The sequence below is a fragment of the Pezoporus wallicus genome, unplaced genomic scaffold, assembly GCF_028554395.1.
Source record: "Pezoporus wallicus isolate ANWC-B61680 ecotype Strahan unplaced genomic scaffold, APGP_CSIRO_Pwel_v1 contig_11395, whole genome shotgun sequence".
Classification (NCBI taxonomy): Eukaryota; Metazoa; Chordata; class Aves; order Psittaciformes; family Psittacidae; genus Pezoporus; species Pezoporus wallicus.
This window is the reverse complement of record NW_026636241.1, coordinates 340,899-902,922: the sequence shown is the minus strand read 5'-3', so window position 1 is coordinate 902,922 and position 562,024 is coordinate 340,899. Positions and strand designations below refer to the sequence as shown.

The following is a 562,024-nucleotide window of genomic DNA, read 5'->3' as shown; positions in this document are numbered from 1 at the left end:
GTGCTCCTAGCCAAGGAGCTTGGTTGTCATCAATTCAATCAGGTTTGCTTCACCAGGGTTAAACAAGAGGCTCTTATTCCAAGTGCTGGCAGCTGTGGAGGCCTTCAGCATCCTGGGATGGAGATGCTGGTGTCAGTGCTCCCTGGAGAGGTAGGCACTGGGAGAGGTGCTTCTCCTAAGAGTATAAGGAATGGGTACTTGCCAGAGGAAAATTGCTATGGGGTGGGTGCAGGATGAGAGGGCTGGCATCAAATTGTTGTGATGCTCTTGCTTTCCTAGTGGAAGAGTGCTGTAGGCCCTAGGGTCAGAACTGCTGCCTGTGGAGCACATTCCTCCCTGCTCAGTGGGGTTAAGGGCTGTGAGTGGGGCTGTAACCTTGTGGCTCGGTGTGGTGGCTGGGGAAGGGCTAGGAGTTTGGTTTGGTCTGTGTTTTAGCAGGATGTGGGGCTTCTGGGGTGAATGTGGCACTGAGGTAGACACAGCTGTCAGTCCTCCACCCAGCTAGGTTTTAGGGCAGGAAAGATGTCTGCACTACACCAAGTTTTTGGTGATGAGCTAGATGAAGTGTCAGAATACCTTGCTACCTAGGATGTGTGGCAATGGCTGTGCTGTAGGTCTGGGTACTAAACAAGCACAAAAAGGTGCTGGTTGTTATCCTTTCAGGCCATCAAAAGCTGATCAAAGTGCTTCAGTTTATGCAGGTGTTAAAGCCCCCTGCTGCTGGCAGCCTGGCTCCTAGCACAGCTCCCAGCCCTGGGAACGGGGTAGCATGTGATGGGGTGGCTCACTAAAGGGATCTCTAGGGTGTAACTGTGGCTGAATGCCAGGGATGCTCCCTCTGAAGTGTTGAGGAAAGGCAGAAGAGTTAAAGAGCTTGTGCTGTGCTGCCTGGTTTTGGGAAAGCCCATTCTACAGAGTGCTTGTTATAGGAACGTTGAGGGCAGCCTGAATTCAGGAGTCTGAATTAAAGGTGCTTTGAGGAGGGAAAAGGCAAAACTGTTAATTCTCTGGGGTATGTTTTGATGGCCCAGTGACCAGCGAGGAGAGAGGTTCATGTGAGCAAGGGCAGACAGGAATGAGGAAAGAAATTACTGCAGAGAGAAGGGACTGCCCTGGGCTGCAATATGAAAGTGGAAACGTGAAATACACTCGAGGAATGTGAAAGCTGCTTGAGCAAGTCTGACTTTTCTTAATGCATGCGTTTTTGTCCAGGCAGTGATAGAAGTTCGTGTTATACAGCATAGCTGGTAATTCCTGCATGCCTACCTCTGTGCACACACCTGGGTCTGGGCTTCTTGCAGAAACCCTTTGTGCAGGGAGAGCTCATTGCTCACAGCGATGTAACTCTGGGAGAAGTCTTCAGTGTGTTGAGTTTTAAAGGTATTGCTCCAGGTGGTAAATGAATGCTCAAGCTATAGCTGTCATTTGCACAACACTCCACGGTTTGAATGTGTTCTTGAAGTAATAGGGGTGGAACATTTCACCTTAGCTCTTGCTCTAGTCGGAGGAGAGGTGGAAAGATGAAATTGCACCTCAGCATGGTTGGTGCTTGATTACAGCTATGAAAAGAGGCTTTCCCCAGGAGAGGCTGCAACCCAGACAGAGACAAAGAGAGGCTGGCAAATCAGTTGCCTCTTCCAAGGTCAGTAATGGGGAGAGTCTGCATCTCTTGAGCCTTGAGCAACATACAATCCTCCTTAGCATGTCATTAACATCTCCCACAGCCTTAATGGCACCTGCCAGCCTTAGTGTTCAAACGGAATACATCATCGCTCCGCAGTATCATTAGCCACCGCTCGATAAATCTGCAAGGATGTTAATGAATTTTTCCAGCTCTTCCTTCTTCTCTTTCCTTTCTGAAAGTCATGTGCCCTTAACATGTTACTTGTTTGGTTGGATTTGTATATAGCTTTCTTTATACTGGAATTGTCTAAAAGAGAGAAACTGTGTGGCCCTTCATTAGCCCAACTGAAAGGGAGAACTGGGCGAGAAGGGAATATTACTCTGTATGTTCTCTTCAGCTAAAGTTCCCACAGGGCTGAAAAATGCATGGGTAAGTGCAGCTTCAACTGAATCCCACACAATGGGCTTCCCTAATCCCATCTCTTTGTTTTTGTAGCCATGGTAATTACAAGCAAGGATGGGGTTTTGAAGTCTCTTTCCTCCTCCCTCCTCTGCCCCCATATTCTCTGCAAAGGCTGCTCTGTCCCTACTCGGTGCCTGTGCTGATGCTTTGCAGAGCCTCCTTCTTCAGGGTAGAGCTTCAGGCTATGGTGGTGGATCTCCTTGGAGGCAAAGCAAGCCCTGATCCCGCAGAACTCTGGGACAGATGTGGAAAGAAATTAATTAATGATGGATTCAACAAGGAGAAGCAATTTCTTTTCCAACTAGGACTGTGCTTTGCCTCTGCAGACATGGCAGCAGCATTAACACTGGGTAGGAAATGTGGAGCCAAAGGCATGCTGTGAGGCTCCCGTGGGCAGTGACAAGGAGATTGGAGCTGGGGAAGTAGGACATGGGAATTGGAGAAGGGCAGCTGTAACTCCTGCTGGAATGAACCTCTCCTCTTGCTTGTGCCCTTCTTCCATGAGAGCATCTTCAGCAGGGCTTTGCCCTTGCTGCCTAATGCAGACAGGTCCTTGGTGCTTACCAGTGAGAGAGATGAGTTTGGAGTTAGGAGATGAACGTTTGCCTAAGCTGAGCTTCTTGAGTGGATGGGTAAAGGTGACAGAGCAGGCTAGATATCACAGGTGGTGGTTTAAGGCAAGGAACAGGGTGTGTAGGGTGTTGTGTAGGGTGTTTTGTTGTGCCAGATTCCACAGCTCATTCCCTGTAACAGGCTGCAGCTGTGTCCAGTGTAGGCAAACCTGAGTACCCATTGAAAAGTTACATAGCCTTGGTGTGCCTCCTTCACTTGACAGCCTCTTGTTTTGTGTGTTTGAGCTGTTCTGGGCAAGCGAAAATCATCTTGAACCCCCAGATTTCCCATTTTTTATCCTAGAGCACAGGAACTGTATGTAAGGTTGACTGGGAGAGATTACAGATGTGATCCCTAGTAAATGTACCTGTGATTTTATTCTTTCTTTATTAGTTGCTGCATACGGGTGCCAAGGGGAAAGGGGACCTATTCCTAATGGTGAGCATTGCAGTCCATGCACTGCTCCATACTGAGCAATGTATTAAGATCCCAGTAATGACGGGGTAGAAAATACCTCATTCTAACCTTGAGTTCAAGCTGTTACTGCTGCTGACTCTGAACCGGTTACCAACCAGGTTGGTTCCTTTCTGTCTGCTGTTTGTAAATCTGCTTGAGTTTTTGTGAGAGAACTTTGGGTCACAGCTGTACCTTAGTCACACTGTAATGTCAAATTGCAGGAGCTAGGGAAACATAACTAGGTATGGCTGTACCAGATGCTGACTGCCCTGGGGTGTTGAGCATGAAAGGTTAAACCAAGTGTCAATAATAATCTTAGAATGGTTTGGGGTGGAAGGAACCTTAAAGCTCATTTAGTCCCAGTCTCCTGCCATGAGCAGGGACACCTTCCACTAGACCAGGTTGCTCCAAGTCCTGTCCAACATGGCATTTCAAGTTATAGTTAGTGCTTATTGATGTTAATAATACTTTAGAAGCAAACACACACTGTTTTTCTAAGGACCTTCTGTCCTTTCTGTAAGAGGTTGAAGGTGTACTCGTGTCTGGATGCTGCGGTTTCTTTTTGCATTCCTTTCTCCTTAAATTAAAATTAAACCCATTTAGGAGAGTTTAATAGTGGTCATTTCCCTTGGAGCATCCCTCAGCTCCCCTGTTCCATGTACAATGAAATTATGATTTACTGTGGCTGCAGAATGTGTTGAGCGAGGCATGGCTCATCAGTTGCTCAAGGACAAGGACACACTTTGTGTGGGTCTAAAGTCTGTCTACATGTGAACAGCTAAAAATATATTGCCAAGACCTGACAACAGAAACAGCTCAGGAGTCAGGGGTAGCACTTCTTCAGCTGGGTGCCACCAGTTTGAAGCCAGTAGCGGCACAGGCCGGGGCTTGGGATGCTGCCGCATCCCTTGTGGTGCGCTGTATGAATCAGCGCTGTGGTTCTGGACACCCACCAGTTACTTGCCCGCAGACAGATGCAGTGTTACGCTGAGCCAGGGATGCCCTTTAGGTTTTTGGAGGCTCAGCGCAGAGCTGCCGTGCCACCCCTCCTCCTCCAGGCTGCAGAATTGGCTGTGTCAGCCGGTAACTCGGTGACCTTGGCTCGTTCCCAGGGAACGCACCTTTCACTGCTGTGATAGATCGTAACGTCGATCGCTATTCGGAGAACACACCTGCAGTACAGTACAGCCCAGCCCTCCGAGCTGAAGGACCTCTTTGGGGCAAGGCTGCTAGAACACACGGCAGCCCAGGGAGGGAAACGGGGTAGATCTTGCTAAGTAATCTCTCTGGCCGCTATCTCCCTGGGGCTGCTGCAGCGCTTCCAGCGCCCCATCACTCATTAACTTAACGCCACTTCCACCGGCGGCCTGAAGCCCGGGCAGCTCGGACGCTCGGGCGGCGGCCTCGCCGATTGCTTCCGGGCCCCGGAGGGGCGGGACGGGGCGGCACCGGCGCCGGGGCGGGGAGGGAAAGGAAGGGAAGGCGGGGGGGCGGCCTCCCGGTGCCGTCCCGCCCTTCTCCTCCCCTCGGGGCGGCCGGAGCACTCGCCTTCCCCTCCTGGCCGCGGCGTCAGCGGAGCTCCTCCGCCCGGTGCGCCCATGAGCCTGCTCGGGAGCTACCGGAAAAAGCCGGGCAGTGACGGCTATGAATCGTTACAGCTGGTGGACAGCAGCGCTGACGGCGGCGGAGGGGGCAAGGCCGGGGCCGGTGCGACGGGGACGGGCGGCCGGAGCCCTGCGCGGCACCATCAGCATCACCAGTACCAGCAGCACCAGCAGCAGGCGCAGCCCCGCGCCGAGGGCGGCAGCACCATGGACAGCTCAGGTAGGAGCGGGCCCGCCCGCCGCCTCCATGGGGGTCCCCGCCGCACGCGTGGGGATGGGGAAAGGGGGAGAACGTTGGGGTGGGAGGTGCGGGGCTGGGTCTGCTGCTTCATGGTGGGGTTGTGTTAATGGGGGTGCCTGGGGAAGGGAGGCTGTGGAGCCGGGGACAATAGCGGCCCTTTGTCCAAGGGAGGGCGGCGGGAGGAAGGTGATCCCACCAAGGGTTGCGTGTGGAAATCACCGGCTCGTGGTCGACTCCTCTGTTCACCCCCAAAGAGAACAAGGTTGTTCAGGAGCTAAAATGGATGGAGCGTTTTGGGCTCTTTCCCCAACTGACTTATTTCCCAGAATAGTCATTACTTTTCTTTCCCCCCTCGCCAAACTGAATTGGATTAATTGTGATAGATGATGCACTCTGCATGAACCATTTTTAATCAGGGAGTAGGGGACCAGATGGCCTTTACGACTGGTAATGGGATAGAGAGCTCTCCACCTCTAAATCACAGGTTCAAATTTGCCTGGATAACCAGTAATCGAGAGTGCTCATCTGATGGCTTTTAAGTCTTCTCTCCAAACCAACTGGTTCTGGTTGGTTACATGCGCCCATCACAATGAACATCTGCAGCCTTTGTGGAGAACTTCCAAAGCACAAACCTGTGCAAAGAAATACCCTGACTGGTTGTGGGGGACTGAATTGGATGTCTGCCTGTTTATAGTGGGGTGATGTGCAGCAATATCTGTACTGTTCCATGAAAGAAAGGGGTGGGCCCAGGGCACTCAGCAAGTACTTAAAACACAGCACCTTTGGTTTAAGGTTAAACCAACCTTTTTCGTAAGGGAAAATCCCCCACCCACCCCAATGAGCTATGTCTTGGCTCGGATGGGTTGATTCTTACCTTGATTTTGTTTTCACATTTGCTCTGCTGTGTTGTTGAGTTGTGTTCTCCTCTTCCCCCTCCTTGCCATTTGAATTTGCTTTCAAGAGTTCTTTTGAGGCTTGGCTTTGGTTTTTAACTTGTTTTACTCCCGCGCTTTGGAAATGCATTTGAATTTGCTGCTGTGATATCTCTGCTACAATTGTTTGTAATCACAGGATGTGTCAGTAGATTCCTACTCACAGTAGGCTGCTGTGTTACAGTTATTTGGATTCTCACACTGGCACCTCCTGCGATGGTTAGATATTGCGGTCAGCTTAATGTATATCATTAAAGCTATTCCCTGAATGAGTTTCCTGGAACTTTAGGAACCAAAGGTGTCCATGTGGTGGAAGGTGGTGTTGGCATCAGACAGCATGGGAGCGTGCTGCAGCTCGTGTCAAGTTGCAGTTTTTGCCTAGCACCAGCTCAGTGCCTCATTGAGTGTTGCTGTTGTAATTGTTCTGTTTGGTTTCCTCAAGCCAGTCCGCTCCCTGACGAGCTCATGGGTAGCTAGAATATACCCTCATTTAAAGGCTTTGTGCAATATTCACCTCTAACTCTCAAGACATCCCAGAGCATTAATTGTATTAATGCCCTCTATCAGTTTCTAGAGTGTTCTCCCCGTAACCACATGGGCTTGATCAAGGGCTGTGCCTGGGATTTGGAAGTTAATGGTGGAGAGATCTGTGTCAGCCGGAGTTTGCTTCCTTTAGCTCACTTTGGTACTCTCACTACCTAATTTTTACTGGTGCTACACAACACACCTGATGCCTAAGCAGCATCAAACCTCAGGCCTTAATATGGCCCTTGAATCAAATTTATAGGTTCGTTAATGCTTAATCTATTTTATAAGGACTTTTTGGTGGGTGATTCTAAATCTTCACATGAAATTAAAACCAGGTGTATTGAGTGTAATGCTCTGTTCTAAACCTGAGCTCCGTACTTGTTCCTGCCTTCTTCATTTGAGCACTTTATGGTGATAAATGCCTAATTTTAATCAGTTCATTGCAAAAACATTTTTCTTTGTCAAGTATGAAATTATGAAAGCTTGAAGAAGCCAATCCACCCCTCAGGTGTGCTTCTGGTTTCTGGTGCTTTGATAATTGGAGCCACTCATGAGTTGTGGGACATGATATATCTTTAATGCAGGGGGAGGATGGATTGTTATGGGGGGAATGGGGAAGCAGTGTGAGAGACAGGAAAATCAAATGGCTGGGGATTTGGCTTAATAGGAGCAAAGAAAAAACACCACCCACCTTCTGGCCTTTGTTTTATCAAATAGAGAATGTGTTTGTGTTATAAATACCTCAGGCTTTTCCCAGGAATGATCCCCAAAGTCTAAATCACTAAGATAGGCAAGTGGTGAAGCCCATCAGGTGGGAAAAGAGACCCGAATTCCTTGGGAAGGAGAGGGGCGAGATAAAACGGTGATGGTGCAAGGGAGGTGTGGGGCAGGGGAGCGTTTCATCTGTGACATTAGGTGTCAGACACCTTGAGGTGCCCTGGCCACATCAGAGCTTGTTACGTGCATCCCACACACTTGACCTCCCTTATGTTCCAGGTTTCCCTTTATTTTCTGGTTTTAAACAATGGTTTCACATGTGGTGGGATCAGCTGCTGCCTGAGTTAATGAAATGGCTGTTTGTAGCTAAGGGGTGAAGCTGTCCTGGGGTACAGCTCGGTGTCAGCAGGCAATGTGGGCCCCTGGGTGCAGCAGGCTGAGTGCAGTGCTGTGGTTTGCCTGCCTCGGTGCCGTTAAATAGCATCTTCAATTACGTTAAATAGTTGGAGACTCAAACCTTCCTTTTCTCTCCCCGTGCATTAAGTTTCATCTGCACCAGGGCAAGGCTCTTTGGGCATAGACAAACGGCCTTTGCTCTCTGCAAGATGTGCCTGTGGATGAAGCAATTACAGAAGTTAGGCAGGTGAGGGTTTGTGCTGCAGGCAAAGTGCTGGCAATTCGGGGGCAAATTGCTGCCGGTTTAGCTAGCGTGGCTGTATGTGCCATTGCTGCAATGACACTAACTCACACGAGCTGAGGAAGTGGGCCCCTGCTGGGTTTGTCTATTCATTTTCTTTAATGCAAAGTATTAGATGTTAAAGCATCATCTCGTAGCGCGGGTTCGCAATCTCATAAATGGTTTCTTGCAATGAAAATAATCAGTGGTTGCAGCTTTGCTGTAACTTCTGAGTACTTGTGATTATTGGCTTAATATTTTTTGGACCGGTGTGGCTTGGTGTTGAAAGAAAAAGGGAGCAAAAGCTGGGAACTAAGATCACCCTGTATGGGGGAAGGGGGTGCTGTTGGATACCAGGATCTGATCAGGACTGGAAGGGAGATGGTACAGAGGGGCCTCTGTGCTGGTGTCCTGGGGGTGCTGGCGCTGGGACGGAGAGGCCAGCCAGGCTGTATCCAGTGGCTGAGCATGGAAAACTCCAATTTTCAACGTCTCTGGGATTGGTAAATGCTTCTTGGTTCAGTTTGCTTAACAATTCTTCTGCCAACCTCACCCATGCCATGCAGAGGAGCACTAACACGGGCTATTAGAGTGAAGTAGTGATGATTTAAGTTGCTTGAAGTATAGCCTGGAGTACCTGTGTGCTCACAGGCAGCATAAATGGAATCTCCAGCCCACAGTGATTTAAGCACCTTGCTGTTAGGCTTGGGTTTAGCTCAAAGCAGCCAAGAGCAGAGGCTTTATTTCAGGTAGGGTGGCTGCAGGAGTTTGCTGCTGGCATCTGATGCTGCTGATGTGATGACCTTGCCTTTTGCTGCTTTAAACTTTGTCAGACTTGAACCAGTCAGGGTGAAATATTGGTCAGTGTGTGGTTTCAGTCTCAGATTTATGTCTCACAGTGTGGTCTGTTCATACAGCTTCCTGCTTATCTGTAGGTTTAGCCTAGACATTAGGCAGAAGCTCTTCCCTGTGAGGGTGCTGAGGCGCTGGCACAGGGTGCCCAGAGAAGCTGTGGCTGCCCCATCCCTGGCAGTGTTCAAGGCCAGGTTGGACACAGGGGCTTGGAGCAAGCTGCTCTAGTGGAAGGGGTCCCTGCCCGTGGCAGGGGGTTGGAATTGGATGAGCTTTGAGGTCCCTTCCGACCCAATCCAGGCTGGGATTCTGTGATGCCTTAAGTGGGCATAAAATCTCTGTGCATCTTTAGCACATGCCCTTAACTGATGAATGTTCAGCTCCTAGTGAAGTGTTTAAAGCAGCTCCTATGGAATATGCTAGATGCAATACAGTAACGTAATCACAGCACTTAAACCTAATGGGACCTATACATTACTGCTACCTGCCTGCTCCTTCAGAAACCATGCTGGACTTGGGGCTGGAGATTTGAGGATGGCGAGAAGGAGAGATAATGGGAGACTTGAGCTTAAGCTGTCAGGACACAAACCATTGTGAGCTCAAAACCAAATTGGTCTCTTTGGTGTTAAGTGCTCACAAGATGAGGAGCAGGCAGTGAAGCAGCAATTTATTTAGGTTTTTGCTGCGGCGTTCAATGATGTTTTCTTAGCAGCTGGCTGAGCATTAAAAGAAGAGGTCCTAGGAAATAAGATATAAGAGTAACAGCAAGGATACGTGTTAGAAAAGGGAAAAACCCCTCTTTCTGTGCTCCTGTGTGGTGTTTATAAGCGGGCCAATCTACAGAGTAGCTTTTAAGCATTCAGGGGATAGGCTTGCCTGTGCTACGTGCTTCCTTGGGCAGAGCAACCACAAAAGAAAAGGGCTTTAAATAAACAGCAAGTGTTGAAGCTGGGATTTCTTGAACTGTTGTACACTTGCAAGCATAATCTCTTGTACTCTGGCGATTCCTTTTCACTGAGTCAGAAGAGAGACGTCTCCATGTCACTGGCACGGGGACAAAGCCCGCCGCTGACAATGTTGTCTTGTATTCTCTTCTAGATGCGTTTTCCAGCGGGGAGGTTGGGTTTAATAACTCTTTTGTTTGCTTGGGTGTTTTGGACACTTGAATGATTCGGGGCTGGCAGTAGGGTTTTTCTTTCCTTGTTGTTTTGACAGGGAGGAGAAGCAGAGAGAATGGCAATCAACTTCAAAGAGCAGTTGCGTGGCTTGTGCTGGGAGCTCAGTATTCCAGCCTCACACGCGTTCTGTTCACTGCAGGATGAGCTTCATATGGCAAAATATAGAACAAATGGAACAAATTTAGCACAGTGCTGGGGGGTGATTTCCCCCCCCCCCCGCATCACTATTCTAAGCATGGAAACAAACCCCCTTCTTCATGGAAATCCTCCATATTGGTTCATTGGTGGTGCGAGCAGCATTCTTTAGTTGCTATTTCTCAAGGAAAGGCAGAAATAGCTTCATTCTTCACAGGTCCATGAAGTTTCAGGCAGTCTCAAACGAACCTTCAAACAGAAAGCCTTGGGCTCATACTGTATTCGTTGCAGCATTTTATCATAGGAAAGCACACAAAGAAGTCCTCAGGCTTCTCTACCCTACAGGGCGCTCTGTGGTGCAGTGGCTCCAGTGCTTCCCATGGGAGGGGAGCAATCCTGTCCCAGCCCGGGCAGAGAAAGGGACGTTTGGATGTGCATTGCCAACAGAAACACACAGAAATCTGCCCGTGCCAGCAGTTCCTTAATGTGTGAACCAAAATCTGTTCCTTTTCAAAGCATCTCCATCAGGAGCTTCTCGGTTCATCCTATTGCCTCTCCTTCTCCCAGGGTCTGTACTATCCAAGCACCTTGTCAGCTCATAAGGGCTTTATTTTCCCAGCCTGACTTCATCTGAGAAGGGTGCTCGTAGCTTTTAGCAGTGAGAAGGGCACTTTACCTGTTGTAGGTAAAGCTGCCAGGAAGCTCTTGGGCAGGTAGTACTGCACCTTGAAGTCTTGAGGCAGTTTCTATCTGTTCTGGGCCAAAGCTCTGGATAGGTGCAGTGCCAGGCTGGAAAGCTGCAGGTAAACCCAAGCAACAACAAAAAAGCCTCAACTGCTTGCTCACTTGAATGAATTATTGAAGATCTCTTAATGCTCGGGTTGTCTGCACCACAAGATGGGTCTGTGCTGAACACTGAAAGATTCTGGCTCTGCCCCTGTGTTGAAGCTGGCTGTGTTCTGGGGGAGACTCATGGTCTGGTGAGCCCTTAGCTTGCATTAGGCTCCCTGGCTCGTAGTGCATCTCCTACCTCCCTGTGCCCTTAGAGAGCCCAAACATCTTCATAGCCTGCTCCAAAACTTCCCTTTGGCCACCCCTAAGTCATTCCCAGAGGTTTTTTGACCTCTTTTCTCGGGCATTACACTTGCTACGGCAGACTTCTGCTTGCCTGCCTCCATTATGTGTTCTAAAGCATCAGGATCACTGAATCCTGGGGTTGGGGGGTCTCAGTGATGGTGTTACCAAGTGTTGGAGCCTGTTCCGCTGTCGTTGTCCTGCAGCTCTTCTCTGCGTGTGTTTTGCTGTTTATTTTTACAGAATAACACCTGAAGATACCTGTGCTCAGCCTGGTAAGGAATTTACCAGAAACCTGGGGCAGTGATGGAAGAGGGGACAGATGAGGCTGCTAGCAAAAACGATTAGGGGAATAATCAGTTTTCAGGGTCTGTTTGAGCCTGAGCAGCTCCCCAAGTCATTTCTGCAGGTAGAAGCACTCTCTTTTCCTGTGAATGCCCCTTTATCACTGTTTTAGCTGCTTTCTCTCCAGCCCCATTGTAAAACACTGCTCAGTGCCTATTGAAAAGTTGATGTAATTATGACACATAGGCTACATCTGATATAAGGGAGGATGTAAGTGCATATAATAGCATAGATGTTTTAGAGAGTTGCTTAAATGTGATAAGGCTCAGCTGTCCAGAAAAGAGATACATGCTGGAAGGAATGCTTAGGGAGGACTGGGCTTTAGGGCACTGAGATTGTGCTCTTAAAGTGTAGCTGACAAAGCACTTGGATATAAAGGCTATTGATTATCACTGGATGTAAAGGAGCCACCTGCCCAGAGATACTCATTTAGAATCACCAACCACCCTCCCCTTTGGAAAGGGAGCTTAAACCCTTCCAGTAATGTCTGCAAGTTGCTTTGTGATCCCCTGAAAGATGAAGTGCTGAGCATGGAAGATAGACTCAATGTGGGGAACAGTAGGGCCTGGGATGCTGAGGGTACCCGAGGATGCTGAGGATACCCAGGGATGCGAGAACTCTGCTCTACCTGGGTCTGTTTGGTTGGCTGTCCTTTTTTTACACACATACACCCTCCATACATGGCATACCTATATGAGGATGCTCTAATCATGTTGTGGCAGGAATGCCTGCACCAGGGCTGCTCCTCTGCTCCTCCTCCCATTCACACGCAGCATGGGCTCTGCAATGCTGAGGTAAAGCCCTTAAATACAATGAACACCCTGCTCTAGTGGAAGGTGTCCCTGCCCGTGGCAGGGGTTGGAACTGGATAAGCTTTAAGCTCCCTTCCAACCCATTCTATGATGGTTCTATGAGGGCAGGGCCACAGCAGCCTGGCTGTGTATCCCTCAGTGCTGGTGTGGAATCATGTCCCGTGTTACAGAGGCTTTGCTGGGATCGCTGCCTGCCGGAGGAACGTGAGCTGCGGCTGCTCCTGTGCCAGCTGCGGGGCGCTGGGGGAGGCAGCAGTACAAATAGGATCAGTTTTTGCTGAGTGTTCCTTAAAAACAATGCAGGCTTTGTTGCCGGAGCCACAACAACAACGGCTCAGCTTCTGTCAGATCGGGGACCTTTAAAAGGCCATTTCTACAAAGGCTCCCTTGCTCCCTTTTCCTGACGTGTCCTGGTAATAGTCTAGGGGGGAAAAGGCAAGCAAACAACCCTTCCCCCCTCAAAATACTTTGTGGGGAGGGAGGAAGCAGCCGCAAGTGGCAAAAGCCTTCCAGAAATGTGGAATTTGGGACACGTACGCAGCAGCGAACAAGTTTTTCCTCATCGTCGTGTCAGGCTCTCGTGGTACCATAGAAAGAGAATACAGAGGAGCATTTAGTAGTCTTGAGCTAACCTCTTTTTGGGGAGGGCAGAACATGAAGGCTTTAATGCTATTCTAGAGAAGAGCCATGGTGAGGAGCAGGGAAGGTCTTTCCATCTCTACAGGAAACACAGGCAGTAGCTCTAAGGACAGTAAAATGCAAGTTGACATTGAAGGTACTGTTACATGTAGTCTGGGCAGACTGAGGTAAACCTGCTTCCTTTCCTATGGTTTCACGTCTGCTTTTTGTCTGCCCTTTACAGGCAAAAAGGGGTCCCTTTACTCTTGCTAAGTAACCTCTGAAGCGCAGCGCTTCAGTTTCCAGGCGCCGTGCTTTCACCTCCCTGCTCTCAAGCTAAACCTTGCTTCATCAGCACAAATCTGCGGACTGACATGGTCTGAAATGCCTTTTAAATGAGGGCTCGTTTCCCCCTTAATTCCCCGGGGAGCTGGAATTCATGGCCTGTGGTTCGGAGGGTTTGTGGCTTGCCTGAGGGAGGCTGCTGCTCAGGGACCTCCCAGGCAGATGAGGGAGGACCACAGTGTGCAGATCTGGCACGGAAAGCTTCCCAAGTGGGCATTTCCTGCTTGTTCTGAGCAGTGAGCATCTCCCTCAGCTGGTCCTTCTGTCTGCTGTGAAAGCTCTGGCTGCAGGAGATGGTGGCTGGTGCTGAAATATCCCCATCATTCAGGGTCACTCTGGTTTTATTCACCCACTTCTGGCCCCAAAAGTCAATCTTTAAACGTGTTCAATGGTTTAAGTGTCTTTGCTTTTGGGACTGAGCACAATCACTGCTGGTGGGACTGCAGCAAGGGGCGAGTGGCCTTTCATGAGGGTACAGGATGAGGGAGGTATTTCCCTTTAGGGTACAGTGCAGTTTCTTCCCATGTCCATGTGCAGAAGATGAGTTTCCTACTTCAGCTGCTATATACGCTTTGATGGTTTTGCCCCACTGAGTGCAGACAGAGGACAGCAGGTCTCTTGCCGTAGCAGTGAGTGTCAGCCTCTCTGCAGCCTCCCAACACCCCAAAGCTGTCCTGCTAAAGCCCTTCACGTCACTCTGGAGTGATGCCTGTGCCTTTGGTGAGCAGGTCACGGCAGGACATCGGGCAGAGGAGCCGTGCTCACCCCTTCATGTACAGGGCTGATGGTGAGAAAGGACTGTCATAGGGATGCTACCACATGACATATTGTAGTGTTTGCAAGGACATGTAGCAGGTTGCTGCTACACTTGGTGACTGCTGGAGGTTTATTCTGAGTACCCTCTTCTTGGAGCAGGCCTTAGCTCAGAGCAGGCACCTTTACCCAGACCAAACACAAACTTCACTCTGTCAACTGAATGAAGTTGTCTCTTTTCCACGCTGCCCCATTGACTTGAAGTGCTTCAGTGACATTGCCATTGCCATCACTTACAGAGCTATTGAGGAAGAGCTGTCCCGTGCATCTCAGGCAGCAGTAAAACCAGTACATGAGAAGCTCCCTTATTAGGAAATGAAAAGGCTGCTGTTAGCAAGCGATCCCTCTGAAACCTGTGCTACAAATACAGGTCAGAAGCTTGTCTCTGAAGTGTACTGAGCCTTCTGGGGAATATCCAGTAACTGGGTTGACAAAGAGTACTTGCCCTGTAAGGAACAGATGCATCTCATACACATAGAGGGTAATTCTCCGTAACAAGGCTTCAAGGCAGCAACTCCAACCCATGTCAGCTGTGTGTCAACATGCCAAGAACTGGGACCCAAGCCATATGGCAGGCTCCTGCATTGCTAACTTGCAGCAATCTACTTCTGTGCAGACAAGCTTGTGAGCCCATTTCTACTGTACCAGAAGATGCTTCTGGGGCTGATGCTGGGTCTGTGAGGGTTAGTTTTGGCTTTGCTGCAGGATAAGTGAACGGGTGTATGGGATGCAGTTCCTGGTGGGATAGAGGGAAGGGAAGGGGTGTCCTGTGCCTTTTGCCTTTGTGCTAAGGGGAAGGACTGTTTCTCCCCTCTGGGTTTACCACCCACCTCTGGCAGGAAGATCTTTCTGAGCAAAGAAGTGCTATTCCACCACTAACTCAATATCCTGACCAAGGTAGTGGTGATCACCTTATCTGCATGGTGAAACCTGAACCTCCTTCCTGCTGGGCTCTGACAGGGAACAGCGACTGGCTCATCCTTTTGGACTCGGCGAGCATCCTTGGTCCTTCTTCTACAACAGAATGGGCCATAGTCGTCCTTTAGAAGGGTCTCCAGGAGCTCTGGAGGTCTCCATTTACAAGAGGGACTTAGCACAGAAATGTTTTATTCGTCAAAAAATGCAGGCTACCCTTTCCTTTTAATCAAACCTTTTCTGGTTGTTCCTGTGGGTTTTGGTACATATTGTAAGGTTCATGTGTTAATGCATTAACCCTTTCTGCCCCTTCAGACACCTTTATGCTTTGTAGGAGATGCAGCCTAGCAAAGGAGCCTTTGAGTGTATTTATTCCGCTATGAACAGTCTCTGAAGACTGTATCATTCCTAGTAACTGAGACAGACTTTGTCAGCACTGAGGATGCTGCTTTCACCCTTTAACTAAAAGCTAACTGCAAATCACTGCACCCGGTATAGTCCCAAGTGCTGCTGCATTGGAAGCTTCCACAATAGCTAACTAATACCTATGTCATATTAAATCCTAAATGCGATGTTTGTGCTCTTGGTTAAGTAGCACCAGCTTGTGTTTCTCCGTTAGCCATCCTTTCTGCTTTAGTGTACGTAGTAAATTTGGAATTAACTGCTGCTGCTTTTAGACATACAGTGAAATTCTCGTTCTCTGTTTCTCATCCTATTTCCCATTCCCCTCAGGGTTGATTTCTGAAGATTCCAGGTTTTCCATACTCTTGAAGCCTTTCTGATGCTCTCCTATAGCATTTCCAGCTGTAAAAATCTGCCCAGTGCCATTGGTTCCCTAATCCCTCTGTCCCCCCTTTCCCTCTTCCAAGTTACCACCTTTGTGCCTTCCTTTCTTTTAAAGTTGACCTGCAGAACTGGAAGCACCTTCTGAACAAAACCTCCTCATTCCAACCCTGGCTTTTCTAGCACGGAGTAATATGAAAGCAGAGTTATTGAAGAGAGGTCAAACACTGATTCCGTTCTTGGAAGCCAGTGAGACGCTTTGATTTTCTTTCTTTCTCATTGTTCTTAATCATACTTGAAGCAGATACTTACAAGTGGTTTGGCAAAAGAAATATTCCTGTGCCTTGAGAAGGCATCGTTTGTTCTGAGGCTGGCGGAGCGCAGGGGAGAAGAGATGGCCTCTAATTGTAGTGCTCTAGCACACGGATCACGTGCGTGACCACATCAGAGTGCATTAAGGCACTCCCTGTGCATAGGGGAATAAATAGCATCACTTTGCTAATAGTCTCCAGTTTAAAGATGTATATTACATTTATTGATAGCTCATTCTGGGTTTGAAAGAGTGAATGTCATTTAAATGGGTTTGGTAATCTACAGAGTAAATCAGTGAGAACTTCTTTAGCTGTAGCTTTTTTTCAGAGCATCCCAGAATCCCAGCCTGGTTTGTGGTGGAGGGGACCTTAAAGCTCATTCAGTTCCAATCCCAGGGACACCTTCCACTAGAGCAGGTTGCTCCAAGCCCTGTCCAACCTGTTTCTTAAGAGTCTGAATGCCTCTAGGATATTTCTTCTGATAGTGATGATTATGTGAGTGATATTTCAATAGCGTGTATCTAACACCACTTAGGGACATGCTGTAGACCAGAGAAGTGATACCTGTAAGGTCTCTTTATATAGCAAGCACTAGCAATGCCCCAGCCTGCATTAACCGTGCTAAATCTTCCCTATTTCTGGGCACCAGAGTGAGTAATAATGACCGACGTGTTCCCTTTCCAAAGCAGCTGTCCCATGGCTCTACAGCAGGACAAATGTTCTTGGAATTGCTGGGTGCTCTGGGGAAAGGCAGCTCTTAGTAGATGCCACCTCAGTTATGGGACTACCTGAGAGTGTTACATGCATTTACATAGGCTGCTTGTTGCCTTGTTTGCTGTGCTATAGGATGTGGGTCTGCTGACTGATGAGGTAACAACTATATAATTAACTACTAAATGTATAATTACTTTAAAGCTTGCTAAGATCAAAACAGTCGAGGCCCAGTGAACAGAAAACCATTTTTAAGTAGTCAGGAGCTTAAATTGTAGCTAATCAGCAGTTAAAATAGGGTTTTACTAGATAAAATGGCTCTCTGCTTTAAAAACCTCCCATTTGCTGAAGTCTGCATCCAATTTATTGTACTGCTCTAAGAATGATGCTATTAACACAGCACTGCTGCAACATGGAAGGCTGCAAAAGTCAGTTCTCGCTTAAGACAGTGGAATAGTTACTCTAATTGCAAACACCTGAGGCGCAAGGTCATCTCGCAGCCCACCAAAAGAACACTTTCAAATGGCTCTTGGTCTGTGGCAGTCTCCTATTGACTTTGCAGCTTTGTGTCACTGCAAGCTGTGATAGAAAAGCTTGCGAAGGAGGTCAGCCCTGCTCTGCTTTAGCCTTAGCAGTTCCCTGAGTCCTGTACTAAGGCTGCAGACATATGGATATCAGAAAAGGTTCTGGTTCTCTGCTGGAATGTTTAATTCCTGAACTTCCTTTTCACGGCAAACCCCAAACTGTTGTCTTCTTTCATTCAAGCAAATCTGAGCTCTCAAGTGACCCTAAAATCCCTCTGTTGGCTTGTCTTATAGCCACAGAAATGGATATTCATAAGACAACCTTCAGTCACCTACCCGCGGTCAAATGGCAGCTGTGATGGTGACACTCAAGAGCTGCCATATATTCTATGACTGGTTTTTACCCCTATGGAGGTGGTTGTTGGTGTGGTCTTGGTTGTGATCAGCAGATCAGCTGTGTGTCAAAGAGCTGGTCGTGCCTTTGGTTGGGTTGAGGGGTGAGGTATGGTGGTTGTCCATGCTATACTGATACTAAATAGTCAACATACGTGCAATGCTGTGAGTTGGTGGTGGTTTCTGAGCCCCTCTGGCAAGGATGGGCCTTCTCTCATCTCTGGAAAATTATGACTTTAATAAGTAGAACTTATTTGCCCTATGTGAATACGTTTGGTCTGGACAGAGCAGTGGGTTTGTTGGCTCAGTGGGTTTGTTGCAAGTAAGTGATGTTGGCTTTGGTTTTGTTGTCCTTGAAGGTGCCTCATCACCAGACATGGAGTCCAGCTATGGGGGAGGCTTGCTAGATATGGTCAAAGGAGGAGCAGGGAGACTCTTCAGCAACTTGAAGGATAACCTGAAGGATACCCTGAAAGATACATCTTCAAAGGTCATGCAGTCTGTTGCCAGGTACAGTACAGCTTGAGCTGCCTAATGCAGGTAAAATCTCTAGCTGCATAGTGCCAGTCTGAGCTGGCACAGCACAGCTTCCAGCTAACCTTATGAAGGAAGGAGGGGACGATCACAAGTGACTTGATTCTGTCTCACTGTTGCTATTTGGCCTCAAGGAAGCAGGGAAACCAAAGTAAAGTATCTAAGCTTCTTAGTAAGTGAGCATCAACACCCTGAAACCTGGAAAAGGCCCCCCCAGTGAACGTGGAGCACTTGGTCTCCTATTCCTTCACTGACCTCTATGGAGCGTATCTATTCAATCACCACTTGAATCTTTTGTTACTGAGAATTGGCTTGTGTTCTGTGCCCTCCCTTTGCTGTGCAAGGAGGCTCTGCTTGCTGATGCACCCATCGCTTTCACTAAAGCCACCTTTTGAATTGCAGAAAGAGCTGAGGTGCTTTGTTTTACCTCTGCTGGCATCATTCCCTGTTCTTGGCACTCTACCCGCCTCTGAGGGATAGCGGCTACAGTAAATTAAAGGAACTTAATGCATACAAGACCTGCGAGGCTTTGAGGCATCTGCAAAGTGGCAGACTGCTAGAGATTCCTCCTGAAAACTGGCGCTGGAAATTAATGACAGAGGGGAAAAGGGACCTTGTGTGCAGCTTCTGCATCCAGTTAATTGCGTACGTTGCAGGGAAGGCTGGGTCACTGTCTGCACGAAGCTGTTTGCTGCTTAAGGAATAATGACAAAGAAGAAAGAATCGGGTTTAAGATCATTCTTTCCTTGTGTTATAAGTAGATCTTTGTGGGGAAACACTCTCATGGTTCCTGTAATGTGCTGTCTTGTGTAACTACGAGCATAACGACTTTCTCCTACTTTGTCTTGTTTTAGTTACACCAAGGGGGAGCTAGATATTTCATACATTACCTCCAGAATCATAGGTAAGTACTGCTTAGTGGATAAATACAACCTGTAGTATTCCAGGGTTCAGAAGTCCATAAGCACCTTTCGGTGCATGCTCAGCCTGGCTTCTCCCTGCCTTTCCAGTGATGTCTTTTCCTGCTGAAGGCGTTGAGCTGGGATTCAGGAACCACATCGAAGATGTCCGGACGTTCTTGGATTCCAGACATCCTGACCATTACACCGTCTTCAACTTGTCACCCAAGTATTATCGCAGTGCCAAGTTCCACAACCGGGTGAGTGTCTTCTGTCGGGTTAACATGAGCAGGGGCGAAAGCCCTTAGGAAAAGGGGCACCAGGTCTGTCCTAGCATGGCAAAGTGTAAAGAGATGAAAAGGGAATTGTATGATGTGGTCCTTTCTGTGGGGGGTTGGAACTGGATGATCTTAAGGTCCTTTCCAACCCTAACTATTCTATGATTCTATGATGTCTGGGACCTCAGGGATTAAAGAGCCTGAAAGTTCAGGACATGTTGCTTGTGTTAGGAGCCTCTTAGAGTAAGTGGCATTGCACTAAGTTGAACCTGTGCTGCCTCTTGGCTCCTACATAGATGTCAGGAGTCAAATGCAAGAGCTTTGGAAGAAAGTACCAATAAAAGCAAGTAGATTATTTTCACGTTGAGCAGTCCTTCAGTTGTTTCGATCAAGAAGGAGCCCTGAGCAGGCAAAACACAGGGCTGGAAACTGGATCTAAGGGCGTTTTGGCTCTTCCACTAATGTATGATTTCAAAACCCACCTCCATGCTCTGCCCCAGTTTCCTTCTCTAAAACCAGAAGAGCATATGGGATCACTGCGAGGCTCTGGTTCATTAATGGCTTTTAGAGGAGATCCCTATGAAATACTGCTGGTGAAATGCAAGATTAGATCTAATCTTTCAGACAACTTCCTGTTCTTCCCCTCTCCCACAAGGGAATGATGATTCCTCCCTTTAGTTTCTTATTTCTTACTGCCTTCAACAAAAAAAGGGCAACTGCAGTTGCCAGGCTTAACCCTCAGTCAGGGTAAGCCACCCTCATGCAGCATAAGCCTAATGCAATTGTAATTTGAGGTATATCTGTATCTATCTTCAGCGACTGCTCTGATCACCAGAAATCACTTACTCACACTTGAAGCTAATTTCTCAGTGGCAGTCAGGAACCAGCCATGACTTCAAATATGAATAAATGAACAGGAAAGAGTTATCAAAAGGTATCAAGGGCTTTGAGTCTCGCTTGGGTCTGGTGCATTGCTGTTGTTGGGAGGAGGAGGACAGATCTAGTTTTGAAAGCCCAGCATTAAACATCTGTTGGTGTATTGCTTGACCTGGCCATAAGTCTTCCATCCCCTGTGCTTTGTCTCCTGCCCTACCCAACAGCTTAACAGATGGCTTTGTGTGTCGCTCTCAAAGCATGATGAGGTGCTCTGTAAGTTATTGCCTTGACACACACAGAAGGAAAATGATGCATCTCTTAATAAAACATTGTACTTTCAGGTTATGGGCTAGGAAATACTGGCTCCAAGTATTTCTCAGGAAAATGAAATGTGCCCAATGCAGTGCATGAGGTGAAGCATGAAACAATTATACATAGGAGTTTGAACTTCATCTATATTGCAAAAAATACTAATGGGCTGTGAAGGAGGTGAGAGCCTGTGCAGAGCGTTTTCTGCTTTGGATGAGGATGCCAGCTGAGCTGAAGTTTTAAGATACACGCTTGTTCTTTGAAGTGAAAGGCTTTTTAATTTGATGGGGCATTGAGCAAGCTGCTCTAGTGGAAGGTGTCCCTGCCCATGGCAGGCGGTTGGAGCTGGGTGAGCTGTAAGGTCCCTTCCAACCCAACCCAATCTGTGATGCAGGTAGGTCACTTTGCTGCATAGTGACACAGGAGGGAGGTGAATTAATGTTCTGGTAGGCTGTTTTCCTGCTCAGATGTGGCTGAGCACGTCGTAAAGCCTCAGGTGCCCAGTCTATTGAGGAGAAGAGTGGACTATGAACACTAAATCTGCTACTGCAATCTGGTTGTTCTCTGTTCTCCTCCCTGCCTTGCCTCCCCGGCAGGAGAGGAGAGCTCTTGTCTGCTTGATGAAGTGTGAGCAGTTTGAAACCACAGAACTCAAATATAATGTTAAACAAAACCAAACTTCAAAATCCCCCATGGGTCACATCCTTGCTGGGCTGTTGCTGCCCTACTGCTGAAGTGATAAAACAGGCATTGGTTGCTTATTTCCAAAGCTCTAGAAGAATTTCTGTTACTTTCCTGTAAGGTTTCTTTCAACCTGCTGGAGTGAGTCCAGAGGAGGCCATGGAGATGCTGCGAGGGCTGGAGCAGCTCTGCTCTGGAGCCAGGCTGAGAGAGCTGGGCTGGGGCAGCCTGGAGAAGAGAAGGCTCCTGAAGGGGAGACCTGAGAGCAGCTCCAGTGCCTGAAGGGGCTGCAGGAAAGCTGGAGAGGGGCTTGGGACAAGGGATGTAGGGACAGGCCAAGGGGAATGGCTTTAAGCTGCCCGAGGGGAGACTGAGATGAGCTCTTAGGCAGAAGCTCTTCCCTGTGAGGGTGCTGAGGCACTGGCACAGGGTGCCCAGAGAAGCTGTGGCTGCCCCATCCCTGGCAGTGTTCAAGGCCAGGTTGGACACAGGGGCTTGGAGCAAGCTGCTCTAGTGGAAGGTGTCCCTGCCCGTGGCAGGGGTTGGAGCTGGAGGAGCTTTGAGGTCCCTTCCAACCCAAACCAGGCTGGGGTTCTGCATTTCATGAGTGGTGGTGAGGTTTTGTTTGAAATACATGCTGTGCTCCATAATGTGTATTTAATTTCCTAATTGTGAACCAGCAATCAGATGGGTAATTATAGGCAAAGTAAATACATAATTATGGGCTGTTGGTAAATGTATATTATTTACTTGGTAAGAGATAATGGCTTTTCCAGATGCTTGACAGTGTGCTGTCATGATATCTGTTCAGAAGATCATCAGTGAAAGGGTCACTGGTCACGTTAATTCTAGCAGCCGCTTGGAATCTGAGTTGTGGTTTAGTGATCTAATTGCAAGTGAATCTTGTGCCTGATGTAAAATGACTGGTGTGCTAATATAAATTAGTCTGGTTCTGTTAAAGAATTGAATAACTGTTTATGGTCAGTCTGTACCTCAGGTTTTACAGCGGTCCCATAACGCAGCAGTGCATACCCTGTCAGGTCTGTGGAACAGAAAGCTGTTCCTGTGCCGGGGGTTACCCCATAGTGAACCTTAGGGTGTTTTGTGCCCCTTTAGCCCTCCCTGAAAATGCAAAAATGCACAGACAAGGTAAAGGCAAGGGGAAATCAAGTGTGTTCAACAGAAAGAATGAAATGAAACACAGCTCTTTGGACAGGAGAAGATGAGGGACGAGTACAATAATGTAGAGACGGTAACTAGGGAATGCCTTCCAGAGCTTGCGCATGGTTTGACTTGTGTGCTTGTTGAGCACTGTAGAAGCTCCCCAACAACTACATTTCAGTGTATTGTGGAGACCAGAAGCTTTCCTGAGTGTAAAAAGCAAGTAGGCAAATACCTATTTAGATATTAGATTAGACAAGAATCTCCCAAATTCTAAGCAGAGCTTCTCCAGCTCAAATGGGCTGCTAGGGGGGATGGATGTGCTGGGTTAGGCAGTGCTGCCTGCTTGCTTTGTCCCTCTGTTCTCTGCTTGTCATTGGAAATGTTGTTTGGGACAACACAGCTTAGTTGATCCCTGAGTCAGGATTCCTGTTTCTGCTGTGAGATGTTTTAGGAAACCCGGAGCACTTGCTTCCTCTGCGAGATGAAGCGGTCAGGTATGGAGATCCATATGGCTGTTTAGGAACATCTGGGCAAACCACTTTCCTCCTGCCCCCGGGTCTTATTAAACAGGATCCACACATTGGCTGAGAGAGACCCAATTCTTTGCCTGAGAACAAGCTCCATGATGTTTCTCCTGTGAATGTCTTCTAGCCAGAAATGCCTTTAAGAAAAAAAACATACTTCAATTAAAATCAGATGAAACAGAGATGGCTGTGGAAGGCCATTTGATGTTGATGTGCTGCGTGAGACTGCAAGGGCTGTTCTTGACATAAGTGCTATGACTCAAAACTAGCACACTGATGAATAGTAACTAGACCGTTAGGGTTTTATTAGTAACGAGACACTTTATTGGTAGCTAGACACTTTAGGATTTGTGGGTTTCAGCTCAAAGTAATCCATTTCTTCACACATTAACTCTACCTACTCAGATACGGTATTTTATGGAACAGAAGTTTCCCTTTCATCAGTCTAATATCTGTCAAATTGGGCTTGAAAATCCTCTGACACCAAATGACTGAGAACAACAGATGCTCAGTATCCTCTGAAAAACAGCCCTAGTTTTTAGGGACAAGCTGTACAAAGGCTTCGGAGCAGAAATCGATGCGCCGCTGCAAGGCTGGAGTGTTATGAAAAGCCCCTCAAGACAATCTGACTTGGAATGTGGATTTGACAAGTGTGTTCTCAGTGACAATACATCAATATCATGTTATTAAGTGAGGCTTCTTCTGGAAGTCACAGAGCAGAATTATGCAGGGGAAAAGATGGAGTAGGTTTCCAGCACATAGATTGTAAAAGAGGAGTATGTTTCTCGGCAGCAAGCACTGTAAAAGCAAAGCATGCCTTGCTTCACGCTCTGAGGAAGAGCATCTTTTGTTCATGCTGTGATTCCTGTAGGTATCTGAATGTAGCTGGCCAGTGCGGCAAGCGCCCAGTCTGCACAACCTCTATGCTGTCTGTAAGAACATGCACAACTGGCTACAGCAGAACCCCAAAAACGTGTGTGTCATCCACTGCATGGTAAGTACACCTGAAAATAACCACATTTTTAGACCTAGGAGTCGTACTGCATGTTGCACGTCTGCAGTCTGTGTAGAAGGATGGTGACTTTCTAAAAGAAGAAGAAATGTAGTAAAAGGCACTACTACAGGAAGGGACACAATCTTCCTTGTGTAGCTGCATAGCTAAGCTGGAAGACCCAACACTAAAGAAAAGCAGGAATGCAAAGCAAGAGAGGTCACAGTCATTCCAGCAGCGAGCTACTAGAAGTGATGAGTAGCAAAAAGGTTTGAACTTCGTGGAACAACTGACCATAAGAGCTGTCAGCCTGCTGTGGCTTTGCACTTTACTGTGAGTAGTCACAAAGTGCAGCCTCTGGACTGAAGGTTACTGGTGGAATTTAGGGAGAAAAAGCATAGCTGGGAATTCTGTCAAACTGGGAAGCTGGGATTGCTGAAGCCTCTTGTGATCTTGTGAGACCTCACCTGGAGCATTGTGTGCAGTTCTGGTGTCCTCAACATAAAGAGGACATGGAACTGTTGGAACAAGTCCAGAGGAGGCCACGAGGATGCTCAGGGACTGGAGCACCTCCTGTATGAAGACAGGCTGAGGAAGTTGGGGCTGTTCAGCCTGGAGAAGAGAAGCTGCATGGAGACCTCAGAGCAGCTTCCAGTATCTGAAGGGGGAGTATAGGGATGCTGGAGAGGGACTCTTCATTAGGGACTGTAGTGACAGGACAAGGGGTAACGGGTTCAAACTGAAACAGGGGAAGTTTAGATTGGATATAAGGAGAAAATTCTTTCCTGTGAGGGTGGTGAGGCACTGGAATGGGTTGCCCAGGGAGGTTGTGAATGCTCCATCCCTGGCAGTGTTCAAGTCCAGGCTGGACAGAGCCTTGGGTGACGTGGTTTAGTGTGAGGTGTCCCTGCCCATGGCAGGGGGGTTGGAACTGGATGATCTTAAGGTCCTTTCCAACCCAAACTATTCTATGATTCTATCTGTATTTGTCAGGCGTGGCTGAAGAAGTCCAATCAGTAGCCTTCTGCTCCTCCTTCTGCCCCACAGCTGGAATAGTTTCTATATGCCCCCCATAAGGATCACTCAGTACTGGGCAATGTGCAGATGGGATGCATTAGTGGTGCTATTCTGTGTGACTAACATGTAATGTACTCCACGCTACCTTCAGTATTGACAGTAATACCCAAAAGGGAAGCTCTGCTTTGTTCCTGGAGCCTAAATTAATTCCAGGAGGCTGTCATTGCCGACCAGTGTAAATTGGAAGGAACAGAGGAAATGACTGATCCCAAACTAGAGTCTGGCATTTCTGCCTTGAATAGCACAGCCAGTGGCTATGGGATGTGAATTCCATTCCAACAGAGCTGAAGATGCATTTGATGCTTCAGTCCTGCAAATGCAGCTCAAGAATCAATTCTCCTAGTGCCCTTTGAGCAATGAAGATCAGGATAATGCTGTAAAGGACAGGGAGTCCTCTTTGACACTTCCTCAGAAGCCTGCAGAAGCCATGTTCAAGGCCAGGTTGGACAAGACCTTGGGTAACATGGTTTAGTGTGAGGTGTCCCTGCCCGTGGCAGGGGGGTTGGAACTGGGTGATCTTAAGGTCGTTTCCAACCCAAGCTATTCTATGATTCTGTATGAACCTGAGAGAGCTTTTCAGAAGCAATTGATTCATGCTAAACCCTGTTAACCTTGAGCATGTGCTCAGGCTCAGCAGGTTACTGGAGTCTGGGTCAGCTCTGGTGTGGTAAATCCCACGTTATGTCTGGAGTGCCTCAAAGATGGCTGAAATAAGCCATTGCCATGAATGTGTATCTGAAACTAAGCAGTCATCAGACCAGGGTTTTGGTGGAAGCTGGTGGAAGGGCTTTTTCTCTTTGTTTGGCTTGCCAGAGCTGGTCCATATGGCTGATCACTGCCTATGTCCCTAGGTATCGCAGGACTCGGGGCACTGGGGGTGCTTTGATCCTCCCCTGCTCTTGCTGTATCTTTGGTCTATCAATCTATCTCAGCAAACATACTTTTCCCCATCATCACACTAAAGAAATCACAGGCTTGCTCAGGAGCAACCTGTAGGCTGAGGGCTGAGGAGGTGTTTTGGGTGAGGGAGCCTTGGGCTGGGTTTTTCTGTTAGTGATCTCTTCCCTGTTAAATTCCTATTAGACAGCAGCCTGCAGCCATGGGATGGTGTGCTCTGACCCCTGTGGTCATTCCAGGCCTATGTCTGAATAATTACAGTATCACAGCTTGGGAGCACCCATGAAACACCAACGTTTGTGGATAAAAATGTACTTGTGGCCTTTCAAAACAAGTCTTTGGCTCTTTACTGGGTATTCCCTTACCTTTGACCCAGGCATCGTGCCACTCACTGTAATGCTGTGCACTAAATAACAGCACTGAAAATTCCTCATCTTGTGGTCCCAGTCTTAGTCTCTCTGGAGAAATGATTTAATGTGCTTTAAGGAAGAGTAGAGAGTGTTCTGTTGGAATTTGAAGGATGTCTTTGACGTTTTCCTCCCCCTGCCCTTTCCTTAACAGGACGGCCGAGCAGCATCAGCAGTCCTGGTCAGTGCGATGTTCTGTTTCTGTCACCTCTTCTCTAATCCAGGCCCTGCTATGCAGTTGCTGAACACAAAGAGACCTGGAATTGTACTGTGGCCATCTCACAGGAGGTAGTGTATGCTGCTTAAATGCTGTGCAAAAGAGCTATATTCCTCACACTGAAAACTGCCCAAGCACATGTCTGTGTTCTGGCAATGTGTTCCCAGCCCCTAGGCTGAGATAGGCATTCAGATTTCACTTTGTTCCCCAGAAATCAGTGGTAAGGTGGCAATCAGGCACTGGAACAGCTTGTCCAGAATGACTGTGGGGTCTCTGTCCTTGGAGGTCCTTGGCTGGGTATCACCCCCAGCAGCATAGTCCAGTTCTGAGATACAGCTTTGAAGTTGATCCTGCTCTGAGCAGAGTTGGACCAGATGATCTTCAGAGGTCTCTTCCAACCTCTATTATTCTATTCTAGATATATATAATAACTCTATAATAGAGTTATTCTATTATTATATAGAATAATGCATATGACCTGCAGGGTGTATATGCTGCGTGCCCCAGCCTGTCCACCCAGACCAACCTGGAGGCACTGGCAGGAGGTGACTGAAAACCCCAGAATTCCTATTGCAGCACGAGCAGACCTCATGCATTAGCCATGGTACTTAGCTCTGACAGGTCCTAACTAATGTTTGTGGCCACTTCCATTGATATAACAATAATGGAACAAACAAAATCAAGCACTGCAATAGCTTTGCTCAGCGGTTCAGGAAAGCTGACAAACCTATAGTGAATCCCTCTCCCAGCATCAGCTTCATCCTCATAGCAGTTTACACTGTAAAACTGTCTTCTTTACAATATCCATTAAGTAGGGGGAAAGCTGCCTGTCAGAGCAAACCAAAGATATAGTGTTATGTATGTAATGATGATCCTTCAGTGCATGGCTAACAAAGTAATTTATTGGCTGTGGGCATGTACAATAGCAGGCAAACTTCTACTGGTAAACCAGAAAAACCCATTGCTCAGCACCTTCTCTCCTAAAAGGCGAGGAGAAACGGTCTTCAGCTCAGAGCTAAAGGCCAGCTTCCTTCCTCCTGTGCTCCAGTTCTTGGAATTAAACAGAAATAGAAGCACAGGTTTTGTTGAGTCCATGGAAACTCCAGTTATGGAACTGTGAGGGTCACACTTCCACTGGATTTCAAGGTAGATTTCAAGTACAGAATGAACACTGGTCACCTGGGATGGAGGTTTCAGTAATGGCTTTCTCTGTCTGCAGATACATAGGGTACATTTGTGATCTCATAGCAGACAAGCCCGTCATTCCTCACTGCAAACCACTTACTATCAAGTCGGTCACCCTCAGCCCGGTCCCCTGTTTCAACAAGCAACGGAACGGCTGCCGGCCCTTCTGTGACATTCTCAGTGGAGAAACCAGGATCCTTACCACTTCCCAGGAGTATGAAAGAATGAAGTGAGTTGCTGTGATCTCCTGACATCCTTAGGAGCTTCATTCCAGGAGGCTTTGGGGCTTTGGTTTTGCTGTCATGTCTTACGGCTTTGCTGTAGTCATTGCCAGCCTGCCTGATAAATGAAGGAGGGCAAATATTGTTTCATTCATTTCAGTGAATTGAATGAAATAAACTAGCAGATTGAACCTGAAGTTGTCCTGTGGTGGGATATCTTCATAGGATAGTTCAGTGCTGTGTTGATTTCCCCTGTTACAAGATTCTGTTTCAACTAAGCCTAACGCTAAGCGGGGCGCTGCATGCACCGTGGTCTGAAGGAGATGATGGCTTTTATGTTCACTCTGTTGCCAGGTGTTAATTCCAGGCACTGTGGAAGGGAGCTTAACTGTGGATTTCCTTCTCTTCCCCTCAAAGGGAATACCGTGTGCAAGAAGGGAAAGTCCTCATTCCACTGGGAGCCACTGTCCATGGAGATGTTGTTGTTTCTGTCTATCATATGAGATCAACCATTGGGGGCCGCCTTCAAGCAAAAGTAGGAGTTTATCTTCTCTTGCATGGTAGAGGCAATGTAGCTAAATATGGGGCCTAAAGATGCATGGGGCACTTGTGATGAAAGGTGCCTTACTTGACAGTAGGCATAACACAAATTTGAGCAGTGCCAAGGGAAAACATAGAACTGCATATGGAGAATTCTCTTTGTGGAAACGGTGTCTACTGATAGGGTATATGATCATTACAGCTCCTGCAGAAGACATGGGGATAGGAAAGACCACTGAAGCTGCAGGCTGGTCAGACAGCCACCCTCTTTGTAGCCAGAAAGCCTCTTCATTCTGGCAGATCAAAGAAATGGAAGAAAGAAACTGAGAAGTGAGAGCAGTGGAGTGCTGGAGTGAGCACACCTGGATTTCTCCTTCACGTAATATAGTAACACCACTGAAAGTGAAAATGGGTATTGGTCTGTGCTGTTCTAGGCTTTGAGATGGACCTGAACATGCTGTTCTCTGGCTCTTGTAATTGTGTAATTGTGGAAAAGGAATGGGGAAATGCAGACTAGAAGACCTGGACCTGCAAAGCCTGCCTCCATAGTTGTCACACACTGCGTTGCTCCATTAACCTGTGCAGTGAGGAGGGGTGACTCACTTGCTGAAATAATCTGTTTAATTTGTAGTGACTTCCAGCACAAAATGTGAGGGCAGAACCGAGTTTTGTCAGTGGAAACAGAAACTGGTCTTATTTAACTGCTTAAGTGTCAAGTAGATCCCAGAAACACAGACAAGCAGGGAAAGAAGGCGTATTCCTGAAGGCTGTGAAGGCATTCTGGTGTTGTGGAAGCAGCAGAAGCAAGGTTTAAGGCAGATGAAACATTTGGGTTTGAGAAGGAAAAGCTCTGCTTTCTGTTGAGCAAGCAGAATGAGTTAGCTTGTGGAAGTTATGATTAGTCTGTGTAGTAACTGGTAGTCAGGTAGACTTAACTGTCTGTATCTTCTATGAACTATCTGAATTTCATGAATTGAAGCCTTTGTTCAGTCTGGTGCTCTATGTTGTTTTGCAGATGACCAACACACAGATATTCCAAATTCAGTTTCATACTGGCTTCATAGCCCTGGGAACAACCACACTAAAATTCACCAAGTGAGTATTTTAAGCAGAACATTAGTCAAACCCTGAAGCATGAAAGCCCAAGCAAGTCTGAAGGAGAATATTCACCGATGAAATGTGAAAAGTCTGTGTTCATGCATCTATGGAAAGACTTTATATAGCTGTACAGAAATATCCTTTCCTGTTTAACTGTACAACTCTTGTCCCCACGTAGGCCTGAACTGGATGCCTGTGACTCCCCAGACAAATATCCTCAGCTCTTTCATGTTATACTGGACATAGAAATACAGTCTACAGATAGACAAACCGAATTAACTCCCCCCTGGGAGAACTTCACCACGAAAGACATCAATCCAACCATTCTCTTCTCCTCTCATCAGGAGCATCAGGACACTCTTGCTTTGGCAGGTAAGAGCTGCATAGGTTCATTCCATTTCAGTGCTTCCCTGCATGCTGAACTTTGCTTTGCTTGATTTGATTTATTTGGTACTCTGTGCTGCAGGTAGAGGCCCCACTGATTCACCCCAGGATAACATAAGAAACGTTGGACAGAGTGCATTCTTCTCATCTCTCAGCTGGCAAGGTATGCACACTTGGGCTTCAAAGCAAGATCTGCTTCAAACGAGACAAACAACTTATTCCCCCCCCTCCCTGGAGCACAGAGTGGGGCTGAAGGGTCTGATTGTAGCATTTCTTTCCCATTAGATCATGGTGAAGTGCTGGTCACACCCTTGTGTTGCAATGGAGTGGGAATGAATTTCTTCCAGTGTCCTCTTCAGCCACTGCCTGCTTGTGCTGTATATGACAATTATTGATACAGTTCTAGTGTAAAGCTTTGCCTGAAGCCTCTTTTGATGCTAAACCCATCTTTTTCCTAATGTTGCACTTTATATGTAATGCTAGGAGAATGTAGCACCAAGAACATTTGTCCGAGGCCATTTAATCATAGAATCATAGAATAGAATAGCTAGGGTTGGAAAGGACCTTAAGATCATCCAGTTCCAACCCCCTGCCATGGGCAGGGACACCTCACACTAAACTATCTCACCCAAGGCCTCGTCCAACCTGGCCTTGAACACTGCCAGGGATGGAGCATTCACAACCTCCCAAATAGTGCTGAGCACCTTGAAAATAGCACTGCCAAATGCAGCATTCCTCCTCCAGTATCGGGGCTACACAGGAACGTTGTGTAGATTACATTAGGTCGGAACCTGGTGTGAGAGATCCTTGTGGGCACAGCTAGGAGGGTGATTTATGTCACTGCTCCCTTACAGTGAGCCTTGCTTTGCCTGGATTTTAAGGCATGGCTGGAGATCTGTGCTGGATGCTTGGTCCTGTCCCAGAAACTCCTTCAGTTTGTATCTCTGGGCATCACACTTGCTGGCTCTTCAGGAGGAGAGTCAATTAATCTGCCTCTGTTTCCTGAGCACTAAAGCTGGCTCCTTACAGTACAAACCAGGAAAGACCTCAATCTTTGCGCAGGACTCTCATTTTAAGACCTAGCAAAAGGCTGCTACGATGTTGTCAGTAGCTCTGTGCTCTGCTTGCAAGCTGATTTTCACGGGACCTTTGTGATGACACCACTAACGGCTACCTCGTTTCATTTTCCCCCATCCTTTAGATCAGAAATCTGACAAAAGCAGCTCTCACCCCACCTCAGAGGATCGCGCAGCGCTGGTGCACGAGGAAAGCGAGCAGTCCGATGACGAACTCTTGTCCCTTTCCAGTCAGCACAGTAATGCCAGCGGTGACAAGCCTCACGGCACCCCAAAACACAGCAAAAAACAGCAGGAGCCTCCAGCACCGCCTCCACCTGAAGACGTGGACCTGCTGGGCCTGGATGGCAGCCCTATGAGCAAGAGCTTTCCCTCACAGCCCACGGCTGCCCCCTCTAACTCAGACTTACTGAATGATTTGTTTGGGGTCGGTGGGGCAAGTTCCCAGAGCCAAAGTGGACAACCCGCTGCTGAGGAGGTCTTCCATGTGGGGGGACCGGGATCTGTGCAGTCAACTCCTCGGCGTTCCGCAGCTTCAGCATCCCCATCCCCGTCCCCAAGGGTAGGAGAAGGTAATGGTGGCTCTTCCTTATGTGTGACATGGGGCACGTGCTTTGGGAATCCCACCTGGGTGATGTGCTCCGGGCTGTTGGATTCCTCTTGGTACGCTCATGACATGAAAACAAGAGCTGTGAGGGATCCCAGGAGCCCAGCCAGCTCCTCTGCTCTGTGACAGGAGAGTTGGTGCATCTTCACAGTTGAGAATACAAAGCACATTCTCTAGTTTGTTCCGTAAGTGTCTGCTGGAGCTCGCCCAAGCGTTTGGCTGCTCCTTATGCTAGCATCAGTTATCAGAGATCATCAGTTTTGCTTTGGCTGTGTGTCCAATAATGCATTTGGGGAGCCTCTTAGGTTTTGGGTAGACCCGTAGCAGTTTGAATTTGATTTTCCCTTTAACTTTAGGGGGTTTGGAGCTGTGATACTGACCCTGGGCTCTGAAATAAGGCTACACAGTTTTGCTGTTTCTGGTCATTCTGCAGACCACGGCAATGTGAGAAGGCCTTTCGTTTCCTCCAAGACAGATGGAGATCAGGCTGGCAGGAGTGGTTGAACAGATATTGGAAAGAGGGATTTGGGAGGGGAGTTAAGTGAATATAGGAGAGCAAGTGAAAATCACTGGTAAGTGAGCAGGTGAAGAGCCCTATCCAAGTTGCTCAGATTCCCTTGGGGCTGACACCAGTAGCACCTACCACATGATGGCCCTCAGCCAGCTTCTGAAGACTCTTCCTGAGTCATAGAATCATAAAATAGTTGGGGTTGGAAAGGAAATGAAGTTCATAGTTAGACTAAAGAACCCCCGCAAGCCTGGGGAGGTTTGTCTGTGGTCTTTATCAGAGCAAAAGGGACAGGAGCAATTATAACCTACTTGTAGTGAGACTTGTGAAGGGAGAGAAGAGATGAACACTGAGGACTGGAGGAGGGAGAGGGGAGAAGAATATAGATTTCAGTGGGAGAAATCAAGCCACTTGTATATAGAGAAGGTTCATGCTGTGGCAGTTGTATGCTCGGTCTCAGAGTTATACAAGACAGAGATGCAGCAACAATATCAGGAAGAGACTTCTGGATATTGCTGTTGAGCTTTGCAGAGCCAGACTGGTGCTTGAAAGGAAAGGGAAGGTTTCATACAGCTTTGTCCTGGCTTTGTCCCAACCCAGGAAAGCAAGAATAAAACCTTGAGAGATAAGTGAAGACTAGTAATTAAGTATCCTAAACAATGGATAATATAAGTAATGAGTAATAGACAGCATTAACACAACGCAGAGCTTTGCAGGATTGCGTCTCTCTTGCAGTAGCATATATTGCATCTCTGTTCAGGATGTTCTTTAAACTTGTTGGCAAGTAAGAATTTGAGTGGCTTCATAGTGGATTCTTCTGTTGTTGGGGTTTTTTATGTGAAAGACACTAAACAAATTGATGGAAAGACTTTGAGAAAGAGCTGGATTTTTGTAACAAGTGTTTTCTAAAGCTATTTCTAAAACATGACCCTTTTACCCTTGACATGTGTAAGCTCTGACAGCCTCAGATCGTCTTGGGCTGCGTTCAGCTCTTGGGAGGAAGCAGGAATTACAACAGGGCACAGACTCCAAGCTCTGGGCTGTCCCTCACCATCCATTTACATACTGGCAGTACGTGCAAGTTGAAACTTAGATGCAGTGTCTAAGCATCTAAATATTTGCTCTGACCCCTCTGAAATTCAGCTCCTCTCCTTGGAAAAGACAGATGGGCTCAACAGATGTGTTGCTGTGACCATGTCGTGCAGCTCTCTAGGTCCCCATGAATTTGGCTGGGCTCCCGATACTTTCCAGTTGCTCTCCCACAGTCACATGCTGTCTCCTACTTGGTGTCTGCGGGTATTAGGTTTTCTTCTCCACACACCAGTGTCTTTTCCCTGAAGCCCATTCATTATAGGAGTTAATGATTTAGTTTTCTCAAACATGCTTTCACAGCCACTGCCTTTGATCCGTTTGGAAGTAGCCCTAAGCAAACTGGTCCAGACCTCCTGGGTTCCTTCCTTGGTTCATCAGCTGTCCCTGGTGATCCTTTCCTTCAAGCAACAAGAAGTCCTTCACCAACTGTGCACAGCGATCCCTTTCACATGGGTAAGAAAGTGAGGCTTTTCTAGTGTGTTTAAGTAAATGGGAAATGCTGCTTTTAAATAGTGATGGAGCCATTAAGCACAGACTGATGCTTACCATAAAATGACTCTAAACCACAGAAACCCCACTAAACAGGAAAGAGCTTTTCTTGTCTCCAGACTTAAAGCATATTCATAACTCGAAGTGTGGTAGGACGGGACTAGTTTCACTCAAGTCTTATACTTAATTAATAAGCTATTTGTATTCATGAAAAAAGAGATGATGACGAATGTCTGCCTGCATATTCCTGTGGTTATAAGGTCTCATTTGAACCAAACTACCATTAATTGCGCTAAACAGAGCATGGCGTATTAAGCCTGCTAGAGAAAACACGCATCCTTTGGTGACTTAGATACAGGCATCTGTTTTCTTTAGATGTGCTAGCAACCTCAGCCAAATTCACAGTTGAATTTGACACTTATTTGAAGAGGAGGATTATTTATTTCTTTATTGGACTTTTCCCTTCTCTTGGTTTGAAATGTTCTTCAGTTGTGCTCTTCTCCTCCTGTGCCAAAACTTAATGTTATAACCTTCTCTGAAACACAATTCGTTTATGAATTTGCTGTCTGATCATTTAACACGTGTCCCTTGAACGCAACAGTCTTGTTGGAAAGCCAAAATGACACAGGAGGGAACTGGCGTGCTGCTGGCACTGCTCACATCCTTGCTTTGCCAAACTCGGGTACTGGATATTAACTCTGTGAATAAGGTTGGGTCACACTTGGAGCTGGCTGTGCTAATGAAAGGAATTTCAAGTGGTATCCCAGTGTGATGAGGTCAATTACAGTGTTCAATTACAGTGCTAGTGTATGTGGATAATGAAAAGCCAGCAGGGTGAACTGCATGGATGTACAGGCTTTATTTGATATGGGGTTAAAGGAAGGACTGTGTGTGTTCTTTCTGCTTTACATCTGTGTGGGCTGCTCTGCTTTTTCTCCATCCTTGCCCTTTATGTGTAGCTTATTTCCTTGGGTCGAGATGTATTCTCAAACACAAAAGCCCGTGTGTTATTCTGGTGATAAGGTTTTTATAAATGAATATATGAAGCCTTTGATCAAAGCTATCATAAAATGAATGCTGTAAGTCTGTGTCCTTCCCCACTTACCTCTGTACAATATGAGATCAATAAAACCCCAGTAAATTTGTAATGCCCTTATGGGGGAGAAGTTAACTTCTAATGACCAAATGGTAGATGGCCATAATACTGTCTCTCCTGCTCCTTGCCCCATGCTTTTCATGGACACTGGATTGTGTTGGTTTTCCTGTACTGCTTCGAGATGTTTATGTGTATTCACTCTGCTTAGCTTCTAGCACACCAACGGTTTCCATACAACCAGATGTTTCCGGTGGTTGGGATTGGCCCAGCAAACCAGGTATGTATCCTAAAAATTCAGGGTGTTTAACAAAAAACCCTTAAAGAGCCCTGAGAGAAGACAGGCAGAAACCAGTGACTGCAGAGAATCTTTCCACTGCTTACCACTTTGACTAATACACTACAACTTCAGTCAAGGTTTGTCTTATCTCAGCCTGTTGTCCTGCTCTCCCAGTCATCCAGGTGAGGATTTGGCTAAAAACGACTAAATTCTTCCTGTTCCAAAGAAAATCTGGGTTTCTTTCCTCAAGAAACCAGGGCCTGAAGCAGGACAAGTGCTTGGGGAGGGTGTATGTAGGTGTGTTTCATTCCAGTGTAGAGCAACAAGGAGCACCTGGGAAGCGCTATGCGTTCCTGGGATGCCACTAAATAATAGCATGATTCTAGTCTTGGGAGAATATATATATGTCCTACTAAAGTTGCTTCCCCAAGGCTCTTGAATCTTAAAACACACTAATTTGTCATAATTACCCTGTCACTGCAGACAGTCGAGGGAACATTCTTGTTGCTGAGCCTAATTGTAAGTGGGTGTGCAACTAGTCTGGAACAACACTGAGTTGAGACTGCTTAGAAACATGACAGTAGTACACAATTTTAACAGCAATCTTCCAACATCATGTGACTGAGCTGCAGTCATGTAAAATAGGGGTAAAAAATGAGTTATATTTTTCTTTTATATATGCATTTTTTTCTCTTTAAGGTGGTCTAGGAATGGGAAGCAAGTCAGCTGCCACCAGTCCTACGGGATCCCTCCACAGCACTCCCACCCATCAGCCTAAACCCCAAACACTGGATCCCTTTGCTGATCTGGGGACCCTTGGAGCAAGTTTAGCAGGTTTGCATCCCTATTTAAAACTAAAGAAGGAATGCTCAGCTCTGTTTCTAAGAAATAGGATGAGCGGCTTGGGGTGTGTGGCAAAGAGCTCTGTGGGTCCTCTCAACTGACCTGTACACTAGTGCTGCTTTGAAGATTTCCCTTCTGCTTGATTCTCTGTAAGCTCTCACAAATCTATGCTTTGACTGATCCACCACTAAAAAGCCTCTCAGTAATCTGCTAGGACCTCAGTAGACAATAGGAACTGCAAAGCTTAACCTCTGTCTGCTAAGTCTAAACAGTCTCTGGCTAAGGATGCTCTGCGTTTAACTGGAGAACTGTTGCTACACACCTTGGAGCAGTGCCTGGGAGGGAACTTTGGCTCTTCAAAGCCACTGGGGTCCTTGAGGAATTGTTTCCTTCTAGACTTGATTCATTTTTGCCCTTTGTGAGGAAATCAGAGAACCTCACTAATCTGCCTCTTATTCTTAGTGGAGTCTGACCCCATTTCCTTTGTACCTGGCTACAAAAGACCGTGTGCTTGGCTGCTTAGGCAAGCATCTTCTCAGTCTTTTCTGTCACAAAACGATCAGCAAATCCTCATCCCCCGTGTTAAAAAGGCAGATCTGAGAAATAATTGCAGTTTTCCTTAAAACCCAACACCTCCGCTTCTCTGATAAATAGATTTTTCTTCCCCTTGTCCCTTCCCTCAGCTCTTTGTGAGCCGCTGTGGTTTTATCCGATGTTTGTTTTCCCCTTTGCGTCAGTACCAGCATGGGTCTGGAATTAGGTTTCCCAGTTCCCTCTGCTGGAACACGAGCTGCTCTGCAGGAGCAAAATAAAAAGTCAGCCAAGACCTGTGTCGGAGCCATTGAGGTGCTTTTAAAACATGTGTTCTCTAGCAAAGTTAGGGAGTTTAAAAACAAAAAATTGGCATCCACAGGATATTTAACCGCAGTTTCTGTTGTTCATGCCCGAGTCAAAAGCACTTCATCCAGTTTCCATGACATGTTTTAGAGCTCAAAGTTGAATGTGAATGTTAGTCTCAAATAATAAAACGTTAAGACTGCATAATTCCCACCACAGACTAAGGCAGAGGAACATCCCCTAAAGTGCTGAAATGCCACCTCTGTGGGATAGCTTTACATCAGCACAGGATAGAGACCATTTCAGTGACCTGGCTTCAGTGTGAGCTTGAGCCCAGACACCACCCCCCCACCCCCCCCCCCCCGTGTGCGGGGCTGCACCCTCAGAGCGTGAGCAGCAGCTCAGGGAGGGGATCCTGCCCCTCTGCTGTGCTCTGGGGAGACCCCCCTGCAGCCCTGATCCAGCTCTGGGGCAGCAGCACAGGAGGGACGTGGAGCTGTTGGAGCGAGGCCAGAGGAGGCCATGGAGATGCTGCGAGGGCTGGAGCAGCTCTGCTCTGGAGCCAGGCTGAGAGAGCTGGGCTGGGGCAGCCTGGAGAAGAGAAGGCTCCTGAAGGGGAGACCTGAGAGCAGCTCCAGTGCCTGAAGGGGCTGCAGGAAACCTGGAGAGGGGCTTGGGACAAGGGATGTAGGGACAGGCCAAGGGGAATGGCTTTAAGCTGCCAGAGGGGAGACTGGGATGAGCTCTTAGGCAGAAGCTCTTCCCTGTGAGGGTGCTGAGGCGCTGGCACAGGGTGCCCAGAGAAGCTGTGGCTGCCCCATCCCTGGCAGTGTTCAAGGCCAGGTTGGACACAGGGGCTTGGAGCAAGCTGCTCTAGTGGAAGGGGTCCCTGCCCGTGGCAGGGGTTGGAGCTGGAGGAGCTTTAAGGTCCCTTCCAACACAAACCAGGCTGGGGTTCTATAATTTTATGAATAATAGTTCAAAAGTAACATTACCCTGCACCAGGGTACAGCCACAACAGCTTGGGTTCCCAGCTGGCTGCGCGTAGCAGAAGCCAGTTGCATGGAGGATTTTGTTCAGGTTCCCCTTTCAGAAGGCCAGTCAGTATCCTGTGTGCTGATGCCCACTGTCACTCCTTTCCCTGTACCCTGCAGGTGGCCCTTCATTCGCCAGCAAACCAACCACGCCGACGGGCATGGGTGGAGGATTCCCCCCGTCGCCGCAGAAACCCTCTCCCCAGCCCATGGGTGGCAGCGGCTGGCAGCAAGGAGCTGGCTATGGCTGGCAGCAGGCACAGCCCAAAGCGCAGCCGAGCATGCCTCATGCCTCCCCCCAGAACAAACCCAATTATAACGTGAGCTTCTCAGCAATGCCGGGGGCACAAAACGAACGGGGGAAAGGACCTGCTAACGTTGGTAAGCCTGGAGAAGAGAAGCTGCCTGGAGACCTCAGAGCAGCTTCCAGTATCTGAAGGGGGCCTATAGGGATGCGGGGAGGGACTCTTCATTAGGGACTGTAGTGACAGGACAAGGGGTAACGGGTTAAAACTCAACAGGGGAAGTTTAGATTGGATATAAGGAGGAAATTCTTTCCTGTGAGGGTTGTGAGGCACTGGAATGGGTTGCCCAGGGAAGCTGTGAACGCTCCATCCCTGGCAGTGTTCAAGACCAGGTTGGACGAGGCCTTGGGTGACCTGGTTTAGTGTGAGGTGTCCCTGCCCATGGCAGGGGGCTTGGAACTGGATGATCTTGAGGTCCTTTCCCACCTTAACTATTCTATGATTCTATGATTCAGAGATCAGCATCCAAAAGGTTGCCTCCTTCTAATACTGCTTTAATGCTAAACTCTTTAACAGGTCAGGGTCTAAGCACCTAAGTCATGCTGATCATTTGATTTGATATATAAAGTTCAACCCCAGTTCTACTGTCCTATACTCTAAAGTATGCTAATATTTCCAACATCCTCTATTCCAAATGGGATTCACATCCCTGGCAGTGTTCAAGGGCCAGCTGGAGGGGTCTTGGAGCAACCTGGTCTAGTGGAAGGTGCCCCTGCCCGTGGCAGGGGGTTGGAACTGGATGAGCTTTAAGGTCCTTCCAAGACAAACCAGTCTGGGATTCTATAATTCTATGAATAATAGTTCAAAAGTAACCTTAACCTGTAGGTCTCTTGCAAACTTATTAGCACTGGGAGATGATTATAGTGTTAAGTCTTGGGGGGTGGCTTTAGGTAGAAAAGCAGTGTTAAATAAACTGTATTGTGATAACGTCTCCAAATCTTTCTGGTTTTCAAGATGCGAAACCAAAAGTGTCTGCAGATTTTGAAGATCTATTATCTGGTCAAGGATTTAATGCTCACAAGGACAAGAAGGGCCCCAAAACAATAGCTGAGATGAGGAAAGAAGAAATGGCGAAGGAGATGGACCCTGAAAAACTAAAAGTAAGGAATAGTCTTGTTTGTGCTCTTACAGTCATTTAACATGTCTTTTGTTCTCATCATGCTGGACCTTGCTTGGAAGGTGGAGGGGACAGTAAGCACCAGCCATCCTGCACATGGTGCAGCTAATCTCTCAGATCACTTAGTGACAATGGTCCTTAACTCAAAGGATACACATCCACAGCAGAGTTCTTGTTGAGCTTACTGTAGGTGTGCAATTAAGTAACTACTGTTTGAGTACTTCAGTGTGCAGGCTCCACAGCATTGCTGGATCCCAAAGACCACGTGCTATCTCTCATGCTTGCTTTCCATAAAGGAGCTATCTAATATACTCAATAGCACCACACACTGCTGTGCTGTCCATTTGTGTGCCAGACAGCAATGAACTAGTGTGATCGGAAAGACAAAGGCAGGAACTGCAGGTTTTGGGAGATATCTGGAAGAATCTCCTCTATCTCATCAGAACGAGAGATGCTACTTAGGAAAAGAGGTATGTTTTTAGGAACTCTCTTGTGAAATAGCTTCTCACAAATAAACCAGATAAAAGAGGAGGGACCATCTCTGCCAGTCCTGGTTTTGGTGAAATGAAGGATATTCTCCCCATTACGAGATTACTTTGGGGCAGAAAGCAGGAACTTGCTGCTGTTTGTTCATATATTTCTGATGCTTTCCCTGGAGATGTGAGCATCCTTTGGAATGGATTTAAAACTGCAAGCTCACGTTTCTGTTCTAAAGCAGACTGCGGCAAACCATGGCTTGCCCAGTGTTGCTGTCAGTGCTGCTGGTCTTCCGCAGCACTCCAGCCCTGATTAGCAGGCACAGCTAATTGAACTAATCCTCCATCTCATTAATCTTGCCTGCTTTGGAATTCTCTCATCTCTCCTCAACAAATTGCCAAGCTACAGATCTGTTATGAAGGGAAGGAAATTCATTCTGTCCTGCTCGATGTTTGAAGTCTGAAACCAGGAATTATAATTACAGAAGGATACAGACCGGAGAGGAAAAGCCCAAGCGAACTTCTATAGAACAGAATGAATGAATGTTTTAGTTTTTAACCTTGTGGAAAGGTTTTAACCTTTAGAAAGGGTGGGCCAGCATCCATGCTGAACACGGACGTCAGCCTCTTGTAACCAAGTGGGCAGCTGTCAGGCCATCGAGTGGGCAGTACAACTTCAGCAATTCATGTGGTGCTGCTTAATGTGTGCAGCATTTCCCCCCCAGCAAGCTGCTGAATCACTGAAGCACCCAGCTGATTCTCCCTTCCCTATATAATTCCCTTTGCTCTGATGCCTTTTATTTCATAGAATCGCTTCAGTTCAGCCTGGAGCTGTTAAATCTATTCACTCTTTGGTTTTCACATTAACTTCCCTCTCCTCCTCTCCTTCTCCAGCCATTAGCTAAGAGGGACTACATCATGTAGGAAAGTGATTACCTATTGCTTTATTGGACTGCTGGATTGCAGGTAGCTGACAGGCATGTGAAGAGACTTGAAGCTTCTGACTTAGAGCTTGAAAGGTTTTGTATTGAAGCCAGTCTTAATGTGAATCTTTAGAAGAACTTAACTGAAGAGATCCACATCCAGAGTTCGAGTTGAGCTTACTGTAGGTGTGCAATCAAGCTTGCTGAAGATCCACACAGTTAAACATTTCATTTATCTTTTGACTATTCCACCTTATGACTGTTCCTGAGGGTTGCGAACTTGGTATTTTTAGCAGGGATGTTGCTTAAGGTATGTCTTAACTTTCAAGCAGTGATATAAAAAATAATGGCAAAGTAGAGACTGACAGGTATCTTCCAAAGCTTTTCTAAAGCTTGGAAAGAAACCGAAGATGCCCCTTGGAGTCATTGCTATTCAAATGAAGAAACTTTTGTCCAACTCAAAAGTCTAAGGCGTAAATTAAGAATCACATTCTTCTCTCCAGATCTTGGAATGGATTGAAGGGAAGGAGAGAAATATAAGAGCTCTGCTGTCCACAATGCATACAGTCTTATGGGCAGGAGAAACCAAGTGGAAACCTGTTAGTATGGCAGACCTGGTCACGCCGGAGCAAGTGAAGAAGGTCTACCGGCGGGCAGTGCTTGTCGTTCATCCTGACAAGGTAAGGTTTTCCTGCTCCTGCATTGATCAGATATTGTCATTGTTGTCTTAATTACAGAGAGTTTAATGTGACTGCTTAATTTATCTGTGCAAACAGCTTTATAGAAAGTAGTAGTTCAAGTTTTTTGCCAGTTTCTAACGGGTGAGGACCATAACCACTTCCAGCCCCAAGACTGTGCTTGGCACATGCTGCTCCAAGCAACAGAGATTCAGATCGTCAGCTTTTGTCGCCCTCACTTTGACTACAAGCCATACCGCTGATGAGCAATAGTCCATAATATGGCACTTGATAAAGGAAATGAGGGTGTGATAAAGTCGTATGAAAGGACAGAGGTCTTAAAATCAAATGTCTAAAATGGAAGAATTGGGTTATCTGATTCCCCAGCCCATGGCTGGTGGCCTTGCTGCTTACACTTGCCAACCAGATGGCAATGATGCCACCTGGGAAACCCTGTGGTGATGATGAGGCTTCCACCTTTGAGGAACTGGAGGTTCTGAGGGTTTGAGGACTGTGGGCAAGGCTTAAAAAGATGTGGGCTGCCCAGAGGCTTGCAGGAACGCTGCTTTTATCAAGGAACGGTGTCAGGTTGCAGCTTTTTGCCTTCCGTGCAGGTAAAATGCCTCCTGCAGAGCCCAGGTTGAACTGTTTTGCCTCAGGAGTGCAGTGTTTTATCATGCTTGAGGGTTGTCAACTCCGAGGAGCTGAAAAGCCAAGAAATTCTTAAGGGGAACAAGCAGCCCTCAATGGTAGCTTATTGTTGTCAAAGTGAAAACCATTTGTGGGAAGTAAATGATGACTGCTTGAGAATCTCGCTGCTCAAATGTCAACCTTCTGTAGTCTGATTTGATAGATGTGATATCCCTCTTTCTGCTTTCATTCCAGGCTACTGGGCAGCCATATGAACAATATGCAAAGATGATATTTATGGAACTAAATGATGCCTGGTCAGAATTTGAAAACCAAGGACAAAAACCCTTGTATTAGGTACTTTCTCAGTCTCCACACAGACCTGTGCTAGTGCTTATATAGTCTCTTGTCACAAATGTCGCAGATCAACCAAACTCTGGCTGGAAATTTGGAAGTTTCAGAGCACTAAGAGCCTAATACTTACCATGAAGAACAAGAGGAAGGTTTCCTTATACTTGTACCAAGAATCCTGAGCTCAGAGGAACTCTAGCCACCTGGCTTGCCCTAGGAGAGCCACGGGGTTACAGTTTCTTGTAACTTTTTCTATTTTTCTTTGGATTCAAGTGATGGGAGACAGAACACGTTCTGGGGTAAGGCAGAATTGTTCTGTCTCCAGCACAGTGTAGCTGCTGAATTTCCTACTTTTTTTCTTTGTGATAAGGCAACACTTCAGTTAAGTTCAACAACTGGTGGTGAAGCCTAAACTTCAGTGTACTTCCATCCTAGGTTTGGATCCGACTTTATCAAATGTAAGTGTACAGATGTGGTTTAGGCACACTTCTGACTGTCACCATTTGCTGCTTAATTATCCATATAGTGTTGTATGCCTGAGTAGAGACAAAGCTGAATCCTGGGTTAGATCAGTGCCCCCTGAATGCTGCTTTACGTTACTATTGTACTTCACCTCACAAACCAGCAGTGAAATGTGCGGAAGAGATTCCTCAGCATTATGGAGCAAGTGGCTGTTAAACAGCAAGTAGCTGATGTTAAACAGTACCTTGTTCATTTGTCAGACAGCAGGTTTAGGGGGCGAATCCTCTGACAGGGGAAGGTTGAATCACAATCCTCACTGTAAAAGTGAGGAATAAGTATGTACTGCATTTCCCAGGAAGTTCTCATCAGTAGCTTGAAACCATCAAACAAAAGAAATACCAAACTAAAACTCTGCTGCACAGTTCTAGGAACTTCCCAGCCTATAGGGCACACTTCCTTCCCCTCCTGAGGATTCGGAAGGCTTTTTCCAGCCCACTTGTATCACCTCTATGCCTTTATCAGCTTCAGAGCACTTGGCCAAGGCTCTTGGCAAGGATGCAGTCTGTTGTTAACTTCACTTTTCAGATCATGGTGTACAAGCTGTCCTGTAGATACCTGTGGACCAGGTCTGATTTTTGAGGTAAATACAGTGCAAATTGATTCTCTTAAAAGTTTATATTGGACCAAAGCAATAATATCACAAGAAAATATCTCTGATGCTAAAGCTGAAGCATCTTTCCTAGCTAAACAGAAAGTTACACTCTTCACCCCAAATTTTGGCGTTCCCCTTTTGTAGAATAGCTAAAGCTAGCAGTTTATTTACCAACACGTTGTATCTGTATTTGAGCTTTGAGAGGGCAGGTATATTCAGAAGATGGGCAGGAAATAATCTGTATTTACTGCTTAAGGAACAGGTTGCCATCTGATGCGAGTCATTAAAGCTGGTGGTTTTTAAAGACAATCCACTTGTTGTTGCACTTCTGTTTTCAAGTGGCAAAACTTACTGCAAAGAGTGTGTCCAAGTACATTGCTTTCTGTATAAAACTCCATCCTTTTGTTGTACTGGTCCATTATTTACTACCATTAACTGAAAATGTGAAACCAACACATAGGTCTCCTTTTATATAAAAGACCTTAAGATAATAGTAACAAACTGGATGTTATTTATTAATGTTTTGATCCAGTATGTGCTTGTCTTATTTAAAGAGATAACTGGAATGTGAATCATGTTCCTGTGATTTGTTGGTTTATTGCTTCTCATTCACATTTGTAGATATTGTGACCTATGCCTATATAATAAAAAGGATCTCATTACTATAACGTCCTTTTTTAATGATGAAAACTACAGTAGCTTTGTATCGAGTTGGTCATGGCACAGGACTCTGGATATTCACACGTTCACAAAACACAAGTCCATCATTAAACTTTATCTACCAAAAGAAACCCTACCCCACTTCAGCTTTGATTACTTCCATCCCTAATGTTTTTATGGATGCATGAAAGTATTAGGATGTACGTATATCAAAATAGTTAACTAACGATAAAAATTCTTGTCATATCTGGTAGTGACAGAGGTTATCAATGTTCAGGTTTACTGTTTGACTAAATTATTGTAATTTTTGTAAATACAGTATATACTCAATGCAATTGTGACTGGTCTAAAACATTTGTATATACATTAAAGAGCTCAAATTAACATATTCAGGTATGTTTTGTGCTTGCGGGGGGGGGGGAACCCTCTACCTTCTTGCTTTAAATGCAGTTCAGAGCAATGCTTCTGTACATGTTGGTTAAATAGCAGGAAATGAATGAATGGTAAATGGCAACCTCTTTACAGCATCTCATAACAACTCTACCTGTTGCTGTAGTGCAGAGTTGGGTGCGACCTGTGTGGAACACATAAGCTAGCCAGAAATTACTTGCTTTAGAGCCAAATATGGGTTTTCCTGAAGATTTTATTCCCTCGGGAGAAAACAAAGTAAGTGAAGAAGCCATTCCCATTACTGCAATAGTTTGTAAAAGCAGTAAGGGCTTCACTCAGAGGGAAAAAGGTGCAGCGTTTCGTGCTTAAGTGACAACCCCTTCAATTCAGCTGAAACAGAACATGGTACCTTCCATGTTCTGATGTTTAAAGACTAGTTAATTCAGGTGTGATTTATATAGTGATTGCAGGTACAGGCAGCTGTACTGAGATGTAAAGTCGTGTCGATCATAGCCAGAGGATCTGTTCTGCTCCTTACACTATGGGGGAAGATACAGTAAAAGGGGCTCTACATCATATTCCCTCTCAAAAGAAGCTCACAAACAACATAAAATCCTACATTTCCCATACCACAGCTGCGGTGTGTCGGCTGGTGTCAGTATTGCATCTTTAAAGTGCCATAGGTTGGCATTCCAGTTAATACAACGTTCGGTTGATGCATTTAGCCACTTAAGTTGCTCTTTTAATTAGGCAGCCTTGTCGGCTCTGAATTACCATATAATCCCAGGCAGGTTTGGGTTGAAGGGACCCTAAAGCTCATCCAGCTCCATGGGCAGGGACACCTTCCATAGAGCAGCTTGCTCCAAGCCCCCTCCAACCTTGAATTGGGGATTAATAACAAAACTAAGGAAAACCCCATCTGTATCAGAGCAGATGCACAATGAGACAGAAGGCTGAGAGGCAGAGGTGGGAGGTACCTAAAGAAAACCTCCCTGTGAAGGTGTATGGAAAGGGCTGCACCAAACCTACCTCGAAAGGGCTGGGTTTGGGTCAAAACCGGGATCTCAAGCAGTTAGGGCTTAATAAATACGATAAAAATGATGTGCCCTTCTTGGTGCGGGCTCGCGGGAGGGGGATGAGAAGGCACTACACGAGGGGAGCCTCTGGCCGGTTTGGGGGCTCTTCATCAGTAGCCTGTAAAATGGCAGTGACTGACGTACTGGGAGTCATTAAAACTGTATTTATGTACTTAAATCCTGCCTGTGCACACATTTATACGTGTGTTTATGCACTATATATGCGCGTTTGGGCCTATGCGCGCTGCGGCCCGTCTGGAGTTACCATGGCAACGAGTGCCTCGACGCGGCCGCTTCCCCTCAGCGCCTGCGCCTTAAAGTGGGCAAAGGTACCGAGCGCCGCCGCCCCACGGGCTGGGCCTTCTCTGAGGGAGCGGAGCCGCTTCCGTCCCCCGGGCACCGCCTCAGCGGGGATGGAGGGAGGGGGTCACCGGTAAGCGGTGGGGCAGCTCCCGCCTCACCGCCTGCCTTGTGCCGTTGCAGCTCTCGTGGCGCTGTCCCTTGTTGTGGTTGAGTACCTCCTCCTTAGCCAGTACTTGCGCTTCCTTTAAACAGTGTGAACAGCCCTGTGTTTTCTCAGGAAAAGCGGTGCCATCTTGCTAAGCAGTGACATTTAACCTCGCACAGTGCTTTCCCTTACTTCCCTGTTTCTGTGAAGAGCCCTCCTCCCACAAGACTCCAGTTGGGATGTCTCGCACACTTGAAGCACAGAAGGGGGAGTGCGAGGCTGCGCCTTCACAGCCGGCTTGTTTATCCTCCGGGATCCCTCTAATTTGGGAAAGCTGTTGGTTCCCATCCCGCTTGGGTGCGTTTCCTGTTCCTGTGCGGTGACTGTTGGTTTTGTGTGGCTGTGGTGCTAGTTGAATCAGCAGCGGGATGCAGATATAAAATAAACTAACGCTTGGCCTTGTGAGAGTGGTTCCTGCTCTATGTGAAGTCATACGAGTGTGTGTACAAGGAAAATGATCCAAGTACAAATGTACAAGGAATATGACTGCCTGTTTGGGTGAAAGCATGTGATTAAATCCACTTTGCAAACCAGGAAGTACAATCACAGTTATTGCAGTTACTTTGTTCTATGCAGGAGATACTTTTTATTGAAGCATCCATCTAAACTGATTATATGTTTCCTTTCTCCCCCTCCCCAGTGTATACTGGCCTCTGTTTGTCTTAATATTTTACTTCATCTGCCCCATTCCCCACTTCATTGCAAAAAGAGTCAGTGATGACAGTGATGCAGCCAGCAGTGCCTGCAGGGAACTGGCGTATTTCTTCACAACTGGAATTGTTGTTTCTGCCTTTGGATTCCCTATAATCCTGGCACGGGTTGAAGCGGTAAGTCCTGCTTGCTGATTCCTATTGAAAGACACCAGTTACTGAGTATCATCTTTAAGTGCAGTCTTGCTGCTGTAAATCCTGTCTTTAATTTCATTATTGTCATGCATGACTAGAAAGTGTAGCTGGGTGTTTTCCAGTTTTGTTTTGGCCTAACACAAGATACTGTCTCCTCCTACATCTTGTGCCTCTTTGTCTCATCAACTTTCGCACCGCTTCCTGCACCACCTTCCTTATTTTGATCTCAGAATGTATCTTACTTTCTCCATTTAGGATGCTGAAAACTTGGTGACTGGAGTGCATTAGCAGTTAAAAGGCCAAACTTCTAGAGCTGCCCTTCTGGTTTTCAGAGCGTTCCCCAAGCTCATGCTTTGCCCCCTCAAAGTCTGAGGACATTCTGCTAACTTCATTTCTCTTTGCTTTTTGAGCTGCCCTTCAGCGGTGAGGTTTATGTCACGTTTGTTTGCAACGCGAAGGACTCTCTTTGCCTTGTCCTGTCGCCCAGACTACCCAGACACGTCTGTGTGTTTCATTGTTTTTCTCCCTTCAGTCTTTCAGTTTTGCTTAAAACCTGTGTGCTTAGTTTTAATTTATTGGTAATGCGCGATTTCCCTGCCGCTTTTGGGTTTGAGGACCTGACAGTAAGCAGAACCAGAAGTGACCACGAGAGGGAACTCTCATTCATAGCTCTGTCTTTTAAGCACAAACGTCGCTTACTTGAGTACGTTTAGTTGAGCAGCTTGATAAAACAAGCTACTTTGAAGCCCCCATTCTGTTTTCCGTGGTTGTTACTGGCATTTCAAAGGCGAGCTTTTATTTCGTTGCATAGCAGTTAAAGGAGAGCAGTGATTTCACCAAAATTATCTATCATTAAGGGATGTTTTAGTGATTTGTATGGCAAAGTAATTATTTTGTTGTAAACCAGCATTAGCAGTCTCTTGAAATGTTATATGAGTACATGTATGTAGGAATATGAGTGGTTGCTAATTGAATAATTCATCACATAAATTGGATTATTTCTTGTCTCTTTTTTTTTCTTTATGCTTTTAGCACCTTTCTGTAGTATTTCATTTAGTTTATCTAATGCATCTAAAGAACTGGCCTGAGCCTGGAAGAACTGCTTTGATTGTTTCATTTCCTTGCATTTCAGATCAAATGGGGAGCCTGTGGTCTGGTGCTGGCTGGCAATGCAGTCATTTTCCTTACTATTTTAGGCTTTTTCCTTGTGTTTGGTAGAGGAGATGACTTTAGCTGGGAGCAGTGGTAGGACATCGCTCTGGTGCTGGTAATATTTCACAGCATGTATCACCATATGTATCCTCTGTGTGTGTATATGTGTATATGTTATAACAGCCGTGTGTGTGCACACTGAGGCAGATGTATGTGCATATACATGTAGCTTTACATTACCACATCATAACATGCTTTTTTAAAGTGCTTTTCAGCCAAAGGGAAAAAGCCCTTGTGACATCTGTCCTGATGTAGTCAGTAAAAGCTGGAACCACTGTTGCAGACCTGTTCCTAATCTTAAAGTTTACATAACATAAAGCCTTTTTACTCATTTTTTCACTATATGTGCATTAACTTTTGTTTTAATCATAGTAGTACCGTTGACACGTGATACTGGTCAAGCATGCCTGTTGGGTTTTAACCGTGTAATCAAAGTAGGCCAAGATAAAGATGATCCTACTTGGTATTCTTCAAGTTGATCACCTTTCTGCTTTGATTAGGGGTGAACAAAGACTTGCTTTTCATTTCCATACTCATAATTTTTGTGTTTTTCGTGATAACATCAAACCAAATGTAGGTTTTTCAACTCTTTTACTACCTAATGAAAGAAAAAGAAACTAACCCTGCTTAAACATCCTTCCTTCCACATACGGTGTTCATTTGAAATTCTCCCTCCCAAGGATATTCAGACTTAACACCTGTGGTTATACTTTGGGAATAATATAATCTGATGCTTTGAGCTGACATTATTTTCTCTTAGAAAGGTTCACAAAAGAAGAAGCTATGCACAGGACACTTACAAACAGTGTAATACTGAACTCTGTATTCTTATGTGTGAAATGCCCGAATTGCAAAGTGAGTGTTCCTTGGGGTAGGACTTCTTATCTCTTCTGTTCTCATTGCTTTCAAAACATACTTATTCAACTGCTATTTTTTTGGCTGTAACAGAAGATTGTTCCATTAAAATACTATATTTTTAAAATAGCATTATCCTTCACATAATCACACTTCTAAAAGTAAACTTTCCTACTGGTTTGACTTGCTGAATCCTGCAAAGTGTGGAGGCATGTCCTTGGGTAAAAATGCATTCTGATACAACCCTCACTCGAGAAGACCTTTCAGTAATCTGCAGAGGGGTAAAGGAAGAGATGCCTTAGTTTATCCTTTCATATTAAAATAGACATAAAGAGGTTTCTGCTGTGTGAAGTAAGAAGCTGAGCTCCTGCCTAGGGTATGTTTTACATTTGCAAGTTCTTTAGGCTAGAAGTTTGCAACTGAGTGTTTTATAGTTGTGTGAGTCAGTTCACAGCTGACTGCTGTCACCCTGTGTAGCTGTGAGAGACACCGTGTGAGGAGGTCATAGAATCCCCACCGCAGGATGTGGCAGCTTCATCAATGCAATGCTTTTTGCCTCCTAAGTCGTGTGCAACTATTGCTGCTGCTCTCCAAACTCTCCCAATACTCATGTACTGCAAAATGGGGCTCTGTGGGTTGCTGTGCAGAGCAAACATCCAAGACTTAATGTTACATGAGCACTCTGCTGCTGGGTACAGAAATTGTGCTGTGGGCCAAGTAATGTAACATCACTGAAGTAGGAATGGAGTATTGGGTTTCAGGAAGGGTAATTACATGTTTTATGTTTAAACTTCAGATGTGTGTATGGTGAACAGTGCTGAGGAATGCTGAGTAGCTCTGTTTTATACTGAAGTGTGCCTAAGCTGTCATTCTTGTAAAGAAGACTTAACATGAAAGGAAATGTTCTTTTCTGGATGTTAATGCTTCATCAAATACATAACAGGAATATACTTGTAAAGATGCTGTGCATAAGCAAGTGTCTTCTTCCTGACTTTAGATGAAATATCTTGGACACTACTAATTTGTAAAGTACTGTTGTGGAAATTGTTCTGACTATGAGCCGAGTTGTTTGGAGTAAACATGGCTTCTCCTGCTTTGACTTTTGAAGAAGGTGCTTTTATTTCCCTTATAAATGGCATTTTTTCATTCAAATTACTGAAGTAAACCAGCAACAATAACACACAATATCAGTGCCTGATCCTGTAAATGCCTAATGTCATTGCTAACAGTCCTCTTTATCTCCTGTTAAAATACTCATGTGCTTGCAGGGTTCTTGAGTATTTTTACTCCTTAGAATTTATGTACCAAAGGCTGCAGTAGAAGTCTCCAAAACTACTCGATTACTGATGAAATTATGGAATCATTCTTTGTAGAATCTCTTGTGGATCTGTTAGTGTGCTTGTGCAGATGGAGGTGCAGGCTGTAAGCATGTGACAATCTAAAATGAGAAGGAGGACTAGGAAGTGCAGCGTTGAGGTTGTTTCTTGGACAAATGATTCCATTGTGCTGTATTTCCTCTGGTATTCCTGCGGTTGGTGTTGAGTGGAGGAAGTCAATGCTTCGTTTTATGTGGTCTTTTGAAGCAGCTCGTGCACTAATCCCTAATGTGAACTTCCTGCAGTTTTCACCATGGACTCTCATTTCAAGATGCGCTAACTTTGAGAGTTGAGTTTCACAGTGTTTAAACCATGGAAACCTTCCTTGACCTCTTGAAAAGTAAATCTGCTTCAGTGAGTCTTCAGTACCAAATAGGGTGAAAGAACTTGTCAGTACTTTTTTTTTTATCAAGAGCTTCACTCATTCACATGAACCTGGTGCTTTGATGGCCAATACTGGGCATGGACTGTCACTATCCACCAGTAGCTATTTACTGTGGTTTCTCTGAAATTATTTTCCTCTATGGAAGTGAATACTATGTATCCAAAGTGCCTTAATTTCCCTCCTATGCTGATTTTGTGAGTGCATATACATGGCAATATCGCTGTGTTTCATAGTCAGCTGAAGTTCTGTGACCTCATTTTATAAAGCTTCCTTGTGGACTAACCATGTTTCCTGTAATTCAGAATGAGTGCAGCTTTTGTAACTTTTGTAAACAGGGGTTTTATTTCCTGTGATCGCCAGGTCCTCCAGATGAAGCATTAAAACATGGAAATTAAAACATATGTACTTTTCTTTTTGGGTTGTCTAATAAAACTGACTTTTTGAGTTGTCTAATAAACATCTGATGCTTATGTGTGTGTCTGTCTTTACTTTCAAGGGGTAACAACAGAATCTTGCGTAGGAGGAAAGAGAAAACCTCCAGTGGTGCTTTCATAATGGCGTGATGAACAGATTTCTGGGAGCCGTGGTGTAATTGCAAGAGATGGAATTACTATTATGGCATGCATTAGAATGTATTGCAGAGGCTGTATCCAACTATGCTGATAAAGTATAACACTTACCTCTTATGGACGTGGTAAATCTGTGAGCTTTAAGGTGTTCAAAAGAAAATGGTATGTGAAATAGTACTTGACCTCTTCCACTCTCCTTGCTTCAAGTGACTGGGCAGGGATGCAACAGGTATCACAGCTCTATTTCTTTTCTAGGTAAGTACTCCTGTAGCTAGGTTGGTGAATATATTGAACGGGGTGATGCTGATCTAACCAGTGCTTGGGAAAAGGAAGCCTGCTCAGTTAGTTTAATAACTGTGAAAGCACAAGGTGGCTGTAGTGTTTGTGTTCTGAATAACCAATCCTCTCTGTTGACGGCAATGATTTGAGCAACTAGGCTTTGGAGAAGGTGAGTATATTTGTGTTTTGGATCAGTTAGCTGTGGGCTTTGCAAAATGAACGCTTGGGGTTGCTGTTCTGTACTGCCAGCCCAACTCATGCTTTGCACATAGAGTAACATCAGGCTCTAGGCTTGGTTCCTGAGCCTCCCTTACTTAACCTGGTTCTGGATTTGCTAGCAGTGTCTGTATAGTAAAACTTCTTGTGCTTCTCACCCTTGTTCTTGTAGCTGCTTATTTTTGTAGTTAGCAGAGCTGTTCCCTGTCAACATATACTTAACCGGAGGGAAGAAATAAAATACACATAAGGGGTCAGGATCAGTGGATATGAGACAGAATCTTGCACTGGTTTTGGAGTCTCTTCAGTCCTTTTAGAAAGCTGGTGACCTTCCTAAAGAGTTAGGACCTTGGGTAACATTCTAAAGCCTTGAAACAGACTTTAATCCCTTAAAATGAGTGTAAGCTCATTAATACCCGGGAGTTAAGCAAAGTCATCCCAGTCACCCATATGCAGATTTTCTTATTGTTAAACCTAAAACGATGTAAAGCTTTAAAATGATCTCTCTAACCCTGATCTCAATTGTTAACGCAGCAGGACTTTAAAGATACCACATCACTTGCTCTGCAGGGATTGTTTCTGATCTGGGATAATGGATGAAAAGACTGTTTCATTAAGCTGGATGCACCCCAGGTACTAATGGCAAATTGATTTGTTTAAGTGGCCCCTGCAAATACATGACCAGTATGCAGACAAGGGCTGATCACTGACTGAGGGATTGGGATTAAATTTTAAAGATCAGATGAACACTTTTAAAGAAATATGTTCTCCAAAAGCCTGTTCCCATATTTGTCTTGTTTTGCTTCTTTATATTGAGTTTTATTTGAGCTGCATGTCTGGGTTATCATCAAAAATTGGTTATAGTAGTTTATGAGTAGCACTTCAGCTGGAGATACTTGTCATAGAATCATAGAATGGTTTGGGTTGGAAGGGACCTTAAGATCATCCAGTTCCAACCCCCTGCCATGGGCAGGGACACCTCACACTAAACCAGGTCACCCAAGGCTCTGTCCAACCTGGCCTTGAACACTGCCAGGGATGGAGCATTCACAACCTCCCTGGGCAACCCATTCCAGTGCCTCACCACCCTCACAGGAAAGAACTTCTTCCTTAGATCCAATCTAAACTTGGATCAGCCAGCTCATGTTCAGTTTCTCGTTGAATTTTTCACTTCTTTCTTTTTTTAATTGAATTTTTCACTTCTTTCTTTTTTTAATTGAATATTTCACTTCTTTCTTCTGGAATTACTACTTCCTTAGACTACTTCTGAATTTTAACAAATATTCTGGGTTCTCTTGCTTTCTAGTGGCTCATTTTAAAAGGACTGGTTTATTGTTCCCGGCTTCCTCATCCATGAGGGTGATCAGCCCTTGTCTGCATGGGCAGATGGTTGTCTTTCTGCTGACCCTCAATACTTGGAGATCCTTATGGCTATCTATGAAGCAGCTGCTGCTGGGGAGGGGATGGGGACTATAAAACCATGCCCTTTTTTCCCCAGAAAGTTCTCTAGGAGATAGGAGGAGGGTTGTTTTCAAACCGAGACCAAACCTATGGCTTCATTTAATGGAGTAATTTGGGTAATGAACATAATTATGCAAAATAACACATAATAGAGTCTCGCGTTAGAGTCTTTGCATATAGGAAAGACTTCTTCCTGTGGAACATGCTTACAGCATTGCTGTCTATTAAAGTAAAGAATATGATACATGTAGTTACAGTGGCCCTCCCAGGTGCTGTGCTCTGGAACCCTGATATATTCATTGTTAGTGGTTTGCTAGCTGAGGGCTGGGCTGGTGGGAGCTGCCTGTGTTATGCTGTGTTTTGCACTGCATGTTTTCCTGGGGAGCCTGATAAAATTAACTGCTTGTTTTGTGAGGTTTAAAAACCCAAACCACACACACAAACCCCCCCAAAATCGTATTGAGGCTCAAGCTGTATATAATGTATTTGAAACCCTTAAGTGGACAATACAGTGCTGAGGCTCAAACAGAGCTCAAGGCAAAAAGGGATGTTGATGTCTCCTAATAGGTCAGCTGAGGCTGTGAATTCTGGGTTTATCACCTGCTTTGAGCTTCATTTGGCAGTGTCCTGGTGAAGGTGCTTTCATTTTCTTGGTCAATATTAATGAGAGAAGCTGCTTGGATGTTTTTGTTTGCTTGAGGATTTGGGGGGAAGTTAAACCGTATTTCTTGTGCTTTACAAGGCATATGCTTGGAATAAGAGGATTGATTGTGACATTTGTATGTTTTGCTTACCCTTTGTTGTGACCGATCTGGGCTTGTGGTTTTGTTACTCATGTAATTCCTGCCTAAGACTAGTATCTCACAATATAATAGGAGCTTTGTTACCAGTCTTCCGTCCTTAAAAAAAGCCTTCATGTGAGACAGCAACAAAGGCTGCAATAGCTGTAACTTGCTGGCTACTGATCAAGTGCTCCTTTGGAAGCTGGTGGGAATTTGCTGTTGGGGTGATGGGGTGGGGAGAAGAGATGAGAGAGGCCCGACGTGGTGAGGTGCTGACACCGTGATGTCTGAGGGCAACCTGTGAGCGGGCTCCTGAGCCACTCCTGTGCCACAGACTGTCCTTCCTGTCCCGGTGTGTTTCTTCTGGCTGCGCTAAATACAATACAGGGGAGGTGCTGGCTACAGAAATCCATATGCCATTATTCCCACAGAGGGAATTTCACTCCAGGATAAGATTTAACAGCTCGTCCTTGCTTCTAGTAACACGGTTCAGTGTCACCCACTGTGGCCAATCTTTCTTTGATAGTCTATCTTCTTAACTAAATACTAATGAATGCTATGAGACATTAGGGTGTTTTTATACAACTCTGTGATCGTCAAACAATTTCCCACAGAATAAATCTCAAACAGAACTCTGCTCTTAGGTTAATTTTAAAATATTAAGAGATGCAGGATGTTTCTCAGATGCATACATAAAGTAAATCTTAACCTTTTGCATCGGGTAATACACAATAATAGACTTTAAAGAGCAGTCCAGAGCATGCTATCTCTTCTATTCATTCCTTCAAAACACATTGCATTCTTAACAAATATTTTGCTGTTTAATTAAAATCTACAGCAGAAAATATATTACTTTATAAGAATCTTGTAATAGCTAAAGAGATGCTCTTATGTATCCATCTTCAGATAACAACTTCAAAGTGCATGGTCTTTATCTGGTAGTCTCTGAAGTGAGTGATGTGTAAAGTTAATCACGATTCAGCAGATATCCTCAGTTTGGATTCAGATTATTCAGGTCCCTTCACACACCTAAGGATTGATGCAGGTGTCTCTTTTTCCCCTCTCCTCTTTTACAGCAGTTGTACCCCAGTTGCTGGAAGTTCCAGGCTCTCTGGAATAAGAGAGTGAATTTTAAACCCCCAGAGTGAGCAATTGCAAGCAATCCTGGTTCCCCAGCCCTGATGGGACTGAGCTATTGTCAGCTCCAGGTGTCACAAGAAGCCGAGCCAAAAGCAAGTCACACGTTCAAAACAACTTGACAAACACTGACTTACTGATGGTATTAAGGAGATGGGAAGAGGAGCAGGCAAGTGGTGATTTAGAACTATGTCATAAAATACTAATTGTTTCTGGATGTAAATTGATGGCTCTGACTTCCTAATTACTTAAGACGTGTGTGTAACAGAGGGAGGCTAAAAGTACTTGGTGTTCTTCTGTAGGAACTGACTCTCTCAGATACAGCAAGAAACCACTCTGAGATAAGAGTTTCTTTATCCAGAGAGAAGCAGCTTGGGCAATTATAGTTCCTCCTTTTGAGTGCTATTATCTTGATTGTCCTTGCCCTATTTTCCCTCATTTGCCTTTTGGTGTCTTTGCTATTAAAGCCAGGAGTTGTGTATAACTTGCTATAGCAACACACGTCTAAAAAAAGCAAATATATATAAGCACTGCCTTATTTAAGGAAAACAGCGTAAGTGGAATAACCATCCTGGCAGGGTTCACAAACCATGTAGATGAGGCCCTCAGTGCCATGGGTTTCTGGGGGCCTTGGCAGTGGTGGGGAATGGTTGGACTGGATGAGCTCAAAGAACTTTTCCAAACCAGGTGATTCGATGACTTTTAACTCTTTCACTAGCTCTGATTTGGCATATTTGGATGGTTTTTAATCTTCTCTTTGAAATGTGAACTCTTCACTCATGTCCTAAGCTGTGTGCTGAGTGGAAGCATTCCTAATGTCTGTTTTATCATTCTTGAAAGTATCTGCTCTGGCATATGATTTATGATTCACTGGGTGAAGTCTGGTCAATAATAGTTTCTCAGGCTGTAAGGTATTTTTAAATGCATATCTTTGACTTGGTATGAAAATGGCCCAATTTTGGTTTCATCTTATGTTTATACAGTGAATGCTCCTGACAATTGGTGGAAGTCAATGGCAGCACTGATACCTCTGCATGCTTGATATCTATGATGTCTATGCCAAGCTGGACAGAATCTTGGGCAACCTACTCTAGTGTGAGGTATTCCTGCCCATGGCAGAGGGTTGGAACTGGATGAGCTTAAGGTCTTTTCCAACTGAGAAAGTTGGGGCTGTTCAGCCTGGAGAAGAGAAGCTGCGCAGAGACCTCATAGCAGCCTTCCAGTATCTGAAGGGGGCCTATAGGGATGCTGGGGAGGGACTCTTCATTAGGGACTGTAGTGACAGGACAAGGGGTAACGGGTTCAAACTGAAACAGGGGAAGTTTAGATTGGATCTAAGGAAGAAGTTCTTTCCTGTGAGGGTGGTGAGGCACTGGAATGGGTTGCCCAGGGAGGCTGTGAATGCTCCATCCCTGGCAGTGTTCAAGACCAGGCTGGACGAGGCCTTGGGTGACCTGGTTTAGTGTGAGGTGTCCCTGCCCATGGCAGGGGGGTTGGAACTTGATGATCTTAAGGTCCTTTCCAACCGTAACTATTCTATGATTCTGTGTTTCTTTTTTCTTTAGTGACAAGAATAACTACACCTATAGACAGTAATAAAGTCAATTTTGGCGGATCATTTACACATAGATCCCGAACTTTCTGCTTCTGTGTAAAAGGCTTTATAAGTAAATCAAGAGTAAAACCATCATTCTTCCATTTGTTTGCCTGACATTTAAGCTCCCGTTTTGATTGTACACAACCCCTCTCAGTTATGGTGTGAGGTATTACAAGTTACTGAAGCTAATTGTATTCTCCTCACTAAATCTCTTGAGTAATGTGCAGGTAATGAGGAAGTCTGTAGGTAAACTCATTATGAGGATCAGTCAATATGTGTTTTCCTGTAGCGCTTTTAGTAATTGGGTTAACTTGATAGCATTGCCCTGGCCTTCGGAAAACTTTCAATTGCAGTAATAGGCCATTTGTTATTACAGTACTTTTAGCTGGAGACTGAGCATATCCCCATTTAAACATCAAACCTTCCTCCCCAAAATGAAACCTTTCAAAGGCCAGGTTGGACACAGGGGCTTGGAGCAAGCTGCTCTAGTGGAAGGTGTCCCTGCCCACGGCAGGGGCTTGGAACTGGATGAGCTGTATGGTCCCTTAAGCCCAAAGCGTTCTAGGATTAGTTTTATTAATCCTGTTCAATAGTCAATTGTATCTAACCTCAACCCAGGCACAAAGAAACTGGAATAGTGGAAATAAGAAGGTGGGGAGGGAAAGGCACCTGATGCGTCACTGGGGTTTCTGTGGGTGCCGCAGTGTTAGCAGCCATTCAGATGTGCTGCAGTCAGATGTGTGATGGAAGAGTGCTGCATTAAATGTGACCTTTCTGAAGGGAAAACCTGTCTGAACTGAATCATCAAATCAGGTTTGTGTCTGACACCCTTCAAGTGGAGACCTTTGGGCTAAAATACCTAATCAATACGGGAGAATCTTGATGTTTGGAGATGCAGAGGACCTCTAAATGTGCAAAACAGAGGACTATTCTGCTTTAACAGAGTGCGAGGCATAAGCTGAGTGAAAGACTACGGTGTGTTCTGTACCTGAATCTTCTCTTCCACTATAATCTAGTTCTAGCACAGTGTTTTGTCTCTGTGTGGAAGGACTGGAATTCATGTCTGCTCTTCTCCTGATCCAGATCTGAAGGTTCACTGGTGTTTATGTGGGTCCCTGCCAACAAACACCAACATGAGAGGGCTGACTCCTTCCCTGCCCATTCTTCTCATCATCTCCAGCATGAGCAGTGCCTTAGCCTTTCCCTCCTTGTGCAGAGCAAGAGCACTTGGCAACGGGAGGTAATACTGTCTGAGGGAGTGTTTCCCATGGGGAGTTCATGTGGGAATGAATCATGCCATATAGATCTTCTTCCCCACAAGCCTCACTCAATGAGTCCACATACTCAGAGCCTACTCCGCATGGCAGTGAAAACTGGGGTTGCTACAACAGGAAGCAGCTGTCCAAGCCAGTGGTTGTTGGCTTGGTGTCTGTGCCTTGCTACTCCCTTGGTACTGCCAAATACAGAGGGTATATTCAAAATCCAGTGTGTCCCAGCCCCTAAGTACGAGGGTGCAGCACCCTTACTGCTGGCAGTGGGTAGGTGGTTCCTGCTGGTGGCATGAGCCCCCCTGCACAGGGACTTCACCCCCCTTTTATTGGGGCTTTGTCTCCTTGCTGACCCTTTCCCCTCAGATCAGCATCCCATGATCTTCCCTTCAGTCACACCTCCTCTGTGCCAGGGCTATCTGTACACATCATTTCCGCCCCAGCAGGGTCCATCTGCTTCTTGTTCTTGCTTCTTCCCTCATCTGTCCCTTTCTAGCCCATTTTCCCCTGTTTTCCTACCACACACTCTTTCTATACCCTTGTATTGCTTTTCTCAGGCTGTTTTCCCATGCTGCGCCTTCCTTCCCATGCATTACTATTTGTCTAGAAAACAAGTCATGCACAATGTCAACATCTCAGTGTGGAAAGGAGTTCACCCATTCCCCACTTCTTTTTCCACTCTGTTTCTCTCATTTCCTTCCCAAACTATTGGCTACTTAATGTTGGAATGTTCCCCGACCTTCTGAAATTCAGCTCTGGCTCTGAAAAGTTACTGAGACAGAAATGTTTGCACTGCTTCACGTAATGTCTCGGCAACCCAATACATCTGGGTTTGAGACACATTTAAGATGTGCTTTTGAATAGGTCTTAATCACAGCACATCTTAATATGGATGAAATACTGCTGGATTTTGGAGTCTCCAGTCAAAGAACATTGTTGGGTTTGCTTCCTTTCCGGACCACCTTTTTTGTCCTACTGTAGGAAGGCCTCTGAAGCTATCATGGATGGATACATCATCCATTCCTTTTTCAGAGAGGAATAATACATCTGAAAAGAGCCGTGAAAGGCCTGTGTGATGTTCTCTCTACTTTAGGAATGTTTCTCCCTTTTGATCCACTCCGCTCACTCCAGACACTTTTTCCTAGGAAGTGTTTAAGCACATCTTTGCAGAGGGGAGAAATTGTGGAGGATCTCATTCTGCTACTCTAAGTTAGATATGTATTAAACGCTCTAAGATCACAGAATCCCAGACTGGTTTGTGCTGGAAGGGACCTTAAAGCTCATCCAGCTCCAAACTCTGCCATGGGCAGGGGCACCTTCCACTGGAGCAGCTTGCTCCAAGCCCCTGTGTCCAACGTGCCCTTGAACACTGCCAGGGATGGGGCAGCCACAGCTTCTTTGGGCAGGGAGGGAAATCAGCATGTAAGAACATGTGGAGGGCTTGTTTCTGTTTTCCCCACCACTGGGACACAGGAGAAGAAGCTTTCAATAGTTGTTTTTATTGTAATTTGATCATGCCTTTGTACTCTCAGTCTTTACATATCAGTAACAGGCACCTGTTCTCTAGGATCGTATGTCCTTGTTTCATTTCCTCATCTGCCAAAGAGGGTAATGTTTTGCTGTCTAAATATCTTGCTTTTGTAGCGTTTGAACAGAGTTTAACCGTGCCACCTTGCAGCAATACGACCTCTTGGAGAGCACAATAAGGCTTCCAGCACTAAATCAGGACACCGCAAGCTTGGGAGTGTTCTGCCAGGGACAGGGATCCCCAGGAACAAAGCTGAATCGAGCAAGGTTAGAATCACAGAATCACAGGTTGGGAAAGACCTTGAAGATCAAGTCCAACCATTCCCCAGCACTGCCAAGGCCACCACTAACCCACGGCACTGAGGGCCTTGTCTACACGGTGTGTGAGCACTTGCAGGGTTGTCTGCGTTCTGTGTCTCACTGTAACTTCCATGAAGTAAACTGATAGGTATGGAGGAGTGCAAGGAGATACAGAGAAACACCTGAAAATGATAAATCAAAGAGTAAGAGACTGGAAGGGTTGTGGGAAGGGCAGCAGAGGCAGAGCTCAGAGTGGACCATGCTGCTTTGCTATTCTAATGGGCTAAAATAAAAGCTACGCAGGAGAAGACCTTGTTCAAAGAAATAAGTTATCATGTTACCATGATCCCTAAAAGAGGAAACGAAGTTACAGAAGGACTTGAAAAGCAAGATTTGTCTTATTTCCGCATATTGCAGTTTTCTCTCTACATCCATTCTCCTTGTTCCCCCTGGAACCGGGTTTCATGATCCCACACACGGGGCTTAGTCATGTAAAAGAAAATCAGATCAAACATATTTTACTTTCTAATGAAAGGAGAAGTAAACTGATTAGAGAAGAAGACAATTCATTAGAAAGCAGGTTTGTTGTTGAAAACACTGCAGAAGTACAAAGGTTAACACAGCAGACTGGTTTGCTGGAGCTCAGAGGCAGCGCGAGTACAACCTATGATGTAAATGTTACTATAGTAACTAGTGGTTTTATTTAAAAGCCCAGTAAATAGCCATATCAAACCCCATAACTTGTCAAAATGTAAGTTAAACTGCAGAGCCTGCTAGTTGGAGGAACGCTTTTTTTGGCTAAACTTAGGGTTTTGCTGCAATCTCCCCTCTGAATGCACTCTATGTTCTTCTTGCCAAATTGCATTTTGGCACTCGGGAAATAGGCTTTGCTAATGGAGACAGCACTAATTACTTGGGACCTCTCATGCAGCCTTGTGAAGGGTTAAAAAGGGTTGAAAATGCCTTCTAGTGAATTTCCTGTAGCCCTTTCCCTTCTGCCTCTCTCAAAAGCCTATTCCTAACAGCTAGAGCTACCTAACTATAAAAGGAATTAAGAATATGTTATGAAATATTATATATTCCTCCCTCATATTCCACTGATTCAGCTAAGCAGGAGAGAGGTGTCCCGTGAGAAACCACGTGTGTTTAGTGCTGCTCGTCCTCCCGCTCCCTCTCCGCTCTCTCCAATCTGCATCGTATGCTTTCATTATAAAGTAATTACAGATTTGCATACATGAAGACTCAGGCTGTGAATATCAAGAATATGTGGGTTTGGGGCTCATCTTTTGCATTTTGAAAACTTCCATGTGCTTTCTAGTGTAAACTCATAGAATCATAAGATGTTTTGGGAAGGGACATTAAAACTCATCCAGCTCCAACCCCTGCCACAGGCAGGGACACCTTCCACTAGAGCAGCTTGCTCCAAGCCCCTGTGTCCAACCTGGCCTTGAACACTGCCAGTGCCAGGGATGGGGCAGCCACAGCTTCTCTGGGCACCCTGTGCCAGCGCCTCAGCACCCTCACAGGGAAGAGCTTCTGCCTAAGAGCTCATCTCAGTCTCCCCTCTGGCAGCTTAAAGCCATTCCCCTTGGCCTGTCCCTACAGGCCCTTGTCCCAAGCCCCTCTCCAGCTTTCCTGCAGCCCCTTCAGGCACTGGAGCTGCTCTCAGGTCTCCCCTTCAGGAGCCTTCTCTTCTCCAGGCTGCCCCAGCCCAGCTCTCTCAGCCTGGCTCCAGAGCAGAGCTGCTCCAGCCCTCGCAGCATCTCCATGGCCTCCTCTGGCCTCGCTCCAACAGCTCCACGTCCCTCTTGTGCTGCTGCCCCCGATCTGGATCAGGGCTGCAGGGGGGGTCTCCCCAGAGCGCAGCAGAGGGGCAGGATCCCCTCCCTGAGCTGCTGCTCACGCTCTGGGGGTGCAGCCCAGCACATGGCTGGCAACAAACTCATGTTAGTTCTTTGTCTAAAAGATGATGAGGAGTGGGTCCTTGCTGTTTAAGCTGTTGGCATCACCTATTCTGTGCTGTACAGTGGGGCTTTTGTACAAGCTCAGCAGGTCCTTGCAAAGAGGCTGAGATACAACCTTTGCATCTGCCAGCTCTACCTTCTTGGAGGGGTTTTGGGACCCTTCAGGCTATGTCCTGCCGGGTTCTGGGGAAGGAGATGTGAAGGGAGCAAGCCTCCTACATGTAGATGCTTCAGACTGAGTTATTCGGTAAACTCTGCGATGGCTCACGTAGTAACACAGATGCTTCAAAGCACAAGAAAACATAAAAATTGAGAAGCCTGACGTGTCTATTGACTTGAATTATTAATGTGGGGGGAAAAAAGCATGAGGGAAAAGCGGGCAATTTGTCACATATGAATCAAAGCTTTTACACTTCTCTCATGAATAATCTTCAGTGTCTCTGTTATCCTTGAGCCTTACCAGCTTTGTGTAATTTCTGCCTGACTCACTGGATTACTTCATCCTCTGCAATTACTTTCTTGTCTCAAACTTCCACTTAAGATGGCAATAGTAGCTTATATCACAATCCGTACGTATTTAGATCTCTCCTATTACTATGTAGGAAATTCTTCCACTATATATATAGGGAACTCCTATTATTCCTATATAGGAATATATATACATATAGGAAATTCCAATGTTCAGCTATATTTAGGGAATTCCATTATATAGGAAACCTATTATTTAATAAGTTTGTAATCTGTCCCTTGATATCCTTCTGTTTTTTCCTGCGTGTTTTTTGAGATGCAGGAGGGAGCATCCTCTCACAGTGTGTTGTGAAAGCGTCTAAACTATGAAGTTCCTTGGAGAAAGGGTTTAAGGTTAATACAATTCTGCAGACTGAGGTGGGTTTTCCATCAATGTGAAATTTAACCCCCATATCAGAACTTGCTAACTCTTTGTCAACCATTTCCTCTGGATTTTTCTCACAGGAGAAGGATCTACTTGCTTTTGGGTGCTTGTCCAGTGTCTTGGAAGCAGAGATAAATTTTATTCTTTCATACAAAGATACGGATTTGGAATCCCACTTCTCTTTTTCCCAGTGGGCATCTCAATAGCATGTTACCAGAGCACCCTGTGATAACTGTGCTGCAGACAGGATGCTTCAGCTGCTCCACTATTCACAGGCAAACTGGCCTTGTCCTGCCATCATATAAGACAAAGGCACAAGTTTTACAAATCTTTAAAGAAGAGAAGATCAATTCTTACTACACCTTGTTCAAAAGTTACTCTTGATGCTGGCATAACACGTCTGAGAGTGAGTCAGTGTTTCAAGATCCCTGTTTCGCTGCCAGCATCTCTGCTGTTACAGATGTGACTCATTTCTATGTGCCTCTAGGGGGAATCACTGTCAATGAGGTTTAGATACCTAGCGGTGAAATGATTCTGTCCTGGAAAGTAAACGTGTGTGTGCTCCAAGAACTGCAATTGTTTTTCCAGTGCAAAGCAACACTTTGTGTCCTATAATGAAATGAATCAACAGGGGATTTTGGAATAATAGGATTATCATAGAATCCCAGCCTGCTTTGGCTCGGAAAGCACCTTGTACCTCCAGGTTTCTTGTAGCCACTTCAGGCACTGGAGCTGCTCTCAGGTCTCCCCTTCAGGAGCCTTCTCTTCTCCAGGCTGACCCAGCCCAGCTCTCTCAGCCTGGCTCCAGAGCAGAGCTGCTCCAGGATTGGAATTATCCTGCTCCAAAGATGTTTCCCTGGGGTTATCTTTGTTAAATGAATATAGTTACACTTGCACCTATCTTGAGAGGAAATCTAAGTAGGCAGCTGCATAGGGATTCCAGCAAAGGAGGAACATACATGGAATTACCTGGTTGTATTCGATAACAGTATGTGCAATAAGTTTTAATGTCTATTCAATTGTTCCTCCTGGTTATAAACCAACTCTATTTACTTTAAAGCTTGGATGCTGGGAAAGACCTGCAGAGAGGTTAAGTGCCAAAGATTCTTGCAGCAGCAAAAATGAATTATTGAGAGCATCCCCTCATGAAGGTAGAGCCCAGCTTTGCATTTCCTTCGTTATGAAAACTGACTTTTCACTGCTGGTGGTCATTAAATGGTTTAGAAAAACTTATGATATACACGTACAAGTGTGATTTGGTTTTATATAGAACAATGATATTTGATTTTTCTGTAGCAGTCCTGTAGTTAGGCTCTTTTACCTGTTTAAATATCAATTTAAATATCAAGGTTGACCTGGAATGAATCAAACTGGGTGGATTAGAAGTGAAAAAACCCAAGGCAAATGTTGAAACCCACATTAAAACCCAGCAGGAGCCCAGCTGTGCTCAGAAATGACAACTTGAGTCTGGTAGAGCCACAGCTGAACTTCTAACACCTTTTCTAGCTCTTTCAGATGCATAATCACTCAATTTGCACCGCGTAGCTAATGTTGATATGCTTCAGATCCCTGCATCTTTATTCAGAACTGGAAACCTCAGGAAAGTACCCCTGTCTAGATCATGTTGTCGCTGACCTGTCACTGTCGGGGCAGATGGCTGTAGTTTTTGCTCACTACAGGAGGAAAATAACTTGTGGTTTGGGGTTTTTTGCTCTTGAGCAGGAAGTCTGCAGGTTTTTCTACAAGCCCAGATGAGATTTGGTTGCAGTACTACCTGCCAGCAAGATTAGCATCATCCACATAGATATGGATGTAAAGCTGTGCAGGAAACTATAGATGGCTTTGTCAGAGGTCAGAGTACTCTCGTATGTGAACACAGTGGCTGTATGATTGTATGTGACTGGTGGAAGGGAAGGGATTGCTTTAATGGTGAGGCTTTAAAATGAATAAACCTTCAAGCTTAAATAGCATTAAGTGGTTTTAGTTCTGTCAGCGAAACTCCCCCCACAGTTACATGTTTCTTGCCCACAGTCCATTCCAAAGCATGCACACAGGTCACTGAAGTCTTCTCACGTGCTCTGCATAAACACTTGGGGCTCGGCATTTGATGGCAGTTTGTTGTTCCTCCATGTGTAACTCTTTGAAAGGCTCCTGGACCTTTGTTATCCTTATAATGCTTCAAGGGAGAAAGTCTGAGGGGAAGTGTGGAGGCTGAGGGAAAATCAGCTCCTTGCTGTGGTCATAAAAAGACACTCTCCAAAAAATGTTCCACAAAGGGTGAGGCCCTAAGAAGTGGGGATGCTGTGCTGGGGCTGGGAACAGTGTATTCGATCACAGGTCTGCTAAGCTGGAGTGGATTCCTGTGAAGAGACTGGCAGGGGCCAATGTTGTAGGCCCAATGATTAGGTATGAATTTGATAACATGGAAAGATGAAAAGCCCAGGAGCTCACTCAAGGTACAGATACAGGAGCAAAGGAAGGAAAATCATGGGTCAGTTTGTGTAACATTCTGGATGTCTGTATAGCAATGGGTAAAGTATGGAGAAACTGGAAATCTTTGTATTGAGTCGAAACAATAACTGCACTAGCATATGGAAACTTTATGAGATAATTCAGATGTGAAAGGAAAGACTTGTTCAGAGAGGACTAAAATCATGGGTGGAATGAAACCTTTATCACAAGGAGGGGTATGATTTTTGATGAGATCCAGCCTTTCTAGGAGGTGAAGTTACTGAAGGTCTTTGGGCAAAGATATGAAGAAAAGATAAAAGTGTTTATTGGATATTGCCAAGGAAGTCATAGAATCCTAAGCTGGCTTGGGTTGGAAAGGACTTTAAAACTCATCCAGTTCCAACCCCTGCCACGGGCAGGGACCCCTTCCACTAGAGCAGCTTGCTCCAAGCCCCTGTGTCCAACCTGGCCTTGAACACTGCCAGGGATGGGGCAGCCGCAGCTCCTCTGGGCACCCTGTGCCAGCACCTCAGCACCCTCATGGGGACCAACTTCCTTATCTCCAACCTGAACTTCCCCTGTTTCAGTCTGAACCCATCACCCCTTGTCCTATCACTCCAGTTCCTGATGAAGAGTCCCTCTGCAGCATTCTTGTAGCCCCCTTCAGAAACTGGAATCTGCTCTGAGGTCTCCATGCAGCTTCTCGTCTGAAGACCTTTTTAACCAGAGCTGGTTAACATCTTGAGAGAAGACTCTTTAGATTTTAGTTTTTTTTTTCCCCTGGATTGAGCACATGAAGGTTTAAGGAAACAGCCAAACAGAGACAAAAGTATTTGAGAAAGAAAGCCTCAATAAACTCAGTTATGGTGAATATCAAATGGGAAGTCAGTCTAAAGAGAAGAGTTGTCCAGAAGAGCTGGCATTTTCTTAGCAAGAATATATATGAAGAGCTGGAAAGCACCTGCTCCAATGTGAACTAAAGGGAGGACAGGCAGTAGAGGAGCAAATAGTATTTTCCACAATAAAGTACAACTTTATTTGGAATTGAAAGCTGGGTTAAGTTATTGAAGAGGACTTGTAGAAGAATAACAAAAGCATGTAGGGGTAAATCTGAAGGGCAAAAGACAGAGCAGATGGAACTGAAAGGGTCTGTCAGCGTGACCAAGAAAACGTTCTTGGTAGTGAGGGGAATTCCTACAGATATGGAAAACCCCTGACTTCGTAGTACATTATCTCTAGCAATGTTGTTGATGCTGTCTGGTGACTCTCTTGAGCGAGCTAGGGAAGTCTTGTCTACATTAAATGACTGTAAAGTGTTCCATGGGTGGAAAGGAACTTTCGAAAGGGAGGAAGAGCAGTCAAGTCACAGCTTGGCAGACTGTATGTGAGGTGGTTGTTCAGGGGTACACCTGAAGTTTGAAACCACTGGGTATGTTCAGTAACTCCTGAATAGTTAAAAAGCGCACGTTATATTGCACCCTTGGATAACAAAATGTTGCGACACTTTAGAGAACAAGATCAGAATTTAAAGAGATCTTGACAAACTGCAGAAGGGGACTGAAATAAACAGGCTGTAATTCAATACAGTGCAAGGCACTTCACTGGGGCATGATCAACTGCACAGGCAGGAGTTCTGCAGGAAGGATCTGAGGGTTAGGGAGATGTGCAAACCAAGCCTGAGTCAACACAGGCGCACTGTTGGGAGGGAAAAAAGCAAACATCCTTCTGGGATGTGTAAACAGGGTGCTGTCATGTAAAGGGTGAGATAGTTCCTCTCCCTAAAGAGTTTGGTTGCAGCACTTTGGACATTGCTCTTCAGAACAGAGGGCGAGCAGCAGGAATAAGCCTGAAGGAGATGAGTTCACCTTAGCAGGTCTCCAGATAAGATGATCTATAAAGAAAGACTGAAAGAACTGGACCTTCAGCTGAGGCAAAGGATGATCCGTATGAGACAATGACATAACATACACAGGACTTCTGAAAGGAGGAATTTCCTGTCTTCTGCCTTCCTCGGGTGTATGAAAAAAGAAGGGGATTAAACCTTTTAAAGAGAAAGAAATAAATACACATTAGTGTAGGTTATGTAAGGGTTTTATTTCTCTGGTTCACTGAACATGGGGAAATAGAAGAAAACTTAAATCTGTCAAATGTTTGTCTCAAGATGTTCTAACCCACATGGAAAGTTATTTTCTAGTGGTCCCTCCTGCCTAGCAGAGGCATGGCAGGGGAGACAGCTCATGACAGCTTTTACTCACACTGTGAAAGTCTGGGATATGCAAACTTCGATGGCTTCCTCACCTCAGACACAGATCAGATGCAGTCAGGTTTTCCAAACTGATGTATCAGATAACTTCAAATCGAATTTACCATCAGTTAGAGATGGTGGTTATGTTAATACGGGGTGAAACTGGCTGATGCTGCTTGGAGGAAATGGCTGATGAATCACAGAAAGTCACTCAATAAATTAAAGCCCTTTGGTAGGTTTGTTTATGCAGCCCTGGTAGAGCTATTTACACAATACAAGATAGTTTGACACCACCTTCAAGTCTGTTTACTGAGAGGAGCTCATAGTAGGTAAATACAAATGTTTTTCTTTATAGCTTATGAAGCAGAGATTCTGGGTTTGCATTTATGTTAAACTAATATTAATGAAAAGACACTATAAAGAAACCCCTCCGTTGCAAATATCTGGGACTTATGTCTCTGGTACAATGGTTCTAAACTCTTTTCTAACAGGGTTCACTCCTCACTTGAAGTTCCTTGACATAATTTCTGGCGTTTATGTTTTTAATTAGAAGTGCCTTTTGAATATGTGGCATTGCTTTACATATGTATCGTCTCTCTTCTCAAAGAGCTCCTTATCCGTGAAGGCAAACACTGAAGTGCAAAAGGGTCACTCACTGCTTGTGGAGTAAAATGTGACTTTTATCCATTACTCTTAAAAACGAGAGCCAGCAGGTAATGGATATGTGCATTTAGTGACAGGCCAAGGGGAATGGCTTTAAGCTGCCAGAGGGGAGACTGAGATGAGCTCTTAGGCAGAAGCTCTTCCCTGTGAGGGTGCTGAGGCGCTGGCACAGGGTGCCCAGAGAAGCTGTGGCTGCCCCATCCCTGGCAGTGTTCAAGGCCAGGTTGGACACAGGGGCTTGGAGCAAGCTGCTCTAGTGGAAGGGGTCCCTGTCCATGGCAGGGGTTGGAGCTGGAGGAGCTTTAAGGTCCCTTCCTGTTCAAACCATTCTGTTTTCCATTCAAACCAGTCTGGGATTCTGTGATATTTCTGAGATCTTTGAGATTTGAATGAATTAACCTCATTAAGAGAAAATAACCCATACAGGGGGATACCAGGCAAGCGTGGAAAGCACTGCAGAAGTGAGGAAGCAGGAGATAAAGTAGCTTCATTTCAAGCAGCAGCTGTGAAAGGTGCATTCAGACAGAGAGGGAGAGCTAATTGACTGACAGTGTAAGAATTGAAATTGGTGAGTGTGGGAAGGGCAGTTGTACTGAGTGGTCTGAAATGTGCGGTCACTCAATGTACTCTCTTTGGTAGCAAAGAAGCATGAGGCCTGAACTAGTGTATTGCATTGAGTTTTGTTTTTATTAGAGGCACAGACCTATTTAATCACTCTGTTCATAAACTTATTAAACCCCCATTTAAACAATTTAATTTTTGTCCTGTTGTTCCCATTAGAAATTGTTCCAGAAATGAGTCTTCTATTGGCCGAGATTTTAATAACAGGCCTAAATGTTTCCATGGCAGGTTTATAACCATCTGACTTAGTGCCAGTATTGTTCTTTGCTTTAACTAGTTCATAATTCCCTCTCTTTGGGGTTAACTTCCCAAATGTTCACCTCTCCCACCCCCAACTTGTTCTTTGTATGCTCTAGAAATCAGGTATTATCACACCCTGGGTTGGGGGTTTTTGTTGGTTAGGTTGGTTTTTTTTTCCCCTAACTCTTATTGTGTTACTCCTTAACAGATTTGGTTAAAATACCAGTGCCTGGGTCTTGCAATTTCACATGCTAATTTGCTCGTAACTCTGTTTTGATGTATTAAACTCTTCCAGTGTTCTCCCTACTGTGCCTATAGCAATTTTAGTTTCCTTGCTCCTCTGTTATCCTTCGTGCTCCTAATGCCATGTTCAACATTGTTATCTTCATGGCAAATGGAATAGATTCTTTATCTACGTTGGGGTTGTAGCCAACCTGTAATCTCTGCTTCTGCTGTTTGGTTTTGTATTTGTTCCAAGCTTCCTTTGGTAGGGTTTCTTGCCATATCTATGGTGACACCTGGCATGTGCTGGTTTGGGCTGGGGTGGAGTCAGCTTTCTTTATAGTAGCTACTATGGGGCCGTGTTTTGGATTTGTACTGAAAACAGAGTTGATAACAGGGATGTTTTCCTTCCTGCTGAGCAGCGCTTACGGACAGTCAAGGCCCTTTCTGCTCCTCCCTCCACCTCACCAACGTGCTGCTGGGGGTGCACAAGACGCTGCGAGAGGACACAGCCGGGACAGCCGATTCCAACTGCCTAAAGGGATGTTCCAGCCCATAGGACATCATGCTTAACAATAAACTGGGGGGAAGGCTGGTGGGGAGGCTGCTGCTTGGGGATGGGATGGACATTGGTTGGTTAGTGGTGAGCAATTGCTCTCATTCACATCCCTTGTCTGTCTTGGGTTTGATTTCTCTCCCACTGATGTCCTCCTTTTTAGTACAAATATTATTATTAGCATTTTATTTCAGGTATTAAAATGCTTTTCTCTCAACCCATGACTTTTCTCACTTTTACCTTCCAGTACTCTTCCCCCCCCCATCCCACTGTAGGCAGTGAGCAAATGGCTGCATGGGGCCTGCTGCTGGCTGGGGTTAAACCACAACTAGAGAGAAGGTACTCTTGGTGTGTGTTCTACTGTGGGCCTGATCCAAGCTGGGAATTCACATGTGTGTGAGAAGAAAGCACAAACGTACAAGGAAGTGGAGTTTTTATCTTAGTGACTGGAATTCTGACGTCCATGTGAGGGCAGCTCCTAAGCTACACATGGTGTAGCCTTTTGGAGAAGTACAGATTGCCGTGGTGTGGCGGTTCCTCATTCTAGAACCACTTTGTTTTGCCTGGGGATGTTTGCTTTTCATAGGATCATAGAATGGTTTGGGTTGGAAAGGACCTAAAGATCATCCAGTTCCAACCCCCCTGCCATGGGCAGGGACACCTCACACTAAACCATCTCACCCAAGGCTCTGTCCAACCTGGCCTTGAACACTGCCAGGGATGGAGCATTCACAACCTCCCTGGGCAACCCATTCCAGTGCCTCACCACCCTCACAGGAAAGAATTTCCTCCTTATATCCAATCTATACTTCCCCTGTTTCAGTTTGAACCCGTTACCCCTTGTCCTGTCACTACAGTCCCTAATGAAGAGTCCCTCCCCAACATCCCTATAGCTCCCTTCAGACACTGGAAGCTGCTCTGAGGTCTCCACGCAGCTTCTCTTCTCCAGGCTGAACAGCCCCAACTTCCTCAGCCTGTCTTCATACAGGAGGTGCTCCAGCCCCTGATCATCCTCATGGCCTCCTCTGGGCTTGTTCCAACAGTTCCATGTCCTTTTTATGTTGAGGACCCCAGAACTGCACACAATGCTCCAGGTGAAGTCTCACAAGAGCAGAGCAGAGGGGCAGGATCACCTCCTTCGCCCTGCTGGTCACGCTCCTTTGGATGCAGCCCAGGATATGGTTGGTTTCTGGGCTGCAAGCGCACACTGAAGCCGGCTCATGTTCATTTTCTCATTGACCAACACCCCCAAGTCCTCCTTGGGCTACTCTGAATCTCTGCTCTGCCCAACCTGCAGCTGTGCCTTTTCCCCCTGCAGGCCTGGTCTTCACAAACTGAATACCCAAAGACCTCATTTTAACAATTCAAGCCAGAAGTGACATTTAGTTCTAGCTATTAATGGTCACTGTCCCATTTCTTTGGTATGGCTCTGGGGGTTTAAGTTAAAGTCTTTGCGCTGACAATCCACGTATAGCTGCTATTAAAACAACATTAGCTATGGAGGAGTAGTGAAGAGATGAAAACGGTCTCCCTGCATCCTCGTTGTTCACAGAAATGTGTAGTTTATGAGATAGCAGGAAATAATGATCTGTCAACATATCGTCACAACTCCATTGTGAAGCACTGCTCGATGTGCTGTTGAAGTGACCTGTACCTGACTGAAGCAGACTTTTACAGTCTTTGTCCTTCTGCTGACAAATAGGCAAAATTGGGTTCTGAACAATAATTCACAACATTTATGTGTATAATTTTGTGAAAATTCAGAGATCCGTGGGACACAATGAATAGGTTTAATACAACAAAGCATTCCCTGTGCTTTTCTGTCTCCTTTGATGTTAATAACCGGCTATTTTGTACAGCCTCCACTGTTAAAACCAACAACCGGAATATTTAAGGTGAACATTAATTCAGTTCTGAAGAAATGTTTGTGTGGGTCCAGGCGGCACCGACTGTTTCCTGGAGGCTGGAAAAGAAACCTGGAGAGGGGCTTGGGACAAGGGCCTTCAGGGACAGGCCAAGGGGAATGGCTTTAACCTGCCCGAGGGGAGACTGAGATGAGCTCTTAGGCAGAAGCTCTTCCCTGTGAGGGTGCTGAGGCGCTGGCACAGGGTGCCCAGAGGAGCTGTGGCTGCCCCATCCCTGGCAGTGTTCAAGGCCAGGTTGGACACAGGGGCTTGGAGCAAGCTGCTCTAGTGGAAGGTGTCCCTGTCCATGGCAGGGGTTGGAGCTGGAGGAGCTTTAAGGTCCCTTCCAACCCAACCAGCAAGGATGGGCTCCCCGTGCTGGGATGTGTGCAGACTTTCCACCTCTTCAGTATGAACGCACTTACTTGTTCGTAGGCTTTACTAAGAACGAACTGGCTGCCTGTGCTGTAACTTTTCAGCTCGATGCACCACAGCTCAACCCCGCTCTGGTGAGGGAAGCGATGGCGGTGACTGGACACGGTTTGGGCTACAGGGCGACCAGGGCTCTAACGTACCCGTGTGACCCCCGTCTTGTGTGTGAGGAAAGCCGAGCCCTGCCCCATCCCCATCCCCATCCCGGGGGGTTACGGCTGTTCTGAGGGGGCACCGGCCTCCCCGCCGCCGCCGAGCCGTGAGGTAACGCGGGCGGGGCGCCAGGACGAGGCGGGGCCGCGGGTGGCGGCGGGGGCTGAGCGGGGCCGCTGAGGGGAGCGGGCGGCAGCGGCGGGGCCCTGCTGCTCCCGGCGGGACGCGGCGAAGCTCCTCGGTTGTGACCCCGGGAGATCCGTGAGTTCACTTTCGGCTTTTATGTCCTCGCGTTTCTGCACTTGAGGTTTCCGGCGGCCTTCCCGTGCCCAGAGCGGGGGGCGCCGCACGGTAAAGGCCTTCGGTTGTCGCCAGGACTCGCTGAGGGGTGTGTGGGACTGGTGGCGAGCGTGTTCCTTCCCTCAGGTCAGCTCTGCAGGGCCAGCCAAGTTCGGAGGTAGCACGGTGCGCCCAGGTCAGACCTGTGCCCTCTCCTTTTGTTCTCTTGAGGCTTAGTGCCTGAGGCAAAAGTAAAAAGGAAATCTTTCGTGTGGTTTGGGAGTCAGTGATGCTGTTCTGCTCGGGTGGAAGAGTGCTTTGGAAATGTAGTGTTAGTTATGGCGTTCATAAACAAGAGTTTGTAACACCGAGAGCCCTGTAACTACCAAGCGTGGCTATAGCATGAAGGAGGTTTGAGTAGCAGATGACTACAGGAGCCCTGCGAGGAAAACCAAATACATGTTCAGTGCAAAGCAACGAGGCAAAGTGCATGTTAAAACCACTTTTCTCTATTGCTGACTTAGAACCGGGACTATTCATGGAGCGTCAGTCTCAAACGGTGTGTCAGGAGCGTGCACAAAGTTCAGTACTGCAATCCAGGCCAGACCGCGCTGTGACTGAATGCTGGCTAGTGGGGATGCTGTGCTCCCTGCCGTCCGTCCGGTGCCGAGGGGAACCTACCCGTGAGCAGTGTGGATGTGTGAAGTGAAGGGGAAGCTCCACCAAAATCAGGAGGATTTGTACAACCTGCAGAAGGTCTCCACAGTTTGGGATGTTTTGCTGCTGGGCCACGAGGAGAGGCTCCATCAGCACACTTGGAGCTCGTTTTGCGGCTCTGGGGTCATGCGTGAGTGAGACGAGGGTAACTGCTGCTAGTTCCACTGTACTGAGCATGTAGGAAAACACGGAACTTGCGTTGCTTGGTTAAGGATTTCATATTAAAAAGCACACGTATTTAATGCTAGTCATGCTCATTGCTATTTAGCATGTTCCATTTACTCTCAACTCCTCATTAGTAATGTTTTCTAATACACTAAATGACAAACAAATGGGATGAAATTCCAAGCCCAGGAGGGCTGACCAGCAACCATTGGGCATGCCAAAACCAACAGGACTGGGAAGCCCTCAGCACCATTAAAGAGCAGGCCAGGAGATGTGCGGAGGCATGATTACTAAAATATGGCTATGCTTTATAGAGATCTTTTAAATATTTAAAGCCAGCTGTAGTGGAGTGCTTGCAAAAGTCAGGGACAGTTTGTGTGCCTGTGGGATTATGTGCCTGCTTCCCATTAACTAGCAGCTGTTGTTGTTTTCTGGGGAGGGTGGGAATAAGGATGGAGAACTCCAGACTCTATGTGTGTGGGGTGCATCATTTGAGGGAAGAGAGATCCTGGCAACTTTCTATACATATCTATAGGCTTTCAAATTGCTCATTGAAAAACACTAATGTATTATGCTCTGATTTTACAACATCTGCTGATCTGTTCTCTTTGTTGCTGTAAAAGCTGGGGAGAATTTTACAGCTTGAGTTTAGTGGTGTCACGGTTGTGTGTACCAGGGTTGTGCTGCTAGCTGCATCCAGGATGGGTTGTGGAGGCTTGGCACTCGTGGTCACCAGTGCCACCCTCTGTTCACTGTTCACACTGGACAGGTAGACCTGCCTCATACTGCGGTCCTTGTTTCACATCAGACCTCTTTCTGGAGTTCACAAAGGAGACCTGCACAAATGGAAGTTATCAAGGCAAGAAAGTGAAATAAAAAAGCAGCTCCAGAAAGGAAAGGAAAACTTCCAGTGCATTTTCCATGCCCAGTGAGCAGGTGTCTGTGGATCACAAACTATGTTTGTTTCAGGCTGTGCTGAAAATGTTTCCCTTGCTAATATGCCAGTGGGTTTTATAACTTCTCAGCTGGCCTGTAAAGGCAAACGATTTGACTTTCAGTGTTGTCTTCCTTGTCATATCTGCTGTGTTTTGGTTTTAATCAGATGGTTTTGTCAAAGCAGGGCTTGCTGAAGTTCATTGCACAGTGTTTAGCATGGAGAGGAGCACAATATTTACATATGAAATTGGAAACTTCTTGTGCACAGCAGCAAAGTGGGTGGTTTCAGAGTGCAGTATCTTAACATAGACCTATTAAAAAGGGCCTTGATACCTCCTGTTTTATAGATACTTCTCCAGCCACTCATAAAACCATTTGTCCTTGCTGTGTGAACTTACTCTGACTGGAACACAGCTATAGTTACAAGCTTTTCTATTTCTCCTTTAACTTCCTGTTCCCTGTAACTCTTCTTGTAAAACTTATATTCTGCCTACAGTGCAGTTAGGAATTGTGATAAGTTCCGTATTCTCACTAGAAAAGGTATTTGTCCAGTCAAGTCTTACATTCAGCTTGTCCTGTCTGTAGGCATCTCCTTTGACCCAACTCCTGTGTAAAGTTTATGCAAGCACTACTGAACTTTGAAGAGAAAAGGAGCAAGTGCTGGTGACATGCAGCTTACTTTGCTTTGAGGTCATGTACAGTACTATTTATTGTTCATGGATGTTGTTGGAACCAGGATTAAAAAATAACACCTTTTTAAAAAGCAACCTCAGGCAGTTGCAATAGGAGTAGGAAGAGAAGATGTCTCAGGCTGGTCTGAGCTGTATTTTTGCCTTCTAGTCCATGTATTGTTAATTATAGTTAAACCAGTGCTGATATCGGAATCTCTTTGATTGCTCTATCTGGCCATTTTTATGGTAGCAAGAAGTGAAAATGCCGTCATCTCCAGTAGACTACAGAATTATAGCTTTCCTTCTTTGAGGGGCAGGTGGTTCTGGGGACCTGTGGTTGCTTTCTTTCCCATCTACAGTAGGTATTGCAGGGTGAAACTAACACAGCAGCTGCTGTTAACACCATTAACTATTTGTCGTCTTAATTCCAGTAGCAAGTGATGTGATGGTTCACATTCTGCTGTGAAATAGTACAATGGAATATGTGTAGTTACCAAAATAGTGGTTCTTTCCTTCAAGGAGCAATAGGGCTGAGATATTAGGGTGACAGCTCTTGCTTCTTGTGCCTGTGATGGGAGAGCAAGTGATGGACCACAACTTTATGGATTATTTAAAGCCCTTGATGGTGGAATTTTTCTACTTGTTTTGAAAGTGAGAGCTTTCAAGCATTTTCACCAATATCTGTGATGTATTGGTAACTTTGATAGGCTTTTGAAATGTATGTCTGATTTTTTTATTCTCCATATGGAAGTGATTTCTGCCAGTTTCCTACTGGGAAGTGGTTGAGCTGTGAACAAATTTTTGCTACACCTGTAGAAGAGGGAAATGACCTGTTTTTCATTAAACCATACATCTAATAGTATGAGCACTAGTGTACACTTATGTCAAGTAAAGTATTTTAAAAGGTTGGGGGTTTTATTCAGTCAGAAACTTTGGAAAAATCTAGATAACTTCAATGATCTGCTTTTGGAAATGATCCTGGCCTGTACCTTTGTGAAATGGCAGATTTAATAGAGGTTGTAGCTACATAATTCCTCTGGCCTTCATGGCTCACCTATTAAGAAATAGGCTAATGGAAGAGGTGTGGGTAAGGCCTCCTAACAGCTGTGCTGAGAGGCACATTTTCCTCTGAAGCAGGGGTTTGTGAAGCACTGCCTTTGAAATGTTGAGCTTTCCTCTTTAATTGCTCAAAATGTAGCTTAAAATGCACTCTGATTATAACCTGGGTGAATGGGGAGGAAAGTGGCTGGGACTGACTCATCTTGTAGACCAAAAGGAGGATGGTCTGTGCTGAAGGAACGGCTTGGCTCTGGCTGGATTTGCAAGGGCTCTCCTTGAGGGAAACAAGCTTACAGGGAGACAAGAATACTAAAATATTGTAGCTTAGGTTGTCTGCTGCTGCAGGTGGGTGCTATTTCTGTTAAATCACCTCTGCTTTAGGCTGTGCACAAGGCTTAAATCAGTGTCAGGGTCACTGGATGATCATATCAAGGTCTCTGGTGAGGGCAGAGGGAGAGATAGCTCTGAGTGAGGGTGGCTTTCCGTATAGTATTCTTTGGTTTTATTAGCAGCCACTGGTTCCTCTGTGGGGCTGACCCTCCACTCCATGGGGCTTGTTGAAGTGCCTGGGTGCGACAAGGGGGGTGTATTCAGACTGTGCCCTAACAGGAGTGGTGAAAACCAGGAAGGAATCACCCTTTTTCTCTCCTAATCTTCTGTGCCCACATACACTTTCCTTCCAGGCTGCAGAACGAGCTGCTCTGTAGCCAGTAAAGCGACTCGCCCATTGTGGCAGTCTGTGTGTAACATACATGTACATATAGTCCAGTATGTGAACCCTAAACTGGAGGGCCAGTGGATTACACAGTGTTGGCACCAGTTCTTTTGGCAACATAGATGTGCTCAAGGAAATTGTTCTCAGAAATATTTAAGGAATGAGAATAATTTGGAGGGACTCGTTGAATCTTATTTCTTGCCCCAACATCCCAACATTCTCTGTCTTACTTGAGCTGTAAATTTTACTGATCATTTAGTTTTGGTTAACTGCAGCAGCAACCAAAATCTGTATGTTTTACTCTGATACCATCTACTGAGCTGCTTTTTCTTTTTTTTTTTTTTAAGTTTAAAAGTGCTTATATCTGGGGTTTACAGAATTTATATAACTATGGGATGAAAATAAGAAAGACCGAAGTACCTGAAGTGAAAGAACAATATTGAAATACTGCTGTCAAGTTCAGTGAAGTTGTTGCTCATATACAAGGGGGAATGGCTTCAACCTGCCAGAAAGCAGACTGAGATGAGCTCTTAGGCAGAAACTCTTCCCTGTGAGGGTGCTGAGGCGCTGGCACAGGTGCCCAGAGAAGCTGTGGCTGCCCCATCCGTGGCGGTGCTCAAGGCCAGGTTGGACACAGGGGCTTGGAGCGACCTGCTCTTGTGGAAGGTGTCTCTGCCCATGGCAGGGGTTGGAGCTGGAGGAGCTTTAAGGTCCCTTCCAACCCAAACCAGTTCTGGGATTCTATCATTCTATGAAATGGGTGCCTGAGTGCTTCAGTGTATGCTACAGTTTGAAAACTGATAATCTGTTGGGCAGTTTGATTGTTTGGATTTGTAGTGCCCTTCAGGTGATCAGCCCAGAAGGTGAATAATGATCAGCAGAAGCCTGAGAAATTAAGTACTAAATAGCTCCAATGATGAAAGAAAGATCTGTATTGATATTCAATTGATATTCTAAGCAGCCTAAGAAATGTGGTTTTTTGCCTTAAATGGCATTCTGATTTTGTTCTTCCTTTCTGCTTATAAGCTGTATCAAATGAATCTTATTAAAATAATAGACTGATAATTACCAGCTCTCAGTTAATTTTCTCTATATTTTTCAGATCAGCTCTCCAAAACAAGATGTATTGGCAAATCAGTCTGACCCTGCTTGTGCTATTGGGTAAGTTACTAAAACACGTAATTCTGTTGGAAGTTATGTACAGTGAAGAGTGATCACCATTTCTGTTTTACAGTGTTGTTACAAGTCATGCTACTGGATTAGTATCTCATCACAACATGCAACTGGAATATGCAAAGGATTTCATGTTATCATTGTGTGGAATTGAAATGTTGACACCCTCAGCTTGTGCCTATGTGTCTTATCCCCAACAGCAGTGCAACTTTCTTTTAAGATCAGGAAGCATCAGTAGAAAGTGTGTGTTGAGTCAAGATGCATTCAAATAAGTGCCCCAGTGAGAATTTCATAAGACAGAAGTTCATGGGGAATTTGTTTTTGTTTGGTAAGTCCAAAACCAGAAAGGAAAATCCCAGTTCCATCAGAACTGCGGAGTTTCTGTTCAGTGTAGCCAGGCTGTCAATGAGTTGGAGCTCTGCTTTTTCAGGTAGCTGATATTCTAGCTTTCAAGTGCACAGTGTTGCTGAAGGGTGCTCAGCTAACTGCAAATGTTGGATGTAGTAACATCTGTAACAATACTGGTGAATGCTGCTCAGAGACAGCTGGTTTTTGCCTTTTTTAACTAAAATAGGAACTATTTAAAGGCTTTTGGTGATGATGCTTAGGGAGAGAGTAGATGCTGTAATCCAGTGAAGTCAGGTTCAAAATGTGTGTCTCAGGGAGTCTTCATCAGGCTTCAGAGCAGTTGGTTGCTCACTGATGGCCTGTAATGACTGCAAGTCAGTGTATCTACTAACTAGCCATCTTCACCTAATTCTGAATAAGCAAATAGCTATGGCTGGCATCTTTGTAGCCCTGTTAACCCAGACATGCAAATACACAGCTGCTCTGGGGACAGGACTGTTAAATGATGGTTTCTGTGTGCCTGTGTCATGGACAAACTGTTACATCTGTAGCTGGAAAACATCCTTAATTCATGCTGTGTTTTTTTAATGGGCATTGAAGAGCTATAGCAGAGCTGTATTAAGCCCTCTTGCAATGCATTTTAGTTCTCTTTTTTACATTTCTGCGCACACTTTGATTTTATAGGGTTTAATTAATGCCTTGGGGTTGTTTGGTGTGATCTGTGAGGGGGAAGTGGTTTTGTAGGAAAAGAGGTGATGGGCAGGAATTCCTTCCCACCCTCAATGAATGCTGTGGACTGGGTACTACATTACTTATCTGTCCTGCTTCACAGGCAGTCATGTCACTTACTCGTTTGTCCTTTTTTTAAATCATGTATTATGGACTAATAGTGTGTTTGGTCAGCTGAATCCTCCACGTCCATCCAGGAGGCTCAGTGAAACTGGGATTTACAAAGGCACAAACCCTGTTAGATGAGAGAGGAGGAAGGAGCAGAACTTCAGGAGTCTAGAATACAAGATCTGTGTAAAGAGGAAACAACACTTTAGCACTCTGCATAAACGTAGTAATGTAACACAACGTCTGCTTTTAAAGTAGCGTGAATCTACTCTTTTAAAGTTTTCATTCTGTGAAATTCATTCGTTTTTTATCTTTTAGCTTATGCTTATATGCTATTAAACAGTGCTAGAGAAATTCTGGTTTTCTTTTTTGCCTATTCAAGGCATAGAGCATCAATTAATTTCTATCTGATGGACTGCTTAAAATATTTCTGCCCTTACTGAGTGAAAAACTGCATGCAAAATGCACAAATACGCACATACCTTTCTGTAACTAGAGCTTTACTCTTTGAAATTCACACAGTGTTTTAGAGAAGCCATTTCCAAAACTAACATGCTCATCATTCTGAAAATCAGTGTTAGTGTAATTCAAGCTATGACTGACCAATGGGAGCTACAAATGTGGTCAGAGCAGTTTTATTTTGAAGAATGCAAGTCTGATGGAGATCAGTCTTTTCCTACGTCTCATTTCCCACATAATGCCCTGGGGTTGTGTCATTACATCTACTGGATATTCTTGTAACACTGTCCTTTGGTATCTAACAGTTGTAATGTGATTATGTGTTATATTTACAATGGAATGATTTTTTCTACAGTAACAGAGCTGTGTTATAAGAGCTGGATTGCAAATGTCCCAGCACTGCAGGGGGAAATGAGACCTCTGTGAACCTGGGCTTATGGTTCACTGTATTTTGAATTACTATAAGCCAATTTATCCCAAAGAGATGCTTCCCCTACAGTCTTGGTTTGTCTTTCAAGAGGCTGAGAAAACAAGAAGCTAGGTGTAGTGACTCTGGGGAAAAGGCTGACATCTGTTAGTTGTGACACCAGTTCAGAGGGGATGATTTTAGTCATTTTGTCTGCAGCTCAGAGAATAGCCCTGGAAACAGTCTGATTTTTATGTAATGTATGTATTTCTCTATAACACCAGCCCCTCGGTTTTCATTGTCAAGTAATGTGAACTTTTAATTTCTCATATCTTTGCCTTTGTATCTGCAGACTTTCTTCAGATGGCAGTTGCCCACTGTATGCTCCATCAAATTCCTTCCAGGAACTTTACATTACCCTGTATGCTGCTAAATGAAACAGTTTTGAGTCCTTTCTCTGTTGGAGTTGTAGAGAGCTGGTCTGGTTTGAGGAGAGGGCATGGAGCATCCAAAACCGAACCTCCCTTGCTAATGGATGAAGAAAGTTTTCTGTGCTGCCTTTGGAATGATAGCAACATTGATTGTTCTTTGTACAGAGCAAGCATGCAAGCAAGGAAGTTTATTCCTTCAGAAATAAGTAGCTCTGCTGCTCAGGAAAAAGGTTGGTTTTCCAGTCAAGGGAGTAAGAAGTTACTTCTTCAAAAAGAGGTTGGGGTTTTGTGTTGGTTGGGAGGGGGGGTATGTGGGTTGTATTGATGGGTATTCAGAGCAGACAACACAGTCTGGTCAAACCCTTCCTCGCAGTATTCTGTACTGGAAGATGAAGGAAATTGCATAGCACAGTTTCAAAGGGTAAAAAAAGTTGGCTGCCTTTCTAAGGAAATGCTGAATAAAATATGTGGCACTGCACAAGCCCAGATCTTCAAAGGTGTTAGATGCTATGAGAAATATTTTAAGTATTTTTGTGAATTTGGGCTTTAAACTCCCTCAGAAGGTGGGGGAGATGAAGAGCAAGTGCCATCATTTCTGCCTGGACCGTGATTGTGCCTCAGTAAATATCAGTACATGGCTTAGGTTGAATTAGTTTTCCCTAGGCTGGTCTCCTGTAAACCACAGTCTCTGAGGAGCATGGAGCCTCTTGGCATACTGCTATCAGTGGCAGGAGTCTCACTGACCTCAACAGAGTTAGCATTTCATTCTACGAGAACTATCCCATGGAGCAAATAAATCCCTGTTACAGGCTGCCACACTAAATGTGTTGATGTTTTGTGTTCAGTACAGATGCGTCTACGCATAAAGTATAGCCACATAGAGGCTGTACCAGTTAACAGTAGCAAAACCCTCAACCAGCAGCAGCAACTTCATTTCTTTCTTCCCCTTGTGGCCTGGTCTGTAAAGCCAGGTAAGATATATTCCTTCTCTAACAATTAGAATGCAGCAGTATCAGCCCTTAAAGCGTTTAAGGGCACACACTGGTGCCCAGTTCAGCAAAGATTACTCATAAACATTTGCACACTTGTGGTCCACCCTCACCTTCATGAGTATCTGTTACTTGTCCTCTCTTTGTGAGTGGATTTTACCCTGGCTCTTCAGCTGGGTTTGGGGTTTGTTTTGTTTTAATATAGTTCATAAATGTTTAATTTCTTTCTTTTGCTCAGATTCAAATTGGACCATTGAATGTTGGACTAAAGGCAAGCTGGACCTGCTGGTTTGTACTCTGAAGTTTTTGAAGCTGAACTTGAGAGATGACCTGAAGGTTAATCTTTTCTATACTGTGTAAGTACAGACTCTGTTAAATTTGTCACTCTTAGCATTAGAAATCCAAATTGCAGTGTGGTGTTGCGTTAGCTTTGCAAGCAGATGATACATTATGAACCTTTGTCTTATCTAAAAGTAATTTTGGACAATATGGAAATGGTTTCTGTCTTTAAATGACAAATGGTTGCAGTGGAGAGTCCCTCTCCTCTGTCCTTTCTTAAAATACTTTAATGAAATCAGTATTGACTTGAGAATATCTTTGCTGTTACAATAGCTTAATTTAAAGCTGTGCTTTTGGTTTTGCCTTTTTTCCGCTTTTGGCCATAATGTTCTCTCTCTTGAAGTAATTACACTATTTAATATTAATACAATGCCAAATGCTACTCTGATCATGTTGATACCTCTGAGGGACGCTCACCTGCGCAGTTGTCACTGTGTGAAATACCTTCTGGGATGGCAATAGATGGTCGTCATTCTGACTGGTGGGTGGGCAGATCTTGTACATGACCTGCCTGAACTGATCACAAAAAGATCCATTTGATTCTACTTATGAGGCCACACAGATTGTTCTGAATTACTGATAGACTGGAAGGAATGGGGTGAACACGCAGACGTAGGAAACAGGTTAAACATCAATAGATGAATAAGCTGAATTTACAGTTGATTACTTCTACTTTAAAAGCCAGATATCACACAACTTGCCCCTGGAGTCAGGGTAGAAGCAGGTGTATTAACTAGTAATAACTGTACGTGTTTGGTTGACATAATACTTCAAAGCTGAAATCAGATTTTGAGTGGGTTCCTGTTTCCAGTGTTCCCCATTACTTTGATTTCTGATTCTGGGTGTTTGTGGGGGAAATAGATCTGACTTTGCCTCTGTTCCATCCAGTCTCAACTGCAGTAGGAAGATCTTTGCCACTAATCCTAGTGTGGTAATCTCTCTATTGAATTTTTCTGGTATGCCTAACACCCATGGAACAAGGGATTTGAGTCCAAGATGGGATGAACAGGCTCTTTGTATGAGGAAGGGCATTCAGTAAGCGTCATGCAATTTGTGAGAGCAGCCCCTATAGACTCACCAGAGACTTTGTGGCATTTCTGTCTTTGATTACTTTGTGCTGCAGAGCTGAGGTGCAGCGCAGGCCCTCACATGGGAGAACTTACTTCACTCCCCACATTTCATGTTCATATTTCTCTTTTCAGGTCCTTGTCTTCTGGGGGATCAGCTAGCAAAGCAGTTGAGGTTTTGGTGAGGTGACAGCTTTCCCTGTTGGTCTTGCTGATACCTTGACATTTTAGTCACATCAGCCAAAATACCTTGAAAACATTCCCAGTTTTAAAAATATGCATTCCTGGCATGTGTTTCTCCCTGGGAGTCTGGAGATCAAGCCAGAATTCTCACATACAGGACAGGCAATGCACTAAAATAATGACCTAGAAGAATCTACAACAAAAAAGCTCAAGTCCTCAGCAGCTTTTAATTTTTTCAGCATTGAAGTAGCATCCTTTTATTTTACACATCCTGCTTCTAAATGGTACCAAGTTACTTTGAATAAGAAATGTTTTCTTCTGTCCGAAGCAGAGCTATCACAGTATATTCTATAAGAGGTAATGACAGGGCTTTTACCTTTCCTAGCAGCATGTCTTTGGGAGGAGGATTTTTCTGAAGCTTAAGTAGACAAATGAGGCTGATTTTTCCACCAAAAGTGAATGTGCTTTCCAGTTGTATGTATTCTAGGAATGCTGTAAACCTTGATGGTTAATTACATCAACTAAAATCACTTTGCCTTAGGGATCCTTTTGTAGTGACACAGATGAATGCTTCCAGTTTAATTTTGAGACTGATTATAATTTGCCCTTTCAGCAGATGGTGATGTATATGATGAACTGATATCTCAGACCTATTTGAAGTACCTTTGAGGCTTTCCTTTAGTTCTCTGCCTAAGCTCCCATGTTTTTAAGGAGAAATCATGCAATTTGCCTGGAGGCTGATGGCTTACTTGAGTGCATCAGTTACACATTGACCCTTCTTCAGCTGAAGAACATTAACCTTGCATTAGAGACTTACCTCTCAGCAGCCAGGCAGCCATCAGGTGTCCTGCAGTTTAATGGGACAGCTTGTTCAAATCAGTCTTGTCCTAGAGCTACTGTCTATCAAATACATTGAGATACCTTATTGAATATCCTTAGAGCCCCAGACAGCTTTGTCCCATCAATTCGTAATAAAGAAATTGCACAATAAAGGGCTTGCAATTCCTTTATTTCTGATATGTCTCAGTATAGCTGCCTAAAGGTGATGTTCTGCCTTTCCTGAAATCAGAGGAATTACACAAGTTCATGTGTTTCTTCCGAAAACAATTCTGACCTTTCGTTTCTGGTGTTCTAATTGCAAGAAACTGATTAAAATTCAGCAAAGACATTCTGCAGGGTCGTATTTAAAGTCTCCAAGTTTGCCACAGGTTAATTCAGCAGCAGTACCACCACCTTCTGAAGCGTGGTTGAACTGTGCACCAAAATATAAACCACCTAGGAGGTGTTAAGGTGTTGACTGTGAGAATTCCCTGTGCAGTGTTTGGAGTTGAGAAGAAAAGCAAGCCTTGGACACATGCCCTTGTTGCAATGTTAATGACTTCTGGGGTTCAGGGCATGCAGTAGTTACTTATTTTTGTCCTCTTCTGCAGTGTCTTATGCTTTAGTCCCATGTTCCCAGCTTAAAGTCGCATTGTCTTTGCTCATTGTCTCTCCCTTCTCTGCCAGCCATTAAAACTTAAGTCCAGTTCACTAGTTTGCTGTTGGATCTCAGAGGTGGGCTCTGATAATCCCTTCTCAAAAGTCCATATGCTTAGTTCCTATCTCGTTCATGCTTACCTCTCTGTGCCAGGACAGATCCCTCCAATTCCAGCAGCCAGCACTATAAAACTGAGTGAGGACATAGTATACACTTACGTATTTTATATGCCCTCTGTCTTTCCTTCCCCCCACCACAGTTTGGGTCTGGCTTAGATGTGATCAGTGCTGCATGATGTAAAGTGCTTGTTGAACAGGGATTTATAGCTCCTCTAAGTCGGTGCGCTGCAAGTGTGATGGAAAACTCCAGTTTTTAATAGTCTATTGCTTTATTTTAGGTTTACCCCAGATATCTCCTCTCATTCTACGGAATGAAGGCACTGACCTCTTCTGAACTTGCGAGGGCTTTATAAGCATAAACTCCTCCAAAGTCAGTATGTACAGATTAGGAAGGATGGTTATTCTGTGACAGGATCCCTCTGCAGCCAAACTGAAGATGATGGGCTGCTCATGCAGTCCCAGGCTACTGTTGATCTCCAAAGCACTTTGGCTTTCTGTTGTTTTGCTTGTGATCAGCTCTCATGGATTTAGGCCAGGCTTAGCAAGTTGGAGTAAGTTGATGTGGGGTCCTCAAGGTTATATCCTGCATTGATCTGTTGAGATGGTCCCTGTGTCTTGCCAGCCCATGGGAATGCAAAGCTCATTACCCTGCTTTTGTATCTGGATATCCTCCTCCAGCAGCAGACCTGGCATCTGGTAACATAGCTTGGTCTTTCCCCCGTCTGTGCCCTGGCTGCCTGCAAAGGTAGTGAGCTGGAAGAGAAGTCTAGAGCAGAGAAATGAGATACTGGTAATTCTCTGTCACACAGGAGTGGAAGACCTGCCTGGCCTGGAGCCGTGGCTGTTCCTCCAGTTACACTTGAATCCCTACACACAGCATTTTATACAGTAAAGCAATCAAATGGGCTTCCCCATCCGTGGCAGTGTTCAAGGCCGGGTTGGATGGGGCTTGGAGCAACCTGCTCTAGTGAAAGGTGTCCCTGCCTGTGGAACTACATGGTCTAGGATTCTGTGCAAAAGTTTGTGTGGTGGAAACAGCGAGAAATAACATCTCATGCCTGTTTACTCACAAATAAGTGGCCTTTGAAACATAATGGCACAACATAATATGGGGAGGAGCTTTCTAGCACTTCCCACCCCCCCCCCCCCCCCATGCACTGGGACTCATCTGGGTACAGATAAGCTCAGTTTGATGGTTAAAAGTTGAAGTAATGATTAGGAGAAAGCTGGGGGCAGTGATGGGGTGGTAACTGCTTTCCAGATAGATCGGATTAAAGACATGGTTTGATGAGAAGCCTACGGATTGATTGTGGGTTTTTTGAGACTAATAACGTCTGCGATCAGCAATACAAGGCAGGGAAACTTAAAAGACAATTCTGCGAAGTCTTTGAAAGGAAATTCAGAGAAAGAAGTGGAGCCACAACTAGAAAACCAAAAATATTCCAAGTAATTTAAAAGCTCTGTGTTTGCCAGATACCATCAGTATCAGGTTCCATAATTCTCCTGTCCTAAATTCTGTGGGTCCTGGTAAAAAGAAACAGCTTCAAAGAGCATCCTAAATACAAGGTGGATGCATAACATGTGTGTGTGGGCATCAGTGAATGATGAAGGGAGTTGGCCCTGGTGCCAGGGGATCTGTGTGTGCTCATTGCAGGTTCCCTTTCAGTGCCAGTCAGCATGATTCACGCAGGCTCTTCCCTGTAATTCATCAGCCCTTCGCTCACTTCCAAGCCTTCCTCAGGTTCTGACCTTTTCTTTTTTAAGTAGGGCAGTTGATGGCATTGGGATCAGTGAATCATTCCCATTTCCGGTGTGCTCTACAGCCCATTAAATGTACTATACACCAAATCCACTAAAACAAAGCAGAAAATCTTGTCCTTTCTTCTTTTCCAGTGTAGAGTTCTGTGCCCTCCCTGAATTCAAGTGTTAACAGTGAGTCACACCAACTCTAAAACTATAACACTTTCACAGAAAGGTTTTTATACCATTAACTTCAGTTGCTTTCTCTGAATAAGTAACACAAACCCTTTACTATACAGAAACAATTCCAGAATCACTTCAGGACAATTTAAAACACAAGATTTTTGTTACAAGGATGAAATGTCAAAATCAGGAAAGAATCTAGGATGGTTTAACTCTCAGGATTTGTCTTGGCTTTGCTGCTGTGAGAAGTTTGGCCAAAGTATTTGTGCTATTAAATTCCCTACCTTAAGGAGGTCTGTGCCACTGAATACCTGCAGTGCACCATAAACATGCGTCTGAGTTTGAAAAAGCCTAAAGGATATCTGTGAAAGAGAAATGAGAATAAAGAACATAATAATTAAAGCCTTATCTTGGAATTAACTGCACAATGTTAAGACTTTTGGAAGACTCTGATGTCTTTCTGTTTCAAGTACTATAAGTTGTTGAAAATGAGAACTAAAACTTTTTCTGAATGGTGGAATTCTTTAGCCTTTCGCTTCAAAACTTGTTTTTCACTTGAAAAATGGTTGCTTATTCTATTATTTGTAATGCTTTGTTGTATCAGAAGCTGGAAGTGATGTTAAATTGTTTAGATTTCATTTCAGTGCCTCATGAATAGGAACGGGAACATAATCTCTGTGAGGGTGGTGGTGGGCTGTTAGTCTACTGTAAGGTAAACTAACTTTGGGTGCCTGAGATGTATGTAGTAATAGTTACCAACAGGAATCAGAAACTAGTCTGACTGAACTACAGTTATCATCTAGGATTGTAACACATTTGTTTTAAAGTCAAATCTTAGGAATACTTTTCATGAAGGCATCTTAACAACTTGGAAACCATTTCAAAAAGGAGAAGCAGCAAAGTAAAAGCAATTGGTTGCAATTATTCACTTTTTTACCTTTATCAATAAGCCTTATCCAGATGGACAAACTCTGTTGAGGTGCTGGTTTGGTTTATGGTTTGCTCCTTCCCTTGCAGGTCAGAGCTGTCTCTGGGGGATGTATCTACGAGCTTTCTGAAGGGGACTGTCATGGCTGCTCAGTGTGACTGCAGTGAGTATGATGGGTGTGAGTGCTGTGTGCCTGCCCTGAGACTCAACTACACTTACGTCATGTGGCTGAAGATGATGGTTGGTGTTACACCTCTGTGGTCACCTTTGATGTCAGTCAAGCCCATAGACGTAGGTAAGTACAACTGTACTTGAAATGGTTTTGAATGGAGGACAGAGGCAGAATGTCTCTTTTGGAGAAGGAGGGCACAGACAGAACAGGAACAGGCCTCCTGGTGCTGTCTCACTTGCTCAGGGTGGTGCTGTACACATTTCCTAGCCTCCTAATGCCTCTCTGGGCTCTGGTACAAAACCAAACTGAGCACAGGCCATGCTGTCAACATGCTCCAGCTTTCAGTTCTAATTCAGACCTCTCTGTGCCTGAGTCTGGGGCAGTGGTGGAGCTTATCTATGTTGTGAGGACTTAAATTAAAAAGGGGGGGGGGGAACTGTTCCTAAAGTGACTTAGCAAATAAAACTCACTCTTCTCTCAAGCAGCTCTCTTGTCCTGTTGCTTTTTCCTTACACATTACCAATACCAGTGTTTTCCAACTGTTTCCAAATACATTCCTCTGTATTTAATCAAGTTAAAACTCTACTGATATTATGACTTTGATATGTGTTGCTATCCAATATGCACAGTTATTGCAGATCTTCACAGATTTCAAAAAGGTGGGGAATTGGTCAGCTGTGTGTGGGGGGGAAATAATAGGAGTTATATAAAATTCTTCCTAAAGGATGTGCTTTGCAAACAGGATAAGTTAAGATAACATAATTATTTTGTGCCACTTAGTAAAGTGTATTTAGAACTTGCATAATATTATATGTTATATAATCAAACGTGGAGCTGTGAATGAGGACAAGGTGAGCCAAAGGACACTGTACTTAAACAGTGATTTGAAAAGGTCTCAGCAACAGGTAAAAGCAGGATCAAGGCTCCCTGCCTTTGTCTGATGAGGAGTGAATGTAATCCTGATGATCATTCTAAATTGCCCATCCATTTCCCTCTCCAGAGTGTTCTGTTCATCCTCCTGGGAAATTTCTGAAACCCTCCTTTTTACTTTGCCCTAATGTAGCTCTCCTGGAGACCTTCTTTCATAGCCATAATCACTGTGGAAGGCATGGGAATATCTAGCAATTCTTTGTGTACAATATGAGGACATTATCTCCTGTCTCTTCAGGAGCTGAGCAAATTGCTTTGCTCAGCACTCCCATCCTTCTCAGTCCTCTTTGCAGCAAAACAGGTACATTAATGTTTGGTTACTGGGGAGAATCATGTCCCAAGGCAAGAAATGAATGTAGTTTTAAGGCAAACATCGGGTCAAACAGCATGTCCTGCTAACTGTAACAGTGCCAGGGTGCGCTTTTCCAGTGATACTACACATCAGTGTGTCATACACCAGCTGCAGAGAAGCTCTTGGAAACTGAGTTCAAAGAAGTGGCATGGAAAAGACCCATTGCCGTCAGCAGTCACATGCAATCAGGTTAGTGGTAAACTTGTCAATTAATTTGTCTGCAGTCAAGCCTGAACCTCCTTTGAACCTGCATCTGGAAATGACAGAGGAAGGTCAAATGAAGATCTGCTGGTCCGACCCTTTGTTGATGCCATACCCACTTCAGTATGAAGTGAAGATCTCTGCAAACTCAGGTCAAAACAGCTGGCAGGTGAGTCAGCTCTGCTCCTGTATTTTACAGTGCAGGTTGGTGGGTTTCTGTGGAGCCCACGATTTCTTAGCACGTTCCTTGTCCTTGGGCAGTGGATCCGGTGGGTTGAGAACTCTCCTTAGGCAGTGGTGGGTCTGGTGGAGCTGGGCAGGGCACACTGAGCTGGTGTGTCCAGCAGACCCTGGTAAACATCAGCAGTGTGCTGGTGAGCTGGACTTGACATCTGTTACACTACACTGATACAAGACCCGTCTCCTTTTGGGTCTTACGCACAAACTCCCATCTTTCTTTTTGGATGAAATACTAGACTCTGTGAAGTCTAAAGGCAAAGGTCTCTCTTTTCAGCAGCCCCCAAATTCCATGATATGTTTAATATTTATAGCTTTTATTAGTGAATTGCTTTTTCCTGTTGCTACCACACAACTGTCTCTGCAATAAAAAGGAGCTGTTATTTAGGAGTTCATAATGAAATAACACGTTTTCCACAGAGTCATGCAATCTCTACCATATTTGGATTTACATAGATTTAAAGAAGGAACCTTTTTTTACTGAACTTGATACCTGAAACCTACTCTCTAGACTCTTTGTTTTGGTTCTGTCTGTCTTTCTTCGTCCTGTTTCATTATACAACCATAATGGCTTCTGATAATCCCACAGATGATTCAAGTTGCTCTGGAAACCTCACTAGCCATAGACAATACACTGCTTGGGTCTTCATACTTAGTTCAAGTGCGGTGCAGGAATCATCATGGTCCAGGGTTCTGGAGTGACTGGAGCACACCATACAACCTCAGCTTGGGAGGTAGGCCTCATGCGGTCACTTATGTGCAGTGTTTTGGAACAGAATACGCCTCCCAGTTTGGTTTGGTTTGTGGAATGAGTATTTGAGAGCATGTGTTATACCAGGAAGGTACAGCAGGCATGAACTGAGCTGAAAAATCCCATGGAAGTTCTTCCCTTTCTGCTTCTGTCTCCCCACGGGCAGGGATACCTTCCCCTAGAGCAGCTTGCTCCAAGCCCCTGTGTCCAGCCTGGCCTTGAGCACTGCCAGGGATGGGGCAGCCACAGCTTCTCTGGGCACCCTGTGCCAGCGCCTCAGCACCCTCACAGGGAAGAGCTTCTGCCTAAGAGCTCATCTGAGTCTCCCCTCTGGCAGGTTAAAGCCATTCCCCTTGGCCTGTCCCTACAGACCCTTATCCAAAGCCCCAGGCTTCTTGTAGCCCCTTTCAACACTGGGAGCTGCTCTTAGGTCTCTCCAAACCTTCTGCAAGCTGCAAGCTTCAGCTTCAGTTAATGCTTCAGCTAACATGATTTCAACACCCTGCAGGGTTCAAAGAGTCAGATGATTATTCCCCACCCCTCCAAACCCAAACATTGCTCTTCTCTTATTCGGATCCTCTCTCAATTTTACGATTCTATGTGTTGTATGTCTTTTTGAGATGAGTTACAGAAGCAAACCCTTTCTAGCTTGCAAGTACTACTTGCAGCATTTAAATAAGATGACCTGGTGCCTTAGGTTGGCTGAGTGGAAAGCAGCAGTGTTAGTCTGGTTTCCTGAGATTTAATTTACAGCAGCCCCTGTGATTCCCTGTTTCCCTTGTGCTGCTGTGTATTGCTTCCACTGGAGCCTCCAGTGATTTCTGCTCATTTAATTCAGGTTTGCCTGGGGATATTAAAGATATTTAGCAGAATTTACCAATGTCAGTTATGGAGTGAGACAGTCAAAGGCTCCTTCCTCCCCCTTTCCTAGTAATTAAGAAGTAGGAAAGGTAGAAATACACCTGGATAATGTTAATATTTTTGTATTGTGTTTTCCTTTATGGATATTTTTGCACGGATTCTAACCTCAATTGATATTTTTTTCCCCTTTTTTCCCCTTCTGTGTAGCTCAAGTCCTGTACTTCCCTCCTAAGCTACTGACCGGTGTTGGTTCTAATGTTTCCTTTCATTGCATCTACAAAAATACAACCAAGCTTGTAGCATCCAAGAAGATTGTCTGGTGGCTGAACTTAGTACAAGAAATCCCACAAAGTCAGTATACGCTTGTGAATGACCGTGTAAGCAAAGTTACTCTTTTCAACTTGAAAGCAACAAAACCTAGAGGAAGTTTCTTCTATAACGCATTGTACTGTTGTCATCAAAATAGGGAATGTCATCATAGATACGCTGAATTATATGTAGTAGGTAAGATTCCAGACGATTTTAAATTATCATTTCACTGCCTTTGAATCATAAGATCAAAATACCTCCATTGTAAGCTCCAGTTAGATTTTATTGAGCAGTTGCAATAAATGTTTTTATACAAACACTTATATCTTCATTAATCTGAACTTTCCATGTGTTTTAATTAGATATGAATATTAATATCACCTGTGAAACGGATGGGTACTTAACTAAAATGACTTGCAGATGGTCTGCAAACCCAAACACTGTGCTCCTGGGGAGTTCCTTGCAGTTAAGATACCACAGGTGTGTATATAGCTGTTAATGCACTCGTTATGTTTGGAAAGTGTTGCTCTGGAAATAGCTATCACAGCAAAGAATTCTGAATAGTTGTAATTATAAAACGTCCTTAGTTCCTGTAAGCTGGAATTTTTCCCTCCTGGAACTCCACAGGTATTAACTATTTGTATTGCCAACCATCTGCTGGGCTGCACCCCCAGAGTGTGAGCAACAGGTCACTGAGGGGATCCTGCCCCTCTGCCGGGGAGACCCCCCCCCCCCCCCCCCCCCCGCAGTCCTGATCCAGCTCTGGGGCAGCAGCACAAGAGGGACGTGGAGCTGTTGGAGCGAGGCCGGAGGAGGCCATGGAGATGCTGCGAGGGCTGGAGCAGCTCTGCTCTGGAGCCAGGCTGAGAGAGCTGGGCTGGGGCAGCCTGGAGAAGAGAAGGCTCCTGAAGGGGAGACCTGAGAGCAGCTCCAGTGCCTGAAGGGGCTGCAGGAAACCTGGAGAGGGGCTTGGGACAAGGGCCTGTAGGGACAGGCCAAGGGGAATGGCTTTAAGCTGCCAGAACAGGGGAGACTGAGATGAGCTCTTAGGCAGAAGCTCTTCCCTGTGAGGGTGCTGAGGCGCTGGCACAGGGTGCCCAGAGAAGCTGTGGCTGCCCCATCCCTGGCAGTGTTCAAGGCCAGGTTGGACACAGGGGCTTGGAGCAAGCTGCTCTAGGGGAAGGGGTCCCTGCCCGTGGCAGGGGTTGGGACTGAAAAATCTTTTCATTCCCTTCCAACCCAAACTATTACAGGATTCTGTGATATGTGTTTAGAAGAGGGACCATAGATACCTGAGTGTGTAACATGCATTCTGTGAAAAAACTTCTTCCATTCAGGATGGAAAAAGTCTTACTTATATAGAGAGAATCAAATCTTCGTTCATAAAGGGAATACTGCTTTATGAAGGTAGGTAGTATTTTTGGTGGCCAGAGCAATTCTTAGTTTTCAGGTGTTTTTTCAGGTATTTTCATGTAGGTGTTTAATTTTGTCTGTCTGGGGAAGAGTAGGAGAACTGGGATGTGGAACAAACATTCCTGCTTGCAAAATACAAACCTGATTATTAAACCAGTGCTGTGATCATCCTTATCTTCATTCATGTGCACAAATACTGCCTCTGATAGTGTTGTTTCACCATGAAACTAAAAAATCCCTCTGATACACTAATACATTGGAGTAATCCGTTGGAGTTTTCTAGAACTGTGTTAGTCTTTATAGAAACAAGACAGACATCCCTTCCTGAGAAAATGTCTTTAGTTTTACTGTTCTGCTAGACCTGATATGCAAAGTTTTGGCACACGAGCTTAAAGCAGCCCTGAGGGTCCAATCCTTTGGGAAGCTGAACTGTCTTCTCTGTTGGAGGCATACTATTGTAGTACCAAGGTGAATATTTCTCAGCATTTTCTGGATTAAAGTAAGAACTGGGATGCCTGAGATTGCATGTAGAGGTTTTTAGGGCAGGATTAGTGACTAACTGGCTGCTAAGGTAGGTTTTGTTTAAAGTGTCTTCAAAAATATGAATGTAATGAGTGTGCAGCTGGGCAGGGAGCTTGAAATAAAACCTGTGCTGCTCTTGCCAAGGTTTTTATTCCCACTTTTTACTTGTTCAGGTATATTTAAAGATGTTCTTTTCTAGTAGGAGGTGATACCTCGTGCATTTGTTACAGTTTGGTAGATCAAACAGTGAACATTAATACAGAGTGAAAATGCTGCCCAGAAGCTGGTATTTGTTGTGATCTTTCTTTGGGCTTTTGTTTGTTTGTTAATGGTAGGATCTGACAGAGGAAAAATAAAAACAAATAAATAATGGGGGACCCCATTCATGTAGTGATTTCCATACAGTTGAAGTATAAGACGTTTGAAAATGTACACTTATGAGAATACCAGTATCATAGAATTGTGGAATGATTTTGGCTGCAAGGGATCTTAAAGCTCCTCCAGTTCCAACCTCTTGCCATGGGCAGGGACACCTTTCCCCTAGAGCAGCTTGCTCCAAGCCCCTGTGTCCAACCTGGCCTTGAACACTGCCAGGGATGGGGCAGCCACAGCTTCTCTGGGCACCCTGTGCCAGCGCCTCAGCACCCTCACAGGGAAGAGCTTCTGCCTAAGAGCTCATCTCAGTCTCCCCTCTGGCAGGTTAAAGCCATTCCCCTTGGCCCGTCCCTACAGGCCCTTGTCCCAAGCCCCTCTCCAGGTTTCCTGCAGCCCCTTCAGGCACTGGAGCTGCTCTCAGGTCTCCCCTTCAGGAGCCTTCTCTTCTCCAGGCTGCCCCAGCCCAGCTCTCTCAGCCTGCCTCCAGAGCAGAGCTGCTCCAGCCCTCGCAGCATCTCCATGGCCTCCTCTGGCCTCGCTCCAACAGCTCCACGTCCCTCTTGTGCTGTTGCCCCAGAGCTGGATCAGGACTGCAGGGGGAGGTGTCCCCAGAGCACAGCAGAGGGGCAGAATCACCACTGTTATTTGTATAATATTCTGTTACATGTTGGGAGCAAAAATACAGAAAAAGCATATGAATTTTGAAACCAAATGAAATAGGGGTTTTAATTACCTAACTTATTTGTAGGAGACACCACAAATATGCAGGAATTGCTGGTGTTTGCTTAGACGTAGCAAGTCCTCATGGTAGAAGTTGAAAGTCAGATGTGTCACATCAGCATCAGGCACATCTGGTTTTCCAGGAGCCCACAGCTATTCTTCTTACTGACTGATGCAATTATGTCCTGCAGACGAAAGCCAATGTTCTGCAGTACATTGGTGTGATAGCTTTGCTCTTGGTGTCTTGTTTTGGTTGGTTGTAACTACATCTTCCTCTACAGCCAGTGCTGCCAACAGAAACAGTGCAGAGATGATCATCCTGTAAATCCAGGGAATGCTGAGCTGAATCTTCAAAGCACAAGGCACCAGTTTAATCACTGTTAGCTATGTGGACAGGAAGAGATTCAGCTCAGTGTAACTTCTGTGGTTCAGCTGGAGAACTAATCCTTATCTGGCCACTCTCACCACAAGTCTAAGCTGGCCATGAAGCTTAGGAAAAATTAGGAGGAATTGGAACACTTTCCATCACTGATAAGGTGTCCGGTGCTATTTTACCCAGAGTCCAGCTCTCCTCTCTTCTGTTGCCAGATGAGATACTGTCTGTATGTGGGATTTCAATAGCACCCTCCAGAACTGATATTTTTTTTATGGGATTTCCATCTCCTGCAGACTTCACTGCCTGACTGATCCATGTGGCAGCTTTCCCCTGGATGCCCTTTGGTGTTTTGAAAGCCATATTCTCAGCTGGAGCAAATTCTTGGCTGGACATCTGCCGTGCTATGTGTATTGCTAATAAACACCATTCAAAGAACGTGATTTAGATTGAGGGGAGGTTGAGGCGGGCTCTTAGGCAGAAGCTCTTCCCTGTGAGGGTGCTGAGGTGCTGGCACAGGGTGCCCAGAGAAGCTGTGGCTGCCCCATCCCTGGCAGTGTTCAAGGCCAGGTTGGACACAGGGGCTTGGAGCAAGCTGCTCTAGTGGAAGGGGTCCCTGCCCGTGACAGGGGTTGGAGCTGGATGAACTTTTCATTGTCTTCCAACCCAAACCAGTCTGGGATTCTATAATTTATGAGTATTTGCAGGTGCCTGCTCTTCTTGTACCTCTTTCTCCCTGTAGTTAGTTTCTTATCAGAGATTTCCACAGGGGAGAGCCTTCATGTTTTGCTTTATTCCAGCTAAGAGCCAAAGCTTTGAGGAGTAACACTGCAATGTTGTTTATCCATTTTATGCAGATTCAAGCTCAAGATCTTTCCAAATAATCATCAGAAAACCCCAGAAGGTTCCAGTGACACCATTTATTTTAATTGCCTTCAGAGTTCTATTTTACTGATGCCACGGGCAGCTTATAGTTGCAGTGTGTTGACTGAATGTGGTTTTTCTCTCTTTTAAGGAGCAGAATTTATTGTTCCGACTTTCCAAGTACATCTCCAAAATCAGAGGTGAAAGAATGTCATTTGCAGAAGAACCATTCTTACGAGTGCACATTTCAGCCTATTTTTCTTTTATCTGGATATACCATGTGGATAGAATTTAAGCACTTACTAGGAACACTTGAATCCTCACCAACTTGTGTCGTTCCAGCTGATGTGGGTAGGTCCAGATTTGTGCACGTCTTTCTTCACTTGTGACCTTGGATTTCATTCCCTATATGGTGTAGGTAAAGTACTTCTTCATAGCATTTTAACTCAATTAGATTGTGGAAAGAACATAAGAACATAAAAGCTTTGATAATGTCTTCTAAAAGACATTGGATTAAATGATATTTCCATACCTTTGCTTGGCACAGGAGCAGATTGTAGCTGCAGCTAATACCTATAACATTAAACATCCAGTTTTGTGGGTTTATCCTATAAGGAGTTTTGCAAAGAAATCTCTAGAAAATGCAAGAATTAGATTTAGGAACAAAGTCTCATTTTGAAGGTTCTTGGTTATGTTATGTTTCTGAAGTCTTTAAGTAGTTAAATTTATACTTTGATGCAGCACTATATGTGTTACTTACACAGTTACCTGTTCACTTACAGTCATAGGGACTGCTCATGCTCTTGCATGTATTTGCAAAGCTTCTTTTGTGACACAGAGCACTTAAATTTGTATAAAAGCAGGAGGCAGGGACAGTGTTTGAGTGTTTTGAAACACTGCAAAATGTGAAAACACTTATTATCTGCTCTGTAACTCAGAGCATTCATTGGACTCTATTTTTTGGACATAAAATTGGACAATATGTATAGAGAAAACATGGCAGCTGGAGCACAGAAGTGCTACATGAAATAAAGCAGAATAATAAACCACATCTATTATGTATGTGGAGAGCAGCTGTAGTATTAGTCTGGGGTGGGCAGGCTGTGCTCTCAGTTGCCTGTGCCCTTTTGGATGGAGGTGCTGGCTTTGGACAGCGCTGCACAGTGAGGAGTTGTAGCAGAACTTCAGGAGCCTGGTTTATTCAAGTCATCACTCGAAAGCAATAGAGTTGACCTACACTGGATGAAAGGTGCTCTGTGTTATGGTAAACCAAACCAGATTCATTCTAGCACTACCCAGAATTGAAAGCTTATCTTACTTATTATTTTCTCCTCACTCACCCTCTGATGAGCCAAAACAAGTTTTATATATATTTTTATATGTATAAAATCATTTGCTGTTTGTACCAGGGGAGGTACAAGGTGCTGGCATCAATATAAGCCATTGGGGTTTGGATTAAAATGAAATGTATTGAAACTTGCCCATGGATGATTATTTTGTTATTAAATGAAATGCTTATTCTGTCAGAAACTTTGATTTTGAGATTTCAACTTCACCTTTTCTTTGGTGATTTGACTTTGGGTCAAAATCAGAATGAATTTCCCATTAGACAGGCATTGTCTTTCTCAGTCAGCAATGCTCTGTCTGCAGAGAATGGCCCAGCCAGCCTGGGTTGGTGAATGCTTACATTTGCATTCTAGTCCAGCTTTACTTGGGATGGCAGAAGCCACAATGTGATACCTGCCAGCCTCAGGGCAGAAGAAAATAGCCCATGATGAGTGGATTTAATGAGGAATGTCCTTGCAGACCTCATAGCCTTTCTTTTTCTTTCCATTTTCTAGTGAAGCTGCTTCCTCCCTCCAGTGTTAAAGCAGAACTCACCAGGAATGTTGGGCTGCTGAATGTGAGCTGGACAAACCCTCTGTTTGCAAACAGTGATCTGAAATTTCAGATTCGGTATGCTGTGAACAGGGAGGAAATGATGTGGGAGGTACTGTCTCTTTTAATCTAGATCATGGGTTGATGCAGTGTTGTCACCGAGTGTGTTAACTGGGTTTAGGTGGAATTTGTGGCATGCAGTGAATCATGGTTATAATGGTTACGTTACAGATTAATTCACTTTCTCATTGGATTCATTTTCAGGAATTCTGACTCTGACAGATGCTAAAACAGCCTTTTGTTCTTACTCAGCCTGTTTTGACTTCTGTTACAGCTTTATGAAGTTTCAAATGCACCCACAAGATCAGCTGTCATAGAAGTTCAAAACCTTTGTGTTGAGTATGTCGTTCAGGTCCGGTGCAAGGAGCTGGATGGATCAGGCTACTGGAGCAACTGGAGCAGATCAGCCTATACCCTTGTAAAAGATATCAAAGGTACTTGTGCTTTCAGAGTGCATTCTTTGGGGCTGTGCAGCTTCAGACTGAAGAGTGACACTGTTCTTTCAAAACTGCAGCTCCCTTACAGGGCCCTGAATTTTGGAGGATTATTACTGAAGATCCAGCAAGGAGGCAGAAGAATGTTACACTCCTATGGAAGGTGAGAACAATTCCCTTTTGGTCGTTCACTTTGATCCAAAACCCATGGGTAGAATTGCCAGAAAGTTAGTATGATGAGCACGTTTCCCTGGGAGGCAAAGCTGGGCAGTCACTGCTTATGGGGTTTCACTTGGGATGTGACCTCTTTTGAGCTATTACCTCTTGCTTGGCTAATACTGGAGGCAATTGGAGGTTGCTGGTGAATATTGACTGTAAGGCTGTGATACAGTGAGAGGCGGGTTTGTCTTCTTTGCTCAATCAGCGTGTCTTGGACTTTACTCCCTTCTGGTTTTATTCTCTTTATTCTCCCCTGCCCCTTGCTGGCACATGTTGAGCTAATCTTGTACCCTAATCATTACCAAGTTCATAGTAATGCAGTAGGACAAGAACTTTTCTAGTGCTGTGTGGTTGGTTGTAAGTTGGATGAGACATACACTGGCTGCAGGCCTGTTCCACACTTGGGAAGCTCACAGGCCAGCCTCCTGAACTGAGGTTTGTAGAGTGGACCCATCCGAGGTCCAGTTACCTGCACCACAGCCATGTTGAACTGCACGTGGGGGCTGCATCACAGCCATGGGGAGCATCCCATTGTTTCTGTCTTACAGTCCTCACTACAGGAAAGCCCTCCGATCTCCAGGCAAGCTACAGGTTTCCTTGCCTTTGTGTGGAGACCTGTACTTTCAGTGTTAGTTACACAAATGCTATGAAACAGAGACTTAAAATGCAATTGGCTCTTAACACTCAGAAGAAAGAGTAATGTGGAATCACAGACTGCAGTTTAGAATGAGGTGCAGTCTTTAGCTGCCAAGTTCTGCTGACTGAGATGCCTGAGCAGAATGTGCCACTGGCTCCTAGGGAGCTGCCTGTACAAACACCACTGCAACTGCACATAAACTGGGCACAGTGAACAGGTTAACACAGGACAGAGAAAAAAGCATATCCGTGACTACTCACTCCTGTTTGCCCATGTGTAGTGTGCAAACAGTCATCTGTTCTGTTTTCTCAGTCCTGAAAAAGACTTAACATGAAACAGTGAGTTCCTAGAGGAGCCTGAAAGTTTGTATTTCCTTGTGCCCTCTTTTTCCCCCTGGAACAGCAAGGAATTGTGTCAGCTTTTAGGGAGGGAGATAGAAGGAATTAAGTCTTTAGATAGACTACAGAGCCTTTGCTAAAAGGGCAGTAGACAGCCTATAGAATATCTTTACTGGATCATGTTTTCTTAACATTGGAATGGTGCCTTCTGCCCAAATAACATTTGCTTTTGAAATCAAAGGCTGGGAGATTAATTCATGCCAATATTTGCTGCAGCCACTGATGAAGAGTCACTCCCTGTGCAGCGTGAGCCGCTACGTTATACAGCATCAGACATCAGGAAACACCACATGGTCAGAGTATGTTGACAATGGCACTACCTGTTCATTTCCATGGACTGAGCACACGCACACCATTACTGTTCTGGCCATGAATTCAGTTGGAGTTTCTTCAGTTAATTTTAATTTAACTCTATCCCAGCAAATGAGCACAGGTAAGAAACACCTATTAGTGACCATTTTGAGATGTGGAAAATGCTGGGAATTGTTGTGATGCTTTTGGACAAAGCTATCTTTATAATCAAATTCCCTTTCTTAGGATAAAAAATGTTCTGTGATGGTACATTCAGCTGTATATGGGAAACAGCTTCTGCATCTCACCAACAGAGCTAGTTGAAAAATGAGATTTCCATTGCATGAAAACCTTAACGACCTTTGGGTTGGGAAAAGAGTTGTCTGTTACTTTCCACTAGCAGAATCTAAAGTAATTAATCAAAGAATAAGAAATTCTTACTGTAGAACTCATCTTTCATCTACTTTGTCTTAGGAACACCCAACATTCCTGCTAGGGAATGTTTGGTTGTTTCCAAAATGATATATGGTCTTGTTTCTCCAGCTGCTCACCTGAGGGGCTGCCAGAGTACATTGTTTGAGAGGTTTGGCTTTACTTCCTAAGCAGCCTCTCATTGATTCATCTGCTTTATTGATTCACTCTGCTTTACTAATGAAATAAAGCCTGTTGCATTGAAATACTTCCATTGTGTAACATTCACGTGCAAATATATGCTGTGGGAAACATCACTGCAGCCTATTTGGAAAACTTTTCTGCTGTAATGCTATTTTAAAAGCATTATTGTGGATAAATTCTTTCTGATATTGTGTGTAAATGTGCTCTGGAAACCCTGTGGCTGGTAGCATGTCATGGGAAGCCTTTGTCCAACTGGATTGTTACCTTGGTGTATTGCTTAGCCTCAGTAGGATTTACCTTACAGGGCTCCCAGTGTGTTCTTTACTATTTAAATGTTGACAGTTCAGTACATGTTGATAGGTTTTTTTGTGAAGGACTTATAGTTACGGAAGTGCACGTGAGAATCAGGATGTTTGTTTGATGTCTGGTAAGAAACTTGATCTGTTTAATGTTCAGGACTAGTTGGTGTGAACCAAGCTGTGCTGGCTCAAAGAGAAATATGCTTGCTTATGTGAACTAGAGACCTGGCTTTATTTTATAGAAGACAATTAAACAAGTAAATGATAAATGAACAGGGTGCCCAGAGAAGCTGTGGCTGCCCCATCCCTGGCAGTGTTCAAGGCCAGGTTGGACACAGGGCTTGGAGCAAACTGCTCTAGTGGAAGGGGTCCCTGCCCATGGCAGGGGTTGGAGCTGGGTGAGCTCTAAGGTCCCTTCAGCCCAAACCGGTCTGGGATTCTATGATACTATGTTCATTTGCTCAAACCATAGCAGTCACCCATATGCATGTAGTTTGCAGTAAACACCTCTCCTGCTTAACCCATCGTCATCTCGCTTCTGCTCACATTACTCATGGCTGGTTTCTCTTTGCCCTGTCAGTGAGTGTTGTGCGGTCCCTCAGCGCTTACCCAGTGAACAGCACTTGTGTGATTCTGATCTGGACGCTCTCCCCTCAAATATACGTGGTAACGTCTTTTATTATTGAGTGGAAGAACCTTAACAAAGAAGAGGAGATGAAATGGGTGCGAGTTCCTCCAAATATCAGTAAATATTACATTTATGGTGAGTGTGCGCTGGGAAGTAGAATATATTGTGTTAATATGGAGCAGCAAGATGGGACATTACTGAGCTCTGGGATTCCTTTTCCCCCTCTCTGTTCCTGATTTATGATAAGGACTAGTGGAGCGATTCCTAATCATCATTAGAGCACCGACTGTAAAGGATTGACTGCTGCATTTGTTATCAGATTAACAAAGACTGAAGCTCAGGAGCATGTTCATTTTTTGGCAATACAAAAAAAATCAGCTCTGGAATATTGAATACAGCAGCTAATATCTAAGTTAATGTGTTCATTCCATTTGCATTTTGGCTTTAATCTTAACATTTATTACAATAGCTCCGTACAGGTGTTAATTCCATGACAGCATAATGCCAGATTGTCCTGTATAGATTAATGGGTTTAATCTTCTGATATTAAAATATGTATCTATAAAAGACAGCTTTCATTATTCCCCTCTCTGTGCTTATCTGAGCTCTGATATGTGACCAGAGCACCTGTGGTGGTGATTGTTTAAAAGTAGGATAATAGTTGTGATTCAGAAGGTTGATTTCCTCTTTCCAGACCACTTTATCCTGATCGAGAAGTACCAGTTCAGCCTGTATCCTGTGTTTGCTGGAGGAGTTGGCAAACCCAGAGCAACAGATCAGTTTACCAAAGGTGACTGACAGGATCTTTCTCCCTGTTGTTTATGAAATAGGAGCTTGTAAAAGTAACATTTAAATGCAGGAGAAGTCTGTATCTTACCAGAAAAACATGTCAGATTTATTTATATTTGTGTATATATATATATATAGTCAGTTTAATTATATTTGTAATTATAATTGTAATATAGCTGTGTGTAATTATAGTTGTAACTATGGACAGTGATTTAGATGCAAACTACTTGTACACAAACTATTTGACTGCATTATTAACTGAATCCCTTTAATTTCCAGCTGGATATGAAAATGAGAACAATGCCAACCTCTATGTGGTTCTGCCAATAGTCATTTCAACCTCAGGTTTGTTGCTTGGAGCACTGCTGGTTTCACACCAAAGGTGGGTTGTTCATTGTCATCTCAGAAGAAGGTGATGCAGCTTAGGGGATGCCTCAGTGCTGAACTGGTGGGCAGGATATTTCTGGGGAAAGCTAGGGATTATTTATGCATATTTTTGATGTACTGTACCGAAAGGCAGGGGACTGTGGAATACAGCACCCAGAATTGAGTGCGGTCCTGTTACCTTGTGAAAATGTCATTGCCACAGTGCTCTGGATAAATAAAACTGCATGGATTCCTTTTCTGACACAGCAGAGGGGAATGAGAGCAGTACAGAGAGTATGAGACCAGTACCAACTCCAGGACTTACCTCATGTTTCAGAATGAAGAAGCTGTTTTGGGAAGATGTTCCAAACCCCAAGAACTGCTCCTGGGCACAAGGAGTTAATTTTCAGAAGGTGTGTATTCCCTTAGTGATGTCTCTTCCCCCACCCCACTGCTCTGACTGCTCTTGGGTAGACCAGACCCTGCCTGAGCTACTGAATGAAGCCACTTGAGCCTCTGAAGTTACCAGTGCAGCACTTCTCTTGGTGTAGAGAGCTGACATGTAGGACCAGGCCAGGACCAAAGACTGACATCTCTTCTGAGTGTAGCTGGTGTTTAAATTTCAGGGCAATCAGTAAATCAGTTGCAGAATCCCATGGATGTAGTGCTTGTGCACCTTAGCAAGTGCCACAAGTGTATCAAAGGCCAGATGCTTTGCTGGGATAAACAGCCTGTGATTTGGGTGCTGTGGTGGGTTGTAGAGTCTTCATGTAGGCTTAGCAGTAGACTAAGCTTCTCATGGACCCAGCATCCAACATCGGGCAATCACTGAGATAATAATCCAAATTCAGACCTGTTATTTCTAAAAGAGCATCTAATGGCAGAAGATTTTTCAGGTATTTAATTTGCATTCCCCAATGAAGGTCTCTTTTTCTCATCTTTTATTTCATAGCACGATTTGGGTTGGAAGGGACTTTAAAGCTCACCCAGCTCCAACCCCTGCCACAGGCAGGGACCCCTTCCACTGGAGCAGCTTGCTCCAAGCCCCTGTGTCCAACCTGGCCTTGAACACTGCCAGGGTTGGGGCAGCCACAGCTTCTCTGGGCACCCTGTGCCAGCGCCTCAGCACCCTCCCAGGGAAGAGCTTCTGCCTAAGAGCTCATCTCAGTCTCCCCTCGGGCAGCTTAAAGCCATTCCCCTTGGCCTGTCCCTACATCCCTTGTCCCAAGCCCCTCTCCAGCTTTCCTGCAGCCCCTTCAGGCACTGGAGCTGCTCTCAGGTCTCCCCTTCAGGAGCCTTCTCTTCTCCAGGCTGACCCAGCCCAGCTCTCTCAGCCTTTCATTTCACTTAAACAGAGAATGGGCATTCTTTAAGTCTGATCATGATCAGTGCCTGCTGAACCACTGGGCCAGCTTCCAGGCTTTCTATACAAAACTGTTAGAAGACTGTTATATTTCTGTTCAGCAGACAGGAAGCACAGATGCAACACTGAGTTGTTTAAATACAATGAGTCCTGGAAGTAACTTGGTCAAAAATCTAAAATGCCCTTGAAATAATCAGGAGCAAAACCAAGCCCCAGTTTGTCACTTGCACAGGCAGAAGCAGTGACTTTGGATTTGGTGGTTTTAACTTTTCTTTGCTGCTCTGCAGACTGGCAAAGGGCTGAATCCTCTCAAGCCCTGGTTCTCAGAAGGAGTTGGGAGAGCCCAGCCCTTCCTAGGATGCAGCCCAGGAAGCAGAGACATCAGATTGGTTTGGAATTCATCCAGCTTGAGTGCAAGATCTGCCCAGTTACAGCTCCCAACTCCACTCAAAAGTAGTTTCTTGTTCTAACTGAGTGTTTGTTCTAATCGAGAGCCAGCTTGGGAGTTTCCACTGACTCCAGGCACATCAAAGTGATCAAATCTCTATTCACACAAGTACTTCATTGTCCCATTATGGTCTTTTGAGCTTTTTGTATGCATTTGGGTGCAGCAGCAACTCAGAGAATGCGGAAACTGGGTGTGTTTTGTGCCTTACTGAGCTTTTTATTTGCTTGCATTTTCCTGGAAATACCAATGTGCATGTTATTTATACAGCTTGTTCATTTGCTGTCATTTAAACATGAAGCCACCCCAGTGCAGGTGCATGAGTAATCTCTAACATTCTGTCTGTACTTGGAAAAGAGGCCAGAAATCCTCAAGGAAGATGTGATTTTGGTGGAGGTGGAAGGGGTCTATGAATAGATCTTAATTGCAGGGGTATGAGTAGCACCAGCACAACTGTATTTGTCTGATCTTCATCTATAGCAAAAGGAGTTCATGACAATCCTCATTGTCCCCACCTGCAGAGGGGCATGAAGTTTGCATGTTGGATTTAGCACCTTGGAAATGATTCTCCTCACTGGTTGAGCTGAAGTAAGGGTATTAAAGTTGATGACGTTCTAACTGGAATGGGAGGGTGAAGCTGACACCCTGGGGATCCCGCTCTGTATCCATATGCCTGGCCCCATAATTCATGGGGAAAAAATGATGGAAGATGAAAGGAAGTGAAGTTTGACATGCTTTTAAACAGCTTGTGCAGTAGGATGCATGCCTCTTCCATGCCTTGTACTAACTCCACTGGGAAATGTTAACTGCACTCAAAGCACAGGGCCTGTCCTCAGGTTGGCATCTCCAAGGCTGGCACATGTTCTTTGAAACCATGTTTTTGGAGCCAAATCCTGCCTTTTTGTATGTGTGGATGGAATTTCCTGGACAAAAAGCAGTGTACAGCTCACATGTGATATTTTTCTTTAGTTGTGATAAGCACTGATAACATAAATAGCCTCTATACCAATGCTGGGAACTTCTGATGTCATTCTGAAGGCATTTGATGTGAAACTCCTGTCTTATCCTGATACACAGCCATATTAAATCATCTGATCATTACTTTGTATATTCAGTATCTCACATTTGGTACTCCAGAACTGCATTTATAGACTATTTTATCCTGATTGTATTGCTCACAGCAGCAAGATGGTGTTTAAGGTCCCTTCCAACCCAAACCATTCCACGAATCTATGAATCCTTACCTAAACCAGGCAGGTCTTGCATCTAGACTCCGTCATGCAAGCCTTTACATGTATGCATAATGTCAAAAATCATGAAAATTCCTCTTCTCTGCTCAATAAAATAGTAATGTTTTAGTCTCCTGTAATGGTGGAGAAATGATTTAAACACAACTACAGGTATTATTTTACAGGGAAATTAATACTAAACTTGCAAAGACTTATGTGTATCTAAATTATCCTCCTGTGTCCATCAGCTAATCTGCAATGTGTGGAGTTAAATGTATGGGAAAGTCCAGATCTGGCCATGGCAGAATTAGGCCAGTAGCATATTTTGATTTATCTGTGTTTAGCAGCTGGAGTGCAAAGTAATTCTGACCTGAACCCAGCTCAGGCTTCCAGCTCAGAGGTAGCCTGGGGCTTCTGAGACAAATACAGCTTAAACCCTAGAGTGAGCAGGAGAGCAAAATACAGCCTTCTTTGACATTCCTGGTTTGGTTGGATCTCGTTTCATCTGCTGGGCAAAGTTTGGGAGCTGGTGACCCAAGACTGACTTTTCCAAAGTATGGAGCTATTTTGCCTGTTGTTTAACACAGTTGGTGTCCAGATTATATTGCACGTGCTTCTGCTGTGGAAATCCAGCACTGTTCTCCCAGTTCACTAAGTAATTGTGAGATGAGAGAGTTCTGCATCTTCTCAGGACATTGGAATATGTGTTATACTGGATTAAATACCTGACATGTTTTAATAAGGGATGTGACATTTTTTAAGAAGAGATGGTGGCCTTTGCCAAGCAGCACATCTGCCTCTGAATGGAATGTATTTAATCCCTGCAGGCAATATTATCTATCTTTGTGTTTTCTGTGCATTTGTAAGAGCAGATACTAGTGCTGGTGTGAGGGAGCACACAGGTTTTGGAAGGAATATAAACCATCTCTGTTGAAGATAAACTGGATGCTGCTTGTAGAAGGGCAGGTCTGTTGGAAGGAAATGTGGGGGTTTGGTTGGTAAAAAAGCTTCCTTTTAACCTGCCCGAGGGGAGACTGAGATGAGCTCTTAGGCAGAAGCTCTTCCCTGTGAGGGTGCTGAGGTGCTGGCACAGGGTGCCCAGAGAAGCTGTGGCTGCCCCATCCCTGGCAGTGTTCAAGGCCAGGTTGGACACAGGGGCTTGGAGCAAGCTGCTCTAGTGGAAGGGGTCCCTGCCCGTGGCAGGGGCTGGAACTGGAGGAGCTTTAAGGTCCCTTCAGCCCAAGCCAGTCTGGGATTCTGTGATTCCTGTTTATGTGTGTCTCCCATTTGAATGTGTCATTGGGGGCAGTCAGTATACACTGGTTGGCTGTGGTTGTGTTAGTGTCAATGCAAAGCAACCCTGAGAGAGAAGATCACTTTCACCAGACCAGACCAGTTACGATCATTACAGCCTGGTGTATACAGATAGTAGCAGCCTACACCTTATTTCAGTAGCCTGATAACGTTATATGCAGTTACTGACATTGTTTTGAAGAGGAGGAGAGATTCCAGTGCACAGATTGGTTTCAGTGTAGGAAGATGATGGACTTGTGAGCAGCAAGTACCAGAGCAGTTAGATACCAGCTCACCAGCTTTGCCAAATGAGGGCATAGGTGCTACCAATAGCTAGTCTAGACTAAAGCTAGGAGAGGCAGTATAGACTCTTCTGTAATTGCAGACTAGTTAACGTATTTTGACATGTTTCTAGTTGTTTTGGCAGCTTTCCTGCTGTAGAACATGGTTTGCTGATACACACAGAAACTGTTTCTATCTATTTGGTTTGCCTTGAATTCATTAGCAAATACAGGGTTTTCAAGTGAATTCTCCTCTGTAGCTAGGAGACCCACTTCATGCTGTTGTATATTTTATGTGCATATATACTAGGTAGTAGTAAAGCCTATGTTTCTCCAAAATAATGGTGTGTTTCTCTTTGTGCAGTTCAAACCTACCACTCCTGTTCTGATGAGAATGCTCTAAAAATGCTATAGAAAGGCTGAATTTGACCCCAAATATATAATCCTAGCAGGGAAAGTTCCTTTAGTTGACATGTAAATGATGAAGTCTATGGGTTATACAACCTAAATAGGAAACCAGGGATGTTTAAGGGTACACTTAATACAGGGTAAGCAGAACACTTGCTTTGCAGCACTTGACACACCAACAGCTTCTCATGTCTTTGTCTTGTCCTTGGTCTTTACTTACACACAGACACAGAGGATTTTCAGCAATGTACTCATACTAAAGCTATGGGGGGGGTTGTCTGTGATTCTTAACATCAGTAGCTTAATCCTGAACTAAGACTGAGCATTAAAATCTTCTCTTCTCTTCTAGCCTGAAACTTTTGAGCATCTCTTCATCAAGCACCCCGAAGCAATGTCATTCGAGCCTCTTCTTCTGGAACCAGCAATAGTGCTGGAAGACATCAGTGTCACTGAAGTCTTGAAGAAGGAAGATTCTCAAGACTTTTTAGTCATTGATTCCATGTTTGCAACACCACAAGACTCTGCACATGACTCTGCTTGCTCCAGCAGCCACTTCCATAGTAGCAGCTTCTCTGAGAGCTCCCACGATGGCCAAAGCAGTGCAGAACTGACAGGGGAGTCTGATATTAAATACGCTACTGTCCTCAGTAGCTCCAGATTAAGTGGGCTTTATGAACACAAAGTGAGGCCAAGAAGTTGCTTTGATAGATGCCTCTTAGCTGAAGACTCCTCAGCTACAGGCTCCTTCTCAAGCAGCCCCTGGGTGGTGAGAAACGGGGCATTTCTGGTACTCCCCGATGCTCCCATCAGGCAGCCCAAGACTCTCTCCCTGTCCCTCGTCTCTTCAGAGGGATTTTCAGAGCCTTCAGATCATGATGATGCTTTCCCAGATGGAGACAGCCCTGAGCAGAGCTTGTGTTACCTGGGAATAACGTCACTGGGAAAAAGGGAGAATGATGTTTTCTTAACGGACAGCTCCGGAGTGCTGTGTCAGTTGCATGCAGTGGATCTGCTCCAGGATGGGGGGGTTCTGCAGCACACACCACCTCATTTAAATGCCTTTATCCAAAGCAGCCTTCAGTACAAAGTCATCATGCCATACATGCCACAGTTCCAGATGACTGCAGCCAAGGTGCAGGAGAGCACGGAGAAGACCTCTGAAGTCACCACACCATAACTTGATGCACTTAATGGTGTTTTAGGTGTTGGTATGTTCTCCTGTTTTCCCTTTGCTGACTGGTTGCAGGAGTTCTCCTGATTTGAAGCTGGGTAACTGGTTCTGGATTTGAGTGCCAGGGTTTTAGCAGGAAGAAGTTCCATTTCTTCACCTATTTTTCAAGTGGGGGGCCTTGCTTTTGGGATTTGTTTGTGTTCGGACGAGCCTCTGGTGCCATAATCTCTGTGTCAATGCCTGTCAGGTGTATGTGCGAGCACTCCAGTGAAGAGCTGCACTTGGAACTGGACTCAGTGCCATGGACATTCAGGTGAAAGGACTGGATGTGATCCCAACGGACTGTGTTTTCCATAGCAGAGTGTGTCTGTTGGCAGCACAGATCCACACACACACACACACACACATTTCTTCTCTCCTCAAACATCGCAGCAAACTGTCCTGAAAGAGCTTGTTCTTGGTTTAGGGTTTGCTTTGGGACCTCAAGGGCAAGACAGGAAGGAGTGAGCTAACATGGAGGTTGAAATATGTACATGTGAGGTGTTTTTTTTGGGGGGGGAAAGCTGGAATGAGTCATTTCCCTGGGAATGATTTGTGACACTGAGTGCAACAGGGTGAGTTGACCTGGATGCGGTGCAGACTCCAGGCTACGATACACTTAAGCTGGTGGGAAATGGATGCACTGTACAAATACCAAACATAATTGTTAGGCTTTTTTTCCTCCCAGATCCTGATGTATTTATTGCTGAGCTGACATCTGGGTTAAACAGAGCTTGTGAATACACAAATGGTCCCCATGAAAAAGCAGTGGGAACACTGTGTTTCAGGTGCTGGAAGGGAGGCCCTGATCCAGGACAGCTAACCCTGTTACAAGGGTCTCTTTTAAAGTGAATTGAAAATACTCATCATCAGCAGCAAAGAGCATCTTAAGGTCAGAGGAAAGAATCAAAACTCTTGTGGCTGCCTTAATTGTGGGGTGTTATCCAGGTACAACCATGTACTTGGAAGTAAAATGTCCATGTTCTTGTTGTTGAGCATGGGATTCTAGTACAAATGGTACTGCTGCCAAACTAACATCATTTCCAACCCCCTTTCCTAAGAGCCTGCGGTGGCACAGGCAGTGGTTTGATCCTGTTTTGATCTGTGTTGAGCTGTTCTGCCTGCGTGGACTTGGAGACATCACTTTGCCTTCACAAACCCTGTGCTGCTCAGCTGGAAAGCTTCAGGTGGGAGGAAAACCGCATCTTGCATCTGAGCTGTATTTTCTGGGATGAGCAGGTAAAGAAACTACACTTGTTGGAAAGCCAAGCGTATCTTTTTCTATTTGATAGTAAATATTTTTGTAGACATTCCAAAGAGCTATTTTGAGGAGCTAAGAGAGATGAATATATTCTGTATTCCAAAGCTAAATTCATGGAAAACTCACATAGGTACTTAAACCCAAAAGGGCAAACCCCAGCAATGATAGTACATGGTAGGAGAGGTGTGGAAACACTGAGTATTAGCAGTAAGAGATCCTAAGGAGCAGAAGGGACCACAGCACGTGTGTGTCTGCACTTTGGAGTTAAGCTGAGCTTTACCAAAGCCCCCACAGCTTTTTCTTACTGAATGTGACACAGATCCAATGTACTTGTTCCGGAGCTGTTGTGTGGGATTAAAACCTGTTTTGTGTGAGTGACCAGACACCGTTGTCACTTGAAAATGGGCTTGGAGGCTGCAGGGACAAACCAGAAGGTTCCTGCAGAGTCCCAGCAGCAAAGCCGTGATCAGCACCCAGGTGAATGCTGAACTTGGAACTCACGTCAGAACAGAACTCCCTCCTGCTGGCATGTGAACGTGACATGATGCAACCTCTGCGGTCCCATGATTCCCCTGGGAATGGGCTCGGGTGCTGGATTCTGCCTCTCCTGATGGTTTGTCCACCAGATCCAGCATTCCCTGAAGGAGGGGGGGGCTGGTGAAGCTTGGCTGCCCCCACACTGTCCCAGCTAATGCCACATGGGATCGCTTGTGGTGTGACCAAATTTGGGGTGGAAGACCTGGATCTCTGCACATCAGCCTTCTCCTCTTGCTAGCCTGGGGTGCAGAGTAATGGGAACCACTGAAACATGGTTGTGTGAGAGCTGGAGACTGGAAGAATAAATGTGGGGTTCACCATCAGGTTTGAGCTTTCTTTAATTGCAGTGTCCAGAAAAGATACTTGGTTGTGTTTGAAGAACATCAATCTCCAGGAAATTAAAAGCTCACATTGATTTTACCATATCAAATCCTCATCCAGTGCCTCTGTGAGGACAGGAGGACCATGAACCACAGGAATGATCAGAACCAGGGAAGGCTTTCCTGGAGAAGAGGCAGGAGTTCATTGCTCCCCCATCATGAAGGACTCTGACATGCCTCTGATCTAATGGGAGAAGAGTGTTCCCAGCCTTGGCGTTCCTCAGCTGTGCTGGAGGGTTCTGTATTAACAAAGCAGTGCAGAATGTCTCCCTTAGGGAAGCGGGTGGATATCCAGCTATTCCCACCTCTGGAAGCCTGGCCTGTCCTCCTGGGTGCTTCTGCCATCTCACTGTGAGGCTTTCATGGCCAGTGCCAGTGGTGCTCCTTAGAAACACTGATTGACCTGGTATTTACAAAACCCCTGCTGTCCATGTAAGAAATACTGCAAATGTTACCTGATCCCTTGTGCTTCAGCAAACCCAGAAGGTTTTAAGTGTAATTACTGTGGAATCAAGCAATCTAATCCCTTGTGTAGTTGTGCCTTTCCTGAAGCAGACTCCAGGCTGTATCCGCAGTCCCAGTGTCTGACAGTGCAGGTGAACCCGGTCCTGACCGCAGGGAGGGCAGGATGCAGCTGTGTGCGTTTGTTCAATAAGCACTTCCTGGAGCAGGCTTCCAGTGTGGCGTTTGCATTCCTGTGGGATGGACACTCAGTCTGCTCCTTCCCTCTCTCTGCTCTTGTAGAAAGCCAAAACCTGCATATCCTGAATCCGCCATCCGCTGCTGCCTGCCCTTTCCCAGGCTCCAATTACAGCTGCAGCTCCTGTGGGCAGTGTCTGCCTTTGGGAAAGGGAATGAAGAGCTGCGGTGAGTTACCACATGCCTTCCTCACGTATTCTAACCCTCAGCTTCGGGTCATTCCCTTGTTTAACAAAGCCAAGTAGTTCCCACGTCATGTTGGATAACTGTGGTTCATTCCATGTTCACAGCAGCCTCCTTTTGCTGGGCAGCTGATACATGTGATTTACACAGGAGCAGAACCACATTTGCTTATTCCTGGGTGCAGGGATGGTGCCTGGGCAGAGGCATTCTGTAAAGTGGTGTTGGAGGGTGGCTTTCCCTGTCTGGTGCTCCACTGCATGCAAGGGGCTGGAGCAGTGTGTGCCTGGCCAGTGCTGAGCTGCTGGCCTGTGTTCAGGATTGGATTGGAGCTGATGGATACTCAAAACCCAGTTCCCCCTCTATGTACTGGAGACACACTCCATCCATGGCAGCGGAGTTCTGCTTGTGGAAGTAGTTTGAGTGTTGTTTTTTAAGGGTAGATATGTCATTCTGAAGAGCACAGGAGCTCTAAATGCTGCACAGCAATCACACCTGCAGCACAACCCCTTCTCAGGCACAGCTACAGGAACACAGACTGGTTTGGGTTGGAAGGGACCTTAAAGCTCATCCAGTTTCAACCCCAGAGCAGAGCTGCTCCAGCCCTCACAGCATCTCCATGGCCTCCTCTGGACGGCTGCGTTCCCAAAGCCTCAGTGGCAGGGTTGTGGCTCTCCCAGCAGAGCACTGCACTGCTGGCACACAGCTCTAGGAGCACCAACAGCACCCACAAGAACAACTCCCCTTCCGTAAGAGCCAAACTGGAAAGGGCAGCACCTTCAGGGCTGGAATCCCGCTTGGGTTTGGCAGGTGTCCTTCTGTTCACTAATTATGCTAAACAAAGGCAAAGTGAATTGTCTGTGTGAGGCTCTAATTAGAACCCATCAGGAGCTGCTTATGCAAGAGCTGTCATCAGCAATGCAGGGAGAGGCACTGAGAAGCTCTCTTCAGGAGAGCTGAAAGTCACTCTTGATGGCTTAGGAAATAACGCGGTGTCCTGCTGCTGGGGAATGAATGGGAAAACAGATGATGAAGAGAGATGAAGGGAAGGAGACCCTGGGGGGGGCTTTTCATGTCGATGGAAAGCCGTGGACAGGGAGGTCTCTGGGCTGTGTGGAGCCTGCGTGTGATAAAGGTCACACCTCTCTTTGTAGCCTGGCTGTAATTAAGCGTCTTGTCCTGCCTTTCCTGTCACCAGCAAGGTGCAGCACCTCTTTACATGGCCCTGGATGGGTCCATCCTGATGGCAAATGAAGCCCTTCTCCTATCGCCCAAAATGACTTTAAAACCATCTATTTATGCCTTCAAACGTGAGCACAGCACTGAGGACTGGCACCAACCAACCAGCCTTCTGCTCCTACTTGTAGAGAGAAGCTCAGCATTGAAACCAGCAGCTTGTCACAAGCCTCTGGTGTGATGGGAAGCAGAATGGGTGTAATGGGAAAGCCACGAACAGCCTCGCTGCTAATTCTCCCAAATCAAAGCTGGCAGTGCTGGGAGCCGCAGGCTCTGGCTTGCAACCTGTGCTGGAAGGAAACACTTGGAGCCTTATTTCAAGCTTCAGATGATGATTAAAGATCTGGGCCAGAAGAGCCTGGCACCGACATAATTATTTAGTCTTCTGCCTGCCTAATGTCAGAAGGGAGCTGCAGAACCTGATGCTGTTTTGCTGGAACAGCTTGCCATCCCTCTGCTTTGGTGGTGGGCCATGAAAACACCAGCTGAGGAGCTGCTCCTCCCCATGCGGGGGCCTGGGGGTTTCTTTTTGGTTTCAATCTGTGGGGTTTGAGAATAGGCTCTGAAAAGACATCATTTTATTAGCTCCTTATAACTGTGGGTCCCCTTTGCTCTTTCTCTGATCAGTGGGAATGACCCATCAGTGTGTGCTTGAGCCCAGAACCCCTCTGTGTGCTGGGCTGCACCCCCAGCAGCCCCTCTGCTGTGCTCTGGGGAGACCCCCCCTGCAGCCCTGATCCAGCTCGGGGGCAGCAGCACAAGAGGGACGTGGAGCTGTTGGAGCGAGGCCAGAGGAGGCCATGGAGATGCTGCGAGGGCTGGAGCAGCTCTGCTCTGGAGCCAGGCTGAGAGAGCTGGGCTGGGGCAGCCTGGAGAAGAGAAGGCTCCTGAAGGGGAGACCTGAGAGCAGCTCCAGTGCCTGAAGGGGCTGCAGGAAAGCTGGAGAGGGCAAACCCCCATGGCAGGGGGCTGGAACTGGATGAGCTGTAAGGTCCCTTTCAACACAAACCAATCTGGGATTCTATGACATTATAACCCTACAGATCACGTAGCTGCCTCCTTCAGCCAGTGACAGACCAGGAGCTGCTGCTCAGGGTTGCTCATGGGGCTCACACAGAGCAATGTCCTCAGGGAAGGTGTTTGGGCTTCAACAGCCACCACCACTGTGCAAACGCTGTGTGTCCACAGCCCTGCTGTCAGTGGCTGTGGCCTGCTGAGGATGTTTGCACATGAGATGCAGCTTCCTTGGTCTGCACTCTGCTGTCGTGGGTTTCTCTGTGTGTGTGCAAGCAGAGGCAATGACAATAAAGGAGATGAGAAGGAGTGAAGAAAACTGCCTTGTAAAGCACATTGTAAGAGATAGGACTGGGTGCTGCACGCAGCTCTGAGCCAGCCGGAGGACACGGCTCACAGCAGACAGCTACAACTGCTCTGTGCCCTATTTACCAAGTATAGTGACCTGGAAAAGGAAAAGCAGAAGGTTGACTCAAATCAGAGAAAGACTGTGATTCCTAAGGGGAATGATGTCATGAGCCAAGATGAGCAACTGGGAAGGGGAATGAGAAGCATGGGAGTGCTACAGGCCAGCATGGAGGGAACGTTCCTCATGTGCTGAATTTGTCTCAGGGAAAGCACTACATTGTACAGATCTGTTGTAGCCCTTAGGCAGTTTGGAGCATCCATTCTGCTCAGAACACATGCAGAGCCAAAGGGAAGAAGTGTGAAGTAGCAGGGACCTGTCATCCAGATGCCTGATGGACTTCCAAGAGGGATTTCACAGGCCAGTTCACAGGCATTCATCTAGACTCAGACTTGAAGACTGAGACTGGGAAAGGGAGGCTGAAGTGTGGAAGAAGCTCCCATTCCCTCCCGTGCAGCAGTGCAAAAGGTAGGTGGGTGAGTGCTGTACCTGCCTCCTGCTCCTGACACAGTAACCCTGCTGTAGTTCTCCTTGTTTTTCCTGGTGGGAAAAGAGAGTAAATCCCTTTGCAATGTGAGAAGTGGAGAGCCCTGACCAGCCTCACCTGGGCCATGCCCCCACAGGCCCTGCCCAGGGGCTCTATTTAAGTTCAGCCTTCCTGTGGGTTGTGCTGGTCTGTGTTTGTGCTTCTATCACAGCTTTACATGGTCCCTTTTGATCCCAGTCTCTGGGCTGGCTTCAGCTCAGGTCTCTCTCATTGATTGCCAGGCAGGTCCATAGCACTGGGATGTGTCTCCTCCAGTTACTGCCATTGGAGCTGATCCAGGGAAAGCATTACTGTCCCCAGCACCCTGGGATGGAGGCTTGGAAGTCTGCCTGGAGGAACGGTGAGGTCTGTGTTAGGACAAAACAGGCATAAATCTCATACAGGGCAATAGCTGGTGGGGTTTTTTAGCTCTCTTGGTGATCTTCCCTAAGCAGCTATAAGGAAATGGTGTGCAGACTAAATCATTTGGGTGAGCATATATCCAGCTTGGGTGGGTGATTTGGAAGTATCCTGACAGGAATAGTATTGTGTGAACAGAATCATGGAACAGCAGAGGTGGGGAGGGACTTCTGGACACTGTTTAGTCCAACCCCATGCTCAAAGCAGGGTCAGCAAGGGCAGGCTGCCCAGGGCTGTGTCCAGTTGGGATCTGATACCTGAATAAGGTATCATAATGGAGAATGGGTGGTGCAGGAATCATCACTTGGGATTTCCACAATGGATGTGGGAAGCAAAAGGCGATTTGAGAGAATGGGTTGAATCTTCACAGAAATCTGTGGTTGTAGCTATTTGTTGAGGGTAAATGATGTTAAACCTGTGTTTCATCGCAGTGCTGAGCCTTCAGTATTTGTTTCAAAGTAAACCTGTTTTTCTATTCCATGTAAAATGTTGATGTTTAATTAAACGAAGTGGCTTGATTCCTGGCACTTTGAAACTCTTATTCTTCATCTGTTAGGAAATGCTGGGTTTTGTGATGTCAGGACTTCATTTCTTGTATCTGTTTCGTGTATGACTTGTGATCAGATCAGTTTATCCGATGGGACTTTGGCTGGTTCCCCCATCAGATAACTACAGGGCCCTTCCAGCCTCAGCTCTTATGCAAGCAAAGAGCTGAAAAACATTGTTAGTGGCTGTATTTTCACAGGATTCATCCACATGGAGCCGCCAGGCCAGGCCTCCCTCCCACAGCTCTGTAAACTGGGCTGGATGCATCAGCACTGGGTTTCAGGCTGCGCGCCAGCGAGTGCTCGCTGTGAGGATGGGAGCTATTCAGAGACTGTTTCCCTGCGTGCCAGCTCTGCCCTTGAGCTCCGTTTCCCTCTCTGACCCTCGCAGGGGTTGGGATGCTCATGAGGGGTTCTGTGCAGTGAATCAGTTCCGTGTCTGGCAGCCCTGTCAGCCGGTACTGGGTGGTTGAGGGGGAGGAAGAGGAGGGAAGCGCCTGCACGGAGCAGCGTGCGAGAGCTGCAGCGCTCCAAGTGACAGACGCGTCCTCCCTTCTCTGTGCTCTGCCTGGAAAAAACCCTGCTTTGTCCTGCTCTCCCTGCTAAAACCAATTCCAAACAGGGCGCAAAATCCACCTTCCTGCTGGGATTTTTCCATTTATTTTACAGCTGTCCCAGGGCTCAGAATTACCCGGTTCCCTAAAGCCGATAGAGGAAAGCAGGAGTCTGCGTCATCTCAACCTCACCTCCCTGCAAGTGCTGCAATGTTACTTCTGCACTGAAATACTCTTGTCTTTAAGAAGAAATGTTCTGGTTTTCAAACTTATTCCAGAAGGAGAACTCATCCACAGAGTAATCCCCATTGGCTTTATGCTGTGACAAAGCCTTTCATGCCACCACTGCTTCCCACCTCCTGGAGTCCGGACCACTGCAGGCTATACCTGCATGCTGGGTTAGAAATGAGAAATTCCCGTGTTAAGAAGCCCATTGTATTTTAGAGGGATTTAAAATGAACAAGCTTCAGGGGTTTGGTTTTCCTGCTCTTTTCATATGGAAAACCAGCTGATCTTTTCTCTGCGTGGTGGGGCTGTCTGGATTGCTGGATTTCTCTATGTGCCTGACTTGGGAATCGATAGCAGTCTTGTCATCCACTTGTGAGGAAAAGGACTTACTAACAGCCTCCCAATGAACTTCTGAAGGGATGGGAAGTGTCTCCTTCACAGCACAGCTCACTGTTCCATGCATTTATCCCAACCAGGTTTCTAATACTACCAGGATGCTAAGGAGGGATGAAATGCCTGCCCTGCACCTTGTCCCTCCTGCTCAGTCTGCCTTCCCTCAGCTCTTGAAAGCAACAATTCTTCTCCTGCTGGTGTTAAATGTGGTGGGTGAATTGCATTGCCTGATGCCAGGAGCACAGAAGCATCTGTTATACCCCACTTAATTCCCCTCTATTTGATATATATGAGCTGCTTCAGCTGCAGTGGAAGGACAGAGGGAGCACAAGCACTCATTAATCCTGGACAATGAATTAATTCATTGATCTCAGAGTATTCAGGGCATTTATTTCCTCCCTGGTTTCCATATTGTTCTGTTCATCTCCCGGCAGCCTGCAGCCTCCCATCAGTTTTCCCCTGAATTCCTTTCTCTGGTACCAAGGCCTTTATGGAAGGGGAAGAAGATGACAAAGCTGTTTGGGATTCATGAACCAAAGGCACGGAGGAAGGAAGACAATGATGCGGGAGGCACTGGCCACCTTCTCCGCTTGAATGCCAAGAAAACTCCTCTGAAAGAGAAATTCTGGAGGGGGGACAAAGGGGGAACAAAGCCAGAGGATTGTGTGAAATACCACAAAACAGGAAACAGCTTCCCAGTGGAAGCTCTGGGGCTGTGCTGCCTGCTGGGGAGTGCTGGAGGGCACAGGAACCCCAGGATCTGGGAAACCTTCCTGCCTGTGATGTCCTTCATGGTGGATCCTCAACTGGTCAACCAGCAAAGAAGAGATGGGAGAGAAGTCATTTCCCCTTAGAGACAGAACCATTTTCCTCTTTCTTGGCAGTGGAGTAAGGACTGCGTTCCCCTTCACTTCCCCTTATTTTTAGCATCCCTAATGCCAGCCATCCTCATTCAAAACACATTTGCTTTTACTCCCTCTTTAGTTTAATGGGAAACACATCTTCTTCTTACTGTTTTGACAGTACCTCACTAAAGCCATTTATTCTATTCTGTACAAGCTCTCCTACCACATTTATCACCAAAATATGAGTGCATTAAGCAGAATGAGTAACATCTGCCAGGTTAGTGTTTTTCTGTCTCCTTAGGGAAAAAATATGGATGCAATAGTGTCCTATTTTGGTAAGAGGGACTTTCCCCCACCTTTTTACATGCACATTGCTCTGTTTCTTTACAGTAGAGAAAGCAAAGCCCAAGAAATGTACAGTTCACATGGAGCAATAATTGGTGACACATTATTAATGGTATCTACTTCTTGGTTCATTCCATATCCTTGGATTTGATCCTCAGACAGTTTTACTTTCTGGCCTCAAAGCTCCACCATCCAGCAGTAATGGAGGTGTTGGCAATACTCAGCATCTTACTGAGCAGCTTTTTGGCTATGGTGGGTTTGTAGCACAGAGGATTAGGTAGGTGAGGACCCTGCACTTGGTTTTGTTTTATGGGGAACTTGAGTCCAGGATGGTTCCTGGAGCTGCTGGGGTGATGCTCTACAATGTCCTGGGTACCAGCTGGAGTTTCTGATGTGCCCTGAGCTTCCTTCCCAGCATGTTCTCATGTGCCCTTCCTTCCTTCCTTCTCAGCTGAGAGGGGATGAAGGCCTGAAGAACCGCAGTCACACACCAGCATGGGACAGAAATGGTAAGAAGGCAATTTTCCATGCTGGAAATTTCTATCCTTTTCCATCCTTTTCCAAGGATGGAAAGCATTACTCAGACTGGTAAATGAGAGCTCAGTGTCAACAGTGCATCCAGAAATGCCCCTGAGTTACTGCATTAGTGCATTACTGACCATCCGTGCATCATCTCTGCATTGTTGGCACCTAAGTGTTCACCAGCTTTCTGTCCACTGATGAGGATGTGACCTTGTAAGGGGAAGGTCCAGCAGTGGAGGAAGACAGCCCCATTTCAGTGAAATGGATGTTCCCTTTCAGAAAGCACCCAAAGCCACATAGTGTATTATCCTGCCACTTCCTGTATGGAAGGCTGTGGGATCCCAGGATTAAAAGTTTAAGTGTGGAGTGACTCTGGAGAATGAGAACAGATGCCTCTCCTACCTTCTGAGAGGAGGAGCCCAATTCATCACTACCAGTAAAACAACTTCATCTCCGTGCCTTGGCCTAAATATGTGCTAAGCTGTGATGGATATCAGCTTTGGAGAGATGTGCTTGGAGATGGCCTTTGGGCAGCTTCTCTGTGGCCTCACAGGAATGAGGAGGTTTGGCCATGAACTGGCTAAGCTGATGTGGCACAAGTGGGAGTACAAGGTTTGCCTGGGTATTGCATGTTTGAGAGTTAGAGATGACAACAGCACTAATTAAACAGCATTGGTGAGTGTAAGTCACAACCTCGTCACAGGGCTGGCAGATATCAGTCACATTCAGGGGAATTCAGTCCTTTTGGATGGTTAGAGCTTGCTGATAGTGAAAAGTTTGTGCTCATGGTTGGTATTTGGTAAATATTGGTCCAGCAGTGTAAGAGCAGGAAGCTTTGCAGCTTACAGTGTTCAGTTCTAGTGCAGATTGCGAGTGCTTTGGGTCGGTGGAACATCTTAATGCCATGGATGACTTCTTGAAGTTGACTTGGCAGATTCAGTGGAGGAAGATAAGAATAACACAGCCTGGGATACGATCACAGGATGAGCTTGAAGGAGTTTCTTCATCTCATCCTCCCTCTATCAGCCTTTGCTACCAGTATTTGAGTTTCCAATAGGATGTCAGAGGGCTGTGAGGAGAGGAGGATCATTTGAGGCTACTGCTGCAGCAAGCTACCACACAGCAGTAACAACCAGGTCCTCCTGTCAGGGTGAAGCACTTCTGTCTGTTGTTAGCCTTTGGAACCTCCTCAGTGTTTGTGAATAGTTGGCTGTATCAGGATTACTGCCATTCCTTATGGCCAGGGAGTTAAAAGATAGTATGTGCTCCCTGAGGGCTGGGGGGGACTAAGAGCAAGATGTTAATGTTCCTGGCCTTGTAGCCTAGAAGATAAGGGTTTCCTGCCATAACTGTGTGGTGCTTATAGTTAAGAAACAGCTCTGCAAAAGGCTTCACACGCAACAACTGAGGATTTGTCAGCCTAAGCCACAGAGATTTAATCTAGAATCCAGAGAAGAGCTGCTGAACCTAACAAGCTGAGCATCCTTGTACATCAGATTTCTTACACGACTCTCTGACCAAGGCAGCATTCGTGGCGGAAGGGGATCACCTTGCTTCTACGCACTGCTCCTTCATGCTTCTGAAACGCTACAAATGGTTTTGCAGCCCGAATTTTGGGAAAGGGATTGGCATGTTTAGAGAGGCCTAGAAAAATTGTAAAAATGTGTAAAGAGAGAAGAAAATGCCATGTATAATCAATGTGGAGAGCTTGATCTACTTGGCTTATCAAACAGTGGATTAAGCAGTGACTTTATTAGCATGTCAAATACTCCAAGTGTTTGGTTTAGCAGGGGAAGGTGTAAGAACCGCTGCTTGAAAGCTGAGGTCAGACAAGTTCAAATTGGAGTGTTAAGTATATGTTTTACTGCTGGCAGCGAGCAACCAGAGGAGGAACATTCTGCTAAGTGGTGCTTCCTCTGTCCTACCTCCTCACCCAGGCTGGGAGACTTTGGGAGAGAGGCTTTAGTCAGACACACAGGGCTGAGCAGCAGGAAACTGGTGAAATTAAAGGCCTATGAAGTTCAGGTCAGACTAGGACTGGTGCTGGTCCAGCTTGCCTCTTCTTGAGGCAATTGGGACCCATGTGCCTTATTGCTTCCCAAAAGCACATCCTTCACATGACAAAACTGAAGGTGTCCTCTACCCAAGGGTGAGGCTTGGGGCAGGACTGGTCTGTGTCCATCCTTGTCAGTGTATGGGGCTGTGAGCCACCCCAGTGCATTCAGACCTACAGTGTCACCCTGAGCAGGGTTGCAGAGGCTCACAGCCCCATCGCAAGGAGGGCGCCTGCAGACACTGCCACACAGGCTGCTTTGGCTGCTGCTGCTTTGCACCAGGTTGAACCATCCCCGGAGAGCTGCTCAGTAAAGATAAGGCACTAAGTTACCTTCTTCTGCAGGACTGGATGCGCTCCCAGGCGCAAAAGCCTTGCTGGTTGCTCTGCAAGGTGAGAGCTCCTCTTCCTGCCCAATCTCAGCCTCCGGTGCCTTGCTTTAGTGTGAGACGACAAAGTTCAGCCCTGTAACCAAACATAAGCATAGTTCCACATCCAACCATGACATTGGTAAAAGGTATTCAAGCTAGTGGTGCAAATCTTTCTATTTTTGGGACTTTGGGATAGGCTAGTATGTGTCTGGAGAGGTCTTTTGCTGGCAAAGGAAAGGATGAGGCGGTAAGTTATAACAATGCAAAACATTGGAGAGACTCTTTTCAGCTGCTTTAACAACTCTGGCACTACAGCACCATGTATCCATGGAGGCTGCTTTTCTTCTTTGCAGTATGAAGTAATGAAGGCAATACAGTATATACCCACATCGCCATTTGAATTACAACTCTTAGCAGCCTGACACTTGCTTTACACTACATGCACAGAGATAAATTTGCCCTTATTTGAGAGAAGGGAAAATTATAATTTATTCATAATTAGTTTTCTATTTTGTGTATGCAAAAGGAAACTTCTCTATATTACAGAACTCCATCAAGCAGTTATCAGCTCTTAGCTTTACCACAACGTAACTGAACAGCTCTACAGCCTTTTCTCCCCTCTCTTTATGATTATATGGTACAAAACTTTCATTCAATATTGTTCCCTTACACTGCACTGCATAAAGAGTGGTTTATCCGGATCTGGGATGGTCCGTACTGGGGGCCGGTGGGATACTAGGCTATGGGGTGGTACTTGGGCGAAGTTACAACACAGCAGCCTTGTGTTCGGTTTTCAGAGGCTGTAGTCATTCATCAAGGGTCTCTGTGTCATCCACAAATAGAGAGTTTAACTCTTAATTTAAACAGTTCCATAATGAATACATTTTATTTTGCATTCAGGATCCTGAGGTTTTGGCACTTGGAGAGGGTTCATTAAGCTTTTAAAAGGCTTTATAAAGCTTTCAAAGGCTGCTCTGCTGCCGCAGAGACTAGAAACGTCCTCTTCTAAACTGTGAATTAAGTCCTTCACATCGTTACTCCAGAAACTTGGCTTTTGATGGAGACATCAAACACCCTCATGGCCATTGGGATCAAACAGAAGTTCCTACTGTAACAAAACCATGTAAAATGAGTTATATCTTCCACATCATGGGTGTTTCTGGATGCTGTGACCATACAGCGGCTTTAGCGTGCCGAGGTGAGGGTTTTGCTGTTGCACATGTAAGAGAAGCAGCCGAGTGTTGGCCAGCATGGCCAGGTTACGCCAGTGGCTTTCCACTCAGGTGGGTGATGGTGCCTAAATACCTTCCAGTGGCTCCTCTGCCAGGCTGCGGTACCCTCCATGCCTGCCTTTGGGCTCAGAGGGCGGCAGTGTTTTCTAAGGCAGGTCCTCAAAGTGCCATGAACCACAGAATCGACCGGGCTGGAAAAGACCTTTGAGATCACAAAGTCCAACCATTCCCCAGCCCTGCCAAGGCCACCGCTGCCCCATGGCACTGAGGCCTCCCCTCCACGCTGTGTGAACACTCGCAGGGACGGTGCCTGCAGCCCTGCCCTGGGCAGCCTGTTCCAATGCCTGAGCACCCTCTGGGGCAGGAATTGTTCCTCAGCTCCATCTAAACCTGCCCTGGGGCAGCTTGAGGCCGGTTCCTCTTGTCCCATCCCTTGTTCCTTGGGAGCAGAGCCCAGCCCCTCCTGGCTCCATCCTCCTGTCAGGCACTTGTAGGGAGCCATCAGGTCCCCCCTGAGCCTTCTCCAGACTGAAAAGCCCCCGCTCTGCCCCTGTTGGTGCAGCGATAATGAACCGGCTTCTTGCCTTGCTCCTGGGCACCCTGCGGCAGCACGGCTGCTGCCCAAACCCGGGCAGCGAGGCCCCGAGGGCTCCTGCCCGTCCCGGAGGGCTGAGGTGAGGGGGGATGTCCCCTCCCGGCTCCCGCACCGAGCAGTGCTGGGCCCAAGCTCCCCCCCCCGGGGCAGGCCCGCCGCTTCCAGAGGGCTCCCCCGGCCCCCGCCGCTCCCCTCCCGGCGGCCGCTGCGGGTCTGTGAGGCCGCGGGTCCGGCCCGGCCCGCCCCATGGCCGCCCCTCAGGCCGCCCCGCCCGGCGGGCGGGAAGCGGGCGCTGAGGCGAGCCCGCCCCGCGCCCACAGGGGCCGGCAGCGGAGCAGAGCGGGGAGCAGCCGAGCCGCCGGCGCAGCCCCGGCAGGTGGTGGCCGCGCTCGGAGCCGCTGCCGCTTCGTGCTGCTGCCATTGCGGGGAGCGGCGGAGCCATGGAGCGCTGAGGAGCGGGGCTGACGGGGAACCTGCGCCGTGCGGGGAAAGCGGCGGAGCCCACGGAGACGGCGCCGGGCTGCCTGAGGTAAGCGGTGAGCGCTGCCCCGGCTCCCTGCCCGCCGGCAGCGCCTCAGCGCCCCTCGCCTGCCCCGGCTGCGGCCCGGGGCCGAGTCCTTGTCGGTCTCCGGAGCGGGAGGGACGGGACGGGGACGGGGCCGAGAGCCGCCGTGCCCGCGGTCCCGGAGGACGGTGGGGTCCCGGCGGGCCGGGACATGGCGGTGCCGCCACCTCAGCGCCCCAGGCTTGGGGAGGCAGGGAGAAGCCGTAGTCACTTGTGGGTTGTTCCGGGGGTTCCAGCAAGTTTTGTTGTGTTGAATCACATGGGGTTAAGAACTGAGAGCTTAGGAGGAGAAGGGTTGTGGTTTTCCAGAGGGGAAGATGCACTTTAATTATTGTTTGGGTTATTTTTCACATTATTTTCTTTATTTTTCCCTAATTTCCGTTGCAGTCCCCTGTGCTTTTTTGAGCCCGTTGAGGCTGTTTTGCTGTGGCATCGTTTACTCGCGGTGCTGTGTGGCCGGGGGATGCCATGCCAGGTGTGTCCCCCCCATCAGAAACAGGTCAGGCTCCATTCCGTGCCTCCGAGGGGATGCGCAGCCTTGGGCCCTCGTCCCTCTGCCGGGTCAGCCCTCCCGGCCTCAATTTCCCTGTGGCATTTTCTCGTCTCGATGCATCATGCCCGCTAACATGTGGTTTGAGTCAGTTTGTTTTATTTCTGATGCTCCCTTTCCCGGTTCGGTGCCTGGTGGGTGGTGCTGAGTTCAGGGAGGACCTGGAAGTTGAGTGTTTCCTCTGCGGAGCTCCATGCCAGCCCCGAGGCAGCAGCTCCCAGTGCGCCCATGGGGTGCCATGCGGGAGGGCAGAGAAGGGTTCTCCTTTCACCTCTGGGTGATGGTTGAGGAGCGATAAATCAGCTCTGATACGCAGCGAGATGTGTAGATCTCTCGGGGTGAAACGCAGCCACGCAGGTAAGGAGTTGGTTTTTGTGGTGCTCAGCATCTGCCACAATAGGAAATGCATTTCCTATCCAAGTACCACCTATGCTGAAGAGACAATTCCTGGTAAGACTTGTAAATTCTCTTAACAGCAGATTTCATGTTTTTTCCCTCAGAAATGCTGGTGTGCAGAGGGAGCAGCAAGGAATAAGCTGAATAACTGCATTTGCATGTTTGAAATCCAATGGAACAGGGAACTTTTTATACCACTTTGAGATGCTTGTTTGCTGCCTCCCTCCCCGCCGCTCCAGAGGTGGTGGCCAGATTGTAAACAAATCTCTGATTTAGAAATCATCTAGAAACTAAAGCTCTTTACCTAATAGTGTCCTAGGAAAGCACTCTTTGTACTGTGCTGGCTGCATGTAGCAGATCATTCATTGTAATTACCTGTTTCTCTTGTCTAATCTATTTTCATATCTTTCCATGTGCCTGCTCAGGTACTCCAGGTACAGCTAAATCTTACTTCATTCTCATCTTTGGAGGTTTCAGATGCCAGTAGACCGTTTTTAATGCAGTGCTTAAACGTGAACCTGAAGTAAAAGACAAGATTCAGCCTTACTGGCTGCTTCTTCCCAAACCATATTCAGGTTGAATTTGCATCAAGGTTCCAAATTGCAAGTGAAGTTTACTCTGTGTTACGGAGATAAGTGGTATAACAAATCCTGATCCCACGCTATTTTGGTGTTTGTTGGTAGGAGCCTTTTCTCATTTATTGGTAGTAAATAGAGTGCTGCCTTCTGCAAATACAGCCTCTCCTTTTCCTGCCTAGGTCACAAAAGCTCTTTGTGCTTTCTGGTTCCTGCAGTTTCCTCCTTTGCCCCAGTATGTGCCATTTTATATCTGATGAAAACCTCACTGTCCAAACCATTTTCCATGCCTGTTGGTCTGACCATGCTGAACAGAATCATTAGATCCTTCTGCTGCTTCCTCTGTCGCTGCTCTGAAGTACTGTAGAGGGCTGGGCAGCTTTGTTCATCCTCTTTCCTCTTGGTTTCCCAGGTGCTCACCAGCCCCTCCATTTATCCAGCTCGGAATGTTTGTGTCCTAGACCTTCCCATTCATCCCAACCACCCCTGAGCTTACATCCCATCTCTTTCCACCTCACACAGGGGCTTCTCCTTATTCAGCATTCACATCCTTACTCAAGAATCCGACTTATCTATCAGGAAGCTTATAACAGATTAGTGGAGTGATTGTCTCGGTGAACATTGATCTTGTTTAAAAAGTCATTACAATCACCTTGAATTTCCACATTTGAAATGCATAGCCATGGATAGAAGCATTGAAACCTGCCTAAAATGGCAATTTGAAGCACTGATAACTTGGGAAGACTTGTTTTACCCAAACAACCCTCCCCTGGAGTCATCCACGTGGTCCAAGTATCCCGTTATAGGTGTGGGTAGTTCTTACACACTGAGAAACACTGACAAGACGTTGCGTAGAGACACCTTGGTTTGTTTAAGTCAATGCCTGTCATGCAGCAAAAACAGCATGCGAGTCTCTACACTAGTTCCATCACTAAATGGAGTTGTATAATTATGGTAGGAAGATAAATATAGCCTTAGCAGATGGAAGAAAACTAACAGAAGAGCATAGAAAAAATGATGATGTGAAAGAACTCCCCTAAACTTGAGGGCTATTGCAAATGAGTGTGTGTCTACGTACATTGAATATTGCTTTTGAAGCAAAAGGATATTAATCTGATGTTATTACTCATGCTTGTGGGTTTTTCTCCCCTCTTTATTTCTAGTTTAGAGAATTAAAATAATTTGTCAGCTTCGGTTTCTGATTCTTGCTGCTGCAGTGTTTTGGTTTCAGGCAATGCGGAGGAATGGTTATTTAGCTGCTTTAGGTAAAACATTTTAGCTGAATGCCTTTAATTATGAATCTAGTTTTGAGCTTTAAAACTTGTTTTTTGAAGAATCATAGAACCCCAGCCTGGTTTGTGTTGGAAGGGACCTTAAAGCTCCTCCAGCCCCGACCCCTGCCATAGGCAGGGACACCTTCCACTAGAGCAGCTTGCTCCAAGCCCCTGTGTCCAACCTGGCCTTGAACACTGCCAGGGATGGGGCAGCCACAGCTTCTCTGGGCACCCTGTGCCAGCACCTCAGCACCCTCCCAGGGAAGAGCTTCTGCCTAAGAGCTCATCTCAGTCTCCCCTCTGGCAGCTTAAAGCCATTCCCCTTGGCCTGGCCCTACAGGCTCTTGTCCAAAGCCCCTCTCCAGGTTTCCTGTAGCCCTTTTAGGCACTGGAGCTGCTCTTTCCTTAAGGAGCCTTCTCCGGGCTGACCCAGCCCAGCTCTCTTTTTACAGAAGAACAAATTGATAGTATCACATTGCTTGAAATGTGCCTGAAAGGTCTGTTTCTCTCTTCTGTGAGGGTAAAATGCCGTTGGTTCCATTTGCCTCTCAGCCCTACATGTTACATCTCAAATAGTTTAAGAGTTAGCATATTAGAAAAAGGATGATGAATAGTACAGAAAGGTAAATTAAGAACCTTTTTCTTGGTCATACAATGTAAGAACAAGTAAGCATGGAGTGAAACTGGAAAAAATCAAGCCTGTTAATTTTATTTCCATTAGATACAGAATCAGACCAAGGGACTATTTGCCAGAGCTTTTTTGAAGCACAGAACATGGCTAGATCCAAAATAATTCTCGTGAATCACGGAAGTATCCAGAAGTAGGGAAAACTCTGCAAACAACTAAAATGGCAATTCTGGAGAGCTGCAGAAAGATGTAAATGTTTACCCTTCAGAGCTGAAGGCAGCCTCTGAGAAATAAGGCTTGGAGGAAGCCTTCAGGAGAGCAGATTATCCTGTGTCTGCCTACAGTGGAATTTCTTGCACTTTCTGTCGAAGCATCTGGCGTTGCTGTCAGTGATGAGAAAATAGATTAGTGGATGAGGATGGATTAGATCTGGGGCTATTCTGAGGCTTATAAAGTGTAATTCTGTGAGTGCACATGTGCACTCCATGTCTGGCACTTTCTTGTGTTTGTGCACTTCACAATGCACTTTATTAATAAGTCTGGGGAAGAAGATCCAGAAAATTCCCCTGTAGTCATTACTGCTTCTCTGTTTCTTTCTGTCTGTGTGGGTTTTCAGTGTGGTCTGTGGGATTTTCTCCTCCCCTCCATCCATCTCTCTTTCCTGAATATTCTCTCCTCTTCAGAAGCCAAGCAAAGAGTGTTACATCTGTATGTATATGGGGAATGAGGAGGCAAGTGGAACCAAAAGCTGCATCATGGGCTGGATAGTGCTTTGTGCTCATGGTGGCATTTGATTTGCTCTTTCAACCTCTGCCTTCTTTCACCTGCTGAGGGGTGGAAGGTGTCCCGTTATGGGGGAAAGCATTGTCAGGTGTGGGTAGGACACTGATAATCCATTTCCATTAGAGCAAGCAGAGTTGCTTTGTATTTGTAGGGGAGGATGAAGCCAGGCTAGGACAAACCAGCATCTGGAGGGGTATGTACAGGTTCAAGGTCTGGAAGAAGTAAGGATAACCTTGATGATACTGAAAATGCAGGGTGGAAATTGGGACACTGTAGACCGAAGGTATTGTATAGATTGAGCTATTTAATATGGCTAATTTGGGGTAGAATTATAAAGCTTGGTACCTTATGGGCTGAACATCTTTACTGTTAAATCGTTGGGGAGTTGAGAGACAGGTTAGAGTTGGTGCTAGCACAAACAAATGGTTCCTGAGGAGCTGTAGGAGAGCGAAATGAGGCTGGAATGGATTTGGTGTTTGGGCAGAGGATGAGGTGGGTGCATGCTATGGAGTTGCACTTGGCTTATCTGAAGTTGCAGTAGATTCTGGTGAGCTTGGGAGGTCAGGGCAACACAACATAAAAAAGGGATGAGAGTTTAGGTGTATTTCTCTATGGGTACAATGCTACTTGTCATAATATGATTAAAACTAGGGTTAGGGGTTGGCATACTGTGAGTTGATAACTATAACAGCAGTAAGGGCTGATATTAACAGCCTTGTAGAACAAGTCTTGACTAGATGGTGGTTAAAGCCACAGATAGGGCTAGGGCTGGGTTTCTGATCTTGGATTGGAAATGGGAGCAGCTAACCCACTAAGAAATGTGCTGAATTATGGTCCTTACATTGTGATGGCTGGAGCCAAGTAGGCAAATGTCTTTTGATGGGCTGTGAAGATGAGCAGCCTTGCTGAGCTGGAGTTAAAGGCATAGCAAGTTGTAATGGAAACCTTGATCTTATGTTTCCTGTTAGGCTGTCACCCTTGTGAACAGTAAGAGACTGTTTTCCTTAGAGCTGCAAGTGGAGTCAGCTCTAATGTTTGCAGAGCTTTCACTCCATGAGAGAGGCCATCGAACCCTTGACCATACTGATCCTTCTGTGCCAGTAAATCGAGACATTTGTCCCTTGCCCCGCTGGCTTTAGCCTTAGGAATAAATGTAGAGGTTCCATTCATAGACCCGAATCACAGGTTTAACTAGAGCAGTCCTACCCCTGTGGAGCGTTCACCATCCACCATTAAACACAGTGTGTCAGCCCCTTTGGTGCCCTGCACCAGAGGGGCCTCCAAACCAGGCCATGGACACCATCCTGGGGAAGCTGGAGCCTGAGGAATGTCCTGTCTGGGCAGGAAAGATGATCAGAAAGAGCTGCAAGCCTCATGGATTTTTGTATCATTGAAGACTTCAAATCCTTATTGCTGCTCTTCAGAGGTATTTTTCCCCTCTCTTTACATTCCATTCTTCAAAAATGAAAACACTAAGCTGGCTGAGGCTTTCTAAGTCTCTTTTTATAACTGAAGCACTAGTTAATGCAGAGGTTCTGAATCAACCGTCTTCTCAGGTGGTCGAAAGCCTTTTGATTTTGCTGTTGATTGCCCAAGGAACCTTGCAGCAGTTCTGTTTTCCTGTGGGCTGCAGGGAGTTGATGAAATGCCGGAATTCCAATGTATGATGTACTTTATCATATGTTAAATTAGTTTCTGGTAACAGAAAAGCAGAGAAGCCACCAGGATCCTTTGCAATGCAGCAGAGAAGTTGAGGTGACTGATGTTTCTTTGGAGTGTCATGAGTGATACCTAGGAAAAGGATGGAAAATCTCCTCAGTGGTTTTGATTTACATGGAAGGTCTGGGCTGCATTTCAGTGGGATCATGAGGATGCAAACTCTTTGATGGCGTTTTTGGGAAATACTTTGGATAATATTTGCTGATATACACTTTATTTGCAAACAGCTGCCTGTGGAGAACGTTAAACTGACTCGACTTAGTGGCTGAACAGTTAATATGTGCTCACTTGCTCTCTAATTATTTGCAGCACAGCTGATAATACCCTGCTTTTGACCTGATTCTAAGCAGCAGATTTTGCAGGGAATAGCAGCTATTTGTGGTAAAATGTGTGCCTTCCAAATGGTAAAATATAAGCCTGAGAGAGCTGGGCTGGTTCAGCCTGGAGAAGAGGAGGCTTCTTAAGGGGAGACCTTAGAGCAGCTCCAGTGCCTAAAGGGGCTGCAGGAAACCTGGAGAGGGGCTTGGGACAAGGGTCTGTAGGGACAGGCCAAGGGGAATGGCTTTAACCTGCTAGCGGGGAGACTGAGATGAGCTCTTAGGCAGAAGCTCTTCCCTGTGAGGGTGCTCAGGCACTGGACCAGGCTGCCCAGAGAAGCTGTGAATGCTCCATCCTTCACAGTGTTCAAGGGCAGGTTGGACACAGGGGCTTGGAGCAAGCTGCTCTAGTGGAAGGTGTCTGTGCCCGTGGCAGGGGATGGAACTGGAGGAGCTTTAAGGTCCCTTCCAACCCAAACCAGTCTGGGATTCTGTGATTCCAGGCATGAAGTGCTGCTGAGTAGCGCAGCACCAGAATAGAATGACTGTAGTTAAAACCTACCAACTGATACAAGGTTGAGTAACAGGTAACCAGCAGCAGTTACTAAAAGCTTTTCTATCAAATACTTTTCAATTTGTGCATGCAGGCCAGGGATTGTTTGTGTGATGTTTGCGATGAAAGAATGATTTTTCAGAAGCTGCTGAGGGCACAGCTTGTAGAACAACACACAGAAGCTCTGCTCTACAAGTGCAGAAGTAGGAAGAGAGAAAAGGGGAAAGAGAGGTCGCCTAAAATAAATTCAGTGAAACAATATGTCTTGAAGGCTGGGGAGCTGTGAATAAGCTGCTGCTGTAGGATGGCTTTGTTAGTTGTGTCTGGAAGGGAAGTTTCAGCTCTCCCAAACCCAGAAGGAAACTCGACCTGTTGAAATATTTTATACACAGTACTCTTGCTGAGTTCTTACAAAGCTCCCTCAGGGAAGCTGCAAAGAGAACTGGAGTGAGAGCTTAATGCAAAGGCTTTTCTCTATCATGCTCTTTTAGATGTTTTTCTATCACAACAGTGTTTCTAAACCTGTAAACAAGACCTTGACCCTTTCCTTTGCTAGAATAAAGAACCATCATATTTTCCTTCTGCTTTTGCCTGGGGTCCTGCGTGAACACAGGCAAGGAACAGTGTTTGTTCTGGAAACTAATCCACATGAAGTGCCTGTCTGCAGCATAGAAAAAGCCCGGGAGTTGTTGGAGCTGCAGCATTTCCTCACCAATGTATAAGAATCAGTTTTGGGAGGTAAACTATGAAATGTCAAGCAAAAAGGGGAGAAATTTCCCTTATGGGCGAGAACCTTCTCTAACCTTCTTGTTGCTAAACAAAGCTTAATATTGAGTCATGCAGACTGGTGTGGAGTGAATGCTTCCTGCCTGCAAGGTGGTCACCAAGTGAAGAATTGCTTTGCAGCGTTGGTGGAAGGAACAGAACTATGCTGAGATTCAGAAGGAATTCTTGCAGTTGTTTTTTGTTTCATTCATGCTTTTGTAATTCAGTAATTGATGGAGGAAGCAATAGACTGCACAGCACTTGAATAAACAGGACCGAAAACCCCTTCAGAAATTACCAGAGCACTTGTTAATTGTGAGAGAGAAATCTGGAATGGAGCTCCCTGCAACAGGGATACTTTGATGAGTGCTTGTAAATAGCAAACCCAGGAACTTCAGGAAGTGAGGGATCCAAAGTGATTAATCCTCTGTAGTAACCATTTCCGAAGCTACAAACCCAAATAAGAAACAGAAAATGATCCAGCCTCACAAGAGCTCTTGAGAAGAAAATAAGTATAAAACATATGGAAACCTTCAGGGTGAAGCTGCTCCTCTTCTTCTGTGTGATGGGATTCTGTTCAAAGAAAATCATGTTCTCGGGATGCACAGCATGCTCAGGAATACTAATCGTACAGCTCACAAGTGGTGCAAGAGCTAAACCCACCACTGCCTATTTTGGTCATTCCACTAGAAGAAAAGGCACCCCTGTATAACATTTGCAATTGCTGTAGGCATTGGCTTGGGAAATTGTCACTGAAATAGCACAAGATTCTCCATTTTTCATCTGAGAATGGCTGCTGGTGTTTTGGGTCCACAAAAGAACCATAGAATATTAGAATGGTTTGTGTTGGAAGGGACCTTAAAGCTCATCCAGCTCCAACCTCTGCCACAGGCAGGGACACCTTCCACTAGAGCAGCTTGCTCCAAGCCCCTGTGTCCAACCTGGCCTTGAACACTGCCAGGGATGGGGCAGCCACAGCTTCTCTGGGCACCCTGTGCCAGTGCCTCAGCACCCTCACAGGGAGGAGCTTCTTCCTTATATCTAACCAGAACTTCCCTTGTTTCAGTTTAAACCCATCACCCCTTGTCCTATCGCTACAATCCCTAATGAAGAGTCCCTCTCTAGCATCCTTGTGGCCCCCTTCAGATACTTGAAACTGCTCTGAGGTCTCCACGCAGCTTCTTTTCTCCAGGCTGAACAGCCCCAGCTTTCTTAGCCTGTAGGCAAAGAGCATTCAGAAGCATGATGTTAAGTGTTATTTTGAGAGCTTGGAATAAGAAGTGCTCCTTTTCACACTGGAGAAAGCTCTAAGGATATCCAGGGTATATCTTTTGGGACCCTTCAAGGAGAGCAGGAAACTTGTCGCATCATTATCATCCTTGAAAGCTATAGAGGCTTCTCCAGGGAGCCTTGGTGGTGAGGTACAGAGCCAGAACAGAGCTGGAGGGGCAGATGGGGTGTAACAGCATCTTGTTGACCTGAGGATTTTATGACAGATTCTTGTTTGAGACAACTCCAAGAGAGGTGCATCATGGAGAAGCTTTAGACCAATGGTATACTGCTATATAACACTATTGTGCTGTTAACAGTTCTTGGGGTACTTCCCCACTGTTTTTTTTCCCAGGTATACAGGGCTGGGAGATGTGAATATACCCTACTTGGTTTCATGGTTTCTCCTTTCTTTTCTCTGTCTCAATTTTTTCACTTCCTTTCTGGAATGCATTCTGAAATCTCTATTATAACCCCTCTTTGTTGCACTTCCCTGATGAATTATGTATATATGTAACTTACAGATGGATGAAAACCATTAACAAAAGGGAAATACTTGGCTAAGCAGGATCATCGGGCCTGGCAGTGTTATGAAGCTGGTGATCTTCTTTTCCCATTCTAAGCTTTTCATTTCCTTTCGGCATATGCCTAATGGTCTGGTATCCTGAAATCCCTTCCCCACGCTGTTAAAGGTTTGATGTGTTACATGCCACGTGTCCAATGCTCCTTGTTCTGTAGGTAAGTTGGACCTTATGTTGCTTTTTCATTCATTTTTATTCATTTCTGGAGGAGCAGTGGGGCCTTTTGTCTTCCCCAAGCTGCTTGGAAGTCACTGATGAATCAGTTCAAATCTCAGTTGAAGATTTGAAATGCTTTTTCTCAGAAAGGCAAGAACAAGCAGTGTTCAAATGAAGCCAGGCATAAGAACTGGGAAAATAAATACATGTTCACCTCATGCTTTGCTTTCTTCAGGGGTCTGCTGGCATATACACAAAACTACATATATATTTAAAAGAGGGAAAATAATGTGATCACACACAAGTAGCTAACTAGGAGGAAGGAGAAAGATACGTTCTTTAACATCCTTCCTTATTTCTTAATCATCCACTATCAGTGTAGAAAATGCTTTGTACATGTACTAGTCTACAAGACTGTTCTGGTGAAGGGCTCCTGTCGTGTAACATAGCTGTAATGAAATGAATATCTCAATTCAGTTATGTATAATAAAAGGAAGTACTTGATAAGCAAAACAGAAGGTAGTAAAATCAGAGAAGCTTTAAGATAAGAAATAGTGATTTAGCTCTAAGCAAACTCCTGTTGATGTTGTGCACATCAGTAAAAAGCTTTCGTGAATTGTGGTGGATAAAATATTGCTTCTCTTCCTTAACCCCAGGTATTGCTGTTGTGGTTTGCTCCTTGTTGTTGCTATCAGGAGGAATTGCTTCTGGCTGCTTGTTGTGAGTGGCATTGTTTTATTTGTACAAGGAACAAGCAGGAGACATCTTGCTCCCAACATGAGAGGGACATGGACCTGCTCAAGTAGTTCACGGAGATGCTGCGAGGGCTGGAGCAGCTCTGCTCTGGAGCCAGGCTGAGAGAGATGGGCTGGGGCAGGCTGGAGAAGAGAAGGCTCCTGAAGGGGAGACCTGAGAGCAGCTCCAGTGCCTGAAGGGGCTGCAGGAAAGCTGGAGAGGGGCTTGGGACAAGGGCCTGTAGGGACAGGCCAAGGGGAATGGCTTTAACCTGCCAGAGGTTGAGGAGACTGAGATGAGCTCTTAGGCAGAAGCTCTTCCCTGTGAGGGTGCTGAGGAGCTGGCACAGGGTGCCCAGAGGAGCTGTGGCTGCCCCATCCCTGGCAGTGTTCAAGGCCAGGTTGGACACAGGGGCTTGGAGCAAGCTGCTCTAGTGGAAGAGGTCCCTGCCCGTGGCAAGGGTTTGGAGCATAGTGAGTGTTAGGTTCCCTTCCAGCCCAAACTATTCTATGGTTCTATCTCCCAAACTCCTTTCCAAGGAATGGCTTGTGCTTCTATAGGCCTCTTCACAAGCAGAAATGCACTTGCTCCTCTTCTGCTTCACCTTAGGGTCGTGGTAGTCACGTTCCTCCTGTACAACTCGTCTATTGTGAAAGCCCTTTTCTGTCTGTGCTGTGGTTGAATGCATCAGAGAATGCATTTGCAACCAGCCCCCAGAAAAAAAAGCCCTTCTCCCTTCCCATTCTTCACTATATGATTAGACTGCAATATGCTGCAATCCCTGGAGTAGTCATGGCTATTGCTTTTCCCATCTTACTCTGCAGAGATCTCTAATTGTTTCTTTATTTGGTAGGTCCTGTGGCTGTGTAATGGGTCAAAGACCTGCACGTTCCTGAGCACCAGCACTTGTCTTACTGTATAGCAATGTAAAACCAGTGAGGAAATGGTGAACTGAAATGGATGCTTTTGCATCGGAGTTGGTGGGGCCAGGCTCATCTTTGCAAAGTTTGCTTGCATGGAGAAGGCTGGGCAATGGTAGAGCTTTGAATTTGTTTTTTTCAGCTCTCTTTAAGAGGTGGATCCCAGCCAGGTAACAAGAGTGGATTGATACAGCAGTGCGAGTGGAGTCTGCGTATCATCTGGTTCTGAAGGCAGGGGTTTGCTGCACTTATTGACCTTATGTTCAGTACCTTACAGTGCAGGGGGTCTTTCCAGTCTGCAGATAAGCTGTGGATTGGGGAAAACACAAGCGATGGTTATAAAACCATCTTAAGGTCTACCTGCTTCTTCCATGGCAGTCCCATCCCCAGGAGTTCGGGATGCACTTGGTAGTTATTCCATCGCTGCGCCAGAGCACTTTTAAGCCTTTAATTCTCTTTTCATTTCTACCAGTTACTTTGTGGTTGTATAAAGCAGATTTGCTTGAAGAAAGCTTTTGCTTTTCAGGAAACGAAACCAATTTTGGGTTTCAGTATTGATATTGTGTCTTTGGGAGCAAGCAAAGCTGCACCTGGATCAATGCTCTGAAGTGCCAGCACATGGCTCACAGCTGCTTCACGCAGGGTTTTATTCACACGTGTGCTTTCAGTATTGTTTTCTTAAAGCATGGTTACAGTGGGTTTAAAAGGGCATTTGTAGGTGTTTAAAGCTGTACTTTAGAATCAGAGTAATTAAATTCATAGAAAGTACTGACACGAAGAATTGCAAGCAGCATCAAATTGTTCCCCTTGTGTTCTTGTATCTGTCACTGCATAATTGGGGATTAAACGTGGTGCATGATTTTTACCCTGTAAATATAAACAACCATTATCATCATTTCCATGAAGTTTTCTGGTTTCAAATATCTGGAGAAGTTTTTTTCCCCTGTTGGAAGTCTGTAGGCTCAGATCATCTTTCCTTTTCCTGCAGAGGAGGGTGAAAGGAGTGTTCTCCATATGTCTGTGGGGTTAAAATTATCCTGAGTACTGCGTGGCGATGCTTCTGCAGATGAGTTCAGTTCTGTACAGCTAAAGTGGATAAATCTAAATGGAGAAGGTAGCTGGAATGCTTCATTCCTGAGTCATCCATGCTGTGGGAAGTTCAGGTTCTTCCTTGCACCCAGGTTCTTCTGTGGGAAGTTCAGGTTCTTCTCTCCATGCTTATGGTTTGGCATTGAAATAAGACTTAGTTTTCAAGTTGCGAGTAGACACATTTCCAAAAATAAGTGTATAAAGTGATACTGGAATTTTCATTTAATAACTCTCTGGGAATCAGCCAAATCTTCTATTGCAGAGGCCCACAGTCATTTGTGAGGATACACGGGCTGTCTCCCAAGCCAAGCTAACTCACTGTCTGCTGAGAAGCCTCTGCCTGAGGGAGGGATGCACTGAGGTGATTCCACTTGCTCCAGGCTCCGGAGGAAGGAAAACAGAATCATAGAATCCTGGAATGGTTTGTGTTGGAAGGGACCTTAAAGCTCCTTCAGCTCTTCTTGGTGAGGGTGCTGAGGCGCTGGTTTACTACAGGAATACAGGGGAAACTCAGGTTAAGATATAAGGAAGAAATTCTTCCCTGTGAGGGTGCTGAGGCGCTGGCACAGGGTGCCCAGAGAAGCTGTGGCTGCCCCATCCCTGGCAGTGTTCAAGGCCAGGTTGGACACAGGGGCTTGGAGCAAGCTGCTCTAGTGGAAGGTGTCCCTGCCCGTGGCAGGGGTTGGAGCTGGAGGAGCTTTAAGGTCCCTTCAACCCAAACCAGTCTGGGATTCTCAGATTTTGCGTATTCTGTACATTGCAAAGCTGCTGGACCTTAGGATTTGCCTCATGTTTCTTACATTTTCCTCCCATTTCCAGCAGTAGGTGTCTGCTTCAGGGTTCAGACCCTAAGGCTGTGAAATGTAGACCTACTAAATTAGATCCCGACTTCCTCTTTGCTTTGGCTCTCAGTGGTTTTGCTTGCAAACTGCTCAGTCTTCTGGGATGTGTTATAAATGCCACTTCCAACCAGGTTGCAGCTGTGGTTTGCACCATGCTTTCTGTAGCAAGGCAGCTAGGTGCATCTTTCACAGCTTTGTTTGTGGGCAGCTGGCTTGGTTTGGGGAAGAAAACATTTCCGTCTGTTCTGAGTTCTCAAACTGAGAAGGAATCTGAGCATTTCCTTATCTCAGTGGAAGCAGATTTATGGAGGAGCACCTGAGTGTTGGAACGAGTTTGGAATGTAAAAGCCTTTTGAAAGGAGAAGCTATCACATAGTGCCTCCCCCCAACTCCTGTATGAACAGATTCAAGTGAATGTAATTAATAACATCAAGAAGAAATCCATTAAGTTGTTATAGTAACTGGGAAGGTTTAAAATGTATGATCCGAGTGACTCAGCTCTGGGGGAAGGGATCTGGAAGCCCACATAGGGAGAGCTGGCAGCATCCTTATCCCTGATCTCTGCTCTATCCATGCCCCAGGAGGCTCTGCTGTAGGCACGTTGCATTGTGTAAAACTCTTGCCAACCCTGAGCGTATTTGTTAGCAGGAAGAAGGAGTTTATTCTGTCTGCTGCAAAAAAAAGGATGTGGTTTTCCTGGTGTGTATCTCTGTATTAATGCAGCATGTCCGGTGATCCTTGAGGAAAGTTGGCAAAACTCACCCAAAATAAGTGGTGCTGGTAACAACGCTTGGCCTTTCTGAGCTGCTCTTTCATGATACAGGGATCTGGGGTTCTTGTGTCCACCACCTCATTTCTGGAGGTTCCCTGGAAGAAGGGTATCTACTGAGGTTGCAAAAAAGGGAATTTTTCTGATAACTTCCTTGGGATCTTCTTATAGCTCCAGAAGGATGTACCTTGCTTTCATTGACCTTGTTAGAAAACGCTTGTGTAGAGTGGATGTGGGAAAGGATTGATTATTTGCATCTCTCATTTCATTATCTGCACTCTATGCAGCTGCTGCCACAATGGGTACAAACACATTTACTTCTTCTTTGCAAGCTTTAATGTGGGGGGCATCTGGATAACGGAGTGCAGAGACCTGGGATGCTTCTTCCAGCCTGGCAGGAGGATGGGTTTTGCTGTTGTAATCTGGTTGGTTCTTAGCATGGAATTCTGCATCCAGAACTCATAACAAACCTTTGAAGCTTGCTGTCTCAGTGTAATTACCATGACTGTGTGTAGCTTCTGCCTTAGGAACAACGTAGACCTTGTTGAGCAATTAATTGCATCATGGCAAACTCTGAACCTAGAAGGAGTTTGGTAGTGTGAAGGTCTACAGTCATGTTAAAATATTTAGTCAATATATAGTGATATATTGCATCTCTTCAGTTAAAAATGGGCATTAAAAAGGCTTGTCACATGTATAAGAATTCGGATTTACTAAAACCCCATACACAGCTGGGAGGCTGACTCCGTTGGACAATCTGTGCTGACTTCTTAGGGTGGTTTGATTTATCAGCTGGCCTAGTGATGCTGTTATTTCAAGTTTACGTGGAGTTCATGTGCTGTGGATACACATTCATTCCTGATGAAGTTTAAGGGTATCCAGGCACTTAATTTCTGATCCAAAGTGAACATTGTCTATCAGCAGTTGAGATTGAAAGTAATCAGGCTCCATGTAGTCAGTGGAAATGTTCAGTATATTCATACAAGGTAAATTTAAGTGTACAGAAATTGGAGGTGAGTGTATGGTTGTACTAAAACCCCCAAGGAAATACTGTGTTACTTGAGTAACATGAGATTCTTTGATCTGCTCTCTCCTAGGATGATGAGGCCAAGCTGAAAAGCTGATTGCTTTTTTTTTTATCACTATATAAACTGTAAGGAAGATGTTGCTGATATATTGCTTTAAATTTCGCAGGGAGAACAATCACTGCTGTAAAAACCATCCAGCAATTCAACACTGCTGGTTTACTACAGGAATACAGGGGAAACTCAGGTTAAGATATAAGGAAGAAATTCTTCCCTGTGAGGGTGCTGAGGCGCTGGCACAGGGTGCCCACAGAAGCTGTGGCTGCCCCATCCCTGGCAGTGTTCAAGGCCAGGTTGGACACAGGGGCTTGGAGCAAGCTGCTCTAGTGGAAGGGGTCCCTGCCTGTGGCAGAGGTTTGGAACTGGATGAGCTTTAAGGTCCCTTCCAGCACAAACCAGGCTGGCATTCTATAATCATGTTCACATGCGGACTCTGGACAATCCAAGCAGCTTCCACAAGCTTCTCAGATGCTCAGATGCTGCCTTACAGCAGAGGAGCAGAGGCAGCAAGGCCAGGTCCCAGTGCATGATCTTGTTTATGGGGAAAGAATATAGGACACAGGACATGTTTTGTCTCTAAAGCTGTCATTTCCTCTGCCCAGAAGGAAATTCTACTTCGCCATCCAGACAAAGGAGTGCATTTTCTGTCTGGGGAAAGCAAATCATAAGTTCAGAATGGGAAATGCAGAAATGTTAGACCACTCTTGTGACAAACACCATGGCGTAGGCTGATGTTTTGTGGCATAAAAAGGTCATTTTGGGTCTACCTTATGCCTTTGACTTTTTTGCACTGGAACAAGCAAAAGCATCATATTCTTTTGCCCTAACATAAAGTTAGTTTGAAAGAAAAATGAAATTTCTGGAAAAAAAGATACATGAGGTTGTACATAATCATCTGTGGCCTGTTCTGAATTACCTGTTTTAAAAAGAACTCAGATATTTCAGATACATCCTTTTGCTTCGTTGCTGCAAAGGAGGAGCTGCCTTTGACCACCATTGTTATTAGAAGAGCAATTGTAATAACAGACACCAGCCTCCTCTTCAGCAGCGGTTGGGTATCTCTTATTTTATAGGTCAGAGACTGTAGAAATGGTAGCAGCTGTTGCATCTATGGATATAAATACTGACTTTTGACATCAAGACTCTGTTTTCTGTTGCTTTAATTACTCAAACTCACCAGATCTGTGCAGAGCAGCAGGCATTTTCTTGCTTAGGTTGGGGTTCCTCTAACCATGCCTTGAACAACCTGGGACTCTCATACATCTGTAGGTTTGGGAATTTCCAGTTTTGCAATTCCCTTTGCTACTTCAGCATCGAATAACTTGGACAGAAGAGCCAGAATTTTCATGGTGATGCACACAAAAGAAGCTGGTCCCTGTGAAATGATAATCATAGAATCCCAGCCTGGTTTGTGCTGGAAGGGACCTTAAAGCTCCTCCAGCTCCAACCCCTGCCACGGGCAGGGACCCCTTCCACTAGAGCAGTTTGCTCCAAGCCCCTGTGTCCAACCTGGCCTTGAGCACTGCCAGGGATGGGGCAGCCACAGCTTCTCTGGGCACCCTGTGCCAGTGCCTCAGCACCCTCCCAGGGAAGAGCTTCTGCCTAAGAGCTCAGCTCAGTCTCCCGTTTGGCAGGTTAAAGCCATTCCCCTTGGCCTGTCCCTACAGGCCCTTGTCCCAAGCCCCTCTCCAGCTTTCCTGCAGCCCCTTTAGGCACTGGAGCTGCTCTAAGGTCTCCCTTTAAGAAGCCTCCTCTTCTCCAGACTGACCCAGCCCAGCTCTCTCAGCCTGGCTGTGATTGCTCTGCAGCATGGGGATGCCGCACGTAGGGGTGACCAACAGTGAGGTCCTCATTAATTGCACTCCTTGAAGTGATTCAAAGGACGCAGCACTGGGCAGACACCAGGTTTTGAAGCATCACCCCACTTGGTTAAAGTTTTTAAGCGTTTTAAATAACTAGGAAGGAATTACAATGAGAAGTTTGAGGAAAATTTGGTGTTGCCATTTTCACCTGACATAGCAGCCCTTGATTTCTGAGGTAACTACAGAGTGATATAAACCACGCTTCCTTCTTCAACAACAAATTGCTGATCATTTCATCCTGGAATCCAGAAAAATCCATGTATTTTCCCAACAAGCAAACCTTCAGATACTGAAGGTAAGAAAATAGCTGTGGTGGAAAGAAACAGTATCATCTGCTTCGGCTAGAGGATGAATCTTGGACTAAGAAAGCTTCAGTGTTCTTCTAAATCAGGCTTTTTAGTCTAAATCTCTTGTTATAACTTAGTTTTTCAGAATACAGCAATGTTGCCTTAGATGCCTCTTAGGATATATGAAGTGAAATATTTCAGTGGAAGTGGTCATAGGCAGTGGTTGGTAGAAAACATCTGTGTATTTGAAGAACGGCAAAGGCTTTTCTTTTAGTCTTATCTCTTTCTTTATTGGATAGACACACAGAAAAGTAGCTCTGGAAATTGCTGGTATGGAAGAAAACCTGGGATAAATCAAGTTTGTAGTTGACCAGGCTGGGCTAATGCAGTTGTATCCTCTTTTAACCCTCCAAAGCCATGCTTTGCCTTTGCAGGTGAGATGGGAAATTGAGTTCTCATTACTGTTTCTGTATGAAAAGGGACGTGGAGTCATTTGAAGAACCACTTGCTCTCCAAAGTGAGTGTTCTAGCAGATGCTTTCAGGCATGAAATTTCCTGACAAGCCTCAAATCTTACATTTAGAGACTTTCCTTAAGGTCTAAATGTACAATTAAGTTATTTTTGAAACCCCAGGATGTAACTGGGGTTTGATAAATAGTAAAGAGGGGAGTTAGGCAAAGAACATGGCTTAAAAATCGTTTCTATACATAGCTTCCATACTCCTTCCTGAGTGTTCTTGTGCAGTGGTGAGCATAGCTGGTTCTCTGCCTTATTTCTGGCTCTGCTTTGACTCATAACTGATTTTGAGTCAGTCAGTTTAGGTTTTTTCCTGTGCATTAATGTTTGCTATATTAAGGCTGAGCACCCTCACCAAGTGCTTTGAGGTCTGTGGGTGCGAAGTGTTGGAACGATGTTCAGTGTATCCAAACCCAGGTAGGAGATGCTCAGACAACAGTCGTCTTTACTGTTGATATATGGATGTTTTTCTCCTGAGAGATGATGTGCATGTGCCAGGGTATTTAATGCAGTTGCTGAGACAAAGCACTGTAACATGGGGTGATTATTCCTGTTCTTAATAACAGAGTAATAGCAGCTACTGCTGCATAAACCCAGTGATCTAAGAAATAAATCCTTTGTATTTCTCCAAGAAAAATGATGCTGCAGACGGGCATCAGCAGTGCCCATCTGCAGCAATACATCCTGTGTGGCTAGATGCTGTTACCCTCCAAGTAACCTCCTTTTGTACTCATTTCACAGCATGGCGAGGTCTCTCCCAGCCTCTCCTTTCCTGCCTCGGATTCCTTACAGGATTGTGAGCCTGGGATGCCCATCTGAAAAGGCAGTTTTTCAGCTGCAGAATCCTCCTTCCTGGTGAAGAGAGGCCACAGGGGGCAGGAGGAGAAAGGCAGCAGCTGTTTACCTTGGCACAGAGCATCCTTTTTCCTTAGTTTCTGTGTGTCTGTGGTCAGAAAAGCTGAGCTCCCTGTTAGCATGCCGGAAGCGTTTACTCTAATTGGCCATAGAATAGGTTTTGCCTCAGGCAATTAAATTGTTCTCTTAGGTGCTGTTTCATGGCCCACGTGGTTGTGTTTGTGATGCTGGGCTGCGAGATGAGCAGGAGCTGCCCGAGCCTGACTGCCTGGTACAGAAAACCACCATGAAGAGATGTTGACTGGTGTCTTCTCCTGGTGGAAGATGCTTCTGGGTATCCAATAGTCCTTTCTCAGCCCCTCATCTCCCATTTTAAAAGCAAGTAGAATAGCAAGAAGGGTTATGGGAGACTCAAGGGAGATTCTTGTTGATTTTTATGGGTTTTTTACCTGTGTAAACAGTAGCAGGCAAGCCCAAAAGGGCTGTGTGCCTGGCTGGGTGGGATTGAGGTGGTGCTGGCTCCTTGCGGGGGGGTGGGGGGGGTGAGGATATCTTCTAGAGCAGTGTGGAAACGGTGTTTATAGCAAGTCTTTCATTTTCATGGGGCAAATAAAGCTGTTAGCATTTCTCATAGGTGCTTTGAACTTTCTCCTGCAGCCTCTTGTTGTGCAGCTGGTCTGATTTTGTCTTGAGGAGAATTTCACGTGACTTTGGTGGGTTTCCTCCTTTGCAGGTCTCAGCTTTAGTCTGGTTATCTCGGGAGCTCTTGCTGGTCTGATTTTGCATTTCGTCTTTCCTCTCTATTCCTGAGTCTTTTTTCCAAAGGGAAATATTGGCATACAATCCCAGGCTGGTTTGGGTTGGAAAGGACCTTAAAGCTCATCCAGTTCCAACCCCTTGCCATGGGCAGGGACACCTCCCACTAGAGCAGGTTGCTCCTGGTGAGGAGTATTCCTCTTACAAGAGATCTGGGGGATGTGTTCTTCTGAGGATGATCTTTATTTGTAGGCTTGGTGGTGCACTTCTGTGCTTGGGATCATTGTTTGGCTTTGCATGACTCCGAGAGGGAAAAAGGCCTTCTTGCAGGCTGTTTGAACTTGGCTTTTCCCATAAAAACTGCAGGGAAAGAGACATCTGAGGATTTTAGAACATTTCCTCTTGGACTAGAGCAAATCTGGGTGAGTTTAGGGGAAGGTAAGGAAGAAATTGGTGGCATGAAGCAAGTGCCATGTAGCTAGTGGTGACACAGTGAGCTCCCCGCACTGCTCATCCAGCACAGGCTAATCCTGCCTCATCTGCAGCATCTCCCTTATCTATGGAGACCAGTGAGACTCAATGCATTCTGTTCCTTTGCTCTAAAAACACAGGGATACAAGAGGTCTATTTATGAAGAAGCCACTACCAATCTAAAAGGGGAAAATCTGCCTTGTGTGTGTTCTCTATCATGTTTTTAGTTGTATTTTTAAACTGATCTTTTATTTTAAAGCATTATTAGGATTTGTTCTTTGCTCTCTGAATGCTGCTCAGTTCCACTGCGAGGAGTGGGAGGCTCTGCTGTCATTTGCATAGGGAACAGAAAGGTATAAATTGCATCTTTTAATAGTGTGCTTCACTTGGCTGAGGAATTACCCTGAAAAGCCTCTATGTGCTGCAGGTAACATCATTAAACTGTATTCTTTGATACTGTCAGAACTGAGTTTCAAATTGCATTTAACCACACTAGGACACAAACTGCTTTAGAAATGTAAGATTTAAAAGTCATTAACAGAGTAATGAAAAGAGGACAGTGATTTCTGCAGTTCTGCCCAGGACATGAACATCTGCCTCAGAGTTCCCTCAAAAAGATGCTATTTCCTCATCAGTAATAGTGAAGAACGTTGCTTGTGTTTCATTTGAGCTCTGCAGAGCACATTGGGCATAATGCCAATGAGCAAAGTAAGGATGGATTCAAATTACTATTGATTTTTCCTATCATAACTAAAACAAATGAAGAGCAATGACAACCTCATTGTACCCTCTCCTGGAAGTCAAAGAGTTACTGGAATTTCTGGAATAGACTGACTTGGTTATTCTCAGCTTTAATGATGAGGTTGGCAGAGAAAAGATGAGGCTTTGCAATCCTCTTAACCTTGGTGATAGCTCAGTAAGAAGGCTCCTAATGAAACTGAAGACGCTGTTTTAATAAGGATAATTTACCCACAGTGGTAATGTGGGAAGGGAGGGGAGTATTAAAGGGTTTTTTGTGGCTCTGCAGATATTCCACATATTGCATTCTCTTTTTATAATAAAATACGTACATTTGGTTTGTATGCTAGAGAAATTTGCAGCTTTATCACATTGCTTAAAACCAGTAAATTAATTTAGACTTGGCTTGGCCATGACCTCCGTTCCCTGTAAGCAGACTGACCTTCAGAGCAATCCAAGGAATTCGCTCACGTTTTGGTGGTGTTAAGGCAAGACACAAACCATCACTGTTCAGGTACTAACTGCGATTTATACCAGTGTGGAATCCATGCAGGGTTTGTTTTTCTTACAAGGAACCGTGTGCCATTTCCAAGCCAGAAGCAGAGCCCATGAGTTTCATCTGGGAGAGACAGACCTGAGATCATCAGAGGGAAGTTTTGCTGATCTTTAAGGAGAACCCCAGCTCACACGTGATGCTATTATCTGAGTGATCAGATAATCTCCTTAAGCCAGCCCTTTCCTTAGTAAAGCTTCTCTATTAATGTGGGTTTCTGGTTTTAGCATCTTCAGCTTCTGCTGAACCTGTATGGACCAGCATTTTCTTGCTAGGAAGAACAGTGCCCCAGCAATGTGTACGGTGGCCTTTCCAGCACTGCTGGCAGTTGGGAAGAAACAGGTATGGCAATGCAGGATGGGCTGTATTACCTGAGTTTCACTGGGGTTTGGGTTGGTTTTTTTCTGTCTCTCAATCATTGGTCTTGCTGCCTTGAGAAAGTGGGAGGAAAAGAATTTAGAGCATGCAGAGAGCCAGGTAACCAGCTCTGCTTGCCAAAACCTTCTGTTAATCCAAAGAACAAGCACCACATAAGCAGCAAAGCCCTCACCCTGTTGGCCCAGCAGTATCTTTAGGAGTGAGAGGGTTAATCTGCTTCTCTTGGCTCCCTGTGGCTCTAAACCTGCCCATGCAGAAGCCAAACTGGTGGGCAAGCAGTGACGTGGTGAGATGTGTGTCTTGTTTTCCAAATCATTCCGGAACCTGCACATGGAGATGCATTTTAGGAATTTCTTTAAATAGTGGCTTTCACAGGGGATGAGTTGAATAGCTATTTTTAAAGAAGTGTGTAGGACAAGCAGGCTCCATCACACGTGTCCATGGAGTTTTCTCCTCACCACTGCCAGCTGCCAGGTTTGAACGCTGCCAATTCATACCTTTGCTATGAGGCTTTAACATTCTGAGGCTGCTGGAGCCTTTACTGTCACTTGTGAAAATCATGGTCATTGAACACAAAACAGCTTCAGGTGGGAGAAGTAGGTCAGCTTGGTGCAGAAAAGAACCTCACACCCTGCCTGCGATGCGGCCCAGCAAAATGGGATATATCTGGGATACAACTGCAGCACTCGGAGCAAGCTGCTCTGGTGGAAGGTGTCCCTGCCCGTGGCAGGGGTTTGGAACTGGAGGAGCTTTGAGGTCCCTTCCAACCAAACCAGACTGGGGCTCTAGGATTCCCTGTTATCCACACCTAACCAGGCTGCTGGGATATAGTTTCTTCTTGGAGAATCCAATACCTAAAGGGGCTCCAGGAAACCTGGAGAGGGGCTTTGGGCAAGGGCTTGTAGGGACAGGCCAAGGGGAATGGCTTTAACCTGCCAGAGGGGAGACTGAGATGAGCTCTTAGGCAGAAGCTCTTCCCTGTGAGGGTGCTGAGGCGCTGGCACAGGGTGCCCAGAGAAGCTGTGGCTGCCCCATCCCTGGCAGTGCTCAAGGCCAGGTTGGACACAGGGGCTTGGAGCAAGCTGCTCTAGTGGAAGGGGTCCCTGCCCATGGCAGGGGTTGGAGCTGGAGGAGCTTTAAGGTCCTTTCCAACCCAAAGCAGGCTGGGATTGTGTGAATTTAGGTAGTGGAGAAAAGCTCTTTGCTTGTAACAAAAGATTGCATAAATCAGGAAACATGCACAGGAACAATTTCTCAGCAAGCCTCTTTGGGGTGGTTTTGTTTGGTCCCCCCTTCCCCAGATGCTTGTCCCAGGTGTCAGCTCTTTTACGTAAAGACAGAAGTAAAGAATGAGTCAGATTTTAGCAGTAATTTCCTCGTGACTAACGGAAGTGTTAGACTTTCTTGGGAGGCTCTTCAGAAATGCCAGAAATCCACACTGAGCAAAACGTGGGGTTATAATTATTCATGTTCTGCTTAAACTTTGAGAAATTGATAAATATTTATAAGGGAAGGGAAGCTGATGTATAGGAGGACTCAGGCATTCACAGTCTGATCCATCTCTCCACGTCTGGTGTCAGTTCTGATCCTGAGGTTCAGTGTGATTTGGGAGATGCTCTTTGACTCTCAGTCTTCCAGATTTCTTTCCCAAAGATGTTTCCCTGGATGCATATTTGTATTCATATTTCTTTTATGATGTATTTTCTCATTTATTTACTTGTGAAGTGACACATATTCAGGAGGGGGATGCAGTTGTTAGTCCCACTGCGGGACATGCCACAGCATGAGCTCACATGTGGTCGGCATCACAGAGTGCACAGCAGGGCAGCAGTGAACAACTCAGGCTTTGACTTCACTAAGCACAAATCTGCACTTTAGTAAGCATAGATCTACGGGCTCCTTAGTTCTCCTGCTTATGCAACTGCTTCTGGTTGATTTCTATGAGTTCTGTCTACATATTACAGCAGAATATGTATTTCTGGCAGCAAATAGTCATGCTGTACCATTGAGAGCAGCCTGCGGAGAAGGACTTGGGGGTGTTGAGTGAGGAGAAGCTCCCCATGACCCAGCTTCAGTGTGCGCTTGAGCCCAGACCCCTCCGTGTGCTGGGCTGCACCCCCAGAGCGTGAGCAGCAGCTCAGGGAGGGGATCCTGCCCCTCTGCTGTGCTCTGGGGAGACCCCCCCTGCAGCCCTGCTCCAGCTCTGAGGCAGCAGCACCAGAGGGACGTGGAGCTGTTGGAGCGAGGCCAGAGGAGGCCATGGAGATGCTGCGAGGGCTGGAGCAGCTCTGCTCTGGAGCCAGGCTGAGAGAGCTGGGCTGGGGCAGCCTGGAGAAGAGAAGGCTCCTGAAGGGGAGACCTGAGAGCAGCTCCAGTGCCTGAAGGGGCTGCAGGAAAGCTGGAGAGGGGCTTGGGACAAGGGCTGTAGGGACGGGCCAAGGGGAATGGCTTTAAGCTGCCAGAGGGGAGACTTGAGATGAGCTCTTAGGCAGAAGCTCTTCCCTGTGAGGGTGCTGAGGTGCTGGCACAGGGTGCCCAGAGAAGCTGTGGCTGCCCCATCCCTGGCAGTGTTCAAGGCCAGGTTGGACACAGGGGCTTGGAGCAAGCTGCTCTGGTGGAAGGGGTCCTTGCCCATGGCAGGGGGTTGGTGCTGGAGGAGCTTTCCTTCCAACCCAAACCATTCTGGGATTCTATGATTCCTAGTCTATGCATACATACCACTGTTATGGTTGTCTTTACTTGCATGATATGTGGGACAGTGTCATCTAATTTGCTTTATGCTGTCAGGTTTGGATTCTTTTTAGTTTCTCCTAATTGATGAAGATTGATAAAATAATTAAACTTAGTGTGTAATTTTGTTCTGGTGCTGCAGGATGGTTTTTATGCTGCTGTTCAAGTAATGACTCATTGACACAAGGGGAAAAGTTTTCACCGTGAGAACAGCCACCCTCTGGTATAATGTCCCTAGGGAAGTGGTGGATTCCTCAACATTGGACACTGTAAGGATTTAGCTGGACAGGGTGCTGGACATCTAGTAGAGGTCATGCTTTACCTGGAAACGTTGGACCAGATGATCCTTGAGGTCCTTTCCTATCTGGGATTCTCTGATTCTGTCATTTCTCTTACTTCGAGCCTGCTCATCGATTGTAATACGGATCCAAAGCTAGATAAGGTTTGCAGAGAGAAGTAACTTTGCCACACCACTTGCCTAGAGTCAGGATTTTAATAGCTATTCTGCTGCTGTAATGCCTAAACCCACCCTGCTTCCTTAGCTGGAGCATCCATGTAGCCTGTTGCCATGAGAGGAGAGCTCTAGGTCAGGCCGTGAAGCTGTTCATCCCACTGGCCTGGCTCTGGTGTTGGCCAGTGATGGATGCTGAGACGAGAGGAGCCTGAGAGAAGGCATTGCTGAGCCCTTTCTGGTTTTGCTCCTGCATGTCCAGTTCCTCTTCTTCCAGAGGGAAGCTCTGGGGGTGCTTCAGAAGACCAACCCCTCAGCTCTCTCCCAGTGCTGCTCCATACAGGATGAATGTGCAGCCCTGTGTGCTGGCACTTGTGCTGAAATGGCAGCCAGTTCTGTCTGGCACGGATCTGAGCGCTCCGAATGCTTTGGCTGGCAGTGGAGGGAAATATGTGTGTTGGATGGGTGAACCCTAAGGGAATGAAAACAACTGGAGGTGCCTGTGCCGCAGCACACTCAGCTACAGCGCTGCCGTTGCGTGCTGGTGTTCCCTTGGAGGCTTTATTCCCTTTCCCTTTCTTTCCCCCAACCCAAGAGTGATCTGCTTTAGAGGGAAGCAGGTTTGTTACAGCTCTTGTGTGCGGAGGAGCAGATAAGCAGTTGGCTCCTGGAGACTGCAGTGTCCTTACACCCCTGTGGTCAGAGGAACCCCTCTGTATTCAGCTCCTAGGCCTGATATAGTGTGTCTGGTTTATTTTCTCTAATCTTTTCTGATTTAACTAGACAGAGGTGCCAGCTAAACAGCATTTAACCTAGCACAGTGCCAGGGTCTGGCAGCCCTGTTTTCCAGCAGTCGGAATACACTCCAGGAGTGCAGCACAGCCTGGGATCTGCCTGGCTGGAAGCAGCTCTGTGCAAAGGGACCCGGGAGACACAAGCCCCATAGGATTGAACAGTGAGCAGCTGTAGCAGAGAAGGGCAATGGGATGCTGGAGAACATCAGCAAGGGCATCACCAGCAGACATGAAGATGTCACTGTCCCACTCAGTGCTTGTCAGGCCGCCTCTGGAGTACTGTGTTCAGTTTTGGTCCTGCTGGAGAAAAAAGGTGTGGATGGGCTGGAGAGAACCAGAGATGGGGCACACAGATGATCCAAGGCCTGGGCAATGTGTGAGGAAAGGCAGAGAGCTGGGTTTTCTCTTCTGAGGAGAAGAGATGGCTCAGGGGAGAACTTATCCCCATGTTCCAGTAAGGCATGGCTACAAAGAAGGTGGAGAAGATAGAGACTCAAAAGACAAGGAGTCCCATGGAAAAGATGAAGGGTGATGGGCACAAGTTACTCCTGGGCAGATTTCCACTGGACACAAGAGGAAAACTTTTCCTGATGAAAACAATCAGCCAATGGAATAATCTCCCCAAGGAAGTGGTAGGTTCCCAGGGCTGGACATGTATAGGATTCAACTGCATAGGGCATTGGGACATCTTGTATAGGTCATGTTTTGCCTAGAAAGGTTGGACCAGATGATCCTTGAGGTCCCTCCAACCTGGCATTCTAGGATTCTATGAAAGAAAGAGAAAAACCCCACGGTCCTCAGTGTTCTCTCTATGTACACATGAATGTAGCTTCTTCCTGAACACTGAATCCACAACAAGAAGTAGCAGGGGGCCTGGAACACTCCAAGGGGCTGTTGCCATGTGCTGGTTTCCCTGCTGCTTCAGCTGCTCAGCTCTTTCATTCCCTTTAGCACTCTTATGTGGTTCAGTGTGGCTGCAGGGTCTCTCTCTTTACAGAAGGCTCTAATTCAGTGGCTGAAGTGGTGTGTATGTGCCAGTGTAATAATAAATATGTTTGTGAGTTATGATTAAATCTGTGAATCACATACAAATAGCATTCCTTCTATGAAAGCTGGCCCAAGCTGTTCTTGGAGACCTTCTATATGGTACTTCTGAAAAGGGCTCTGCAAGGAGAACCTGGTAGCTTTGATCCTGTATTAGTAGAGGTGTTTCAAGGCTTGCTGAGGTTGCAAAGCCTTGTGAGCACTGGTTACTTTTAAGATGGTTTACTAAATAGTGCATTGCCCTTTTACTAATAGAGCTCCACTTGCACAACTTCTGCTGCTGAAAGTGGGCAGGAGGTTATAAATCCATTGTGTTAGAAGTTAGCTCCATAGTTTGTTACCAAAAGGAGTTTGTCATTCAGAAATCCCTTTTCTTTCTTTCAGGTGGCCCATCTGAAGTAATTGGATTTAACAACAAGAGTTCTGTGTAACGGGGAGCGCTTCAGTCTCAATAATGAAGAAAAGCAGAAGTGTCATGACTGTAACTGCAGATGAGGTAAGTTTCTTCTGAAGGTTTTATTATTCCCAGTACTTGATGAAAATGAGATTAAAAACTTCGCTTTTGTGTCTTATTTCATAAGTGTCAGCTGGTTTTGCTCTGGTTACTCATTGATTTCTTTAGAGTTGTTTACAGCTCATACAATAAGCAGAAAATAAGCCTGGCACATTTCAAAATGAACCAAGCAACAAGTTTAGAGAAGTTTTATGCGAAGTGTATCCTTTACTCATCTTTGGTCAGTGTAATGTGGGCAGGCAGCTCAGTTCTGTGTGTGCAGTTCTGGTGTCCTCAATATAAGAAGGGCATGGAACTGTTGGAACAAGTCCAGAGGAGGCCACGAGGATGATCAGGGGCTGGAGCACCTCCTGTATGAAAGACAGGCTGAGAAAGTTGGGGCTGTTCAGCCTGGAGAAGAGAAGGTTGCTTGGAGACCTCAGAGCAGCTTCCAGTATCTGAAGGGGGCCTATAGGGATGCTGGAGAGGGACTCTTCATCAGGGACTGTAGTGACAGGACAAAGGGTGATGGCTACAAACTGAAACAGGGGAAGCTCAAGTTAGGTAGAAGGAAGAAGTTCTTTACTGTAGGATGCTGAGGTGCTGGAACAGGGTGCCCAAAGAACTGATAAATGCTCCATCCCTGACAGTGCTCAAGGCCAGGTTGGACACAGGGGCTTGGAGCAAAATGCTCTAGTGGAAGGTGTCCCTGCCCATGGCAGGGGGGTTGGAACTGGATGAGCTTAAGGTCCTTTCCAACCCAAGTCATTCCATGATTCTATGATTCTGGATCCCATCTTTGTGCATGTGCTCTACTCATATACTTCTGTGTTTCAGCATCTCTCCCCCACTGTAGCTGCTGGACTCCTAATGTGATGATGCACATGTTTCTTTATTACCACGCTTGCTAATCATCATCCTAATCCCCTATTAATTATACTCTAGTTCCCATTCTCTGGAGAGATGTATCAGTTTGTACTGATGGTGTGATAACAGCAGCTTTAAATGTCTTGTTTGTCACAGCTGAGGCTCACCAAACATGGAAAATGACGTGGAATGTAAAACACAGTGGAGGAGTGGCAACTAATAGTTAGAGCAATCTATAGCACTCCTACAGTAAATAACTATTTCTTTTAAACTCTTAGACCACATGTACTTTTGACATGGGCCTGTAGGGACAGGACAAGGCTTTAACCTGCCAGAAGGGAGATTGAGATGAGCTCTTAGGCAGAAGTTCTTCCCTGTGAGGGTGCTGAGGTGCTGGCACAGGGTGCTCAGAGAAGCTGTGGCAGCTTAAGTCAGATCCTCACATAGAAGGCAGGCTTTCCTTTCTGGGGTTCTTAGGGGTGTTTTTGACTTGATTTTGTGCTGGCAAGAACAGGTTTGGATCACTGAAGCATACCTTTGGAAACATAGCATGCCAAATATTTTTAAGTCTATCTGGGTTATTATGATGTTGATGCTTTAGTAAATGCATGGATCTGCACCAATGTGTGTGGAAGCCCTTCAGACTATATGCAAGGACTAAAGTAGATGCGGGCCATGTTGGTTCCATTCTGGATGCTTCACATGGTTGTGGAATGGCCAAGCAAGCAGGGAAGTTGAGAGAACTGGTAATGTACCTTCGTCCTGCCAGCTTTGTCTTTCCTTGCCATGTTGTCTCTTGCTGAGGAAAGAGAGTCAGTGGTACCACAGAGCTGTTTAATAGTCTCATGACAACAGAAAACACACTTTCCATTAGAAACTACCAGGCAACGGAGGACTCGTGCTACTTCGCAGTCAGTCATGAGGACATAACTGATTATGGAAAGTTAAAGCACTCTTTCTGAAGTCACGCAGTGCTGGGTGGGAGAGGGCAGTGGTAGGTGTTTGTAGGGAAGTGAGCCAAGGGATTTGGGGAGGCTGAGAGTTGGGCTTGGAAAGGTCTGTGAAGGGAGATCAACATTCAGGAGCAGGTAGACGAGGAAAATGTAGAGGGATTAAAATATATATATATGTGTATATATGATATACTGATCATAATAACCCTCCAGCTTCTACTGGTAGCTCATCACCCACAGGCCAGAAATATTCTCATTTATATTGGACAACTATATTTGAGTAGCTAAATTCTCCAAACAAGACCCAAACTGACAGCTCCCTCGCAGTGCTGTTCTGTGGGAGAACTTCTGGCTCGGCTTTGAGAAGTCTGACAGCCAATTCTGTGATCATGGTGATGCCTTTAAATAAAACTGAGTAGAAGCTACAAGAGGAAAAACTGCTTTGACTGATGAAAAGTTTTTGTTGAGTCTATTTCTGGACATAGGGTAGGGTAGCTTAGCTGGGAGTTCATCTCACTGAATGGCTCTTGGATGATTTAGATGTGTCTATATCCAGTATTCACCTTTCTCTGTCTGGTGATTCATCAAAATGAGTGCCAAACCAATGTGTTTGTGTTGAGAGGAGTGATACTTTAGATGATGTTGAGTGGAAAGTTCAGTGAAAAAGCTTAAAATACCCAAAGTTTAACATATTGCTGAAGTGACCTGGATTAGGGAAGTGTTCACTTCGATTAGAATTAGCTGTTGGGTAAGTTAGGAGTGACTTTTCAAGTTCATACATAACTTGATAAAGTAACAATGCAGCACAGTCAGACTGTGCCAGGTTTCATCAGCCACTTCCCCTTTGTGGGCAGCTCTGGCTGTAGGACAACACTTGAATGTGTTTTATCCTCATGGAGGAAAACATTTGTTTGCAGAACCTCAGTGGCTTCTCTGTCTTTGCAGAATGCTCTGGATTACCTGGAGTGCGGGCTGAGTAAGTCCTACAGCACTTCCAGCCACGCTCTGGGCATAGACCTCTGGAGAGGAAGAAGATGCTGTTCTGGGAATTTGCAGTTACCACCGTTATCCCAAAGACAAACAGAAAAGGCAAAGACCCCTGACAGAGACATTGTGTGCAGACCAACAACTCTGCCTTTGCTGACACCTCCAAGTATTGCCATCACCACTTACCAAGACTGGTGAGTTACTTCCCTTTGTTATGTCTCACACAGTTGGGGGTTTAGGTTTAGTTGGGTTTGTTTTCTGGTTTATTGAAAGAAAGAATATCTTGTCTATATTGATCAGTGCTGTTGATCTCTACCAACTGGTGCATGGTGGATGTAAGTTTACAAAGGAATTGCCTCTTTTTGAAGTTCTACTTCTGTTAAAACCTCTTCTGTTCACTTTTCTGTGTATCTTCATGATACTTTTGTGTTGTGAATTCTGATCTTGGCCAGAGGCTTCGTGTCACTTGCTTTGCACCCACAGAAAAGTGCAGGATGGTGGTAGGCTTTCTACGACAGATTGAGGAGCAAGGATTGAGCTCTATTTCCAAGTTAAAAGAAAGGCTTAGAAAAGCATTTAAATCTGATGCTAAGCTCTAGAAAAGTCTCTAAAGAAACTCTCAGAGAGCTGATTAAAAAGGGATTGCTAAGAGATGATTCCAACTCAATACTAAGTACCAAAACAAGGGAATTCATCTAGAGGGAGGAGAGGAAGACAAAGCCCCAGGTATTGATGTGTTGGAATTGCAGTGGTAGATTTTAATGGCACAGCAAGGTTAGATGTCCCCCTTGCCTTATGAATCTTGAATTGGTGTTGCTGTGTTGCAACCTTAAACCCAGTATTCACCTTCAGATTTCAAGTGTGCTTTGGATTCTAGGTTTTAAATGCTCCACTCTCAATTTCATTTGCTGGCCGCAAGACATGTTCACGTCACTGTTTCCAAGCCTGAATCTGGGTTTAGCTTCTGTTAAGCTCAGCAGTGTTCAGAGCTGGCATTTCAGTTTGCATTTGAGCAGTTATGGAGGGGATCCTAAATTCATTTGTCAGAGTCCTTTACAAGCAGGTTTCCTATTGAAAATAGGATTTTTAAACTATGTATTTGAATAGATGAGATGCAGAAATCCAAGAGGAATTAGGAGCTTTTGTTCTGGTTTTGCATTTAATTGCTGTGGGTAAATTTAACAAGATGAGATGACAAATGAAATCCATCTAATTTCAGATGGATTGTGTATTTTGACAGTGAAAAGGTTGGTTTTATCTTCAGGAACACTTTAGGAGTGTTCCCTTCTGTGTATCTGCAGCAGTTGTAGTCTTGACAGCAAGACAATGTGGACCCTATTCCTCAGGTGTGCTTCTAAGAATGAATTAGTTATCATCTTTGTAGACACCTTCAAGCGCAAGTAAGGAAAATGCAAGGAATTCAGCTGGATTTGTCATTGGTTTCCCTTGCGCATAAACACAAGGGGGCATTGCTGCTCCTCTCTTGCATTACTGCAGAACCAGTGTGTGTGTGTTGTGTCGTACAACATGTATTTTTCTTCAGCGGTGTGCCAAAGAGAAAACGCTTATACTCAGGTCATGGTTCTTTCTTCACCGCTGTTCATCCCCTGTAAGTGAGCAGATGTCTTCTGACTTCTCTGGTTTCCTTGAATCTATCGTACCTATGCACAGCCCTGACTGAGCTGGGGGTTGCTGGTCAGTGCGACTGATGCAGGGTGCTGTTCAACACCTCCTCACAGAAGCATCTTTGCATCCTCCTCCCCTTTCTGACTGGGGCACCATTTAGATTGACTGCTCTTACAGCTGAGCAGAGAATTGGCCTGATCTTTTGGTTTTCTGTGTAACTTGTAGTCGTGAAGGGCTTTTGATGGGGTTGTCACTGTTCTCTGCCCCATGCCAGCAGTTCCTTACCTATGCAATCTCCAGTTGTTCGGGGCCTGACCACACTTTCATAGTCATGACTGATATTAGTTTGTGTAGGAGCATTAGAGGCATGATCCCACCTCCAGGCTGCTTGGACTTTATATTCTGCTTCAGCTCTGCATGAAATATACCCGAGACACAGATTATATTTGTGTAAAGCCGGTATGTGCCATTGTGTTGAAATAGCTTTGGGATGATATCAGTATTAAGAGACTCAGTGAGTGGGCAATAAAGTGATAGGAAAATTTCAGTGTGGAGAAATAAGCGATATCATCTGAGCACGAAAGAATTGTAGCTGCAAAACAATGTAACTGTGCAGGAGCATAGTATAGAAATCCAACAGAGTTGCAGGTTCAGTGCTTATTAATGGTCTAAACCCCAAATTAACTGTTAAAGATTTGGAGGAAAAGAGTAGTAGATAAAACTTAGAACATCGGGATGGCATGGTATTGGTCAAACATAGAATATAGTGTACAGTTCTGGTCCTTCCTCTCAGAAAAGGGTATAGCACAACAAAGAAGAGTGAAAGGCCTCCAAGATGATTGAAGATAAGGAACAGCTTCTGCCCTGGGATTGACCAAGGAGGCTTGAAGTCTTCAGCATGGGAAAGACACAATGAGCAAAGAGATAGGACTGGCATCTTCCTAATGGTAAGAGCAGAGGTAGTTGATTTATTGCTTATTGTCCTTTCCAGTACGAGAAAAAAGGGCCATGAAATAAACTGGTATTGCAGGCATGAAGCAGGTGCAGGGAGGTGTTTCTTTACACAGCTTCTAGTTCCTCTGGGGAACTTTGTGCCATAGGATACTGTGGATGCTGGGAGTTTGAGCAGGCTCAAGGGGAATGCTTGACAGATCCTGGGAGGAGAACTCTGTTGTGGTTTCCTTCTGAATACATCTTGTGCAGCTTCTGAGCTCCAAGTTGTTTAAGGCTGGGAAAATATTTGAGGGGAAGTGTCATGTGTTTGCCTTCTGTTCCTTTCTGCTCTGTGCCTTTAGCATCTTGTGGGAGACGAGATCGTGGGCTAGATGTACCATTATGTATGTATACTATGATATAGATCCGGGGTTTTCAGCTCACTTTATGGGTATCTTTCCCTGGAGCTTTAATAAAAATGCTGAAGCCACAGGCAGGAAATTAACATGTTTTAAGCAATTGGAGGTGGGGGGCAATACTGGGAGCCTAATGCCATTAAACTGTCTATCTCAGACTGGGACAGGAAATAGGATATTCCTTGTGAAAAGAGTGTCCAACTCTTAGTTTCATAGGATTATAGGATAATTCAGGCTAGAAGGGACCTCTGGAGGTTTCTAGTCCAGCCATTGCTCCAAGTGAGGCCAGAGCAAGATGCTCAGGGAACTTTATCTAGTCTGATCTTGAAACCTCCAAGCAAGGATGGAGACTTCACATCCTCTGAGCAACCTGTTCTGCTGTGTGACTGTCCTCAGCTGAGAATAAAGTCTCCCTGTGTCTGGTCAGCGAAATGCCAGGTGGCAAATACCACTGTTATCCAATGAGATTTCTGCCCTGAAATCCTGGAAGAGGGCTTGTGTATAATAATAGATCTGTGGTTCTTCCTGGAGCAGTTTAGGAGATGCCACATCTGTGAAATACAATGCTTTCTGCTACTAACCATACATCTTGCAGAGGTCTGTGTGTTACCCAGCTCTCTGCAAAACCTTATGTATCTGTGGAGAATATAGGTCATGTTACAGCATTTTCAGTGCTTTGATCTTCTTTTAAGAATATAGTTCATTATTGATAGGGTGAAATTTGGCTCTGTCATCACTGAAATGGTACAAAACTCAACATGCACCATCAGGGCTGTGCTACTATGTGTTAAGAGTGCACTGGTCGTGGAAAACGAGCTGTTCCTGGGATTGCGGTAACTGTGCTTTGAAGAAAAGGATGAGACAGTTCAAATGCAGAACACATCATGTGGGAGGGATGGAGCAAAACAAGCCTGTTCCTTCTGTAAGTAGTTTCTCTGCCACATCTTGTCAGAAATCACCTTAACTTCCAGTGGTAACGCAAAAGTAGGACCCGTGACAGGGTGAGCCATGACTCACCTAAGCATTTTCACTGAAGGTGCATGAGAACCTAAAAGATAAAGCTGAGGATTGGGCAGGCTGACTCCAAAGCCAGCTGTGATATAACAATCTTTAATGGGACCATGGCAAGGCACTACGTGTACAAAATAGCTTTCATGAGTCATGCAAGGGAAAGGATATATGGGATATAGATCTTCAAGTGCAATCTGAATGTAAAAGGTCTTACAAGCTTCTATTGAGCACATTTTGTCTGTGTTTTCATAAAAGTGGTTAAAATGTTTTCCACAATCCTGCTCTATATTTTATAACTAAGCTTTGTGATAACAAATCCAGGCAAGAGAGAAGAACGAGGGTGTGAAGAATATATTTGTACCTACACTTAGAACATCCAAAATAGTTCTCTTACCCTATTTTTGATGCTCGGCAGCTCCTGGATTAGATTTGACAGCTAGCTTCTGATTTACACCACTTCTCACATTAGGCTCAGGTTTGTGGAGACAGTTTGACAGTTTTGCATCAAGTTTCTATGTTGAAACAAAAATAAGTTCTGTGTTGAGTCACAGAGTGTAAGGAAATACCTAAAGGGGCCAACAAGAAATCTGGAGAGGGGCTTTGGGCAAGGGCCTGTAGGGACAGGCCAAGGGGAATGGCTTTAAGCTGCCAGAGGGGAGACTGAGATGAGCTCTCAGGCAGAAGCTCTTCCCTGTGAGGGTGTTGAGGCGCTGGCACAGGGTGCCCAGAGAGCTGTGGCTGCCCCATCCCTGGCAGTGTTCAAGGCCAGGTTGGACACAGGGGCTTGGAGCAAGCTGCTCCAGTGGAAGGGGTCCCTGCCTGTGGCAGGGCTTGGAGCTGGAGGAGCTTTAAGGTCCCTTCAACACAAACCAGGCTGGGATTCTGTGAATGTTAAGTACAGTAAGGAGTGCATTTCTTTAGGGCATAGAGATTGTGTTGAACATTCAAGCTAAGTATTAAATGCTGTGTTGAAATATGTGTGTTGCAAATTGGCCAACACAAAAGCTACTTCCCTCTTCTGCAAGAGTGAAACGGGAACTGGCTAGGTTTGAGGGAAGCAGTCTGCTAGCAGAGCTGGCTGTAATTTGAGTCACTTAAGAAATTAATAATAAAAATCATCATTAGTCTGTCTGTACTTTTCAAGAGCATTTTTTTAGTGCAAACAGCACGGCTAAATGTAGTATTTCGTGTGTCTGAGCCTGCTGCATTATTGCTAGTCATTTGTCAGTGAACAGGCCTATAGCTTACTTTACAGAATCCCCCAGGTTTGGGTTAGAAAGGACCTTAAAGCTCATCCAGCTCCAACCCCTGCCACGGGCAGGGACACCTTCCACTAGAGCAGCTTGCTCCAAGCCCCTGTGTCCAACCTGGCCTTGAGCACTGCCAGGGATGGGGCAGCCACAGCTTCTCTGGGTACCCAGTGCCAGCGCCTCAGCACCCTCACAGGGAAGAGCTTTCTCCTCATATCCAATCTAAACTTCCCCTGTTTAAGTTTTAGCCCATTACCCCTTGTCCTATCACTCCAGTCCCTGATGAAGAGTCCCTCTCCAGCATCCTTCAGTAGGATGTAGCCCCCTTTAGGCACTGAAAGCTGCTCTGAGGTCTCCACACAGCTTCTCTTCTCCAGGCTGAGCAGCCCCAACTTTCTCAGCCTGTCTTCATACAGGAGGTGCTCCAGTCCCCTGATCATCTCCATAGTCCTCTCTAGAATTTTATTGTGCAGGTCAGAATGAAGGGCTTGATCCTGTTTTCCGTGTCCATCTGAAAATCTTCCTGAAGCTGGGCTATTCAAGAAAGGTGTGCAAGTGCAGTCCTGCTTTCCTAAGTGTGTGTGACACAGTGCCAGACCCATGCTTGTAGTACTGCACGTTGTTCTCCAGAGGGGGATCTTGGGCAGCAAATTAGATGCAACACGAAAAACAAACCAAACCAAATCAGTGCTGGCTTCAGTTAGGGATGGCTCATAGCCACCATGAAGCTGTTAAGCTGATGGTAATTAAATGATAGATATGGATAAAGATGGAAATGGGCATGGGAAGTTAAAGTCCATCCATAAAGGGGATGGAGATTTGCATGGAGGATTAAAAAGGATAATTAAACTGTAGCCAGTCCAGTAAACTAAGCAGAAGGTAATGTCCAGTCACTCATTTACCTGTTTGAAATCTGTAAATCCCATGGAATGAAAGGAAAGATTTCAGGTAATAGGAAGTTTAGGTAGGAAAAGCAGGATGAAAGCTGTAAGTTCAGAAGGGGTAATGCTGTTTTAGAGAAGTGTGGGGCTTCTGTATTTCGTGTTGGCTTTTTAAATGGTGTTTCAGACTGTGAGATAATACCCTGTGAAATAGGTTGAAGTCTAATTTCTTAGATCATTTCATATGCAGCTAGATAAGAACTGAAGAGCTACGCTGCAAGCATGGAATAGAGAAAACAACCATGAACTGGATTCCCATATGTTAGGAAAAATAAAAACCTAAGAGGAAAAAAAATAACCCTTAAAGCCATACTTAGATTTTTCTACCTGTATTTAAGATTATTGAAATCACAGAATGGTTGATGTTGGAAGGGACATCATCTGCACATCATCTGCTCCAAAATGTTTATTAGTTCTCTAAATCACAGCAGGTTTTGCTGTAATAAAGCAGGATCATTTATTGTGGTTGAACATGCTCCTAAAGCCTGTACCATGTTCCTGTGGGGCTTTTACTTACCTTGAGAAAGGAGGTCAACAGTATTCATCATAATAGCTCATCTGTTCTTTGGGGAAAATAGTTTGTAATTACACTGTGGTTTATCTGGAAAATGTTCATGATCACTTGTTTTGAAGATCATAGAATCATAGAATAGTTAGGGTTGGAAAGGACCTGAAGATCATCCAGTTCCAACCCCCCTGGCATGGGCAGGGACACCTCACACTAAACCATCTCACCCAAGGCCTCGTCCAACCTGGTCTTGAACACTGCCAGGGATGGAGCATTCACAACCTCCCTGGGCAACCCATTCCAGTGCCTCACCACCCTCACAGGAAAGAATTTCTTCCTTATATCCAATCTAAACTTCCCCTGTTTAAGTTTTAACCTCTTACCCCTTGTCCTGTCACTACAGTCCCTAATGAAGAGTCCCTCTCCAGCATCCCTATAGGCCCCCTTCAGATACTGGAAGGCTGCTATGAGGTTTCCACGCAGTTTCTCTTCAGGCTGAACAGTGAGACAAAGGGGGGGGGGGGGGGGGGGGAAAAATCACAAAATGGCATAGAGAAATCTTTAGAATTAGTTTTAAGTAATGTTCTCCATATCAACAGCCCCAACTTCCTCAGCCTGTCTTCATACAGGAGGTGCTCCAGCCCCTGAGCATCCTCGTGGCCTCCTCTGGACTTGTTCCAACAGTTCCATGTCCTTTTTATGCTGAGGACACCAGAACTGCACACAATGCTCCAGGTGAGGTCTCACAAGAGCAGAGCAGAGGGGCAGGATCACCTCCTTCGCCCTGCTGGTCACGCTCCTTTGGATGCAGCCCAGGATATGGTTGGCTTTTGGGCTGCGAGCGCACACTGAAGCCGGCTCATGTTCATTTTCTCATCAGCCAACACCCCCAAGTCCTTCTCCTTGGGCTGCTCTGAATCTCTTCTCTGCCCAACCTGTAGCTGTGCCTGGGATTGCTCCGACCCAGGTGTAGGACCTTGCACTCGGCATGGTTAAACTCCATGAGGTTGGCATCAGCTCACCTCACAAGCGTGTCGAGGTCCCTCTGGATGGCATTCCTGCACTCCAGCGTATCAACCGAACCACACAGCTTGGTGTCATCAGACTTACTGTGATTCGTCCTAAGCTTCCCAACAGCATGACAGGCGTAGGGAGTATTGAAGAGGGTTAGAGCTGGAAAGAGTCCTAAAGGGTTTCATCCGCTCAGTGATTTTGCTTGGTCTTCAGTAGGTAGGAAGATCATCTGGTACATTTAGTGATGGCTCACACCTGGTGCTGAACACAGGAACTGATTAGAGCTTTGGGTGCTGGGGATAGTCTCTGAAAGGCTGAAAATGTTCCCTTGAAACATAGTTCTTATGTTGTCTACAGGGAGTTCATAAAAATTACATAAAGAAGTCCTCTGATGCTTAAATCTGTTTGAGCCCGCCAAGGCAGGAGGCAGGGCTGCTTGGCTTCTATAAGAAGAGGAAATTCCTTGAATCTGTGGTCATTGTTGCCCCCCAGCTTCATTTTAATGAAGATACTGAGGTAATGTAGAGAAGTGTTCTCCTTTAGTAAGATATTTCCACCAGAGACTAACCCATCCTCTCTGACTTGGTTGGGGTGATGGTGGTTCTTCCTCACCAGAAACTGGGTAGAGGATCACTTGGAGCAAGCTGCTCTAGTGGAAGGAGTCCCTGCCCATGGCAGGGGGTTGGAACTGGATGAGCTTTAAGCTCCCTTCCAATACAAATGAGGCTGGGATTCTATCAAAGAAACAGAGTCAGTACAAATGCAAACCTATCTAGGGAGAAACTGCTGCAGAGATAACTTGTGCTATCTCTGAGTTATCACTGAGGTTATTTTCTCAGCTAAAAATACACAGATCAGTGTTTTGGCTGCCTATGTTTAGCCATTGTCTGGTTCTGTCAGTTTTTGAAGCTCTTGGATCTTTGATTTAGTTGGCATATTTCTTATTTCTATGTTTTCTAGAAGGTCTAAATAGAATAGCCACGATTTATGGTGGTGTAGTTTGGTATAGAGGAATTTTAAGAGGAAACATGATGTTGGATTAGTCAGAGACATTTTGTAAATGTCTTTTTATAGACAATTTATATTATTGCAAGATAATCTTTTTCTTAGCTTGCATCAATTTGATTTGTTGGATTTTAGTGCTTAGAATGGAAGCATCCCTTTTCTGTATGAACTGCAAGGTGAGCCCAGTAATTTCATTGAAGATGATCCTGAAGTTTGGTGCTACAGGATTTGCCTGCAGATACAAGTCACTCAAAACAGAGGTAGCTGTAGACACACAAAAAGGGCTTCTAATGATGCAAATGTAATTATATACCTTGATCCAGAATGAAAGAAGACAGCTTGAAATGTATCTAGAATGGAAAGAAATGAGTCACTGTAAATTAGCAGAAGACAATGAAGCTTCTGAAATATTATGTTCAAACTTCATCCTCCCAGGAATATAAAATAAATGGAGAATATGGAAATTCAGGTGATACAAAAGCTGAATCAGACAAGAATTTGACACAACTTTCTCTTAGCTTTAAACTTCTGACTAATGATAGCTTCATCTGAAGGGAAAGATCAAACCCAGTTTGCTTTGTTACCTGGAGAACTGCCTTCTGGCTCTCAGCTGATCTATGGCATCAGATAGGTATTTACTCGCTGTTACACATGCTTCTGGTGGTGGTCTTGTGCTGCTCTCCCAGCTAAGGAGCTTGAAATTTGGCTGTGAAGGTGTATGTACCTCTAAAACATAGAATAGAAGGAAATGTGATGTGAATCAGTGGTTAGCTATAAGATCATCTAGTGACCATCACAGCAGGACCTTGAATCCTGCGTTCAGTTCTGAGTCCCTCACTACAAGAGAGACATTGAGGTGCTGGAGCAGGGCCAGAGAAGGGCAGCGGAGCTGGAGCAGGGCCTGGAGCCCAAGTGTGATGGGGAAGGGCTGAGGGACCTGGGGGGTTCAGTGTGGAGAAGAGAAGGCTCAGGGGGGACCTGATGGCTGCCTACAAGTGCCTGAGAGGAGGATGGAGCCAGGAGGGGCTGGGCTCTGCTCCCAAGGAACAAGGGATGGGACAAGAGGAACCGGCCTCAAGCTGCCCCAGGGCAGGTTTAGATGGAGCTGAGGAACAATTCCTGCCCCAGAGGGTGCTCAGGCATTGGAACAGGCTGCCCAGGGCAGGGCTGCAGTCACCGTCCCTGAAGGGATTGAAAAGGCATGGAGACATGGCACTTTGAGACATGGGCCAGGGGTGGCCTTGGCAGGGCTGGGGAATGGTTGGACTGGGTGAGCTTAAAGGTCCTTTCTAGCCTTCTCTTAGGTGTTTTCAGTAGCTGTGTTGTGACCTCCTGGAAGCTTTTTAAACTCACTTATATGGTATTGATTCCCTCCTGGACCCTTTGAACAGAGACCCTGGTAACAGTGAAACCATCATTGGAATGAATTAGAAGACCCAGAACATAGCTTTGTCCTCTGCTGCAGCCTCAGTCACATTATGCAGGTTCTCACATAACCACTGCTCTGGGGGCTTGGCTGCATCCAAAGGAGAGCGACCAGCAGGGCGAAGGAGGTGATCCTGCCCCTCTGCTCTGCTCTTGTGAGACCTCACCTGGAGCATTGTGTGCAGTTCTGGGGTCCTCAACATAAAAAGGACATGGAACTGTTGGAACAAGTCCAGAGGAGGCCACAAGGATGCTCAGGGGCTGGAGCACCTCCTGTATGAAGACAGGCTGAGAAAGTTGGGGCTGTTCAGCCTGGAGAAGAGAAGCTGCGTGGAGACCTCAGAACAGCTTCCAGTGTCTGAAGGGGGCCTATAGGGATGCTGGGGAGGGACTCTTCATTAGGGACTGTAGTGACAGGACAAGGGGTAACGGGTTCAAACTGAAACAGGGGAAGTTTAGATTGGATCTAAGGAGGAAATTCTTTCCTGTGAGGGTGGTGAGGCACTGGAATGGGTTGCCCAGGGAGGGTGTGAATGCTCCATCCCTGGCAGTGTTCAAGGCCAGGTTGGACAGAGCTTTGGGTGCCATGGTTTAGTGTGAGGTGTCCCTGTCCATGGCAGGGGGTTGGAACTGGATGATCTTAAGGTCCTTTCCAGACCTAACAATTCTATGATTCTATGATTCTCTGTTTCCATTAAGAAAATCATGAAACTTCTTATACACTCGGACAGGCCACAGCCACCTCCTCTCTTTACCCTTGTTTCTATTGGCGCTGGCAGTTTGCTGGTCTCCAGGTTTTTGGCTGTAAATTTATTCCTTTGTTTAAGCTGTCATGGACAAAGCTGTATGGAATTAGGATTGTTGTGCATGATGCATTTGCTGTTGTTTCCCAGCATCAAAACATGAGGCACTTGGCAAGGCTGGAGGTTGCAACCACACTGTTGAACAGTGAATGCAGTGAGCTTTACCTGGTTGTGTTGGGGTTCTTTTTAGGGAAAAAGAACTATAAATAGATGTATGTTGTAAGCCTGATGGTGTTTGAGAGAGCTGATAAGGTGCAGAGGCTCTGAAACACAAAGTAATTAAAATAACTTGCTTGCAAAGTGGAATGATGCTTTATCAGTCAACTGCTGATGAGCTGGGAACCTGCAAGAGCAAATCAAGATACATACCCTGAAGAGACTCACATTAACAGAGAAGTTCTCTGTTCAGCTACTATAAGAGGAACTGATAAGAGACACATCTTTGCTCATGAAAATGATATCGATCCTTTCATTGAAAGGAGGAGGAGGCTTCTCCATGGCCAGACTTTCATTTTTGTACCCTTTCCATTGCCTGTGAGTGGAGATGCTGCCAACCAAACCAAACTGTAGGGTTTTTAGGGGAAGGTATGCAGGATGCACCAGTAACCAAGTGGCTACTTGAACTGGTTATACAAGATGATCTGTTGTGAATGAGAACGTTGCTCTGATAGAGATATTTGGTTTTTCTCATACTTTTCATTGTACAGTGCCATTTTCATTCCAGTGACATGAAATCACACATCCTAACGCTTGTTTGCATTTCATATTGAGCAAGGAGGTTACCTGTGACTGAATTTCAAGGGGTGCTGCAGGGCAGTATGAGTGTGGAGGCATCTGCAGAGCATCTTGACAGGGGCTGAGGGGCCTGGTCCTGGCTGTCGAGTGCTGGTGACTCATGTGAGATGAGGAGCTGAGTCACAGGCAAGTGCATGGCAGAGGCAGGTGCAGCTCATGCTGGTTGCGCTCAGCTCGTACCACCAAATGAACACAGAGCCCAGATCTCAGCACAAACACAGGCTGGGGGAGACTGGATTGAGACTGAGGAGAAGGACTTGGGGGTGTTGAGTGAGGAGAAGCTCCCCATGACCCAGCTTCAGTGTGCGCTTGAGCCCAGACCCCCCCTGTGTGCTGGGCTGCACCCCCAGAGCGTGAGTAGCAGCTCAGGGAGGGTATCCTGCCCCTCTGCTGTGCTCTGGGGAGACCCCCCCTGCAGCCCTGATCCAGCTCTGGGACAGCAGCACAAGAGGGACGTGGAGCTGTTGGAGCGAGGGCAGAGGAGGCCATGGAGATGCTGCGAGGGCTGGAGCAGCTCTGCTCTGGAGCCAGGCTGAGAGAGCTGGGCTGGGGCAGCCTGGAGAAGAGAAGGCTCCTGAAGGGGAGACCTGAGAGCAGCTCCAGTGCCTGAAGGGGCTGCAGGAAAGCTGGAGAGGGGCTTGGGACAAGGGATGTAGGGACAGGCCAAGGGGAATGGCTTTAACCTGCCCGAGGTTGAGGAGACTGAGATGAGCTCCTAGGCAGAAGCTGTTCTCTGTAAGGGTGCTGAGGCGCTGGCACAGGGTGCCCAGAGAAGCTGTGGCTGCCCCATCCCTGGCAGTGTTCAAGGCCAGGTTGGACACAGGGGCTTGGAGCAAGCTGCTCTAGTGGAAGGGGTCCCTGCCTGTGGCAGGGGTTGGAGCTGCATGAGCTTTAAGGTCCCTTCCAACCCAAACCAGGCTGGGATTCTATGTATAACTCAGTAGCCTGGCAAAGGGTGAGGTAACCTGTGCAGGCAAATATTTTTTAAGGGATTCCTTTATACCACGTCTCTGTAGTAGCCTCTCTTCTATCATCACACTGGATGTAAACAGTATGTGAAATTACAAGATTCTATTGCATTGGCTTCTCTTTTCTCTGGAGCCAGCCTAGAGGCCAGTGAAGAATAACTTGGTTATTGAATTCATTTGTTAAATATTAATCTATAGCTCTGAAACGAGAAAATAATGACAAGTAATACAGATTGACCTGACAAATCTGGCTACTCACTGTGGATAATATAGAAGGCATTTAAATGTTCTCTGAGAAGTACTCTAAACCCAGCACAAAGTTGCAAAGGAAATCACCATTATGAATAAAGTATCTTACTTTGTCCCCTGAGGGTTTATAGTATTTACATTCCTTTCCTTATATATGTTTACTAGAAGAGAACAACATAAATACCTGTAAGGAAAGATATCATTGTAGAATGATAAGAGATTTGTACTCTGTTTAAATACTAAGAAGTGCAAGGATCTCGGATAAATTGCGTTTCTTGGTTTGTAATTTACTATGGATATAAAGGTACCAAATCCAGTTTGGGACTAACTGGCAGGTGAAAGGCATCAGGCTTACCCTTATTACTGACTGCTTCGTGCATGTCCTGAATGCAGGCAGTTTGTCAGTGACAGAGGACACCTTGTAGAGCTCTACTCGAGCAGTACAATGACCCGGGTGACTCCCAGTTCAGTGTGAGCAGACAAGCATCCAAGCCACTCAGGACTCTCAAGGTATCTTTCTTAAAGATGGAGTTCTTTTATTTGTGACAAATCTCTAAAGTCTTCTGGACCTTCTTGACCTTGTTAGAGGTTTTAAAGGGCAAAAACCTTGTGAAGTCATATACAGAGGCTGCAGTTGTTGGCTGCCAAACCAAAACCTAATGTACAAGCTGCTTATTGAATGAAGAATAGCCTGTTCAAAAGCAACCAGATGCCATTGAAATGGGAAGGGCTCAAAAGGTCACCTTTTATATAGGGTGGGTCATGTTCAACCTTCGCTAAGCTCATAGATGTGGGTCATATCTGTGCTGGTGTTCTGACTCTGGATTAAGTAAGGACAGAGTTTCTTTCTTTGGCAGTTGGCTGAGCTCTTCTGTCACCACTTACAGCCCTCCAAAACACTGCTTCAAAGGCCTGGCAAGACTTACCGGTGTCTACCCTTCAGAAGATTTCAGAGGCCCCTGAATCTGTGGGAATGGGGATACAAACTATGTAATTTTAAACTATTAAATATAGAAAAGCTTTACCTTTCAATGGTAATATAAATTGCAGTGACTTCTTGTTCTTTTTGCCTCTTCAGTGTGGGAAATTTGTCATGTAAACCAGTAATTAGTGATGGGTTTCTGCCTCTCATTCAGCATCTCAATTCCTGCATTGGGTTTGCTCAGCCTTTTATTAAATAAGACATTAGTAAGGGAGGGTTGCAGAAGTTTGCTACATCAGCATCTCTTTGCAGCTTCCAGATCCTATTTCTTTGTATTATTGTTTAGCAGGGTTGGTACTGCATGTTTTGGAGGTTTGATCAGTGCTCTGTGTTGTGGCTTTACTACACTGTAGGAAGATGTGGCTGATCAAACCCAAATTAGAATGGTGGATTCTTACTATTCAGGCTAAATGACTATTTGAATGCATCAGAATCTGGTGTGATGGTTTCAAATGTCAGTCATAGGTATAGGTTGAATAGAGGCTATCACCACATTTGCTGTTATTCTGGGGGAGCTAAAAGTAAAGCTGGGATTAGGATAGGGTAGAATTAACTGATGCTGATTCTGCCTCTAACGTAATAAGTAGCACTCACTATGGGATGGGCACAGTGTGGTGATAGAAAGGAAATAAAGAAGGCATGAAGTGTGTATTTTACTGATTCTTCTCATGTCAGTCCCTTCAGCTTATCCTCTTCACCTTTCTTTTCCCCTTTTCTCCACTTCTGTTGTGTCTAGAGGACTAACTCCATCACTGGAAAGATTTAAGCTCCCCACCACAAACACATCCTTACGTGTAACACTGGCTGTACAGCTTAGATTTTATTTCCTTGTAATCTTTCCCAGGTTTTAGCAGGACTGCATCTAGCTCTTCTCACATCACTGTCACCCTCCCAGCTCTTTACCAATCATTACTCTGACTTACAGCCTTTGCTGTCCTTTCCTATCCATTCTCAAGTGGCTTCTATTTTCACACTGAAGCACTCTTCCTTGGCACCAGTTTTCCTGGCTTCTTACCTTTCTACAGCTTCCAGTTCATTGATATATTCTTTTGCCTTGCTCTAAGTTTCCTCCTAGACATTTCTGCTATGTTTGATTCATTTGCATCCCCCTCTCATTTTTGCTTGTCTCCCATTGCCTGGGTTGCTCTTATTCCCAGTGCTAGCTCGTCTCAGCAATTACATCTTCTGCCTTAGGCATCAACCTGAAGATCACATCCATGTCAGCCCTGTGACATTTCCACCACAGATCTATTCCCTCCTCTGCTGCAGTCTTTGTGACTGAGTTCTTTCCCAGTACAAATGACTATTTCTATATTCTTGACTCTCACTTCTACCTTCTCCTTTCCTCTGCTTTCTCTGTTCGCTTGTCTTTATTGGTTTAGTCCAAGAGAAAATTGTCGTTTTATAGCTTTTTTCCTCCCTTACCTTGGTTTAATTTTTCCCCTTTTCCTCAAAATCAGATGTTCCTCAACTGCTCTGTTCCTCTAAACTCGCTTCAATGACCCCATTCTAACTCCAATTTCTAGTCTTCTGCGTGATCACCATTTAGATAACCTCTTGAAGGGGGACAGTGATTTCACTGCCTCCTCCTTGGCATCACATTGCCTCTTCACCTCTCTCTGAGCTAATGGAGCTCATCAGTTTCTAGAGTTTCTCTGCTGGAAGTCCATCATGGATCCTCTTCCAAACCATCTTCTACCCTGGACGACTGGCAGAAATCCAGATGTTAAGTAGCAACAGTGCTGTGAGATTCCATAATGTTGCTGGCCCAAAAGGTATTTTACATCAAATGTGCTCAAATTATAGTCTAAAAGAAAGATACTGGCTCCTGAGAGTCTGATTAAGCCCTTCCCTTGAGCATCCTCTGCTATTAATAAAGGCTCTAGAGATGGCCATTCTCCTGAGTGACCTTTACAGTCCGGTGCTTGCACAGGTGCCTGTCTTAAACCAAGCAAACAGTGATGTATGAGGGACCTCAAAGTCCTGCCAGGCCTAACAAGTGCAAAGGTACACACTCTGTTGCTTCAGGAGCACATATTACATATATGCATTTATTAAATTGCTTGAATAACAATTAAAAATATGGGATGGATGTTGTCTCTGGTTTATATTTTATCATGATTGGCACATGTCTTAATTTTCGTATTGTTTGAAAGCTTGGAAGAGATCCTTATTTTTGCTTTTAAAGATAGAATGCTGAAAGCTAGGATTTTGGAAAAGGAGGCTCTGTACTTGATTAAAAATGTTTCCTCTTTGTTTCCTTCCTTTGAAAAAGAAGGAAAAGTAATACCAGAAAACTAGATTCCCTTGGAATAATTTTCTAACTAATTTGCTGTCAGATTAGCTCTGTCTTTTTGGGATGCCCTGCTCCTGTGTATGGATCAATAGAATCCCAGCCTGGTTTGTGTTGGAAGGGACCTTAAAGCTCCTCCAGCTCCAACCCCTGCCATGGGCAGGGACACCTTCCACTAGAGCAGCTTGCTCCAAGCCCCTGTGTCCAACCTGGCCTTGAACACTGCAAGGGATGGGGCAGCCACAGCTTCTCTGGGCACCCTGTGCCAGCGCCTCAGCACCCTCACAGGGAAGAACTTGTGCCTTATATATGGATGGAGCAAGGACCTAAATAACAGAGGGGACCTTCCTGGCTGTTTTCATCTAAATGTGCTTCTAGAGAGCGTGCTGTGTGGAAGTTACTCTGCCATGGATTCAGACTGCTGTGAAAAGGCCACTAACAGCTCGTCCTGTCCTGCTGAAGCATGTAGGACATTCCACAGTTGCCTCTTCCTTGCCATTTTGTTTTATCCTGGCAATCACAACATATGAAACAGGTAAATACAGTGCTACTGTAAAGAAAAAGTATGTATTCTTGTTGCTTAGCAATTGCTCTGAACACAAGGAAGAGCAGCCTTTGATGAGGAATTACATGCTTGGAAATGTTTACCACCTGTATCAGTTATTCTGGTAAAAGATATTGAAATGTATTAAGTGATACTAAAACCTTGTGCCATCCTGGACACGCTGGTAACCTAGGAAGCTCGTATGGAAACTCACCCAAGTACACTTCAACCTTTGAAGTTTTCCTTAACTGTCCTTGTTCTTCCAAGTGCTTTTGTCTTCCTGATAGTGCTACCAGGCCCTTTTCTTTTATCATCTTTTCCCCATCCTTAGCTCTTCCTTTGTATTCCTGGCCCCTTTTCTGAAATTTTTTCCTCTTGGAATACTGATCCTATTGCACAAAATAATCTCTGTCTATAGATAAATTATTGCATTACACTATGTTACTGGGACATTACAGAAGGTCAGGAAAGAGTGAGATGCATGTTGACCACCTTCATTTGTATGTTAGAGGAACTTCAGTAGACTGGTCCTTGTACCTGGTATCCTCTCCAGGTGTTGTGGTACCTGAAGTGTTGCCTCCTGTTGCTGATGGCAGCCTCAGCAAGTATAGTGAATTATTGTAAGGTTTATTCTGATACCAAGCTTCCAGCTAGCTCAAGTCTCTAGAGGTGTTCTTATTCTCACCTCTTGGCTTATCCTGGAGTAAAGAGGCATATCTTGATGGAATTCCAATACTACAAAGAAGTAGAGACTTTATAGATACTGACTGAACAGTCCTCTGTGCGTGCAACATCAGAAACTGTCAGCATAAAGGATGATACCAATACTTCCGATACCTAAATGGGGCCTAAAAGAAACCTGGAGAGGGACTTGTTACAAGGGCCTGTAGGGACAGGCCAAGGAGAATGGCTTGAAGCTGCCCGAGGGGAGACTGAGCTGAGCTCTTAGGCAGAAGCTCTTCCCTGTGAGGGTGCTGAGGCGCTGGCACAGGGTGCCCAGAGAAGCTGTGGCTGCCCCATCCCTGGCAGTGTTCAAGGCCAGGTTGGACACAGGGGCTTGGAGCAAGCTGCTCTAGTGGAAGGGGTCCCTGCCCGTGGCAGGGGTTGGAACTGGATGAGCTTTAAGGTCCCTTCTAACACAAACCATTCCAGGATTCTATGATGGTAGCTGTAATGGAAAGAGATTGTCAGGTAACTGATAGCTCCCAGTGCCACCAAGATCTGGAAGATATTTAACAGTTTTCTTGTGCTAATGGTCAGCCTTCAGAGCACTGAGGTTGTGTGCTTTCTTTGCTCCATCAACTGCGTGTGCACATCTTGCCAGAGCACCTTTTGCAGACTATGGGGCTGACATTTCATTACTCATTTATAAATGTCCTAAGAATAAGCATTTCCTAATGGAGACTTCTTCTGAGACATCTCTGGATTTGGGTAAGGGAAGTACGTCCTCAGTGTGAGGAGCATGCCACTGGACAGCACATTTTATTGCAGACTGCTTTTAGAACATGCATTTCCCTTTATTCTCCTTACCATTTAAATAGCTTTATGGGAAGGCAGGGAAATGCTGTTTCTCTGATACCAGTTTAATTCTCACCCCCCCCACCTCCATTATCCCATTTTATTTCCTGGTGAGTTAGAAAATTCATTTTTCCTGTTTGGAATTCCAGATTCTAAGCGTTTGTGTGGATTTCATTTCTCATTCAGCACAGCTCTCAAGCATCCCTTTGTCTTTGACTGCCTGTCAGTACAGTCGAGATGTCACAGTCTAACACGTCATAATTCCTAAAGCATTAAATATTCCTGTTGTGCTACTGTGTGGACCTCTCAGTATTAGCTAGCACTGCATGGCCAGGGTGCTTAGGTTAGGCTCAGGCAGATCCTTCTCTTTTTGTGTGTTTTCTGTTTGCCTGTTTGGTTTTAAATAAGTGTGAATGGTGAATAGCACAGTAGCAGGTTAGGTAGAATGTCTGGTTACTCCTCTATAGTCTCTGCTCCAGGGAAGCTCTCTATAGCAAACCTTTTGCTTGAGTCTGGTAATGGTTTTGTAAAGTCTTTTGGGATGTATGAATGAAAAGAACACTGGAATGAGATAGGCCTGGTGGGGATCTGTTGTGTGCTTGATGCCCGTACTGTGTAATCAAACTCTTGTACTCAGATCAGAGCACTCCCCGTGTCCTGCTTGTTACACTCCTTCCTGTCTTCCCTTCTTTCAAAGGAATTATTGTATTCACATTTCAGGTCACCTACTTTTGACCAGTTAAAAAGACACTGTCACTGCCTGTAGTATTTATGATGTTCTTACTACCAGCATCAAATCTCGTCTTTAACTTCCTTGCTTGGATTAATCAGTTTTTTAGCCTTGCAAGTGTACAAGTTGGTTTCATGGTGTTTATGTCCAGAACAAAAAACCCTGGTGTTTGTGTTTCTAAATACATTTATTGCTTAAATGAATTGGAATTATCTTGCAGGGAATTGCCAGCTCCCCACCCTTTGCAATTCCCCTCTATTTCCTCTCCCTGTGTTTGTTGCTGGGTCGGGCTGTGCAGTGTCTGGCAGTGATCTTGCCCTTTGACCGTTCATAAATCCCAGCACAGTAAAGGATGCTGCCGTGGCAGCGTTCAGCTTCATCTGTGGATGCTTTGTTCCTGCAGAATATTCCTTGCCTTTGTGGTTTTATTCCCCTCTATTAGACCTGTCCTTCCTGTCCCACCCGAGCCCTGCTCATGCCTCTGTCGGAGATACCGATGCTGCTGGCATCCCGGGGTGCTCCGGGGGCGCCCAGGGACAGTGTGACGGTGTGAGACGGCTCATTAAGATTTCATGGGAATCCAACACGCTCATCACAGAGCTGAGCAGGGTCCAGTTGTCAAAATAATACCGAGCCAATAAGCATGGCATGGGTGGAGCTACTGCAGAACCGGTGAAACTCATTCTGAATGGAGACCTTTTTGTTAAACACCCTGGGCCTGAATGAATGGGGTTACTTGGCTTGTGAGCCAAGCTAGGGAGTTCCTTGGGTTTATTAGTGAAAAATCCAGTGTTTTTCTGTTCAGGATGCGAAGCCAAAACGCTATAGGAAAGGGATTGATCGCGAGCTGGCTGCCATGAATTTTTCATGAGCTGGTGTGCGGGGCTGAATGGCTCCGGCGCGCGTCGGTGGGGAGCTGGCAGCGAGCTGCATCCACACGCAGCCTGCTGACACACAAACACTTTGGCGCATTTTCAGAGGGAGAGCTGGGCTGATAAAGGGCTTTCTGTCAGCCCTGGCTTATCGGCCTTTGATTTATGCTGCTCTTGCTTCAGGCAGCCTTTCCATTCGGAGCCCAGCCTCGTGAATGAGCGGGGTGAGCTCTGCCGGTGGGTCAGCGCTTCTAGTCTGCGGCGGTGCCTGCGTGATGTGGTTTTGGTGCGTTCTCTGAATGGTGAGAGCTCACACAACGTCCAAGCTATGACAGCAAAAGAGTCTTCTAGGGAACTTACTACTCCAGAGTCCGAGATTTACATAAGGACTTTCAAAGAACAAATGCATCTCGAGCTCGAGCTTCCCAAGCTGCCCGGGAACAGACCAACGTCTCCAAAAATTTCTCCTCGCAGTTCTCCAAGGAACTCTCCGTGCTTCTTCAGAAAGTTGCTGGTGAATAAAAGCATCCGCCAGCGTCGTCGCTTCACGGTGGCACACACCTGGTAAGGTCTGCTGGGTGTATCAGTGTGGGTTTATAGAGCAGACTGTGTGCGGCTGGGGTTTTAACAGGGGAAAAATGAGCTGAGATTCATTCACGGTACTCCCTGCAAGTGTTAAATGAATAGAGCAGAAGGCAGCCCAAGTCTGTATAATGCAGTGCCTTGACAATTGTCATTCAGCTTCTGCTCTCCAGAATAAATGCAGCCCATTATTCATGCGTGCCGTGGTTAATCTCTGTTGAACAAAGGCAGCAGCCGGTAACTTTCCCAGGCATGATGTTGTTGTAGGTAGAACACACGAATTCGTTTCTGAGCCTTCAAGATGTGGTTTTGTCTTTGCCCCCGCCAGCTCCGGCTGCAGATGACAGTACAGGTGATGTGGGCAGATTACACTGGAGTTAAATGCTGGAAAGGGCTTTAACGTCCCTGTGAGGGGCTTTTAAACAGTTTTTCTGGCTACAAATATCCTTCTTTCAGCCATTTTTGCAAGGGAACCCCAGCTAAGAGTCTGCTTTTCCCTCCCTGTCAGTTACTAACCCCAAATAGTCCATTTACGTGCCACTGGAGCTGGTTGTGAGCTGCCTCTGACTGTCAGTTATCCTGGATAAACCATGCCATAAGCAGGAATCAAAATACGCACTTCAGGAATGTCTGTAAGAGTCTCATTAGCTCATTTTCTCTCTTTATTCTGTATGGGTCTTGTAGGGGCCACCTTCCAAATTCCCAAAGTCTCCATAAATATGCAGGACCTGACTGTGGGAATCAAACCAGAAAACTTTCAGTAACATAAATATTTTTAAAGCCTGCTCCATTCTTTTCCTATCCCCGAAACTGAATCAGAGGAGGGAGGATGAGGTTATCCCATTTGTATGTGGCTGGGGCAGTTGTTCTGGGGTATCTGGAATAACTCCATCATTGTTTGCTGCTTTTTAAGGTAGAAAATGAATTAAAAATGGTTTAATTCAAATGTTTCAAAGCTGCATTTACTTCTGAAGTGAATTACTAATTGCTTGGAGTGGATTAGTAGCTCTTACACTTGTTCTGTGCTTTAAACACCAAGGAAGATAAGAGGAAAAACTAAACTTGGATACTAGGGAATTGTACTGAGTCAAACTGGGATAACTGACTGTTTAATTCCTTTTTGAAATGAATTTGGGGTGGAGCAGCATTCAGTTCAAATTAGGATTCTGGAATCATGGAGACTTCCTGATTTATTTATTATTTCCTTTAATCCAAGCAGTAATCACAGCCACCCAAACTGGGTACGTGCTGTAACCCCACTGAACCAGTATGTTCTTTAGCTTCCTCAAGCATTTGAATTGGTTGTAGTCAGTCGAGTTTAGGTTGATCCACATTAATTCTCTGAGCATCTGTCATATCTCTCAGCACTGGAACAGTGGGGGCTGCTTGTCTGACCCCCCTAGTGTTGCTAGGAATGTGTGCTGTGGGAAGATGCTGCTGCTGGGAATTAGTAGGGCAGGATGTGGTCAGACTCAGTACAGGGAATCTGTATTGTTTGTTGAAAGATAAATATATATATACACACATATATTCATAGGTGTAACTACTAATCTCTGCTTGAATCAACTTGTACAGGAGGTGGGATTGCTCTAAGTTAATTCTTCAATGGAAAGATCTCATCCTCTTTCTGTTTTTCCTTCAAGTTTTTACTGTCAGGTGGTTATGAACTGCACACGAGTGTTTTAACCCCAGGTAAGAAGCAAACTCTTGTAGAAATGAAGGAAACCCCCCTTAGAAAGAAAGGTTTCAAGAATGGTTGCGTGTGAGTGTGTGTTTAACGCAGTCAAAACACGGAACAAGCCCAGGCATCTTTTCAGTTTGCTTTATCATGTTCTAAACCAGGATTTAAAAGTATTGAAGCGTGATACAGCATTTCTGTGCAGTGCCCGTAAGCTGTGGCATGCGTGCTGTAGACTGTACTTTCAGGTGTGTCACTGAATGTGCTCAGTAGTTGTACCTTTGCTGCCCAGTGCATGGAAACATCATCACCTGTGCTGAGCCAAAATGCTATTTATATAAGGTGCTCTTTGGTGGTGAGCTGGGAAGGGGTATCTGGGTAGAGGAGTATCTGGGTAGAGGAGTATCTGGGTAGAAGTAGTATCTGGGTAGAAGGAATATCTGGGTAGAAGTAGTATGTGGGTATAGGAGTATCTGGGTAGAAGTAGTATGTGGGTAGAGGAGTATCTGGGTAGAAGTAGTATGTGGGTAGGGGAGTATCTGGGTAGAAGGAGTATCTGGGTAGAAGGAATATCTGGGTAGAAGAAGTATGTGGGTAGAGGAGTATCTGGGTAGAAGTAGTATGTGGGTAGGGGAGTATCTGGGTAGAAGGAATATCTGGGTAGAAGGAATATCTGGGTAGAAGGAATATCTGGGTAGAAGGAATATCTGGGTAGAAGTAGTATGTGGGTAGAGGAGTATCTGGGTAGAAGGAATATCTGGATAGAAGTAGTATGTGGGTAGAGGAGTATCTGGATAGAAGTAGCATCTGAGTAGAGGAGTATCCGAGTAGAAGCAGTATCTGGGTAGAGAAGTTATCTGAGTGGAAGTAGTATCTGGTTAGATGTAGTATCTGTGTTGCAAAGGAATTACCTCACAAGTAAATGTGCAAGAAATATCAGCTACTCAGTAATGCTAAGCAAGGCAGTCAGTTCATGCTGTTGGATTTCATATCAGCTCTAATGTTCATAGCCTCATAAACAGCAAAGTTCCTCAGTTTGGGGTTTGTGGCGTGGTGAATTATGATCTGTCACAGCCTTTGCCATCATTGCTAATGTTGTTTCTTGATGAATCTTCTAGTCCCTTTTCTGTGCCTCTTATTTTCAGTTTTCTGCCTTCCCTTGCTCTGTAACTAATGGCCTTTTCTAGGCATTTTTCTTCTTTTATAACCAAATACATTTTGACTTCTTTCTCCTTATTATGCTGATGAAGCCTTTGTCATCACCAGTCCTCTCCAATATCCACTCACCAGATCTTATCCAAACAGGAAAAGGAAAGCAACATTTCAGATGGTTTAAAACTCAAATGCTTCTGTTCTCTGGCTCTTTCTATTCCTTGGGATCCAGTTCTCATAACAATACATGACCAATGTGCTCTTTTGGATGTATGTCAAGCTGATCCCTTCCTCCTCCAAACCCCTTCAACCGTTTGCCACGACTGCTGTTGCTGTGGCCAGTCTTCAAATGCCCCATTTCCTATAAAACAGCAGCACAAAAACTCTTCAAGCATTTGGCCTTTTTCCTCCACCAGAATCCTCAGGTCTCGTTCTTGTTTTCTTGCATCATAGAATCATAGTCCTGGAGATCCTGAAAGCCCAAATCCTATTTCTCCCTTCCTTTTCCCTTGTATCACTTGAATTTTGAGGGGGGTTGTGAGGAGAAGAGCAGGCAGTAGCTGCCACAACTTGATACCTGACTTGATATTCCCCATCCCTGGCAGCGTTCAAGGCCAGGCTGGACACAGGGGCTTGGAGCAAGCTGCTCTAGTGGAAGGGGTCCCTGCCCATGGCAGGGGTTGGAGCTGGATTATATTTACTTTCACTTAACTTATTTAGTTAAGTAGGTTTTATTATCTTGCAGTATTTGTCTTCAAGCTTATAAATAGCTCTTCAATAATATTTATAAAGCCTAGAGGACTTAGTTTGTTAATATATAGACAGTCATTGCCTATACCAACCTCTGTGATTTATAGAATATGATGTTTATTGTCTTAACTAAGACTTTTGTGGTTTTTTTTTCCAGTTAATTCACATTTCCCTTTCATTATTTTGGTGGTTTTAAGCCTGTTTTTTTTCTTTATCCCTGTTTTCTAGTTATAAAGCAACAACAGAACAGAAAAGGTATGCTATGAAATTTTGCTCTGTTTATTCTTTTGGTTCTCCTTCAATGCAGTTGAAATGCAGACATGTGTTTGCTTTCTAAAATACAATGTAAAGTGTAAATCATATGGTAGCCTGAATCTTTTGAAAACAAGCTCTGTTTTCATTACACAATAATCTGCAGTGGTGGAATTCCGTAAGTTAAATAGTATGGCACAATCCAGTCAGAGGGGAAGCGTTTGAGTTTTTTCCAAGCCTGGTGAATAACAACTGATGGGTTTAATTACTCGAAGCTGCCAAATGCACTAGAGGCAAATCAAAGCTATCAGAAGATGTCACGTTTTGGTTTGCTTTCTGATCACTGTGCTTCTAGAACCAAATAAGAAAGACTTACCTAGTGGCAAGGTAGGGCTTCAGAAAATGCAGGGTTTGGAGACTGCCCGTGTGCTTGAAACTGGTGAGGCATATGTAAGATACATGAGTGTCTTCAGTGTTTTGTTGGAGTTATTGTGGTGTGTTCAAGTGACCTTTGTGGTGGAGTGGAACATCTCTGCTATGGTGATAGGCTGAGAGAGCTGGGCTGGTTCAGCCTGGAGAAGAGAAGGATCCTTAAGGGGAGAGCTTAGAGCAGCTCCAGTGCCTAAAGGGGCTGCAGGAAACCTGGAGAGGGGCTTGGGACAAGGGATGTAGGGACAGGCCAAGGGGAATGGCTTTAACCTGCCAGAGGGGAGACTGAGCTGAGCTCTTAGGCAGAAGCTCTTCCCTGTGAGGGTGCTGAGGCGCTGGCACAGGGTGCCCAGAGAAGCTGTGGCTGCCCCATCCCTGGCAGTGTTCAAGGCCAGGTTGGACACAGGGGCTTGGAGCAAGCTGCTCTAGTGGAAGGGGTCCCTGCCCATGGCAGGGGTTGGACCTGGATGAGCTTTAAGGTCCCTTCCAAGCCAAACCATTCCAGGATTCTATGACTGTGTCCCAGTGGAGTACTTTTCAGCACCAAGCCCTTCTGTGTCTGACTGTGATGAGGTGGCCTTTGCCCTGGGCTGGCATCAAACACACCACTGCCCCTGATCTGAGATTTCCTGGCCAGCTTCAGCCAATACTTGGGCTCGAGGAGCTGACTTCTGGTTTTGAGACAAAGCCAGTGTCTCTCACATAGCCTGAAGGTACATGATATGCATTTGGACCCCTTTCAACTTTGATATATATATATATCAGGATGCATTGCCGTAGTTCCAGCTTTGAATAACACACTTGTCTTTAGTTTGAGTGGGCCTGTTTGCAGTTCTTGCTGTCTGTTGATGTGACTTTAAGCTTTTTATGGTTGTTTTTGTGGGTATTTTGGAGAAACAGGGTGATTCTTTTGCTTTCTGGGGTTTCTCTCTTGAGCCGGGGCTGCTATTGGACACACAGGATTGCTCATTTATCTACTGAAAGTCCCAGGAGAAACAAGCTGAAGTGAGTAGGGAAAAGGATGGAGAAACCAGAAGGTTCCTCTCTTTTCCTCTGCTTAATATGTTCTCCCATCTGTCCTGAGGAGACTTCCTGAGTGCTGACAGTGAGTGGCAGGAAGGATTGCAAAGGACATGACGGTGAGGAGGAAAGAGCTCTTCAGACAACAGAAATAAGCACCCTCAGCACACGCAGAACCAGCTGTGAAATCTTTACATCGCTTCTGTCTATATATTGCCTCTAAACCCTCTCTGCAGCCATGGGTGACAGAAAGGGGAAACTTCTTTCATTCCCCGGTGGGAAAACATGGTGTTAAAATGCTCAGCAACTGCTCAAGATTCAAGGAGATACAGCAGGTTATTATAGTAATGATAATTTGATTTGGATAGATTCAGCCATTTCTCTGCAAGAAGGAGAGAGAAAAAGAGTGGATCCCTTCTAGGAGAAAAACCCCATTATTTCTGGAATTTGTAATACCTGCAAGTAAGGTTTTAATGTTCATAGTGTGCTTATCTATGGGGAATATGGATTCGGAGAGGTTTCATGACTTGCCATGGTTGTGAGACCTGCCTAGAGAATCTGTGACACCCAACTCTCATAAACAGGCTTCATGGTTAAGTGAATGTTGTCTGTGCTGAAATGGTTTCTTAAGGAAGCTTTGCTGTTGAATTTAGCTTTGCTGAAAGCTCTGTTGATGTGTGAAACTTGCCGTTGTGGTAGCATCTACAGCTTTGCGCTGTGTGTTTCTAGGAGGTACAGTTTGCTTCTTACGTGCTCAAGTTGGTTGCCAGGACAGATGAAAAACCACGAATGTGTCTGCCACATAATTTATGCAGTGTAGATTAGCTTCAGTGCAGAGCTGTGCATTCTCTGGTCCATCACTGGGGGATTTTCTGGTCTTCTTCAGCTGTTTTGTTTCTGAATAACCACCGTTACCTCTCAATGTCTCTGCAGACATATAGTCAGGTTGGACAGGGCTTGGAGCAAGCTGCTCTAGTGGAAGGTGTCCCTGCCCATGGCAAGGGTTGGGACTGGATGAGCTTGAACCCAAACCATTGTGTGATTCTGTGATTCTCCATGTTTTACTTGTATTACCTATGAGAACATCACGTGGGTTTCGTGCATGTTTCTGCATCACATGGCACAAGTTTGGGGTAGTTTGGCAAGTTGGGTTTGTAGGTTCTTTGTAACTATCATTGTAGGAGTGTTGTGCAGTAGTCAGAACATTAGCTCAGGTTGAAACATGGGCAATGTTCTTGGCATGGATGAGTAAATGCAATGCCACAGAAGATGCTCTGCTGGTTCTGGGATGGGCGGATTTGCCAACATAGACTTGAGGAAGTAGAAAGAAGAGATTTGGGAAGGATGGGAAAATCACAGTTGCTCTCAATTTCCGGTTGGACTATATGCATGGGTATGATACATAAAATGTAACTAAGAAACCTAAACTCTGCTCATGGGGTGCTCTGACTTTCATACCATGCTCGTGACTCAATAGGCAGCATTGCTTGACATGTGCGAGTTCCTCTCTCAGCACGATATAAAGCAAACCTGACAATAAATAACAGACTTTTATGTAATGAACTGAAATGGCAATGCACACACAAGCCTTAACACTAAAGTAAAACAGGACAACTGGTGCAACAGCAGCTGATGGTGTTTTAGGGTAAAATATCACTGTAGCTACCCATAGAACAAATTATTAATATGAAATATAGGTCTATTTCCCAAGAAATAAATACATAGATTCAATCTCTTCTGTTGGATGAACCTTTGGGAAGCACAGGAAGAAGATTCAGTATTAAATTTTTAGGTTTCTCAATTCTTTTGTTCTCTCAGTGCAGCACATGGGTATTGCTGAGGGGCAGAGCAGATATTGAATAATATATGAATAAGACTCTAGAGAAACAGCAATATATTACCTGATTTATTTTCTTCTTGTGGTAAAAAAAACCCTTTATTCTTCTGTGTTGGAGAAAATGCTTCATCTACTAGTAGCTCCTGATAAATATAGACCTTCCTTGTGATGTGGTATGCTATAGTACACTCACATTTTCCATGTCGCCAGCGTGGGACACTTAACTGGGAATCAGGCTTGACCCAGATTGCTTTGGAGTTTGACTGTTTCCAATAAAACTGATAGACAGAAATGTGAGAACTTGGAGTGAGAAGGCTGACAGGGGTTTGTAAATTCAAGTCAGCCCTTGTTTGTGAATCTGTGATTTTATCATGATAGAGCAATTTATTGCAGCTTTCTCCACAGCAGAGTTAAATGCTATGGAAATAAAGCATCTGCACGGCAGTTAATGGAATTAAATGAGGACCATTTCCTCAGTTTGCCCTGAATCAATCTGTACTCGTCTGGAGAAAAGAGTTTTTGTTGCGCATCCAGCAGCTCCACGTGTCCAGTGTTGCATGGTTCAGTTTTTACTGTGAGGAAACCCCATTCCTGGCAGTGCTCAACACCAGGTTGGACACAGGGGCTTGGAGCAAGCTGCTCTAGTGGAAGGTGTCCCTGCCTGTGGCAGGGGTTGGAGCTGGATGAGCTATAAGTTCCCTTCCAACCCAAACTGCTCTGTGATGACTTTTCGTTGTGTGTACAGCATGTGATGCATCACGATGCAGATCTCAGAAAGGGAGGCTGAATAAAAATGTACTGCAGGTAGATTCCTACATATGCACATACTGAGTAATTTCCATTTCACTGCATGTTTGTCTTGGTACAGTAACTTCTCTGTTTCATTGATTTCTGGCAGAGCTAGCTGTCTAGACGTTGGCATGGAAAAGCAAGCGTGTTGCACCATCTGAAAGCATACCTCCTGAAAAGAAACATAAGGAGACATTAATCTTATCAGTCAAAGAAAGCAGAAATCAATTGATTTTTCTCTTGGCTCAGGCACAGCTTTTATACTGACAATGGTTGGCAAAGTGCAAGTAGAAGAAAAATGCTAAAGAAATTACCTTTTATGATATTAACGTGTCGTTTTTACCAGAGTACCCCATTATTTCCTGTGTGTTCTTAAACTGTGCAGAATATAGCGTGTAATTTAACAGTTGCTTGCTCCCTTTTCAATATAGAAAGAACCATCTAAAGAGCTATCTGCAAATGAGAAACATTTTGTGCTGCTACTTCATTTCAGAAAGCTTTAATGAGCCCTGCTGACGTTGGACACATGCAGGTAATAACTGCATAATGATGGACAACTTCATTAGCTTAGAGGGAAAGTTTTCTTTCATAACAATAACGCAGAAGTAGCTCTTCTGTTTTATTGGATTCATTATTACTGAGGTAATTGGGGAGACTGAACCTGTACTGAGCTCAGAACATTGCAGAGCTCATGCCACAGAAATGAGATCTAAGGGAACTCAGCAAGCTTCACTTCAGTCCTTCTAGGTTTATGGGTATTTCAGATCCCTGTTGCTTAAAACAGTATACTAAGTCAAATTAGGCATTAATGTTTAAAGTTAATGGTTATCATAGACCTAATCATCCAGTTATGACTGAAGTTCCATCTGTTGGGTGCTCTGTACTGCAGGGTTCCTCTTTTTTAATCAGAGAAGACAGTATGGTGGCTGAGCATGATCCTATCCTGTATTACTTAGATAAGAAATCCTCTTGCTTGTGTATGGGATATTTATTGTGTATTTTTTTGTGAGGGAAATGGGGAAAAAATGAAAAATAATTAAATATGACATGTGGAAACAAGGAAGAGGCTGACAAGGAGTGCAGAGCTAAGGCAAAGGAGAGAATGGGGCAGGAGGTGCTGATGGGACACTAATCCTGTGGGAAACAGCTTCTAGGTGACTCTGAATGGATTCTAAGTGATGCAGTCACTGTTTGTCCCTAGCATGTTAGACTGTCCTTAGGCAGTTCCAGCTCTGGAATTCATGCTGATGGACTGATGCCATTGGAAGAGGCAAGCCTTTGAAGACCTGAGGCAGAGTTCTTCTCAGCCTTCCAAACCTGACCATCACCCCTGAAACTCCCTTTGAATTCAGGCTTTGGAAGTTTTGTCTGTTTCTCTCAGGTGAGGACCTGAGGTTAGTAACTTACACACTATACACGCTATTGCCTCCAGGGTCTTTGCATCTTCAAGTGGTTGGGTGTATTTAATGAATACACTGCCAGCCTCAAGGTGCCTTGTAATGCAGCCATCTACTTTTCCATTAGACTTCAGGGCCAGCTCTCAAGTCCTTATTAAACCATCCTTACGATATTTGAATGTGTGTTTTCCAGAGACTTGTAAACATATGCAGACTGTTGCTGTTCAAATGTTGCAGATAGCAACGTGGGGACTCATTTACCTGCCTAAGAAAGAAAAATTCAGGTGAATCCAGGTCCTGGTGCTATTCATGGGGAAATAAGTGATGTTCACAGCATGAGACACTTGTTCCTAGCCCTATTTTATCTTCAAAACTGAGATCTTTATCCTGAAATATCAAGTTCCCATGAATTTTCATAACAATAGCATTTGCTTTTAAGAGGCTGAGGTAGTGCTCTCTGGCAGAAGTATGTGCTTAAGTCATACAGGCCCAAGCTGTTGAGAAGCTGTGCTGGAGATCCTTGTACAAGCATCTGCTTCTGGTGGCTCAGTGTTGGAGCTCTTCCCAGGCACTTGGTCCAGCATTTGGAGTTCCTTTTCCTGCCCAGTATTTAGGATACTGGTGTTTTCCCTATGAACATGCTAAAAGCAAAAAGTAAGTAATGTGTTTTTCCTTCTTAGATGTCTCTCAGTTGGCATCTTACAGCTTCAGATAACCTCAGATTTGTAGATTCTGCTCATCTGGGCATATTCCCTTACCTCACAACCTGGAGTATGTTCCTGTTTCCACCAAAGACTGTTCATACTGCAGCTTTCGCAGGAACAGAAATAGCAGCATAATGACCATCAACGTGAGTACACTGAGTTAGAGCAGTGTTTCCTCTGTCAGAATATCAAGCTGTTCTTACACACCACAGATGGAGACACCTCTCTGCTGGTGGATAAATGGCTCAGGGCTCGGGTCCCACTGTAGGAGTTCATCCACAAGCGTGCAATCAGCTGAGGGTATCATTCCTATAGGATAACACATGGGTGCTCATTAAGAGGTTCTCAGCCCATTTGCTTTATCTTCAAGCAAGTTAGATGGGTAGGAAGTCAAAATATTTGTATAAAAACCACATGAGGCAAGTAATCACAGGGAGTATTCAGTTATTACAATCACAAGCATTTTCACAGTCCATACAAGGACTTGTTTTCCTGAGGGCTGTCACCACTGCAAAGCTCCTGGTGTCCTTACTGTGCATCCTTCATGGTATGCAGCACCTAAGGGGGCAGTGTCTGAGCTGGGGCTACGTGGATACTTGGCCTCTCCAGCCATGCTGCCTTCATCAGTTGTTACTGCTGTGGTAGTTTACTCTGTCCTTGGCTCTGTCCTTAATCCACTTGCCTGAGTTCTGTCTTTCGGAGGCAGAGGTGTGGGATCGCAGAGTATTGTGGCTGGGAAACGTGCTTTCCAGGTTGAAGCAAGAGCTTTGAGTTATCCCATTGCAGGTGGGCTCCAGTATTCCGGAGATGAACTAGGTTTGCTTGTGGTTATCAGAGTAAGTGAATAGCATTCTGAACCACTAAAGAAACACTTAAATGAAGCATTCTTTAGTAGTGTGATTATTAGCAGGGAGTGATTATACGTATCTCTTAGCTATGATCACTATAAATTAATGATGACAAGCCACAGCCACCTTAACTTTTGAGATCTAAGCATCAGTCCGTTTTCCAAAGCTCTGTCTTCTCTCCCCTAGGGAATGTGTCCTTTCAAATCTTGTCAAGGTCTGTATTGTCAGGCTGGATCCCCTTAAACTCTTTGCTTGATCTGCTGGAGGTCAGAGGTGGAACATGAAAACAAATGGCTCCTGTGTTGTTGGTAGATGGGGCTGCCTCCAGCCCTTGTTGGCCTTGCAGCTTACTTTTCCAACAGTTTGCTGTTAGATCTAAACCAGTGCACACATTCAGTAAACGTGCTCATCAAGAGGTCACAGTGTATTCATAAATTAGTTCCAGGCAGCCCTGTTTATTTGACGCTGAGCTCCTTCAATCCCGGATGAAATTGATGGAAGCAGCAAATATTCTGTGTTTCTGAATCACAGCCTCTAAGACATCGTTTATTTTTGCTCTCAAAGGCAGCTGCTAACAAATGATAAATGATGTCCTTACCACAAAACCCCACACTTCCACCCCCCAAAGGAACTTCATTGTCATTTAACTTGTATTCGCAAGAGAAATATCCTTCAATATTGAGCAGAATGTAAGAGGAATAATCCTACTGTCTCAAGAGACCTCTTCAGCATCCTATTGGCAATGGGATGCAGGTGATTACATTGGCATCATGACAAAAAGGAACAAAAGAGAGAAGACGGTACAGGATGGAGGAGGTAACACTGGAAGGTGCACATTGAAAGGGAAGTCGGTGTAATGGGAAGCCCACACTGTGTATGAAAAAGGTTTTGAAATAATCTTCTCTGGAGAACAATGTCTTGGCAATCTTTGTAAGTCTGGGATCTGTAATCACAGTGCTGCCACTTCTAACTTGGAGAAGTGTTGAGCTATCATCTCCATAGACATAAGGACATGTTCTCCCACTCTTCGCCTCCAACAAACACACCTGCCTGAGTCACCAAGGCCTAAGGCTTTGCCCTGCATTCAAGAACGGGTCGATGAAAACCTGCACTACTGTACTTGAAACCTCCTCCATAAGGAAACCCAAGAATCTTTAAATGTCAAGCTTTGCTGTTGGTACAGCATGGCCCAAAAAGCAGCTCTTGCATTGCTCTGTGCATCCACAATTGCAGAACGCCGCGTGCCTGCTGTAGAGGATTATTAGTGTTCATGTTGTGCTTGTCAGTTGTTATTTTACAAGGGAAGCGAATTTCTGTAGCAAGTTGTAAATCCTTTGAGCTGGTCAGCCTGTTGTGAAGGGAATGTGAATCTTCTTCAGCCACGCTTGGAAAGCACTGAAGGGGTGTTTTTTGAGAATAGTCTTCATATTTTGGGTTGGAATTTTATTTACTCAAGCTCTGTACACTAGGACTCCACAGAAGGGTAAGTCAGGACCCCGGAGGACAGTGATAGGACAAGGGGTAAGGGGTTTAAACTTAAACAGGGGAATTTCAGGTTAGATATAAGGCAGAAGTTCTTCCCTGTGAGGGTGGAGAGGCCCTGGCACAGATTGCCTGGAGAAGTGGTACATGCTCCATCCCTGGCAGTGTTCAAGGCCAGGTTGGACAGAGCCTTGGGTGACATGGTTTAGTGTGAGGCGTCCCTGTCTGTGGCAGGGGGGCTGGAACTGGATGAGCTTCAGGTTTTTTTCTAAGCCAAACCAGTCTGGGATTCTATATTTGTATTGTTTAGGATTCACATCATAACTGCTAACAGTATTTGACAGCCTATTCCTTTTGTAGTGTACTCGCTCCAAATAGCCCCAAGGTGGACTTGAGAGATGGGTTTGGTTTTAATCATTACTTAAAATAACTTAGAACGGATTGAAAGGATTTAAATTAATGAAGCTTGAAAAATATTATGAAATTAAGATCATGGATTTGTTCTATAGTAATAGATGTGGGAGAAATTACAATTTTTCTCTGTGGCTTGAGGTGGCAATTGTGTTTTTGTCAGAGTGTTCCTGTGACTGCTGATCTAGGTTATGCAGTCACCATCATCTCCATCACTCTCATCATTCAGACCTGGCTTTTTCTCAGTCTTTCTGTTGCTTGACTTATTCTCCCTTGTAATGTTAATCTCAGAGGAGCAATAAAGTTGAGAAACCATGATCTTGTTTCTATGCTGAAGGGAGATAGAGCAAGAAAACATGGTGGGAGATAGTCAAGCACAGTATTGGGTGTTGAGTTGTTGCCCGTGCAAATAATGAGTATGGAAGAGCTCTAAAATACGTAGGCCTGATGTTGTAAAAACTCATTTGAAGTTGTGTGCATGACACCATAAGGCAGATGCTCACAGATCTTCAAATGATGCATTTTGTGGGTCAAAATTTGCAAACCCATAGCATTAAGTTTTCAAGCTGTCTGAGGTACGTGACTAGATGTTCAAAGATGCTGTCAACAGCAGAGCAACTTGTCCCCAGAGCTGGTGGCATTTGGAACAGTCAACCTGGAGGTTTAAAGCACAGGCATTTAGTTGGGTTGTTTTTCTTATTTAGTGACTCTCATCCAAACTGTGTTTCTTTGTTAGAAATCTAATTTCTAAGTTGTTCAAATTGCTCTCCCAAGACAGGTCTTGGTTAGTTTCTGATTTCTGTTGTTAATCTGAAGGGAAAGAGCAATACATTCCTATTATTTCAAGACTTCAGGGGAAAATATTCCTATGTAATAAACACCCCAGGTTTGCTCATTCAGATGTGCTGAGGTGGAAGCTGATTTCTTGGTGAAAGAGCAATTGCTCGTTGGAAATGAGTGGCAGCAGTCATTGTCAACTCCACATTTTGTTCTTTGTAAATGGAATGGTCCTGGGTAGTAGTGATGCAAACTCAAAATGGCATTGCCTGAGGCAAATAATACCCTGTCTAATGTATTTGATTTTGCAAAGATAACAAGCTGAGTTACGTTTTTGCTTGCACTTACATTAATGGTTCAAGAAAAGGGAAGATAAGAAACTGAAACAGATTATTAAATCTGCCTTTTATCCTGGTATCACTTAAGGAAAAAGCAAGTGATGCCTAAAGGAATCTTTTAAAGAAAAATGTAGTATTTAGTGCTGTATAGAGAAAAATAGAATCTGTAATGTATTTTCATTAGGTTTACAGCAACTGGGGCTTTTGGTAGAGCATTTGGTTAAATAGCTACTGAATAATTCAGTGTCAGTAATTCATGAACCCGGACTGAAAGCCAGCTTCCAGGGCCTTAGACAAAGGGAATAAATACACAGCACTTAGCAAAACAAGGACCAAAGTGGGAAGTTAATGTGGTGGGAGGGGATGCTGTGATAAGCCTATGAACCTTGGAAGGGCATCAGCTCTTGGCTGAAAGAGAGAGTGATTTGATTCTGATAGATTGCCTTAATAGTCAATATTAAAGTCTCTCACCAGAAGCAACAAGCTGATTAGTAATTTATATAATAATATTTTATATAATAAAAAATAATTTCTATAATAAAAGAAACTATATGAGCAGAAGCATTTTGATATCAACACCCAAGAGGACTAAGGGGCCTCCATGTCTCCACTGTGTAGTTCAGTGCAGTGGTTTTGTTGGATGAGGTATCTGATGCATTTTTGATGCTGTACTTGTGCCAGGCATGATGCAGACTGGAAAACAAAAGGGAAGATGTTTCCCTGATGAGCTTGAAGTCTTAATTAACAAGATTTAGCAGAAACAATTACCACAGATAAAGGTTAAGAAGAGATAAGAGGGAGAAACGTAAATCTTGGATAGGGGCAGGGATTAAAGCAGAGATGTTAATGTTCAGGAGCGCTTTGCTTCCACTGAGAGAAGCAGACATTAATACAAATGCTTTTCAGAGCTGCAGATAGCCTGGATCTCTTGATCTGCATTTTTGGATGTACATTTTTGGATGTAAATTTGGGATTTCAAAGGCAAATAAAGGATTTCAGAGCCTCACAGAGCAGTGCATGGTGACGTGTGTCACCTTTCCAAGTAGTTGCATTTTGAAGGCATTTGGGGGTTTAAAGTAATAGAGAAACCTCCAAACCCAGCAGTATGGTGCAATTGGAAATAGCTTTTTATTTTTCATTTCAGGGTGACCCTGGTATAGACAATTATCTGATATTCCCCATTTGACATAAAGCCCTGGGTTGGGAATCCTGCAGCTTGTAACAATTGCGTAGGTATTTCTACTCTGAGGGAGAACTGTTCACAGAAATTACAGGTAATTTAATCTGAGTGAAAGGAAATAGCAATGATCACTGAAAGTTTCAGAGCTGTTCAGTACCCTTCAGTCAGCCTTTTCTGGTGGCAGACAGCTCCTTCAAGTAGCTTTATGGCTGATACGCGCTGGTACAGTTGCGGTTTGGGGGTGCCATTTATTTATTCATTTATTTATAAGAGGCAATGAAGATCTGTTTGGTTTTGGTTTTTTTTTATGGTCATCTGATCTTTCATAGGGCTTGCCGAGTCTCTTAGGGTGTAGGAACAGGGAAACTTTAATGGTGAGAATCTTGTGATGTTGAAACATTGATCTCTGGAGCTTCTTGAAGCTGAAGGGAGTTCGGCTTCGTGCACTGAAGTTAAATTGATGTGGGGACTGTGACTGGTTTTGTCACCAATAGTTCTTGCCTGGAGCAAGGTCTTAAGAGAGGACAAACGAATTAAAGCCAGAACTGCTACAAACTATGTATTTTTATTTGAGTTTCTTAATGGTAAATTCATTGTTGACAGGGATTATTTAGGTAGAATGGCTTTGCGCTGCAGCTTGAATGAAACCATTGTGGTATTACTTAACATGCAGAAAAGATCCTTCCAAATGCTGAAAAGGTCACTCCTGTTCATCATTCCAGGAAGGCAATAAAATATTCTGGTAATGACTCAACTGAAAGGAATAACCAGGATTAAAAACTTCTCAGTGCTTAATAACTGTAGGTGCCATGTAAGGGGCATGCCAGAGAGAAGCCTTTGCAGCTGTGTTCAGATGGAAGAATACTGGGTACAAGTGATTGCAGCTATTTATTAGCTTTGATTAATTCATGTTGTCAAGCCTGTGACAAAGGTTTTGAACTAACCACATTGCATAGCTGAAGAATGTTATTTTGGGGAGAGTTATTTGCTTTTAGGGGTTTTGGCTTACTGCCACAATTTAAAAAGTAGTGATTCATCCTGGGTTAGATTTTGGACTCCTCCAGTTTCAGGTGGTTGCTGTAGTAGGTACTTGTGGTTGGGTTTGATACTGATGAGCTGTGGACTTCTCTGAGTAAAGTGAGAAACTTCATAGAATCCCAGCCTGGTTTGAGTTGGAAGGGACCTTAAAGCTCCTCCAGCTCCAACCCCTGCCACAGGCAGGGACCCCTTCCACTACAGCAGCTTGCTCCAAGCCCCTGTGTCCAACCTGGCCTTGAACACTGCCAGGGATGGGGCAGCCACAGCTTCTCTGGGCACCCTGTGCCAGCACCTCAGCACCCTCCCAGGGAAGAGCTTCTGCCTAAGAGCTCATCTCAGTCTCCCCTCTGGCAGGTTAAAGCCATTCCCCTTGGCCTGTCCCTACATCCCTTGTCCCAAGCCCCTCTCCAGGTTTCCTGCAGCCCCTTTAGGCACTGGGGCTGCTCTGAGGTCTCCCTTATTTGTCCTTAGTGCCAGAGCTTCAGCTGCTCAATGGACTGTTCATATCTAATAAATATTGTGCTCTAAAAGCTTCTTCTAATAGCCTGCACTTTTAGTCTTCATTTTTTCTGCATTTCATCGCATAAATCCTCACCGTGCTTTTAATTTTACCACTCTAATATGTTTCTTCCTTCTTGTCTTAACACCTGGGAACAAATGTTGACAGTCGGCACAACTGTATCAGCTATAACATGCCTAAAAGATGTCTGTTTTCTTATTTCAGTCTTTCTTTATACTAATCCCATGGGCCTTTTTTGCCTCTTTTCCATTCCATTCAAACCTAGCTAGTTTCTCCCATAGCCCATGCTTTCATTTCAGGTGTCAGCATGGGGTTTGTTTTTCTGTGCCCGGAGTATCCCGATCATACCCATTTCTGGTGATAAACAAGGGAATTTCTAACGGTTTAGACATACAATCTGAAGCATCCAGTTTCAGCTGAGTGTCCCGCTGTTCCTGCATGGCTCAGCCTAATGCATTTGCCTGTAGACAATGAGTTTAGCTGAGGTTTTCATCAGCTGCAGCACCTACTTTTTGTCCCTGCTCTTACCAGCCCGTACCTTGCCGCGTGTGAACGAATCGGCCTTCAAGCTGAGGTGGAAGAGATTGACTTCACATTCCTAAGCTTGCAGTTAATTTTTAGAAACATGGGGGACATCTTCACATCTTTCAGTATTTTTAAGATCCTGGCTAGCTCATTTAGCTTCTAAAACATACTTTGTTTTCATCCCACTGCAGTAATCCTTTCCTGAACTGGTTGGGTTGAGCTGTTTTGATTGGTTTGACATGTGTGGGCCTCCTGCTGCTATGCTTGGATTTAAGTTATATGCAGAAGATTAATCTCTGGGTCATCAAATTTGGGTCTTCTGAGGACAGACCAAGAGGAATTTTCTGTGCTGAAGGTTTCTGCGTCGCTGTTAGTACAGAAAGTGCCTTACCAGCACCCAGATGGTGGTTCTCCTTCCTCTTTGCTCATGTCTTGATCTACAGTAGGCAAAGTCATTGTGTGTGGATGCCCACCCGCTTGGGGCAAAGCTGTTTTGTCCCTGGCGTCCCAGCAAGAAGCAGTGGCATTGCAATGGAGAGCAGCAGGAATGGAAGCAGCTTTTTGCTCCTGTGGAGCCTCTTTGCATAGCTTGAAGTGTGGTCAGGGAACATCACAGTTGGGTTTGAGGAGCAGAGCTCTCACTTAGGTTTATGCTTTGCAACTTGGGGGACTTGGATGATTTTAGGGCCTTGGAGACTGGAAGCAAGACATTTAGTCACTCTGGATGCTTGGTGAGGAGCGGGTGCAAGCAGCAGATAAACTCCATGTCCAGGGGCACATAAGTGAGAGGAGACAGGCTGATGGCAGAAGAGAAAAGCCAGAACCTGTGTGTGTTATATGTCCCATTCACTACTTTAATTTGGAAGCAGCACTGCTGTACGCTAAGGGAGCCCCTCCTGTGCAGTGTGTCAGAGTCCTGCTTTCCTGCAGAGCCCCTCACTGTGCTGCCTGTCTGTCTGAGGAAGCAGGCTGTCATCAGCCACACAAAGGATGTTTCTGGCTGCTGCAGCACCAGCTCTCAGTCTGCTGGAGGGGCTGTGAGGTGCCAGGCATGGGGCCTATAGGGATGCTGGGGAGGGACTCTTCATTAGGGACTGTAGTGACAGGACAAGGGGTAATGGGTTCAAACTGAAACATTGGATATAAGGAAGAAGTTCTTCACTGTGAGGGTGGTGAGGCACTGGAATGGGTTGCCCAGGGAGGTTGTGAATGCTCCATCCCTGGCAGTGTTCAAGGCCAGGTTGGACGAAGCCTTGGGTGATCTGGTTTCTTGTGAGGTGTCCCTGCCCATGGCAGGGGGGTTGGAACTGGATGATCTTAAGGTCCTTTCCAACCCAACTATTCTATGATTCTATGATTCTATCTCAAGGTACAGACAAAACAGGTGGAAGATGGAGGTGAGAAACACTCTTCTCCTACCACCATTTCCAGCTCACTTTTCTTACCTCCACATCAGCCCCAGCAGCATTACTGCTTCCCATCAGACCACTCATGCTGCTGTGATGAAGCACAGGCTTCCTTTCACCACCGAGGAGCTGTGAGCTCTGCAAAAAACCACGAGAGACCCCAGGTACTCTTCCTGCAACACCATTTTTAGGCTTACAGTAATTAAACTACAAATGCTCCTGCAGCCAGCGTTAAGTCCCATAACGTGAAGTCCCAGAACGTGGAAGGCAGTGGAGCTCTGGGACACGTGCATCTGCAGGAGCATGTGTTTTGACAGCTCCCATATGTTCCCACCTACGTAAGGAAATGTAATTTCTGCCTGATCAGCCTTAAGCTTTACTTGGTGAGAATGAGTGTTTCACAAGGTACTTCACTGTTGACCAAGCTTCCGCCAGTTCACGCAGCATCATTCCAGATCTATCATGTCATTTCTAAGGCCTGTTGATGTATTTACAGTACTGACATCTCTGCTGGGAGATGGGGAACATCCCAGATGTTCCCCATCCACCAGCACTACATATGTTTTCCAGGAATGTTTAAGCCACAGTGTTGGACAGGAGCAGGAAACCATCGTCCAGGGAGTTCGTGAGCAATAACGTTGTCTCCTTGTTCATCTCTTTCTCCCGTACTGAAAGTTTCCTTTGTCACCGAGAGATTATCCCAAAGTACAAATCAGATCCATGAGAAGAGATTAAATTTACTTCTTTTTTAAGCTGAATTCATCCCAGGTTTTGTTTGTGGCTTTGTTTTATAGCCTTTTCTTATTGGCAAACCAGTATTGCAGGGCACCGTGCTGTGACTGAAGCTGTAGTAGACCAAATCCAGCAGTTACACCAATTGCCACTGAGGTTCATCTGCTACTTTTAATGGGTCTTTTGGCGCTTAAAAAGCCATCGATCATCCTGTGGCTCATGCTGTTCAGTTGTGCACTGTGCCTACTTCATTTCTCTGTTCTCAAAATATCTGTGTATGAAACAACAGTGGTTAAACCCACGGTCCCTGCCAGAGCACCGCTGGATCTGGGGAACTGCATTGTATGAGGTTTGGAGAACAATTTGTTTTTCAGTGTAAGTAGCCCTTCAGTTAATGCATTCATGGCTAAGAGCTGATAATATCAATGGAGTGTCCAGATGGAGTAAAAGTGAAAACTCCTTCTGTTTTCTTGTGGAAATACGGCTTGGCAATTTGGCTGGTTCAGAGTGTGAGTTGCTGAATGGTTGTGGGCGGATGATGATCTCTGGTGCAAATGAGGCTGAGAAGCAGAAGGTTGGACCATAAACCACAATTCTTTGTTCTGCTTCCAACACCAATTAGCCAAAGTGCTCCCTTATTGTGCCAGGGTTGGTTTTGGTGCCTCTTGGTGTGTATTTAACCCAGCACAGTGTGAGAGGTTAACGTGCAGTTTCCATTATGTATTTCATTCCTATGGGGTTTTTTTTGCAAGTTCATAGTCATCCCATCAGTTCTTTTCTGAATTTGACTGGTCTTTCACTAATGGAATTAATCCATATTGCAGATGACTTGTATCTGTCTGACCTGGTTTAATGAACATTGTGGTCAGGATTTATGGATGTCCAGTGTACCCAGTTTGTTGACCTCCGGTCAAAACCATGGAATAATATTTGGTGGGAACTCACTTTGGTGTAACCACAATTAACAGCTTCCATCAAGCTCCAGTGTAAATTAGTACATGATGGGAAAAGAGATGGGGACAGTGTGAGTGAAGTGTACTGGGGTCTTCTGCTTGCTCTTTGCTGCTGACTGATCCAAGCATAGAGCATTTCCTCCTCTTGATGGAGTGACCATCCCACTGTTTTTCACTCTTCCCTGTGAGGGTGCTGAGGCGCTGGCACAGGGTGCCCAGAGAAGCTGTGGCTGCCCCATCCCTGGCAGTGTTCAAGGCCAGGTTGGACACAGGGGCTTGGAGCAAGCTGCTCTAGTGGAAGGTGTCCCTGCCTGTGGCAGGGGTTGGAGCTGGAGGAGCTTTAAGGTCCCTTCCAACTCAAACCAGGCTGGGATTATATGATGGTTCATGGCTGCCTTGGGACTGCGGTGTTTGCAGGTACCAGTCTGGAGAGGAAGGACTTGTCTTGATGCAGCACTCTGCAGAACAGCATCTGTCTCTACTGGGTGAAGCCAGTTGTGTGGAACACCCAATGTCACCTCCTCTGGCCAAGGTAAAGGGGAAACTGATGACTTGGGTAACGTAGTTTAGTGCGAGGTGTCCCTGCCCATGTCAGGGGGTTTGGAACTGGATGATCTTAAGGTCCCTTCCAACCCAAACCATTCTGTGATTCTGTGAATCCTGATAACCCTTCATTGCCCACCACAAGGCGTGTGGGACATTCTGGAAGCAGAGTCACAAGACATTTATTTCTTAATTATTAAAGCATATTCATGGGTGATTTGTTCCCTTTGAGAAGCATGACTGTTCAGATGATTCACAGTTGCTTTCTTGTAGGAATTTCAGCGCCACAGAACAAGCGCTCACAATAGCATGTACTCATTGTGCAGCTTGTTGCAATATTCATAACGCCAGTTGTAATTCATTAATCCGTGTGCATCTTCTCAACTCTAATTGTTAAATTAATATTGGGATGTTTTTAGCCAATTTCATGGCACTGATCTGCATGTCAGGTTTCTGTGTAGACATCTCACTTGAAGTATGCTTGGACTGAAAAGCTGAGCTGCTTTAATATTGAAATACTGAGATTAGGCCAGCAGAATGGATAGATAATTTTGCCTGCAGCACTCAGAGAATGGAATCACAGAATAGTTTGGGTTGGAAAGGAGCTGAGGATCATCCAGTACCACCCCACCTGCCATGGGCAGGGACACCTCACACTAAACCAGGTCACCCAAGGCTCTGTCCAACCTGGTCTTAACACTGCCAGGGCTGGAGCATTCACAACCTCCCTGGGCAACCCATTCCAGTGCCTCACCACCCTCACAGGAAAGAACTTCCTCCTTAGATCCAATCTAAACTTCCCCTGTTGCAGTTTGAACCCGTTACCCCTTGTCCTGTCACTACAGTCCCTAATGAAGAGTCCCTCCCCAGCATCCCTATAGGCCCCCTTCAGATACTGGAAGCTGCTCTGAGGTCTCCAAGCAACCTTCTCTTCTCCAGGCTGAACAGCCCCAACTTCCTCAGCCTGTCTTCATACAGGAGGTGCTCCAGCCCCTGATCATCCTCGTGGCCTCCTCTGGACTTGTTCCAACAGTTCCATGCCCTTCTTATATTGAGGACACCAGAACTGCACACACAGAACTGAGCTGCCTGCCCACATTACACTGACCAAAGATGAGTAAAGGATACACTTCGCATAAAACTTCTCTAAACTTGTTGCTTGGTTCCTTTTTATGTTGAGGACCCCAGAACTGCACACAATGCTCCAGGTGAGGTCTCACAAGAGCAGAGCAGAGGGGCAGGATCACCTCCTTCGCCCTGCTGGTCACACTCCTTTGGATGCAGCCCAGGATACGGTTGCTTTCTGGGCTGTGAGCGCACACTGAAGCCGGCTCATGTTCATTTTCTCATCGACCAACACCCCCAAGTCCTTCTCCTTGGGCTGCTCTGAATCTCTTCTCTGCCCAACCTGTAGCTGTGCCTGGGATTGCTCCAACAATATTGGTTTGTGCATTGTAATCTGTTAAAATAAAAGTATTCCTGTTCTTGCAATACAAATCTCTATTTGGCTGGTGGAGCAATGTTTGGGCTTGTAACCTCCACGCTCAGGAAGGAAAATATAACATCAGGGAAGACTGGGGAAGCATCCTTGGAGCAAATCACTTACATTTTCATGTGTTACTTTTCTGAGGTGATGCAGAATTTTACTGTGGAAAAATATGGCAGGCAGGAAGAAGAAAGGAAACATCTTCATTAGAAAGGTGTTGCCTTTTGTGGTTGTTTTTAATCTATATATAGAATAGCAACAAAGAAGAGTTGTGTTTCTAGTGACCTGGAGATGGCTGAATTATAGAATCATAGAATTGTTAGGGTTGGAAAGGACCTTAAGATCATCCAGTTCCAACCCCCCTGCTGTGGGCAAGGACACCTTACGCTAAATCATATCACCCAAGGCCTCGTCCAACCTGGTCTTGAACACTGCCAGGGATGGAGCATTCACAACCTCCCTGGGCAACCCATTCCAGTGCCTCACCACCGTGTTATCAGACTGGGAGTCAAGTTACAAGTGATGCTTTCTTCAGGCTTTGAGCACAACTCTCAGTATTACTGTTCTGAGAAGGTGAGGCAGCTATAAGATGCTCTGCCCCACTGAGGGTAGTGATGTTAGAGCTGGAGGACTGTGTCCTCTTCAGGGACCTCCCTTCAAGAGGAAGAGTCTGAGAGAATCTGAATAAAAATGACAGAAATAGCAAACCTTTTCTGTCAGGGAGGATTAAAACCTTGGTATTATTTACTCTTGTGGTAATTGGTTTCTTTTAGTTATATATAAAGTTTCAGGAGAAGGAAGCTTCATTCCATAGCTGCTGCAGACAGGGGAAGAAATAATCAGCACATCCTGCAGCAAGGGAGGTTAGTTGGCTATGGGCATTGAGAAATGCTTTGATGGAAGGATGGTGAAGAACTGAACTACATCTTCAGCTTGTATCATTTGTTGAGTGAGGCTAGAGAGTTTTGGATATTGTTGAGCCTGCTTTGGACTGTGGGAAGGCAGCAGCTGACTTCTTGAAATCCCTCACAGGGATGTCTTTCTGCTCACAGGAGAGGTATGGTAGAGATTCATGGTGCTGATGGAGATCTGTGGCAATGTAATACGGAGAGTAAGATAATAGGAGTGAACATAAAAGAACATTTATCTTAAATATTACTCATCTATTTAAAGTCCCATTTTTATGCAGATGTAGGTGAGTAGAAATCTCATTCTACTATGTAAAAGCAAGAGAAACGAGACATCTGGTAATACTACTGCAGTGTAGTCATATTCTCCACTGCAAGTCCTCAGTTCAGCTGCTCTCAGGTCTCCCCTTAAGAAGCCTTCTCCAGGCTGAACAAGCCCAGCTCTCTGATCCTCTCCTATGTATCTGTTGTTTTGAACCGTAGGTCAGAGTGGAAGATAATTGCTGGAAAGATTGATGACTGCAGTTGCATAAGGCAGCACAGGTCACGTATCCCATTTCAGTCACCCTGACAGTCACTCAGTGGTGGTGTTGAAGGTGCCGGAGACGTTACTAGGATAACCTTCTCATCCTCATTGTGACTGTTCCCTCCAGCTCTCTTCAGTGAGCTCATTTTAGTCATTGGGTTTTTAACCCTCTTTTTACACAGAGGTTCAGCTGCGATCACTCCTGCCTCCCTTCTCCAAATACATATCATTTGTACTGGTGGAAAAGCTAGATTCCATTAGCAGCCCTTCCATGGTGTGCATCCCCTCTCCCCGGTGAGACCAAAGTCCGCTCTCCAGAGGAAGGAGAGGAGCAGTGAATTTTTAAATCCTTAATGAAAGAGGAGGAAGAAAAAGGTGTATTTGAACAAGACAGTGCAGCATGTGTTGAGGACTGACTGTAGTGAAACTGCTACCAGCTTTTTAGGTTTTCCATGGGAAATAAAACGCTATTGCAACAGGCAGAGGTACAGAGGCTGACTTCTAAATCTCCCTCTGGCAGGTTAAAGCCATTCCCCTTGGCCTGTCCCTACATCCCTTGTCCCAAGCCCCTCTCCAGCTTTCCTGCAGCCCCTTCAGGCACTGGAGCTGCTCTCAGGTCTCCCCTTCAGGAGCCTTCTCTTCTCCAGGCTGCCCCAGCCCAGCTCTCTCAGCCTGGCTCCAGAGCAGAGCTGCTCCAGCCCTCGCAGCATCTCCATGGCCTCCTCTGGCCTCGCTCCAACAGCTCCACGTCCCTCTTGTGCTGCTGCCCCAGAGCTGGATCAGGGCTGCAGGGGAGCTCTCCCCAGAGCACAGCAGAGGCGGAGAATCCCCTCCCTTGACTGCTGGTGTAGGCTATGGAGAGCAGGATGGGGAATTGCCGTTCGACTCTCACCTCTAGAATAATAACTGAAATAAAAATAAGATAAGGTAGTCAGCTACAAATCCACTACTACCTGGTTACTATGGCAGTTAATCAAGGGACCATAGAAACAATAATGTGCTTGTTCCGTGGCTGATGCTGTAGCTACCACCTTTAAATTGGGTCAGTAAGAGTGAGGAAGAGCAGAGTTTGCTGCAGCCTGAATACATTGAGATGCTTGTCAGGATGTGTCTGTGGAAGGTGTGGAAAGGAGGAATCGGGAGGCAAGCAGGGGATGCTGCTGTTAATGTAGAGTGTAGCATGTGTCCTTATTATACAAACAAAAAGATCTCCAAATAGGAAATATTCCCAATGGTCTTGTGCCCCTAAGTTATATCCAGGCGTTTTACCTGACAGGACTGAAATACTTCAGAAATCCATTGTGCCTGTGTCTTGTCTTGCACTTCAGTGAGAATGAAACTGCTTTATTCAAATGATTTAAATATGTCCTGTGAGATCCTGAGAATTAGTATTTAAATCCATATTTTTGGTGGGCATGAAAACCAGGTGCATGATCTGGCTTTCCCACAGGAATTTCACCTGTTCCCATTGCTGGTGAATGATTTCAGTTACTGTCTCTATCCCAAATCTCATTCGTGTCTGATGACGGAGATGTAAATACTGCAAGAAGTGCAGTGGCTGTTGCTGTATAAGCTCATTGAGAAGCTAAATGACACCCGTTTCCGTTCTGCTTCCCTTCCATTTTTCCATTCCCAAGTTTTCCATTCTTTCTATCACTGTTGTTGTTTCAGTGGGTGTTGCATTGGTTGGGGATGTACAAAGGGCCACCGATGTCTGGAACCACCAGGATTTTCATGGGTAGGATTTCACTTCACAGATATCTTTATTACTAAAGCATAAATCTTTGTATCGTTGATCTAATTCTTGGGTCTCGTACAGAACAGACTAAAAGGCAGCTCTTTATGTTAGCCAGAAGCACTTTATAGAAGGTTAATTATCATTTTGTAGGTAATCCTTTATTCTGATGCCAGCTCTTCTAGAGAGAATTTGATATTCCTACCCAGGGGTTGAAATACAGCACCATTACATCCTAATACACTTTTATTTTGTTTATTATATGTCTTGAGTGCAAATGACAGCCTGAATCCCAGACTGGTTTGAGTTGGAAGGGACCTTAAAGCTCCTCCAGTTCCAACCCCTGCCACTAGAGCAGCTTGCTCCAAGCCCCTTCATCCTGCCCTCAGATACTTCCAAGGATTAATGTCCACAAAGAGATGACCTCATGCGTTGATCAATGGAGTGAATTCTGCCCTGTTCCTATGAGATTCTGTGTTTCCTGAAGAATCCTTGAGTGCTCCCATGTTGCTTTCCCTGTCTGCTGCGGTCTGTCATTATGTCTTTGTTGGTTAAACAATTTATATACTTTTCAGACTGGCATGATCCTGTTGTCTGCATATACAGTGAAGTTTAATGCAAACAAATCAAGAACAATAGCAAATGATTGCATATTTCTCTGGGTTAGCAATAATGAGAACTAATTCAGGGTATTTATTTGGTTTGGAGAATGAATTATGATTTATTCCTTTTCCTCGATGTGGATTCTCTATTTGGAGCAATTCCTTAATGTCCCTTCATTAAGTAATCATTCTTACTATAGGCACAGGGAGAATGCTTAAGACACCTAAAACCCCATTCACACAGAAAAGGATTTCTGTGTTATTTGTAGTGATTTAGAAGAGAGAGCATTGGGAGTTTTAACCTTTAAATGTCTATGTGTTGTGCCTTTGTGATATTTAAATTGAAGGAGCACTCTTCCTTTTCGCCTTACCTAGGCTTTAGAAGAGTTTGTGAGACATTTAAATGAAAACCTGGACGGATTCCTGTGCCTTTTCCATGTTTTGTGGTGATGCATGTGCCAAATGAGGTGCCAGCACCCAGGTATGGCTGCTGTACGACATAAGTAGTGCGTTCTCAGTTGTGTTCTCCCTAGGTGGATAGTGTGTACAGAAAACATCCTTCTGGTTGGGGGACTGGAAGCAACAGGGGCTAATAAAGAACCACAAATGCTTCCCAAGAAACCATCTGTGTTTTTAAAGGAGTGTTTCTTCAGGTGGAAATTTCCATTGTGCCTTGCGGTGTGCTGGGTTTGCGTGCTCGGACTTTCAAGTCCCTTTGTGAAATGCCACAGGTTACTCAGACACTGACAGCAGCAGGAGTTTTTCCTCTATGATCATCAGAAATCAGTAGCTTTACCTTGTGGTGAGGCTGGAAACTTAAAGCATTAACTTCTGGCAGGTATTATTCTTGCATAAGATCTGATTCTGCTGGAATCTTTAAAGCATGTTTTAGTAGGAGCTGTTCAGGTTTAGGGTGAGGAATGTGGATGCTGTAGCAATGTTAGGATGTGCTCTCTTCAGTGAAGCTTTTCTTGGCTTTATTTTCAGTAGGCATTCTTATTGTCCACAGTGCTTACATTGATTTACTGACACAGAATCATAGAACCATGGAATGGTTTGTGTTGGAAAGGGAGCTTAAAGTTCACCCAGCTCCAACCCTTGCCACAGGCAGGGACACCTTCCACTAGAGCAGCTTGCTCCAAGCCCCTGTGTCCAACCTGGCCTTGAACACTGCCAGGGATGGGGCAGCCACAGCTTCTCTGGGCACCCTGTGCCAGCGCCTCAGCACCCTCACAAGGAAGAGCTTCCCTGAAGTTCTTCCCTGTGACAGGGGGTTGGAACTGGATGAGGTTTGAGGTCCCTTCCAACCCAAACCAGTCTGGGATTCTACATGTCTTCCAGTATCTGAAGGGGGCCTATAGGGATGGTGAGGAGGGACTCTTCATTAGGGACTGTAGTGACAGGACAAGAGGTAACGGGTTCAAACTTAAACAGGGGAAGTTTAGATTGGATCTAAGGAAGAAGTTCTTTCCTGTGAGGGTGGTGAGGCACTGGAATGGGTTGCCCAGGGAGGTTGTGAATGCTCCATCCCTGGCAGTGTTCAAGACCAGGTTGGATGAGGCCTTGGGTAAGATGGTTAATGTGAGGTGTCCCTGCCCATGGCAGGGGGGTTGGAACTGGATGATCTTCAGGTCCTTTCCAACCCAAACTGTTCTATGATTCTGTGTTGGTGTTCAAGGCCAGGTTGGACAGAGCCTTGGGTGGCCTGGTTTAGTGTGAGGTGTCCCTGCCCATAGCAGGGGGGATGGAATTTCAACCCTAACTATTCTATGATTCTATGTCAGCCATTCAACTGATTGATTCAGAACTAAAGGAGTAAAGGGGAGAAGCCAGCAGCAAATAAGGTGCTGTGGGTTTTGCCCTTTTCTAACTGATTTGAAGAATAATTGGTTCTAACGGTGTTGATACTGTGTCGGGGGGTGGCCGGGCCAGCCTTACCGAGTCACATTCAGTCACAAGTCATTTGCCATCGATCTGCCAGTTTTCTGCACTGACATTTAAGGGCTGTCACTTGCTCATCACTTTAAGAACAGCGATGGGGAGGGGGAAATGGTGAGTCTGCTGATAGGAAAGCAACCGTTGTGTCAAGAAAGCGTTTGAGATTCTGCGGTTTAATTATTGCCTTGTGCCATGAACGACACAGGTGGGAGTCACGAGCTCAAAAATAACCCCCAAAAAAGAACCCACCCCCAAAACAACCTCTTCTTCAAGTCTGATTTGAAAACAGGTAATAGCGAAATTGCAGTAGTACTCAGTACTGTTAAAATGAGATCGCGGCATCATAAGAAGATTGACCAGAATAATCTTCTTCTCAGGAAGGGTCAGCAGGTAACAGAAAATAGGAGAAAATAGGAGATCATTTGAAATTCAAATGGTGATGTAAAATCACATACAAGGGTTGAGATGGAAGCAAATATTGTGGGGAAAAAGAAATACTGTGAAGCCCAACTGCTGTCATTTCTGACTGACTGAGGTTACTCATCTGCCCTCAGAATCTGTTACCCAGTTATTAACCTTGGTAATGAGTTGGAGAGGTGAAAGATTAGTTGATTTGTATTTGTAAATGGGAAAAATAGTATGTAGAACAGGCTGAAGTTACAGTGGGTATCTCTGTGCATCCAAAGGAGCGTGACCAGCAGGGCGAAGGAGGTGATCCTGCCCCTCTACTCTGCTCTCGTGAGACCTCACTTGGAGCATTGTGTGCAGTTCTGGGGTCCTCAACATAAAAAGGACATGGAACTGTTGGAACAAGTCCAGAGGAGGCCACAAGGATGATCAGGGGCTGGAGCTCCTCCTGTATGAAGACAGGCTGAGAAAGTTGGGGCTGTTCAGCCTGGAGAAGAGAAGCTGCGTGGAGACCTCAGAGCAGCCTTCCAGTATCTGAAGGGGGCCTATAGGGATGCTGGGGAGGGACTCTTCATCAGAGATAGCAATAGGACCAAGGGGAATGGCTTCAAACTTAAACGGGAGATTTAGATTGGCTATAAGGAAGACGTTCTTCCCTGTGAGGGTGCTGAGGCACTGGCACCAGGTGCCCAGAGAAGCTGTGGCTGCCCCATCCCTGGCAGTGTTCAAGGCCAGGTTGGACACAGGGGCTTGGAGCAAGCTGCTCTAGTGGAAGGTGTTGGAAGTGAGTTGGAACTGGGTGATCTTAAGGTCCTTCCCAACCCAAACCATTCAAGGATTCTATGTTTTTATAAAGAACAGGCTTCAATTATCGCATGTAGAGCAGGTTTAAACTACACCTCTCAGGAAGAATCGATCACAGTCCTTTCCTAGAGCTTGCAGAGGTTACTGAGTGTCCGTATAGCCAGGAACATCACTTGCTTGGTCTTTGCTGCATGAAACGGGGACTTTGAGAAATTACAGAATATTAAACCCATCTCGGAGTCAACCAAGGAGCCTTTGCAAGTGCTGAGTGCCTTTTTTAATAACCAAAGACCATTAAAATAGAATAAGGCGATTAAAACACAGTGAGGAAACGAGGTTGTGTCCCAGTCCACCCTCCCGTACGGTACTGCTGTGCGGAGCACTGGGCTTGGTGCAGATTCCCTTTAGGAGGGAGGCGGTGGCTCAGCTGTTCCCAGCGAGCGGGGAGAGGCGAGAGCGATGCTTTCTGCAGCATTGTTGTAACCATGACACTAAGGACGTCATCCCGGGAAAATAGCAGTGGGAACATTTGTGGAACAAAGCTGAAGCGGCTCCGCTTTGCCGTGCGAGGGGCCTTAGCAGAGCGGTACCATATGCACGCTGTTCATTTCCATATAGATTAACTTTCGGCTCCTTTCTGGCTTTTCAACCACATGCTAAGAATGTAAAATGTAAAACCATGGCAGGAATGTAGGGACAGGCCAAGGGGAATGGCTTTAAGCTGCCAGAGGTTGAGGAGATTGAGATGAGCTCTTAGGCAGAAGCTCTTCCCTGTGAGGGTGCTGAGGCGCTGGCACAGGGTGCCCAGAGAAGCTGTGGCTGCCCCATCCCTGGCAGTGCTCAAGGCCAGGTTGGACACAGGGGCTTGGAGCAAGCTGCTCTAGTGGAAGGTGTCCCTGCCTGTGGCAGGGGTTGGAACTGGGTGAGCTTTAAGGTCCCTTCAGCCCAAACCATTCCACGATTCTATGAAGTGATTGGAATTGAAAGCAATCCACAGGCTCAAGGAATGATTTTAGTTTTCACAAAGATTTTTCCCCTTGCTAAGAGCCACTGTGCATGATGAGAGCTCCCTGGTGCTCCCTGGGGCAACGGAAGGGGGAGGTGGTGGGATAGGGACCAAGCAGGTTTCTTTTCAACATTGCTTTGAGTGGAACTCTGCTGATTCAACAGCCTTGCACTTCTTTGGTCCTACCCTCACTGAATAAAAGTGATGGAGAGCTGGCTGTGCTGTGATGGAGGAGCATTAGTGTGCTGGGAATGCCATTAAAGGGATTTTTATAGCTGAGCTGAACCCAGAGCGAACCTGTAAATAATAACACTGCAGAAGGGAGGGCAGCTGATGTAAAAACAGCCGAAAGGGAAAAGAAAGGGATGAAGTAATGCCAGTGAGGAGGAAAACGCAGGGAGGGGAAGGACAAAAGGGATGGGGGCTGGAGGAGGAGCGAGGAAGGAGGGAGACAAAGCAGGGCAGGGGGTCAGCAGGGCTGACGTCAAGCCCAGCACCGCTGCAGCTGCCTGCGCCAGGCTCACACCTCCTCTTTCCCCATCCTGTCAGTGTCTCACGCTGCAGCAGGTTTAACATATGGTTTTGTGTCTAAATGCTGGGTAGGGGGTAGAAACACTGTGCTCTGAAAGAGCACCTGAAGGCACGGTCCTCTCTGAGTTGTGCCATCCAAGAGAAATCCTCTTTCTGAAAACTAAAAGGATTCCTTGAGCCTGTGGATTGGGTTGCAGTTCCAGTCTTAATTCCTAGACTCAGGTCATAGAACCACAGACGGGTTTGGGTTGGAAGGGACCTTAAAGCTCCTCCAGCTCCAACCCCTGCCACGGGCAGGGACCCCTTCCACTAGAGCAGCTTGCTCCAAGCCCCTGTGTCCAACCTGGCCTTGAACACTGCCAGGGATGGGGCAGCCACAGCTTCTCTGGGCACCCTGTACCAGCGCCTCAGCACCCTCACAGGGAAGAGCTTCTGCCTAAGAGCTCATCTCAGTCTCCCCTCTGGCAGCTTAAAGCCATTCCCCTTGGCCTGGCCCTACTTGCTGTTGTAAAAACTCCCTCTTCAGATTTCTTGTCAGCCTCCTTAGGTGTTAGAAGACTGTTACAAGTTGTACTGAGAACTGTCAGTTCTGTTCCAGTTTCCCCTAGAGTGGTATGAAAAATGAATGGGATTATAGGGGATTGTCACATTTGTAATGCTGGAAATGCGAATCCTTCTATGTTTGTAATGGAGTTGTTTGACAGGAGCTCATATGCAACAAGGCATGAGAAGGAAAAGAATCCCATGAGAATTATAAAGGAATCTCAGGAGTACTTTCAGGCTGATAGTGCCTCCTGGGAGATTTGCAGGATGTGCAGCCCTCTTACAAGGAATGTTTTGGGGTTTTTCCTGGAAATTGGAAGTTTACTGATCATTAACACAATCTGTGAACGGGGAAATGAATTGCTATTTGGGACATCTGGTCTTTTAAAGAATGAGTTATTTATGTTCATAGATAGATCCTGTTGATAGAGCTCTTTCCTTCTTTGAGTAAATAGATAGTAAAGTTCATGTCAAACGTTTTTGTCTCTAGCATGCAGTGAGAGAAAAATGAGCTACAATTTTGGAATAATTTTCCCTCTTTTTGTACTACTTGGAGAAGTTGAGGAGAAATTTATACATTTCAGGGCAAAAACCCAGCAGAAAGGCTAAAGAAATTAGGATTTCTCCTCACTGATGGCAGCTTTTCAAGTCTAGAAGCTGGATATCGCTTTCATATTAAAAGGTCAGGGCTGTGTAATGACTTGCACCCTCTTTAAAGCTGAAAGTGCATTTTTCTTCCATTGAACATACGTTGGGAAATACAGGATATCAGAAGGGAGTTTTATACCTTGGTCATGAGGCTGCTCTGAGTGATAAGAAGCATTTAGGTAAGTTTTTCTTGAGGGCTTCCATATTATCTCCGGTAGATCAAAGTCCATCTCACTGCCTCTTTGTGGAGTGGCAGTTCTGACTCATCTTCATCTTTAGCTTACTCATACTTAATATTGAAGCATTCTTCAAAGGAAGGAGATCTGCAGAAACTTTGCACTCCTGGCAACTCCCACAACAAAGCTTTAAGTCAATATATTCAACGCAAAATAGTTGGCATAAAAGGAAGCAAAGTGTTAGGTGGCTTTATTTGAGAAGAAAGGTAAATCCCTTTAACCAACAGCACAACAGGACAGCATTGCCACAAACAATCGATCAGCTGCATCAAAGGCACTGCTGCTGCTCTTGTTGTGTGTCTTCAGATCAAAGCTTCCTCTAGCCGTAAATTGCCATAAATCATTGATGAGTTTTCCATCAACTCCATCTGCAAAGTCCTGAAGGTGATTGGGAGTGAACTGCAGGGAGGAAGCAGGAAGAGGAGACGGGAGGCATGAGCTCACCGAGCATCTTTCTGAAGAGCAAACAAAGTGGCTACTACATTGACTCTCTTTTGTGGGTTGCCCCTAACGTATCCTGGCATTTGTATTCTGTGTTACTGTCCATACCAATTACTTCTAGTCATGTTGCAAGCCAGCAGGAGACTGTTAAGAGTAAGCAGCATCCTCAGTGCAACCCAAACATGCGTTAAGTCCCTGTGTCAAACAGCAGGACATAAAATGACAAAAGTGCCTCGGTGACTTCTTGGTCATCAGCATGGAAAGCAAGCGCAAACCCCAAGAGTTTTCTGAGCTGCCAACATTGTCTTATAGAGTCAGTGAACGTTTAGGATTGGAAGGGACCTTAAAGCTCATCAGCAGGGACCCCTTCCACTAGAGCAGCTTGCTCCAAGCCCCTGTGTCCAACCTGGCCTTGAGCACTGCCAGGGATGGGGCAGCCACAGCTTCTCTGGGCACCCTGTGCCAGCGCCTCAGCACCCTCCCAGGGAAGAGCTTCTGCCTAAGAGCTCATCTCAGTCTCCCCTCTGGCAGGTTAAAGCCATTCCCCTTGGCCTGGCCCTCCAGGCCCTTGTCCAAAGTATCTACATTAGATTCAATATTTAATAGAGATAGCAGCTCCTTATTTAGCTTGTAGAGAAACACCTTGGGTTAGAAGTTTCTCTTATTTTCTGTCAATGTTGCATATTCCCAGTCTGGCCTTTCAAATAAGGCAAATTCTTCATTAAAATATTATGTATATTTTAGGTTGTCATGCATTTCCCATGACTTGAGGCACAGCAGCAAAGGCAGTGATCCTCACCTTGCTCTACATGATGCGCTGTCATCCTGCCGACCCTTTTCCCACCAAATGATATTTCAATGGGATAAGAAAAGAATTTATTATTGTTATGTATGTGTATACAGCTGTAAGCTGTTTGTCATAAACCCTTAAATGTCAGTGCTGCGTGGCTGTCAGCGTGATACACGTATTCAACCGTATTTCTCCTCGTATTTCTGGTAGCTACAGCTTTAAAAAGGAGCTATATTTGTTCAAACTCACTTCCCAAGGATATATGAAGTGTGATTTGTACTATTCCATCTGCTACCTGTGGAGGAGGAAGAGAAATGCACTTTAATAATGAGAACTTTCAGAAGACAAGCATATGTAGTTAGGAATTCAGAAGTGAAGAGTCTACACTGAGAATGAAATGACACCCCTGAAGGACACCTGCATCTTTGTGTAGCCCCATAGCATAGGAGGGTCTACTAAACATTTAAGGAGGAATTTTGCTGTCATTAAAGTCAATGACACAAATGTCTTTGACATCAGTGGGAGCAGGATTAGGCCTATATAGGTGGGTAAAATATGTCTCACTTAATTTGGTACCTTTTCCATATATAAGGAATACCACAGTGGAATTTCCATGGTATTTGAATGGTGCTTTTTATATATTTAACCTGGTCAAACCTTTATTTTAAGGAGTTGTGCACTGTCTGTATTCTGACCCATAGGCACTAAAAGAACTAAACTTCAAGGTTTCATTCTAATTCTTGGAGTATTTAAATGACTTTTGAAAAGGACATTGCCATAAATAATTCAAGTACTAGAATTTACTTGGTTAAATATAGCTTTTGCATTTATATATACATTAAAATGGTGTTTTGTGTATGTGAAATAAGTGTTGTCATTGCTTCTATGCATTTAGCATTTATACAGACATTTATGGAAAAGTTTCTAATTGCCAGCCATGGGGCTTAGTAGTTTCCTTCTTTGTGCCTATGGGAAGAAGAGTTCCCTCCTAGAGAAGTCAGTAGAGGCTATAAACAGGTAGGTACTTTTTATATGCAAGGGTGTGTGTATAAAGGTATTTATGTGTTCTACATATAACACATATACAGTAGTGAACTGACAAACACCTCAAATACTTCCTCTCTGCCCCCCAAGCAGGTTGCAGCCATTGCAGAAAACTGGCTCTCCATCCCAGCCAGCAGCAATTGAGAAGGCAGTTTCTGTGCCAGTTTTAGTAGATGATCTCAGGAGAAAGGCTCATAAAATGTGCATGAAGCTAGACAGAAAACTGACTTAGAGTTTTCCCTCTGCCCACATTTGGCTCTTTGGTCTGTACGTTGTGTTCTGCACACGGCAGGCAGGGTTCAGGAGGGTCAGCCCTTACAGCAGGCTCCACGTCATGCGGCGCCGGCTGATGTATTGGGCTTGGCAGCTCCATGTCTTCAGGGGTTCCTTGGCAACTTCACTGTTGAAACAGGTGAGCTGTTGTTAAAGCAGGATTAGCCTTTTGTGTGCCTTCAGAAGTTGCCCCCTTGAAGTTTCTCTTCCTTTTGCGTTGTTACAGATTAGCTATTGATTTAAAACATCCATCACCATTTTAAAGTGATGTAAAATGCAAAGCAACTGGCTCCCTGCTTGAGCCATCAGGTCAAATGAATCCTTGGACTGATCTACCAGCACTTGGGGAGGTGGCACCGCAGGCTCTGTTGGCTCATGTATGTGTCAGTGTCATTGATTTTCTTCTAAAGGGCCTTAGTCAGAGGTAGGCAGCCTGTGATTTCTGCAGTCTGTGGTTCAGAGGAGACGGGAGTGCTGTCGAGTGCTCCCTCTTGTCCCTCTGCTCTCTGGCTGATGACTGAGAGCTGCTGCCACCACCGGTGGTGCCACTCATGATCCCTGGCATGAGCTCAGCTTAGCGAAGGGTTTAAACCTCTGGGCTGGTTTGAGAATTCTGTGTAATGTAGATATGACATGAACAAATAGATCCTTTTTGTTCTTCTCCCCACCAAGTACGCTTTGGTTCTTTTTTGTCTGTGACTGAAAAAAGAAAAATTAAAATGCAAGTTTTAGGCTTTGGTTTCTGTGCCATCCTTCCCTAACAGCAATGGGCTGAGCTCTTCTGAGAGCCATCAGCATTGTGAAAGCAAATCAAGAATCATAGAATCCCAGCCTGGTTTGTGTTGAAGGGAGCTTAAAGTTCACCCAGCTCCAACCCCTGCCACGGGCAGGGACCCCTTCCACTAGAGCAGCTTGCTCCAAGCCCCTGTGTCCAACCTGGCCTTGAACACTGCCAGGGATGGGGCAGCCACAGCTTCTCTGGGCACCCTGTGCCAGTGCCTCAGCACCCTCCCAGGGAAGAGCTTCTGCCTAAGAGCTCATCTCAGTCTCCCCTCTGGCAGCTTAAAGCCATTCCCCTTGGCCTGTCCCTACATCCCTTGTCCCAAGCCCCTCTCCAGGTTTCCTGCAGCCCCTTCAGGCACTGGAGCTGCTCTCAGGTCTCCCCTTCAGGAGCCTTCTCTTCTCCAGGCTGAGCCAGCACGTAGTAATGAACATAACCTTTGGCTGCTTTCTGTTCCTGGTTTTGCGTGTTTAAATACAGCAGACCTGCTGCACAGCTGGAGCAGGGAGCTCAGCCAGGTGCCACATCCTCCATTTTTGTAGATGCTTTAACCAGAAAACGGATGTATCCGGTTAAAACAGGTAGAGAAGGATCCAGCCGCGATGGAGTCTCGTTGCTGCTGTGTTTTCACGGCAGAGGTTTGTGGGGCTCATGCTGCTGTGGGAACAGCACTTGTGTAATGCTTTTTAATCCACTGTAATCAAGTACACAATCAACATAATTAATTTCTATACTGTTGCTCTCCTTGGTTCACACAAAGTGTCAGAAATTGCTAAATTGGTCCTAATTCAGGGGGTGGGTTTTCCTTAAGTGTTCCAGGTAATTTCCTTTCTGACAAGCTGCTAATTGGTGATCTTTATATTGATGAAGTTTGCTTTACCTGATGTTACCTTTACCCAGCGGCTTCGACATTTAACTAGGTGGAAATACTGCTTTTTCCTGAAATACTGACCCATGAGAAGCATGGAGTTCTCATTGTCCCTTTAGTATATTTTATTGTTTTAGTTGGATGCTAGTGAACATTGAAATGCTCGTTTCTGGAAGTTAAGGACTTGGGGCTGTTCTCTGGGGTGCCCCATGGGTGATAGAATCATAGAATAGTTAGGGTTGGAAAGGACCGTAAGATTATCCCGTTCCGACCCCCCTGCCATGGGCAGGGACACCTCACACTAAACCAGGTCACCCAAGGCTCTGTGATACCCAGCATTGCTGCACATCACCTGGATGATCAGGTTGGGTGTGGGTCCAACATGGAGATAAACCCCTCCTGCCCCCAGCTCTGTGTTTATGTCATGAATGGCTTGTTCTTTTTTCCATGGTGTTCTGGCTTTGTTCCTGTTCACATCATCAGGGTGCCAGGATAAGAAAGGAATCCCAGAATCCCAGAGTGGGTTGGGTTGGGCACGCTGTGCCAGTGCCTCACCAACCTCACAAGGAAGAGCTTCGTCTCTATAGCTAACTTCCATCTCCCCTGTTTCAATTTAAACCCGTCACCCCTCATCCTATCACTGCAGTCCCTGATGAAGAGTTCCTCCCCAGCATCCTTGTATCCCTGTAAATCCTTTAGATTTTGGAAGGCTGCTCTAAGGTCTCCCCTTAAGGAGCGTTCTCTTCTCCAGGCTGACCCAGCCCAGCTCTCTCAGCCTGTCTTCATACAGGCTGATCATCCTTGTGGTCTCCTCTGGACTTACTTCAACAGCTCCTTATGTTGAGGACACCAGAACTCAGGAAAGGAGTGCTGGAGGGTAGCAGTGATGCCAGAGCGTCCTACTATTCCATCCCACCATGGTCAGTCAGCTCAGAGGGCTCCCAGGTTTGTTTTTCTTGGCTTGCTGAAGTTGGCTGCCCAGGGTTGAGCCCAGCAGTGGCGAGAACAGACATCGATTGCATCCTCATCCTCAGATGCGCCACCAAACTTCACCTACAGTGGGAACTCCAGCTGGGTTAATCAAGCCCAAATGTCTCAGTTCTTTTCTTTAAGCCAAAGGAGTGTTCTCTGCTGTCACTGTGGCAGACACAGTCTGTGTTTCCCAAGTGGTTTTGTTTTTGCTTTTATACTCAAAAAGGGGATTATTATAGTTGCAATTACCATGGAAACAATTACCATAAAGTATTGATCGACCAAGATAGATTAGTAAGCACAAAAGGATAGAGGTTGTCTCTATGGAAACACGGACATTTGGAGCTATTTTTTTTCCTTAAGAGCATAACCGTTGCTTCTTCCCCTTGAGCAAGTTTCTAGTCCAGTTTAAAATCACATTGTGGTTTTAATGAAAATTGCTTATGTAGTTCCCTAGAAGTTGAAGTCCCTTCCAACCTCTGTCTTCTGTGGTTCAATACTGTGCTTTAATGTCACATAATTTCTTTTTATCTCAAGAAACAGCTTTGAAATAGACTTTGTTTTCAAGAAAAATAGAGGACGTTCATCATTTGCACAGCAAGTTTTTGTATGACAAAGTAGCTGAAATGCATCCTTAATTTCTAATGAAAAACAAGTCAACAGAACGGGCCATTTGGTTCTGTGAGTTTGTGTTTAGTAGGGGTTTGTGTTAATGGATGAACAAAGGAGTAACTGACCTGTTTCTGTTGTGAGGGGCAAAGAGCGTTGGGCATTTGGTAATGCCAGCACTGTTAGCAGCTGGTCCTTCCAGCTCCTGCTGTTAGAGCCAGGGGAGCATTTGTATCCAGTTCACATAGAAAATGGAATTTGAGTGCTCCATCACTCAGAAGCTCGCCCTCCCTCATTTCCTAGCAGCTGATCCGATTCCTGCCCGTGGCTGCAGTGCCTTGTGTTCCTTGAGATTGGGGTTTGGCACCACAGGGAGTCTGAACATTTTGCTGTGTGGTCGCTCCTGTCAAGTACTATCTTGTTTGGTAAGAGCTGAAGTTAGACTTTGCATTCTAGGATAAGATATATAGTTACTCATGTGGAGAATATGCAACACTTCAGTAGCTGGAGAATCTTTTAGTCACTTGTTAAATCCCTCTAGTGAAATGAAATGGGAATGGGGTCCTTCATCATTTCATAAATGGGTTTGTTGCTCAAAACTCTAATGGCAGTGTTTAGTTCTTTAAGCAAAGAGCAGGTTCATTAAGCTGCAATCTCCGTATCCTTAAATGCTTGTATTTTGCTTTTATATTTTGTTATCAGTTTTTGCAAGTGCTGGAGCTCTCTGGCACTGCCAACCCCAACCATTCTGTGATTCTACCAAACACTCCCAGGCCGGTTTCCCATTCCCGTGCCTCGGATAAAGCCATGAGTTAGTGGTGCTCATCCAGCCTGGTTTACACAGAATCACAGAATGGTTGGGCCCATCCAACCTGGCCTTGAACACTGCCAGGGATGGGGCAGCCACAGCTCCTCTGGGCACCCTGTGCCAGTGCCTCAGCACCCTCACAGGGAAGAGCTTCTGCCTAAGAGCTCATCTCAGTCTCCCCTCTGGCAGGTTAAAGCCATTCCCCTTGGCCTGTCCCTACATCCCTTGTCCCAAGCCCCTCTCCAGCTTTCCTGCAGCCCCTTCAGGCACTGGAGCTGCTCTCAGGTCTCCCCTTCAGGAGCCTTCTCTTCTCCAGGCTGCCCCAGCCCAGCTCTCTCAGCCTGGCTCCAGAGCAGAGCTGCTCCAGCCCTTGCAGCATCTCCATGGCCTCCTCTGGACTCATTCCAAGAGCTCCAGTTTTAGTTGACAGATAATGAGATCTAATGTATAAATGTGTGCTGAGGTGAGATGTCCTCATTGCTGTCATGTCCTGCAGTTTTCATGTTCCCAACTGCCAAACAGTTTTGGTCAGACCAGCCCACATGCAGAGGAGGTAGAAGAGGCTGACAGGAAAAATGGGCAGGAGCAGCTCCATGATGCCAGTGCTGTGGAGATTGGCTTTGCTGGAGTTGCCCCTTCTGTTATCTCTAATTAATACAAGTTTCCTGGAGCAGGGATCATCCTCACCAGTAAGTTTGTACCACACCAGAAAACAACAACAGCTTGTTTGACAGATTGGGTGAGACAACAACAGAATTTGGGTTTATTGTGCTTTAGCACAACCCTGCTGAGGGTGCAGGACTTAGCATTTATCTACTCCATCATGCTGCTTTCTCATAAGTACTATATTCATTCATAAAATATAAGAGAAGGGGGTTCTATTTGAAGATAGTAAATATAAAGATGTTTTTCTGTGTATTAAGAGCTATAATTTAAAAGCTCATTTCATCCTATGCTTATACGGTGTTGAGCCTTCATCACAAAGAGTGTAATTAAAGGCTATTTAGCTCTGGGTCAGATTTTATACAAATAGCCCGTTTCAGTAGCTCAAGTGGTTGGTGATGTTTCTTACCAGAAAGAATTGCTTGAATTGATTTTGCCCGTTGTTTGTATAGGTTTACAAGCTCAACAGCCATATGTAATCCTGACGCCCTTTCAAGGGAAGTGGATCTTTTAAGATCTATAATAAAACCTTAAAGGTGTATATATAGCACCTTTCTTCGTGAGAAGCTCCATGTGTCATCCCTATGTGAGTAACTGCCATTTCACAGTCTAAAAATATTTAGCACAAAACACAAGGAAGGAGCGAGTAGCCAGACCTTAGGGAGTTACTATTGGATGCTGATCAGGTTTTGGTCAAATGAATTATTGTGTGGACAGCGCTTTCCGTATCCTGGGGGAAAACAAGCACTGAGGACACCAGGACCGCCAAATATTGGAAAACTTACTTCAGTTTTTCAATGTACTTTAAGTGCAAATGAGATTATAAATAAGCAGGCTGCAGTCTGAACATTGGTTTCATGGTAATTCATGGTATTATTAGGCACAGCTGCTTTGTGGAAGTGCAGGAAAGGCTGTTGGAGGCAAGGAAAAGCGTGATGGAATCATTTGTTGTCTTTTGACAGGCACATGGATTCACATAATAATCTTTATTTTAATTTCCTTATTTTAATGCATTCAAAGTAATGGCTCATTTTTCTAACCTGAATGGGTATTCTAGTGCTTGATGTTATTTGTCAGGAGGTAAATACTTCATAGAGTTCTGTGGCAAAACCTTGTAAGATCCCCAAACTCCAACCTATGTTGCACAGACAAATAAAACTAAAGAAGTTTAGAATTCAGATTTCTTGCTATAAACCAGCTTCATTATTGCTGGAAATTTTATTTTGGCTTCTAACGTGAGGATATGTCAAGAGGAACATTTCAAGAAAGGTAAATTCATAGGATCACAGACTGGTTTGGGTTGAAAGGGACCTTAAAGCTCATTTAGTGTGAGCTAGATGAAGGAGCTGGGGCTGCCCCATCCCTGGCAGTGTTCAAGGCCGGGTTGGACACAGGGGCTTGAAGCAACCTGCTCTAGTGGAAGGTGTCATGGGGGTGGGAACTGGATGATCCAGGCACAGCTACAGGTTGGGCAGAGAAGAGATTCAGAGCAGCCCAAGGAGAAGGACTTGGGGGTGTTGGTCGATGAGAAAATGAACATGAGCCGGCTTCAGTGTGCGCTCGCAGCCCAGAAACCAACCGTATCCTGGGCTGCATCCAAAGGAGTGTGACCAGCAGGGCGAAGGAGGTGATCCTGCCCCTCTACTCTGCTCCTGTGAGACCTCACCTGGAGCATTGTGTGCAGTTCTGGTGTCCTCAACATAAAAAGGACATGGAACTGTTGGAACAAGTCCAGAGGAGGGCCACGAGGATGATCAGGGGCTGGAGCACCTCCTGTATGAAGACAGGGTGAGGAAGTTGGGGCTGTTCAGCCTGGAGAAGAGAAGGCTGTGTGGAGACCTCAGAGCAGCTTCCAGTATCTGAAGGGGGCCTATAGGGATGCTGGGGAGGGACTCTTCATTAGGGACTGTAGTGACAGCACAAGGGGTAATGGGTTCAAACTGAAACAGGGGAAGTTTAGATTGGATCTAAGGAAGAAATTCTTTCCTGTGAGGGTGGTGAGGCACTGGAATGGGTTGCCCAGGGAGGTTGTGAATGCTCCATCCCTGGAAGTGTTCAAGGCCAGGTTAGATGAAGCCTTGGTTGACCTGGTTTAGTGTGAGGTGTCCCTGTCCATGGCAGGGGGTTGGAACTGGATGATCTTAAGGTCCTTTCCAACCCTAACTATTCTATGATTCTATGATCTTAAAGTCCTTTCCAACACAAACCATTCTGTGATAACATATCTCCTGCCTGGCCCAGTGGGAGCTGTTATTTCTTCTTCCACCTGTTGGGTTGCCCAACCCAACTTCATATAGATTCTGGGGTATTTAGTAAACCTGAAGTGCATGGTGTTGGACATGTCCTGATGACTAGTCTCTCATTCCAGAAACCTGGATCCCACCACTATCCCAAGGGGAATTTGCCTCCCCTTATAGAATCATAGAATAGTTTGCGTTGGAAGGGACCTTAAAGCTCCTCCAGCTCCAACCCCTGCCACGGGCAGGAACACCTTCCACTAGAGCAGCTTGCTCCAAGCCCCTGTGTCCAACCTGGCCTTGAACACTGCCAGGGATGGGGCAGCCACAGCTTCTCTGGGCACCCTGTGCCAGTGCCTCAGCACCCTCACTATAAAGAACTTCTTGTTTATGTTCAGTTTCCCAGAGCTTTCAGGTTTGGAAAAGGACCAAAGTGGGCAGGGTGACACTTGTGTTAGTCCAGGCTCCTGCCAGATGTGGACTCACACCCTCATTCTGTTCACATCCCATCTCTTAGGAGCTGAAGCTCCCCAGGCCAAGGCACCAGAAGCCCTCTGGTACTAACCAGACCTTCAAACCGTCAGCTTTCTTCCCAGATGCCCTGTGGTGACCCATCATGGTGGCTTTCCCACATTAGTCTATCTAAATAATCATTGTAGAAGCCAGCTCTGAGCTGTTCCCACATCCACTGCTTTAATCTGTACTGTGGCTTTCAACCTATCAGCCTTAGACAGATGTATCCCTATAAATTAATGGTGCTCACTTCTCATTAATTACATGAGTGCCTCTTAATTGTAAAACCTGAAATTCCCCCTCCAAATATTGCCTAGAAATTGATTTTTGTATTTAGCTAAATGCTCTTAAAAGGCTATTTTTTTAATGCAATTTCATCCGTTTTCCGAAGTGTAATATTTAGTGATTCTTTCTCATGTCCCTTTTTAAACTCAAACATAATAGAATCCAGAGCTGACCTTACTGACAGATGCTGTTTCCCGTTCTGCTCTGAACAATGTTCGTGGTGTTTATATCTCCGTTATTTGGAGCAGAACATGCACAAGTACAGCATTATTCCTGTTTGCACTGTCACAAAACGGTTTGCTTTCTGCACTGTGTCTCGTCGTGGTCTGGTTCCCTTCATTAACACCAGAAATGTTAAATATTTGGTGTTATGTAAATGAGTACCTTGATAGTTGTACATTCAACACTTCATCGATTACATTTCATGCTAATTGAAGACAGCTTGGCAAAGAAAATGTCAGTCTGAAGGCAAATAAGACCATTAAGGTAGGAAAAGTGGCATTTAAGGAGGAACACAATGTCCTTGTCAGGTACAAAACAAGTGCAAGCTTCCAAGTTGTATGCAATTATTTTCCTCTCTTTTGAAGCCTGTCTCCATGCAATGCGAGGTGATAGCTTGCTGGGGATTGCCTTGCCAGGGTCCAGAACAAGGACTGGACAAACCTCCTCCTTTCCTCATGAACCAAGCAGGTTGTTGAGCCAAAACAAAGATTTTTCTTTTTTTAAAATAATTTTTTCACCCCAGGGTGACATTTTTGCCTTTTAGACTCAGGTATCATGAGGGAAATGGCACCGTCTCTTTACAAGTGCCTGACAGGAGGATGGAGCCAGGTGGGGCTGGGCTCTGCTCCCAAGGAACAAGGGATGGGACAAGAGGAACCGGCCTCAAGCTGCCCCAGGGCAGGTTTAGATGGAGCTGAGGAACAATTCCTGCCCCAGAGGGTGCTCAGGCATTGGAACAGGCTGCCCAGGGCAGGGCTGCAGTCACTGTCCCTGCAAGGGACTCTTCATTAGGGACTGTAGTGACAGGACAAGGGGTAACGGGTTAAAACTTAAACAGAGGAAGTTTAGATTGGATATAAGGAGGAAATTCTTTCCTGTTAGGGTGGTGAGGCACTGGAATGGGTTGCCCAGGGAGGTTGTGAATGCTCCATCCCTGGCAGTGTTCAAGGCCAGGTTGGACAGAGCCTTGGGTGATCTGGTTTAGTGTGAGGTGTCCCTGCCCATGGCAGGGGGGTTGGAACTGGATGATCTTCAGGTCCTTTCCAACCCAAACTATTCTGTGATTCTATGATTCTAAGTGTTCACACATGGTGGAGACGAGGCCTCAGTGCCATGGGGCAGTGGTGGCCTTGGCAGGGCTGGGAATGTTTGCTCTGGGTGAGCTTAAAGGGCTTCTCCAACCTGGTTGATTCTGTGGCTTTAACCTGCCCAAGGGGAGACTGAGCTGAGCTCTTAGGCAGAAGCTCTTCCCTGTGAGGGTGCTGAGGCGCTGGCACAGGGTGCCCAGAGAAGCTGTGGCTGCCCCATCCCTGGCAGTGCTCAAGGCCAGGTTGGACACAGGGGCTTGGAGCAAGCTGCTCTAGTGGAAGGTGTCCCTGCCCGTGGCAGGGGTTGGAGCTGGATGAGCTTTAAGGTCCCTTCAACCCAAACCATTCCATAATTCTATGATGATTCTCTGATGGGTGCCATTTTAACAGGGCCTCATGGAGGCTTCAGAGGAGACTGCCCCATAAATTTGCCATCATCCATAACTGTTGTGATTTGATCAGACTGATTCTGATGAATCTAGCCATAAATAGGAAGTTTCTGTTACCATTTACACAATCCTTGGCACCGGGATATAACCTGTGTTTAATTTTGGAAGCTGGGAAAGCAAGCGGAAGTTACCTTATGGAATAGGATGATCTGATAGAGCAAGAGAATGGGAGTAGTGATATGACACAGGAACAAGCTGAATATGTAATAATGTGTGAAAGCTAAGAGGGGCGTACAGAAGAAGGCAGAAGATACGTTAGTGTGTGGGCTGCCAGTAAATGTGTATTAGTAGGAGATAGAGCGCTGTCGTCTGGGGCAGGGGTGGCAGGATGACAGTACAGGTATTTAAATCTGAAAGATGACATTTGTAGAGAGATTTTTATCCCAGACTCTTGTTTCAGTATGCTGTTGGCATCAAAAAGAAGAGCTGCTGATGTGTAGGCAGGAAAACCTGGGAAGTTCGGGACGGGGACAGAGAACATGAAGTGCAGAACTTGGAGATGACCAGTGCAAATAATAGTGAGTCAAACAATATGCTTCATGTTGTTCTTTCTAGAACTAGCTGCACATCAGTTATGGGAACAGCCCAAAAGGTTTTCTGCGGTGGGATTCAAGATAGCTTTGGGCTGATGGGTTGGTTCGTGTTGAGTCAGGGAAGCGATCAGCCTTGGGAAGCAGGATTTTGGGTTCAAGAATGAATTCTTTGTTCTGTGATGAAGATTATCATGTTTTTACATAGAACAGTACCAATGCTGGGTCTCCTTTTAATTTGGGCTTTTTATCTTTGGCCCTTTTCCTGCTTTGCAAGGCGGAACCTGAGTCTTGTTTTGACTCCCAAAGTAATCTCCATCTCCATTTACTGGTTCTCTGAAACTTCCTTTTCGGAGGGCCTGGACATCAGTTTACAGATCAGTAGATGTGGTGTTTGCTGAGGTCTGGGTGCTGTTGCCATAATAAATAGTTCCTGGATGCTCCCCATGCCTCATGCTGGCATGAACTGTGCTGGTGGGACCATTTCTCCTGGTGGGAGGTGGCAGCTGCATTGCCCCAGTAAATCAGTTTTTTAGAAGGTTGAACATATTCATGTTGTCTGTTATGAAAACAATCCTGGTTGGATATTGCAATATTCAGAGAAGTAACCTATTTTTGATTTCAAATGGAATGTATCCATTATGTGGCTTAGCAGAATTCCGTGACTGGAAACATTAGGTAGAAACGATCCTGTCCTTTTTCACTGAGGCCTTCAGTGGAGTTTTTAATCTCTAGCTGAAATGCTTTCATGTTTTCCCATGAAAACGATGCTGTCAGACATCCCTGCAAGCTTCAGAGCTTGACCTTTCTGCTTGTCTCCCCACCAGCCCATCAGGTCTATCAGCTTTGATTCCAGCCCCCTCCCACAAGGCCCATGCTGCTGCAAAGCCCATCGGTAGGCTGGTATTTTTAATTCAAAGCCAGACCTTTCATGTATACATGTATCAATTGCTGCTTCCAGTTCACTGGAAGATGAGGGGTTATTTTCTGTGTTACCTCAGAAGGGGTATGTTAAAAACTACAGGATGTTACCCATGACAGTGAATTGAGGAAGCCCAGGAAATAAAACCCACATCAGAACTGACAGCTTGTAGATCTATTCAAGGGTTTCAGTTGGTGGTAGAAAGGGTTGTTAACAGTGCATAGTTTACACAAGGTTTTAGATGGATTTTATTCATCTGATGGAATAAACAGCCCAGAGGAAGCCATTGGTATATACACGTCCCCAAGGGCAGCATCAGCGCTAGCAATGGGTTCTTGCTGCAAGTGGAGGATGACGTGGGTGACATGACACAGAAGTTGATAATGCTCCTCAGGGATGAGTTCTCTGTTAATTTTCCACTTTTCAGGAGACACTTTATCACCTGAAATGTGCAGCAGATCCAGGAAAAAACCTGTTTATGAAGAAATTACTGTTCTTTTATGTGCTGTGTTCTGCTGGTCTTGTCAGAAAGCGAGTGGTAGATGGGGCAGATTTGCACGTAGGAAATACCAGGAGCAATGAATAAGAATTATTGAGCTATGATGTGTAAGGGAGAAATCAGATTGACAAGTGCTTGTGCCTGGTACTTGTTACCATGTGAATCGAGGATGGGTTTCAGTAATACCGTCCTTGAAGATTTTCTTTTCTCCTGGCCTCTTTGGTTCAGTTATTACAAATAAAAAATGCATTAACTTTGAATTATAGAAGTATTCTTCTAATTTATTTTTCCAAACAAAGTGCCTCATTCCTGAAGAAGTGCATCACATCCTCTTAGAAGTAATATTCCAGATCTGAAATTCCAGGCTTTAATTTGTTGTATCACAGCTGTGGGGAATACGTTTCATAAAATGGAAGTTTACTCCCGTGAAATACTTCACTCCTTTTCAATCCATCTTTTTCATCTGTAGTTTAAATGCATTGGGGTTTTAAAACACCCAAATAAATAAGTCATCCTCCCCCCACAGAATAGTGTGTTTGGAGAAAGCCACTTTATTTATGTTTCACTTTTTGTCTATGAGGGCAGCTTGGCCGTATTCTTGGTTTGCCAGTCCCTCCCTCCACCCGCCCCATGAGAAATCATTGAACTTGGGGCAGGAAAAGCCTCTTTGCGACAAGGTGCTTGCCGTGTTTCCTGTATTTTTAACAAATACCAGAGTAAATGCAAAAAGGTTTCACTGTGTGTGTATCAAGACAAATTTCTAGACAGGCACTAGTTGATCTTTGCTATCTTTCGGAGTTCAAGGGCATCACAGAACAGAATAGAATCATATAATAGAATAGGTTTGTGTTGGAAGGGAGCTTAAAGCTCACCCAGCTCCAACCCCTGCCACGGGCAGGGACACCTTCCACTAGAGCAGCTTGCTCCAAGCCCCTGTGTCCAACCTGGCCTTGAACACTGCCAGGGATGGGGCAGCCACAGCTTCTCTGGGCACCCTGTGCCAGCTCCTCAGCACCCTCACAGGGAAGAGCTTCTGCCTAAGAGCTCATCTCAGTCTCCCCTCTGGCAGCTTAAAGCCATTCCCCTTGGCCTGTCCCTACATCCCTTGTCCCAAGCCCCTCTCCAGCTTTCCTGCAGCCCCTTTAGGCACTGGCGCTGCTCTAAGGTTTCCCCTTCAGGAGCCTTCTCTTCTCCAAGCTGAACAACCTGCCATCTTCCTTGTATTCTCTTCTGAATAGCAGGAACACCTGTTAACTAGAATGTGGATGGAATATTAAGTCATCCATATGTTCAATAGCCCTAAGTTTTAGGTAGAGCCAGTGCCCCGTTTGGTTCCACATCTGCTGTCACCCTGTTTTGCTCGCCTGCAGGCAGTTGTCCATGTGCATGTCTGTGCTCTCCATCCACAGAGTCAAACATAGTCACTGAACAGCAGATTTCAGCTCCTGTTCCTTATTTCTACTAATGGGGTTGCTGTGCATCTTCACTTTCCTGAGGTGAAGGAAGGAAAGAATCTGCATAATAGTAAGGAGGAGGAATGTATCCAGGCACAGCAGGTCGGTGGTAGGAGCTCACCTACGTTCCCTACATTCAGGGTGATTAATAATTCATGCCCAAAGTGTCAAGGGATCTAATTTGAGTGCATTGCTAGTACTTACAGAGGGAATACACCCCTCCTGTTTTCTCTTTTTGCACATCTCTGGTATTTATCTATATCTCAATGAATCCCCCGTGCTCCGCTAGAATTAATGAAGGCTGCACAAATGACTTTTGCCCAACTTGTTGTTACTGATGTAGAGTCGTGGGACAAGTCATGTGCATTGTGACACATTCACTCACTGCAGTTTGCCAAGTCAGGATCTAATCTGAAGAGGAGGTGTCAAGGTGACTGACCAAAGAATATGGAAGGTGTGGAGCTAAGAGCAACGACTGCAAGCCCTGTGTAGAGGTTTCTCAAGGAGCATGTGTCTCTCTCAAGTGGTACAGTAAGTGATGTCTTGCAAAATAAGCCTTGGAAAAGTAATGTTTTGGATCAACCTGGCTATTTGCTATGTTCAAGGGGCAAATAAACTCTTCCCTTTATACCTGCTACATTATTCATACATCCTTCTTGGCAGTACCTGGTGGCAGCACCAGAAGAGTCAGTTCTATTTGCTGAAAACAAAATCTTCCCCTTGTGTTGGACAGTTTGTGTTTTGAAGGCTTCATGTGTTTTATAACTGTGATGTGGATGGTCACTAAGCCTTTATTTAAGAGTCAGTGTTTTGCCAAGATGCAAACTTTCCTCATGAAAAATGCATGTGTTTTGGTAACGTCAGTTATCCCTATGCTTCAGTTCAAGTTAAAGTCAATTCCGATGATACAGTGCATATTTTAGACGTCTGTTGTTTGTTCTTGAGGAGCTGATGGGGATGATGAGTGTACTTTTCAAACCAGCAACTGTGGCTGCAACGAAGACCAGACTCCAAGCAGAGGCAAAATGAGGTGCATCCACCACCTCTCTGGGCAACCTGTGCTAGGGTTTTACCACCCTCATTGTAAAGAATTTCTTCCTCGTGTCCAGCCTGAATCTCCTCTCTTTTGGCTTAAACCCCCCCAACCCTCATCCCGTTACAACAGACCCTGCTAAAAAGTCTCTTTCCATCTTTCTTATAGGCCCCTCTTAAGAACAGAAGGGCTGCAATAAAGTCTTCCCGGAGTCTTCTCTTCTCCAGGTGGAACAAACCCAGCTCTATGAGCCTTTCCTCATAGCAGAGGTGCTCCAGTCCTCTGATCATTTTTGTGGCCCTCCTCTGGACCCTCTCCAACAGGTCCATGCCCTTCCTGTGCTGAGGACTTATGAGCTGGACACAGGACTACAGGAGGGGTCTCACCAGAGCAGAGCAGAGGGTTAGAATCCCCTCCCAGAAATGTGGCTTTGCTCAGCCCTCAGGAGAAAAGGGAATGGGGGATCTCATTGCTGCCTCTAGACATGGGATGGGAGGGTATAGAGAAGGCAGAGCCACCCTTTTATAACACAGGAAGTTCTGGCTTCCTGTAAGCAAAGAGTGTTTCAGTGGGAGGATGGTCAGCTGCTGGGCCAGGGCCAGGGCCAGGGCAGCTGTGGGATCACCGTGCTTGGAGATGCCCCAAATTTGGCAAGGCAAGGCCCTGAGCAGCCTGATCTACTTGGACCTGCTTGTATCGGGGTCTGCATGAGATTCTTCCAGAGTCCCTTCTAACCCAAGCTCTTCTGTGAGTGTCTGATTTCTGTATCCAGATGGATTAGAGTCTTTCCTTGCATATTGGCTAGCTGAAATATGTGAGGAAAATACGTAGATACCTTGCAGCTATGGAATAATCTGATTTCTCACTCAAGACCAGCTGTAACACTTGGTTCCTGCCTATTGCTGCTAGGAAAAAATCTTACAATATGAAGAGAGGAGAAAATAGAGGAGAAAAGGAGCATTACAGAATCCCAAGTGTGATGAAGTTATGGTGATAAAGCAGAGAGCAGGTGTAGATGGTGCAGATGTATTGCACACTGCAATATTCTCCATCTCAGCTGTAACCAGTGTCATTCTGTCTTGCAAACAGTTGGGTTCATGTCGGATGCAGGATGTTCAGCAGCCAATGACAGAGTGAATCTTGGTAAAAACTAGTCGGAAAGTTGATTAATACCCATCCTGATCCATTCAAGCAGGTTTCCTGGAGTTTCCTCCTTCCCAAGTATTTCATAGTGTCCCTGCACCCCTGTGTCTGGGAAATCCCTGGACTATGAGACAGCACATCCCAGCCACCTTAAATCTGGGAGGCAAAGCAATCCTGGTATCAAAACTATCAAACCCTTACAGTTTGAACTCCCAAATAAACCCCAAGATGAACAATATTTTCCCACTATTACAGATGAAGCTAAATTCTATATAAAACCTGCCATTTAATGTAAGAATACGTAAGCTCTCTCCGAATTGAACGTGCCATCAGAGCCCCTTATTCACGGGCAGCTGATACCTGCTTGGGAAAACACAGGATCCAGGAGCGGCTCATCCGCTTTCATCATTTGGGTTGCTGTAATCTCTTTGTGAGAAGAGTGTTTTCAGAGCAGCTTTACAATTGAATTTGCTGACTCCCACACGCGGCACAACGCTGTTGCCTCACCGATGCAGCAGGTTCATGTGTAACCTGAAGCAAAGCAGCCTGTAATAAAAACCCCGCCACCATTTCGTATTGCTTTGAGACCTAATGCTGTTATCCGGGTTGCCAGGGAGGGTATCAGAGTGCCTTCCACTGTCTTTTTACTTCTGTATTAGATTATTGCCTCTAGTAATGGGGTTATAAATAAATGTGATGTGTTGGTTCCTCGAAATTAATATCTTTTCAAAAGGCTTCTTTCTGCCACCTGGGCTGCAGTCTGTGTGAAAATAACTCCTGTAGCTCATGGCAACAGCATCTTAATGGTTCCAAGCCTGTAGTTTGCCCAACAACTCTTAATTCAGCGTTGACATTGTGTTTAGCTGGTGGCAGCTCTTCCTTTCAATGAGCACATGTGGCAGTCGGGTTGGTGAGCGTGACTCAGTGTTCGTGGCAGGGGGTTGTAACTGGATGATCTTAAAAGGTCCTTTCCAACCCAAACCATTCTGTGATTCTTCGTGCATCCTTCAGTGCCGTCTTTCAGAGGGATCCATCACATCCCTCATGCTGGAGCTGCATCATGTGCTCTTCTTTCAAGGCAGGTGGTTTCCCTTCATGCATTAGCCAGTGGAGCAAAGAGCATAGCAGGAATCCCATCCTCACCAAAGGAGCTTTGCTAATGTAGTCTTGATCAGCAGGTCATCTAGAAGAGAGCACTTGAGTCATCAGATTTAGTCCTTTGCAGAGGTGATCCAAAAGCGCCCACACATCACTGCTGCCTAATCATGAGGGTCCATGCTCCAGCAACCCTTAACAGACTTCAGATGTGCTGTGAAGGGCAGAGGTTGCATCTGTATTCTGCTCCAGGTAGAAGCAAAGGTTGAAGGAGGGGATCCTGCCCCTCTGCTGCGCTCTGGGAAGAACCCCCCTGCAGCCCTGATCCAGCTCTGGGGCAGCAGCACCAGAGGGACGTGGAGCTGTTGGAGCGAGGCCAGAGGAGGCCATGGAGATGCTGCGAGGGCTGGAGCAGCTCTGCTCTGGAGCCAGGCTGAGAGAGCTGGGCTGGGGCAGCCTGGAGAAGAGAAGGCTCCTGAAGGGGAGACCTGAGAGCAGCTCCAGTGCCTGAAGGGGCTGCAGGAAAGCTGGAGAGGGGCTTGGCACAAGGGCCTATAGGGACAGGCCAAGGGGAATGGCTTTAAGCTGCCAGAGGGGAGACTGAGATGAGCTCTTAGGCAGAAGCTCTTCCCTGTGAGGGTGCTGAGGCGCTGGCACAGGGTGCCCAGAGAAGCTGTGGCTGCCCCATCCCTGGCAGTGTTCAAGGCCAGGTTGGACACAGGGGCTTGGAGCAAGCTGCTCTAGTGGAAGGGGTCCCTGCCTGTGGCAGGAGTTGGAGCTGGAGGAGCTTTAGGGTCCCTTCCAACGCAAAGCAGTCTGAGAACCTATGGCACTAAAGCTGTTGTCAGTGTCCTCTCTGCAGTTGCAGAGCACTTGTCCATGTGACACCTGGACAATCCTGGGGTTGGTCACTACACAGAAGAATTTAACTCTCCTCTCCATGACACTCCTTGCTGGTGTGAGCCGGCAGGAGATTTGCTCCCTGGCTCCAGATGTCATTCATCCATTGCCTCCCATCAGGGCACACTTAGCAGTTCCTACAAATGTCATGGTCCCAAGTGAATCGCACTAGTGACGTCCGTACTGCAGAGGGGGGCAGATGCTCCTTTTTGCTCCCCCAGAGCATGATCTTCCTTCCCATGCAGACCAAAGTAATCCCATCTTCTCTAAAAGGCCAGCTTAATAGATGGTTATCTCTGTAAGTATCGTCATTGGCCTTGCCATGTTTAGACATTGCCAAATCTTGCTGGATTTCAGCTTTAAATATGAGATTTTGGAAACCATCTCAAATGACAGATACACTTCCATGGGGAACCGCCTGCTCTCCATGCTTTAAAAATGAAACACAAGAGCTGAGAGCTTTTTAGCATAAGCATTACCATGTATTGGGGGGGGGAACCTGAATACATTTAATTCTTGGGTTTGAAAATTTGCAGTCAAGTGGAAAAGTAAAATCCTAGAGGGGTTATTAAATGCTGCAAATAGTGCTGCGTACAGCAAATGAGAATGCAATGGGATACACCATCACCTTGCTACTTGGAAAAGCAGCTCGTGTTAATAAATATTGCAGCTCTGACAGTGGGCAGTCGTTTTGGTCCAGGATGTTTTGAGCTTTTAAAGTGTCACAGGTCTGACTTGCGTGTTATTCCTTCTGGAATAAAGCAAGGGACAGAGTCAATCACATCTTCTTTCACAGCTGCTCCGTGTAGATGATCATGGGGGTCCATGCTCAGGGTAAGTCCTCACCACTGCCAGGAGGGATGTTCACACATTCCCAGTGCCACCTCATGGTCAGCCTGGGCTGAGCCAGTTGCCATTGACTTTTAAACCGAACAGAAACACCTATTGCTGTGCAGCTCAGCAACGTGAAACCCTCAGCAGCAGCAGGAGGGAGAGGGCAGACACTGCACCCTGCCCTCTCTTCTGGCACCTAAAGGGGTCAGGTTTGTGTTTGCACCCCCATTGACATGCCTGGGCTGGGCTAATCTGAGGGCAGTTTAGGTACTCTATACACTAACTGGCAAGGCATGCACACCACTTCTTCCTAAGATCTCATCTCGGTCTACCCTCTTTCAGTCCTGTGAGCTCAGCCCTGGATCAGACCAGGGACTTGTCTCCTCCATCTCTCCTTAGGACTTATATTTCCTTTTTATCAATTACAATTTAGTAGAATGACAGTTTCATCTCTGGTGTCTTGTGGATTACATTGCTGCCTTACTGAGTTGCATTTAAGAGAAAGCTGTGGGCAGTGAAGTTTCCCTTTTGTCTTCATGTTTTGATTCAGTTCACGTTTTGATACCTGAATGCTGTGCGTGTTGAGCTTTGGACTAGCAGAAAGGGTCACAACTGTATCATGGTTGTGTTGAGAACTATGATTTTCTGCATATTGCATCATGCATTGGATGATGAAATAGGATCGTGGAAAACCAAGCACAGCCCCTACGTACCAAAGTGAAGGTGTGTTTTTCCCCCTCTTCTGGAAGCCCCTTGATGAGCTCCAGTGCTGCTCATTTTGGCAGTGGAATTTCTTGTGGTTTCATTACTTCCAAAACATCCCAGTTGCTTATTTTGTTTTGCAGTTCATTCGACTTGAATGAGAGGAAATCATACAGCAGCGCTGAAGGATTTCTGTTAAAACCCCCCCAAAACCCAATTCAGGGTTTCACTGGAGACTATCCTGGATAACTCTGACCAGCACTGCTGCTCAATGGGGTATTTTTATCCCAGAGCTCTGTCTCTGCAGGTCGCTGGGGTGGGGGGGGCACTGTAATATTCAGGTTTATGGTTTCCTGGTGGAATCCCACCGAATCTTCCCACAGGCAAATCCCCTGTTCATCACTCTCCATTGTCAGCATTTGGAGAGATCTTCTGAATGCGTTTTATTTACCAGGCGTATTAAAGCACCCACACAGATGTCACTGTGGCTTTCTCAGTGAACACTGTATTTACAATGTTTAGACTGCGCTTTGCTTGACTGATGGGGTGCAAATGGCTCATTTTCAGCCACGGCTTCCACTGGTTAGAGTGCACCAGTCACGTTTAAAACACTTTGGAGGCAACAAAGATGGGGAGAATGGATGGAATGGTTTTCATAGGATGGATCCAACTGTGATCCCAGAATGGACTTGGGGCTGCTACTTTCAAATGCCTTTTGCCAAGTAAATGCAGTGCTCAGAGGTACGTGTCAGAAGGGAGAAAGCTGTAGGCATTCACCTGCAGCTTGCCCACAGCTGCTCCTCTCGCAAGGGTTTAGCTATTTCTGGTGCATCTGTGGGACCGCATCTCCCTCCACGTTGCCTGTACCCCAGTGTTACTGCTCACTGCTCTTCTTCTTTGGGGCGAGGGTTTAAAGATTGGCAGTTTGATGGATCTGAACCTCTGTGCTTGGAAAGTTGCCTTCTGGTTCTCCTGGCAGTTTGGAGGTTGAGGTTTTCCAGTGTCTGCTGTGCCTGTTGCTTCTCCCAAGCACTGCTGGGGTTCCCTTAGAGCTGCATTTCTGTGGCAACTGCTTATTTCCACCATGCTCTTGCCAAGAGCTTCCTTTGATATATCTCTGTTGATGACTGAGTTGAAGACCAGCATTGTTTATTGCCAAACCACCACTGGACATTGCTGAACACTATTAGCAGTACCACTGTCTTTAACGTTAGAATATCTGAGGATGTTGATCCCAGTCCTTGCCTTTCTGGAAAGCACTGAAATACACAAAGATTGGGGTTTTTCTTGACATGGGGATCATCTTGATCTGTGATGCTCACTACAAGAGAGACATTGAGGTGCTGGAGCGGGGCCAGAGAAGGGCAGGAGAGCTGGAGCAGGGCCTGGAGCCCAAGTATGATGGGGAATGGCTGAGGGAGCTGGGGGGTTCAGTGTGGAGAAGAGAAGGCTCGGGGGGGACCTGATGGCTCCCTACAAGTGCCTAAGAGGAGGATGGAGCCAGGAGGGGCTGGGCTCTGCTCCCAAGGAACAAGGGATGGGACAAGAGGAACCGGCCTCAAGCTGCCCCAGGGCAGGTTTAGATGGAGCTGAGGAACAATTCCTGCCCCAGAGGGTGCTCAGGCATTGGAACAGGCTGCCCAGGGCAGGGCTGCAGGCACCGTCCCTGCAAGTGTTCACACCCCGTGAAGATGAGGCCTCAGTGCCATGGGGCAGTGGTGGCCTTGGCAGGGCTGGGACTGACTGGACTGGGTGAGTTTGAAGGGCTTTTCCAGCCTTGTTGGTTCTATATCTGGGTGACAGTCTCACCTTATGATCCTTAACAATATTTTCTACTGCTTTATCTCTGTTGCAGTAACAGAGATGAAAAGTAAATGTTTCTGCAGAGAAAATCCTTCTTTTATAACATCCCGCAGTGTTCTCACCTCAGAGTTTACTGATTAGGCACCAAATTCAGCAGTCAAAGTCAGAAAAAATTGTCTCAGAGGTTTATAAGCTTTGATTTGATTCTCTTTTGAATTGGCTTGATGTCCTGGATCCTTGCTCAAGTCAGGTCCACTCTTTCTTCTTATATGATCTGTGTACGCTCATGAAAAACAAATACGAGCACTAAAGAAGCTCTGAATTTTAGGAAGTACCTTGCTCAGAATACTAATGCAGTCCATGGGTTCAGGAGCAGCAGGGATATTTAAGTGTAAAGATGCTGATGAATATTACTCCAGTATACAAGAGAATGCTGGGAATTGCATTTAATTTCTACTAGAGCGGGATGCATTTATGGTTTTGCAGGAAATCACCGCATTGCCTGGTTTTACTCTACACTGATAAGCTTCAGGTTTGAATTTCATAACTCATTAGGTGCTGATTTGGAAAGTATTTTGTTGCTATAAGGTAAATTATTCATTACTCGACAGATTTCCCCCCCCCCCCGTGTAAGTATTTGTGTATTTGTGCTGTAGAGATTGAAAATACAGACGTGGGAAAGGGCAGCGGGAGCCAGCCTAAAGCTTTTAGTTCCAGTTTGCATCTGGTGGTCACGTTGTGCGACTGCCTGCCCGGAGAGCATCGATCACACACAGGCCAGCGTCGGAAGTGCTGTTAAAAACTGGTTCATGTGACTAGCTTGTTATTGAGCCCTACAGCAATGAAGTTACTTCGGGACTGGAATGGGTTGCCCAGGGAGGTTGAGAATGCTCCATCCCTGGCAGTGTTCAAGACCAGGTTGGGCAGAGCCTTGGGTGACCTGGTTTAGTGTGAGGTGTCCCTGCCCATGGCAGGGGGGTTGGAACTGGATGATCTTCAGGTCCTTTCCAACCCTAACTATTCTATCATTCTATGATTCTTGTGTTTTTACTTTGTGCTTACAAAGCCATAAGGCAGCGGTAGCTTGGGCTGTGCTTGGGGGTGCTGCCTTGCTCCTCCACCCAACAGAAACATCTACGTTGAGCTGCAGGACTCAAGAGGCAGAGAAAAAGGCAAATTCCCTTCATTTACTAAAGTATTTTCTGCATTTCTGAGCATCATGACTGATCTCTGAGCCCTGGCCAAGGCTGAAACAGACTTTGGCCACGTTCAGGAGGGCTGAAGTGCTGTGAAAACCTGTAGAATGGCTTTGTACCCTTTCAGCTTGAGCAGTTCTTTTGGGGAGGTGAACTCAAATGAATTGGCCATTCTATGACTGTATGAATTTCCACCACTTCTTTTTCATAGAATCACAGAACCCCAGCCTGGTTTGTGTTGGAAGGGACCTTAAAGCTCCTCCAGTTCCAACCTCTGCCACGGGCAAGGACCCCTTCCACTAGAGCAGCTTGCTCCAAGCCCCTGTGTCCAACCTGGCTTAACCAATATCAACATCTTCAGAACTCCTATCTATTACTTAGCTGTTACTAAGCAGGATTGCTTCAAGTTCTGTCTGCGTTCATTCCCAGAAATTCAGTGGATTTTCCATGCCGTACACATTAGGATGGTTAATTTTCATTCTGATAAACCAATTCCATACCTTACATCAACACCATCCATCCATGTGCAGTTACAGATGTTCTGGTACATTTATGCTTGCATCTAACGAATAAAGTTTATTGCAAGTCTGAAAGTGTTCCTAATGCTTGTTTTATCTCATGCCTTCCAGTTCACATTAAATTATTAGTTTGCCTGTTACTTTGCTGCAATGGAAAAGAGCTCTACTTCATGATGAAAGAGTAGAGTCTAATTTGAAAGAGCTATTTATTTGCTGCTGCTGTCATTTTGATACTTTCCTACTATGTGATTTTCTTATTTTTATATTACTCATGTTTGAAATAATGAATGTTAATGCCAATACGTTGTCACAAACAAAAAATAGAAAAGGTTACAGTTTATTACTGCATTTGCTTGACTAAAGATTCTTTTCCCAAGATATAACTGAAAATACCTTTTAATGCTGTTGAAGTGTTAAATTGCCTTTTCAGTTTTCTAGGATTATCTGAGTAGGATGTAGTGAGCAAATCCCTGTTTGAAGCCTGCCACCATTGGCTTTGTGACTTGGTCAAATTGATCCTTGGTTTCCCCCCTTGTGCAGGGAGATGGGTGCAGGTGGTCCACGAGGAAGATGCATCTTGCTGCCTCCAGCTCTTTGTGGACCTCTATCCCAAGGGACAGTTTGGGCATGGATCAGTGGATCTCCAGCTCCAGGCTTGGGATTGCCTGCTAAGAAACTGCATCTCTCTCCCAAGCATGGCTAGCTGCCAGATCCAATGGGATTCGTGTCCTAAGCTTCCATCCAAGGGGCTGCCAGACTGGAGAAGCCAAATATGTGGATTCCAACAGTTTGAGTGGGAATTAAGTACAGTGATAAGGCCAGGTTGGACTGGACTTTGAACAAGCTGCTCTAGTGGAAGGTGTCCCTGCCCGTGACAGGGGGTGGAACTGGAGGAGCTTTAAGGTCCCTTCCAACACAAACCAGGCTGGGATTCTGTGATTCTATGATAAGAAAGACTGTGAATGGATGAAACACCAGAAAATTGGGCGCATGAATAACCTTACTGGTGAAAGAGAAATTGCAAACCGGCAGATTTGTGTGGGCCATGTTCTTGGAGTTGGTGCTTCTGAATTTACACGCTTTTAGGATCTCCTTAGGCATATTTTTAATATATTCCATTGCAGTACTAAAGCACTACAGCATTTTGGGTGTGCTAAATGTTTAGCCTTGTGGAATTCATAATGAACTTGATAATGAGCTACCAGGACAATTAGTGAAAACAGGGCTTTAAAGTGGTTAGTGCATGGAAAGATAGATCTTACATGAGCAGAGGTGACATTATGGCAGAATGAATGAATGATAGGATGGTTTGGGTTGGATGGGACCTTGAAGCTCATCCAGCTCCAACCCCTGCCACAGGCAGGGACCCCTTCCACTAGAGCAGCTTGCTCCAAGCCCCTGTGTCCAACCTGGCCTTGAACACTGCCAGGGATGGGGCAGCCACAGCTTCTCTGGGCACCCTGTGCCAGCGCCTCAGCACCCTCCCAGGGAAGAGCTTGTTGAGTTATTTTTTCCAGAGCAGATCTGGGGTTTATTAACAAGTGTTATCATTGCTCCAGCGTGCCCTGCTTGTGCTCCCTGGTGTGCTGTAGCCAGGTATTTGTTAGCAAAATACGAGGGTATCCAGTGGTTCCCTTCAGCAGGTCTCCAGCTCTTGCTGATGGATCAGTCTCCAGTTTTCTCTGCAACAGATCTACAGGTTTTCTGGCAAGATCTCATTGAAGTCAATGGCAATTAGACATAGCAGCTTCCCTCAGACAAAGAAAGGGTTACGGATTGGTGCATCATGAGCTGAAAGCACAAGAAATGACTCTTTCCCGTGTGGAAGGCAGTGAGTGCAAGGAGCGGAAAATTCATAACGAAGGAGCTGGAATAAAATACCTATTAAGCTGGGTTTTCTAAAGCAGCTGAATTGTTCGTGTGGAGCTGAAATCCCACAGAGGGGCTTCAGTGAGATTTATGACCCACTCTGCCTTCTGCCTTGTTAGTGTCACACAAAGCCCCCTCAGTAGTATTACTGCCATGTACAATTAGAGGAACATTAATCTGTATGTTCCTGGTTTCTTTAGCAGAAATGGCATTCCACTTGTTTGGTCCTGATTCTATTAACTAGGTGCAATTTTCAGCTAATATTAGATACAACAGTTTTCAATTGCTCTTAAAATAACAAAAAATATACTTTCACTGGCCTGGGAACCATTTTGTCCAGTTCTTGTGTCTAAACACACCGGTATAGGAGGTTAATGTCTTCCAGATGTGCTTCTCACTTGGGGGACTTGGAGGAAAATGAGGTTGAGTCCAAGTTTCCATTCTCCAAAGTTCAGGAACAATCCATCTTGCAAATGAGACTGCTCATGCTGCAAATGCTCTTTAGAGCTGTGAAGCCTTGGAGGTTTTCAGATGTTCACGCTGGAGATTCTTGTGGATTTGATTCACCACAGAATTGGCCAGTATCCATATGCAACGTGGTGCAAGAACAAAGGCGACTGTGGTTTGCTGAATCTTCTTGACACAGGCTGATCTTCTTCCTTGTGATCCCAATGAGGGATGGTGGTCACAGAATCATGGAATGGTTTCTGTTGAAGCTCACCCAGCTCCAACCCCTGCCATGGGCAGGGACCCTTTCCACTAGAGCAGCTTGCTCCAAGCCCCTGTGTCCAACCTGGCCTTGAGCACTGCCAGGGATGGGGCAGCCACAGCTTCTCTGGGCACCCTGTGCCAGCGCCTCAGCACCCTCACAGGGAAGAGCTTCTGCCTAAGAGCTCATCTCAGTCTCCCCTCTGGCAGCTTAAAGCCATTCCCCTTGGCCTGTCCCTCCAGGCCCTTGTCCCAAGCCCCTCTCCAGCTTTCCTGCAGCCCCTTCAGGCACTGGAGCTGCTCTCAGGTCTCCCCTTCAGGAGCCTTCTCTTCTCCAGGCTGCCCCAGCCCAGCTCTCTCAGCCTGGCTCCAGAGCAGAGCTGCTCCAGCCCTCGCAGCATCTCCATGGCCTCCTCTGGACTTGCTCCACGTCCCTCTTGTGCTGCTGCCCCAGAGCTGGTCCACATTGCCCTGCACTAAACTTACAGATGTTGATGACTTTATTTGACATACAAGATGACTTAACCTTCTTTGTCATCCATAATGTTAAGTCATCTCTTGCAGAGCAGAATCAGGCATACCCTAGGGACTGGAGGAATGAAAAACATTAAGAATCTCAGCTTCCCATTGTTCACAACAAGATAGTTTTTATGCCAGCTGCTTCCTGGTGTATGCACTTTCTGTGACAACCGGGGCAATTTTCTGTCTCAGCAGGTAGATTGTCTCTTTGCAGTATGTGGAGCTGTATAAAGCTGTTGTTTAGGAGGAGCTGAGGAGACAGAGGCATGGTATTAGGATCCAAAGCAACTCAAAGTAAGTGGATCTTTTCTCTGGGAACAGTAGGGGTTGAGCTGCACTTCTAATGAAGTATTTCTTAGGCAGACAGAGAAGTGTCATTTATCAGCGGTGAATTGCCTGTTGTAGGGGACTAGATCTGTCTCTGAATTTTCTGCTGTTGTGTCAGCTGCTTTCAGAATAGGGAGAGAATTTAATATCTAACCTGCTCTATGTGGGAAAATAGCAGTATATTGAATAGAGCAGCAATAACTGCTGGTCTCCCTGCAGCTGTGAGCGGGGGGCCGGGGGTGTCTGCATAACACCCGTACAATCACACCTTGACATTTGAAAAGGTTATCACTCCTGAGTTAACCACCGCTTCTTGCTTCAAGCAGTGAGACCCCGACACGCTGTGCATAAAGAGTGTTGTACCATGAATGGAGAGGGGTGTTTCACAAACGCCCGCTTATGGTGATTGCAGACTGAGCTAAATCTGTGTCGCTTTGTTGCAGTGCAGGGTTGTAGATTTGCCATCCATCATGGAAATATTGGTAACAGTTCTGCAGTGATCCATTATCCTTCAATTGCTGTATGGGTAACAGAGGAGCACCAAAGCTATGGATGATGTTGTGTGTAGTGTCTGCTGGAGTCCTTCAAATCGTTCTTTCATATCCCAGCCTGGTTTGTGTTGGAAAGGACCTTAAAGCTCCTCCAGCTCCAACCCCTGCCACGGGGAGGGACCCCTTCCACTAGAGCAGCTTGCTCCAAGGCCCTGTGTCCAACCTGGCCTTGAACACTGCCAGGGATGGGGCAGCCACAGCTTCTCTGGGCACCTTGTGCCAGCGCCTCAGCACCCTCACAGGGAAGAAATATAGGCAGAAGGAATTCCTGGTTAACAGGTATGCCAGATTTACTGCTGCTCCTGGTGATATGTGGGGGTCATCTGTGAAAACTGATACCTCCCAAACCCAAATCGTGACAGTTTTACCTAGCTGACTCAGCAGTGGTATCTCCAGGCATTGATTTGTGTGTGATAACACGAAGTGAAATTTAGCCTGAAGTCTCTGTTTCTCCTCTTGCCTTCCCATCACTTAATACTCTCTTTTTTTCCCTAGTACTTCCCCTGTAAATGACCCCACCATAGGTTGCCCTTTGGGCGGTGTTTTAGTCATGAAGAGATTAAACCTCTGTTTCTGGAAGAAGTATATATTCAACATTAAGCCAAATAATCCTTATCCATAAAAGCATTGAAATCCCTTCCCTGTGATTTACCTCTGTTTGTTCAAGTGATTCAACTCACAAGTGTCACGACGCTTCCTTTTATTGAAAATCTCTCTATTTATGGTGGAAAAAAGCCTGCAGTGGAATGTTTAATCAAAAATGTGATGGTCAGAGAATAAATCGCTCTCAGTTTAAAACATTTATACAAGGAAAAGGAAAATCTATCAGCAGCAAGTGAGAGAATCTCCAGAGAGCAGCAAATACAAGTGAAGGGCTGTGAAACAATCTCACTCCCGGGCTCAGTTTTGCTGTATGAAACAAGAAGTTGTGATTTTGTAAATCTTGGGTTTAATGATCCCTTTCCCCAAGCAGCCGAATAATAGAATTTGTCAGAAATACTGTTTTGATGATCTGTTCAGTGCCCAGAAAAAAAACACCCAATAATGTCTAAAAGTATAAAAATTAACAATAGAACTACACATTTATAGAACAAATAATTCTATAATTCTTTAAAAGGCCTTCTGAGGAAAAAATATTGATTTCACAATAGAATTTAATGGATAATACTTTTCCCTTTATCTTTTCAGATAATTATTTTGTAGAATTCAATTGGCACCTTTTTAATTGAAATGAGAAAGAGGTTTTCTGCAATAAAACAACTGAGGGACCATGGAATCACAGAATAGTTAGGGTTGGAAAGGACCTGAAGATCATCCAGTTCCAACCCCCCTGCCATGGGCAGGGACACCTCACACTAAACCAGGTCACCCAAGGCTCTGTCCAACCTGGTCTTAACACTGCCAGGGCTGGAGCATTCACAACCTCCCTGGGCAACCCATTCCAGTGCCTCACCACCCTCACAGGAAAGAACATAAGCAGAATAGAATTGGCCAGTGTAGTTTAGATGAAACCATCCATTTCATTCTAAGTTCCTCAGGCCATATTGCTATTTCTAATGAAAGAATCTACCTCTTTTCTCTTGACTATAGGATTTTGGTTCTTGAGCTCCTTGCATGATGTGGATGTATTTGTTAGGAGCGTAGCATGGAGACCACAGTCACATACATACTTTTTGTGTCTGGCGGGCAAAGTAGAACTGGTGAAAATCCAGAGTAGTTTATTCTTTGGGCCATTCTGTGTTCCGACTCCTGCTCAGTTACATCATAAAATAGACTCATTCATGTTGGAAATGACCTCACCTCCAACCGTTAACCCATCACTGCCACATTCACCACAAAACCATATCCCAAAGCGCCACATTTACACGTCTTTTAAATACCTTCAGGGGTGTGCCCACTTCCCTGGGCAGCCAGTTCCAGTGCTTGACAGCCCTCTTCTTGAAGCCATTTTTCCCAGTACCCAATCTAAACCTCCCCTGGTGCAACTTGAAGCCATTTCTATATGTTTATGAATATAAAGATTTGGAAAGTGGAGGTTTTGAAGACCAGGATACGTGTGTGTTTCTTGATCCCACTGGCTGAAGCAACAATGTCAGCTCTACTAGAAGCGAATCTCTGGTGGCTCAGTATCTTCATGGGGTATGAGAATGGTTTTTGCTTCTGACAGCAAAAGCACTATAGCTAACCTGATCAACTAAGGCTTATTGTGCTGAGTTTTATACAGTAGTTTGTTGTAGAGCATACAGTATTCGGCTAAAAGTCGGTGTTAATGATGCTGTTTTGTCCTAGAGCCTGAGTAAAGTACTGACAATGAATATGTGGGTGGTGGTACTTGATAGTGCTTGACCCTTGTTGGCCAAATGTTTACAACAGGCGCTAACAGTGGGTGGTTATTCAGGGTATTAAAGTCTCCTAAAAGAATAAGTGTTACCTCTTGATTGTTCTGTCACTTAGAATCCCAGCCTGGTTTGTGTTGGAAGAGACCTTAAAGCTCATTCAGCTCCAACCCCTGCCACGGGCAGGGACACCTTCCACTAGAGCAGCTTGCTCCAAGCCCCTGTGTCCAACCTGGCCTTGAGCACTGCCAGGGATGGGGCAGCCACAGCTTCTCTGGGCACCCTGTGCCAGCGCCTCAGCACCCTCACAGGGAAGAGCTTCTGCCTAAGATCTAACCTGAACTTCCCCTGTTTCAGTTTGAACCCATCACCCCTTGTCCTATCACTGTAGTCCCTAATGAAGAGTCCCTCTCTGGTGACCTTATTATCCCCCTTCAGATACTGGAAGCTGCTCTGAGGTCTCCACACAGCTTCTCTTCTCCAGGCTGAACAGCCCCAACTTCCTCAGCCTGTCTTCATACAGGAGGTGCTCCAGCCCCTGAGCATCCTCGTGGCCTCCTCTGGACCTGCTCCAACAGCTCCATGTCCTGCTTATTTTGGGGACCACAGAACTGTACTCAGTTGGAAGTTTTCTTTTAATCCTGGTTGAAGTCCAAGTCTACTCAATTCTTTTAAATGGGTGAAGAATTCAATTTCTCAGTGTAATTCAATGCATTCATTGTTTTTCCTGCTACAAAGCCTTACTCCGCTCATTGAGATCCCTGCATTTTCATTGTGCCCTATTGAGAATAAAATAGTCGTGATTTAACATCTTTCTGGCTAAAAATAGCAAGACCTTGGGCCTCATTACAGAGTTTGCTTTTGCTTGAGACCGTGTGCGATGGAGGTTGAAGCAGTTTGTTTCCAAGGAAACAAATGCACCGCATTTGCCTTCCATTAAATGATTCCTATGAGGAAATGCCATAACCAGGAGAGCAAAGTGTCAGGAGGTAACAGTGCCTTTTGGGGAGCCTTTCTCTGAAACACCTGGGTTCGTGTTTTCCTGAACACAGGAGTGTATTTTCTCCAATCACTATTTGGGTGCATGAAAGAAAGCGGTGGAGTGTCGGTGTCTGAATCCTGGAGTCTTGAGATTCATCAGGCTCAGCGGGGATTCTTTTGTGCAGGTGTGCTATGTGCTCTTGAAAGAATATGCTGTGTTCTAGGGGCATCCTTTATGGTTAAAATAAGGCACCTGCTAATTTATATTGCAGCTCTGCTTCTACAGGTAGCTTTTCTTTTCCACCTTAGATTAAAAGTCAACATCCCTGGCAGTGTTCAAGGCCAGGCTGGACACAGGGGCTTGGAGCAAGCTGCTCCAGTGGAAGGGGTCCCTGCCCGTGGCAGGGGTTGGAGCTGGGTGAGCTTTAAGGTCCCTTCAAACCAGACCATTGAATGATGTCTCTACTAGTTTGAGTGGACATATTCGTGGTGGTTCTGTGCCTTGCTACAGGTGTGCTGAAGGCTGCCTTTAACACGTGATGTGAAAAAGGGCTGAGGAGCACACAGTAGGGAGATGCTTCCTGATTTCTTGTCCTTTTCTCTGAAATACAGTTTTGTCGGGGAAATAGGAGTAATAAAAAATGACCTGAAAATCATAGTAACGGGCAAAAAATTGGGAAACAAGTCCAGAGGAGGCCACGAGGATGCTCAGGGGCTGGAGCACCTCCTGTATGAAGACAGGCTGAGGAAGTTGGGGCTGTTCAGCCTGGAGAAGAGAAGCTGCGTGGAGACCTCAGAGCAGCTTCCAGTGTCTGAAGGGGGCCTATAGGGATGCTGGGGAGGGACTCCTCATTGGGGACTGTAGTGACAGGACAAGGGGTAACGGGTTCAAACTGAAACAGGGGAAGTTTAGATTGGATATGAGGAAGAAGTTCTTTCCTGTGAGGGTGGTGAGGCACTGGAATGGGTTGCCCAGGGAGGTTGTGAATGCTTCATCCCTGGCAGTGTTCAAGGCCAGATTGGACACACAGCCTTGGGTGACGTGGTTTAGTGTGAGGTGTCCCTGTCCATGGCAGGGGGGTTGGAACTGGATGATCTTCAGGTCCTTTCCAACCCTAACTAGTCTATGATTCTATGAAACAATGCCAAAGTCCAAAGGTGTTTTCTATGTGTGAGGGTTTCCCCCAAAAGTTTAAACATTTAGGAAGAGCGTGTCTTCTCCCTGCTCCTGAGATAGAGATATTTAGAGGGTAGGGAACATAAGTGATAAAGAGTAACAGTTAAATATATACACTCACGCTGCTGCAACATGGACTATTCTGAGATGCATGAGTAAGTCTCTCAAAGGACTTAAACCTCTTCTTGAAACCTGTTCTGGGAATAGTGGGTTTTCATTATATGCCATAGGTCATCCAGGAAGAGTAAGTCCATAGGAAACATCACTGAGGATGGTGGGAAAGGCTCTAAGGGGCATCTCTGCCAAGAGAGGCAGAACAAGTCTGTCTTTACCAGGTCCTGAGCCACATAGAACTGAAATACCTCTCTTTAGCCCTTGTGTCTTTAGCAATGATGGGTTTCTCCCTAGAAAAGCTAGCTTAATCAACTTTACCTATTTGAAATGAATATGGATGTGTTAAATTACGAGCAGTGTCATGTCTCTTTCAAAACATTGCTATGATGCCAGGCTTCAATAAAGTAGATGTATGTTCTCTGTGGGGCTTTGGCAGGGCTCGCCCTCTTGAAGAGCAAGGTCCCCAGTTGCCTGCAAAGCCTTTGCTGGCAAAACTCAGCAATTTCTCCTAGTTCAGAGTGAGCGATGCTTTGGGGATTGTTAAATCCCGAGTCTAATCCCCTGGGAGAAGCTCAAGGCCATTGTGCCCTGGGAATTAGATCGTTAGATGGTTTTCCACTGCTGGTAATAAAGGCAGGAAAAGGAGTGTTGGCACATTCTGTACAGGTATGTGATCTAAACCCCTTCAGTGCGCCTCTAAATGACACATGGATACACATGCTCATGTGAAGCTGATCCTTATGACGCTGTCTCTGTGCTCTGCCAGGAACAGAAATGGATACTCCCCCAAATTCTGTCTGGGTATACCTGTTCTTTAGGAAGACTTAGAGACTTCAAGATTTGTCTGGACAACATGCTGGGACATCTAGTCTAGGTCATTCTTTGCCTAGAAAGATTGGATCAGATGATCCTTAGGATCGCTTCCAGCCCGGGATTCTATGATTCCATGAGGTCCCTTTCCCTGGTGTTTCTTTCTGTCCCTTGTTTCTGTTTTGCCAAGATGATTTCCCACCAGGAAAGAAGTTGGGAAGATGAGAGAGGTGAATTCCTGATATATGTAACTTAATAATAATGGTTCTGAGTATTCAGTGGAAACAAAATAGTCACAGAAGTGTCAAGATGTGTTGCTATCAACGCAGGAAGGACAGCTTTGCAAAGAACACCTCATTTTTATTCAGTCCTACTCCAGATCATCTGTGTTGCACTGCATTTGAGACCTCTTTGCAGGGTGACCCCTATGGTAGGTGTTTGGGTGGATGTTTAAATACCCATCTCATGCATACACTGGTTTAACGGCCACAGGATAACACCAGTATGTGTAAAAGATGTGACTGTATAAAACCAGTGAATGTTGTGGCCGTGAAGCTGGTATCTCCTTGCTAAGGCTTCCAAGTATCTTTCTTCATGTTCACCAACTTCTTTGTTAACCTCTGGTTTCTGTTCCCTTGTTTTCACCTTGCTTGGCCAGTGAAGGATTTGAGTGGGGATCTTCATGCTCCCTGTGCCTAAGGGTTTGCAGCTTCACAGGAACAGAGGCTACAGCTCAGCCAATACAGCAAACCAGGAGAAACCATCCAGCACTCAACACAGTTGCCCAGAGAAGCTGTGACTGCCTCATCCCTGGCAGTGTTCAAGGCCAGGTTGGACACAGGGGCTTGGAGCAAGCTGCTCTAGTGGAAGGTGTCCCTGCCTGTGGCAGGGGGTTGGAACTGGGTGAGCTTTAAGGCCCCTTCCAACCCAAACCATTCCATGATTCATTCTGTGATTCAAACCACCACTGCTTCTTTCATGCCCCCAGGTGAAGGGGATTTAAAACCAGATACCAGCAGAGCCAGGAACACTGAGAGGAGATAGAAGTACCCTCAGCATGTCTAAGCCACCCCAGAGCTCACCCACTTTGGACCTGGTTCAGAGCAAATCCCTGCCATGTGCTGCATGTATTTCACAGTGTGCTTTTGCTCTGAAACAGGCATTTAATCACAGAGCATGGCTTACTCTGTGTAGCTAATGCTGGGGAAGGTTCTGGGATAATGATGGCACAATCACTGGTTTCAGATGATTTAAAAGTGATTCCTGTTCTGATTTTTCACAGTTCGAGCATGCCAAAATCTCCTGGCTTGGATGAATGCATAGAGACACGCGGCTTATTCTGCTGCTGGAAGTTAAAATGAGAGTGATTTCAATATGAAAAAATAACTATTGTCAATACAAGTTACTTCTTTGTTACAGAAATATAAGATATCGTTGAGTGGGGAGTTTCAGTATGCCAAGGAAGTGGTGCATTCACATCTTAACATTGGTGAGTTTTGCCATATTATCTTAGATTTCTTTAGTTCTTCAAAAGGGTCTGAGAAAGTGAAGATTCCCTTCAGGGTTCAGGATATTGTATTGCCTCCTTTAGAGTGAAAGTCAGGGATTGTTGTATTTGATAAAGGTAGATGAAGAGCCTTGTTGCTAGATGTGGAAGCTGTATCAAAGAGATAACAGCTTCTTGGCTGCAACGTTCACTGGTTTTATACATCCTCATCTTTCACACACACTGGTGCTATCCTGTAGCCGTCAAACCAGTGTCTGTGTGACCTAGATGGATATTTAAACATCCACCTGAACGCTTTCCTTTGGGATCAGCACTGGTGGTGACAGGCAGTGCTGGTGGTAGCCATGTCAAGGAGCTGGCAGTGCCCATTTCATGGAGCTGGTTGTGGCCATTTCATGTCCAAACAAGTGCTAAGTGATGGATTTGCAAGCTTCTCCTCATGGGCTTCACCTGCGATCCCATGGCCAATGGTGGGTGTAAAATACTGGCTTGCAAGGGAGGAAGCATATGGAGAATGTGATTAAATGTTCCTGTGCGTTCTGGGGCTTCCTCCCTGTTGCAAAATCAGATGCCATACAAAATGCTGTAAAATATTTTCATGCAGATGGATTTGCAGTCAAAGGAAACTGTGAGCACGATGGGAGTTAACATGAGGGGAGAGAGCAGAAAGGAGCAATCCGAGTGCCTGAGGAAACTGCTGCTTTCCCTTGTCTCCTGTCAGGAAATAGCTCCTTAAGTACCACACTCCCAAAACGTCATCTGCTTGTTTTAACACAAAATGCCGTGGTGTAAAAATACCCCTTCTTCAGTGGAGGAGATACAAAAGCTGATGCTCCAGAAAGCTGCAGCTGAAAGGGTCCAAGATACACCAATGTAAAGTGTTGAGGGTTATGACCCGTGTTAAAGAGGTAATGCTTCTTGCCATGTATAAATCAGTGCTGGGGATGAGGTCCAGGGAGGCAGCAAGGCTGGTGCTGCTGCATGGTTCCCACCCGCCGCCCCTCTCCTTGTGCTTTACCATATCTACAAATCCGGTTCTGTACGTAGGTGCCTATATTTGGGTCCAGCTCGAGTCTGAAAGCTCCAGGGCCACGTCAGCGCTCCCGGGGGGTTATTACTCATCCAGGAGAAGTCCAGCCTGGCTGTGGGGCTCAGCTTTTCCTTCCTGGCCTGCAGCAGGGAGTGGGAAGTGCAAGAGCGTGCCGGCGTCGGGTGTTTGTTCGGCATCTGCTTTTCCAGATGGCTCCACTGGTGGAGGGAGGACCCAGAGGCACAGCTTGGGAAGCCTCACGATGCTTGGTACGTTACCGCCCAACTGCTCTGGGATGCCTCACTGCTAATTTTTAGTGTGCTGACAGGTGATGATATTCTGATCTTACCAGGTTGAGGAAGGTGATCCTGCCCCTCTACTCTGCTCTAGTGAGACCCCACTTGCAACACTGTGTGCAGTGCTGGTGTCCCCAGAATAAGGACATGAATCTGTTGGAGCAAGTCCGCGAGGATGGTCAGGGGCTGGAGCACCTCCCATATGAAGACAGGATGAGAACATTGGGTATGTTCAGCCTGGAGAAGAGAAGGCTGCGTGGAGACCTCAGAGCAGCCTTCCAGTGTCTGAAGGGGTCTACAAGGATGCTGGAGAGGGACTCTTCATCAGGGACTGCAGTGATAGGACATGGGGTAACGGGTTAAAACTTAAACAGGGGAAGTTTAGATTGGATCTAAGGAAGAAGTTTTTTACTGTGAAGGTGGTGAGGCATTGGAATGGGTTGCCCAGGGAGGTTGTGAATGCTCCATCCCTGGCGGTGTTCAAGGCCAGGTTGGACACAGGGGCTTGGAGCAACCTGCTCTAGTGGAATCTCCATTGCAGAGCATGCAGCTCTCGCATCATAACAGTGAGCCAGCGACGACGCACCAGACTTACTTGGGTAAGTGGGACATTTCTGATAAGATTCCAACAGAAGGTAGCACAGTGAATCAAAACCTGCAGCTGCTCTGCGAATACCGTGATCTTCATAACCATCTCCATGGGGTCTGGGTTCTGGCTTCACTTGCAATCAATTACTGGGAGAGTTTTCGTCTGTTTTATGTCAACAGCATTTATGATGACATCTTTAGAGTGCACATTTTTGGGGAGAGCAGACCAAACCCTCAAAGCTGGGATCGTGCTGTATATAGCAGTGCCTGCACTGAGCAGGTTTCCATCTGGTTTGTATCTTGATCGACAGCTTTACTGCATTTTTAGGGAGCTTTAATTTTATGTTCCACTTTGGCTACTTCCAAACTATAAAGCTTTCACAAACCAATTTGAGGAAGAGATGCTGCAGGGGATGTGAGTTCCCACCGCAGCACGTAATGTGACTAAACCAAAACCTTGCATCATTTATCTGATGGAAACAGAAACTACCAGAAATTATCAGCCTTTATGTTTAAGATGAAATGTATTTGCTCTCAATGCTCCACTTCTTTGGAAATGCAGTTGTTGTAAAACCTTGGTTAGGGAAGAAACACTGATAGTAGCTTTCTGGATGAAACCAAAGGAACTAAAGTGCTGTAACTCCTTGCATGTCTTAGACTCACAGAAAGGTTTGGGTTGGAAAGGAGCTTAATGCTCATCCAGTTCCTACCCCTGCCACAGGCAGGGACCCCTTCCACTAGAGCAGCTTGCTCCAAGCCCCTGTGTCCAACCTGGCCTTGAGCACTGCCAGGGATGGGGCAGCCACAGCTTCTCTGGGCACCCTGTGCCATCGCCTCAGCACCCTCACAGGGAAGAGCTTCTGCCTGAGAGCTCATCTCAGTCTCCCCTCTGGCAGGTTAAAGCCATTCCCCTTGGCCTGTCCCTACATCCCTTGTCCCAAGCCCCTCTCCAGCTTTCCTGCAGCCCCTTCAGGCACTGGAGCTGCTCTCAGGTCTCCCCTTCAGGAGCCTTCTCTTCTCCAGGCTGCCCCAGCCCAGCTCTCTCAGCCTGGCTCCAGAGCAGAGCTGCTCCAGCCCTCGCAGCATCTCCATGGCCTCCTCTGGCCTCGCTCCAACAGCTCCACGTCCCTCTTGTGCTGCTGCCCCAGAGCTGGATCAGGGCTGCGGGGGGGGTCTCCCCAGAGCACAGCAGAGGGGAGGATCCCCTCCCTGAGCTGCTGCTGGCAGGAAGGTGTTGCTCAGAAGTGATGTGTCTGTTTTGAAAAGATGAATGGTCCTGGGGGGCACTTTGGTTTTGCATTGCAGAGGAGACATTCACGCTATATTGAGAGCGCTGCTCCAGAAACTGCAGTTCCCTGCTGCCAAATGACTTTCAGTGACACCATTTTTGGAAGACATAATGTGCTTGTGCCATCTCCTGCCTGTATTTACCCAGAGCTCTGCAGATCGAGTTCAACTTGAGAGTAAGACAATGTAAAGAAGCTCATCCTTCACATTCAGCCCCTTGTAAACACCCACAACACAGGTGTGGGGTCTGCACCAGCTGCAGAGCTGGGGAAAGAACAGCCCAGAACAGTCAAGTTGACAATTAAACAGAGGCATCTGCACTGGCAAGAGATTTCAGTGAGCCTGTCCCTAGTGAATACATACCTGTAATTATGCTGCTATTTTCTGCAGTCCGATGCTTGCCTTATCCTAGACTTGTATTCCTCTGGGGTGTTTGCCATATGCATCTTGCAGAAGAGTCTCCAGGAGCTCCAGGATGGGTTTTGGAGCTGGTAATTTCCTGGCACACCAATTTACCTGCAGGTTTCAAGCAGCTACAGCTTATTATTTGGTGAATAGAAACCCAAAATTCAAGCTAAAATAAATTATCTTCAAATTGCGGTTGAAGAGCTAATTATTTTGAATGGGTATATGCTTGATGATTGCATTTCTTAAAGAAGTAAGAGCACTGGTATTTAATGTAAGGGTTGGCAAGGCTATGTTCCTGGAGCCCTTGGGTCAGTCCTTGAGCAGCCTATTGAAGAGAAGGAAGGAAATTAGAATCACAGATCAGTATTTCATCATAATGAATCAGTGTGGCCAGAAAGGAAGGACGAAGAGCTCCTGTGAGGAGCTGGTTTGGTGCACAAGCAATCGCATCCTTTGCAAATCAATAGATGGCTTTGTACTGTGCAGTGCAGCCCATGGTGAAAGGTCAATACTCCTCTGCAAAACAGCAAATGAAATACTGGGGGCAGCACTGGAGAAGTTTGTTCCTGAGTTGTTTTCATGCTTTTTGAGCAGGTAGGGAGATGGTGTGTTATCCTGATTATTCATCAAATCCCAGACTGGTTTGTGTTGGAAGGGACCTTAAAGCTCATCCAGTTCCAACCCCTGTCCCAGTCCCAACTCTCCAGGTTTCCTGCAGCCCCTTCAGGCACTGGAGCTGCTCTCAGGTCTCCCCTTCAGGAGCCTTCTCTTCTCCAGGCTGCCCCAGCCCAGCTCTCTCAGCCTGGCTCCAGAGCAGAGCTGCTCCAGCCCTCGCAGCAGCTCCATGGCCTCCTCTGGCCTCGCTCCACTATTTCACTTTTAACAACTTGGAGGAAGACAAAATATTCTTCTAAGTATAGTTAGTGTTGGATTTATTTATTTATCTGGGGTGAACCCCCGGTATCCTCTTGCAGTTGTTGAGGGTCTTTAACCTGGAAGGAGGCAGGATCCAATGTGTGTACTCTTCCCAAATGTGCTGCACTTCTGGTTTATCTCAAGATATCCACAATATCAGCTGTGTTTTTTCCAGGCTGCTCTATCTGTGCCTTTTGAGGCCAGAGAACATTCCTGAGCCTTCACAGCAACCTGCTGTTGATGGAGGGGATGAAGGTAACGAAGTGCTGAAGGGCCTGGAGTGTTTCAAGGCAGCACGATAAGGGGCCGGCTGTGCAATAGCTGCGTTCTGTAACTCCTCTGAAAGATGTGGATTAAAAGAGGTTACATGGTGCTTTTCCAGCAAGAAATGGGTTTGGAAAGCAATTTTTCACACCATATTTGATGTTTTTTCTTAATGGAAAACTTCATTGGTAGAACATTGGCATTGGGGCTGCCAGGCTGGACCAATGGGACTTTGACTCATCGTTAGGAGGGCTTGCAAAGCCATTTTAGCCTCTCATTAATATACATACTAAATATGTAAATGTGGCACCCAGTGGATAAGGACCAGAATGCACAACTTGATGATCTTCTGAAGTGTGTAGGAGTGGAGGCAGGGCACTCAGCAGTGCTTGGACCCAGGAGTGAGGTGCAAGCGGGTTCTGATCATAGCTCTGAGAGCTATATTCGTTTCTGTCATGTTGATACTGCAATTGCTACTCTTGCACTTGAGTCTTTAGTGGGGGATAATTATTCAACTGTCTGAGAAGCTATAGGAGAAAAACCCAAGAGAACGACTTATTATCCTTCCCACCAGCCACTGTTTGATTACTGCTATGTTCCCTGCAATTATCCACATCAAGTTCAGGATGCTCGAGGAAGGGAAAGGTTGGAAACGTGATGGGAGATACCACACAAATGGGAGCAGGGAGGGAAGATGCAAGATCTCAGTGTGGTAGTGCATGAAAAGGCCTGTTACCAAATTAGCAGTGAATTGATTTTGTCTTTTTCACCGAGAAGAAGAGAGTTGAAGGCCAATGTGGTGGACTTGCTATTGGAGAGGGTGTTTTTTCCCAGGTATGGGGTTGGAAGACACAGCTGTTTTAAACCTCATAACATCTAGTGTACCAGGCTGAGAGGTGGGGAAAAGCTCAAAGGGCAGAACCAAGAGGAGGACATTAAACAGGAATTTCTTTGAGTCACATGCAATCCTGAGAGTTTTCAACTTATTGGGTGCAGGTGGGAGGAGATGCCCGTGGGGTGATGGGTGGGAGGTTTTGAAGGGTGACAGTGGTTTGTTGCTTCCCAAGCCCATGGTGTTGGCATGTCCATTGGGAATGGACCTTAGGTTTGGGCTAAGCTGATTATGTGGAACCTGTTGTACCAGTATGATCTGCAGGCTGCGTTGAAGATGGGCATGTGTCTGTAATATTTATCTCCATCCATGTGTGTTTGTGGGACCTTTTCATAGATGAGATGCATTTTTCTGTGGTCTGTGCTGATTTGAAAGCAAAATTAGTTGCCACCATGTGTGAAACTGGCTCCTTTCAAACCAAAGTGGAGGTGCAACAAAGGAAATGAGCCACAAACTGGTCCATAGAATCCCAGCCTGGTTTGGGTTGGAAGGGACCTTAAAGCTCATCCAGCTCCAGCCCCCTGCCACTGGCAGGGACGCCTTCCACTAGAGCAGCTGGCTCCAAGTCCCTGTGTCCAACCTGCCCTTGGGATTTGAGATCTTAACTACTGTGCCAGTTACTCCCCTTTCCAGTTCAGTCTCAGCTGCAAGGCAGGGTGATCTGGTGGGATTCAGGTCTCAGTTTATGGAGAGGCTCCTTGAGCCATGGTTTTGATCCCCCTCTCCGTGCCTCGCAGTGCTGGGCTCTGGTGTTGTCCCCTCCTGCTGCTTTGGGAACCTCCTCTCTGGGGGTGGGGAACATTCTGCATCACTTATGACTGATGAAATGTAAACCCCACTTCTACGTCACCTATAGGAAGCCCATTTATACATGTTTGCTTATTTGATTTCAGCCCATGATCAAATCCCTTCCTGTTGGTTGTCAAGGTGAAACGTCCGGACACTTCAGCGGGAGGGAGGAATAAATCCAGTAAATGGAAAATCTGCTTGCACACACTGCGCATTTCTTGACATTGAACTTCTTGCTTCCCAAGCAGAAGGCAGCACAGCTCACATTCCAGCATCATTCCCTAACCCCCCATCCTTACCCCTGCGTTCGGGTGGGCAGCGGTGCTGCCCGGGCAGGCATGTGTCAGCAGATTCCCTTTCGGCATTCCCAAGCCATCGCAGCGCTGCTGCTGGAAGCGCTTTTACATCCTCCTTTCTTTCAGCGTCCCTTTGTCCTTACATCCCCTCCCTGTGCTCCGGAGCGCCGGCGGCAGCGGGTGCGTGGCGGGGGGCCGGCGGCCAAGCCCCGGGCTGCGCTCCTGCGGAAAAGCCCTTATTCCAGGAGCCGCTCCGCGTTCCCACCACCCACCCCCTGACGTCTGGATGCACCAGGGAGCTGTGCCGGGTTTGATGTTTAGCGGCGGGATTTAGATGTAAATCTTGTAAAATTCCATTTTATGCAGACACACAAATCGGCTCCGGCTCAAAGGCTCGGGGGGAGCTGCAGCTGCGGAGATACCTGCTCCGAGGATCTTCCTGCAGGCAGAGCACCTCTCCAGCCGGGCACAGGGAGGGCTGGATGGGCGGCTAGGGATCCCATCCAGAAACACAGCCCCGTCCCTGTGCGGCGGGAGTGACGCAGAGCACAGCCCTGCTCCTGCAGTGACCCCTTGCAGGGAGCTTGCAACCCGCTGAGAGCATCGCTGTTTCTTCTGCTTTGGTGGGATGGATGAGCCAGGCCTTTTGCCACGGGGACGGGCTCCCTCCTGCCTGTAACGTGGACAGGGAGCTGGGTCCCTGTTTTCACCCCGGGAATACCATCTCTCACATCCACGGAGCGCAGGAGGGAAGCGAGAGCGGAGTTTCTGCAGCGTCAGAAAACTTTGATTCATCTGCGAAGGTGGTGAATGAACGAGGGATGTGACCTGGAAAGGATCAACAGGAAAATGGGGATGTTTCTCCAGCTTGGAAAAGGCTTGCTTTTCCCCCCCTCGCCGTCTCAGGATCACTGGAAGGGATTATACAAATGAGAGCAGGAAACTGCAGTCAGGGCTTTGCCAGAAATAGATGATTTTGTCTTTTTCTTCTTGATGGCAGTGAAGAAATATGGGAGTCCGTAGAGGCTGCTCCACAGGCACCCTCACGTTCTGATTGCCAGGTCATTTGCGTTCGTTTCTAAAGTGCCATCCACCCTGCGATGGGAATTGGCATGTAACCACAGAGAATAAAAACTCCTGGGAGCAGCTCCGTGCCACTGGTAGAACTTCGGAAGGAAGTTTGGGATCAGTGGGAAATGTGCTGACTCCTTTCGGACGAGCGGAAGAGAAGCAGCATCGTGGAAGATGTTGAATGTTAATTTTTTACCTAATCGCCGTCACTCGTGGATTTGGTGAGTATCGTTTGGGTTTGGCCCCATCAGAGTAGTCATGGTGGGCAAAAGAGCTTGGAAATGTGTGATTTTACCTCTGCCAAAAAGCCATGTTCAATGGAAACGCGGATAAGGATGCGCGCGTTCCTCCAGCTGCAGAATCTCAGGGTGTTTGCGGGATGTTTTCTGTTTCTCTGTCTTTCCTGGTGGGATTTGGGTCTCACAATGCACCCTCACAACTGGGGTGTGGAAAAAGGGTGGGGAATGTTGTCTTGCACTTCATTATTTTCGCTACAAGGTGTGTATGGGCATACATTTTCATTTGACGAAGTAATGAGGCACTGAAGCAACTTCTCACTTGGGTGGTTTCATGGTGTTACCTCGGCACCTTCCCCAGCCTGTTGGCAACTCCAGCTGCATTCTAAGAAGCAGCCAGGGCTGCTGCTGCTGTTGCCTCTGCTCGGAGCTGTGGTGTTGGGATGGGGGGATGTGAAGGGAACTCCAGAGGCACATCCCACAGCAGGAACTGAGTCTGAGACTGCACTGAAACGGGCTTCCCTTTCCTAGGAGGTCAGGTATGAAGTCATTGGATAGTGTGATATCCATGGATTGTAATCTGTAATCTATATGTGGCTTCATAATCTACAATCTGTGATTATAGATAATCTGTGTAGTCTATACAGCATCTTGTGAGAATATTCAATATAGAGAGAATTTTCTATTCTAGATATTCAAGTATATTCTGTATAGTTACATATTTTTGCATATAATTTATTCTGTGTAATCTTATTATTGCTTATGATGATTTAATTGTAGCTTCCTCTGTGTTAGGCTCTGAGATGAACCTATAGCTTAGGGTTTTTTAGGTATTAAATTGTAGATCTTAGTACAAATGTCAAGGTTCTGAGTCTCTGAATGGTGTTGTAAAGACAGAGAGGTAGTTTTCCTTCTCCAGATCTAGTCTGGTCATTGAGAAGAGCTGTGTGTTGTGGTGCAGGGCAGGAGAATAGAAAGGTAAATATTTAGAGGAGAAGAGAAGTGCATCATTGGGTTATTGGCAGACCTCTGGTTAAAGCACCTGGTAAGAAAGGAAGGAACAGAAGTCCATAGAGGCACTGAGGCAGCAAGATGGGAAAGGGAAGAGAGTCCCACCAGGGAAGTTCTCCATGTGAAGTGCTGTGTGTCCTCCCTTCCCAGGGGCCGGTTCATGTTGGTCTTAATTAGAAACCCAATGGTGTCTGTCATTACAGTGCATAAACATCAGGGCTGTGTCTTCATAGAATCACAGAATAGTTAGGGTTGGAAAGGACCTGAAGATCACCCAGTTCCAACCCCCCTGCCATGGGCAGGGACACCTCACACTAAACCAGGTCACCCAAGGCTCTGTCCAGCCTGGACTTGAACACTGCCAGGGATGGAGCATTCACAACCTCCCTGGGCAACCCATTCCAGTGCCTCACCACCCTCACAGGAAAGAATTTCCTCCTTATATCCAATCTAAACTTCCACACTGATCTATTGACAGCTGACATGAGGAGGATTGCTCTGTCCCTGCTGCGCTGTGGGTTGGGATGGACGTTGAGGTCGTTCTCCTTCCTGCTGCTGGCTGTTCCAGCCCAAGGGAGCACAGTGGTGGCACGGTGCTGCCCAACACCCTCTGCCCTTCTGAAGGACACACTTGACATGTGTCACCTCACTGGTTGGCATGGCTGTTACATGCTCAGGAGGGCAACGGGTGTTGGCAGCACGGGTTCCTACCCAGCCAGAGTGGTCCACTCAGGTGGCTGTGCTCATGACCTGACCATGCAGCTCTTGCGTTCCCTCCCAAGCAGATGTAATGCTGCAGAGAAGCAAGGACCATGTCATCCAGGTGTCAGATGTCCAATTGCTGTGCAACGCATTGTCGTGTCAGACAAGCACGTTACTGGTATTTGGCATCTTTGTACCAGAATAGTTCAGTTTCTCCATACACAGATTTATAGTAGGGGAGATTGAGATGAGCTTTTAGGCAGATTTAAAAGGAGAGGATAGGGGTTATCCTATATAAATTCACTACCTGAGCAGAGGTGGAAATACAGCATGTCCTTTACCCCATGTTGGTCTAGTTACAGGCTGAGTCTGGCTAATCACAGTGTTCATGACCACCTGGTTACTTGTTCAGGGCCTGTGTTGTGGCTAAGATCCAGTGCCAGCCTTCTGCACTGTACCCTCAGGCACTTTGTTCCTCTGCAGTAAGTTCTTGGTCCTCTTCTGAGCTCTTTCCTTTCCACCACTCATGAGCAAGCTCTTGAACTAAACTCTAAGAGAAAAACTGTGGTGGAAGCACAAGTGTTCCCCAACCTGAACTACCCAAAGTGTGTTCATGACATGAAAGAAATCAGCTTTTCCCATTTCCAGCCCTTCAAGTCACTTGATTCAAGCTGAGATGTTTGCCAGTGGATGAGGCTGGGAGTATTTCCATCCTGTGGTACCATACGTACTGACGGATTTATAACTTGTTTGAAGTCCTCAGGTTTTGCTCTGGGAGTTAGCACTTGCCAATATCACGGGTATAAATCAGCTCTTCCTTCGCATTGTCTTGTTTTAGTTTGGCTTAGCTGTGACTTGAGATATACTTAGAACAATTTGGTTGTCTTCATGTATTAATTCAGTGGCCTTCTATGAATAGGCGGTATCTCAACAAAGAAGTGATTTGTATGCAGAGGGTAGGTTTGAGAGACAGAACTCAGAGATCTGTAGGCACAGTTTAGAAAGAGGAGGCCAAATATTTCTCTTGTGCTCGCAAATGGCTGTAGGAAGCATAAAGAATCTGTTGTTGAGATGTGTCTGCAGCAAAGTCAATGCCTGGCTGGAATAGGGGCTTTAACAATCAAATCATGGGCGTTTAATTGGGTCTGAGGAGCACAGTGTTTGCTTTCCCTGTGTGAGGAGATGGTAACGGAGGGATTCTGGTGGAGGAATGGTGCTTGGTATTTAGTGACCTTTCCCTTCTCTTCATGCTCTATCCTTTCAAGTTGTTTCTGGCTGTATTTTCATGCTGGTCTTGCGAGGTAGAAGATGAGAGTTTGAACATTTGAGGCTGCTCTGGTCGTATCTACATGACCTCATATTTACATTCATTAGCTTAATTTCCTGTGAAATAATCTATGTAACTTTATTTGGGAGGGAAACTCCTTTTAGCTAAGTCCATGTATATCTGTGTTCTTCCCTGTGAGGGTGCTGGGGCACTGGCACAGGGCGTCCAGAGAAGCTGTGGCTGCCCCATCCCTGGCAGTGTTCAAGGCCAGGTTGGACACAGGGGCTTGGAGCAAGCTGCTCTAGTGGAAGGTGTCCCTGCCCGTGGCAGGGGTTGGAGCTGGAGGAGCTTTAAGGTCCCTTCCAACCCAAATCATGTGTGGTGCTAGAGTCATGTCCCTGCAGGCCTTTGTCCAAAGCCCCTCTACCAGGTTTCTTGAGGCCCCTTTAGGTGATGCTGCCTGGCTCTGCAGACAACTGCTGTGCAGAGCACTCCTGTGCTGTGCCGGGTTTAATATCCTGGATGAGAAGGCCTGGATAAACCGGGACAACTCCTTGATAAACCCAAAGTGCTGTGAAACGGGCACATGTGGCTTCACAGTGCGCAGTGGGAATTCATCAGCTCAGTGTCGTGGGTCGATTTCTCACTGAGAAAATTGATTCATGTTTAACAGCCAGACTGGTAGAATTAACACGTTTTCATATGCTTCCCTTAAAAAATAAAAGCTAAGGAAGCTAAACTGCAAGGAAAGGCTTGTGGCCGTTTTATTTTCTAGGATTTATAGGGAGAGCTACATCAAAAAGCGAACAGAACCATACAAATAACAGGGCAAAGGGGGAGTAGAGCCTCTAAAATGATTGTTAAATCCCTTTATAAGCCAAGCAAAGATTTGGTTAGTTGAACTTTGGTTGCTGGAATTCTGTATTTTCTCCCCCAAAATGAAACATCCAGAATTCTGTAATGCATTTCAGTCATTAAGTCCTTTGCCACCTGCATTTTCTAACGCCACATCCTTTGTTAGTTGCACTGAACAGGAATACATGTGTGTATTCTGCAGGTGCCGGGGAGCTTTTGCTGCAGGCAGGGTGAAGCAGCCCTGCTGTGCTGCAGTGTGATGGATGGTGTCTGTCTGAGAGCAGCAGCAGAGCCGGGCAGGCTGGGAGCGGAGCTGCTGCTGCTCTGATTTCAGTGTCCCATTGACGTCACTGGGAGGTTTCAAACGAGCCCAGTATGTCAAGAGAACTTGCACAGAGATGAAACAATGAAAAACTGGGAGCAGGAATAACAACGAGGTTTCCCCCCCTCGGGGATCCTTTCCTGGTTTGTTCTGGTTTCGCACCCGTTATCTGCTTGCTGTTTAAATACATAAAACTGCAGTTCTAATGAACCCTGAGGCTCATCCCTGACAAACTGAACGACAGAAAGGCTGAGAAAGGGGGGGGCTGCAGGAGGAGACCCGCTGCTGTTACCTGCTGCATCCAGCCTCGTCTGCCCCAGACTGCTGTACTGATGGCAGTGAGTTTGCCGGGTGCCTGCACGCACCAGCTGCAGCCCCGAGCTCGGTGATGCTGTGGCTAGGGCAGGTACACCAGCTGAAATGGAGCGTGGCTCATTGGAGCACTGCCCTGCTGAGAGGTACCAGCACCTCCGCCCCGACGGCTGCTCTGTTCCTCCCAAGGTGACTGAATGGCTTTTAAACTGTCTTTCAGTCTGTTTAGAATGTCATGTTACAACACACAAAATAAACATGCTATTAATGTTGTTATATTATGTGGAACAGTAGCATTTTGTGTTCTGTGTTATAAACTGCAGATCTTTCTTTTGTATATGGTTGCCCCCAAAATGACAAAGCAAAGATAGCTCATTGTGAACCAGAGGGTGAGCAGTGCAAGGTTCAAGACAGCAGCTGAGTGCTGACATAAATCGTAGAATCCCAGCCTGGTTTGTGTTGGAAGGGACCTTAAAGCTCCTCCAGCTCCAAACCCTGCCATGGGCAGGGACCCCTTCCACCAGAGTAGCTTGCTCCAAACCCCTGTGTCCAACCTGGCCTTGAACACTGCCAGGGATGGGGCAGCCACAGCTTCTCTGGGCACCCTGTACCAGCGCCTCAGCACCCTCACAGGGAAGAGCTTCTGCCTAAGAGCTCATCTCAGTCTCCCCTCTGGCAGCTTAAAGCCATTCCCCTTGGCCTGTCCCTACATCCCTTGTCCCAAGCCCCTCTCCAGCTTTCCTGCAGCCCCTTCAGGCACTGGAGCTGCTCTCAGGTCTTCCCTTCAGGAGTCTTCTCTTCTCCAGGCTGCCCCAGCCCAGCTCTCTCAGCCTGGCTCCAGAGCAGAGCTGCTCCAGCCCTCGCAGCATCTCCATGGCCTCCTCTGGCCTCGCTCCAGCAGCTCCACGTCCCTCTTGTGCTGCTGCCCCAGAGCTGGATCAGGGCTGCAGGGGGGGTCTCCCCAGAGCGCAGCAGAGGGGCAGGATCCCCTCCCTGAGCTGCTGCTCACGCTCTGGGGGTGCAGCCCAGCACACGGGGGGGTTCTGGGCTCAAGCACACTGAAGCTGGGTCATGGAACAAACCCCAGGTCAGTAGGAACCCAAAATTCCACATATTCCTTCTGCAGGATCCAGATTTCAAACCCTGTTTTCATTGTGTTATTCACTGTATCCGCTAACTGCCCAGAGGTTGACTTCTCTTCCAGTCAGTTTGTAGCTGAAAGAAATCTTTATCCCAGTTATTAACCTCTGTTAAAGAGGTTTATGTAGGAAATCCCAATAAAGCTTTAGAAACAAGAATCTGCATTCCTAAGCCTGCTAAGATACAAGAGTGGGAAAAGCCCCAGAACTTCTTGGAACTGGTGAGACCCATTTTTGCATTCCCCGGAGCAGTGGCTCATGGAGCAGTGGCTGAATGCCCAGCATCTCTGCAGGGGCATCCCACAGCATGCACCCAAAGCCTGGGTCCAGATCAAGACCATGTAGAACTGTCCATAGTTGTGTTGCTACCTGTTCTTTAACCAAGTTTCTCAGCTTGTTTGCTTTAGGACAGTGTCTGACACCCCAGCAGAGCTCCTGGATGCTGCAGGCAGGGAGCAGGCAGCAGCTGCCTGGTTCCACCCCAGACTCCTCTGCCTGTCACCTTTGGGACTCTGCTTAACAGCCCGGCGCTGAAAAGGCTCCAGTTAGTGCTTCTGTGCTAAGATGTGCTTTCGAAAGCCCATCAGTGAGTCAAGTGTGAGTGTTTGTCTGGGGAAGGGCTGCTCCCTGCCTGACACTGCCGGGGCACTACTGCCAAGTTTAAAATTAAACCTTGAAAGCGATAGCCTGCGATGGAGGGGAAAAGAAAGAGAAGAAGCAAACGCACCCGGCAGCCTGCAGCCCGCTCTCACAGAGCCTTGGGCTCTGCGGGAGGAATGTGTTTCCCGTTGTCTTATTCCTGAAAACAGCTCAATTTCCAGGCAAAACCAATGCCGGGGAAGTGACACAGGGTGAGGCTGCAGCACGCGCTGAGCGCTGGCCTTTGCCATAGGGACTTCTGAGCAATTTCTGCCCTGTGTGTCCCTCCGAGGGGTTTATACCCACTGTGTGCAAGAGCTGACCCCAAACAGTGTAAGGGTTCATGTGAGCAGGAAGAGCAGAAAATGAAACTGGATAATTCTGATGCCATTCACGTAATCCTGAAACTTTGTAGAAACTCTCACAGCTCCTCTTTCATGAGGAAAAACTGCCATTCTTTCGCTTTTCTTTCGGTTTCTGTGTTTGCCTGCATTACATATCATAGAGCCGTAGTATGGGTTGGGTTGGAAGGGACCTTAAAGACCATCTTGTGCCAACCTCTTCTCTTCTTAATAGCAGAGTCCATGTCCACATCTGACACTTGTGTTACAAACACAAGTTTGATGCTGATACAGGGCTTTAAGATGACAGAGGAGAGATTAGGTTAGGCATTAGGACAAAGCTCTTCCCTGTGAGGGTGCTGAGGCGCTGGCACAGGGTGCCCAGAGAAGCTGTGGCTGCCCCATCCCTGGCAGTGTTCAAGGCCAGGTTGGACACAGGGGTTTGGAGCAAGCTGCTCCAATGGAAGGGGTCCCTGCCCATGGCAGGGGTTGGAGCTGGAGGAGCTTTAAGGTCCCTTCCAACACAAACCAGGCTGGGATTACTATGAATAACAGAATATAGACAAGTGGAATGAATACATCACTTGCTGCTTTAAGTGATACAATATTGGGATAGGAATATAGAGAAAGCAGAGGACTGGAAAAAGCAAACAGAGTGTGTTTGTAGAAACACACAGGTAGCAATCTAGACAATTGCTTCCACAGGATTAAAATCTGTCATCCTTAAAAGCCTCTTAAAAGCAGGTTTGTCACAGTTAAAGCAGCAGAGATTGTATTGCCTGTCCTGACTCAGAAGCTCTCTTGATTTCAGCGGTCTGGCCCACTGTCAAAAGCACAAGCATGAGCAAAACACAGCATATGTGATTGGTGGGTTTGTTTATGGAACTAAGAGTTAGGAGAGGAACTGAATTTGATAGACAGTATATATTTGCCTTTTAGGAGAACATGAAATACAACTTCAAGGGTTCCGGTTGGCTCCTGTAAGGGGGTAGCTGCAACACAGCCAGAAGACCGGCTGTTGGCTGAATATGGGAGTGGGTGGTCCAGGAGCATCACTGCGATCCTGCAAGGAAAAGGATTCTTCAGGGAGCCTGATATTTCCTAGCCTGGAGGAATTGATATCTGCAGAGAAGCGAGCACTCTGTTGTCTGAAAGCTGCAAAAATGCCAAATCAATACTTGGTTTCCTGCATATTAGTCAAGGAGAAGGAGAGGGAGGCGGGCAGCAGCGTGGTGGTCCTCCAGGAGGCTGGCAGGAAAGGCACAATGAACTGAGGGATGCTGAGAATAACACAAGAGCTAAGCTGGCAGTCACTGTGCAGTCTGGAAAAGACCATTGGGTGTAGCAGGCTCGGTATCTAGGGCAGCAGCTGACGTATTTCCAAGGAAATCACAGCAGTTGTTTGGAAGTTCAGGGTTTAAAAGCAGAAAATGAGGCGGATTCAGCAGTGCAGTGACCTGCGGGAGCTGCATGAACAGGGGGCTTTGTGGCACGGACAGACAGACCTCTTGGTCTCAGAGAACCTTGGACCCAGGGGGTCTCTTAAGAAAGCAGCATAAAATGAAAATAGCTGTTTTCCTAAGAGGAATGGCTGAAGAATTAGTGACTGCTAAATCTGAAGGTGCAGCTCAAGTGCAAAAATAGAAGTATCTTGAGGTGGTGGCGTGTTGTCAGTGTTTTATTGTCCAGTGAGTACTTGATGTTGCTTGGAGATTGAAAAAAGAGTGGTTTTGCTTATAATACTCACTAGTTATTTGTATAATGCACAAGGAGAGGGTTTTACTCAACAAAAAGTAAACTTTGAATGTTTCTAATGTTCTTTGCCTACAGAAGAAGAGGCTCCAGGGAGACCTTAGAGCAGCTCCAGTGCCTGAAGGGGCTGCAGGAAACCTGGAGAGGGGCTTTGGACAAGGGCCTATAGAGACAGGCCAAGGGGAATGAATGGCTTTAAGCTGCCAGAGGGGAGACTGAGCTGAGCTCTTAGGCAGAAGCTCTTCCCTGTGAGGGTGCTGAGGCGCTGGCACAGGGTGCCCAGAGAAGCTGTGGCTGCCCCATCCCTGGCAGTGTTCAAGGCCAGGTTGGACACAGGGGCTTGGAGCAAGCTGCTCTAGTGGAAGGGGTCCCTGCCTGTGGCAGGGGTTGGAGCTGGAGGAGCTTTGAGGTCCCTTCAACCCAAACCAGGCTGGGATTCTGGGATTCTTTCCAGGAAACATGTTGTGAAGGTAAAGGATGCAGACTTACTTAGGGATGTGCATAAATACCAGTACATGGCTGGAAATAAGGTTGGGAGGGATGGGAGGGCCAGGGGGAAGCCCTTTCCTGGTCCTGTCATTCTGTCAGTCTCCCACATGGCTATGTGGGGATGTGCCCTACACTACCCAAAGGCTTTTGGTATTCACTGAGAATGGCACCCAAACCCACTGAGGTGTGGCCCATCAGCACAGACAAAACCTCCATCAAGTGATCAGGTATTTAGTAGAGGAAATGGGGGCTGTTTCTCTCAGGGTTTTTGGAGGCTATCAGAGCAGTTTTCTAGCAGGCCATCTCTAATGGTTTATGCCACCTTGTTTTGCATGTTGAATTGAGCTCTATGCACTGTTCCTCTTTAGATGGTAAGGCAAGTATGTTTTAATTAGTTCTCTTTCTTTTTGATAAACTGTGGCAGTCACCTGTACTTGTTCCCTTATGAAGCTGTGTGCATGTTCCCCTTGAGATGGCATGTTCTAGCTGCCAGAACCACGAGGGTGTGAGAAGAAGTCATTGCCTGAAAACCCTCGTGGTCAGTGTATGCGGATCTATGCAGATGCTAATCCTGTCTGAGGGCGAGCAGACACCTTCAGGGTCGGGATCTAAAATCACTGCCGTCGGGTGAAGCATTGAACAGCTTTTGTGGTTTATGCTATGACCACATGAATCCTAAACCCCCAAACCTGTTTCATTTAATAGTAAGTCCCTCGTGGCTAATTTTGTATGCAGTACACAGAGTAGCAGGACTATTCTGGGATATGATCCCAGTAACAGTGGTGAGTCATCAGCTGCAGCAACAGTAATGATATGAGGATCTATTTATTACTGCTCTTCTAAGCTGTGAGCTCTTCTAAGCAGTGAGTTCATCTAGAAATTATGTAATTATTCCTCCTGGATGATTTCTCTTATCGGTTTGTAATTACAAAATATTCTCAGAACACTTTTGTGTTTGGAAATTAAGTCCTCGGGATGACTTAATGGGAGAAGAACTCGGAGATTAAATCTTACCTTGTTTGTATTCATTTCTTTCGACTTGATCAGTAATACAGTGTTCTAGATGTTGTTGCATAGATTTCACCTTTTGTTTTGCTAAGCTGTTTAGTGCATCGGGCACTGGTTTGTGAGTTTATAAGGCAGTGTTTGGGGTGGAATCATCTGGTCTTGGAGACTGGTAGGAGGGGAAATTCCATGGGGCGTCCGTGGCTCTTTGTTCCTTGGTGGGAGAAGGGCTGATGCTGTGAGTGTTGGAGTTGTCTTTATCCCGTCCAAGCTGCTGGCGTTCCCCAGAGAGGGATGAGGAGATCCCAAAGCTTTCGGGAGGATGTGCTGCCACCCGAGTCCTCCCCGGCTGGTGCTTGTTTTCACAAACAGCCTTCCCTGCCAAGGGCTGGGCCCTGCCTGTTTATCCAAGGAGCAGCAGCACAGGAACTACTCTGCAGAAGTGAGAGGCAAGGATGTTGGCAGGATCCTTCTCCTACGAGAAAGTGGGTGTTAAAGCCTCTCGGAGGGCCCTGGCACAACCTGGGTGTCGTGAGAGCCTGGCACGGAGAGCTCAGGGATGCTGCTGCCTCCCAGCACAGCCCTTGGACCCCACTGGAGCTCCTGGGCGGCGTTCCCAGCCTGTTGTATCCCTTTCTAGCAGTGTGGGAAGGCTGTTTCTTCTTGCTGTTTCACACCAGCTTGCACCCTGTTCCTACAGTTCCGTTTTAGATATACGCAATACTTGTTTTCATGTTCTGCATTGCCAGAAAGCATGGGGAAGCCCCATACCTATTTTAGATGGTCACTTCCTTAAGCTCTCAGGCTATCAGAGCATTGCTGTGCCTGGATGTTCCCACACCCTAGATGCAGATACCCTGGTTTACCCTTTCTCTGTGATTTTATAAGTCTCTCAGTTGGCTTTTCCATCCCCTTCATGGCCATGCCAGCGTGGCTGTGTTGGATTTCTGGGGTCTGTACAGACAGGGCTCACCATTACCCCTGCAGAGACATGACTCAGCAGTGCCTCGTGTCCTGATTCATCACAAAAAATATGCTCAGAATTAAAGCTTCAGGTATTTTGTTCAGACCAATCATTCTCTGCTGTACCCATCTCTGCATGGGCTACCTCACCTGGGTGGCTTTGGCAGCTCTGGAGGACCACTGGGTCTTCCTGGTGCCACTGGAGGAAGCTCCAGGTACTTTTGATGATGTTCTCCAGCTCTCAGCACAAAAGGAGTCTGGAATACTCCCCTGATGATGCTCTTTGGGAACACATCTGGAGCCAGACATATCTCTATACACTACCTGACTTGTTCCTGGTCGCATCAGCCAGTGCCTGTTAGCAATGACTTGAGGAGAAAGGAGACCGAAACATCAGCATTCACTTGGGCAGTGTTTGATTCCCTGCTGTGTTTCTAAGCCTGAATCATTGTGCTTCGCTTGTGGCTGTTGAACACGAGGGAAATGGCCTCGGTACTGTCGTACATCGTGTGTAGGGTAATGTCAGAGCCAAAAGAACCTGATCCTCACTCAGTTAATCAAGTTCCCACTGCTGTTTCTGCCCACCTGAAATGTCGAGGTACCCTTGTTAATAGTAGGTAGGTGTCAAGTTTGTCCATGGAAAGTTGCCATAGCACTGAGGTTATTTTTTTTTTTGCCTTTGCCTAGAGCTGAGAAGAGGCAAAAAAGCTTTATGACAGACTTCAAAGCAGCCCATGTGCTTGTTGGTACCTATGGGAACAGGAGATGCTTTCGTGTTTGTCCCCAGCTGAAATCCCACTGGGAGCTGAGTCATGGCGTATCCAAGAAGTACATTTTGGTGGGTAGGCAGGGACATTCCCAACCACAATTTTACTGGCAGTTTTGTCACTTGCAGGAGCAGATCCAGGGCATTTTGGCATAACCTGACCAGGGACAAGATGGAGCATGAAGCAGTTTCTCTGTAGAGTTGGTGTATTGGTGCTGGATATATTTAGCAGTGATTCAAAGGGTGTAGATTAAAAAAGGCAAAGAGAGGAACCTGCTGTATCTTGCCTTGGGGAGCTAGAAGCAGTGGGTCTGCCGGGTGCCAAGAGGGCACTGAGTCAATGGATCTGCAGAGATCGTTCCCGAAATTCCCCTTTCACGGCTGGAGGAAGGAGCCATGATGCAGCTGAGCTCATCGGAGAGGCCTGTTCTCTCTGCAGCAGTTTGTTAATGTTTCCCAGATGTTTGCAATCCTCATACAAATATATAATAATTCATCTTGGTGGGTGATCAGGGAATTCATTTCCCCCCGAAAGCTGTATCCTTGCTGCTGCCTGTTCCATCGGCTGTAGGTGGAGGTCATGAGCTGGTGTTGGCTTCATGGCACCACAGCACGTGAGGATGGAGGGCTACCACTGTGATGCTTAATGGAAACCAGTGCCTGCTCCTGGGCCTCCAGAAAAGCTTAAAGCAGGGAAAGAAACCTGGAGAGGGGCTTTGGACAAGGGCCTGTACGGACAAGACAAGGGGAATGGCTTTAACCTGCCAGAGGGGAGACCGAGATGAGCTCTTAGGCAGAAGCTCTTCCCTGTGAGGGTGCTGAGGCGCTGGCACAGGGTGCCCAGAGAAGCTGTGGCTGCCCCATCCCTGGCAGTGTTCAAGGCCAGGTTGGACACAGGGGCTTGGAGCAAGCTGCTCCAGTGGAAGGGGTCCCTGCCTGTGGCAGGGGTTGGAGCTGGAGGAGCTTTAAGGTCCCTTCCAACCCAAACCAGGCTGGGATTTAAATACTGGGTGAGGTGAGTTTCCCACTGAAGTGCTGCACTCTGCCTCAGCCCCAGTGGTCTCAGAGTCCATGATCCCGGTTCTTAGCTCTTTTGGGAGCCATCCCAGCAAGTTCCTTATGCAGTGTATGGAGTCCAGATATGGGCTCAGTGGCTCGGTGTCACCTGCTCACCTGTGCCCCTGCAGTGAGCCAGCTCAGCTCCATAAACCCATGGAAAACTTGTCTTGCTTGGCCTGGGGTAAGCGTTGTATTGGTGAGGGGAGCTGGAGCTGAGCCCTGGAGAAGCTTTACTACAAAAGCACCAAGGGAAAGCTCTTGCAGCCAGCTGGAGGAAGTGCAGCCAGGGATTTCTTATAAATCATCTCTCCTTCAGCTGAAGTGAGAATCCCCACACACGTCAACGCTTCCCGACTCCTGTGAAAGCCCCGTGGGCGCTGGAGCTGGATGACATCAGGAGGAGAAGGAATGAATTCACACGGATGGTGACGTTGGTGATCTGCGTTCCTGGGTCTTCCGGCTGAGCTGTGCCTTGCAAAGCAGAGCGGAGAGAGGCTGAGCACCCAGAGGGGTTTGATGTGTGATGCAAGTCCAGTTTTGGGCCCGAGAGCCCATTGGTCTCCTCAACAAATGTTTCTTGTTAACCCTTTCTGGTGGGGAGGAGCAGAAAAGAAGAGGTTGGTTCTGGGTGCTGTCCACATCAGTGGCCAGTGAGTGTGGAGTGCATTGGGTCAATGAATCCATGAGAAGAAGCCGATCCTGCCTGGCTGTGAAGAACCACGGTGTGGTATGTGCGTATGGCCTGCAGAGCATTTGAAAGGAAGCTCACCACTCATAGGCACAAACTAGTTTCTCTCTTGCAAGAAAGAAGACAGAGAGGATGCCCCACAGGACCAGGGAGCATCGTGCTTGGCCATCCTGTGTCTCCAAGTTGCTTTCCATCTCCCATAGGGCAACCTGGCTCCAGAGGTCCGATGGCCAGCCATGAGAAGAAAGGCAGGGTGAGGAGCTTCTTCATGACACGTTGTCTGCTCCTGAAGTTACAGATCTCTTGAGATCAACGTGCTTCTTGGTGCTGCCTCAGTGAGGATACTGACATCTGGTTTGAGTCCTGGTGCTGGACCAAGCTGTCAAGTCCATCATAACCACCTCGGTAGGGCCATCAAGCTCCACGTTGTACAACACTGACTCTGGGAGAGTGAGCCTGCCTGGCTCCGGTTTGATTTCATCTGTCTGTGGTTAGAGACACTCATGAGAACAGAGATTTACTGGAGCAAAGTGGCCACAGGGGAGATGCTGTGCCTGGATCTGGCACATAGAGTGGGGCTTTCCTGAAAATCTAGAGAATAAATACTAGCTGAAGGAATAGACATCTGTGAGCGAGGTTTTGTAGCGGGTGTACATTGCAGGTCCTAGTTCACTCAAATCACAAAAGGCTGCCTATGTTTTTTTCCCCCTCTATGAAGCTACTCACTGTTTGTAGCCTGGAAGAACAAGCTGACCCCCTTTTGCTTTGCTGCAGTGAAATGAAACAGTGTTTGAAGAACTGCTTTATTACCCTCTCCACTGACTGCAGCTTCCCCAGACCAGTTTCAGCTGGAGCAGAGGAAGCCCAGCTAAGGAGGTCAGCTGCTGACTGATGCAATGTTACCTATTTATTTCAGATTAGATGTGTTAGAAGTGGTTTCTGGCAAAAAGAAAAGGAATCCATGTTGGGGAGGAAACACGGAGAATTGCCAAAGCTTTAGCAAGAGCATCGCCTTCAATCAGGTCTGACATGTTAGCACAACAGTGTGTGCAAGCACAAATAGGGTGCTGCTGACGTACATCAGCCGCGTCGCTGAAGGCATGGCTGGAGGTGCTGGGGCTGTATATGTGTGGACAGGGAGCATTTATAGGGTAAGGGATGGAGTTCCTAAGTATTGTCCACCCCCCTCACATGATGCTTTGTTTTCCTTGTCAGCACTCCCATAAATAAACTCTGAGTTATGTCCTCTTCAAAAGAGGTGTAATTCTGGGTCTCCCGTGCTGTGGAGCCAAGTCCAAGGAAGCAAGTTCTTGGCATCAGTTGGGATCTCCAGCCCAAACTCTCCATCTGTTTGCTCCTCTAAGTCATGGACTTCCCAGTCAAACATTTTTATTCAATTTAATCTTACGTGGCCGCATTTTCTCTTCTGTTATTAAAAAAAGGAAAAGCTCTCATGGGCATGAATGAGGGTTTATGTAATAGGTTGCAGTGGCTCCATCAAAGCCATTGTGCTCTGTCTTGTGAATATCTATTTAATCAGTGGTTTTAAAAGACCTTATTTGTGCCAAGTGATTTGTCTTTCTTAGGCAGCAGCAAGGGTTTCATACTCTCCTGAAGACAGAGTGTAGCCAGTCTGGCTATTCCAGGCTTGAGTGCTGCTTTGGAGCTGGTTTTGTGCTGGAAAGAGGTTCAAGTACTAAAGATGCCATTCAGGTGATTACGGAGCTGCTGCAAGAGTCAAAGCAGGAGCATTGCTGCTCTCTTGAGACCTCACTTGGAGCATTGTGTGCAGTTCTGGTGTCCCCAATATAGGAAGGACACAGAGCTGTCGGAGCAAGTCCAGAGGAGGCCACAGGGATGATCAGGGGCTGGAGCACCTCCTGTATGAAGACAGGCTGAGAAAGTTGGGGCTGTTCAGCCTGGAGAAGAGAAGCTGCATGGAGACCTCATAGCAGCCTTCCAGTGTCTGAAGGGGGCCTATAGGGATGCTGAAGAAGGACTTGTCATCAGGGACTGTAGTGACAGGACAAGGGGTAATGGGTTCAAACTGAAAGAGGGGAATTTCAGGTTGGAGATAAGGCAGAAGCTCTTCCCTGTGGGGGTGCTGAGGCGCTAGCACAGGGTGCCCAGAGAAACTGTGGCTGCCCCATCCCTGGCAGTGTTCAAGGCCAGGTTGGACACAGGGGCTTGGAGCAAGCTGCTCTAGTGGAAGGGGTCCCTGCCCGTGGCAGGGGTTGGAACTGGAAGAGCTTTAAGGTCCCTTCCAACACAAACCAGGCTGGGATTCTGATTCTGTGTTACTTCTGTGAGGAAGCCCTGGGTTTTATTAACTGATCTGTTAAATTCAAGTCAATAAGCAGCTCAGTTATTCTTGCTCACATTTTCTGCATCTCTAATTCGCTTGAACAGCCATACAGGTCATCATTACAGTTTAGGGTTTAGGCCAACTTTGATGTCTTGAAAGCACCCGGGAGGTTTCATCCCCTGCTCCCAAGGAGAACTTTGCTTCCTCAGCCCTTCCGGAGTTGCAGGTACGAGCAGTGAGTAGTTAAGGTGGAACAGCTTGGTCCTTGCTGCTGCTTGTCCAGCGTAGGGAGAGTCATGGAGGGGATGAGGTCCACCAGCATGTTCATGGTTGTGTTCTCAGGCTGTCTCAGCTGTCAGTGGCTTTTTGCTTCCACCTCACCCAAGGCAGTGAAAAGGGATGGGAGTTAATTCTGGCTTTGCTTACTGGGACAAGTGGAACCCACGAGTATAAATTCAGGCAGCATTTGGTTTCTGTGTGTGGCTGGTGGACAGCACACGAAAGGTTGTGTTGTTAGAATAAATCATTGCTTACAACAGTAAAAAGCCATAGTGAATAAGATGTTTTTCTACTGCTAATAAATCTTTGCACTTCATCAGGGTGGCTTCTCCATGTCTTCTGAGCCTGGCACTTGCCACTTTCCTCTCTGCCCTCTGTTACTCAATATGCTGCCCACTCTCCCTTGCCCAATTAAAGCAGTACGTTGGCAGAAGGCAGAAATCACAAACCAGTCAGGGCTGATTGCTGAGCACAAAAGGGCTTGACACGAGGGTTTTGTTCCCAGCTGCATCTCGTGTCACCCAGCTATCTTGTTTGCTCTTCACATGACTTGCCATCAGGCCCTCGATATCTGTGTGGCATTTTCCGTCCCCTTGGTCAGATGTTTTGCTGGGTTATTAATATAGTGTCACATTCTATTCTGCCTGAGTGGGGTAAAGAGAATTCCCTGTTGTTTGTCTCCCACCCTGGGTCTGTATCTTGATCTTTTCCAGACGCTCCCGGCAGACAGATAGCACGTGGTCCTGCTCAGTACAGGACTGATGCATTTCTTGGCCATCATCCAGTTCCAAGTACATCAACACATTTGCAGCAAGGTTTCCTAACCTGAAAACTCACAAGTGGCTCCATCTCTTATGTAAAGGAAGGAAGGAGCTGGATTTCTGCTGGAGTTCAGCAAGAGCACAGAGAGAAAGGGAAGGGTTTCTGAAACTCCATCCCTGGCAGTGCTCAAGGCCAGGTTGGACACAGGGGCTTGGAGCAAGCTGCTCTAGTGGAAGGTGTCCCTGCCCGTGGCAGGGGTTGGAGCTGGAGGAGCTTTAAGGTCCCTTCAACCCAAACCGTTCCAGAGTTCAGTGATTCTATGGTAAAGGTTTGTACTGAGATAACAAAGAAGGAGCAGGCAGAGGTAATCAACATCCAGAATGGTTCCAGTAAAACAAACTATTGACCGTGTGTGTGACAACATTCAGTGTTGCAGAACCCGAAGACAGTGTGCACAGATGGGGAGGGGGGAAAGGATGCCCAGGTGGAGGAGGGAAGAAATGTTTGACTTCACCAATGAAACACATGAAAGAGAGCTAAAGCAAGCCAGGGCCAGCAAGCTGATGCACCCCAACACCTCCTGCAAGGAGAGCTGCATTTGCTAGATCACTGCTGGCCATATGCTTTCAGTTGGAACGATGGATTAAAGTCAGCCTGTTTAAACTCAGATTATATCCCAGCAGGAGACTGGAAGGAGATTTAGCACCAGCCCACAGCCTCCCACCCCAGCGCAGACATCTGCTTCTCCAGCCCAAGCCAAGGTAGAATCCCAGACTGGTTTGGGTTGACAGGAACCTTAAAGCTCATCCAGTTCCAGTCCCCTGCCAGGGGCAGGGACCCCTTCCACTAGAGCAGCTTGCTCCAAGCCCCTGTGTTCAACCTGGCCTTGAACACTGCCAGGGATGTGTTCAACTCCTACAGGCCCTTGTCCCAAGCCTCTCTCCAGCTTTCCTGCAGCCCCTTCAGGCACTGGAGCTGCTCTCAGGTCTCCCCTTCAGGAGCCTTCTCTTCTCCAGGCTGCCCCAGCCCAGCTCTCTCAGCCTGGCTCCAGAGCAGAGCTGCTCCAGCCCTCGCAGCATCTCCATGGCCTCCTCTGGCCTCACTCCAACAGCTCCACGTCCCTCTTGTGCTGCTGCCCCAGAGCTGGATCAGGGCTGCAGGGGGGGTCTCCCCAGAGCACAGCAGAGGGGCAGGATCCCCTCCCTGAGCTGCTGCTCACGCTCTGGGGGTGCAGCCCAGCACATGGGGGGGTCTGGGCTCAAGCTCACACTGAAGCTGGGTCATGGGGAGCTTCTCCTGACTCAACACCCCCAAGTCCTTCTCTTCAGGGCTCCTTTTTATCATTACAATAAACTACTCATAATGTCAGAGCTCTGAGTTCAAGAATGAAGCTTTTACTACGATGATGTGAGTCGTAAAGTGGAATCAGATGCACTGATTTTGTGCCATGCCTACACATTTCTGCTTATTCATGCCGAAAACTTCACTTTCTGCATTATTAAGTGGTAATCAATTGTACAAGTACTCAGCTCGTGTTTCTTCCCAATCTCCAAGTGTTCGTAGCTGTACTGCTGCACTGTTTGCTGTTACTGGCCTTGATGATTTATAGCTGCATTTAATATATTCATAGTTTGGGGCTGCAATATATTTTGCTCTTTGCTCCCACGTCTCTATTTCTTTTGAACAGTGCAGCTTTATGATTTGTGGCAAGTGACTCCAAAATAGGGATTCCAGCAAGTGATTTTTCAACATGAAACAGAGCTTCTAAGGGATCACTAATTAAGGAAGATCAAAATGAGCCCTGAAGCAGGTCTTAGGAAGATTTGCAGGTCTAAGGAAAATAACAGTGTTATTAAATGATATTTTGGGTGCCAACGGGGCACTATCTGCTTTCACATCAGGGAAATAAATCCTTCCCGAGAGGGTTTTAGAGCCGCGGCGCAGAGGAGTTGGTTGAGGTGCAGCGTGTGAGGAGGCAGTGTAGGAGGCCAGCAGCAGCCTCATGGCACGAGGATGAGCTGAGGTAGGACTTGAGCAAGGAGGTAACTTGGCAGTGAGATGATGTAGACTGCTGCAAGCACAAACACGCTGTAGAAGGAGTCACAAGATGGTTGTGAAACTCCGGGTAGGGGATGTGGCAAGCCGGGAGTTTCAGCTGCACGGCAGGAGCCAGGAAGGGAGCAGAGATCCCTGCGCTGTCTGGGTGAGAGCAGGAGAGCTGGGATGAGAACTGCATTGACCTGAGCTGCCGCGTGCAGGCAGGCTCCACGGTCCGAAGGTTTGGTTTGGATGGAGGAGCAAGCCGTAAGAGTGCTAAAAAGGTTAAAGGGAAAGAAACCCCAACCCCCAGATAATGGATGTCAGACGGGATGGGTAATAATGGTTGCCTCCTTCTGTGGTCAGTAGCTGGCAGGTCTGCAAGGACCAACATCCTGAGCTCCACCACACCTGCAAAATCCATATGAGCTCACCAGTTGGCATAAACTGCATGAATTCTGCTGCAGATCTTCTGCCCTGCCTGGCTTTTGGGGCCCATAGTCCCTCCTGTAATTCTTTCCTGTGAGGGTGGTGAGGCACTGGAATGGGTTGCCCAGGGAGGTTGTGAATGCTCCATCCCTGGCAGTGTTCAAGACCAGGTTGGACGAGGCCTTGGGTGACCTGGTTTGGTGTGAGGTGTCCCTGCCCATGGCAGGGGGGTTGGAACTGGAACTTGATCTTCAGGTCCTTTCCAACCCAAACTATTCTGTGATTCTATGATTCTATAGAAGGTTTTGCTCTTGCTCCCCACCAGTTCTATCTTCTCTCCACGCTGTAGAAGGTTTTCCTTCTGCTAAATCCCGTCTGCTGCCCAGAGTTACTAAAGCTCATTTCAGAGCGTGTGATTTGATAGCAGAAAATAAAAGCCTACATTTTAAATTCACTCGCTTTTGCCCCCTCTTGTTTTCAAACAGCCTGAGGAGGACCGGAGGGAGTGTGGGCAGGCAGAGCGTGTCACTGCTGGATGCTGTGAGGCTGTGCTGGGTGTCCCTCCCCGCTCCCTAACATCAGTAAACATGCAAATGTATGGAAATGCTGTGTTGTTCCTGCCTTGTCCTTGCTGTGTGCTGAGGTGTGGGTGATATCTGGAGCTATGGTAGCAGAGGTGATGCTGGAGGGGTCTGAGCAAAGCTCAGGTGCAACTGTGGGATGAGCCTTCTCCTCCATCCTGCAGTGTTATAGTCAATGATGCTATTAATCCCACCAGTAATAACATCAAGTTGGTGTTTACCCCCATCACTCCTACAGGAAAGCTGTTCAGTGATCTGCCTGATCTTGAGGCAGAAGATTTCCCTCTGATTTCCTGCCTCAGTTTATTCCTGTCTGGTTTATACCTGCTTGTTCCTGCGCCAGTGTTGAACTTTAGTTTGAGGATCTTGTCTCCTCTGCTGGCCTTTGCCCCTGGTACATGTACAGAAGCTGGGCAACATCCTGCTTAGGGGGGAGTCAGCAGGATCAATGAGCAGAGTGGCTCCAGCCTTACCATCATAGAATAGTTTGGGTTGAAGGGACCTTAAAGCTCCTCCAGCTCCAACCCCTAACACAGGCAGGGACCCCTTCCACTAGAGCAGCTTGCTCCAAGCCCCTGTGTCCAACCTGGCCTTGAACACTGCCAGGGATGGGGCAGCCACAGCTTCTCTGGGCACCCTGTGCCAGCGCCTCAGCACTCTCACAGAGAACAGCTTCTGCCTAAGAGCTCAGCTCAGTCTCCTCTCTTGCAGTTTTGTCATCTGTCCTATTTCTCTGCACTTGCTTGGCTGCAGTGATGACAGAAATACTGTGATTGCCATTGAAGTAGTTATAGCAAATACTCAGTTGAAGTTGGACTGACCACAGGGTATTGGTACCCTGGAAGAAGGTGCTGTTTCCAACCATCCACTCGCTCCATGTACCAAGCCACTTAGAGTAAACCTGCAGCTTTGCCAAAGGGCCAAGTTTTTCCACCCTTAATACTTTGTCCTCAGAAAGTGCCAGCTGGCTGATGCTCTTGATTTGGATGAGGCTCCTTTTGCATGAAGTTTGTGCTGGGCCTGAAAGGATCACTAAGAGCTATAAAAACCATTGTCCTTGCTATGGCATCGGTGTACTTTGCCATTTGGTGTGTGCGGTGCCTTTGCCTGTTGATGTAAGAGATGAAGAGTACAGACAGTTGAAAGATGTGAAACAAATAAGGTTTTGCTGAAATATACCCAACCAGATCAGTTATTTCTGGGAGGGCCGAGTCTCCAAAGGATTTAATAATCCAAATACCATTTTAGGACATTTCATTGTCTTCTTGCTGGCAGGGAGCATAGACACAGATTATGGTGTTAAATCCAAACCCCACGTCAAATAATGACTTTATGAACCAAAGTGGAAAGGTTTGGTGCATTTCTCAGTGCAGCAGCTTTCCATACATCCGCTGTTGGACTTTGGGGTGTCACAGATGGGCATCAGTGCGGAAAATCTGACTCAAAGGCTGCCCCAGTTCAGGTAAAATGGACAAATCCATGGGTTCTGCAGCTCGTTGCAATGACTGTGGCTGTATTCCTGTCTCCGGTCTGTTTGACAGCGGATCAGAGCAGCCACTTGATTTGTGGCTGGATGATGCAGCCGGATGGAGCTAGGGCAGAGCAAAGTGCTCGCCGGCCTCTCTGAAACAGCAGAAGTGCCTCCTGGAGTTGTGCCAAGTGATCCTGTTCCTGAGGGCAGGATGAAACAAGCCATGACTCCGGCCGGCCGCCTCCTGATGCTCCGGTTCCATGCACATACGGGAACACTGCCCTGTGTACTGGAAGCAGATGCCGTTTGCTGTGTGGGACCCTTGAGGCCTGTGCTATTGGATGTGCTTGCCATTAGTGCACTATAGGCTTTGGGAAGAGTGCTAAGTGCACATTATACTTACAAGGTATATGAGGTGCTTTAAGATGTATTGATGAAAGATTTAATATATGGCTGTGTCATAGACTCACAGACCAGGCTGCTCACTAGAGCAGCTTGCTCCAAGCCCCTGTGTCCAACCTGGCCTTGAACACTGCCAGGGGTGGGGCAGCCACAGCTTCTCTGGGCACCCTGTGCCAGCGCCTCAGCACCCTCACAGGGAAGAGCTTCTGCCTAAGAGCTCATCTCAGTGTCCCCTATTTCAGCTTAAAGCCATTAAGCTTCAAGAAGGATGTTGCCTCCTATGGAGGTGTCTTGCATATTGGGAAAGAGAGTCTGTGAAATGTCACGGTGCTTCTACGTAGCTGTAAAAGCTGAGCTGACACTGAGCAGAGCATAACAGCCAGGGCAGACAGGGATAAATACTATCCCATAACTTGAATGTAAATGTCTGTGCTGCAGAACATCACTGTGTCATGGAGCAGGTGATGCCAAAATCCAGCAAGTGTCTACTGAGGAGCACTGTGCTGTCCTGGTGCCTCCTGAGCTCATGGCCAGCAGCATGCAACTGCACAGCCAGCACCTTTCCAGCATGGAAAAGGTGACAATTCTCCCTTCAGAGTGACCCATCCAGGTCCTTCAGTGCAGCAAAAGCACAGCCCATGTGCCAGAGCAGAGCTGTGACCAGCTCGGGGGCAGCAGCACAAGAGGGACGTGGAGCTGTTGGAGCGAAGCCAGAGGAGGCCATGGAGATGCTGCGAGGGCTGGAGCAGCTCTGCTCTGGAGCCAGGCTGAGAGAGCTGGGCTGGGGCAGCCTGGAGAAGAGAAGGCTCCTGAAGGGGAGACCTGAGAGCAGCTCCAGTGCCTGAAGGGGCTGCAGGAAAGCTGGAGAGGGGCTTGGGACAAGGGATGTAGGGACAGGCCAAGGGGAATGGCTTTAACCTGCCAGAGGGGAGACTGAGATGAGCTCTTAGGCAGGAGCTCTTCCTGAAGAAGGGAGTGGAGGGTGCTGGGCAGAAGCACCCACATAGTTCAAAGGGCCGTGTAAGTGCTGCACAGGGAGCATAATTCCTCAGGAATACCTTGGCTTGGGCAGCAGCAGTCAGGAAGGAAACAGCTCCTCTGCCAGTTGATAGCTGGGATATTTTCAGGAGGAAATAGCCCTTAGGAAGTGGCACTGCTGCCTGCGCCCAGAGTGACCACGCTCATCCCCATCTGCTTTTACCAGCTCTGGAAGGGCAAATAGGGAAGGTATCTGCTGTGGTTCCTATTCCTTGCATTTTCCCAGGGGTTAACGGCAGTGAACCATAGCAGGATGATAAAATAGCCCAGGATGTACAAATAGCAGTGGTTTGTATAAGTGAGGATTCCTTCTTTGGGGGACTTAAGCAGCCACATGGTGTTAGCTGGTTACAGGGTAACGCCAAGCTACCGAGCTGGAGTAAACGTGAAAAGGGTGAGATTTTCTGGACCCTTCTCAGCTGAAAGAAAATGCAAACTCATTTTTACCTCCCTCCTGCCCTTTTCCAACCCTCTCCCTCCCGGTGGTGCTCCAGTGCGATGTGAGGCTGCATGGAGCTGCAAGACATCCTCTGGGACATGCGGCAGCTCCACAGCTGGGTGGCTTTCACCAGTGCCAGGGAGTGAATGGCCATGGGGAGCAGTAATGGCTTGAGGACCTGATGTGCAAGGCAGCTTCAGACAGTAATTGCTGCAGACTCTGAGCAAGCAGGAAGCACAATGGCTCCTTCGTAGAGAATGGGGCTTTTAAAAACTAAATGAGCACTTTGTGATGTCCTTTGAAACCCATCAGTGCTCGTGCTGAGCTGGGAGCTGAACCCGTGTTTGCATTAGCCCAACGAGGGGACTGCTGCTGAGTTACAGTGAAGAGTGTAGGGCTCTGGCTGTGTGTATTCATCTTTATCTTGAAGATGGACCTGGGTTGCAAAGGGAGCACCGCGAGCTCTTGAGTCTGCATTGGGCTCTGGGTGCTGAAGAGTGAACAGAGTCAAATAAACGTGTACATTGGTTTGTGATACATGCACTAAAATGCTTAAAAGGCACTAAAAGGCTTAAAACATGTTTTGCAGCAGGTGAGAGTCTACATTACACTTCAGGAAGTGCTGCTGCATTTCAGTGCTGGGCAGCTGTGGTGCATGGTGCTGGGGAGGGAGGAGTTTGGGGTTGCATGAGTTTGGAGCTGTGATACATGGTTCAGTTGCAAGGAGTTCGGTAGCTGTATTTCAGGAGGCACTGGAGGTAAAAGCGAGTTAGGAGCCACGTGAGGGATGAACCTGGCAGTGGGATCTGAACTCTTTGAGAGGGCCCTGAGAGCAATAGAATCATAGAATCAACCAGGTTGGAAAAGAGCTTTAAGATCAAGGCCAACCATTACCCTAGGACTGCAAAGACCACCACTAACCCATGGCACTGAGGGCCTCATCTACATGTTTTTTAGGATAAGATTGCCCCTTTGGTGGGAGAAGGTCAAGAGGGAGATAAAAGGGCACTAATACCTGTGGTGCTGAGGGTGGTCAGGCTCGTGGAGCCGTGCTCAGCTCCAGCATGCCCACTGTGTGTCTGACCCAGCTGCATTTCATCCATACATCCTCCTGATGTTCCAAGCACAGGCCTTTCCCTGTGAAAGACTATTTAGGAAAACCAGCAAGCTGTTGTGATAATGGGAAACAGATGCCCCAAATGAGATAGCAGCGAGAAGCAGTTGTGTCTGTGTGGATCTGAAGGTGCAAGGAACAGTGTTTTTCACTGCTAATGGTGTTAAAAATCCAGCTGAACATCTTGGTGAGAAGCAGGCTTCTAACGCTTGTGAGAGGATCTTTATAATAGCAGGGTCTGCTCAAACTTCCTGCAGTACTGCCTTTTGGAACCAGATTTGGTACCATAGCAAGGGGGTGCCTTAGTGAGGAGGTCAGGGAAGGCAAAGCAGATGGAAAGCTCTCTCATGGAGTCAGTGCTGTCAGCCCTAGGAAAAGTGTAAACCTGTAACATAAACAGCACATCCCAGCCTGCCTGCTTTGAGAGACTGAAATGTGCTTTGTGTTGGGTTTGACATCACTGGCCTAGAACAAGCTGTGGGGCCCTGCAGCTCTCTCGGGGTAACTCTTTGACTTGGTCAAATGACTCTGAATTACTTGGAAATCGTGGTGCAATCCTATTTGTCAGGTTTGAGGCCAAATTCAAACTTAAACAGGGGAGATTTAGGTTGGATACAAGGAAAAAGTTCTTCCCTGTGAGGGTGCTGAGGCGCTGGCGCAGGGTGCCCAGAGAAGCTGTGGCTGCCCCATCCCTGGCAGTGTTCAAGGCCAGGCTGGACACAGGGGCTTGGAGCAAGCTGCTCTAGGGGAAGGTGTTCTAGGGGTTGGGACTGGATGAGCTTTAAGCTCCCTTCCAACACAAAGCACTCTAGGTTTTTATCTTAACCATACTCCAAGGCTGCTGGCAGATGATGCTGATGCCGGACTATGTGTTCCCCATGCTGTCTCTTCGTTATTGCCACTCCACTAAAAGTTTTGTGTCAAGACCCCCTTCCAGAGGGAGATCCAAGAGCTTTGAAGCCTGAATTGTTGGGTAAGTTGGAGGCAGCATCTTAAACATTGAGTCATGGAATCACAAACAGCTTCTCTGGGCAACCTGTGCCAGCGTCTCAGCACCCTCACAGTGGGACTTGTGTCGGGACACCTTGACGCCTGTCATGGTTTCATGTGAGAGTGGTGTTCTGGGAAGAAGCAGGGCTGGTTGAGGAATGATTTAGGGCAGGTGTGATGGGAACAGGTCCTCATGCACACTGCAGGGAGCTGGTCTGGTCCCTGGGTGGGAGCAGAGATGGCTGGATCATGACAGGGGTCCCATAGCACGATCCCTCTGCCTGCAGAGGCTTGGTTGGACTTTCCCCTGTGCTGGAGGACTTCAGCAGTTTTCAATGCAGAGACATTGTAGTCATTGCTGCAGAAGTGCAGAATGTGGGCAGCTGGGGGGTGCTGCCATTGATTGCCTTTGTTTTGCACAGTGAGTCATGGAACCTGGTGTGTTTTACAGTGGTTTCTCCTGGCTCGCCGTCGTGTGCTCCCTCCCTTCGTTACCGTGTCACAGTCGCATCCTTCCCCAGGTCCAAAGCAAGGGCCTCCTTCAGCCGCTGTCGGAGCGAGCCGCAGCTAACTCCTGCCACCTGCCGTCTCCTCCTTTGCTCTTCACTGCGTTAACATCCCAGTTTCTTTGGGACAAAGGAGATGGAGCTGCCCCATCGCTTGCGGTGAACTCCTGCTGAGCATTGCTCTGCAGCCACCCAGCTTTTAGCATCACAGAATCCCAGCCTGGTTTGTGTTGGAAGGGAGCTTAAAGCTCTTCCAGTTCCAACCCCTGGAACGGGCAGAGACACCTTCCACTAGAGCAGGTTGGATTAGGTGGATTCCAGCTGGATTAACTGTGTGGTTTGTGCTGCAGCATCCTCATGGCGACCATGCCAGGCTTCCTGCTCATGCCACCTGAATGTCTCCGGCTCATCCCACCATGAGCTACAAGTGCTGCAGGAATCTGGCAAACTTGTATGGTTCTGGCAGACTGTTTCCTGGGGAGCTCTGCCTTGGCCAAGGTTTAACGTCCACCTTTAACCCAGGTCATAGAGCATGAGGCTTCTTCTTACAGCTCTGCTACAAAACTCCTTCCAGGATGTCAAAAATCCCTGGGATTTAGGTGGGAATTTCTGCAGGAGTGACTCAGAATAGGCCTAGGCTGGCAGAGAGGGGGTTTCCTTTATGTTAAAAAGGAGGAAAAGGGGAGGGGATTTGAGTATATTCCACCCACCTTTGGCATAGAAGCCGTGCTACAGTAAACAAACCCCACAAACACCAAACGTAAACCCCATCCTTGGTGGATCATTCCCCTCCTATTAAACTTACTCTGTTGCTGCTGAGCAGATGTCTTTGCAAAAAGGTCCTCTCCTCAGCCTTGCCCCATCTCCCTCCCTTCACCTCTCACACGCTCTCTGAACCTCATGGGTTAACTTCTTCTCCCAAGCCAACTGCTAACACCTACCAGCACGCAGCAGGTACAGCATCAAAGAGCCAGAAGCAGCTCTGCCCAGCTTCAGCTCAGGTTTAGCCCAGTGCTGTATTTCCATTTGTGTCAGTAAACTCAATGTTCTCGACTGAAGGTTTTGCACCAAAGTGTTTTGAGTAATCACAGTTAATTTCCTGAATAGGTAGGATTAATTATCAGCTGCCTCTTGTTTGTAGATGCCATAGTTACAGAGCTGAGCTGCTTCTGTTGATTACTGTGTGCGTACAAAGGAAGTGTACTCGAGCTGTCAGTGGTGAAAGAGCAGATAATAAGGAGCGAAAGAAAAGAATATTAATTGAGCTGTTACCAGTTTCAAGATGTACTTAAGCAGTTGGGTAAGTAAATGCTACAGTGAGGCATGGTAGAGGGAGGAAGCTGTGGCTGCCCCATCCCTGCAGTGTTCAAGGCCAGGTTGGACACAGGGGCTTGGAGCAAGCTGCTCTAGTGGAAGGGGTCCCTGCCCGTGGCCTATCCCAGTAAGTAGTTTCATGAGACATCAAAAGTGACTGCCTGAGCACCCCCTCGCTCCCAAGCACATGCATAACTGCAAATAAATACCTGTATCTATGCTGTGAATGTAACTGCTTCAGCAAAGCATTAAATCCCCACATGCAATGTGTTCTTACTGTTGGTAAATTGTTCAGTAATTCACTGGGGGTTGTTCATACGAAGGGGTTTGGTGTATCCCAGGAAGCAGCTTGCACCACACACTGCCACATCAGGGCGTGCAGCCTGTGTTCCACTATCAGGGCTACTTCCAGGGCAGCTCCTGCATCCCTCAGCTGCGTCACTGCACACAGTTTGGTGTCACACCACAGCTTGGGGCTTCTGTGGTCTTATTATACAGGAGCTGAAACGCTTCTGCAAAACCTAAGGCTGAGGTGGTTGTTGTTCATGCTATGAAATTTGGATTTTAATCAGATTCCCTGGTCAGGGGGTACGAGGTCTCAGTGCTTCAAAGTGTCAGGTCACTGCCCAAACAGGGGAGGCTATCTTGGTTTTGAGCCTGTTTGGTCTTCTGTTTGCTGCAGCCTCACACGTTAATAATGCAGGCCCAGTTCAGCAATGGCACCTTCATGTTAGCAGTTATCTCCAAGACCTCTTCTACCTGTGATTTCCTTCTGCAGTGTTTGGTGTTTGTTTTCCCCTTCTCATTCATCCCTTGGTCGCCCTATATTGAATCTCTGTGTGCATGTATGGACTCGCAGCAGGGAGGGGGACTAAGCTGAGATACACTTTACAAGTGGACACAGGCTCCCTCATTTCTTTCATGGTTATGTGCATTACTTTCAGATGTGGCACAAGTTTGCCTCGTTTCATCTCTACGCTTCACCTGCCTCCCCATGCAGTTAGAAGCACACTGCATGCTCTGCAGAGCAGAGGGAGATCTTTGGAGTGGGGGAAGCAGCAGTGAGGAAGGATGGAGAAATGCATGACCAGGGTTGTAGCTTGGTATCACACCCAACAGGCCAAAAGAATTGGGAGAACATTGGGAATGGGGAGAGGCACGTGCCCTGGGGGGAGGGAGAACTCAGCTCCCACTGCAGGTGAGACTCAACCCTCAGACTTCCAAAGGCAAGGAAGTTCATCCTGAGCGCAGCTGTGCTCCACTTGGCTTAGCTGGAGCGTGGTATTTATATGGGATCCAAATGGCCAAGCAAAGGAGGCCAACCTGCTTATTTTCAGGGTTTATGAGGGGTGTCACTTGCTGAAGTGTCCAGGGTGACTTCAGCCACCAGTTGCAGCAGCCAAGTTATGACACCGTAAGGAAATGGGTGTATAATGGAAAAGGTGACAGAAGGTTTAGGGCCTTTTTAACACTTTTGAAACAGTTCTCCACTCGCAGCCCGTGGCAGGGGTTGGAACTGGATGAGCGTTAAGGTCCCTTCCAACCCAAACCAGGCTGGGATTCTGTGCATGCCAATAGAAGCCTAGGGGGTAGATGTACCTCACTGCAGAGTCCTGCTTGCGTGCAGTAGGAATACACCAGGGAGAGCTCCAGTAAACACAGCCCCATGGCTCCTGCACCGGGCCGGATGCGCTGTGGGCAGCGCGAACGTGACCCGCACACACTGAGACCCTCTCTTGACGCGCGGCGTGTGTTCTGTTCACAGCTTCGACGTGGAGAATGGCCCGTCCCCAGGGCGCAGCCCCCTGGACCCGCAGGCCAGCTCCTCCTCGGGGCTCGTATTGCACACCACGTTCCCGGGCCACAGCCAGCGCCGGGAGTCGTTCCTCTACAGATCCGACAGCGACTATGACTTATCACCAAAGACCATGTCCAGGAACTCCTCTCTCCCAAGCGAGCAGTAAGCATCCAGCCAGCTCACCTCATATTTTATGGGAACTGAGAGGTTTAGATGGCCTCCTGTATTCCTCAGGGCTCTGGTAAGAGGAGCTTGTGGGTGGTACTCGCGTTTCACAGCCTGAGTGCCCAAGACGGCTGCTTTTATGGTCTGCCAAGGCATGATTTCCCCCTCCCCACCCGCCCTGAAAGTATTCCCCTTTTCTCCATAATTTAGCAGCAGTTTTCCAGTCCATATCCTGAAATAATAAGAGAAATCTTGCATTTTACCTTTCTTGGTACCAGTTCTTCACTTGGGGATTTGGGGGGGGGGGGGTGAGGTATGAAGTGCTTGCAGCTAACTGCAGGGCAGACACTGCTGTGAGGTCCTTTTGCCTCCATTGGACCTGGAGTCAGAGGAACCCTGTCACTCCAGTCCTTGGCTTGCTCGCACTCCCTTTTTGCCATCATACTCTCAGTGCATGCTGTCAGAGCCTGGTTAACATCATCTCTGCTCTTTTCTCCATTAGGCTGGACAAGAGGAATATGACTGTACTTACATTTACAGTATTGCTCTTCTCCATCCTGTTTTCTGTCATGGGCTGTTAACTAGAGCTGAGCGGAAAATACAGCAGAGAGCCCAGACAGATGGCTGAGCTTGAGAGGATCAATACAACAGAGCATGGAGCTTAAAGGGGTGTCCTAGATTTGCAGCCCTTTATTCTAAAAGGCCCAGTTTAAAGCTTTAAAGTGGCCATTAAGGTATAAAAAGAGGTTTCTGGTATGAAAGCCCTACAAGCTTTGTCATGAAGTAGAAATCCAGATACTAGAATGTCCCTCCTGTTAGTTAACAATTAGTAGATGCTTACCAGAGACCAAGTAATCACTCCAAATTATGCAAATACCATGTTTTGTGTAAACAGGGGATTGTAACAGTTGCCCAGTGCTCCCAGCCAGCTGTGCTGGGGTGGGGGGAGCCCCGTCCAGATGTGCCCACCACCCTGGTTGCTCCCAGCTTCACAGCTGCCTGCAGTTCAGCAGATCCATTTACTGCAGGGTAAAGGCTCCTGTAGCACTTGGGGAGCTGCGGCCTCCCAGTATGAATTCTCCAGTTGAAAGCAGCCTTCCAGTGTGTGAAGGGGGGGACAAGGATGCTGGAGAGGGGCTCTTCATCAGGGGCTGTAGTGATAGGACAAGGGGTGATGGGTTCAAACTGAAACAGGGGAAGCTCAGGTTGGAGATAAGGAAGAAGTTCTTTGCTGTGAGGGTGCTGAGGCGCTGGCACAGGGTGCCCAGAGAAGCTGTGGCTGCCCCATCCCTGGCAGTGTTCAAGCAACCTGGTCTAGTTCCTTTAGGGATGGGGCAGCCACAGCTTCTCTGGGCACCCTGTGCCAGCGCCTCAGCACCCTCACAGGGAAGAGCTTCTGCCTAAGAGCTCATCTCAGTCTCCCCTCTGGCAGCTTAAAGCCATTCCCCTTGGCCTGTCCCTACAGGCCCTTGTCCCAAGCCCCTCTCCTGGTTTCCTGGAGCCCCTTTAGGCACTGGAAAATCTTCCATGATGAAAACAGCCAGACAGAACCCAGCGCCTGAATAACATTAAAGTCTGTGACAGAGATCAGCAAATGCCAGGAAATTCAAAGCTGACCTTTCCCTGGACTCTTACAGGGTTTTTTCCACCACGGTGCAAGCGTGTGCCTTAACTTCTCTATTTCCTGCCTTTTATTGCCTGGAGTTACCAATCCGAACAGGCTCTCCAGCCGGGTTGTTTTGGATGTACACTGCAAAGACCTTTCCATTAGGAGCAAGGTTTTTATGTGGTGTTAAATACGTGCTGTATGAGTTAAAGTATAGGGGTTTGGGTGAAAACTCACTCTCTATACTCAAAGTGACCTGTCTGGGGTAAATTCACACATTTCCCTTTCTCCTTAGGCATGGGGACGACCTGATCGTCACGCCTTTCGCCCAGGTGAGTCGGAGACCTCTTAAACCAATGCAAAACCACGCGAAAACCTCAGGTGGGGAAGGTAACACCTCTGCTTTCGCCTCCCCCCATAGGTGCTGGCCAGCCTACGAAGCGTGAGGAACAACTTCACGCTCCTTACCAACCTACACGGCACCTCCAACAAGTAAGCAAGTATTTCTTAGGTCCTTTATGGTTATCGCTTAGCAGGGGCCGAGCAGCGGCGGCGAAGGGGAGCCGGGGAACCGCGGCCGCGGTTCCCCGGCTCCCCTTCGCCGCCGCTGCTCGGCCTGCGCTTCCCGATGCTGGACGCCAGGCGGCGCCAAAGCGCAGCCTCCGCCGCGCCTCCCCTCGGGTCTCGCCGCAGTGGTCCTCGAGGATGGAGCCATGCATTTCCACTTGGGAAGGCGATGGGATGTGTTCCAGGGCGCGGTGGGATGTGCGGCACTTTGGGTGGCCCAGGTGTGTGTGTGTTAGGCGCATAATTGGGAGCGGAGGTCGAGATGTGGTGCTGGCCCTGCGTTGGCAGCAAGAGAGGTGGTCACAGGCAAAGGAGGGAGATGCCAAGCAGGAGGATGTGGGGAAGGGGAGGATTTCACCCAGGGCTTGGGTCTGAGGGGGATGCACAGAGAGGCAGGCTTTGCTGCCTGCAGGCAGGGAGCCCACCTCTCTTCATTTCAGGCCGTAATTGCGCTGAGTGTAGCAGGTGATGAACGTAAGAGGAAGGTGTGTTTTTATACTTGCTCAACAGGAGAAACCAAACAAACTCCTTTTTACGCCTGTGTCCAGAACCATCATTTCCCCGTAGCTATTTATAATGAGCCAGTCACCGTCATTTTCTAGCCTGTTTTGCCCCAAGAGAGCTGTTCCGTGTGAAACCAGCATCACTTGTTCCTGCTGACGTTGGTTACACACCCATCCATTCATCCATCCATCCATCCATCCATCCATCCATCCATCCATCCATCCCACCCTGGGGCTGCTCATCCAGAGCATCCATCTCTTTCTTGAAGCGGAAGATGAGGTGCAGAAGTGGACTCCACCAGGACACCATGGTATTGCTTCAGTACTGCACATGGAGATGGCATCGCCTGGGTGCCCACCATGGACTCAGGTTTCCACCTTCCAGTGCACTCTTATGTGTTACATGAAGGCCAGCACTTTATCCAGGCGTTTTTCCTCCTGTTGATTTCTCCTTGCAAACTCTGATGGGAAGGAGCCTCTGCATTCCAAGATGGAAGTTAATAGAAAAAGAGATGGCTGAGGTAGATCACTTCTTCCAGCTTTGCTGAGGAACTCCAGCATTTCAGCAGCTCCTAATGAGGAATATGAAATCGGACAGGGCCGGAAGGAAGCGAAGGCATAACCTGTAGGATGCACAGGCATCTTGCAGTGTCCTTTTGAAAGCATTCCCAGGTTTGACTGAGCTATAAAGTCACTTGCCCAGCCAAAGTCAGAGTCGTGAAATGTTTAAACCATTATAGACCAAACATCCAAGTCCGTGGCAGAATGTGCTTCCAGGCGCTGCGGAGCTTCCCGCACTGTTTCCAACCAGCTCTGCTGGGTTACAGCTCATGATTTTATCATATGTCTCATGATACGTGGTATTTCACTTCAGCTTCTGCTCTGGGGATCATGAGAACCTCAGCTTTGCTGCAGCCCGGCCTCTCCTCTCTTTTTCCTCCTGTCCCAAGAAAGAAAGAGGATGCTGTCCCACGTATTCGCAGAAATGATGGAAAATATGAATGTTGAGGGCTGGAGGGGAAAAAAAAACTAATTAGAAGTCGTATTTTTTGGACTTCAGCATCAGGGGTTTTCAAGCAGTTTCCTGATTGGAATAGAGGAGAGTATGATTAATGGGTTTGGAGTGCCTGAGTTTGGCAGATGCGGCACAAGACATGGTCAGAAAGCATCCAGCACCTACTCCTCTGAATGCCCACTGGCAAGAGAGAAAGAATGGGGAGTTCGAGCCATGTCCACTTGAGCGTGGTGGTGTTTAAGGTGGGACAGTGCTGTGGAAACCCAGATCAACATAGAAAGGACATGGAGCTGTTGGAGCAAGTCCAGAGGAGGCCACGAGGATGCTCAGGGGCTGGAGCACCTCCTGTATGAAGACAGGCTGAGAAAGTTGGGGCTGTTCAGCCTGGAGAAGAGAAGCTGCGTGGAGACCTCAGAGCAGCTTCCAGTGTCTGAAGGGGGGCTATAGGGTTGCTGGGGGGGGACTCTTCATTAGGGACTGTAGTGACAGGACAAGGGGTAACAGGTTCAAACTGAAGGAGGGGAAGTTCAGGTTGGAGATAAGGAGGAAGCTCTTCCCTGTGAGGGTGCTGAGGCGCTGGCACAGGGTGCCCAGAGGAGCTGTGGCTGCCCCATCCCTGGCAGTGTTCAGGGCCAGGTTGGACACAGGGGCTTGGAGCAAGCTGCTCTAGTGGAAGGTGTCCCTGCCCATGGCAGGGGTTGGAACTGGATGATCTTAAGGTCCCTTCCAACCTTCATTGATTCCATGATTCCATCCCTGGGTCTCTGTTACCTGCACCCTGGCTGCCGCAGAAACCAGGATGGGCACAGCTGGGACGTAGTAGGAGGATGCCAGGAGCGGTGCCGTTCCCTTTTCCAGGTTTCCAGGCTCTGCAGTGGGGAATACCCTGCTGGATTCGTGTTCATCCCTCCCCGCCTCCCCGTGGGCATGCCTGTGCAGCTCGCGCGGGGTTTGGAGATACCTGGAGCACGTCTCCCCAGATACTGGAAGCGCTGCAGCCGTGGTGTCCCCATTGGGGAGTTTCTGTTTTTGAGAGATCTCAAGATCTGGCTTTTCAAAGGCTCAGCAGAGGCAGGTCAGGGCAGATTTTAGAGCAGTCAGCATCCAACCTGTGCGCCCTGTGCTGAACCCTTCGAAGAATCTGGGTCCTGCAGCTCCCTCCGTTAAAAACAAGCTTTCCAAATGCCAGCTGGCACATGGGTGCTGCTGCTCCGGAGCAGGCTTTGGACACTGGCACGGGCTGTACCTGGTTGGTGAGGCCTTCCTGGGGCAGGGCTGAGGAACCCCCCTGGAGCTACAACTGCAGCAGGATTGAGCCGCTCGCTTGCTTTGATTTGAGCTTCAAAGGCAAGCTGGCAAATAATGGATGTTTCAGCTCGGTGCCTGGCTCAAAAAATGGGGGTGAGGAGGTTGGCTGGGAGGGAGTTGGGGGGGATCTGCCTTTGGTTAAAACATTATCAGGGACTTCGGAAGGAAGGAAAAGCCCAAAGTTTCGGTTTTGGCCAGCCTGAAATACCGTGTTCAGTGCAAAACAAAGGATCTTCATCTTGGTGTCAACTCCGTTCAAGTTCTTGTTGTGAAGAAGTCTCCTTTTTTCCACAAGTAAATTGTGGTTTTGACTTTGAAATCATGAGTTTTATTTGGCAAACCTCTCAGTGAAATCCTCTGACATGTGGAGAGATGCTGCAGCCATTTTCCAGTCAGACCCCGTTGCCCACAACTAATTCTTCAATTAGCATTTGAAATCCAGACTTTCCCGATGAAATCATTGCTCCTCATCAAGAAGATGTCCTTCAGCTGCTTCAGAGCTTTCTTAGTGGCTCCAGCATCCCCTTACTTGCTTCCAGGTGCAGCTCAAACTGTTAACTGCAGGGTTTAAAGCCATTTCTCAGCTATAGCATTGCCCTTTGCATGGCAGCCTGCATGCTTGTGTAGATTCTGATGTTACTTCAGGGTTCAGACCTTGCGGGGAGAAGCTGTTTGGGAGAAGGCCTTGATTCTGGGGCTGCCACTGACCCCTTCAGCTACAGAGGCTGGGCCTTGCCTCCTCCCAGGCACATTTTGAGCAGGAATTGTGAAGGCAGCACGGGATGATGGCACATCTTCCCTGGAATTCCTTCTTCCCAAGGGACGTCCCTGGCTAGGCATATTCTAACAGGTCTGTCAATAGTGCTCTTTAACTGCCAGATCTTGAAGTGTTTGGGGTTTCTTTGTGAATCTGGAAAAGGATTTTGGACTGTGGGAGGTGGCAGTTTGAAATGGGAAAACATTGCCTATTGATGGAGTGTCCTTTATCTCTTTTAGGAGATCTCCAGCAACAAGTCAGCCTCCTGTGTCCAGAGTTAACCTGCAAGGTACGTGTGTGGCTTTGATAACCACCTGCAAGGTCAAATTGCACATCATTTACCAACACCTACTTTTCTGCCCCCTCTTCCTGGTGGATTTCTGGGCTCATAGAGCTTCTTCTGGCTTGCTCGTGCAAAAGTACTAGGAGAGAACCATCAAGGCCAAAATGTTGTTACTGTGGTGGGTTGGGGTTGGGGTTTATCCTTGTGTGTTAGCATAGGCGATGAACACGATTTTGGTCTGATAGCCACGGCCACAGTGACTGCTCTTCTCCCAAGTCCCTGTGCTGCACAGGCCTGGACAAGCCCCAGCCTACGAGCCTTGAACAGGCTCAGACACAGCTGTATTTTTTTTTACCCTGTTTATTTCAGTTTGTTTCCATGTGATCTATGTAAAAAAATGTGATCTGAAGAACCTCGCTCAGGTGAAACTTCCCCCGCTTTCAGCAGGCTGCCCTGCAAGGGCATTTTTCCATCTCTTTTGACACCTACATGTAGCAATCAAAGGAGAGCAGAAGTCAGGGAGCGTGGCTCATCCCAGCTTCTCCCTGTCTGCTCCCCGTGTCCCTCAGTCTCCTTGTCCTCACCCCCCCGTCAGCTCAGAGACCACAGCAAACACAGATAGGTCTGGCTACAAGCAAGGAGCAAGGTAGGGTGAAGTGCTGAGGGTGGGAAGCAGAGGCAGCCTGCTGCTTACTTAGGGCAAGTTTATTTCCACCCCTGGGTTTAGCCGTGCAGTGCTGAGGGCTTGTGGGACCCCTCTGCAGAACAGAGCTGGCCCTATTCGCGCTAATTTAAAGGTTACTCCCACAGGGAAGGAGATAAGACTTGGAGGAGTGCCCATTTGTAGGCTTAATCTCAGCCTTTCCAATAATTACGTGCTTGGAGGGACTCATAAAGCTTAACTTTTACAGTGTGTGAAGCCTGGATAACTCTCCAGCATTTCCTTTCATGCTGGGTAGGATTTACCATCTGGGGACACGTGTAGTCCCGATTAGGCTCCTCAAGCTTTGTTAAGGGGATGTGGAAACCTCTGATGCAGAAACAGAACTGGACAATAGGATCCCCAAGTCCTCTTTCCCTGCCTGCCTGTGACCAGTGCCGAGGCAGAGCCGGCAGGAACGCAGCTCGTCACCTTAGGCAGAGATGTGTTCCAGCAAGACCTCTGATTCCGTGGAAACAAAAGCCATGGAAAACTTCCCGAGACGTGTCTGTGGGAGTTACAAGATTCCTTCCAGGAATTTTTAGGTTAACTTTCTCAACGTTTTCTGTGGAAACAATGGCTTTCAGCATGTTAACACCTTGCGGAGAGTTCTCTGCGATGAGAGCTGTAGGATGCTTGTTCCCTTTTAGCGAACCCAAGCTTCTAAAGCTGGGCATGCACTAAAATCTGAGCTTCCTTTTGGACTGAAGGGCCTGACTCATGTAACTGTAGAGCAAGTTTTGTGTTCCCTGCAAAGCTCCAAGAGACAAAGCCACGGAGAAGAATCCAACTTTTAGCATTTTGAGCCTTGTGATCCTGACTCATGGGTTTTAATGTTTCAGTCCTGGTAATTACAGGTGGATAGATGTAAAATGAATTATATTCGTGTCTCACCTGCGATGTGGAAAAAGAGAATGGCCAGATGTGGAAATGAGCCACGCTGGATGAGTTTTCCATACACAGGCTTTTATTTGGTGACTATGGAAGAAGATTGCAGTTCAGGGTTTGTGGGATTTGTGTTAAGTAGGGAAACACAGGCTGGGTTTGCGTTCCTCAAGTAAACTGAGTTCTTAACCATGAATCTGAAGTGACTTTAGGTGAAATCTTCAAATGAAACAAAAAGGTGTGAGTGATATCATTACATGAGGTAAATTGTGACAGTTTGTAGATGGGACCTCATAGCAGCCTTCCTGTATCTGAAGGGGGCTTATAGGGATGCTGGGGAGGGACTCTTCATTAGGGACTGTAGTGACAGGACAAGGGGTAACGGGTTCAAACTGAAACAGGGGAAGTTTAGATTGGATCTAAGGAAGAAGTTCTTTCCTGTGAGGGTGGTGAGGCACTGGAATGGGTTGCCCAGGGAAGCTGTGAATGCTCCATCCCTGGCAGTGCCAGGTTGGACAGAGCCTTGGGTGACCTGGTTTAGTGTGAGGTGTCCCTGCCCATGGCAGGGGGGTTGGAACTTGATGATCTTAAGGTCCTTTCCACCCTAAACTATTCTGTGATTCTAAGACTAAGAGACATCTTTGAGATTATAAGGAATTGTGTGATTTCCTACGTGAAAGAAGCCAATACTGGCATTGTGAAAGAGCCTGGGGTTCTTGGTTAAATTCCATTTCAGATTATTTGTGCTCATGGATGGTACCGGCTCCCACAGGATCCGGTCTCTCAATCCCTTCCTGGCCAGACCAAGCCGTTGCATCGGCTGCAGGATCACACCCCTGCACTGAGGGCCTCAGGAGGGCCAGTGGCTGTCACGTGTCAGAGCCAGACTCTGAAAGCATCCTGAAACAGGCAGTTCAGAACATAGAATCACAGAATAGTTAGGGTTGGAAAGGACCTTAAGGTCATCCAGTTCCAACCCCCCTGCCATGGGCAGGGACACCTCACACTAAACCATCTCGCCCAAGCCCTTGTCCAACCTGGCTTTGAACACTGCCAGGGCTGGAGCATTCACAACCCCGCTGGGCAACCCATTCCAGTGCCTCACCACCCTCACAGGAAAGGATTTCTTCCTTAGATCCAATCTAAACTTCCCCTGTTTCAGTTTGAACCCATTACCCCTTGTCCTGTCACTACAGTCCCTAATGAAGAGTCCCTCCCCAGCATCCCTATAGGCCCCCTTCAGACACTGGAAGCTGCTATGAGGTCTCCATGCAGCTTCTCTTCTCCAGGCTGAACAGCCCCAGCTTCCTCAGCCTGTCTTCATACAGGAGGTGCTCCAGCCCCTGATCATCCTCGTGGCCTCCTCTGGACTTGTTCCAACAGTTCCATGTCCTCTTTATGTTGAGGACCCCAGAACTGCACACAGTGCTCCAGGTGAGGTCTCGCAAGAGAACATTTGGGATCCTAGCTGGGAGAGGGGACAGGCTCTCCTCGGGGGAGGCCAGCACCCAGGCACCTTCCTCCTTGCTTTTGTGATGGGTTGTGTGCCCTCAGCTCGTGTGCTCCCCATGCTCACGTGAGAACAGAGGTGTGGTGAGGAGCACCAGCGTGGCTCTATCCTGCAGTAACTTACTGTGTGGAAACCAGGACTGTCCTGCATCTCTGGCCTTCTTTACTTGTTGCATTTGGAGTCCCTGCTCTGCTGCATTCCCCAGTTCCCAAAGCCTCTCTGGTTTCTGTAGGAGGCTGGAGTCACTCTGTAGAGCACTTCCCTCCATCCATTTGGTTGCCTTCCTTTCCCTGTTTACGGCCCTTGTTGCGTATTGGAGCTCACCTCAGTGCAGCAGCACACAATGACAGCCATTGACTTTCTAAGGAAGTTTCCGTTTCAGTGCAGCAGAACAAAGATTTTTAGGGGATTATTTATTTTTCTCCAGCTTTTTTTTTTTTTCCCTGGATGGCTTTTGATTTGGAAATGATGAGAGGAAGGAAAGATTTTTCCGATCGGAACACTTCCAGCTCTGTGCCAATGGCTCCTGTGTCTGAAAGGACACGGGGTGGTTTTCCTGACAGTTTTGGAGAAGGAAACAGCAATGTTTTGATTGGGCCTGTGCTGAGGTCCATCCCTCTGGATGAAAGAACATGCTTGGGAATGAAACGTGTTGATACCCTCTCCGTGGGTTAGCCGGCAAAGCTTGGAATTGTATTTTAGCTCTCCCATGTCACACATCGATTCACGGATTTACCACCCCCCGTTGACATCAGTCTGAGCACCTCGTATATGTCTCCTGTTTGTCATTAGTGGAGTGATTTATATCCTGTTACGAAAAGTGCAGAACTCGGGGTTTGAAGCAAACAGGCATACATTAATCAAATTACCCTGGAGGGAGGCGAATCCCATCCAGCTTTTGTGCTGGAGGTAACACGTGCCAGCTGTTTGCTCCAGCTAGGATATTTCAGGGTTTGTCAGTCGGAGGAGCAGACCTGTGGCCATTGCACTCCCAGGGAGTTGCATTGCTGAGGACGCAGGCGCAGGGTGAAGGGAATGAGCTGTGTCGGAATGATGAAGTTCTGCTTTGCTTTCGCTTTCCTCAATGTATGGAAAAGCCTGGCCAGGTTTCTCGTGGCACAAAGTGCTCTCAGGGCCCACACTGATGTCACGGTGGATTTCGGAGCTTTCTCAACCTTCCCACCACAGCCATAAAAGGAAGAGCAGTGTGTATTGAACATCCTGTGTTTTGCCCTTGGTATCGGCTCCGGTAAATGTGGCAGATTTTTCCTGTTGTTTTGTTGGAGATCACAGGACCGCACAGAATTGCTTTTGTGAATTAACCCAGAAACCGTAACATGGAAATACAAAGCCATAAACCCTTACTGAGCTCCTGTCCTCTGCCGCAGGGAAGGGTAATGGGGATACTTCAGGGCATGAGGTTTACAGCAGTACAGAGTGCAGCTGTGCAGGGTTGTGATTGTGCCCCTGTGCTGGGCACTGGTGAGGCTGCACCTTGAATCCTGTGTTCAGCTCTGGGCCCCTCACTGCAAGAGAGACATTGAGGTGCTGGAGCGGGGCCAGAGAAGGGCAGCGGAGCTGGAGCAGGGCCTGGAGCACAAGGGTGATGGGGAAGGGCTGAGGGACCTGGGGGGTTCAGTGTGGAGAAGAGAAGGCTCAGGGGGGACCTGATGGCTCCCTACAAGTGCCTGACAGGAGGATGGAGCCAGGAGGGGCTGGGCTCTGCTCCCAAGGAACAAGGGATGGGACAAGAGGAACCGGCCTCAAGCTGCCCCAGGGCAGGTTTAGATGGAGCTGAGGAACAATTCCTGCCCCAGAGGGTGCTCAGGCATTGGAACAGGCTGCCCAGGGCAGGGCTGCAGGCACCGTCCCTGCGAGTGTTCACACAGCGTGGAGGGGAGGCCTCAGTGCCATGGGGCAGTGGTGGCCTTGGCAGAGCTGGGGAATGGTTGGACTGGGTGAGCTTGAAGGGCTTTTCAGCTTAATTCTATGATCATAAATGAATGCTACCCAGTTGCCTCCTCCGGAGTTACAGAAAGGATGACACGAGCACACTTGCACGTGGTGTCACACAGATGTCTGTGCCATTGCCTTCTTCGTTTCGAAGTGTGGCCTCTCCCACAGTTGCTTTCACTGACCTTTGTTCAACCTGGGGCTCAGTGCATCCATCAGCACCTTCTCTCAATTCAGTTCTCCATTCCCTTGGCATCAGTGGAAGGTCTTTAGTTCCTACCCACTTGATTCAGCTAATAAAATCTTGAACACATCTGGCAGCTCCTGCTTAGCTTTGCTCCTTCCTCCGTATTTATTTACTTCACTGGCCCTAATTCTCTCTGAATTAAATCGTTTGTCTCTGGCTGCCACGTTCAGCCTGAGCCTCTCTTTCTTCCACCCATCTTGGTACAATCTTTTCTCCGTCCTTTTTGTTCCCTTTGTGTTTTGCTCATATTTCACCAACGTTCTTTCTCTCAGCTCAGAACAGGATCAGTGCTGTTTGCTTAGATTCCCAGGATCAGTTTCTCCCTCAGTGCTCCACAGTGCTTGTGTACCTTGTCTTGGTGTGTGTCCTGACTAGCGTAGGCTCCCTCTGCCATACCCATACCTTTGCAGTGCCCGTGTAAAAGCCTCTGTCCCCTCTGTGGGCACTGGGTAAAGGATCCCACTCCTGTGCCATCAACAGAGGTTGTGGAGAAAGCGCTGTACAGGCGTGACACAGCAGGGAGTGAGAAGCCTGTCTGGGGGAATGCTGGGTGCACCCCAGAGCGTGAGCAGCAGCTCAGGGAGGGGATCCTGCCCCTCTGCTGTGCTCTGGGGAGACCCCCCCCTGCAACCCTGATCCAGCTCGGGGCCAGCAGCACAAGAGGGACGTGGAGCTGTTGGAGCGAGTGCAGAGGAGGCCATGGAGATGCTGCGAGGGCTGGAACAGCTCTGCTCTGGAGCCAGGCTGAGAGAGCTGGGCTGGGGCAGCCTGGAGAAGAGAAGGCTCCTGAAGGGGAGACCTGAGAGCAGCTCCAGTGCCTGAAGGGGCTGCAGGAAAGCTGGAGAGGGGCTTGGGACAAGGGATGTAGGGACAGGCCAAGGGGAATGGCTTGAACCTGCCAGAGGGGAGACTGAGCTGAGCTCTTAGGCAGAAGCTCTTCCCTGTGAGGGTGCTGAGGCGCTGGCACAGGGTGCCCAGAGAAGCTGTGGCTGCCCCATCCCTGGAAGGGAATGAGCTTTAAGGTCCCTTCCAACCAAACCACTCTGTGACTCTATGAGCAGAGGCAGAAGTGCCACCTTTCTGCCAAATCAGTACCCAGATGGGCAGTATTTTCCCTCTGCAGTTCATTTGATAGGCAGCAACTTCTAACTGTGAGCAATGCTGACAGGAGCACGGCACCCTGTCAGGGAGCAAACAGTGTCAAACTCTTCCCAGAGCTGCGAAGGATCTGCAGAAACGTTTCTCAACCATGTGCTGCTTGAATGCTTTCAACACTGAACAATCCTGGCCTGTCCTCAGAGTTAACTGTGTCCCCAGCCATGTAACAGAGCTGCCGTGCTCTGCAACCCGAGGCTTTGGGGGTGTAGTGCTTTGGGATATGTCCCACACTGGCTTTTCAGGGCTCATGGGATTAAAGCTTGGTTAAAATTCCTTCCTGGGGGTGGGAGTGAAAGATTGGTGGTTTTCGTGCTTGTGCCTTAGCCTCTGCTTTCCTGTACATCTGCACGTTTGCCTGCGCTTCTCGCATGCCTTTACACGAACTCCAAACTTGGGCTCTTTCATTTCTTATGTGGGTGTAAGATGCACACAGACTCGTGCACGAAGGTTTGTATAGAGCGTAAACAAACCACTGGAGAATGCTGGTGCCCATGCTCACCGAGTCCCAACGCTTTGTTCAGGAGCCCTGTGCATCAAATCTGCATCTGGTGCTGAGGCGCTGGCACAGGGTGCCCAGAGGAGCTGTGGCTGCCCCATCCCTGGCAGTGCTCAAGGCCAGGTTGGACACAGGGGCTTGGAGCAAGCTGCTCTAGTGGAAGGGGTCCCTGCCTGTGGCAGGGCTTGGAGCTGGGTGAGCTTTAAGGTCCCTTCCAACCCAAACCAGGTTGGGATTCTATGAAAGTCAGCTCTTGATTATAAATACCTGTATATCCCAAGCAATTAGCACGGAGCTGATGCTCTTGCACCATACTTCCTCTGCTTGGCGTGTGCAGAATGGCTCTGGGCATAGATGAAGTAGAGGATTCATTTTGAAACACCCTTGGTCTGTTGTGCGTTTGGCTCAAGATGTGGCCCTTTGATTTTGAGAAGGGTTGTACAAGTCAATGTGTGGTGTTTCAGGCTTTTAACTAGAGTGCTGTTACCAAATAGCTGAGCTTGGAAGTAACTGCTTGTGCCCAGTGAATTCAGTGATGCTGGACACTTACCTATAAATACTGTTACCTACAAACCCTAATTTTAAAGGATGCAGGGCTAAAGTGATGCAGACTGCTTAGAAGCTAAGCAGAACTAGAGGAAATCAGGTAGGCGAGCAGCTCCCTGACATGACAGAGCCAAGCACAGGCTGCGGGATGCTGAAGCGCTCCTTCCTGCTGGGCAGAGCTGCGTTTCAAGGTGAACTTTGGGAGTGCTCCGCGGAGCCGGCAGCGCGGTGCCCGAGCTCCGGGCAGCACTGGGGCATCCCGAGGCAGCTCCTGCTCTCTCTGGGGGTAGTTCATTCCGGCAGCGAGTCCGTTTCGCGTGTTGCGCCTGCTGCGCACACACCCCCCCTGCGAGTTGGACTCATGCATCTTAGTAAGTATTTCAGTTATGCTATTGACGTCAATGCAGTCATTAAATAGATTGCCGGCCCTCCCATCAGCAAACCTGTGCCAAAGACCTAGAGGCAGACACATTTTAAAAGAAGAACATCAGGTTTGCTTTTAGCATTTGGAGAGAAGAAGGGAAAAGTTTCCTCTGAAGTCCCCGTGCTTTGCAATAAGGCTTTGGGTTAGGGTGGGTTTCTTTTTATTTTGCTTCATTTTCTAAGCCCCATTTTGTGTGGAGATAATTGCTGCTTTTTATTTAACACGCTTCTGTTGTGTTGCTGTGTGCATAAACAACTCCAAACGAGACTAAAAGAGTAGGGGTTTTGCAACCAGCTGAAAAATGACACTGGTTTTCGGTCTCCCAGCTAGATTTATCTGTGTCTCAAGTGACAGAAGGTATTCAGGCAAACCTGTTTAGCCTTTGACTCCAGAAATTCTGCAAGGATTGATTTCATGACATCTATATAAGAAAATAGCCTTCATTTCTCCTCGGCAGGCTCTGAAGACATACAAGCTAATCATGACTCCATAGCAACACATAAAAACTGTTTTCCCCTCCGCCCCACCTGTGGATGTCACATGAAGATGCTACACGTGCTGCTGCCATCAGGAGCCTGTCACTCCTCCCTGGGGCCCAGCTGCCCTCTGTGGCCGCCGTGCCAGCGGGACTCCCCGTGTGCACTCCCAGTGTCCTGCTGTATTCCTGAGCTGGGCTGGCCGGGGCATCCATTCATGCCCATGGCCAGGCAGATCCCTGCCTCCCGGAGCTGCCATCCTGTCCATTGCTGAAGGCAGCTCTGGGCTGTGCAGGTCTCCTTGCCCAGTGTCAGGAATGGCTCTGGCTGTCAGACAAAGGCTCCAAAGGGGCTGCGGGCTGAGAACCTAAGGATATATATAGATGGCATCCTCACCCAGGTGGAAGGAGTATCTTTCCTTTGACAAGATAAGCAGGTATGTTGTAATCAACAGCAGCAGCGTGTTCCTGAAGAACAGCTGAGGAGCCAAACCACTGTTGTTTGGGTTCTTTTTGGTTGAGGTGGTCGTTTCACTGGTGATACCACACTTGGCTACGCAGGATAATACCAGGCATAGGTTCTGAAAAGGGCTTCTCTTGGACGGATGGTTTCTTTCTGAATGACCCAGGCAACTGCAAACCCAAGGTGGCAACGGAGACATCTTCACAGTGGCATGTTCTTGTTGCGTGCCCCCATTCTCTGTGCTCTTTTAGTGCAGGTCAAGCCCTGAAAGCCCTGTATTGCTTTATTCAGTTCCCGTTTGTTTGGACTGGATTGCTTAAGGCCTCTGTGAAGACAATAAGACTTTGCCATTGCTAATATCGGAGTTGATAAAATCTGTGTTTCTTTTGTTTTCTGTATAGAATGATAATAGTTGCTGTGGGTGAGATTTTGACAGCGCAGCCTTCGGTGGACTGAATCACTTCCATATGAGTTTGAGAAATGTGTATGAGAGCTGAGAGAAAACCCAACCCAAACCAAACAAAAAGCACCCAAACCAAACTTCTGGCAGCCCGAGTTATTCCTTTTTTTTTTTAGGTCATGGGGCACAGTTTGTGCATGCCTTAGTGATGAATAGGGTTCTTCATTGTCCCACTGATTTGAGCCCCTTCAACTTCCATGTCATCAGCCTTTTCCAGCCAGTGGGAGCTGAACTGGGCTCCTGGAAGCACCCATCAGCTCATCCCCGCAGCAGCTATATATAAGTTCCTCCTTCCTCCCCCAAGGTTGAGCTCGGTGCAGCAGCATCGTGTCCCGGACACAGCTGGCCATGGGAGTGTGAGGGGCTGCATCCCAGGCTCTGTGCGGAGACCTTCCCAAGGGGAATGCACTGCACAGATCCCAGAGCCACCAGCCTGGCCTTGGGCAGTCCCAATACTCCCAGCTTTGTCCTCTGGCAGGATCTGATTCCAAGTGTAAGTTGCTTTCTTGTTGTGTTTTAAAACCTCTTTCTGGCTGTTGTGTTTTGACTGTCAGTGGCCAAATCGTTGGGTGCATGGCTGGGCAGGGACCCCACTGACTCTTGTATTTCTTAGTGGTGGTGGGAGCAGTGTTTGATTCTGGGTTATGGGGGCATGTACAGAGGGTAGAGCACTGGCCTTGGTGGGCAGAATCTGATGTACACATGGAATTTGATCATTGTCCTCTCTAGGACAATGGTCCTCTCTAGGGTAGACGTTTTGCCCACCAAAGTTAACTCTTCAATTATAGGATAACAATGATAAAGATTAAAACTTTAAGAGCTTTTAAAATCAATATCTAGAATTAAAAGCAGGAGTAAAGGATTGCTAATGCATTTTTTCCTCTGTTCCATGAGGGAATTGCATCCACTTTGAGATATGGTTTAGACTCGCCAATTCCCAACTGGTGAGCCTCAACAATGAACACATTGACCGTCTCCAATGTTCCAATTCCCCAGTAATGCTCTGGTTTTGTTCCTGGTATCTGTTCATCTCCTGATTGACTCAAAAGATTTCTATAGGGAAGCATGGAATGCTTATTACTGTGAGCATGATGGCATTGTGCAACCGGTAACGAATGTTGCGCTACTGCTTAATGAAACACTTTATTGTAATAGTGTTTTCTCTGTGAGAAGTGTCTAAATGACAGCCTCAAGTAGTGTATAATTGCAATACTTTTTTGACAGGGAGGAAACAACTGTTAATTATTTATGGTTATTAATAAAACATGCCAGGTTCTGAAGTTAACTCAGCTCACTGGCAAAAGAGGAATGCTTGCAAAGATTGATGTGTTTTAAGCAGTAGACTTTAAACACCATCTAAGTAAGCCTGTCCGTGTGGAAGATGCTTTCATATTTTAGGGCGTCATTGATTGACATAATTTTAGGAATTCAGAATGTAAAAAAAAAAAAACCAAGGAAAAAAAAACCCAACTGAAAGAAAAAACCTCCAAAATGCAGCATGGTCTTGATTTGGCAGTGACTGCCTTTTGATTTTGTATTCAGTCCCCTGCCTGCTGAAGGCCAGAGGCAAACAGCCCATTACCAACCAGAACAGGAGCAGGGGCTGACCCAAGGTTAGACACTGGCTTGTGTCGTTCACTAGGAGCCATTATTCAGTACTAAATACTTACGTAGGAGCCATTACTCAGTACTAACTACTTCTGTAGTTAGATTGAATTTTAGAAGAGCTATGCTTTCTAATGGAGATCTTCTGGTGTAAATCTGCTGTCATAAATATACCTTTCCAAGAGGAAATTAAACATCTATGTGTATGAAAACCTTCTACAACACCTCCACAGTCTGCAAAAGATCTCTTTAACAGATGGTTTTGTGCTGTACCTAAAAGGCTCCAGGATCCAGGCGCTGGGAGCAGGGCTTTGGGTCCAGCCTGCCAGGGCCCTTCCAGCATGTTCCAGACACCTCAGTGTTTTCCCTTAAAATGAGTTGAATCCAGTTAGGCCTTTCACACCTCACTTGGGCTTAGGAGCTTAGCACTTAATACCAAACTGAGTCTAAAATGTCACATTTTACAAGCAGTGTATTTTTCTTTAAATGCCATATATTAAGTTGACAAAAGCAGGACACGGAGCAATTGTATTCTCTGAAAACCCAGAGTGCTGTTCCAAGAAGTGGAAAAGGCAGCCTGTCTTCCTGCTCCTTCCCTCCCTTCCTTCCACCTTCTCTCTCTGGCTTCATCCGAAGTGACCCGAAATGGTGGTCCTGCTGTTACCAACTTGAGTGCAGGATATTTGGATCTGCTGTTCTAGAGGACATGGTATAACCGTCTGCTCCAATGAGTTGAGCCTAGTGTGGGGCCCAGCCATGGGCAAAATTCCATGTTTACTCACTCACAGGTTAGCAAACCCAAGCGAGGGTTTGTCACTAGCAGATCTTGCTAGAATTTGCTGGTTGTGAAATGTTTCCCTCCCTTTCTTCCCTAAGATCCTTCTTGAAGAAGAGAAATCCAGATACAAGTTTCCAGTGTGAGTGTTTTCTGGGTTAGCAGTCGTACTTTATGGCATGTGGTCCGCATCCAGATCCTACTCAAATATGAATGCTGGGCCTTCATCTCAATTCAAGCTCTTTGGGCAGGGTATTTCCCGAAATTCCTGTTACTGAAATGTCACTGGTTGCAGCTTCCTGAGTTCCAAGTCCATGGTGTGAAACTCTGCAGTGTTTCCATCCCCCTCCAGTGGGAACGGGCTCCGTAGGTAAAAGCCAAAACCCTGTTACTCGCACGTTGTAGATCAGCAACGCGAAAATGAAACCCAAGGAGAGATGATGCTCACAGCACATTTTTCAGCAGCAGCTGCTCCTTCTGAGCCTGCCTTTGTACCACGGCCAAATGTGGTCGGTTTAACATGCTGCTGGAATGGCTCTGACTGCAAACTGCCCGGAGTGGAAGTCATGTGCAGCTTCGAGTCAGATGCTTCACAGAAACTGCGTGAATTTCACCCAATTTATTCCACAGAATTAATGGTTTCGGAGAAGCAGTGCTGGGGCAGAGACCTTGGCCAAGGCTCACACAATCTGCCTCTCTTTTGCTGCTAAATGGCAGAAATTCCAAAAGGTGCCACAGAGCATAAAACTGGAAGCATAAAAAGCAACCACTGGAATCATCTGCGGCAGCCAACCTGTGTTTGACCTGCAGTGGGGAACGTTTCCATTTCCACGGCCATTTAATCTGATGTTTTAACTGGGGTTCTTAATCAAGGTGCCTGTAATGTAGGTGACATTTTGATTTCCTTGCACTCAGTTTGAGGTGCTTAAAGAAGTATATTTTGAGGGCCTTAATTAAATGTATTTTGGGAGTGAAAGGCTGTTCTTACCTGTGCTGGCTGCAGTGATTTGCCAAGTGCTTACACTTCCACGTCTGCCTGGCATTTCCATTGCTGGGGTCAAGTTTATCCTCCCTCTGCCCCTTGAAGGCATCTCTGACTGCTCAGTTCTGGTGTTAAGAGCCTGATTTGGGATAGGACTGAGAGCCTAGGTTTGAGGAGAGTAGTTGTACAGGACTCAGACCTCCAGATTTAATCACCCTCTGCCTAAAATGATCCAGATGTAAGGAAAAAACATAGATAAATTATTATCTCATGTTCTATTTTATCTGTTTGTGATTATGGATAAGCAAGTATTGAACCTGTTGCTGTGTCCTTGGCAGGGTCTGGGGAAATACGGTCCAATTCTGACCCATGTCCCAAACACATGGGATCATAGAATAGTTAAACCTGGTGCCCAGGGTGTGATAGCCTCAGCCTGAAGGTGACACAGAGGCACAGTGGAGATCAGCACCTGAAAGGATTAATGTGGAATATTAAAAGCTGTCAAAACAAATGATGCTGGTTTGTAGGATCCTGACATCTCCCTCTTCCTCCCCACCCTTTTACCAGTGGGACTTACTCTGTGCTTTTAAACAGCTTATTCTAACAGGCTGTACGTGCAGTAGTAAACAGAGAGCACACTGAGTCACTGCTCCAACAGCTGAGGTGGTTCACAAGGGTGGATTAATACAGGTGATTGGCACAGAGAATATTTGGGCTCTGTTCTCAGCTGCTGCAGGTCTAAAGGTCTTTAGGTTTGGGACTTGAGGCTCACTGCAGATGTTACCGTGTTTGCTTGCGCAAAAGGTGACTCTGTACATCCCAGGGTGCCACCAGAGAGCGATGTGAAGGGCATTAGCTCAACGGCCAGAGCATTCCGTGTTTTCAGAAGCAGGAGGAGCACAGATGAAGAAACATCTCTTTTCAGTGTGTGTGCTTTCAGCTGGTTCATGCTATTTCTGCTGGTCCTGCTCCGTACCCGACCCACGAGCTGCAGTGAGCAATGCCCTGCCTACCCACGGTGCAGCTCCGTGCAGTTGCAGATCAGGCGATAGGGCTTACTCAGAGTATCACCTGAAAAGCAAATGTGGCAAAACAGGCCGTTTTCTGCAACGTGCTGAGTACCCGCTGGCTCTGGGGCTCAGCTGCAGGATGACAGCTTCTTCCTTTCCTTTCCGAGGCAAAATAAGGACAGAAGGTTCAGCTAAGGTAAATCAGAGAGGCAGACATTACCTTTTGGGTGCGTAAAATACCTGTTGGAGGAATCCAGATTAAAATTCCAAACTGAGGCAGTTGTTCAAGCTTCCATCCTATAGGATAATGCTTTCAAAAAATTGCATTTAGACATGAAAAAAAAACCCACATTATATTGATTTATGCTTTTAATTATACTCGCTAATTAATATCATTTAAATGGCTGGCATGGTGGCTGGCAACCAGGACTCTATGCCCAGTCATCGCAAGGCTGAGATCAGGGCACAAAGGTTGGTATGTGTCTTAAAGAATTCCAGTGAATTACGGTTGGGATGCTTCCAGGAACCACATTCTTAACTTTTATATTGAAGACCTTCAGGAAATTAAATGGAGAGGAAGGGAAGGACAATTTGGTGTTGATCCCCAACCTTTCCAGGAGTGAAGAAAACTGATTCAAGCACGTCTAACATGTTACCAAGAGCCTGTTCCCTGCTGCTTGCCTTGTTCTGACCCTCATTTAGAGTTTCTGAGTAATTTTCCTCACGAAGAGCTATGGATTATTCATAAACTTTGTCTTTATATCTGATGCCTGTGGCCAAGTGTGAGCCTTTCAGGTAAATCAGCACTGTGCTTTTTACTGCCAGGATTCATTGCAGAGCTTCCTTTTCCATTCCCTACTCCAGGATTTGTTTCACCACAGTCAAAGGGCTTTAACTCTTGTATCTCCAGGTTAACCAGTCTTAAAACCTGATTTAACATCTATAGGTGGGCATGTGGGTGAAAGTAATGTTGAATTCTGTGGCAGATCCCACTGCAGACCTTTTTGTTTGTGGCTTACAGAGCTCATATGCAGCAGTGAAATAGGGAATGGTTGGTCCCTTGCATCTTTCATGGTTCGGGTATGAGTTTGGGTTTTCCCATCTTGTCAAATTGAAATCGTTGCTGTGGTCTGTCTAGATAGTTCCTTCCTTGTCTTAGGCCTGTTGTGAAAGTCAGCTCGTGGTTTCTCAAGGAGTAGTTCTCAGTTTTGCAGAGATACAGAGCATCACAGCTTCTCTGGGCACCGTGTGCCAGCGGCTCAGCACCCTCACAGGGAAGAGCTGCTGCCTTTATATCTAACCTGAACTCCTGAGCATGCATGGGGACAGCTCAGGGGAGGGAGGCAGTGGGCTCAGCCATGGGCCAAGAGCCCTGCTCCAGCACACACACATCAGAGCGTGGCACCAGGTAGCGCAGAGCAGAAGTCCTCAGCCCGGCTGCGGATGAGCCAGCTCCGGAGCCGGAAGCTGTCTCGCCACAACAGCCCAGGATGGTGCCCCACCTAATTAATGCTGTTGAAAGGCAGCACTAATTACACCTAGGTGGAGTGCCTCCTTAGCACAGCCCTGCTGCTTCCAGGATCCAAGTTGGTTTCCCTGCACGTGTAAAGCTTACCAGCCCTCTGCGAGCCTGCCCACATGTATCAAGGGAGATAATAGACGGCACAGGTAAATCCAAAGTCGTTTCATAATCATATCCTGCTTTTTCAGTGGCTTTCTCACACTCCTGCATTCACATGCAGGCCATGTGCTCAGGAAGAAAACATGTCTGCTCACACAACATCTTACTCTGATCCAGCCTTGTTTAGCTAGGAAAACAAAACCGCAATCTGGGCACCCCATGATTAGCAGGAAATGGGGATTTGGGTTTTAATCCCTGCTCTCAGCAATAGGTCTGGGCTGAAGGCTTCTTTCGGCAGCTTGTTAGAACCACTGGTCACCTCCATCCGCAGCCTGCGGCTCTCTGGGCTGTTTTCACTGTGCTCTGTGGAGCAGTGAGAGCTGAGTGTATCCCAGACGCACACTTTCAGTTGAGCAAAGAGGAGTGATGGGGATTCACTTCGTTTACAAACTCATCATGACCTTGGTAACTGTGATCTGTCTTCAGAAACGTGTTTGAGGTCTGTGTTTGTTCCCATACAAAGCATCATCTGGTAAATCATTTTCAGCGTTCTCCTTGAAGGCCTTTCTTTTAAGTACATTGTCAGTCTTCTCTACTCGGTTTTGAGATCCTGTGGAGGAGAGGTCTCCCTTGCCTTGTGTTTTCCCTCCTGTCTCGTGATTAAGGCAGGAATCCTACAGGGCAACAGGAATCAAGCCCGGTCAGTAAAATGATAACGTGCCAAACTGTGTGTTTGCTCCCCGAGATAAAGTTGGAACTGAACAATCTTTCCCGTTCCTTCCACAGGCCAAGATTAGATTCTGCCCCTCTTGCCATTTCTGCTTCTCCCTCTCCGTGGACTGAGGAATTCCTACTATGCAGGCAAATCCCGTTCCCAGATTCCCCCGTGATATTGCTGCTAAGTGACATCTGACAAGATGCTTCCTGCATTTTGTTACTTCCATTTGGCACCATAAAAGCACTGTCACTTACACTTCTGATTTGTGGCAGACACTGTATTGTTCACTCCTGTGGCTGCTGGGGGGGAAGGACACTGCTGAGATGGGAGCTGCCCTGTGGTAAAACTCCGGGATGAGGTGATATCTCCAATCTCAACCCTTCTGCAGAGCTGCTCCAGTTTTCCTCAGTCATTAGCATTTCAGATTAAACCTTTAGGCTTATCTTCAGATCAGAAATTATCTCTCTGGGAAGCTTCCTAGGCTCCTATTAGACACATTAAGGTGTTCTTGGTGATTACTGCTTGGTTTTGCAACTCATTGTCATGCAAAAGGTGCAGTGTTTGGGAATCTTGATCTTTAATCTTTATACTGTAGGGACAGGCCAAGGGGAATGGCTTTAACCTGCCAGAGGTTGAGGAGACTGAGATGAGCTCTTAGGCAGAAGCTCTTCCCTGTGAGGGTGCTGAGGCGCTGGCACAGGGTGCCCAGAGAAGCTGTGGCTGCCCCATCCCTGGCAGTGCTCAAGGCCAGGTTGGACACAGGGGCTTGGAGCAAGCTGCTCTAGTGGAAGGGGTCCCTGCCTGTGGCACGGGTTGGAGCTGGGTGAGCTTTAAGGTCCCTTCCATCCCAGACCATTCCCAGGTTCTCTCATAAGTGCTGCTTGTGGGCACCCGCAGTGATTGCCACAAAGCCTGGCAAAATCCAGGGACTTCTCCAGCACCCGCGATAATAAACCGCAACCCCTGGACTCACACCCATTGCTTCAGCCCCTGCCTGCTCACTGCTAAGAGCCAGTGTCTGCTCAGTGAGCTGCCAGCCCGTGACCTGCTTCTCATGCCCTGGCTGTGATGCACCCCAGCCACTGGTGGGTGCAATCAGCACTCCTGCAGGTTTGTCCAGTTCTGCCTTAACTGGCTCCATCAGGGCTTGGCTCTCGCTCCAGGCTCACCTCTTGCCATGAGTTTCCTTGCAATGTTTCATCTTTGCCTCAAAACTGTGGTTGGGCCCCTGTGACGTATCCCCAGCTGCTCACCCTGGGGTGGGAAGCAGGAATTGGGGTCAAAGGAAAGCTCAGGGGAGCAGGCTGCCCGGCACCAGGGCTCTGCAGAAGCTCTCCTGTTTGCCCAGGGCTTCCATTTGCTGCTTGCTCTCAAGACTCCGTCACTGTCACAAGATTAATTTCACCTGCCTTCAGCCACCTAAAAATTACAGACCCATCTTTAGCAGTGGCTGGGTTTAGAAGGAAACATCTTGTGAGCTGGGGAGCAAACCATCCTGTTGTGCAGGAAGATCAGGAATTTCAGCAGAAGCCAACTGGGTGAAGCAAGGAGCTTCTTGGCGAGCCAGTGCAAAAAGAGCAGGCCAAAAGTGAGAAGGGCTGGCAACAAAGGAGGGATGTACAAGTGCTGTTTGGGTATGAGGGGTGAAGCAGGGCAGGCCAAAAGCTGGTGGAGCTGTGACTAATGAGGGGACTCCAATGAAGCAGGGAAAGGACCTTCAGAGAAGATGTTAATCTATGGTGGAAGCAGCCTGGTGACGTCTGGTACATGGAAGGCCAAAGTACTCAGTGTCTTTTTCATCTCAGTCTTTACAGACAGAGTCTTTGCCTGGGCCCTGGCACCTCCCAGCCTGCTTAAGAAGGAGAGGGATGGAGGGCAGTAAGGGAGAAGCAGGCTAGGGGTGACTTAGAGGAGGTGGATGTGTTCAAATCCATGGCATTGGACGGGATTCAGGCTGGAGATGCTGGCTGATGTGACTGTAAGGTCAGTGTGTGTCATTCGTGAAACACTGTGGTCCTTGGGAAGGTCTGTGGCAACAGGAAAAAGGTCCATGTTTGAGAATAGCAAAGGGGATCTGGGGAACTATGGAGCACTCAGACTCTTGGTCACTGGAGAGGTCACTGAGGGTGTCCACTGGAGTCTATTTCCAGACACATGAAGGACAGGAAAGCAGATTGGAAATGGTAGATGAAAGCTCCAACCTCCTCCTGCCAGGGCTAGGGAGGCTATCCTGGCTGTGGGGACACCGCGGGTGCGTATACCATAAGCACTTTGGCACCATTTCCCACGGCATTCCCATGTGGAAGCTGAAGCAGCATTGGCGGGACAGCCAGCCTGTTGGCAGGGTTGGATACTGCTGCACTGCCAGTCTCTCAGGGCGGTGATGAAGCTGCATGTCCAGCTGGTGGCTGATGACAGGAAGGTCTGGGGTATCTGATGGTGCCCTGCAGCTCCTGGAGCATCAGGCCAATGTTGTGTTGGTGATACTGGAGCCAGTCCTGCTGGGGGGTGCGAGGCTGAAGCCGATGACCTCCAAAGGTCCCTGCCAGCCAGCTCTGAGACCGGGATAGGGAGCTGCCTTCTGCAGCTGATGGAGGATGACAGGCACCTCCGGAGGGTGATTCAGCCCGTCGCAGCCGTGGTGCTGAGAATAGACCAGGATCACCCCTCGGAGGTCCCACAGCCACTTTCCACTGGGCGCGGGAGCTTAGGTGATTAACTTGTAGATGGCTAAAGATAGCCCAGCTGAACCCCCCACCCAGTGACATTTCTGCAGGCTAATATTACTGCTGCTCTGCTTTGCTCAGGTTACACCGCAGCTGATGGGGCAGCGAGGCCTCGGCTGTTGACTCAGAAACATCACTGCTACTATGGCAGTGGAGCAGGGAGCAGGCGGCCCGGGCTCCTGGCGTCGCGGCCGAGTCACGCTGCAGGCATTCCTTCCGTCACCGGGAGCCTCTGCTTCAGTGCTGAAATGAGCTGTGCCTTCTTCCTTCTTGGGAAGGCTGCCGCGTGGGGACGTGAAGCCATTTGGGTTTGTGTCATTCCCTACAGGCGGGAGGTTTTCCTTTCTCCCTCTCATATTCCTCTCCCCGGTCCCCGTGAAGCATCGCTGCTGGCTCCTCGGAGTCTTCCCGTTTGGACCTGGATGTGTCCCTGATGTTCTTGGCGGGTGCTGTTTTAATCGCTGCCTTGGCATCTTCAGCACTGTTGGAGCCTTTTTAATAGGAACTGAGTTTTCCCAGCAGCCCTTCTGGGCAGGCGGACCGGCAGGTCCCAGGAAGGACCTGTCTTTCATTAGGGAACGTGTAAAGCCGGGCTCCTCAGCAGTGCATCAGAAGAGCTCATTTCTTCTGCTCCTTGTTGTTGGGAAAACAGAACCCCCAAAGCAGACTGCCCCCCAAACCCTTGGCCGGGCTTTGCCTGTGGCTGTCGCACGCTCTCCGCAGTGGTTTCAGCCTCCCTGGCGTTATTCCTGGCAGCAGCATCGCGCTCATTTCCTGGCATTTTTCGCAATTAGCAGTAGAAAGCTTTCACTTCGTTTTTTTGGGTCTCTATCTTCCTCTGTCATCTCCGAACACAGACTCCATTGTTTCTGCTGCTTCGGAGCCTCTCTTAAGGTTTTGCGTGTGCTCCCGCACAGCTGGATCTCTTCCAGTGCCACCTCTTCGGTGCACCTCTAGTAGTGGCTTTGCCCGTTAATCCCATCATCGCTCTTTGCGGGGGTTCCCTGCCCTCTCTTACCACATCTCCTCTGTTAGTGCTGGGGATGGAAAAGTCCACGTTTCTGAAATGGGTTTGTGCAAAAAAAAGGGACGTGGAGCTGTTGGAGGAGTGCAGAGGAGGCCATGGAGATGCTGCGAGGGCTGGAGCAGCTCTGCTCTGGAGCCAGGCTGAGAGAGCTGGGCTGGGGCAGCCTGGAGAAGAGAAGGCTCCTGAAGGGGAGACCTGAGAGCAGCTCCAGTGCCTGAAGGGGCTGCAGGAAAGCTGGAGAGGGGCTTGGGACAAGGGATGTAGGGACAGGCCAAGGGGAATGGCTTTAAGCTGCCAGAGGGGAGACTGAGATGAGCTCTTAGGCAGAAGCTCTTCCCTGTGAGGGTGCTGAGGCGCTGGCACAGGGTGCCCAGAGAAGCTGTGGCTGCCCCATCCCTGGCAGTGTTCAAGGCCAGGTTGGACACAGGGGCTTGGAGCAAGCTGCTCTAGTGGAAGGGGTCCCTGCCTGTGGCAGGGGTTGGAGCTGGGTGAGCTTTGAGGTCTCTTCCAACACAAATCATTCTACAAAGCCCTTCTGGGGTCCTCACACATCATCTCTCCACCGGCTGAGCTCACCTGATTTTAAGTTTTGGTGGCTATTAGAGAGGAAAAGAGAGGCGAAGGAGACAAAAAAGGCAGGGTGGCCTGTGTGATTTAACAAGGTACTCGTGTGCTCATGGCTTAGCTAAAGGTCACAGTAGGAGCTCCCATTCCCTTCCACAAGAGCATGTGGCTATTTTAACTTGAGAGCGAGATTCGCTACCTGCCCTGCAATCACCAGCAGCCAGTGTCTGGCATCCCTCTAAAACCCCGGAGCATGTTCAGGAAAACAGGTTTATCAACCAAGGACATGCCAAAACTTGATAGGAGAGAGAGGGCCTTGTGCAGGCTGTCAGCCATTTACCCTTTGCCTTCCCTAATGTATCTGTGGTTACTTACAGATCGTGTGGACATGTTTACATATTTATCCTTGACAATGCCGAGTGAATAACTGACACCAAAGGATTTATTTGTTTAATGCATCCTGTATTCATGACTACCCGTGAGCACAGAGCTATTTCCTTGAATTAAACCACTGTTCTAAGAGATCCAACAAATAGAGCTGTGAAAATGGTCTGGAGATGGGCTTGAAAATCCACAGGAAGGAAAATCAAAGGGGCAAAGGACAACTGCAGTGATTCATGTAAAACCTGCCATGGAAATGGCCAGGTCTGGTAGCACTATCTTACAAACTGCAAGCACTGAAAAAACCCTGTATCCTGGATGCCCAGGTTTCCTTTATAGATGCCCTCTATGTTTTTCAGTGTTCAGGAAGCAGATTTCCAGCTACTTTCCCAAGCAAAGAATCCAGACATGTACCTAAGAGAAGGTATCATCCAAAAGCAAGATGTACCCAGCAGAACTACTCAACACCACACATGCTGGCAACACTGCCAGAGTACTAACGTGTTCCCTCTTGTAGGTTTATGGACACTTGTGCACTCCCAGTCTGCTGGACTGCAGGGCTGGAATGACAGAGCAATCCAAAATCATGGGAACGACAGCAGGATTGATGCACTTCCCTCCTCCCCAGCAGTTCATTGTAGGCAATGAAACTAATTATATCTTTTGCAAAGATAAGTGCAGATGTGCTAAGAAAGGCACAGAGCCCCAGCACCTGTGGAACAGGAGGAGCCAGTATGTTCTTGAGCAATTCCCTGAGCAAATGGATGAGCCGGCCCTGCTTCCCCCTCCCCATCATGTATCTGGGGCTCCAGTTCAACCAGTAACTCTAGCTGCCCCCTCTCACATTTCTCACACCTGCAGCTATGCTGCAGCCTCCCTGCAGTGTGCAAAGGGAGGTGGGAGTAAGGGTGAAGGGTTCTTGGTTTGCTCCCCAGCATGATGCAGCTGCGATGGGCACTGGGAGAGCCATGAACCAGGGCTGGAGCTCAGCAGGGACACTGCAGATGGCACAGACACCGCATGCAAATGGGCAGAGAGCTGCCTGTTTCCAAGTAACACTTCCAGTATCACAGAATCCCAGCGTAGTTTGGGTTGGAAGGGAACCTAATGCTCATTGAGTTCCTACCCCTACCACGGGCAGGGACCCCTTCCACTAGAGCAGCTTGCTCCAAGCCCCTGTGTCCAACCTGGCCTTGAACACTGCCAGGGATGGGGCAGCCACAGCTTCTCTGGGCACCCTGTGCCAGCGCCTCAGCACCCTCACAGGGAAGAGCTTCTGCCTAAGAGCTCAGCTCAGTCTCCCCTCGGGCAGGTTAAAGCCATTCCCCTTGGCCTGTCCCTAACAAGCCCTTGTCCCAAGCCCCTCTCCAGCTTTCCCCTTCAGGCACTGGAGCTGCTCTCAGGTCTCCCCTTCAGGAGCCTTCTCTTCTCCAGGCTGCCCCAGCCCAGCTCTCTCAGCCTGGCTCCAGAGCAGAGCTGCTCCAGCCCTCGCAGCATCTCCATGGCCTCCTCTGGCCTCGCTCCACGTCCCCCTTGTGCTGCTGCCCCAGAGCTGGATCAGGGCTGCAGCGGAGGTCTCTGCCGGCCTGCTGAGATATGGGCTCTTAGTCATTAGTAGTCAAGGGCTGAGAAAGGTAAATGCAGCCTTCAGTAAACATCAATGATATCTACACTGCTCACAAAGTAATAATCTGTCATTCACATGATTAACCAGAGCATCTCTCCTCTCTTCTCTTCTTAATCTTTTCTGTCATCTATAATAATGACAACAATTATGATAATCTATCATAAATACAGTACATTATATCATTAAAATGGGTTGTCTGAAAGTCCTCTGCTGAATTCTGAGTGATAAACACTTATCATTTACATTGTTATGATTTTTAAGGTGGAGCCTTATCTGAACATGCTTTCCTTTCTTTTCTTTGGCTTTGTAAATGATTTGAATATATGAAAATAAGCGAAACATTGAAATGTGCCCAGAACCTCCGGGACAGGGGTTGTGTCCTATGGATTCACACTGGGAATTTTACCCATTTACAATTGCACCCTTACTGTTCTTTTCAAGTTAGGAGCCTGGGAATGTGCTTTCAGGCATTTCCTAAAGCCGGGATTCAGTGCCTGCGAGGGCTTTCCTGCACTGGGATAAACATCTGCGTGTTCCCTTACAAGGACACGAGGACTCCAGAGCCCCAGCGCACCTAAGAGCCATCATGGAGCTCAGTTCATCCACTGCGCCCATTACTGCCTCCTTCCTTGTCCCTGCTGGGAGTTAGGAAGCATTTTCTCCTGTAATACTTCTATTTTAATCTTGTGTTTCTTATGAGCTTTGTCTGCTTCAGGTTCTTTTGGGTTTTATCAGTTTCTTAAACATTCTGGGAACATTTCAGTGCCTGCCCCTTGCCACGTTGGTACGTACTGGAGTTGGGAACAGATCCAGTGTGTAAGCCTTTCCAAGGCAATTCTGCTTCTTAATTTCACTTTGAAATGGACAGATGTGATCCCAGGTCTGAATTGGTTCAGATAGTGAAGTGTTCTTTATTAAATTAACTGGGATCCCTGCAAAATGGGCACTTGGTGGCTCGGTGCCGTCCCTTAGGTCGGGGTTGAACTGCTGCTCTGAAGGCAGGGGCTGAGCTCAACGTGCTCCTGGGAAGGGCAGCCTCGAGTCGTGAAGAAGTTTCTAATTATAAAGAGCTGCAATTTCTTACAGCCAGGATGCAATTAAAGGTAAATAACCCAGTGGATGCCTTACTGGCACTGTAAACAAGTGGCTGTGCGTGTGGAGTAGGATACGCTGTGCTGAAGCTGGGAAGGCTGCTATCAGCTGGGATGCTTTGCTTTAAAACCTGCACTGCCAGAGGTTTTTTGGCAGCCCTTTTTAATAGAGACTATTAGAGGCTTCTTTGAGTCTTAAACTCTACATGCCTGAGGTTTATGAGTGAAGTTACGATCCATTAGAAGCAACTATTTATTTTCTATGCAGAATTAGGGATTAACTCCTTTAGCTGTACAGTCAGTCCATAATTTCATAGAATCACGGAATCCCAGCCTGGTTTGTGTTGGAAGGGAGCTTAAAGCTCATCCAGTTCGAACCCCTGCCACGGGCAGGGACACCTTCCACTGGAGCAGCTTGCTCCAAGCCCCTGTGTCCAACCTGGCCTTGAACACTGCCGGGGATGGGGCAGCCACAGCTTCTCTGGGCACCCTGTGCCAGCGCCTCAGCACCCTCACAGGGAAGAGCTTCTGCCTAAGAGCTCATCTCAGTCTCCCCTCTGGCAGCTTAAAGCCATTCCCCTTGGCCTGTCCCTACATCCCTTGTCCCAAGCCCCTCTCCAGCTTTCCTGCAGCCCCTTCAGGCACTGGAGCTGCTCTCAGGTCTCCCCTTCAGGAGCCTTCTCTTCTCCAGGCTGCCCCAGCCCAGCTCTCTCAGCCTGGCTCCAGAGCAGAGCTGCTCCAGCCCTCGCAGCATTTCCATGGCCTCCTCTGGCCTCTCTCCAACAGCTCCACGTCCCTGTTGTGCTGCTGCCCCAGAGTGCAGCCGAGGGGCAGGATCCCCTCCCTGGACCTGCTGCTCACGCTCTGGGGGTGCAGCCCAGCATCAATATCATAATGTAATCTTTAAGCCTTGAGGAGAGCTGAGTTTTTAAATACATCTGCATATATTTGTATTCATGTTTCTCACCTGCTGAATTGGACGATCTGTTCACCAGATAGAAACCCGTTAATGCTATTAACCTGCTGCATCATGGAAAACGTCGTTATTTGGCACCTGCAGTAGTCTATTGAACAAAGAGAACTGCAACTCCTCTGCAACTTGTTTGACTCACCTGATTTTGCCTGCTCTTGAAACTCTGTAGCCTTTACACTTTCTGCCAGAAGCAAGACGTGCTGTGTCTTGATGTATTTATTTAAAGGGGACGAGGGTGGCAAGTGAGAATCATGAGAGAATCAGGAGAGAAAAACTCCGTTTGTCTTTTGGTGTTTGGATCTAGTTTCAAAATGTTCCCTAGCTTGGTTCATCTCCTGTGTCAGTCAAGGGTAAAGCCACCGCTGTTGACTGCTGCAGTGTGGGGACAAGGGGCTCTGCCCCACCATCCCTCCTCGCTTGGGGCATTTGGGTAACAGGATGTGGACAGCAAGTTTGTGGGCTGAGAGAGGAAGCAACTGCAGCTGCAGATAACATTGCCTCGTGCTTGGAGATAGCCTGGGCAGCAGTGAGGGGCTGCAGCTCTATGCTGTAGGGAAGACAGACACAGACAGGGCTGGAGGGTAAGTGTCAGGCAAGAGCCTGTCTTTAAGCCCCCTCCTCATCTGCAACACTTCACAGAGCACACTCAGGATGTTCACGTTTGCTTTTACCCTGAACCGCTCCCAGACAGGAGGACGCTAAAACCTGTCACTTGCTGAGTGTTCAAGAAGAAAAAGAGACTGAGCTGAGCTCTTAGGCAGAAGCTCTTCCCTGTGAGGGTGCTGAGGCGCTGGCACAGGGTGCCCAGAGAAGCTGTGGCTGCCCCATCCCTGGCAGTGTTCAAGGCCAGGCTGGACACAGGGGCTTGGAGCAAGCTGCTCCAGTGGAAGGTGTCCCTGCCCGTGGCAGGGGTTGGAGCTGGATGGCTTTAAGGTCCCTTCCAACACAAACCAGGCTGGGATTCCATGGTTCTAAACATGGGCTGCTAAGTCTCTGCTCTAGTGAGAGTTCCTGTATGTTCCATGAGAGTTCCTGTATGTTCCATGGAAATTCCTGTATGTTCCATCATCTTACAGAGATTAAAAGGAATAGAGAGCAGAAAATGCCCAAAATGCAGTTACAGCAAGTACTGCCCCATCAGTGAATTATATTTCAGTACATTACAGCCTTCTAAGTGCCAATTGGAAACTGCTGAACCATGTGCTGCTTGGGAGAGCCCCACCAGCCTGTCCTCTGGTGGACTGGCAGCAAATCAGGTCTTGTGATGGAATGTCACCTCAGTGCCTGCTCCATTGCCACCGGGACCAAAAGTTGGGCACAAACACCCTGTAGTACTTGAACACTGAAGCAAACTCCTGTTGTCGATCAGTTCTTTGTTCAGTCTCTGAACTGGTTTCGTGTAGGGCTCTAGCAAAGGGCCAGAAGTGGTGGTTGTGGTTTTATGGATAAGGGCTGGGTTATGCAACACCCAAATATAAACTGAAACACGATACAGTTGAAGCTGTGTCAGATGGGATTCCAGGAGTCCTCATCCACAAACTCCGGGACTCTTTCCGTAAGTGACCGTGTGCATCAGCTGTACCAGGAAGGTTATCGAGGGCTGCGACAGGAGAAGGCCGAGGAGTGTTTCTGGCAGGGGTGTTGTGCTCCTGATGTCAGCGGGACGCTCACATTGGAGTCAAGGGAGGATCATGTCGCATCGCTCCTAAACTTGTGTTTACTGTTTATGTGAATCCCTGGAGATGGCACACAGCAAGGGGATCCTGATGTGCTCCGTCTTTCTCCTCTGCCTCTTCCTCTCTCCCTGTCCACCTCTTCTTTTTCTCCCCCTCTGCTTTTATAGGGTTCCTCTGCTTGCATTTTTAACCTTACCACTGCTTCCAGTCCCTCCCATGCCCCACACACCTGCCTCTACCAAAGCAGGTAGTCAAGGAATCATAGAATGGAATCATAGAATCAACTGTGGAAAAGACCTTTAAGATCATCAAGCCCAACCATTACCCTAGGGCTGCCAAGGCCACCCCTAACCCATGGCACTGAGTGCCTGTGGATCACAGGATGTCAAGAATGTATCTTGTGTATTGTGCTATACTGAACACAGCACTGGCTGTGCCATCTGTAGGGGAGATGCTGTGGGGCCACCGAGCAGGGTGGAAGGTGGCCTCAGGAAGAAAGGAGCTGCTCCTTCTGGTAGTGACTGTGTTGGGTTCTGCTCTGAAGTATGGTCGGCCTTATCAGTATCAAAATGTATGGTTAATGTTAACATAGTTGAGTGTGATTAATGTGGTATGTATCCATGAATATTAACTCTTAAGAAGGTTAGAAAATGCCCTTTGGACAAGGGCCTGTAGGGACAGGCCAAGGGGAACGGCTTGAACCTGCCAGAGGGGAGACTGAGATGAGCTCTTAGGCAGAAGCTCTTCCCTGTGAGGGTGCTGAGGCGCTGGCACAGGGTGCCCAGAGAAGCTGTGGCTGCCCCATCCCTGGCAGTGTTCAAGGCCAGGTTGGACACAGGGGCTTGGAGCAAGCTGCTCTAGTGGAAGGGGTCCCTGCCCATGGCAGGGGTTGGAGCTGAGGAGCTTTAAGGTCCCTTCCAACCCAAACCAGGCTGGGGTTCTATAAAAATCTATGTTATTCCCTTTGAGATGATTCCTGTAGAAAGTTATTACATCCTAGAAGAGCAGTTTCTAGTTGGTGTTACACCCCATGTTGGCTTTGAATAGTTTACAGCATTTCACTGGGTTCTTGGAGCATGTATTTTAATTTCACATGCTGGAAATAAATGCCTGGTGCAGTTTTATCCTGATCTGTGGAATTGTAGCCACTGCTTTCACAATGCATCTGTAAATGTGCACACCAGTTTAACACAATGGAGTTAACAGTTGTCCAAGCCCAAGGAGGGCTGCTTTGATAACAGTTGGGGTTTCCAGTTTGATTGGGCTCAGCCTGGATTACATAGAAAGTGGCTTGGGAGACAGTGAGTTTCTAGGAAGCGTTGAGCTCGGGGTGTCCTCCTTCTGTCAAGAAGGACAACAATTTCTAGTCTGCTTGACCGATTTCTTGGAACTCATAGGAATGTGGTATGTTTGATGGAGCTACTGGCCAAGGAAATGGAGCTAAACCCCTGCAGCAGGCTGAGGAATGAGGGGCTGAAGACCAAGGAGGGTGCAGGAGCTGAGATGCATGCACGCTGCTGGAAGGAGGCACACACATCATCAGGACCTCCCTTCTCAGGACTCCTTTGCTTAAGGGAATGATTGAACAAATCCTTAGATCAGGCAAACCCAGGAGACACTGAGGAATTTCAGAAGAGCCATTCCAGGGTGGGCTGATGCAGATTCCCAGGTCCCCAGAGCCAGGCGGGGCTGTGGGCAGGCCGGTGGGAATGGGCAGGGTGGGTAGTGTCAGACAAAGCAAGTTCTGAAGGAAAAGTGCTTTTAGATGGAAATACACTTGGAGGGTGGGCCCCAAACACCTCCCAACAGCAGCAGGACTCACCTTTTTTCTATCTTAAAATGGTACTTAGGCAGAACTGGTCACTATCACCCTACTCCATCTTTGCCACTGGAAGGACTGGAGATACACTAAGTGGTGGTCCTCAAAGCATCTGCAATTCAATCGTCCTTCTATTGGCCTCTAAATGATTTTGCTGAAAAGGCCTCCGTGAGTGATAATGCTTTTACATAGGCAAAGGAGGCTTCAGCCTGGAGGGACCCCCCCCCCACTGCTCAGGTGTTCTGAAGTGGAGCAGCAGAGCGGCTCACAGGGAGGGATGGGGCTGGATATGTACCCTCTTCCCTTGATTGTGCATTTTGTTTTGGTTTATTTTGTCTTCTTTTATTACCCAAAACTCAACAAACAAACCAAGGGAGTAGCCTGGACCCATCATCAGCTCTGGAGCTCACAGGGTGCCCAGAGAAGCTGTGGCTGCCCCATCCCTGGCAGTGTTCAAGGCCAGGTTGGACACAGGGGCTTGGAGCAAGCTGCTCTAGTGGAAGGGGTCCCTGCCTGTGGCAGGGGTTGGAGCTGGAGGAGCTTTAAGGTCCCTTCCAACACAAACCAGGCTGGGATTCTATGAATCTTGAGGTTTGATTTGTGTTCTGAGGGCTCTGTCAGAGATTTAAGTGAATGGAAGATTTAGGAGGAGCTGCTGGGACAGTGGGTCCCACAACCCTGACCCTGGCCAAGGCTGGAGAACCCCAAAGGGCTAAATTAGGGTCTGGTGTCACAGGCTCTCCCCTCTGTGAGCCCCTTGGAGCTGGAGGACACATGGGATGCAGCACAGTGCCTTAGTTAAACGTACGGGCAGCTCCTCTTCACTTGGGCAGAGGAGATTGTTTTCCCTGTTCCTAAAATCACGATTTAGCCCAGTTAGTTTTATCAATGCAAACGTTTTCTATTACAAGGAATTTGAGCCCTTCCAGGGCAACTCATTGACATGATAAAGTAGCTGATAGAGAATAGGTGTCTTAGAAAGGAAAATACACCCCAGTCCTGTGTGTTTTGGCCATTGCCACCTGCTTTTTGATGTATGTATCACACAAGTATGCAAGAACAAGATTACTTGCCATGTTTGGAGCTCTGTGAGCCCAGAAAAAACATTAACTTCCAGTGCCACAAGGGTTCAGATTTACTGAATCTTTAAAGTGTGCCTGTGCCAAGTGCTCCCTGTGAGTTCATTGCTGAATTACTCCTTGGCAGTGATTCTTTGTCTGCCACGTGAAGAGAAGGCTCCTGAAGGGGAGACCTTAGAGCAGCTCCAGTGCCTGAAGGGGCTGCAGGAAACCTGGAGAGGGGCTTGGGACTGTATGGACAGGCTGGGTTGGAAGTGGATGAGCTTTAAGGTCCCTTCAACCCAAAGCAGTCTGGGATTCTATGATGAACGCATGGTCTCTATACAGAACTTCTAATGCTGCGCAGTGCTTGATGAGGATGGGGAATGAGGAGAATCTCTCCTTGTGAAGGCAGGTGGATGGATGGCAGCTTGAGGTGCAGTTCCTCTCCCAAGGACCTGGGCGGCCTTGGAGGAGGAGCACACCCCATGCAGCCCCAACCAGCGTGTGACAGGGATGACAAGGGTGTACACACACGAGACATATGTGAATGCAGTGTGTGCACTGCACAGCAGATGCATTGCTGCTAGTCTGTGGCAGCAATCCTGACCTCTGATGTCACTGTTACCTGCTTGGCCAGTGCCATCAGAAATGCTGAATCCATTAACTTTGACAGATTTATGTGGTAAGCACATGTCACCGCTGTTACGAGAAGCAGTTACAAGCATGGGGAGATTGTATGATTCACTGTATCCGCTTATGTAAACCCGAACTTCTGTGCTGAGAGCTGCTCAGGAGCCCGCTGGCCTGCGGCAGGGTCAAGCAGCAGAACTTGGTGGGAGCAGGGAACAGGGCTGGCAGGGTTGGGGTGCAGGGCCTGGGGGGAGCACAGTAGAACAGCACTGCAGTGGTACCATCAGGTGTGGGGCTGGTGGGATGCATGGTCAAGGCTGGTTGGAGCAACAGCAGCAGAGCTGGAGAGCCAGGACTGACAGGAGCAGGGTTGATGGTTGGTGGGACTGGGGAGCAGGGATTGGCGGGGAGCAGGACCAGGCAGGATTAGGGAGAAGGGCTAGCAGGGTTGGGGAGCAGGACTGGTGGGGCTGGAAAGCCACGACCAAGCAGGGCTGGGGAGCAGGGCTGTTCAGGTTAGGGAGGAGGGCTGGAGGGGAGCGGGGCCAGGCACAGCTGGGGTACAGGGCTTCTGGGGTTAGGTTGCAGGACCAGGCAGGGTTGAGGTGCGGGGCTGGTGAGGAGCAGGACCAGGAGAGGTTGGGAGCGGGGCTGATGGGGAGAGCAGGACCAGGAGTGGTTGGGAGCGGGGCTGATGGGGAGAGCAGGACCAGGCAGGGTTGGGGTGCGGGGCTGATGGGGAGAGCAGGACCAGGAGTGGTTGGGAGCGGGGCTGATGGGGAGAGCAGGACCAGGAGTGGTTGGGAGCGGGGCTGATGGGGAGAGCAGGACCAGGAGTGGTTGGGAGCGGGGCTGATGGGGAGAGCAGGACCAGGAGTGGTTGGGAGCGGGGCTGATGGGGAGAGCAGGACCAGGAGTGGTTGGGAGCGGGGCTGATGGGGAGAGCAGGACCAGGAGTGGTTGGGAGCGGGGCTGATGGGGAGAGCAGGACCAGGAGTGGTTGGGAGCGGGGCTGATGGGGAGAGCAGGACCAGACAGGGTTGAGGTGCGGGGCTGATGGGGAGCAGGACCCGGTGAGGTTGGGGAGCGGGGCTGGCGCAGGACCCGCGTCGCGGGCGGGCGCAGCGCGCTTGTCCCGGGTCCCGCAGCAGCCGGGGTGGGGGCACCCTTCGCTCCCGCAGCCCGGCCTGGCCCTGCCCGGGGGCGCCCGGTTCCCCGTCCCGCGGGGGTAGGGCGGGGCCGGGGCGGGCCGGGGCGGGCGGCCGGGACCGGGGCCGTGCCGGGTGCCAGCGGCGGGCGGGGATTTGCTCGCCGGCGGCGAGGGGAGCGCAGCGGCGGCCGCATGATGAGGGAGCGGTGCGGCACCTCCGGCGGCGCTGGCGGTGGCCCCGGCATGGAGAGCCTGCAGCCGCGCCAGCCCGAGTACATGTCCGTGTGCCTCTTCGCAGAGGAGCCCTACCAGAAGCTGGCCATGGAGACGCTGGAGGAGCTCGACTGGTGCCTGGATCAGCTGGAGACCATCCAGACCTACCGCTCCGTCAGTGAGATGGCATCCAACAAGGTGAGCGGAGCGGCGGGGATGCGGTGCGCGGCAGCGAGGTGTGCGGGAGAGTAACTCCAGGTTACCCCCGGGAAAGAGATGCGGGTTTCCCCCGCAGATAAAACTGGCGGCGGGTGCGACCCGCACCTCTCTGACTCCCCCGTAACGAGCCAGGCTCGCTCCTGAGAAGTCAGAGAGCTTTCAGTGAGCGCCGGTCCCTTCGGAACCGATTTAACCAGGAACACTGTAAAAACCGCCGCTTTTAACAAATTATCACATCAGATTTCAATCGTCTTCATTGTTGCCTGGCCGTAATAACGGCAAACTCTAAACATCGTGGTGCGTTATTTTATTGCTGTTATGTCCTTTCGGTAAGCTTTTGATTTGGGGGTTAATGTGGTGGGCTGGCTCCGCACCGCTTGCCAGCACATGAGGAGGGTGCGAAGTCAAGGACTGTGGAGCGGGAATGAGCTGCTCCCCCGCCTCCCGCCACCTTATTTTCGTCTTTTAGGGGGGGTTTAATGAGCCGTGAGCGAAAAGGGAAATTGAGTTCGCTGCGAGGAGTGAGGTGCTAACATAAAGAGCAGTGCCTTGTGCTGCGAGTCAGGAGCAGGAGGGAGAGGAGAGTCCCAGGAGTACACTGAGGAGCAGCAGAGGGGAAGGAAAGCGAAGTGCGAGGTCTGAACGCCCTGGTGAAGTGCTGGAAGTTGGTGTTCCTCCTCCACACCCCCGCATCCCCCCCCCCCCCTTCCCCCCAGTGCTGGAGCCGGGCTCCCCAGCTCCGTCCCTCCGAGCCAGAGCATCAGCCAAGCTCCTTCTCTGCAGCATCTCCCCAGGGCAGACCGTAAGTCGCCCGGGTGATGCTGCTGGAAGGAGTCGCTCCCTCCCCTGGGGCAGCGCTTGGCGGCTCCCCCCATCTCTGCCTTGGTTTGGCGAGCCCTGGTTTGCACCCAGGCTTTAAGGCAGCGTTTACAGCCGTGCCTTGTCCCATGGAGAGGGTCAGAGCCCCAGGGTGGCTCCCCCGCCTTTGGGACAGGGGCTGTGCCTGCTGCAGCCATGCCTTTGACCAGTGGCCGTGGTCAAACCCAGTTCTGAGTTGTGCTGCAGGAACCCGATATTACTGGTTTTTTTTTCCATTAATTGGGAATTAATGAAATGCTGAATCACCAACTTGATTTTATGGAAAAAGTTGTGCTAAGGAATCCCGTGTTATTTCAGCTTCCTCCTCTGTTTGCGATTGCCGCGATGTGCAGGGGCAAAGGAAGCAATAAAAGTTTTATAGACCCAGCTTTCAAGAAAGGAATATAGTTTTTTTCCTGAGTTTGTGTTGAGGGAAGCCAGGGTGAAAGCTGGAACAGGTTCAGGCTGCAGAGGAGGCTGCACCTCCAGTGTGGACACTAAAGCCCTTCATTTGGAGTTGATTTTCTTCCTGCTGAGTGCCAAAGCTGGACTTGTGATGGTGAAAGACTCACTAAATTGCTTATCGTAGTGACTAAAAGTTGTGATTCCTCCGTGTGCAAATGATTTAGAGCAGAGCCGAGCAAAAGGTTCCCCAAACTGTTCTTTCACAACCAGTTTCTGACATGTCTGGGCTTTTTGGTCAACTTCCAGTATCATTTTCATCAGCAAATGAGAAGCCTAAAATGGCCTCACAGCTTGGTTCCTTTCCTCATCAGTGATGAACAGGGACACACATTCATTTGGGAGTTTGTGGTTTTGGTGGCAGATGCTATCTGCAGGGCGATCTTGCAGTGTGAGAAGCTGTTGGGTTTGAAATGTGCATCTTGAGGAGGAGGCTGCAGCGGTCCTTGTCTGTCCCGGAGCCAAGTGACCCATTCAAGTGCCAGCTCCGCTCAGAGGCATTTGAATTTGTCACCGGTAAACAGCAAACGAGTCCGATGTTTTGAAAACAGGATGCTTGGGCTCCACGTTATTAAAGAAAAACGGAAAGAGAAACAGTAGAGATAGGAAGAAAGCAAATGGGCTCGGCATGCTCCCAAGCGCAGAGCAGTATAAACAGTGACCTATCTCCCTGACCTCCGCTCCGCCGAGTTCCTGGCCCCACGCCACCCAAGCCAAACTACGTCATTTGCGACTGATAGTAGGCATGGCACAGCTGTTGCAAGTGTGACTCGAATTTCCTGTCTCCTTCCTGACAGACGTAGTTTAGAAAACCCAGAGTTGCAACAACAGCGAGGCAGAGGGGGAGGATGGCGGCATACGTGTTTGCAAGGGGATTCTCGGAAGTCCTGCTCCAGAAAGGAATTGCTGAAAGGGGGGGGGGGATGGATGGATGATGCCATGTGGGATGCATCCTGGCTCTAAGCTGATGGGGTTTGGAAAGCATGGGTTCAAACATGTGCGTGTGCTTTTTGGAAGGTGTGAGTTAATTACCGGAGGAGTGAGGAAATGAGGAGCTGATCTTGCTGTGAGCTAACAGCCTGGTTGCACTGACATCAGCGTGAGCCAGGGGAGCGGCGCTGCTTCCACAGTGGGACCTTGCAGGGCCAGAGCAGGGATCAGACATAAACTGGCAGAGGGGAGCTCTGTGCCCTGGGTGTGTTGGCAGCATCCATGAGTCCTGATGCATTTACCAGAGCAGAGTCCGTGCTCCAGCTGCCAGCCTCTGCTACAGAGCCGCTGCCCATGCACAATGCCTCAACTTCCCAACTAACTGCCTGGAAAACTCCCTGCTTGCAGGGAATGCCACCGACGTGAAGGGAATTGATTTCCTAACACTGTCTTTTGCTGTGAGCAGAGTATGGTACTGCAGTTTGCAGTGCAACAGAATGACCTGCAGAAAGCTCAGAGGCGCTCAGCGCTGCCTGTAGAAGCAGGCAGCACATCTTTACCTCATTATAACACATACAGGCTTTTTCCCCTGCATTTATCTCCCTCTCCAGCTTCCAGCTCAGGCAACTGCTGGGGCTCTGAAGGATTTGTGAGTCATGAGCCTGCTGATAAAAGACAGGGGATTTTCTCTCTTGGTGGCCACCCTGTAATGCTGCATTTGACATAGGCAGCTGTCCACAGCCCCACTTGTCCTGCAGGACCCCTCGGCTCTATTACCTAATTTGGGATCTGGGGAGGACAGGATCATCCATCCCCGGGGTCATAAAAAGGAGCAAGCATTTTTCCCAGCTGAAGCTGCTCTGGCCAGCTCCAAGTTTTTAGAACTTACTGTAGAAATGAAGGATGGAGAAAATGTGGTTTATCTCAACATCCGCCTGCTAGTCCGTGCAGAATAGAGCCCAGATCACAGGTAAAACAGATATATTGAACAGACCTAAGCAGCACCTTTCCACCCCCTTAAATTCAGTCTTATTCAGAGCTTTTCAGTCCATTGAGTAAGCAAATGGGCAGATAACGTAATTTGTGGTCTGTGGGGATGTTTTGATTCTGAGTAGGCAGAGGTGTTGTCGTCAGGGTGCCTGCCTTGTGCCCTCAGAACTTTCAACACCCAGCCTGTTCCCTGCCACCACTGCAGACTAAATCCTTAAGCTCTCTTCTCTCAGCTCTTAGAGACGTCTCCGTTACTCCCAAGTGCGGGATAACCCAACCCAAACCTTGCCACCCAAGGCCGTTTTGGGGCAGCGGCTGAGGGCACGCTGGGGCTCCACACTCCTATCTTGGTCGCTTGTGGGCCAGAAGCTGTTAAGATAAACACAACTGATGTCATTTTGCTTGTTTTTTCCAAGGGCATTTTGGTCAGAAAGAGGAGCGAGGCCGCACCTAGCGTTCAGGAGCCAGCGGCTAAATAAACATCTGGACACTAATGTAAACTCCGCGGTGGAGTGGTAGAGGTCGAGTGCGGTGCGGGGCCGAGTGCCAGCGGCGTATGTGCCGCGCTGCACAGCCTCCACGCTGCTCTCCCATCTCCTGCCCGGCCATCAGCCCCAAATCTTGCCCTCTTTGTACGTGATGTTTCCCTTAAGCGGTGCCGAGCTGTTTAGTCTTTCGCTGGAACTTCCTTTGTTTAACGTGCTTTAAAATAGCCGGAGCGCCGCACAAAGAGAGGCTTGTTCGCCTGTGCAGCAGCCAGCGAAACAAAGAGACTTCCACGTCTCCTGTTTTTACAAGCCGGGATGAATCACTGAGCTCCGGAGCCGGTATTCCCCTCGCCCGGGGACTCACGTTATGGAAACGGGGATCTGCGACGGTCGGAGCAGCCCCTGGCATTGCTCCACGTGGTCCCTGCAGAGCTGGTCCCTGCAGAGCCCTAACGCAGTTGCCCGTGTCGGTTTGACGTCGGCGGTGGTTTAACTGTTTCTGAGCCATACAGCTGCTGGCTGCAGAGCAGGACCTCGGCGATCGGGATGCTCCTTGAGAACTGCGGTAGGTGGGAGCTGCTTCTGTCTGAGGCTGGGAATATTCGCTCTAGCTTTTGTTTTATCTGGTTGCTTTTTCATCTGTCCTGAGGATGTCCTTGTTCTGGGGGGACACGGCGCTGTATTTCTTAAGGCAAAGCTATGCGGGATGTGAGAGCTGAGGTTTTTGACAGAGGCATTTGGCAGTGGTGAACATGAGGTTCCAGTGAAGTCCTGGGTGAGGAGGCAGCTCTGCACCGGGGCTCTGACTGAAACCCCTCGAGGCTTGGGGACCTGGCTTTGAGTCACCTCCTGTGCATCAATCAGTTCTTATCGCTATCATAAATGGACTTTTAGGGTAGCTGTCTCTGTATCCATCCTATTGCTCCTCCCTTGCTCTTTGGCCTCTAAATCATTCTGATTAGATCAAATATGTCTTGAGTGGGGTGGGATAGTGGAGCCATACGTGGGCTTATTTAGCAGTCTCATCTGTTGGTCTTGCGAGCCCTCTGGGCTGTCAGTTGCCAGGTATCTTGGATAACTGATTCAGATATTAAATATTGGATAGCTGCACCCTTATGAAAAGCGTCAGGACAGTGTCAGGAGCCAGCACCACCTTTCGAGATGCCCAGAGAAGCTGTGGCTGCCCCATCCCTGGCAGCGTTCAAGGCCAGGTTGGACACAGGGGCTTGGAGCAAGCTGCTCTAGTGGAAGGTGTCCCTGTCCATGGCAGGGGCTGGACCCAGATGAGGTCCCTTCAACACAAACCATTCCCAGATTCTATGATCCACAGGGACATGCCGGTGCCCAGGACCTTCTAGGGTGTCCTTTAAACATCTCTGCTTGTAGGATGCGCTGGGTTTGAAAGTTCTGCATTCTCAGACTTTGACGTTACAACACATTAGGGTGGGGCTTAAATAAATAGTAGCTCAAAGGCAGGTTCAAAATGAATCATGATTTGAGGGCAGGACTGGAGAGTGAGTAACTGTTCAGAGCAGTGACCTCTCCGCAAGTGAAGTGGGGATATTGGAGACGCACGAAACCTCAGAGGAGAAGCATCTCTTAGGATGAGGGTGAGTTGGGTTTCAGAGGCAGATTTAACCCTTGGAGTAGTCCTCATCCTGACGCTGATTTTGTGCACCAGGATCCTACAGCCTGGCTCCAAACTCCTCATTTTTCAGCCAGCTGCAAAGCAATTGCTTTCGGTGAGGCAGCTGGTGAGCAAAACGTTTGCGCTAAGTGAAACCTAATTGAAAGATGTGGTGTTATCAAAGCCAGGACATGTTGTGGAGATGTACTGGTTTCAAGGCTCATCCGTCAGAGCTCTTAGAGGGAGAGATTCCTCTGATTAAAGCCTTTGCTCCGTGTTTAAAGCAAACAAACAAGTAGTGCCTCACCTTGCTGCTGGTTTAGCCCAGCTGGGCAAACGCTGCGGAAAAGTTACTCTGCAAATCATTTGCCTATCTCTGTGCGAGGAGGAGTTTTCATTTAAATCTATTTACATGAATTAGTGCTTTCTGGAGGGTTTTGGTGCTTGCATTAGGCTCATTTTCATTTTGGCAGGACCAACTGCCACAGGTTTTGGAGGAGATACTGCTGTAGTGGAGCCATACTGATGTCTTGCTCTTTAGCCTGTGTTTTCTGAAGCAAACCAGACCTCCGTCAATTAGAAGCTACCAGAGTTTTTTCTCATCATGGGCACCTTGGAAAAGTCATCTGAGGGCACAAAGCTGTTTGAATTTTCCAAAGCCTGTTCTCCTACTCAGGTAAAACCCCATTGGATTTGCCTAAATGATGACTGCAGAGCCTGACTCAAATTTAAATGAATTTTAAATTGCTGCTTCATACGATTAACAAAATCCCCTCTTTAATTGCATTGCTCTCTTGTTAAATGACAAATGCTCTTCCCTCTCAGTTGTTTTTGTCCTGAAGGTTGAGAATATAATCCAGGTATATTTCATCCGAGGGTCCAGCATCGCCTATGGCAGGGGGAGCAGGGGTCCCTCTGCTGCTCCCCAGCAGGGCGAGAGGCTGAGGAGCTGCTTTCATTTGTGGGCTCTTGACGTAGTCCTTTGGCTTCCTTTAGCACTCGAGGCTTCAGCAGTGTGGTTTGCATGGGTGTGACTGACAGCAGATTTTGGTCTGAGATCTGTAGCCTCCTGGAGCACTCGCTGCTCTCCAGGCCACAGATGTTGTCAGCTGCATCAGGTCTTTCTTTAATCAACTTCAGACCAACAAACGAGCTGCTGTAGGTTTCCATTCTGCTGGTGCTTCCAAGCCTTCAGCCCAGGCTGGCACTCGGCATCTCTTCCTCCTGATTTTCCTCTTGCAGCTAACATGACAAACAGTTTTCCACCACTCTGTAAAAGTGATTTTGCAGCACAAACGTGGTTTATTTGCTTATTTCTGGCTTTACTTTCTCGCCTCTTGTTGGAGTGAAGAATCAAAGCAGGGCTGGGGTGAAAAACCTCTATGAGCGCTCATCGCGCTGTGCTCAGCCACGCGGGAAGAAGTGGTGCTAATGTGGGGGTTACCTCTTCCCTCTAACGTGCCATTTGTGGGCTCTTTCCTCCTTACAATTTGGTTTATGTTACAAAATGCACCTTCTAATGATGGAGAGAGAGTGTGGTTCCCAGGGGATCACTGCTGAGCTTGTGTCCGGTTGAGAGCTCCTGCTGTGTGCAGTTTGGTACTTACTGGTGAGGAAACCCATACCAAATCGAATAAGCTGATCTGTAGACTCCAGGTCTAGCTGTGTGTATTAATTGACTAGAAGAGACTTATTTAATTACAGGAAGAGCGTTTTGGATAAAGCAGAAACCAATCTGAGCTGCTTCCAAAGGAAGCCAAAGCTTCAGTTCAAGCTGCAGCCTGGGCCATACCCTGCTGCTACGGGTCTTCACAGAATGGTTTATATTGGAAGGGACCTTAAAGCTCATCCATTTCCAACCCCTGCCACGGGCAGGGACCCCTTCCACCAGAGCAGCTTGCTCTAAGCCCCTGTGTCCAACCTGGCCTTGAACACTGCCAGGGATGGGGCAGCCACAGCTTCTCTGGGCACCCTGTGCCTCACCGCCCTCACAGGGAAGAGCTTCTGAATGTCTAATCCAGCCGAGGATTAGTAATGTCTTTTCCACCCAAGAAGATACACACCATGTGCTTCGTCACACCGTGCAGCATGAAATCTTCAACTCTCTCAGCCCTGCTACCCCATATCAATCCCAACAAACATAAATCCAAACCGAGGGCTGTTGGGTACCAAACACGACGGTGCTGGATACACCAAGACTTGAATTCCTCGGCACCAGGCGCTGCAGGACTGCCCGCATCCAGGAGGTGCTGAGCAGATTTGTCCCTGCAGGGCATGGCAGGCGTTTTCTCCCTGTGCCAACCACAGCTCCAGCGGGCAGGGCACACCTTACAAACACATGACACATCCGCTTTCAGGAAAGCAAACAGGGTAGTTTCTCCATGACCTTACCCATTCCTCAGCAGCGGGTGGAGGGGGTTTTTCCTCTGCCCTACCTGTTCCCAGTAAGTGAGTAACATGCCCCGAACCTGCTTTTCAATAAGGAAATCCAGTATCATTTCTAGGCAGTGCTAATTCACAACACTCTCCTTGGGCAGGATCCTATGGGGAGTTGTTCCTTTCCAGCATTTGAATGCAATTTGCATGTTTCAAGTCTCATTTGTCTGGAAATGAGCTGGAACTGGTACCGGTGCTAAAGCTCCTGCTTCAGGTTCCACTCCATCACTTCTGAAGCCCTGTGTTGCATCAATCCGTCCCACCCCAGGGAGGTTCTGCTGCTTTCAGAAACGCTAAACTTCACTGGTAAAATCTGAATATTGCTCTGTCTACATCAGATAGAGCTCAGTGCTTTCATGAGCAGCCACATGCTGATTTATGGCAACGTGCTATTTATTTATCAACATTTACATTGTGGATTTTTAAATTATTCTAATAACATCAGGCCAACAAGTTGGTCATGATGTTACTCCTTTCAAGTCTGCCTTTGAACACATATATAAATCAACTCGCCTTTGATGTGAAATTGGAGATTTCATAACCCTCTGTTTACTTTTTGGTTTAAAAAATAAGCTGAAGGGAAAACAAGAAAACCCCAAAAAACAAATAGTACTTTGTATCTCATTAAAAATAGTTTCTAGCACATTAAAAACTATATTGTTTTAGGAAACAACAACTAAGAAAGAGCTGAAAAAGCATTTGATTTCTTTAATGACTGATAGTTGACTGCAACCATCCCGCTTTTCTGCAGGCACTGCAAGGTGCCTGAAAGTGTTCTCTTGTGTGAAACGGGCTCGTTATTTCTTTAAACTTTGAAATGCCCCATCCCACTGTCCTTCGTGGGAGTGCTTAAAAAGGAAAATCAATGGGAATTACGAAGGAACAAGGACAGCCGAGAATGCGTTTGACACAGTTTCTGTAAGTGAGGTAATGTCAGGAAAAGGCAGATTGTGATCCAGTTACTGTTCCTGTAAAGCAGAGATTTTTAACTCTTTTGACTTGCAAACCTTGGAAGAAACAACAAAAGAAATGCTCCAGCACTCCAGAATCCACAGGTTTTCGTAGGATGCCAGAGTGCTTTGGGTGGAAGGGACCTTAAAGCTCACCCAGTTCCAACCCCTGCCACGAGCAGCTTGCTCCAAGCCCCTGTGTCCAACCTGGCCTTGAACACTGCCAGGGATGGGGCAGCCACAGCTCCTCTGGGCACCGTGTGCCAGCACCACCCCATGTTTTCCAAATGTAGTTTGGGATAAACCCCAGAGGAATGAAGAACTGCCTTCTGCAAGTTACACGGTGTTGGTGTGCCAGAGATGTGCTTCCTGGACCTCTTAGGAGCACAATTACCAGGTCTGGTTCTGCCCAGGGGTACCCGGCATCGCACCCAGTTAGCATCACTCTGCCTGTGCCCACGCAAAGTCTTAGCTCCTGGAGTTTTGTCTGCCTAAGGGTTAGGTGCCTGTGTGCAATACAGGAATGAGGTATTCACGTTGGGAAGAGAGGGCTAGGGATTAACAAACCCATCTTCTAGCTCTCAAATACAGACAATGAGCTGAATCTCAGTTTCAAATCTCTAGTAGCACACGAGTGTCACATCCATTCCCCTTGAGTAACCAGGGCTCCAGACAAAAGCATTGCGCATTCACTCCTGGACCTGGTTGCTGTATCCACGGATGAGTAATTTCCCTCCTGTGTGTAAATGATTTCCGGCTGGACTCCCGTTCCTGCTCCGTCACACAGGCAGGTGAGTGTCAACTCTTCCCAGCTCCCAGGGCTGGCCATCCACTTACTCCCAGGAGAAAAGCTGTTAAAACAGATCCACCATAGTTTAATTGTGCCTCTGGACCTGTACTAATTTACCAGGGCAATTACTCCGAGGAGGCTTCAGCCCAGCTGCCTTTGGGTGGAAATCAAAGGCGAGAGGAGCCCTGGTACCACAAACCCCTTTGTTCTGAGGTCTCGAGGAGCGAGGGACGTGATGTTTGCGTCAGAAGGGTGGGTCGCCGGGAACACAGTTTATAAACATCTTTACACACTGGAGATCTGCACCGAGATTCCTCATCAAAGTGTGGGGTGGGACCCCACTCTCCTCAGGTTCTCCAGGCTGGAGCCCACAGCATCTCAGCAGCTCTTTTATCTTGAAATTGCCCTCAGCTCCTGCAGAGGACTACAGCTTTTTTAAGCAGCCTCTTTGCATAAGGACTCTTGGCCTCAGGGAACCCCAGCTGGTATAAATTGACTTCAAAGGCTTTACATCAGCAGCAGATCCATCCTCCTGTCTTTCTTTTCCCTGTAAAGCACCAGCAACACCTCTCATGCCCTACTCCAAGGGGGAATAGGAACAGGAGTAACAGCATGGGGCTGGAAAGGCCAAGAACTGTGTGTGCCTCTGTGTGGCTCTCCCTGACCTTCCTGGGAAAGGAGGAGATCTGTTTCTTCCATAAGGAGCCACGAAGGTGGGATTTTCCACACTGAAACACTGGGGCTGGATGCTGCCCTGGGCTCCACCCCATATCACACGTGGTAGCCCTGGAGCCAGTGCACTCCAGGCTTGCTTGGCCTCCTAAATCTGGTAAATCCTACCATAAACCAGGCCAAATCTTCTTCCTCAGCCCAAAAAGAGGGCAGGTGAGCTTCACCTGCAGAGCGTTTGGTTAGGATGGGCTGAAGGAGCTGCCATGCGCTCGGTGCCGATGCCACCACAGAGGTCCCCATGGTCGTGCCCTTGCCGAGCCTTGTGCTGGGGCCAGCGCTCAGCCCCAAGCCAGCATTGCAAGTGGCAGTGCAGGGAAGGCAGGAGCAGCAGCGTGGGCAGCCAGGAGGGGAACTGCGAGGGAACTTTCCCAACAGTAATCAAGGAAATTGCCACACACACACATGACTGGGATGCTGGAAAGAAACTGTGATTCCCTCTAGCAGAGCACGCACGAAAAAGGGTCACTGCTGGTAATCAAAGAGTGATTCAATTTCTGGGAGACTTAATTTGCTTCAGATGCCTTGTGCAGTTACTGCAGAGCATGCAAACCAGGAAGGCTCCACGCGATGCGATGGCGTTTTCTCGCACAAGCCTCCAGATGGTTTTAGACCTCTGTGACTTGCCGGGAAGGTCAGCTGGAGCACCACGGCTGGTTGGTTAATACAGACCTCGGCTGGGGCTTCGTCTTACGCATGTTATCGGCACTCTTTTCATCAGTTCATTGCACGGTCCCGTGGTCAAATTGGGGTACAGAGACGGGAGCACTAAGCCTGCCTCTTGGTTTTGCTTCTTTTTAAGGATGGATGCTGCAGAGGGACTCTGTCAGGCACTGGAGTGACAGGACAAGGGGTGATGGGTTCACACTTAAACAGGGAAAATTCAGGTTAGATCTCAGGCAGAAGCTCTTCCCTGTGAGGGTGCTGAGGCGCTGGCACAGGGTGCCCAGAGAAGCTGTGGCTGCCCCATCCCTGGCAGTGTTCAAGGCCAGAGCCTTGGGTTACATGATCTAGTGGAAGGTGTCCCTGCCCGTGGCAACAGGTTGGAAGTGGATGATCTTAAGGCCCTTTCCAACCCAAACCAGTCTGTGATTCAATGAAGACCCCCTTGGAGTGGGGTGGCCATCCCCTCCCATGTACATCCTATTGCAGCCACATGCATTTTTCAGTTCCCATCTGCACATGGAGTTAGCAGTGCTGATTTCCTTTGGAAAAGGCCCTGCGATTATTATTAATTATGAAAATAAGAGCACGTTTCCCTATGTTGCTGATGGGCACGATCCTAATTGCCAAGCTGAGGGCCACGCAGGAGCTCTCTGAAGCAGCAACACTTCTGTTTGCTCAGTGGCAGAGCAGTTGGTATTTTCTCATCGCTAGCTTGCAATCTGTTTGTTTTACCCTTTGCTGTCACATCAATTCAACGAAGGGATCGTTACAGAGCTTTGCACATGACATCAGGCATCGATCTGGACAGAGGCAGCGACCTGCTTTCTCTGCCTGCAGGGAAATGGCAATGCAGTTCAGAGCAAGCAGTGTCACTCCGAGCATCCTCACATCAAGGGAAGCTCAGGAATAGTCCCAGATACCCCCTGGGAGCAGTGAAGACATCATGGTTTCCATGTGCACCATGGCTGAACTGGGTTGGTTTTTAAAGGTACAGTGTTATGAAGTAAAGGGTATCCTGGCCTGAGGTACCAGCACCAGTGTGGCAGCAGAGCCAGGGCAGTGATTGTCCCCTGGTGAGGCTGCACCTCGGATCCTGTGTTCAGCTCTGGGCCCCTCGCTACAGGAGAGACATTGAGGTGCTGGAGCGGGGCCAGAGAAGGGCAGCGGAGCTGGAGCAGGGCCTGGAGCACAAGGGTGATGGGGAAGGGCTGAGGGAGCTGGGGGGTTCAGTGTGGAGAAGAGAAGGCTCAGGGGGGACCTGATGGCTCCCTACAAGTGCCTGAGAGGAGGATGGAGCCAGGAGGGGCTGGGCTCTGCTCCCAAGAACAAGGGATGGGACAAGAGGAACCGGCCTCAAGCTGCCCCAGGGCAGGTTTAGATGGAGCTGAGGAACAATTCCTGCCCCAGAGGGTGCTCAGGCATTGGAACAGGCTGCCCAGGGCAGGGCTGCAGGCACCGTCCCTGCGAGTGTTCACACAGCATGGAGGGGAGGCCTCAGTGCCATGGGGCAGTGGTGGCCGTGGCAGGGCTGGGAACGGTTGGACTGGGTGAGCTTGAAGGGCTTTTCCAGCCTTGTTGGTTCTATGATTCTATGCAACCCTCCTTAGGTGCCAGCATCACTCGGATGTTAAACCACAGCGAGCTTTGCAAAGCATGTGTGTTTTCTCACAGCACTGTGGGTGTCTCGGCTGGGTCTGGCCCCCGCAGTGCTTTTAGCAGCACTGGGATCCTGCTGTTCGCCTTCATAAGAGGCTGCTAATGAAAAGCCTGGAAAAGAGAGCAGGAGCGAGGCTGCTGGAGGAGATGAAGGGGACAGGTTTCTGCTTAAAGATCAGATAGGAGAACCCCAGAGTCTTGTATCTGGCCTCATCTCCGCTGCGGATGGCTTGGGTGACCTTGTGGAACCCAAGTAATGGCTCTGTGCCTGTGTGAGAAGGCAGCGGCCACCCTTTGTCCTGGAGGAAGGCAGTTGTGAGGTAAAGGCATTTTTTCAGCTGTTTGCCCACCCCTTGTGATTATTTGCCTGAAAGGGGTGATTGTATAGCAAACCTGCCTGGTTCAACATTGCCGAAAGCGTCTGTGTCATCATCTGATTGTGGTGTTTTCCTTGTGAAGATAAAGGCCTCGGTCCAGGGCAGCGTTTCAGCACATGCTTCACTGGGAGCCTATGGGAGCATCCACGTGTTGGTGGCCAGGGCTTGTGACCAGCCAAAGTACGTCAGCGTGAGGAATGACGGGGTCAGAGCTCTCCTCCTCCCACGGGCTTTCTTTGCTTGGTTCTTATCTTCCTGCCACTCACTCTCCATCACTAAGGTCTCTCTTAGGAGTTTCAAAAGGCTTTTGTCCCTCTTGGTTGACGTGAAGTTTACTGGGGACCTTGTGAGCTGAAGCCCATGACCCAGCACTGTGGGATGTCATCCTTCATATCCCACTCATGCCTGGATCCCATGAGATGGCATCTTTCACATCCCACTCCTGCCCATATCCCGTGAGATGGCATCTGTCATGTTTTACTCCCACCCATATCTCATAAGATGGCATCTTTCATGTTTTACTCCTGCCCATATCCCATCAGATGGCATCTTTCACTGCCCACTCCTGCCTGTATCCCATGAGATGGCATCCTTCTCATCCTGCGCTTGCCTGTATCCCATGAGGTGGCATCCATCACATCCTGCTCCTGCCTGTATCCCATGAGATGGCATCCTTCACATCCTGCTCTTGCCCAGATCCCATGAGACAGTATTTAAACTGGTTGAGTAACCTGGAAAGTGGGCATTCACACTGGCAGGGCAAGGCAGGTTGCTGTAAGAGAAGACAGCAGAGGTGGTGGAGGCAGAATCTGAGCAGATGGCACCCATCTTTGGTCTGCTCACATGGCAAAAGGGAGATGGCATCAGCTTTCCACCTCTGATAATCATGACTTTAAGGAGAGAAGACAGTGCCTTCACAGCTTCATTTTGCTCTATGTGATTCTTGTGGCCAAAAGGCTTGAGGGGGAGTCCCATCTGGATGGTGCTGAGCCGCAGGTGGAGCCATGCTTGGCCAGCAAGGGGTGATTTTCAGGGAGCTGCAGGCTCTGCATGGGCTGTCTGCAGGCTCCGCATCTCCCTGCTTGCATCAGCTGCTGCAGCAGGGACAAGGGGATGCGATGCAGCACCAGCTCCCCCATCCCTGCATGTCCTGCAGCACGTGAGGAAGCCCCGTGATGCCGTTCCAGGCGAGGCTGATAACGTTTAATGGAGAAAGGAAATGATTTAAACCACAGATTGCACTCTTATTTTAGGAATGCTGGCTGCTGTCATGCAGTGTATTGCAGCCAACAATCACCAAGGACGTCCTAAAGCAGCGAGTGCTGCGCATCAGCGGCGATTCCTCACTGTGATCTCTATCACATACGCAGTGCAATGGGCTTTGCTTTTGATCTGATGCTAAAAGGGACAGCTACAACTTCCTAATGAAGTCATTGCATGTCAGTCTCAAGTAAAAAACTCAGAAAGGATTGAACCTTGACATCGGGGTTGTGAATATATACTTGTAAGGAAGGATTTATGAAGCGTACAGTGGCATTACAGATTTAAAGTTGGTATTAGTTTATCACTGAAAAATAATTCTGTGTCATGAAGGTGCACTTTGTTACATTGCTGCATTTTGCCCTTCACCACGTAGGGGAGAAATCTCTGTCATCTCACTGAGAAAGTGAAAACGATGCTTTTCAAAACCCCTATGAGAATCCTTGCTTTGGAAATCCTCAGCCTCTGTAACGAAGAGGATTAAACCAAAGCAGAAACGGAGAAGAGCTACTGCCTACTTTTGACTTATTTAAATATGCACGGAGCTTCCTCCATTTTAATCTCCCTCATCCAAAGATGGCTGTGTGACTAGAGCTGGCAGCCCCTCGGAAACCAGCATCATTTTCGTGTCAGAGAGAGCAGCTGGGCAAGGCTGAGGTGGAGTGGGGACCCCCTTCAGCCAATTAAGCAACCAGGAGCATTCGTAATCCCTAAGTGCTTCCAGCTGAATGCGTTTGGATCGGTTCTCCTTCCTCCGTGCAGCTCCTGATTTCATTCTTCTCTCCTGCGAGCGAATACACCCACGTTCAGCCCTCTGCAAAGATGCTCTGCCGGGCTCGGCTGTGTCTGGGATTAGCAGCCGCCGGGTTCGGGGGGATCTCCGGCTCTGATGGATGCTGCCTTCTGTGATTGACCGGGGCAGGGGGTGTCCGTGTGTGCCCGAGGAGCATTCCCATCCGACCGGCGGCTTCTCCGTGAGGATTTGGGGACGGTGCTGAGGAGTTTTCCAAAATGCCTGAAGCCAACTATTTATTGTCTGTGTCTTGGGGTTATATTAAGGTGGGTTTAAATCCTCGAGGCTTGTAAGTGACTGGGGTTTGTGCTGTATTGCTTGGATGGAACCTCTATAAGGAAAACATGCTTTTAAATGGTTATTTGTGTGTACTGCAGGGCAGGAGATGTACGTACGTTTGTACTGTGCATGCAGCTGACATGTATGTAATTTTCCCCCCCTTTGGGAATTCAGTGGTGCAGGATAACATGATGCAGCAATGAAAAGATGTGATTGTAAAATTGGGAGGATCGCAGCATGTATCTCTGAGGGAATCAATGCTTGGATCCTGCATTTTACTGCAATGACCCAAGCAGATGTTCAGATTTATGGCATGTTTCCCCTCTGCTATGCTCTTCTATGCAGTTGTCTTTTACTTGCATAATACAAAATGGAGCAAACTTAGGAAACGGAGAACAAAAGAAGGTTATAGGATGTGGGATTTAAAACCAGTGCAAGAATCTGATCGTTCAGAGAGATTACCTGAAACGTTATCTGCTCATTTCTTGCAGTAAAAACTAGTATGTTTGTGTGGGGGAAATGAATTTTGCAGTTTAGTGTACTGAAAGGAAATCTCTCATCATGATGCTGCTGAGCAGTATCTAAATGAAACCATATGCAGCTATCTCCATTCCAAATACCTCCAGGATTTTGTTTTTAACATCTCATTTGTGAACTCGCTTCTGATAAAGCTGTGTTAATTGGGAAAAGCATCCAGAAAAAAACCATCTTTTGTCTGTGCTCTTTCCCTCCCAGTTCAAGAGGATGCTGAACCGGGAGCTGACACACCTTTCCGAGATGAGCCGCTCCGGTAACCAGGTGTCCGAGTACATTTCCAACACTTTCCTAGGTAAGGAATCACATCCCAAGCTTTCGGGTGACTCAAAGCTCATGATGAATGGAAGCCTCACAGCCACCAGTCAGCACTTGTGCCCAGTTTGCCTTCAGGGCAGAGCATTAGTTTTGCTTTTTCACTTTCAAAATGGATCAAGGGAGGGGAATAATACAGGGTTTGGATAAGTCTATCCACGGGGGAATGCCTTCTCCAAATGAAAAGAGGTTTCTGCTCAGATTGTATTAAGCTGCTGGTAGCTGCCTTGTGCAGGATTTGATTTTGTCTTGACCTTAAGTAAAGGACAAAGTCACACAAGCCCAACTGCATCCTCTCATCCTTGCAACTGCTGCCTCATGCAGCTGCATCTTCCCCCTTCAGAGACAGGGGTCAGAGAAGCAGGTTCAGCCCTGCCATTTTATCTTCTATGTTACTCTGTGTGTATTTGCTCATTTTGCACTGGAAGTCAGAATAAAGAGTAGGAACAGTATTTTGAATGTCATTAGATTTGTTGGATCTCGTAGGACTAACTGACAGGAGTGAATGCATTTGGTTTACAAAACAGATTTTTATAAACCCCTGAATCTTCTGTGTTCTCCAGCAGCTTTAGAATTTGTGACCATTTGTATATAAAATGAAGCTTTGCACTGCACCTAAAGGAGCTGCAGGAAACGTGGAGAGGGGCTTGGGCCAAGGGCCTATAGGGACAGGCCAAGGGGAATGGCTTTAACCTGCCAGAGGGGAGACTGAGATGAGCTCTTAGGCAGAAGCTCTTCCCTGTGAGGGTGCTGAGGCGCTGGCACAGGGTGCCCACAGAAGCTGTGGCTGCCCCATCCCTGGCAGTGTTCAAGGCCAGGTTGGACACAGGGGCTTGGAGCAAGCTGCTCTAGTGGAAGGTGTCCCTGCCCGTGGCAGGGGTTGGAGCTGGAGGAGCTTTAAGGTCCCTTCAACCCAAACCAGGCTGGGATTCTATACTGCTGAGTCCAACAGCTTCAAGTGCTGAGTGTATGGGATGCTGGAGCTCGTGGGGACTCGTGCCCTGCGGTTAAGATGTCTCAGAATGCATTCACTGTATGACACACAATTATTCCCATTAAGGGATTTTAAAGTGATTTCAGTAGCCAGTTGGAACTGGAACTACTGCGTGCATTTAGGACACATCACTAATAATCCATGTAAGTCTGGAGCTGCTTTGTGGGAATCCATTTGCCCAGTCTTTAGCTTCATTGTGACATCCAGAACATGACTTAATGGAGGGAGTAGAAGCAAGGCTGCCTTGCTGCTTCAGCTGAAGAGCCTGGGGCATACACAGCATGCTGGGGAGCGTGACCACCGTTGCATTTTGAGACAGCTCTTGCCAATAGGCATATATCTATGGGACAGAGAGATACCCAGTGTGGCTTGAGACTGTGGACTTAATATAAAACCCATAAACCACACCTCCAGTGAACTTAGAGGAGTCTCTATTGCACCAGGGACTAATTAGCTGAAGCCACTGTTGGTGCTAATGGGGCTCTCTTATTCCCTGCACTCGGGCTGGGTCAGGTAACTGCATTTCCCTTTGCAGGTCTTGACAATGGGTCTTATTCATCCCTATTCTGCTTCTTCTCACATAGTCTTGTAACGGTGACGTCCTCCCTGGTTTGTGACAGTTTGAGAGCCACTCAGCCTCTTTGGGCTGTGTTGCCAAGTGGCGCAGGCTCACCAGATTGGGGCAGATTGCAGCTTAATTGCGCATATTAAAGAGAAATGAGTAAAGCTTTTAAAAGGATCTTCAAGCTTTTTTTAGGAAGTCATGCTGTCACACCTTTATAAATAACTTTTTTCTGCCTTTTGATTGAAAATGTAATGCCCAAAATAACAGGAGTCTACGACTGGGGAAGCTGAGCAAGCAATCAGAAAGACACAAGTGAATAGGATTTATCTATTAATTTATCTTCAACCAGTACTTAGAGGGGTTAACATAGATATTAAACCCTCCACTTTCATTCAGTGTCTAGACTTCATTAAACGAGCTAAGAAAGGCACCAAGAGCCAAGGCACCAGAGGGGCCAGCCCTGCTGTCAGTTTGGTCAGTGAGAGCAAGGGCTCCAGCTTTAAATCCTTCCGAAGGACAAAGATGAACACTGGTGGTGTTCATAGAATAGAACCCTGGAATGGTTTGTGTTGGAAGGGAGCTTAAATCTCCTCCAGCTCCAACCCCTGCCACGGGCAGGGACCCCTTCCACTAGAGCAGCTTGCTCCAAGCCCCTGTGTCCAACCTGGCCTTGAGCACTGCCAGGGATGGGGCAGCCACAGCTTCTCTGGGCACCCTGTGCCAGCGCCTCAGCACCCTCACAGGGAAGAGCTTCTGCCTAAGAGCTCAGCTCAGTCTCCCCTCGGGCAGGTTAAAGCCATTCCCCTTGGCCTGGCCCTACAGGCCATTTTTCATTGGCCACACCACATGAATGAGGAAGATCACAATGGCCTTTCAGCACCTGCCCTTTCCTGAGGGGTAAAGGGTGTTGCTGCTGCCACCACCACCATGGGGACTTGGTTTAACAAACTGGACCTTTCTGTTCAAGAGTGTCCATTTTACACTGCCCTGGTGTTAGTCATTGCTAAAGAGATTATATAGAGGAAAGTCCTTCTGTTGTTCAGCAGAAAGACACAAGGGAAACACCCGCTGATGTCAGCTCACTGTGGCTGTGAATAATGGCTTCCCTCTTAATTGCAGTGTTGCAGACACACTGGTAGTTCTTACTTGAGAGGTTTTTAATTAAGCCAAGGCAAAGGTAACTAATGCCTCGATGTTTAGTCCTCCAGAGGTCCTCAGAGATGCAAAGGTGCGAACAGATTATAGCATCCTCTCCTAAGAGTTCATGGTTAGCCTGAAAGTAATGAGCCGCTCTATCTCCATTCTAATGCAGCAGATAAATCAGTGGGAAAGGCAGTCAGTAGCATATGTGGATAGATTTATCTGTTCAGCCCATCTCCACAGCCAAGTCTGTGCCCTACTAGATAGATGCCTACTTAATGTGCATTAATATTGTCATTGTCTCTGAGCCTGACAACAGAAATATGGCCTATACTTGTTATTGTTATACATGTTATACATATATATACATTTTATATATAATATATTCATCTATATATGTTATACATGTTATAGATACTCTATACATAAGTAAAGGGCAAGCCTTTAATAAATCAGTGACACCAATTTGTTACTGGGTTGGTGTTTTAAGAGCAGGGGATATGGAGATGAGTTTGGCCCTAATAAGTAACAACAGAATGGATATGAAAATACAATCTGATATCTATTCTTCATCCTAATCTGTTGAGGAAAAATGTGTTATTTTGAATATACATTTTATTTTCCTGAAAATAGGAAAGAAAAATTAATTGAGCTCTATCCATAAGCAGAGCCTGGTGCCCTTCAGACATGGAGAGCTGTGTCCTGGACACGTGCCGTGTCCCCAAGTGATGCAGCTTGACAATGGCTGTGCTGAAGGCAGCCCAGCAGGGCTCAGTGGGAAGGGTCAGGCTTGCCAAGGGCAAACAGAGGTTATGTGACTGTTTTGCTTTGCTTTTGGTTCAGTTCAGTCCCCAAAATAGAGAAGGCCCCAGCAGAAACATGTGGGCTTGAACTTAGTCAGCAGAGCTAAGGGTTCGTTTTGCGGGGTGTGATGGTGCTCACACTGCAAACAGCGTTGACTCATTCCACCTTTCTTGGTTACAGACAAGCAGAATGATGTGGAGATTCCTTCTCCCACCCAGAAAGACAGAGAGAAGAAGAAAAAACAGCAGCTCATGACACAGATCAGTGGAGTGAAAAAATTAATGCATAGTTCAAGCTTAAATAACACCAGCATCTCAAGATTTGGTGTGAAGACAGAAAAGGAAGACCATCTGGCCAAGGTATGACAGTTCTGTGGGAACTGGGAGTTATCTGGAAGCTGGGGATGGACTGGCTGGCTGGACCGTATCCCCTCGTAAAACTGGAATTGGCATCCCTGAAGTGATGTGGCCATTACAAATACTGTAATTAATGGCTCCAGGCCCTAACAACATATTCTGTGTTAGTAAATTCCTTGGAAATATCCCTAAAATAATAATAAAAATATGATGGAAGCTGAGGAGAGCAGTTATCAGACATAGGAAACTATAACAACACCATGTCCGCCATGTCCAGCAGTCTGGCTGTGGGGCCTTTGTCAGGGCATTTCTTCTTTCAGCCTGGAAATTCACATCACACATAATTCCCCTGCCACACAAATGGCATTTCTTTGCACAAGTGCTTTGGCATCAGCCCTTTCCAGTTCCTCTGTCTTGGTGTGCTTTAAGTCCATGTGTTCATCACTCACCTAATTCCCACAATGAGCATTGAATTTGCATCTCTTTAAACATTTGGAAAATGCTAAAGATGCAGAGCAAGTGCTAAAGGCAGGATTGCCTTGGAAAAGATTGTAACCATTCTCTTTTTGTCCTTTCCAAAGGAACTGGAGGATCTGAATAAGTGGGGTCTCAACATCTTCAATGTGGCCAGGTATTCCCACAACCGGCCGCTCACCTGCATTATGTACGCGATATTTCAGGTGGGTGGTTTTCTGATCAAATCTGCTGCTCTTTTACAACACTCTTTGAGCTCCTAATCGCTTCCTGTCTTGTTGCCTTCTACTGTATGAGACCCTCATCTGATACCTGCATCTATCCTTGTACCATTTATTACACAGGAGCGAGATCTACTGAAAACATTCAAGATCTCATCAGACACTTTCGTGACGTACATGATGACACTAGAAGACCACTACCACTCTGATGTGGCTTACCACAACAGCCTCCACGCTGCTGACGTTGCCCAGTCCACACACGTTCTGCTCTCTACCCCAGCACTGGATGTGAGTTTCCCAGTTTGAGCTCAGTGCTTTGTGTTGGGCAGCTGTTTGTAGGCTTTAAAGGTGGGATGGAGGCTTACAAGCACTGCATTGCCTATGTGAATAGAGAAGGGAAAACTCAAGCTGAGTCAGTGGCCAGTAGCACCGAGTCTTGCAAGAGGCTGTGTGCTCTCTGCTCTTCTGAGGGCTCAGTTTACTGCCAGGGAAATCACCAGTGAGAAATTTCAGCAGCAGCTTTACCTGTAATCTCTGTTTCACCTGAAAAGGGCACATGCTGCTTTGTCGACCTTTCTTCTGCCTAAATGTCTTGCCCTCAGAAAACTCATTTAAAAAGCACAAGTTCTTTCTCTACATCAGCCTCCCAAACTGCTGAGAGATAAAACATGAGGACTTCTCTGATAAATTCCTTTTCTCTTTCCTAGGCTGTCTTCACTGATTTGGAAATCCTCGCTGCAATCTTTGCAGCTGCAATTCATGATGTGGATCACCCCGGGGTCTCCAATCAATTTCTCATTAACACAAGTGAGTTTTGTTTCAGATACAGTCATAACTTCATCCTCAAACTTGGAATCTAATGGAACTGCATTTTCCCTAACAGTGGGGTCACCCATTACGACTTTCTCAAACTATTGTGCAGTAAACTACTCAGACATTATGAAATAAGCAGTAATTACAATGAAATTCCTAACAAAAGAAGCTATTGTAGAACAATTTGCAAAGTGCCCTTGAAGCTTATGAGTATTACTACTTGCTAATGCATAATAATTCTTCCAGGCCTGAGTGCAAATTTTATTGTTAATAAAAGAGAAATAACGCTATTGCTATTGACAACAATGAAGCAAAATATTGTGGTTCACATTGTGCTCTGCAACAGCCTAAGCATGTATCTTGATTCCAAGAGATGGGTATTGTTCTTTTATGGAAAGTGTGTTCGTAGGATTCATGCTCTCTGTTGTCAGTGATTCTGAAGCCTGTAACTAAGTCAACCAAGTATTATTTTGTTCATTAGAACTGAGCAAAGGGCTGTTTATGTTATATCCGTATGTGCTCAGATTGGAAAACCGCACGCTGTTGGCCCACATGAGGCCAAAGAAGAAAACTGTTCCCAATTTATCGCATAGAAATAACATTTCATTACTCAGGACAAGGGTTTGCTGTCTGAAATCACACCTTTCACGGGCAGGACTCACATATTTGTGTTGCTTTTGCTAGATTCTGAGCTCGCCCTGATGTACAACGATGAATCTGTCTTGGAAAACCACCATCTTGCCGTGGGTTTCAAACTGCTTCAAGAGGAGCACTGTGACATCTTCCAGAACCTGACCAAGAAGCAGCGTCAGACACTCAGGAAGATGGTCATTGACATGGTATGAGCTATGCACACATTGCTCCTCTTCTTAAACAAAAGAGTGGCTGCTTTCTATGGTTGCCTGTACTGAGATCCTGTTTTCACTTCTGCAAAGGTGTTGGCCACGGATATGTCCAAGCATATGAGTCTGTTAGCTGATCTGAAGACTATGGTGGAAACCAAGAAAGTGACCAGTTCAGGGGTCCTCCTCCTGGACAACTACACAGACAGAATACAGGTGGGTCAGCCGGGGTTCCTGGATTTTATGTGTTTTGTTGGATTAGATCTTAGGCAGAAGCTCTTCCCTGTGAGGATGCTGAGGCGCTGGCACAGGGTGCCCAGAGAAGCTGTGGCTGCCCCATCCCTGGCAGTGTTCAAGGCCAGGTTGGACACAGGGGCTTGGAGCAAGCTGCTCTAGTGGAAGGGGTCCCTGCCTGTGGCAGGGGTTGGAGCTGGAGGAGCTTTAAGGTCCTTTCCAATCCAAACCATTCCTTGATTCTATGAAACCATGCTCCGGTTTTTACTGGGGCTTTTAAATATAGAAGCTACTGACCTAATTTTTCTTCTGTTGTGCACCACAAAGAGGCACAAGATAGTCCCATGTTTTTTAGATAAATGGGGTTATGTTTGAGCGCTTACAGCATGGAGCTGCAAACATGCATGTTCTTCTGAAGCTGATCAGCCTTACAAGGCTGAGTTTTTGAGGGCTCCTGAATTTCCTTGCTGCTTATTCCCATTTGTTTCTCCTGTCAAAAAGATTGCCGTAGCATTGTGAATTTAATTTGTAACCCCTTATCTAAAGCAGCTCTCACAGTGAGCTGAAGTTAGTGTCCCTGTGTCATCTAATCCTTTATTTGCAGAAATAACGAAGCAGTTATTAAAACTGGAGCAGGGTTTCATAGTTAGTGGGACAAGATATACCCTGCTCTTCTCTCCGCTTTTGATGGACAACTTAAGAGCAGGGAAACCTCTCCTTGCATTTATTTAAGACTGCTGATGTTCAAACGGGTCACTCCGTTGCTGTCCAGGTCCTTGCAGCCACGGTTTTTGTGTGTGTGTGTGTGTGGAAGGGATATTACTCATTTAATGAAGCAGGAGCATTTAACCACCTGAGAGCATGGAAATAAAGTCGGAATGGTGGGAAGCACCTGCATTCAAAACCAAACCCATATGATGTAATTCACATGGCTACAACTACACCCTGTGTAAGATGCCTGAAAAACATAGGGCATATTTCACTCCTGAAGTGGGCCATAGCAGTCAGTCTCATATATGGAGCTGTTGGGATGTTAATACTTTTGGAGGCTGTTGCATAATCAAAGAGCCTTGTGGTTGAATGTTCTGAACTAAGCAAGCAGATACAGCTTGAAACCATCCTCTTTTTTCCATTTGATTTTATGACTTTTCTGATTAATGTAATTGCAGGTTCTCCGAAATATGGTACATTGTGCAGACTTGAGTAATCCCACAAAGTCTCTGGAGCTGTACCGGCAATGGACGGACAGGATCATGGAGGAGTTCTTCCAGCAGGGAGACAAAGAGCGAGAGAGAGGGATGGAAATCAGCCCAATGTGCGACAAACACACAGCGTCAGTGGAAAAATCCCAGGTAATTGGCTGGGAGCTGCCTGTCTGTACTGCCCAGGCTTGTGTTTCTAAAGCACAGACCAAATTCATCTGCTTTCTCTAGCACAATCAGGCAAAGAGCCAGCTGTTCAGAGGGTTGGTTCTGATTGACCCTGACATCCAGCTGTGCCTGAAGCCCATCTAGACCCACAAGGCTGTTCAGGCTCCTTTATCTACCCCCTTGGCATCAAATCATTTCCAGTGCCTCTTCATCTTGCGCTGTTTGTGTCCCAGTTTCCAGAGCGAGTTGGTTTCCTTTTGTTCCCCAGGCTGAAAAAAGTGCAGTTCTGATCTCCCCCTCCTTCTGCCTTCAAAGCCCCCAGCCTCCTTAATTAGCACCTCCTAAACCTACTGCCATTGCATCTCATGTTAGGCATTCATAGCAATGCCAGCTGCATTGAACCATAGGGTTAGGAGCTTCTCCCACCCCCAAGATCAGCTTGAGGACACTGAAAAGGTGTTTATTCAGCCTTGTGCAGAACAGTTGTGCACTGCACAATCTGTCCAGTTAAGTTCGAGGTTGATGGAGCTGCTGTGTGCTAGGTATATCAAAGAAATATATATCAAAGAAATACCTGTTTCTGTCAATATAAACCTCAAAAGGAGCTGGATACGTCTCTTTTTCTGAGATGAACCGGCTCATCCCTCGTTCTGATTCATAGATTAAATGGTTTCAAGGTCAGCTTTTGTCCTGACCCGTGTAGCACAGGCCATAAAATTTCACCCGGTTAGTCTGTAATGAAGCTGGTAATTTGATGTTTGCCTCAACATCTTCCAACCTTTACATAATGGTGTCTTGGTTGTTGTTTCTAAATGACTCCGGCAAGTCATCGTCCAGGGTTTTCAGCTTGAATAAGTAACAAAATTGATGATAATTGTTTCCAAATGTCCTCTTGGGCTAAGCCAAGTGGTTTCAAAATTATTCACTCAACCACATGGTGATTTTGTTGGAAAAATCTGTCTTATTTGTTAACCTAATGAGAAATGAATCCTTCAGCAAGGCTTGGCCGGAAAAGGCCCATGTGCTCCTCATGTGAGCCCCAGTTAATTTCTTGCTTCACATGTGCACTTCATAGAGGTTCAAAATGGCATTTTTGCCATGCAAGAGAGAACAGGAGTTGCACAAAATGGCTACTGTTGAAATCCCAGCTAGTGGCAGAGGGGAAAGGGAGGTGGCATGTCTGTTCTGGGGTGAAATAAGGAATTGGTTAGAATATAGTATGCAAGTATTGCAAAGCTCTAGATCAGAGAATCATAGAATGGGTTGGGTTGGAAAGGACCTTAAGATCATCCAGTTCCAACCCCCTGCCATGGGCAGGGACACCTCACACTAGAGCAGCTTGCTCCAAGCCCCTGTGTCCAACCTGGCCTTGAACACTGCCAGGGATGGGGCATTTACAACTTCTTTGGGTAGCCCATTCCAGCACCTCTCCACCCTCATAGTAAAGAACTTCTTACTTGGTCCTAACCTGAACTTCCTGTGTTTAACGCTGAACCCACCACCCCTTGTCCTATCACTACAGTCTTTTATGAAGAGTTCCTCTCCAGCATCCTTGTAGACCCCTTCAGACACTGGAAGCTGCCCTGAGGTCTCCACGCAGCTTCTCTTCTCTAGGCTGAACAGCCCCAACTTTCTCAACCTGCCTTCATATATTACCTCTTCACATCAAAATCTTTAAGATCAGTGCTCAGCCAGTTGGCCATCCATGATTAGGGATGTTTGTTTAAGGAAACAGTGGCCTGGTTCCAAAGGGACTGGTCTCTCACCATGGGTGCTGGGTAGCCCTGCAGCGTTTTGGGTGGTGGTGAAGCCATCAGCTAAGCATAGAGAAGGGTTTTCTTTCTTCACTTTAAAAGTGCTCTGGAACATGTGCTGCAGGAAATTTTCATCACCTTTTTGTTTAAGCTGCCTCCCCAGTACGTTACAATTGAATGTTAATGGTTCTATTGACATCCTGTTGTGTCTGAAGGAGGCATGTGCGATTTCCAAAGCAAACATCTGCACGTTGAGCCTGGCCCCTCTGAGAGCCATTTTCCTGCTGCACAGAAATGTTGTCCAGCAGAGCAAGAAGTGACACATTCTGCCAAGACGGAAGAATTTCAATCCTCTTTATGGCCATTGAGTTTTCTCCATCCTGGACGTACGTCCTCTTACTCAGACAATTGAAAAGTGATTTAGCTCAGAGCTTACGCTCTAGCCAGCGGAAGGGCTGACGGGCTCGGCCACAGCCCTCATCGTTTCCACCTCTGGATGTCATTCCATGGGACTCAGGCAGCAGTGCTCTGTGCTCCTTCATGCAGGAGGAGCACTTCTGACCTGCTTTCAGCACTCGTTCCAAACCGAAGTGAAGGGAAAGGAAACCTCTACCAGCTCCACAGAGAACCACGGTGGCTGCCTTGGCAAAGTAGAGTAGAAGTGTTGAAGTGTTTAAAGATGCAGGGCATGAAGCAGCTCAGAATAGGTACAAACCACACACTGTTGTAAAATGCACTGAAAGGTCAACCTTTAGTCCCTAAAAGCAGTGACATTCGGTGGCTCGCCTTGGGAGCACTGGTGTTTTCACAGCTGCCAGACACATCCATACACATCTGGGGTAATGGCAGCGTTGCCATAAATACACCAGCCTTGTCCACAGCCACCAGGGGATCCTGTTGGAGACATGGAAACTTTCTTGATGCTTAGGGTAGAGGCAATAACCATCTAAACTGCCCCTCTGCATTAACAGCTGGTGAGAGGCACCCCTCAGTGGCATGGTCTGTCTTCAAAGTGATGGCTTGCCCTGACTTTCCCAGAGCAGGGGTTGAGCCCCTGGTCAGGAGCAGACATCTCCAGGGATATTTAGAATCATGCAGGCAGCCAGGGATGGGATTGGCAGCTCCATCACTGAGTTTCCCAGTGGCTCCTGCCTTTAAACTTTCATCCAGGATTTGATTTTGGACAAGACATTGACCTGACCCAATGTTGTAGGTGCGGCTTTGGGTGTCAGAGGATAGAATCCCAGCCTGGTTCGGGTTGGAAGGGACCTTAAAGCTCCTCCAGCTCCAACCCCTGCCACAGGCAGGGACCCCTTCCACTAGAGCAGCTTGCTCCAAGCCCCTGTGTCCAACCTGGCCTTGAACACTGCCAGGGATGGGGCAGCCACAGCTTCTCTGGGCACCCTGTGCCAGCGCCTCAGCACCCTCACAGGGAAGAGCTTCTGCCTAAGAGCTCAGCTCGGTCTCCCCTCGGGCAGGTTAAAGCCATTCCCCTTGGCCTGTCCCTACATCCCTTGTCCCAAGCCCCTCTCCAGCTTTCCTGCAGCCCCTTCAGGCACTGGAGCTGCTCTCAGGTCTCCCCTTCAGGAGCCTTCTCTTCTCCAGGCTGCCCCAGCCCAGCTCTCTCAGCCTGGCTCCAGAGCAGAGCTGCTCCAGCCCTCGCAGCATCTTCATTATATCTGCAATTAGACTGTGCTGGTTTGGGGACTTGCTCTGGGTGGGGTGGGGTGTTTTGCTTGTAAAATTCATCTGTTAACATCATTTGAACCTTTTAGATCCATCTTGGCCATTCCCTTTCCTTAAGCATGCTTATTGCTGTGTTTCTTAGGTGGGATTCATTGACTACATCGTCCATCCGCTCTGGGAGACGTGGGCTGACCTGGTGCAGCCCGATGCCCAGGACATCCTGGACACGCTGGAGGACAACAGGAACTGGTACCAGAGCATGATACCTCAGAGCCCATCTCCTCCGCTGGAGGAGCGGGGCAGGGACTGCCAGGGCCTGATGGAGAAGTTCCAGTTTGAACTGACGCTGGAGGAGGAGGACTCGGATGGACCGGAGAAGGACGGCGAGAGCATCGGCTACTTCAGCAATACAAAGACACTCAGCGTGGCCGAGCCAGGGGAAGAGGATTCACAGAGGGAGGCCAACATAGAGATTGTGACAGAAGACACATCTCCTGTGGACACATAATGTCCTGCGCCCGTGTGAGTGGATTTCAAACACTTGAGGAGCATGCAGCAGTCTCACGGACTTGCCTGCAGCCTGGGTCTGAGGCCTGTGCCTAACACGGGCTGACAGATCTCCCCAGCTACTTGAGATTGGAGTCAGGGTTAAAGATCGTGTAGTGAATGATTGCTCAGGAAATTAACAGGTGATTGACGTTGTGGTTTGAATCCTTGTCAGCTCCCAGCATCCTGCTGTCCTGGAGCTGGCTCGGGTCGTGACTGAAGAGTAAATGACACACAACTGAGAGATTTTATACTGTTAGCTTTGGAATTTATACCAGTTAGACTGATAGAAACTACTGATTAATAACTCTCCATATAAAAGCTGTCCACCTGACCACCTGTCTGCAGACCTGTGTGCCTTCTTTGTAAACACTTTCATGTCTTTTCAAGAGTCTCTTAACGAAATACATGGAGTTTAGTATCAAAAGCGACACAGAAGTGTTTCAGAATTGACGGATTCCTTTTTGATTCTTCCTGTTACAAGAAGCAGTCTTCCTTTTTTCCATGGCAATACCTGTCACTTTATTGCAGTTCATCACTTTTACAGACTAAACGGAAGGGGAAACCCTCTCTGTTTTGCATTGCTGCACCTTTAATCGTCCTCTCGCTACCCCAGGCGACCCATTTACAGTCACTTCATGCACCACCTCCGTTCGCTTGCTAGGAATAGCAGTGGGTTTTCCTCCGCGGGGCGTTCTTCTCTGTCGGGAGCAGGATAGAGGGTAGGTTGTTGCCGTACCCCTGTAAGCAGTGATGAGGCAGCGCGGCGCGATGGGATGGCAGCGCCTGGGCTCCGTGGAATTTGCACGCTCGGATCTTTGTGTTTCCTCCCCTCCACGTCTCCTAGGTTTAGGTCCGCCGCCGTCCTCCTGCACTGCCTTGAGCTCTAACACCTCCATTACTGTTTATAACAGTGTATTTATTACGTAATGTACATACTGTAATGTTTTGTAAGTTATTAATTTATATATGAACCGGCATCGCCTCTCGGCGGCGATGTTCAAGGGGTAGAAAACTCGAACAAGAGTTGCCTTCCCCCCCCCCCTTCCTTCTAACCTTTTATATTGCATAAAATACACGAACCTGAACATAGCTGAAGAGACAGACGCAACCCAGGGAGGGCATTCGGGTGGCAGCTGCCTGCGGGGGGGTTCGTCTTCACAGACCCAGACCCCATGGCAATGAATGGAAACGCTGGAAAAAAACCTGGAGAAAGGAACCCTAGCAAAGAACCCCCCGCAACGGGGCTGGCTTTTAAACGTCCCCTTCCGCCTTCTGAACAACCCAATGTGAATTTCTATGCCACAAAACCCAATGTGAACTGATGTAATAATTGTGCTGTGAAACTTCTTCTGACAAAGCTTGTCCGGCAGTCGTGAGCCGTGTCAAATCTCAGTTTGTAAAATAATGTTTCAAGCTTTTGGTCCAACTTGTGACTAACTAGTTAATGAAAATAGCACAGTTGTGCATGATCAATGGGTTTGTATGTCTGTTGAACACTGCATTGTTCCAGGTGGTTATTTTATTGTCCCCCCCACCCCTCCAAGTTTCACACAATGTATGTTATAGTATTATATATTGTGTTCAGATGCATTCTTAAAAGAGATTTTTATATGAAGTGAATAAACGAAAGCATGACCCTGCCCTGTGGCTGCTGCTTTCTTTAACAGGTCGCTGTGGGCAAGCGACAGCGGCTGCAACCTGGCTGCTGGCACCGGTAACACCAAACCCTCCCATGGCCAAACCCCAGCAGAGACAAAGGGGAAGAGACGCAGGCAGAGGGCACGGCCACCCTCTCCATGTGGAGACCTTCTCCTTCCTGAGCAGGGCCGTGCCGGTGGCAGCGGCGACAGGAAGGCGGATGCAGACAGGAAGGCGATGGCCGCAGCGCAGCCTGCGCCCGGTGCAGGGCGGCTCCGGGGCTCAGGGATGCTTTCATGTCCCGGCCTGACCCAAAACAACGGGATTTCCAGTCAAAAACATCCTGCTGGTGGTGGGGGGGGGGGAAATGAGGGGATGGGGGTGGGACCAGGGACTGCCCCTCGGCTGCTCTTGCTGCGGGTGATGCTGGGGAGCTGGCGGTACCTGAAGGAGACCCAGCACTCCCTAGCTCCATAGAAGCTATGTGGAAGTGCAGATCCCCCATCCCGTACCCATCTTCTCACCCAGCACTTCTTGGGGGACACTTTCATGCCAACACCTCTCATCTGGCTGGAAGGGGGCTGCAGCCTCAAGCAGCCGATGGTAACCCTGGGAGTGGGGCTGCAGCCTCCCGGGTGCTTCTCCCAGCACCTTGGCATGGGTGTAAGGTGCAGACTTCATGATGATGCCGATCCCAAATTGTTCTCCATGAATTCCCCCCCTGAGCATCGTTTCCATTCGCCTTTGCTGCAGCCAGCGCTGCGCTCGTGGCTCCCGGGGATGTGCAGAGCTGGGGCACGGGGTTATTGGAGTGGAAGAGCATTGGCAGCTCCGGGTGGAGAAGGCAGCAGAGAGCTGGAGCTGCAGGTGAACAACCAGCCCCAGAGCAGCAGGGATGGCACTGGGACGTGGGGCCCCCCGGTGTGGGGCTGACAGCACAGGGTGCCCCGGTCCCACCCCCATCCCTCCACCAGCCTTCTCTTGCTTTCTTTCTTTCCCTTCCAGTGACCTCGTTCTGCCACACCGGTTCATCACAAGCGCATGCAAACACTGTGCTCTTGCTCTGGCACCGAAATAACAGCTCCTTTCACTTCTCCTTCTTGCAGCAGCAGAGAAACACCCTGGTGGCAGCAATGCTGCGAAGCTAACCCGAATCCCTCCTGTTTTCCTCCCATTTTGGGGGTGGGAAATCCCAGCTGGGGAGCAGGGCAGCTTACTGGTGCTTTTTGTCCTTTTCTCAGGGAACGAGGACGCCTCTTGGGTCTGCTTTATCATCCTCCCATCCGAAACTGACTGGCCCTGAGGGCCCCATGGGGTTTGCATGGTTTCCTTCATCATCAGAAGCGGCTCCACATAGAGGCAGCAATGCAGTGTGATGCGTCCTCCTTGCTTGATGCAGCGAGATGATGGGTCCTGCTCCCCTTTCCCAGTGCTCTCCCCGTTCCCAGCAGCTCTGGCTGCACCCAGACGGGTTGGAATGGCCTCGGCTCAGATCCTGGAGGGGAAAACAGGATGAAAAAGAAAACCTGCAGGAAAACAGGGTGCAGAAAGCACGTCCTTCCAGAGAAGGGGTGGCTCCCAGGTACCAGCGAGGTGTGCATCCAGCGGTGCAACCGCTGTGTGCATCCAGCTGGGCAACTGCAGCATGCCACTGGGGAGTGCACAGGGCTGTGCAGTGCAGGTGTGCAGCAGGGGCAGCGCTGTGTGCAGGGTGGATGGTGCAGGACCCAGCCTCGGGGACTCAGGATAAGGACCCACAAGCTCTCCCCTTCTCGCTGCCAGTGTTAATGATGGGTGCCCCCAACACCCCTACTGCAGCAGTGCTCTAAGCGGCCGGGTCCTCAAGGATTTAACTTCCCACTGGGGTTTCAGAGGGAGTTTCCACCAGCCATAACCCCCCATGGCATCAGGGCTGGGATGAGCCGCTGCTCGCTGTGCTGGAGCGGGGCCGGCCCTTCCCAGCTGCACGGGGGACAAGGGTCCCACAGAGCCCCCAGCGCTGCCAGGAAACTCCTGCCCCGGAGGTCGGTGTTGTTCATGGAAACCATGGTGCAAAGAAATGAAAGAACAAACCCTCTCTGCTGGCTTCCCATGGGGCTCTCCTGGCTGGGGGGATGCTTTGCCATGTGCTTTTTAACTCCTGGTCCATAGGAGTGAGGGAGGAGCTCAGGCATTGCAACCTGCCGTCTACTGCAGAGATGCATGCCAGCAGCTGCAAGCGGTGCTGGTCCCTGCCGCAGCTTCTGCTAGTGTTTTGGCCCCACCAAGGCTGGCGCTGTGTCCATCATGCTGGCATGGGGGTGCCCCATGTGCTTGAGCACACCATGATGCACAGTGCTGTTTCCCTCAGTATGCCAGCCAGCAGGATGGAGTGTTTTGTGTTTCCCAAGGTATAATCATAGAATCCCAGCCTGGTTTAGGTTGAAGGGACCTTAAAGCTCACCCAGTTCCAACCCCTGCCACGGGCAGGGACCCCTTCCACTAGAGCAGCTTGCTCCAAGCCCCTGTGTCCAACCTGGCCTTGAGCACTGCCAGGGATGGGGCAGCCACAGCTTCTCTGGGCACCCTGTGCCAGCGCCTCAGCACCCTCACAGGGAAGAGCTTCTGCCTAAGAGCTCATCTCAGTCTCCCCTTGGGCAGCTTAAAGCCATTCCCCTTGGCCTGTCCCTACATTCCTTGTCCCAAGCCCCTCTCCAGCTTTCCTGCAGCCCCTTCAGGCACTGGAGCTGCTCTCAGGTCTCCCCTTCAGGAGCCTTTTCTTCTCCAGGCTGCCCCAGCCCAGCTCTCTCAGCCTGGCTCCAGAGCAGAGCTGCTCCAGCCCTCGCAGCATCTCCATGGCCTCCTCTGGCCTCGCTCCAACAGCTCCACGTCCCTCTTGTGCTGCTGCCCCCGATCTGGATCAGGGCTGCAGGGGGGGTCTCCCCAGAGCACAGCAGAGGGGCAGGATCCCCTCCCTGAGCTGCTGCTCACGCTCTGGGGGTGCAGCCCAGCACACGGGGGGGTTCTGGGCTCAAGCTCACACTGAAGCCGGGTCATGGGGAGCTTCTCCTCACCCAACACCCCAAGTCCTTCTCCTCAGGGCTGCTCCATCCAGTCTCCCCCAGCCTTTAGCTGCGCTTGGCAGAGGCTGCATTGAGGTTGATAACGCAGCCCTAAGGATTTGCCAGCCAAGGAGGTGTAGGTGCCACTGGTTTAGAGTTCACTTCAAAGTCCTACAGATGAAAAGAGAGACATGAGAATCAGTCGCTGACAGCTTCGGAGTCAAAAACAGGAAGGAGCTGGGGGCTGGCGCCCGAAGCACTGATGTTATCGACGCTGCGGCGCTGGAACCCAGCCCGAGGGCTCACGGCTCCGGTGGCCTCGGTGAGAAGGGGAGGTGGGTCTGGCAGCAGGGAATCCGGCTGGATCCCGGGAGGGACAGGGAATGGGGTGCAGCTGATGCAGTTTAAGATGCCTTTAAGTGTTTTAGCTCTTCCAGATGTGACACGGGGTGCCTAAGGGCTCCCTGTCTCTGAGGACTCCCAGTCCCCAACAGGACCAACCTAGGGACATCCTCATCCCCACGGCAGGCTGCTCACCACAGAGAGATTGCTGCAATGAAATATATATATATATGCATATGAACATCTGTATACTGCAGAAGGTATTTTACCTGCAGGAGAGGGTCACTGCTGGCAGCGGGTCCTGCTGTGGGTCCCCCCCTTGTCCCTGTCCCCTGCTGTGCGCGGCTGCAGCACATCTGCACAGCTCCCATCCTGCTCGCTCACGGCTCCTGCACAGCTGCAGAGCTCCATCTGCCGAGGCCCTGCACCATTGCACATCACAGCGCGGGTCCGGCGCAGCTGGAGCCGGGCACAGCTGGAGCGGGTCACCTTAAACAGCTGGATACATGTCCAGATGCGGTCCGACAGCCAGGGCGGTGCACAGCTGGAGCCAGGTACTGATGGAGTGGCTCATGGCTGGGGTGCCTGTGTAGTTGGAGCAGTTCACAGCTGGACACTGAACACAGCTGGAGGCGGAGCACAGCTGGGTTCTCGCACATCTGGATTCCCACACATCTGGAGGCAGTAACTCCAGGCCTGCTTTGGGTTACCCCCACCCTTGGGGCTCTCTCTACCTTTCCTGCCCCATCACACAGCTATTTGCCAGCACAACTCCCTCTTCCTTCCCTCTCCTCCATCCTACTCCTGCATTTCTCCTTGCTGTCCCGCAGGAGCTCACAGCTCCACATCCCCTGTGCTGATGTGCAAATGCAGCTGGTGGGATCCAAACCCAGCTGCCTGACCCAGTGCCCAGCCAGGGCCACACATGTTTGCCTCTCACCTTCTGTCCCTCCCCTCTAAGAAACCCCTTCAGCTCTTAATATATAGGTCTTGCAGAAAACTCTTATTATAAGGGAGAGATAAATGTTTCCTCCCTGGCCATGTGGGCCACGCTGCTGGTGGCTGGAGGACGCAAACACATAAAGGTGTTTATGGGTGCTCAGCCAAACGTGACATTGCCACCACATCAAAGGTGGGGAGCCACAAGGCTTGAGGTCACGCACAGCAGCAGCAGTAACGCTGTGTTTGACGCGCATTAGCCTTGACCCAGGCTGGCCACCACCTCTGCACACAGCACTGCCACCACCCAGCCTGCAGCAGAGCTCTGGGAACACCCTCAGAAGGTGCAGGAGACAACAGGACCGTGCCGATTGCAGGGGTTGAAGAACATCTCCTTGGGGCTTTGGAAACTGGTGAGGGCAAAACTTCCCCCCCTGCCTGCGCAGGGCACCGCGGATATTTAACAGCACCCCCTGACCCAGGGATACCCGGGCACTGCAGACCCCACGATGGGCATCTCCCTGTGGAGCACCCACAGGAGCACCCTGACACCCGAGGAGCAGCTCCTCCACCAAACACAGGCTGGGTGGAGAAGACGGGCATGCATATGCTGCGAGGGCTGGAGCAGCTCTGCTCTGGAGCCAGGCTGAGAGAGCTGGGCTGGGGCAGCCTGGAGAAGAGAAGGCTCCTGAAGGGGAGACCTGAGAGCAGCTCCAGTGCCTGAAGGGGCTGCAGGAAAGCTGGAGAGGGGCTTGGGACAAGGGATGTAGGGACAGGCCAAGGGGAATGGCTTTAACCTGCCCGAGGGGAGACTGAGATGAGCTCTTAGGCAGAAGCTCTTCCCTGTGAGGGTGCTGAGGCGCTGGCACAGGGTGCCCAGAGAAGCTGTGGCTGCCCCATCCCTGGCAGTGTTCAAGGCCAGGTTGGACACAGGGGCTTGGAGCAAGCTGCTCTAGTGGAAGGGGTCCCTGCCCGTGGCAGGGGTTGGAGCTGGAGGAGCTTTCAGGTCCCTTCCAACCCAAACCATTCCTTAGTTCTCTGAGAATCCACGTAAACCCTTGCAGCATCCCCAGAGCGCGCTCTCAGGGCTGGGGGAGCAGAAGTTGGGGGGTTTTGCAGTAGAACGGTGGTAAGAACAGTTTCACCATTAAAACACCACAGTTTTTATTTTCCTTATTCTCAGCTGAGTTATTTGGGCTGAAACCTCCACCTCACCCCCAAAAACCTGCCTGAGGTGGGAGCTGCCTGGAGCAGGAGCACTCAGTGCATCTCAGGCTCACTTCAGTGTGGTTTGCTGTGGATCATTGGTAATCCCAGCCTCTTTCTTTGACATCTTTCCCCTTGCTCATTAATACCCTCCTTAATGCTTAAACTATGGGGAAGAGGGGAACAACACAGGAGCTTGGAGCTGTTTTAATGTCTCTCATGTCTAAGGAGGGAGCGGTGTCCAAAACAGAAGGAGCTTCTTTGCAATGCCCACAGCTGGCACTGGTTTGCACACTTCATCTTCCATTTGAAAGCTGATGCTGCTCCCCGCCTCCCCATGGGCTGCTGAGCTCCTTCCCACCCTCAGGGTGCAGCGGTTCAAATCAAATCGATGTCTCTTTGGGTGGAACTGGATGAAATGGCACTTCTGGGGCTTCCCCGTGAATGCCCAAAGGCTGGAGCTGGGGTCCCCCTTCCCTGTGCCTGATGGGGATGCTGGATGCCGTGTGGGGCTGCTGGGGGCCGGGGCACAGAGCTGACCCCTGACCCGTGCAAGGGGGCACATGGACAGGGCTGTTCCCGTTCTGAAATGCTGATGCCCTCAGTGATCACATCCAAAATGGGCTTAGCAATGCTGAGATGTGGGGTGTGAAGTGGGGCTGCAGGCTGCAAACCCCCAACTGGGGGGTGCATGAGGTCTTCTTCAGTGTTCCCAAATGCCTTCTTCACAGAATCCCAGCCTGGTTTGGGTTGGAAGGGACCTCAAAGCTCCTCCAGCTCCAACGCCTGCCACGGGCAGGGACACCTTCCACTAGAGCAGCTTGCTCCAAGCCCCTGTGCCCAACCTGGCCTTGAACACTGCCAGGGATGGGGCAGCCACAGCTTCTCTGGGCACCCTGTGCCAGCGCCTCAGCACCCTCACAGGGAAGAGCTTCTGCCTAAGAGCTCAGCTCAGTCTCCTCAACCTCTGGCAGGTTAAAGTCATTCCCCTTGGCCTGTCCCTACAGGCCCTTGGCCAAAGCCCCTCTCCCCAGGAAAAAAAAACAAACCAAAACAGTGTTCCCTCTTCCATCTCTTTACTGGACATGTGGGTGGTTGTCCCCTTTGATACCCAGCAGCAGTGACCACCTGGGTGTAGGGGGGGGGGCTGCAGAGGTGCTGGGTTTGGAGCTCAGAGCATCCCTGGGCCCCATCCAGCTGCTCCTCATCCCATTGGGAGTGAGCTGAGGCGCTGGGGCAGGTGCTCGCCCTGATTACCCGGCTGTGGGTGGGAGCCAGGAGGAGCTCCTGGTGCTGGGAGGAGGCTGCTCGGAGGAGGAAGAGGAGGGCAGAGCAGAGGAAGGTCCATTGTGGCGCGGTGCTGCCCCATGGTGACCCTCCCGGCGCGGCGGAGGTGGGTTTTGGTTGCCCCTGTGCGGAGGCACGGAGCAGGATTCCCGGCGGGAGCAGGGTGTGCGTGGGGCTCCCACCGTGCTTTTACGCCCCAGGGTGTAGCCTCATTACCTCCGCTTACCTGGTAGTGATTAAACACGGCAGCGCTAAACCACCCCGTGAGTGCGCGCGTCGCGGCTCTGCTCCGCCAGCACCTCCCTGCCACGGCGGAGGGGCCCTGCTCGCCAAAATGTGAGTGTTGGGGGGTCACTGAGTGAGCTCCCTGGTGCTGGTCCATGGGTGCTTGGGCCCCTCCGTGCCCCACATCCAGCTCAGGCCTGGGGATGGAGGTGGTCGGTCCCGTGAGGGGGTTTCACACTGCCTGTTTCCAGCCCGGTTGTGACTTGGGCTGGGATTACAGGGGCTGCTCCCACCAAGGACGGTTTGGGGTCCTGTGGGATGCTGCCGGGCTGGTTCGGGGTCCTGTGGGATGCTGCCGGGCTGGTTCTGGGTGCTTTGGGGGGTGTTTGACAGGGTGCAAAGCGCTTGGCAGGGGCGTGTTGGGGCTAGCGGGGTTGTGTCTCCCTGGGGCTGTTTCCTTATGTGCCAGTGAGTGAAGGCAAGAGGCAGCTGAAGGGCAGGAAGGGGCTTAGGGTGCGGCGTGTGCCTGTGCTCTGCTCCTGGTGCTTCCCCAGGGAGCTGCTTCCATGCTGAGGTTGTGCCCTCCCCTCCATCCAGAGGACAGCCCAGTGCACTGAGTCTCCCTTTAAATGCGGGATAAGCACGTTTTCCCTGGCGCTGTTGGGAAAGCAGGCACCCATCCAGCTCTCCGCCCTCTCCAAGCCCATGTCCCATGGGAGAGGGCTCTCTCCCAGGGACCTGGCTCGTCCCGCATCCCTTGTGTCAGTCCTCGGAGCAGCTCAGTGAGATGGAAAGGGCTCGGTGGCTCTTTGTGCGTGGGAAAACCGGGGATGAATAGAGCAGGAAACTAATAGAGCAGAAGGTAACGGGCTGTATTGTGGAGCGAGGAGCAGCTGCAGCCTGAAAGGGGCCCTGTGCCCGGGATGCGCTGGGATGCGGGTGGGAGATGCTCCTCTGCTTTAGTCCCTGCTGCTCCCACCCTGAAGGGTGGTGATGGGCTCCTGTGCTCAGGGTCAAGGGATGAGCTGGGGGTCGTTCCTGTGATGGCCGGGGGCTGGTCCAGCCCTGCTCCTGCCATGGGACTCAGTGCACGTATGATGGCTGTGCAAAGCATGGTGTGGAGTGATCTTAAGGTTCTTTCCAACCCTAAATGTTCTATGATTCTATGGTCCAGCCCGATAGCATCCCAAGGTGCGGCATGTTGAGGTTCAGCTCCACAGTCTGCAGCATTCCTGAGAAGGTTGTGTGAGGGTATTTGGTGCTGAGGATGTGGCTGATGGGCTGCTCTGGCTCCATGCAGGAGACCTGGGTGAGATGCTCCTGGTTGAGCCCTGCATCCCGCATCCCCCTTCCCTGGTCGGGAGAAGCCTTTTGAGCAAGGTATCTTGTAAATACATCACTTTATCAGAGCCCAGATGGCAGCGTGTGCAAGGCTTTGGGTTTGTCCCCAGCTGTCCTATGGCAGAACACCACCATCAATGTTCACAGTGAGTCCTGCATCCCAGGATTTAAATCCTCCAGTGTCCTGCATGGAAAAACCTGATTTTCTAGAGGCAAATAGCTGAACTCTGTTGGAAAGTCTAGTTTGCAGTGATGGGGAGGAAACGCCAGTGCTGCGTGGTGACGGGAGCGATCAGTAATGGGGATGCTGAGGGTCTGGCCTCCTCCACCGCGTTCCCACCAGCACCAGATGAAGGATGAGCTTATTTTACTGAAGGTTTAACTATGGTTTAGCAAAGGGGCTGTGAAGCCTCAGACGTGGATGTAAACAAGACACCGGCTGCCCGTTACTGCTGCTAATGCTGGGGGATTTGCCAGGGCCGGATCCTGCGTGGGGACAAGGATTGGAGCTTTATATAGCAAATCCCTGTCCGTGCTGCATCCCGGGGGCACCCTGTCCTGGCCGGGGCCGAGCCGGGCTCCTCCCGGCGCCTGTCACATGCACCTCAAGCATGACTCTGCTGGGATGTGAGTAATGTGCTCAGTGACTCACTTTCTGCCTTTCATTTTGTTAATGCCATTGACTCGTCTGTTGGTGTTTGCCGCAGCCCCGGAGCGCGTATCCTTCAGGAGCTGCCTGAGATTGCCCGTGCTTTAGCTGGGAAATGGCCTTGTGTCAGCTGCTGCGGTTGGGAATCGTATAGAAATCCACAAGTAGCAATTTTTGCCTTGGAATGAATGGGCTCGTTGGCACGCTGCCCTGCTGGGGTACCAGTAACAAGGCTTTCCCTGTGCCTCCCGGGTATGGGAAGAGCCAGTGCAGGGAGCAGGTTCATGGTGTCACAGAATCCCAGCCTGGTTTGGGTTGGAAAGGACCTGAAAGCTCCTCCAGCTCCAACCCCTGCCACGGGCAGGGACGCCTTCCACTAGAGCAGCTTGCTCCAAGCCCCTGTGTCCAACCTGGCCTCGAACACTGCCAAGGATGTGTTTAACTCCTACAGGCCCTTGTCCCAAGCCCCTCTCCAGCTTTCCTGCAGCCCCTTCAGGCACTGGAGCTGCTCTCAGGTCTCCCCTTCAGGAGCCTTCTCTTCTCCAGGCTGCCCCAGCCCAGCTCTCTCAGCCTGGCTCCAGAGCAGAGCTGCTCCAGCCCTCGCAGCATCTCCATGGCCTCCTCTACACTCGCTCCAACAGCTCCACGTCCCTCTGGTGCTGCTGTCCCAGGTTAGCTCAGGGTTAATTTTACCCTCGGGAAGCTGAGTTTCGCTCTTGCCCCATGGCAGGAATTATTTCATAAGGTCGAGACATCCCACAGAGCTGAGCAAGCCGGAGCCGTGCTGGGATTAGCAGTAATGCAGGGGTCCCCACCTGTGCTACCGTGGGTTATGGGGGCAGAGTGTGGGGGATGCTGTGAAATGGAGGAGCTTGGTGACAACAACTTATTTACCCGTTGCCAGCTTGGGAAGGTGTTTGCAGGGAAGTTACAGCTCTTCCTGCTTGGTTAAGAAGGATAAACCTGGCTGAGGAGTGTCATGGGAAGCAGCATCACTGGGATGCGGGATGGCTACAGCAGCGCCGTGATAAAGATAGGTGTTATTTTGGTGTGTCCAGAGGGATCTGGACATGGTGTGTGCATGCCCATCACCCAGACATCCTGTCACTGTGCCAGCCTCTCTCCTTGGGGTGTTCTGGGGGGGGGACACAATGGAGCCACATTCATCTCATTGTGCTCACCCTGGGATTACAAAGGGATTTTCCACAGGCACCATCCCCATCCCACTTCCCTGTGCCCGTGCAGAAGGTGCTGGGAGTTGGGACAGGTCACAGGGGCTCCTGCAGGGATTAACCCACCATCTGTTAAATAATCCCAGCCCTTGGGGGCATCTCGGTGCTGTGATGGGTGAGGGCTGCGGCTGGGGACGCTTTGGCTTGGGATACTCAAGGCTGGAGGCTCCGATGTGGGGTTGAGTCTTGTTTTGCCAGTGGTGCATCCAGACCCTCAGAGGTGCTCGGCTTTGGGAGGGTTTTAATGGGGGAAATGAGAATTATTTGTTTAATGGGGGGAAATGAGTAGATTTGTTTATTTTGCCTTTTTTTTTTAATAGAAGAAAGTTAGGAATTTTTAATGGGGAAAGATTTTTTTTTTAATGGGAAAAATGGTAGACTTTTAAATGGGGGGGGGGGGAAAGGTTTATTTATTTTTTTTAATAGGAAAACAATGTGGGTTTTGCTTTCCCTGCATGTGCGCAGAGTGAGGTCCTGAGAAACATGTGTGGCTGCCTTCAGTGGTCCTAAAGACGGTGATGCAGGGTGAGAGGTGGAGGTTGAGGTTCCATCAGACACAAGGTCACACAGAAAAGCTGCATTGGCAAATGCTGAAACAGGCTGGTTTTAGCTCCTCCAGCTCCAACCCCTGCCACGGACAGGGACCCCTTCCACTGGAGCAGCTTGCTCCAAGCCCCTGTGTCCAACCTGGCCTTGAACACTGCCAGGGATGGGGCAGCCACAGCTTCTCTGGGCACCCTGTGCCAGCGCCTCAGCACCCTCACAGGGAAGAGCTTCTGCCTAAGAGCTCATCTCAGTCTCCCCTCTGGCAGCTTAAAGCCATTCCCCTTGGCCTGTCCCTACATCCCTTGTCCCAAGCCCCTCTCCAGCTTTCCTGCAGCCCCTTCAGGCACTGGAGCTGCTCTCAGGTCTCCCTTCAGGAGCCTTCTCTTCTCCAGGGGTGTCTGAACTTTCTGAGCTGTTTAGACCCCATTTTGCAGGACCGGATTTGTGCCTCATGTATTTACTGGGGTAATCCCGGTGGTGTCCCGCATAACCCCTGTGTTGGAACTCCCCGTCACCCCCAGCCCTTGTAAGCAGCTCTGAGAGGTGCTTCCCAAGCCAGGGGGGGTCCCACAGTGCATTCGGGGCCGGCTGAGGCTCAGCGCTGTGCTGAGGGGAGCTGGAAGCCGGGGCTGACAGAGAAACGGGATGTGTCAGTTGGCCGGGGCAGGCTCTGATGGCATCTCCTGGAGGGTGGCTCCGGCTGGTGATGGGAAACGGGGGGTCCCCAGGCAGAGCCGGGGCTCGGCTCTTGCACCCTCCCTCCCTCCCCAGCCTCTTTTGTTCCCCGCTCCGGGGGTGCCGGCGCCGCTCTTCCCATGGAGCCGCTTCCCAGGCGCTGTCGGCAGGCAATCCCGGCAGAAATTTCTCCCGCATCATCCTTTCGGGGCTAATTGCAGGCGGTGTGACGTCAGCCCGATGCGTTTCCCTCTTGAATGGCTGCGGGAGCCGGGCCCGGAGCGAGCTCCGCTGCCTCATCCAGCCTGGGTTCATCTCTTCCCCCCCTCCCTCGTCGCCAGCCCGTCTCCCTAATCTGACAGCGGCCGGGCATTAATCCGGCTCCCCCAGCCGCTGCAATAGGATTAGAGGGAGGGGAAGTGCGTCACGAGGTACGGAGAGGGGTTATGCTTTTGGTGAAAGTGGAAAGGAAAGGGGGAAAAGATGGGAAATAGGTTGGTGTGTTCCCGGGGCGGGGGGGGGGGGTGTCGGGAGCGAGCGCGCATGTGAGGAGGTGCGGGGCGGGAGGGACTGGCTGCGCCGGAGCCCGGCTCGTCCTCCCTTTCTCTCAGCATCCTCCGGTGCTCCTGGAGGTGATACAGGCACAGCAGCATCCATGGCCTGCCCTTAGCCTCAGCGCACGGGTTTTACCCCTCCTCGTTATTCCGGCAGCTGAGCGGGGTCGGAGGCGTTTGGTGGAGGGGCTCCCGTTCAGCATCTGGTAACTGGGATCGTATTCTCCTGTATTTTTATTTTTTTTTTTTTCAGGCTCCTTGGAAATTGAGGAATGCAATTCTGCCACCATGATGGAAGGTAGGTGATGATCTGAGCATGTCTTTTGGGATCGCTGGAGTTTTCAAAGCCGTGGGGGAAGGAGGATGCTCTGAACCTGCGCGTGTGAATCCTTTTCCTATTAAAGACCCCCCAAAATAATGATGATAATAATAATAATGATAATAAAATTAAATCCTCCCCTCCCCCTAATCCCGGTCGAACCGAAGCTCCCTGCCCACTGCCGGCAAGCTGGCGGATGGTGATATAATATCAAGCCCATCAGATTATTTGCAGTTCCCTCCCCAGCCCTGTGTAGGCAGCTCGGGGTAGGCAAACACCCGGCTGTCCATCGGAGCTGCCAGTTCCAGGCAGCAGCCTGGGCAGAGAGATGAACCCCAACCCGGGTGGGTTGGTTGGAATTAGGATCCTTTAGGCATTATTTTATCCTCTGCTTGGAAACCCACTTTTTTCCACTTGCTGTGATGCACAGAGGGTGAATTTAAGCGTTAGCTGCGTGCACAGACCGGGGCTGTGAAGCCTGGCGATGCTGGATGGGATTCAGTGGGTTTACACTGCATGGAGGAGCATCTTTCCAGCAGGAAACAAGGATATTTAAACTTAGGGTCATTTTTTGCCATGTTGTGTCACTGGTTTGAAGGCGCAGGCTCTGGTGGGGGGGTGTTGGATTGTGGCTTACCGGAATAAATGAGAAGGAAATATGGGCTCCGAGCAGGAGAGTGTTGTGAGACTGTGTCTGATGCTGTGTGGGAAAAGCCTTTGGGCATTAAAGAGATTTTAACCTATGTCATTTGTCTCGACTGTATGTAAAGCTCTTTTTAATTCTATTTAATTTTTTAATGCCTGCTGAAGTCAGAAGCAGGGAAAGGAAGACATTAATTTGTATTCTGAGCAGAATGGGTACTGGAGGGAATATATTTCTCCTTTATTTCTGCTAAGTAAAAATGATCTATTGGAGAGACCTGAGGATGTCAAAATATTCCCTTGGATTTGTATTTCCTGGCCCATTGGCCGAGGCAGCAGGGCCCAGCCTGGGGAGGGCTGCATGGAGCCGCATCCAGCACTGTGCTCGCGGCGCTGCCTTCATGCTAACCGGCATTCCCGGCCTTCCCGAGATGACAGGCAGAAATTGGGCTTCCTCTTGGTGTGTCCCTGCAAATCGTGCTCTGCCACCCGCTCCACATTAACCTAGGGAGGCATCAAGATCTGTGCAATCGAGACTTCTCCTATTGACTTGAATTATTTGCCTAACCTTGGGAATTCGGGTGCTGTAATGGCCATGTGTAAGCACACGGGAATTGCTTCCTGCTATTTTTTCTGTGTCTTGGCATTAAGAAAATGAGTGGTGGTGCTCTTTGATGGCAGGAAATGCCTCATGTCAACGTCTCCTTTAATACCGACGATAGTCACCATCAAAAGAGACTTTCATTTTAAGCCATGACATCGAGCCCATTACACCGTGCTGACATACATGACTGGGAACCAGCACCCAGGCCGTGCAGGAACAGGTCATTTTAGAGAAGATATCATTCAGAACGTGGTTTCTCTCAAAAGTGCCTACGTCTGTGGAGGAATGAATGTGGCTAAATTGAAGTTGGCCTCCTGCAGTTTGTGTTATTTAAGTAGTTTAGAGGCTGGATGGGGGGAAGATGGGTGGGTGCTTGGGGGGGTTGTGTGTTTTGGAGGTTTTTTGGTGTGGATTGTTTTTCCTGGAGGATTTTTGCCTTGCTTGGGACATGCCCAAGGGTTGCCTCTGTGTAGGAGCCGTGGCCACCGTGGCCAAGGCGCTGGGGATGTTGGCCAGGTCTGGGGCAGCGGGTTCATTGGTCTATGGTGAACGTGGAATCACCTTTTGTGATCCAGGCATTAAGAAAGAAAAATCTTATGGGTAGCTTTTACTTATTATTTCCAAAATTTCCCCATTATCTGCAACTTCTGAAGCTGCGTTAACACGTTGTTCCCCAGCTAGCCAATGGTGCAGGAACCTAGAATGATAGCAAGAAAATGAGAAGAAATAATTACTGCTTTTGGTGAGTTTTTAACCGGTTGGAAACTGGTTCTATTTGTGGGAGAGTGAGACTTTTGTGAGCAACGTCCAACTGGAACACTGGCAACTTGATGAGGTGTTCATTTATATGTCTTTGTTTTAAGATAAGCACGCTTTTGAATGCGCTTAGGTTTCATCTGAAACTTGCAAACCTGCACAGTATATCTGTGATTCCCTGCAGTAAACATAGAATCCCAGCCTGGTTTGTGCTGGAAGGGACCTTAAAGCTCCTCCAGCTCCAACCCCTGCCACGGGCAGGGACCCCTTCCACTGGAGCAGCTTGCTCCAAGCCCCTGTGTCCAACCTGGCCTTGAACACTGCCAGGGATGGGGCATATAACCTGAAGCAGAACTGTATTGCGTGTCAGCACTAGATCTAGGACCCAAGCCTCTGTGGGAAAGGTCCCACAACATGCTGGAAAGCTCTCTGCATGTGTGTCTGTTGATATGAGGTAATTAGATGTTCTCTTGGATTGTAAAATTACTCTGCAGTACTCAGAAAAACATTGGATGCGTTGTTAAGGTAAACATCCGTGCACAGGAACAAGTTTATCTCCTTTTTTAATCCATCTGTTGCATCTCCAATGTACTGAAGGTATTTTATGCAGCCTAATTAAGTTTTGAAATCACTGCTGCAATGTATCACTCCAGCCAGAAGCTCTGTGATGTTCAGAAAGATAAGACAGCACTGTGGCTAATGGGAGCGGCCATGGGAGAAGGTCATTTCTTCTTCTGTAGGAAACAGTACCTGTGTGAGCCCAAATCTCATGTTTGCTGGAGGGAAGCTCTCTCAGAGTGGAAATATCTGGCTTTTTGCACATGTTTCTGGAAGCGGGGTCCTCTGGGAACTTGCATGGATAACTGGGCACATCCAAAATGGCCAAGACTTTCTTGAGTCATCTTTTGGCAATGGTTGTCTCCAGGTCTTACGTTTTCATTGTGCTGAACAGGCAGTGCTGGGAGCAGAGTATTTAAGAGCACATTAAAAAGTCTTTTTCTTGATTAGGGCAAAAACGTGGCTTTATTCTGTTTTGGTGGTATGGTTTCAGTGAATGGTGTGTTTAAACGTGCTCAGTGTGGGATTCAGCAAGGAAATGGCCTACTAGAAAAGTTTGGGGTTTATTTGAGAAAGCTAATAGCAGGTTTGATACAATTAACCTAAATCTAGGCATGGATGGCAAAAGAGATCCATTAGGACCATAACACTAAACCAGGACCTGTGTTTTCCAATGCATTGTTTGAGCAGTAGACCATGACCAAGCTTGGGCTTGCAAAGAGGCTTTGTCTTGCAGGAGCATCTCCATCTGTGTCCTCTGGGATGCAAGGGGGATTTTCACAGACCTGCTGGACCCTGCTGCATAACTGACAGGCCTTGGCATTGGTGTGGAAACTGTTCTTCCATGAGTGCAAGAGGAGATGGTTTGATTGTTCAACACAAGGATGCTGAGGCGCTGGCACAGGGTGCCCAGGGGAGCTGTGGCTGCCCCATCCCTGGCAGTGCTCAAGGCCAGGTTGGACACAGGGGCTTGGAGCAAGCTGCTCCAGTGGAAGGGGTCCCTGCCCGTGGAAGGGGTCCCTGCCCGTGGCAGGGGTTGGAGTTGGAGGAGCTTTAAGCTCCCTTCCAACCCAAACCATTCTATGATTGATTCTGATTTGCCCTTGGTCACTCTGGTGGAGGCAAATGCTATGGTGAGAACATGTAGGAAGAAAAGTTATACTAAAGTCTATGTTACAGTTATACTAAATGTCTCCATGAGCTGAGCAGGTTGCAGTAGCACCTTCTAGTTTATGGAAGGGCAAAAAATGGGAACATCCCTTTTTGCAGGCATTCAAACCGTCCCCGCTGGGCTGGGTTTTTCCAGCTGTAGTCCACTGGCAGCATGTCTCTCCCTGCAAAGGGAGGGAAGGGATAAGAAGACTCTAGCTGAAAACTACCAGTTATGAAGCAAAATGTCCCCCCCAACCCTTGTGAGTCTGGGGAATGCTTTGGATTGGGGCTGGTGGTACCTGCCACTTAAAACCCGTGTGGTGCCACCATGATGATGTGGAAGATTTAAACCAAAGTACGTGTGAGGCAGCAAAGCTCGATGTTTGCCTTGCAACTAAAATAACCAGTGAGACGTGGAAGCTGAAGCAAACCCAAAGAGGGTTTAATTTGGGGGGTATAAAAGATAGAAAATGGGGCAAAACGTGATGGGTCTGCAAAATGCCTCCTTGGATTGAACCTCGGTTTAAAGCGTGCCCTTGGGCGTCTCGAGCTGGTGCCCAAGCGCAGCAATTTGGGCTCCTTTGCCAAGGCAGAGACTTTCTGCATGATTCATGGGTCTTATTCAAATTTTAAAGAGACTTTAGAAAACAAAATTACAGGTTAAACCAGGTGTCTGTTCCTCTTGCACCTCCATCACAGGGTCTGAAGCAGAGGTGGAAAACAGCCTTCCAGTGCCTAGAGGGGACTTGCAAGAAGGCTGGAGAGGGGCTTTGGGCAAGGGCCTGTAGGGACAGGCCAAGGGGAATGGCTTTAAGCTGCCAGAGGGGAGACTGAGATGAGCTCTTAGGCAGAAGCTCTTCCCTGTGAGGGTGCTGAGGCGCTGGCACAGGGTGCCCAGAGAAGCTGTGGCTGCCCCATCCCTGGCAGTGTTCAAGGCCAGGTTGGACGCAGGGGCTTGGAGCAAGCTGCTCTAGTGGAAGGGGTCCCTGCCCGTGGCAGGGGTTGGAGCTGGAGGAGCTTTGAGCTCCCTCCCAACCCAAACCAGGCTGGGGTTCTGTGCAAAACACGGTTCTGAGTGGAAGCACCTTCCCTAAATGCTCGTGTTGGGGCTGTGAAGCTGTAGGTGGTATAAAATGTGATTTGCCCAGCACTTGCTCCAGGGATCATGACCCATGGCTGGGGTCTGAAAGGGAGCATTTCAGAGGGAAAATTGGAAGGGGGCCAAGGGCAGAGCTCCTTCCTAAAGCAACAACCTTAAACTATTTGGATGCCCAAACCCTGCTGTATTTGGAGACCATCACTAAAAACCTATCTGCCTTTGAGAAGCCGATGGCGTGTGATGCTGGCTGTCTCACATGTGGTGGCCTTCCCCTTTCCTTTGCTGGCCCAATATAGTCTCTGTTCTTAAGACACTATGCTTGAGTTCCTACAGGTTCGGTAGGAAAAAGGCAAACACCTGGCTGCCACACAGTGTGTTTGTCAGCAGTGCGGGATGCTCACATGCAGTGCAGTAGTACAAGAGTAGCCCTGTTTGCCTTGCCAGCTATTGACTACCCTCGGCTCTTTGTTTTTAATAGAAGTTCAGTTGCAAGCTGATGTTTTGGGGGGCTTTTGAAGGTTTTTTGCTTTATCTGTGTGACTGAAAGCGGGGTTTTTGCACTTACAGCCTCACAGAACTCTTCACTTCAGTCTTCGAGTTAGTTTTAAGTGTGGTTTGATTTCATACAGTGTCCAACAAACCCCATCTCCTCCCCTCCACACCAGTGGGCTTCACTGCAGAGGTGGAAAGGGGAAGTTCCCTACCATGTCCCCATTTACACTGGATTAGTGCTGACAATGGTTATATTATTTGAAAGCAGTAAGGTATCAGGACTGGGAAAGTTGTACTTTGCAGCCTGTATTACCTGGGAGTTGATCCTTACCCATCCCAGCCTTGGAAAAGCACCCCTGACTTTGGCACATCTTCCTTTGCATTTAAATTCATTTAAATTATGACCCTTTTTTGAGGGAGTTATTGAGGAATAAAAATCTCCAAGTCTCCACCTACGTGTTTCAGGGAATTTAAAACATCAACTTGAGATTAGTGTCATCATGTGTGGGATGTGTGGGATCTCGCGGAGGGCTTGGGATGGGTTGGTTGAGGAGGATAGGAGCTGTGGTGGTGCTGGGGGCAGGTTTCACAGCCTGCCCTCATCCCTTAGTGACAGGCCAAGGGGAATGGCTTGAACCTGCCCGAGGGAAGACTGAGATGAGCTCTTAGGCAGAAGCTCTTCCCTGTGAGGGTGCTGAGGCGCTGGCACAGGGTGCCCAGAGAAGCTGTGGCTGCCCCATCCCTGGCAGTGTTCAAGGCCAGGTTGGACACAGGGGCTTGGAGCAAGCTGCTCTAGTGGAAGGGGTCCCTGCCCGTGGCAGGGGTTGGAGCTGGAGGAGCTTTAAGGTCCCTTCCAACCCAAACCAGGCTGGGATTCTATAATCAGCACCATTGCAGCCCCCAGTTTGGATGCCTGCAGAATTTCATACAGCCACACAAATATGTTGGCTTTCTAAAGCTGGGCCTATAGAAATCACTAAAGGTGGACCCTCTTGTTAGAGCTAATAATTAATAATAAATGGGTGTCAGGCTCTTAGATCCATGTGTGCATTTCAGTGGGCGTTTGGTTGTTTTGTGCTTCTCTTAAAACATCACCCAGCATCATGCTTATCACCCAGTGGGTGCGGGTCAGACAGGCTGGATCCTGTGCCCTGCTCTGGTTACAGGCAGCATCAGCTTTAAGAGCATCTCGTGTCTCAAACATCAGCCTAGATGGGGCAGCCACAGCTTCTCTGGGCACCCCGTGCCAGCGCCTCAGCACCCTCACAGGGAAGAGCTTCTGCCTAATCCATGCCCTGAACTTCCTCTGTTTAAGTTTAAACCCATTTCCCCTTGTTCAGGTTTTTGCAGGGGTTTGGCATGGTTCTGATGTTAGTACAGAAGATGCAAAAGAAGCCTGTAAGAGTTATTAATAATAAGACCATTTATATTGTCCAAGTTATTTATTATAAGGTCGTTTATGCCTCATGGTTACCTGGTTCCTTTCCCATAGGGGTCTTGAGCTCGTTCCCCTTGCACAGCTCCTTTGCAAGGAGACAGATGGGTGGGAGAAGCTCCATCAGTTTAGTCAAACACTGCCTGGAAATGAAGCTTTTCTTCGGGTCAGGTCTCCTGCTCTTATTTTTAGTTACACTATTGCCACAGTTAATCACTGCTTTAAAATCAGGATAATGGTTTGACAGCAGACTGTGGGAGGAACAGGATGGGGAGAGGAACTGGGAAGAAGTGTCTCGTCAGGCTTTATTTTGGGTTTAAATCCTCATCGTATGCAAATGCGAATATTGCCAATTATTTTTTATGGGATGACCAAACTGAGAGCAAATGATGCTTTTCCCTGGCAAGTCGCCTGGATTTGTCCCTTATCCCCAAGGAAGCATCTTCCTGCTAACCTGGGTGTTCTCTTCACCCGGGAAATCGGGAATGGGAGCTCGTGGATGTTGGCTGCAGTGGGGTTGCCTTAGTCCATAAGTCATGGGTGGATGGAAGGCTGTTTCTTAGTGGGAAGGGTTTTGGTGGGGTTTAGTAAGTCCTTATGTTCTGTGTGAACAGCAGAGCAGGAAAACCGGTGTGTTCTTCATGGAAAATTGTCAAAGGAGTTGCTGGGAACCTGTGGTGTGCATGGAGCAATGGGTTTTAAGGAGATGCCTTTGACAACAGGGCTGTGAGATGGGAGCTGCTGCTGGCTGAGGAGCAGAGGTGATGGCAAAGCCTTGCAAAGAGGAGGAGAGGTTTGCAGTGGGCTTTGCTGTGGGGGAGTGAGAAGGAAATACCAGCATGGGTGATGTTTCCTGGGTGGGTTTCCCCTGAACAAGCCCAATGGCCTCCTTGCAGCTTGGAGCCAAGGGAGGCATCTGGGAGCACCGTTGTCTTCCCTTCCTGATACACCAAAAACCTGAAACCTCCTCAAAATAGAAGCCTGAGCATCATGTGGGAGGGAGAGCCTGTCCTGGACAACTTCTTACACAGCGCAGCAACCTTTAGAAATGCATCTGGTGTTCTTGTGTGTGTGCCAGGCGGGAATGAAAGCCACAACTGTACCCACATTGAATTCACTGACGGGATCGGTGGAGACGCCTGTGTGCCACGTCCCTGCCTGTCACACACCTGGGGGCTCTGAAAGGTGGTGTTAACAATGCCTGCGGTCAGCAGGCAGCAAGGTGTTCCTGCAGCTTCTTTACTGAGGTTGGTGAATAACCTGTGAGCAACGATCCGGTGTTCAGCAGTCCTTGCATGCTCAGCCCTTTGAATTCCTGACTCTGCTGCAAGGAGTATTTGGGTGGTTTGCAGAGGGAGAAAGGTGCAGACCTAAGGGAATGGGAAAGATGTAAAGGCGCTAGGAGCCCAAACTCCTCCTGATACATGGGGATGGATGCTCGGAGCTGAGCCAGTATGGGGGCTGCTGCTGCGGGACAGGCAGGACACGTGGTGGTGGCCACAGGACTTCATCCGAGCTCTTTGCATTTAGTGGCTGGAATGAGATTTGTAATTTTAGGGAGGTGTTGAGTTCAAAACCTCCTCAGGCAGTTCACCACAACCTGTTCAGAGACTCAGTTACCCTCATGGCTGAAAATGTGACTGTATTTCTGAATCAGCCACAGGGTCTTTTATCACCTCTGCCCACTGCAATGGGTGTCCCTCCATCATCCCGTTTCCATTCCCGAGGTTAAGTTTGGATCCCGATGCAGCTGCTCCTGACAAGGTTTTGGTGCTGTGCCGAATAGCTGAAGCTCTTACAGCTGCCCACCACCATCTCCTCCAGACTTTTGGCTGCCCTCATCACTCCCCCGTGAGCTGAGGCTCTGCTCTGGGGTCACTCAAAATGAAGAACTTTTTAGTCCTTCAGTGTCTTCCATCTGAAATGGAGCAAACTTCTCAGCATTAATTTATGTGTCCTTTCAAAAGAAGCCCACAGCTGTTGTTCACTTTTCTTTTCAAGTATTTCCTTTCCTGAAAGCCACAGGCAAGACCCCAACCATGTTCTGCTCTGGCAGAGAGTGAGAGATGCAGTGGTGAAGTCACCATTCCATTTCCCGATAGGTAGGGACTGCAGTAAGCAAGTGGAAGATTGTGATACACATGTGTGGGACTTCGCTATCTAGCTTATATTGTTTTCAGTGCCCTGGAAGCCAAACAGGGTGAAGAAAGGCCCTTTAACACCTGGCAAGCTCATTACCACAGACAGCTTTGTTAGCCCACCGTGGCAAAGCTAAATGTAGTATTTTAGTGCCAGTTTGCACTGGAAACTATCGGTGTACCGGGATGGAATGTTAAGTCAGTGATAAATACAAGTGCTGCTGGTTAAAAAGTGATTTTTTTCCTAAGACTGCAGTAGTTGAGATGCACCATTTTGTACTGGGAAGGAAACCCAGGAACAGCGGCAGTAAATAACATCAGCATGTTATTTATTGCCTGTGTTGACTCTTACTGGTGATGGGTTTGTGGCTGGAGCCTGGTGCCTACCATGACACCACAGCAGCAGACGACCTTGTCTCCTGAAGGCTTCATCCATGCTCTGCGGGACCAGGCTGCTGCAGGACGAGCCCCTTTGGGCTGCCAACAGAAGTGATGCCATTGCTGCCCCACTGCTGCTCGCTGATGGTCCATCCTCTCCTCTGTGGAGCAATTAGACTTGTAAATGAAGGGGGTTAAAATATTAATGGCTGTACCAAGGCAGTGTGCGGAGGGCTCGGCTCCTCACTGCGTTATTAAGCCTGCTGAGAGGCTGGTAATGAGCTGGAATGCAAAGACTGGGTTAGGTAAAAAGCATTTAAAATGTTCTCGTGATGTATACTAATTTAATTGTAGATAATAGAATTAAATCGATCATATACAGTGGGGAAAGGACAAAATAGCGTGGACTGAAGCAGTGTGGCCACTGAGGCTTGACTCTTCTGCTGCTGAGGGTGAAGGAGTTGAGAATCCCTGGGTTTGCAATGGCCCAAACCTGCTCATTTTCATGTAAAAGGTTGGTGCAGCAGCTGGGCCCAAGGCGCTGTGTCAAAGCAGGGGAAGCTTCTGGGCTGACTTGCAGAGAGCATTCGAGACACTGTTCTTTGGGTTATTTATTTGGGGCTTTAATTCACCCTTTGACTTTTTCCTCTGGATATGACTCAGGTTTTCAGGAGTTCTATCTTGCCTTTGCTTTGTCTTACTGAGCAAAGGGAGGATTATTATTTCTTTAGTAAAGCAAGCCAAACCCAAATACAAAGAGCTTTTGGCTATGAAACGGCAGCAGGTTTCCAGGTCTTTGGACTCAGTATATTCAGTAAGACACAGGTTTGTGTGTGGTGGGGAAGCAGGATGCTCAAATCCAGCTCCAAGTTGCGTGCAAAACAATTCCACACACCAAAACAAAGAAAACACAAAGCTAAGAGTGATTAGTTCTTATTGCCTCCCCTATTTCTCCCCCTTCTTCCTTATTCTCTCCCCTCCCTGCTGCTACTTTGGTCTTGAGCCTCTGGCATGGCAATAGATAACGTTTATCTTCATGCACAGACTAAGTAGAACTAATTTCAATCATTTCTTTTTCCTTTAGTCATCACAAAAGAGCATTTAAGGCAAAGATATTCTCCCTGATGTCTCTCCTGTTGGAGAGGTGTGTTGCTTTCATGAGGCCCATCCTGCTGAGTGAATAGCTCTTCCTTTAGGGACCCCCTTCAGTATTTGGAGGTCCAGAAGCAGCAGCAGCTGCTTCAGCTGCCTGGGAATGGAGGGCAAGAGGCTGAATTTGGGATACTGGGGTTATTTCTATAGGTGTAAAGTCTTTGATGTAGGAAAAAAAAGGTGCTGGTTGTTCTTGAGAGTAAGATACAGAGAGCTTCATAGTGATTCCTATTTCTCAGATGCCACTTATCAGGTATACCAGGAAAAGAAAGAGTAATAGTAAATAAAAGATGAATAATGCTCCCAAATTTGGAGAGCCATTGGTGTTTGAAATGAGATCCCTGGCACACAGTGATGAGTTCAGCTTTGGCTTGTGGCTACTCTGAGGCTTTGAGGGAGAGCACGTGAAGCCGTTCGGCTCGATGAGGACCAATTGCAGCGTGTGAAGCTGTTGTACCTTGGAAGGGGCAGCCACTTTGCCCATGTTTTGCTCAGTCATCTCCCATTTAAAGCAGATGGTGGGCCTGTTGTGTAACTGAGCAGACGGCTTTGTTACAAGACTAAGCCAAATCGGGTGCTGCCTCACGTAAGACTGAACAAGAACTCATTTCTGGGGGTTTCGGCCCTCCCTGTTCTACTTTGAGTTTGGAGGATGAAGTTATTCCAGGGGGTGAGATGAATGGAAACCTTCCTTGGTTATTAATAACTCGCTTGAGTCTTGAAGAAACACAAGGAATGCTGAGCAGCACTATGTAGTAAAAACAGAGTCCATGTAAGGTTGCAGGATGAGCCCACGGGTTCGGCACATGAAGGCATATTGATCCCATAGGATGGGCTGTGTGGGATCCCATAGGATGGGCTGTGTGGGATCCCATAAGGGATTCCTTTGCCCCGACCATGTAATGCCTTGGGGAGAGAAAGGAAGTGCACTGCATGTGCTTTTTCAGGAGCAGCCTCTTAGTTTCCCGTTTCACAGGGGATAGTGTCCAACGCAAAGCTCCATGAGCAGCACCAAGAGGACATCTCCTTGTCCTGCCCTGGCTTGTTTGGTCCTAATGTTGGCCCACAGACCACCCAGCCATGGGCTACTGAAAGCATGGAGCATCCCACTGTGTTATGGTGATATTTAAACCCAGTGTTTAATGATGTGCTGCAGTAAGCTCATGTTTGTAGTGCTTGTTGCTTGTGCCAGTGCCCAGAAGAGTAGGATGTTCCTGGGAAAACGAGAAATAATTTCAATTCAATGGCAGGTTCAAAGCAGGAGCCAGACCAAAGAAACCCAGTGTCCGCCAGCAGCATCATAAGAGGAAGCAGGGACAGGCCAAGGGGAATGGCTTGAACCTGCCCGAGGGGAGACTGAGATGAGCTCTTAGGCAGAAGCTCTTCCCTGGGAGGGTGCTGAGGCGCTGGCACAGGGTGCCCAGAGAAGCTGTGGCTGCCCCATCCCTGGCAGTGTTCAAGGCCAGGTTGGACACAGGGGCTTGGAGCAAGCTGCTCTAGTGGAAGGGGTCCCTGCCTGTGGCAGGGGTTGGAGCTGGATGAGCTTTAAGGTCCCTTCCAACACAAACCAGGCTGGGATTCTATAAATGAGCTATGCCAGGGGACACAGCTCCTAGGATAAGTGCTCCCATGTTCCTGGGGTATCCAGAGCCTGTTTCAGGGGAGCTACAGGAGATTTGGCTCTTTCAATACGTTGCTTGAGGTTGAGGTTTTCTCATCGAAACCTAGTTAGTGTTTTATAACAAAGCAGGTTTTAGCACTGGTACAGCTGTGTGCTTCTGGTGTAACAGAGCACAGCGGTGTACTGGTTGTTAGCTATGCCTCAGTCCTGGCAACCCCTGTTGGTGCCACTGACCCTTGCCTTCACCTTCGAAAGCTGTTGCATATCACACTGGGGAGAGGAAGGCATGCAGGGCTGTGCAGGCATGTGTGCATCCAACAGGACTCCCAATGGCAGCGTGTTCATCTTCCCTGCAGACTCACCCTGTAGCTGTTTCCTTGCTGTGTGCAGGCACCCATGGCTGAGTCCCTGCAGAGCTGGTTGGGTACCCAGCGAGGAGGCAGCAGGACGGGGTGCGTGCTGCCAACCCCGCTCCTCCTGCCTTCCATCCCTGTGGGCTCTGGTTAGCCATGGTCCCTCTTTGCCTTGTGATGCTTGACTGTGCTTTCCAGGAGGTTTCAGGGAAGGGACCTGCTGTGGTCCCTGCACCTTTGCTCTGGCCATTTGACACAGGCCAGCTCATTGGATCAGTGCGAGCACTGCATTTACCTCCCGACAGCACTGCTGCACCCTTGCAGCAGCGTCTGACCCACGTCGCAGCACATTTGGGTGGCTTCCAGACCAAGGCACAACTCCCAGGAGCTGTGAAAGGGAAAGAGGCCAGAAATAGCTGTTCTAGTCTCAAGAACTGTGGTTTATATTGGCTCCTGTGGCTACCAGAATCCCTAAATTAAGCTGTGACCTACATTAATTGCTGTCATGCTCCTGGCAGAGATTCATGACGAGCGTGTCCAGCAGTGTCCAGCACAAGAGCAGCTTCCAGCCACAGCTGAAACATCATCTGTGTGAAAAGCAGCCAAGTGAAATGTGCTAAAAATGCTCCCAATCCTTTCCTTGGAGTCCTTGCTGCAAGCAGCCATTCAAATCCTTCTCCTGGGTAGCTCTGAGGATGCAAAAGAGAGAGAAAATCTCAGAAACCCTCTCTCCTCCATTCATTCTTTAAGTAGTGTGGTGATGGCCGTGATGGGCTCCAAACTGGTTCCAGCATCATTGGCACCAGGCATCATTTTAAGCACTATGCAGATCAAGAATCAGTGCAGGACAACCAGCCTCATGGTTTCAGCTGTGTGGGTTTTGCACCAAAAAGAGGTTTCCCCACTGTGCATCAGTCCCCATAAGACAGTAAGCTTAGAAATATTAGCTGTGAAATACGTAGTCACACATGCTGAGAGCAGGTTAATGAGAGTTAAGTGGGCAAATACGAGGCACAAGCAACTGTAGAAACCACCTGCAAAGTGCTGCGGGTGGTTCTTGGGTTTGGGCCTTTCTATTTTAACCTTCCTTATAAATAACAAAGGAATAAGGAGCCTTCTGGAGGATTTCTGTCAAGGCTGATGGCAATGTTGCATTCTTGTTTATACCCCTTCTATCCACAGGATTGAAAAAACGTACAAGGAAGGCCTTTGGTATACGGAAGAAAGAGAAGGATACCGATTCCACGTAAGTCAGTGAGCTATAAACCACTTTAATGCACGCTGATACCGGGGAGAAGCTGATGCCGGGGTGCCAGGCCAGGAAGGAAGTCGGAGCACCACAGGCATTCATCAGCCTCGGATCAAGTCTTGGAAGAACAAATACATTGAAGCTGTTTCCCCTTGGACACGCAGTGCACAGCAAATCAAGGTGTTTCCTCTGCTCCACGCAGCCGGCTCTCCACGTGTTCGCAATTGATGGTGACAGTTAGCGCTGATCAGGAGGAAATTGCTCCTCTGGGAGTTTCAGCAGATTAATCCCTGCCCAAGCTCCTCATCTGCCGTCTGCCGAGGTCTTTTTAGATGCAAATTCCATTTAAGCAGATGCCTGCACAGGGTGGTGAAGAGCCAGAGCCGTGGTTGGGGCAGGCTCGGGATGATGAGGGTGCGTGGGGCGCCTTTGGCTTTGATGTGGAAGGTGCTTTTGCTCCCTGGAAGAACATCTGGCAGGGGTCTCCTCACAGCTGGGTGCAGAGCCGCTGGTGGGGCACTGGGCCCAGCTCTTGGCTGCCACTGAGGTATTTTGGGGTATATATCAGAAAGCAGTCTGGCAAAGGAGAGGGGGAAAGGCAGTGAGGAGCCCCGCTCCCTCTCCCTCACCATCATACAGGTATTTAATGCCTTGCACAACAAAATCCCTGTGGGGTTTTGGTTTGGTTTTGTTCAGATTTGCTTTCCTCAGCTATTTTCTATGTCACTGGTGGTTGCTGAGGTTTCCTCTGCAAAGGGGCAGCCACCACAGCCCTAGCCATGCTCCTGGGACCACGGTGAGCCTTGGTTGCACCTGCAGGGCTCTGCCCACTGCAAAACGGGGCCTGAAAATATGGGGTACAGCTTGACGACCTTAAAGGTCTTTTCCAACCTCGTTGATTCAGCTCTATGGAGAACATCCCCAAAGAGGGCTGTGCAGCACCAGGCCGTTGTCCTGCTGGCTTGTCACCAGGAAGGGTGGCTGTCCATCCCCAAGCAGGCTGTGGGACAGCCGGGAGCTCCATGAATGGCTTCATTTATAATGTATCAGGATGCTGGGCAGGAGTCAGGCTGCTCTGCATCCTCATCTGCCCAGGGAAAATCAATGGAGCCAGGGCTAGGTCCTGCCTTTAACCAGTCGCTCGCAGCAGCCGGCTCTTCCTAGAGGCTGGGGAAGGTGGCAGCCTATGGAGATGGCAAACGAATCCTGGGGCTTTCGTGATGGCAACGAGATTGCAGAAAGGCCGCTGCGGAGGAGACACTTGCAATCAGCAGGCAGCAGTGATTAGCAGAGCACAGGGTCACCTCGCCATCATCACCCCAAGGGGCTTCGAGTGCTCTCCAAATCCCACATCAGTGGCCGGTGTGGGGCTGGGAGGTGCACTGAGAGGCTGGGACAGCCCCTCTGGTCCCCCCCTGCCATGGACCTGGGGGTGGGCACCGTGGTGTGGGATGTGCAGAGCTGCTGTCTGGGGTCTGGAATGGGCTGGGTTTGCTGTGTGAGGGGAAAGGACTTTCCACCCCTTCCCTCCAGCGGTCAAGGGTCTCCGTAGCCATTCTAGCTGGGATCTGACTGGGGAGCACGGGAGAGGTGGAGCAGCCGCCTGGTTTTCATGAGCATATCTGTGTTTTCACTAACCAACTTAGCATCCTTGGGCAGTGTCTGAATGTGGCTGCTGAGCCAGACACGCTGCTGGCCGTGATCAGGGTCTAAATCCCGTGAGTGGTTGGGGATTAGGATCCCTGAGGATCTCCTCAGTTTGCAAATCCATTCAAGAGAAGTGACTGTGCTGCTGCCGGAATAAAACCTCCGACTCACTCACTCTGTCAGTTTTAGTGCCTTCTGCAATAGGATGTGCACCCAGCATCGGGCTATGGCCATGGTAGGGGTGCAAGGAGGAGCCAGCCCAGCTCCTCAGCACTAGAATGGGATCATCAGCAGGAGCACTTTAGGGATAAATATAGCATTTGTCACCTGATAACATGAGATCAGCAGCACTGAGACCTCTGTGTGGGTTTCAGAGAGAGCACGTGGCAGGTAATTCAGATTTGCTGATAGCTTCATAATTAAAACCATCTCCAAGCTAGTAATCTCACACATCGCCACGGTATGGATTGGGCACTAGTGCAGTTTGGGAGTAACACTCTGCTTCTTTCTGTTCTTTACAGAGGGTCACCAGACAGGGATGGCATTGTAAGTATTGCATGGACCTTATCCTGCTTTCCCCTCCTCATATGGCTCCTTAAGTGTTAATTCCCCCATCAGCACTTTGCGAACCGTCTCTTCATTTCTGTTTCATATAGGAAATACATCTGGGTAAGGAGCTGTTTAATGGCACATCCCAGGATTCCTGCAGGTTTAACAGAGAGAAAATAACACCAAACACCGGAGAGAGCCTCGGGCAGAGGGACCACGTGTCCGGCTAAACCCCCCTGGCTCCATATCCCCATTTCCACTCCTGCTAATTGGCTTGGGTCAGATTTGCTGTGGGATGGGTTAAGGGGATGTTGCCAGAACAGCTGTTTCCAGTGCCTGCTTTTATTTTCTACATTGAAAACAAGGAGAGACTTGGGTTTGTTATTTTGATTATTGCTGCTTTGATTTATGGTGTTAGAAATGGCCCTGCTAGACCTGGGTAGTGGAAGGACCACATCTCCTTTTGCCATTCAATATCAGTTTAAGTGTTGGGTTCACACTGTGACTGCGTTGGTTGTTGTTTCTTGAGCAAATTTAGATGTTAGAGACTCACCTTAAAATAATGAGACCCTCGGGAGGCTCAGCAAGGAGAGCGATGCTGGGGTGACAAAGCCAAACAAAAACTGGGGTATCACTTCTCTGGTTTGGGTTTTCTTCCACATCTGACCCCAAATCCATGGCTTTGGGCTTGCCCTGTGTCCATGAGAGCTGGTTAAGAAATAGGGATAAAAAGGAGCCTGCAGCTCAGGCAGGGCTGGAACCAAGGCTCTGTTCACAGTAACACGCAAATAACATTCAAGGGGCAGCCCTGAGCTGTCTCCTCCACCAGCAGAAGTGCTGTGGGCAGCCTGTCCTAGCAGGATTGGGTGCAGGGACCTAGGGTGAGCTCAGGTGCCCTCTCAGTCAGGCTCATGTTCTTGTTGTTCCATGAGGTTTGCTGTCTGAGCTCAGGGCAGGGAAAGTCTCCAGTGTTTCAGCAAGCTGAAAGATGGAGAAATGCAATTTTGGGGGGTATAAGGAAGCCACTGAATGTATTTGGGGCAGGGGAATTGGAGGACAGAGATGCTTAATGTAACTTCTCTTCCTACAGCATGTAATATCTGCAGCCACTGGAGTGGCCAAGAGCAATTCATAGAATCAGTCATAGAACCCCAGCCTGGTTTGTGTTGGAAGGGACCTTAAAGCTCCTCCAGCTCCAACCCCTGCCACGGGCAGGGACCCCTTCCACTAGAGCAGCTTGCTCCAAGCCCCTGTGTCCAACCTGGCCTTGAACACTGCCAGGGATGGGGCAGCCACAGCTTCTCTAGGATGGAGAAGCAGGGGTTGGACCTGGATGAGCTTTAAGCTCCATTCCAATCAAACCCAGTCTGGGATTCCATGATCACAGCTGGGTTAGCCCCGACACCGCTCACTGCTGCAGCCCAGCTCATGCCATGGGTGGCTGGGCTGCTGAATAACACAAACTGGATTCTGCTTTCAGTGTGTCCCGGGGAAGGTGATTATCTCCCTATAAACGGTGGTGCTATCTGTGCTTGATGGGCAAGGGGAAAGCCCCTGCTGCCAGCTCTCCCCATGGGTTGAACATCCCATCACATATAGAAATGGTCATTTCACCTCTTGCTTAAGTTCTCCCCTCTTAAATTCACTTAATGAATATTCAACAAAAGCCTTTTTACCCCTCTGGTGTGGAAGGCATTCCAGAAGTGGGAAGTGCTGTTGTGTATGGCTGACGTGCACGTGCAGAGCAGCTCGCTGTAGTGCCTGCAGGGGCAGCTGCTGCAGTACCCACTGCCATCCCAGCTGTGTCAATGCACACCTATAAGAGATGCTCTGCTCTTGCTTCCTTAACTTAGAACATGGACATTTTCCTTTTCAATGTCTTGCAGAAGAAAGCGAATGGAGCCCCGAATGGATTCTATGCAGAGATTGACTGGGACAGATACGTAAGTGCCCCAGGGAACCTGCCCTCCACCCAGCACCCATGCAGCTCCCAATGGGACCTGGGCTGTACCCACATGCTGCCTCGTGGCTCTTGGGTGGGGTTAGGCTGCGGAGAGCTGTGATGGGCATCTCTTCCTGCAGGAGGAAGGAGCTGCTCCAGCTTTCCAGGGATGGAATTAGCGTTCCCAATTCTTTCTTTTGGTTTTGTTTTTGTGCCCTATTCAGAACTCACCTGAGCTTGATGAGGAAGGATACAGCATCCGACCGGAGGAACCAGGCTATATCCTTTATGGCTGGCTTTGCCTCTTGGGTTACCAACTGTAAGATGAGCTGGGATTCACAGGCAGGCCACTGACATAGTTGTTATTATTATTGTTGTTATTATTATTATCATGCCTAAAGAAGAGAAGGCTCTGGGAGACCTTAGAGCAGTGCCTAATGGGGCCAAGAAGAAAGCAGCCAATCTGTGATTCTATGCTTATTTCTTTCCCCCTTTTTACTTCCCTTTTGAGCTGTCACTCCACAGCTCTAACTGGCTCCCACAGGGAATTACCTGAGGCAGTAGAGCAGAGGGTGATTTTAATTGCCTTTGATCCACTGCCATGAAATGAGGAGGTGTGATGAGCGGTGCCAGGAGCATCCCAGCAGGGTGTCCCATGGGGAAGGTGATGTCCTATCCCATCTGTGCTGGGTGCACATGCGATGTTCAAGGCCAGAGCCCGTGCATGGTCCAGGTATGCAGGCACTGATGCGCATCACCGCCGGGCTAAACCAGGGTTGGCTTTATCCCTGTGAGCATCAGTGCCTGCATATGGATAAAGCACTGAAACATCACAGCAGTGGCAGGCACTGCAGGAGGATTTGCCCCTGCACACAAATCCCATCCACGGGAGTTTGGGATAAGCATTTTGGGAACCCCTCATTCCCACTCTTCAGGGATGCTGGAGCCTTTGAATGCCAAGGCTCTGCCTTCACAGCAGGACGAAACCTTCTTTAACTGTGCTCTACCTACCAAAGGAAAGCACTTCTACTCCTCGAGTGAATCTGAAGAGGAAGAGGAGGCGCACAAGAAGTTCAACATCAAGATCAAGCCTTTGCAGGCTAAAGACATCCTGAAGAGCGCGGCCACGGTGGACGAGCTGAAGGCATCAATAGGCAACATTGCACTTTCTCCATCCCCCGTGGTGAGTCCCCGTGTTTCTGTCTCTTCCCTGGGTTACAAAAGCAGTTGTGCTCCTCAGGGCTCATCCCAAGTGATCAGGAAGCTCTCCCTTAGGATGGATGGGTTTCTCTTTATGTCCTTATTTATAAGGTCTAGTCTATACGGAACTAATAATGTGACTGCAGGTAGAGCTCAGATGTATCGCAGTGATGTTTCCAGTTCAAATGTCTTAAAAATCCCTTTTCCCGCTCATAAAACAGAGCAACCGAGATTGGAATACACTATTCCCTTATTTTTCCCCTTATCTTTCAATGCGACCATCATCCAGGACACAAATTGGATCGGCCTTGCCCTCATTCCCAAGGCTTTCCACACCACCGCTATGGGTGTTAGAGGGAAATTTCTCACCCCAGGGGTGAATGTGGGGCTCCTGGAAGGAGAGGTCACCTCTCCTTGTATATACATGGTATAAACACCATCACCTTCTGGTTTCCCTAAGACTTGTCAAGATTTCTGTCATCTCGTCCCAATCTGTTCAGCTGTGAAAAGACTTGATTTTTCCCTTTCAGTGGGCTTCAGTGTGGGCTTTAGTGTCTTTTCAGATGAAGCTTTCTGTGCTTTATAAATAGCCTGGATCTGAAGTGTGAATGAATCTCAAACCCGAAGCAAAGATGAAATCGAATGGATGTGTTTTATTTCTCCTTTCCAAACCAATGTGACGTGGCCGAGTTCCATGAGAGCTTCTGAGTGCCCCTGGCACATCTCTGCTTCCCCTCATGTTTGTCCCTTTTAGCAGTGTGCACTTCTGGATGCTTTTGGTGCTGCGACCAGGGAGGTTTAGGGGTTAGAAACTGCAGTTGGCTGCTTTGGGAAGCACAAAAAGGAAAAAGGAGTTAAAAACCCAAGCTCAAAATGCAGCAGAAAGGATGGGGGGAGTTTTGGAGGCTGCAGTTATGTGCCTAAAAGGTGGATAATTTCGATTGAGAGGGGAAAAACCCCACAGAATTTCTTATTGTGAAACCGAGCTGATTTTGGTTTTGCAAAGTGATGGCCCCAGCAGCCTGGTACACACATGTATGTGTAGATAATGTATGAAACGGTGTGATTTTGTGAGGAGAGAGGAAATAGCGCAACACGTCAGAAATGGGATAGGGAAAGTACTGTGCAAAACTTTCCAAAGGGCTCAACTCTTGGTGCATTCTCCTCCCCTCGTTGCTGCTATTTCAGGCCCCTGGCTGTGGGGTTTGGTGCTCCAGTCACCACAGGGCACTCGCTGGCCCCCGGGGGTAGCTGGTGGCTCTGTCGCAGCCGCTGCAGAGGTGGGAGTAGCTGCTCCTTGATGCTGGGCTGCAGCCCTGGGTGTAGGGGTTCTGGAGAACCCAGCCAAAAATATGGATGTGGAGCATTGGAGCGAGGCCAGAGGAGGCCATGGAGATGCTGCGAGGGCTGGAGCAGCTCTGCTCTGGAGCCAGGCTGAGAGAGCTGGGCTGGGGCAGCCTGGAGAAGAGAAGGCTCCTGAAGGGGAGACCTGAGAGCAGCTCCAGTGCCTGAAGGGGCTGCAGGAAAGCTGGAGAGGGGCTTGGGACAAGAGATGTAGGGACAGGCCAAGGGGAATGGCTTGAACCTGCCCGAGGGGAGACTGAGATGAGCTCTTAGGCAGAAGCTCTTCCCTGTGAGGGTGCTGAGGCGCTGGCACAGGGTGCCCAGAGAAGCTGTGGCTGCCCCATCCCTGGCAGTGCTCAAGGCCAGGTTGGACACAGGGGCTTGGAGCAAGCTGCTCTAGTGGAAGGGGTCCCTGCCCGTGGCAGGGGTTGGAGCTGGAGGAACTTTAAGGTCCCTTCCAACCCAAACCAATCTGTGCATATAAAGTGATGCTGTCTCTAGCAGTAAACACAGCCTGGGGCTGGAGCCGGTGCCTCCCTGTAAAACAGTGCAGACTCTGCTCAGCCTGAAGGGCTCAGGGAAAAGCCCTGTGCCAGGCTGGACAGAAGGAACAGAAGCTGCTTCCCTGCGTTGGGATCCAAGTTCCATCGCACAGAGCCAAAGGGCGCAGATGGAGACGTGAGCGGTGCTGCTCCCCAGTACATCGGATCCCGGCAAGCGGCACTGGCCCCGCTGCCCTGGGAAAGCACCTGTGCCCTGGGCAGGAGCTGGCTGAAGGACTTTTGCATCCAAGGGAGTTCCTTGCTTTCCTGTCTGAGTCCATGCCCTTGCTCCTCTCCAAAACCAGCTGCAAAGCCATGCTCCAGCACCATATCCCTCCTGTGCATCGGCCTCTCCTGGACGAGAGCAGTGGGATGCTGTGTCCATGGGCACTGTCCTCCCCATCCCTTTGGGGTGTAAGCTATGGTGCCTCAACTTGAAGACAAGCAGGAAACCGGAGATGCTCTTGCAAACTGGTCTCGGATGCATTTTCCATCTGAAGCCCAGTAGCTTGGGTCTCACTCCTTGCACGTGCAAGTGATGGGACAACCTGCACCTTGCCATGTACCATACCAGCAACGTCCCAGCATCTTCAGGCCTCTTTCCTGCTCCTTTTGTCTTTGCTCGTACATGGCCCTTCCAGTCTATAGCTAATGGGGCCTGTTAATGACAAGGAATGTGAATCCTTCAAATACCCTTCATAATACAAATCTTTTACTTCTCTGTTATCCCTTTACAGAAAATCTCTTATATTCTCATTTTTCATTTGTTTTCTTCCTTTTCTGCATTCTTTTAGAGGAGAAGTCCGGTAAGAAATACAGTTTTTTGTCTCTCATAGCTTCTTAACACGATCTTCTCTGGTTTGCACGCTCCCTGTTTTGCATGTCTCTAGAATGAACTGTGAAATGCAAATAACAAATCCTACTGGTTTGGAAGGCGTGATGTTTGTTTTCCTTCTCCCTTGATTTAACTTGGAGCACTTTACTATGGAGCTAGGCTGGCTTTGGTTGTGCACAGTCTGGGGGTGTACAGAACCAGGGAATCAACCAGGTTGGAAAAGACCTTTAAGATCACCAAGTCCAACTGTTCCCCAGCACTGCCAAGGCCATCACTAAACCATGTCAAAGTGCCAACCCACACGTCAAACCCCGTGTGGTTTCACCCTGTAGTGGGTGAGGCACATGTTGGGCAAGGTGCCTGAGGGCACAGCTTTACCTGGGCATGTTTTACGTGCATCCTTGAACATCAAAAGATACGAGAAGGCAGAAAGCCCCATCAGTGGTCCATGACCTCTGCAGTGCTGCTGTACGCGGTGGTGATGGCTTCCCTGAGAGGATTGGGCTTCCCGTGATTCTAAGCCCAGAACGGGGAGGTTCATTTGTTTCATAGGGTTTGGGTTCCTCATGGGTCTCTCTGGATGCTGCTCTCCCCCTGCCTTATGCCCATGGCTACAGTGGCCCCCCCGGGCAAGGGGTTTGCTCCCACTGGTGGGTGCTGGGGGCTGCGTGGAGGAGGAACCCCCCTGCACTGTGCTCTGTGAAGCCGTGATGAGGGTGTGATGGGTGCTGGGGACTCGGGGTGCTGACCTGTTGCTCTCTGACCAGGTGTCTCTTCTCTCTTCCTTCTCGCTGACCGCAGCGGCGCAGCCCGGTAAGCGCCCGTGCTCGCTTCTCCTGCCCCTGCTGCTCCAGCATGGGGGTGCTGGGGGGGCTGAGCCTGTGCTGGGGTTACGTGGTGAGCGCAGGGGAAGGGGAGCGGGTGCTGGTCCCGTTAGACGCTGTCGTGTGACCCAGGTGATGGAAGGACCTTGTCACTGCAAAGTGGTCCCCAGTGATGGGCATCCTCTGTGGCTTGACCTGCATCCTTGCAACCCTCCTGGGGATGCTGCTTGTGGTCCTGGGGTAGCCTCACTGCCCATCCTGCTCCCCCCCTCTGCCATGAAGCCCCAGCTTCCATGGTCCAGGTGGGGGTGGTTTTTGCTGTGCACAAGCCCGTGTGTGTTGTATGGAAAAAGGGAGGATTTAGATTGCTAAAAAATGCATTATTTAGATCCTTCTGCAGCCATGAAACATAGGATTCGGGGTTTATGCCATCAGCATGGGGTGATGCTGTAAGTGACCCCTGTAAACCCCTGGCAGTCGGGATGGCTGTGAATGCAGCGCTGCCAGGTGATGGATTTTCATGGCTAAAAATCCTTTTCAAAGGGTTTTTTCTGCTCCCTGTGTGCTGGAAGCAGATGGGATTTCACAACACACATGTGCAGCCGGGCATATCTCAGCCATGTACAGTAAATATCACCCAAGACAGGCAATTCCTGCTGCATCTGCTGGGCTGCTTTGCTCCAGCTGTGTCCCTCCTTGGGTGACAGCTGCCATGCACCCGTGTCCCTGTGCATCCCTCTTACCTCGTGTGTTTCTAATTCCAGGGGACGATTAAAAGGAATTTATCCAGTAAGTATGCTCTGCAGCCTTCAGAAACAGTTGTTATACGTGTGGTGGTGGTATTGTGGGGAGGGGGAATATAAGGGAGTGGGTTAGGGCTGCTTTACAGTGGTTCTGGCAGAAATGATGGCACTCAAATGCCTTCCTTGAAGAAGGCCATAGGGGACATCCTATAGAAGCAGCTACCTGGTCTAGTTTTCTACAGAAACAAAATCCAACTTAAAAACCAGACCTTTTCCTGCCAGGATCCCCATAGCAGGCATGGGATGGGACACGTGCTGTGCATGGTGTGAGCCTCACACCAACATGGGGTCCGGGTGGGCTGGGGGTGATGTCTGGGGCCAGGTGGTGGAATGGCTCTAACCCTGCACTGTCCATCCTGTGCTGCAGATGAGGAGATCACGCGGCCCCGGCGCTCCACACCGACGCCAGACCCTGCCAGGTCAGTGCAGAGTCCATTGGGATCATCATCCAGCACAGGCACATCACCCTGATGTGGTCTTTAAACACTTCAGTGGGCAGCTGCGTGTTTGCACCATTGCTCAGTGGGAAGAATAGCCCAAATCCAGAATCCCAGCCTGCTTTGGGTTGGAAGGGAACTTAAAGCTCCTCCAGCTCCAGCCCCTGCCACAGGCAGGGACCCCTTCCACCAGAGCAGCTTGCTCCAAGCCCCTGTGTCCAACCTGGCCTTGAACACTGCCAGGGATGGGGCAGCCACAGCTTCTCTGGGCACCCTGTGCCAGCGCTTCAGCACCCTCTGGGTGCTAAATTCACTGGGTATTTACTGCTGTGCAAACACTGCCCACCCATCGGCCAGCTGAGCTGCCCCAGTTTGCCTCATCAAGGACACCACAGCAGAAACATCACTTTGGTGACTTCTTAGGCTCATGAGACAGCCACATGTCCGTGTTTAGTTGTTAAATAAGCTCCGGGTTGCAGGATGCGAGAGGCACAGGAGCTTTGGGTCCGTGGGCTCTCTGCTTGGATGCTGTGTAAATGAGGACTGAAGGGGGGTGGATGCCCCAGAACACAGCCAAATAAATCCATGCAGAATTGAGGCGCTGATGGCCGTGGCATCCTCGTACCAGAGGCACAGCTCTGGCTCTCCACAGGACCAGCAAGGACATCCTTTGTTAGAACCCACCTTGAGCCTGCTCCTGGGGAGAGCTGCCATGTGTGTGCTGTGGGTATAGATTGATTTAGAAGCCAAATCTCAGGAGGAGAGTGCCCTATGCAGCCCCAGAGCTTGACTCAAGCTGTGCTGGAGCTAAGCACGGTCCAGACCTTGACTTGTTTTCTCCCTTTTCCATGTGGTCTGGAGTAGCTGTGAGCAACCCTCAGTGCCCAGTGCCTCAGTGGCTGCTGGGGCATTACTGGGTCCGCACTGCAGTGCTGCAGCCGATGTTACCACTCTGAACTCCTTTCTCTCTGCCCAAACCCCTGGGTTTTGCCTGGTGCCTCTGAGTCTGGAGCATAAATACTCCCTGAAAGCCTCCAGGTCTGCAGTCAAGCACCAGGTCTGAGTGCAAGCCTGAACCTCAAGGTTCCTAAACCCGAACCTCAGGGTTCCTGTACCTGAACCTCAGGGTTCCCGTACCTGAACCTCAAGGTTCCTATTCCTGAACCTCAGGGTTCCTGTACCTGAACCTCAAGGTTCCTATTCCTGAACCTCAAGGTTCCTGTACCTGAACCTCAAGGTTCCTATTCCTGAACCTCAAGGTTCCTGTACCTGAACCTCAAGGTTCCTATTCCTGAACCTCAGGGTTCCTGTACCTGAACCTCAAGGTTCCTATTCCTGAACCTCAAGGTTCCTGTACCTGAACCTCAAGGTTCCTATTCCTGAACCTCAAGGTTCCTGTACCTGAACCTCAGGGTTCCTGTACCTGAACCTCAAGGTTCCTAAACCCAAACCTCAAGGTACCCATACCTGAATCTCAAGGTTCCTCTGCCCTTGTCTCCTCATCCCACAGCAAGAAACCCGTGGAGGACCCGGCTGCGCTGGCACCGCTCTTCGGGCCCCCGCTGGAGTCGGCGTTTGAGGAGCAGAAGCTGGACGGTGGGTCAGGGACACGGGGGGCATCTCCTGGCAGTGCCCCATGGCTCTGCCGTGCCCTGGGGCTGGCTCACAGCACCCTGCTCTGCCAGCCAGCGGGCAGCCCTGGTCAGTAACCCCCTGGAGCTCCCCTTAAAAGAGGAGAAAGGCAAAACTAAAGCAGAACACAAAGGGTGGATGACTGTGTTACAGGCAGTGCGGGGTTGGGTTTATCATCTACTCCTATAATGGTTTGTGTTGGGAGGGACCTTAAAGCCCATCCAGTTCCAACCCCTGCCACGGGCAGAGACACCTTCCACTAGGGCAGGTTGCTCCAAGCTCCGTCCAGCACTTCCAGGGATGGAGCATATACAGGGTATATAGAAACAGAGTATTTAAATCAATTCTTTAATTGTGTGGTCTTGGGACACATCCTGGATGAGAGCAGCTGACAGATATCAAAACACTGATTTTCAAATGAAGCTCTGACTATGCCTGTTCTCCAGGCTCTGCTGATGTACATCAAAGCTGTTCTGCACACCACAGCATCGCACTGATTTAATTGAAGCAGGATAAGAATGGAGCTCTCTGCATTGCAGCTCCCCATGCCCATGAAGATGCTATCTCAGTAGTGCCATTTCCCTCCAGAAACAGCATTCCCCTGCACCGGAGCAGGATGACACCTTGCTCCCTTCCCTGCCTTTCTTTTCCCACTGCTTTCCCAAGGCACAGGGAGCTGCAGGGCTTGTTCTCCCCAAAGAAAAAACCCATTCACCCACTGGAGTGCTTTGTCCCCGGAGGGTTCTCCTCCTCCTGGCTCTGCTCAGCTGTCATGAAGTGGCCACTGCCCCTTCTCTGTCTTGTCATCAGTGATTCCAGTTCATTCTCTGAATCAAACTGTGCTTGTGCGCGCTTCTCTCCACGTAGCTCCCCTCTCAGCAGTTTAAATGAGATATAAACCAAGGGTTTTCCTCCTACAATCCCTGTGAATACAACTGGATCTTTTCCTTTTGAGACCCGGAGTGTTTTTCAGCATATCCTAGAATTCCTCATGAGTTTTGCAATTAATGCAGTGTCTCACTTAATGCAATAAGCCTCCAAACACATAAATGGCACCGTTTTGTTTGTCAAGCAGCGTGAGTGTCAAACTAATTGCACGTTTAACAATCAGGCAAGCCTGTAATTATCTAACATTACAGAACCCTCTCTGTCTTTATCTAATGAGGAGCTGCTGTCACTGTTTGGCTTCCTCTCGTCACGTGAGTGTGTCTCGTCTCTGTCTGTTGGTATTTGTTGGACTGTTGGGTTTATCATCACCTTTACATGTGTATCTGTTTGTTTTCCAGCCACTATAGATCAGCCTGAGATATGGGGTTCGGTCCAGCCCATCAACACAAGCATAGAGTCCCCAAAGCTACCGAGACCTTTTCCAACTGGAAGTAAGTGACCGTGCAAGTATCAACCAGAAATTACTCAATATATACAGAAATCGAATCAAAGCTTTAACTTCCCCTCATCCAAACTCCTGGAATTGTGCAGGTTTTAATCATGTAGCAGGTTAGAGGGTTTCACTTCCCCTGGCTTCAGTGATGATGGTGGAGGAAGGACACGGGTTGGATAAGGACGGGATGGATGGTACCCAAGGCAGGGGGGATGATGCACAGCCTCCCTGGGGAAATGTGCTAGGTGGAACATCTCCAGCCAAGGCAAGTGGCCTGCATGGAGCCAGGGATTAAACCCACCCTGCCCTCAGAGCAAGGAGCACCTGATCCTTCATGCTGATGATCTGGTTATTTAGGTTGGAAGCACCGGTTTCTCCAGGCAAACAGCCCTAAATCCCTGGTTTTCATTGGAACTTTTCCCACTGCCTGGTGCAGCCAGGGGAATCCTCCTCCCTAGCTGCAAAGTTATTCCTTCCTTGCTCCCCTGCTCCTTTCCCCCCTTACTAGCAATTAACACAACCCATTTCATGCCAAACCCATCCCCAGCCCCGGTGCTGATGTGGCAAGGTCAAGGCAATGCCTGCTCACACCATGAGCTTGCCAGGGGAAGGTGATGCTCGTGATTGGAATGGTTGCTTCATCATGGAATGGTTTGGGCTGGAAGGGACCTTAAGGATAATCTTGTTCCAAGCCAGACAGGGACCCCATGGTTAATGGTGCTGACCTGCATCTAGAGGAGGAAACCAAGCCTCCAGGTGTTTAGGACTTGGATGCTGTTTACATAGCATCCTTAGACTTTATGATCTTAAAGGTCCTTTCCAACCTATTTGAATCTGCATCTGCTTTGCCAAAGTACCCCTGTAAAGCAGCACTGGGTTAATTAGCCATGATGTTCCTCCTCCCACATGAGCATCCCGGATTCATGCGGGATGAGCACGTGAGGAACGCGGAGGCAGGTATGTGCCTCAGAGGCTACGGGTTTTAATTAAAATGGTAATTCAGGGTTTTAAATCATCAGTCCAATCAAAGGCTTAAAAATGAAAACCACCAACAATGAAAACCCAACAGAAAAGCCACCAGTGATTGTTTGTTGCTCCGTGCTGCCAGATCCTCCTTTCCCAGCAAACCTGCTGACAGGAAAGCTGGAGAGGGGCTTGGGACAAGGGCCTGTAGGGACAGGCCAAGGGGAATGGCTTTAACCTGCCCGAGGGGAGACTGAGCTGAGCTCTTAGGCAGAAGCTCTTCCCTGTGAGGGTGCTGAGGCGCTGGCACAGGGTGCCCAGAGAAGCTGTGGCTGCCCCATCCCTGGCAGTGTTCAAGGCCAGGTTGGACACAGGGGCTTGGAGCAAGCTGCTCTAGTGGAAGGGGTCCCTGCCTGTGGCAGGGGTTGGAGCTGGAGGAGCTTTAAGGTCCCTTCCAGCCCAGTCCAATATAGGATTCCATGATTCCTAATGCACCCCCACTGAATCTTTCCCTCTCTCTGTTCTTTTTGCAGCACCTCCACCACTCCCACCGAAAAACATCCCGGCCACGCCGCCACGCACCGGCTCCCCTCTGACAGTGGGAATAGGTAAAAGCCCAGCACCACACTCTGTGCCATTCCACAGCCCTGGAAGCCTGATCCAAGGGTTGCTCTGGGGGGGGGGGGGGGGGGGTGTAGCGTCCCTGTGGCTGAGTTTTGGATGCAGATTTAGTCCTGGTGCATCCTCCTTCCTCTGCATCCGTGGTGCTTCAGCGGATGCTGCAGTCGGGGTGATGCTTTAGGATCGTTGCAGAGATGCCTTTAACACCCAATTTGGTGTCATACTGGTAAAATTAATGTTCTCTTTTCCCCAGTGCCTTTGGAATGGGTCCCATTTCTAGATCAATTTCCTTTCTAGAAATGAAATGCAACATTAGCCTTAAAGTCCTGCTCAAAATTGGGAATAAACAGAGCACTGTTACTGCTTGGAGCAGCACTGCACAGTCCGCTTATGAAATAACAGGGTCTGCGGTGCCTGCCTGTGCTGGGGGATAGCTGGTCCTGCCTTCCCAAACTCCTAGTGCTCTCAAGGACAGCGGGAAAAGCTCCCTGGGGCTGGGAGAAAGAATGAAATGGTACCTGGAACCAAGGACAGCCTGAAAGAAGGGTTTGAAAGATGATGTTGAATGCTGCAATAGGACATAAAGTGCTTATAAGCATATAATTCATGTTGCTGGCAGGGTGCTGTGTGCTGGGGGGGCTGGTTTGGGGAAGGAAAGTGTGTTCTCAATCTTTGTGTAGGGCACTGTATGGGTACAGACCATCTCATTGCACCCACATTGTACTGAGCACCTTGGGGGGTCATCACCATGAAGAAATCCCCTGGCCTGAGCTGACTGCTCTTTCTGTCAGGATTTCATTCATGCTCCATAGCTTGATTCGTCCATGTGAGCAGCCAGGCTGGCAGAGCGTTCTCCTACAGACATCAACCAGAGCAAACGTGATGCCCAGCCATGTGCTGTGGTTTATTTGCTGGGGTCCGGCGTGCTGCACACATCAGCCTGTGCATCAAGCAGAGCAAGCAGCAGAAGTCTCTTTCCCCTTGTCTTAGCAAGACTGTATTTTATCCCTTAAACGCAGAACAGCAGATGGCTCCCCACAAATGCAGGAACAGGGGTGGGATGCCAACACAAGGAGCCCAGAGGGCATGTTAGTGTTATCCATATGCACATGGCTGTAGCAGGGCCATGGTCCGCACTCCATCCTTCCATTTAATCTGTGCAACACAAAGCAGTGGGCAGCTTTCCTGGTGTTAGAGAGCTGCCAGCTCTTCCCCAAAGAAGATGAATGCAAGAAAACAGGGCACCAAAGAAAGGAAGGAGGATCTCCCTCCTCTGGATGTGTAACACTTTGCTGATGAGCCTTGTCTCTGTGTTGGTTAGGAAGTTGGATAGGAACAACGTGTGGTAGCTCAGTGAGCAGAGCCCTAAAATACCTTTATCTGCTGCTGCTTGCAACTGAAATACATACACCTTGTCTGCTTCCCTGCACTGCATGCCCAGTCCTAGTTCTTGAGAGTGTCAAGCCAGCATGTTTAAACAGATATATTTAGATGTATGTGTTTATAAATAGGTATATTTAGTGGACTGTGCAAGAGCTGAGTGCATAAGTTTAATATCTGCTGATAATTCAGAGTGATGATAATGATGTAGCAATACCATTTGGATGGCAGACAGCAAAGGCCGAGAGCCAGCTCCAGGCTTTGGGAGGATATGGGACTGCTGTGTGGGAAGCGATGACGCTGAGGAAGTCTTGGCTCGGGGTGCATGCTCTCTCATACAGTGTATGTATTTCAGTCCAGTGTGGTCCATTCTGCATGGCACATGATGTGATGCAGAAACTTTCTTGCACATGAATTATATTCCGTGGCAGCTTATAAGAAAAGGTGGGTTTAAAGCATCTCCTGTAGGAAGTAGCTGATGTAGAGCCCCGTAGAGAATAGCGTGACCACGGTGCTCTGGGTTCATGCTAAGTTGTCAAATCAACTACTTTGACCACAGGAGGGGACCAGACAGCAGCAGAGCTCAAAGGTGACAAACTCCCGTCCATCAATGACTTGGACAGCATCTTTGGCCCCGTGCTCTCCCCCAGGTCTGCTGCTGTTAACGCAGGAGACAAGTGGGTCAATTTTTCCGATCAATCCCCGGAAAGCGCGACTCCGGAGCGGACGCCCCGGGACAAAGCGGGGTCCCCGGCAGCAGCGGGCAGCCCGGCCGGTGCCCCGGCAGCCGAGCCCTCGCGCCCGCTGCCCTCACCGCTCCACCTGGAAGAGGTTCCCAAGAAGGTCTCGGAGCACCTTAAGGAGGATAACTTGGAGCCGGTCGCCTCTCCCAAAGATTTTGGTCTGGGACAAAGAGCGACCCCGCCTCCCCCTCCGCCTCCCACCTACCGCACGGTGGTCTCCTCACCCGGACCGGGCGGCAGCAGCGGCACGGGCAGCACCAGCGGTACGTCCCGCGGCCTTGGCTGTGCTTCGGGGTGGCCGTGACCGCATCCGTCCTCCCCTTCCCGCCTGGTTGTGCCTGTGCCCGGCGCCGTGCTCCCACCCAGCCGTCTCGTGCTTCCGCGTCCAGCGTCTGCACTCTGCCTCCCGTGTCCTCCTCTCCCCTGCTCCTTGCTGCGTGTCTGATGGTCGGATGGCTCTGACAGCCTTTTCCCAAAGCTTCCCCGAGCTGTCCTTCCCACTTCTGCTACACCACATAACCCCCACCATGCAAAATTCGGCCGTTGCCGCAGCTCCATCCTCAGCAGGCTTCAGAGTGAACATAGGTGGAAACATGTCAGGTGAATGATCTGAGCAAGCCTCAGACCAAGGGGGGTATAAATCTGTTGCAGATGGACAGATCACTGCATATCATCACCCCAGGGTGGCAGATACCAAATGACTCAGAGGTGGCACAGGTCTGAATGGTGCTTAGTCACTCAACCATGAGAGCTTGGGTGCCCAGCCAGCTCTGGAGGGACAGCTTCCAGGGTGAACCTCTCACCAGGGCAGAACCCGAGCGGTTCATGCAGCATGGTGCTGGCTGCCTGGCTTCGCCTGCTGAATTATGAATGTCTGTGTCCCATCAGGGCGAAGGAGCTCACAGGGGTCAGCTTACACAGTGCCCACGGTGCTTGAGGAGGTGCAACCTGATCATGCCACTTTAGAGGCTGACCCCAGGGCACTTTCTGTGCCAGTGAAGTGTGATGCGCAAATCCCATCCGCACCAGCAATCCCGCATCCATGAAAAGTTGTTTTCTGGAGGGTTACCCCTGCAGGTCCACGCAGGCAGTGGTGGGAGATGATGGGTGTGTTGGGTGTCCAACCGCTGTCACCAGCCTCATGTGAGCGTGAAGGCCATGCTGTTGCTTTGGGGGCTTGCCACCTCCACAGGTGTATGTAGGGTGCTGGGGCCATCCCCCTGAGCGTGGCTGTTGCTGCAAGTGTGGCTTTGCTTCAGTGGTGATGTCTTTTCTGTGCTGGGTTGGTGGGGTGGGTGAGCGGGACAGGGACTGTCTGCTGGGGCACTGGTTGGAGCTGAGACTTCTCCAGGAGACTGGCAGCAGGAAAGAGCAAGCTTCTTCCCACACTGCTCCCCACCTCCATGCCAAGTGAGCCAGTGCCATGTGTGAGCAGAGATCTGCAGGATGCAGATGTGCCGGTGGCTCCGGATGGATGGAGAAAACCCACTTGGTGAGGCAGCACTGCCTGCCTGGGAGGATCCATGTGTCCTCCCCAGGAATCATCTCCTGTCTGGTGTGCTTTGCAGCCCACTCACACCTCAGCCTTACCCAGGACAGCGGGCTCTAAAAATGCAGTATTGAAATCCCCTATCAAAATCATGGAAATCTTTGGAAAGCTGCATCCTGTGGCAGCCGGTCTGGATGCACGGTGTGGATCCAGCACCATCCTGCTCCTGCCCTCTGCACCTTTCCATGACCACTGTTGCTGCACCCTTCCCTGGGCTTTCACATGCCATGGAGCAGAACCATCCTAGGGCACCTTCCTGCCTTCATGTCCCGTGGTTGCCTGGGTTCCTGGGTGTCACCAAGGGCTGGGACTAGCATGGAATCATCATAAAATGCTTTGGGTTAGAAGGCAGCTTAGAGCTCATCCAGTTCCAACCCCCTGCCACGGGCAGGGTCACTTTCCACTAGAGCAGCTTGCTCCAAGCCCAGCATCTAAGAAGGCTTCTGATTCATGCTGGTTTACAACCTGGTGCCACGGTTTCTTGTAGAGACTGTCTAGAGGTAGGTACATGGGTCTCCCAGGGACCTTCAGTACTTGAAGTCTAAACCTCCTTGCATGAAAGCTGAGGTCTAGCAGGGCTTTGGCTGGCTGGTGTCTGCTTCTGAGCTGGAGCAAAGGGCACCTTTAAAGCCTCCACCTTCTGACACTCGTACGGTGCTGGTAGCTGCTTTCACTGAATAATTCCTGTTTTGTCAGACTTTCACTGGGATAAGGAAGGAAAAATCAACACTCTGGTTTCCAGGTTAGGATTCTAAATAAATAAGGTTTGAATTTTGGACTTGTGCAAGTGAACAGCCAGGATTTACTGTCTGAGCTTACCTGGGGGGAACTGCTGTACCTGGAGCAAAACAATCTGCTGAGCATCCTCTTCAGCATCGGATAGCGCTTCTATTTGACTGCAGGAAGTTCCCCTTTGCAGCAAGGCAGCGGCTGCTGGGAAGCACAGGAATCCCAACAGCAGAAACACTTCCAGAGGGCTGGAAAACACATTAAGCTTCCAGAAAATCTGGTAACCTTGCTCTTCCACTCTTCTTTGTTCAGGCAAAGCTTTAGCCCTCTGACCAGGACCCCTCATTGCCATGGTGGGGGACTGACCCTGCTCACTGGCTCTGCCACCCCAGGAGCTGGGGCATCAGCATCAGTTGCTGCAGGGGTGAGGCATCGTTTTCCTCCTGCCCATGAGTGGTTTTCAGGAAAGCCATAAGATTCCTCCAGCACAGGGACCCTGGCTGAGGGAGTCGAGTACCCAGCACAGATAGGCATTCACTGTGAGAAATCCACTCGCATCGGCGATGCCAAAAAGCAATCCTCCGTGCTGCTGGTGCGGAGCAATGATCCATGGAAGCGTGTGCAGCGCATGTGTGAGCACCCACACCAGCTCCTGGGGGAGAGGTTCATGCACCCAGACGGGCACGGGGTGGGCAGCTCTGGGTCCAGCCTGCAGTGCACTCACAGCTCTCCTCTGTTGCAGGTTCCTCATCCCCGGCTCGCCCCGGCACGCCGCTGGCTACCTGCAGCACCCCGCCACCACCACCACCCCGGCCCCCCTCCCGGCCCAAGCTGCCCCCCGGCAAGCCTGCTGTGGCCGATGTGGTATGTTCATGGTCAGGAGTGTGCTGAGCACCGGGAGGGGTGGTGGGTCTCCATTCCCAGCCTGGTTAATGGAGCAGAGCAGGCCAGCTCTGGCTGTGCTGGGAAGGGTGCCTGGCTAGGGGAGGGGGTGACCATCACCATAATGTGCTGGCTGGGCTGTTGGGTTCTGTCCAAGCTGCTTCAGGTAAGTTATAGAGAGTGTTTATAGATATAAAGTTATTGCAGAAACCCAGAATGGTTTGGGTTGGAAGGGACCTTAAAGCTCCTCCAGCTCCAACCCCTGCCATGGGCAGGGACACCTTCCACTGGAGCAGCTTGCTCCAAGCCCCTGTGTCCAACTGGCCTGGAACCCAAAAAGGATCCTTAAGGACCCAAAGAGCTGACCCCTGGTGAGCTGGCACGTGATGGGCACTGCTCCCTTCTCAACGCTAAGTGCGTTCAATCCGTCTAATGGCCATGGAATTGCCATCCTTGGTGGGGATGGGGACTTCAAACACCCAGACCCTCAAGACGCTGGGAATCATCCGGCAGTTTTCAAGGTCCAGACTAAAATGCCGTTGGCACTAAAAGAACTAAAGTTGTTCAGGCTTGCAGTAACCCAGCGGGGCTGCCCTGGGATGCCAGTGGCACCAGTGGGCCTGGAGGTACGCAGAGGGTTATGGCTTGATGCGAAGGCTTCTGTTTGTTTGATGCAAATGTTGCTGTGCATATTTCCTTTAACCTGCTGTTATTTTATGTTTCTCTACAGTCCAGGCCTTTCAGCCCTCCTATTCACTCCTCCAGCCCTCCTCCGATAGCACCTTTAGCCCGGGCTGAAAGTACTTCTTCCATATCTTCCACCAATTCCCTGAGTGCAGCCACCACTCCCACCGTTGGTAAACACATACAGCACTGCTGTTCTCTCCCCTTTCCTACCTCTGAGCGTCCTTCAGTATGGTTCTTTGGGTTGACATTCATTAGCTTCCATCGGGCTTTTAAACGCAAAGAGGGATTTGGGGGGGGGGGGTGCGATGTGTCACGAGTGTGATGCTGCTAGGGAAGCTTGCTCTGTGGCAGCCCCAGATGTTGGGAAAGATGACTGTTTGGTGAAGGTAGAGGTTGTCACCAAGTGAATATAATATACATGGTGATTATGGTCTGTACCTTTGGTCAAAATAAGCTTTTTATGGCGGGAGATGCTTGTGCCTGGAGGGGAGCGGGGCTGGAAGCCAGACCTTGGGATCCAGGAGACACCTAATACTGTATCTCTTTGAATGACCTAAATTCAAACCTCCCCTTAAAGCGGCAGTGGGAAATGGGTCCTGGAAGAGGCCCTTCCTAACCCTTACCTGGACACAGACACAAGTGCTGTAGTTTTCTTTTGGAGTAATGTCCTGAAAAACATGGCTTTTGCCAAACCCCTTTAGGCCCCTCGCTGGGGCATGAAACAAGAAGTGTGAATGAAGTCTGGCTGGCAGCTCCCAGGCTCCATATGCCAGGCTCCGCCCTGTGCTTCCCCTCCATCCTTTCCAATCCTTCTATCCCTTCCATCCCCTCTGTCCTGGCTGCTGGCGCTCCCTCCTCCTCCTCCATCCCTGCCATCCCACCCGGCTGCCAGCCCTGCTGCCCCTTGCTTCCCGCAGTTCCATCTTCCAGGAACACCTTCCTCCTTTTCCTTTCCTTTCCATGTCTTCTGTGATGAGTGCTCCTGGTTCGCGTGGTGGGGAAGGAGCTCTGCAGTCCATCACTGGTGAGGGCTGGCTGATGGGCTCCAAATGGGGAGCTGGAACCCCAACCCTCTGAGAAGCCGAACCAGGCTGGTGGCTGTGTGTGCTCGGCCATGGTCCTGGCTGCAGCATGTCCTGTTACTGTCACCTTATGAGCCACGGGGAGCGGTGGCATCACCACCCAGCTCCATGTGCCGTGCACTGGGTACCATCCCCACGGTGTCCATCCAAACCCTCCCTGTAGGTTTACTGGAGTGTCCGACCTGCGTCTCCGTCCTGTTGTTTGCTTTGCTCTCGAGGTGTTGTAGATGCTTGTACCTGTTTGCTGGCTGTTGGTCACCGTCACAGCGTGCTGTGGGGAAAAGGAAGCATCTCAAGCAAGGGGCTGGCCAGCCCCGAGCATCCCTGGTGTGTTGGTCTTGTCTGTGCCCATTGTCCTGCAGCTTTGGCTGCTGTTGGTGGGGCTGTTGGTGGCCTTGGCATGGTGGTGAACATGATTTTGGTGGAGAGGAGCAGCCAGGCTGAGGACAGGGATCACTGTGGGGTCTTCAAGAGGCAATGGGGGTTGTGTGCTGGTTCTGTAGGCTGAGCAGGCAACAGGTCCTGCTCTTGGATTAAAAGTTATTGCTTTTATCTCCAACACACATATCTTTGTGAACAAAAATTACTGCTTGATGTTTTTAATGATGTACCCACCCTGAGCAGTGGGGGCTGATGCATTCAGAGCGGGTAAGAAGCTGTGTCCACTGGCCTCATAGAATCACAGAATAGTTTGGGTTGGAAAGGACCTTAAGATCATCCAGTTCCAACCTCCCTGCCATAGGCAAGGACACCTCACACTAAACCAGGTCACCCAAGGCTCTGTCCAACCTGGCCTTGAACACTGCCAGGGATGGAGCATTCACAACCTCCCTGGGCAACCCATTCCAGTGCCTCACCGCCCTAACAGGAACGAATTTCCTCCTTATATCCAGTCTAAACATCCCTTGTTTAAGTTTTAACCCATTGTCCCTTGTCCTGTCACTACAGTCCCCAATGAAGAGTCCCTTCCCAGCATCCCTATGGCTCCCCTTCAGATACTGGAAGGCTGCTAGGAGGTCTCCATGCAGCTTCTCCAGGCTGAACAGCCCCAACTTTCTCAGCCTATCTTCCTACGGGAGGTGTTCCAGTCCCCTGGCTCCTATGACTTTCACTGGGGCTTTCCTTGGCAGAGAGATGAAATCAGGGCTCCGGGGTCACCCCATGGCAGAGGGACACTGAACATGGCAGCCAGGAGCAGCATCTCCGTGTTTTGCCTTTCCGGCTCCATGCAGACAAAGTGGTGGGTGCCTTACTGCCAGGATTTGGCCTGGGATAAGCTGGATGGGGGGCAGACAAGGGCAGATGGGGTTTGGGAGCCACTCTGGGAAAGACCAAGCACCTCCCCATTCTCCCCACCAAGGTGGCCAGGGTGAGGGTGGGCAGTGGTGCTGGGTGAGCATCAATTCAGCACTCACCTCTCTGTGCTGGCTGTGAACCCATCATGGGTTTATCACTTAGAATACTGAGAAGATAAGGTAAAAGATGTACAGGGCAGGGAGCAGGGATGTATGGGCACAACAGCGGGTCAGGGATCTCTGGAGATCCCATGAGAGCACTTGCTGCTGGGTCCATCTCCACTACGCTCTGCATCTCTCGTTTTCCATGGCAAAGTCTGATGAAATTAGTCCAGAGAGCATGTGGAAGAGTTATTTCACAGAATCATAGAATAATGGAATGGGTTGGGTTGGAAGAGACCTTACAGCCCATCCAGCTCCAACCCCCTGCTATGGGCAGGGACACCTTCCACTAGAGCTTGCTCCAAGCCACTGTGTCCAACCTGAAGACTGCCAGGGATGGGGCATTCACAACTTCCTTGGGCGTTCTGTTCCAGTGCCTTTTCCTTTACTTGTCCTCTGTGCTGGTCTGGTTTGCTTTCATTGTGGTTGCATGTGCGGTCTGAATAATTCATTGCAGGGAAAGAAGCTGTTCTTCCTGTGTCAGCGCCTGTTCCTTTTCTCGTTCAGATCCTGCTCTGTCTCTTCCCGTTGTTAAACGCGCTGCTCGGTTTCATTTGGGATTCGCTTTTTCATTCTTGTTTTGTTTCCTTTCTTTTACGTTTCTTCTGCTTGTGTTATCAGAAGATGATGCTTTTATTGACAAACTGCCCACGTTTGAAAGGCGCTGTGAGACGCCTGCAGGTACTGTATTAGCAGGGCACCCTCAAGACATCTTGGCTTTGGAGTGGGGAGGCTGCGGGCACCCTGCGCCCCAGCACCCATCGCTCACAGCACCTTGCATGACAGTTTCTGAGTGACAAAAAGGACTTTGAGGTGAAACACCATCACCTCCTGAGTTCAAAAAGGTTAATTTAACAGCTCAAAACGTCGTTTCCCCCCCCTGCCCTTAGTTATTTTGACAGGACTTGTTATCCAATGTGGCTCTTGAAGCAGTTTGAGTGCAGGGAGCTGGTGGCTGTGATAGGAAAGGGAAACTTCCAGCTAGGCATCTCCTGCTCTGTGTGAGTGTGTCTGTTTATCTGCGAGTTTTATGTCCTGAAATGCAACACAAAGCACCTATGTTTCACTGTCACCTATTCTGCACACCGGTGTGGCATGCGGCTCAGCATCCCACCGGGAAAACGCTGTTGTCTGAGACATCGCTGGAAGTGAAGAGGATAAGGGCATGGTTCCTACAATCAGTGCAGTTAGAATATGCTATTGGAGTGCATGAGCCAAGAAGCTGCTTCTACTCTAGACAAAGAAAGAGAAACCCCTCTGAAATCCTTACCAAGCAGGCAAAAACACTCTTCCATCTGGGCTTCCATAGCTTTGCTTTCTGCTTTTTGCTAAGCCAAAACCAGAGTTTCAAGCCCCTCCTTTCCTTGCACGTGAACGGCTTGCAGCGCCTCGTCCCCTCCCCGTAGCAAGATAAATGACCTGCTCTGTGACTCACACTGTGTCCTTCTCTCTCCCTCTCCTTGACCTTTCCCATCCCGCTTCAACTCCTGGCCATACAGAGAATGAACAGCCTTCCCTCGTTTGGTTTGACAGAGGAAAGTTTTATTTGACTTTCGAAGGTAAGTAGTGCATAGCATACCCGGTAACCACTTGCTCCCCTTGCTCTTGCTCTCTGACTCCCGGGGTTTCCTTCCAAGGCTCCAGTCCGGCTTTCCATGCAAAATGCTACTTAGATGACATCGCAAGTTCGATCCGGAATCATTCTGATTTGTGCTATTTGTCCCGATGATCTGTTTCCCTGTTTATTCATTCAAAACCAACCCAAACAAACCAAAACCCAAAAGACTCTTCTCATTCCGAGACTGCGGTGGAAACCAGAGAGCCAAACCGCTTGCACTGCCGAGGAACTTGACTCTGTCAACCAGGGCTTCTTTCTACTCTCCCTTGCGAGCTGCTCGTCACCCTGAGCAGGCTGTGGCACAGTGTGGTTAATTACACACCAAAGGGTGATGGGTTCTTTGTCGAGCCACGGCCCTCTTCCCATTGGATTTTTCCATGGTGAGGGGTCGGAGGCGTGCCGCATTGCCAGCAAGCATCACTGAAATGCCAATAGGTTATGCTGCCGGCGTGGCTGGTCAGAGGTGGTGTGAGTTTTGGGGTCCCTAGTCGATGAGAAGCCTCTCTGGGGAGGATGCAGGGGGAGAAGAGCTTGTTTTGGGGTGGATGGCAGCTTCTCTGAGCAGCATCACATCTTGGACAGGGCAGAGGCACCAGTGCTGGGCAGCCAGCCCCACCTCAGAGCCCTGAGGCTTTGGAAGAAGCCTCATCCCACATACAACATGCCAACATGTTTCCTTATAAAACAGCAGAGCAGGGAGGTTTGCTAGCAGCAGGAATTGGTGCTTTAAAACCAGCTTTGGAGCTGCTGTAGTGCTTGCAGGTAGAGCTGTGCTGGGGCTAACTGGAGATGCTGATGGCATGCGATATACCGGAGGACGGATCCCATCTGTGATCCATAAGTGTGTTCCTTCCAGTAAGCAGCCAAATGGCTGGGATTCGGGATTGCACTGCCTAGCTGTTGAGCATGGGCTTGTATTTATAGAGCAAACCCCATTCTGGTGAGTGTGAAACTGTAGGAGCAGCAGAAGGCAGGGATGGAGGTGGTGGTAACCAGGAGAGCGGTTTCTTTTTTCCTTCCTTCTTGCCTTTTCATCAGCCACAGTGGCTGGGTCCCAAGGTCCCCACTTGATGTTCCCCATTCCAATGTCAGCCCCTGGAATAGACTTGGGAGGGGGCCATGGAGGAACAGCTGATGCTGGGTCACAGCAGCCACATTTGTATCCCTCAGTATTTATATCCTGGCACTGTGTTTCCTCTGTGTTTTCTTCTCCTCCTCACTCTGCTTAGCACCAGCACTGTGAGAACATTTAGTATTTGGGGGATTTCCTGTGGTTTTGTATATTGATGTTTTGAAATGGTGTATTGGAAATCTTATACTTTGTACTGGCAGTGTGGATGGTCTGGAGCAGGAGGTGAGCTTGTCCAGGGAATGCTGGCTGCTTGTGAAACAGCTTGCTCCAAGCCCATGTCCAACCTGGCCTTGGACACTGCCAGGGATGGGGCAGCCACAGCTTCTCTGGGCACCCTGTGCCAGAGCCTCAGCACCCTCACAGGGAAGAGCTTCTGCCTAAGAGCTCATCTCAGTCTCCCCTCTGGCAGGTTAAAGCCATTCCCCTTGGCCTGTCCCTACAGCCCTTGTCCCAAGCCCCTCTCCAGCTTTCCTGCAGCCCCTTCAGGCACTGGAGCTGCTCTCAGGTCTCCCCTTCAGGAGCCTTCTCTTCTCCAGGCTGCCCCAGCCCAGCTCTCTCAGCCTGGCTCCAGAGCAGAGCCAGTATCTCCATGGCCTCCTCTGGACTCCAGCAGGTCTTTTGGATATCTTACGTTTCTGGGCTTGGGTTTTTCTGTGCTAGGATCTGTGCATTTGCAGAACGCGGGGCAGTGTGCTCATGGGTGATGAGACACAGTGAAGTTTGGTGATGCTCTCCTGTATACACGGGCAGAGCTGGCTACTAGGATCACTGGTACTCAGCTGTCCTTACTCCATGTCTGTTTTTTCCACCTTTGTGTAGGGAAAATAAGGCAAATGAGCCTGGTGAGCTGCATTTGGCTGTGTCCAAAGCTTCATCAAGTGTTGGGGTTTTTTCCCCTCCAGGATTATGAGGTCATTTTGCCAAAAGGAGAAGTTTCTATAAATGACTTCTGAAGCAGTCATTGAAAAGCCGGATTTTTGGTGGAGGCGTTCCAGAGGAACCAGACTTGTCTCTCGGGTTTCTGGAAGAGAATTCTTGGGTTTAAAATAGAGTATACTTTTCACATTAAAGTTTTAATTGAAAGAGTTGTTTAGTGTCTGAAGCCATTAAGAGAAGAATATGAGGTTCATGAGGGAAGTGTGGAGGGAACTGAGAGCCAGGAATGCCAGTTATATCCTCATGATCTTTATGCAAAGCCAGATTGGAAATGTGGAGGATGTTTGGTTGCTGTTCATATGGACTCAGATTTCCAAAGGCCACCTGAGCCTGAGGATAGAGCCATGTGAGATGAGCTGGTTTATTCTTGCACATAGGATTTTCTTTCTGGAGAATGAAGAAATCTCATGTACATGCAGAGAAATGAGTGGAAGAAATGAGACTGAAAATCGGGGGTAAGGCACATTGGTATAAGAGATGCCAGCCCCTCATTCGATGTCCCAGTGCAGGGGGTAGGCTAAACCCGGCTGGTGCCAGCGCACGTATATTCAGGAGGTGGCTTTTTTCCTCTCCCAAATAACAATGATTGCATTGCCAAGGATCACAGAGTTTGCTGCTGCTGGATGGCTAAAGACCTTCCCCTCACCTTCCCTGCTGAGATTAACCCGGTGTTCCCCTGCTGAGTGACGCCTCCAGTTTTCTCCCCTCTATAGCCAGTCTGTATTGATGACTTTGAACCCTGTCTGTATTTCTGGGTGGCCGTGATGAGAATATCCCACTGTGTTCAGCTGGATTCTGCGTGCTGTGGGGTGGCTGCCGTGTGTGTGGAGCGAGGCTGTGCTCTCTGATAACCCGTTAGTTGTGTTGTGGAAAGGGTTTATACAAAACATGTTGCCTTTGCGTGGCTGGCGCTGATGGGAAGTGTCAGCTCTTCAACGGGATGCTGGCCACGTTCCTGATGGATGCATAGCTCGGGGCTGGGGCCTCAGAAGCAGAAGGCTTGGGGAGCCCAGGCTGCCTCCCTGGGGTCATTAGGATAATTAATGTGTGTGTGGTGATGGGTCTGTCCTCTGTGCGTGACGTGCTCGGCCTGCCCATCCTGGGTGCTGGGACAGCCGGATGCGCTGCTCTTACTGAGCATCACTATTCCAGGCCATGGCTGAAATCACTCCCCCAGCTCTTTTAAAATGTATGTCCAAGAGGAGATGTGTGGCTACATTAATTTTTTACACCCTTTTAGGTTCCATTAGACATTGGAAGGGAAAATCCCAGCACTGGAGAAGCTCACGTGTGCCTCTGTGAGGGAGTGGCTGTGGTTTTATGCATTAACTCACTGCCTGCATGGATGGGTTTGTAAGGCAGGAAGAATCCTACGAATGCCACGTTCTGTCACAATTAATATATCACAACTCAAAGTGTAATTTAGGTGACAGAAGCACTTTCCTCAGGAAACATTACGAACCCTGATTCCCTGCAGCCAAACCCTATTATCTGCTCGCACAAAACATGCAGCGGTGAGCCAGGACCTCACTGTACATCACACAAAACCCCTGGTGGATTGCTTAGATGCAAAGAAAAAAGCAACAGACAGCAGGGCAGCGGTGGGAAGCAGCAGATAAAGAAGGGAGGGGGGTATTTTTGAGGACAGGCTGAGCAGGAGCTCACCAGAAACACGCTGCATTTCACTCGGTTGCTTTGCTTCACTGCCCGGGGTGGTGCTGCCCTTCCCCGGGCCAGCATTTAATGTTGTATGGCTTGGGCTGAAGCTGGCCCACGCTTGCATGCTCTAAACAAAACCCTGGGCTCACTTAATAGCCCCTTCCACCTGCCTGATTCAGGCACTGTAAATGAAGGTAACAGTAAAGGGGGTGTCAGGGTCCCTGGGGAAGTTGCCCCTCCAGAGACCTTCGCCATTCCTTTTTAGCTGGTTTTGGGCAAAACAATCCTTGTGCTTAACCTGATACACAGACTGTGATACTAGAAAGGGTTCCAAAATGGTACATTGCAGAAAAATACGAACTGGTGATGCTAGCACAGGGCTGGTGACCTTCTGAGGGCTTTTTTGGGTGCCCAGGGGATCAGCACCTTGTACATTGGGTGGGTGAGTGACCAAAAATCAACCCCAAGCTGATATTCCAGCAGTTTCCTTGGGCGAAAGAGGAAAGCTTTGCTGTGCCAGCAGTCCACATTGCTCTCCTCTTGGTGGTGGGCACAGGGAGCAGGACATTGCTCCCCACGCAGGGTCCCCACCATGCCCAGAGCTTCTGGCATCCTCTTGCAGTGATGTTTTCATCTTCAGTTGTTGTTCAGTGACCGCCATTCCTGGCCAGCAAAGGTAAACCTGTGTGTGATTTTGCAGGGATGAATTATTTAGAGCCTGGCTAGCATCCATGGATATGCAGCATGACCAAAGCAAACTTTTCCCCTTCTATTGTTATTGTGGATTGACAGCTCTGGCTTTCGCACCCAGAGTCCCATGTTCTCCTTTGCAATTCCAGATTTAGGATGATTTGCAGATGTGCTGTAGCGTGCCATGGGCTTGGTGGGGTGAGCAGGGGGTTTGCCAGGCAGGAAAGGGGAGCATGCCAGGGATTGCAGGGTCTCCCTATGGTTGGGGTTCCTGTAGGCAGGATGAGGGCAGGAAACCTGCCCACATCCCACTTTCCCACAGGCAACCTGAGCTCTCCAGCCAAGGGATAAGGAACCTCCACAATCCCTCCTGTTGGAACCCAGAAACCTACTGCAAAAACTGTCATGCAAAGCCTGTTGTGTGGCAGCCCCTCGGAGCCGTGCTGGGGGTTTGCTGCCCTGCATGCTGCTCCTGCCTGGGCGCCTCTATTATTTCTTTGCTTGCTTGAGCGGGTTGGGAGGGCGAAAAATCATTTCAGAGTGTTTTTAAAGCCTCATCCAAAGCCTGGGGGACTTGTTGCTATTATTTGCCCACAAAGCTAGGCTGGGGCTCATGGGGAGCACCCCGTTGCCCTGGTGCTGGGGGAGAGCAGTGTGGGTTCTCTTTGCAGGTAAGAAGTGGAGGTTTCTGCTCTGTTGCAGGCTCATCGCGGGGCCCCAGCCCCCTGACCATGGGGGCACAGGACACCCTGCCCGTCGCTGCTGCCTTCACGGAAACGGTCAACGCGTACTTCAAAGGGGCTGACCCGAGCAAGTAGGTGCCAACCGATGGGGTCTGGGTGTTGGTATGGGTGGTCCTGCGGTCAGGATAGGCTTAGGGTGCTATTGAGGCTTTGGTGAGTGTGGAGAGGGAGGGAGGGAAGGAGGTGCTTTGGTCTTCTGGTATCAGTTCACCAAGCAGAGGTCCAGGCTCAGGATGCTCATGGGACATCCCCATGAGCATCAGTCCCCATCCCCAGCAAGTGGCCAGACTTCGCTTGCTCTGGTTCAGGACCACAGGAGGTTGTTCCCCCAGTGTGGTGGGAGGGAAGCAGGGGGCTGTCACTGCACTGTCCCCTCCTGCTGCATTTTGAGCCCCTCATTTCCTCCCCCCTTGGTGTCTGTTCGGCGCTGCAGGTGTATTGTGAAGATCACGGGGGAGATGGTGCTGTCGTTTCCCGCAGGCATCACCCGACACTTTGCCAACAACCCCGCTCCAGCGGTGCTCACCTTCCGCGTGCTGAACTACAACAGGCTGGAGCACGTCCTGCCAAACCCCCAGCTCCTCTGCTGGTGAGCACCCACCCCACCGGCATCCCGAAGGAATGCGGGGATCCAGGAAAGTAGGGTGCTGTGCAAAACCACATGGCCTGGAGTATCTTCCCTGGAGGCCTGCCCTGAGTTGGGGAAGCAGCAGAAGGACAGGATTCCCCTCCCTGAGCTGCTGCTCACACTCTGGGAGTGCAGCCCAGCATACGGGGGGTTCGAGTGCACATTGAAGCTGGCTCATGGGAGGCTTCTCTTCACCCAACACCCCAAGTCCTTCTCCTCAGGGATGCTCCATCCAGTATCCCCCAGCCTCTGTTTGTGCTGGCGATTGCCCTGACCCAGGGGCAGGCCCTTGCACTTGGCCCAGTTGAACTTCATGAGCTTCTTATTTGCTGAATACCCCTTTTGAGATCAGCCCCTTTGCCAGGCAGAAGAGCATCAGCAGAGAGGAGCAAGTGCTTTGACAGGGTTTGCTTCTTTTGTGCCTCACTCTGCTCATTAGACCTCCTGTTTGCAAACCGAGATGACCTACAGGTTGCATCTGCTGTTCCTCCCTGGATGTGATGGAGGACAAGCCAGAGATGTGTGTGAGGAAGGGATTATTTCCCTTAATGTGGGGTTATTGTGGTCCCAGCTGGTGGCTGGCGCTGCTGCCCTGCATGCTTGGTAGAAAAGCTTTCTTCTGCTGAGGTGGCTTATGCAGTGTTAACTCTCCCTCTGTGCAGTGACAATATCCAGAGTGACACCAACACGAAGGAGTTCTGGGTCAACATGCCAAATCTGATGACTCACCTAAAGAAGGTATCGGAACAGAAACCACAAGCCACCTATTACAATGTGGATATGCTCAAATACCAGGTAGGAGCTTTATTGCGAGATAAAACTATGCCAAAAAAATGTGTGCTTAACTTATAGATGAAAAAGATGGTATTTCCCTAGTGCAGAGAGGAGGTAACATGAGGTGGGGGCATGTAACCCTTCTGTATGTCACTAGATTGCCTGGTTTTGAGCCCAGTTCAAACTTTCCCATGGGAACACAGGGTGTTGTCTCCTCTGAAACCAAATGCAATTACTGCGTCTGTAAAATGGGCTTTCTCCCTTCACCCCTATGGAAACTAAATGTTTTTTCTGTCATTTTGGAAGGTATCTGCCCAGGGTATTCAGTCTACTCCATTAAACCTTGCAGTGAGCTGGCGGTGTGACCCTGCAAGCACTGACCTCCGCATCGACTACAAATACAATACAGAGGCAATGACCACACCGGTAGCTCTAAACAACGTCCAGTTCCTCGTCCCCGTCGATGGAGGAGTAACCAAACTTCAAGCTGTGCTTCCTCCTGCTGTGTGGTAAGGACTGCTCCCCTGGGGAAGAGCTTGCTTGCTGTTTCTGCCATGCCCCTGCCTAACCCAGCTGTCCTGGCTGCAGGATTGGGATCACCCTGGGGAAGTGGCTGTGGGTGGGGGAACGCTGGGGACCCAAACCTGTCCTCCTCTTGCGCAGGAAGCATGCAACCCCACTCTGGTGGTTTTATCTTGCCATTCCCACAAGCAAAGGGTCAGGGCTGAACACGTGGAGAAGCTGTGGCTGCCCCATCCCTGGCAAGAACTCCAGACTCGTTTGTGTTGGAAGGGAGCTTAAAGCTCACCCAGTTCCAACACCTTCCAGTAGAGCAGCTTGCTCCAAGCCCCTGTGTCCAACCTGGCCTTGAGCACTGCCAGGGATGGGGCAGCCACAGCTCCTCTGGGCACCCTGTGCCAGCGCCTCAGCACCCTCACAGGGAAGAGCTTCTGCCTAAGAGCTCATCTCAGTCTCCCCTCTGGCAGCTTAAAGCCATTCCCCTTGGCCTGTCCCTATGGGCCCTTGTCCAAAGCCCCTCTCCAGGTTTCTTGTTGGCCCCTTTATATATTGGAAGACTGTTAAAAGGTCTCCCCAGAGCCTTCTCTTCTCCAGGCTGAATCAATTCTCCTCTTCATATGTTTTTAGGAATGCTGAACAGCAAAGGATATTGTGGAAGATCCCTGATATCTCTCAGAAGTCAGAAAATGGAGGTAATCCTATAAATGTGCATGTTATTAACTTTGATTAATTAGATCAGACAGTAACCTGTTTATCACGCCTGCACACAAATACAGACACACAGATGCCTGCTGGCACTTGCCAGGGCTGAAGCTGTTCAAAGCTAGGAGCAAAGCAGTGGTATGTACTGCTTGTACTGTTTTGCCAACAGCTTTGGCATCACAGATGGGTATTAACGCACCTGGTTTAGAAATGGTTGTTTGCCATGTCTTATGCTTCTTTGACCGTCTGCATTGAAGTCTGATGCCCCATGTTGCATCCTGGTTGAGGGACCACAGTGCTTCTCCGCATGTAACTGATGCAGCTCCCCTGCATCATGTCACTGCAGTGTCTGAAAAGATAAGATCTGCTGGGAGGATGAGGGGGTTTGCTCTGCCCCATCCAGGGGATACTGAGGAGCTGGGTACCACCACAGCAGTGTGCTTCACTTGCAGCGCTTTGGGCATCTCATCGCCTGGGCTGGCAAACGCGGCTCCGGGATGCACAGAATTCCCCTCCGGCCTTCTAATGATCTCATGGGATTTTAAATTGCAGGCGTGGGGTCTCTGCTGGCCCGATTCCAGCTCTCGGAGGGGCCCAGCACCCCGGCCCCCCTGGCTGTGCAGTTCACCAGCGAGGGGAGCACGCTGTCCAGCTGCGACATCGAGCTCGTCGGCGCCGGCTACCGCTTCTCCCTCATCAAGAAGAGGTTTGCGGCAGGTAGGTGCCTCATCGGTGGCTCCTCTTGGGATCCGTGTCCATGATGGTCCCCTCCGCTCTGCTGGCATGCCTGGGACTGCCCTTGCGGTGTTTGTGTTCAGCATTCAAGCCCAGAGGTCCTGCTACATCAGGGCATGACAGGGGCTGCTCAGTGGCAGAAGGGCAAAAGCTCCTTTGTATGAAATAAATCCTGCTGCTGCCTATGAGAGCCTTGAATTTCATGGGCTCTTTTCCACTCATGGGTCCTGCATGGAAAGCAAGGGCTGGGGATCTCCAGGAAGAGCTTTTGCCCCATTGTTGCGTAGAAATACAAGTACTTTTCCATGTGCTGCTCATGCGTTGCCCTGGGCGCAGGGTCTGGCGGAGGTGGGTGACCATCCCCCAGGACTCAGGGCTGCTCTGTCGCCACAGCTGATTTCTGATCCCATTTCTAGGTAAATACTTGGCCGATAACTGAAGGAAGCTTATGCAAGTCTATGGAAAATAATATGGAAAAATACCCAAGGACTGCTGTGCGTGGAACGGGTTTTAATTACAGTTTAAGGAAAATGAACTAAATCCTGCACTCGGGACATTTCTGTTGGAAGTGTCGACAACTTTCAGCATTTTTTTTTCCTTGGAAAACACCGTCTTGACCAGTCCTACAGTATTTACTTCTAGATGTAACATTGTTAATGGTTTTAAAATGTAATTATTGTATTTGTAAATTGTACTCATTCCAGTAAGGCTGTATTTTGGCAGTTAGACACTTGAGTTTTAGCATTTTACCATTCATGAAATGGATGTAATTTAAACTGTGGTATATAAATTTAATAGTAGTACTGTTGAATGGCACAATGCTTACAGAGGTAGATTACATTTTGTCAATATATACGATTTAAATACAATACTGATAGCTGTTATGAAGGGGGTGCCTCATCAAAAGAGAGTTAAGTACAACTGACATGCTGATTTCTTTTTACTTCAGTCCTTGGTACGTCTCACGGTGATGAATAAAAAGCTCTACGTTCAGGTTTAGCTGGTTTAACTCCAGATGGGTATTGATGTAAATGTGAGGTTCCTAATTCAGTCTCCCAGAAAAACGCAAGGGAAAAAGTCACTTCAAAGAGCATTTCCTTCACATTTCCATTACAAAAAACCTCCTTCAAGCGTTCTCCTGCAGCCACAGATTAACCCTCAGGAGTGCCAGCAGGGAATGCATGGGTGATAAGCACCTCTCTCTGCTTGGTGTCCTTCCCTTTTGCAGGGATGCAGATAAGGAAATGAGCAGGCTAAGAGGCTGGGTAGTAAATCTGAGCTTACAGCACTGCCTGGAAATGCAATTGCTGTTTTTACGGATGTGTTTCCTGAGCAGCTCCCAGTTCTTTGGTTGCATTTCTATGTTCCTTTGCTTGCTTTTCCTGGTTTGGTTATTTTTTCCCCCATTTTTGAAAGCCCCATGGGTTTAGATAACCCTAAACTGGAGGTTGTGGGGTGGAAATTGCCCCTCTGCGTTTTCCCTGAGCCGATGTGGGCTCCTGCACCTTGCGCTGCTCATCCCTGTGCATGCCCTGGGAGAATGTGGTGATATGGGGGGGGGGAAGTAGTGATCCTTCCAGAATGAAATGCACTTGCTGTTCAGGTGCACAGAGAAACATGGGAGCGTCTGCTGAACAGGATGCTGGGACTTCAGAAATGCATACATGACAAATAGTGCTAATTTTACAGGCACAAATGTTGCCAGGATTAGGCTTGTGCATTTGCGTTGGAAAACTTCAGACTGTGCATGTTGAGAAGTGCTTGCTCACAGAGCAGTTTGGAGGGGTGTAAGAAAACAGAAATCAATGCTGTCTGAAAAGAAAATAAGAAAATCTGAGATATTTCAGTTCTAAGGTGACTCCTATGTACGTTAGGGTGGTTGAGTTGTGTGCTTGCTCCCAAAAGGATCAACACAGAATCATAGATCCCAGACTGGTTTGGGTTGGAAGGAGCCTTAAAGCTTATCTCTTCCCATCTCCCTGCCACAGGCACGGACCCCTTCCACTAGAGCAGCTTGTTCCAAGACCCTGTGTCCAACCTGGCCTTGAACACTGCCAGGGATGGGGCAGCCACAGCTTCTCTGGGCACCCTGTGCCAGCGCCTCAGCACCCTCACAGGGAAGAGCTTCTGCCTAAGAGCTCATCTCAGTCTCTCCGTCAGGTTAAAGAGAAGATTAAGCACAATTCAGTTATGCAGCTTCATTTCCCTTTGCAGTTTTTGAAAGTACCCTTGCTGGTACTCCTGGATGGGGTGTTAATTTCTGCTAATAGTTTTGCCCCTGAAATAGGAATCCATATAAACTGTGTAACCTCCCCCTTTGCGACACAGGGATATAGGGCAAACTATAAGAATCAGGTTTTGCATAGTCAGTAGATGCTGTGTACAATTGTTATAAACTCATGCTTCCAAAAGAGATCTGTCTTAATCCAGAAAATCAGGATTTTGTAATGTAAATATTACCAGAACATAGCTATTTTACTTTATATTTCATTTGAAAGACAAAGTGTTTACATTAGCATTGGGGTTTTAAATGCTTTTTAAATGAAAAAGCCCATAACCCAAAGCTTCCCAGCCTGTCCATTTGTGCTGTCCCACAAAACAGAGGTAGCTTCTACGGGTGTGTGGCGGTGCTGGGATGCAGCTTGGGTAGAGAGATGAGAACGTCCCGTACTCATTCTATAGGGTCCCCTTCCAGCCACCAGCAGGAAACACCAAACAGCTATTCCTAGCCCATTACACTGGGATCAAAGCCAGCAGTTTGGGACAGTTTGGGATGTTTTTGTGTACTGCTTTTGCAAGGTTTTTGCATGGTGGTGTAGTTCAGTAGGCGTTTGCTCAGGACCTTTGGATCATGTGTCTCCCCTTTCCCTCCCAGCATGACCTTCGTGAGGAGATGCTGCTCCATGTTGATGGTTTGGTTTTGCTGCCTTGCTGGTGTCTGAGCAGAGTGGCAAAGTGCCCCAGGGATGGTTGTTTTGTCAGCTGCTTCATACAGCCCCAGCCTGGTTTGTGTTGGAAGGGACCTTAAAGCTCCTCCAGCCCCAACCCCTGCCACGGGCAGGGACCCCTTCCACTAGAGCAGCTTGCTCCAAGCCCCTGTGTCCAACCTGGCCTTGAACACTGCCAGGGATGGGGCAGCCACAGCTTCTCTGGGCACCCTGTGCCAGCGCCTCAGCACCCTCACAGGGAAGAGCTTTTGCCTAAGAGCTCATCTCAGTCTCCCCCCTGTTTCAGACCAACGTCCTTTAACAGTATTTCTTAGTAACTATGAAATTGCTCAGTACTATGAAATACTACCAAATAAGAAGCTTTTAATTTGATTTTTGTTTCACTCCCCTGTTATAAAGCTTCTTCTATTATTTTGCTGCGAGGCCACTGTCCATTAAACTCCTATTCCTGCCCAGCAGATATGAGTTCTTAATGCATACGTGTGTGGATTCACTGCCAAAAGCTTTGTCACGTGGGCACGATCTCATACTGAGTAAGTTACACAACTCTGGATGCAGGTTGGACTCGGTGATGTTAGTGCTGTTATTTGGTATTTCAGTTAATTTTGTCTTCAGCGTGCCCTTTCAGGATTTATCTATAGGAGGATTTTAAAACATAGATGGCAAAGAGAAGTTTTATGTTAAAATGCCATCCAGTTTTGGCAGGCAGGGAGGGATAGGGAAGGAAAGCAGTTTTGTTTTGCCAGGCACGTGGCACAGTGCATCACGGAGGAATTCTGCTCCACTTCATCTTATTACTTTGGAAATACAGCCCATGGGTCTGTTACCCAAGAACCCAATATCTACTTGAGAAAACCACTTCAATACACTGAATATGGAGTGATTTTCCCCTACCCTTTTCTTGGTTTTACTTGAAAATATCTTGGTTAAAATACTTAATTTTGGGAGCTTAGTGTGACCAAATCTGTACCATCACTATATAATAACTTTCTCCGTAAAAAATGATAGTCTCAAGGATTTAATTTCATAACCAGAATTTTTTCTTTTCTCACAATTTCCCAAGGAAAATCATTCTTGCAGAGTTAGGAAGATCTTATGATTATCAGTATTTCAATTCATATTTCATTGCAAGAAATACCACCCCCCCCCTCCACCCTGCATAACCCTATCCCTTTAGGAGGGACTGCAGATAATGCTGCTGCCAGTTGCTCTTAAAATCACAAGCATTCAAAGGTTTGCCCTTGAGCAGGACTTCAGGCCAAGCAGTATGTGGTAAAACATACCAGAATATCTTATTCTTTGTTAGAAATCCCCCTTTCTGGACATGGGGTGAATGGTTGCAGACATGCAGCCCGGCTGTTGGGATTGTAATTCACATAGGAGGGGTTTTCCACTCCAGAGTGCTCCCAGGTTGATGAAATCACCTGGTTGCTTGGATGGCATAAAACATCCGGAGATGTTAGTTGTGGTCTGAGAGAGGGATTGGGGCGGGCTCTGGTTTGCAGCTCTGGGTTGGTGGGTGAAGGGCACAGGGCGCAGGAGAACCTCACTGTGACACCTCTGAACCCAGAGGATGCCCCGGAATCGAATCGGATTTCCCTAGGTATCGCCCTGTATCATTTTATGAACTCCCTCGTGTATAAAATGTTTATAAATATTTGTGGATTAAGATACACAGGTCTATTTTTAAGATTTAAGTTAAATAAGTTAATTAATGGCTGGCCTTTTTTGCCTAAACGTGCAATGAGATATATTATACCTTTAGTGGACGATGGCCTAGGTACTGCTTAGTCTGTGATGAAAACTTTGCTGCTTACCTACTGTTCTCAGAGAAAAAAAGAAACAACACTGTAAAAGCCGTCTGGGTTTGTTGCACACGGACTCTCGCAGCAAAGCTTTGTATTTGACCACTGGTAATATGAATGTGTTGTATTGACTCGTTGAAGATAATCATGAACCAACATATTTTAAATGTTTACTTGCCTTATAGGGTAGAAGACGACGACGTGGATATCATTTTTTTTGTAAATAATGTTTTTTATAAATGTCTCCCCTCCATTCCCCCCCGTCACCCATTTCACAAAATCTTGAATATGCAATTATTTACCATGCATAACGTTGCAACCGACGGACCCCCGCGTCAGAACAAAGTTTATGAATTCTGTACATCAGAACCACGTTAAATCCCCAACTGAGCTGCAATTTAAATGTGATTATTATTTTTTTTCCTTGAAAATAAACAAAAATCTGTAAAACACGACCTTTTCTGAGTGAGCTTTGCTTGCAGGTGCGGGAGTACCCGGAGGAGCGGAGCAGAGGTATCAGGGGCTACCATGTCCCTGGCCCAAATCATCACCGCTGCTGGAGCTATGTGTAGCATCCTGGCTTGGGGACACATCGCGGTTGGTGTGGGGGCAAATGTGGGGAGATGGGAGCCACATAGGCTGAGAACATTGGGACTGTTCAGCCTGGAGAAGAGACCTCAGAGCAGCTTCCAGTGTCTGAAGGGGGCTCTCAGGATGCTGGAGAGGGACTCTTCATCAGGGACTGCAGTGATAGGACAAGGGGTAACGGGTTCAAACCGAAACAAGGGAGGGTCAGGTTAGATACTGGAAGAAGCTCTTCCCTGTGAGGGTGCTGAGGCGCTGGCACAGGGTGCCCAGAGAAGCTGTGGCTGCCCCATCCCTGGCAGTGTTCAAGGCCAGGTTGGACACAGGGGCTTGGAGCAAGCTGCTCTAGTGGAAGGGGTCCCTGCCCGTGGCAGGGGTTGGAACTGGAGGAGCTTTAAGGTCCCTTCCAACACAAACCAGGCTGGGATTATATTGTTCTGTGATTCCCAGAGAACATGGGGATGAGTGGAGCCTGACAGGATACATGGAGGTTGTAGGGACACGAAGCATCATGGCTCTGAGGGCTTGTGAGGATTGAGGGGACTGTGGATGGCATGGGGACAAGTCAGGGCTGTAGGGACACACTGGGGCTGTAGGCACATGTGAGGACATGAGAGACCATGGATGCCCATGGGGGCTGTAAGTGTATGTGGGGGTCCTGTGGAGGCCGTGGGTACCCTTGGGGGCTGTAGGTACACATGGAGACCTGTGGGGGGCATGGGGGTCCTGAGGTCCCACAGGGGCCATAGGGACATGGGGGCTGTGTTAACCCCTGGGGGCCATGAGGACACCCAAGGCCCACAGAGGCTGCGGGGCCCTGCACCGGCTGCAGACACAGAAGGTCCGTGGAGGCGGCGAGCACACGGAGCCTGCGGGGAGGGAGCCAACATGGCTGCGGCCGGGCTGTGCGGGCTCGCTGCCGGCAGCGCCGCCCCGCGGCCGCAGGGAGCCGGGAGCCGTGCTCCGCCACCGGCCGCCCCCCTCCCGCCATTCCGCCTGCCCTCAGCAGCGGAGCGGGATGCAGGGCGGAGCGGCCGGCAGCGAGCCCCCGTCCTTCGGTAGGTCCCGGGGCCGGGTGCTTCGGGGCGGGACGCGGCTGCCTCTGGCTTCAGCGCGGTGTTTTCCCTCAGGAAACCCAGCTTAACCTCCCCGCCTGCCCCCAGGTCCTTCCAAGCGCTTCCCGGTGGCGGCGGTGGATGCTATCCTGAGGGATGTGCTGGGGAGCTGCCTGAGGGAGCAGCCCTACGAGCCCGTGCGGTGCAGGGAGATGGTGAAGGACATCGCTGAGGTACCGCTGCGGCCATTTTGTCCGCACGCCTCGACGGGGTGTCAGGGAGGAGGCCCTCGGGGCGGGGAGGTCCGGAATGCAGATATGAAGTGTAAAAGTAGTGCTGGGGGGAAGTCGGGGTGCACCAGAGGTTGCTCTGAGGCGGGTGTGGGTTTACACGAGTTGATTGTGAGGTTTATTTGAGCAGCAGTGGCTCTGGCGAAGCACACGGTGTAGTAAAAACTCCACGCTGTGGTTGCTCTGCCCAGGAATATCGTAACTAAATCCAGGTACGTGTCAGACCTCTTAAAAACAGGATAGTTATCGTAGTGACTGAATTCTGAGCAGTGCTAGGTGTGCAGACTCCTCCTCAGTTAAACCCAGGCTTCTTGTTGGGGGGAGACTGTCCTGCCCCTTCAGTCTCAGCTGATTTGGCTCAGAATCGGCATTAAAAAAGGGGTACTGTTTGCTCTTCCTTTCCCCCGTAATCAGGTAACTGTGTATCTGTACAGAGGAGAACATGCTATTCATTGGGGTCTAAACTTGGTTTTCTCTTGCAGCTTATTAAAGCGCGGGTAAAAGACCTGATGATACCCAGGTACAAGATCGTTGTGGTGACACACATTGGGCAGCTGAAGGAGCCGAGCATCCAGATCGGAAGCAGGTGCCTGTGGGATCCTGTGAGCGATACGTTTTCATCGTACGTGTTCAAGAACGCGTCACTGTTTGCTCTTGCAAATGTCTACGCTGTTTATTTGGAATAAGGTAGAGTTTAACCGCAGGAGAAATGAATATCCAGCCTAACTCTCCCTGTTTCTGTTGCGGAAAAGGGTTGTGAAGGACCAAGGCAACTTTCACCTGTTTGAAATGTGGTTACCATGAGCCTTCCGGTGGTGAATGTAATAACTGTACTTCCCAGAGTTTCCTCTGGGCCGTGATTTGCTGTGACATATGATTTGCACCTGATTCTAGCTGCTTTCAGAACTGGGTGTCCCTGAAATACTTTCTTTTGCCCTGAATTTGTTCTTACTGAGTAACCCCAAGTAGAAAACACAGAGGGATTTGGGGAAAGTAAACCAAAAGCATTTTAAAACCGTCCCTGTTAAATGGCAACTGCAGGCAGGGAAACACATGCTGGGCCTGTGGCCCTGGCTCCATGCACATACTGTGTTGCAGGTGCTGTGTCCCATCAAGCTGTGATAACTCAGTGCTGCGAGTTACCCTGCCCTGCCTGGGGGACAGGGGGGTACCTTCAAACCTTCCTGCTGAAGAGAGGAAAGGAGAATGAGTCATTCTGGCCTGCCTCCCCTTGCACCCTGAGTACAGAAAAGGTGGCCAGGAAAAGGTGTCTGGTTCTGCTTTGAGGAGACTAGCTCAGTCCCATAGGGTTTGAAATCAAGTGAAAAACATCTTCAAATTATGTTTAAAGTATATAGATCTAACATATCTGGGCCCTTCTGTTGAAGGTGCTTGAATCCAGCAAAGAAAAATTGAATTGGGGTTCTCATCTGATAGATACCTATAGCTAAGAGAGGAAGTACAGCCCTGTGAGCTCAGAAGTGTGTTTCCAGTCTCTCTGGATGCACATTAACTGTTCACTTGGTAGGGCCTTGTATAGTCATTACTGGAAGCAGCTGGAATAGGAAATAAATCCTAGCTATTGCCTGCCCAGTTTGGGGCTGGTAATGGCTGGTGGCAGCTCCTGCCTGCTGCAGCCCTTTCCTGCTGCAGTAGTGGGGTCTGGCTGACTTGCTGCACTGTGTGGTACTCCACCAGAGCTGTCTGCATGGCCTGGGTTTGGTTCTGGTTCTGAAAAAGGACTTCTTGCTACCCATATTTCACAGCTGAAACCTGCTGCTGGGCTTTCATAAGAGAATGAGCATATAATAAATTGTGTGGTTTGTTGGATTTTATGTGGAACTAGAACAGTAGTTAGATGGAAACAGATATTTGTACTGATGTCTAGAAGTTTAATTCTAAACCACTGTGAAGACTTTGTGGCATCCAGGCATTCCAGCCTGAACTGTCCTTGCAGCATTTACTAGCTTGCACTACATTGAACATTCAGCCTTTACTCCCTAGTGTGCTCCAGAAAATAAAGCTACAGTTCAGGAATACAACTGAAATAATAGTGGTTTATGTCATGATTATTTATTACGTGAAAGCCGTTACATCAAACCTCATCAGCATCTGCTGTCTTTCAGCACAGGGTGCTGATATCCCTCTCACTGCAGCCGATGCTGCAGCAGGATGTGGTGAGCAGCTTAGCTGCCTCACGCTTTTGCAGGATAAATGTTTTCCTGGAGTGCTGCAAGTCCTGCTCTGCCTCATGCTTGACATTGTGGATTTCTTCGCTGTCGGTCTCCAGACTCTGGTCTGCGTACGTTGAGGGGTCAGCATAGCCGTTGTTCTCTTGTGAGAGAGGCAGGGGATTTTCACTCTCTGGCACATAAAAATTAGAAGTCACGGAATCATGAGTAATTTGTAATAGTTATCTTTACTAGAAAGACAGACCAGCCTATGGCCAAGGAGCTGAAGGTATTACCTATCCTCTGTGTTTCCACTGTGAAAAACCAAGATGGGCCAGAGCACTGACTTTTTACCAGGGCAGTATTAAAATAGACATCTGAATACCCATTCTGTGATTAGCATGTAAAAAAAAACAGTAATTCATGGATTTATATTAAAGAGTGTTCTTTGTAGGAACAGTTTCCTTATCAGTCTCACACTGATATATTTGTTTTGAAGGGTAAAACTGTGATTTGATGTGTCAGTGGCACCTGACCAGCCTGTTAGCCTGGAGCTGGGTGTGGGTTTCCTGAAAAGCAGGTGTTAAGGCATCAAATACCCCACAGTTCCAAAGTTCTGGATGTTCCTACTGAAGTTACACTTGCAATTTGGGTTCATTTTAAATACCATGGTACAAGTGGGCACTGCCTTGTGGAGTTTGTAAAGGTGTAGTAGTTCTCTGGCTTAGTTTAGCAGCAGGGGTTTCTTCTGTAACAGACTCAGGTAGGGTGTTGCAGGTAGCATCACTTTTTATGTTTGTTTAAAGCTGCTGCTATGATAGAGTTTTCATAAAAGTCTGAAGTTACTTGAATAGAAGGTGTAGAAAGTCTCAGCTTCTCTCATCTGCCTCATTTAGTTTCCTTTTTCTAGTTATTTTAATCTATCAGAGTTAGAAATTACTAGCAGTAATGGACAAATTTTCTGACTCTATCTAAAACTGTGCTAATAAATACAAGTATATACACCACCACATGAAGGTACTTAAATTGCAGAGTATGTATTTAACATACTTTAATTATAATATTATTAGGTTGTAATATAGTTTCTAGCGGGGAAAGCAGTGTGTCCTACTGAAGATAACAGTAAAGAACTTGCATGGACTGTGCAAAGCTGTCCCTGACATTTAAAATGTCAGGGCTATAGAGATTCCTAGTGGTAGCCTTGGCCTTAACTTGCGGTTTCTCAGGTTGATTTGGAAAGTCTCATTCTAAATGCGTTTTATTTAAGCTATGCCAAGCAAGCTGCAAGGAAACTTGCTGTCTCCAGGCAGAGCCTGTGCTGTTGGCATCTGAGATGTGCCTGTTCAGGGGAGCAGCAAGAGCCGAGGGCACAGCTCTGCCCTTGGGCACAGCTCTGCCCTTGGGCACAGTCTGCAGGTGACATGGTTCTTCTGAATCCCCTTGGAGCTGGGCACACCTTCCAGGGGGCAATAAGAATGTAATGTGTTAATGAGTACTTACCAAACAGGTACTGATAATCAGTCAAGTGCCTTTTCCACCGAGAGCCGCCGCAGGTGAAGACTATGGCTCTGACAAAGTCTCTCCCACAGAGCCTCATGCTGTTCCCTTCACCTTTGCCTTCCTGTGCTGTGATCAGGAGTGCAAGTGAGGCCAGTGCCAGCACTGTGCTCCTCATGCTGCAGATGGAGTGCTTGTTGGTGGGGCAGGAGGGACCTGTGAGGCCAAGGTGGGGAGTTCTGCTGCCACCCTTACCTTTATACCAAGGGCCTGTCCGCTCCACTGAGTACCGGCTCATTCTGAGGATGACTTAATGTTTGCTAAAAAAAAGCTGATGACTTGTTTCCTTCCAGTGATGTGGTGTTTTATGTGTGTCAGGATTTGTGCTGGGATTTTGTTCAGGTATTAAAGTCTCCTTAAGGAGTTCCTTATGGAACTGCTTTGCTATATGAACATATATGGTATATACAACATGCTTCGAGGGTGCAGGCTCAGTTTGATACCATTGATGTGTATGTTCTGCAGAAGCGAGAGGGTGTTTGTTACATGGTTTGTAGATAACGAGTGTCATCCCTGTGTATTTCCCACACAGCATGCAGCCTCTTCCCAGTCATGCCTGTTACTACAGTTTGAGTGGCATCAGTCTTTTTCTGTTGGTGATCACAAACCAAGAGGGATTTAACTCTTGGGATGTCCACAGTTGTGTGCTTTTGCATTACCTCTGCCTTGTTCTTTGTCAGGCTGGTAACTGTGGATGCTTTGAAGTATCCTGTCAGTGCTGGGCAGTCACTCACAACAAAAATGGGGTACCGAGGGACCAGAGCCTGCATGTGCCCTGCTCTGATTCCTGGTGTGCCGAGTGGTAGGATGCGATCCTGCAGCACATGGAGCTGGCTGTGAACTGGCTGTGACAAACTGTACAGAGTGATGGAGTTGGTTGTGAGTTTGCATCCATAGGTATTTGCCTGGAAGTAGCAACAGTGCAGCTGCAGGGCTCAAATGTCTCTGCAGGGAGGCCTGTGGATATGGCCCATCTCCAAAAAGGCAAGGAAAAGAGAAGATGGCTCTAAACAGAGCAGGAACAGCTACAGATCAGAATGTCTTTTTGGTGGTAGCTGAAAGACACAAGTGGGTTCACTGGCGCAGGGTGGAGCAGTGTTACTGTGCTCCAGGACCAGAGGTTAGTAGATTATGAGAGTGGTCCCTTCCTGGTGCTTTGGATGTCATTGGCTGTAGTTGCCATCAGCTTCTATAAAAACATATTGCAATAAAATGCCTTAAGGAGAAAACTTGGCAATTACGAGGTCAGAAATTCTGTGATAAGAACAAAATGCAGGAGGATCTTAGGAGATCTCCAGCACTTCCTAGCACCAGTGTTTTCCAGCACCATAATGTTCCAGATGACGAGTTTACACTGTGTACAGGGAGAATTACAATGTGTTACAGCCTTGACAGAAAGCTCGTTTTTTTACCAGTAGCATCAGTAAGTAAACAGTTAGAACCACCAATGGAAAATATGTGGTGTATTTTGTTCAGATCTGTAATAATGATTAACACATGATTCACTTTAATGGGTGTCCTTCTTTGAAATGCACAAAGATTAATTTTATGTCCAGGGTGAGCTTGCACAGTCCTTGTAAAATGTGCAGAATGCAGGAGGAAGTAAACGTTAATGCTTTACAAATGGTCTTTAACTTCAGTGATGTGTTTAAATGTTGGATGTTTATTGTCAGGCTAATGAGAGGGTCTGAATGTTTTTTATCTATGAAATACATGTCTCAAGATGTAATGCTTGAGGGAGCAGGCAGCTATGGTCCCCGTCAGCAGGTGGGCAGGGAGCTTTACAGCCAAGCTTTGTGTCACCCCGCTCCTGTGACAGAGATCCTTGATCTTAGTGGCTCATCTGTAGAAATGCTCTGTATTTTCTGTGAGCAGTCAAGGCTCTGGAAGTCCTCTAAGACACCATGGTCCAGCAGCCTGGACACTTATGTCATGTAAAGAGCTTTCTGAAAGTGTCAGTGTGGAACACGGTGAGTTTAAATGGCAATTTGATATTACTCTAATTCGTCAGAGGGTGAACAAGGTTGGTCTTTCCTTGTGCTTAGTGTGGGCTGGTCTGCAGCTCCCAGACCACCCAGTGCCTCTCAGAGCTCAGCTTCCATCTCAGTGGTGGTTTATGGGATGAAAGACAAGATGCTTGTTCTGCCTGGAGATAAGAAAGCACCAGGGAGACCTTAGAGCAGCTCCACTGGCTAAAGGGGCTATAAGAAACCTGGAGAGGGGCTTTGGACATGGGCCTGTACGGACAGGCCAAGGGGAATGGCTTTAAGCTGCCAGAGGTTGAGGAGACTGAGATGAGCTCTTAGGCAGAAGCTGTTCCCTGTGAGGGTGCTGAGGCACTGGCACAGGATGCCCAGAGAAGCTGTGGCTGCCCCATCCCTGGCAGTGTTCAAGGCCAGGTTGGACACAGGGGCTTGGAGCAAGCTGCTCTAGTGGAAGGGGTCCCTGCCCGTGGCAGGGGGTTGGAACTGGATGAGTTTTAAGGTCCTTTCGAGCACAAACCAGGCTGGGATTCTGTGATTCTGTGATCTCATGGGAATTCCATTCATTTACTGTATGATCTCACAGGGCAGATGCAGGATAGTCTGGTAGGGGTTTAGGCTGTGTTTTGGAGTGACCTATGCAGGAGGTGATTTTGGCTTTTTTTGTTTTTGAGTAGCCCAAGGAGAAAACACCTTGGTGGAAAAATGAAGGAGAAAACTCCAAGGAGAAAAGATCCGGGAGACCTTTCTGTTCCCCCTGTGTATTAATGCTGTTTGTCTAATGCGGGGGGGGGGGAGACGGGGAGGGACTTCCAGGGGAAAATGTAGAGCATTTGAAGGCAGTTTCTAGCCAATATAGTTTCATGGAGAAGTTTATTCTTTTTCAGTCATTAAAATGGTTTCTGTTAATACTATAATAGGTCTTTCTCACTCTCTACCAGCCGAGAAGGGGTATTGTTTAACTATTGTTAAACACCTACAGCAGGACCCATTATATCCTATATATGGTAAAGCCTTAAACCTGTAAAATAAGAGATAAAAAAAGAGCAGTGTAAGACGTGCAGTGATTCACAATTCCTGTTTACAAACTGAGAGCAGAGCTGCTTGTGTGGCGAGCATCCAGCAAACAGGCTGAGGTAGTTTGTGTTGTGTCAGCTGATTCTTCTTTGGAACTCTGGTAATACACTGCTTACTTCTAACAATGCTCCTTGAAAACAGCACTTTTTGGCAGGCCTGCTTGGATTGTGTTTGTAGTGTCAGCAACAAACATACATCTTGTTTAGAAAGCAAATTAATTTTCAAGATGATACATGTATGGTATGAAGACAGGCTGAGGGATGTGGGTTGTTTGGCCTGGACAAGAGAAGGGTCCACGGAGACCCTAAAGGGGCTACAAGAAAACTGGAGAAGGGCTTTGGACAAGGGCTGGTAGGGAAAGGCTGAGGGGAAATGGCTTTAACCTGCCAGAGGGGAGACTGAGATGACAATGGCCTCGCTCTTATTTTTTAAGGCAACTATCTTTTTGCTCTGTGTTTCACAGCACTTGGCAAATGAAGCTGGTAATTACCAGAATTTATAAATGCAAAGCTGACATTTGTAAATTATTAATCTGTATTACCCTAAGAATGAAGCTTAGATGGATATCAGCTGGATGGATCAGAGGAGAGATCCATCTGGTGCTGGAGCACCCAGGGTGGCTTCTGGAAGAGTGAGGGCAATGCAGAGCCAAAGGGCTGATGGGTTTGCTGCCGCCAGCACAGTGAGACTGTCTTGGGGGTGGCCAGGAGAGCGCAGGTCCTGCATTGTCAGCAGGTAGAGGCATTCTGCCAAGTACAGTCACCTGCGGACTGCATTTAGAGGAGCTCCACCTTCCTGTCCTTGACCCAGATGTCCCTCCCAAATCCAGCTGTAGCCAACCTCTGGATTTGTGATCAAGTGAAACCTAAAGTTAAATGTTGACTTCATTGTTCCTGAGGTCTCTAGTGATGTGGTATGCAGAAGAGCAGGAACCGTCTCGGGGTTTAATCTGCTCATGGGATTGTATCTGATTCCACCTGTTTCAATATTTATTAGCTAGTGTTTAGCAGAAACCTCCTTGCAGATGAATGACATGCTAGACAAGCACACAGGCCTCCACGAGCTACCACCATTCCCATGTAGATCATACCTTACTGTTGCTGAGAGCAGCCAGGTTGTGCAGCAAAAACACACCAACTTCTCCTTGACTGTCTCCTACAAGAAGGCAGTCGGTGTTCTTAGCAAAGAGGACAGATGTGAATTTGACTGTTGGGTTGGCAAAGCGAGACAGCACGGGCTCTAAGCTGCAGTGAAGGCCAGAATTAACAGGTCACATTGTGTTGACTGAGCCTGATAGGTGTTGCATGGTTTACTTTCTACGTTCTAGATGCACTCAAAAACTTAAGAAGTGAAACAGTGTTTTGTTTAGGCCTCTACCATAACAAAAATCCCAGCTGCTATTAACTAAGATATCCTGGCTACCTAAAATCTGTTCTATTGCCTGATATGGGCTGGGGGGTGATATCTTTATTATATAGAGAATTTGCTTTTTGCTACCACCAGATATGACAGGCTCCTTCTCCATGTGGGCTTCATGCTGTGGTTAATACTGAATGGAACAGCCCAGCAGTGCAAGGCCACAGGTTAATTGAGGTGAGATGTGCACCTGCTTTACAGTAGAGGGGAAATGTGAGAGCTGCCTCAACTTCTGACCATCCTGTCTTTATGAAAGATCAAAGTGTTTCAGTTCTTTTTCCTTTTAACTGTGGCAGAAATCTATTATTTCTGCAGGAGCAAAGCTCAGTTTGCCCGTTATCAGTTCCATAAAACATCCAGCTCCTTCTCTTGTAATCACAGTTCTCTGGTAACTACCATGTGCTGTTACAAAATGAGTATTTTAAAATGCAATACTTTCAATAGCTGAGCAAGCAAATGCTCACTGATGAGTAACAACAGTGATGAGGCAATAGTGTGCAGCCTTTGTGCCATTAAGTTTCAGAAACTTCCTTGAGAAAAGTGTTTACTTACATGCTGACCCTAAGATCCCAAATTTCTACTCTGCTTTCATTCACTGCTGCGAACATGAAGGCTGATTTTGAAGACCACATAATGTCATGAACAAAAGCGCTGGCAGAACTGAAGGTTAAAACGGGTGTCTGTGAATCACGGTGCCACAGGATAATGCTCCAGTCTGCAGAGCAGCTGAGGAACATGTCAGTGCTGAGAGGGTTCCAGGTGACTTTGTACACAGGACCCTTGGTGTTTGGGAAGAAACAAAGAACTTTGTGTTATTCTAGAGCTACAACTTCCCAGGATGGTTTTTAATAGGGAGCTTTCATGGATACTCTGGCTATCCTTTGAGCCTAAGAGCAAAACCAGCATCATGTGTCACCCATTGGAAATTAGGATGGAGCTGATGTGATAAGGCAGGAGGGATCTTGGGAATAAAAACCATTCAGCTGATTCTGCCCCTTCACCAGTTGTTAGACTGATAGTGAGAGGGCAGCTTCTTGGATGAGGCAGAGACTTAACTGCAAAAGAGGTGCTGTTAATGTTCTGCCACCTTTTCCTCAGAGGTGAGACTGTTTAACTGTGGTTTGCAGGCCAGTCACATTACTGGTTGTTTTCTTTATGTAAAGCCAGAACTAGAGTTTTAAACCAGTTTATAATACAAGATTTAATAGCTTACTTAAAAATCCTAATAGTGATCTGATAAGACTGTGATGCTTTATGCTATGGAAATGTGTTCCTGATAGAAGTAGTTTAGGTTTCTTTTGTTGCAGATGTTTTCTTTAGTAAAAATAAGCAAAGGAACTAATACATTTGTGAACTTAATTGAGCAGTTTCTGCTGGCATTGCTTTTTCTACTATCACTTACCTTGTGGCCTCTGTATGTCTTTAGAAACTGCCCGTTGCTTGAACAGGAGCACTGGTAGATACAACCCTCTTCTGTTCCAGCCAGATAAAAGTTTGTATCCTGAAAGAAAGGTAAAAGTAGCCTAAATTGGATTAACCTATTTCTCACTCATCTGAAAGTCTGTGAAAGGACTACATGAGTTTGGCAGTGACAAAACTGAGGAAGAAGGATGGAGCTGCCAGGCTGTTGTGCACTGAGTTGTTAAGGTGTATGTGCAGTAGATGCAGTGGTGCCAGAATGTGTGGGATTTGTGATGTGTGTTCTCTGTGCAGAACATACACTGTGAGTTCTGACTCCTGAAAATCACAGACTTTATGCAGTCCACATGGCAAACACATGAATTCCTCACGCACTCTGTGGACAATATTTAGCTGGCTAAAGAGCCATGTAGGGCCTGGGCTCGGGAGCTGCTGAACAGTCAAGTTCTCACTGATGTGACCAACACACAGAGATCTGCCCTAGGATCTGGCCCAAGGTGAATGTGAGTAACATGGCTGAAATGATGGCGTTGTTCTCATACAGGGGTTATGTTTGTTTAACATTTCATCCATCTTGGGTAAAATTGTTACTAGCTAAGAAGCAGTTTGTTTTAGAACTAAGTATGCTTCAAGTACCAGTGCCAAGTCCCAGCCTAGTGCATATTGAAGTAGCTCCAGCTAAGGATCTTGCCCCTCCTGTGTGGTTTTCCCAGGTTCTGCTTTAGCCAGGATGGACATTCTGAGCCTACCTTTGGGTGGAAGTCAAAGCACATCCCAGCTGCCTGTCGAGATGTCAGTGCTTCGCTTTTCCTCTCTTTCTTACCTGGTAATCTTTTCTTCTCACTTCCTTTTCGCTTTATTTTCATCAGATCTGTGCAAATAGCAAGAGTTTTTGTCAAACAAGAATGTGACAGTGCTATGAGTAACTCGTGCTTCTTTGGAATGCTCTTAGATGCTTTATGTATGATAACTGGTATAAATGTCACCTGAAATGAAATGGAGCAATTCGGGTGTTATGCCTCTGCAGGAACGCTGGAGAGGATGGTGCTTACCAGTGCAGTCAAGTCTTTTCTGTATATACCACTCGGTTATTCGGCCGTCTGCTGAGATACAGAACAGTCTCTCTCTTTTGCCACCTCCTGCCTCACCTCTGTCCTGTTCCACCCACCTCAGTTGCCACACAGGACCTCTATGTTTGTTTGGGGATTCACTGGGACAAAAGAGGCACGTGATAAATCATAGATGAACAAAACCAAGAAATAATTAACCTTCCACTTTGTAATGAACGTTAAGTCTTATGACAAAGATATTGTTAGCTTTTCGTAAAAACAAAACGAAAGAAATCTGAACATTGGTTCTTTTCTCCAGGAAACTTTTTCTTTTGTCATGCATGTTTGGTATTAACAGTGCCCCAGGTTCAGGGCACTGTTAATGTGCTGACACACCTTTCATTGACACCTGAATCATGAAATCAGCCTGTAGGAGACTTGTAGAAGAGTGCCCTTAAAGATGCATGTCTCCCTAATTCCCCCCCTCTCTCATTTTCTTCTTAACTCCTGCTTATCCCTCCCCTGTTCAGATGTTCTTTCCTTGTTTGACAAGTGGAATCAGTGAGAAAACACCAACATCTGCAACTGGTTTCCCATAAGGGTTTATTATGTGGGTCAGGGTTGTCTTAGTAAGTACATGGAGTATGAAATGGTATGTGGTGGTAACTTGTAACATTTTCTTACAGTGTGGTGCTCATTTGTTTCACCTCTCCAACATGGGGAACTCGCTTTGTATGCACAGTAACAGGCAGAGAGAGTGTCATACCTCAGATAAGGACCAGTGATGTTAAAGCAATATAAGCATTTATCACCCTGAGTAAGAGTAGAGAACGATGGCAGTACAGAAGGAGAATGCTGGTGGCTGAGGATTAAGCTGTTACTATTCCCTCAGCTCCTCAGTTGTGGCTATTCCTTTACTTTTTAAGAGGTGATGAAGGTGAGAGGAGATGTGCAGTCATTGCCTTACCTGCTGTCCAAGAGCACAGTGTCATTACAGCTCTGTACATCATAGATTGTGACAGATCCATCGTACATTCCAACTGCCAAGAGATTTGGGCTTGCCATGGAAAAATCCAGAGCAGTAACACCATACTCACACTGGAAAATGCGCTCTGGCCACTGACCAGGAGAAAAACACAAGGATGTTTTAAATTAGTTTCTTAATTTACTTCTGTCTTCTCAACATTGGATACTGAATTGCCAGGCTCTGCTGGAGAATTCAAGCGCTGATGACCATAGTGACTATAGAAACACAGACAGAAATCAGCTACTATATTCTAAAGGGTTTGGTTTATTTCAGCCTAGAAAAGAGAGGCTCTGTGGAGACCTCATAGAGGTCTTCCAATACCTAAAGGGGCTACAAGAAGTCTGGAGAGGGGCTTTGGACAAGAGCCTGTAGGGACAGGCCAAGGGGAGTGGCTTTAACCTGCCAGAGGGGAGACTGAGATGAGCTCTTAGGCAGAAGCTCTTCTCTGTGAGGATGCTGAAGCGCTGGCACAGGGTGCCCAGAGAAGCTGTGGCTGCCCCATTCCTGGCAGTGTTCAAGGCCAGGTTGGACACAGGGGTTTGGAGCAAGCTGCTCTAGTGGAAGGTGTCCCTGCCTGTGGCAGGGGTTGGAGCTGGATGAGCTTTGAGGGCCCTTCCAACACAAACCAGGCTGGGATTCTCTGATTTCTTGCTGCAGCTGATGTAATTAGGGGAAAATAAAGACTATGCAAAATATTACACTGTAAAATAAGTTAGATGGGTCTACTCCAAACCAACCACCTAAAAATCAAGTTCCCTAAGATTGAGCTGTGTGAGTGCAGTGTGAATCTTGTTTGTTTGATTTGGTTTCTTTTCTTGGATTGGAAAGGATAATCCTTGAATTTAAAATTCGCTTTTTCTCTGTGATGAGCGTTTGGAATTACTGAACAAACGGCCTATGAATTTTGAAAAAACGAAAGATAAGTGGATTTATTTTCACATTTGCTGTGCTCAGGACTTTCTTCCAGTCTAAATAATGATTTCTACATACCTGGGCCTACCCACAATAGTAACAAAACAGGTTTACAGTCTTGGGTAGGTGGCTCTAGGGATTGGAAATGGGGCACGGAGACCTGCATTGCTATGTTGCCTGGCATAGACTGGTACTACCTGTGAGTAGTGACCATCTGCTAGTCGCTTGGTGGCCTGTAATGAGTTTAGTTCCTGTGAACAGATGTCCATGTTACCAAACCACCAATACAGTCATCACCTCTTGCTGGAAATGTCAGTTGAGAGGACACACAGACATAGAACTGAACTGTTTCCTACAGGGGCTTTCCTGGGGTCAAGATTTAAGCACATTGCTAGGTACTGTCATCAGTCAGTTTTCCAGAGACGTGTGATTTGTGATAGCAAATTCGACCTCATTGCTAGGTCTTGCTTTTAGAAACAGTAAGAGGGAAATATATAAAGCAGAAATAGTATAGCAGTAAAATGCATTGAGGAAAAAGAAAGAAAGCAAAGTGGTTGCTCATTACCATGGGGTTCTTCAGTGACCAGCAGCAAGCCAAGCCTTTCTTCTGGCCTTTAAAATCAAATGCTCCATAACCAACAGCTAAAAGATCCTGAAAGCACAGATGAACATAAACAACCTCAATTTAATTGGAAGTTCAGTTCTGTATTTCTAAAAGGCAACATTCTGTTAACAGTGCAAAGTCTGGAAAAATAAGGCTCATGTGCAAGTGGAATAACACACAAGAACAACAGAATTTCTAGAGTACTGGAAGCTCTTTCAACTAAAAGTGTATTTATAGTCACTGTCAGTTGTGTTTGCAATCCCCGCTCCTGCCAGCATAAAAATATGTTCCTTTCCAGAGAAACTAACACTTTAAAAGGTATTTGTTTGCCCTCTAATTCTAAGTTTTAAGTCTATAAACGTGTCCAACTTAATCATATCTGGGCATCTGGTGTGCTAACAGTGTGAAATGGTCTTTATGTTCTTCCATTTTCCCTTGGGGCAATCTTCCTGGTTTTATGTTTCTCATCCTCACCTGCTTTTTACTTTCCTTCCATTCATTATTTTTGTTGTGGCCATAAGAGAGCTCTGTTGGAAAAACTGAGCCTTAGGTTGCAGTGAAAGAGGAGATGACTGAGTCATTCTCACCTCCACTGAAACCAAACTGAATAAACCTGGTCCAGGTGCTCAGAAATCTGTGCCTGTTGTGTTGCGTCTTGTCCTTAAAGTTAGATGAATGCTGCTTTCCTGGGAGATTGTAGTTAGAAACAAAGATGTGGTATCCTGAGAAGGCGCAGGAGAGACCTTATAAAAGCCTTCCAGTACCTGAAGGGGCTACAAGAAGCCTGGACAGGGGCTTTGCACAAGGGGCTGTAGGAACAGGACAAGGGGAATGGCTTTAACGTGCCAGAGGGGAGATTGAGCTGAGCTCTTAGGCAGAAGCTCTTCCCTGTGAGGGTGCTGAGGCGCTGGCACAGGGTGCCCAGAGAAGCTGTGGCTGCCCCATCCCTGGCAGTGTTCAAGGCCAGGTTGGACACAGGGGCTTGGAGCAAGCTGCTCTAGTGGAAGGTGTCCCTGCCCATGGCAGGGGGTTGGAACTGGATGAGCTTTATGGTCACTTCCAACACAAACCAGGCTGGGATTATATTGTTCTGTGATAAACTGTGATGAAAAAAGTTTAGCAGTAGGTTGTTAAACTCAGTCTTCCAATTCTATAACAGCCCAAGTCTATTATCTTAATGTTGTTGTTGTTCAGGTGACTGCCCCTGGTAAACTGGACCAATTAACTTCAATTCTGAACCAGTTAAAGCTGTTGTGACAGATTTTGTAGGAAAAGTCTATTGCAGTGGTCCAACCTGTAGGATAATGTAGCAGTATTGTTATATGAAAGGACAAAATGCAGAGGGTGAGATGCAAAGACAGCCCACCTGACTATAAAGACGAATCCATTTCTCTGATATCCCCACCCAACAAAGTACATCAAAATCAGGGTGTTATTTTTATACCAACAATGGCTTAGACCATTTTGAAACAGCTTAGAAGATGATTTGTGAACTCACGGGGTTTACTTTGCTCCAGGCCATACTGCTCACGCTGTGACCATTAGTTAAACCACATGCATAAGACCACAGCCATTCCAATGTGGGAACTGGTGCAGTTTCTTCTTTTAGAGCTGACAGAACTGATGGATCAGTGAATGCTGCCTCTTGCTCATCCTTTTGCCTGTCAACCTTTTCCTGTTTAGCTTCTTTTTTGTCTTCCTCTGTACCATTACTGTCTGATGTAACTCCAGGATCTATAACATACCAATATGGTAGAGTCTGGGTAGTAACATTTCACTCATCCGACTCCAGTAATTCATATCAGAAGATATTTACGCTTTCAGCAAATATTGAGTAGCAAAATACCCAAAATGAAGTAAAGATTTGAAGAATTAGCACATCCTAGCTAAGTTACGTGATGCTGTAGTAAGTTGCTCATTACTTGGGAAAATCAAGTGTAGGGCATGTTTTTAGACTATGTTTGCCAAGTATTTTTGTTTAGTCACCCCTTTATATAATGTATAAATCATAAATTGATCTCAGATCACTGTTAACAGAGTAAGAACATGGTAAACTGCCATAGTCTTCCTCGCCTTTGTTGTGCTCTCACTGTAGTTAGTTCCTGAAGAGCAACAGGATATAACACTTTCATTGCTTGAGAAACTGTAACTCTAGGACATGGAGGTACCATACAATATCAGCAGTGTAGCTCTGCCTTTGATTTTTGTTTTAATCCCTATGTTAACTTGGAATTCCTGTACAAGGTAAAATATTACTTAGAACATTGGCCCAGAGTATACCTCTTACAGTCTGCAATGAATGTATATTGTTAGACACTGAGCATCCATCGGGCTAAAACTTCTGTTTACCGTCAGTGTCCTCATAAAATAAATCCCCCAAAATCCCCACAAAACAAACTGTAAAAGACATTCCAATGAAAACAGGTAGCTGGAGAAGTAGCAGAATTAATCTGTATCTTAACTGTCAGGAAACAAGTTTGACTGATATTTTGAGTAAGTCAGTTTGTGGTGATGAGAGGAGGACTCATGTATTCAGTTTTTGTACCAAGTATGGTAGGGATGCATGTTAAAGTGAGTTTCAAACTACAAAGTACATGTTGCCGTCTCCTAAAGTCTCCTTTCCTTTGTCTACTTCTTAAATGACTTGTCTGTAGAGATATTGGATGAGGGACAGGACTCTGACTCAATAGCGTGCAAAACCTTGTGCTGAAAACAGGGTAGTCAATAATAATCAAACCTATAAGGATGGGAAACTGCCGATAAGCTGCAAGTTTGGGTTGGAAAATATTCTCCATTAGAATCCTCTCCATGAAAAATAAACCCTTCTGAAGGTTTTCTGGTATTGGAAGAGCTTCTGACTGGTACTCCTCCTGCTCCTTCTCCTCTTCCTCTTGGTTCTTGGCAACAGCAGCACTTCCCGAAGTCATAGAAGTTGTGCTGCCTGACAACAGATAACACAGGAAAAGCCAGTTTGAACATGAAAATACTCAGCACATAAAAATCAAGGGGATAAGAAATCTCCTCTTCCTCCACCTGCAAAAAAGCATAGAAGAATCTGTCATCATCAAAAAATACTTCCACTCTTAATTTTTTCTGGCTTTAATTTTGTTAATTATTTTCATGCTCAAGTACTATGATGAGACACTAGTGGAGTTATTCACAATTGGTGTTTTGCTTCTACTGTCCTAAGTAAAGACCAGCAAACTTTGTCACTGGCTATTTATCTGTATTTAAGATAAATAGATTTAAGATATGATGGCAGTTCACAGACGGTCTCGGTGCAGACCTATCCAAGACTCTTTGGCAAACTCTCTTCCAAGTGCCAGGCAGGCAGCTCAAGCACTTTCTTCACACACCGTAGGAATGTGCATGGTTTAGAACGATGAAAACATGGCAGGAACGTCAAACTGGAAGAAGCTTACCTTTGGTAGACGAGACAGGGGTAGTCTGATCCTGCTTTTTAGTGGTGTGAGGTTTGCTGCTTGTTTCGGTTGCGGTCTCTGTCTTGCTATCTGTGCTGCCTTCTGTTTTGAATATTGGTTCTATTTCCAATGCATTAAATGTATCATAAAAGTCCCAGGAAGTGACCATCTCCCCTAGGAATGAATTACACTGTGTTATGCAAGTCTCTTGTTTCAGTATGTTACTGTAAAGGTAGATTTAGATGAGATCTTAGGCAGAAGTTCTTCCCTGTGAGGGTGATGGAACACTGAAATGGATCGAATGCAGAAGCTGTGGCTGCCCCATCCCTGGCAGTGTTCAAGGCCAGGTTGGACATAGGGGCTTGGAGCAAGCTGCTCTAGTGGAAGGTGTCCCTGCCCGTGGCAGGGGGTTAGAACTGGGTGAGCTTTAAGGTCTCTTCCAGCCCAAACCACTCTGTGATTCCTTATGGTAAAGACTATGTACAGCTTCAGATTACAGATTTACTTCCCATACTGTGCTCCCAACTGTTTGGCTGAGGAGATTTAAACCCAACTGTGGGTCAGACAAGGCTGTAGCAGCAGCTGCTGTGTGACTGCAACAACTCCAGTGGGGTCTGCTGGGTATGTGGCTTCCCTTCAGCAGGGTCAAACAATGCTCTATAGCCTTCCCTTTGCGTGTTCAGCTTTTCAGGTATGGGTTGGAATGAGCTCTGTTGATGCTCAAGGCACGCAGAAAGGGGGAAGATATGTTATTCAAATCAGATCAATATCTGTTTTACTTCTTCCCCCCCCCCCCCCATTTTACATACATTTAATGAAAACAAAGGAAAAAAGTTTGCAATGACAATTCCCATGGTTTTCTTTGGCCTCCTACACCAAAAAAAATGCCCTTAGTGAAGCAAAGCTCAGCACATGCATCTAAAACTTTGATATTCCGGTATAACCTTTTTTTAGAGCATTGAGGCTGAACATTGTGTAAAATCGCATCTATCTTGTGGGACTGCCAAGATTTTCTGCTTTCCCCAAGAAATTCAATCTCATACCAGAGGTTCTCTTTGCATTACGACAAATAGAAATAGAAATCAGCATCACTGAGAAGCAAAGGGGAAAAAAGGGAACTGTCCTTTCATATTTCAGGAGCATAGTTGAGTAGTAGGGGCAAGTTCTGCCTCCTGAGCACCAAACTCTGCTTGCAGGGTGCTGAGGCAGGAAGGACACAGCAGCTCTCTGCTAATGTAATGCCTGTTTTATTGCAACAGACACAGTGCACCAAAACCAGTGCTTGAGTTTTGGGAAGGACAGAAAAGGCCACCCCAAATCAAAGTGGCTCTTGAAGTTGAGGAGACGTCTTCTGCTTAGGGATGGAAGATGAAAAGAAAACCCTTTCCTCAGTATCCAAACTGTGCACAGAGAGTCTGCTGAGGTCCCACAGTACAGCTGTAAGGCTGGAGTTTGCCCAAATAAATGTTCAGTAAGTAAACTGAATGCTGGAGGGGGATTCTCCATCAGGGACTGTAATGATAGGACAAGGGGTAATGGGTTAAAACTTACGCAGGGGAAGTTCAGGTTAGATACAAGGAAGATCTTCCCTGTGGGGGTGGTAAAGAGCAGGTTACCCAAAGAAGTGGTAAATGTGCCATCCCTGGCAGTGTTCAAGGCCAGGCTGGAGAGAGCCTTGGGTGACATAATCTAGTGTGAGGCATCCCTGCCTGTGGCAAGGGGTTGGAACTGGATGATCTTCAGGTCCTTTCCAACCCAAACCATTCTGTGATTGTATGATTCTAATAATAAACTGCCGAGGGTACAATCAGTGAGAGCCTGTTCTTATTAAATACCCTTTCTATATGGGCCTTGGGAACTTTACCTTTGTCTTCCATGATGATTCTGTCACATTGCACCTCCTTGTTCTTGGTGGCTCCGTTGAGGGTTTGCATTGTTTTTTCCACAAAGCGGTCGTTGTCAGCCTTGCTCTTGCATATGTCAGTGTAAACCTTGTTCCGCTCCCTCAGAAAGAAGGGAAAAAAGTGTACATTGACAGTCTGAAAACCATTTGCATCCAACTTCACACGTTGGACAGGAAAGGATACTCCATGGCATAAATTTACTGCTTGGTTTTTTTTCTGATTGCTGGATTTTATTTCAGTCTATGTACTGGCTTTCAGCAGCTATTTGTGACCTTGTGATGCTGTTCTAAACCAGAAATGGCCTGCAAAGGTAGACATCAGCTACTTTTGGTGGGTTTCAGAGGGTTCAGAAGTGTGTAGTTCTCATCGCTTGGGAGTGAAGGGCAGTGCATCTGGGAGACAGAAATGAAACTAGAGTATTTCTGTTTCATCCAGCCCTCAGGTTCTTCAGAATGGTCAGTAGGGATTGTGAAGCTTTTTCTACTGTTCTGGTTTAAATATTCTAACAGCAGATAGAGGTGATACCCCACCTTAGATCACAAACAGGCTGCTGTGCTCAGGAGCAGTCACTGCCTGTTCCTATACTTGGCACTGTGTGCTGCGTACACTGGCTAAGTCTGATTCATAGGGTGCTCTTCCTCTTCCCTTTTCCCCCAAATCACACCAGTTCGATTCACAGGCAGTGGGGGTTGGAGTCCTACCATGAACATTTTGTGTGTGTGTGTGTGTGTGTGTGTGTGTATATATATGGATATATATATATATAAATAAAAAAGCATTTTAGGCAAAAGTTCTTCCCTGTGAGGGTGCTGAGGCGCTGGCACAGGGTGCCCAGAGAAGCTGTGGCTGCCCCATCCCTGGCAGTGTTCAAAGCCAGGTTGGACACAGGGGCTTGGAGCAAGCTGCTCTAGTGGAAGGGGTCCCTGCCCGAGGCAGGGGTTGGAACTGGGTGACCTTTAAGCTCCATTCCAACACAAACCAGTCTGGGGTTCTGTACTAGCAGAAAAGCCTCCCGTAGGTCAGTTGTTTGACTTGCCAGCTGCAGACCAGTGCATCCCAGGCTTTAGGGCTGCCATTTACAAAAGCCATGTGACAAGTCTAGCAGTCTGACATCCATCATGGAGAGAACTTTGCTGCACTCTGTCCCAGCCAGCTCCTGGGAGTAAGCCAAACCCCTGTGTGCTCTGTGTTTACTCCCTACCAAAGGTCATGGCAGTCCAGGGAGGAGACTGGAGTAGAAATGCACCAGATGCAACTAAGGACGGGATACAGTATTTTAACAGGCGAGGTCACTCATGGTGGGGTGAGGTTTCTTCTAGGTAGGAGCACTGGAAGAGCTTCAGAGGAAGCCTGAAGAGTTTGTATTTTTGTTACTAATTCATGTATAGCTGTAAAGCTACACACAAGAATCAGTGCAAATGTTTACAATTTCATACTGTTTTCACCAAAATTAAATCCTGTAATTCCCGTATTCCACACTTCTCCATCTCCTCTTTCCCCTATCACCTGTGTGTTCTCTGGTTACCATCCCCTGCCTTTGCTAATCTGCCTTCTTTTACCAGTGAAAGAGAGAATTAATTTATTCAATAAGATGGAGCTGTAAGAATTTTAAGCTGTTGTGTCAAAAGAGAGACTCGAGCCCAATATGGCTTTAAACAAAAGTGGAATGACTGGTTGTGGTAGTCAGAGTACTGAACCTGTGTGTAGGCAGCCTGTTCAAGACTTTGCCACCAGCAGAAATTGAGTGTGCCCGAGCATATGTGTGTGTACACAACTACGGAGATACATACAGAACTCTTTCAGCATCTTCTGACTCTGTAGACATCACAACAGCTGGCAGATCCAGTATCCAGATAGTTTCTGTCTCTGTGAGGTAAATATCCACTCTCCTATCTAAGTCTGCTTCTGTCAGTTCTTCTTTTATCTCCTCTTGTCTCACCTGCACATCTGAAAAATTAGATGAGATCCATAAGTGAGACCTTTTCTGCTCTAAATGTCGAAGAAGACAGATTAATTCTGATAGTATTGAATGATCAGTTGTGAGGCACTGAGTGAAGTGCCAGGCATCTCACACCCACAGACTGCAGAGTCTCACAAATCACAGTGCCCCAAAGAAAAATGAATTCTTTAATTATACAGCACATGTTCTTTACCAGGTAACTAGTGCTCCAAAGAAGAATTAAGCCTTTAATTATATAGCTTATGTTCTTTACCAGGGCAACTAATGGTTGTGTCCCCTCGAGAGCCAGGCTCTGCCGTTTCATCCAGTACGGACTCAGCCATTGAGGCATTTGATATAGAAGTGGTGCTGCTTCCATATGTCCTTCAGTAACAAAGAAATAAGCAGAAATAGTATGTGAGGGTCCAGATGTCATTTAGCAAAATGCCACAAAAATAGCAGTGTTGTTACCAGGATAAACTACGAAGACTGTAAGCACATACGGTGATGGTTGTGTTGTGAAAGGAGTTCCAGAAGGCTTAGGAAAGAAAATAAATGGTTTGAAGAAGACTTAAAAAGGAAGAATTCCTCTGGCAGCAAGTCCTGAGGAATTAAAGAGCTGCTGGAAAAGAAGCTACTGAGCTCTTGGATTCAGCCCTATCATATACGAACGTGAAGTGTTGGCTGCCCACTGTGTGATAAGGCTCACCCATAGACAGCACCTATCTCCACCAGGATTCACATCCTTTGGTGCTTTGCGTGCACTGAAGAGTCTTTGAAATGCACCAGAAACTCTTTTGAAGGAACCAGCTTGTTAAAAACCATTGGTGATGTTCACAGAAGGGATAGGTGTGAGAATGAGAGGTAAAACTCAAAACTTGGTACAGTTGGGAGGTTTGTCAGCAGATTTTCTCTGCCTCAACAGCTGAGCAAAAGCAGTTGAAAAAGACAGTTTTTAAGGTTTGTATTTAAAACTAAAGTGAAATAATTTCATTTTGTCTGTTAAATAAAGCCCTCTTGTCTCCAAAAATGATGTGTTTAGTTTTCAGGAGACACTTTTTATTCTTCAGTCGGTTTTTTTTGTGTCTGTTTGCTCCTGTTTAATATCCCTTCCTCTGGGATTATCCTTTCTAACAGCCAGCCTAGAAAACATGACAAGGAGAGAGTTCCCAAATTGCAATCCCTCTTTCTCAGACATCACCATGGCATTAACTTTGCCAAAGAAAACAGTAAATAAAGCTTTTCTTTGTGTTTTATCCCTAGGGCTGACTTCACCAGTCTTTTAGTCCCTTTGGACTAAATACATAACATCTTCTCTTGTGCAGTCTGAGTGAGCACACACCGTTTGATACAGTGATGTGCTTCATTATGTTTCATTTGAAACACAAATAGTCCTTTACCTTCATTTGCATTACTTAATTGAATCTCTCACCCCAAGAGAAAATGGCTCAAGTCCATTGACTTCATTTATTCCCTCTGTACTGAAGGTTTGTAAATAAAGCTCCTAAGTAGTGAAACATGTAATTCAGCAGCTCTAACTCAAATGTTTTTGTGTAAGAGCATCTTTTGAAATGGATGCACATAATCACAGAGTGTTAAATTGCTTAAATTGGTTACAAATAGAGGATTCTTACTGTGTTAACAGTGTGTAGGTATTTGAACTGAGACATTCAAGGACTTTCTCTACTTAAGAAGTGACATTGAAACAGACAAAATACAATAAATTTGTAGCTCTTCAGTGAAACCAGGCCTCATGTTTCCCATCCCATAGATGGGAGGGTGTTGATATATTCCAGTTTTGAAAAGAAAAACAACCCAAGATTAGGAAAGGCAGAAAGGATCTGTAGTAGCTAAAGGAAGTGTTATTAACAAGCTACAAGTGCCCCACCTCCACTGCACAGCCTTGTTCGGGCAGCCAGAACACAACCAGAGCACTGCCTCCTCAATGTCTAAACAGTGTTTTGTGGTGTGCCTGTGTAGGTTCTGTTGTAACTTTGTGTGCAGCCCTCACCAGTACAAAGGCTGCTGCTCATGTGCTGTCGGTTTGAACCATGAGGTGCTCATTGTGATCTCTAAAACTGGTCCATTCTGGTATGTTACCTAAACATATGTGGTTTAGGAATCAAAGAATCCCAGACTGGTTTAGTGTTGGAAGGGACCTTAAAGCTCATCCAGTTCCAATCCCCTGCCACGGGCAGGGACCCCTTCCACTAGAGCAGCTTGCTCCAAGCCCCTGTGTCCAACCTGGCCTTGAACACTGCCAGGGATGGGGCAGCCACAGCTCCTCTGGGCACCCTGTGCCAGCGCCTCAGCACCCTCCCAGGGAAGAGCTTCTGCCTAAGAGCTCATCTCAGTCTCCCCTCGGGCAGCTTAAAGCCATTCCCCTTGGCCTGTCCCTACAGGCCCTTGTCCCAAGCCCCTCTCCAGCTTTCCTGCAGCCCCTTCAGGCACTGGAGCTGCTCTCAGGTCTCCCCTTCAGGAGCCTTCTCTTCTCCAGGCTGCCCCAGCCCAGCTCTCTCAGCCTGGCTCCAGAGCAGAGCTGCTCCAGCCCTCACAGCATCTCCGTGGCCTCCTCTGGACTTGCTCCAACAGCTCCACGTCCCTCTTGTGCTGTTGCCCCAGAGCTGGATCGGGACTGGGGGGAGGGTGTCTCAGCAGTAGAGGGGGAGAATCAAAGTAAGAAGAATCTGAGTGAAATTAGAGATATCACAGGAGTGTGTGCCCCAGTCCACCTTCGTGAGTGTTTCAGCAGGAATTCCAACATAGCCATGAATACAGACAGATTCCGTTCATTGTACTTGTGCTAGTCCCCAAATTTTAAGTGAAGACTGACAAGCGTGTTTCTGTACTTGGACAGCCCTGCACAGTAACTCCAGCTCCAAAGCTCTCTGAAGAGCAGGAGTGTGGCTGCTTTAGGTTTGAGGTCAGATTTAAGAACCAGTGCATTGACTTACCATGGGAGGGAGGCTAAACTAGTTCTTGATAGCTGCTGCGTGGGAAAAAGAGCAAGCAAAATGGATCCTGTGGCTCTAGAGAGCTTGTCTTGCCTGAGTGCAGCAGTACTTGGGTCTGGTTGGAAGAGTGGATGGGGTGTCACGTCCTTTCCTTCATCAAAAACCTGGAGAAATACTTAAATAGTTACAATAGTTCCACTGTTTCCCCACAACAAGTGACAGTGATGACACTTGCAACATTTTATCTCATCTGGAACAGGAAGATGACCTGGATCCAGGCAGGAAGCTGGCAGAAAGGATGGGAAAGCCCCCTGGAACTCTCCCGATAGAAATGGCTGCAAATGACTGGAAAAAATATATCTGTCTGGATGTCAGACCCACTTCCTCTCCTTGGTCAGTCCTAGTGTCTCTTTCAAATGATGATGATGATGATGACGATGAAATGACTATTATTCTATAATCACTATAGTATGAGTCTGTAATGACTGCCAACAGTGGTTTATGGGCCGTGTCTCCTCAACTCAAATTAACAGTGCAGCAAAAGCAACAAAGGAACAGTTGTGCATCATTTTTATTGTACTGCTCAGATTATTTACTTGTAAGGAAGTATTCAGGAAGGTCTTTAAACAGCAGATCACAGTTTTAGGTGAAGACGCAGAAGCGGTACAGGCAATGTCTCACATGGATTTGAAAGCCAGTAGTTGTCAGATTAGGAGGAGAGCTGTTATTCTTAAATTTTTACTATTGGAGATTGGGTTTGGAGACTCATCATTGCCATTTCAGAACAGATTAAGCTCTGTGATCGTTTTCTTCCTCCACAGCTCAGGTTCAGACAAGCCTTTCCTTTCCTCTTCCCTCTCCCACTTCCTGACAGCTTTTAACACCCACCATAACTAAATATTCCAAACTGTTGGCAGCAGCGTAACTGTCTCCTCACCCGTATGATGTACTTGTCTGCAGTTCTCTCGGACGTGGTGGACTGGCTTCTGCAGCTCCCCGCCCTGTACCTGTAGATGCTGCTTGCGATGCTCCCCTGTCTGTAACTGTAAAAACTTGTTCTCGAGGGTTGCCTGAGCCTGGAATTGGCCACAGAAGTTTTGTTTCGATCAGTAAAATGCGAACAGGGAAATACAAGCACTGAACTACTTATCCCTGAACTTTCAGGAATGGTTTAAAGGACGTGAATCTTGAAATTAGGCCAGGTTGGTCGGAGCTCGGAGCAACCTGCTCTAGTGGAAGGTGTCCCTGCCCCTGGAACACAAGAGGTTCCACTTAAACTTGAGAAGAAACTTCTTCTCAGTGAGGGTGACGGAACACTGGAACAGGCTGCCCAGGGAGGTTGTGGAGTCTCCTTCCCTGGAGACATTCAAAACCCGCCTGGACGCATTCCTGTGTAACATTATCTAGGTGTTCCTGCTCCGGCAGGGGGATTGGACTAGATGATCTTTCGAGGTCACTTCCAATCTCTAACATACTGTGATACTGTGATACTGTGGATGAGCTTATTGACGGGCACTGATGTGGCAATGAAGGGGCGAGGGGTGCAGCGAGTGGGGCTGCTGTGGCGGGGTGCCCCGGTCCCTCCTTCCCCCCCCCACCTCCCGGCACGCCTGGAGCCGCTGCCCCCGCACTCACGTAGGACCCCGCCGGCCGCCTCCGGGGCCCTGCATGGCGGCAGCCAGGGCCGCGCCACCGCGTCGCGCGGTAACCACGGCAACGCGCCCCCAAGACGCGGCGCGGGGATTGGCTGCCAAGGACGGCTCCGCCGATAGGCCGTGCGGCAGCGCGGGCTGCGCTGTGCTCCCTCCTACCCACCCCGCGGCCGCCCCCCCGCCCGCCCGCCCGCCTGAGGAGGGACCCCGCGGGGCCGCGGCCTGCCCGTGCCTGGGCCCCTCTCCGCGCCCGCCTCGGCCTCGGCTCAGGTCTCCGCCGCCCCCCGCCCAGCCCGGGGCTCCTCCCCTGCGCCCCCTTTGTCACTGAAGCACAAAGGTCCTCGTCGGCCCGGGGGAGACTGGAGCTCCCTCCGTAAAGCTCTGCCCCGGTGGCGGGGATCGGAGCAGGTCTGGGCTTTCGGAGGGGGGAGGATTGGGGGGGGATGAGGTGGCCCAGTTGATGTGCCGCGGGCGCGTTTTGAGGGTGTGAAACGCGTTTGGTTGGGAAAACTGCCGGGAGAGCCGCGGTCGTCAGTGACCTGTGCGCGGGCAGAGCGGGATGGAGCCGCCGCAGGCCCGGCAGGGCTCCCCGAGGCGCTCCTCGCCGTTACCGGCGCTGCGATGCCGGACTTCTGCATCAGGAGCTCTCTTCCCCTTTGCCCGCAGGACCGTGCCTGTCCTTGCGCCAGCGCTGGGACAGAACCGAGCCTGGGCGGGTGAGGCAGCCGGGGGAGGATTTAGGGAGAAAAGCAGCAGAATTAGGTCTGGGCGCTTGTTTTGGGGTTTGTTTTTAGTGTTTTCCTTCACATAGGACCAACATAACGCTGCCGGGGTCACCCCGCCGGGAGCCCCCCACCACGCTCCCTGAGGACCTCGCAGCGCGCCGGGACAGCTTCCCCCACCTCACCGCGTGAGTACGGCTGCCGGGGGACAGCAGCCAGGCGGGAGGCAGCGGCACCGGGTGCGGGAGAACCCCGCTTGTGGAACCGAGCCCTCCGTGGGTCCCGCCCGGCGCCGCCGCCTCGGCGCTGACAGCCCGGGGGCGGGGCCTTGCGCCTTGAGTGACAGCCGCTGGCGGCGCGCGCCCGTGCGCGGTGACGTCGTGCGTGGCGTGCCCCCTCCTTCCCCGCCCTCCCTCCCGCCGCTCCGTTCCGCCGCCGCGCAGACCGTGACCCGCCGGCGCCGCTACCTCCGCCGCGGCGGCGATGTGACCCCTCCCCGGGCCTGCCCCCCCCCCGCGCCGCCGCCGCCCGCCGGCCCGCGCAGCCAACATGGCGGAGGTGAGAGCGCGGCGGGGCGGGGGCCCGCCCGGGAACTTGTTGCGCGGGGCCGCGGCCGGGCGGAGCGTCCCATAAGTTAGTTGTGGGGCCGGGGAGGCCGCGCCGGGCACCGGGCCGCCCGCCCCCCTCCTCTCCGGGGCCTGCTGCCCCGGGACGGGGAGACGAGCCCCGGGGGGGATCCGGGCCCGCCTCGGCGGCGGGGCGCGGGCGGGACCTGAGAGCGGCCCGGGCGGGCGGGCCGGGGGCCTGGAGGCGGTGGCTCCGGGCTGGGGTCTGCGCCTCGTCCGCGAGCCGGGCTCTATCGGCGGCAGCGGCCGAGGGGCGATGCTGGAGAGGGTCCCCCGCCCGGGAGGAGGGGAGCGGGGCCTGTGCCCCCCGCGGGACGGGGCTGAGCTTTGCTGGGGTGGGAAGTGGGGCAGCTTTACGTGCTGTGGCGGGGGGAGTGCGAGCCCTTCGGGGTGGAGAGGGATGCGCCGCTTGCCAGCTCTGGCCGTCTGTCCCAGCGCGAAAGAATCGCTTCTCCCGGGCTTTGATGAGAGCACCGTTGCTTGAGGTTAAAATGTATATTTAAATACCTTCTTGTAGTCGTTAGAACAAAGGGGGATTGCCTTTACAGGTAGAACGGTGTCTCCTGGGAGGGAGACCTTTCTCCTGAAGAAGGCAGAAGGGCTATTCAGAGGGGTTGCAGGAAGTGGGAAAAGGCTTGTTGACCTCTTTTCTTATGTGGGAGGCAGAGCGAGATACGTGTTTGATTATTGAGGTGTGGATTTGTCCATCCCGATAGGATCTGGGTGAACAGCTCTCCTGCTTCTTAGGAGGCAAGTTAGGACAGATGAATAAATGTTTCATTAAGTTTTCTTCAAATGATCCCAAGATTCCAATCTGAAGGTAATTTGCTGCTTGAGCAGTGTTGACAAATGAATTGGAAATGCTTGTTTGAAAGGTATGCTGTTAAAGCAGCAACAACCAGCACCTTGCTTGTGTGGGACAGCAGTTTCTTCCAGCCAGGCTGGGGGGGTGTTCAAGGTACTGGGATCAGAATATTTTACAGATGAGGTTTCTTCCTTCTTCCTTTGAAATTCCTGAATACGTGTGGCTTTTTACGGAGATTTATTTTATCTTTCCCCCCGAAATGAAAACCATAATGAAGCATTCTTCCTGTTATTGGTACGGCATGTACTAATCTAATCTTAGAAGTTTAAAGGATCTGCCTGGGCTTTTTTTTACTGTATCTCAAGGGGCAGAGAATCATAGGTCTGATCTCTGAGCTATTCCTTGGCCAAAAACCCATGGCTATTAAATCCCTGTGCTCTGTGAAGTGGCAGAGGCGCGCTGGGGCCCGTGCTGGTGTAGGCATCGCAGTATTCAGGGCTTGTGTCTCAAGTTTCACCAATTGCTTGTAAGTTTAGTTAATTAAACGCAGCGTTATTGTGAAATCCTCCTGCTTAGCTCTTTTCTGGGGGGAGCTCAAGTCACCATGTTGCTGAAGAGGCATGGGCAGGACGCTGCAGTACTTCCTATTCTCTGTTGTCACGTACTTGCACTGACGTTGCAGCAGTGATAGCATTGAGAGTTGGAGGGGACTCGTGCTGCAGAGAGCAGCGAAAGGTCCGTGGGTTACGGAGGTCAGGCAGGTTCTGGGTTTCACCTTGTGGATGGTGTTCCAACAGGTCAGGCTTCTATTATGTGTTGGTCTTGATATTTTACTAAGAAACTAAGAGTTTTGTGGTTTTCTCCCCTCCCCCTCAGCATTTGGTTTTTGTGAAGAAAAGCAAAGGCAAATTCTTTGTCCTATTTTGGCTTCTTGATTTGAGGTTAAGAGGCAGGAGCAGCATCAAGGGGCTGTGAGAGCTTTGATCCACCTGTGGGATGAGTTCAGTAGCACAGGGGTGGCAGCAGCAGCTCAGCTGATGTTCCTTCACAGCCGCCGAGTCCTTCACACAACTGTTTGCATGGCTGCTCTGCCTTCTGCATTGGGAATAGGCAGAATTTGAAAGATAATAAGACTTTCTGTCAGTGATTTAAGCTTGGAGCAACGTCCTCAGTATGGTTCCTAGCACAATTTAGGAAATATCAGGGATAGGATGGGAAGTCTCACTGAATGGTGTCAGCCATCTGCCTGGAGGAACTGAAGGCAACTGCTGCTATGTGGTGGTGTGCTGAAGGAGGGGGTGTTGGGATAATGCTATGTTGATTGGGAATGAGGGAAAACTGATTCTTCAGGCAGCCCTGGGACTTGGCTGTCACAGCACACAAGGGGCCTGGGATCAGCCTGGGTTGAAAATGTGGGTGGAAAAATAATGCTGCTGTTGTGTCTCCTGCCCTCTTCCCATCGCTCCCCAGTGGAAAGTATCACTCCAGCTCTTCTGAAGGGATGCACAGGAACTCACCGCTTAGGAAAATGATTTTAGGTGTAAAGAATCAGCCAGGATTTAATGCTGGAGATAGAAACCTCAACAATTAAATGATATCAATATGAACCTTTTTGCCTTTGACAGGAAGGCTCTTCAGACAGGAGCTCTGAATGGGTAATGAGTAAATGAGGCCAGAAACTGAAACTAAATTAACAAAAACTGCATTTCACTTTCACAGAAGCACCAGTTTGAGTAAAGGACAGACCAAACCCAAAAGATTTTGATTATATATTAAACTGGTTTTAGCTTTGGGGTTAATTGCCTGTGCTAGAGCTTCATTTTCCTTCAAAGCATGCTCACATGACTGGTTTGAGTCCTGGTATTCCACCACGTTAGAAGATTGTTCGAGTTTTAAATCAGAAAGAAAGCATGTTGAACTTAAGACCAGCTCAGGCTTTGTGAATATCACTGTATCATGCATTCAGCTGCTTATTTAGTCTTTTGTGGAGGAGTGAATGCTGATACATATTTTTCCCAAGCACGAGTGTTTTAATGCCTATTGAGAAGAAAAGATTTTTGGACTGAAAAGCTTGGTAGGTGAAAGCGAATGGGTTTTTTTGTTTGTTCAGCCATTATAATGTCTGAATAAATTGTCAGAATGAGATCTTCTGATTCAAAGAACTTGCAGAGCCCGGGTCAGACTTTTGTGTTGAAGGGATGGGCAGCTAAATAATGCCTGTAATTTCCAGACGTGCTGAATTCCTGCTGTTACTTTATTTTGTGCCATGGTAAGATGCGTCGGTCAGGTTGCTACAGGCACTTGCCAGGATACTGAAGAGGCAAAAGTCATGGGAAAATGGTGAGGGTTTGTGTTGGCTGGTTTTTACTAACTCTGAAGAGTACCAGGGCTGCTGCATGGGAAGGAGGGTGGTTTTGTTTGGTCAGAGGTGGGGTGGGAGAGTTAGGGATGTAGTATCATAGAATCCCAGCCTGGTTTGTGTTGGAAGGGGCCTTAAAGCTCATCCAGCTCCAACCCCTGCCATGGGCAGGGACCCCTTCCACTAGAGCAGCTTGCTCCAAGCCCCTGTGTCCAACCTGGCCTTGAACACTGCCAGGGATGGGGCAGCCACAGCTTCTCTGGGCACCCTGTGCCAGCGCCTCAGCACCCTCCCAGGGAAGAGCTTCTGCCTAAGAGCTCATCTCAGTCTCCCCTCTGGCAGGTTCAAGCCATTCCCCTTGGCCTGTCCCTACAGGCCGTTGTCCAAAGCCCCTCTCCAGGTTTCCTGGAGCCCCTTTGGGCACTGGAGCTGCGCTAAAGTCTCCGCAGAGCTCAGGAGAGGAGCAGGATCCCCTCCCTGAGCTGCTGCTCACGCTCTAGGGGTGCAGCTCAGCACGCGGAGGGCTTCTGGGCTCAAGCACACACTGAAGCTGGTTCACGGGTTGCTTCTTGTCAGCCGAATTTTGTTGTTGCCTTTAATTGGCATAGGTTGATTTAAATTTCAAGCAGATGTTAATTATAGCTTGAGGGGGTATGGAAACAGTCAAGGTGGTCTAGCAGCTCCTAGCTGCCTGAGAGGGGAGACCCTGCTCCTCCTGCTGCGTTTGTGTAGGTGCTCCCAGAGCTTCTGCCGTGGGTTGATCCAGCTCACTGGTTCAGAAGTGAAAAGCTTCTTGTGGGGTAACCAGTTGTATCAGCTCATGGAAAGATCCAGCAGACTCAAGCAGGTATGAGGGGTGGCGTGAGGGAGCAGAGCCAGTTGTGGGGATCAGCAGGAGGATGCTATATTCCTCCTTCCAAAACCATCAAGCTATGGCATTGAATAAGCTTCTCCTGAGCCTGTGTCCCTGTCTTGTGCAGCTCTGACCTGATGGCAGGAAGCTGTTCACCATTGCTGTTGTGGATAAATACAGTCTCGTTTCTCCCATCCCTTGAGCAGGCAATCAACCACCTTCATGGCAGCTCCTAGTGTTTCTCACCACTCAATGAGGTTATTCATCTTTCTGGAGTGAGAACTTCAGTTTTCTCTTCTGCAAAGTGAATTTCTGTGCAGCTAAAAAGTGGAATTGGCATCCTAAGGTGTCAGATATGGAAGAAGCAGGACAGCCTTCCAATATCTGAACAGGGCCTACAAAGACGCTGGAGAGGGACTCTTCATTAGGGCCTGTAGGGACAGGCCAAGGGGAATGGCTTGAACCTGCCCGAGGGGAGACTGAGATGAGCTCTTAGGCAGAAGCTCTTCCCTGGGAGGGTGCTGAGGCGCTGGCACAGGGTGCCCAGAGAAGCTGTGGCTGCCCCATCCCTGGCAGTGTTCAAGGCCAGGTTGGACACAGGGGCTTGGAGCAAGCTGCTCTAGTGGAAGGGGTCCCTGCCCGTGGCAGGGGTTGGAGCTGGAGGAGCTTTGAGCTCCCTTCCAACTGAAGCAGTCTGGGATTCTGTGTCTTTGAGAGGAGCAGGACCACTTCTCATGTCCATGGACAGTTAGACTGACTCGGCCTGATGTCTTTGAGTGTATTTTATTGCTGTTTGGATTTCTCAAAGTTTTGTTGCTCTTGACCAGAAAAGCAGTTTATTAATACTGTTTGTCAGTGCTTTAATAAGTCACCTATAAATTCATAATGTCTGGTAAAACTTTCCTTCTCCCTGAAGCTTCTTTCGGCTGAAGAGTTTTAAACGTTATGAATGTAGCTAAATTCTCATTTTGTCATGCAGCTTGAAACAACTTCAGGACATAGTGTTTAAGAAATACGTTCTCTAATAACCATTCCTAATGACCTCCTCTACATTCTTAGTCTCAGTATTTTTCTTAAACTATGCTGTTACTTTAAAGCAATATGCATATCTATGGAATAGGCTCAAAGCAGTAGTAAAGTTAACACCATCACTAATGGGTTGCAAACTGATATGTTTTAGTAGCGAGGGAGGACAGTTTTTGAGTAACACCTGGGTACAAAATAAGGTCAAAATAGATGAAATCAAGGATTCCTTCTGAGTGCTCTAAACCCTGACTGAAATTGGCGATTCACATCAGTCCACCCTGTTGAGCACAAGTATTTTTTCCTCATTTGATCTTAGCTTTAACTTTGCTTTGTTTCATTTTGGGGCAGTTTTTGTTCAATACTTCACAGAGGTATCTGTGAATCTAATGCAAAGTGGGGAATCCAGTTTTCTCACTTCCTTGGTAAGAGTATAAACTCCAGAGTGGTTGGTTATATTCTATTGATTGTGTTCCCTCAGGTTTCCTGGCAAGCTTTTGAAGGGAAAACAACAGCATTTAGCATTCTGCATTTCTGATCTTGGAGAAGTAAGAGTTGTTTTTTTCTGTTATAATAGAAGAGTTTTGTGGACTCTCGTGGTGTGCGATAGAATATTGATGCTTGTGAGCTTACTGCTTGGGGTGTAGAGTTCCTTCAAACACAGCAGAGGGATTTAAGGTAGGCAGTGGAATTGTTGCGAAGTTCAGTTTCTTTTGGAGCTTGTTCCTGGCCAGAGGCCTCAGTCTGTATTAATATTTCACTGCTAATCCAGTCATGTCATAAATTGTGTATAAGGATGTATTCTTGCGCTGCTTGGCATATGAGTGTATCTGGTTTCATCTGAAATCTTACAGCGGGATGTGATCACTCCATAGACTTCCAAACTTTCTAGGGAGGAATTTCAGATTATTGTAAGAATTTGAGGCTGATGCTGTATTTTGTGATGGAAATGAACAATAAAGAGTTAGAAAATGTCCAGTTGAAGTGTGCGCTTCAGATAAGGCAGAGATGACATTCTGAGTAACTGTTGTGGTTGTGTTTCATAATACTCCTAGAAAATGGAAGTTCTCTTGCTGAAGTTGTAGTGAGCAAAATGTCCTGTCAGCCAAGGCATCCCCCTTGGGCTGCAGCTTCTTCTGTCCGGTTTTGCTGATCATCATAGCATCCCAGACTGGTTTGGGTTGAAGGGACCTTAGAGATCATCTTGTTCCACCCCTCTGCCACGGGCAGGGACCCCTTCCACTAGAGCAGCTTGCTCCAAGCCCCTGTGTCCAACCTGGCCTTGAACACTGCCAGGGATGGGGCAGCCACAGCTTCTCTGGGCACCCTGTGCCAGCGCCTCAGCACCCTCACAGGGAAGAGCTTCTGCCTAAGAGCTCAGCTCAGTCTCCCCTCTGGCAGGTTAAAGCCATTCCCCTTGGCCTGTCCCTACATCCCTTGTCCCAAGCCCCTCTCCAGCTTTCCTGCAGCCCCTTTAGTCACTGGAGCTGCTCTCAGGTCTTCCCTTCAGGAGCCTTCTCTTCTCCAGGCTGAACAAGCCCAGCTCTCTCAGCTCCACTGCAAGTCCTCAGTCCCTCAGGTAATACATATTGGTTTTGGGGCAGGGAGGACTTCCTTGGGGTATAGTTGATGGTACCTGGTTCTAGTCATTTGCTCAAAGGAGAATGAGAATCAGTTCCACCTTATTGTAAATACGTTATATTAGCATGGGATTTCAGCAGATGATTCAGCAGCAGCATGGTCGTGACATTTGACAGAAGCTGCTTTTAACACCCTAAAATGTGCTATCTCGACTTAGGACCCTGAAAAATGTGGCTACATCTGCCAGAGGGGAGACTGAGATGAGCTCTTAGGCAGAAGCTCTTCCCTGTGAGGGTGCTGAGGCGCTGGCACAGGGTGCCCAGAGAAGCTGTGGCTGCCCCATCCCTGGCAGTGTTCAAGGCCAGGTTGGACACAGGGGCTTGGAGCAAGCTGCTCTGGTGGAAGGGGTTCCTGCCTCTGGCAGAGGTTGGAACTGGATGAGCTTTAAGCTCCCTTCAACCCTGACCAGGCTGGGATGATTTTAAGACTTCCCTTCAGTACCTCTTGCAGAGGTTGTGCTGTGAGGTAATGAATCCCTTTAGTTCAGAGATCAAAAGGATGATTGGAAGCTTCCCTGACAGTTTTATGTCATTGCCATCTGTCTGTCCTGCTGTGTTTTCCCTCCTGGACTTCCAAGGTGCTATTTCCTCTTGCTGGAAGCTACTTCTACAGCAAGTGTGGCAGAAAGCAAAGCATGACAGCATCACCCTTTAGAAACCTGTAAGTTCATGCAGATTCTCTTTGGTTGCACCCTCACTTTGTTGCTCCTGCTGTGGTGTGATAACCTCTGACAGGAGTGTGAAGCAGATAGCAGGTAAATCCCCCCAGGTAGAGTCATCACCTGACATCCTTCTGTGTTCCCCTGAATCACAGCTTGGTTTTAGTCCTTTAAAGTACCAGCTGCTGCTCTTGTTAGAGTTGCAGTTGAAATCCCTTTCTGTTTAGGGCTTTTCACTAGTATTTACCATATGAAAAATGCCCTCAGGTGGTACAGTGACTTAGAAAGACTGCAGTTTGCTTCCCTTCCCACTGCAGATGTACGGAGCCATGTTGCAAGCCAAATGTCTGAAAGATCCACATGAACACTATTCCCTGTGCAGCACTGTGCATCTTCTGCTTCCCTTTTCCAGTCATTTCCTGGTGCAGAGATACAGGTAGAGTGATACAGGACTGACTCAGCTGCATTAAAACCCAGCCTGTGGCTCTTACAGTCAGGCACTTTGATGGGCAGCTTCTCCAGAAGAAACCAAACCTTTACCCAGTGTTGTTCTCGGAAGCAGCAGGCAGGGAAAGGGAAGTGAGCAAGTAAGTAGCTTTTCAGGGCTACCTGCAAATCTCAGACCTTGGGATTATGCAATAAATTGTGTTGGAAGGGACCTCAAGGGGTCTGTGGTCCAACCTTTGCTCACAGCAGGGTCTGCTCTGAGGTCTGACCACCCCGCTTTGGGCTGTCTCTAGTCTGGTCTTAAACCTCCAAACAAAGACACTCATGGGGCTCAGAGTTGTTTCTATAAACTCTTAAGTGGAATCAAGTCTAGGAAGGGAATGGCCAAGCCAGGGCGCCTGTGCTGTGGTAGTTTCAAGGCTGAGATGGACATGTTTGAGTTGAAACATTGCACTTGATCTTTGTCTTCTGCAAGAATTTCCTCCTTCAGCAACCAAACTAAAATCAAGTAAAAATTCCATGTATAGCAAGGCTTCCATTTCATGAGCAGAGGGCTTAGATGTCCCTTTAGGTTTTGGCTGTAGAAGTGTTCACATATGAAACTGTTAAATGAGGGGCATCAGTGTTTTTTCCTTGCTTCAATATGCTGCTGATGGGTGGTTTGGATGCGCAGCACGGGGAGAGAGGGATAGCTGGAGCTGTGAGCTTTGTGCTGCAGTCCCTCTTTATGAGGAGAGACATGTGCCCTCTTGAGAGGAGGGTGTTTTCCCCCCATTTTAACTTGACATTTTCTCCAGAACAACATTTAGTTTTGCTCACTGGAGAGGCTGTTAAATGGCTGCCACTTACTCAGGTGGGGATTTTAGACACCATTCTTTTAGCTGAGGACTCCTGTTATGAGTTTGAAGTGCAGGGTTAGTGCCTGAACCATCTGTATTCAAAACTTCACTCTTTGAATGGTATGCATGTAACTGGATGTCTGCGTTTTTGGGGATAAATGTGAGTTGTTAAGAGCAGAATGCATGCTACTACTTGCAGATCAGTGATTTACATTTAGTCTGCTTAGTTGAGATGTAGCTTTAGTGATGCTGACACCACATACATGAATACTTGTGAGGTTATTGCGAGTTTTCTGTGGCTAAAACAAGGCACTGCAACCCAGAAGTAAACTTTGAGATGTTCCTGTAGCAGAGTTCAAAAGACCTGAGCGTCTACTTAATGAATTTGGCAGGTTTATTGCTTTCAGTGTAGGCAGTATTCAATTTTAGTTTTAAACTGTTCTCTGTAACACTTAAAGAGCTATTAAAGATACATCCTGTTCAAATTTACTCAGTTATATTTGTCTTGTAGAGGCTGCAGATACTGTTAAAGATGCTTCATTATGAATTGATTATATTAAACAGCATAAGCAATGTTGGCAAATACAGGAGTAGTTTTGTGGGTAGGAGTGAAGCTGTATCATGTCCTGACAGTTCAGGTGTTTCTTTGCGTGCTGTAGGTGAAATGTAAAGAGAGAAAACTCAGTGCATTGCTTCCACAGCCTTCATATTTTGGATTATCCCATTCCAGTCCCAGCAGCTATGAAGCTATGAATAAACAGGAATATCTCCTGCCAGCATATGGAAATGGCATTGCCTGGAAGCCCACCCCTGTTCTGAAGCAGTGGGTTCAAAAATACACTGTGCAAAAGTGATGTCTCCGGAACTGTTTGCATTAAATAAGCCTGTCAGGATGCCAGCCCAGCTTTACTTTTACCATGTAGCTTCCATCACAGAATACAGTAATAAAGGCATCCAAAAGCCCAGTGAGTTTTTGTTGTTGGAGTAACACTGCAGGTGTCTGCTGGGTTCATCCCTTGACAGTCCAAAGGTGTCTGAAGAAGACTGACAGACTTCGGTCCCATCTATTCCTGTATCCACACACTGGAGAATGTGTCGGATATGATCTTGGTCACTGACCTTTTGAAAACACCTACTCTGCATGTCTTTTGTGAGACTCCTCAAAATACACATGGAATAAAACCAGTGACATGCTTTTAGTGTCACCCAAGCCTGCTGTGTTTCTGCTCAGTGTCTTGTCTTTTTCTCTTTACCATCAGGTTTATATTCTTCCTATCTCAGAACTGGCATTTCCTTCCTGTTGTTCACCTGGAGCATTAACAATGTGCTCAGTGGTGTCCGTGCAGCAGGATTCCATCAGTCCCTTGAGTTTTTCCATGAATTAGGAGTTAATGAATGATTTTTCATTCTTTTAAACCCACAACAGATGGCCATTGTTATCTTTTCTGAGAATAGAATCAAATGCATAGAACAATTGGATTGTGTCAGCCCGTGTATTGTAAGTGTCCCATAGTTTTTCTGTCCTGGGCCTTGGATACCATTTTGTAGGTAGCAGCAATTTGTTCCCATGTGTGTCTTTGGGGGGAAAAAAAAAGTGCTTTGTACTTCTCTATGAATTGCTGCAGTGGCAAATGAAAAGCCATTGAAGTACAAGGGGTATCCTTTTCACTGGAATTCCTGTTATCCTGATATACCGTAGCTTAGGACTTAAGACCTGATGGCACCAACGTAGCCATATGATCTTTAGTGACTGCCAGGGAATTCTCAAGCAAATGCCCTCAAAGCCATCTGTCCTGCCCTGTCCAGAGTCATGATCTGGAGCAAGGAAATAGGGCTGAATAATGGGCTGTTGCAGGAATTGTCTCAACTCTTTAATCATAGGATGCTCTTTCACCTCGTGCAGTGCTAGCAGATTGTCACTGAAAGGGTTACTCCTGGTCTCCTGCCACAGCTCCAGGCTTGTGCTCTGGGCTCTTTGCAGCAGGACTGGGGGCTGCAGAGCCCCAGGCTGAAGCTCTTTGGCTCACTCCTGGGATGAGAAACTAGGGTTAGTTTTCTCTGAGACTGGTTTGCTGAACCAGCACATGCTGCAGCTTCCTCATTGCTGGACCTGGCACAAGCAGCAGAAGCACATGGAGTGGTGGGGAGAGGTCACATACTACTTTTGGCAGCAGCTGGCCATTAATACAGATGAGATGTAATGTAACACTGCATCTAGCTAGGAATAGAAGGCAGAGGATGATGGGCATAGCATCACTTAGACTAGAAACATGAAAGGCAGAGATGGTAATCCACAGACTAGGTACTTATGGTAGGCAAAGCTTAGGAGAAAATAATAGACCCAGAGGCTGTTCTAAAAGCTGGCCATGAAGTCTGTGGCTAAGAATGAGCTAGAACTTCCCAAAAGAGAGAAGAATTCTGTGAGGTAGCTGGAAATGGACTTAATGTTTCTGGAGGTGACTGGGTTTTGAACATTATCTGCTTGGGGGTTGCATTTGTCCCTTCTGTAGACTGACATTGTACTGGTACTTGGACTTGTTCAAAAGTCCTGGGGGTCATGCTGGGCTCCATTGGCACTGCAGTGTTTTAGCAACGCTGTTGAAGCTGGAAAGGAGATTGCTTCTGCAGTACTTCAGCCTATAGGTCAGGTTGTGTGCTTGCCTGAGCTCCCGTGCCTTCTCCATACTATTCCAGAGTACTGAAAGCTGAACTTTGTTTCTTAAAGTGACTTGTATGAGATTGGTTTTTGCCTCACTGTGGTTTAGTGTCTACTCTCAACAGGAAAGTGCTTCACTGCAGTAGGCTCCATTGCAGTGTATACTGGAAGGTTTAGATACAGAGTTGTTGAAGGTGGAGATATCTGGCGATAATCAAGACCAGTCCATTGCTCAGAGCTGGGACAGCTCAAATAGGTTTCTCAGGACCATTGCCAGTCTGGTTTTGAATGCCTCCAGTGCAGAGACCACAACATCCTGGGGCAACGTGTTCCCATGTTTCATCTCTCTTAGAGAAAGGCTTTTCCTTATGTGTAAATGTATTCCAATTTGTGCCCATTGACTCTTGTCGCTGGATGCCATTGGGAAGAGATGGGCTCAGTCTCCTGTACAGCCCTCCATCAGATACTGGACATGGGGTCAGATGCTCCTGAGGCATCTCTTCTCCAGGAAGAGCCCTGGATCTCTGAGCATCTCCTTTGTCAGAGGATCCCGTCCCTCAGCCCTTGGAGCTGGGCCTTTCAGCCAGTTTTCCATCCACATCCCTGCTTGTCCAGGCTTACTTCATCAGTTTGTGAGGGTGGGATGGGAGGTGGCATGGAAGGCCTTGCTGAAGAGAAGACAAGCACATCATCTGTGCTCCCTTCACCCACCATGCCAGTCTTCTTATCAGGGCAGGCTTTTGGGCTGGACAGGTGTGAATTCCCTTTTGTAAATCCATGCTGACTGCTCCCATCACCTCCTTGTCCTCATTCATGTTTGCCCCATCACTGGGCTGAGGCTGTCTCTGTATCCTTGTCTTTGGAGATGGGAATGATGCCTTTGCCATCGTGAAAACTTGTAAAGGGTGATGGAAGCCTCAAGTGGGACTGAAACAACAGGCTCCAATATTTATATATTTCTACACAGATCACGTAAAAATCCATGCACCTAAACCCATACAAGATGTATCTGAATCCAAAGGGGGCTGCACTGCTGCAGGGCAGAGTTAAGAGCAGACCGTGTTCTGCTTGTTGAGGACTCCAAAACCTGCTTTTCTTAATCGAGATGGGGAAGTTACTTGTTCCCCTTTACACAAAGCTCATGGTCCAGGAGGCCTCCTCCAAGTCTTTCTGGCTGTTGGCAGATCCTGAACAGTGTCTGGAAGCCAAGATGTGCCTTTGGGGTTGGGTTTGGTTTTTCCCCCATGAGAGCAGAGCTGCTGCTGTTACACCATGCTAGACTCTGTCTACTTGAACTCCTGCTGTCCTTAATTCACAGTGGAGTGAGCGCTCCCTTTTCCTCAGAAGCCCTACCCTATCCGGTATTCCTGGAATCCCAGGGTCCCCTTTTAACAAGGAACTGACCTAGTACAGTATCCTCAGCATAGTTTGCATCCAAATACTGTCTCATCATAGAATCCCAGCCTGGTTTTCGTTGGAAGGGACCTTAAAGCTCACCTAATTCCAACCCCTGCCACGGGCAGGGACCCCTTCCACTAGAGCAGCTTGCTCCAAGCCCCTGTGTCCAACCTGGCCTTGAACACTGCCAGGGATGGGGCAGCCACAGCTTCTCTGGGCACCCTGTGCCAGCGCCTCAGCACCCTCACAGGGAAGAGCTTCTTCCCAGTATCTAACCTGACCTTCCCTTGTTTCAGTTTGAACCCATTCCCTCTTGTCCTATCACTACAGTCGCTGATGAGGAGGGACTTGTGTGTTGTAGACTCTTACTCAATATAGGCAGACATGTAAGTGACTTTTGGTCATTGATTCCTAAGGAGGTGTATTTTTTCTCACCTTGTAGAGATGCTAATAGAAAAGAACTTTATAATTACAGAGAGTTTTTTAACTTGTAGTTTTTGCTTCATTACACATCTAGGCTGGCTGTTGTGGGTGGAAGCAGCTTGTGCCTCGTGAGATGAAGTCAAGGAGAAGGAAAATCTTGGAATAATAGCACAAGGTTTTACTTGAGTATACATTTCCCAGTTTCTGACATAGTATCTTGTTTTAATTTTGCATATACTTCAGGGTGTACAGCTCCTGCAGTTCTAGTAGGAGTACAATCAAGGCAGAGTATTATACATGCACAAAAGCACTTATCATGAATCTGCAAATTGAAGCTTTCCCAATTATTCCCTGGCTAAACCCAGGCATTTTTCCATGAAGACAGCATCACATATTATGTATTATTGCTTAGGGTTTAACTGCGATACCAAACGATATCTCAGTTTGCAGGAGGTGGCAGGGAAAAGGGCTACTGCAGCTCTCCGAAGCCAAAATCCGTCTTCCAGCTTTGACAAACCCACTTCACTGGGGCTGTTCCTGAAAATAGCTGCGCCATTTGCTTGGATTTTCAAAACAAATGAGGGTTGCATGTCTGACATGCAAATCTCAGCCCGGGAGGCTGCAGACTGGCAAAGTTAGAAGCCAAGGAAAGCAGAATTCCATGGAAGATGACGTTTGTTCTGATTAGAAACGTGAAGTTACCCAGTGTGGTGGGCCAAAGGGTGTCTCTGTTACATAGAAATTGTTGTAGAAGTCTCTTTTTTCCCCTGTATTTAGGAGATACATGTTTGTTTTGTGGTCTGTGATCATATTAATTTGTGTTAAAATGTTCTTGGGAAGAAAGTGTTGCTTACAAAGTCATGTCATTCTGCTTTTCTCACAGCTGGGTTTTTAAGCACAAGATTAAATGGCTTTTTCCTTTTGTTCTATGAGGAATTCTCATTGTAATTTGTAATTACCTGTTAAGTGTGCACCTTCATTTAAATAGGACAGGGGATTTGTGTATCCTATAGTGTGCAGTTTCAAATAGGAAGAATGATTTCTCTTAAACCGTGCTTCCAGTCAATATAATCTGGCATATACCTTGGCTGTGGAAAAGGGGGTTTAATACATGGAGTTAAATCAAAGCTGGATCTGTTAAAAACTAAACTATCCCTACTATTAGCCTCCAGTTTTGTGCTGGCATAAAGGGAGAACTGAAAATGAGCAGAGATGGAGAGAAAGTAGCATTGCCCCCTCTGGCCCCAGCACTGATTTATGCCATACTAAAGCTGACTGTGGAACTGTAACACTACTTTCAGAATGAATTGGTTTGCTTTAGTTTATACCTTCAACTCAATTATTGCATCACAAAAAGGGCATTTCTTCCAGTTATTGTTGCTGAAATCATGCAGCAGTATTGATACAGACAGGATGAAATGGCTACTCTTTACCTCAGATTGCTTCCGCCTGTTTGTGGTGCTTTATTTGTGGATACATCACTTGCTGTGACTTGTGTTGTATCAGATGAATTACTGGATTGCGCTTTTACAGGTTCAACCTAGAACTAATCATTTCCTGTGTTTTCTTTTTTAGCCTTCTGTTGAGTCTTCAAGCCCAGGTAAATACCTTTAATGGTTCCTGAACTTCTAAGCACCCTTTAAAAATGAGTTTCACTGGTCTCTTGCTGTTAGTAATCTAAGGATATCACTTGATGGATAGGTTGGTGGTAGTACTGGTTGCAGTAGTCGCTATCTAGTAGTCAGCCTAAGTGTAAATTATGACTAACTGGAGGCTTTTTTCTGTCCACTTTGGTCCCACTGTACTTAGTGTTATTTATTTCCAAGCTTTTTGGCATCCTACTGTGGAAAAGCTTTCCCGTAGTTACTTTAGCTGGACTGCCCTTGTCCCTTGAGCTCTTCTTCTTGCAGAGAAGCAATCAATTGCTTTAAACACTTCGAAGTATTATTAACCCTTATAGGCAAGCCCTCCCTCTTGCACCCTTCACATGCAAGCTCTACAGGCTTTGGAAAATGGAATTGAAGTTGTCCATGGAGACGAGTGGAAAAATGTTAGCAGGGTTGGAATTAGAAGTCAGGTATTGCTGAATTACATCTGCCAAACCATTCATCCATCCATTTAGTTTTCATTGTCACAAAATCTAACCAGACTTCTTTACAAAGAACCGTGAAAATAACAAGGCATGGGGGGGAAATAACTAAGGATTCTGCATCATAAATAAAATCTGCATAACTCTGGAGCTTACTTGAAGCTTAAAGTCTGGAAAAGTCATTAGGCTGTCTTTGTAGCTGCAAAACAAGAAAGCTTCCAAAGTATAAAGGAAACAACTGCCCTGAGTTTATATTTTATGAGTGTTTCTGCTCCCAGTAGAACTCTTGATTCAGGCAGGTTTATGATGATTTAGGCATTAAGTCTTCAGAACTTGAATGTTTTACAAGCATTTAACTAGGGGCCTGATGTCCAGATACGTAGGGCTTTGAGATCTGGCTGTTAAACAGCATCTCCTGCTTCTCTTTCTCATGATCTACCACTCAAAGGGCAGCTTTTACTGTCCTCTGAATAACAAGATTGGCTTTCCCTGAGTTAAACGATGGAGGGATTTTGAGGATATTTTAATTTCTGAGTATAATTTGAGTATTAAAATGTCACCAAAATAAAAAAATAAACTCTGTGAGGCCATGATCTAACGAAAAGCATTCTTTAAAATGTTTTCTATCAGGAGGTTCAGCAACATCTGATGACCATGAATTTGATCCATCAGCTGATATGCTGGTGCATGACTTTGATGATGAACGGACATTAGAAGAGGAGGAAATGATGGAAGGAGAAACAAACTTCAGTTCTGAAATAGAGGATCTTAACAGGGTAGGTAGCCTTAAGTAGTCATAAAACATAACCACAGCCCACAGCCTCACACAAAACATACGCAGGTTTTTCCCCCTTATAGTTGGGATTTAAAAAAAAAAAAAGAACAAAACACCCCAAAATCACTAATAGGTAAATAATACTGATGGGGGAAAGCAGCTGAACTAAATGTGAGGTTCTCAAAAGGTGGGAAAAGGAAACTGGTACCTAAATACTTAATAATGTATAACGCTGTGCTTGTTTGGTTTCTTTTTGCATATATGTGCTGCTATAGGAGTTGCATTTTAGAGCTAATAATATAGGTTAAAGCATGCTCTCACTAAACTATATTCCAGTGTTATTTTCTAAAGCACTTGATTAGTGCAGATAGATGTTGATTTAGAAAAAATTCTCCTAATCTTACATTTCTTTTGCATATTTATACAAACATTTGTATAGTACTTTAGTGGAGCATAAAGGAGTATCTTCGTTTTTAAGGTGGAGGAAATGGAGATACAGATGAAATGGTTGGCTTAGAGCAAAAAGTTGTCATAAGACCTAGGATCAGAACTCCTGATCTGTTTCTCACTATTAACTATTGTCAGTGGTGAGAAATAAATCTTAAAACATGTGTCTCCTGAAATAATTGCATATAAGATTTCTTTGGCATTTTAGAGTGACTTATGTATTGTCTTAAATCACTTCTCAGGCAGAAATAATATACTTAAATTACAAACTAGGCTCATTATAAGTACAAAGTAATTTAGATACTGTCTGTGGCCTCCTTGGCTGAAAAGACTTCTTGAACCTAGGATCATCAATGATTTTTAGATGCGTATTTGATGTATAAATCCTGTTCAGTATAAATGATTATGTCAGTATGACTTTAATTTAGTGCATTTAATCTACATTTCACATGTAAACAATAATTTCTTTCTGGTAACTTGAGGTTTGATATTAAATGGTAAACATAAAGATAAATAAATAGCTTGTGGATCTAAATGTGCTTCGTTTCGGTTGAGGAATGGAGCTCCACGCCTGTGACATGTTTTTCCCCTCATATTTTGTGAAGAGTCAACATCTGTTACGTAATTCTGTCACCACATTACAGTGCATCATTTATAACTGTATTTCAGCCATCAGTTTATTCCCTCATATCCTTGTTCAAGTGTATTATTCCTTCATGTGTCAGTTCTTATGAGATCAGGACAGTGAGCAGTGGTACAACAGATTCACATTGCTCCTGTGTTGCCCTTCCCTGCAGGATGCTCTTACGGATTAGCAGAGAATCTTGCGGTCACTTTGTATGTGTGTTGCAGATAGGGCTTTCACTGAGGTTCGGATGTTTCCATGCCCATAGGATCTCACAGAATCCTAGAATCCAAGACCACTTTGAGTTGGAAAGGCCCTTAAAGCTCATCCCCTGCCACTGGCAGGGACCCCTTCCACTAGAGCAGCTTGCTCCAAGCCCCTGTGTCCAACCTGGCCTTGAACACTGCCAGGGATGGGGCAGCCACAGCTCCTCTGGGCACCCTGTGCCAGCGCCTCAGCACCCTCACAGGGAAGAGTTTTTCTAGTGAAGAATCTTGCTAGAGACCTGTGGTTTCCTCTGCCTGTGGCATAGGTGGCAGGCTGCACATCAGTGCTCACTTTTGTATGGGATTTTTTTGTCATGGATGGTAGGCAATCTAAATCTCAGCCTATTGTTAAGACAAGTGCTATCCTGTCTTTTTCTTCCCCCCCCTCCAACATTTACATGTATTATTTCAGATTCCCCCCAGGCTGTGAATGTGCCTGATTTACTAGTTCAGCTCCTTCAGAGGTGAGGTGACAGTCAGGTTTTGCAAAAGCATTTTTGAACCTTGGTGATTTCACTCCTGACTCTCATAAGAATTACACCTTCCTCTGAGGGTAAAGATCTTTTCTGCTTATTGGGTGAGCTCTGGTGAATCAGAACTATTGGAATTTGTGGTTTTCAGTGATAGTTCTTGAATGGAATTTCTCATGGGCAGGAAAGCTGTCTGTGAGGTGGTGCAGCAACTAACCTTGATCGTATGGCTTTAACCTGCCAGAGGGGAGACTGAGATGAGCTCTTAGGCAGAAGCTCTTCCCTGGGAGGGTGCTGAGGCGCTGGCACAAGGTGCCCAGAGAAGCTGTGGCTGCCCCATCCCTGGCAGTGTTCAAGGGCAGGTTGGACACAGGGGCTTGGAGCAAGCTGCTCTAGTGGAAGGTGGCAGGGGTTGGAACTGGGTGAGCTTAGGTCCCTTCCAACACAAACCAGGCTGGGGTTCTATATCCAGACATGTATTCAAGTAGTACTGGTTTTGTAAGTAGTAGCAGCTACACCAGATGTGACCAGCATCGTGGCTAACCACTGTTCTTTCAGCAGCCCCAGAGAATGTGTGCTGGGACAAGGCGCATCTCTCAGTGTCCTGGGCATATGCCTATGGTGCAGTTTCCCAAAGCACATGGAAACTTGGCAGCATGATTTTGGTAGTAGGAAACTGCATTCACAGTAAGTCTTGGACATAATAAATGACCAGGCCCCAGCAAGTTGCAGACTTGATTTCCTGCTGCTCTCAGCTAAGCTGGAGGTAGCATAACATGAAGGATTTGATGAGTGTGAGGCCAAGCTCTTCACCTTTGTGTTGCCCTGTCTATGGGCAGAGCACTACAGGGTGCTGTGTGGCTCCCTGGGTACCTCTAGGATAGGGTGAACATTGCCAGGGTGCTGTGCGTGGAGCCTCCCTCTATTCCTTACAGATTTGTAAGCTTTTTTTTCCCTCCCTTTTCCCATTTGTTCCATGTAATCATTTGGTTTCCCCTTTTGGGGTCCCCCTTTTCAGGGAGTGGTTTTAGCTTTCTTAGGATTATGTACCAGCATCTCGTGTCTTTAAATGAGAGAACCATACATGGGAACCCACTGTTTCATTCTTCCAGCCTCTAGCAGGAAGTAGTTCAGGCACATATGAAAAAGATGTTGTCTCTATGTCTGTAATGCCCATTAGTCTTATTTTTCCTCTTCCTGTGGATTTGTCCATTCAGTTTTTAGGCTCTGTAACCATAGTGTCCACGAGGGATGTGCAGTGTTGCACAGTTCATTTAGTGAGAAACATGTTTGGGTTTTCAGCCTGTTCTATGTCCATTTCAGTGGCTGTTCTTCCATTAGAAGAGTCATTTATATTTATTTTCTCTGTGCTGCTTATGACACACTTCTCCATTATATCACTCCCCTCACCTCTACTCCAGACACATCCGTTATAATCTATTTCTTGTTATTAAGCACCTTCCACAAAAGAAATTCCTGTGTCTTTGATAATTCTTGTTCCTTATTCAGCCTTTTCTCATTTTGCAGTCTCCTGAAGCAATGCAGAAATCACAATTTGTATTTATCTTGGAGAGTTTCTGGCCCTTGGAGCTTTTTGTGTTGTAATGGTCTATTTGAAGTTAGGAGGCTCTACCTAAGAAAAATGTTAGTGCAAGACCACTTTCCTAGGTGACATATAGTGAGTAATAAGCCTGTTACATAGTTCCCCATTTCTAACAGTTAGATATGATAGGGACCAATAATTCAAGAAGAAACATGAGGACATTTAGGTCCACATGGTCTACATCTACTGTGTATAAAGCTTAACCAAAGAGTAAACCAGTGAGTAGCAGAATGGCTTAGTTCTTTGAAGTAAAATAAAATACACTGACAATGAGTACTCCTAACCCATGTTACTCCTACTCTTGCACAGCCGAACTAACTATAAGTGCCTTTTGTCATTGGTATTGTTCCTGCATTTCCAGAAACTAGAGCTGTGTTGTTGAGTGAAGGCCTTAGGACAGGAATTCCCTGAGGCCAGGCAGTAACTAACAAAATCTGATTATCAGCCAAGATGCACATTGCATGCTAAGAGGAAGTATTTAGAGCAAGCAGACAGCTCTAAGTAACAGAGGATTTGATCGTGTGAGAGAGATCATGTTAAAATGCCCTCTGAAAGGTCTCCTTAGGGATGCCACATACTGCCCCTGAGGGCTGGGCATGAAGGTATTAAAAGGGATTAAGTAATTTGCAGACATGGCAATAAATGATTTATATTAATAAAGCGAATGCGATTGATAACAGTTTGGGAGCCACTCAAATTTGAGAACCAGCTGTATCATTTGCAGTGGCTCTGCGGAGAGGACCAGCATTCGAAGGATAAAGACTTTTAATTGTGTACCTATTTTAGCAGATTTGCTTCATCTGTGGATGGTTTTGTAGACAGCTGGCTTAAAATGTGTAGGAATCTGTAAACATTACTACTGTCTTTACCTGGTTATCAGGTGATCCTAAGTATAAAGTGAACCCTCGCCCCCATCCAGCCCCTCAGTTTCTAGTTTTGCCCAGAATGAGGAGAGGTACAGGGTAAAGAGGTGCAGTTTTGTTTTCAAAGCCAGAGTTGAAGAACTCTGTGGAATTGCCGCTATAGCAAAACTCCCCAAAGATTTAATTCCATGTTCAAGCCAGGTACTGCAAGTTCTGCTCCTTATTTTGCTGAATTCTTGGAGACACTGCAAAAATCACTGCCATGCCCTAGAACAAGGTCCTGCCTGCCAAAACTGTCAATATCTTGTCTCTGTGAAACAGTTGCTGCTGACACACATTTTTACCTGTTTCTCCTACAAATATGTACTGAATACTACTTCAGGTAGTTTAAGGGAAAGCAATATATATCCCAAGAAAGAGTGTGTTTGCTCGAGGTGCTGAAGGGGGTATGGTGTAACCAGTTGTAACCTGCCACATTGCAGTGCTTGTGCTTTTGTAGAATAGTAGTAGACAAGTACCAAGGGAAGGATGGGGCCATTTGGTGCCCTTTTAATGAGGTTTATGGCCCCGTGCAGAGCTTGCTGGTATGTGAGGTCTGCAGTGAATTTATAAAGGATTGGGAAAGAAAAACCCTGCATAAGAAAACACACATTTTTCTTAGGAGCCCAAACTGCAAGTTTTCCCTGTCCAGTCCCTTTGGAGTGGCCATTCCTGGTGTAAGCGATCACCATCTAGCTGTTTTGCTGTGTCATGATCAAAGTGCGCCCCTTGAAGCTGTAGAGGTGATGTGGGCTCTGAAATATTCCTCTTAAAACCTCAAACTTTGTTTGGCTGTTTACCAGGAAAGTGACATGCCGATCCAGGAGTTACTTAGCCGTTACGGCTATGACGGTACCATTCCACTCCAAGAAGACGATGATGATGAAGATGAGGAAGAGGAAGAGGAGGAGGGAGAAGATGATGATGATGTTGATAATGATGACAACAGTGGCTGTAGTGGTGAAAACAAAGTAAGGGTTTATATTAATTTGCACCTGATTTTATACAACCATCCTGTACTGGACAACACCTCATGATGCCAGATCATGGCAGAAGTAATCTATAATACAGTTGATGTCAGATGCTTTGTGTGCTGAATTCTAATGTTCATTCTTGATCAACTGTCTGTATCTCTCTTCATTGCTCTTAACTTCATGGAATCATAGAATTCCCAACAAGAAGGTTTTATCTCCCGCCAGTGCACTTGGTAGGGCCACAGCCTCACTCAACCCACCCCAGGGTCAAAACACTTTGGATTTGGGAAAGCTGCTGGCTGTGCTGGGGCAGGGAACCTCACAGGGTGCTTTGGATCAGTGGGGAGCAGATCCAGAAAATCCAGTGCTCCTGCCATCCTCTTCCCATGCAGAATAATCTAGAAGAGGCCCAGGGACTTGAATCCTAGAATCCCAGCCTGGTTTGGGCTGGAAGGGACCTTAAAGCTCCTCCAGCTCCAACCCCTGCCACGGGCAGGGACCCCTTCCACTGGAGCAGCTTGCTCCAAGCCCCTGTGTCCAACCTGGCCTTGAACACTGCCAGGGATGGGGCAGCCACAGCTTCTCTGGGCACCCTGTGCCAGCGCCTCAGCACCCTCCCAGGGAAGAGCTTCTGCCTAAGAGCTCATCTCAGTCTCCCCTCTGGCAGCTTAAAGCCATTCCCCTTGGCCTGTCCCTACAGGCCCTTGTCCAAAGCCCCTCTCCAGCTTTCTTACAGGTCCCTTAAGACATTGAAAGGCTGCACTAATTTCATCTGTATTGTTCCAAAGTGTTGCAAAGGCAAATTAAAGTACATGTGTACCTGCAGCATCATGTAAGAGGAGATTGTAATTGTCCTTCAGAAACAGTAAGACTTCAAACCTGAAGGTTTAAGTGCCTGAAGACACCTTAGTAGATACGGCTGAATACTTGTTTAAAGATGAAAAGCTGTTCTACTAAACCTGAGCAATGTGGAACTGAATTAAATGTGTCTCAGAGCACTGGAGGTTGCTGCAAGTTTCCTCTCGTTAGCATTTGAAATCGTGTTTTTTCAGCCTGGCAGCCTTAGTTGTACTTCAATTGTTAACGGAGGATACTGCTTCAAGTATCTTTGCCAAATGTATAGGTTTGAACTTGGCATCTTTAAAACCCTTTTCTGTGTGCTCTGAAAAGAAATGCTCTGATTTTAGACCTTCCTCCTGTTGTATGTATTTGCAACAATCCTGTCATGGGCACAGCTGTAACTTCTCCATTACTGGTGGCATTCAGAGCTGCCTCCTGAGTTCCATTAAAATACAAACCCCTTTGTATTGTCAGCAACAAAAAAGCTCAGGCACTAATGGAAGTTGCATTATCTAAGCTGGCTTTTAAAAGGCTGTTTTGAGGTTTTTTTTTTATATGTTACCCATTACAGAATCTCTGGAATGTGACACAGAGATGAGGGATGATACATCTGATTCAGAAAATGAGGTTCTTAGGATTTGCAAACTCCCTTGACAGATGCTGTAAAAGATTGCCGTTTGTGTGGGTTGAGTAGTTCAAAAAGTAGGAAGATTCTTAGTTCTGTTACATCAGGAAAGTTTCAAGGGGACGGAGAGGGAGAGAAATGTACATAACATGAAGTATGCAAAATGAAAACCGTGGAATCATGGAATGGTTTGGGTTGGAAGGGACCTTAAAGCTCCTCCAACTCCAACCCCTGCCACAGGCAGGGACCCCTTCCACCAGAGCAGCTTGCTCCAAGCCCCTGTGTCCAACCTGGCCTTGAACACTGCCAGGGATGGGGCAGCCACAGCTTCTCTGGGCACGCTGTTGTGCATGGTGGTGTTCCTGAAGTCTCACTCTCTTCTTATGTCCTTGCTTCTTAATCACTTCCTGACACAACTTCCAGCTTCTTTGTTCTTATGACCTCCTCTGTAGTTCTCCAGTTCTGTTACCAGTTAATTTAAGGTACTGCCTATCTGCTCTTCAATAGATAAAATCTCAAGTGTCTTGTTAGCAGCAAAAAGAGTCATCTTCCTCCCTCTATCAGGCACTAACCCTTTGTGTTGTGCTGCAGAAGCAAGCACGTGCCTCTCATCAGCAGGAGCAGTTCAAAATGTGGCCCAGCAAGCACAGCCACTGGTTTAGCCCAGTTGCAGACCTGGCACGGGGGTTGTCAGTGTTTGTTCACCAGTTCTGCCCCAGTTTGGATAGGGGTGGAGTGAAGGTGGTGGGGAGGACTGGGCACAAAGAGAGCCCCTAACCTGTGTTGGTTGTTTGCCTCAGGGTAGGAGAATGAGAGCTCTGAAACGCTTCTGTGCTCCTAGCAGAGAGGCAGTAAAATACATCTGTGGGGGTGGAATGGTTTTATAAATCATTCAGGCTTTCTCTGCAAGTGCTCATCTTTCTACAGCTTATTTGGCTACTGCACTTAGCTGTTTTCTATTTTTAATCTGCTTTAAGCTGTACATGTGATAATACTCTGGCTGCTGGTAAAGGTAGACATAAACGCATGCTGTGCCCAGTGCTTCTGTGTTAGAACTAGCAAGTGTGAGTGCTTACAGCATAGACATAAACCACAGAAAAGATACTGACAACATGCATTGAAATAGAAAACAATACATTTTTTAACCTTTATCGTTTTAATTTTCCTTAGTTGTAATAATTCCCGTAGTTGTTGTGATTTATCTTCCAATAAAGAACCTGATTCTGATTTTTCCTCTTTTAATGACTCCATATACTTACTTGAGTCTACTGAAATGTTGTTCCTGTGGGGCTGAACTACACGATTGCCATTAATATTTCTTGAAGGTAACATTTCCATTTGATTGATAAAAATAGGGCCAGTTAACAATTCCTCCTCTTTTTACTGCAGATTCATAAGGAAAGGTTTAAAGGCCAAAGTAGAATTTCAAGTTAAATGAAATTAAATGAAACCCACAAGGGTTTGCTTGCCTGATTTAAAAAGCTAGGGGTGATATTTAATGGTGGTTCACATTTCTGATACGGAGGTTGGAGTCTGAGTGGTTTAAATGGATCTGCTTAAAATCCTGGTCCATAAATAATACGATGTGTTTACACTTCTGTTGTGGCTCAGTCTGGACAGACCACAATCTACGCAGTCCCTTCAAGTCACCTGAAAGATATTTGGGGTTGATATATAGGCCATTTTGGAGAAAATACTGCCAAAACAGTGTCTGTCACAAGGAATAACTGATCTCCTGTTTGTTTTTCTGTACTTAAGGAGGAGACCATAAAAGATTCATCAGGGCAGGAGGATGAGACACAGTCATCTAATGACGACCCAGCACCATCTGTTGCTTCTCAAGATCCACAGGAGATAATTCGCCCTCGTCGATGTAAATATTTTGATACAAGTATGTAAAGTTCAGCTCTAAGCACAGTCATCTCACTGGGATTGACCTTGGCTTAAGAACAGCTCTAGTTAATGTGGGATTCTCGTTCGGAAACACACGTGTTGGTACCCATAAACCTGTGTTTAATCTCCTTCATAACAGTGCTCTTTATTGTTATTATACTCAAAATAGCAGGCAAAAAAAGGCTCTATTTGTTGCTGAATGCTAAATCTCTGCAGATGTGGGACTCTGTGAAAGGAGAGTCTCTTCTTAAAAGACTAAATCTATGGAAAATTTTAAATTTCTACAGGTTTGAAAAAAGCAGGTTCTCAGACAGTGTGAATCCTTCCACTGCACTGCTCTGATTGTTGTAACAGTGCAGTTTATCATCCTGCAAACATGGGGTCCAAGCGCAGTAAATGGTGGTTCATAGAAACGTATAATGGTTTGTGTTGAAGTGACATCCAGTTCCAACCCCCTGCCACGGGCAGGGACCCCTTCCACTGGAGCAGCTTGCTCCAAGCCCCTGTGTCCAACCTGGCCTTGAACACTGCCAGGGATGGGGCAGCCACAGCTTCTCTGGGCACCCTGTGCCAGCGCCTCAGCACCCTCACAGGGAAGAGCTTCTGCCTAAGAGCTCATCTCAGTCTCCTCAACCTCTGGCAGCTTAAAGCCATTCCCCTTGGCCTGGCCCTCCAGGCCCTTGTCCCAAGCCCCTCTCCAGCTTTCCTGCAGCCCCTTCAGGCACTGGAGCTGCTCTCAGGTCTCCCCTTCAGGAGCCTTCTCTTCTCCAGGCTGCCCCAGCCCAGCTCTCTCAGCCTGGCTCCAGAGCAGAGCTGCTCCAGCCCTCGCAGCATCTCCATGGCCTCCTCTGGACTCACTCCAACAGCTCCGCATTCTTCTTTGTGTTTTACTACTACTTATTTAGTAGTAAAATTTATTGATAGGTTCATTTGTGCCTTAACTTTTCAGCACCCATTTTGTATCTTAATCCATTCTAATTGTGAGCTTACTGTGGGTCATTCTTCAAAGTTATCAATACTGAAGCATCATCATTGTCACTAAAGCTGCCAATTGCACTTGCATGGTGTTAGGTGAGGTGGGAGTGAAGCTGAGCATGGCTTTGTGTGGCTGGAGGCTGTGGGTTGAGGGGCTGGGATGTGTTCTCCTGTCACCGTTGCCGGGGTGCCCCCAAGACCTGACTCTGACCTTCCAGGCCCCTCTCTTAGCCCACATGGGGGGAGGCTGCTGTTGGTGTGCACGGGCTCTATCACAGTTGGTTTTGTGTTAATGGTTGAGCAATTTCTTGTAGACAGTGAAATAGAAGAGGAATCTGAAGAAGACGAAGATTATATTCCCTCGGAAGACTGGAAAAAGGTAAATACTATGGGCTGTGAAAAAATGTCTGTATTTCATGAATAATAATTTGATCGGTTACCTAGTAACTCTGAGCTCTATAGATCACCCAAATCCTCTCCAGTTTTTTCCCCATAAATATCAGAGTTTTGACAGTAAGAAGTGTTAGAGACCTCCCAAAAAGTCAAAAATTCTGTTTCCACATAGTGCCTGTTAACTGTGTTTTTAGATTTTGAACAATGAAAGTTTGAAGGGGTAAAAAAAGATGTGATGATTCCCTCGTTTGCTAACAAAATATCACAGCTATGGTGCTTAACTGCTTGTTTCTGTTGTTTCCAAACAGGAAATCATGGTGGGCTCGATGTTTCAAGCTGAAATTCCAGCTGGCACATGCAAATACAAAGAGAATGAGAAAGGTGAGAGCATTATTACCATTGTTTAAGATAATTTCCTAATGGGAGGAAATAAAAGACTTGATTGATGTTATGTGTCTTGCAAAATGAAAGGGCGCATTCAGGTGGAAAATAGAGCCATCATCTCAAGCTATAGTTCATCCTGTACTTTGCCATCAAAGCTTGAGTCATGGATGGGGAAAGGAAAGATTATATTGTTGGCCTGTTGCCTATTGAACCCTTATATTCTAATCTGGTAATGTACACAAGCTTTCTTATATAGCTTATAGTTAACCACTTCACCTAGTTTATGGAAAACAAAATAGATAGTAAAGAAATTGCATTGCTGGAATTGGATTAAAAGAGGCAAAATGGTACCAGCAGCTTTGATCTTCACATTTTATAACTCTTCAATCAGTATTAAAGAACCTTTTGTTCTACTTTGGGGATTTTTTTCCAACATTTCCCCCCTCACAACCAGAGTGTTTGGCCGTATGCTGTCAATATAATCAAGTCAGGAAGGGCAGACCCAGTTTAAACCCAGCTGTGAGCATAAGAGAAGCAAATTTCCCTCCTTATTCAGCCCATTAGTAAGAATTCCTTTACACAGGTCAGTTTGAGACTGCCTCTTTTGTAGGTTTATATGTTAGTTCTTTAACCAACTCAGTGCCTTCCTAGTATGTGAGTATATACTCAGGTAGTAGCAGTTGTCTTGCTCCAGGTGCCAGATTGCAGTAGCTATGCTATAGACTGATTCAGCTAAAAACTGAGTAGGAAGAGCATCAGTCCTGCTGTTGATTTAGAGCAGGATTCTGTCAGCTCTGGAGAGCCAGAGAGGTTGAAGAGAATGGAATTTAAAGCTATGCAAGAAGTCAGGAGCTTCCATCGATTATACAGATTAGCAAGCATCTGCTTTTTAGCTGTGAAGAAGTTGCTCTTTACAAGCTTTCCTGCTTTTGTCTGAAAATAGAGCTCAAACTATGTTGTTTGCCTAAATGCAGTAAATTATGCTTTACTGGTCACCTGCTTTTCCTGGTACTTACTCAGCTCTAAATGGCTTCTGGCCTCCAACAATAAAAAAAATATAGCTGCTTTGAGCATTGCAGTAACCCATATAAAACCAGTTTTCATAGGCTTGCACACTGCTCTTTGCAGAACAAAGAACCTACGTCATGGGCAAAACCACTGAGGGGAAAAGTTATATATTCACTAATCATACTAGGGCTCTTCCAGTTTTATCTACCACATATATATATATATATTTATATCTTCAGACACTTCTTTCCTTTCTGCTGTGCTTTGGATGTAATCTTTGACAGGACTCCAGCTGGAGTCCATTAATAATGGAGCTTAAAAAGTTGGAAAATAAATGTCTGAGAGTATGTTTTTCATGTACATCTTAGTTGTTTGCTAATGAAGGGGAAATTCAGACTGTAAAATTCCCAAGGTGGTTAGTCCTTTCATAACCAGTCCTGTAAGCAACAGCACAAAAATGCTGGAACTCTGAAGAATAACCACACTGCTTTTCAGACTGTGTTCTGGCATGCTGGTGCGAGGAAAGCACGGCCATGGGATCTGCACTGGGCTAAGTACAGTCAACTGGCTCTCTGAGAAGTATGTCTGGAGACCAAATTAGCTGCTACTAAACAAATTCAGGTTATTATGGAGTTAAAATGTAAGTTTTCAGAAGGCTTGGGCTTGAAAAATCAAAGGATAGCTCTGAAGACTGCAAGTCTCAAAGTTGCTTTGAGACTTACCGACCGCTGTCATTCATGAGCATCACCGTGCATGTAGCTTCGTCATTAAGGGAGACTTAGAACTGATGATCAGTTACCTCCTGAAAAGAATTGTTGTTTCTCCTGGAGTTTGAATCCTGAGATACCTGGAATCTTTCTCTTGAATGAGCAACCAAACACCAGAGGAGGACTGATGCCTTTGAAGCAAAAAGCTCCCAGAAAATTGTTGGGAGCTGGTGCCAAAGAGTGGGTTGTTCATGAAATGAAACTGTCTTTCTTTGCAAGACGCTTCATAATTCTCCTTACTCGCTTTGGGTTTTTATTTGTAGTCTGTTTTCCTGTTAAAAATACTTCTTTTCAAGCAGAGATGTGTCTAGCCACCACTCTGACCTTTCCACCTGCACGGAATGCTACTGTGTCTTCCCTTTCCGTGGTGACCATGCTTTTCCCACCTTCCTTTTGTCAGAGGTGCTTACCAAGCTGACAGAATCTATGTGAAAGTTACTTGCTGTTTTTTGTAAGGTTATATTTCACTGAAGACTGGGCCACAAGCAAGGTTCCTGATTCTAGGTTTTTTAATAACCTGAATTTGCTTTGATTCAGCTGTACTTGTATTTTAATCCTGCTCTTCAAAACTAAAAATGGGAGGGAATTGGAAGGATCCATCATTTGGCTGTGTTTCTCCAGTTAATTTCTGTTTATTGTGGCTTCCCTGGTCTGAAAGAACAGCAGAGATTTGGTAGTATTAAAACTCAGCGATCTGATTCTGTTTTAGAAAGTATCTTTTGGAAGTAGTAGGAAGGTCTTGGCAAAGTTTCCTTTCAGGAGCTGCTTGACTTCAGAATGTCTGGAACCTGGATGGAGTCATTTTCCCTGGAGAAGCAGTGGACCTTGTTGCTGGCTTTGCCAGCCGTGTTAGCTGAGACTTTGATATTTAGTGGTCCAGGCACCTGGCACTCTCTTTAGCATCATTTTCGGTGTCGTGCTTTTTGGTTCTATGTGACTGATCCCAATTGTCTTGCAAGAAAACAGATATGATTAGTTTCTGAAACAGTTTTCCATGCCTGTTGGCTGCCAGCAGCAAAACTGTGCTGCCTAGGGAAAAGGCATGATGGATAGATGGGTGGGTGGGTGGATGGATGGATGGATGGATGGATGGATGGATGGATGGATGGATGGATGGATGGATGGATGGATGGATGGATGGATGGATGGATGGATGGATGGATGGTTGGATGGATGGATGGATCATTCAGGACTGTGTCAGATAGTGCTGCAACCTCCTGGTTGTAAGAGGAGGACAGGGAGGGTGGAGTTGGAATATCATGAATAGGTCCTAGAATCTAGAACATGGATTATGCCAGAGACTTGAAGACAGTTTAGGGTATAGTATCCTAGTCATTTGGATCACAGCATTCCTGAGACTCCCTTTTGCTTGTCCTTATGTATGTTCTGGATCAGTGTTGGTGCTCTAATGGTCTTCCAAGGCTTCATAATCACTAGCATTATAAGAGAATAAACTTCCATACTGTTTTAACTTGCTTGTGTTTCTCCTGTGGTTAATTCAGTGTATGAAAATGATGACCAGCTGCTCTGGAATCCTGACTTCTTGCCAGAAGATAAAGTGATCGAGTTCTTAAATGAAGCATCGAGGCGTACGGGTGATGAGAAAGGCCTGGATGCAATTCCTGAAGGATCACATATTAAAGACAATGAGCAGGTATATAAGAATAATGAGGATTTGTAGTTTAATATCACAGAATGAATTATCCCTTTTTTTTTATTTCATTCCCAAGAACTAAAACTGTGTTTGAAACAGCTTTATTATTCCTTGTGGAAATGGAAATATGATGGGTTTTTTACCTCTCTATAAATATTAAACTGTTAACTTTGGCTTAATGTTGCTTTATGCATCAGTGCATTATTTTAGCTATAAATAATTGTGTATGGATGGCTTCTTTCAGTTATAAATCTTTTTAAAGCTATATGAATGCATACTTACTGTTTTCTTCATACAAAAACACCATCAATTTTCCAAGTGTATGCAGTGGATAAAAATGTTAAAATCCTTTGCCTGGATGTATTCTTGGTTAAGTAATGAGAGATTTGGGAATTGAAACAGGCAAAATACGTTTTTGTGCTGTTTTGATTTATATTTCATTCATTCAAAGAGTTTATTCTTAATAGGTATTATTGATTTACTAAGTATGCTTCTGTGGCACAGTGTAAATGGAGTGGTATCTGGAATGTTAAATGTGTGTCTTTTCATCTTTCCAGGCATTGTATGAACTGGTTAAGTGCAATTTTGATACCGAAGAATCATTACGAAGGCTGAGATTTAATGTCAAAGCAGCCAGAGGTGGGTGTACACTGAAAGTTAAGCTTATATTGTTAGACTCTGGTTTTATTTGTTGCATAGGTGTTGCTGTCAGCAGGCTGAGAAGTTTTATTAGAGCTTGACTGCTTGTAAGCCATATATACCAGTGCCCATTTAAATGCCATCTTCAGTGAACCTCTTATTACTCTCTGGGAGAATGAAATCAGCAGATGTAGTATGAGCAGGTACCTGCTCAAAGTGGGTTTGTAAATTCACTTCCTGCCAATAGAGCTTGGGCTTAGATCTGTGACTTTAATAACAGGCTAAAATTTAAAATGACTTCTTAGGAACTGAATTGTGCATTCCTTGGGCACATTTCTTCTTTGTTCTTCTAGACCTTTTCAGTCATCAGAGTTAATGGAACAACCATGAAATAGAAAATGAAGTAATGCACAATTCTAAATAAAGAAGGATGAGCATCTAAACCTTTTGTTTAACAAAAGTGTAACACTAAAAAGACCCTGGTCTTGAAGATGCTTTGGGAGCCTTCAGCATTTCCTGGTTTGGTATTGATCCTTACACTCAAAGGAACAAGAAACTAAGAGAAGACACAAGTTATTTTCCTTGCACATTGATCTGTTGGTTCTGCTTTCAAACCTGTGCAAATCACAAGACAAGAATGATCAAATAGAGAAGATTAGTTCGTTCTCCCACTATTTTAAACCTTATTTATTCTTGACCTTAGCAATCAATAAGGCCAAATTATATTAAGTTCTTAGAAGTGTAGCTGAAAGTTATTAGGGGTTTATTCTGGCTTCAGTGGGACCAAGTTTTCCCATCCAATAGTGTGAACAACACAGTTTCCTATACTACCTGCCTGGATTTAACAGCCTGTCAGTGCTGGCTCTTGCCAGCAGTAAAGAAGATCTCATTCCTCATTCCTTTTCCCCTGCTTCTTCCAACTACCAGCAATCAGTCTGAGTCCACAGCATGAACTCCTTTGTGCTGTGTCCTGGCTTGAAGGATACCTGCTTCCTATGGCTGTAGGGGCAGAATGGTGAGAGCAGGTTTCAACTGCCTTCTTCTTTTCTGCTGCCTCATTATTTTCCCCATGTGGCAGGGCTGAAGTTTATAACAGTCCCTGCTGACAAGCTACTGAAGGCAGCCAAATTGCCCACCTACTCACTAGAAGGGAGAGATTCATTTTGGTAGCAGTAAGTGAAGTTTCTGGAGGTGGATCTCATTGAGTCAGCAGATGGTGTAAGAAACTGTCACTGAAATTTTCTTCTATTGACCGTATGCGTTTTGGTTAAGTGTTTTATTTATTGCATTTTCTTCCTGTAGAAGAATTATCTGTTTGGACAGAAGAAGAATGCAGGAACTTTGAACAAGGGCTGAAAGTCTATGGCAAGGATTTTCATGTGATTCAGGCAAATAAGGTAAAACTGATTTTAAGCATAGTTCTCACGTTTTATTTAAAGCAATGTAATAATAAATGAAATCTTATCCTCAATTTCCTTCACGAATTATTTACTTCTTCTGTTTTTCCTATATATATGTCCAAATTGGTTTCTCAAAGTCCAGAATCCTTTATAACTGTGCCTGTGAACCCAAAGTTCAGGGAAGTGCAAAAATCCTGCTGTGCATACATCATCCCCAGGATCTTTAACTTGGATCTTGAGTGGACTGCTGAAAACAACTTGAATATTGCTCCTGAAGCTGTTGCTTGCAGCCCCTCAGGATATCTTCATTATCCTCCAAAACACTATTAAACTTTACACTTCCATTTCTGGGCCTCTGGAATTTTGAGTCAATAGTTTCCACTATTTCCTCTGTTGTCTGAAGAAGCATTGACTTTGAATTTCACACCTTTTGATTTAAATGGTAGCTTTTTGGCAAAAAAAAGATCTTGACATTCACCCAAACTTGCATGGCACCTATTTCCTAGGTACGAACACGATCAGTTGGTGAGTGTGTAGCATTTTATTACATGTGGAAGAAATCAGAGCGTTATGATTTCTTTGCGCAGCAGACGCGATTTGGAAAGAAGAAATACAATCTTCACCCTGGTGTAACGTAAGATGTGCATTATTTCTATGTGCTTTTACATGTTGCATCTAAATCTTTCATCTTGTACTGCTCTAATCTGAAATGGCATCACCACAGGGGGATTCCACAGTCCCAGTTTGCAGCAGGAAACCAGACAAGGTGTAAGAAAAGTATAATCTGGCTTCTAAAGTAGATTTATTTGGAGTAAGGCCAACGATTTGCATTGAGCAGCTATTTAATTTAGCTTCTTTGCTGCTGAAGTGTTTCACAAATGTAACATTTCTGCAAATATGTGGGTTTATTTTTAAATGCTTGGTTTACTTTAAGACATGTTTTATACAGAGGCATTAGTCACAGGTTTCGGGGGGATTTGTGCTGTACTATAGTCTTGGAATGTGTTGTTTGGCAAGAATTGGCCAACACAGTGCTCCATATTGGAGTTTTTTTGGGTGTACAGAGCTCCTTTCCCCATTCACATCTCAGATAGGCAGAGAGGGGATGTGTGTAACTGAGTATTCTCTTCTCTCAGATCTGAGCAAGTGAGCCAACACATTCTTCTGCCCTTCATTCCAGTGCAGTGATTTTACTATCCCACTCCTTCCACTGACTTTTCCCAAGTCTTTCTACTATTTTTTTTTTTTATTCCTTGTTTGCTCCTGGCTTCTGTTGATCCTTCTGTGTAATATCAGTGTTTCTTTAAATGTTTTGAACTCTGTTGGACCACTGAAGTGAACTTGTAGTATGACATTAAGAGTTGCCATCTGTGGCTTTGTAAAGCAGACTGTTACAGGGAAGCTGCTAATTTCTTAACCGGTTGTCAGGGACTGTCTGTCTCCCCCTTTTCTTCCATCTTATTTTTTTCCAAATGGACATTTTGGGTTGTTAATCACTTCAAACATTCTCTGATCCTTTTGCAGTTACCTGCATGTGGTGATCCGAAGTGCCAGTAAGGATTGTACTTGCCTATTCTTGACTGCTTTTGCAGATAGATGTGGGAATTTAGGGTGCAGTATCAGTTCCAGAATAGTTATGTGTGAGGCTGTGCTGTTCCTGGAGCTAATCCAGGCTACTGTAAGGGCTTTACCAGCCAGCTTTGTTTGTTTAAATCTTTCATAAGAGATTTACTATTAGTGACCTAAATTGTAGGACTGTAATAGATTTCAGATACGGAAATCGTCTTTTACTCTGAAGCTTTTAATTCCCTTTTAACTTTGGCTTTCTTGAGGCTGTACATGCACAAAACTTACTTAATGGTATGGTATTGCTTTATACCTTAATGGTACGTTACTGCTGCTGCAGCAGATTGCAAGAACTTAGTACAAAGCTGCCTGAGAGCATCTCCTTGAAAGCAGAGTCCACAGCGTCACAGCAGATTGAAGTTCCTGCTTGTGCATGATCTTATGGGACTTAGCATAAGCACAGGCTGAATTTATAGAAGCTGGCTGTGAGGTTGGTCAGTAAACACATGCTTACTGTGGACAAACCATACCTGGGGAAGTTAACCCAGGAGATACTGAAGTTGTCAACTTTGCAAGGTAAGCCTGTGCATTTCAACAGATCTAAAATGGGACTTGGTCACACTTGCAGTATGTGCAGGGAATATTTATGTGCAAATAACACCAGTACTTTACACTGCAAAGGTGAAGCTGAATGTGCTGTTTCTGTTGTGTAGGGATTACATGGACCGTCTCCTGGATGAAAGTGAAAGTGCTGCATCCAGTAGAGCTCCGTCCCCTCCTCCTACAACTTCCAACAGCAGCACCAGCCAGTCTGAGCGGGAAGACAGCACAGCCAGCAGCAGCAATCAGAATGGTGAGTGCCTGCCCTGTCCCTCCGAAACAGCTGCCAGATGATCACAGATGACAAGCCAAGTGGGAGAAACAAACCTAGTTTAGTTTGAATGTTTTCCAAGGTGCTAGAACCTTCAAGTTCAAAATGTTTCTAAACCAGCTACACGTCTGCATTTAGCCAGTGCAGGGACCAAGATGGGAATGGGCTAGTGCTACTCCATTCCCTGTCTCAGGAACACCACTGGCTGTTCTTACCAGGCGTGGGGCATTGAAGGCCAGTTAGGAATGGGAAAAGAGCCAGGACAGGATAACTCATGTGGGAAGAAAACCTCAAAAGCAAGGGGCAGCCTTTCCAAAGGAGCTGGTGAGAGCAGTAAGAGGAGGAGGAAGGAGCTTGGACGTGGCTCAGGTTGTGAAAGCCAAGAGGAAGCTATGGAAAGTGCCCAGGTGAGGACAGTCCACCTGCAGCTTGTGCAGTTAGGAGATTCCAGGACATTTTCATGGCTGTATTGCTTGTAAAGCTTCCACTGATGTGATGTCTGTCATTTGTATGCAAATAAATCACTTGTCCCTCACACAGCAAGGGTATGGAGAGCAATACTGGCTTTTTAGTTGAATGGGGCTAGTTACACTTCTGCTTTGTTGACCTGTCTCAGATTGTACTGTTACTGGTGATGCTTCTATTGTGTGCCTTACACTGTGTCTCTGGAACACAGGGGTGTCTGCTAATGGCCCAGGTGAGATACCAAACAAAGATGAAGCAAAAACTGAAGGATTGCATGTAAATGGACCTACCAGTGGGAAGAAAACACCTCACACGGATCTGGATACAAATGGGTATGAGACTGAGAACCTTTCCATCGACCCAAAACTTGCTCATTCAGCTTCAAGAAATGAGAATGATTTTGAAGAAAAAAACGAAAGACCTCTAAAAAGAAGAAGAATTAACAGCAATGGCAAAGAGAGCCCAGGTTCTTCAGAGTTCTTCCAAGAATCAAATTCACACGGGAAGCTTGAAGAACTAGAAAGTTTGGATGACTGAGTGCTAGGACCTGATTTTATTCCTTGGAGTAAATTTGGGGTGTCTAAAATTTTCAGGGTTGATGGGTTACCTTGCAAAATCCAGTTCCCTAAAGCAATCTGCTGAGATTTTTTTTTTTCCTATTACCTTCTAGGTGGCTCTTAAGATCTGATGAGTTTTGGGGATTTATTCAGTGCTGAAGAGCAGTAGGAGACTATTCTGTTTCTCAGCGCTGGCAACTGCAGTTCTGGGAGCAACAGTAAGGCTCTTAAAAACATCAGTGAAACAGATCAGTGGGTTTGTACAAAAATACTCCCAGCCTAATCCATTTAAAGAAACTTCTGTGTGTAATACACCATGTAAGCATTGTACAAGTGAACAAAGCATCCTATTTGAAGCAAGGGGCTGGTTCAAACCTTGCAGGAGGTTCAAATGAAATAGAAGACACGCATCAGAGCAGGCACCGAGAGCGAGAGGAAAGCACCATCCCGTTGTTAAGGAACCCGTATGAATCCTGAAAGTTATGAGCACAACTATTTTTATATATAGAAGTTTTAAAAGGTAAATAAATAAACCAGGTCAGGTTTGTCTATGTAAAATTGTTGACATCAATGATGTCTTTCCATATTCTTTATCTGGGCTAAAGAAATACGTTCTGTATTTTTCCAGATTCCTTTGTAGCCTTTGAAAGATTTTTACAGTACTTATGTCTTGATTGAACTGTCCTTTCTTAAAACAAAAGCTTGTATAATTTTCTTAACATGTACAGTTGGTAAACTTTTATGAGAGAATTGATATCCTGAGTCTTATGTCAGCTTCCTTTTGTTTTGCTGAAGTCTTTTCTAGGAAAAAAAAAAAGACAAAAAAATACCCCTAAAGCAAACCAATCAACTTAAAAGATGCTTTTTAGCCACCATCATGTTATTTTCTTCTCAGAGAACTGTCAACACTTGACATCAAGAATGGTTACAAGTCATTTGATTTTGAAAACTATGATTTTTCTTACTTTTTATGGCAAATAGTAATGCTAAGGATGTGTTAAGCATGATGCTTGCATTGCACAAAGTCCCTCGCTTCCCTTAACCATGGTCTCTTTTCTTTCTGAACTCAGCTAAATTTCACCTCAGCTAAATGCTTCACCAGGATCAGGTGTTAGCTCATCCTCTGCTTTATTTGCAGGCTGTCATCTTCCACATTTCACCAAGCACAGGAAGGGTAGGGAAGTGGGAAGGGATTCTGGCTGTACAGCTTGGAAATGGACATGCAGCCAGGAACCTGGGCTGGAATGTCTGACAAGCAGTGGGCCTTGTCTGGATGGGTGTTTCAGTGGGAGCAGGAACATCATATACACATGTTTGGCACAGCAGATACACTCAGTGTATAGAGCTTCATGTGTAACAAGTGAGAGTAGGTACAAGGTGGGAGAAAGGAGGATTCTTTCTAGCATATGTGGAGAGCGTGATGCTCACCATCCCACTAGCAGAATGTGCTAGTATTTCAGGTAGGGTTCACATCCATGAAATAGGAAAAGTTTTTAATACCAGTGTTTTGGTTTATTGTTATTTTTAAAGCCACATCTACTGTAGTTAAAAAAATAGGAAAATTGTTCATTTGTATAATTTATCACCTCGTGTCCTCCTCCTCCTGTGGCTTACAGGCGTGCTGGCCGATTTTAATGGGTTATTTTCATGTTTATGAGTCTTTATGATTCCGGTTTTAAGTGTATGCTCCTATGGTTTGAAACTGATTTATCACCCTAAACCCCAACTGCTGAAGGTTTTGTTTGGTGTCGTTTCTTCTTCAACTACGTGAACTTGGACTTCATGGTCATTAATGAGCCAAATCCTCTGGATCCGGCCTGGCTCTGTCACCATGATGGGTTACAGGAGCTGTAAACCTGCTGTTCCCAGAAGTGCTGTGAGTGATCCATTCTGACTGGTCCAGCTGACGTGTGGAAGGTGACATCTGCCTAGAATTAGCCAGCAGTTCACATGGAGAGGCACAGCAGAGAGGTTTGCTAACTACAGCCTGCGTTAATCAAGTAATGAAGTGATTGCTTTGGTGAGAGGTTGCTGTTAACTTCCCAGTCTGGTTCATCAAACCCAAAGCATCACAGCCTTGGATCAAAGACGGGCTTGAGACCATTTCAGACTGACGGTGGTGCAGTGCTTCTTTTGCAACTAGAGTCCCATTTTCAGTTTTATTCTGATACAGTTTTGTTTGCTTCCACAACCTGATAGAAACGTTTCTAAGTCGATTGATCTCAGGCTCGTGTGTGAAATACGGCACCGTGCGTATCTTCAGGACCGTTGCTTTGGTTTATCTTACTTCCTTTTGGTGACGCATAGGAGACACCTGACATTCCATAATCAGCAGCTCCGCAAGGCTCAGCTAGACTTTAAGAATATTTCATTCTGATTTAGGTTTTGTTTATGCTGGTGTTTTATACAAGACTTTGTTCCTGTTCTTCAACCCGCAGCCACTATAACTTGATAAGTCATTGCACTACTAAAGCTATTTAAAAGCCTAGAACTAAAGTAACTCTGATTTCATTTGCAAAGCCTTTGGTGCAGTTTGGAGCCCAGAGCCTTGTTTCCAAACGGCACTGAAGCCTCACATCACGAGTTGGGTGTGTTTTGAAAGTGCTGTCATGATGAAGTGCTTTAAGACTGCAGCCTGCATGGAGAGCCCAGTTCAGAGTCAACCTCATTGCTGGGCTTCCTAAAGGAGTAAATGGGATATTATAAAGCCAACCAACCACACACACAAAACTTACAAGTTAGTTTTATACATTTTCCACACATAGTAATTTTGCACTGTTAGTAATTCCCTTCTCTGATCCCCCTCCGTCTGCAATTCTGAAAAACCTTATTAAACTATTTTTTAAACATAACTTGTCTGCAGAAAGAATTCCTGAGTTTTTTTGCTCAAAGCATGGGATAGAGGATTTCTGCTTAGGGAGGAGGTGAAGAACCCACCCCATTGTAGCAGCGTGGTGGAAACCACAGAAACAAACCACCCTTTTCTGGTTAAACTTTGCACTGTTTCTTTCTTTCAAGGTTGCTCCTGAATCCATCTTCCCCAACACTGGGCCAGGGCAGCAGCAGCCCAGGACTGGTGGTAGCTGAGCAGCTGAAGAGGCAGCCCAGAGACCTGTGGGCTTTAATGTAAATGTAAAGGCAGCATCATATAAAGGAAGGCAGCGAAGAGAGGAAGGCTGGTGCTGACATCAAGGAGAGGCAGCAATGGGTGAGCTGTGGGTTATGACTTTTAGTTCTTTGTGGGTTGTTAACTTAGTTAATTTTAACTTCTGAGTCAAAGCTGAAAACCCAAGAGGCCTCCCTCACCCCCCACTCCCTCCACCCATACACACAAGGGACAACAAACCTGCTGCATCCCTGTTATTGTCAGCATCTCCAGCCTTTTCTTGCTGCTCCAGGGAAGCACAGGCCAGGCCGTGGCAGAAGGCAGGAGGAGCAGGGTAGGAGGAATGAAAGACACTGCTTTATTTGAAGCCAGTACAAAAATACATAGGCACATAAACTTCTTTTTGCTCTCGTTACTGACTGACATCCAAAGCCTGCCATACATTCAAATCAAAAGGTCACCCTTTTAATCACTAAAATGGTCATTCTGTAAATAGATTCTATGTAGAAAACAATTTTAGTTGACTAATAGCATAGAAAATAGCGTGGTAGGAACTCTGTTTGCTTTCCCAGTGTATGCAATACCATCCAGAGCCTGGCACCGAAGGGTGCCTGGTTACAGACAAAATAAGCTTTAAAAAATATCTTATCATTTGGACCAACAAATCTAACCAGCAGATTCAAAAAATAACCCCAAACCCCATCAGGGCTTTAGACAGAATGGACATCCTGACTGCAACGGCCTCAGCACGGCCAAATGACAAGCAAATGTGGCAAAACCAGAAGGAATTCGCAGGTGAAGGGGGATTCTGGAGCAGGCAGCAGCAGCCTCATACCAGCACATGAGGCTTTTGCAGCACTGCTACAGCAATCCACATCGCATGTAAGGATTTCAGTGTTAAGCACCCCCACAGATGCAGCTTTGCCCAACAGCAGTTAAGTTTTTAGCAAGTATCTTCCAGAAACAAATTCTAGTGTGTGTAGAAGCTGTTTTCCTGGTTACCAAAGCAGCGTATACAAAATAATTCATAAATACCGAGTTTTACCAAAATTGTGTTTTTTAACCAAAGTTATAAACAGTCCTTTTTAAACCAAAAGACAATCTAAGAAGAGACCTAGAAAGAAGTGCTGTGTAAAACAACCTTTAAAAATCAGCTAACACTGCCAACATATTAAAAACCCCATTCTTCTGATGGGTCGCAAACCAAAAACAATATCAAAAACCCTGCGACCTGCAGGACGGGGCTTGGCCAAAGCAGAAGTGCTGGTGCTCAGTGCTGCAGGGACCAACCCCACACCTCAAAACCCCAGGCAGCTCCCATTGACTTGTTAAAACAAGGCAAGTCCAGAGGAGGCCACGGAGCTGCTGCGAGGGCTGGAGCAGCTCTGCTCTGGAGCCAGGCTGAGAGAGCTGGGCTGGGGCAGCCTGGAGAAGAGAAGGCTCCTGAAGGGGAGACCTGAGAGCAGCTCCAGTGCCTGAAGGGGAAAGCTGGAGAGGGGCTTGGGACAAGGGCCTGTAGGGACAGGCCAAGGGGAATGGCTTTAACCTGCCCGAGGGGAGACTGAGATGAGCTCTTAGGCAGAAGCTCTTCCCTGTGAGGGTGCTGAGGTGCTGGCACAGGGTGCCCAGAGAAGCTGTGGCTGCCCCATCCCTGGCAGTGTTCAAGGCCAGGTTGGACACAGGGGCTTGGAGCAAGCTGCTCTAGTGGAAGGGGTCCCTGCCTGTGGCAGGGCTTGGAGCTGGAGGAGCTTTAAGGTCCTTCCAGCCCAAACCAGGCTGGGATTCTAGGATTCAAGTCCCTGGGGCTCTTCTAGATTATTCTGCATGGGAAGAGGATGGCAGGAGCACTGGATTTTTCAGATCTGCTCCCCACTGATCCAATGCACCCTGTGAGGTTCCCTGCCCCAGCACAGCCAGCAGCATTCCCAAATCTAAAGGGGTGGGTTGAGTGAGGCTGTGGCCCTGCCAAATGCACTGGTGGGAGATAAAACCTTCTTGTTGGGGATGTCCCTAAGCCTCCTAAAAGCACCATCAGGAGACCCAGCATCCACCCTGGTGGCTGCACCAAGATGGGATGTGGTCGAGGATGCTCAGGTACAGCCCTCGGAGCCAACACAGTCCTCCATGATTCAAACACATGCTGCTTGTGCCAATCACTTCTGCCAAATCTCAGCGTGATTAAAACCCCATTAATTCCTCATGATCAGTCTGAATTAGATGTCTTCTTCACCGTGCAGTTATCTTCCCAATGATTTGTAAAGGCAGCCTTCGAGATTGTGCAAATTAAGAGCATCACTGTTACTCCATGGCAGATGCCTGGATTCCTTCCCACATTCTGCCCGTGATCAGCTGAACAGAAATAGATTGCTTCCCAAAAAAAGCCTCTGCTTGGTCACACAGAGCTTTTTCCTTTAATATCCATCTTGCTGCCAGCTTCGGACTCCTTGCTCTTTTGCTCCTCTGTGAAAGTGATGTAGGAATACACCAGGCTTCCAGCAATACTGCAAAACGAGTGGAGACATCATGAGATAGAAACCATGGTCAGGGATCTGCTGCAAGCATCAACTGGCAAATAAATTCTCCATTTGCCTCCTAAGACAAGGTATTTGGTCTAATTCCTGCCCAAACATTGCTACCCCGAGTCCCTAACCTGGTGCTGGACCCGCTGAAGGGATCCTGCTGAAGGACAAAGGGGAGTTTTCACAACACAGAAAGGCAACAATCCCAAAGGCTGTCCTAAAACACAGCTGAAATAAACTAAAGAGTGCTTCCTTTGCTGCCTTAATGATAGGATTCCCAACTGCAACACTGAGAACAGCTTCAGTTTGCTGCTAAAATATGCTCATGTGTTCTCCAGGCTTTAAAAAAACCCAAGTCCATCCAGGAGCTCCTCCAGCCTGAGCTGGGAGCAGGGGCAGAGTGGTGCTGGGCTCATCTCAGGCTCCAGGACATGGGTCGACACCATGCTGGCTCCTCTGCTGCAGCACAGATAGATAATACCACAGGGATTCCTTTGAAAGAAGCCTGGAGCCTGTCAAACCATTCCAGTTTGACAGCAGTTCTCACTTAAAATCGTAACTAAAAACTATGAACAAAGTTGTTCTTACCTGATATTTAGACCAATGAAGTTCATCCATGTAAAAATATAGTCTCCTCCAAAAAACATCCCAATATAGGTTACTAAAATATTCTGCAAAGGAACAAGATTTGAGGAGCAAGAGCACAAGTTTCTGTACAGCCCCAGACAAGCCTGTGCTCAATGCATTAACCACTATGGAAACAGGAAACCTCTGGTGCAGGAAGCATGGAATAGGCAAGTGCTGGCAAGGCTGGATTCAAAGAATCACGGAATGGTTTGGGCTGAAGGGAGCTTAAAGCTCATCCAGGGCAGGGACACCTTCCACTAGAGCAGCTTGCTCCAAGCCCCTGTGTCCAAATTGGCCTTGAACACTGCCAGGGATGGGCGATGGGCAGGTTTAGAGCTGCTGAACAGAGGCTCCACTCCAGAGCAGCCTCAGCACCCACTGCTGGGCACTGAAACCCAGCAGAACACCCAGGAGCACCCATCTATTCGTGCAGTGGGCTTGTTGGGCCACAGTGACCCAGCAGATCACAGGCACTGTGGCTGTTTCTGGGTGTCTTCCACATCATTAACCCTGGGGAAGCTGAATGCACCAACCCCATTCAGCGCCACACACAGCCTCTTGCCACGCAACCATGCACAGAGTATTCCTGTACTCCAGGCAGCAGCAAAGAAATGAATGCATTAAAAACTGAATCCCACTGGAGCTGTCCTGCCCCCTGTGCAGCACCCCAGAGCCCCTGTGCTTGTGTAGGCAGAGCCAGGGGATGCACAGTGTGGATGCACCATGAGGATGCCTAGTGGAAGCGGTTGCAGGGATGCTGTGGATGGCCCAAGGGTGTTCAGGGCTCTTGCTGGCTGGGCAAGGAGCAGGGAAAGCCACTTACCTTAATGCAGCCAACTATTGTAGTTGTAAGAGCAGAATTATACTGAGTGCAAAGAACCGTGGAGTACATCAAAATAAACCTGCAGGAGGAAGAGCCAACATCAGCTTTCAGGACACGCTTTGTGCATCACCGCCCATCTCACCCCCTCTTTTCTACAGTGGTATTTATACCACTGCTTTTTTGGGCTAAACCTGCACTGAAGCAGGGTAGGAAATGATTTCCATCTGCCACAGCTCTCAGCAATGTTGTCCCCATCAGGACTAAGGATTTATTATTTCTTTAACCCAGAATGACTCAGACCACCAAATGGCAGCACCCACCACCACAGCAGGGGGTGACCTTACCCCATCACACATGACAGCATAAACTGCACAATGAAGAACATGTCTGCCCAGCCTTGGTACTCCATTGCCTGCAAGAAACACACCCCAAGCCTTAGAGGAGGAAAAGGAAATGCAGTCATTCACAGCAAGACACGAAACAAGCCCCTGATGTTGGTTTTCACATCACAGCAGGAAAAAACAAACCCTAACATGGCTCAGGGTGATGTCCTCGGGCTGTCCACGTCAGCATCACCTCCAAATCAAGGAGCTCTTTTGCACCTCCCCATGAAGGCAGATTTCACACATACATTATAAACCACAGTACCATAGAATCACACACTGGTTTGGGTTGGAAGGGACCATAAAGCTCATCAAGATGGGGCTGCTCAGCCTGGAGCAGAGCAGACTCAGGGGGATGGAACCCCCAGGAGTTATCTTTTATATGCAGGGCTTTGCTTGCCACCATCGGCACCCCCATTTCTGCCTCTCACATAACAATCATTGTCTTTGATCCTTGTTAATGAACTACAAGAGTTAACACGTGGATGGGGGCAGTTTCCCCATGCAAACCCCCCTCTCCCCAGCGTGGCCCCCCACGATGCAGCCCCCAGCCCAGCTCTGCCCTGGGACACGTCCGGCTGCACGCCCTGCACAAGGGGGGTTTTCATGAGCCTGCAAACGTGGTTTCCTGGCAGCAGCACCCACAAACGCATCTTTGTCTGCCTGTGGCTGCCAGGAGCTCGGGCAGGGAGAGAGGAGTTTGTTCAGAGGAGGAAAAAACCTAGAAATAAAGGAGATTTCTCCACGGGCTGAACAGAGGCTGCACAGTGCAGCCCAGAGCAACGTCCTGCTCCCTGCCCGCCACCTCCTGCCTATAAATGAGCACTTTATCATAGAATCACAGCCTGCTTTGGGTGGGAAGGACCCTAAGATCATTCAGTTCCAGCCCCCTGCCACGGGCAGGGACCCCTTCCACTAGAGCAGCTTGCTCCAAGCCCCTGTGTCCAACCTGGCCTTGAACACTGCCAGGGATGGGGCAGCCACAGCTTCTCTGGGCACCCTGTGCCAGCGCCTCAGCACCCTCACAGGGAAGAGCTTCTGCCTAAGAGCTCATCTCAGTCTCCCCTCTGGCAAAGTCACCCCTTCACCCTCTCCAATCACCTCTCCTCACTAATCACAGCTCCTTATCTTAGTGGCTGCTTAGGGAGGGCCCTCATTAGAGCTTTAAGCTCCTAATGAGAGAAAAGCCCTCTGGGTACAGCCTGGGGAGGACAGACAGAGGTGTCTATGGGGCACCAGCAACACCTCCAGCCTTCAAAATTTGCCATGGAGAGGGATGCTCACCCGTGCAGGAGTGAAAAAGGAGTGCTCTTATTCAGGAGAGGCCACCGAGTATGGCTGCACATAAGCCAAGGCAATAATTATTCATAATAATTATTCATAATAATAATTATTACTATTATTAATAATGAATGTGAAATCATTCATATTATAAATGTCACATATATGTAAGCACATGTAAATCAGATCATGCCCTGATGAGGCAGCACCAGCAAACTGACCCCTAGAGCATCTCAACTCTCAGCAAGAAAGAAGGGCACAAGGGAGTTTGAAGAAACTCATATCCTGAAAACACTCAACTTCTTTGTTCTGAATAATATTGTTTCACCTATTGCTCTCCCACTTCCCCATTCAAACGTTACAAAAATGCTTGAATGGAGCAACTTTGTGGAATTAAAGTAACTCCAGCGTAAGGCTGAGTTCCTTTCTGCTTATGTGGTTTTGGGGTCGTTACTCTCCCATCCTTTGCCCTGACTTCCTCCCTCAGGCACTAAGTGGTTCCTGTGAGCAAACTGGGGCTAATAAACAACTTTATAGTTTCTCATTTTGAGTATTTCCCATTTTTTCCTAAGAAGGCTACATTACAGCAAAGCACATTATAAGGAACAGTAAAACATTCTTCTCAGCAACCCCTTTTGCCTCTAAATTCTTGTGCCAATAAAGATGATAGTCTTTTGGGGCAGGAATCCTACCTTCTGCGCATCTCCAGTGAAGTAGGCAATGATCAAGGTGGGCAGGATCATAAACAGTGCATTGTAGTAGAGCAGACCGTATTTCCCCAGCTCCTAGAAACAAGAAACATCTGTGTGTTTAAGCTGGTTCCAAACAGAAACATAAAACCTTATTCGTAGTGCTGCTGAAGACTGGGTTTGTGAGCTGAATCCATGGGGGATTCTCAGAGACAGAAGAGTTGGAGGGTGGTTTTATATGGATCTGTCTAAATATATAGCTATATAACTATATATATAGCTACATAGATATGTACATATCTGTATAGATAAATAGCTATATATAGATACTATGTTTTTCTGACTAGATACACATATAGATAATGTTTATATACACACATATATAGAGATTTCTATAGATAGAGATATATACACACACATATACACATATACATGCTCGAGGCAGGGAGGTTGGAACTACATGAGCTTTAAGGTCCCTTCCAACCCCAACCATTCCCATTCATTCCATAATTCTCTATGTAAATGCAGATATTTATAATTTTACATATTTTAATATATACATATTAATATAGCTCTGTATGTGTATACACACACACACACACATATATGTATCAATACAAATAACAGACTCGGGTAGCAAGTCTTCAACAGCCTTTATGGTCCGCATCAATCAAAGTGCCATTTCTTTGCTGTCACAAGTGGCTGCGGTCATAACCAGCACAGGGACGTGGCTCTGACTGATGCTGTTTGGCAGCACTGGCACCGAGAGCTATTGCCAAACCTTCTGGACAGGAGATTTTGGGAGAGGGATGGGGTGACGCTCTCCGAACCAAGCAGCGACACTGCAGTGCCCAGCACCAGCGGTCAGCCTACCTTTGAATCCAGCTTCTGTTTCACAAAGGCCCCGTTTGCAGCTGTTAAGGCATCATTAATCAGGATAAAAATATATCCCTCCAGATCAAATGCCAAGTCAGCACTGGGAAAGGAGAGGGGAAAAAACCAAAGTTAAAGTTTGAAGCTGCACTTGCAAGATTCCTTCCACCTCCTGTTTAGCCAGCAAGTTGTCAGAGAAAGTTAATCATGGGAGGAAGGGCTGGGGTTTGGGTCGGTGAAACATTCTTTCCTACTAGAGAGCATGTCTGGGGGGGAGAGAAGGAGGCAGCATTCCCTCTGTCTGTTCTGGGAGCACACCGTGGTGCCGGATTCCCTTTGGCATTGCTGTGTGGCACCCTTCAGAGCCCCAGGAGAGGGGACAGCAAACGGGGAGCTCACCTGGCAGCTACGAAGGCACCGATGATCATGGCAAATACCGTCATCTGAATACCCCAAGAGAACTTCTTCCTAAAGGCAGAGGCAGCACAAACCTGCACTGAGTTCTTGTGAGAACACAGGGAGAAGTTTTTCCTCCCAGCACGTACAGAGGGGGAGAACACCCCAAGCAAAGCGTTGCAGCAAGTAAAAACAAGACGGTTTTAGACAATTATCTCCGTGATTTAAAAACAAACACAACTTGGCATTGGTGAGGTGCACGTTTATGCAGTCAGCTCGGCTGGAAAGGAACAGTAAGATCAGGTCCAACCATTCCCCAGCCCTGCCAAGGCCACCGCTGCCCCATGGCACTGAGGCCTCCCCTCCACGCTGTGTGAACACTCGCAGGGACGGTGCCTGCAGCCCTGCCCTGGGCAGCCTGTTCCAATGCCTGAGCACCCTCTGGGGCAGGAATTGTTCCTCAGCTCCATCTAAACCTGCCCTGGGGCAGCTTGAGGCCGGTTCCTCTTGTCCCATCCCTTGTTCCTTGGGAGCAGAGCCCAGCCCCTCCTGGCTCCATCCTCCTGTCAGGCACTTGTAGGGAGCCATCAGGCCCCCCTGAGCCTTCTCCACACTGAACCCCCCAGCTCCCTCAGCCCTTTCCCATCACCCTTGGGCTCCAGGCCCTGCTCCAGCTCCGGTGCCCTTCTCTGGCCCCACTCCACCAACTTGAGCACTTATGTGTCCAGTAAAGTAGCACTTCCAGAGCACCATGACTCTGCCTGCTGCAGAGAAGGGCTCAGCTGGGCACGGGGCAGGGGCGAGCCATGAGATGGGGTGGATGGACACAGCACCCTCCGCTTCCGCGCACACCCCGCACAGCCAGAGTGCATCCATCCCTCCCTGCACAGCACCTCGTCTCACCCCGCTCCCTCCAGGCACACCAGAGAAGGGCTGAGCAGATCAAGGCAAGTAACACAGCACGTAACACACTGCAGCTCCCTGCATCCGCTTCCTCCTCCCGCCGTCATTCCCAAACCCCGGCTCAGCGCCAAACCCCTTGACCACATGGATATCCCAACACACAAGAGCTCACTCACATGCCGCACGTCACCCCAACGCCTTCAGGCTTTGGGAGCTCCATCCCTATCCTCTAACTCTACCCGGCACCAAGGAATGGGGCTGGGAACACTCACTTGAGTAAGAATCCTTCGGCAAACATCGTGAAGAGGATGGAAAAGCGTCGCAGGACAGTGAACATGGGCAGGCTGCAGGAGGAACGAGGGTCAGCAAAACGCACCTCCGGAGCACGGAGCCACTGGAAACCCTGCAGCTTCCTTATGGAAACGGTGTCACCCCCACACCCCAAAAGATATCCCCTATATCAGCATGGGGGACCCCAGGGACAGCCCCAAACCCTCACCCAGGGGTGACCCAGTGCCTCTGGCTGGGGTAAAGCACACGGAAACGCACCCATGGCTCCTTTTAGTGTGGACAGAGAAGGAACCGCATCGCCCCGAGCGGCTCCTGCTCAGGTCACCCTCACCCCTGCAAAGCCTCAGGGCTGGCAGCAGCTCCTCACAAACACCAGGCCCCCCAAAACACCCCAGTTTATACCCCCCCCAGAGAAAAACCATCCGTACTTGAGCTTCTTTGTGCTGAACAGTCCTGTGATCTGGTTCCCAAAATACAGGAGAGGTAGAGGAAACGTCTAGAATATCGTAAGAGGGATAACACACGGGTGAGCAATGGAAAGAAGCCAGCAGCACCCCTGTCTTAGCAACATATATTATTCCCCCCAGCTCCCAGGACAAGGAGACCGAGCATCCCACTGCCAAACACCCCGGTGGAGCCCAGGGCAAGGCCGAGGGGCTGAGACCATCACCGTGGCCTCGGGGCACGGCAGGGCCTTACCCGCCGGGGGATGTGCCTGTCCAGGTCGGGGAACTTGACCACCCGCAGCGCCTTGCCCGCCCAGAGCACCGCCACGGTGGCCAGCATCTGCAACAGAGCCGGGGGAAGGGGGGGTCAGCCCCATGGCAACCCCTGCATGGGGGGGGATTGGGGTAGGGGGGATGCAGGGGGACCCCACTCACCTGGCCCAGCCCCACACACAAAGAGGAGGGGAACCTGCGGGCAGAGAGCAAATGTCAGGGGGGCACCCACATCGGGGGGGGGGGGGGGAAAGGGGGCACCTATATAAGGGGAGGGGAAGCAAGAAGGGCATCTACATTAGGAGGGGAAGAAATGGGGAACTCACATCGGGGGGGAACCCCACATCGGGAGGGGGCAGACACCCGTATGAGGGTGGGGAAGGGGGCACCTACATTTGGGTGTGAAAGTAACGGGGGCACCTACATTAGGGGGGAAGGAAGGAAGAGGGGGCCTTACACAAGGTGGGGGGGAAGGAAGGAAGAGGGGCCCCAGCATTGGGGGTGAAAGGGAAGAAGGGGGGCACCTACATCACGGGGGATAAAAGGAAGGGAGAAGCAGCGATGGGGGGGGAGGAACAGGGAAACAGGGACACGGCCACTGAGCAGGGAAGGAAGGAACGGGGGGCACCTACACGGGGGGGAAGGGAAGGAGGGGATCTTTGGTGGGGGGAGGAAGGAATTGCACCGGGAATTGTGCCCCCTCTGGAGCAGGGAGTGCGGCACCGGGATCTGCTGGGGGGGACCGCGCAGGGAGTCACTGCGCAGGGGTCTGGGGGGGTATGGGGGATGTCACACTGGAGTCTGGTAAAGGGGGGTCACACAGGGGACGTTGCACGGGGGTCTGGCTTGGGGGGCATGGTGTTGCATGGGGGCATTGCATGGGGGGCACGGCATGGGGGACATGGCATGGGGGGCACGGCATTGCATGGGGGGCATGGCATGGGGGGCATTGCATGGGGAGCATTGCATTGGGGGTTTGGCATGGGAGGCATGGCATGGGGGGCATTGCATGGGGGGCATTGCATGTGGGCATTGCATGGGGGGGGGCATTGCATTGGGGCTTTGGCATGGGAGGCATGGCATGGGGGGCATTGCATGGGGGGCTTGGCATAGGGGGTCATCACACAGCAGCCAGGGTGGAGGGGAAGGCGTTGCACAGGGGCCTGGGGGGGGGGGTACTGCTGGAGGGAATGGCTTTAACCTGCCCGAGGGGAGACTGAGCTGAGCTCTGAGGCAGAAGCTCTTCCCTGGGAGGGTGCTGAGGCGCTGGCACAGGGTGCCCAGAGAAGCTGTGGCTGCCCCATCCCTGGCAGTGTTCAAGGCCAGGTTGGACACAGGGGCTTGGAGCAAGCTGCTCTAGTGGAAGGTGTCCCTGCCTGTGGCAGGGGTTGGAGCTGGAGGAGCTTTAAGGTCCCTTCAACCCAAACCGTTCCATGATTCTATGAACTAAAGTGGGATGGGCCCAGCCCAGCGGCCGCAGCGCTTTGGAGGTAAAGTGGCTGCGGGTATTTGTTGCCCTTGGCCATGGCACTGTTGGCAGAGGAAACATCCCCTTTTGGAAAGCTTTCTATTCCCAATTATCTCCCTGCTCATCCAGACCTGCCCCGGCACAACCAACCCTCCAGCATCAAATGGAGCAACATCACCCCACGGCACGAGCTGCTGCTCGCCCCGGCACGCTCCCCTCCCTGCCATTGCGGGCTGAAAGCAAAACCTCTGCCCAAACTTCCCTTTCCTTTTCCTGGCAAACTCCTTTCTTATTCCACATCCCTGCTGCCACCCCACTCCCTGCGAAGGGGAGCAGGAGGAGCACGGCTCACACTGAGCTGCAGCAAGAACAAGGGCGACTTTAAGCCCCAGGAGCACCTTTCCCATACTGAGGATGCCCTTTGAGCCCGGCCAAGAACCACACTCAAAGGCTCTCTCCTTGGCACCACCTTCCTCATTCCTGCCCTAGGTCCTGTCCATCCTTATCAAGCTGCAGCGCGGGCTTGGACCTGGAAATATTTACTCCTCCAGCAGCACAGAGGAACCTAATCCTGCCCTGGCCCCAGCGCCAAGGGATTGACGCAAGCGGCCCCCATTCCCAAGCCTGCCCTCCCGCCAGCACATCCATCCCCATTGACCCCACAGTGATTGACAGAGCTGCTGGCACATGGGGAACCCCATCAGGGTTCAGGAAACCCCTATGGGTGCAGCACCCTCATCCCCCAGCAGCATCCACAGCACAGACGTCACGATGGTGGGTTTAGGGTCAAACATTTGGGCCCTTTGAATGGATGGGCTCTGTTGGCAGCAGAAGATGCAGCTGTAGAGATGCAGACGTGGGGAGAAGGGTGTTCGGTGCTCGTGATGGCCGTACCCATGTCCAGTGTCCCCAGTGCCAAGCACAACTCTGGGTATGACACAAGTGTTCACTTTGGCAGCAAATCCCGCCCTGGCTTGACCTTTCCTTCCTGCTAAACCAAGCCTGTGACTCAGTGCAGTGATTGCAGCGTTCCCAGCCAGCGACGAGCCCACCACGGATCACAAACGTTCCATTAATCCCACTTAATCCCATTTGGCCACCGGCGCAGGCAGAGGGCTTCCCCGGTGCCAAACTGGCTGTGAGCCCGGGGTGCTGTGCACACCCCCGGGTGAGGAGGGATAAAAGGGGTTCCATAGCCCGGGGTGAGGCAGAGGGAAGGTCTAGAGGCCATGGCAGGATTTGGATCCGGTGCTGGTGCGGGGCCAGGAGCAGGCAGGTCTGTGCCGGCAGTGAGGAAGTGTCTGAGATGCAATCGGCTGCAGAGGCTGTGCAGCCGCTCAGAGCAGAGGCCCCACATCGCCCTGCCTGTGGGTGCACCCCAGCGCATGGAAAGCTGGAAACAGGCTGGGAACATCCTGATGATCCCGATGGAAACAGGCATCGAGGAGTGAAGGCACCATCCTGGGGCGTGCTGGGAGAAGCCTGCCCTGCTGTGCTGTGCCATGTTGTGCCGTGCCAGCCTCTGGAGGGACGCTCTGTGGCAGCGAAATGCTGGTGAGGTATTCCCATCTTTGGATGCAGAGCCATGGAATCACTGTGCCAGCGCCTCAGCACCCTCACAGGGAAGAGCTTCTGCCTAAGAGCTCATCTCAGTCTCCCCTCGGGCAGGTTAAAGCCATTCCCCTTGGCCTGTCCCTACATCCCTTGTCCCAAGCCCCTTTCCAGCTTTCCTGCAGCCCCTTCAGGCACTGGAGCTGCTCTCAGGTCTCCCCTTCAGGAGCCTTCTCTTCTCCAGGCTGCCCCAGCCCAGCTCTCTCAGCCTGGCTCCAGGTATGAAGGGGATCTGAGCAAATCACCAAGAGCCCCAAGGGGAGCCACGTGCACGGTGGGCTTTGGAAAGCTGGAATTTCTGAGGGTGGGAAAGAGAAAGCCATGGGAAAGGGCCCTGCAGGAGCATTCCTGCTGCTCCCCTCCTGCCCAAGGCCTGGCTGCATCGGGGCTCGGAGCCGCAGCTCCCAGTGGCTGCTCAGGAAACCATGAGGAGACATGAGTTTAACCGGCACCAGACAGACCGGTGATGGGCTGGGACATAGGGGAACCAGCAGCATGGGGGGGTTGCGACACCCCTTCTGGGAAAGGGCTGAGGCTGGATGGGTGCTGGGGAGCAGCTGCAATGCTCCGTGGCTGGAGACACACGGCAGCACACCCAGATGTGCTGTGCCGGCACTAAATGGGCCCTGCCAGCTCCAGATGTGCCACCCTGGCTCCAGATGCCAGCACCCACATTGCCTGGCTCCTAGTGCGCTATCTGAGCCAGATGTGCTCACCCTTGGCGCTGTCCCATCTCCAGATGTGCAGCCCCGCAGTGCCGCCCCGGATCCAGATGTTATAACCTGGTTCACACGTGCTTGTTCCAGGCCCGGATGTGCAGCCCTGTCCCCAGATGTGTGCCCCACAGGGTGTCCTCCCCAGCCCCAGCAGCTCTGCAGACGGGCTGGGATTCCCCTGGGGTCCTCCTTGGCTCAGTGCCCTCCATGCCAGCACCCCCGAGCCACAGCAAAGGCCAACCCCTCTGCCTCCCAAAACTGGTTTTGAGAGATCCATACAAATCCTTTCCTTACAACAGGCATTAAACACTTCCATAACGCAAAGAATCCCCCCTCCCCATCTTGCTCGGGGTGCGTACAGCTCCATGCACAGCAGGGTTATATAGGTTACCCTAACTCCACATTATGGTTCCAGCGTACGGTGAGGCTCCAATGCCGTGGTGGTAGCAGATGGATGCTCTTGCTTTCACCCACCCTTTGCTTCCACACCATGAAACCCCCACGGACCATTCCAGACCCGGAGCAGCTCAGGTCTGTGGCAGAGAGAGGGGGGAATTCAGGTCCCCAGTGTTTCCTCCTCTGAGGGCAGAGGCGGGTGAGCAGTGTGGTATTTCCTGTGGTTGCAGCACTCTAATGAGGTTAACACTGTTACTGAGGTTAACTCTTCAACCGACATGAAAGAGGAAGCCCCGGGCTCTGCAGTGGGGCTGGTTTGGGAGCAGGGGCTCTGTGGTCCATCAGCATCCCCTTAGGACCAGCACGAGCAGAGGGGGTGACAACAACCTCAGCCCTTAAGGAGGTTTTCATTGTGTGCTCCTGGTATTAGCAAAACCACGTTCTTTTACTGGTGGGGCTCCTTCACTGAGCTCCTGCCACCTTGTGCTCCTTGACTCCATCCTAAATCCACTTGGGATGGGCTTCACTTTGCCGGGGTGGCTCCAGATTCTCTGAACACTGAAGGAGCAAAGGAAGCCCTTCCCCCCGGGGCTCCTCTTTAGGGGATGCTGGGTTTCCCCATGGACTGACTCACACTGGAAACTCTCAGCTTCTCTATCTAGGTCAGGCTCGCACTTGCTCATGCTTCTCACAGCGCTCGGCAGCCCCAGCCCCAGGCACAGGGGCCCGGCAGCACGTCCTGAGCGCTGGCAAGGTAAGAACCCCCCCTCCCTGCTCTTCCCAGCTTCCAGCCTGCTCCCACCTGGATCCCGAACCCAAAACCCCTCTTTGTGTGTGTCAGCTGCTGCTTCAGTGTCTTACTTGGGTCCGAGACCCGCTGCCAGCGAAGGCTTCGCATGGTGCGGGTTGCACAAGCGGGACAGCTCTTTCCTCCTGCAGTTTGCATTTCTTCAGCACTGATGTACAAGGAGCCTTTAACAGGGACGAGAGCAGACTGTCACCTCTCCAACAAGGGGAACGGTCCCGTTCCACCTGGCTTCGGAGCTTGCACATGCCTATAAACTGGAATACAACCACATGTGAGCAATCCCAGGGGAGGCAGCGCTGCAATCCCGTCCCAGGGCTGGCAGTGGGGCAGATTTGCTGCATTTTCAACTCTTTTCATACAGCACAAGGTTGGGGTTGATGCTTCCCCCCCCCATTTGTTTTAACTTGCACGTTTGCAGGCGACTGGGAGGCCCTTCAAGCTCTTTTAGTGGGTCAGGTAATAGGAAAGCGCTTGAAATTTGACTCATTCATGAATACTTCAACAGCCCTTAAACCAAATGGGGTCAGCTCACGGAGCAGGGAAACACAGCAGCCCTCGCTGGCGTTCGGAGCCCGGTTTGGGTTGAACAAGAGCATTTTGAAGGCGTTGCAGCTGGTGTGACTCTGGGTCAGTGTCTTCCTCAAGGGGAAACTCGTCTGTAACATCAGATTGTGCCGGGGGCTATTGCTGGTGTGTGTCTCTAGTTCTAGTCTATGGCTCCAGTCATTTCTAGTCTCTGTCTCTAGTTTGAGGCATCCCTGCCATCCGACCCGGAGGGCTGGAGCTGGAGCATCTTCGGGGCCTTTCCAACCCAACCCAATCTGCTTCTATGATTTTAGTTATTGCTGGCTTAAAAAGAAAACTATGGGAGCCCTATGGAAGGCTTGGCTCTGATTTCAGCTCCAGGAGCTGTGTCCTTGTGCTGCTCCAAAGCCATTGAGCCCCATGGGGCTGGGCTTCCCCTTTGAGGGGGTTTCGCCTTGTTGGGTGAATCCAAAGAGGCTGGGGAGGGAGGCGAAGGGAGCAGGTTAAAATTCAGGCGGGATGTGGGATGGAAGTGTGGCTTCTTGGGAAAGAGGGGAATTCCTTGCCTGGGGGTCTGGAAACGGCTTGTCTGGGGCAGGAGCTGCCACAGCAAAGGGGTGGGAAGGACGATGTGAGGATGGGGAAAGCTTCTGTTCCACAAAACCATGTCTGGTGAGGTCTGAGCATCTCCAGGGGTGCAGACTGCAGGGAAAGCCCTCAGGGCGGCCAGCCCCTTGTGTGGCCACCCTTAAAGTGCCTTTTCTTGTGTTTAACTGTGGAAATGGGGAATTCCACATCTTCAGGGTGAGCCCATTGCCTCCTGTCCTGTCCCTGGGCTCCACTGGCAGGAGCCTGGCTCCCGTAGCTCTACTCCACCATCAGACACCTGTGTAAGTGTGATGGGGAAGGGCTGAGGGACCTGGGGGGTTCAGTGTGGAGAAGAGAAGGCTCAGGGGGGACCTGATGGCTCCCTACAAGTGCCTGAGAGGAGGATGGAGCCAGGAGGGGCTGGGCTCTGCTCCCAAGGAACAAGGGATGGGACAAGAGGAACCGGCCTCAAGCTGCCCCAGGGCAGGTTTAGATGGAGCTGAGGAACAATTCCTGCCCCAGAGGGTGCTCAGGCATTGGAACAGGCTGCCCAGGGCAGGGCTGCAGGCACCGTCCCTGCGAGTGTTCACACAGCATGGAGGGGAGGCCTCAGTGCCATGGGGCAGTGGTGGCCGTGGCAGGGCTGGGGAACGGTTGGACTGGGTGAGCTTGAAGGGCTTTTCCCGCCTGGTTGGTTCTAGGATACTTCCCTTCATCTTTCTCCGTGCCCTGGGTTACCAAAGGCTGCAGGAATGTGCTTCTGTGTGAGCAGGAGTGAAGGACTGGGGAAATTCCACAGATAGGAGAACCAAGAGGAATACCACTGGAGATGGGGAAAGTGGCCTCGGGGCTGCTCCCGGGGGCAGACACTGGGGTTCTCAATCCCCGAGGGCCCACGGGCTCATTCCCCCCCCCTCCTCCTGTGAGCACAGCCTTGCCTGACCCCAGAGCCCCAGGGAAATCCTTGCCACGCATCCCCATTGCCGCCTCCGGGATGGTCCCTGCGCATCCCAGGCTGAGGGCGGACGCGGCTGCACGGGGCAGCGGTGTTCCCGGTGTGACAGCTCCCACCTTTCCTCCCTCCAGACTATGCCACGTGCGGGCAGTGAGCACAGCCCAGGCCATGGCGGGGTCCAGCAAGGCTTTGGCACTGCACATCCTGCTCTGCTGCCTGTGTGCAGGTAAGGGGCATCACCGCCACCGACCACTGATCAAACACCGTGGACCTACAGGGAACTGGAGCGGGAGAAGGAAAAGGATGCGGCTACAGCCACGGGTTTAGGGGGAATGCTTCGTTAGCGCTGCAGGGAGCTCCCATTGCACCCTTTTCTTCCCACTCACATCCTTGGAGTGGGGTCACATCCAGCTGCAACGTGGTCCTGCCTTTGCACAGATAGAGCCAGAGCACACTGGTTCCAGGAAGGCAAAAGGAGCCGGATACAGTGCAGAGCTCTCATCTGATAGCGAGGAGCGGCGCAGGGGCTGCTGCCCTAATCTCAGGGGATCAGAGATCTCGAGACAACAGGTTATTTCCCTTGAACGTTAGAGCAGAACCAGCGCTGGTGAAAGGAGGGGTTGTGAGCAGAGGGGAGGAGTCAGGGGGTGCTGGGTTGTGCTGAAGGCAAAGGGGTTTATCCCCATCCCAGAGGGGAGCAAAGGGACGGCCCCCACTGTGGGTCCTGGCGGGCTGCTGCCTGCATCCCAGCAGAGCAGCCCATGAGCATCCCCTGCTCCCACCCGGAGCTGCCCTGACTCAGCGGATGCTGGTGCAGGGGTTGCCAACATCAGGTGCTCGGGACACGTCTGGATCGAGCCCGCTCCGGTGGTGCGGATGGGCACCAACATCTCCATCAACTGCATCTCCACCCTCGGCTGCCCCTGGGCCAAGTTCCGCATCTTCTTCAACTACAGCCACGCTGAGGGGACCCCAGCCCCCCTCAACAGCAGCAGCGTCCAGCTCCGGCTGCGGGAGTTCCGGATGCCCTTTGGGAGCGTGACCTGCTTCGCCCGCTGCCCCAACACCAACATGTACCAGCTCGTGTGCGGCACCACCGTCCTGGCCGGCTGTGAGTACCCCCTGGCTGCAGGGATCCATGGAAGCAAGGGCTTTGGTTTGGCTTGGAAGGGACCTTAAAGCTCCTCCATTTCCAGCCCCTGCCACGGGCAGGGACCCCTTCCACCAGAGCAGCTTGCTCCAAGCCCCTGTGTCCAACCTGGCCTTGAGCACTGCCAGGGATGGGGCAGCCACAGCTTCTCTGGGCACCCTGTGCCAGCACCTCAGCACCCTCACAGGGAAGAGCTTCTGCCTAAGAGCTCATCTCAGTCTCCCCTCTGGCAGGTTAAAGCCATTCCCCTTGGCCTGTCCCTACATCCCTTGTCCCAAGCCCCTCTCCAGGTTTCCTGCAGCCCCTTCAGGCACTGGAGCTGCTCTCAGGTCTCCCCTTCAGGAGCCTTCTCTTCTCCAGGCTGCCCCAGCCCAGCTCTCTCAGCCTGGCTCCAGAGCAGAGCTGCTCCAGCCCTCGCAGCATCTCCATGGCCTCCTCTGCACTCGCTCCAGCAGCTCCACGTCCCTCTTGTGCTGCTGCCCCAGAGCTGGTCACAGCTCTGCAGGCCTTTGTGAAGCCGCCAGCACCGAGGAAGCTGCAGCACTGGTCGGGGCTTTCCACACTCTTTACCTGACTTTGCCTCCACAGACCCTCCGGACCCCCCCAGCAACCTGACCTGCGCCATCCAGGAGCGCTCGGGACACATGGCATGCACATGGGATACAGGGCAGACAACCCACCTGCCCACCCAGTACACCCTCCACCTGCGCAGGTAATTCCCTCGGGATGGAAGCACCGGGATGGAGCCGAGAGGAAGCCCATGGGATGGAGACAGGGCGAGGAGGGAGCGCGGTAACCGGCAGAGCCGGCACATGGCGCTGCGGTCGCCCACAGACGTGGGTGACACCAGGGCTGCTCTGCTGCTGGCACCCGTGCCCTACTTACACTTCCCAAAGCTCCCGGTCCCCTGCTTGCAAACCACACGTTAAACCGTGGCTTTGAACCGGTGGGGTGGACTCTGCGCTCAGTGCCGTGAGCGCTGCATCGTGTCAGAGCACAGCACAGCAATGCACCTGAGCTGGTCTGGCTCTTTCTGAGCTGCAGGGAGTGCTGAGGGTGCAGCCGTGCGTGCACCTTGCACCGCCCAAACCCCGAAACTGAAACTCCAGCCGGGTGCAAAGACTGAACCCGAAGCAGCCGCGCTCCGTGCCGCAGCCCTTCCTACCCAGCCGGGGATGCTCCCTGCCACCGAAGCCCAGGTGACACAAGACTGGCAGCCTTTCAAAGCCAGCCTGACTCAGTTGTTAAAGCAAATGCACTAAATCCCATCATACGGAGGCTTTGTGAAGGGAGGTGATTAACCACCTGCCTAAGCCTGCTTGGGCTCAGACGGAGCTGGGCAGAGAGGGCTGAGAATGTTCTCTGCCAACAGTGATGCTTCCAACACAGGTGCTCCACAGGCAGGACAAGAACTGAGGGCACCACTTTCTAGTTCGCTTTAGGAATGACAGACACTGGCTTTGGAGATGACTGTGCCCCAGTCACAAGCTGCAACCTACAGAGAGCTGCAGCTGCTTTTCCAACGGGTGCATGATGCCTGAGGGGTTCTGACCATGTTGTCTTCTTCCCAGAGTGCGGACAGCAGTGACAGAGGATGCTAAGGAGGATGATGATGATGATGAAGAGGAGGAGAAGGTCTTCCCTGCGGGCTCACTGGTACCAGTGAGCACCCTGCATGGTGGGAACCACTACTCAGCATGGGTGCAGGCCAGCAACGTGCTGGGTGCTGCCCGCTCAGCCCCTCAGCACCTCAACCTGCAGCAGCTCGGTATGTCCATCCCCATCCGTCTGTCCCTCCATCCTGAGCTGCTCTGTGTGCTGGGGCTCTGCGTGACCACAGGCACTGCCCCGAGACATCACTTTAGGGACACCAAGGGAAGGTTGGAACTGGATGAGCTCTAAGCTCCCTTCCAACACAAACCATTCCATGGTTGCATGACCTGCATGAGCACTGCAGCTCACGTGAGGGAGGACAGCCTGCTATGTATGCCAGCCCCCAAACCCATGCTTTCTCTTCTCTCCCCGCAGTGATCCCCGCTCTGCCCCTGGTCACCGGTGCAGAGACAACAGAGACCTCAGCTCCCATCACCACCATCCACTGGAAGAGGCAGACGCTGCTGGGGAGCGTGCGCTGTGAGGAGCGGCACAAAGCCACGGGCAGCGCGGCGTGGCAAGTGAGAGCCTGCAGCCCCAGCCTGCCATGGGCACAGCTGCCGGGGCTGCTGGAGACCCCTGGGCACCCACAGGCCATGGGAGCACCTGGGGTCATTCAAAACCCACCCCTTCGCTTCAGCACCGCCAGCCACGGGCACCCTGCTTCCCTTGCAGGTGGAGGTGTGGGACAGTACGGCCCAGCACGGCTCCCGCTCACAGCACAGCCTGCACAGTGACACCCAGTACGTGTTCCAGGTCCGGTGCCGGCTCAGCGCTGCCGACAGCCCCTGGAGCGCCTGGAGCTCCCCCTTCCTCTACACCACCCCCGAGGCAGGTAAGCTCAGCCTCAGCGCTGCGTTACCCAAGCAGCCAGCAGCTCCTCGGGATGCTCTGTGGGAGCCTGGCCACGGAATGGGAGCTGGCACATCCCTGAAGACACTGCTGGCAGGTATCAGGCATGATGCTGTGGTCCAGGACTGCCGCCACATCACCATCCCCACACTGCCGCTGAGGGATGAGCACTGGCACAAGCTGGCAGCTCATCTCATGCCCTCCAAGCACTCCTGGCCCTGTGGCGTGCTGCAGGTCGTGGTGATTTAGGCAGATTCCTGAGGCTGCTGCAGTATGGGAGGAACAGAAGCGAAACCAGACTGGCTTTGCAAGCACAGGGTTTTCCATACAGAAAGAGGGATGGGATCTGCTTATCCATCTTTGGCAGCTTTTTTGCTCCCCAGCAGCAGGGAGCACCTCTTGCCCTAGCTGGAAAACCCACATCATCCAAGGTGTCCCACCAGCCCCAAACACCCGTTGTCTTGGGTCAACCTCCACCATTGCATCCTGGTTACTAACACCAGGATGAGCTTAGACACTCAGATACCTCAGACTGCAGCAACGGAGACACCCAGCGAGCGATGCCCTCACGTCCTGGTTACAGCGAGGAAGCTGGAGACAAGCTTGCCCTAAAAAAGCATCGCTCACTGCTGTTTGTAGTCTGGGTCACTTCCTCCCCACGGTGGCAGAGCTGTGCACAACGACATTGCTGCTGGGCTCCCAACCTGCATCCCTGCTGCTGCTGGGCTCCCAACCTGCATCCCTGCTGCTGCTGGGCTCCATCACCATCACCAGCCCCATGGGAACCAGCCCTGCATGGAGGCATCAGCCAAGTGGGGCTTTCTGCAAAGGCTGTGCGTGGATGGGAGCCCCATGGCAGGGACGGGTGGGAAGCCCCAGCCGATTCCACTCGGGGTTGCTCATCCCACGCTCCCTCCTGCAGCCCCCGCGGCAGCTCCCGATGTCTGGCGGCGCCTGGGCCCGGCGTTCCCGAACGGCAGCCGCGAGGTGACGGTCTTGATCAAGGTAAGCTCTGGGCTCGGCAGCTGCAGCGCAGTTTCCGTGTGCTTCGCTCCTCCCCTTGGGAGAACAGCGCCAAGAGGCATCGGAAGGCAATGCCCTTCCTAAAGAGCCCTGTGACCAAAGAGATGAGAACAAGAGACCCCAAAGTGGCCTTTGGGGCAAAACCTCTCCCTCCTTGCAAAACCCATCCGTGTTGCACAGCCAAGGGGGGGGGGGGTGTGTGTCTGTCCTGCACGGGGGTGTCTCAGTGCTGGACCACGCACCCATCCCCATGGAGGGTCTGTCTCACCTTCCACAGCCCCTGGCACCCCAGGATGCCCGCGGGAGGATCCTGGGCTACTCCGTGACCGCCGAGATCCCCGTGGGAAGGGTGCTGCTCTGCAACACCTCCAGCGCCGGGTGCAGTGTCCTGGTGCCCCCGGGGGCCCGCACCCTCCGTGTCACCGCTCACAACTCCAAGGGGGCTTCCAGCCCCGCCAACATCACCCTCACCCAGGGCAGCAACAGCCTCGAAGGTAGGATCCAACGCACGCCGAATGCAGCTTTAACTGAGATGGGCTTTTGTCGGCAGGGGAGGGCAGCTTGTGCATCACGGCTTGGGAGCTGCCCTCTTCAGCAGGGGCTGCAGGGCCAGGCCAAGGGGAATGGCTTTAACCTGCCCGAGGGGAGACTGAGATGAGCTCTTAGGCAGAAGCTCTTCCCTGTGAGGGTGCTGAGGCGCTGGCACAGGGTGCCCAGGGAAGCTGTGGCTGCCCCATCCCTGGCAGTGTTCAAGGCCAGGTTGGACACAGGGGCTTGGAGCAAGCTGCTCCAGTGGAAGGGGTCCCTGCCCGTGGCAGGGGTTGGAGCTGGAGGAGCTTTAAGGTCCCTTCCAACACAAACCAGGCTGGGGTTCTATGAAAGCAAGGGGAAAAGGGCCAGCAGAGCTCTGCCTGCTCTGCTGAGGGAACACAGCATCCTTCAGGCAAGGCCGGCATTCCCCGGAGATGGAGATGCTCCACAGTCACGTACCTCAGCCCTTGGCCTCTGAAGGCTGCAGCAACAAGCTTAAACATGAGTTAATCCTGCCTGTGTTGCCTGGCAGGGATGGGCTGTGCCATGGGCTCGGTGCAAAACAGCTCGGTGCCAGGGACACAGCCCCTGCTGTGAGCTGGGTCCTTGCAAGCACAAAGGGAGGGGACAAAACCAACCCTCCCAGGCCGCTTCCCTGCACCACAGGCTGTGGTTTTCCCCACAACCATCACTTTCTCATTTGTGAAAGCTGACTCTTAATGAGCAACAGGGGGGAAAGCCCCATTCAAACTGAGGACAAATCTGTTACTAAAAAGAGACCAGAGAGAAAGAAGGTGGAAAAACCACTCTAATCTCTCCTACTTATCAGAATCATAGCCCTTCTTGCAAGAAATGACAAGTAAAGCATTTCAGAAGAGGCATGACAAAGCTGAAGGTGTGTTTTTGTGATACCTATATGTGAGCACATATAGACATAGTAAACAAGAGCTAGCAGGGCTTGTTTAAAGAGCTTTAAGCTAGATTTGAAGGGGGAAAGGGATAAAACCAGCCTCACTAGAGGTAAGCCTGGGGCAGCACACTAATGTTGGAGGGACTGTGGCCATCAGGTCCTTCAGTCTGCCATCTCAGTGAAGGCAGAGGGTGGAGATGCATATGCCAGCAAAGATGCAAGGGCTCCTGATGTGTTAGAAAACACGAAAGGGTCTAAGAACAGTCATGTAGGAATTAGGGCTTCTCCCTCCAAAAGCGTGGTGGGACCAACAGCCCCACTGAAGGCCAGGTTGGACAGGCCTTGAGCAAGCTGCTCTAGTGGAAGGTATCCCTGCCCATGGCAGGGGTTGGAGCTGGGTGAGCTTTAAGGTCCTTTCCAACCCAAACCATTCCATGATCTGCACTGATGGACACAGCATGGGTAACAAACAAGAAAAGGAGGAGCTGGAAGCCATTGTGCAGAAGGAGAACAGTGATGACATAGTGGCCAGCATGGAAACATGGTGGGATGCCCGGCACAACTGGAGTGCTGCAGTGGATGGCTCTAAACTCTTCAGAAGGGACAGACAAAAGAAGAGGCAGTGGGGTAAGGGACTGTCTAGAGCTTAATGCTGGTGTCAACAGGATTGGGTGTTTATGGGTACAAACCAGGGGGGAAGGACAACAGAGCAGATATCATGGTGGGAGTCTGTTCTAGACCACCCAATCTGGGTGAAGAGGCAGATGAAACAGCCTATAAGCACAGTCTCTAGTTCTTATTCTTGTGGGGGACTTAACTTAGCAGACGTCTGTTGGAAATGCAATACAGCAGAGAGGAGACAGGTTGGGAGGTTCATGGAGCACTGTGGAGGAGAACTGCCCAACACAAACGGTGAGGGAACCGGCTTGGGAAGGCACCCGCTGGACCCATTTGTGAACAGAGAAGGACTTGTGGGCGAGGTGATGGTTGGAGGCTGTGGTGGGCAGAACAACCACAAAGTGTTAGAGGCTCCCTCTTCAGTCCTTAAACATTACCCTGAAAGACTCATTTTGCTTGTGCTTAGCTGACCCTTCCATTCCCTTGCTCTTCCAAGATGAGGTTGGCATACAGACCCCTTTCCATCTCTCTCCACAGAGTTCCCAGCACCAGTGGCTGTGGAGGTCAAGCCTGAGAACCAGAGCAAGGTCCTGGTGGCCTGGCAGCCCCCCAGCCCCAGCAGGAGGCCCCCTCTGTGGTTCATCGTGGAATGGGTTTCCACCACCCCATACAGCCCAAAGGAGCAGTACTTCTGGAAGAAAGTCCCGTACCAGGCAACATACACAGACATCCAAGGTATGTTCCAAGAGTCTTGTTGCTGCTTGGTGCAGTTCATCACGGTGTTATTATAAAGCCAAACTACGTTAAAGGCAGAGCTTCATTTGCAGTTGAGCCCCTGTCCACTGGTTTTGGGGAGTGGGACCATAAAGAGCCCTTAGGGAGCAAGGGGGAATGAAGCAGTAGGAGACATGAGGACAGTCAGGAGGATTTGGACCTCCAGATGAAGGTTACAGGGACAGAGAATGAAGTGACAAGTGAGCTGGCAGGCAGGGAAGGCACACCAGACCCGTGGAGGCCTCTCCAAGCACAGGAGATGCACCAAGACTTGCTTTAGCACCTCTCCTCCCCACCATGCCCAGGGGGACAAGCCTGCAGGTCCTTACCACCCCAGCTTGAGCCCAACAGCACAAGCATCTCAGGACCCATCCCACTCCATTCCTGCATCCCACGTTAATCCTGATGTTTATTGGGCTTTGGAGTCCTTCCTAGCCAGTTACATGATGAAGGTTTTGCTCTCCCACGTGTGTTTTGGGGGACAACTCACGCAATGGCTATTCCAAGGAGACGAAAGACCCGGAGCTGGGCATCCCCCCACACCTCCATCTACTTTCACCATGCAATAACAAGCACTTGGGCAAGCCTAGAGCTTCCACAGCAGCTCACAACCACATTTTAAAGGCAAACCTTGCTTCTTTCCAGCAGAGGCAGGAGCTGGAGGTCACATCAATGTGTCAGTATATGCAGTCTACCCCGATGGAGCCAGCAAACCCAGCTCCAGCCGAGGTAAGCCTGGCTGGGTGGAGAAGCTGCTGCTTGCTGCAATGGGGCTGCAGAGCTCAGCCTGCTGCTTCATTCCTGGTGCTCCCACAGTCTGCCAGCTTTGTGGAATTAGGCTTTAGAAACAAACCATAACCCCCCCACCACTGACCAGAGGAAAGCAGGACTCTGGGTGGGAGCCTCTTGGCTGCAGGACATGAAAATAGCATCTTTTTATCAATGCAGCTGTATGAAAGCCTTCCCTAGCTGATCTTTGCTCCTGTGCACAGACCTAACACAGGAGAGCCACCCTCATTTCACAAGATACACCATTCTCCCTTTCCGTGATAGAAGGGATGAGGTTGCTGCTTTGCACATTGACAGGGAAACATTACAGATAAACCAACATACACAAAACAACGTTTACAGAGACCAAATGGCCACGCCGCAGGTTGCTCTTCCTTATCTTGGGTGCGAAGAAAGTGGCCTTCCATTCTGGAAACTCTTTTAGAGAAGAGCATGGACCAGTTCACAAAGGAAAGCGAGGAGCGTCTTCACCTCCAGCACTGCATGGGTTGGCTTTGGGCGTCCTCAAGAGCTGGGCATACCAGGTCCCTGAGCTGTTCCATCCTGCTGCTGGTCCTCACCCAGGATAACCCATGCACAGCTCAACATCTGAGCACGGAGAACACCTCCCAGCACCACTGTACCTGCTCCATGGATGCCACAGCACAGGCAAAACCTTCATGGATGCTGCAGTGTTCAGTGGTGGTTGGGCAGGTCCATAGAGATAAGGAAGCCATGAAGTCAGATCCAGCTCTTCCAGCACAGCCTAGGAAGGGAAGGGGGGACCCAGGGATGAGCTTAAATAGAGCCCCGGGCACGGGTGTGGGTAGAGGTTCCAGGTGAGGCAGTTCAGGGCCGTTCAGCCCTGTTAGCACCCCGCATCCCCTGACAGAGGCAGCAGTAGCTGCAGGCACCGGTAGCACCTGCGGAGGTCATCAGCTCCCCATCCCTGCTGCCGTGCTATTTAAATAGGCTCTTTGAAGCTGCTCAGATGCTTTCCCTGGGCCAAACCAGCTCCGTGTCTGTGGTCAGCACCCCTCGTGGCTTTGGGAAGGGCACGTATGCCATTTTTCACCCCAAATAGGAGCAAATATTCCTGGCCAGTTCATCCCAGGCTGCTCATGGCTGTTAGCCCTGGCTATTAGGTGTTGCCTATTAGGTGCCTGCCCAGAGAACGGGAAAGAGCAGGGTGTCAGAAGCAGGATGCTCTAGCCTTATCACTAGCAATGGCTTAGGTATGTGTTAAATGCTTAATAAAATAGAGACTTCATCCTTAGCACAGACTCCTTTAACAAAGCTTGGGGGCTCAGGTGGGAAAGTACCAATAAGGGGCAGCAGTGAAGCTCGTGTCTGTGGCCAGGTTTGCCTTCAAAGCACACACAGTGGAGTCCTCCAGCTTGACCCCACAGGCTGAAACTCGCTCCTCATCCCATTCAGATGAGCCTGTCAATCACCAGGAAGGCATTACTGTTCATGTATACATGTTCAGTGTGCCACTGACACAGAACTGCTGAATTCCAGGCTGCACAACACGTATTCCTTCACTTTCCTTCCACAATCCCATATACCTGAAAGATGTTTTGAAGCATCTGCAGCAACTTCAGCTGAGTGGGCTTGTAATGGAGACACCGCTTAGGGGAGTGAAATACTGAACTCCAGGAGCTCTGCTAGGAGATGCGTGTGCTTCAGATGCACAGAATCAGAGGCAACACCTTTCCTGGGATTTTTCTTTCCCTTAGAGAGGAAAAAATTGCATTTGGCCTTGGGTTTGTGTTGGTGTTTGTTAAGGAGAAGAGATCATGGAATCCCAGCATGGTTTGGGTTGGAAGGGACCTTAAAGCTCCTCCAGCTCCATCCCCTGCCACGGGCAGGGACCCCTTCCACTAGAGCAGCTTGCTCCAAGCCCCTGTGTCCAACCTGGCCTTGAACACTGCCAGGGATGGGGCAGCCACAGCTTCTCTGGGCACCCTGTGCCAGGTTCTCAGATCCCAAGGGAATTGCTGAATTTAGCCATGAAGAAAGCTTATTTTAGCAAAGAGACACTTCTTGCTCTTTAGCTGCAGATCTTCCCTCCCTGCACAGCCCATCACACAACCAGATACTATCAGCAGATTCAATCCCATGGTATTCAGGCACTTTGGGAAAGCATCTGCAGGTGCTCATGAAGAATGATGTACAGTTCCTCAGGAAGATGGAATTCTTGTTTCAGGTGCTGAGGGGAGCGATGTGCATGGAAGGTGTTCAATAGTTGGTGTTATGTATTCATCAGCATCTTGTTTAATTGGATCCATGAGAAGTAGGAGATCATGTAGAGTCCAGCCAGAGCTGGAGTTATTAATGTCTTTAGGGGGCTTTACTTTTTCTCATTATTAGTTTTTCTGAATAAGATTTACCAAAACCAAGGTAAGGCACAGCTTCTCTGTCATCCCATAGATGAAGTTATGGGCATTTTCTTTCTCTCCCTAAGTCCCTGCAGAAGACCAGCTCCTGGAGAGCACCTACAGCAGCACCTACAGCGAGCTCTCCCATGGTAAGAACACAGGAGCTGAGGCTGGGTAAGCCAGACCTTTCTCCTTGACCAGAAGTGGAAATTGTAGCCTGAGCAGCACCTGCAGCACCTGGTGATGGGGAAGCGAAAGCTCCTTTGTGCTTTGGAGAGGTCAGGGCCACCAAAGCAGCTTTTTACTCAATGGGGACATGAGACACACGCAGTGCTCTCAGGGATGGATTGCATCCACATAGTGCGTGCCTTCAGTTTCGCTTCCTAATGAGACTTACACTACGTTGTATGTTACAAGTAGGAGGTAAGAGAGCAAGGAAATAGAAGCTAATGTAATGTAGCACAATGGCAGCAGGCTGTTTCAATCTTGCACTTTGAACCAGAGACTCATTTAAGCATTTCCCATCCACTTCTCCAACTTTGGTTATGCTCTGGTGCGCACATCTTCTGCTGTTATGATCTGCTGCATCACTTAAACCAAAGCAAAACCAATGAAAGCTGAAGAATTCACTTCCACGTTTCTGGAAGGTCAGGCTGGGTAGGAAATGGTTAAACACAGTGACCACACTTCTTAGTATCAGTTGAGTGACCTCCTGCCCTGGGCACAGGGATGCTCTGGTCACAGTTTTGCCTTTGCTTCCTTAACTGAGGAGCAAAGGGGCAAGTGAGATGCTGGAGGCTGTCTTAGCAAAGATCTGCCCTTTACATCACCAGACATCATGGCAATGGGGCAACGGGCTGACCTGATTCCTCTCTGTCCTGTTTCAGATGATGACATTGGACTTTTCCTGGGACTGGGCATCAGCGTGGTCGTATTATCGGTTGTTGTCGTAATTCTGATGTTTAAAAAATCAGCCAGAAAAAGGTATGACTTTGACCTCCAGTTTCTGCTCCTCATCTCCAACTCATGCTTTTGTTCCAGAGTGTTTGAAAGCTGCCTGCAGAAACCAGTCCTTTTCACTGCAGCCTGCTCTTTCTGAGGGCAAGTCCACCCATTAGCTGGATTGCTGTATGAAAAGACATCTGTGTGCTCTGTAGCGAGTCAGGGACCAACATAGGGTAAAAAGTCATTCCTCTGTAAAGGCCGGCCTGAGGGCCATGTGATATTATTATAGAGATATGAAGGCAGGGGTAGAAAAAGAGAGGAAAACCATAATCTCCATTGGTAAGTTTTATCCTAGGGTAAAAACACATCCCAGTCTTGGCAAAGGAGGGGATGCTGAAGGCAGAGATTGAAGACTGGAGCACCTGGAAAACTCAACAGAGAGCATCTTAACACTGTTTTTTACCTGCTGTTCCCTAGGCACCCTCACAAACTGGTGCTCATCTATCCCAGGTTGCCCTTTAACTGGAATGGGGATGTCCAGGTGTCCAGGCACTGCTGTCCCTGATGCAGACCCATGGGAATGGGAGACCTCTATGGCACGTGGTGCTGGTCAGACCTTCCCAACCAACCATGAAAGAGGGGAGAGGAGAGCATTTAGCTTCCAGGCTTGCACCACCACGAATCAAATCAGGGTGGGGGGGTAAAAGGTTGAAAGATGAAGAGCTGGAGTCCAAATGGAGCTTCCAGGCCATCCTTAAAGGATGGATGCATTTTGTGTGCCCTCCTACTGAGCGACATTTCATCCCGCATGAAGAATAAGTGACTAATAGCACGGACTAACACCTTGGGGTTTATTTGTTTTTTTTGGCACAGAATTCATGCCCTGGTTGTGTCAATCCTGCCAAAATGGCTGTTTGAAGACATCCCCCACATGGAAAACAGCAGCATGGTGAAGTTGCTCCAGGTAACTGCACCGTGAGCTCCCAGCTTTGCTTCACTTGCCTCCCCTTAGTTTAAAGCTTGCTCCAGAGCTGTGAGAAACAAGGGTGGGAAAAGAACTGAGCTCTAATGGACCAGGAACTGATCAGGAATCTCTTACCCAGGCAGTTGCAAAGCGCATGGGAGCCCAGCTTAGCTGAGGTCTTTAAACCTTGCCTCAATGTGCTTTTTATTGCATATATTATATTGACCACAGTGGATGCAAGCTGCCTTGAAGGGCATGCAGAAGCATAGAGACAGGCACAGCTGCTCCCTGTCTTCTCTCATCCACCTCACTGCAGTCTCATTCACAGAGGGGACTGGATGAGGGAGGTTGGAAGACAGGATGCAGACACCAAGTCATTGCCCCATTTCTTCCTTGGGATGCTCCAATGATAGCTCTCCCGTTGGTAAAAATCTGCCAGTTTGTTGCTACCCCAATCATTTTCCCTGCAGGAAAACAGTGATTTCCTGAGGACCAGCCTCCATGAGCCGTTCGTGGACACCAGGGACCCCGCAGTTATGGAAGTAGAGGAGATGCCAGCACACGAGGAGTACAAGAACATAGTCACCAGAAGGAATCCCAGCAGAGAGATCCCCAAGGACGGGGAGCTCAAGGAGAGCACGGTGCCTGCTACCGCCATGCCCTTCGAGCACATCAGTGACTACAAACCTCAGGTGTCCGATGGGAACGCGCTGGGATACGTAGCAGCCAATATTTACCAAACACAGCCCCCAGCATCCCTCCCAGAACCGGAGACAAACCTCTTCTTCAGAGACTACACGAGCCCCTTTCCCCACACGTGGGACGGGGAGGGAGGGGGACACCACGTCTGCCTGCTGGAGCACATCAACCTCGTCCTGAGCAACAGCCAGAGCGGGCAAAGCCACACGTTCAGCTCAACGCAGGCGGGATGTGGCTCCATCCTGGACAACCAGTGGGGACACGCTGCGGCCGGTGAGGTTCAAGAGCAAATGCTGGTCCCCGATGAGCTGCTCTCCTGCCTGCGAGCCACAAATGGGCAGTCGGTGGATATAAACCCCTGCTTTCCACAGAACATCGGAAGATTACTTTGAGGGATGGTGCAGCTCTGTTTAAAAACCCCCAAAGTGATGATCATGGCACATGTCAGCCTCGGAGACCGCAAACAGCAGTCATAGAAAGGTTTGGGTTGGAAGGGAGCATAAAGCTCCTCCAGCTCCAACCCCTGCCACGGGCAGGGACACCTTCCACTAGAGCAGCTTGCTCCAAGCCCCTGTGTCCAACCTGGCCTTGAGCACTGCCAGGGATGGGCCAAAACCTCCAAATCTGAAAGTCTTGTGGCTGCTGGAATGTTTTGGCCACTACATCACAACCTTAAACTTACCTCACTTTGTCACAAGCATAAACCCCATAAAACCTGCATTCCCATGGGAATGGAAATACAAACCGGGTGATTGCTGCAGGGTGCAAAATGCTTCGATTACTATTCAAAATCATTCTCTTGTTAAATCATAGAATAGGTTTGGGTTGGAATATTTGGAGCATTTCATCCCTGGAACTGATTGCAGCTCAGATGGATAAAACCATCCCTTAGACATCCTGATGGAAACGTGTGGAATATCTTGGGATCACTCCTTATGAAGCGACACTACACCGAGCATGATTTATATACCATACAGCACACACGGGTACCAAGAACATGAAATCTTTTCTTAACTCAATTTCATTTTCCTTCCCGTTAACTAATAAAGAACACATCAGGTAAGAACAAGCCTCCATCATCTGCCAGGCTGATTTTAAATCCCTTGGGATTAGTCACTGGACAGATTCTCCACTATGGGCCAGCGATTTAGCATCGCACAGCAGCTTGTCAGCACTCCAACCTTGCTGTGTAAAGCATGACGTGACACAGTGGAACAGCATTTATTAGGCACATGGCTTTGGATCTGCTGACACCCTGAAAATGAAATACAGGGGTCTTCTTAACCTGTATACCTATAACCTATCTAGAGTTACCCACTTTATTAATATGAAATCACTTTTTGCAGTGGAACAGCTATATCTGGGTATTAGAATCTTCCCTTCAATTTTTGTTAAGCACTCTATGTGTTTCTCTAACTGCTGTTGCCCAAATGGACTTATTGTGTTGTCTGCCCCTGGATACCTTCAAACCGCGTTGTTGAGCGCGGCCCTTGTTTCCTCCTAACAACCCAAGAGACCTGGTGCTCGCATTTACAGGGTAGTAGCTACCTGGCAAGGCTTCTTTAGAAGCAGCAAGCCGTTTCCGAGCCCGAGATGTGACTTTTACATGTAACTGGGTCTAAAATTAGTGAGTGCTGCCTGTGCCGGAAGGAAATCGTAAGAGAACAGCCGCGGGCTGGCGGCAGCTCAGACGTGAGGTGGGGAAGGTATTTTTTCTATGTCCACATCCTGAGGCTCACGCTGCCTCTGTCATCTCAACTGCCAAACCCTGCGGGTGAAAATGCTCCTCTGGGCACTAGAGCAGCTTGCTCCAAGCCCCTGTGTCCAACCTGGCCTTGAACACTGCCAGGGATGGGGCAGCCACAGCTTCTCTGGGCACCCTGTGCCAGCGCCTCAGCACCCTCACAGGGAAGAGCTTCTGCCTAAGAGCTCATCTCAGTCTCCCCTCGGGCAGGTTAAAGCCATTCCCCTTGGCCTGGCCCTACAGGCCCTTGCAAATTCTAACATACAATACATCTCCCCCTCTCCCTCCATTCTAACCCGTTTGGACAGTGCTTGTATCTGGTTGCATCTTTCAAACCCATCTGACAGTGGGCTAAATGATCTGACAGGGTGGTTGGAACTTAATGGGCTTTAAGGTCCCTTCTAACCTGAACCACCCAATGATTCTATGATACCCGTGATGCTCACCTCTGGCCATGAATGCATTGGTGAGTAAACTGACAGCAGGAATTTTGGTAACAATCCAACATCCCTTCATGTCTTCACTTCCAGATTCTTACTTGTCAGACCTATTTGTTTGCTCTGCTGTTTGTCCTCACCTTCTTTGCCTTTGGAAAGCATTTTGTATCCCTCTTGTGTCTTCTTTCCACCAAGTGCAGTATTTAGGGGTGCAAAACCAGCATCCTGAGTGGCGGGGATTGAACTATTGGTGAGCAAGTCCAACAGCGAGATCCTCATAGTGAGCAACCCATGGATGTATGGATGGCCTGGTGCTTCGAGTCAAATCAAGATATTGCTCTCAGTACATCCATTTTAACACCGCAGGGTTTACTCCCTCCCTCCCTCAAATATTACATACTCAGCCTTGATGTGAACCTTTTCCTAGGTTTGGTTGTCTTGTTGGTGGCCGTATCTCGTGCTAGGTGATTTCCACAGATTATTTATCACTTTGCAATGAATTTTGTGGGTTGTTCAGCTTCATTGCAACGTGGGGTTATGCACGTTGGAGGCACATAAAGGAAGTATATGCTGAGTAATGTCTCTACCCACAGAGAGCACCAACAAGTGTTGATCTCTGATGCAACCTTCACCCAACCTGCACGAGATTGCAAAGTCATCTGTGTTATCTGCATGGCATTATTTTATGACAGGACATTTTCTTTCTGTGCTGAATGAGTAACACAGAGAAAGCAGCTGCTGTCAAGCTGTAGATGGACCTTTTTATATAAATGGAAGGAGAGAACAAATGAGTAAGAGATGGGTGTAGTCTCTTCAGAGCTTCAGCAGGCTCAGAGCAGCAGAGCCATCCACTGCCTGCTCTTATCTCCATCCCATCACACTAAAGGGTGTATCAAGTGTGAGCTTGTGAACTTGTTGGGGCACAAGCCCTGAGCTCTGCACTAGGAGTTACCAACAGCACTGGTGCAGATCAGCCAGAGACACTCCCTTTGGCACTTGTTCATCGCCCTTCTTCAAACAGCATGCTTGAAAATTAGTTAAATTAAATGCATAATGAAGAAACAACAAATAAACTTTGTGCAGAGTAATTTAGGCATTAAATGTATGGAATCATGGAATCCCAGCCTGGTTTGTGTTGGACCGGACCTTGAAGCTCCTCCAGCTCCAAACCCTGCCATGGGCAGGGACACCTTCCACTAGAGCAGCTTGCTCCCAGGCCTCAATATCCATCGAGAGCTGCAATTACATGCAATCAGCATGCAAAACTGTGCATCAATAGCTACAATTTTAAATCATTGCTGCTGCTGCTCTGCCACCATTACCTTGCTTCCTGCCGGAGGACACAGCACTCATTCTGCTTTAGTGTGTGAAGCACAGGAGAGATGGGTTTTAGTCTCAGCTCAGTCACCAGCTGGCTGCGTGACCTTCACCAAGTCATTTTGCCTCTGTTTCTCTACCACAGAGCCAGGACAGTAACAATGACTCCCTGCAGCAAAGCCTCGGGCTCTAAAGCACCGTGCGGCATTTGGTGACGGTACAAGAATAGGAAGAAAACAGAAACATTTTCTGAGTCATCTTGTGCTGCTCCTTTCTGTTCTGCATCATCTCCCGACTGCTCCATGCCGAAAGGTCTGCAGCGTTGGGCTGTCAGTAAGTGGGGGACGGGATTTACTGGCAGATAAATACACTGCCGAGCCTAAACAGGGAGTGAAAGCTTCAACGTTTCACACAGCCCAAATCACAGCGGCAGAACCCGGGGGGTTCTGAAGGCATCGGCAAAAGATCAAAGCCCAGGTTGTGACCAACACGTGGGCAAAGCTGCAGAGAAATGCTTGGGTCAGCAAGAGCCGCTTGAAAACGCAGCGATGGGAAAGTGACAGCAGGAGAAATGGCCACGGAATGAAAGCGGGAACATCCAATATAATGATGCTATTTGGTACAGCCTCTCCCATCCCTTCGCCTTCGGGAGGGTTAATCCTTTAAGAGGGATTATTCACGGGTACAGGAGCTGAGCACGACGGTGGGGACTGAAACCAAACTCGCATTTCATAGAAGAGGGTGCGAGAAGTGAGGCTGTGGCTTGTGTCTCGGCTGGCTTCACTGAATGTCGGCTGCACAGAGCCACATCGATGGAAATAGCACTTGTAAAGCCCTGGGAGCAGGATTCAGGTGGACGATAGAAGCATTGAACACAATGAACAGAAAACAAGCTGTGGAAGAGATCTATTAAAGGAGATTTCAGGACTGCTGCTTACCAAACCAGCCAAGACTTTCCTTAACAGAAAGGAATGATTCTTGCCACAAGAATAGTAGGAAAAACCACAGTTCTTCACCTCTTAAAGGATGCAGGGTGGTGCTGTGTCTCACACATCACCTGTATGATGCACAATCACAATCTGCACAGCAGATGCAAAACTAACAGAGCCAGCACACAGACTGTCTGAATACTGAAGATGTACAAACACGCAGTAACTTACTGCAGTGAGTTAGTCCCTATTCTGTTGCTTTAGTAGTACCACTGCAGAGCTATGGACCAAAACTCCACTCCATGCTGCAGGGAACCCAGCATCTGAGCAGCTAGAAGTCACTAAAGCAGCTGAAGTGACTGCATGGCTGCAAGAACGGCAGCAGGAATGACCAGACCAGGCTCAGCTCCTGGCAGAACGGTGTGAGCCTGGGCTGTGGTTTGACATTCAGCAGACTGAGAATTCCTGTCCCATCCATCACATGTGCAGTGGTTCCACCTCTTCCACGGTGCTGATGTGAGTCATTGTTCAGAGCAGCAAACTGCATCAGAGAATGAAGATGCTGTGAGGGCTGGAGCAGCCCTGCTCTGGAGAAGAGAAGGCTCCCGAAGGGGAGACCTTAGAGCAGCTCCAGTGCCTGAAGGGGCTGCAGGAAAGCCTGGAGAGGGGCTTGGGACAAGGGCCTGTAGGGACAGGCCAAGGGGAATGGCTTTAAGCTGCCAGAGGGGAGACTGAGATGAGCTCTTAGGCAGAAGCTCTTCCCTGTGAGGGTGCTGAGGCGCTGGCACAGGGTGCCCAGAGAAGCTGTGGCTGCCCCATCCCTGGCAGTGTTCAAGGCCAGGTTGGACACAGGGGCTTGGAGCAAGCTGCTCTAGTGGAAGGGGTCCCTGCCCGTGGCAGGGGCTGGAACTGGGTGAGCTATGAGGTCCCTTCCAACCCAAATCACTCTGGGATTCTATGACTCTATTACAAGTCTAAGTTATACCCAGCCGATCACAATTCCAAGTAACAACATCTGTGATTTGGTTTTGTTTATTCCATGTTCAACACTGAATTAATGGTACCTTCTTTCAGCTTCTCAAGCGTTACAAAGGCTTTGGTGTTGGTGCTGTATGCCGGGTTGGTGACCACAGAGGGCTGATGTGCCAAGTGTTGGTGTTGTTGGCTCCATCTGCTCCAGAAGTCCCTGTCCTCAGCTGCCCATGGTGGCCCTGCTATTCAGAAGGCTCTTCCTGAGTACCCTGGCTATCGGCTGTTGAAAGCTCAGCACCGAAGAGCCAGAGAACATCTTGTCCATAGGGACAGTGGCTGATGATAGAGGGTTGGCAGCATCACAATAAAACCACAGACTATGACACTGCAACAGCAAGCAACCACAGTAAGATCAATGCAGTGCTCATGGTGTGTCCAGAGACCTCTCATTCAGTGCTGTACAGATTTCCCTGTGTGGTCCCTGGTACAATCAGCTCTAGAAACTGTTCTCCTTTCTGGAACCGCATCACCAAAACCAGAGCAAGAAACCAACAGATACTCCTAGAGATCACACAGAAAGAGCAGGCTGGATGGAGCCACAGGGTGTGAGATACCAGTCTGAGAGCAGCCTGTGAACCTCTGAGGCCTTCAAGCAGGCAGAGTAAACAGCTTAGGGGTTTTTAATGATTATCTTGCTGACAAAAGGCAATGGAATTATGTGGAAGACAAACTGAAGGCAAAAGATTGTGGCTTACCCTGGAAAGAGCAGGATGCAAACCCCATTGCAGCTCTGCCTCAGCTGGACTGGACAAGGTGGCAAAATCCCAGCCTGGTTTGTGTTGGAAGGGCCCTCAAAGCTCCTCCAGCTCCAACCCCTGCCACAGGCAGGGACCCCTTCCACTAGAGCAGCTTGCTCCAAGCCCCTGTGTCCAACCTGGCCTTGAACACTGCCAGGGATGGGGCAGCCACAGCTTCTCAGTGCCCACAGTGCCTCAGCACCCTCACGGGGAAGAGGTTTTACTTAAGATCTAATCAAAGTACTCCAGAGAATCTTATGGAGGAAATACACTGGATAAACAGCCCTGCTCCTGACTGAGCACCGATGGCAACCACAGCGGCGTTTCGGATATACTCATGTCCTCTTTAAGCACGCAATGATTAACTCTGTCACTCTCCCCATCTCAGCGCTGGTGACTCACCGCCATTCCCCCACGATTCTTCAGCCTCAAGGTTATTTCCAGACCTACAACCTGACACAACCAGAGAGTGCAAGGGCTGCACCTGCAGATTTCGCTCCTGACTCTGACCTCTCCTTCCTTCAGTCACAATTTCAACCCAAGCACTCGCCTGCTTCCTGACCGGCCTCCAGCCTCCTTCAGTCTTCAGCTTTAACTTTCTCTGAGTTGCATTACAGCAGTGGGACAGGAGGCAGCTCTGCGCCTGTGTTTTTAGACAGCAGATTTTTAACTCACAAAGCCAGCGAGCACCGTGGCTGAATGAGCCATTCCTGCTCCTCGGGACCGGATTGATGGGCTTTTAGGTGCACTTTTGGTCCCAGATAAATGACTTTGTCATTCGCTCCCAGAAAGTGGGCATGAGCTGCTGCAATAATATACATTCAAATGGTATTACATCATTTACAGCCACTTTATTTTCACCATCTATAGGGAAAGTCTATATTCTTTACACACCCTTTTTCTGTGTTCCAGCGCTCATTGTGTTATGAGGGTGGGCTGAAGCAGAGAGCATCTTAACACTGGAGGAGCTACCAATGAAAAGGCCTTCCAGATTCATACCGCAGCAAGCTCTGCAGAACTAAGGAGGTGAAGTAAGGGCAGGCACCCCTACATCTTGTCCCAGGGGCTTGCCGTAACCACCATCACATGCTGTTGGCAGCAAAGGTCTGCAGGGACACCGTTTGTCACCCTCCTCCTGCAAGCAGTCTCCAGGCAAGGTATCTGGTATTCCCTGAAGAGCTCACTGAACAAGCTTCCTTCGGTCTTGCATTTCCAGGTGTACACGGGCATGGCTCACTTGCACCGTGGATCCCAGACAGCACCAGTGCTGGTGTCAGGATCTGGCCGCTGCCACCACAGACATGGCAGCTTCTCACATCAGCTGCTGCTGGTGCTTTCCCAAGCTGTGTTCCAGGGTCACCCCCCCTCCCCAGAGAGCTGATGACTCCGTTCTTGTCTTGACATCACCCCTGCCCATAGGGCGGGATGCTGGCACAGCAGCCTTAGCACCGGCACCTTATGCTTGGGCTCCTGTGCTGCAGCCAAGCCCGGGGCAGCAGGGCTGCAGTGAGCACACTCTTTGCTATAGGACTCAAAAGCAACACATGTGTGCTCCTGGAGCTCTGTGCTCCATGCAAGACAGTGAACAAAGAGTTGGCTGAAAAAGCAGGCTTTGGTGCTGAGAAGTAAGCAAAAAAGAAAGGAGAAAAGGAAAAGGGAAAAAAGAAAGGAACAAGAAAAAAAGAAGAAAAGAAGTAAATAGAAGAAAAGAGAAAATAAAGAAAGAGAAAGAAAAAAGAAGTAAAAATTTAAAAAAAAAGAAAAAGAAAAAAGAACAAAAGGCGAAAGAAACAAAAGCAAGCCACTGCAGCTGATGTGTTGGTGGTTGCCAGTTTAGCTTCCTGTCCCCATGACACAAAACTTGTGTCACTTGGGCCACCCGATGGGCATCTTCTCTTCATCAATGAGCAAAGCACCCTCAGCTCTGCTCCTGCCAGCCGAGCCCAACGTGCCACAGCTGCTTCCCAGGCTTTTCCAAAGAGGAGAAGTGAACTCATGCAGCGAGGGGTAGCACTGAACCAGGTAAGAACATGAGCCTTGCGAACACAAGGTGAGATCCCATCCAAGTTCCTGATGGCATCCTGCAGGAATCCTGGTTTTGGCTCAGGGCTGGGAAGTGCTCTTTGAAAAGTGAAAATGGAGATTGAAGTAAAGGCAGCCCCAGGGGAAGCAAGATACAGAGTGAAGAGAAACTGGTGGGGTCTGGAGTTCTGTAGGGCACAGCCTTATTCCATTCATGCGTGGTGTTTGAATGGGGATCTCCGGAGAGAAGCCCAGATGCGGGATGGAGCCGGGAGGAGAGGGCAGCTGGGCTGCAGGTTCAAGCGCAGAACTCCAGGCTCCTGCAGGCTGCACACTTTGTGCTTCCTCCACCTCTTCCTTCCAATGCCAGCCCCCAGCGTAGCTGTGTGACGCTTGTCAAGGTAGAAAAGGAGCCACATCAGAGAGATGCTGCCAGGAGAAACGTTGCTGATGTCCAGAAAGGACAAGGAATGATGGCAACACGATGCTTTGTCATTAGAAGCGCTTCTAAATGTGGCGATAGCTCGTGGGAGAGCTGGAAAAAACCCCACGACAGAAAGCAAGGACTGTGTTAAAGAGAAGGTAAAATCCGCAGTGGCACATCCCAGGACAAGCCCCTCAGCCCTGCACGGGAACCCGCTGCTGTTTCCCAGTCCCAGAAGCGCCGTCAGTGACTGGTTTGTCCCTGGAGCTTCCCGGACCTTTTCCAGGTAATTCCCCCCCTCCTTTCCCTCATCCCCAGGCCCGGTGCCGCTGCCGTTACGGGGGAGCTGCCGCCGTGCCCCGCATCCACCCCCCCTCTCCGCCGCACCCGCTGCCGGGCTCCGGAAGGTGAGCGGGGACGGACGTTCCCCCCGGCTCCTCCAAGCGCGGCTTTTCGGTCCTCAGCGGCGGTTCCCGGGGCTCAGGGAGGCGCGGCACCTCCCCGGTGGGACCTGCGGGATGCTGTCTGCATCGGGATGCGGCTTGTTCCGACACGCGGCTTGTTCCGACGTGCTCCTTGTCCCGGGATGCTGCCGCCTTCGGGATGCTTCCTGTCCAGGGATGCTGCCTGTTCCGGGTGCTCCTTACTCTGGGATACTCGCTGCCTCAGAATGCTTTACTCCTTGGGATGCTGCGTGCTTTGAGATGCTCTCTGCCTAGGAATACTCCCTCCCCTGGGGTGGCAGCTACCTCGGGATGCTGCCTGCCTAGGGATGCGCCCTGTCCTGGGATACTGAGAGCACTGGGATGCTCTCTGCACCCTGGGACAGTCACCTAAGGGAGGACATCCTTCAGAATGTCCCTTTCCTTCCTGCAGTGAGGTCTTACCAAATACCCCTCGCTCAGTAGCTCTGGTGAAGAGTCACTGACCTTGACCTTGGGCAGATGGCACCAAGGCTGCCATTCCCCACCCTGGGCTGGGTGCTGCTGTCCTCACTGGGTCTGTGGCAGCCGGATTGCTCCCCATGTGCCTGCCAGTGGTGGGATGTGTCCCACAGTGCTGTCAGTGGTACATGAGAAGCAGCAAGTTTGGGCACTAACAGTGGTTTTATTCTGGGTAAACGTAACAGTGAGAAATGCTCCTCTTTCTGCTGACAGTCGGTGAGTTTCTCCTGCAGGTTCCTGAGAGAGCCTTAGAATGGACACTTGCTCTGTGGGCAGCAAAGGGCAAAGTGGGGGAAAGGGAATAAAAGATCACTTAAAAGCAAACTACAAGGACCTATAAGGACAGGCCAAGGGGAATGGCTTTAAGCTGCCCAAGGGGAGACTGAGATGAGCTCTTAGGCAGAAGCTCTTCCCTGTGAGGGTGCTGAGGCGCTGGCACAGGGTGACCAGAGAAGCTGTGGCTGCCCCATCCCTGGCAGTGTTCAAGGCCAGGTTGGACACAGGGGCTTGGAGCAAGCTGCTCTAGTGGAAGGGGTCCCTGCCCGTGGCAGGGGTTGGAGCTGGAGGAGCTTTAAGGTCCCTTCCAACCCAAACCAGGCTGGGATTCTGTGCTGAAGTTGCAGAGCTTCTGTGCTTTACAGGGGATTTCATTGCAGAGCCTGACTGCTGCAAAGAGCCGACACAGCGATGGGCAACCCCTCAGTACATAAGGCTGTGTAGCCTTTGTGCTTTCAAGTGAGATTTCATAGAGATAAGTCTGCTTGAAGAGGCACAAACTCATACTCTGAACCCCTTGCGTACTTCCTTTACCTTGCACTTACCAGGACATTGTCCTTTATACTTTCTTTAAGTGAAGCACATCAATGCTATTTTCCCTCATTGATGTGCAGTCTGGAGACGTTTTTCTTCTTAAAGCTCCCCCCCCCTCCCTTATATCTTTGCTCTTTGAGGGTAATTTCTCATTCTTCTTTCATATGTCACCCTGATCACAGTTTAAATGCTCTGCTGCACTCACAGGGTGCTGCATAAACTGTCTAGCACTTACCTAAGGCAACCACCGATGAACATCATTTGAAATGAGACTATTTCTGTCAGTTGACTCAAGCACCGTGGGCACATTTTGCTGTCTGAAGGATGTTTACACAGTACCAGGCAATTTCAGCTTAGTGGAAGGCAGGGCATTTACTTGAAGAACCTCGGGGTGGTGATTGCTCATCATTGCAGTTACTAATCACCCATGGAAGGCACCACGAAGAGTCTTTGTGTAAAGCTGAGGCACTGTGGCCAGGCTCAGTGTTTCTGTCTAAAGAAATCTGGGTTTAGATAAAACAAGGTGTTAATATGCACTTTAGAATCATAGGATAGGGTTGGAAAGGATCTTATTTTGGCAAAACTTAAGTATTTCACATTCACCTCAGGTATCAGCTTAAAAGACATGGAATGGCTCCTGTCTGGGAGCATTTGGGCATCCTAAACCAACCTGAAATAACTTTGGTGGTTTTATATCAATATGCACCTGGCAAAGGCTATATTGTTCAATGCATCTCCATGGAAGTGCCCCTCCATCCAAGATGGCATGTAAAACAGCCAGGATTTAAAGATTCCCTTTACATCAGTTTGTTTCCAATGTGGCATCAAGTTATTGAAGTAGCTGCATCCCTGTCATAGGTCAGGAGTTACAGAAAGTGTTTGTTGGTGTATTCACTTCTGAAGCATCTGGTGTATTCACACTGCTCCCGTAGGCCTGCAGGGTCAAAAAGGAAACAGTTAAAGGTGGTTGCAAAATACATGGGGAAATCCTGAGCTTAGTTCATGCTGACCCTGAGTAATTTGTACAGAATGTTTGTGTTCATGACTTCCACCACCGTGGAGCGTGGGCTTGATGTGGGTCTGATCTAGGAAGTCTGGACGCAGCATAGGTTTGCATTTGAACCGAGTTGTTGAGCAAGCCCGTGGAGTTCAGAATGTTTCAAGAGCTGCTTTGTTGGGCTGCGTTGCTGGCAGTGTGCTGAGTGCATGTCCTCAGCTCCATCCATCCATCCGTCTATTCATCCATCCATCCATCCATCCATCCATCCATCCATCCATCCAGGGTCAAACAGTCATCAATGCACAGGGTGCCCAGAGAAGCTGTGGCTGCCCCATCCCTGGCAGTGTTCAAGGCCAGGTTGGACACAGGGGCTTGGAGCAAGCTGCTCTAGTGGAAGGTGTCCCTGCCCGTGGCAGGGGTTGGAGCTGGATGGGCTTTAGGGTCCCTTCCAACCCAAACCATTCCATGGCTCTATGATTCTATGAAATAAGCTGCATGTGAGGGCTTTCCTTTTGGGAAGAAGCCTAAAGAAATCATAAGATTGATGGTTCCCAAGGGATTATCCAAAATTTCATGTGTACTACTCAGGCCTGGGAATCTCAAGACTGCATTAGTCATCTGGGATGAGATCAGTTCTTCGGGATTTGGGGTCATCAGTACAAAGTCTGAGCCCAGACCAGCTGAAGAGCTCATGAGGTCCCCTGTGGGGTGCATAAACACGGTTGCTCCTCCGAAAGAGGATGCAGGAATTTGGGAGAGAGGGAGCTGTGAAGGAGCAGGGCCTGCAAACCATGTTTTGGGGAGCAATAGCACGATGGGTACTGATGGTTTGTCCTTCACAGAAAGACTTCTGGTTCTGGGCTTGCAGGGGGGCTTTGGGAGGGAAGGGAGCAAGGATTCAGTTCTTTACCCATAGAGCTGTCTGGTTTTTAAGTACAGCATTTTGAAGTACCCATAACTCTGCCATTCCCCTCGATCTTGTGCCTGTCTCTAGGGAAAACCATCTAAAAACTGGCTGCTGCTTGGGATGGGGTCTCGGGAGTCACAACTCAGCAACGTTAGCAGAGAATGCTCAATAGGGAAGTCTTGTGAAGCAAGAGATTTGGCTCTTCTGAAGCTGTAAAACAGTAACACACAAATACCTGTACATTATTTTCCCACCTTTTAGGAGCTGGTAAAACTCATTCATTTCTCTACAGGGAGCACAATGCTGTTTGCTGCCGTGCCCGCTGTCATTTGGTTCTTGGCGCGCCTCGCAGCAGGTAAGATGTGTGGTTTTATTCCTATGTAGCAATTACCATTTCAAAGAAGCACTCAGGTTAATTGGGGGATTTCAGCCTCTGTGCTGTGTGCTGGTAAACATCTTTGTATAGAAGAGAGCAAAATATGATGCTTGATTAGGGTATGCTGTAATTTCTGTGAGAACTCCCTGATCCATTGCTACCACCGAGCATCCCTCATTCTCCATGGCAATGCCACTTACCCTGACCATCCAGAGAGGCTGTGGGCAGCAGTGCCTGGTCTGGCAGCACCCCACACACTGGGAGTAACCTGGGCAGGGGTACAGCCTCACAGCAGCAGCAGCAGCAAATAGCATAGCAAATACTTGCAGTAGAGAAAATAGTTACAGGGAGTTCTGCAGGGGGGTTATTTGGTTTAGTTCAAGGCAGAGCTGTTGGTTAGGTGAGGAGCATCTCCATACTTAGCTACCACAGAGGCTTCAGAACTCACAGGTGAGGAGAAATGGGGCTCCCAAAGTGTTTTCCCATATCTTCTGCTGCTTCTAATCTGGTTTGAGCAGAGCACGTGTGTCCTGGGGCCTGCCAGCAAGTGCCTGCTCCCATAGCGGAGCACAGCATCACTTGTCCCCATCTGCATCCCGTGTTACCTGGAAAAGACAGCAACATGCAAAGGGAGGTCTCACCATGTCAGTGGAAACCTTACTGGTCTCTTCAATAACAACACACCACTGCTTTGCTGAAACACAGATATTGCCTTAAACTGCAGTGAAACAGTTCTGATAGATTTTGCCTGGGGCTGTGCTAGTTGTACAGTGACTGGTAGCGAGCCCGTGGTTTCTTACCCAGTTAATAGGTTGGTGAAGACTGGGCACAGCAGTATCCCAGAAGATACCACGCACAGGCAGGAGCTCCTGCATTATTAGCAGAGATACCCTCTTCCTGAAGCACAACACGTTGTACAAGTGCTGTATCCACCTTGAACCTTTGTTTTCCCATTCTGTTGCAGAAGCGAGCAGTAAAGGGGACGTGACTGCTGGCAGACTTCCCCATGGCGCCGCAGAACTGTGTGACAAAGGGAATATGACTGCTAACACCTCTTCCCATGTCCAGCCTGGGAGCAGCATCACCCTCTCCTGCCAGCTGAAACCCCAGCAGCACAGCAAGCAGTGCAGGATAGCTATTTTCTTTAACAGCTCTGAACGCAATAGCAGTTACAGCAGTTCTGTAAGCACCAGGTTTCTAGTCCATACCTATGGCAAACACATGTTTACGTGCAAAATACTTTGTGAATATGGGAAAAAACTCATTTGTGGAATCGATATTGAGTCTGGAAGTAAGGAGGCTTTCATTATTCCTTGTTCTTACCCCCCCCCCCCCCCCCCCCCCCATGATTCTTATGACTCCCAGTGGTACCTCTGAGACATGCACTGGAAACCAGCAGCGGGTGGCCTTTCCCAGAAAAGATGCTGGGTTTTGGTGGCTTTTTGTATTGAAAAGATTCCTGGCTGGAACTGTGCAACTCCTTTATTCATAAACAGAGAGCTGCTACAGAAAACTGCCTGCTCAGAGCAAAGAGCATCCGTTCTGCTCTGCCCCTGGCACCCCCCAGGACACAGGGGACTTATCTGAAAGAAAAACTCTAAGGGAGATCTTTGATTTTCTTCTACCCTGATGAGCTGCTGCTGCTGCAGCTCTGCTAGTGCTGCTTTTGTCTTTTACATAAGAATAATTGGTTGCTTCAAGCAAAGCTTATGGTGCCTGGTCCAGGGAGCTGGTAAAGCCTTGTATTCATCTGGCACCCCTGTAAAGTCACTTGGGTTTCACTCAAGTGTTTCAGCAAGCTGCAGAGATCAGAGTCAGCTCTTGTCACTTAGAAAAATCATCACCCTGAGTATTTTACACTTATTTGCCCATAAACACTTTAAAAAGAATCAGCACAAACCCAGCATTTCTTAAAACATCTCCCAACAACATCTTTAAGGAAGGGTCTGACAAGAATATCTGTTTAAGATCCTCCAGATGAGCCAAGAAACGTATCGTGTGTCCAGCATGGAACTGATGGTCACCCCATCTGCACCTGGGATAAAGGCAGGCTCACGTACATCAACACTACATATGTAGTACAGTAAGTAACAGAGGGTTCTTTAACACGGATGGCTTTAAGCTGCCAGAGGGGAGACTGAGATGAGCTCTTAGGCAGAAGCTCTTCCCTGTGAGGGTGCTGAGGCGCTGGCACAGGGTGCCCAGAGAAGCTGTGGCTGCCCCATCCCTGGCAGTGTTCAAGGCCAGGTTGGACACAGGGGCTTGGAACAAGCTGCTCTAGTGGAAGGGGTCCCTGCCTGTGGCAGGGGTTGGAGCTGGAGGAGCTTTAGGGTCCCTCCCAACCCAAACCACTCTGATTCTAGGAAGATTTACCCTTATCAAAGCACATGGAAGAGCTGGTTTATGAATAAGTCAGTCCAAAGCTGCCGTGATCATAGGAGCCAACTGGAGCAGAGGGTTTTAAAGCCCCTTTTCTGCTCCCATCTGTGTGCAGGCACTGCAGTATGTTGACTCTTTCTGGGCTCAGCAGGCAGAGGGTATGCCAAGACAGCTCTCTTTTGGAAAGGGAAGGTCGGCAAGGGAAGTGGTCTTATACCAGCTGCTCAAACCTGCTGTTTTCCCAAGGTGGATCTCCTCTATTTAGTAACCCTGTGGTCAGAGCAGTGCCTGCACCAGAAAACCTGCAATCAGAGCTGCTCACGGTCTCAGAGGTTGCCTGAGGAGACAGCGAGGGACTTTGCTTGGAAATGTGTTATTTTTGCTTCCCGATTTAGACCCAACCTGTATTTTTGCTCTCTCTGTTTTTTGCTGAGCCTTTGCTGAAAACGATTTTGGCAACTTCTCCTACAGCAAACTGTGGGGAAGGAGCAACCTAGAGCCTGCCAAGGCACGTTAGGAGATGTTTAGATTTCAGGAATCCATTGTGCCTAGGAGGAACCTTATTACAAACCTTGATTCAAGCAAATATCTGAGTAGAATGAATTGATTTTGCCCTTTAAAATGGCTGTGTAAGATGAAATAGGCCACAGTAGTTTCTGGTGCTGCCCGTTGACCTTGCTTTGCGAGGCTCATTCTTCACCACCTTCTGTTGGCCAAAGTAGCAGCAACTTTCTTAGTAGTGTGCAGAAACCTGGTGCTGCTCTTTAAGCAGAAGAAGGATTAGGTAGCATGGAAGACAGTAAGGAAGTGTGGGTAATGAGACCTGTAACTGTTGTAATATAGAGATGTAGCAGTGCTTGCTAGTAAGTTATTAAATACATCACAAAATACAAAAGGTCCACCTGAAGCAACATGATAGAAACATCTCTGGTTCAGGTGGAAGATAATACACAGAGAAGCTAAACGAGCTCACCAAGGCAATGGGTTGAATGGCAGGTTGAGAATGAGAGGTTGTGTTTGAAGTCATGGGGTCTGACCGTTACGCTACAGATAAGTTATGCTTTTAATCACTGACTTAGGTAAAAGCAACAACAACAGAAACCTCCCAAATCAATCATCACCCCAAACTCTTTGTACCAAAACCTATCTGTGCTCATCATAGTAAGAGAAATATTAAGCAACCAATATGAGGTAATTATCATAAGGAACCTACTCGCATACTTGTGCAGCTTGGTGGGAAACCGGCAGCATTTCCTCTGTCTGCAACCGAACCCAAAGAGCACTTTAACACCTTTACTGCTGAGTTAGCTAAAGGAGTATCTCCTGTAACCCTGCATATAGATGGATGTCCCATGGGGCAGGTGACCTACCTGGACTTTAGTGCAGTGGTCCTCCTTCGAAAGCCAGTGTGCAGGGGAGATGCTGAATGAGCCCTAGGGGACCTGGGGACGTAGAGTCAAGGCCAGGCCCCAACACACTCATGGTTCAGCTTTCTTGGCGTACAGGACAGCATTAACCAAGCTTTTTCCTTCTCTCCCAGGCTATCAAATGGGACAGATGTCTTATACATCTCAGAAGAAAGCCTGGACACGAGGTTTGGCTCACTGGCTCTGAGCAAGCTGAACTTTGACTCTACTTACACCATCGTGGTTGCCGCCTCCAACGAGCTAGGAAGTGCCTTTTCACAGCCTCTCGTGTTCATGTTAATAGACATAGGTAAAAGCCTTAGTTAGCACTTCTCAGTTAGGTACAGCCCTTTGGAAAGACACAAAACCATTTTGAGCACCTTGTTTACACCTCTCAGTAAAAGCCTCCATCTCTAAACCAGCAATTCTATTTCCACGCAGCCGCCGTTCCGAGCGGCGCCGCGTACCTGACCGCTGTTTGCTTCTCTCTGTTCTTGCTGCTAGTGAAACCACATCCTCCCAAGTTTTCAGTGGAATTTGAGCATTCTTCTGCCACCAACTGCACCCTTTCTTGGCACGACGAAGCACAAGCGCAGCTCTGCAGGCTGAGATACCGTCCACTTACCAGGCACGCCTGGAGCATGGTAATCCTCTCCTGAAACAGGAGGTTATGAAACTTGAGGATGCTTTAATATTGTTATTTCTTGCTGAATCTTTTTGCCCAAATTTTCCTTTCTTTGCCCTTTCGTACCATGTTTAAGTAAAGCTTTTGCCTGCCAGTCAAAAACATTCATTGGTCTAAACCTGAATGAAGGTAAAACACTGATCCTCTAAAAAAACCATGTGTGTAAGTATTTCCCTTTATGTCAAACATCTGTGTGATGCACTGAAGAATCTGAGGTTATGTTTGACCCACCACTTTGTTGCAATATGGTCATATTGAGGGTTGGAACTAGATGATCTTAAGGTCCTTTCCAATACTTATTATTCTACGATTCTGTGTCCTTTGAAGGTCCCTTCCAACCCAAACCCTATAGATACTATAAAACTATTCTATGATATCTGCTCATCGTAGCTCATAGCTACAGATGTGCAAACATTTCCAAGGGTTTGGACCTTCCCTAGCCTCATTGGAAGTCTTTGCTTTTAAGTGGTAAAAGCTGTATTGCTCGAAGCAGAGTAACAGGAAGTTTGTTACCTCCACATCATTAGCTGAGGGATTTTTCAGATGAAGAACTGGAAGCCTGATGATTCACTGCATCGGTCTTCAAGTTGTTAAATTCACCCCAGAATCGGGTTTTCCCCACTGCTGTTTGAAGATGTGTTTTCATTGCTGGGCTTCCTTTGGACATCAGTAATTCAGCCTGTCACTGATCTCAAACTTTATTTATTTCCTTGGGAGTTTAACGTTAAACATCCTTTGTCTTCATTAAAGGTTGAAAACGTTCAAGGTGAAAAATGCAGTCTTTATGGTCTGGAGCCTTATACAACCTACGAGTTCCAGCTCAGCTGTAAAATCCACCCCAAGCATGGACTGTGGAGTAACTGGAGCACGTACCAGAACCGGACTCCAGAGGCAGGTAACACAAGTCAGCATCTCCTGCACTAACCCAGTGTCTAACGTTCACGTACAAGAGGAGCCTTCAGCCAATGAAGTCAAAATGCAGCTGGGTTTTTGCAGGTTGCTTTGCAGAGCCTTTGTCGATGCAGACTTGGAGCTAACAGGGAAGTAACTTCTGTAAGAGAACTGCTTTTTGAGCAAACAAAAAGTGAAGCTGCTCCAGTTTCTCACAAAACAGGAGTTCGAGAGTTCACCAAGAAGGTCTGAGGATACATTTATGTGATGTTGGTGAAGGGTGGAGTTGTAGTGGCCTCCTACATCATAGAACCCTAGAATGGTTTGGGCTGGAAGGGCCCTTTAAGCTCCTCCAGCTCCAACCCCTGCCACGGGCAGGGACCCCTTCCACTAGAGCAGCTTGCTCCAAGCCCCTGTGTCCAACCTGGCCTTGAGCAAGGCATCACAACACATCAGGAAAAGGCAGAGTTAGGTGAGGAAAGAAATATTTTTCACACTGGTTCATATCTAATGGTTTTAATGAATCCCTGCAGCAAGTCCCTAACTCAAGTCAGGGCAGCTGCGGTGTCACCCCAATGACACACAGCTTGGGCAGCACATCCTGGGATCTTGAGTTTCCTCAGCCATTTGGGAAGAGGTGGCTCAAAGAAGAGGTGAATGCTGCATCCCCAGCAGTGCTCAAGGCCAGGTTGGACACAGGGGCTTGGAGCAAGCTGCTCTAGTGGAAGGGGTCCCTGCCCGTGGCAGGGGTTGGAACTGGAGGAGCTTTAAGGTCCTTTCCAACCCAAACCAGGCTGGGATTGTGTGATTTGCAGAGGAGCTGAATGGATTGGCTGGAAACCGTGCTCTCCCAGTCCTGCTGGTGCTGGCAGGTTTGAACAGAACAGTTCAGTTTTGCCAACTCATCTCTTCCCAAGGAGTTAATTCACTTGGAGCCTCCCCACATGACCCCTCCATAGCGTGGTGGTGTCACTGGACACCTCTATAGCTTTGGCAGAGCAGAACCTGGCCAGGCGTTTGGGTAGATCCTACCAGGAATTAGATGAGGAAAGAGCATTTCTGCCCCAAAGGATGCCAGAGCAGCCTCCAGCTCACTCTGCACCAAACCAAGGGTGATTCTACTGGTTTCTGCCAACTCTAACCCCTGAGCTGGCCAGGGCCTGCCTTCACCCGGAGCTGCACAGACTCACATGCTGCAATACTTTCAGTTCTTAGGGGAGAAGACAGCTTCTCAGAAGTCTGTGCCTCAGCAAAGATGTGTCAGCTCTTGGGCAGCCCTTCCCTTCATCTCTACTTTGCTTTCGTTGCTCTTTCTTTTGTAAATTACTATAAGCTCTTGAGGCTGGTGCCGTTATTACTCATCCTATTTACCACTACTGACGGCATCAGTTTCTGCAAGCAGCATTGATTGATGCAAAAGGTGTAAACTTTTCCTTCTCTCCCCCACCTTCCTCTCAACAGTCCTCTCAACCTCCTCGATGTACCCTGGCTTGCTGCAGCATCTGTAGTCATCACCCCTCTGCCAATGGGTGCTGTGAATGAGAACCTTTATAGCTAACCAAGGAGCGTTTTCTGCCCGCGGTGACAGAAGGGGAGGCTGCAGCTGAGGAGCTCTGGGTCCATCTGGGTTGCCCTTCTCCGAAGCTCTGCACATGAGCTTGGCCTTTTGCAAACTCAGGAGTGCACCATTCCAGTGAGAACTTTGCTCCTCTTTTTCCAAGCATGCCCTGCACAAAACTTGCTTTACGCAGTCGCTGTTCGTAAGAGAGAATGTTTGCTCCCTGCAGGTTCTTCATGGTGGTTCACAGGGAAATGAAGTTTCAAATCCAGGCTGGAGCCCAGCAGATGCTACCCCACATTTTACTTTTTCCTGCTCTGAGCTTGCCCCTTCCTCCCTTGCTCACAGTGAGCGTGCTCTGGTTTTATTCCTTCGGCCAGCCCTGCTTCTTGTTTCTATTCCAGTCACCGTGTGCAGTTGCTACCAAACCAATAGCTCATAACATTGCTGGCACCAAGCGCTTTTTCCACCTTTGAGCGCAGCGAAGAGCAGAGGCAGCCCCATTCGAGCTGGGGTTGTGCAACAGCGTTTGCTGAGGTTATTAGCAACAATTATTATCCGAATGCGATGAGTTTCTGCTGCTCAGGGCCCTTGAGGAGCCAAGCTTTGCTGCCTTCTGCCACACTGGCTTTCTTTATGCGTGCGCCTGGTTCTGAGCTGCTGGAGCACAGTCACCAGTTTCTGCAGCCAGAACCTTGCTGCAGTGCTGTTTCAGAAGGTTCATGCAAAGCACCTGGGGTTTGCAGTCACACTCTGACTATAAGGAGCGGCATGGAAAGAACAAGGGGTTTAAGCTACCTCCGATGAGGTCCTCCCAGCTACCTGTTAAAGACATTTACTGCCTAGAGCCAGACAGCAGAGTCCTACAGACCTTACAAACCCTATCATTGGCTTAGGATTGATGTAACCAAACCCAAGGACCTCAGCTTCGAAGTGTAGGCTTCCTTGGGAGCCATTCTGATTCCCAAGTGCAGGGTAAAGTCACCAGCAGATCAAAACCTTCTCTTGGGCTTACGGTTTGTTCTCTCCATGACTACCATCCTCAGTGCAGCTGAACCCCAGCTACAACAGCCAATATGGGTTATTGCATATTGCATCATTTCGGGGACATTTTAAATCTTAAGTTTCAATTGCCTCAGCATTTTTACCTCTTCACCTGCTCGATGTCTTCTTTGTCTGCTTCCAAACACAGCTGTTAATGCTGTGTGCCTTTTCCTTCCATACCAGTGCCAACAGGGGTCCTGGGCGTCTGGTACCGACAGCAGGACGTGGGCTCCCAGCAGCAGAACATCTCTCTGTTTTGGAAGGTGAGTTCAGGGAAACCTAAGCAGAGGCAGCAATAACCAGCGAGGTTAGAGGAGGAACTCTGGTTTACGTGCACACAAGGACTGAACCCAAGGAGAACACAGGGATATAGAATCCCAGAATCCCAGACGGGCTGGGGTTGGAAGGGACATTAAAGCTCACAAAGGATTCAGATTCAAGCCCAGCTGTAGGGTGAAAATTCCTCATCACTGCACATCACCATCCAGCTCAGGAGGAAAGGGTTACTCCAGGTCTGCTGTACCAGCACTCCCACTAAACCCAAGCCCTGTTACGGGCGTGAGTTTCTCCATCATTACCAGCCCAATCCTAAAGCCAGGTCCAAGGGGAATTTCTGGACTGTGGGGCACTTCCTTTCAAAACGAGTCGGATTATTCTTGTTTTTAAAGCCTAAATTATCTTCAGCTTCCAGTCTGCAGTCTCCAGGCGCCTTTCCCCTTCCCCACACCTCTTCTCCCCCAGCAACAAGCACCACGCTGTGAGTGAAAGCACAAATTCTCACAGCATTGCATGACCCAACCACTGCGGCTTGACGATAGTGAACTTAAAGACCTTTATGTTGTGATAAGGCGCTGGCGACACTTTCTGTATCACAGCAGACTTCCTGCTGCATCGCCCATAGAAGGGGTGCGATACACTGCGCTTAGAGCTTTCATTTCAGCCTGCGAAGCAGAAGGCTCAGCACAAGGCACTACCAATACATGTCCTCCTTGTACCACACCGATCCCAAAGGAAGGATTGCCAATTTGGAATCACGGAATCAACCAGGCTGGAAAAGCCCTTTAAGCTCACCCAGCCCAACCATCCCCAGCGCTGCCAAGGCCACCACTGACCCATGGCACCAAGGGCCTCAGCAGACACATTTTCCTATTTTTAAAAGCGTTTCCCCCCCCTTCCTTTCCTTGTTTTGTTCTGGCAAAACCCAGCCAAAACAAAATGAAGTCACTGCAGGAAACTGAAAGTGATAGTGCAACTGCAGACGCTGGGGTGGAGAGACCAGCAAGAGGCGTTACATGGGACAGCACAGATCTGCAGAGATGGGTATTGCACGTGGCTGAATTTAAATGATCCTTTATCGTGGATAATAATTCCTTGTCATGGAATAATAATAATTATTAATCTAGAATAACTGATTAGATCTAAGGCAGAAGCTCTTCCCTGTGAGGGTGCTGAGGCGCTGGCACAGGGTGCCCAGAGAAGCTGTGGCTGCCCCATCCCTGGCAGTGCTCAAGGCCAGGTTGGACACAGGGGCTTGGAGCAAGCTGCTCTGGTGGAAGGTGTCCCTGCCCGTGGCAGGGGTTGGAGCTGGAGGAGCTTTAAGGTCCCTTCCAACCCAAACCAGTCCATGATTCCATGATATTTCCATGATTCCATGCACTTCCCTCACAGGCTTTGAGCAAATCGGAGGCAAGAGGAAGAATCCTGCAGTACACGGTGACCTTCAAAGCCCTGGACCAGCAGAGCCCCGTGGCAGAAGCACACCTTACCACCCAAACCAGCTATGCCAGGGTCATGCCAAGGGTAAACTACAAGATAACAGTCACTGCCGAGAACTCAAGGGGCAGATCCCCCCCTGCATCCATCACGACAGACCTGGGCATCCAGGGTAAGGGCTTCGGCTGGGTCTGGAGGGTGGGAATCACATCAGCACTCTGCTTTGTGCTACATGCTTAGGTCCCGGCGCCTCGTGCTCATCAAGGTCCATCTCAGTGACTCTTCAGGGATCTGTAGGTCTAGTTTTCAGTGTGGTCAAAACCCGAGGGCAGCAAAATGAATGAATGAGTGCTCCCTGAACTCCCCCAGCCCCGAATTCCCTGTGCTGGTACCGGACACAACGGAGCCTCACCGTGTCGGGTGAATTGCTCCAAAGAAGCAGATCTTTATTTGACCTTGTCCTGGTGCAACATCAGTCAAACAGTGACCAAGCCATTACTCTTTCACCTTTCCCCAGTGCTGCACGGGATGCTTTCCTTTGGGAGCGGATGCACGGCTCCTCAGCTCACAGGCTGCATTGATTGCATGAGCCCTTCACTGAGTGGAGACAGGACTGGGGCAGAAACAACACTGGTATCTGATTACGTGGAGGCAGTAGGAAAAGAACTGCTTTGTGGGCTCAGATCAATTGTATTTGTTAGGAAAAAAAGTTAGAGAAGATGCTTGGAGGGGGCTTGGAGCAAGCTGCTCTAGTGGAAGGTGTCGCTGCCCGTGGCAGGGGTTGGAGCTGGAGGAGCTTTAAGCTCCCTTCCAACCCAAACCAGGTTAGGATACTACGATTCTATGAAAGCAAGACCTAGACTAGATGTCCCAGCACCCTGTCCAGCATCTTTAAAGCAGCTTTTGTCTTGTGGAGACCATGTGTGTTTGTGGCTCTTCACAGAACAGGGTGCTAGTACATGCTGTGACAGCATCTCTTCAGGTTTGGGGATGGTGGAACAAGCAGTGCTAAGTTCAAACTGCTGCACTATGGGAAAAGACAAGAGCATGGCTCTACTCCTATCAGCATAGAGATCACCCTTGTATAAAGACCTTTTCTATCAATTGCAGCTCATTTTTATACTTCACATGATGCCAAACTGGATGAGGCACAGTAAAACACGTATGAAACTCACCGAGTCCTCCTGTGGTTAAGTCTGTGCTGATGGTGTCTTCTTTGTCTGGTTGATCTTTCTCCCTGTAAGATCTACCTCCTCCTCAGGAAGTCTCTGCCATAGCCATGGGAAACAGCAGCATCCTCATCAGCTGGAAACCACCCATCAGCACCACTGCATCCATCAGTGGCTACGTAGTGGAGTGGGCAGACACACACAGCAGCCTGGAGCCCCATCCAGCCTGGGTAAAGCTGCCAGCATCCAACCTGTCCACAGTGATAGCAGGTAACTGCCACCTGAGGTGAGATATGACCGAGGTATTGTGTTATTTAGACAGGTGATTAAGGAAGGTTCTAATTGTTCCTCATTCAGCATAAGTACTGATGGCACACAAAGCTTTCAGTATAGGAGAAAAAGGGAATCACTCTGGACTCGGCTCTGCAATCACCCTCAGGTCAGATGTAGAGCTGATAAGCAAGATGTCTCTGAAAAACCCCTTTCCTTCCCAAATTAAAGAAGCCAGCCAAAGGTACTAGAGAACAAAGCTTAAGACTATTTCCTTTCTCCTGATTGCTGGTTACTAATCCCACCCGGTACTACATAGAATAGTTAGGGTTGGAAAGGACCCTAAAATCATCCATTTCCAATCCCCCTGCCATAGGCAGGGACATGTCAGTGTCCTGCACGCCAGATAGCTATGCAGGTGACAAAAAGTGTTACCCTAATTAGTGATTCCTGTCATATTATCCCAGAATGTTTTGTATTGAAAGGACCTTAAAGCTCCTCCAGCTCCAACCCCTGCCATGGGCAGGGACACCTTCCACTAGAGCAGCTTGCTCCAAGCCCCTGTGTCCAACCTGGGCTTGAACACTGCCAGGGATGGCACGAGGATGCTCAGGGGGTGGAGCACCTCCTGTATGAAGACAGGCTGAGGAAGCTGGGGCTGCTCATCCTGGAGAAGAGAAGCTGCATGGAGACCTCAGAGCAGCTTCCAGTATCTGAAGGGGGCCTATAGGGATGGTGGGGAGGGACTCTTCATTAGGGACTGTAGTGACAGGACAAGAGGTAACGGGTTCAAACTGAAACAGGGGAAGTTTAGATTGGATCTAAGGAAGAAGTTCTTTACTGTGAGGGTGGTGAGGCACTGGAATGGGTTGCCCAGGGAGGTTGTGAATGCTCCATCCCTGGCAGTGTTCAAGGCCAGGTTGGACAGAGCCTTGGGTGACCTGGTTTAGTGTGAGGTGTCCCTGCCCATGGCACAGGGGTTGGAACTGGATGATCTTAAGGCCCTTTCCAACCCAAACTATTCTATGATTCTATGGGGCAGCCACAGCTTCTCTGGGCACCCTGTGCCAGTGTCACCCCCCACCCTTTCTTTAGGACAGAAACAATAATCAGAAGATTATTTAGGAAAGAAACATTAATAATGAGAAGATCCATCTCCGATTTAAGCAGCTGATGTAAATACTTCAGCCATGACGGTAAATACTTTAACCAGTAACCATCCCCTTCTGCTTTCCTCACTTAGAACACGTAAAAGATGAGGTGTGCTATCAGATCAGTGTATTTGCCCTCTATCAGGACAGAGCTGGACGGGCTGCATCAGTTAAGGGATACTCAAGTGCAAAAGGTAAATCACAGCACTGCCCTTCCGGATATTTTTAAGCTAGCTTAAGCTCTGCTTTAAAGTCAGTCTTGTGTCCTGCAGCTCCATCAGCTGGGCCCCAGATGCACACAACCCCGCATGCAAACGGCATCTTGGTTTCATGGGAAGCAATCCCGGCCCAGCAGCAAAGGGGCTGCATCACAGGGTACCACATATACCTGCAGAAAAGGGACAGGCAGGCTGACCCACGTGTCTACGGTAGGTACCTGGGGAAGGCCAAGGTGATGTGCACACACTGCGGGTGGGGACAGGCGGGAGGGAGATGCCATCAGGAAGGGTCTGTATAGTCAAGGAGTCAGAGGCAGCTCACCTGCCATGGGGATTAGAGCAGCAAGGTTCAGTTGTCTTGCTCTGATACAGATGCTGCATATCCAGGGCTTTCAGCTTTTAGCTGCATCATCCTAAGCTATTTTGAGAGTAGAACCAACAGATTTCTCTCTGCTATTATTAACATCATCGTTGTCATCATCATCACCACAGAATACTTGTGTTGAAGGGAGCTCAAAGCTCCTCCAGCTCCAACCCCTGCCACAGGCAGGGACCCCTTTCACTAGAGCAGCTTGCTCCAAGCCCCTGTGTCCAACCTGGCCTTGAACACTGCCAGGGATGGGGCAGCCACAGCTTCTCTGGGCACCCTGTGCCAGCGCCTCAGCACCCTCACAGGGAAGAGCTTCTGCCTAAGAGCTCATCTCAGTCTCCCCTCTGGCAGCTTAAAGCCATTCCCCTTGGCCTGGCCCTACAGGCCCTTGTCCCAAGCCCCTCTCCAGGCGTCTTGTTACCCTCTTAGGTATTGGATGTTGTTAATGGATGTTGCATGGCTCCACCATAGACACCTCACTTTAGACTGAAATATTAGCTTACCAAACAACAGTATTTGGGGGTCAGGATACACAATCCTAGGTGGCCAGTCTATACAATGGCACAGGTCCAAGACCCTTTACACCCCTTCCAATGATTCAGTAACGTAGGAAAGGAAATTAAAGCAGCAGATAACCCTCCATGCTCCGGCTGCCCGGCTCACTGGAGTTAACCGCAGCAAAGACACGTGTGAGGTGCTTCATGTGCTTCTCCTCCTCTTCCTCGCAGCCGTTTCCAGTGCGACAGCCCAGCGCTCACTGCACATCACTGACCTGCAGCCCGGGGAGCACTATGTCCTGTGGATGACGGCATCAACGCCTGCAGCAGAGGGGCCCTGGGGCAACAGCGAGCTCATCTGCTTGGAAAGTAATGAGCCTCTGCAGGGCTGTGGGGCCAGGAGGTATCCCAGCCCCGGGCTCCTGGTTTTCCACGCTCTGGAAATGCTTTTCCTGCTCCTCTTTAGTTACTGAAGATCTCTTGTTGTCCTTTAATTGCTCAAGAGTTCTACTTTCAGCTGGTTTCAAGGGGTAGCATCTCTGTCTTCAAGCTCCCAGTTCTGTGCCAAGATGTTGGCTGTATGGCTTCATAGTACTTAAACACCAGCAGGATGGTTTGCTGTGGACAGGGAAGGGTGGGTTTGGTCCTTTGCCTTGCTGGCCCTGTGTGCTTCAGTCTCCGGCCCAGGTATCCATGCAGGAAGTCCTGCTGACCTCCATGTGTTAGTGGCATTCCATGGGCATTACAGGAGCTGGCATCTCAAAGCCTTCCCGAGGAGCACAGCACCCCATGCTCCTGGAGCACACATCTGTGTCTCAAGTGGTCCCTATTCCTGAGCCCCACAAAGGATGCAGACTCAAGATGTTCTCCCAGAGCCTTCTGGCCACAGCTAGTGTCAATAAGCAGGGTTTCCATCCTGCAAACCACATTGTTTGCATTAAATTCACTTTGGGCCAGTTCAAGACGAAGTGGTCACGGCACTGAGAGAAGGGAGCTGGTAAAATGTGTGTTGAAGCACTGTCAGGAAGGCGTTTTGCTGCATTTCCTCCCCAGCAACGTGCCAACACAACAGTTTTAAGCCCCTGAGTCGTGGACGTTTGGGGTTTCATCTCCACAGCGTGGGAGCAGGGCTCCCCTGGAGGCAGAAGGAATCCAGGGAGGCGAGAGGGAGAGGACATTAAAGCAATCCAGCCTGGTTTGTGTTGAAGGGACCTTAAAGCTCCTCCAGCTCCAACCCCTGCCACGGGCAGGGACCCCTTCCACTAGAGCAGCTTGCTCCAAGCCCCTGTGTCCAACCTGGCCTTGAACACTGCCAGGGATGGGGCAGCCACAGCTTCTCTGGGCTGTGATTCTGTGCTTCTATGAACTGCATGTTCTGGGCTGTGGACCACAGATCTCAATAGACACTGGTAGACATCCCTGTGTTAAAGCGCTGCTGTCCCCAACAGTAGATGCAGATTCCTGGATTTCAAACCCCCAAAACACGGCTGTGTTTTATGGGCTCAAACACTGATCAGGCCTCGGTTGTCCTCCCACTTGAAGCAGTATAGTTAGATCTTTATGTTTCTGACAGAGACGTTCTGCATTCCAGATGCTGGGGAATGGATGGCTGTTGTGCTTACCTGCAGCCTCTTCCTCTTCTCAGCCTGCATGTGCTCCATGCCTCCAGCAAGAAAAGCGTGAGTGGATCCATCATTTCCAGCAAAACATGGAATTGTTATAAGAAGGGATGGTCGTGTCCTTTCAGGACATCTTGGGGAGCAGTAAGGGTTGTTCTGAATAAGGGCTTCACATATGATAACAACACCCACTGAGGTTAAAGTACAGCCTCATTTCATGTAGCTGGTGTATTTTAACCTAGAGCCTGTGTGCCTCCACAGAAACAAACCTGGAGAGGTACTTCCTTGGCAATCAATACGGGAGCAAAGTTAAAGATCAAGAACTGGTTTCCTTTAGAGGGACACACAGATGCTCCCAGCCAGTGGCCAGGACCAGAGCTCATGGCTGTATCCAGCAAGCTCTGCCCACTGGGCTGCTGTTGGTTATCACGGGTAAACCTCAGGCAGGAGGGTGATGCTGGGCAGCACCTGCTCAAGAGCTGCTCTACCCCATCAGGCAGCACCAACCTGCTCCCCGCAGGTCCCTGCCACGGCAGGTTCTGTTACACTGAGCTCTTTGGTCGTCACATGCACAAAGTGCACATCCCAGCTCAGCGCTGTGGGTAGCAGCACTCCTGGTTCTAATTGCACTTAATTCCATCTGCAGATTACACTCACTCCTCACCATACTCGTACCGCAGTGGCAGAGCAAAGCCATTCCAGACCCAGCCAACGCTACGTGGGCCAAGAACTACACATCTGTGAAGGTGAATTGTACTCTCTTTTCCTTCTAATGCCATCCCCTTCAGAAGGAAAAGCGATTGGAGCCATGCAAGTCGGTCATCTCCTCGTGCAGCACATCCAGCAGTCCCTGACAGGGGATAAGCTCTGTCTTCATACTAGGTTAGACTGGAGGATGCATCGTAGAATCCCAAACTGGTTTGTGTTGGAAGGACCTTAAATCCAGCTCCAACCCCTGCCACAGGCAGGGACCCCTTCCACTAGAGCAGCTTGCTCCAAGCCCCTGTGTCCAACCTGGCCTTGAACACTGCCAGGGATGGGGCAGCCACAGCTTCTCTGGGCACCCTGTGCCAGCGCCTCAGCACCCTCCCAGGGAAGAGCTTCTGCCTAAGAGCTCAGCTCAGTCTCCCCTCGGGCAGGTTAAAGCCATTCCCCCTTCTCAGGCAAATTAAATGCAAAAACAATGCCGAGACCTTTCCGCCACTGGAATAATCTCCCCAGGGAAGCAGTGACTCCCCAGTACTGGACACTATCAAGAACTGGCTGGGCAGGGTGCCGGGACATCCAGTCTAGGTCATGCTTTAGAAAGGTTGGACCAGATGATCCTCGAGATCCCTTCCAACCCGGTACTCCATGACTTTAAGCAGTATTAGGTGCTGTGCAGAAGGATGCTTGCAGTGGGAGGGTGGGAGGCCACAGCACGTCAATCCCATGGTGACCTATCACTGCCGCGTGTTCCCACTGCAGGCAGAGCTGCGCTGGCCCTCCAGCCTCTTCCTGCCCAGCACCAGCACCTTCGAAGAGCCTGAACCAACACAAGTCGAAGAAGCCCTTGTGAAGGACAAGGCCCTCCTCAGCAGCAGTGGCAGGCAGGGCCGTGGGGACTGGGCGCTGCAGAGCAGCCGGGGGCACGAGGAGCCTGTCCCCAGCACAGCAGATGAGGAGGTCTGCGAGCAGCAGCTGCCAGACCTCTACAGGAGGATGGTGGAGGAGGAGCCCTCGGGGCACACGCAGAACGTCCCCGAGTACATCGCCAACCCCAGCACCAGCACAGCCCCCCCGTACCTGCCCCTGGGTGCGGGCACTGCTGAAGATCTCCCCGAACTCGAGTGCCATGCGCTCTCCGTGTTCCCGACAACCTGCTTGACGCCCGTGTTTCCCTATGGAGGGAACCTCACCTTGGATGCGGTGAAGATAAACTGCAGCTCGCTCACCAGGTAGGAGCTCGGGGTGACGGGAGCCCGGCTGAACAGCTCCTGCGCTTCACTGGGGGCACAGACAGCCCAGGGCCTTGCACGGGGCACCTGTAAGGGATGAAAGCCCAACTCACACCCCCAGCACTGCCGGTCACCCCTCACTGCGCACGGGAGCAGCTCTCAGCCGCACAGCGCGTTCAGGCAGATCAAAGAGTGAGAATTCCATGGGGAATGCCAGGGCTGCGTGTCCGGGCTGCCGGGGAGGGTCGTTGGTTGCTCCGGTTGACTTTGTGCAGCCTGGGCTGCCTCGGGCATCACTGACCTCGAGCACTGCCAGGGATGGGGCAGCCACAGCTTCTCTGGGCACCCTGTGCCAGCGCCTCAGCACCCTCACAGGGAAGAGCTTCTGCCTAAGAGCTCATCTGAGTCTCCCCTCGGGCAGCTTAAAGCCATTCCCCTTGGCCTGTCCCTACATCCCTTGTCCCAAGCCCCTCTCCAGGTTTCCTGCAGCCCCTTCAGGCACTGGAGCTGCTCTCAGGTCTCCCCTTCAGGAGCCTTCTCTTCTCCAGGCTGCCCCAGCCCAGCTCTCTCAGCCTGGCTCCAGAGCAGAGCTGCTCCAGCCCTCGCAGCATCTCCATGGCCTCCTCTGGCCTCGCTCCAACAGCTCCACGTCCCTCTTGTGCTGCTGCCCCCGAGCTGGATCAGGGCTGCAGGGGGGTCTCCCCAGAGCACAGCAGAGGGGCAGGATCCCCTCCCTGAGCTGCTGCTCACGCTCTGGGGGTGCAGCCCAGCACACGGGGCGGGGGTGTCTTGGATACAACCCCCAAGTCCTTCTCCTCAGGGATGCTCCATCCAGTCTCCCCCAGCCTCTGCTTGTGCTGGGGATTGCCCTGACCCATGCACAGGACCTTGCCCTGGTTGAACTTCACGCATTCTCCCTCACCACATCCCCTCATCCCCAGCTACACTGGTGCTGCAGCCCCTGGGGCTACCAGGAGCCGTGGCCACAGCTCTGCCCAGGCCAGCCTGGCCATGGGGCTCAGTTCAGGGGAGGAGAAATCCTCACCAGAAAGAAGAGCAACCAAAGGGACTGTTAAGGGGAATTTAAACCATTTATTGAAGTATTCTAATCACAGGCCTGAAGTGCGTGGGACCCATTTAATGACTTTGTTTACTAGAGATGTATATATGTACATAAAATATAGAACTCCTGAAACTGGTTTCCTGCTGGTTTCCCTGGTCGAGCTCAAGTGCTAAGCTACAGATACACACAGAATAAGGTGGCTTTAAAGATTTAGCTGAAGCGTTGCTGCTAGATGAGACAGACCAGATCTGCACTTACCTGGAGCATCCCCGTCCTGCTGGGGATCAGGCAGCTGTTCTCCATCCACAGCTGGCTCCACAAGCTGCTGAGTAATGCCAGGAAACCCTCCTGTGACACCACTGCCTTGGAGCACATCCACTGTCAGCACTGTTCACCTGGCTTGGTGAAGGAAGAGTCATCAGGAGCCCTGCAAAGGGCTCCTCACAGGGCAGGGACAGAGCCACCTGCATCACGAGGCTGCTACCTTGAGGCCATGACTTCCTCCACTTCAATCACAGAACCCCAGCCTGGTTTGTGTTGGAAGGGACCTTAAAGCTCCTCCAGCTCCAACCCCTGCCATGGGCAGGGACCCCTTCCACTAGAGCAGCTTGCTCCAAGCCCCTGTGTCCAACCTGGCCTTGAACACTGCCAGGGATGGGGCAGCCACAGCTTGAAAAGCAAAACCAAAAGGGAGCTCTCTGTTGGCTCGTTTCCCGTTCTCATCCCAGCTGTGGCTATGTCACCTTCTCCAGGAGGCTCCAGCACTGCCAGGCTCAAAGGCACTGCAGGACAAGGCTGCTCCTATCCATATCCAGGCACGTTGCCTCCTGAGCCAGGGCTAGGCAGGCTGGGGTACCCCAGTGGTTTGCCAAGCTCTGCACCTCCATTCAGCTTTCAACACCTCTGCAGTGGGTGGGAGCGTTAATGCTTCATAGGAAGGTGAAACTCATGCTTTGGGGCAGGAATTGTTCCTCAGCTCCATCTAAACCTGCCCTGGGGCAGCTTGAGGCCGGTTCCTCTTGTCCCATCCCCTGTTCCTTGGGAGCAGAGCCCAGCCCCTCCTGGCTCCATCCTCCTGTCAAGCACTTGTAGGCAGCCATCAGGTCCCCCCTGAGCCTTCTCTTCTCCACACTGAACCCCACAGGTCCCTCAGCCCTTCCCCATCACACTTGGGCTCCAGCTCCGGTGCCCTGTATGGATTTAGGAACTGAAGAACAGAGACTGAAGGCAGCTGCCCAGGATCCTGCTTCCCCAAGGCCGAGTAAAGTTCCTATGAGAAGCATGAAGAGTAGGAGCAGCAGCATTCCAGGTACCAGCGCTGGCCATCATGCTGTGCACTTGAGGGCTCCTCTGCAGCAGAGACCATCCCAAGACGCCTGTTCTTGCATGTCCCACCTGCCCTGGGCAACACAACAGCCATTCCCCATCAATCCAGCGTGGTCCCTGCACCTACCTTCAGCTCATCTGCAGCAGATGCTGCCTGGGACTCTCCCACATGCACCAAAGGATCCTGCTCGTACCATAGATGCAGCAAAGCTCCTTCATGACTGGTACTGCAGGAGGAGAACATTTACCCAGCTGCAGGAGCACTTGGCATGAGCTCACCTCAGACAGCAGGAATCGTGCACTGAAGGGAAACAACTCCCAGTGTGCCAGTAAATGCACATGACAGTATCTTGAGAGGGGCAGGTATTCATAACACAGCACCCACAGTACCACTGCCAGCAATGTATCCTCCTCCCTCCCACCCCCATCCCTAACACAGATGTAAAAGCCGTGATCTCCAGGCTCCCAATGAAACCACATGTGAGGAGGCTTTGCAGCAGCTCTGCAACACAGCCCCACTCACTGGTGGCTGCATCCTCACTGCCACAGCCAAACTGGACCACGCTCAAGGTCACCGCTCAGACAGGACCGCAGGAACATGCACATCCACATGGAAACAGCTTTTAGAAGCAGCCCACAACTGATCTGCAGAGCAGCCTTTGAGAAGGGCCTGTAGGGACAGGCCAAGGGGAATGGCTTTAAGCTGCCAGAGGTTGAGGAGACTGAGCTGAGCTCTTAGGCAGAAGCTCTTCCCTGTGAGGGTGCTGAGGCGCTGGCACAGGGTGCCCAGAGAAGCTGTGGCTGCCCCATCCCTGGCAGTGTTCAAGGCCAGGTTGGACACAGGGGCTTGGAGCAAGCTGCTCTAGTGGAAGGGGTCCCTGCCCGTGGCAGGGGTTGGAGCTGGAGGAGCTTTCAGGTCCCTTCCAACCCAAACCCATCCATATCCTATGATGTTCATCCTGGTCTGACACGGCCCAGCAGGACTGCCCATGAAAAGGCACATTAAGCAGCAATGGTCATGTTGTCCCCACACGCTTCCCTCCCGCTCCACATCATGGTCCTGCAAGTGCTGCACAACCTTCAGGCACTTCCTTAAAGAATGGACAGAAGGGAATCTTCCTTGTCCTCCATACACGGTAACAGGGATCCTGCAGTTTGTCAAGTACAAATCCCGAGCACAATCAGACATGGGCTATCTCCAACTGCTGAACTGAAAGCAGTAAAACTGATCCCATACCCTATTTACCTTCACCCACTAAAGAATGTGCCAACAAAACAAAGCTCCCTCACCTCTTGGTGTCACAATGACCTTTGTATCAACGGCTGGGGTGAAGATCAAGCAGCTCAAGAGCCCTTATCAGTAACTACAGCCAAGCTACACCCTGGGGCAGTGAACTGAAACCTCAGCTCACGCTGTACCGTCCGCAGAGGGCATCAGCAACAGCCCAGCTCATCCCCTGTCCTGCAGTGCACCCCAGCATGCAGGTTTGCTGCTCCTGGCCAAGAGGAAGACATCAACAGCCATACGACCACCAGCACTGAGACACCACACACACGTCACAGCCCCACAGCACACCAAGCTGTAATCCTGCTGAAATACGGGAAGAGGAAATACCCTTGAGCTCCTACCTGCTCTCTCTTCCAGTTCAATCCAAGGTGCATTATCCTCTGCAGCCCTGCAAACCTCAGTCCCTGAGCAGAAGCAGCAGCCATCAGGCTCCAGCCACATGGAGCCCCACACAGCACTGCTAGGAGCAAACCCCACACTGCTCTTAGCGTGAGCTCAGAACACAACAGCTCCATTAGTCTACATCCTCACCCTGTTCTGAATGTCAGGTGTTTCACCTGTGATAACAGTGTATGGAAGGAGATGAAACTACCCCAGAGCAGTCTCTGGCAAAGTGAAGCACAATTCCTCACATCCACCCAAGGCCACTCACACCATCCACAGGAGATTTTGCCAGGTCCCAGCTCTGTCATTTCAGCTGGTTCCAAGGTTTGGTCTCCAGCCTGGTAACAGACATCTCCCACCTGGGAACATTGGCTCAGTGGCACTCAAATGCAAACACTTCACTTGGACTTGGTTCGGGGATCCCAGACAACAGAACTCCATTTCTGTGCTCTCCATACCCAACCTGGCAAGAGGCTTCCAGCTGGGCAGCACGGACAACTCAGGACCTCAAGTCAGCTGCACACACCCAAATTAGAGACTTACTGCCAAAGAAAGGTATTAAAACACACAGAAGGCCAAAGAAAGCACTCCTTTGTCATTCACCCATCTTTGCACAGGCCTTCAACACGCAGACGTAACACTAGAGCACATTTTCTCCTTGCTCTTCATGTCTCCAGATAAATCACCCCATAGGACTTCATGCAAGTCCTACTCCAACTTCAAAAAACAAGTAACACTGTTAGTAAGACAACAACCAAACCTAAGTCTCCAAGTAAGGACAAATTACTGTTTTCCCCTCACTCAGGTTACATCCCCAGAATGAGTATTGCATTTGGGTTTTCAAGTGCAGGACCCAGTGCAGCAGGGACGTGCACTTGGCACAGGACACCACAGCACTGGGACACTCAGCGCTTGCTCCAATGCACCTAAGCCTGGCCTGGAAGCTGTTACCTGGCCAAGGCAGAGCACAGGAGCATACAATCCAAAGGGAATGTGGTCCTTGTGAGGACTTTAGGAAAGAAGCAGGTTAGCAAATGCTGGAAGTGTCAGCTTTAGGCATATGTCCTGCGTTTATTAAAACAAGAGCGTGGCTATGCAAAAACCAATCTCCACAGGCAAAAGCCATTACAGTCAAGAGTGGTCTCAACTCCTCCAACTGCAAACAGCATAAATCACACCGACTTCTGGTGGTTCAGAAGTATTCATGTCCTTTCCCACCCAGCTAACACTCACATTTATTCATCAGTCTCATTTCCTCCCAGCATCAGTGGTATTCAATCCGTAAGATGAACTTTCATGCTCCAGCCTTGCCATTCAAAAAGCCAATCGGCACCACGTGCTTTTCCTCTCCAGCTTTTTCAGCTTGTTGATTGTAAAAAGGTCTAGTCCTCTGGATTTGGCGTGACAGCAGAAGTAGCAAGCAAGAGGACTGAAAATGTTACTAAAGAGCAAGCTCATTCATCATAAATAAGCTACTCGGGACACAATTCCCCAAGGAAAAGTCCATCCCTGGCAATGGAAACCCCTGGGCACTATCACCATGGGCAGACTGGCCCTTCTGGGGCAGAGAACCTAGATGAACCACTCTTCACCTCAGTGGTTTCATTTCATCTCCGTGTGTTTTTCATGACATTTTTAAAAGAGCATGAAAATAAACCTTTATTTCAGTTCACACCCACCAATATTAAAGATAAATGTTCACAGTTTTAGTTCTTGACACAAATGGACTGAAAGAGGCAAATTTACATCTATCAGAACAGCAGACGGACCCATTGTTAAGTACAAGCTGTCTTGAAAATCAGATGTGCCATTTGGGAGACCGCTCTATGCTCCACAGCAGGAGAAGGGGAAGCTTCTGAGCAAGCCCAGCTAGCAGGGCCCAAAACCCATGCACCGGCTAGCCCAGAACTCATCTGCAATGTAAGCTGAATGGCAATGGAAACAGCAAAACACAGCTTGGGTTAAGGAGGGGAAGGTTTATGTTACAGAGAAAGCTTTTCCTTAAGTGTGTTTCTGCACATCAAGGTATTTGTTTGTTATCCAAGGTGTCCCCAGTGCTGGAACTGCAGCACATTCTACCTTACCACAAAGGGAGAGGGAAGAGGAACAATTCAGTGCTGGACCTGCAGCAGCTCCCACGCTGAGCACCTGGGTAGTATCAGCAGAGAAACGAACCAAGAGATTTTGATACCATCCACTGTTTGAAAACTTGCCTCCTTCTCACAGCCTGGTACTTCAAACTAGAGGTGAGTGCACTAAAACCTCTAATGCAATGGTATTAACAGCGGTTTACAACAAAAACTTCTGTAGAAAACAGTTCAGAGAAAGCAAGCCAGCTGAACACCACAATTAAGGAGTCTGGTATTTCATATTCAAAGGTCTCCAATACTTTTTGCCTGTCCTGTACAGCTTTTAAAAAAATAGGGCATTACCTTTTGTTTTCTATCTACCTAGTTAAGAAACTACAAATATGTTATAAGCTGTCCAAAGTGTAAAACATTAAATAAAACGAGAAACCTGTTTCTACTCTCCTAACAAATGCTGCAGATAAAAACCCTTAAGAAACCCTCTTGATCAGTCAGTCTCTCAACTCCTTTTTGCGTCCTGAAGTGGCGATGTTCCTGTCACAGGGATTAAATTAAACCTACGGTGAATTTCTACAGGGGTAGGAAGGGTTTCTTACAATCTGAAAAACATTCATTTGTCAGCTAGCCATCGGGTGTCCAACACTGCACAGAGCCAAACACAGCTCTGAGGGAGAGGCTAAGCCCTGGGGGTTTGGTTTGCATCTATTTAGTTGCAATCGCGCACACACTGCGACGTTCCCATCTGGAATGGGAAAGCAAAACTTCCTCCTGCCAGAGCCAGCCATGGCTGGCGGGTTCTTCTTCTGAAGACCTGCCACTGCTGGAACAGCGCTGTGAACGCATCAGGGGCTGATGTACCCATGTCAACACTGCTGCTCGGTTCCAGCTCCCAGCCGGAGTCCGGATGGACTAACCGGAGCAACAGCTACCACCTTCCCCCCCTCCCAGCTCCAGCAACAGCAGATCTCCATCTCCAGGGTATCCCCTCAAAAGAAAAAGCATCAGTAATTTAAAAACTTTTTTTTTTTTTTTCCAACAAAGCATCTTGTTCTGTTGAAGGGAGGAGGAGGAGGGAACAGAAGAAAGGTAAAAGGGGCGAGTGAAAGGTGTAATACATTACTTGTTAAAAACTGGCTGAAGACCAATTATCCACACGTCATTGCTGGATCAATACACAGGTATTTCACTATAAACCAATGTGCTTTGAGTCTTTCCTCACGTATCTGCTATCAATTTTGTATAAAGATTTTCTGCATTAACAAACTACCAAACGTAGGTGAAAAATGACTTTTTTTTCCAAGTCTGAAAGCAAGGATTAATCCTAAAGTACTCCAGGAGCTGGAATTCCATACAGCACTAACAGTCGGCCAAATTAAAATTCCACATGTTCCAAAAGACCATGGGGCTGATAAGAATCTGCTCAACAGGAGTTCAGGAAATGGAAATAGTGTGCAAGAATTAAAACCCAGTTTGAATTTTTTTTTGGGGGGGGAAATGTCTAAAATCCTGAATAAACCAAATAAAAACCACAAATGAAGTGAAAGCTTTTAACTGGTACACACTGTTCACACCTATATTTCAAGTTTGGAAACGCATATTTTCAAGCAGCAATACAAAAAAGTATCCATGAAGAATGCATAATCTCTGAAAAAATTATGAAAACATCCCTGCTACCATTACATTTCTAAATACAAAACTGACTACCATATTGTTGCTTCTGTGTAGCGAGAGAAGTTCATTTTCAAAACAGATAAAATTCAGTCTTTAGGTGTGAATGGTATGAATGACAGTCTCTTTTTTTTTTTTTTTTTTTTTTTTTTTTTTCTGTTTTGTTTTTAAATTTCTTAGTTGTTTAGGATCCTTAAGCATGCAAGCCTCGGAGAGGAAGGCCCGACGAGGGCAGGGGTGGCTTATGACATCCAGTTTAGGACAGAGCTGGGAAAGCCTCTGGGTCATCTACATCAGGAGCAGAAGCACTTGACTGAAAGAGAAACATCAGAAAGTTATTACCTGCAGCAGCATCAAGCTCTACCATGATTCTGATTCTTCATACAGCACCAAGCCCTTGCACTCATCATGCTGAACGGATCGTATTCAGAGCAGGGAATATCAGGATGCAAAGAGTCTAGCACTGGAAAATTACTGCAAGAGCAATCTTTCCCCCTCCATCATAAGCAACTTTTTTATTCCAAGGACTATAAAGTCTTTTGTACTACTTTCTGAATCAAAGCTACATGAACAGGCATTATAGGCAAACAGACCATGCTTGCACATGGTTATCATACAAGGTTATAAGTCTTTTTCCATTCTTAGACACCCCTACATATGGGCTTACACTATAGCACCAGCACATAGCCATTAATTCTTACCAAGGGACACAAGTGTTACAGAAAAGGCCAGTTTGTAGCACAAGTTAGATTTCACATGTTGTATTTCCCCCCAGTCACAAACTAGCTGTTGATAGAGAGTATTTCTGGGCCAACCTATCCCCAGAAATTCATACACTGACCAAGAATCAACTCAGCACTTCCCAGAGTTTTATAAAGGCTCTGCACCACACCTGAAACCAGTGCTGCAATGCATTGCAGAAATTAAACGGCTTAGAATACTCTTCCCTTTGTCCGTGAAGGATGTGGAAGAGCCAAGACAGTGGCATTTCCTGTAAACATACTCATTTCTCAAGAGATATATTTAAATCATTCTGAAAAAGCTGTATCAACACCTAGAGGCAAGACTGAGACACTGCAGAAGCACCCAGCCCACAAGCTGGAGTTAAAAAGGAATAGCAGGGCCTTAAGCCTATTAAGATATAAAGCCTTAGTATTGCCAGTTGCTCATTCTGCTTTGGTGGAATGAGCAAGTCAAAAAAGCCAATCTACCACAGAAGAAGTTACAGTCCCTGCAAGAAGAGGAGGAGAATCTTGTTTGCAATTAACACAAGTACCATCAAAGATCACTAACCTGGTTGGGTGTGTGGATCACGTCAAACTCCTTCACCAACTGGAAGGAAATAAGCAAAGTTAAAGTAAGTTGCAGGAAACTGTTTAACCACTTTATGACAGCATTCTTGAAGCAAGATGCTTCATGTATCAGTGAAACAACTCAGAGCAAACACCACCATTTAACTTCAACTCCTTAAAACTCTCAAAAAGAGTTTTCCAACTACTAACCCCAAAACTTGAAGTAATCCAGTGTGAAAGAGGAATGTCCCAGAAGAGACAAAATTGATTAAGTCTGGTCTATGTGAGGAAGGCCACACGACACAGACTGAACTCATTTTTTAGTAACCACATGGTTATATGCATTTAAGCCAAATAAGTGATCCATAATAAATCCAATCTTTCCTGTAGCTATACTACAGCACTTCAATTTCATGTGTGCCCTCCCTAACCGCATTCAGTACTTTTCTTGAGTATTTCCTTAGGACTCTCAGACTAGGAGTGAAAAACCCTACTGCAGATTAGAAAAACAAAAAAAGCATGAAGAGTCTGATTTCCACAGAAAAACTCCTTAACCACTCAAATTCAAGCAGGTGTAAAAGCAGTCTTTCCCTCCCAGTAGGTCACAGTGCAGATACACCATCCTGATGGTGCCTGAAAACAGCTCCAGCACTTGCAGTTCTGCTCTGGCACACACACAGGTTATCTCACAGTACATCCATGTCCATACTGAAGAGTCATTTTTGGGGTTTGGATACAAAGATGGACACTTTCTTTAAATCCAACCTACTCCTCACCTTCCCTTTTTTGTGTTTAATAAAAACCATTCATCCTTCTGTCCTAACAGCAGCCTAGTTTAAGGTAAACTTGTAAGAACAGACGCTTGGTTTTAAAAGGTGGTGTCTGTTGTCAGAGCAACTGCCCAGAAATAAGACACCTAAAACTGCATGTATGAAAACTGTAACAACAACTGAAACTAAACTCCTCTGCAGCTAAAAGCTGCAGCCTCTTACCTTGTCAGTTCTGCCTCCACGGCTGGCCCTGCCACCACGTCCTCGACCACCCCGTCCCCCTCTGCCACCGCGTCCGGGGCGGCCAAGGTCTCCAAAGTTGATCTCCAGCTGGGATGTAATATCATTTGCTGGCTTGCGGAAGTGATGATCCATTACAGAGTCCTCAGCATGAGCCTGAAATGAGGGTTTCTTCATGAGTCAGGAAAAAACATCACCAACGGAACCCTTCCATCTGTAGCTGCACTCTTACCACCACAGCGTATGTGCTCACCTCCAAACGCACCCTCAAATTGATGACTGATTGACTGATTCAAGTTAAAAATGCAGGAATCGTTAGGAGTCATGTTATACCACTTGTGCAAACAACAAAACCACAGGCAGGTAGTTAAATAAGCACCGGAGCAAACGGGTATCTTGCATTTCCATAATTCAGGGAACACGTATAGGCTTATATGAGACTAAACTATCACCGAGCCAGCACAGAACCTCATTTTCTAGCACTTTTCCCTTCATATTCCCAGAAATCTTCAAGTTCTGTTAAGTTCGTTTCATTCTTTTTAAATACTTACTTGATAAGCCATCTTTATTTTGCTCAATGAGTACTTTACACTTCCTCATTTTCCTCAACCCCATATCACAGAATCCCACACACAGAATGTTTGTGCTGGAAGGAACCTTAGAGCACATCCAGTTCCAACCCCCTGCCACGGGCAGGGACACCTTCCACTAAGGCAGGTTGCTCCAAGCCCCGTCCAACCTGGCCTTGAACACTGCCAGGGATGGGGCAGCCACAGTTTATGAATATATAGATACTTAACACCAGGGAGATGGCAAGAACCCCTCACTGGCTTGCACCAGCCCTATCAAACAGCACAGGAGGCAAACACAGTTCAAACACAATGTAATTGAGACAGCTGAAACATTAATGCTAGAACAGAGAACCAGACTCAGTAAATGCACTGCAAAACATGAGTCTCATCACCTCTGCCATGACACAACATTGTCTTGCAGCTGGTTGTTCACAGTGCATTCGAGACTTGAGGAGCAAGGTGTGTACATCTAATACCATAAATGCTGTTAGTCAGGACACTGGAATATTTCAATTACACCGAACACACAAACAACAAAGTGTTTTTAAAGTAATTATTTTTCCTATTTTGTATAAATAGGTTTTCCATGTGGTGGGTCAGGTTTTGGCACCTTCACAGATGAAAACTGGATGAGACCAAGGGTTTAACTTTCTTTCCCTACAAGCCCCCAACTTCTGGCACAGCAATTACCAATTTGCCTGTTTTTCTCCTACAGAAGTGCAACGTGCAAGCTGAAGCCTCCTAACTTACTCTTCTTGTGGTGCAATTACACAATATGCTGACTTTCAAAGGCAACATATTGTGCAATTAAGCCCCACAGTCTTTAATTACTGTTTGTGGATCCTCCACGAGGCAGCCAATGGATACACAGGTCTGCATCAAAAGGCTGAAAGCTGCTTTCAGGGATTCCATGAGTCAGTCCCAAGCATCAAGGATGGACAAAGCTATAAAGACCCTTCTCCCCCACCAAACTAATTACACCTTTCTGTGCACAGCTGTACTTGTGGCCTTCACAATGTCCTGCAGCTGGATCAGGCACAATGAGAAATACCCCTCCATGCTGCTTTATTTCAAACTTGTTTCACTGGGATGTATTCCATGTGACAACCAGATTCCATCCACTCCTGATTATACAGACTTGAGTCTCCCTCAGAGATCTCCTTTCCAAACTGGGGAAGTAAGCCTAAGCAAGTTATTTCTCAGAGAAAAGTCATTCCACACCTCAGCCTGACTACTATTTGTAAAACAGCACACAATACCTTCTGTTACAGCTTTGATTCTTTTCTTACTACTTAGTGTTTTATCTACAGTTTTGATCACTGACTGCACTTTCAGCTTACTGGGAGTTATGACATTCTCTTCTGTGAGACACAGTAGCAGTGGGCTTGTACATTAATTCTGTGCATTCCCTTCCCTACGTTTACTGCTTCCAAAAGAAACACTAAAATCCACCAAACCCATTGTATTTTCACAACTTAACTTTGTTTTAACCACCAAACCTACAAATAGTAAATTCTGTACATAACCTGACAACTTCTTTATCCAAAGTAACTAAGGCTAATTGAAAACACCAATAAAAGACCTGGCATATTCTCCTCATCCACTTCTACTGCTCTGGTGACAACAGCCACAGACACACTGCACAAATTGCATACTCTGAATCATCTCTGGAAGCATTTCATTGTTATGTATTGGCAACTCTCAGCAGTGCTCTGATCTAACAACTGATAGCTTCTTGAAGGTTTTGCTGCACTTACAGGTCTTGGGGAAGGCTGTCAAAAGTTAGGAACAAACTACTACAGGAAAGGGGGCCAAAGCAGACAGCAAAGATACAGAAAAACAGCAGTAATGACAGAAAATAAAGACTCATGACAAAAGCATTCATGATAAGGTTTGAATTCAGCTCAGTTAGGAGCAGGGATATTGAAGGGTCCTATATGGTGTAAGTTAGACAACAGGCATGGACAGAAAAGCTCTGTATTTTATCTACTTGTAGTCTCTATTTTGGTAACTTTTGTATATCCAGACCTCCGTTTCAGAAGGGGGTCTTATCAAAACACAGGTATTACTGGTTAGATATAAAGGATCAGTACCTCATTTGACTCCAGCAGACTCCCCTGCATTTCTGTCATCGCCTTTGTCTGATGAAAGTTGCGTGTCCACGCCAAAGTGACAAAAGGAACAAAGGGAGAAAACAAAAGAAATGAGACTCAACTACATACAGAAACAACAGGTAATAAGGTCACACGAGCTTGCTGGATACAGATGTCACTGAGCACGTGGAACAGCTGAAGGATGTCAAGGAGAAGGAGATCAATAGCTGTGCAAGCATCCAGAGAGACTGGAAGATGGACTAGACCACAGGCACAGAGACAAAGAGAGATCTCAGACTGATACCAAAAGAGTTCAACACGAGCTGCTGACAGCTTTAGTATAGACCATGCATGCAGGATGATCTCTAGCACCTCAAACCATCAGGCACAGCACTGGACAGATAAGAAAGTGGGATGTTTAAAACTGCTGCTAATGAAAAAAGATTCCTGCACAGCCTTGATTCAAGAGTCATTCTCCAAATCTGGAGAAGATGAACTGTTCTCTTCCAAACCATGTCTCTCAGCCTCCCATTGCAGCCTCCTCTAGAGAAGCAATTAGATTAGCAAGAAAGTATGAAGGCACAGGAAAGAGGCACAGCAGAGCAGATACATCAGGTAGGACCTCATCTACTATCAAGTCTTTCCAGGAGACTTGCATCCAGCTTTTGGAGCAAGCTTCAAGATCTCTCCACAATATAACTCCTTCCCAAGTTTTGTTCAGCTGCACCAGGAGAACTTACAAGACCGAAGCCACTAAATCAGCTGCTGAGAAAGAGAGGACCTCTTTTATGGCATAACCCAATCTCCTAGAAAGAGTCTCATTAGATTAGGGCTGTCATGACACATGGATTTTATATTAAAACAGCAAGAATCTGAGACAGTATTAAGAGATCGTTTTATATAAAGCATCCCTTTCTAGTAACTGTATAGCAAATGTGGAAAAGAGAAGAGACCTCAGACAGGGTAAAGTGTTTCACCCCTCAATGAAGAGCACAAGAATGAAGAAGACAGGGCTTTCACAAGATTAGGGCAGATGAACAGTACCAGATCCTCAGACTCACTTTTCCCAAGGTCTCCTAGAGCATCCTCCCAGTAGTTCTCAAGCTACAGGGATGAGGGTGGTCATCACAACAATTCAAATACACAGGGTCCCACTGTGCTTTTTCAGCCATAAGGTACAGAACACTGGGACTGAAATCCCGAATTTACTTATAAACCAAGACACTTCCACACATCAACTCCTTCATAAATAAGAATGAGAGAAGCCTTACATCAACCTTAACTTCATGACTCATAAGTATGTCCAAGAGGACAAACAGGAAAAGAACAGCACGTGATTGGTAGGTTTTGTCCGCTGAATATTCCACCTAAACCTGCTCACAAAGGAGCCACAGCAAAGGCTTTCTCAAAACCTGTATTACAGAGCTGTTGAGCCAAACCCCCCCCATGCTTCTTCCTACAGGATCAGGGAACAATGAGTAAGTGAAATGGGGAAACACATCCACTGGACACACACCAAAACCAGGGTGAAAGCACCTAGATTTAAAGGCAATATCTCAATTCTATGCTTACATAGCAAGAAGCTGTTAGCATCTTAAGTGATAGTGTTAGAAACAAGCGACTCATTTCTTCAAGGAGAAGTCAATCAACACACCTCTCAAACAGAACAATCTAGTAACCATCTCAGTTCTTCCATGGAAGCAATGTGATTAGTTATTCTCACTGGGTTTGCGTGGGGTTTTTGGAATTGACTACCAATGTGTTTTCAAATGGAAAATACAGTACAGATCCTTCTAGCTTTGAAATCGAGAATATCACCATGTTCTTAACATGCTTGTATGTTAAAAAGACTGTCTTCAGCTGACTAAATGCCAATTTTACATTTTTTAGAGGGACTGAGGGAACTTGAAAGACAAAAGGTTTAGCAAATCTTAGTCAAGTACAGAACAATTTCTGTTTAAATATAGTCTTTTAACATACAGCACCATTAAGTCTAAATCCATTTTCCTTTTCTACACAAGCCAGAGAAAGCAGTATTTAATGAACACTTCACTGAACAGCTTAAGGTAAACACAAAGATACACAATCATTTAAAGAACTAAAGAACTTACACAGCAAGGCAAGGCAAGAAAATAGCATGACTGACAAAGTCAAACCCATTCTAAGTTCAATGAGACTGGAAATGGGAGTTTTCACTGGAGAGCACTGAGTAATGCCTCCCCCTCAGTATTGTGTCCCCAGCTTACAAGAAAACACTGACAAGGTGTGAAAAAGCAGAAATAGATATTAGCAGACCAAACAGAACACTACTTCAAAGGCAGTCAGAACCATCTGGTACACAAAACTGCGGGCCACCCATATCTTAAGTGGGCCACTGAATACATTACAGTGCTAAAAACAAAGATTAAAGCAGCCCTGCATTAAAAAACAGAGCTCTCAGCACCTCCCTTCCTTCTGAAGTGAAGGTTTTGTCTCTCCTTGCCACTATCTTGGAACGGAAGAATGAAAATCTTGCAATGACTGAAGTACGTCTGAGAAACTCCAATCCTACAGCAACCACGTTGAACATCACTGAAGCATACAAACACATCACCCTGACCCTCAAAAGCTTCAAGGAGGGCTGTCTATGTAATATTACAAAATGAGAAGATACCCATGTTACAAAGGTAACATACACAGTTCAGATACTAAGGTGTCTAAGACATGACCAGTATTTCTTCAATCTTACGCTGTGTTTAGCAAGCACCAGAAGCCTGTGTACTGCATAAGACAAACAGATGCTAAATAACACAAGCCTTCTTAAAAAAAAAAAAAAAGGAAAAAATGCAGATAAATTTGATTTTGACAACCCCCTTTTAAAATGCTCACCAAGAAGCTCTCCTTACAAAGTTATCTGCCCAGACGCAGCGGTATTCCAGCCTTATCCCTAGATTGTATCACAGTATACACCAACCTAAGCATTGTTTAACTGCTAAAACGGACCACAGTAAGAATGTCTACATGAGATAAATGCTGTTGCCACTTCACAAGCTTTCAGCTACAGGTCAGCGTCTCAAAGAATGAAGCTTCCACTCCAAGAAGTGCACATCAATGGCAAAACCTACACAATCTGGATACTAGCAAGTATTAAAAACCACTTTACCTCCTCGCTCTTTGACTTGTGAAGAACAAATCCTTTTTTCCATTGCCCATCAGCACCCTCATTTGGTTTACGGATGTTGAACTCAACTTTTGCACGATCCTTACTTTGAATTGCTTTCCACTCATCCAGGGTCATTTCCTTAGGGCCTTCTTCCTTAACTTCTTCAACCTCATTCTCTCTGCAGTAAATTCATGGATTATTGGTCATGACTTACAGAACTCACATTCTAGATACAACAAATTCAAAATCAGTTTTTATTTGTAAGTAGATTATAAAAGCCTGTCTAGTATTTAGCAGTTAAGAGGTTTATATATGAAAACTTATCTCCTTTAGCCACAGTGCCAAAAACATATCACAGCCAAACAGACACCTCTAAGCAACTAAATGGTGAGCACAGCCCCATGATGTCTATTCTCCACATAAATGACAATTTTCTTTACAAATATGAAGGCCTAACTTGTGCAATGGACTTGTTTGGAGCTTCCTCCTCCCCCCCCCTTCTTTGAGATACCTGTCCCCCAGAGGTTCAAGTTAAGGCAGTGAGAAACAGCTTGTTCTCACCACAGTTTTCAAGCTCGTTCGTTTTTTAAGTAATAGGATTTAATCAGCTTTGGATATCCTGCTTCCTTTATTGAGCCAAAGACAATTGGCAATTTCCTATCTAACTGAAACTGTTTTTACTTTCAGCTAACTGGAAAAGAACAAGAGCATACAACTTAACTACTTGTAGAATGTATCACCTCATTGTAAACTTTTGGGGCCCCTACCTTCTGCCAAAGAGCTATTTTTATGTAAAACACACGCACACTATGCTCAATAACAGACCATGTTCCAGCTACAGAGGCAGTCAATCCTGTAGTCACTCTTTTGTGTGTTTATGCAACTGAATTTCTGATTTATAGAAAACTAGTCCCATGTATGTAACGCAAAAAGATCATGAAAGCCTCAACCTAAGAGGAAAGGTCTTCATTTTGTAGCCATGAATTCTGATGTAATAATGCAGAGGTTTTAAATGAAAACAACTCTATTTCCATCATTTTCTATTCTGTCCTACAGAATATTTTTTTTTACATGGTATATATTCAGAAGGTTTTTTGCTGTTCAAGGCCAAGATACTACATCTAAGCATTCTGTACGTTTTACTGCAGTAAAACAGCCTACAGTTCTCCTGAAGCATTTGGGTTAGATCCACACCAAAACAGCCAACTTGAAACTAACCCATGTAAAGACACTTTCCTATAAAGATAACTGATGGCTTACAACAGACTTGCCATGATTGAAACTAAGAAGTCTGCATTTTCTACAGATCTGAGGAAGCACCAGCACACTGCTACTGATAAAGGTCCAGGAAATACTGCAGTCAGAGCAAATTTAATACATCCAGCTTTCCAATACATGTAACTTTTTCAAGGACTAGCTAGCTTGCATTTCCTGATCAATGCTCAAGCTGTATTTCCTTACAAATTCTCATACTACTTCTGTATACAAGCTGATCTTAACCTTGGACCACCACAGCCTTGGAGAGTAACACTTAGTCTTCTTTTAGTTAAGCTAAATCCATTTCTTACTCTCTATGGAGTAATTGCACTTTCTTTAAAACTCAGCAAAGTCATTAATGAGGAAACCAAGCTCCAGCAAACTGCAAATTAGAAATCTTGTGCAAACAAGTGTTTCAAAATTCATCTTCTCTGCCCTTCTCTTTTGAATCCATCATAAAGCACATCCCTCATTAAAACATTTTACTGTACTATGCTACCATCAAAATTTGTATCATGCTTTTACATCAACTCTAAGTGTCACGTTCTCATTCTGTTTTTCTAGTTACTCTATTTCATTCATCCAATCACTGGATGTATGAGGTGTCCAAGTGGAATGAGAAGCAACCAAGTGAACTTCGAGGTTAACACACAGAAGCTGGAGAATGAAAGGGATACAACCTTCCTTCCACAGGCTGGTCACACTGTCTCAACAGTGGGTTTGAAGAACTAAGCTTAAAAAAAAGTTGTCCCTCCACTGGCAGAGGAACATCTTGTCCCTTTTGTTTGGTGGTTCTACCTAATAATGAGCACAGATGCTTCTGGATTTGGTATTTAGGAGATGCAATCCCCAGACCCTAAGCGTATTAAAACCGATTATTAATGATTAAATTTGAAAGTGACCTAAGAGCCTGCATGACACTAATGAACAGTTTTAAGATAACAATTTTTAGACACACAGACTTTAAAAGAGACAGTTGTTCAGCAGCACTGTGAATAATTTCCTATCTGCTAAAGAAAGCAGAATCTGGCTTAGGTAAAAGAGAAGCAGGAATGAGTCTTAGAGGTTAAAGGCAAAGTAATGCTGTCTCTGAAGCAAAGAGCGTTAGGAGGAGTGGTACTCACTTATTTTCAGAATCAGCAGGCGGATGCTCCTCTCCCTCTGGCGTTTCCTCAGTTGCAGCCGACTGATCCAATTCACTGCAATTACATAATGTTTGGAGTTAGGCTTTTTAAGAGTTCGTCCCTCTTTAAAGCTACATAAGATTAATTACTAAGTTGCACAGTGAACTTACACAAGCCACTCTTCTTTAAAAACAACTATTTATTTAAGGATTGGTGCCCTCTGTGCTTTTTACATTCACCTTCCTAAAGGTTTCCCCCAACACTTAACTAACACCCCTTCTGAAAGCCTCCTGCTTTCAAGCACAACATGGGTTTGCACATTCAAAATTCTGTTTTCAATGTAATACTCATAAAAAAAGCATGCATAACCTGATCTATATTGTTAAATGGTTCTATTAAGTAAAAGAGCTATTAAAAAAAAAAAACAGCACAAGACCCTCCATGCCAAACTTCCCCAAAATCCATTTTTTAACAGCAAAGCCATCTCTTGTGTTACAAGAAATTGCTCCCTTACTACATTCTGCACAGGCTGCTTTAATAGCATAGCAAAAATTATCAAAATCAAAGGCAAAAAAGGCAGCTCAATCTTTGTATTTTGCAAGCAGTTAGAATTAACATTCTGCTAAGAGTTGTCTGAGCAATGACAGATTACTAACGTTAGCTCGTCTTTGACGGTTCCCCAGTTGTGTGATCCACTGCCACCACGCTTGTCCTCATGCTTTAGGCCGCTGAAATGTGAATGTGAAACAGAACTAACAAAACTGAGTTAACATTATAGTTTCCAGAGACAGAAATTCAAAAGCAATTATTAAAATGTATATTAATTATAAAGAATAGCCACACTAACAATGGAAAAAGTTAAAGACTTACGATCTATCACTGCCACTATGTCTGTCAAATTCACGCTTGCCACGAGAGTCAAACCCATCTCCTCTGCCCATGCCACGGCCGCGGCCACGTCCTCGGCCAAGTCCACCACGTCCACGCATAGGTCGGTCAATAATGGGTCTAGCATAGAACAGCCAAACGTGAGTATTTCACCTCCCAAAGTCTGCAACATGTTTTTTCAGGTTTTCTTTTTCTCTTTTGGGAGTTTTATTTCCTTACTTTTCCTTTGGTAATTACTGTTTGTAACTGTGTCCAGGCTCTAGATTCAGTGCCAAATTGTTACACCGAATAAACCCACATAAATAATAATGCCCGCATTTTAGGATCTGGAAACAAACGCTCAGAAGGATTACTGTTTGTTTACATCTCCTGACACTAAACTCCAAAATTTAGTGTTTATATTGTGTTATATAACTAGCTGACAAAACAATTTCCACTTAACTCACATTCATCCAACTTACTTTTAAAATGATTTTATCTCTGGCTGCTAAAATTTTAGTATTTGAACATTATTTTCAGGACACTTGAATTCTGGATCCCTCATGATACTTGAGACACTTTAAATCTTGTCTTGATGTAAGATGGCTTCTCACCTCCAGATCTGAAGCCGCTGCAGCCAAGATGAACACACCTACATGGACAGCTTTTATTGGCTTGAAGTCAGCCGTATGGATTTAAGCAACAGTGTAACAGCAAACAAATCTCATGCTGCAGGCAACCGCTACACTTGGGTTCCTTTCCAGAGCTATCTGCTACATTTAGAGAGATATGGTGTGTATCAACGATTTAAAACCTATTTTCAGTTACCGCCATGGAACTGCCCATCTTCGTTCATTCCAGTCTAAAACTTAAGTTTGTATGAAAATCATGGAAAAGTGTTATGGTCTGGATGACACACGCTCTTCTTGTGACTGACAAAAACGTAATTCAAACCACTTAATTTTGAATCAATCAGCTCTTTGGTTTCTAACTTAGCAGCAGAAGGCAGGACAGCCCCTTCCTATCAAAGCTTTTTGTCATGCAAGGCAGAATTCTTACTTATCCACAGAAAATTCTCCTCCTTCTCCTTTCTCATCAGCGGGTTTGTCGAAGCGGCGCTCACGAGGAGGTCGTCTCTCCGGTCTCCTGTCAATCGGTTTGCCTTCACCCTGCTGCTGCTGCTGCTGATCAGGCCTCCTGCCAATGCGTCTTATCCCTGAAACATGAGGCGAAACACATCAACGGAATGTGGAGCTGCTCGGGGACAGATACCACTCTTAACACCATAAAACAGTACTGAAGGTAAGCTGGAACGGAAGCTTTTCTTCTAGCCTTGTGACTGGATAACCTGTGAAGCTGTAAGTCACTCTGGATATCTGATTCTTCTTATTCACATCTTTACACAGCATTTCAATCAAACTGGATTTTGCGCAAGTGCAAACTCTTACAATACTGTAAGAAACAAAACCTTTAGAGCACAGAATACGCGAGGAATCTGTGTTAAAGCAATAGGGTCAACTTTCCAAGAAGGATCAAGGTAAGCAAGATTTTTATTTCTCTCCAAAAGGTGCTTTTCAGGTAGAACAAGTGGTTTTTATTTTGATGCGCAGCAAAACAAAGTCAGCATCACCACACCAGACCCTCTGACAGCCACCCTGCTTCATCACCCCATGTCCTCCTATGAAACTGTTCTGGGCAGCAACTCAAACTCAGGCAGGTGCCACCTGTGTGCTGATGTGCAGCAGGTACTGCTCAATGACTAACAGCGTCCTCATCCACACGGATCCTCACAGTGCAATACAGCTCCTGCCAAAGACTCACCTCCTTGGGTACGTACTTAAACCAGCTTAAGAATACAGCGTGCCACTGAACCCGCCACTGCTCTTCCCCCACCCTCTATGCCTTCCAAAAGGGGCTTATTTTAAATGCTAACTTCCTATTATCTTCTTCACTTAGACATCTGAAAGATCTTAAACACAGTTTTCTTTTCTACCCATCCCCAAGGCCTGTTTAGCCTTCTTCAGAAAGATCTGGACAAGTAATTACTGCTTTGTTATGCTATTTTCTTGCCAAAATACTTAGGAATAAAGCACTAAACAAACCAAAGCTGGCTCAAGAATTGTGAATTATCTTTCGATTTTAAACCTGCCTATTCTTAAATATTTTAAAGAAATAGGTCCTGCCTAACAAGCAATGTCATATTTGGGTGGGGCTAAAGAAGTTACAGTTGTAATGATATCCAAGCCAACACACCCAAATGAACAATGTCTTCTTACCTTACAAGCTGTACTTAACATCAAGTTTGCATGACATGCATTGCTGGCTAAGTAATCTTCACTCCCTGAGGAAACCCAAGGGTTAAGCTCACTAACACCTGCTTTGAAAAGGACTCGCAAACCAAGACGACCATTTCATTTTAAGAGGTAAAGCTCAGCAAGGAGAGGAAAGCAAACAGGCCAGTGTCACATAGGAGGTATGCTGCAGAACTGGAATAAGCCTTTTGAATTTCGAGTTCAACACCCTGCTGTGCTCACAAAAACCTGGCTCCTGCTTGAAGCCAAACCAAAAATAGAAGTTATTTCTTCTTAGTATCACAAAGCTTTGAACTGGTAATTCACCAGTCAAATAACCTGCACCTTTACACAGCAGTGGAATAGTTTTTAAGTGAAATAAGAGTCAACACAAGAATCAAAACTCATTGATACTATAGCATCAAACACCTTTACGACAGTAGAACTATTGCCCCACACAAAACATGGACTTCTTTAAACTGGAAAGTGGCTTTGTTTCCTACAGTGCTCCACACACTTTCTCTGTTTCACAGCTGTAAGAAGCCATGAAATACTGATCTTCATAGTGAAGTAGTTCTCGTTCTTGAAAATGAATGTGAAAACCAGGAGGTAAACACCGACTGCTAGCCCTGCCAAAACCCCTTGTGTTGGCCAAAGCCTCTGCCCATGCTTCAGGTTTACCTTGTGAGGAACAACACCGTAATTCCGAACGTGACTAATATTTCCAGAGGACACTGGCTTGGGACAAATTACTGCATTCCTCAAATGGAAAAAAACTCTTAAGCACAAACGAACCATAAGCAGAAAGTATTGTGACACAGTTCCTAAACTCCTGCTCTCACCAGTGTTTCCAAATAACGCTTGGGAGGCCACTTCCCAAAACAACTGGTATATTAAAACTTTTTCTCTCTCAAAAAGCATAAAATACGGTAGAGAATTATCCTGCAACATGCACTGCAGTAAATAATGAAGTATTAAGATGCTTTCATATAGCACCGTGTTGTTCCAAACTGGCCCCGTTTCTGGAAAACCCATTTATAGAGTTAAACTGCAGTGAGCCAGTTATTCCTTCACCCACCCGTCAACTGCTGTCACCACACTCTGACCCATTTCAAGGATTCAAATTCAATCGGTTCTGCACATTCTGACACGCAATGAAGTTTGTGCGGGATATAAGTGCCTGTCCACAACATGTGCAGACAAAATCTACCCCTCCTCGCGCAGAGCTGTGTCCTACTGTGCTCACATCTTATTAGCTTACCCTATTTATACTTCGATTCCTGTTTTCCCTAGCTTCCCGTGTAGGATGTCCTACAGGTTTACATAAACACGGTGGAGAACGCACATAACCTGTTATTAAAATACATACGCGAATCCTATCAATACTGCTCGGCAGAAAAACGACCCAGGCGAATTTTAGGAAGCCCAGGTTCTCTGCCATACATCCTGTCAAACACGCCGGGGCACCCCAAACACGTTAAGTTAGGGATGCGTCGCAGGGGTTTGATGTCTCGCCTCGCTCCTTCCCCGTGCCCCGCCGCAGAGGCAGCACCCGGGCACCCCACGCCTCCATTTTGCGCGGGCCTGGCCGGGCCGTGGGGACACACCGCCCGGCACCACGTGCGGCCGGACTGCACGGCCACGGCTGCTCCAGAGCTCCTGCTGCCCGGGGCCGCCCTTAAGGGCCACTCCGCGGCGGTGCCCCGGCGGCCTCCCCGCCATGCGCTCCCCCACGTGGGTGCGAGGCCGCCGCCCGCCGCGGGCACGGGGCTGCCGCTGCAGCCGAAGGCCCGGCCCTGCCCGGGGCCGCCCCCGCCGCCTTCCCGCCGCCGAGGGCTCCTTTGTGCGCGGCGGGACGCGGGACGCGAGGGGCGGCCTCGCGGCAGCGCCGCGGCGCTCGGCCCCCTCCGCCTCCCCCGCCGCAGCCCCCCGCGGCCCCGCTCACCCTCCTTCCGCAGCGGCGCGCCGGGCTGGCCGCTGCCCTCCTCCCGGCGGTCGGCGGCGCCCCCGGCGGAGGCGGCGAAGGGGGGCAGCGGGTTCTTGCGCTCCTTCTGGGACTCCCTGCGCAGCTGCTTGGCCGCGCTGCCGACGCCACCGCCGGCGCCCGCCTGGCCCGGGCCGCCGCCTCCGGCCCCACCGGAGGAGTTGGTCTGGGCGCCCGCCGGACCGCCGCGGGCACCGCCGCCCCCCTGGCTCCCGCCGCCGCCGCCGCTCTCTTTCCTCCGGGTCTCGGCCGCCCGCAGCACCTCGAAGGGGTCGGACTCGTCATCAAAGAGCTGGTCGAAGCGGTTGGTGACGACGCAGCCGAAGCCCTCCTGCAGGTGTCCGGGCATGATGGGCCCCCGTCGGCGGGATCCTCCTCCGATGCTGCCGGGCCCCCCGCACCCTGCTCGCTGCCGCACAAGATGGCCGGCCCCGAAGAGACCCGCTTCTCTTCCGGCGCCGGGCACATCCGGGCACCTCACCCCGCGCGGGGCACGCCGGGAATGGCAGGCGGCCCGCGCCCGCCGCCGCCCGCACCGCCCGCAGGACTACAACTCCCGGCGTGCCCCGCGCCCCCATTGTGCGGGGCGGGCGGGGCGCGGGCCCTCCCGCCGGCGCCATCGCTGCCGCCCCACGGCGGGGCTCGGACGGGCGGGTCCCCAGCGGCCCCTCGCGGAGCCCGGCCGTGGTCGATGCCCCCGGGGGTAACGGAGGGCTCTGGAAGGGGTTTGCCGGCCGCGGTGACATCAGGCCTGACGCCGTTAAGCTGCTTTATAAGCGCCTTTCTGCACTCCAGGCGCCATTCGCCCCTGTCGCATCCCGCCCTCCTCAGGAGCTGGGCGCTTTGCCTGTGGAGGACCTCCTGTCAGGGAGCAAAGCACCAGGATATGTGTACAGCTTATCTAAGGATTAAACAGTCATAGAATGGTTTTAGGTTTCGAAGGGACTTTAAAGCTCCTCCAGCTCCAACCCCTGCCACGGGCAGGGACCCCTTCCACTAGAGCAGCTTGCTCCAAGCCCCTGTGTCCAACCTGGCCTTGAACACTGCCAGGGATGGGGCAGCCACAGCTTCTCTGGGCACCCTGTGCCAGCGCCTCAGCACCCTCACAGGGAAGAGCTTCTGCCTAAGAGCTCAGCTCAGTCTCCTCAGCCTCTGGCAGGTTAAAGCCATTCCCCTTGGCCTATAATGCAGGCTGGCTGCAAGAAACTTCGGTTTTTCGTTAACTGGAGACACTAAAAGCACGCTCCGGTCTGAGTGAAAGCGTGACCTGGACACAAGTTTCATCCCTTCCTCGTTGTGTGTATCTGGATAAGCACACAAATATATGAAGCTGCTCCCTCACTTCAGCCTTCTCCTCTGTCTTGTTGCCTTATGAAAACAGGTCAAAAAAGCCTGAAGGGCCCGGAATTGGAGATGGGCATTTTGGGTGTTGGGGCCTTCCCACGCAGCCATGGGACAGCCAGCCGCACGGCAGTGCCCCGCTCAGGCACGGCAGGGTTTGTCCCCTGTCACTGCCTGCCACCAGATCCGGTGCAGAGCTGGGGAGCAGCACCCTGTCAGGTGTGTGCTGTGGTTTGGGAAGGCCATGCAGTGCCACGGTGCTCAGTCTGAAAGCACATCCTTCCTACATCATTGCCATGAGTACGCGAAGTACCCGCCTACAGAGGCTGGGTGAGAGACAGACTTGATGCGGGATACATCATTGCACGGCTGAAGATAAAAGGAGCGTTTTCATATTAAAACCCTTTAAATCTGACACCTTCACTATCATTAAATCATGAGTGAGGTAAATACGTGCCACTGAAGGCAACAGCAACAGCAGTGTTTTAAGAGACTGGCTGCTATAACCAATAAAAAGTCGCTATTTCAAAACCCTGCAGATGGGTCTTAGATGTACAATAACATTTTCCAACTCTCATTAACATTTATACTCACCTAATTAGCAGATACACACAATTAGAAGCCGGTATCAAGTGAAAATGTAAATATTCACAGTATTAATTAATCTTTATAGTTCTAGTTACAGCCAGTGGGAATCCTATCAAGATTAAAAGCTATTTAACTGGCGTGGATTTGACACATCCTTCTAAACCACTATTTCCCATGCTCACACTTTAAATAAGTTATCTGAACCTTTAGGCGCCTCTTAGTATAATTAACTTTATCCTCAGCAATATTTTCTTGTATGGCTAATATTTGCCTTGCCTACACCAAGAAGTTGGACCATTTTAAGTGATTGCTTTAGAAATGAAGTTCGTTTGCTCAGCTCTTGAATGTGCATTTGCTCAGAAACTGAGGGCTCCACAAACACCCTGGTCTTGAAAAGCAAATCCACAGTTTAATTTCTTCTATAATGAAAATTATCTTGGTTGCATTTGTTGTTCTTCATCAGCTTTCCCTGCAGTGTCACCTCTGTTCTGCTCTTGGAAGCCCTGGAGGAAGCCCCTCCTGCAGTACCACTGCGAGGTTTGAGGGGACTGGGGAACTGCGTCATCACACCAGACATTCACCCTGTTCTCCATGTACTGTTAAGTAATCCCCATAAATTATATCCCCAGTCTACATCGTATCACATACATTTTATGAACAAAATAAGGTTGTTTCTCACCTGGAGCCCTGACACGCTGCTTGCCACGGGCAGCTTCTTGTTTGTAGAAAGGCATTTATCACAGAAATGGACTTTGTTGCCTGTCTTCAGGCTTGGGATGTTTCACTCCAAGGGAATTCAGAGCATCTATCTTGTTGCTTTTGCAAGGACTGTGCACGTCCAACTCCTCTGTAAGCTACCATACATTCAGATACCCAGATTTTCCAGGTGCAGACATAGCATTATAGGTTTTGGGTCACACCTTGAATTAAACACACCCAAAACTGTTTCAGAGCATTTTAATATAAATGGAGACATTGATCACCACATGAATACAGACACCAATAACCACACTTACTCTTTCTGTGTAGCAGGGAACAGGAGTTGCAGGGTGAAAGCTCCAGCTCTTCTCAGGACCATTGCACACTTCACAGAAGCAGAGAACCACAGAATCCCAGACTGGTTTGGGTTGGAAGGGACCTTAAAGCTCATCCAGTTCCAACCCCCTGCCACAGGCAGGGACACCTCACCCTAGACCATGTCACTCAAGGCCCTGACCAACCTTCTTCCTTATATTCCTTGCTTGCAGCTTGGTGTTTGCAATAAAGAGCACCAACAGTTAGCCACACAGGTCAAAAGTCCAAATGGCAGCTTTGTCCACCAAATATAACTCACAGTTTTGAGGCCATAGGGAAACATTTCACTTCAGAACATTAAAAAGGGGAGGTAACATATTCAAACTAAC

General features: G+C 47.9%; 13 protein-coding genes across 42 annotated transcripts; 9 read left to right on the top strand and 4 right to left on the bottom strand.

Moving 5' to 3' along the window:
* The first annotated feature begins 4,664 nt into the window (after positions 1–4,664).
* On the top strand, positions 4,665–44,439 carry DNAJC6 (DnaJ heat shock protein family (Hsp40) member C6). Its single transcript, XM_057399227.1, has 19 exons — positions 4,665–4,978; positions 18,021–18,171; positions 19,050–19,099; positions 19,206–19,354; positions 23,798–23,920; positions 26,453–26,586; positions 27,735–27,929; positions 28,339–28,456; positions 29,477–29,556; positions 29,738–29,931; positions 30,026–30,106; positions 31,145–31,591; positions 33,527–33,679; positions 35,020–35,088; positions 35,788–35,922; positions 37,923–38,183; positions 39,062–39,207; positions 41,127–41,303; positions 42,186–44,439. Exons 1-19 carry the CDS (start codon positions 4,753–4,755, stop codon positions 42,285–42,287), a joined length of 2,991 nt encoding a protein of 996 aa, XP_057255210.1. The 5' UTR covers positions 4,665–4,752; the 3' UTR covers positions 42,288–44,439.
* A 1,348-nt stretch (positions 44,440–45,787) lies between these two features.
* LEPROT (leptin receptor overlapping transcript) lies at positions 45,788–49,856 on the top strand. The gene is made up of 3 exons (XM_057399233.1): positions 45,788–45,954; positions 46,643–46,856; positions 48,007–49,856. Exons 1-3 carry the CDS (start codon positions 45,788–45,790, stop codon positions 48,121–48,123), a joined length of 498 nt encoding a protein of 165 aa, XP_057255216.1. The 3' UTR covers positions 48,124–49,856.
* On the top strand, positions 46,734–108,675 carry LEPR (leptin receptor). 3 transcript variants are annotated; one of them, XM_057399220.1, is made up of 19 exons: positions 46,734–46,856; positions 77,826–77,884; positions 80,299–80,607; positions 81,605–81,722; positions 87,492–87,697; positions 89,081–89,226; positions 89,884–90,028; positions 91,114–91,410; positions 91,578–91,695; positions 95,634–95,833; positions 97,324–97,472; positions 97,695–97,854; positions 97,935–98,017; positions 99,325–99,541; positions 100,894–101,076; positions 101,636–101,731; positions 102,010–102,112; positions 102,434–102,509; positions 107,465–108,675. In XM_057399220.1, exons 2-19 carry the CDS (start codon positions 77,845–77,847, stop codon positions 108,290–108,292), a joined length of 3,474 nt encoding a protein of 1,157 aa, XP_057255203.1. In that variant the 5' UTR covers positions 46,734–46,856; positions 77,826–77,844; the 3' UTR covers positions 108,293–108,675. The 3 variants fall into 3 exon arrangements, with proteins under 3 accessions (XP_057255203.1, XP_057255202.1, XP_057255205.1); XM_057399219.1 differs by lacking the exon at positions 46,734–46,856 and adding an exon at positions 73,838–74,553; XM_057399222.1 differs by lacking the exons at positions 46,734–46,856; positions 102,434–102,509 and adding an exon at positions 73,838–74,553 and having other exon boundaries at positions 107,465–107,683.
* Positions 108,676–123,156: 14,481 nt separating this feature from the next.
* PDE4B (phosphodiesterase 4B) lies at positions 123,157–343,663 on the top strand. Of its 7 annotated transcripts, none has more exons than XM_057399212.1 (17): positions 123,157–123,196; positions 150,058–150,169; positions 152,932–153,167; positions 277,956–278,150; positions 280,055–280,091; positions 280,181–280,251; positions 284,149–284,198; positions 315,244–315,356; positions 331,404–331,497; positions 335,201–335,379; positions 335,958–336,056; positions 336,195–336,359; positions 336,779–336,878; positions 337,569–337,723; positions 337,820–337,942; positions 339,130–339,312; positions 342,913–343,663. In XM_057399212.1, exons 2-17 carry the CDS (start codon positions 150,128–150,130, stop codon positions 343,276–343,278), a joined length of 2,208 nt encoding a protein of 735 aa, XP_057255195.1. In that variant the 5' UTR covers positions 123,157–123,196; positions 150,058–150,127; the 3' UTR covers positions 343,279–343,663. The 7 variants fall into 7 exon arrangements, with proteins under 7 accessions (XP_057255195.1, XP_057255201.1, XP_057255196.1 ...); XM_057399218.1 differs by lacking the exons at positions 123,157–123,196; positions 150,058–150,169; positions 152,932–153,167; positions 284,149–284,198 and adding exons at positions 172,927–173,420; positions 289,338–289,353; positions 289,983–290,009; positions 302,554–302,565 and having other exon boundaries at positions 280,181–280,218; positions 315,213–315,356; XM_057399213.1 differs by lacking the exons at positions 123,157–123,196; positions 150,058–150,169; positions 152,932–153,167 and adding an exon at positions 172,933–173,420.
* Positions 343,664–356,722: 13,059 nt separating this feature from the next.
* SGIP1 (SH3GL interacting endocytic adaptor 1) lies at positions 356,723–405,306 on the top strand. Of its 10 annotated transcripts, none has more exons than XM_057399201.1 (24): positions 356,723–356,871; positions 357,248–357,292; positions 370,876–370,939; positions 373,111–373,135; positions 375,025–375,081; positions 375,305–375,359; positions 376,088–376,275; positions 379,803–379,814; positions 380,590–380,614; positions 380,996–381,047; positions 382,576–382,661; positions 383,984–384,076; positions 385,575–385,649; positions 387,602–388,048; positions 390,806–390,927; positions 391,676–391,802; positions 395,671–395,730; positions 400,909–401,020; positions 401,383–401,538; positions 402,240–402,372; positions 402,658–402,860; positions 403,498–403,562; positions 404,125–404,289; positions 404,724–405,306. In XM_057399201.1, the coding sequence occupies exons 2-24, from the start codon at positions 357,283–357,285 to the stop codon at positions 404,744–404,746; spliced, it is 2,355 nt and encodes a 784-aa protein (XP_057255184.1). In that variant the 5' UTR covers positions 356,723–356,871; positions 357,248–357,282; the 3' UTR covers positions 404,747–405,306. The 10 variants fall into 10 exon arrangements, with proteins under 10 accessions (XP_057255184.1, XP_057255185.1, XP_057255191.1 ...); XM_057399202.1 differs by lacking the exon at positions 356,723–356,871 and adding an exon at positions 356,919–357,072; XM_057399204.1 differs by lacking the exons at positions 356,723–356,871; positions 379,803–379,814 and having other exon boundaries at positions 356,958–357,292; positions 376,088–376,263.
* Positions 405,307–410,533: 5,227 nt separating this feature from the next.
* DYNLT5 (dynein light chain Tctex-type family member 5) lies at positions 410,534–413,041 on the top strand. The gene is given in 4 exon segments (XM_057399199.1): positions 410,534–410,593; positions 410,595–410,703; positions 410,809–410,933; positions 411,473–413,041. Coding segments are annotated over 4 exon segments (498 nt in total). The 3' UTR covers positions 411,677–413,041.
* A 21-nt stretch (positions 413,042–413,062) lies between these two features.
* INSL5 (insulin like 5) lies at positions 413,063–414,849 on the bottom strand. The gene is made up of 2 exons (XM_057399200.1): positions 414,662–414,849; positions 413,063–413,354 (listed from the first exon to the last, which is right to left on the bottom strand). Exons 1-2 carry the CDS (start codon positions 414,834–414,836, stop codon positions 413,113–413,115), a joined length of 417 nt encoding a protein of 138 aa, XP_057255183.1. The 5' UTR covers positions 414,837–414,849; the 3' UTR covers positions 413,063–413,112.
* A 634-nt stretch (positions 414,850–415,483) lies between these two features.
* On the bottom strand, positions 415,484–436,166 carry DNAI4 (dynein axonemal intermediate chain 4). Of its 2 annotated transcripts, XM_057399192.1 has the most exons (18): positions 436,059–436,166; positions 435,361–435,499; positions 434,424–434,587; positions 431,744–431,853; positions 431,321–431,477; positions 429,491–429,630; positions 427,627–427,800; positions 426,942–427,145; positions 425,703–425,938; positions 424,166–424,252; positions 422,629–422,780; positions 421,665–421,822; positions 421,362–421,483; positions 420,596–420,694; positions 419,746–419,972; positions 418,868–419,021; positions 416,717–416,864; positions 415,764–415,907 (listed from the first exon to the last, which is right to left on the bottom strand). In XM_057399192.1, exons 1-17 carry the CDS (start codon positions 436,091–436,093, stop codon positions 416,760–416,762), a joined length of 2,463 nt encoding a protein of 820 aa, XP_057255175.1. In that variant the 5' UTR covers positions 436,094–436,166; the 3' UTR covers positions 415,764–415,907; positions 416,717–416,759. The 2 variants fall into 2 exon arrangements, with proteins under 2 accessions (XP_057255176.1, XP_057255175.1); XM_057399193.1 differs by lacking the exon at positions 416,717–416,864 and having other exon boundaries at positions 415,484–415,907.
* Positions 436,167–436,385: 219 nt separating this feature from the next.
* Positions 436,386–473,467, top strand: MIER1 (MIER1 transcriptional regulator). 4 transcript variants are annotated; one of them, XM_057399196.1, is made up of 14 exons: positions 436,402–436,483; positions 436,887–436,985; positions 452,101–452,125; positions 453,245–453,390; positions 458,506–458,673; positions 461,900–462,032; positions 463,324–463,388; positions 463,711–463,783; positions 467,064–467,215; positions 467,773–467,854; positions 469,157–469,251; positions 469,761–469,888; positions 471,534–471,673; positions 472,368–473,467. In XM_057399196.1, exons 4-14 carry the CDS (start codon positions 453,292–453,294, stop codon positions 472,691–472,693), a joined length of 1,461 nt encoding a protein of 486 aa, XP_057255179.1. In that variant the 5' UTR covers positions 436,402–436,483; positions 436,887–436,985; positions 452,101–452,125; positions 453,245–453,291; the 3' UTR covers positions 472,694–473,467. The 4 variants fall into 4 exon arrangements, with proteins under 4 accessions (XP_057255181.1, XP_057255179.1, XP_057255178.1 ...); XM_057399198.1 differs by lacking the exon at positions 436,887–436,985 and having other exon boundaries at positions 436,386–436,483; XM_057399195.1 differs by lacking the exon at positions 436,402–436,483 and having other exon boundaries at positions 436,587–436,985.
* A 4,299-nt stretch (positions 473,468–477,766) lies between these two features.
* SLC35D1 (solute carrier family 35 member D1) lies at positions 477,767–485,520 on the bottom strand. The gene is made up of 11 exons (XM_057399187.1): positions 485,486–485,520; positions 485,304–485,390; positions 485,033–485,100; positions 484,586–484,657; positions 483,414–483,482; positions 483,015–483,117; positions 482,145–482,237; positions 480,133–480,200; positions 479,789–479,867; positions 478,927–479,009; positions 477,767–478,320 (listed from the first exon to the last, which is right to left on the bottom strand). Exons 2-11 carry the CDS (start codon positions 485,388–485,390, stop codon positions 478,212–478,214), a joined length of 831 nt encoding a protein of 276 aa, XP_057255170.1. The 5' UTR covers positions 485,486–485,520; the 3' UTR covers positions 477,767–478,211.
* Positions 485,521–490,116: 4,596 nt separating this feature from the next.
* Positions 490,117–506,050, top strand: IL23R (interleukin 23 receptor). Its single transcript, XM_057399232.1, has 15 exons — positions 490,117–490,268; positions 492,522–492,616; positions 493,208–493,501; positions 494,129–494,252; positions 495,112–495,308; positions 495,569–495,714; positions 495,869–496,028; positions 496,968–497,050; positions 497,346–497,562; positions 499,665–499,862; positions 500,547–500,630; positions 503,137–503,199; positions 503,938–504,034; positions 504,869–504,959; positions 505,430–506,050. The coding sequence occupies exons 2-15, from the start codon at positions 492,559–492,561 to the stop codon at positions 506,048–506,050; spliced, it is 2,433 nt and encodes an 810-aa protein (XP_057255215.1). The 5' UTR covers positions 490,117–490,268; positions 492,522–492,558.
* Positions 506,051–507,840: 1,790 nt separating this feature from the next.
* IL12RB2 (interleukin 12 receptor subunit beta 2) lies at positions 507,841–535,248 on the top strand. Its single transcript, XM_057399231.1, has 16 exons — positions 507,841–507,868; positions 514,619–514,707; positions 519,504–519,519; positions 520,306–520,420; positions 522,257–522,432; positions 522,627–522,766; positions 523,558–523,702; positions 526,484–526,563; positions 527,969–528,185; positions 529,258–529,452; positions 530,696–530,797; positions 530,876–531,031; positions 531,920–532,057; positions 533,280–533,367; positions 533,954–534,053; positions 534,775–535,248. Exons 1-16 carry the CDS (start codon positions 507,841–507,843, stop codon positions 535,246–535,248), a joined length of 2,259 nt encoding a protein of 752 aa, XP_057255214.1.
* A 5,103-nt stretch (positions 535,249–540,351) lies between these two features.
* SERBP1 (SERPINE1 mRNA binding protein 1) lies at positions 540,352–559,175 on the bottom strand. 9 transcript variants are annotated; one of them, XM_057399177.1, is made up of 11 exons: positions 558,750–559,175; positions 558,654–558,708; positions 555,477–555,633; positions 554,421–554,558; positions 554,207–554,302; positions 553,551–553,625; positions 551,170–551,347; positions 548,028–548,075; positions 545,345–545,518; positions 544,354–544,392; positions 540,352–543,373 (listed from the first exon to the last, which is right to left on the bottom strand). In XM_057399177.1, the coding sequence occupies exons 1-11, from the start codon at positions 559,158–559,160 to the stop codon at positions 543,317–543,319; spliced, it is 1,428 nt and encodes a 475-aa protein (XP_057255160.1). In that variant the 5' UTR covers positions 559,161–559,175; the 3' UTR covers positions 540,352–543,316. The 9 variants fall into 9 exon arrangements, with proteins under 9 accessions (XP_057255160.1, XP_057255161.1, XP_057255168.1 ...); XM_057399178.1 differs by having other exon boundaries at positions 554,207–554,278; XM_057399185.1 differs by having other exon boundaries at positions 558,654–558,705; positions 558,757–559,172.
* Between the last annotated feature and the right edge of the window lie 2,849 nt (positions 559,176–562,024).

Bases quoted from the DNA above. Each gene is read 5' to 3' on its own strand.
- DNAJC6 (XM_057399227.1), top strand. From the start codon at position 4,753: ATGAGCCTGCTCGGGAGCTACCGGAAAAAGCCGGGCAGTGACGGCTAT. The intron at 4,979-18,020 runs GTAGGAGCGGGC...TTGTCCTTGAAG, and splicing joins CAGCACCATGGACAGCTCAG to GTGCCTCATCACCAGACATG. The intron at 30,107-31,144 runs GTATGCACACTT...CCCATCCTTTAG, and splicing joins CTCATCTCTCAGCTGGCAAG to ATCAGAAATCTGACAAAAGC.
- SGIP1 (XM_057399201.1), top strand. The intron at 380,615-380,995 runs GTAAGTATGCTC...CCTGTGCTGCAG, and splicing joins GATTAAAAGGAATTTATCCA to ATGAGGAGATCACGCGGCCC. The intron at 388,049-390,805 runs GTACGTCCCGCG...CCTCTGTTGCAG, and splicing joins CGGCACGGGCAGCACCAGCG to GTTCCTCATCCCCGGCTCGC.
- INSL5 (XM_057399200.1), bottom strand. From the start codon at position 414,836: ATGAGGAGCACAGTGCTGGCACTGGCCTCACTTGCACTCCTGATCACA. The intron at 413,355-414,661 runs GTAAGTACTCAT...TTTATGTGCCAG, and splicing joins TGATTATCAGTACCTGTTTG to AGAGTGAAAATCCCCTGCCT.
- IL12RB2 (XM_057399231.1), top strand. From the start codon at position 507,841: ATGCTCACCTCTGGCCATGAATGCATTG. The intron at 531,032-531,919 runs GTAGGTACCTGG...TCTTCCTCGCAG, and splicing joins GGCTGACCCACGTGTCTACG to CCGTTTCCAGTGCGACAGCC. The intron at 532,058-533,279 runs GTAATGAGCCTC...TCTGCATTCCAG, and splicing joins CGAGCTCATCTGCTTGGAAA to ATGCTGGGGAATGGATGGCT.
- LEPR (XM_057399219.1), top strand. From the start codon at position 74,495: ATGGAGAGGAGCACAATATTTACATATGAAATTGGAAACTTCTTGTGC. The intron at 101,077-101,635 runs GTGAGTGTGCGC...TCCTCTTTCCAG, and splicing joins CAGTAAATATTACATTTATG to ACCACTTTATCCTGATCGAG. The intron at 102,113-102,433 runs GTGGGTTGTTCA...CTCATGTTTCAG, and splicing joins CTGCTGGTTTCACACCAAAG to AATGAAGAAGCTGTTTTGGG.
- MIER1 (XM_057399194.1), top strand. The intron at 467,216-467,772 runs GTATATAAGAAT...TCATCTTTCCAG, and splicing joins ATATTAAAGACAATGAGCAG to GCATTGTATGAACTGGTTAA. The intron at 469,252-469,760 runs GTAAAACTGATT...CCTATTTCCTAG, and splicing joins ATGTGATTCAGGCAAATAAG to GTACGAACACGATCAGTTGG.
- IL23R (XM_057399232.1), top strand. From the start codon at position 492,559: ATGGCGGGGTCCAGCAAGGCTTTGGCACTGCACATCCTGCTCTGCTGC. The intron at 495,309-495,568 runs GTATGTCCATCC...CTCTCCCCGCAG, and splicing joins CCTCAACCTGCAGCAGCTCG to TGATCCCCGCTCTGCCCCTG. The intron at 497,563-499,664 runs GTAGGATCCAAC...CTCTCTCCACAG, and splicing joins GGGCAGCAACAGCCTCGAAG to AGTTCCCAGCACCAGTGGCT.
- SERBP1 (XM_057399177.1), bottom strand. From the start codon at position 559,160: ATGTGCCCGGCGCCGGAAGAGAAGCGGGTCTCTTCGGGGCCGGCCATC. The intron at 551,348-553,550 runs GTGAGTACCACT...AATTTACTGCAG, and splicing joins CCTGCTGATTCTGAAAATAA to AGAGAATGAGGTTGAAGAAG. The intron at 545,519-548,027 runs GTACTGATCCTT...CCCTCATTTCAG, and splicing joins GTCTGCTGGAGTCAAATGAG to GCTCATGCTGAGGACTCTGT.
- SLC35D1 (XM_057399187.1), bottom strand. From the start codon at position 485,390: ATGCTGGCCACCGTGGCGGTGCTCTGGGCGGGCAAGGCGCTGCGGGTG. The intron at 483,483-484,585 runs GTGAGTGTTCCC...CTCTGCCTTTAG, and splicing joins GCCGAAGGATTCTTACTCAA to GAAGAAGTTCTCTTGGGGTA. The intron at 482,238-483,014 runs GTAGGCTGACCG...TCTTGTTTCTAG, and splicing joins AACAGAAGCTGGATTCAAAG to GAGCTGGGGAAATACGGTCT.
- LEPROT (XM_057399233.1), top strand. From the start codon at position 45,788: ATGGCAACGAGTGCCTCGACGCGGCCGCTTCCCCTCAGCGCCTGCGCC. The intron at 45,955-46,642 runs GTAAGCGGTGGG...TCTAAACTGATT, and splicing joins ATGGAGGGAGGGGGTCACCG to ATATGTTTCCTTTCTCCCCC. The intron at 46,857-48,006 runs GTAAGTCCTGCT...CTTGCATTTCAG, and splicing joins TCCTGGCACGGGTTGAAGCG to ATCAAATGGGGAGCCTGTGG.
- PDE4B (XM_057399212.1), top strand. From the start codon at position 150,128: ATGAAGAAAAGCAGAAGTGTCATGACTGTAACTGCAGATGAG. The intron at 284,199-315,243 runs GTACGTGTGTGG...GCCTCTTCGCAG, and splicing joins GTCCAGAGTTAACCTGCAAG to AGGAGCCCTACCAGAAGCTG. The intron at 337,724-337,819 runs GTATGAGCTATG...ACTTCTGCAAAG, and splicing joins GGAAGATGGTCATTGACATG to GTGTTGGCCACGGATATGTC.
- DNAI4 (XM_057399192.1), bottom strand. From the start codon at position 436,093: ATGCAGGGCCCCGGAGGCGGCCGGCGGGGTCCTAC. The intron at 431,854-434,423 runs GTAAGTCAATGC...TTGTTACTGAAG, and splicing joins AGTTTAGCCTCCCTCCCATG to GACATATGGAAGCAGCACCA. The intron at 416,865-418,867 runs GTATGATCTACA...TCTTATCTCCAG, and splicing joins CTGCTCTCAGCAACAGTAAG to GCAGAACAAGCATCTTGTCT.